This window comes from Chionomys nivalis, chromosome 22, assembly GCF_950005125.1.
Source record: "Chionomys nivalis chromosome 22, mChiNiv1.1, whole genome shotgun sequence".
NCBI classification, from domain to species: Eukaryota; Metazoa; Chordata; class Mammalia; order Rodentia; family Cricetidae; genus Chionomys; species Chionomys nivalis.
Window position 1 is genome coordinate 54,232,364 of NC_080107.1, and position 576,716 is coordinate 54,809,079.

At 39.7% G+C, this 576,716-nt stretch overlaps 11 protein-coding genes, 2 non-coding genes and 3 pseudogenes across 26 annotated transcripts; 5 read left to right on the plus strand and 11 right to left on the minus strand.

Annotated features, from left to right (window-relative positions):
• Positions 1–760: 760 nt before the first annotated feature.
• Positions 761–160,875, minus strand: Rabgap1 (RAB GTPase activating protein 1). 6 transcript variants are annotated; one of them, XM_057755731.1, is made up of 27 exons: positions 160,699–160,875; positions 144,406–144,552; positions 136,354–136,552; positions 127,749–127,968; positions 126,999–127,203; positions 124,336–124,510; positions 123,137–123,294; positions 115,648–115,758; positions 114,743–114,809; positions 112,557–112,659; positions 110,112–110,281; positions 87,857–88,031; positions 82,632–82,725; positions 77,478–77,628; positions 49,047–49,160; positions 29,699–29,773; positions 26,450–26,575; positions 25,785–25,928; positions 24,496–24,537; positions 24,161–24,289; positions 12,940–13,032; positions 12,432–12,542; positions 6,100–6,204; positions 5,484–5,567; positions 4,809–4,880; positions 3,364–3,561; positions 761–2,290 (listed from the first exon to the last, which is right to left on the minus strand). In XM_057755731.1, exons 3-27 carry the CDS (start codon positions 136,501–136,503, stop codon positions 2,168–2,170), a joined length of 3,195 nt encoding a protein of 1,064 aa, XP_057611714.1. In that variant the 5' UTR covers positions 136,504–136,552; positions 144,406–144,552; positions 160,699–160,875; the 3' UTR covers positions 761–2,167. The 6 variants fall into 6 exon arrangements, with proteins under 6 accessions (XP_057611714.1, XP_057611715.1, XP_057611717.1 ...); XM_057755732.1 differs by lacking the exon at positions 160,699–160,875 and adding an exon at positions 152,008–152,028; XM_057755734.1 differs by lacking the exon at positions 144,406–144,552 and having other exon boundaries at positions 136,354–136,414.
• On the minus strand, positions 67,897–70,934 carry Gpr21 (G protein-coupled receptor 21). The gene is given in 3 exon segments (XM_057755736.1): positions 67,897–69,680; positions 69,683–70,273; positions 70,654–70,934. Coding segments are annotated over 2 exon segments (1,197 nt in total). The 5' UTR covers positions 70,044–70,273; positions 70,654–70,934; the 3' UTR covers positions 67,897–68,844.
• On the minus strand, positions 85,569–85,911 carry LOC130864783 (NADH dehydrogenase [ubiquinone] 1 alpha subcomplex subunit 5-like; annotated as a pseudogene).
• On the minus strand, positions 113,000–114,368 carry LOC130864784 (nucleoporin Nup37-like; annotated as a pseudogene).
• A 174-nt stretch (positions 160,876–161,049) lies between the features above and the next one.
• Zbtb26 (zinc finger and BTB domain containing 26) lies at positions 161,050–176,128 on the plus strand. 6 transcript variants are annotated; one of them, XM_057754881.1, is made up of 3 exons: positions 161,050–161,114; positions 170,145–171,424; positions 175,960–176,128. In XM_057754881.1, exons 1-3 carry the CDS (start codon positions 161,092–161,094, stop codon positions 176,013–176,015), a joined length of 1,359 nt encoding a protein of 452 aa, XP_057610864.1. In that variant the 5' UTR covers positions 161,050–161,091; the 3' UTR covers positions 176,016–176,128. The 6 variants fall into 6 exon arrangements, with proteins under 6 accessions (XP_057610864.1, XP_057610869.1, XP_057610863.1 ...); XM_057754882.1 differs by lacking the exon at positions 175,960–176,128 and adding an exon at positions 169,164–169,270 and having other exon boundaries at positions 161,058–161,114; positions 170,145–174,947; XM_057754885.1 differs by lacking the exons at positions 161,050–161,114; positions 175,960–176,128 and adding exons at positions 167,413–167,538; positions 169,170–169,270 and having other exon boundaries at positions 170,145–174,947.
• On the plus strand, positions 176,014–180,929 carry Zbtb6 (zinc finger and BTB domain containing 6). The gene is made up of 2 exons (XM_057754887.1): positions 176,014–176,134; positions 177,102–180,929. The coding sequence occupies exon 2, from the start codon at positions 177,111–177,113 to the stop codon at positions 178,380–178,382; it is 1,272 nt and encodes a 423-aa protein (XP_057610870.1). The 5' UTR covers positions 176,014–176,134; positions 177,102–177,110; the 3' UTR covers positions 178,383–180,929.
• Positions 180,930–183,105: 2,176 nt separating this feature from the next.
• On the plus strand, positions 183,106–242,623 carry Rc3h2 (ring finger and CCCH-type domains 2). Of its 3 annotated transcripts, none has more exons than XM_057754548.1 (22): positions 183,106–183,342; positions 186,647–186,682; positions 190,501–190,797; positions 193,432–193,549; positions 198,390–198,623; positions 204,270–204,445; positions 207,810–208,010; positions 208,599–208,731; positions 208,855–208,973; positions 210,291–210,403; positions 217,430–217,738; positions 222,333–222,547; positions 224,979–225,412; positions 226,160–226,327; positions 229,685–229,831; positions 230,162–230,375; positions 230,744–230,828; positions 231,289–231,370; positions 231,452–231,586; positions 233,349–233,456; positions 233,556–233,704; positions 234,869–242,623. In XM_057754548.1, the coding sequence occupies exons 3-22, from the start codon at positions 190,567–190,569 to the stop codon at positions 235,062–235,064; spliced, it is 3,567 nt and encodes a 1,188-aa protein (XP_057610531.1). In that variant the 5' UTR covers positions 183,106–183,342; positions 186,647–186,682; positions 190,501–190,566; the 3' UTR covers positions 235,065–242,623. The 3 variants fall into 3 exon arrangements, with proteins under 3 accessions (XP_057610531.1, XP_057610533.1, XP_057610532.1); XM_057754550.1 differs by having other exon boundaries at positions 233,556–233,685; positions 234,869–235,044; XM_057754549.1 differs by lacking the exon at positions 186,647–186,682.
• Positions 208,400–208,510, plus strand: LOC130865004 (small nucleolar RNA SNORD90). The gene has a single exon (XR_009056048.1). It is a non-coding gene; the product is annotated as a small nucleolar RNA SNORD90 (small nucleolar RNA).
• Positions 242,624–261,705: 19,082 nt separating the features above from the next.
• Positions 261,706–271,429, plus strand: Pdcl (phosducin like). 2 transcript variants are annotated; one of them, XM_057755161.1, is made up of 4 exons: positions 261,706–261,824; positions 263,406–263,573; positions 266,324–266,505; positions 269,802–271,429. In XM_057755161.1, exons 2-4 carry the CDS (start codon positions 263,411–263,413, stop codon positions 270,351–270,353), a joined length of 897 nt encoding a protein of 298 aa, XP_057611144.1. In that variant the 5' UTR covers positions 261,706–261,824; positions 263,406–263,410; the 3' UTR covers positions 270,354–271,429. The 2 variants fall into 2 exon arrangements, with proteins under 2 accessions (XP_057611144.1, XP_057611145.1); XM_057755162.1 differs by lacking the exon at positions 261,706–261,824 and adding an exon at positions 262,131–262,431.
• Positions 271,430–281,778: 10,349 nt separating this feature from the next.
• Positions 281,779–282,381, minus strand: LOC130864852 (39S ribosomal protein L30, mitochondrial-like). The gene has a single exon (XM_057755664.1). It carries the CDS (start codon positions 282,321–282,323, stop codon positions 281,841–281,843), a length of 483 nt encoding a protein of 160 aa, XP_057611647.1. The 5' UTR covers positions 282,324–282,381; the 3' UTR covers positions 281,779–281,840.
• A 44,444-nt stretch (positions 282,382–326,825) lies between these two features.
• LOC130864383 (olfactory receptor 5C1) lies at positions 326,826–327,809 on the minus strand. Its single transcript, XM_057754639.1, has one exon. It carries the CDS (start codon positions 327,807–327,809, stop codon positions 326,826–326,828), a length of 984 nt encoding a protein of 327 aa, XP_057610622.1.
• Positions 327,810–376,644: 48,835 nt separating this feature from the next.
• On the minus strand, positions 376,645–377,563 carry LOC130864384 (olfactory receptor 1L6-like). The gene is given in 2 exon segments (XM_057754640.1): positions 376,645–377,008; positions 377,010–377,563. Coding segments are annotated over 2 exon segments (918 nt in total).
• A 361-nt stretch (positions 377,564–377,924) lies between these two features.
• LOC130864972 (U2 spliceosomal RNA) lies at positions 377,925–378,109 on the minus strand. The gene has a single exon (XR_009056020.1). It is a non-coding gene; the product is annotated as a U2 spliceosomal RNA (small nuclear RNA).
• A 49,204-nt stretch (positions 378,110–427,313) lies between these two features.
• On the minus strand, positions 427,314–428,252 carry LOC130864827 (olfactory receptor 1L4). Its single transcript, XM_057755611.1, has one exon. The coding sequence runs from the start codon at positions 428,241–428,243 to the stop codon at positions 427,314–427,316; it is 930 nt and encodes a 309-aa protein (XP_057611594.1). The 5' UTR covers positions 428,244–428,252.
• Positions 428,253–445,090: 16,838 nt separating this feature from the next.
• Positions 445,091–446,029, minus strand: LOC130864846 (olfactory receptor 1L4-like). Its single transcript, XM_057755657.1, is given in 1 exon segment — positions 445,091–446,029. A coding segment is annotated over 1 exon segment (930 nt). The 5' UTR covers positions 446,021–446,029.
• A 70,316-nt stretch (positions 446,030–516,345) lies between these two features.
• Positions 516,346–516,457, minus strand: LOC130865008 (U6atac minor spliceosomal RNA; annotated as a pseudogene).
• Positions 516,458–576,716: the final 60,259 nt, after the last annotated feature.

Below are 576,716 nucleotides of genomic sequence, written 5' to 3' on the forward strand. Positions count from 1 at the left end.
TGAGCCAGGAAAAGTATGGAGCTAGCTAGCCAGCAAATGTGGACCCCAGAAGTATGTCCTCCACCCTGTATGGTCTCAACTGTGCTCTGGAGCCACTGTCTAGGCTTCTCTAAGAGCGCCTATCCCAGGCTGGGCCCAAGGATTAGCAGTTAGGTAGGCAAGCCAGGTAGAGGCCACTCAGACAGTTTATGGTGGTTCTGAAGGTCTGGGCAATAGGGGAGTTGGGTGGCGTGGTAGAAAAGCAATACTCATATTTAGAGAAGTGAGGATTAAAGAGTGTTAATAGAGGGCCTGGGTACCTGCATCCATAGGATGTAGAGATGTTAAAAGGATCAGCCAGAGAGTAAGGAACCTCAGTAAAGACATCTCTGCCCTTGCCACTGCTTTGCCTATGGCCAAACAAGTATCCCAGGGCCCAGGTGTTCGAGCTAACTCTACTTCCCTCCCAGTACCACCAGCCCTTTGCTGTTCCCTCTACCATCTACAACTGATGAGATGATTTGCCTTTCCAAACATAATTCTGCCTTCTCCTCAGGAAAACCTTCCATAGATTTTAAGCACTGGACTATCTCACCTGTCAACCATAGCACTGTACTTCTCAGGGAGGGGCACATGCACTGTACCTCTATGTTCTTCCCACATGTGGTTGACACATCTCAGCTCTGCCTGATGTGCGCATGTGGCAGCACATGCAGGTCATGACTGGTGCTGGAGGACGGGAAAAGAACACGCAATCATAAAACTGCTATGTACAAAGCAATGCCGTTTGTACCAAAATATTTAATGAATATGCTGTTAAAACGAACAAAAGAAATAGTAATACAATTTTACTGGTTTATATTTCAGTTCATAAAGTTGACGCACAAACTACCCTAGTACAATGTCCACACACCTAGTTTTAGATGGGCTTACAGCTGGTGTGGTAACTAACTGAACAAGACAGACACTGGAAGTGGTGGGGGATGGTATGGGGAAGGGTTGGCCACTTGTTATCTCCCCACTGTAGATCTCTCATCAAGCATTAGTAAAGCCAACAGGGAAAGAGAAAATGACTCAAGAGTCCTTATATACAAACCCATGCCACCTCCAAAGGGCAGAAAGAACGAACCCCTCTGAGACTGCTTGTCAGCATATCGCCACATAAATTAAGTCAAAAGGTTTTGTTTTTTAATTAAAAAAAAAGTGCTAAAACCACTAATTTATAGCTTTTGAAGTAAGACTCTGCAGCCCATCTGACCAGTGAGATCCACAGGCCAGGAAGTAGGACCGTATAGTGTGTGCATACACAGCTCAGTCTTCCTCACTTGTGCAAACATTAGAGGTGAAGGAGCTCTTGCCAGCTCCCACAATGGCAGAAAGAACAGGAAGTGCTCCATAACCACAGACGGCAGTGGTACTAATTGTCGGCTGAGTCTGGGATTTAAACACTGTCAGTGCAGGGTACTGGGAAAGGTATTTATATATATATATCTATATATCTATATATTTATACTAATACATACACACACATATGTACACAGGACACATTAAACAAAGAGCTGTCCACATCATGATTAATTCAGTCTCACAGTCATGTGGCCCATGCCAGCCTTCTGAAGTTGTTTTGGCAGCTAATGCTAAAAAAAAAAAAAAAAGACAGGACTATGAGAGTTGCATAGAATTGCTCAGAAATGTGAATAATGCCAAATCAAAACCTGTGCACTATACTGATTAACAAAATTAGGTGACTTGAGCCATTACTACAAAGCTCTTCTACTCAAACAAAGTGCTTCTTGTCTCTCTGGGGACTTCTGGCAGCACTGAACCTCTGCACCTAACCTAAAGGATGTGTGTGTGTGTGTGTGTGTGTGTGTATTTTTCTTGTCTTTTTAAATAAAGGGTTTAGAAATCAAAAAACTAACACATTGTAGGATACCTCAACTCTGACTGGGTGAGGTGCTCATACACAGCAGAGGCCTGGATGGCCCTCAGGCGGGTACATGCCAGAGCATCCGTGGGGCTGGCAGCCTGCTGCAGGAGCCCTGGCCCACTGATCTACAAACTTGCTATACAGCTCTGAGCTAGGTACATTCTGGTCCTGGAACATGTCACAGAATCACACATCTGGCCAAAGAAGGCAACCAAAGGTGGTGTGTTTTCTGGAGGTGTCTGGAGGCAGCAGCTGGTCTCAGCATGTCTCTTTCCCTTGAACTCCAGTTGCTGTCTTTATGGAGCTCAGTGTGCGGTTAAACCAGGTCTTCTTGGCTGCCTGCACCTCACTGAGGGCAAGGCCCAAGTGGTGTTCCAAGTCCTGTAGAGATAACAGAAGAGAATGTGAGCCTCTGCAGAGCTGAACCAAGAGCTCTGTTTACTCATCCTTTTGAGGCAGGTTTGCAGTGCCTACGGATCTGGAAGCTTTTCTAGTAAAGCCCTTTCTTGCCTAGCCTGTTACTACAACCACCTGATTGACTGTCAGGCACATCTTCATCTAGTTAAATCCCCTATAAATCCAAATCACTCAGTATGGCATTTGAGATGCTTTACAGTCCGGACCCTGGTTTTCATCCCTTTCCTGAGACTCCTCAGTAGGCAGGCCTCTTCTCCCTTAGGCTGTGGTCTGAGTGATTATCTCAGCCCAGAATGCTCATTGCTCTTGTCCTTCTGCAGCTGCTCTGTCTGTTCTCTGACCACAGTGTAGAGACTATCTTGGTGGTTTTTTTTTTTTTTTCTTTTTGTGATTGTCCGGGGCGATCCCACAAACTTTTCCAGAACTGAGGGCAAAACCTGACAAAAATGGACATGTGCAGTAATGGCCTCTGACATGGTATAGCTGGTCTGAAGTTTTAGACTTGAACCACTGATGCTGCCCTAGTGATAAGGATGGCTGGAGGCTCATATAAATTAGGAAATATGCCCAAGGTCACAAAAATAGTTAAGTGATGAGTGTTTGGACAAAAAGGTTTGCATTTGTTTAGACCCCATCCCTATATATATCCTATATAATTTTTATACTCAGTATAGCCCAACAAACAATAGGACTCCCATTTCTGTAGAGACACCAGGAGCCTGAGGTGTAGGGAGATTACTAACCAAGATTGAATGGGGGAGCTACAGTTTTTAAACAGTTGCTCTATGCCCCACTAAAAACACTGATGCTCTCTTGGTAATTCTTAAAGTCCAGATCCTTAAGTCAGGCTAAATGGTTAAACATGCTCTGGTAGGTAAAGGGATTGTGTGCTCCCGAGAAGGGCTATGGTCAAGTTTAAGTGGTGATGGGGATCAAGACATACCAAACTACACAAGTCGTTTCTGGGGTCTCTAGTACATATCAGGAACCTGGGCTGCTATGGAGGGTGTGCACCTTCATGAATGAATTGCTGTTACCTGGATCTTGCACTCGGCTTCCACCAACTGTAGTTTGGTCTGGGCCAGTTCCAGCTCCATTTCCCGCAGCTGGTTCTTGAGTGTCTCTTTTTCTTCATCCGTGTCCTCATCTGAAACCCCCTTGGCTGAGCTGGTACCCTTCACTCTCCCTTCTTTATTAAAGAAGTCTCGGCAGCGGTCACAGTCATCTACCTTTTGCTGGAGTGAACACGAAAAGTGAAAAGACCCAAAAGACAGCACCCTGTCAAGTACTTTGTGTCTTAGTGTGTCTTGTGAGTATCAGAAAAGTCCGCTTGCTTTGGGAAACTGTCAGAAACCTACTTCGAACACTACCTGGTTGGTGTTCCAGACCCAGTGTAGCCTGTGAGGAGTTCTGGGGTAAGAGAAGAAAGGCTCACATACAAGGACCTGCACTAACTGGGCATACAGAGATACTATCCAGCTGGGGACGGTAGGATATGGTAGTCTGTGCTTGTTCAGGGGAGCCTTGATAATATAGGAGAATGGATAAATACTAATACTAGTATAAAGAAGTAGGGCACAAAACTGGATAAAGATGCTGGAGAAATGGCTTGTAGTTAAGAGCATGCGATGCTCTTATAGAGGACTTGAGTTTGATTTCAGCACTATATCAGGTGGTTTACAACCTCTTGCAATTCTAGCTCTAGGGCCCTCCATAGGCACCTGTGCTCAAATGCACTTATCTGACCCATAATAATAAAAAACTGTATTTTTTTTTTTTTTTTTTTTTTTTTTAGTTTTGTTGGTTTTTCGAGACAGGGTTTCTCTGTGGTTTTGGAGCCTGTCCTGGAATTAGCTCTTGTAGACCAGGCTGGTCTCGAACTCACAGAGATCCACCTGCCTCTGCCTCCAAATAAAAACTGTAATTATTAAAAACATAAAAAACTCTTAAAATAATAAAAAATAACAAGGTATGTAAAACAATCACAAATACCTTACATTTCACCAAAAAAGGATGCCATTGGGAAAAAAATTCTATTATACCACCAAAACCAAAACAAAACTGTACCTCAAATTTAGAGATGTAAATGTTTAAAGAAAGTGTAATTTGGGATGAATGCAGTTTTATAAACTAAGACCAGGAAAGGCTGGAACTGTGGTGTGAGGGTTTTTTTTTAAAACTCATCCAGAGTCTGCAGGGCAGCAAGAATCCCCACCTCAAGCAATACTTGATGCAGCTTTCCTAGTGATGTTCACCATAGGCATCCAAGTATGAGATCTAAAAGCCATAGCACATTTGGTCTCATTGGCAATCCTTCCAGAGGAAACAGACATGGAAGAAGCTGTTGAGTACCCAGCTTAAGCCTGTGACAGGCAGTTTGTCTGGGCTGCTCAGTCTCATGCGCTTGGACCTATGTGTTAAGGACAGGCCATAATGCGAACAAGAGGGTATGAATGAAATCTCTTTACTTAAGAAGTCTTACCCGAATCTTCTCAATTTCTACTTTATTGGCTGTCTGCTGCTTCTCCAGTCTTTCACTCAATTGAGAACAAATCTAAAGAAACATAAAACCACAGACATTGGTTCAATATCACCTACATAAGTTGGACTTTGGATAAATTCTTTTTTTTTTTTTTTTTTTGCTTTTTTCGAGACAGGGTTTCTCTGTGGTTTTGGAGCCTGTCCTGGAACTAGCTCTTGTAGACCAGGCTGGCCTCGAACTCACAGAGATCCGCCTGCCTCTGCCTCTCAAGTGCTGGGATTAAAGGCGTGCGCCACCACTGCCCGGCCGACTTTGGATAAATTCTATCAGCACCTGGAATATGCTGTGAGTGCACAGGTGAGGTGAGAACTGGCCTACAAGGTTCTCTATAGGCTCCTTTGAGATCCGTGGTATAGAAGGGAAGAGTTGAGTATGGTTCTGTGATTGTGATATGTTAACATTTAGATCCACTGAAACATTCATGTGCCCCTATATGCTAGTACTTGCCAAGCATGCCTACCTACTGGGAACTCAACAATATTCCCAGCTTGCTTAGTTTACACGTAAGACTGAGGTTAAGAAGAGAGGTGTGAAGCCAGTGTGCTGCTGCACTGTGGCCAGAGTGCAGTCTCCTCACCAAGTGCACAGCCCAGGTCTTGGGGTAAAGAAACTCACCTGCTTATAGTCACCAATGATAGAGCTGTTTTTTTTAATCTCTGATTCTGCCTTGTCAAGTTCCCGGCGGCACATTTCCTTTAACTGCACACATTAAAGAAAAGTTAATGTTTTAAGTGAAAAAGGAAGCTTGGTTATTATTTGCATAGTGCTGGGCCTTCCAAATAGTGTCTCACCTACCACACCCATCTCCCTCCTCCTCCTCTCAGCGCAACACTAATCCTCTGTACTTAAAGACAACAGAAGGAGAAAAGTAACACTTCAAAAAATGCTTCTGCCCAAGTCAGTTCAGCACTGTACAAGAGACAGTGCTGGAAAAGAGACACAGATGGAAAAGCCCAGGATGCGAGGGCAGTGTCCCACAAGATGAGCTTAGACAGGCTCACCCTGGCCAGTCCTGCCTGAGACAGCAGCTGTGAGGGTCCTGCAAGAGTGCAGAGGGAGGGGGTGGGGCCTCATTTTGATCCCGCGGTACCCTCAGCTCTTTGTGTATTCTATGACAGAGGTAGGTATCAAAGGACCCACTGTCCGGGTTCTCCAGTGCTGGGGGTTTCCAGCTGAACCCACCAGTATTTGCAAAATTCAGGTGTCAGGGATGGGGGCAGGATCCCCTCACCTGTGCAGACTCCTCTTCTAACCGCCTCTTCTCGTCTTCTGCATCAATCAGCTTCTGTTTGGTCATCAGCAACTCCTTATTCAGTGCATCTGCCTTTTCCTCTGCCTGAAACATTGACGAGATGCCATCACCATACATTCACTAAGAGCTTGGAACTTGGAAGGGTATGATCCCATTTTAAGAAAGTAGGAAAGCAAACCCAGACAGGAATGGTATGCCCAAGATCATACCTAGACTACCTGAAGTGTGTGATAGTGCAGGGCAGTGGTCAGGGGCTGAGCTTTTGACTTGTCTCAAATTTCGCAGCTGGGTGACTTGACACTTGACTGAGTAAGTTACGGAGAACCTTTCTAAGGCCCAGGCTCTCCAGCATAACAGTCAGTACAGTGCCTAGGCTTAGAGGGAACACAGGAACGGTAGCTGTAAATTTTAAAAAGAGTTTTCTCATTTCTTTTGAGCATCCAAATAGTTTTGCATGTGTTCTTGCTAAAATTATTCAATAGAGAAGGCTGCTTTCTTCAGGTACTTTGTGTAATTTTAAATGGCCATGTGCTATCACACACAGATGTCTGTTGAGTGGAGATCTGAATCTCAGGGAAAGATCCCTGTGGTCCCTGACTCTGACCTGTCACAGATAACCAAAGAGTGTCTGTCATGCTGGACAGCAATCAAGGAAGTGAGGGATGGCCTTTTCTGTCCCTTCCTAGACAACTCTCCCAGGCTTCTCTGACATTAAACAGTGTGGATTGCACTCTTGGGCTTCCCATGGGGAACTGAGACAGGCATGACACAAGCACACTCAGCTGCCTGTTGATGACCTGCAGACAAGACTGTGCTGGCATAAAAGGTCCTTTTTGAGATCACTTACTACTTTCTCCTCTATTGCAAACCCAAGAGACAGTCACAAGCAAAATGAAGACAGCAGGCCACAAGGAGACAGTAAGGAGAACACAGCTCGTTGACACTCTTTCCCGCACCCATTATCACTGCCAAGGAGGAGGTGACTTAATGGAGCTGACTCCAAGCATGGGTCAGCCAGGGGAAGAGCTGATCCAGCTATAGGTTTGCTTTCATAGGAGCAAGGTGGTTGGTAATGGTGGTGGGGATCTTCTCCTAAGCCCCCACAAGCCAGGAGGCAGAGTTGGACTCTCTACAGCACCTATTCCACCACTCTAGCTGACTCTCAGCACTGTGTTGATGGGAAGGTGTGCTGAGGCTGACTGCCCCAGCCAGTCTTCTGATGGAACCCCACTTGCTACAGTCAGTTACTCTATTTACATAAGCAGCTGAGATGAGAACATCTCATATATATATCCCAGCTTCTACTTTGGGTCACAGAGGGTGAACAGAACCACAATGACTCTTCCTCTGCAATCAGAAAACTGGACAACTGTTCCATAGGAGGAAAGAAGAAATCATGTACATTCTCGTATCTTTGGGGCTCTGTCAGAGGCCAGAGGATGAATGTCTGAAAGGTTAAGTGTCCTGGATGGTTGAGGTGCAGAAGCAGTGGGAGAGCGAGGTCACAATGGTCTATACGGTGATAGAAGACCAAGAAAATACCTAATTAAACAAAGGATGCAGCAAAAGAGAAAAAAAGCAAGCAGGATAGAAAACTTATTCCTGTCTGGATATAAAAAAGAAGACAAAAAAGATAACTGCCCGGCAGCACACACAGACTTTAAAGAAGGAAACATAATGGAGATACATGCAGATGCTCCCCCCATACACACATAAAACTCCGTAAGTTGGAAGTAAAGTAGGTGCATAACTAAGTTTTACAAAAACAGTGCTCACCCAGAGTTTCACAATTTTAAATGATTTTTAAGAAGGTTTGCAGTAAATTTTAAAATCTGAAGATAGTAGAAAATGTGCAGATTAAATCTTCACAAAATAGAGATTTTGAACAAAACAAACAGAGCAAAACAAATACTGCAATAAAACAAAAGTTGGCTTTTGGAAAGACCACCCTTACTAATATAATCAGATGGGGTGGGGGGGCACAACCCAGTACTGGTGCAAAAGGAACACTGCTATAGATACATAAACACCAGCAGTCAGATCCACAGGCTTGGTCACCCCCCAAGGACAAGGTGCTTAAAGCACAACATAAAAATGAAGAGCAGCTAAGCAGTATACACCTCTAATCCCAACATTTTGGGGGAACAGAAGCATGGGAACTACCCGAACTCCAGGCTAATCAGCTCACAATTTCCAAGTTGTAAGCCTTACAACCGAGTTTACTAGATTACAAGTTCAAGGCTCACTTGGACAGTTTAGTAAGGCCCTTGTCTCAGAATAAGAAACAAGAGCTAAGTAGCAGCTCAGGGTAGAGTGCTGGCCTGACAGGTATAAAGCCCTGGTTCAATTCTTACTATTATAAACCAAGGATGAAACTCTACCGGGACTTACCATAGGAATGTAAAGTTAGTTTACATTATAGTGTAATGGATTAACAAAACTAAGAAAATAAATCTAGCATTATAACAGAAACAAGAAAATCATGTGGCAAAATTCAACAGAGTCATGACAAAACTGAGCAGAGAACAGAGTAAAAGTATCTCCGCTCCTCAAAACGACCCCCAAAACTAACCGCAAAATGATACTCTATACCCAGTACTGCTCCAAAGACCTTAGCAAGTATGGAAGGCAGAAGAAAAGACAGAAGAACATGAAGTTAAATGGTCTTCATTCTGAGATACAATAGTGTGTGAAAAATGCAAAAGAAATATAAAAAACACCCCCCCACCCTGACTAGACTAATCAGATTTTGACAAGGTATTTCCAGAGATCACCAGCCACGCTGTGGTTGGCACAATCCCAGCACTTGGGAGGCAGAGTCAAGCATACTTCTGAGTTCGAGGCCAGCCTGGTCTACAGGGTGAGTTCTATGACAGTGAAACCCTGTCTTGAAAAAACAAACCAACCCACCACTATTTGTAACATACTGAAACAGGGGCAATCATATGAACTGGAAACTGCAAAGCAGTGCTGAGAGGAACCAAAGGAATGTTTATACAAAGCTGACAGGCCATGGGTTGGGGGATTGGGGGCTCAGCTGCTGCTCACATGTCAAGCCTTGCCACAAATGGACAGATTCCACAAAACTTGACTTAAAATCCCAGCAGGCGTCTATTTCTAGAACCTGAAAAAGACTGCGACTTTTATAGACATACAAAGGATTCAAAGCAGCCAAGTGAGCTTTAAAAAGAACAAAGCCAGACGACTTCAATGACTTCATTTTAAGATTCATTAGAAAGCTTCTGAAATCAAGGAAATGTGGTCCTGGCATAAGGATGGAGCAGCTGGAGTGCCAATTAGACCAAGGAATGCAGAGTCAGCTGATGTTTGTAGAGGGTCTGAGGTGGTATAGGAAATCTAGTGACCTGCTCTAATGCCATACTGCACGTCGCTCCCATGCTGCTTTTTGCTCTAATGCCATACTGTCTCAAGGCAGAGGAGCATCCATGCTACAGGACTGAGACAGTGCCATCAACCCCATGTCAGGGATTTTCTATAGGTTACCCCACTGCATAGAGGAGAAAACTTTTCTGGGACCACCAAGGAGTTAAATGACTAGAAATCTCTCCACAGCTATAAATGGCACAAAGAGGAGATGACAACACACACAATAGAGGTATGGGGACAGAATCCAAAGGAATGAACTTCTTTTAAAACGGAGTCACTGAAGTCCCAAGACAGAGAACACCCCAACTTCATGTCCCTTTCTCTTAAGGCACTAATGAACTCGGAAAGGATATCTGCTTAGTTGTGTGTGCTGGCACACGCTCCTGAGTGCACTGTCAGCCTCTTAGAGTGTAAGCACTGGATTCAGGCCATCCGGGTTTCACCATGATGACTGTGCCCTACGACTAGCTGGGCAACCTGTGTAAGATGGTCAAACTGATTGCTTCCATTTCGTGATCAGTGAAAGGGGACCATGGTCCTGTATATTGGGCTGTTTTAAAGGCTCACAAAAATGGTGTATAAGTGCCTGGAACAGTGTCTAGAGAAATGCTACCTCTTACGGATCAGATTCATTAATCTTCTTTAGCTTGTGATATAATTAAGACATCAGATCAAGGGGCCTTGGCTGTTTCTGTATCTATTAAGGAGACAGTCTGATATCACAGGAAAGATCTCAGGAAGTTCCAGAGTTCTCTAGCTTTCTGGATATTATCACCCCTCTGCACCTCATAACTGTTAAGAACACAATTCTTAGCCTGGTGTAAAGGTGCACTTGAGAGCAGAGGCAGGTGGATCTTTATGAGTTCTAGACAGCCTGATCTATATAGAAAATTTTAAGACTGTTGGAACTCCATAATAAAGAAAAAGTCTCCCTCCCTCCCTTCTTCCTTCCTTCCTTCCTGGAAGAGGTAGCAAAGTTCTTAAGAGATTACCAAAGCTCTGCGAAATGCTATAAACTGTGTCTGGCGCCACGGGAGAGACCACTAGAGTTTTCACTGTTTCTACTTCTGGTGTCAGGAATGTAGCCTGGTTTTCTGACTACAGTGCCAAGATAAAGACATCTAAAAAAAGATTTACACAGCTTAGAGACAGGTTCAAAAATCCAAGTCCGGCTGAGGCGTGGTAGTGGCACACACACATTTAATCCCAGCAACGGGGAGGCAGAGGCAGGTGGATGTAAAAATTCAAGGCTAGCCTGGTCTACAAAGTAAATTCCAGGTCAGTTAGGGCTACACAGAGAAACCTTGTCTCAAAAACAAAATAAAACAAAAAACAACAACAACAAAAACTCCAAACAACTCTCAAAAAACAAAAGAATGTAAGTCTAAACTCTACCACAGACCACTTAATGGCTGCTATCACTAGTTCATAGAGTAGAAAATGTCACAGCTCAAGCGGAAACTCGCCTAAGACTTTGGCCAACCTGCCACTGCTGTACCTTTCAGGCTTCTTTTATTTTCACTTCCTTTCTGCACCATCCACAGCTGGGAGAGAAGTGTGAGGTGATCTTTGCAGCTCTGTTCCATTTACATCGGCTCCCTCTAGTCTCCAGGCAGAAATGCCGGAGCAGTGACAGTGCTGTGCAGGTTTCTAGAGAGGAAGGAGGCTTAACCCCGACAAGCAGGCCTGTGGAGAGCTAATGGCCTTGAACTGTTCTCACTGCAGCTGGGGAAAGAAGTCTTTTCGGTGTCTGACAGTGGTCAGGATTCTGACCCTTCTTTGCGGACTTTTTTTTTTTTTTTGAACAGTATGTAAAATTATGCAATCTCGACTCGACCTGTGCCACAACCATTACTCCTCTTGCCCAGACCTCAGTGTCCAAGATGGAGAGAAAGCAAACTAGGTGATTACAGCCCAGGTCTGTCTGAAATTTTCAATTTCTGAAGAAAATGAAAAAGAACCAGTAGATACTACCATATTTTCCTTTAATATTTTATCAACTCTGAGAAATTAATGAAAGCACTTGTTTGTAAGGAAGCATACTACATGTACACCATTTGCATACATGGATGGACATCAAGGACTTTCTAAGTCCATGCTCTCTCTACAGATGAAATTATATATGCGTGTGAAAGGTCTCAGTTTATTGCTAGAATCTCAGCAAATCAACAAAGAAGTCGCCTCAGGGTACTGTGCAATTAAATCAGGGGCCACATCCAGTCTACCTCCAATTTTTGTAAATAAATTTTTATAGAAAACAACCATACTCATTCTTTTATCTGTAAACTGTTTTTGTATTAATGGTGGAATCAACTAGCAGCAATTAAACATTCTTTTTTTTTTTTTTTTTGGTTTTTCAAGACAAGGTTTCTCTGTGGTTTTGGAGTCTGTCCTGGAACTAACTCTTGTAGACCAGGCTGGCCTCGAACTCATGAAGATCTGCCTGCCTCTGCCTCCCGAGTGCTGGGATTAAAGGCGTGTGCCAACAAATAAGTCTGCCATTCCTAAGCAATGAATGAGACTACTTCTTCTAAGGGAAGCGTATGGTACAGAAAGCAGAAAGTCATTGTCGGGATGAGAGAAACCAACAAAAGTGGAATTATCTGTCAGCAGACAGCAGTGTCACTGAACAGGCCTGTGACAGGAAGAGGGACTAAACCTCTAAACCTCTGTGTCTTAGTGTGGACTCCAAGAAGCTCTGAGAACTGAATGCTGCTTACTGATAGCATGAGAATTAGTAAGACCCCCCCCCCAAAACAAAACAACAACACTTCACAACCTTGGGGAAACAGGGAGGCTCTGTGAGCACTGAGAATGTCCAGAGGGCATCAGGGCAGCAGCAAAGTGGAGGAAAGCCAACACTGAACTTCGTGGGAGAGTCAGCGCCCTGCTGGGAGCCTCCTCCTCACGCCCACCACACTCACATTATCCAGGTCCTTCCGCAGTGCAATCTTGCTAGTGACCAGCTCATGAGCCAAGTCATCATTTTCCTGTTCCAACCTCATGTTAGCTTCTTGCAGCCGCCTATTTTCCCGCTGTAGGAGGGAAATAAGTCAGTTATGAACATAAAAAAGAAATCAAATGGAAATGATAGTTTTTCATGGGCCAAGCTTCAAAACAAGTCTCCAAGTCCCGTAAAGGCGTACACCACCCACCAATCCTGATATTTTCTAAATAAACTATCTCTAACTTCCTGTCTCCACAAAGACACATAACTGACTGGAGTGGCCTTGTCAAGCAGCACTCTCTGGCTGACTGTGAGGAAAGAACAAGGAACCTAGGCAGCTGCTTTGGAGCAGAACAGCTGTTATTTTGTCATTTGCAAACTCACTCTGAAAACTAGTCTTTAAACAGTAGAACTGAATTTTTTGGAAAGGTTCAATAAAGCTAGTTATGGGTACAAGCCTGTGAAGTCAAGGCTGTAAAACAAACCTCAAACCGCTCAATGGGGTCTTCCTGTTGGGCCTGCTGCTCCCTCATGGTGTGGTACTCTTTTTCATACTTCTTCAGCTTCTTCTGGCTAATCTGCCAAGGAAGTCACAGCACAGATGAAGAACCTGACGATGGTGGTGCTTACTGCCACTGACCTGGGCAAACCCAATTTACTGCTTTGGGATGGAAATCTTCATAGATAAATATAAGCCCAACACTCTGTCAGGAATATTTGGCTCCCCAAGTTATTACTAACAGTGCTCTATGGAACACCTTACAGATGGCTTTGCCTACTGAAGTCTGGGATCTGTTTGATCCTAGTAAGCCACCATTTTCTGTAGCACACACCAGCAGCATCACTAAATGCTTCACACCGAGACCCTCCCTCTTCAGGCATACCATTTCCTCATCTGAGGGATCAAGAGGTTCTGTTTCATGATTAACGATGTCAAGAGGGAAAAGCCCACCACAGTCTGAAAATTCCCAAGCCCCGTTTCCACTGTACTAGTTCCCTCTGTGCTGCCTCCAACAGGTATATTTCTCTCTGCCTTTAGAAGCAGATCTCACTGTTCCACCTTGTCCTTTCTTACTGTAAGCCACAGGCTAAACCTTGATCCTCACTACTCTAGACAAAGGCTATTCCTGAAGCCACCATGCTTCTTTCCTACTTTCCCTAAGTCTTCCTTCTCCCTTAGATTTTCATATTCCATCATGGCCAACCATTTCTTTCTTATGGGGAATCTTAGCTTCTCCTTTTCTTCTGGCTTTCTTCCTGTGCCTATCAGGAGTTCTTTGTGTACTGGCAGGCACTTCTCTTCCTTCAATCCTAAGTAAGTGAACTTCAGGAATCAGCTCTCCTTTATTCAATTCCTTCTAAAAAGCTAATTCATTTTTTGTGGGAATTTGTTATTTTTTAATTTTTCTGTATAACAGCCCTGGCTGTCTGGAACTTGCTCTGTAGACCAGACTGGCTTTGAACCCAGAGATTTACTTAACCTTTGCCTCCTTAGTGCTGGGATTAAAGGCATGTGCTACCAAGCTCAGCCATTCTCTTGTGTTTTTAAAATTACATATACATTATATAAATTATACATACATATAAAGTATAAGCTATTACAGATAGCATGATAAAGCAGGCATGTTCAGCTTAGAAAATGACTATAAGCCTAGTGCTTCTTTGTTCTCAAAGCTTCAATTATCAGCATTAAATTACTCATTTTCCAATCTGCTCCTGGCCCACAGGTCCAGGGAACTACAGATGAAGAGACTCAAGCAGCAGTGGTGAGCAGGTACATGCTTGCAGCATGCTGGCAGCAGTGCTTGCATTTTTTTTCTGCTCATGCTTTGATCCAGCTCAAGCACCTTGGTGCATCCTCTCTCACTTGCTCTGACTTCTGTATGGGCTGTGGGCAAATGTGCCTCAACTAGAGCTGTATTGCTGGTGTCTGGCATTGCTATCCTAAAGCTGGTGGTCAGGGTACAATCTTTGGGTCTGGCTACAGTCTCCACAAAGATTCCCATTAAACACAGGAGACCACAAGCTGGAGAGGGCTAGCTCTACTACACATCTCTGTGTTACCCAATTTGGAGGGTAAACTTTTATTGTGCTGCTAAGTGACTCACCAAAACAAACAAACAAAAACCACATCTAAACAAAACATCTGTGCAGTCAGGAAATCTATAAACAAATCCTGTGAGAAAACACTCGAGGCTCACGGGCAGCGTGCTCTTCTCAGTCTGCGCAAAGGGAAGCAAGGGCAGCAAAGACAACGCTCCTTCTAGAGAAGAGCAGACACTATCTCCTTCCTGCACAGCCTTCACAATCTTCAAGACGCTGCCGGTGGTGGTGGCACACGCCTTTAATCCCAGCACTCAGGAGGCAGAGGCAGAGGCAGGCGGATCTCTGTGAGTTCGAGGCCAGCCCGTTCTACAAGAGCTAGTTCCAGGACAGGCTCCAAAGCTACAGAGAAACCCTGTCTCGAAAAACAAGCAAACAAAAAACAAAACAAAAACAAAACAATCTTCAGGATGCTTTAGCTCACTCTCATGCAGGCCTTTCCTTATAACTATCCATTTTGAAAGGCTAATTTCCAAATTTTATTATCTTCGATTGAAACTAGCAAACTCAGCACCCATGGTGTCCAAGTTCACAGTTACTCAGGCTCTTCCTCCCTGCTCTATGTCCCATGTCTCTTTCACTTGCCATGCGCCTCAGTGCCTAATCAATGCCTGAACAGGACTCAATCAGGCCCCCCTTCAGGGTCTGATATGGACCATGTTCTTTGTGGAGCATTCATGACAGGAATATCTAGATTCCAATATACACGTTCTCCCAAGACAGCTTTATTGTGACATTTCTGTCACACAGTAACCATGAAAATACTTAAACAGAGACACAGTCTCCACTCAAACATTCAAGACTCACTTCTTGTCGTGAGACTTGGAAGGATGAGTTATTCACTCTGCTTCAGAGTTCAGAAACCTTCAAAAATTACAGCCTCACACAAAGAGGTACTGTCATCTTTCAGCAAGATCAAAGTAGAAACTGACCCTTTGCTCTGTTTAAGGTTTCTTTCAAGAAAAAGAAACCAAACTGCTGGCCCAAGTGTGGGATGGTAGCTGAAGTCAAGCAGCAGGTCCATACCCACTATAGCCAGTGGAGCTCTGCTAAGTAGCCCTACTCAGGGTTTCTTGAGCACACAATCCTTCTCCCTTAGGGGCAGAGCCATGCACTCACCCCTTAGGGAAACATTCTGCAAATACCATCAGAGGGCTCTGGGCCCCCTGAGATTGTCTGTGGTCCCCAGGAAAGAAGATGGTGGAAAACTAGTACATGCCAACTGTTTTTTAATTTTTAATTTAGTTTTACTTTTTACATTATTTACACTCATTCTGTGTGTTCACACATATGTCCATATGTGCTATGCATCCCATCTGTAGGTCAGAGGACAATTTCAGGAGTTGGTTCTCTCCTTCTACCATGTGAATTCTGGGGCCCCAACTCAGGCTTGTCAGACTTGATGGCAAGCACCTTTACCTGCAGAGCTATCTCAGTGTCCCCTAAACTGGTATTTGGCATAAGTTCCAATGCAGATCCAAACACCTCTCCTTTAGCCATTCATCTGCCATGAGAACTGCCTACTATCCGCACTGGTGAAGCTGGTCCCCAATCAGCCTCGGAAGCAGACAGTGGCATCAAGGTCCACACAGATGGAGAGAGAACTGAGAGTGGCTGCTGACCTGGGTTCTATTGAGGTGCAATCTGCTCAGCTCCGTGAGTAACACACCATAACTTCAGTCTCAGCAGATGACTTGCTCATCTGTGAAATACTAATAATGCTTCTGAGTGTGTCTGAGAGGATCTCCTGACAGAAAACTACCATGTTCAGTGCTGGAAGACTACGCAACAGAGGGAAATCTTTTCAATAACCAGTAACTGTTACTTGCTGTTGCAATTATTATCTGGCAACCTATCTGAAAGAAATAGAGCAGCTTCCTCAATAACTGTGCTGTTTGAAAGAAAATGGCCCCAAAGGGAGTGGCACATGAGGTGTGGCTCTGTTGGAGGAAGTGTGCCGCTGCGGAGGTGGGCTTTGATGCTCGAGCTACATCCAGTGCGACAGTTCACTTGCTGTTTCCTTTGGATCAAGATGTAATGACTCTCAGCTCCAGCACCATGTCTGCCTGCATGCTGCCTTGCTTCCTACCATGATGATAATGGGCCCAATCACTGAAACTGTAAGACAGCCCTAATTAAATGTTTTCCTTTGTAAGAGTTGTTATGGGCATGGCATCTCTTCACAGCAATAGAAATCCTAACTAAGACAATGTGAATACATCAAATCACTTAAATGAAGTCCATTTCACACAGAAAAGCTTGAACTAGTCTGGCCCTTTAGAAGAGGAGCAGGTTTCCAGAATGCCTAAAGAAAGTTTTGCGGAGGTAGGAGGTGTCCTGGTATGGGAGCCACAGGGGAGTTCAGTAAGGTAGCCTGTTAAGAGCTGCATGACAAGACTGAAGCCTAGAGTCTGGGTAACCTGGTAGGTGTTGGGGAATAAATAAGAGGTCTGGTGCAGGAGGGATCCTGATGTGAATAGGATTGATGAAGTGATTAAGAAATTGGATACTGGCCCTCCTTCCAGCTCAAGAATGCTTGGGGGCAAAGCTACCAAGGCTTATATAGAACTTTCCAGATAGTGACATGCCTCTATATCTACTATTTTATTTATGCCTCAAAATAATTTCTTGAGATGGGTAAGGCAAAGGCTACTGCCTATTTTTAGCATCAGCTGTAACATGCATGAATGGTAACCAACAACAGTGCAAGAACACAGTCTGGGCGACCCTTGTCCCCTCTCTGTGGCTCACACTGACCTGAACTACCCAGATGAAGGAGACAGGCCATGTCACAAAAGCCCACAAGCAGCAACTGCGTAAGGCATCACTACAACAATGCTGTCTAATCTACCTGGATCACAGAGCACAAAGGCCAAGGTTGGCCTTCTAAAATGCCTGATGTAAATAAACAGTATATTAAGGTTCCGTTCAAATAGCTCATACTCAGAGTCCTTTAAAGGAATCAGGTATTCCTTTAATCATAGACCATTAGACAGAATCAGGCATCTGAATCTGACCTGAATTCTTTACTACAGTACAAGAAAAAAATTAGTAGCCAAGGCTCCAAGAGCCGACAGTCAAGGAAACCTAGCTTTTTAAAGGAGGAGGCTTGCCAGCCTGGTCTACAAGAGCTAGTTCCAGGACTGGAACCAAAAAAGCTACGGAGAAACCCAGCCTCGAAAATAAAAAAATAAATAAATAAAAAAAGCTACGGAGAAACCCAGCCTCGAAAATAAATAAATAAATAAAATAAAAAAAAAAAAAAAAGAGGAGGCTTGCTTGTTGCTGGCCTTGCACTAGCCAGCAGCATATAGGGCTCATTATGGACAAAAGAAGCACCAGAAACAAGGCACACGCCTCCCCACTAAAATCTAGTTCTATATCCGGCCTTCCTCTGGGAGCAGGGAAGGAGATATCTTAATTGAGGGAGCCATTTTGGGGTTGGCAAGAGGCTTGGCTCTGGAGGGGTTCGCAGGAGTCCACGGGGATGACCCCAGCTAGGACCCTGGGCAGTGGAGGAGAGGGTAACTGAACTGGCCTTGTCCAGAAGTCACTCTGATTATCACCATCTTGAATATCACCATAGAACCTTCGTTCGGCAATGGATGGAGATAGAAACAGAGACCCACATCAGAGCACTGAACTGAGCTCCCAAGGTCCAGTTGAAGAGCAGAAGGAGGGAGAAGATGAGCAAGGAAGTCAGGACCTCGAGGGGTTCATCTACCCACTGAGACAGTGTGCCTGAGCTAATGGGAGCTCACCTAGGCCAGCTGGACCGGGACTGAACGAGTATGTGATCAAACCGGACCCTATGAATGTGGCTGACAATGGGGCCTGACTGAGAAGTCAATGATAATGGCACTGGGATTTGTCTTTACTGCATGTACTGGCTTTTTGGGATCCTAGGCCTGGATGGAGGGGGTAGGGCCTTGGACTTCCCACAGAGCAGGGTACCTTGCCCTCTCTCAGGACTGTATGGGGAGGGGAGAGGGTGTGTGTGGGGGAGCGGGAGGGAAGTGGGAGGAAGTAGGAATTTTGATTGGTATTATTTATTTATTTATTTATTTTTGTTTTTCGAGACAGGGTTTCTCTGTGGTCGGTATTTATAAAGCAATAAAAAATAAAATCTAGTTCTAAAATGTGTGCATTAATGAAAAAAGCTCTGCGGTCCTATCTAGCACTAGAGGGTGGCGCAGCTTTGGGTAGAGCGCGGTCAGTCTTTCAGGTCCAGCATCTCCACGCCGTCATCTACTGACACCTCGGTAATTTAATTCTATACTCTAGGTGTTTCTATACTATATGAAGCACTATGTTTTGAGTCTGTGAGTGCCAGGCGGTGATGGCAAATACCTTTAATCCCAGCACTCAGGAGGCAGAGGCAGGCGGATCTCTGTGAGTTCGAGGCCAGCCTGGCCTATAAGAGCTAGTTCCTGGACAGGCTCCAAAGCTACAGTGAAACCCTGTCTCGAAAAACCAAAAATAAAAAAATCAAACAAAAAGATTTTGAGAGCACTACCCTCATAACACTTCAGATTTCACTCCATGATAACACCACTAACATAAACGGGCTGGACAGAGAAGGAAGCAGCCTGAAGTCCTGCATTCACTTCATATTTGATATCATCTTCCAAGGCAGGGTTCTGTTACAGAGGAACAGATATTCAGGCTTCATCTAAGAGCCACCTCACAAACAGCTCTTTATCTAAACTAGTCTTTTACCTCACACTCCTTTCTTCCCTCAACAGCATACAAAATCTATACAGTTTAGCCAGGGCTGGCCAGGAACTGGGAATCCTCCTGCCTCTAGCCTCCCAAGTCCTGAGATTCTATGCAGATCCCTAATATTTCTTGAATCAAAAATTAAAAGGCCTAGAAACATTTCTTTTCACATTCTTTCCTCTTAAAAATTATGTGTGGCACACAACCATGGAAGTGTCATGGAGCTCCTAGGAAACTAACAAGGGATGCTGGGTAGCAGTGAGAAGGTTTCTGTCTGTCTACTGACTTATAGACAGACTGGTGAGCCTTCATGTAACACACTAAACTTAACATTAAGAGACATGGGTGCTAACTTCTCAAGAGACAAAACCCTTCAGTCCTGCAGCTAACTCATCTGAAGACAAAGAAAACAGAAGGAAGACATAAAGGGCCCAAGAAACCAAAAGACAGGCAAGGGAGAAATATAGAGAAAATTAAGGCTCACAGACCCCAGAGAACATGGTGCTTTTTAAGCAACACACCCATCTTGTGGCCATTTCAGATACTGCCACATCAACCTTAATCCTCAGTGCACTTTTTCAGAAAGAACAGGAAGCATAAGGCAGGGAGAGCAGGGTCAGAGGCTTGAGCCTCACCAGGCTCCCTGTCACTGGCCCTCACGCCATCTGGTAAACCATGTGACTTCCACTAGTCTCAGATCCATGCCTGCTGTTCTCCCCCTCACCCACCAAGCTATGAAGAGTAAGATGCTTGTAAGAAATAGCTATTAATCATAGCATTATCACAGTACTGAAACACAGTAACAACACATGTATTTCTAGTCACATGAGACAAAATATTTCCAACTCTCACACACTAATCAGGAGGTACAACCCAGTAAACAAAGCACAATTTAAGAACATTTAAAAATAACAGAACAGGATACCAATGAATGGCAGAGCCAAGCTTTTAAAATTCTACACCAAAAAGTTGAAAAGTTTGGAAGCTAGGCTCCACACCTCAATAGTCCCTTAGCACAAAACCCCTTTCCATGTCAGAGGAGACTCTAACTGCACAGCTCACGATGTCATTTCCTGTGCCCCTGAGGCCTCTTCCCACAGGTGGAGCACAGGACACAGAGCTCATGATGCATTTGCCAGAGACTGAATCCGTACCATGCAGTTTCACTATGCCAATACCCTGACTCAACCACTCTCTCTGTTTTCCTCACTATGTCAGCAAGACTGTGAATTACTCCTGTGCGTGCTTTCCTTCATCTTTCACCAGAAAAGCTTTGTGTCTTGTAGCCCGGTAAGCTATAGGCTTTCATTGCAGAGTGAATTTCAAGAAAAATTAGACTTACCTAGAGTAAGTACAAACAGGGGGAACCATCCAAAATGCACCCCAAGCAGGCAAAGTGCTCCAGGAATGGAAGGAATTTCATATCCCAAATGAGATATACATGGTATACAAACACTGTGAAGGCGGGTTGTTGTCTGATCTTACTAAAAAGGATAGGAACTTATCTGAACTATGGAAGAAAACATCTATTTACTAACATGTTTTCAACTAATGATGCTTAGAACTGGAACCTCTTTTTAAAACTTGCCCAAATGTTTATAAAAGAGTAGGTGGAAACTCAACAGCCAGCCAAGCAGTGTTTGTATGTCAGATACTACACCTGCACTGCTGAGGACTCCGCAGTAAGCAAGAGTCTGTCCTGCTGTGGACTCTATTCAATGAGGCCCGATTAATTTGTGAATATAAAGGGCTGGGGAAAGCGGTTAGAATCTGTGATTAGAGAAGACATCTCTGGGATCTATCTGAAGGGAAGTCATGCACATAGCTAGTACAAGAGTTAGTTCTTCTTTTTTTTTTTTTTTTTCGAGACAGGGTTTCTCTGTGATTTTGGAGCCTGTCCTGGAACTAGCTCTTGTAGCCCAGGCTGGTCTCGAACTCACAGAGATCCGCCTGCCTCTGCCTCCCGAGTGCTGGGATTAAAGGCGTGCGCCACCACCGCCCGGCAAGAGTTAGTTCTTTTTTTTTTTTTCTTTTCTTTTTTTTTTTGGTTTTTCGAGACAGGGTTTCTCTGTGGTTTTGGAGCCTGTCCTGGAACTAGCTCTTGTAGACCAGGCTGGTCTCGAACTCACAGAGATCCGCCTGTCTCTGCCTCCCAAGTGCTGGGATTAAAGGCGTGCGCCACCACCGCCCGGCAAGAGTTAGTTCTAAGTTGAAAAGTTAGCCACTGTCAAGAGCAGAAGGGTAAACACACTCAGTGTAGTCTGAGAACACAAGGAAGCCAGGGGAATCTGAAGTAGAAAACAAGAAAAAGAAACAGGAGATAGAATCAGGGAAGCTGTAAAGACCTTGCTCATGACTGAGGTGAACTTGTGAGCCGGTCAGGATACCAGAGTTTGGTGATAACATACACCAGACTTTTAAGCAAAGGAAAAAAAGGCTGGGAAAACAGAGGGCCACTGTAGAAAGGAAGTGGTTTGAGGTGGGCAAAATCAGGGTACACTTTAATGACAGGCTATGGGGTGTGAAGATAGGTATTGTGATATTTTGTTTGTATCCTGACAAATAAAGAGGGTGGAGCTAGCCACTAGTTAACCATAGAGGTTTGGAGACCTGTACAGACAGACTGGAAGCCATAAGACAGGAGCTTGGCCCTTTTCAGTCTGAGCAGTTGGAGAAGTACGTGGTGACTGTGGCTGATCCTTTACTTCTCTATATCTGATTCTGGGATTTATTAAGACTAATTAGGATAACGCTTCATATAGTGCCTGTGAACAAGAGGAATCAAAAGTTGCAACAATGTTCCTGTCCTAGGTCCCAGGAACATCAAGAAAGGACAGAGAAGTAGAAGGAATGTGGGCAGAAGAGAGGCCTTCTCACAGGCAGAACCACGTGAACACACGTGATGTTTCAGAGCTCGCTTGGCTCTGCGCCCTATACAAGCCTATTCTCATGTAGCTATACTGAAACAGAATTATCATTTCCCGAGCCTTTACTAATTTCTAGGCACTATATTAATCAATGTACATACTGTCATGGCTAACGGACACTAAAAGCCAGGGCATCTAGCATATTGTATACAATCTCAGATAGCATTACTTTTCTCATAATATTTTATCATCTTTTAATGACCAGGAAGCCATTCCAAGCTCTTGCTGCCCCCTCAAGGTCCAAAGTCACACCCACATGGTTATGTGTGAGCAATAAGACCCTGATTATAAGGCCCACAGTGCTTTGGAATATGGATGTGTGGGTTCACACACACTAACTGAGCTACTTTCTTATAGGCACATGATTTACATTTTTCTCATTCATATATTTGGACATTTTCTACATCATACTTTACCTAATTTCTCTATGCATTAACAGAGGGTTGTCTTTGTTAAATTAGTGTGACACATGACCCAGATAATGTTATTTCATACAGAGCCTTGGGGGTAGAATCAGCTCTGGGTTCAGATCTGAGTCCAGTGGTGACATCAAACTCTTCACTGCACCTCATGTGAACCTAAACACAATCTTTATTATGCCTTTACTCTGCCTGTCTCTATCCTGAAATTTCTAATTAAAGCCCCTTCAATTATAGTATTTCCTCTTTAAAAACACAAATTTATCAAAACATGAGTATACAGTGATCATTTTTATATTAGCCATAAAACCCATAAAAGTTGTAAAGTCATGTGTGAAGTTAAAAGATTATGAGGGTTCTCCACATATTTTTACTTCTTTTTAGAGAATTTCTGAACACAATAATTAATGTCAAAGGGTGAAGTCAGCACAGTGAAAACCAAGAAAGCAAAATCTGCCCAAACCAGCTCAGTGTCAACAGGGTTTCTATCTCATCTTTCTGTACACTGGACAGTTACACTCCTCCTACAGCAACAGACTGTAAGGGCCAATGAGGTTCAACTCAAGGATGTGATATACAGTCCTCCCTCAGGATCCAAAGGAGCTGGGTCCAGAATCAGAGCATGCTCAGTCCCTTATATCAAGTAGTGAAGTGTTTGTATGGAACCTGCATACGTCCTACCATGCATAGAGAAATGACTTCTAGATTACCAATAATACCTAAACACAATATAAATACTGCATACTAATTGGCATACTATTTAGAGAATAATATCAATGAAAAAATAATCTGTGTTGTTCTATACATGTATTTTTCCCAAATACCTTCAGTTCACAATGGGTTGAATCCATAGACAGGAAACCCACAGATAGAAAAGGTCAAGTGTTTATGAAGGTCTTTTAAAAACAGAAAGGTGCAAGCTATACAACACACAAGCAGATGTCCTTATTATGGGGCATGAGTCCTTAATTTGAAAATGGGAAGTCCTGCATGCTCTCAAAAGGGATACTGTTTTGTTTTTGTTTCAGTTGGTTTTGTCAGTTAGTCTTGCTGTGCAGACCAGGTTTTCTTGGAGTTCACTACGTAGCCCAGGCAGAACTGAAACTAAAGAATCTCCTGCCTCAGTCTCCTGAGTGCTGAGACTACAGTGTATATCACCAACCTCAATAAATCTGACAGGATGTCATATCTGACTACATGTGATACCACAGCCAAACACAAGTACACTAAGCAACAATGTGCTGTAATTACCTTCAGGTTATATATACAAACTATATATGAAATACACATGAATTTGGGAAATACACTTGAGTTCTAACCCCAGGGCAGTTTAGTAAAAATAAAAAGAGCAACAATGCCACTCCTACCAAAGCAAAACACAACAGAAAGCCCCTAACCATTTCTCAAACACTCCTGTACAAATATTTAAGATAAGGACACTCTGTGTGAGCTATCAATTATATATTATAAGCATTAACGATTTCATCACAGACATCAACTGAAAAACAAAGAATGACCTAACACAAACGTTAGTGTACCTTCGTGTTGCAGGCCAGCTCCATAAGCCTCTTTGCATTTTCTTCTGAGCGGTACCTTTTAGGGAGCTGAACCCTGAAGAACTTCAAGGCACCCTCAAAGTCTGTCAGCAGCAAGTCGTCCTTGGAAGTCTTGAATTAAGAAAAAACAACCACATGTAGGAACAAAATGTCTGTTATGAAGATACCCAAGAACCATTTTACAATTGCACCATTTTGCAGAGTGACTTGAATACACTGCGCCAATGAAAATGGCAGAGCACACTGACCGCTTGGTGTGACATGAAAAGTATAAACACAATGGAACAGGCAGGACACCAGACAACTCAGACACGTACCTTCAGTAATCCAAGGGCGACATTAAAAATGACACTTATTCCCTGAAAGAGAAGAGACAAGACAGTTTTAGTGTCTGTATCCACTTTGTCCTGTTAGCTGTAGCGCCATCATGGACAGGCACTCCAGCCCTGTTCTGACGCTCAGAGAGAATGAGTACTTCTCCAACAGTCCGTGACTCCACACCAAACATGATAGTCATACAATCTATCAATATGACAATCGCACATATCCCAGACCTGAGCTTTCTTGGAGGTCTCTAATCTGTCTTCCTCATCTGACCAATATGGAAGCTGTGTAGTTCAGAACAGGTGAACTATCTTCACACTAAACAGTTAAGGTGTCTGGGCCTTCGTCTCTAGAAGAGCTAATACTTTCCTTATTTTGGTATTTTCAGACAAGGTTTCTGATTCACCCTGGCTGTCTAGAACTCACTCTGTAGACCAGGCTGGCCTTGAACTAAGAGATTCACCTGCATTGAGGCGTCCTGGGATTAAAGGCTTGTGCCTGGCTATATTTTTCAAAATAAAGAAGTAGAACTGTAATACATTATCATATAACATTACAGTAGGAAAATGTCATACTGCATATAAAAACAGGTGCACACCAAAGTGCTGTGTGGTTAAACTGCAGAGACACCGAGACTGAAGTATTTTCAATTGTTTTGATCATATTTTCTGAAATTTCTACTGAGCACACATCTTTTCTAAGTTTTTTCTTTCTTAACACAGACACATCTCTCAAATCTCCACCTATGCCATGGCTAAGGACATTTTCACGCTGCCTTGTTTCTCTTAGTGTCGATGCTCTACTTTCAGTAAATTTCTTCCTCACCTCTAGTCATCAAGTCATTAGCTAGCATGGTTGTGTAACTCGGCCTACTCATGGAAATGCTGGGGGACCTCTATCAAGACCTCTCTTTAAAAAGAAAAATGCAGAGCTAGGAGTGCTAGCATACAACTGTACTCTCTGCAAACATCCAAACAAACATCCCCTCAAAAGGAAGGCACCAGCTCCCACACACGTTCAGATATCACAGCTGCAGCTTAGTTCTAAGGAGAAGACTCTGACAGCCGGGCACTGCGACCTCTGTCTTCCTCTACACAAGAAAGGAGCCCTAGTTTATTTACCCACTGTCACAGCGAGTGTTACTTTCCACAGAGAACTTCTGTGGAAAGGGTGAGCAGGACACTGGCCTCAGCCCAGATTTGGCAATCCCCAAACAAAACAAAAGACGAGATCTGACAGAGCCTACAGCAGGAGCCTAAGGACTGTGAGCGCTGACACATACCTCGCAGAGCAGCAGGTCCATGATATGGAAGACCATGTAGAGAGGGAATTTTGCAGTGAAAAGTGTAAGAAACCACTGGGAGGCGTACATGTGTGCTTCAAGGCTGATATCCAGGAAGTGGTTGTACAGGTCAGGAATGTATTCCTGAAATAGTAAACTAATTAGTTCTGGGCATATATGCAGCTCGCCTACGTTTCTTAGGAGGCTCATAAATCTGCCAGCAGTAGCCCAGTCAAACACTTGCGTATCTCTGATGTCCTTCAGAACACTTAGTGGCTATTTTCCATACTACAAACTAGCTGAGAGAAAGGAATTCCCGAGAACAGTGACAAGTATTTGGAAAGCCAGTTTTTATTTCCAAGTTGTGAAATGTTTTGGAAAAGTCTACCTCAACTTTGGTAGGGGTATCCTCAACAGACAACCTTTGTAGCCCTGGGGAACATTTCCTCCCTGCATTTGCTATAGAAAAGGGCCCCACTAAGCAATTTGCTCTTAGGTTTTTTCTACGACTGAAAACCCAGCTTAAACATATCAGATTCCCAGCACTGTTGGATCTCTGCATCCTCATCACATAGTAAAAAACAACAGCAATAAAAGCCATTGTTCCCCAATCTATCTGCCAGAGTTTGGCACCTATCTGTCCAACCCAGCCTGAGTTCCCGTACCTGCATAAGGCGCTCCAACTGGTAGAACTTGCAATGTAGATCTTCAAAATTTTGCTTGAAAAGTTCCCTGAGGCCATAGTCAAACATGATCTTTACCAGAACACTGAATGCCTGTTCTTCGGGCATCTGTATCAGATGGGCAGTGGAGGAGTGGGATACAAAACAGTGACTCCAGCATCCTCAGCTCACCCCTCCACTGTCAGGGAATGGGACGGCGCACAGAAACCCGGCTCTCACGTTTTCTTTGATAGCATCAATTCACTCAGGCAAGGAATGTTAAAGGAGGGCCTACTTCATGCTACCACTGCCTTCCTCAGAGCAAGAGTGTAATGAAGTAGGAACCGGTAGAAGGGCAGATGAGCACCCAGGACAGCAAAGCTTGTGAATCAAGAAGAGGTTCCGCGGAAGGACAGGGCTAGAGGAGGACACAACAGGCTGGCACATAGTATGTTTCAGCTCTCTGAAATAATGAGGCCTTGTTTTCCAGTCATTTGACCTGTCTTTGCTACAGTGTCATTCTAGCAAAAATTATTATTCTCTTCCTATCATAGTAAGAAATAGTTTGTGGGGCTGGAGAGAAGGCTCAGTGGTTAGGATCACTTACTACCCTTGCAGAGGACCTCAGTTCCTACCACCCACATGGCGGCTCACAAACATCTGTAACTCTAGTTCCTGGGGATCCACTGTCCTCTTCCAGGTTCTGTAGGTACCTACAGAACTATCATGCACATAAGGTCCCGCAGGCACACACAAATACACATAAATTAAAAATAATTCTTAAAAAGTAGCTTGTCTCTGCCGGGCGGTGGTGGTGCATGCCTTTAATCCCAGCACTTGGGAGGCAGAGGCAGGCGGATCTCTGTGAGTTCGAGACCAGCCTGATCTACAAGAGCTAGTTCCAGGACAGGCTCCAAAACCACAGAGAAACCCTGTCTCGAAAAACCAAAAAAGAAAAAAAAAAAAGTAGCTTGTCTCTAAAAACAAAACAAAAGAACAGCTTATTCTAGAAGAGCCTTCCACATCCTCAGGTCTACGTTATCACTCAAAGTACAAGAGCAGTGGTGGCAGAGGTGCTGAGCTGCCTTCCTCCAGTTCTGTCCACAGATGCCCATTAGGAATAAGCGTATCTTTCATGACTTTATGGAACATTCCTCCAAGAATATGGAGAGATGTCTAAGTTTCAAAACAGAAGGCAGGCACTGGCAATGTTAAGAATCCATTTAACTGTAGCAAGCTTCAGCAAAATCAAGATGGTGGGAGAGCTACTGAGGAACACAATACTGGAAGTGGGCAGAACACAGGACCCAGTGAGAAAACAGCACAGCAAAAGCAAAACATGACAAAGCGTAGCCTGGGAAGGACAGGCTGTATGGGACAAAATGTTAGAGTTTCTGAGATATTTCCTGTACATGTGAGGGAGAAGTGGCTTCATTTGCGTGGCATTTCTGATGCTGGAAACACTTAACACAGAGGATGCGGCAGGGGTTCTAAACAGGACTAGAATTTGAGGAAGCCATTTTTAAGGGGTGGTGATAATTAGATGGGAATATGTGTTCTTTGTGTGAAACTACAATAAATAAAAGATGAGTCATATGTATGCATGACTGAGACGTAAAATCTAAAATAACAAATCAAATTAAAAAAAAAACAATGACCTGTTTATTAATGTCATAGCATTAGCATATATTCCAAATTTCCACAAATATTCTAACTGACCCAGAACCAGCCTTGTTTTATTCTGTAACTCTGCTGTACCCGCTACAGACATCACCACACTGAACTCACAGGAAAGAAGACAGGGCTAAAATTCTAAGACTTCCTGCCCTCTGAGAGCAAACATGGGAGCTTTATTTTGACTTGTATGGTTTCCTGGTGGGTCCTTGTCCTCTCTAGCTTTGTCTCTTTCTTCCTTCCCTCTTTGCCACTACAGTCACACGATGCCTCTTTTAATTCCACACATTTGAAATCTTCAGCTTCTATAATGTATGATCCCCTTTGACAGCAATGTTCTACTCTATTTTCATGCTTTTAAAATATTTCTATTGCAACATAACAAGGGAAAAGGTTAAATGATACTGAAAAGTATACAGCAGAGTGACACCCTTTTTTGTTTTTCAGTGTGCACTGAACTTAATGGTTATCTGCCAAGAGGAAGGAGCCTTTAATCTAAACAAAGTTCTCTGTTACAGTCTTACACTGTTCATTGCATTTTACCTGTACGGATCTATTAATGTCCCTGAAAGCATGCTTGTACAGCTATCTGCTTACAGATGGTGGTGTTACCAGCTTGTCCTGTGCTCACTCTTAGCTTCATATCTCCAGAAGCGGGCAGAACTGCTGACACTGCCTGTGTAGTGTTCTTGTCACACATTTATATTAAATAACGAGATGATTATGCAAATTAAGAATCTGAACATTTTATGGGACAATGTGTTCATTTTTTAACACATCAATGGTTTGAAGCAAAGACAACAGGGTGGTTTTGTAAGGCAAACAAGTGCAGCATCTGATGTGCTGCTGGATCAGAGTGATGGTCATAAAAGAGTCCCATATGGCAGGGTCGCGAGCTCATAGGTAGGACATTCGCCCAGCAGGTTTGCCTTCCTGGGTTCAACCCCCAGCACAACAGAACCCCCAGCAGCTCATGAAGGGCACATGCACGGGGATGGGGCACTGAGTGTGGACCGTGTGCTAGGCAGGAAGTCACATTGCAGCTATGATGCAGAACACCCTGGTCCTTACAAGACAGGTTCAAATATTTGCTACTTTCTTTTAAAAGCTAATAAGCTGTGTTTGTGGAAATGAAAAATGAAGACAAAGAATAAATCAGTAACTAGAAGTCAAATGAGACCACTTAATATGGCTGTTCAGCGTGATGTATTTCTGACCTTTCTATCTACTTCAAGAAGTAAAGTTGAAGAATAAAGATGTTTATTAAACGAGCACATGAGTAGAGTGATACTGAAAAAAGCCTGATCTCTTCCCAGGCTACGAATTTTCAAACAGATATTAATGACAGACAATAAAATGTCAACCAATACTGAAGTCTGTCTAATCTGAAAATAAAACGGAAATCTAACCTTATACTAGTTCTCAACACTGCCGCTTATCCTCATCAGGTTTCTCTTCATAGAGCCATTAAGTTAGAGTTTCTAAATACAAGTTCTGTCCAGGAATGTGGCCAAACCTAACCTTAGCCATATTTAAGCCCAGGGAGGTCTGTGTAGTTGGGACACAGACTCAACTTACGTGGAGAAGCAGCACAGCCGCGAGGAAGGACTGGCCCTGGCAGTAACCAATTTCTTCATCGTACACAGAGTATGCCTGCACAGGGACAAAAACAAAGTGCTTAAAGTGATAACCCATTCACTGGGTGGTGGCGCACGCCTTTAATCCCAGCACTCAGGAGGCAGAGGCAGGTGGATTTCTGTGAGTTCAAAGCCAATCTAGTCTACAAAACCAGTTCTAGGACAGGTTCAAAAGCTACACAAAGAAACCCTGTCTGGAAAAACCAAAAAAAAGGGACATGAGTCTAGGACCACCAAGGGAGCAGGCAGGAACCAGAAATCTCTGTGGGTATGGGTGTTGGCCTGGGACCTCTGAGGGAGTGGGCCTGATTCAGGTCCTCTGTGGGTCTGGGCATCAGTCTGGGACCTCCGAGGGAGTAGGCAGGAACCAGAAACCTCTGTGGGTCTGGGACCTCTGAGAGAGTAAGTTGTCTGCTGATCCAGGTGCACCCAATTCTGGGACCTCCAAGGGAGAATATCAGAGCCTTTACAAAACCAACCCCAAGCCAGGGACCTCCACAGGAGCAGATCCTGACCAGGGACATTTACAGAAACAGATCTGAGCCAGAAACCTACATCAAAGCATGCCTGAGACAGAAAACTCCACAGGAGCGGAGCAAACCAGGAGCACTGAGTGACCTCCAGAAGCACAAAGAGACCAACGGGGTAACTAGAACCGTGGCACTGAGTGTACCATGAGGAACAACCATCGAGTCTTGAATCACTTAAAAGATTAATCAACAGGATCAAAGACAGTCCAACCACACCAATTAGAGGAAAAGATGAGTAGACAAGGTAAGAACACATGCAACACCACAAAGAGCAACATGACACCAGTTAAATCTAGAGACCCTACAACAACAAGACTTGAACAACCAAATATAGATGAAGCAGAAGATAATGACTTAAAAAATAACTTCAGGAGAATGTTTGAAACTCTGAAAGGGGAAATGAGAAATTCCCTCAAAGAAATGGAGGAAGAGACAAACAAAAAATTGGAAGACATCAGCAAATCCCTTAAAGAAAACTAAGAAAAAGAAATCAAACATATGAAAGAAACTATTCAAGACTTGAAAACTCAAGAGACAATAAAGAAAGCACAAGCCAGAGAATTAAAGAAACAGAAATCATGAGAAAACAATCAGGAACCACAAACACAAGCATGAACAGCAGAATACAAGAGATGTAAGAGAGAATCTCAAGTGCTGAAGATACATTAGAGGAAATAGACTCATTGCTCAAAGAAAACATTAAATCTAACAAAAGCTTAACCCAAAATATCCAGGAAATATGGGACACCATAAAAAGATGAAACCTAAGAATAATAGGTATAGAAGAAGTTCAACTCAAGTACAGAAAATGTATTTAATAAAATCATAAAAGAAAACTTTCTTAACCTAAAGAAAGATATGCCTATAAAGATACAAGAAGCTTTCAGAACACCAAACAAACTGGATCAAAAAAAAAAAGTCCCCTTGCCACATAATAATCAAAACACTAAACATACTACAGAATAAAGAAAGAATATTAAGAGCTGCAAAGGAAAAAGGCCAAGTAACACATAACAGCAGACCTATCAGAACTACACCTGATTTCTCATTGGAGACAATGAAAGACAGAAGATCGTGGTCAAGTGTTATACAGACATAAAGAGACCTCAGATGCCAGCCCAGACTATTATACCCAGCAAAACTTTCAATCACCATAGAAGGACAAAACAAGATATTCCATGACAAAGCTAGATTCAACCAGTAAGTAGCCAAAAACCCAGCCCTAGACAAATACTAGAAGGAAAACTCTAACCCAAGGAAGTTGGCTACATCAACAAAAACAACGACAATTGATGGTCTCATAGCAGCAAAATCACAAAAAAGGGAAAAACACACGAATTAACATCACCAACAACGAAAAATAAATTCACAGGAGATAGCAACCACTGGTCATTATTATCCCTTAACATAAATGGACTCAACTCACCTATAAAAAGACACAGGCTAATAGACTGGACACAAAAACAGAATCCATCCTTCTCCTGCATACAAGAAACACACCTCAACCTCAAAGACAGACATTGCCTCAGATAAATGGAAAAAATTTTCCAATAAAATGGACCTAAGAAACAAACTGGTGTGGCTATCCTAATAGCTAACAAAATAGACTTCAAACTAAAATCAATCAAAAGAGACCAAGAAGGACTTTTCACATTAGTCACAGGAAAAATCCAACAAGAGGAAATCTCAATACTGAATATCTATTCCCCAAACACAAGGGCTCCCTGATATGTCAAACACTTCTAAAGCTTAAATCACATATTAAACCCCACACACTAGTAGTGGGAGACTTCAACACTCCCCTCTCACCACTGGACAGGTCAGTCAGACAAAATGAACAGAGAAATAAGGGAACTAACAGATGTTATGACTCAAATGGACTTAACAGACACCTATAGAATATTCCATCCAAAAACAAAAGAATATACCTTTTTCTCAGCACTTCATGGAACCTTCTCAAAAACTGACCACATACTTGGTAACAAGACAAATCTCAACAAATACAAAAAAAAATTGGAATAACCTAATGTATCTTTTCAGATCACCATGGCTTAAAACTAAAATTCAAGGGCAATACTAATTCCAGAAAACTCACAAACACATTTTGGAAATTAAACAATGCTCACCTGATAAAAAAGGGGTCAAGAAAGAGATAAAGGGAGAAATTAAACACTTCCTAAAATTCAATGAAAATGACCACACAACATACCAAATTTATGGGACACAATGAAAGCAGTGTTAAGAGTAAAGTTCATAGCACTAAACACCTACATGAAAAAAACTGGAAAACTCCCACACTAGTGAATTAATGTTCTTTAAAAATTTTAGAACAAATAGAAGCAAACTCACACAAGAGAACTAGAGGGCAGGAAATAATCAAATTGAGAGCTGAAATCGACAAAATAGAAAACAAAGAAAACAATACAAAGGAGACACACGCACATGCCCGGCGGAGACCGGCGGGCAGACGCCGCGGAGACAGGCGCGCAGATGTGGCCGATGTGGAATAGTCCAAGCATTAAACAGTGAAGCCCACACTGTGAGCAGATCACCCCACTACAATTAAATCAAGTAGGTTTCTTGGGGCCTAATCTGCAGAGTGGGAGGCCTTTTATTGGCGAGGTTCTCTGGCGAACAGGGAGACTGGTCCTGTCCCTGAAGACCTTCCTGGGTGGGTAGAGTGTTCTTGGCCCGCGGCGAGACACAGGAAATGGAGCAGGGGCATTCCCAACCCCTTTGACCCCCTAGTTAGTCTGTGAGGGCTGGTCCCCTCTGCTGGGGCTGCTCTTCCTCTGCTGTGACCTCTCTCTCCCTGTCCCATCACAGCTTGTGCCCAGGGGGCCCCCTTCACTCTCCCTCCCTTCAGCGGGGCCGCAGGATCACCCAGTTTAGCCTACTTGGGCTCTGGGTCGGGAGCTCGGGACAGAGGGCAGAGGGAGTTTCTCTGTTTTGGTGGCTGGCCTGCAGAGTGGTAGACCTTTTGTTGGCGAGGTCTCTGGCGAACGGGGAGCCTGGTCCTGTTCCTGAAGACTCTTCTGAGTGGTGAGAGGGATCTCGGCCCGCGGCGGGAGCCAGGAAATAGAGCGAGGGCATTTTATAAGCGGGGCCCCTGGCCAGCAGGGAAACCTGATCTTGATTTAAAGGACTCATTAGATAGCATCGATAGGAGGAGATAGGCAGGTGCCAAGGCAAGAATTAACCCAACAATCTGAAAAACAATATGAAAACACCAGAACCCAATGATCTTACAACAGAAGGATTTGAACACCCTAACACAGAAGAAGTGGAAAAAATTGACTTTATGAAAGCAATAGAGTCCCTTAAACAACATGTAAAAAATGCCCTTATAGAAATGGATGAGAAGTATAACAAAAAGTTTGAAGAAATGAATAAATACGTAAATGATACCCTGGGAAACCAAGAAAAAACGATCAAACAGGTAATGGAAACAGTTCAAGAATTGAAAACTGAAATGGAAGCAGGAAGAAAACACAAACTGAGGACCAGCTGGATATGGAAAATCTAGGTCAACGAGCAGAGACCACAGAAACAAGCATAATCAATAGAATACAAGAGATAGAAGAAAGAATCTCAGATTCTGAAGACACCATAGAGAAAATAAATGGACTGATCAAAGAAAACAGCAAAGCCAACAAATTCTCATCACAAAACATTCAGGAAATATGGGACACAATAAAAAGACCAAACCTAAGAATAATAGAGATAGAAGAAGGAGAAGAGGCACAGCTCAAAGGCCCAGAAAATATTTTTAACAAAATTATGGAAGAAAACTTTCCCAACATAAAGAAAGATATTCCTTTGAATATTCATGAAGCATACAGAACACCAAACAGACTGGATCAAAAAAAATCCCCTCGCCATATAATAATCAAAACACAAAATATACAGATTAAAGAAAGAATATTAAGAGCTGCAAAGGAAAAAGGGCAAGTAACTTACAAAGGTAAACCGATCAGACTTACACCTGACTTCTCTATGGAAACCATGAAAGCCAGAAGGTCCTGGATAGAGGTACTGCAGAAACTAAGAGACCATGGATTCAAACCCAAACTACTATACCCAGCCAAGCTATCGTTCACTATCAATGGAGAAAACAAGACATTCCAGGATAAGAACAAATTTAAACAATATGAAGCCACAAATCCAGACCTACAGAAAGTAATAGAAGGAAAATCACAACCCAAGGAATTCAACATTGCCAACACTGCCTACAATAACTCAGGCATCTAGCGACCCTTCACCAGCACGACTCAAAGAAGGGAGACATACAAACTCTACTACCAAAAATAATAGGAATAACCGGAGTAAACAACCACTGGTCATTAATATCACTTAACATTAATGGTCTCAATTCACCTATAAAAAGGCACAGGCTAAGAGATTGGATACGAAAACAGGATCCAACATTCTGTTGTTAGCAAGAAACACATCTCAAGCACAAAGACAGGCATCTACTTAGAGTAAAGTGTTGGGAAAAGGTTTTTCAAGCAAATGGTCCTAAGAAAAAAGCAGGTGTGGCCATACTAATTTCTAACAAAACTGACTTCAAACTAAAATCAATCAGAAGAGATCGAGATGGACACTTTATACTCATAACAGGAACAATTCATCAGAATGAAGTCTCAATCCTGAATATCTATGCCCCTAATATAAAAGCACCCACTTATGTAAAAGAAATATTACTAGAACTTAAGGCAGACATCAAACCACACACACTAGTAGTAGGAGACTTCAATACACCTCTCTCACCAATGGACAGGTCAATCAGACAGAAACCTAATAGAGAATTAAGAGAATTGTTGGAGGTAATGAAGCAAATGGACTTAACAGACATCTATAGAACATTCCACCCAAATAGGAAAGAATATACCTTCTTCTCTGCATCCCATGGGACCTTTTCAAAAATTGACCACATACTTGGAAACAAAGGAAACCTCCACAGATATAAAAAAATATCAGTGTCCACCTGTGTCTTATCAGATCACCACGGATTAAAGTTAGAAGGCAACAACAATGCTACCCCCAGAAAGGCGACAAACTCATGGAAACTGAACAGTCAACTACTGAACCACACCTGGGTCAAGGAAGAAATTAAGAAAGAAATTAAAGTCTTCCTTGAATTTAATGAAAATAAAGAGACAACATACTCAAATCTATGGGACACGATGAAAGCAGTGCTAAGAGGAAAGTTCATAGCACTAAGTGCCCACTTAAAGAAAATGGAGAAAGCATACATTGGGGACTTAACAGCACACCTGAAAGCTCTAGAAAAAAAAAAGAAGCAGACGCACCCAGGAGAAGTAGAAGACTGGAAATAATCAAACTGAGGGAGGAAATCAACAAAATAGAAACACAGAAAACAGTCCAAAGAATCAATGAAACAAAAAGTTGGTTCTTGGGCTGGAGAGATGGCTTAGCGGTTAAGAGCATTGCCTGCTCTTCCAAAGGTCCTGAGTTCAATTCCCAGCAACCACATGATGGCTCACAACCATCTGTAATGAGGTCTGGTGCCCTCTTCTGGACTTCAGGTATACACGCAGAAAGAATATTGTATACATAATAAATAAATATTTTAAAAAAAAAAAAAGTTGGTTCTTGGAGAAAATCAACAAGATCGACACACCCCTATCCAAACTAATTAAATGACAGAGAGAGAGCACACAAATAAATAAGATCAGAAATGAAAAGGGGGACATAACCACAGACACAGAGGAAATTCAGAGAATCATCAGTATTTACTACAAAAGCCTGCATGCCACAAAACTGGAAAATGCAAAAGAAATGGACATATTTTTTAGATAAGTACCATATACCAAAGCTAAACCAAGACCAGGTGAACGATCTAAATAGACCTGTTAGTAGCGAAGAATTAGAAATTGTTATAAAAAACCTCCCTTCCAAAAAAAGCCCAGGACCAGATGGTTTCAATGCAGAATTCTACCAGAACTTCCAAGAAGAGCTAATACCTATACTCCTTAATGTATTTCACAATATAGAAACAGAAGAGTCATTGCCAAATTCCTTTTATGAAGCTACAGTTGCCCTGATACCAAAAGCACACAAAGACCCAACCAAGAAAGAGAATTACAGGCCTATCTCACTCATGAACATCGACGCAAAAATTCTCAATAAAATACTGGCAAACCAATCCAAGAACACATTAGAAAAATTATCCATTATGATCAAGTAGGCTTCATCCCAGAGATGCAGGGCTGGTTCAACATACGCAAATCTATCAATGTAATCCACCATATAAATAAACCGAAAGAAAAAAACCATATGATCATTTCATTAGATGCTGAAAAAGCATTCGACAAAACTCAACACCCCTTTATGATAAAGGTCTTGGAGAGATTAGGGACACATGGGTCATACCTAAATATAATAAAAGTTATTTACAGAAAGCCAACAGCTAACATTAAATTAAATGGAGAAAAACTCAAAGCCATCCCACTAAAATCAGGAACACGCCAAGGATGTCCACTCTCTCCATACCTCTTCAATATAGCGATTGAAGTTCTAGCAATAGCAATAAGACAACATAAGGGGATCAAGGGGATTCGTACTGGAAAGGAAGAAGTTAAGCTTTCGTTATTTGCAGATGATATGATAGTATATAAAAGCGACCCAAAAAACTCTACCAAAGAACTCCTACAGCTGATAAACACCTTTAGTAATATGGCAGGATACAAGATCAACTCCAAAAAATCAGTTGCCTTCCTATACACTAAGGATACGGAAGCAGAGAGGGAAATCAGAGAAGTATCACCTTTCACGATAGCCACAAATAGCATAAAATATCTTGGGGTAACTCTGACCAAGGAAGTGAAATATCTATTTGACAAGAATTTTAAGTCTTTGAAGAAAGAAATTGAAGAGGACATCAGAAAATGGAAGGATCTCCCTTGCTCTTGGATTGGGAGGATCAACATAGTAAAAATGGCAATTCTACCAAAAGCAATCTATAGATTCAATGCAATCCCCATCAAAATCCCATCAAAATTCTTCACAGATCTGGAGAAGACAATAATTAACTTTATATGGAAAAACAAAAAACCCAGGATAGCCAAAACAATCTTATACAATAAAGGATCGTCTGGAGGCATTACCATCCCTGACTTCAAACTCTATTACAGAGCTACAGTATTGAAAACAGCTTGGTATTGGCATAAAAACAGAGTAGTCGACCAATGGAATCGAATAGAAGACCCGGACTTTAACCCACAAACCTATGAACACCTGATTTTCGATAAAGGAGCTAAAAGTATACAATGGAAAAAAGAGAGCATCTTCAACAAATTGTGCTGGCAAAAGTGGATGTCAATCTGTAGAAGAATGAAAATAGATCCATATCTATCACCATGCACAAAACTCAAGTCCAAATGGATTAAAGACCTCAATATCAGTCCGAACACACTGAACTTGATAGAAGAGAAAGTGGGGAGTACTCTAAAACACATGGGCACAGGAGATCACTTCCTACGTATAACCCCTGCAGCATAGACATTAAGGGCATCATTGAATAAATGGGACCTCCTGAGACTGAGAAGCTTCTGTAAAGCAAAGGACACTGTCACTAAGACAAAAAGGGAACCCACTGACTGGGAGAAGATCTTCACCAACCCCACAACTGACAAAGGTCTGATCTCCAAAATATATAAAGAACTCAAGAAACTAGACCGTAAAACGCTAATCAACCCAATTATAAAATGGGGCACTGAGCTGAACAGAGAATTCTCAACAGAAGAAGTTCAAATGGCCAAAAGACACTTAAGGTCATGCTCAACTTCCTTGGCGATCAGGGAAATGCAAATCAAGACAACTTTAAGATACCATCTTACACCTGTCAGAATGGCTAAAATCAAAAACACCAATGATAGCCTTTGCTGGAGAGGTTGTGGAGAAAGGGGTACACTCATCCATTGCTGGTGGGAATGCAAACTTGTCCAACCACTTTGGAAATCAGTGTGGCGGTTTCTCAGGAAATTCGGGATCAACCTACCTCTGGACCCAGCAATACCACTCTTGGGAATATACCCAAGAGATGCCCTATCATACAACAAAAGTATATGCTCAACTTTGTTCATAGCAGCATTGTTTGTAATAGCCAGAACCTGGAAACAACCTAGATGCCCTTCAATGGAAGAATGGATGAAGAAAGTATGGAATATATACATATTAGAGTACTACACAGCAGTAAAAAACAATGACTTCTTGAATTTTGCATACAAATGGACGGAAATAGAAACACTATCCTGAGTGAGGTAAGCCAGACCCAAAAAGAGGAACATGGGATGTACTCAGTCATATTTGGTTTCTAGCTATAAATAAAGGACATTGAGCCTATAATTCGTGATCCTAGAGAAGCTAAATAAGAAGGTGAACCCAAAGAAAAACATATAGGCATCCTCCTGAATATTAAACTTCAGCAGGCGATGAAAGGAGACAGAGACCCACATTGGAGCACCGGACTGAAATCTCAAGGTCCAAATCAGGAGCAGAAGGAGAGAGAGCACGAGCAAGGAACTCAGGACCGAGAGGGGTGCACCCACCCACTGAGACAATGGGGATGTTCTATCGGGAACTCACCAAGGCCAGCTGGCCTGGGTCTGAAAAAGCATGGGATAAAACCAGACTCGCTGAACATAGCGGACAATGAGGACAACTGAGAACTCATGAACAATGGCAATGGGTTTTTGATCCTACTGCACGTACTGGCTTTGTGGGAGCCTAGGCAGTTTGGATGCTCACCTTACTAGACCTGGATGGAGGTGGGTGGTCCTTGGACTTCCCACAGGGCAGGGAACCATGATTGCTCTTAGGGCTAAGGAGGGAGGGAGACTTGATTGGGGGAGGGGGAGGGAAATGGGAGGCGGTGGTGGGGAGGAGGCAGAAATCTTTAGTAAATAAATAAAGAAAAAAGAAAACAATACAAAGAATCAATGAGACAAAGAGTTTGATCTTCGAGAAAACCAACAAAATAGATAAACCTTTACCCAAACTAACTAAACGGCAGAGAATACGCAAATTAACAAAATCAGAAGATTAAAAGAAGCCTAAACAACAGACACAGAGGAAATACAGAGAATCATCAGGTCATATTTTGAAAACCCTGTACTCCAAAAAATTGGAAAACTTAAAGGAAAAGAACTTTCTGGGTAAATATCACTTACCAAAATTAAATCAAGGCCAGATAAGTAAATAAACAGACCTATAAATGCTGAAGAAATAGAAACAGTCATCAAAAGTCTCCCATCAAAAGAAGCCCAGGACCAGATGGTTTCAGCTCACAACTCTACAAGATTTTCAAAGAAGAACTAATACCAATACTCCTCAAATTGTTCCACACAATAGAAACAGAAGGAACAATGCTAAACTCTTTTTATGAGGCTACAATTACCCTGATACCCAAACCACATAAAGTCATTACTAAGAAAGAGAATTACAGACAAATCTCACTCATGAACATTGATGCAAAAATACTAAATAAAATACTGGCAAATTGAATCCAAGAACACACCAGAACCATCATCCACCATGATCAAGTCGGTTTCATCTCAAGATGCAGGGATGGTTCAACATACGAAAATCTGTCAACATAATCCACCATTAAACTAACTGAAAAATAAAAACCACATGATCATCTCACTAGATGCCAAAAAAGCTTTCCACAAAATACAACATCCCTTCATGATAAAGGTCTTGGAGAGAGTAGGGATATAAGGAACATACCTAAACATAATAAATAATAATTAATTTAAATTATTAAAATAAATTTAAATAATATAATATATAATATATATAAAATAATATAATAAATAATATAGCAAGCCAACAGCCAACATCAAACTAAATGGAGAGAAACTCCCAGTGATCCCACTGAAATTAGGAATAAGACAAGGTTGTCCACTCTCTCCATATCTATTCAATATAGTTCTTGAGGTCCTAGCTAGAGCAATAAGACAACAAAAAAGGAGATCATGGGGATACAAATCGAAAATGAGTAAGTCAAAATCTCACTGTTTGCTGATGATATGATCGTTTATATAAGCAATCCCAAAAATTCTACCAAGGTACTTCTACAACTCAGAAATACTTTCAGTAGCCGGGCGGTGGTGGCGTACGCCTTTAATCCCAGCAGTCGGGAGGCAGAGGCAGGCGGATCTCTGTAAGTTTGAGGCCAGCCTGGTCTACAAAGGGAGTTCCAGGACAGGCTCCAGAGCTACAGAGAAACCCTGTCTCGAAAAACCAAAAAAGAAAAGAAAAGAAAAGAAAGACTTTCAGTATTGTAGCAGGATACAAGATTAACTTGAAAAAATCAGTAGCCCTCTAGCCCTCCTGTACACAGATGATAAATGGGCTGAGAATGAAATCAGAGAAACATCCCCCTTCACAATAGGCACAAATAGCATAAAATATCTCAGAGTAACTCTAACCAAACAAGTGGAAGACTTGTATGACACAAACTTTAAGTCTTAAAGGAAAGAAATTGAAGAAGACACCAGAAAGTGGAAAGATCTCCCATGCTCTTGGGTAGGTAGAATTAACAGTAAAAATGGCAATCTTACCAAAAGCAACCTACAGATTCAATGCAATGCCCAGCAAAATCCCAGAAAAATTCTTCATAGGCCTCGAAAGAACAGTATTCAACTTCATATGGAAAAGCAAAAAGCCCAGGATAGCCAAAACAATTCTCTACAGTAAAGGAACTTCTGGAGGCATCAAAATCCCTGACTCAAAACTCTACTACAGAGCTACAGTACTGAAAACAGCCTGGTATTAGCATAAAAACAGACAGGAGGACCAACGGAACTTATTCGAAGACCCGGATATTAATCCACACACCTTCGAACACTGATTTTGATAAAGAAGAAAAAAAAAATCAAGTGGGGGAAAAAGCACATTTAAGAAATGGTGCTGGCATGACTGGATATCAGCATGTAGAAGAATGAAAATAGACCCATATCTATCACCATGCACAAAACTCAAGTCCAAATGGACCAAAGACCTCAACATAAAGCCAGCTACACTGAACCTCATAGAAGAGAAATTGGAAAGTACACTCGAATGCATTGGCACAGGGAAGCACTCTCTAAATATAACCCCAGGAGCACAGACACTGAAACAATTAATAAATGGGACCTCCTGAAACTGAAAAGCTTCTATAAAGCAAAGGACACAGTCAACAAGACAAAACGACAGCCTACAGAATGGGAAAAGATCTTCACTAACCCCACATGAGACAGAGGTCTGATCTCTAAAATATACAAAGAACTCAAGAAACTGGTCATCAAAAGAACAAATAATCCAACAAAAAAAATGGAGTACAGACCTCAACAGTGGAATCTGAAATGGCTGAAAAGACACTTATGGAAATGCTCAACATCCTTAGTCATCAGAGAAATGCAAATCAAAACAACTCTGAGATTCCATCTTACATCTATAAGAATGGCCAAGATGACACTGATGACAACTTATGCTGGAGGGGTTGTGGGGAAAAGGGAACACTTCTGCATTGCTGGTGGGAATGCAAACTGGTACAGCCCCTTTGGAGATCTGTGTGGTGATTTCTCAGAAAAGTAGGAAACAACCTTCGTCAAGCGCCCAGTAATACCACTTTTGGGTATAAACCCAAAGGATGCTCAACCGTGCCACAAGGACATGTGTTCAACTATGTTTTTAGCAGCTTTGTTTGTCATAGCCAGAACCTGGAAACAACCTAAATGCCCCTCGACCTAAGAATGGATAAGGAAAATGTGGTACATTTACACAATGGAGAAAAAAATAACGACATTTTGAACTTTGCAGGCAAATGGATGGAGCTAGAATACATTGAGTGAGGTAACCCAGACACAGAAAGACAATTATCACATGTACTTACTCATAAGTGGTTTTTAAACATAAAATAAAGAAAGCCAGCCTACAAATCACAATCCCAGAGAATCTAAACAACAATGAGCACCCTAACAGAGACATACAAAGATCTCATCTACATGGGAAGTAGAAAAACACAAGATCTCCAGAGTAAATTTGGAGCATGGGGACCTTGGGAGAGGGTTGAAGGGGAGGGAAGAGGTAAGGAACGGAGCAGAGAAAAATGTAGAGCTCAGTAAAGATCAACAAAATTAAAATTAAAACAAAACAAACAAAGCTTATGTATTTTCAGAATAAGGGGACCATATACCAATGAAAACGAACGGCCCAGGTAACCCATCATTTCAAAATGCCTCTGTTAGAGTCTTCTCAAAATTCTACAACACTTTCAAGGCTGCTGGCTAAGATGGTCCAACCTCATGGATTACTCCAGCTGCGACCTCATCATTCCAGTTTTCTCAAGTTTCCACCAAAGATACTAGCACCCTCCACACAAGAAGAAGTAGTCTAGAGAAATATTGGTCATGGATGTTTGTCATCGTTTAAGGGGATTGGTTACAAGTTGTTATTGGTAATGGTCAGAAAAAAAAGGCAGAAAAAAGAAGATTAACTTCAGGGATCTTGTTCTAAAAAGAAAAATGGAGAGGGGGATACAGAAATAATAGGATAAAAGGATAGATTACTGAATCTACTTTAATCTAAAAAGCAACTACCAGTCTTAAATATTTTACACTGTTATGGATTTTTATATACTGATACAAATTTCAGGTGATTTTTGTTAGAGCATACTGAATATATGTTCCTACTCTTGTTTAATGTATACAGCTCATTTAATAATGTAATGTGTATTTCTATTCCTGGAAAATTACTACAAACTATTTAGGATAATAGAGAAATGCAAGTTAGTAGTTAATCACCTGTATTAATATGCTTAATAACCTAAGGCTTTTTATGAGAGTGAGTCTGCTCCAGACAGGACCCATTTACTTTGCAAACTTTGCATGGAGTTTGCTTTCTTTACAGCAAAAGCTAGTCATTTAGGCAAAGAAATTTCCCTTGCCTTAATTGCTGACATTATGCTGTCCATGATAAAAAATAAAATATCATAGTCAGGTGGTGGTGACACAAGCCTTTTATCCCCTTACTCAGGAGGCAGAGACAGGCAGAAGATCTCTGTGAGTTCAAAGCCATCCTGGTCTACAGAGCAAGTTCCAGAACAGGTTTTCAAACCTACAGAGAAACCCTGTCTCATAAAACAAAAATCAAACCAAACCAAACCAAACCAAAAAAAAAAAAAGTATGATAACAAATTTAATTAGATATGAAACTTTAGACTTATAAAGATAAAATAGATAACAGAATATTTTCTCTGATTTTTACCAAATACAAATTGTCTGGATTTTTAACTGTAATTCCTACTTGATACCTGTTTTGTTGAATATAATTTAACTGTGTTAAAGTTAAGAACCTTCCTTTTTATTTAGACCAAAAGGGGGAAATGCTGTCGGATAGTCCTTCTGTATATTTATGTATACTATGCTGTGATTTGTTAATAAAGAAGTCAATGGCTGAACAGGATAAGGTTAGGTGGGAAAACCGGACTAAGGACACTGGGTAAAAGAAGAACAGAGTTAGTGGAGTCACTAGGCAGACATGGGAGAAAACAGGAGGACCGAGATGAAAGAGAGGTCACACTATGTGGCAGAATGTAGATTAACAGAAGTCAGTTAATTTAAGTTATAAGAATTAGCTAGTAACAAGCCTGAGCTAGTGTCTGAGCATTTGTAATTAATATTGAGTCTCTGTGTTGGTTATTTGGGAACTGGTGGGAGGGAAAGAAAAGTCTACCTATAGTTGACACTTCTTTATTTTCCTACCTTCTGTGTATCAAGATTCCTGTGTTCTAAGAAAGAAATTTAAAATTAGGTGTTTTAGAGTTTGTCTTTTCGGTAGATGAGAAACCAGTGTTTATCATATAATAGGTTAATATACGTAAGCTTTTAGAGACCCCACAGCTTTACAAACACATACAATTCTATCCTCATAAAGTGAGGTGGAATTCACTGTAATTTTATTAGGCTTCCTGGTTCCTCACAGCTTATCTGATGCGAGGGTGACAAGAAGCATGTACACTTTTCTTTTTTTAAACAAGATACAAAACAAGGGCTTTAGAAAGAAACTGTACCAGGAGGCACACCACCTTCCACAACTCAAGTTAATAAAAATTAATGTTAGAGTCAATATTGCTAAGAGTGTACTGAAAACTATCATGGCAGATAGCTAACATCTCTCTGAGAAGCATTTGGTATCATCAGCAATTTATCAGTTACAGAGTCGAGGCCTGTGTTTGTCAGTTTTGCTGGATCTTTAGCACATTATTTATACACACTACAAAATGTCATAATGTTGACTTCCTGTCCTCACTCAGCCTTCACAGACAAAGGGCTAAGCACAGTTTAAGCAATTTTATGTAAGAGGAGGAAATGTATACATGGAATCTCCACAGGTAGAGAACAGGGGAGAACATACTATTCAGGCAGAAAAGGGAGCAAATGAATGCACACAGGTACTGAGTATGAGGGACTTGGGAAACAGTGGGAGAATGAGGTTCAATGGTCTACAATGAAGAAAAGGAGGACAGGCCATTTCATTAGTTCGCGGCTACGTGAGGATCATCTGTAATGTGCTCAGCAGTGAGGCAAGTGCTACTGTCCCTGAGCAGTGAGGGAATCCTGCAAATAAATCAAGCCATGTAAAGCAAGAAGTTCATTTGATGAAGCAGGAGTAAATCATGAACCAGGATATATTACAAAACATCACCTATGCTAAGGTAAGGAATCCAGAAGCAGAAAATGAACTCAACTTTTATTTCATTCTACTGTGTTAAAACTGCAGTACTCAAGATTTCTGTGGAGGCTGCACAAGTGAGCCCAATTTTGCTGTAAAGCACATTTTGGAGTAAACATGAAAGCAGGCTGGACTCCAGAGGTTGGGCGACTAATTCAAGGCAGTTGTTTTTGTTTTTGTTTTTTTAATAAAACTGCCAGCAATATAAGAGGGAATAATGGGAAGGAAGTGCAACTCTACGGGTCACCAAGCACAGGAATCAACCTGAGGATGTGGCATGGGGGAAGGAAGAGATGCAGCAGCTGCATGAAGGCATGTAGGGACGTCTAGACATAGATTCAGCTGATAGTGGATGGCTGAGATGAACAACAGTCTAACTTTGGGTCAAGATTTCTGAACTTTATTTTGAAGTTTTAAAGAACAGATGAAGCAAAGTGGAAAGAGGCTGATGTGAAGGGAATACATAGAAATTCATCACAATAACCAACTTCTGTATATTTGAAAGCTTTCCCAAACAACCTAGATGCCCTTCAATGGAAGAATGGATGAAGAAAGTATGGAATATATACATATTAGAGTACTACTCAGCAGTAAAAAACAATGACTTCTTGAATTTTGCATACAAATGGATGGAAATAGAAAACACTATCCTGAGTGAGGTGAGTCAAACCCAAAAAGAGGAACATGGGATGTACTCAGTCATATTTGGTTTCTAGCTATAGATAAAGGACATTGAGCCTATAATTCGTGATCCTAGAGAAGCTAAATAAGAAGGTGAACCCAAAGAAAAACATATAAGCATCCTCCTGAATATTAACCTTCATTAGGCGATGAAAGGAGACAGAGACCCACATTGGAGCACCGGACTGAAATCTCAAGGTCCAAATCAGGAGCAGAAGGAGAGAGAGCACGAGCAAGGAACTCAGGACCGAGAGGGGTGCACCCACCCACTGAGACAATGGGGATGTTCTATTGGGAACTCACCAAGGCCAGCTGGCCTGGGTCTGAAAAAGCATGGGATAAAACCGGACTCGCTGAACATAATGGACAATGAGGACTACTGAGAACTCAAGAACAATGGCACTGGGTTTTGGTCCTACTGCACGTACTGGCTTTGTGGGAGCCTAGGCAGTTTGGATGCTCACCTTACTAGACCTGGATGGAGGTGGGTGGTCCTTGTACTTCCCACAGGGCAGGGAATCCTGATTGCTCTTTGGGCTGCTGAGGGAGGGGGAGTTGACTGGGAGAGGGGGAGGGAAATGGGAGGTGGTGGCGGGGAGGAGGCAGAAACCTTTAATAAATAAATAAATAAATAAAAGAAAGAAAGAAAGAAAGCTTTCCCAATAAACATGTTTTTAAGTGAACTCGAAAGACCAACTTTGTTCCACGATTCTGACAGAGATTAATGGGTACCTAGGAATTTACAAGTCAGCACAGATTTGGGCACATCTTTCCAGTAACCTCACAGGGACCATGTACAGCTGTAGAAGTCCATCTGAGTCCAGGGGAAGGTCTGTGTGCGAGGGCAGGCCGCAAGAGAGAACACGGAGTCACTGAGGAAACCGAGAGGTCTGGGAGAATAGCCAAGAGGGGAAGAGTCAAAGGCAGGGAGCTGCAGGGAGATTAAGACATGGGAACTGGACACACAAGTGTGAGGCAGAGACGGTGGATGGCGGGACATACTCAGGTGGGGAATGGCTGCAGGAATAATCGAGATACAGGATACAAGTGGTCAAACGACCTACGCAAATCACGACAGAATCACAGCTTTGAGTGCTATGGAGAAATTACACAACAACTTCTTTAATGTCTAACTGTCCTCAATAATTCCAATCACCTAGTATGTCACTAGAAAGCCTTTTATTGCTAGCCTGTCCTAAAATCAGCTGGTAGTTTTTTCTTTTCAGTATTAAGTGGCAGTTCTTTAACAGTATGTCTTGTACCTTGCCTGGACATACTACAAAAAACAAAACAAAACAAAAATACTTAATTCTGAGAAGGAAAAGATCAAAGACTGGCTCTGCAGTCAGGACCAGACTCAAGAAGTCTGGTCCTGGCCTCTGTGGCTCTGATGTGCATTACTTACTCTGTATCTGTAAGATGATTACAACCAGTGGTGGCACAAGCTTTACTCCCAGCACGTGGGAGGCAGAGGCAGGCAGATCTTGAGTTCAAGGCCAGCCTGGTCTACAGAGTGAGTTCCAGGACAGCCAGAACTACACAAAGAAAACCTGTCTCAAAAAACCAAACAAATAAACAAAAAAGATTACAACTGAAAAGACTGCTACTTTTACAGTATTTAGGCACAGTCCTCAGAAATGAGTATCTACCATCACAGTGCTACCAATCCACCTGAATGGGCACTGGTACTTCCTACTGCTGGATCATGTCCACAGAGCCAACTTCAGCACTTAAAATGTGCATAAACATTCCACAGCTCCCAGGAGTTTACAAACTAAAATTGAAAAGTCTAAATATGCCTTATGAAGGGTCAGGATGGCACTGTTTTTTGCTCTGTTTATTAATGAACGCTGAGAACTTTGTCTTGATTAGTGTCACACTTAGCTACATTGGCTTCAGTTATTCTTTTTCTCTTTTGGGTTTTCAAATATAATCTTCCTCAGATTTGTCCTTTGACAATTTCACGAATGTATGTAACACACACTAATTACTTTCTCCCCAAGCCCTCTTACCTCCCACACTGGTCAATACTCTCCTACTGACAAATCCCTTCCCAACATTTACCTCTCTTTGGTTTTGTGACCTACTGCTTGAACGAGGATTCTGTATGACCATAGGTTTGCAACTCTCCATTGGAGCCTGGCGGGCTCACCAGAGGGGCTTTCAGTAGGTACCACTCCCAGAATCTTCAGTGGTGTAGGAGTTCCTTCTGTTTATGTGTTGCTTTCATTGGTTAATCAATAAAGAAACTGCTTGGCCTGATAGGGCAGAACTTAGGTAAGCAGAGAAGACAGAAATGAATTCTGGGAGGAAGGAAGCAAAGTCAGAGAGAAAGCCGCCACGGAGCTGCCAGGTCAGACATGCTGAATCTTTCCTGGTAAGCCACGACCTTGTGGTGGCATACCAATTACTAGAAATGGGTTAAATCAAAATATGAGAGTTAGCCAATAAGAGGCTAGAACTAATGGGCCAGGCAGTATTTTAATTAATTAAATTTCTGTGTGGTTATTTTGGGGATAAGTTAGCCGGACGGCTGGGACTACAAGCAGCCTGCTCTCTCCTGTTACAAAACAAAGGGACCTGTTCCTCCTGTTACATTTCAGTACCTAACAGTTCTGCAGGGAAAAGTGGGGTCCCATAAGTCCTACCCTATCCATGACTGGCTCTTGGCAGGGACAGTCCTGTGCAGGCCAGTGGTTATGAGTTCGTAATGCAATGGCTATGGTATGCCAAGAAGATGGTATTTTCTGTCCCTTACCTTCTTTCTGGCCTCTCTTATGTCCTGTTTTCTAAATGGCTGAGAGTAACTTCCAGCATAACAGAATGACCTACATGAAGGCAGATGCTTATAGAGTCAGAGTTCACGGTTGCGAGCCAGTGGGTGTAGGTGCTGGGAACTGAACTCAGATCCTCTGGAAGAGCAGTGTGCTGTTAAACATGAAGTCATCTCTCCAGTTCATTATTTCCTGATTGTTGATAACTCTAAAACAGCAATATCTATGGCTTCCCATTCTCTTTTTTGCCGTTTTTTTCTTTCTTTTCCAGTTCTGAACACTGAATAACAAGTTACACTTTATAGACGGCGTGGTGGAACGCATCTGTAATCTTATGATTTGGGGACTGGAGGCAGACGAACAGGAATTTAAGGCCAGCCTCAGGTATAGTGAGACTGAAGATAGCTAGACAACATGAGGCCCTTTTTCAAAAAACAAAAGAACTCAAAACAAAAAGCCTCAAACAAGCCCAAATTACATTTTGATGTTTGTCTTTTATATAATTTTAGAGAACCAGAACCATCATTCAAAACCAATACTTTCATATTTTACTACGAAATACCTTGCATATTTTATACAAGGAATCTTGTCCGTCTCCCCCTGTGTCCTTGAAGTAGTCATGCGCTGGAAACGTACGGTTGATGTCTCTGGTGATGGCACTGTCCTGGGGAGACTCCTGCGGAACAGAGAGGACCAGGAACATTCAGAAGAACGGTATCTCTTTGGATTTATACCAAAGAGTGCTGTAAGGTCAAACACATATTCAAGCCTGTACTTACTGCCTCTTCCGGGACTACGCCCTCAAAAGAAGTACAATGAGGGTGGGCAAGCTAGAAGAAAAGTGCCACGCCATCCCACATGCCTCATGCCATATCTCCTACGCAAGGTAAGAAGTGAGGCTACTGACCTTCCTGTTGTATAAAGGAAGATAAGCTGCTAAAATGTGGTTTCCCACAGAAAAACATTCAAATTACTTCAAAGGAGAAGGCAAAGTGCTTCTGATAGAAAAACGAAGTAGAAAAAGTAATGCTAATCAAAGCTCATGCCCATTCCCAAATGGAAAAGGTCCAAGGCCCTGTATGTGCATTCCTTTCATGTGTAATGGAACTGGGGTTAAAGACTGTTCTAAGCTACCATGTGGATGCTGGGAATGGAACCCAGGTCTTCTAGAAGAGTAGTCGGTGCTCTTAACCTCTGAGCTGTCTCTCCAGCCATGGTCCACGGCCCCTAAGAGTAGTTGGTGCTCTTAACCTCTGAGCCGTCTCTCCACCCATGGTCCACGGCCCCTAAGAGTAGTCGGTGCTCTTAACCTCTGAGCCGTCTCTCCAGCCATGGTCCACAGCCCCTAACCCCCCCTCGCAGTTCTCATCTATCTAGTGCTCTTCCTACTGACCAATGAAAACTCATATGCTGAATTTCTGAGGCCTGCAAAAACGATAACAAACTGGAGTCCCATGGGAACCACTGGCTTAAAATATTTGGTCTTACAAAATTTGCTGCGGAACTTGGAATGAATCCATTTTATTTAAAGTCCTCTCCTGAGTTCTAATGATGACAAGTTTAATAAGTTCTTATCAGAATAATTATATTACAAATCTCACAAAATTCTAAAAACAATTCCTTGTCCTCAACAATGTGATCAGAGAGATCTGGGAACTGATTTTCAATGTACACACCTGCTACACCTGCTGTCGTGAAGTATTTATACATGCTCAGCCCTCAGAACCACCGACAGACTCTGCCATTACTGGAATGTCCTTTTGAATACTTATCTTTCACATAGTAATTAATGTTAACAGTATTTGCTGCAATTTAAAAAGTCAATTCTTAATAACTGTATATTCTGTATGTTTCTATATATTCAAGTGTAGTAAGAGTTTAAATGAAATATTGTAAATAGTTGTATTTGTCTCTTGTATTTTAAGCAACAAAATAAGACAATATAAGTATCCCAGAAACTACACACATACATACCGACACATTAGGCTGGCTAAAATTAAAGCACCAAGTATTGCTGAGGTAATGCAACAACTGGATCTCTTACAAATAATGACAAGTCTATATACTATGCAATCACTTCGGTGAATTATACAGCATACCCAGCATCTACAAGTTCATTTGCTAAGGAAATAAATAACAGCTACATGGAGAAATGAGTGACTCTAAAATTGAGTTGAAAAACATAGAAGATAAACCTGGACTATTTTGTAATGCCAGAAAATTGAGAAACAAAACATACAAACAAACCAAATGCTTCTTTTATTATTACCACAAACCAAGCCAATCAACTGACAACAGTAATGCTATCAGCAACAAAATACCTATATTGATGGAAGTATGTCGGAGGGATACTGATAGATAATGAAAAATGTTCCTAATGACTTAAGCCAAATAATTTAAGCAACAAAAGGATATGGTAATTATTGAGTTCTAGCCTTGAATATGAGAGAAATATCCATGAGTCTCTAAATACAAAAATAAATGACGGATTAAATAAATAAATGGGGTAAAGAGATAAATCACCCAGGTAGAATTTCAAATAACTTATGTACACATATGTTGTCAAGGAAGTAAGAATGAACAACCTTGCTCTGGAGGACCGCAGTACAGTGATGGGATGGGAGGTCAGCACACAGCAAAGATCAGTATCGACAGTGGGAGCCATTCTACTAGCAGGCACTCTTCATGTTGTGAAAATGGCTTTACCTTATATCTGCTACCTTCAAATTCATAACTTCATGAGAAGAACACAAGACAACTTCTTGAGGGACATTATACAAAATGCTTGACCAGTATCCCTTAAAACCACCACATAATTCTTGTTCCTTTCATTAAGGATGTCACTAACAACCAATATCTGGAGGCCACGTGTGGTTGATTTCTAGTGACTTTTCCCTTAGCTCCCACCATGGTGCTTGGTGTGGGTGTGAGAGTAGAGCTCTTTTCATTTTAAGGCTCCTTTAAAACAGTATGTGGATTAAAATTTATTAGAGCATTGCCTGCTCTTCCAGAGGTCCTGAGTTCAATTCCCAGCAACCACATGGTGGCTCACAACCATCTGTAATGGGGTCTGGTGCCCTCTTGTGGCCTGCAGGCGTACACACAGACAGAATATTGTATACATAATAAATAAATAAATATTAAAAAAAATTTAAGGAAATTATAACACATGGTATTTTCTTGTCCTCAGGTCAAAATTATGTATTAGTTCAAGACACAGTAGTCCTATGCTACTCTTTCTGGATGTCTATTTTTATAGCTTACTGTGAGAACTGAATGACTGGGTAACTTCTCAGGATTAATAAGGTACTGGGAACTGGAGGATGTTCTTTGAATACATACTCTTTGTAAACTAGGGTTGAAAAATAGAAAGCTAATAATGGTAGGAAGAAAAAGAAAGTACCAAACAGAAGAAACGCCATGGAAGGCCCCCATATGAAATAAGGAGCGGAGAGGACTGGATTTCCCAAGTGCTCTCAAGAATAACTCCAAACATTATAGATGCCATAAAACTGTATGTAACACTTAATAAAACAGAGAAGCACCCCACTCAAATACATTATTTATTCATGAGACAGGGTCTCACTACATAGTTCAGGCTGGCCTCACTTCTGGGTGCTGAAGATTACAGGTGTGTGCCATCATACCTTGCCCATGTCCTGTCTATGTGTTTTTATGAATGAAGTATATTGGTTGCATATCCTTGGTATGTGTGTGTGTGTGTATGTGTACAGGTAAGCATGTGGCACAACATGTATGTGGAAGTCAGAAATCTAGTTCTGAGAGTCAGTTCTTGCTTTTTACACTGTTGAGGCAGAATCACTTATTTCTGCCACTACTGTGAACTTCAACCTAGCTGCTCTGAGAGCTGTATGCTGATTCTGCTGTCTCCACCACACTCCCACATCACCACAGCAGCACTAAGATTACAGACTATTGCCTCCAGCTCTAAAAGTGGATTCTTGAGTATCTCACTCAGATCTCAGGCTACTGTAACAAGTGCTGGTACCTGCTATGCTGTTCTTCAGTCTTGAACTCCTTTTCAAAAAGTCAGGTATAGCTTTTGTTTGTTTGTTTGAAACAGGGTTTCTTTGGGTAGCCCTGGCTGTCCTGGAACTGGATTTGTACAACAGGCTGGCCTCAAACTCACAAGAGACCTGTCTGCCTCTGCCTGAGTGCTGAGAGTAAAGGTGTGAGCCACACTACCCCCTGGCTTCAGCTATAGCTTGTTAAAAGTAGTTAAAAGCTGATGAGATATAAGCCCAAAGAGAAAAAAGCAAAACTGAAATTTCAGTGGTACTGAAGATAGAGAGCCCCCCACTCTGTGACTGCCTGTGAGTCCTGACATTTGTAGTTCTGCTATATATTTACAGTAGGGCTGACCAGCTGGGGATATAACTCAGCAACAGAACACTTGTGAGCCCTGGATGCAATCCCTATCACTGAAAATGATAGAAGGAGGGCTGATTGAGAGAGTAAACGAACAACAAGAAGAAAAAAAGATGTTACGGTATTGGGGCAAACCAAAAACCTGAAATGTCTTGTAGACTTATATTAGTTGTATATATCATATCTAATAAATAGCTTTTCCAATTTAATAGAGTTTAAACATGATAAAAACTAATGTAACAGCTTTGTTAACATCTTAATACTATATCCATGTTAAGAATGTATCACAAGAATTCTAATAAAAAAGAAGTTATGAATAGTAATTATATGAAATACTTATTTGGATAAACGTTGTTGGTATTTATGAAAAAGTTGAAAAATCCCTAAGGCTTTCCCCTAAGAACATGTGTTCTTCTATTACTGTAAGAAACACCATCATCAAAAGCAATCTGGGAGAAAGGAGTTAGACGTGGGATTCCCCTCTGTATGCTGTGAATAGGTTTTACTACCATTGGTTAATAAAGCTTTTTGGGGCCTATGGCAGGGCAGAATAAAGCCAGGCGGGAAATCCGAGCAGATAAATATAGAGAGAAAGCAGGCAGAATCGAGGAGACGTCATGTAGCTGACAAAGGAGACAGATGTCTGATCCTTACCTGTAAGCCACAGCCTTCTACCAACACATAGATTAACAGAAATGGGTTAAGATATAAGAGCTACCTAGAAATATTGGCCGAGCAGTGTTGTAATTAATATAGTATTTGCATGATTACTCGGGCCTGGGTGGCTGGGCACAAAGGAGCAATCTCTGTCTACACCTCCCATTTACCGTCTCTCTCTGAGGAGAAGGTAGACAGGGCAAGAACCTGGAGGCAGAAGCGGAAGCCCAGCCCGTCAAGGAACACTCCTCAGCCCACTTTTCTTGTCATAGTATCCAGACTGCACTGTCTGCATTGGGTGTGGCCCTCCTACATCAATCATAAATGAAGAAAATACCCCTACAGATTTGCCTACAATCCATCAAGAGGCATATTCCCAACTGATGTCTCCTCTTCCCAAATGACTCTAGTTTCCTCTTGCTAAAATACTCCAGCTTGTGTCAACCGACAACAAAACAAACAAACAACAACAACAAAAACCTACCAGCAGGGCTGGAGGGAGGGTTCTGAGGCTAAGAGTACTGGCTGCTCTTTCACTGGATGCAGTTGGATCCCCAGCACCCCATGGTGGCTCACAGCTGTCTGCTGTCTGTGACCATAGATAGTCACAGACATACAAGCATACACACCATCAGAAACACCAATGCACATCAGAATGAAAATAAATATTCAAGATAAAAAACCCAGCACAGCAAGTACCCCCTCCCCTCACACACACACAAGGTTGCTCTGTGTAGTTCTGGTTGTCCTGGAACTCGCTCTGTTGACCGGGCTGGCCTTGAACGCACAGAGATCCACCAGCCTCTGACTTCTGAGTACTGGGATTAAAGGTGCCTGTCAACACTGCCTGGCTTAAGTGACATCTTTAATTTCAGTAAATCATAATTACTGAAATGTATTTAGGCCATAATTATCTTAGTCCTCACAGTACCATCTCACTAAGTTATGCCTGCAGGATGCTTTGAGACTGTTGACAGGAAGGGAAGGAGGGAAAAGGGCAAAATATAGCACTTGTTATAGGACCTTTACATTCATGTAAGGATGTTACTAATGCTCTTGTAAAAAACTGTCTTCTAAGAATTATAAATATTTCTGTTCCATGGAAAGTGATCCAGTGCCCACTATCTTTTCATTGTCAAAACAAGAATCCTAGAAATAAATGTTAACTAATGGGCTCATTTACTAATAATAAAAACTAAAAAACAAAACAAACACCTCCACTGATGACACGAGCTTTTAATACTTAATATATACCTTATGTAGCTATGCAATGCATGCTTATTGGTCCCTTCATGGCTGGCACTACCATTCTTTAAGTCCTTACTTGCCTTTCACCTAGGAACCATGGAATTTCTGCCCTTCAGTGTTATGCTTCCACACCAACAAATAGAGGGGATTTTTGCAGAAATCAAACATGATGGATAGTAGAAACCAATTTGTTGATAGAAACTGCTTTTCACACATATTTTGGAAAACTGTTCCCTTAAAGGGGCTGGGGTGGGGGAACCCATGATAACAATAAAACCATAAGAACTGAAAGTTAACAGCAGAATTTAAAAGCTGAACCAAAGGGAGACAGGAAATTGAGCTATACAGATTAAAAAATATAAAATACTTTACAGACACTCAGTAGTTAATGTTTCAGTTTCCCTTCCAAAGCTCCATCACACAAACCCAGAGCAGCCTGGAGATCCATTTCCATGACCACAGAATACTAAGGTAACTGGAAGCACTTCAGACATGGTCACAATTGTGTGGATTCTCCATCTGGGTTTTTGACAGAATGTAGTTGTTTTACTTAGACAACAGCACAATGGCTAGGACATAAACCTTATCATAGGTAGTTCTGTCCGTGTATTGCCTCTCTTTTCCTAATTTAATTTTCATAACCTTGGGGCAGCTACTTACCTAAGCAAAACTTTGTAGTCCTTACTTATAAAACCTAAGTGATATAAAATATAACCTATTTGGGCCAGGCAGTAGTGGCGCACACCTTTAATCCCAGCACTCGGGTGGGGGGCAGAAGCAGGAGGATCTCTGTGAGTTTGAGGCCAGCCTGGTCTACAAGAGCTAGTTTCAGGATAGGCTCCAAAGTTACAGAGAAACCCTATCTCGAAAAAAACAAAAAATAAAACAAAACAAAAAACGACAAAAAAATTCACCTATTTGCCTCACTGGGTTTATAAGAAGTAAAGAAACACTGTGTGAAGGAAGTGGGGGGCCTAGGCCTGGCACATCAGGAGCAACCCTTCCCACCAGATTTGAAATCGATGTTGGCCTATTTCCAATCTTGGGGAAGAAGCCAAGAGAGAAAATATGTATTTGGCATGTTTTCCTGTTTGGGACTTAGTGCCCGGTCTGGGGAGGAGGAACTCTGTAAACAAACAGTAAGCAATTTGCTCACAGTCTATTGTATGTTATCAATAATATACTTCATTGTAATCAAATTAATTTATAAAGAAGATAAATAAAATGGAAAAACTGACTCTTAAAATATAAACGATAGAGTAAGATTTTTTTTTTCCTTTTAGCCTATGAACTAGACTGACCCAAACACTGTAGAGCTCACGAAGATTTAATTGTGCAGGCTAGATTTGTTTTAAACCAGTCTTCAGGGCAGAGATCCATTTCCGATTTTCTCATGTCACATTTAGTGGGTTCTTCCATTTCAAGACAATGATTAGAGTGACTTCAAATGCCTCTTCACTCATTCCCAACATCCAATAAAGCAAACCACAAAAAGATGGCCATATATGATGACCAGAGCCCTGCTTACAGAAACTAAACTCAGCAAGCCTGTTCTAGAAATGCCTGCCAATAAGCGGTTGTGATCTTTATGGATAGTTAAAACTATACCAACTGAATGGTTGTGTAAGCACCGCACTGACAGTATGGTTCTATCTATGGCAGACAATGTAAGAGGAAAGTGGCTAACTCTCAGAAAAGATGGTTCCATACTTAAAGAAATAATGGACCACTGTCACATTGTTTCAAACCAAATATGGCATTATAATGCCATTCCAAAAATAAATCTGAGTCCCATGTGACATGTAGTCTTTTAGCTATGTCCATTTCCTTTTAGGGCTCAAGTTTCCCACAGGAAAACTGGCCAATATCTGGCAAAACTGCCCCAAATCATGTATAGATAAGGCATAAAAGCTAACAGCATCGCCAACCTTTTCCTGCTTGGCTATTATTAATTCTCCTGCATAGCAACCTTCTGGAGAGCCCAATGGCCAGACATGCTGCAACTATCACTGACAAAAGTGAGCAGGCAGAGTCATTCTGAGTAAGAGAGTGAGTGATGGTGAGGGTGGAAAGTCATGATTTAAATTAGGAGGCACAAAGTTATATGTAAAGTCATATTCTATACAAATGTTTTTGGTAACTATAAAGACTTCTAAACACTTGTTTCAATTTTATTTCTATCACCCAGCAAACTACACATCAAGTAAATACTCGCCTAGCAAAGTTAACAGCTTAGCATTATTGTATTGTTGGATGTGTAAGCTTAAAAATCTTATAGAGCATCACGTTAAGAATGAAGTCCTGGGCCGGGTGTCGCATTGCAGACCTTGGACTCTAGTACCAGGAGTCAGAGGCGGGGGGGGGTCTTTGTGAGTTCCAGGCCAGCAAGGCCTATGTAGTGAGTTTCAGGCAAGCTAAGAAGTTATTAAGTGATCCGCATCTCAAAACCAACCAACCAAACAACCAACCAACCAACCAACCAACCAACCAACCAACCAACCATCACCAACAATAAAATAACTAAATAACTTGCGTTCTGTGAGAAAGTTGCTGCCAAGTATGATGCCAGTTCAATTCCTTGGGGCTCACACAATAAAAGAGGAGAATTAACTCCTCCAGGCTGTTCTCTGACCACTATATTCCCACTCAGCCCCTACAAATATACACAATACACAGTGCACAGTACATAACAAACATGAAATCCTATATTCCTCAAGTTATGTTTTTATATAACCTAATCCACCCAGTTACAATTACTAAAATGTTTTTATAACATTCAACAAATTATTTCAAAAAGTGTGTTTCCTCTGGAAATAATGTCTTTAGTCAAAGATTTGGGAGTGCAACAAGAGCTGCACAGCTGTGAAGCTGTTGTATTCTTTGAAGCGGAATCTCACAGTGCTATGCTAATTCCCTGCTCTGGAGCACTGTGTTAAATGAGAATCTGATAAATAGACAATGAACAGTACTGTTCACAGGACATCCCAGCCTGCTGTGAACAGCATCCAGATCCAGAAGGTCTGCACTCACACACGTGTATAGCTTTTAAGGAAAACTATGTTCTTGAGATCAAATAGATAACAAAATCTTATTTAAGTGTTTGACTTTTCTGCTTTAAAATTAATCATGAAGGAATTGTCAAGAAACAACTATTTAAATATTTAAAGGCTATTTTGTTTTGTCACTGATATGAAACTACTAAGTCCGCTCCATCGAGCCTGGTTAAGCAGGCTGGGGACCCATGTAGCGCTGCTTCTTAGCTCTTGGGGTTCTATGCTGAGCGTCCAAACTCAGGCCCTCATGCTTGTGAAGTAAGTGCTTTACTTAGCAAGCCATAACCCCAGTTCCCAACATCCTTTTTTAAAAAGTATCATTAAAATGATACCTGTTCACTACATTTCTGCCTCAAATCTTGGTTCTTACCGTAAGCCAGAATCTGCCAATGCACTACATGTACAACTTAATGTTCCCAAACAGACAGTATCAACCCTGCTGCAATTCTCTAAAAGCAAGAAAAGATACATTAGACTTCAGTACAAAGGAACTGCAGCAGAACATAAGAGCAGGACTTTAGGGATCTGAGGGTGTGTCGATTCCAGCAGAAGTATTTCACCAAGCACATTTCCCACACACACAGGGTGCAACAGTATCTCATTTTTAAATAAGTCTAATCAAGGAGCATTGTCCCATCTTATAAAATAGGAAACTCAGAGCCTCTAGTAATCTATTTCACAACCTTCTTTATCTGAGAAACAAAAAAGAATAACAATCAGATTTAATAATATAAAATTATCCTGGTAATAAAAACTGATTTCAGATTCTTACTGTCTCCATGTATCTCATCTTGAAGAGCCTATGTTGGCTGTTCCCTCACTCAAAGATGAGGACTGTTCTCAAGTTCAGACAGATTAAGACAGCCCAATTAACTGCCAGAGATGAACTCTTTTAAGTTTGGTTCTCATTTTACTCTCAGTGTTCTGTAGGCTGTAACACACCTACAATACTGTGACCCTAAACAGAAAAGATTTCAGTTCCTCCATGTATGCTGCAAAAAAGGGAAACTCTTGCTGGGTGGTGGTGGCGCACGCCTTTAATCCCAGCACTCGGGAGGCAGAGGCAGGCGGATCTCTGTGAGTTCGAGGCCAGCCTGGTCTACAAGAGCTAGTTCTGGGACGGACACCAAAGCTACAGAGAAACCCTGTCTCAAAAAACCAAAAAAAAAAAAAAAAAAAAAAAAAAAAAAAGGGAAACTCTTAAAACTGAAAAAGGCTATCACTGCTGAGAGGCTCTCTGGGTAAGGCTGTTTGCTGCCAAGCCTGAGAACCTGAATGGATTCCTGGGATCCACCGTGGAAAGAAAAACTGACTACTGCATGTTGTCCTCTGACCTCTATACTTGAACCATGGTATTTGTATGTGTTGATGCGATGCACACATGTGTACACACATGTATACACACAAATAATAAGCAGGCAAAGAAACATTTTCTTTTTTAAAAGGGGGGGGGAGTATTTGAAGCAGATCCTGCTCCACAAGAACCAGCAAAGTAATGGCTTTCTTTTTGGGGAAAGAAATTTTAGAAATAAATTATTTCTATAAATAGCAGTTTGTTACCAAATACTGCCTTTCCAATTCAATTCATTAAAGTTGATTGAATTTTAAATTTTACTTTTGTATTCTGAACAGATACAATAAAAGAATTCCTTTGTAAACAAGTCACTAAGTTTATCATTACATGATTACAGTCATAGTTATTTACAAAAGAACAATCTTTTATTTCTTTTAACCTACAGAGGGTTTTCTCATGCCATATACACTATTTGGTAAATTGTAGATCAATTTACTGGGGTCTTACTGACTTCTGTATTTCCTTAATCTTGCCCATCTGGATACTTTTTTTTTTAAATTTTATTTTTTAAAAAAGGAAACAAACTATCTTTTTTTTATTTTATTTTGCATACCAACCCAGTTCTCACTCCCTCCCCTCCTCCTATTCCACCTCAGAGAGGGTGAGGCACACTGCTTTGGGGAAGGTCCAAGGCCCTCCCTACTACATCTAGGCTGAGCAAGTTATCTACCAGCTGGATACTTTCAATGTCACTACTATGTATGGAGGGTGTGGGGTAAGGATGGCTGAAGGGCACAGACATACAGAAAAGACCCCTCCCAGGGCCCATGCATTGCCTTCCATGTATACCTCTCGAACCTACACATTCCAGGCAACACTTTGCATTCTCTAACCACCTCCATCCAGCACAAGAAACACAGACATCCCTACACAGACATCTGCTTTTCATACATTACATCCCATGATGTAAAAGAATGCTTTTTAATGGCTCTTGTCTTCCTCTCAATGAAAATCAAACATTAAAAATCTAAAAGGATCCAGACAGAGAACATACAATAGCAGGTTAGGAACCAAAATGGCCTTAGGGCTCTGAAACTTTACACAATTCCCTTGAAAACAAACTGATCTGGACAGTCTTTCTGGGAGGAGGATGTGAGATGAGTAACAGGAAGTTGCTCCTTAAAGGCTATGGGTAAGGTGGTGCCAGGCACATCTACTTCCTTAGATACAGCAGCGAGTTCTCTGCCTTCTGCCCCTACATTGTTTCTCTTCTATTAAAATTCACTGTCTTTTGCTGAACACAGTTTATGTTTTCCATTAATGCAATCCTTTAAAGGTCAGAGGACACAAAGTTTACCATGACACATCTGGACACACACCCCCACCTGCTGTTGCTCAGAGTCAATCAGCTCTAAACTCCCTTTTAATAGCTGGTTGTTTTTCTTAATTCTGAATGAAATACCTAACTGCTATTTCCTAGACTCTTCCATTTTTGACTCCACCTTTACATTTTTACAGCATGGGAAAAGATACTGCAGCTCTGTCCACTCAAAGGTCTCTATCCACAAATCTTTTCCTTTAATTTTCAACATGTTTTTGCTACCATTTTTGGCTAAGTCAACATAATTTATAATGAATCAGAGTACATCTATATTTTGCCTTACTTTCTTCATTAATTTGCTATATTTTTCTTTTCATCAATTGTCCTATTTTCCTTTCCTCTGGTTTTCTTTGTATCTAACTATGCTATGCATATTATCAGTGTATAATTCCTTTCAAAGTCTGGAAGAGTCACAGGGCCAGCTATGGAGTAGAGCTCAAAGATGGTGCACTTTTCTCTAGCGTGCCTGAGGCCCCCTTCTAAGCTAAACATGGCAGACGTAAACCCACTCCACACCAACTACTTAATAACACACCTCCTACTGCTAGGCCTTTTCCCTGCGTATTTCTGAGCAGCTGCTATCTAATTCACCTTAGTGGTCCTCTTCCCCAGGGTTTTCCCTACTGTGGGAATTCTACCTCCCTGGAGAAACAATTTCCTGGATTTTGCATCTTTCTCCTTTCTCATTCTGAAGCAGGATATTGTTTAGCAACTCCCTAAGAAAGTATGTAAGGCTAGTGAATACATTCTAACACAGCACATGTTGTAGAATGGGTATATTGTATCCTCACACTTGAGTAATAGTTAACTGAACATAAGATTCTGGACTCCTTCCTCAGACCAAGCTTTTACGACTTCTTCATCTTCAGTGTTCTAAAATCTGATGAGAAGGCAGCTATCTCCTCTTTCCACCGGCAATGGGTTTTCTCGTTAGGATCCTTGTTACTCAGTTATCCTTAACTGAGCCCATTGTCTTCTTCACCTACTGCCCCCATCTCTGCCTTTTTAATTTTACTAGTTGCTGCTGCTTAAGCTTTATTTTTCATCTTGTCTGGTGTCTGAAAATAACTCTTACACTTGAGTTTCAGACCTCTTTCTTGTTCTCTTCCTGCTCATTTTTAAATTGTGCTTTGTTCTCCATTAATGGATATAAATTCTTTTCAAGTTGCATCAGCTGAAGTTTAGTTTTGTGGGGTTCCTTTGAAAACCCACATCTTTCTGTTTCCTTTGATTTCTGTTTGTTTTGGCTACTAATTATTTTCTAAGAAGCTTCTCTGATTGTTGTAACAGAGAAAGAAAAGCATCCAGGCATAGGGCACATGCCTACAGTCCCTGTTACTCAGGAGACTGAGGCAGGATTTCAAGGGCAGATGTCTGAGTTCTTATGAACACATGGAACAGTTAGACTGTGGCCCCATGTAAAATGTCCAAATAAGAGCAAATATTTCTAAGCTTCTTTCCTACTTTACTGCCCCCCCCCCCCATTTTCTCCTTTGTTACACATGATAACACCAGTGCCCGAAGGATGCTATACAGTTCCAGAGAGGCTTCATATGCCCTGCTTTTCCAAGTAGGCACCATATGAGGAGTAGGACAGGTGAACTAGAAACAAGCTCAATAAACTCAGCTGCTCTTTGGCTCATTAGAAAATAGAAATCTGTAATATGATGAAATAATAATCAGTGACATAAAATTATCTTAAAACACCAGTTTCGCTGGCAGCGGTAACACATGCCTTTAATTCCAGCACTCAGGAGGCAGAGGGCAGTCTGGTCTACAAAGCCAGTTCCTGGACAGCCAGAGCTAAACAGTGAAATCCTGTCTTGAAAAACAAAAGCAAAAGCAAAAACAAAGAAATTTCAAAGCCTAGTAAGACTTGCAAGGATTCTTATGAAAAGACAAATGACAAGAATTTAGATCAATGTAACATGGTGTCTGACAGCACACAGGCAGCAGCACTGGCCGCAGAGATGACTTCATTTCTTCTTGTGTCTGAATGGCAAGGCTTTTCCAAACACAGAGTTGATACCTCACACCACAGAACAGTGTTAAGAGTTTCCATCCCCATCCGGGAACCATCTGCATATGGTGCAGTTAATGATGTACTTCTAGGAAAAGACTGCCATTACTTACTTTAATAATGAACTGACATTATGTTAACTTACCCTAAATAAAAGATGGACTGTGTGTCTCATAAGGATTCTTTTGGTAAATTCCTCTGGGTGAAGTTTACTCTGTGAGGCTCCTTGAAAAACCTAACTTCAGAACTTTCCATGTGTAATGTCGCAGGGCCAGAATGTTCTATGAGACAGGGATGACACTTTACTGGATATACAGCCACCAGTGTCAGAACAAAGAACACAGAGCTAGAAGACTGAGAAAGCAAAGCCATAGCACCAAAGGTTCCAACATCTCTAGTCTCTTCTGTGGCTGAATTTTATAGCTTCTTTTACTTGGCTCTGGATCAAGGTACGTTCTGACTATGTGCATCTCATCTATGCTGTGAGAAACTGCAGTTTGCTAACAATGTCAGGCATAGGGTAGCCTCGGGAACAGTTACTGAGAATGTATTTCCACACTACTCTTTTCATGAAAGAAAGAAAAAAAGAAAGAAAGAAAGAAAGAAAGAAAGAAAGAAAGAAAGAAAAGAAAAGAGATGGAGGGAGGGAAGGAGGGAGGGAGGGAGGGAGGAAGGGTGGAAGGAAGGAAGGGAAAGGAGGAAATAGTATCATTTCTAAAGAGTGTAAAGTAGCTCAGATCATATAGAAAGTTGCTTGTAGGGCTTGAAAGTGCGTTTAAAACAGTCTTATTATCAATCTAGAAGGACAGAAGGGAGCAAGTCATTTCTTCATTCTGTTGTTTACGCAGACTTCTGTTCTGGAGTGGGTTCTGTGTGATATTTGGGGGATGCAGCTATCGGGGTACTGCCCCTTGCTTTCACCAATTTTTCAGGTATTAAAAGGAAGTAAACTAGTACTTTTATAATCTTCAGGTCTGGGATTGCTAAATAGCACAGAGTAGTGATCTATTCCATGACTGAATGTATGGAAGCTCACCATGACATACAGCCTCTACGTGAAGCTATGGCAAGTAGGAAGCGCTTCACATTATCTGATTCAGTTCTTCAGAGCCACAGAGCATGAAAGGACCTCTAGTGCCTTTACTATCCCTACTTTACTAACCAGCTCACCAGGTTTCCACATTTGCAGTACAAAGTTCATTGTTACTGTGCCAGATTTCCTTTTATCACCCAATTTTTAAAGAAATGCCGGTGACTCGTTTGCAGTCCTAAGAAATAGTTACCACAGTCAGGCGGTGGTGGTGCACATCTTTAATACCAGTGCTAGGAAGGCGGAGGCAGATGGATCTCTGAGTTTGAGGCAGCCTGGCCTACAAAGACAGCCAGGACTACAAGGAAAAATGCTCTCTCCAACCCCACCCCCTCAAAAAGAAATAGCTACCTCATTTCTAGAATCTATAAATAACATCAATAACATGTACAGTTTAATATATTTACATTTGGTTTTTCTTCAACCTGAAACAAGAAAAGTATGCAAAACCACAACATGCCATGATTTACATTTCCCAATGCCACAATTTTTCCATCTTTAAATGTCTCCCAAACTGCTCATATACCAATAAAGTCTGGTTTGCCAAAAACTTATTTTACAAATCTTTTTAATGCAGAAGCACAAGGTCAATGAAATTAAGTCATTTTCTATAAAATCATTGTATACATTTTTCAAAGGAACTTTGGAAAAGCAGAGGAAACCCTCCCCAAACCATTCTACATCTAAGCTGGTGAACCTGCCACTTCACATTCAAGGGCATGGACAGCTCATTTATAATATGTTATTATAAGTTCAAGTTTCTCCAATCCTAAAAATATGAAATAAACTAAGTACAAAGGAAAAGAATTTATGCAGCAATACTGCTAAGAGAAACCTGTACAAAAGAGGGTTCTGAGTAAGCAGCAGCAAGTCTGTCAACAACTGGGCTGTGCAGTATTCTTTCTAAGGTAGCCACTGGCTCACATGCCAACTACTTTCCCACTCTAAAAGGACCAAAACGTCCTCACTGGAATGACTGCATAAGACCACACAATCCATTTACAAGCTAAACAATTAGCATGGTCTTACTTTAGAAGCTTTATTATGAAGTAACTGCAACACCGTCTCTAAAGTATATGTGTATTCTGGTACCAGTCACACACCACCGAGTTAGACGAGCTATCCGTGGTATTTGAGTCTAAAAATACGTGCTTTTTTCTTCACTCTGAACTAGTTGGATTGGTATTTAAACAAAATGTCATCAAATGTTGCATTAAATGTGCCAAAATAAAAAGATTAAACACAAACTTTTCAAAGCTATCATGCAGAGAGAATTCTCCCAGTTCCTGAAGACTATGTAACTTTTCCCTTCATCTCTTCTTAACCCCAGCCCTGCCACACAGTAAGTTAAAAATAAACCAGCAGTGCCCACAATGAATCAAAGATCACAGGATTGATTCCTTGAGCCTTAGAAGTTTACACAGCACAATGAAGACAAGATAAACTGGGAAGACGTCTGCTACTACCAAGCATCACACCGCCCACCTATTCTTCTTTACAGTTACTACAACTACTTATTTTCTTCTTCACTCTGAGCTTCAAACAGCACTATAGACTCTACTCTAAAAAAAAAAAAAAGCCTTAATAAAACCAGAACTTGATATTGTAAAACTAAGCAACTGTTAGAAAAAGATCTTAATTAAAAAGCCATGCTTGCATGTGCTGCCAATAGCAGAATAATTTTCTTTCCCACTGTTACAAAATGGAACCCCAGAACAAAAGAATGAAAAGGGCTTCACTTCTTATAAAAGGAAAAGCTGTTCTCTTACTACTGATTTAATACAATTTAATAAACACCATCTTCAAGATTCCCATGCTAGTATGTATGAAAAACAAGCTGGTGTGGTGGACAACTGAAATCCCAGCACTGGGGAGCAGGAGGAAGGGAGATCTACAGGAGAGCACTTCACAAAAGGGAATGAGACGCACGCACCCCACCAGGTCTACAGAGCTGACCTTTCAGCTGTGTAATGCAAGAAGATAGATATTTAGGAACTTATTTCTAGAATCCAGCAGAAAACATTTTCTACTTGAAACAGAAATTCAACTAAGTTCCCTCCCAACTGTGGGCCAGGGTTTCTGTGTGACCTGGGCTGCCCTGGAATTCTACCCAGGGTCCTTTGAGTGCCAGCCTCAGTGTCCATTTCAGGGTTCAGAAGACTCACAGCAAGCACGGAACTTAGATCTGAGGGTGAAATGAACTCTCCACTATGTACTTTTCTGCATCAGTTTCTCTTTTTTTCTTTTTTTCTCCTGCTAAGTTTCAGCTTACATACACACACGGAACAAAGACAATTTCTGAGCTTGAATTTTCTCAGGTCAAAAGGCAGATAAGAGCTGTGCTAAGGTACACTGTCAGTATCTTTATGGTCCTGGGGAGGTGTGGCCAGAAAAGAGGCTTCTAAACTCTACAAAGGGGAAAAGAGGAATTCCCATGTTAAACTAATCAGATTCAGAATATCAAGATACGTTTAACAACATCATGTCATGCTGGTTTTAAGTAGATGTGTGTCAGCCCTTTACTGCTTAATGGTCCAGGAATGTCCTGGAATTAGGTGCAAGCTCACCTGAGAGGTGCCTGGAAGGCTAGATATAAACATAGGTGCCTTACATAATCAGATCAGTGTCATTAGTCATTCCAGACGCCAGCTTTCTTCTCCAGAAGAGGCAGTCAATCATGTTGTCAACTCAGCTAAAGATTCTGTTGATGACAACTCCTTGTGGAACCTTCTTATCAATTTTGGAATTACAGAAGCATTAATCATTTTACTTTTATTCTTTATTCCAGTCATCCTCAGACACTTAGGATCTGAAATACGCGTTGACCAGAGGCTGTCCATACACTGCATTTATTAAACAAAAACAGGGAGAGCTGCGATGTGCAGGAAATACGCAATGAGATTTCAGCTGACAAGAGCAGAAGGCTGACCCACCAGAATGTGTTCTGATGGAGATAAAGCCAGATTCACAAGGCGCTGGACCTACCACCTTTGTATATCAGCTGAAATTCCACTGCACTGCAGCAGAACTCTGTCTCATAGACCAGGCTGGCCTTAAACTCACAGAGATCCGCCTGCCTATGCCTTTAGTGCTGGGACTAAAGGCGTGTGTGCCACCACCATCTAGCAACAAAGCTACTTCTAACCGAGCATTTTCATCATGAGTTTTAAATTCTGAAACAGCTGAGTTAAATTTGCTAATATTAACTATGCAGAACAAGCAAGATTGGGGTAAAACTCAGAATCCGTTTTATTTTATTTTGAGCAAGATCTCACTATGTACTTCTGGTTGTTCTGGAACTCATTATGTAGATGAAGCTGACCTTGAACTCACAGAGCTCTACCTGCCTCTAGAACTTGAATTCTGAAGCTTTTATAATTCTTAGTCATTTAAAAAGCTTAAAAAAGAAGATATTTGAGTTAAAATAAAAATCAATGTCTAAAACTTAAAACTGGCTAGGGGCTGGCCATGGTGGACCACTAATCCCAGGAGAGAGACAAGTGGGTCTCTGTGAGTTCAAGGCCAGTCTGGTCTAGATAGTGAGTTCCTAGGTGGCTGGTGCTAAAAAGTGAGACACTGGCTTAAAAAGAAGAACAGAACAAATAAATTATGTTGTTAATATAAAAGAAGTATTTGCCTTGTTTGCACAAGGCTCTGGGTGCAATAAAAGAATTGGGGGGAACACACGATACCTTCTATTTAAATGGGAATAGCCTTCTAACATCAGGATGGAAAACCAAAGCATATCTGTGGGTTTCATAATCATCCTTATCCTTTCTTGGATTTGAAAATCCATTTTTGCTAGCACCCCTGGTCCCCTCCACTGCCTGTTCCACTGAACGTCACAGTTCCACCGGCATGACAACATCCGGCCAGAGCCAGAGGCTGGCTGACCTCCCGACACTTTCTAAGAATGAGAACACACAAAGTCCAGGAAGTACTGATTGGAACTGCTAACAGCTCGCTTCCTTTTAGAGAAACAATTCCCTTGCTTTCAAGGTAACCACTTTTAAAACAAAGGTAAAACTATATATCAACACAAAGCATTCTAGTAATTCTAAACAATAAAATTCTATACATTTTGCTAGTGCTTTGGAAAAACAGACAATGAGAAAAGAACTATATGACAGAGGACTTTTTCCAAAAAGAGGATCACAGGTAGGTGACTTGGCCCAATCAGAACCTTTCTCCCTTCAAAGGAGGTTCCTGGCCAGCACCTGAAAAAATGTTTTCCAAAATGAACAGTGACTGTGATGTCAGCTGACTGTTTAAAAGGCACACAGCATAATCAACCCTGAGCGGATTCCGTTCTTACTGAAGACTGGATAAGAAGAACAGAAAACACTAAAGTCACTCACTCTATCTATCTATCTATCTATCTATCTATCTATCTATCTATCTATCTATCTATCTATCTATCTTCACATTACAATGGACAGCTATCCATCTATTATTTATTTAAATACATTTTGTTATAAAAAGAAACCCAACTCAATGTAAATGTTCAATATTCACAAACACAGAGGCACAGGAAAAAGCACTGTAATGTCACTTCTACACACATGTACAGAATGTTCACAAGCATGAAGTAAATGCAGCTGTTTCTCACAAACTGTATGACTTCATTGCATGGTTGTTTCATGGTTCATTTCAAAACTCCAAAAGTAACCTTCAGGGATCACATTATTCATCTATGGAGATTTCTTTCAAGACATTTCACTATCTAAAGGAGTGCTGAAACTTACAGTGCAGCTATATTTTGGCACAGATAAAGAAAATCCTTGTTAGTTCATCAGTCTGTCTTAATATTCCCTGTTAAAAGATATCAATTGCACATAAGTTCCAAGTTGCTTGGAAGAATCCAGAAAAGGGAAAAGAAAATGGCCATTTTTTTTAAGTGCTGCCGCTTTTCACATCCATGCTCAGTCACAGCAGCTGGGAGAGGTATTAGCTATGGCTTTATTCCTTTTGAATCTTACTTCCATGACATTTCAAAAACTGCATCACGAGTTGTTTATTTTTTTTTAATGATCCGGATTCTTCTAATTTTAAATCTCATTTAGGAAACAACTTCTGCAAACTGAAAAGTGTCGATAGTCTGTAGCTGCTCAGAGTCAAATTATCCTGTCCTAGATCTCCTAGTAAACTGGGAGTACAGGGTTGAAGGGAAAAGGAGAACCAAAGCACCCTTTCTCCCTGCAAACAAAGCAACTGAGCACATGAACCCCTCAGACATGACACCCAGTAAGGGGCCCTTTCCAACTAACTGTGTAAGGGTCCTTGGCTGTAGTGTGACTTGTACAAGAAGCACACACAGCCCCTGAGAGACCCTTTAATCCTCTTTGGAAAACACTGTTGGAGAGACTGTAAATGATACAGTTGCAGAAACTATTGCTAATAGCAAGCCAGGTAGTGAGGAAGGATGCAAGGTGGCTGCTGCAGCCAGTGGAGCTCTCCAGCAGAAAGTAGAGGATGTACGGCAACCAGAGGACATAAAACACACTTGTAATTCTGAAGAGGACCATGGCATAGCGCTTATCAGGACAAGTCTGGGCTTCCCCAGTCTCCTCATTCCTGCTGCTGAATCGGGCTTGCCTTTCGCTGATTTCTTTTGTGTGCTGTTGGCAGATGCGGAAGATGTTGAAATATGTGAAGCAGACAATGAGGGCAGCTGGGGCATACAGCATTACCACGATGAACAATGTGAAGTAGAGGTTAGTGTGCCAGGACGCTGCACACCACTGAAATACATCTCCATGATATCCAGGTTTGCCCCAGTGGAAGAAGGCAGGCAGGAAGACCAAGATGGAATACAGCCAAATCAGAAAAATACACAGGCGTAGTCTCCAGGGAGTAACCAGCGTATTATAGGTTAAAGACTTAGTGATGGTAATATATCTATCAATGCTGATACAGGCCAGAGAAGTCATGGAAACGCTCTTCAGAACTGATATTATAAAGTCAAATACTTGGCAAGTCATGGCCTCCTCCACAGGAAGGGGGTAGTGGAGTAGTGACAAGGAAGGGACCAAGCAGCTCACCCCAACCCAGAGGTCAGCATATGCATTGTCTGGATGAAATAACTTGTAGTGTGATGGTTCAACAGAGGTGCACAGTGAAACACAAAAATCACAATGATGTTGCCAGAAATAATCAATGTGGTTAGAAAGACAACAATCAGCGCTTCCAAAAGACAAAAACTGACAGTTTCTGAGTAGCCCCGTGCCAGGAGACAGAAGGGATGGCTGCTCTGGCCACCACCCAGGGTGGAGTTCATCCCGTGCTCTGGAACTGGTTCCTGGCTGCTGTTACAGTTCCCAGGAACAGCTATCGTCACTGCATTCCACTCTGCATGAGTGTGACGTGTGAGACAATCCCAGAGAACCCTAGTCACCATGTTCCTGGTGGTGGTGCAGCTGAGGTACATTGCCTGCTGTGCAATTTCCCTTTAAATTCTTCCTGGAATGGGGAAAGTCAACAGCAGTTGTCTGGCCAGTCCCAGACCTGGCCATACTGCCATGTTTACCATGCGCACAGCACCAAGGGAGTAAGGTAAACTGGGGGCAGTGTCTTCAGGCCAAGTGAGAGTGGGGGTAGGGACAGAGAGAGGAAGATTGGGAGCTTCAGCAGGAGTTGTAATGAGTCTCCTCTGAACAGCTGATAGAAGAAAAGGAGAAAGCATTTTACATTTTGCATTCCATATCCTAGTCAAAAAATCTAGCTAGCTCTGACTGTTACCACCCACCCCTTCCCTCTCGGCAACACCCATCCATAAAGGGCGCTTACTGCAGTGGAGCAGCTATACCAAGATCAACATAAAAGGAAAGCACTTATTGATCCATTCTACCCTCATTTTCTTTTATTTAACGTGTTGTGGGAGACAGAATCTCCTTATGGTAATCCTGAAAACATCTGGCTACAATTATCACTGATAAAAATTAACCAAGATTAATTTTTTCATTAAATTCAATGTACTATTTTACCACTGAAAACATCTTAATAGAATTTAAATGCTTAGCTCAATTTCAGAGTGTTACCTGTAATTCCGCACGATGAAATCCAAACAAAAGCCACAATAAATCCTTAACAAAAAGCCTTGCAATGCAGGATTGTGCTTCAGCCTGTGTTCGGCAGAACTAAAGCACAGAGGGAGAGGATAAAGGAGTAGGAGGGGAAGCAGGGAGAAGGGACTTGGGAAAAGAAAGAAAGGGGAAAGGGAAGAAAGACAAATGTGCTCACACAGACTCTAGCTAGCATCTTGGGCAACTCATCGCCAGAGAGAAGCTCCGGGGTTTTCAAAATGCACCGTGGGCACTGACTTGGGTTGCCAGCAGTCCAGTGTGTTTGAAAGCTGTCTCCCGTCTGTCTAGAATCCCCCTCTTAGGTAAATGAGTAGAATCCAGACTGCCAGCAAGAAAAATAGGCAGTAACTACAAGGGTGGATGGGTGGAGAGGGAGGGAAGAGAGGGAGGAGTCAGGAGTTGGGCTGAAGCTCACTACCAGAGGAGTGAGGGGAAAAGTCCTATTTTGTGTACCATTCTCCCAAGGACAAAGAACAGTTATCAGAGAAAAGAAGTGTGTCAACAGAATACGGCAATGGAGGAACTCTAACTCAGATGCACAAGAATTTATAGTTAGAAGACTTAAATATTCAGCCTCAATTCTATTTTCTCGTTTATTGGATATTTGACTCTTCATCAGTCTAGTTAGGTGCTCTACCCAAGTGACTCTTGAAACAGCATGCAGATATTCAGGTACAAGTTTTCCAATCTTATGATGCAAATTGAAATCGTACAGCATTTATTTCAGATAATATCATAAAAGGTGCTTCTCAATAACTAGGAATTGGGTGCTGAGGGAATGGTATAATTCTGCCAGAAAAAAGTCCCACATTTCCAGTAGGGTAAGAAGAAACAAATGATGGTGTCTGTAATAATTCCAGGAGGTCTGCAAATCTGAACAAAACATTATGTGTGATCCAACTTGAATTCTTATTTTCTTTATACATTCTTTCTTACTGTGGGCAAAAGGATGCCTTACAATCACAATTCAGTGAAGTGTGAACACTTTACCACAGGAAAGCAAGGACCTAAAAACATGCTGAAGCACAAGACTAACAGCAAGCAGTATGTCATAGGCCTCAGCAGAGAGCAGCAGCATCTTTCTGTATTTAAACCACTGTAGCTCAAAGATTATTTGAGGTACTAACTCCTGCTCCTTCTTCTCCCAGTCCCTTGCCACACTCATCCACCAAACACATGGTATGCTAAGGGCTCTACCTCTGAGCGTGTCTTACACAGTATATCAGTCTCCTGAGCTGCAATTTTATAGTCCATTATCTAGGCTCAGCTGTAGTCTAAAAGCACCAAATAGAAAACGCTGCACTTTAAGACAGCCCACATTCATACTTATCACAACATACTGTTACAGCTATTTTATTATTATCTATTTTTTTAACTTCTTACTATGCCTACTTTGTAAGTTATACTTTATTAAAGGTATAGAAACGATAAAACAGTTATAAGTCTGGCACTATGTGATGCTTTAAGTAACCACTGGAGGTCTTGGAACATGTCCCCAGCAAATAAGGGAGTCTCCTTTGCTATCTATCACCCCAGTCTAACCCACAATTATCTTATGCCATGTTTCACTGGAACCAAAATAATATTCTAAAACTAAAATGACAAATAAGCAAGTTAATAACAGTAACTAGGCAGCATCTTACACTTAATATGACTATGAATCGAGCTGAATACTTTCACTTATTAACCCTGTTAATACTAACAATCATAGAAGTAGGTTTCTATTATCATCCCATTTTATGCCTAGTGGTATTAAGTTGTCCAATGACAGCTAGAAAACAGGAGAGCTAGGATTTGAACCAAGACAGCCTGCCTTCTGTCAGACACATGAAATCATCTTACATGTTTTTTACTTTTTAAAATCTCATCTATTTATTTGCTATTTTGAGGCAGAGTCTCACTACATAGACCAGGCTGCCCTCAAACTCACAAAAATCAGCCTGCCTCTGTACCACCACACCCAGTTATACTGCATTTTAAACCTAAACATAGGGAAACAGTAGAGCATTTGTCTTGGATATACAGCCAGCACTGGAAATACAAAATGCTATAAAATAAACATGAGATAAAATGATTCATTCTTTTCCCCCAATTACACAAAACCATTAAGGTCATCTCCTGGAACCTGGCCCATGCTGGGTTTTCTGGCCTTACTTATCCCAGCCTCACATGGGCTCAGCCAGCATGCCTCACCTCTGACCATGAGAGCTCCTCCTCAACACTACAGCACTGCACTCTGTGCCCAACTGCCAACCTCCAGGATGACTTCAGAAGACCTTTAGAAGGCTGGGTGAGAAACCTTTGTTTCTCTAGACACGGTCTCTCTGTGTAGCCCTGGCTGTCCTCAAACTTGCTCTCTAGACCTGGCTAGTCTCCAACTCACAGAGATCCACCTGTTTGCCTCAAGTGCTGGGTTTAAAGGCATATGCCACCACCGCCTGGCTAGATGAGAAACTTTTAATGCTATCTGAATTCAGTGATGATGTACATTCTTCTAAAATTCTCACGGAATTTGGATTGTTTATAGTTAACTGCCTAGTTTTCTCAGGGCTGGTCCAGAGAGAAAATTCTTCTTTAAATGAATAAACAACACAAGCCAAATACAAGAGAAATTCTGTTTTTAGGCTGAAAGAGCTTTCAAACACAGCTGCACTGATAGCTGCTGGTGCAGTCACACCCCAGGGGAAGCGGTCCTGTCCTAAGTGTAGGACCTAGAAGCAGGCACTGAAAGACTTCCACTAGCCCAAGGTTTCAGAGCGCCTCATATTTTCATGTCATGGTGCTTTAACTATAGTTTATACAAGAGCAAAACCAAGACAAACCAAAAACATCACCACCACACCAAGAGGAAAACCACAAATCTGAAACAGTTCCAATCTCAAACTTTTAGATAGAGATGTTCAATCTATACCAGGATAAATGACATAAAATTTCTGTGGGTTAAAAAAAAGAAAAAAAATCTCAAATACTAACAATTTCAAAATAATCAAACCAATATATTCACATTCTTGGAATTCAGGAAACCTTAGAACTCCCTAGATAGATTTGATATGCATAATATTATTTTCACAAGTAATTTAAAGAGACATATACTATAGCAACTGCTATATGGAAGCAGTAATATAGGGTAATTTGTGTGTATGTGTCTCCTATATTTTGTTTGTATACTTTTTAGTGTACAAAATAATGGGTTTCATAACATTTTAACGCATGTGTATCATTATACGTTGTGTTTAAATTCCCTCCCACTCCTCATTCTTGTAGTCCCCAAAATCCAGTACCAGTCAGCAGCCCCCTTCCTTACAGAAAACCATCTTAAAGACAACTCACAACATGAAATCTTTCTATTAAATTAATTAGTTTTTATTTTTATGTATATGTGTGTATATTTGGATAAGTTTATGTATACTACATGTGGGCATCTAATATTCTGAACCTGGAATTATAGATAGTTGTGAATCGCCACGTGGGTTCTAGAAACCAAACCCAGGGCTTCCATAAGAGCAAATAAGTACTCCTAATTGCTAAGCCATCTCTCTCCAGCCCCTATGATTTCTTATACAATAGGAGCATCCACTTTGAAATGGTAGAATCATGGCCTGTGTTTTGAGGTAAAACACTGTAGCAATTTCTCAGCACCCAAAGAAAAAGGTCACAGACCCTCTATTGAATATAGAATTCATGGATGCTCATATCCCTTATAGAAAATGATGCAATGGGGAACTAGGGATCATGCCCAAGATCCTGGGTTCAATCTACAACATGGGAAGGAGGAAGTATTTATATGCAACACAAACAATATTCCTATAAGCTGTGCAGTGGTGGTGCATGCCTTTAATCCCAGCATCAGGAGGTAGAGACATGTGGATATCTGTGAGTTTTGGGGCCAGCATGGTCTACAAATTGAGTTCCAAGATGGCGTAGGCTATTATACAAAGAAACTCTGTTGCAAAGCAAACAAACAAACCAAAAAATCAAAACCCCTAAACAAATATTTAAGCAAAATACCCAATATTCCTGTATAAATCAATTCTTCGTAAATTACTAATAATACATAATACAATGCAAATACCTACATAAATACTTGCTATTATTTTATTTGGGAAATAATAAGAAAAAAGTTTATAGATCTTTGATACTGAAGCAAACCTTCAAAAACATTTTTTGTCACTGATGGTTAGATCTATGTATATAGGCTCTAAAAATTCAGAAACTGCTTTCATCTAATGTCCCAACGACTGGTCCACGGTACAGAATCATATTTGGGTTTACAAATGAGTGCACTGAACCAGTGCTCAGGCTTCCTAACTCCAGGTGTTTCCTGCTAAACAAACAGGTTTTCATTGCTGGGTGTCCTGAGCTACATTCTTGTGATTTCAGTCCTTGCCTATTAAATTCCAGAGAGCTATTTTTATTTAAGAAGGAAGTAATCTGCTCAGTGATGGCACCATCACTGGTGCATTCTATCTCTAGACTAGGAAAATGTGGCTGGGCCTCCTAAGCTTCAACTGGATAAGTAATTAAGAGATAAAAAGAGTTCAAGGCCAGCCTGGTCTACAAGAGCTAGTTCTAGGACAGGAACCAAAAAGCTACGAAGAAACCCTGTCTCGAAAAATAAAAAAAAAAAAAAAAAAGAAGTGCTGCTAACTTAGGGTCTCGATATGAGCATGTAATTGCAGCAAAGTCTTAAAATTGAAATTAAAGCTTGCTGGGTGGTGGTGGCACACACCTTTAATTCCAGCACTTGGGAGGCAGAGATGGGTGGATCCCTGTGAGTTGGAGGCCAGCCTGGTCTACAGGGAGATTTCCAGGACTGACTCCATAGCTACTGTGAAATCCTGTCTCCAAAAAAACCAACCAACTAACCAAGCAACAACAACAAAAAAACAACAAAGAAAACAAAGAAAAAAAAAGACATTAAAGCTCAGAAAAGACGACACACATGTTTGAGAAGGAGCAAGGGGGTGGAAAAGAAGAACACCAGGATGTGCTGTTGACCAATTAGTCTCTCACATAAAATAATTTACCATACAAGTTTTGCTGTAAATTTTGAATACTAAATATTGAATCAAAAGGAACACTAAGAGGCACTGACATAAAATATAAAATATTATAAAGTATAGCCAAAGACAGAAGGGACTGAAAAAGGTTCTGGAAGACAGCTCTCCACTGTACTCCACGTTTGCCCCTGGGTCCTAGATCCTTCCCAACCCATCTTCTGGAGTGTTTCCTGAGCCTTGAAGGGGATGATACAAATTCTTTTCTAGAAGCTGCCTCAAAAGCTGTGCACCCCCTAAAATACACCACATGAACCTCTCCTTTATGGCTCACACTCAGCTGTTCTTGTGTTTGGCTTCCTCGGTCCACAACTGTTATGTTAGACTATCATTTCCTTTTAAGATTCTATCTTCTTTCTGTACGTTGCTTTTCTATAAGATTGTTTTGTGTTAACAGTTTTAAAAAGATAATATACACTCCTCATAAGGTTTAAATATTTTGTTTACAAAGGTTTTTACCTTTTGTCATATAAAAAGTTTTCACGCTGGGCAGGTGAGATGGCTCAGTGGTTAAAGGAACCTAAGTCTGAAAACCCGAGTTTGGTCCCTTGGACCCATATGGTGAATTCTCTTCAGAATGGACTTGGTATGGAAAGATGGTTTAGAGATTAAGAACACCAGCTGCTCTTCCAGAGGTTCTAAGTTCAATTCCCAACAACCACATGGTAGCTCACAACCATCTATAATGAGATCAGGCGCCCTCTTCTGGCGAGTAGGCACACATGCAGACAGAACACTATATATAATAAATAAATAAATCTTTAAAAAAGAGAGAGAATGGACTTTTACCAGTTTTCCTCTAAGCCCACAAATATACTGGGGCACTAGCATGCCCAAACACACACATACATATGCAAACACAACAAATAAAATGTAAATGCAATTTTAAGAAATTTCAAGTGCTGTGGGAGAATCTGCATGTTCATAACCCAGATTCCAAATTTACCTATTAGACAAGCTGCTTCCTAGTAGACAAACACTGCCAACATTTTGAGAAAACTAAAACCAAACCTATTATATGGGTACAAAAGGCACAAATGCTGCCTAACCTGGTAAGAAATTACATCTTTGTACTCGGGACACAGAGTATATTTTTTCCCTCTTGCTTTGCTTGTGAAACTTTGAAGAATGCTTCAACTGTGAAAATAAGGGTTTCACCTTAGAGGATATGAGCCACAGCAGATTAAGTGTAAGGCTACAGGATTATTTTCTTGTAAGTGTAGAAACTAAAAGAAGGCCTTCTTTACCAAAGTGTATTTCTATGGAAAAAAAATACATAGCTAGCTTGTGGCAGCTCATGCTTATAATGCCAGCAATTGGGAGCCTTAGGTAGGGAGACTGCCACAGGTTCAAGGCCAGTCTTGTCTATACTGTGAGTTCTAGACAAGCCCAGAACCCATTTTAAAAAGAAAACAAACAAACAACAAACCAAGACAAAAAGCAACCAAATAAATAAAAACCCACACCAACAAAACGAAACAGTACATTTGTATACACTGCATTGCATAAGTAATCTGGCTCACTGCTAATCTAGGTCGAAAGGACCGAGATGCACAGTGGGTCAGAGGGCATGATCTACCCTGAGACAACCCCACTGAAGAGGTAAACTTCATGCATTCATTCGTCTTTGTGTCAAGAAAAGAAACATCTCTGAACTACACTTATTTAACATAGATTATACAGCATTCAACTATTCATTTTGAAGCTCACATCCTCTCTGACCTTTGTGATGAGAATTCGGTACTTTTCTACTAAGTGATCATTGTTGTGGCAGCCCGCTAGCAGCTGCCAGACTTCTCCACGAAGAGCTTCCGGGACACCACTTCTCACTAAGGATGACAACTGCTTCGGTCTCACACTCAAGTTGAGATGCCTAAAAATAAAGTCACAATTCATTACTGCAGCAAAGGGAGATACTCTGAAAGTCTTTAATGAAAATGGTTTACAAAGATATAAGAAGGTAACACAGTAATAATAATAAAAGAGGAAGCAGTGACATGGCACCTGCAAGCTACTTTATGTATTTTTAAATCATTATCTAAAAAGTAAAACTGGAAGCCAGATGGTAGCCACACACACCATTAATCACAGCAGTTGGAAGGCAGAGGCAGGTGGATCTTTGAGTTCGAGACCGGTTCCAGGACAGCCAAAGTACCACCATCTTTAAAACAAAACAAAACAAAACAAAATAACCACTGTCTTTAAAACAAAAAAGTAGAACTGGAAACTGCAGAGATGCTTTCTGGTTGTGGATTATGTACAACTTAAGAGAAAAACTGCAAGAGGCAGGCAAATCTCTCTGAGTTTGAGGTCAACCTGGTCTACAAGAGCTAGTTTCAGAACAGGCTCCAGAACTACAGAGAAACCCTGTCCTGAAAAGGAGAGAGAGAGAGAGAAACAGAGAGAGAGAGAGAGACAGAGAGAGAGACAGAGAAACTGCAATTAGGTGCTAGAGAAATACTTAACTGCTAAAACCAATTGCAGCAGCTCTTGCAGAGACCCAGACTATAACATAATATGAGAGATAAGGGTGCTCTCATATAAACTTTCCTTGCATGTGTGTACGCATGGAGAATTGTCAGTAAAAAACAGTATTAGTTATTCTGCTGCTAACTAAAGGTTTGAAACACTATAGCCTTTAAGCTAAATACAGTCCTCCATCTCTTTTGTAAATACTTTTACGACACAATTATGAGTACTTCTTTGTATTGTGTATGATTGTTTTGATTTTTTTTTTGGAATTTTTGAGACAGGGTTTCTCCGTAGCTTTTTGGTTCCTGTCCTGGAATTAGCTCTTATAGACCAGGCTGGCCTCAAACTCACAGAGATCCACCTGCCTCTGCCTCCTAAGTGCTGGGATTAAAGGCGTGCGCCACCACCACCCAGCTGATTGTTTTGATTTTCCGTAGTAGAGGTCAGTAGTTGTGACAGACTATCATTGGGCCACAATGTCTTAAATATTTATTCTTTGGTCCTTCACAGAAATATTTGCTAACCCTAATTTACAGTGGTAAAATTTCTTTCAGAGTGATTTCAACCATTGACAGTTTTAACTCTACATATAATTAGCATACTATTTATTTTATACTGAGGACATCAGTACATCAGTACTCCTATCTTCCAAGAATCATATTCAAATGAACCTGGAAAATGACATACAAAGATACTTATTAATACTGTATTAAAATCTACTTTTATAAATAAACTAACTTCAAGATCAGACATGTTATGTTAAAAAAATTATGGCTATGTTTATTAGAATGCTTACCCCGTGTGTGAAAATGCAGAAGTTTGTAATATTGTTATAGTTGAAAGAGTGCATACAATTTGACACTATGTTTGGCACATGATAAATGTTTCAACTATGATTACTACAACCCTAAAATCTATAAATTCTAAACAACAGGACTATTAGTGGTTTTGCAAACTCCTAATTTCCATAATATTACAATGTTCATAGAACACCTAAGAAAGACGAAAATGATGAGGTGGATGAAACAGAATAGATTATTAGATTATTATATATCTGGAGAAATGACTCAAATAAGCAAAAGCAGTTGAAAAAAATCTGATGACAGCAGACACAGATGGGAATTCAGTTAATATGTTTAAGAGAATGGGAGGACACAGCTGGCTATGAGCAACAAAGTTTGACAACAAACTAAGTCATTAAATGAAATATGTTGATTCACAGAATTAAATGAGTTTTTGCCAGCACTTGGAGGCAGAGGAAGGTAGATTTCTGTGAGTTCAAGGCCAGCCTGGGCTACAGAGTGAATTCCAGGACAGAAAATGCGTTCTCGACTGTAAATACCATGGAGATGACTTTAAACACGCTACTATGAAATTAGGTCAGCACTGATTACAATGCTGGTTTAGAGTAGGAACATTTCATGTCTGTAAGACTTTCTACATCAGCAGTTCACACCCTCGAAACTCACTGAGCGGAAGCTGAGACTGACTGACTCCTGAGAGTAAAGAAACATCAAAATTTAAGAAGAAACGCTCCTGAGGGTTTTTGCATAGTTTATGCATTCCAGGTCATATGTCTAAAGACAATTCATGTTTTGATTTGTCGTTTTCTTTTATACATTTTTGACATTTTCCCTATGAAATGCAGAGAGTGGTTTGCTTTTTGTTTTTTTTTTTTTTTTTTTTTTTTTTTAGTTTTTCAAAACGGGGTTTCTCTGTGTAGCTTTGAAGCCTGTCCTAGAACTAGCTCACAGAGACCAGGCTACCCTCAAATGCACAGAAATCCACCTGCCTCTGTTTCCTGAGTGATGGGATTAAAGGTGTGCGCCATCGCTGCCTGGCTGCAGACAGTATTTTGTTCAAAGTGTAAAGCATTGTGAAAGCATCGGCATGTGTACTGCTAGCCTTAAGGATCATGACATCTGCTGAGACACGGCTTTATTAAAAATACAGTGAAGGATTTGACAGGCAAAACTTCTAAGGAGGAAAAAAACCCTTAATGAATAAGGTCCATAGGGAACTTTAATGATAAACTTAATAACCAGAGCATCTGCAACACAGACATCAGATCACTTTCAAACTTAGCGTTTTCCTCCAAGACATCTTACTAAGGAAGAAAAGATACTCCATGTATGTCCCACCGGACTATCTCTAGTTATGCTGATGAACACCTCTTTGTAAACAGGCTAAAGAATAATGCCTCCTAGCCGGGCAGTGGGGGCGCACGCCTTTAATCCCAGCACTCGGGAGGCAGAGGCAGGCGGATCTCTGTGAGTTCGGCCTGGTCTACATGAGCTAGTTCCAGGACAGGCTTCAAAACCACAGAGAAACCCTGGAAAAAAACAAAAAAACAAAAAAAAAAAAAAAAAAAAAAAAAAAGCATAATGCCTCCTAACACTGTTGTCAAACTCTTTTTTTCTGTTTGTTTTTAAGAGAGGATCTCTTGTGTACCCCAGGATGGCCGAGAATTCATTATGTAGACTAGGCTGGTCTCAAACTCACAGAGATCCTTGGCCTCCTGAGTGTTGGTATTTAAAGGCATGAGTCACCATGTCAGGGCCAAATTCTTGGTTTTGAGGCACAATTTTGCTATATAACCCAGGCTGGATTTGAAGTCTTAATCCTCCAGCCTCCACATCCCAATGCTGAGATTGTAGACATGTTCCACCATGCCTGTCTTGGGAAGCAGTCACATTTTGTTTGGCAGTTCTGAGGATTAAATGCAAGGACCCAACCATGGCCTGGCAAGTACTCTACGACAGAATTATATTCCCAGACTAACCCTAAACTAGGAACACACAAGCCAGATGGTGTTGGCACACACCTTTAATCCCAGCATTCAGGAAGCAAAGGCAAGCAAGCGGACCTCTGTGAGTTCAAGGCTAGCCTGGTCTACATAGTGAGTTCTGGGATAGCCAGAGCTGTTATACAGAGAAACCCTTTCTCGAAAAAAACAAAACAAACAAAAACCAAACGTGGGGATATACAAACATAAAAATAATGAACATAGCAAGGCACCCATATCATGCTTGGATACTCTGCTTTGTCATTCCAGGTATCTTATGTAACACAGGTAAAGAAAAACTCTACCTGAGGGTTCTACTATGTAACACACACACACACACACACACACACAGTGACCATCTCCTATACTTCTCTGATCACTGAGTATTAACAGGGCGAGTACAATTTTCCCATCTTAACAATTCATCAGATTTATTTTCAATTGCTGTAAAGGTGCGCTGCTGCTCTGCTCAAGGAAGCACGCTGACATACAGCATCGCTTTTTTTCTTTGCCTCACTTTTATATTAAAATTTCCCACACAAACAGCAATGGGAAAACTGCCAATATCTGATTTCTGTCCCCTATTTTCTACTTGCCAATTGTGCTTAGATACCTTTAAACTCCATAGGGAAAATTATCTAACATTAAGAATTACCAATAATTGGAAGAGAGGAAAACACATTGTGTAGATGAACTATTTTCCATCAAAGTAGATTCTTTTTCTTTCTATTTTTTTTTTCAAGACAAAGTTTCTCTGTGTAACTTTCATGACTGTCCTGAAACTAGCTCTTGTAGACCAGGCTGGCCTCATCACACAGATCTGCCTGCCTCTGTATCCCGAGTGCTGGGATGAAAGCCGTGCACTATCACAGCCCAGCCATAGGGGATTTTTAAGCAAGTTCACCAAGTGCATGGTCTGCTAACAGGGCATTTTCTGGTATAACTGATAAACATTTGGCCTGGATAACATACAAAGGCAAACAAGACAGGCCATCTCATCTGCCTCCTGCACAGCACCAATAGCCACATTTTAGAAGCACATACTTATTTTGAAAGCCAAAGGAATTTCTTACCAGAGACTGTAAGGATGTCTAATCTAAGTCCAATGAACTCCTGATAGCATCTAATTTCATAGTATTGTACAATCATGCCTGTGACCATTACGTTTCCTCACCTCGAGTAGAGGGCACATTCTTGCAAGTAGATTTATGGGGCAGTCTTCTTTATGCAAGCCATTGTACAGAGACCTCCTTAAAATTCTTCATTCAGAGCTTGGCAAGTAAGAGGCAGCTCTGGCATTAGAGAATGATAGTTGCAGCTACAATAGAGTTCTTATAATCTACCTATCTTCTTCACTGTACAGGACCGACTAATTTCTCCCTCTCTGTCTATGAATTCCATGTCTGGAAATTCTTTTCTATCAATTAGACTTTGCTAGGCTTCTGGTAAGTCTGAGAACTGATTCAAATCTCTGCTGTAATCCTTATAAATGTCTATTATATCCTAGACTGAGGCCCTATTTGCAGATTTCTGCTATCAGTTCTAGACTGAGAAGGAGGTAGGATTCCCTGTCCATGAGCTGAGGTGACAGTGAGACGCAGAGTGATTCTGAAACTCACCATTTGGACAGTAGTTCTCCCCATGTTTCAAGAATTTTTTCTGCACATTCTTTGGATACATCACCAAATCCACTCAAGAGAGGTTCATCATTATCTGTGATAAGCAAAATTTAGGCTTATTAAGAGAACATGGGAATACAAAAAGCAAATGTAAACATTTATTACTTCTATTTTGTTATATATTTAATATATATTTATATTATTATAAAGTCATAATATATGTTCTTAGTATTTATGTACAAATCTGAATAATCCTATCTCAGTACAATGATTTTATAACCTGTTTAATTCTCTTTTGCTTTCTATATATGTCTTTATTATGTCAATTTAGGAAAAGAGTCATTTATCTATAAAATAACTCAAAATGTGGAATGGTCTTTCTCCTTTTCCAAAGTAAGTAGCTTTATATACAAACACATTTAACACCCATAAAAATATTTATTTAAAACAGTAAATAACAATCTTAGTCACCTAAAAGGAGTACCTGGTAAGTGATGTTTTGTTGACTCTTCTCTCCTGTTTGTCTCTCCAGCCCTCTTTTCCCAGTTTTACATTTATGTTTTAAAATGCTATAATGACACCTAATATTTTGTATACCAATTTTAAAAGTATTGAATTATGACATGTATTCAAGGTAAATAAATGCCAAGTGTTTGTATTTACATAATGATATAATAAAAATATGAAGAGTTAAATTGTCAGTATGATCTGTTAAAAAACACCAAATAGATAGATGGCAGTGGAGCATAGTTAAAACATTAATAATCATTATGTGTGTGAATGATCAATTACCATGAATATTTTTCATTGGTCTTTCATGACGTTATGACTTTTTAAATGTTCCACAGGATGACATTAATTTACAACAGAAAACAGAACATTAAAAAGGACAAAATGAATTAATTTAAAATTTAAATAACTAAAATTAATTGATTAATTAAGAATTTAGAAGGGGCAGGAGAGAGTGCACAGTGGTTAAGAATAGTGGCTACTCTTCCAGAGAACCTGGTTTTGGTTCCCAACACCTATTTGGTGACTCACAACCATCTGTAACTCCAGTTTCAGGGGATTTGACCCTCTACAGTCCTCCTTGGACATCAAGAATGCACACGGTACACAGATATACATGCAGGCAAAATACCCATACACATTAAAACAAATATTAAATCAATTTAATTAATCAAGAATTTAGAGACTATAAAATATGCAGGTTGTAAAGAAAAGCTGAGGGCATAGCTCAGTGACAAACAAGTGCACGTCGCATATTTGAGGCCCTGGTTACAGACTAGAAAACAGCAGATGTTTCTCCACGCCCCCCCAAAATCTTAGTACACGCCTTTAATCTCAGCAGAGGCAGAGGCAGGAGGATATCTGTGAATTCGAGGCCAGCCTTATCTACAAAAGCTGGTACCAAAACAGCCAGAACTGTTACACAGAGAAACCCTGTCTCAAAAAGCCAAAAAGGAAAAAAGAAAAGAAGAAAACAGAAGATGACAATGGCATATCATCTCCTTGATTGTGTTTCTGGACACTGAAGGGTTTCCCATGCTCGGCTTTCTGCAGCATTAGGGTAATGTCTCGTGGCTTTACTGGGAATTTGCCTAGAGATGGACTTCCTAAGTTAAAAACACCATTACTTTTTAGGATTTAGTAATTACCTGACAAACTGTCTTCTTCAACAGTTTTAATACTGTGCATTCTCACTAAGTGGGTGCAACAGTACTTGTCTTCATACAACCTCACCCAGCCAAAATCACCATGCATGCACCATTCCTCAAGAGAGCATTACCACAAAGCACCAACTGTAAAAGCTCATAGATCTTTGACACCGATTAAACTTCCTACATTGTAACATTTTGGATATTATCATAGTTTTGCTTGTGAGACAAGGAAAAGACAGACTGACTGCAAATTAGATATTTCTGTATATGAATAATAATGAACAGAAAAAGCTTAGGACACTAAGGTCAATTTCTCTAAATTTGTTAATACGCCAGAATAACACTACTTTGTAATTTCTCAATTTCCCATTCATTAAAATATTCATCATATACAACCCGTTAAGATAACAAAAAACAAAAAATGTGCTATTATGGGCTAGGTGTTGCTGAAATCCAATCATGCGATGAAATCTGTGTAATGTCAAGCAAAGTGTAGTAAGCCCTTCAGAAGCAGTAGGAAGGCCTATCTTCCACACCCCTCTTCTACTGCTCTGGACTCTTCCAATAAATCTCGAGAGTAATAGCTTGGATTTGTCATTAGAGTCTCAGGTAACAGGCTACAGGGAGAGAAAGGGAATGTAAAGTTATTTCAAGTCTCAGAATGTGGTTTTGTTAAGTGCTCGATTTCTTGTCAGATGTCCTATGGGTGAGAAACCTCTCTGGAGAGTAGGCATTTTTCCCGGGGAATAAATATCACAATACAACATGGTTCCTGGTGGGAACACTAAATTAGAAAGATTCTGACTGAAGAAGACATGGTCACAATCTCTGTACTCCAGACGTCCTGTCATTAGCTTCTTGTTAGGGAAGTAACTTTTAGGGACTTAACTCAATCCACCAATATTTTCTGAATGCTCATGCACACTGGTTATTGTGGGAAACACTAAGGAGCACAGCAGGGAAAACTGTTCCTCTGCAGAGCTCATGTTCTAGCACCACTACCTTCCCCATGGACTATCAAGGGCCATTAGTTCTTCTTTCTTCCTAGTTAAGAACCATCAGTTAGCAGAGTGGTTGTGGAACAGGCCTTTAATCCCAGCCCTTAAGAGGCAGAGGCAAGCAGATCTCTGTGAGCTCAAGACCAGCTCAGTTTACAGAGGTCTAGGACAACCAGTGCTATACAGAGAAACCCTATCTCGGAAAACAACAACAACAAAGAACTATCAGTAAAATCTCCTGAATCTGCTAAAAATTTAAAAATCTTTTTATTTTTTTCCTACAGATTAGTACTACTAGGAGGCTCTTCCACCAGTAGCTCCCATGGCTTCCACTGCAGCATCTTCCTTGCCAGACTTAGTTCATTTTTCAGCCTGAAGAATCACCTCTTCTACTTCACCACCCTGAGGCAAGCTTTCTAATTTTTTAACATCTGGTTCCGCCCTGACCATATCCAGCTTCTCATTGGTGATCTGTTCTGTGTATTTTCTATAGGCTGCATGTTTAAGGAACTGCTTCAGAATATCAAGAATCTTTGTATACAATATTGTTAGCCTCTCATGTGGGGTGTCGCACACAGCCAATCCCACCAGGCCGGTGATCTTCTTCAATGCACCCACCATGACAGCACCCCCTGTTGGGTGCTGTTTTTTAGCTGGGCCAACTTTGCAACTCTTTGCAACCAGATGATATTCCTCAAGCTCTACTGAACGGAGATTGAATGTCTCCTGTCACGATAGCCTTTCTCGAGTTCTTTGATTTTACTGCTGAGTTTCAGGAGATTTATGGAGACAGTTTTCTATTCTTCACTGCAGCTGATACTGACCTAAAAGAGAAGCTCCAAGTTTTAAGTCTACCAGACATATAGCTGACAATCTCAAACACTGGGAATATTTTAAGTTTCCCATGAAAAAAATTAAGGGGTTGGAGAAATGGCTTAGCAGTTAAGAGCAATAGCAACTATTGCAGAGATCCTGGGTTCAAGTCCCAGCACTCACATGGCAACTTAGAACTATCTATAACTGGTAGTCCCACTGAATCTGATGCCTTCTGCTAGTGTGCAGACATACATGAAGACAAAACACCCACACACATAAAATAAATAAATCTAAAAAGAAAAAAGAAGGAAAAACATAATTTGAACTGGTTTGAAAGGGGAATGCCAAACTGCACCTGACCTCAAAAAAACACATGGGCCTTCTCTGCATTTCCATGATTTATGAGAACTAAATGCAGACGATGAAGAAGACTTCACTTCAGATTTAAGTACACGAATTTGATTGACATTGTAACTGTCATTTTCTATCCCTGTAGCTTGGGGCAATTTACTCTTCTCTCATTTTACTTAATATGAAAAACGAGGACAATAATAATTCCTACTTTTAGGTTTACTGTGAGGATTGTTGAGAATAAGACACTTTGCTACCATACAATAAGCACTTAATCATTAGGCATTAATAGTCCTAAAAACTAAACATAAGGTGATTAATTACAAGTGAGAGGGAATTATGCCAAAAAAACAAACAAAAAAAATGAGGACTTACAAAGTCATTGCTTACTCTAACCTTAAAAATGCACATGCAATCATGGGTATTTATCTCTTTTAATGAAGATACTGATTCCTTACATCTCTATATTTTTGTTAATGTGATTTCTTAGCTAGAAATGTTCAGAGAAGCCCATTCATCTCCACTGAGTTTTTGTACTTTTAATCCCAGCTCAGAAACCACCCTTATGATGCCCCAGTAGATCCTCCAGTGAAAAATTTTATGAATTTCGAGTAAACTTCAGATTCAAACTCAAATGACCTTCTATCGTCATCCGTTTCATTCATTAAAAATGAAGCTGTTGTACTGCTATGAGCTAGACAACCATTGTGAAATATTCTCTTTTCCTGTGCCTGAGACTTCCTCTAGTCTCCACTTCTGTGTATTACCATTAAATAGTGACCAGCAGATTATAAAATCTCATTTTCCTCAATTGGATTACAGGTACCTTAAAGAATGCCCAGTGTGGTCTGGTGAGATGGCTCATTAGGTAAAGGTGCTTGCTGCTATGCTTAGGGACCTCAGGGTGAAAAGAAAGAACAGATTCCAGCCAAGTTGCCCCCTGACTTTCACAGGTGCACTGTGTCACAAGTACAAAACAAACACACTCAAAAATAAATACTGAAGCCGGGCGGTGGTGGCCTTTAATCCCAGCACTCGGGAGGCAGAGGCAGGCGGATCTCTGTGAGTTCGAGACCAGCCTGGTCTACAAGAGCTAGTTCCAGGACAGGATCCAAAACCATAGAGAAACCCTGTCTCGAAAAAACCAAAAAAAATAAAAAAATAAAAATAAATAAATAAATACAGAGAGAGAGAGAGAGAGACAGAGACAGAGACAGAGAGACAGAGAAAGGCCAACATCGACTATTTTCCAGCCTTTCCTAGTTGCTTGTCTATGGGAAAATCTCACAAGTGCTCACTGAATGAGTTCCAATACCATGTCCCACCACCAGCCCCATAAAGATGGAGTTGCAGCAGTGTGGATAGCCCTCCACCCTCCACACAATCTCTCTATACTGACCTTCGTCTTCATCATCTTCTGGAGGAGAGGGGATCATGGAGCTCTGAGATCCAGACTGTGGCAGGCGAGCTGAAGGACTGGCTGTAGTTTTCCTCCTCTCTCTCTCTGACTCACTTTCCAAACACACAACTTCATATAAAGTGTCAGCATTATTCTTCCTCTCCTTTTGCTTTATCTTGACAACAATAACAACAGAAGAGCAGATTATGTAGTAAAATTCTATTTTAATCACATTTGATTTTATATTGGATATAAGAATAAATGGTGGTTTCTTGAATCCTATACCAAATGTAACCTTTATCAAGCCGAAAAGCTTATGTTAAGACTTAAACCTCTCTCAGCACTCAGGAGGCAGAGGCAGGCGGATCTCTCTGAGTTTGACGCCAGCCTGGTTTACAGAATAACTTCCAGAGCTACACAGAGAAACCCTGTCTCAAAAAAACCAAAAAACCAAAACCAAAACCGCAAAAAACAAACAAAAAACTAGCACCACCACTAACAGAACGCCCTCCCCCCACCAAACAAACAAACCCTTTAATTTCAGCATGTGGCAATCAGAAGCAAGTGGATCTCTGTGAGTTCAAAGCCAGTCAGGGCTACATAGAAATCCTGCCTCAGACAGACAAACAAAACCTCTTAAGAAAATTGAACACTTTAAGTGTTTTATAGTTTTATCTGTCATTAAAATAATCACCAGTATTTAGCTAATGTGAAAGCTAACCATCCTGTGTCTTTCTAATAAATTTAAGGTGCCTTTTTAGGTTTCTTACCTAAAATCACATATCAAATCCATTCATACATTCTAAAAATTTAGCACTAAGAAAATCCTTTTCTTGTTTTGCTTAACATAAGCCATACACAGGAGATTTTCTTTTAGTTTTTTTTTTTTTTTTTTTTTTGAGACAGGTTTCTCTGTGGTTTTGGAGCCTGTCCTGGAACTAGCTCTTGTAGACGAGGCTGGTCTCTAACTCACAGAGATCCTCCTGCCTCTGCCTCCCGAGTGCTGGGATTAAAGGCGTGCGCCACCACCGCCCAGCTACAGGAGATTTTCTTAACTCCAAAGCAAGAGTTCAGGGTGAGAAAAGGACAATGGGTGGGACAATGAACAGCCAAAGACATCAATTAAAAATCCCACCAGTTCTGCCAAGTGAAATCAACCTATACATTGGTTTTTACTTTTAGGCAAGCACTATAAACAATCTACACAGGCCTAATTAAAAAATAAGACACACATATACAGTTCTGTCAGAATAATGCATATTTTGAGCACCTTAACATACTTATTATGCCAGCTGGAAAAGAAGGTTACCATGTGACATGAAGCACAGGGGAGAGGGAGGCTGTAAGCACAGAAGGAGCACAGCAGACAGATGGTGATGGACCTCCACAGGGTGCTGGAACATCAGAGTGCACTTTACCATCCCAATCTCCACTTGGCTTTTCATTGCAAACATTACCCCAATCTTGGGAGTAAGGCAACGTGCCCTGAAGCACAATTTAATCTGGGAGTCTTAGGCTGAAAGCCAGCAATCCCTGCTGCAATAAGCCTCTCTGTCAGGAGAGGCCAAGCACAACACAGAGTAAGCACAACAAAACCTCCCTAACAGGAACAGTGTGGAACCAGACAACAGCAGGCTATTTGATCAGTTAATAACTGATTCTAGGATTGTTTAGCTTTCTAGATGAATATATATTTGTTCCAAATTTAGCTACTCATTATTAATAAAGCACTCTGGCTCTGCGATGGGACATAGTAGTCTGCAGATCTGTGTCTAGGACATATGGAAATGATTTCTTTTTTTTCTTTTTCTTTTTTTTTTTTTTTTTGGTTTTTCAAGACAGGGTTTCTCTGTGGTTTTGGAGCCTGTCCTGGAACTAGCTCTTGTAGACCAGGCTGGTCTCGAACTCACAGAGATCCGCCTGCCTCTGCCTCCCAAGTGCTGGGATTAAAGGCGTGCGCCACCACTGCCCGGCTGGAAATGATTTCTATCAAATAGAAAAGACAACCCAAAGGTAACCTATAGGATACTAAACTTAGTAAACTTATTTTAGCACATTTTTTTTTAAAAGGACAGCACAGTCCCAAGATCTTAAATACTTAGCATAAGTTTTTATCATCTTACTGGATAATTCATTAGTGAACTACATTATAATCCTTTATACATATTCATTCCTGAATAGTTAAATTCCATGGCAGGAAAATATTCTTTAAATCTTTTGTTTTGATGTAATTTTGTTAAATGATTCTAAAAACCAAAACAAAACAGTGTCTCACTGTGCAAACAGGCTAATGTGAAAAAGCCAACAGACATCCACTTGCTGCTATTGTCAAAGTGCTGGGGTTAAAGACATGCAACGATGGGCCTGGCCTTTATTGCTCTTTGAAATGTCACTTAATTGCTATCTGAAATACTTCAAATACTAGCAACACATATTAAAACAAATTTTTCTCCAAGACTACAAAAGTAAGGTTACTAATGTCATTGGCCTAGAAAAAATATGCCTTGTGAATTTACACAGAATTGAGAATGGAGACAAACTGGTAAGTTAACAATGTCACATGTGAAAATATTCACTGTTCAAGGACAGGGGATTCATTATACTAAATTAAAACCTCTGTCTGAATTTTCTATAGTAAAAAGCTTTGAAATTTACATGTTACAAGACATATTTTTATAAATATTAATTAATTTAAATATGTAAGTTCCTAAACTATGTTATCACACATTCATGTATATAAAATAAGTTACAATATACATATAGTATACAATAATACTATATATAAATTATAGATGCAGGCAGATCTCTGTGAGTTTAAGGTCAGCCTGGTCTACAGAGTTCCAGGACAGGTTCCAAACTTACACAGATAAACCTTTTCCTGAAAAAACAAAATAAACAAAATTATACACATAATTATAAGAAAATCAGTCTGATAGGACAAAAGAAGAATAGACATGAATAAATTAAGACATTCCTCGTTCTTGGGTAAGATGTTATCTCCTTAATAGAAGTAACTTTTTCCCAGAACAAAACTAATGAATTCTAATGTTTATTTAAAAAATGAACAAGAGTATCTAAGAAAGACCATAAACACAGGAGTATTTGCAGAAGGAAACGGACCCCATAACATACAAAGACATAAAATCTTTGACATCAATGAATTACAAAAGGACCAGGAAGGAATTCCCCTCCCCTCCCCCCAAAAAAGAGGGCCAAACATACATGAAAACTGGATAAAGAGAGCATCACAAATCACTGAACAAAATTAATGAATTTCATCTGGACAGCTGGACGGTGCTTGGGAGATAAAGGCAGCCCCACATTTCAGTGAACAGTTGATCACTACATTAACTACTAATGAATCATAGATCTAGAAACATCATGATAGCAAGTCATAGAAAAAGGGGAAATTATTTTTAGCTTTACAATTCTGAAATCAAATTCAGAAGCTTTAAAAGGAAAAGTTGATAAATTCAAGTACATAAAAAGAAATTATGTGACAAACTGAAAAAGAATCACTAAAATTAAAGTGAAAAAAATTAGTGAAAAACTGGGAAAACATATCTAAAAGATATAACTAATAAATACATAGAGAAACTATAATCCCCAGCACAGAGGAGGCAGAGGAGTTAAGAGCTTACCCTGGGTTGGGACCCTATCTAAACACATACACACATGCACGCATGCGCGCACACACATACCAAATCAAAAAGAAAAAAACAAACTAAATGATGTTAACAGGAAACAGAAAAAAAGGAAAATTACCATTATGCATAAAAAAGATAAAATTATCCACAGTAAACACTGCACCATCCAGATCCGTAAAATGCTTTTAGGGAAACAGGTTGAATGTAAAATATTCTCAGGTTATAGTAAGTTTAAATGGCACAGAAAAATATCCACAACATACTAATTTATATTTTAAAACATGATAAAATCCACACAAGAATATTTATTATCTTTTTTTTTTTTTTTTTTTTTTTTTTTTTTGGTTTTTCGAGACAGGGTTTCTCTGTGGTTTTGGAGCCTGTCCTGGAACTAGCTCTTGTAGACCAGGCTGGTCTCGAACTCACAGAGATCCGCCTGTCTCTGCCTCCCGAGTGCTGGGATTAAAGGCGTAATATTTATTATCTTTAAAAAAAAAAAAGAAGAAAAGAAAGAAAGAAAGAAGAAAAGCAGAAAACAGTGTTACCTGTGGAATGGGATTTGGTGACAAAAATGGGCAAATTGCTTTTGATAATAGGTTTTATATAATTTTGTTTCTTGTTAGTCAATACAAACATTTTACATATTCAAAAATTAAATTTAGAAGAACACACAAATAACCTAAGCTCACAAACTGAAAATAAATTGAAACAAATAAGCCTAAGTATACATCATATGATAACAGAACCACAATGAAAAAATTATTCTGAGCTAGAGTATAATTCATTCTTGGGCATTTATGTAGCTCAAGGTTCTGTGTTCAAGTCTATCACTACGACAACCATAATTATTCCAAGTATCAATTTATTGTTACTGAAACATACTTAAAGACTAAAAAGAAGTGCCACAAAAATCTTAAATTTCACTGAATATTTTATTAATGCAAAACTAATATTTTTTTGAATATTGAAGACAAGTAAAAGTAGGTATACTATTGGTCTTGTAACTAAGACCAATATTCATAATAAAAAAAGAGAAAACTTTGTAATGCTAAGTTTCTATAGTAAATGTTTAAGTAAACTCAATGAATTCTGGCAAGCATAACGAATGTATGCTAAGAAAAAGCTGACACAGAGCAGGACATAGTTGGATCCTCTTATCTGTGTTTCTACTTTCCAGTGTCAGCTCCCGATTATCCAGCATAGGCAAAAAGAGTAAATGAAAAATCACAGAAGTAAGCAACTGGCAAGCATTAAACTGTATGGTGATCCGAGTAGTACACGAGTCTAGGACACAAGTCTTCCCTCTGCCATCACACACAGGTTCCCTTCCTTTGGTCGAGAGACCAGTGTCACTGTACTGTGGTGTTTGTGTTTAAGTAACCTGGGTTTCAGTGAATAAATAGCTTGAAAGCACAGCACTGAAGTTATAAATCTGGACATGCTTTAGATACACCAGGAAATGTTTCTTTGATGTAAGATTCCCCTCTGTATGCTGTATGTTTTATTACCACTGGTTAATAAAGAAGCAACTTTGGCCTACGGCAGGGCAGAACACAGCAAGAAAGGAAAAACTAAATTGAATGCAGGGAGAAAGAAGGTGGAATCAGGGAGACGCCATGTAGCTACAGAAGGATGATCCCAGAAGCCACAAACTCGTGGTGAAAACACAGATTAATAAAAATCGGTTAATTTAAGATGTAAGATGTAAGAGCTAGTAGCTAGGAATATGCTTAAGCCATACAGTGCTGTAATTAATATAGTTTTATGTGATTATTTGGGTCTGAGCAGTCGGGAAACAAATGAGCAGTTTCTGGTTATATTTTTTTCTTTAAGTAAAACAATGGAAATTATTTAGTTGATTAAGAAAGTAAATCAGTTGGGCAGTGGTGGCACATGCCTTTAATCATAGCACTCTGGACACAGAGGTAGGTGGATCTCTGTGAGTTTGAAGCCAGCCTGCTCTACAAAGCTAGGACAGCTGAGCCTACCAAAGAAAGCGTGGGGGGGACGGGGGACGGACGGACAGTAAATCATGTGCTAAAGTTTTTATGATATATAGTCAAAATAGTCTAAAACTGTAGAGAGCTGCGTGGAGCCGCATCTGATGGCGATGTGTAGAGTGCTGCGTGGAGCCGCACCTGATGGCTTCCGCCCTCCCCCATCCCGAAAGCGAGTAATAATCAACTCCTTATATGGCTAAGGCCTGACTTATGCTATTATCACGCAATGATCGTCAGCTGCTTGCGTATGTGTGGACCTATGAACAGTGCCCACGTGGCAATCCGGGTTGGCGGCCCGGTGTTGCGCCTTCCTTGCTGGTCAAGGCGGGCACAACATAAAACAACAAATTTTTGCTAATTTTGTTGGACTTAAACTATAAAAATTATGTTCACAGCACAGAAAAAATGCTTAGTTAAGACATAAAAGGTATTTGTGTGCATATAGGAAAAAAACAGTGCACACATAGGCATCAATAGTAGCCAGTGTTCCAGGCACCCACTAGAGATCTTGAAATACATCTCCATGCATGAGAAAATACGATATTTAGGGAGGGCCTGGAAAGCCAGCTCAGTGGTGAAGAGCCTTGGCTGCTCTTCCAGAGGACTCAACTTTGGTTCCCAGCACCCACATGAGGACTCACAACTGCCTGCCAGCAGATTCACAGAGGATCTGATGGCCTCTTTCTGACCTCTGCAGATACAAGGCAAACACACAGTGGTACACACGAAAGAAATGGGAGATAGAAAAGAAGAAAATAAAAGAAAAAAATCCCACTGTATTTATAATCTACAAAATGTATTCTACCAAGAGCTACTGGCTAAATACAAAGGGGGAAAAACTCACTTTTACAAAGAGAAGAACCAGAGAACCCACCTTAACTGATCATATTCCCACTGAGAACTGTGGAGAAACATGCATTTCCTAAATTAACAGTGAAAGATTTCTACAGTATACTAAAACATGCTGAAACACAGGGGCTGCAAATATAGGTCAGCAATGATGAGCTCTGGCTGCTCTTCCCAAGGACATGACTTTGTTTCCTAGCACCCACATGGTGGCTCATAACTATTTGTCATTTCAATTCTAGAAGATCAGACATCCTCTTCTGGCCTCTTTGAGCACCAGTCACCCATTGAAATACATCTATGAGGGCAAACACTGATACATAAAGTTAACAGTTTTTAAAATATTGTGATAATATTTTTTAATTCTGTGTATACAGTATGTCTCTGGTGTATGTGTGTGTGGTATATGCACATATCACATCTGTGGTGTGTGTGTCTGTGTGGTATGTCTGTGGAGTATGTTTGTCTTTGGTGTGTGTGTCGTATTCTGTGGTGTGTGTGTGACTGTGCAGTATGTCTGTGGTACATTTGTATGTCTCTCTCTGTGTGTGTGTGTGTGTGTGTGTGTGTGAGAGAGAGAGAGAGAGAGAGAGAGAGAGAGAGAGAGAGAGGGAGGGAGGGAGGGAGGGAGGGAGGGAGGGAGAGCAAACATGTGCAGAGATCAAGAGGAATTTACAGGTGTCCTGCTGCTCTATCACTCGCCACCTTATTTCCTGGAAAAAAGATCTCTCACTGAATCTTAAACTCACCATCTCAGCCAGGCTAGCTTTGGTCCTTCAACAATGGGGTTCTAGGGATGTGGGGTCATGACCACACATTTATGTGGGTGAAAGGAATTCAAACCGAGGTGCCCATGCTTGTTCAGTAGGCACTTTTAGCCAAGAAGCCACCTCCCCAGTCCCTAAATTTGGCAGATGTATACTAGTTTACTTCATATGCTGTGTACACACACACAGAGCAAATGAGAACAAGAGGCCCAGGTTATCAGTTATGGTTATATTAATTACTTTTCTCTATGATTCTGGTAACATCACTTAAGTATATCAGCTGATATTACCTTTATTTGTAAAACAGCAATTGCATACAAAATTGAATGCCCTATAGTTTACTTGGCAGTAAGAAGTTTGTAATTTATTACTGTGTATGAGTACAGACATGCATGGACCATGGCATGAATGTGGAAGTCAGAGGACTGCTCTAACAAGTTAGTTTTCTTCTAGTATCTACTTTTTTCCGCCACACTGCTAGCTGACCCTGCAGTTTCTGGACTATTCGCCTATCTCTGTCTCCCTGCTGGCTGTGGGAGTTCTGGGATTACAGATATACATGACCACATTTGACTTTTTTACATGGCATTCAATAATCAAATATGAGTTATCTTGCCAGCCCCCAAATTCTATAATTTGAGATATATATATTCAGTCTTTAAATTTTTTTTTTTAACTTATGTACAGTTGACTCTTGCATGTGTGTGTCCTGTACCTGCAAAGCCAGAAGAGGGAACTGCACTCCCTGGTACTGAAGTTACAAATGGTATGAAGGCTGGGAACCCAGCCCCAGCACATTCTTTAAGAGTAGTCAGTGCTCTTAACTCCTGACCCATCTCTTCAGCTGCTTTCTCTATCTTTTTAAAAAACTACATTTATTCATTTATTATGGGAATGTGTGATGTGCCCCTGTATGGAGTTGAGAGGACAATTAGCAGGATTTCACCCAGTTTTATATCGCCAAGAATATCTTGTTGGTTTGCACTTACCTTATGTCACTATTTAGAATCTAGAACCTTTTTAGTAAATGTTATCGGAACATTTAGCTTAAAGAATGCAGTCTTTCTTTCCCTACTAATTTAAGTTTCTTTTCTAATATGATTCCATCTTAATAAAACATACCAGGAGGGAAGGATTCCAACTTAAAAAGGAGTTACTGAGTCACCAGATAATTTAAGTGAAAGAAAAAAGGTTTTAAATATACAACACACGCACATTTCCTCATATTTATGGTGAAAAAAACCCATAAAATTAAAAAACCAACAATACCATGAAAGACTATACATTGTGTATTTTAAAAAGCTGCTTAGTAGCCCTATTTTCTTTTCTTTTTTTTTTTTTTTTTGGTTTTTCGAGACAGGGTTTCTCTGTGGTTTTGGAGCCTGTCCTGGAACTAGCTCTTGTAGAAGTAGCCCTATTTTCTTTTCTGTCTGCTCAGAAATCAAAAGGGCTACAAATTTCAATTACTACTTAATTTAAGCAAATCCTAAAAAATCGTTTCAGTAGAAAGACAAAACTAGCCTGTCTCTGTGGAGGAATCCTGCTGACACTCAGAAAGCTGAGTATTATGATTACAACCATCTGTAAAAATGTCTGTCTCCAGATAACTCATCCATGAGAATAGTACATACGCTCCCTGAATTGCTGTGACAGTGGCACAGGACAGACAGCAATGGCCAAGGAGTGTGATTAAGACTACTTGTGAGTGTCTAAAATCTGAAAAATGGTTTAAGTACTTCATACTTTACTGCTGTGGAATATTCCTTCACATTGTGTGAAGATATGTCATTGTGACTGGTTTAATAATGAGATAAACAACCAACACCTAGGCAGGATTTTCGGGGCAGAGAGAATGCTGTGAAGAAGATGGAGTCACGAGGAGACATAGAGGAGGCATGACGTGTAAGACATGAGGCAACAAGTCCTGAGCCATGTGGTGTAGCGCACAGGTGAATAAAAATGGATTAATTTAAGTTATGAGAGCTAGTTAGAAATAAGCCTAAGCTACCAGCTGGGTTTTCATAATTAATAGTAAGTTTCCGTGTAGTTATTTGGGAGGTGGCTGGCGGCACAGAGAAAGACTCACTACACTTTTATAGCCTAACTTTAAAAGTCAAGCTAAAAGTACTAGAATACCTTGGGTACATATTTTCATCTCTTCAAGGAATTAAAAAAATATTTCATGAAGAAATACTCTATACTTAACCAAAAAAGTAATGTTTCTACAAACCCATGCCGTCTTTAAAAAACAAAACAACAAAAGATTTACCTTCCCTAGTCTAGCAGGTCACAGTACTTAAAATTAAGATAACAAGAAACCCAAGAAAAATGCAGTATCCAGAAAGTTATGTCTACCAACCCAAGACTAATAAACCAGAACATTAGTGAAAGAAATTTACAAGTTTGTACTATAAACATTAGATAATTAGTTTCTAGTTATTAATTAAATATAAATTATTTATTGCCTCTTGCACTAGATACTTGTAAAAGATTTATCTTTATTTTATGTATATGGGTATTTTGTATTTTGCTTGCATTGTCTGTGCACCATGTGCATTAGTGGCTGAAAGGTCAGAAGAGGGTGCTGGATCCCCTGGACTGGAGCTGGAGATGGTTGTAAATCACCATGAGAGTACTAGGAATTGAATCCAGGTTCTCTGGAAGTGCAGACAGTGCTCTTAAGCACTGAGTCATCATCTCTAGAGCTACTGTAGACACACTTTGAAGAACTATTCCCTTACTCCCAGGACATGCGGTAATGCTTGTGAACTTACTTGACTTCTGAAGTGCTCTTCTGATGTGGGAGTTATTCTGTACACTGTGAATATGTGTTGCTTCCATTGGTTGATGAACAAAGCCGCTTTGGCCTATGGCAGGGCACAATATAGGTAGGTGGAAAAGCCAAACTGAATACAGGGAAAAAAGAAGGTGGGATCTAGAGGGATGTCAGCAGCCATCAAAGGAATAAGATGCCATGAGAATAGAATTGAGTTAATTTATATGTAAGAGCTAGCTAGTAACAAGTCTGAGCTATCGGTCAAACAATTGTAATTAATATTAACCTTAACCCTGGGAGTGATTTTATAAGCAGCTGTGGGATGCAAAACAGTCTCTGGCTACACTCTTCCCTGAGCACTACCCTCCCCCCTAAACAATGAATGGTGCTGGGTGTGGACAAGTCTTTAATTCTTAGCATTCAGGAAATAGGGGCAGAAGGATTGAGGGTTTGAGGCCAACCTTGATGGAATAAGGCTTTCTAAATGAGTAAATAAATGTTAAACAATATTCTCATTTATGACTTAGAATTTTCTGATTTTGTCATAGTACCTCTTAAATAAAATGCACAGAGAATTTCCAATCCAACTTTATAGAATTTCTCTTTAATGTCACAGTAACAGGATGAGGGAGATTCTATTATTGGGGCCAATTTAGAATTCAGTGAACTGAGACACACAGTCAAAGAAAATCACTCAAAGTCATAAAGCTGGCCACTGGTTAAAGGCAGGATGCTGGTTTTATGCTAATCTCCTTCTCCTGTGAAGACTCAGGGTAACTCTGCTTAAGACAATGCTGGAAAGAAACCCTTGTCTAAATATACTCATCAGAACTAATCTGGATATAAAGTAAATCCATACTGTTGGGATCTCCAGCTTGGGGCCCCATTACATGCTCGGGTCTCAATCCTTCCATTCCAATACCTGCGCCCCCAAAAAGCACACCAAACAGCTGCTCCTCCCCTCGGAAAGCCTACCAAGGTGCTGCTAAAGACCACTCCCATAGGTTACTTAAGACCTGGTAGCCATATTTACCTTGTGATTCATTTCCTGCCTTCCTGAGGGTCACCCAAGAGTGCTCTGTTCATTAAACTTGGACTTATTAATACAGTTTGATTGGCATATTACAATAGTGGCAGCAGATAGCCAATAACTGGGGATTAAAAACTTGAATCAAGTTGAGTTTTCTGGTGACCATGTGGCTGTGGAAAACTGCTCTTTTTCCCTGCCATCTGACAGACTTGCTTGGTGACTTACCCACTTCAAGCCAACAGCCTCGAACGGATCCAGGATCCCTTCCTGCTTGCCAAGCCACTGTAGTGGCTGGCCCTTTACAGGGTAGGGACAGTTCCTGCCTCTTAGGATTCCTTGTCTGGGACAAGTCCCACACAGGCATACTTTTGTCTTTCTGCTTTCTGGTCTCAGGCTGTCTCAGGGGACCACCCTGCCATAGTCTCTGGCAGTTAATGGTTTGAGAATGGATACTTCCAGGTCCAAGTTCGCTCCCCAGACACCCTATGACATTGACAAACTGGGGCTGTCTCACCTTATGTTGGTTTGAGCTACCCTAGCCAGGTTCCTGCCCCCTCTCTTCCTACTGTCTGCAGGCAATCTTGCTTCTCTGCTTGCCTGTAATTTCAAGCTTCTGTCCACTTGCCCTCCCAGTTTCCCCGACTTGTTGCTTTCGTGGGTGCTTACTCTAACTTTGCTTTTGCTTCCCTGATGTTTGGTCCAGCCATGGCTGTTTGCTCCCTCTGCCCCAACAGTCAGCTGTGTCCTCTCTGCCAAGTGGCCCTGTAGGTTCCCAGTTCCCAGGCTCTTTCCCAGATCCCATTTGTTCATTCCCATGCTCTTCCCTCAAACCCCTTGCTCCCTGCTCATCTGCTTCTCATGTCTTACCTCCAGGATGCCCTTTCACTCCTCTCCCCCCATCCCGAATGAACCTCTTGTGCCTCCTGTGTTCTCTTATTGGCATACCTTTGGCAGGGTCTGCTTGTTCATTTTGACTTTGTCCAACAGGCTTCCCTAGCGGTTGGTCTGGCCATGCAGGGATTCTTCCTGCAACAGGTCCATGCCTTCTGCCTGTTCTGCCTTCTCTCCTACAGTACCATGTTGTAATTCTACCAGCCCGATTCACCTATAGCAACACCATTCTTCTTGTTTGTTCCTGCCTATTCGGTTGCCCTCCATAGCACTGTCACTTGGAGGTTGCCACCATCCGGGCAACTGCCATGGCCAGAAACTGTCTTTACTATGCTTTCCTATGCTGTTTTATATTGTAAACTCTTATTTTAGGGTTTTGTTTGCCTTTCTGTTGGGAAGTCCCTGCTATTCTGTGTGTATGTTTGAATAACATGGTCACAGCATGCCTGTTTTGTCTTTGTATGTGTATGTGTGCTTGTGACTCCAGATTGAAACTGCTCTGGAAAACATCACGTGATCTGCCAATACCTTACAACATTTGGGCAAGTGCCATTTTGACTAAGGTCAGAGACAGAGGTCTTCTGAGTTTACTGCCATATTTAGTAAGGGTGACCACATGGACTGGCCCCATCAAGGAGACATTAGACCTCCAATATACTTTGGGTTAGGATATGTTTCTGTATGATAATTCCTGTCTTGTCCTAAAAATAAAGTTTATAAAAGATAGGATTTAAAACAATGCTGTCTTACTGAGATATTAAAACTGCCCCTCTACATTCATGTACAGGAATAAATGAGCCAGACTTTGTAACCTAAGAGTAAACCCCTTGATGTTATTGATTTAAAACACTAAACTGTTTACAATGTTAAAACTTGGTTTTGCCTTACACAGATTATGATTATGCCCTAGGTCTCAGGACCACAACTGAAAACTAGAGACTGAAATATTCCTTCTAATCTTGTGCCTTTATTAACTGTGGTAGGCTATGATTAATTCAGTAAACTGTATGTCCAGATTTAATTTATATGCTCTCAAAGTTAAGCCTAAATAATATTTGTCTAATTTATATATACATACCTGACAGGTAATCATACCCTGATCCTTAAGCACCTTTACAGATTTGAGAGTATGGCATAAAACAAAAATGCTTTTTATGATAGACATGCCAGCTCCTGGCAGCATCCTGTATCTCCTCCAGGACAGACAGCTGCAGAACTTCCGCCTGGAGGCTTGCTTCAAATGTAGCAATGCCAGCTACGGGGCAAAAAACTGCCAAGACCCTGTCCACACTGTGAACAAGCAGAGCAACAGGGGATCGAATGTTCCACCCTAACAAGTTAGGCAGGCCAATCTCCAAATCCCTATTCCACAGAAAAAGTCTGTCAGGCCTCCTGGGCTTAGCAGCTAAAGGCAAGTAAGTACTGCTTCTGAGACTTGTATTCGCCAAAGACTGGAGACTGCAGCCTAGGAAGCTAGAAGGCTGTTTGACTTCTGCTCAAATTCATTCCTCTCAGATTTGGTGGCCTTTGCTAAATAGGGTACCAGTTTAACAGTTCTCCTCTGACCTCCAAGGCTATAAGTACCCTGGTAACTTATTAAGTTTCCTGTTAAAGTAGACAGGTGTGCCCACTTCATAGGCTTCATAGTCCAAAATTAACAGGTTTCAGATGTAACTTTGGAGGTTCAGAGTCTTAAATTTCCTCTGGTAGTCTTCTAAATTGTTCATGCCTTTCAAAGCAAAGCCATGGCCTTTTTACTATGACACCAAGATATAAATCGGTTCACTTGTTTACAGACACCTGCAGGTTCCTGGGAGAAGTTTTGCTACTGTGTTAAGAAATCTGGTCGGATGAAAACTAAGTCTCCAGTGCCCATTTGACCCCACCTCTTTTTGAGCATATTTTGCAGGTTCACTCCTCTAGCCTGGGGCAAGGCCAAACCACAGAGGATTCTCCAAATATGCCAGCACCTGTACCAACTCCTAGGACTTCACCAATGGTACCACCTCTCCAGGCTCAAGTGGACACCTACCCAGCAACTGGAACCTGGTTTTCCGAGATGTCCCAATGAACGGCCTATGTGCCCTCATGTTTCGCTCATTCACCTTTGCCTCTTCTGTACATCCAGGGTACTTCTCCATTTTATTCTTCCTGGCAGTTATTATTCTTCATGGCTAGACCTGTTCATGGGGCCAATGATAACAACCTACTTTTTCTCCAAGCATGCTGCCTTTTCCACCTCCTCAAGAAACAAGGTTCCTGAGGTCTCCAGGATGGCAGCTAACTGAATGTTTCTTAGCTCACAGTCCACAGAATGTGAACCACCAACTCCATGCCTGCAGGAAGTAGCAAGACTTGCAATGTTTAGTGGAAGCCCTACCAGCATCCATACATACTCAAAAAGATTAGGATGTTGGGGATCTCCATGCTTAGGTCTCACTCCTCCCATTCCAATACCCACCCCTTAACAAGCTCATCTAGCAGCAACCCCTCCCCTCAGAAAGCCTGCCAAGGAACAGCTCCTTCTCTGGGGGCTGCTCAAGACCATGCCTATAGGCTACTTACTTAAGACCTGGTAGCCATATTTGCCACGTGATTTCCCTCCCACTCTCCTGAAGAGTCACCCTCTGTTCATTAAATCTGGATTTATTTGTAGGACACAGCCATAACAAACTCAATAGACGCCTGAGTCTCAGTAGTTTACTCTGGTTCCAAGAAAGACCACAAACTGAGACCACCCAGGCACCACCAAGGAACAGACCATCCAAAAGAAATGTCTAACATTCCAAACCATTGTAGACAGGATCACCTGCCAGCACACACGCATCACTTTCCACAGGACACCCCTAGACAAATGTCAGCCAACCAGGGGTCCTGAACCTTAGAAATCCCTCACCCCCACCTTTGCTACTACAAAAACCCAACCCCAACTGAGCTTAGGGCTCTCCGACCATGCCAATATGATGGACACAGGGAGAGTCTTAGAGTTTGCAAACTTGTATAAGAATAAAGGCTCTTTGCTTTTACATACAGGACTCAGTCTCCTAGTTGGTTTTGAGGGGACTCCGTGATCTGGGCATAGAATTATTAATTTAATTTGAATGGCTTATCATCAGTGGTGGATATCCAATAATCAGGGACTCAAACCTTATTATATACATAATACTTTAATTTTGTAGAGTAGGAAATCAAAGTTACAAGTACATAAACTTAATTCAACAAACACTAAAATGAATAATTACTGAGAATTACTATGTTCTAAGTCTGTCCTGTCCCTTTAAGAGACAAGCCTTGCCCACTTCCTTCCTCTCCCCCATCCCGCCTCTCTCTGTTCTTCCCTGTTCTCCCCTTCCCCCATTTCGCTTTCCCCTCCATAACCCACTAAATAAGTGCCCACATTCTCCGCATGGTGTGCCTATCCGTCCTTGTCTCTCTCCCACCATAGCTCCTCATGGGATCAGCTGATGTGCTGAGGTCTCTCATCTGCCACAGGGCTTCCTGCCTGGGACCTGCTGCCCCTCGTGGCCCACTGTCTGCTGCCGCCTCCCTTGGGGAATGGAGCTGTTTTATTCTTACCATTACATTGCTGCTCATGACTCAGCCAGGCACTCTCCACGTTCAGCCAGTACAGGTGGACTGGCTGAGGACATGTGGAACCTTTGGCTCGGGAACCAGGTTTCTTTACAACAGCCCCACATTCTATCTGCCTGAACGCTGACCTCTATGCACACCATCAACTTCGGTGGTGAGTTTCCCCCCTTCTGGTCAGCTAAACCCTTTCTGTGAACCTGAGGACTTGACCATTGAGCTCCTAGCAATGTTATGGTGTTCCTAGAAATGGGGGGGGGGAACCCCCCAACCACAGCTTTCATGGTTACAGCTAAGATCTATACTGACATTCATCTCTCGTTGCTTCCCATAGCTAAAAACGTGATCGGACGACCCAGGGTCAGTCCTCCCGTACTAGCACTGCACACGCTAAGCAGCGCGTTCACTTTAGGGCCCGGGGTCCCCGCTGTGAGAGATTATCCAGGACAGCCTCTAGCCTCTGGCTTTCCACCTGCAGAGAGATGTTCTACAGGCCTTATGGCGTTGCTGTTTTCACATATTCAGCTATGAACTATAAACCCTCAACCTATCAGCCACCTGCCTGTGAACGAATGTTCTGTTGGTGTCGTTTGCTCCGTTTCCCTTTTCAGTGGGCAGCCCCTTCCTACCCATCTGAAAGTGTTCTCTTCGCCTCACTCCATCTATTCTACTCCTGCCACCACCACCACTGGTCCTGACCCGTCAGATCTACGAGGAAGCTGTTTTCAGTTCCAGCCTCTGCTCTCCGCTGCAGCTTGTGGCACGGTAGCTTGGCAACAAGGTGGTTCACAGTGCTGAGTAATTTTCCTCTCCAAGTATGAAAGAATGTGTGAATGGTGTGGCCACACGGATGTAATTCTGTTTTAAATGTATGTTCTACACAGCCTCTAAGTCTCTCTTATTACTATATTTAAAACACCCATGCCTCCCCCCAAAAAACCATGACTTTTCCATACAACAGGTGACCATCACCATTTTGACAGAGGTCAGGTGACTTCAGCACCATCTTAATTGAGGGCCAGATCAGGTGACCAAGTCCCGCCACCTTTGCCATCTTTATTGAGGTATGTCCTGCCTGGTTCCCTGGTGCTGACTCTGTTACAAGTATGTTTTGCGCAGTGGCATGCCTTTGGTAGGGCCCACCAAAAGCATCCACTTAGCCCAATTCTTGTTCACTATGTGTGTGTGCATGTGTGCACATACATGTAATTTAAACGCACCTATATTTACTGTTAAATGTTATAATTGTCTGCCCATTATATATCATTCCAGACTAAAAAAGCAATAAATCTCATGTTTTAAACTGGAATGTACTTTTAAGTCTCTTTCTCCAACTCTGCTTTCCCTGTTGAGAGCCAGTACAGTCACGCTCATATCCAGCTCTCCAGGCAGATTCTATACTATAATTATAACTCATCTATACCCAGTAAACAGTCCTCAACTGCTCAGAGATCTGAGGAATATGCCATTTAAATATTTAATTATTAAAAAAAAAATTTCATAACAAAAAGAGACAGGCTGGCTCCTAGCAGCAGCACTCTATTTCCTCCAAAGAAGACAAATGGGCACACAACAATGTCCATCTGCAATTTGCTGCAACTGCCAAGCGCTGACCACTGGGAAAAAATGCCTCTCATCTAAAATGAAGATCTCCAGCCGTGGACAGAATCACTGCAATCGACAGCCTAGCTGCTCAGGTCAAGGTAGGCTTGTCTTCCTATAGATTTCTTAGCCCACAGGATCTTCTGGAGCCTGGCAGGGCCTGTGCTAAACAGCAAAAGGCAAACACGACCCTCAGCGACCATGGAGGATCCTGAGGAGTAGCTCTAGGTGCCACTAAGTAAGTTCTCTGTCATTTTTAATCAATAACTCAAGTAAAATTTTATCCTTCTCAAGTATCTCTTATGCAGTTTGACAGCGGAGAGGTTTTGTGGTTTAAAAGGACAACTTCAGCAAACAAATTTCAGTAAAATATAAATACAAGTTATTAGGTGTGTACCTGCAAGTTATAAAGGAGTGAGGACAAATACATACTATGAAATTTCTCTTTCACGCTGCCTTCCACTGTCTTAAAAATACTTTTCATGGTGTAAAAACATCTGCCACAGTCATTCTGACATAAATATGCTAAAACTTATGCTTTCACAAACCCCCCAAATTACTGACTTCCAGGGAGCCAAACTGAAGGATCCACCTTAAACAGGTCAGATACATCCCTCTCAATTCCCTGGTCCTAAAATTTTTTTTCCTAAACTTAACTTTGTCTTCTGTTCTGCCAAAACCTTAAACAGGTGTAACAGACACCAGACATTTCCATACCACAAATACCAGACAGGAGCAAAGGGACCAGCTACCCCAGGATGTGACCAGCACCCAACTTTCTCACCCCCAAGACAATGTCCACAAATAAGTACGAAGCAGTCTTGAGAATCCACCGCCCAATTCCTTTAACCTGTTGTGCCTAACCTCCTGCCTTTTTAATCATAAAAAAGAGATGAGAATGTAATGGTCTGTCCTGTCCCTTTAAGAAACAAGCCCACTCCCTCCTATGTCTGCCAAGACAAGCGGATCTTCCTTCCTCTTCTAGCCTAAGCTCTTTCTCTCTTTTCAGTCTTTCTCCTGAAGGGGTAGCTTCTATCCCCCCTGCCATTTCTGGTTTTTTTTCCTCTCTCTTTGCCCTTCCCCTTTTTTCCCTTTCTCTATCCCCTCCATAACCCACTAAATAAATACCCAGTTTCTCTCTGTATGGCATGCCTATTCATCTTTGTCTCTCACCCTCAGTGGCTCATTGTGGGCCCTGCTGACATGCGGATGTCTCTCACCCGCTGTGTGGCTCCCTGTCTGGGACCTGCTGCCTGTTGTGGCCCACTGCCACCCCTTGGTGAACGGCGCCATTTTATTTTTACCATTACACTAAAGCCTTAGGATTTATCAATGAATCAGTATTCAATGATTAGCAAGGATTATAAAATGGCTAAGAAAAATAAAAAATATATTAATTGTACATAGTATAAAATAAAGATGAAAGCTAGTTATACATGTTATATCATTCACACACACACATACACACTATGTTGCCCTATCTTGGAGAACATTGGCAGTACCAGCATAAGAACAGGCAAACTAAATGGGTACTCATGGTGAGCATTTGAGTAAATCTGAATGAAAACTCACAGATGAGGAAGAGATGAGCATTAGCCAATAGAAGCCAGGGGAAAATACTCCAAGGTGTAGTTGATAAGGAACAGCTGATAACTGAGTCCTTAAGAATGTGCCTAGAAGCCAGGCATTGGTGGTGGTGTACAGGTCTTTAATTCCAGAACTTGGGAGACAGAGAAAAGCAGAGTTCAAGGTCAGCCTGATCTACAGAATGAGTTCCAGGACTGTTACATAGAGAAATCCTGACTCAGAAAACAAAAAATAAAAAGAATGTGTCTAGAGCAGTGTGCACCAGGAAAGGAAGAGAAAGACATATCTACTGGGACCTAGAAGGCAGCTCACTGATTACAGTCTGATAATAATTTTGGCAAAAAAAAAAAAAAAGAAGCAAAGAGAAAAGAAAAGAAAAAGAAAGAATGATTTCTAGCTCTTAAAAAATAAGGATTGAAATGGAGAGATGGCCCAGTGGTTTAGAGTAATGATTGTTCTTCCAGAGAACATAGGTTCAATACCCAGGACCTATACGGCAGCTCACAACTCTCTGTAACTCAGTTCCAGGGAATCTGACACCTTCATACCAATGTGCATCAAATAAAGTTTTAAAAAATTAGGATAAAGAGTTTATAATAGAAAAAAAAAGATCTGACCTAAAGAAGGTATGATATGGCAAGTGAATGAGGGTTAACATAATTCAGGTGCAGAAAAGTAGGCAGATATACGATATGTCAGAAAGTAAACAGGATTTCCTCCAACAGTGGATATGGAGCACAAGGAATAAAAAAGTACATTTCTTGGACTAAGAAATTACTAGGTAATGGCCATAAACTGCAACACTAAAGGCAGATAGGTGGAGCATTCGAGAGTGGAGTTAAGTATGAGACATCCTAGAAATAAAGTGAGGAGTAAGTATTTAAGGAAGAAATGCCACAGAAAGGTAGAAGGAGCTGAGAACTCAGATTAGCAATTTAGGTCAACAGGGACTGTGACTTCCTTCAAGAAATTTGGCCACACAGGAAAATTAGAGTGAAGACAAAGACTGACGGTGTAGGTCAATGGCAGAATATTGGCTCAACAAGAATAAATGAAGAAGGAAGAAAAGGATGATGAAGGAGAGGGAGGGAACAAGGAGATGGCAGCAATTGCAGAGGCAGCCATGAAGAGATTAAAAATAAGGACCAGGGAAACGAGCTCCACTGGGAGCAGAAACAAGGAGCAACCCAGCTGGCTGGCTGAGACCACTGAAAGAGTGAGCCAGAGCTAGAGACGGCTGAGGGTCTGGACACGAATCTGGGACCTTCAAGGGAGTTCACTTAAGCCAGGACCCTTGCCAGACTGGGCAAATCCAGTCCTGGGAGTCAACCCAGTCCCAGAATGCTGGCGGATCAGGATTGAGCCAGCTACCAGACCCAGAGTCAGCAATCTCCACCAGAAGAGGTCCAACTCCAAGCCAGGGACTTCTGCAGGACAGGTTCCAGACCAGGATTTATAGAAACAGATCAAAGCCAGCAACCTAGGCCAAAATAGGCCTGAGACAGCAAACTCCAAGATAGCACAGAGCTATCTACAGAAACAGGAGTAACCAACTGGGTAACTAGAACTGTGACAATGACTGTACCACGAGGAACAACCATCTGAGCTTTGGATTCACTGACACCTAGAAGATTATTCAACAGAATCTCAGACAGCCCCAACCACACCTATCAGAGGAAAAGAGGAGGGGAGGAAGTGTAAATTTTTTAATGGAAAGAAATAATTAATTAATTTTTAAAAAAAGTCAACAAAATAGACAAACCTTTATCCAAACTGACCAAGAGGCAGAGAGAGAATATACAAATTAACACAATCAGAAATAAAAAGGGGGACATAGCAATAGACACGGAGGAAATACTAAGGATCATCAGATCATATTTTGAAAATCTGTACTCCACAAAATTCAAAAACTTAAAAGAAATGGATAACTTTCTGGATAAATATCACTTACCAAAATTAAATCAAGACCAGATAAGCAAATTAAACAGACCTATAACTGCTGAAGAAATAGAAACAGTCATCAAAAGTCTCCCAACCAAAAAAAGACCAGGACCAGATGGTTTCAGCTCAGAATTCTACAAGACTTTCAAAGAACTAATACCAATACTCCTCAAATTGAAACAATAGAAACAGAAGGATCACTGCCAAACTCTTTTTATGAGGCTATAATTACCTTGACACCCAAACCAAAGAAAGACATTATTAAGAAAGAGAATTAATTACAGGCCAATCTCACTCATGAACATTGATGCTCAATTGTGCCACAAGGACATGTGCTCAACTATGTTCATAGCAGCTTTGTTTGTCATAGCCAGAACCTAGAAACAACCTAAATGCCCCTCGATCAAAGAATGGATAAGGAAAATGTGGTACATTTACACAATGGAGTACTACACAGCAGAAAAAAATAACAATAGCTTGAATTTTGCAGGAAAATAGATGGAGCTAGAAAACATTATTTTGAGCGAGGTAACCCAGACACAGAAAGATAATTATCACATGTACTCACTCATAGGTGGTTTTTAAACATAAAGCAAAGAAAGCCAGCCTACAAACCACAATCCCAGAGAAAGTTGACAACAATGAGGACACTAAGAGAGACATACATAGATCTAATCTACATTTGAAGTAGAAAAAGACAAGATCTCCTGAGTAAATTGGGAGCATGGAGACCTTGGGGGAGGGGAGAGGCAGGGAGAGGAGCAGAGAAAAATGTAGAGCTCAATAAATATTAATTAAAAAAAATAAGGACTAGTATGTGGGGGAAAACTGAGAGCCAAGGAAGGCTAAAGAACACACCATATTTCAGTCACTGCCATCACAGGTAAGATAAGTAACTGACTCCTGTCACAGTTTACTACCATCTAAGAAAAAAGTAAGAAGGAAAATGACCTTTTTCAGAAACACACAATAGAATCTGTTAAATACATAGCAGCACTGTTAAATAATTAACATGACTATGATACAGACAAACAAAGGGAGATGTTACTCATCATCCCTTCAGGGTCATTCAGTGATTTCTGAAGGAGTTGTAGCACATAATGCTCAAGTGTGTCAAAGAAAATCTGCTCAAAAGAGAACAAACTCTCAGAAGAAATTAAAAACAAATAAAACAAAAGAAAAACACACCATAAGAATCAGCTGGACATTCCAGAAATGAAAAATGTAAGCAGAGAACTAAAAAAAAAAAAAAAATCCTTCATCAGACACAGCAGTGGAGCTGAGGAAGATGAGAAGAACCTTACATCCAGTGAAAACACGATGCTGAAAGAGGTGGAATAAAGACAGGAGGAAAATATGCATGCAGGAAATTCTGAATTCCTTTGGATGAGGATAAATGGAACCCTGGATCTTCAGGAAAGGAAAAAAGTATTGGATTACAACAGGTGAGTAACATTATTAAATTATTTTCCTTTTTAATACATTTAAAAGGCATATGACTCTTTGAAAGATCTAATAATTAATGATTGATCAGCCTGAGGTTTGATCCTACTTTTTTATCCCCCTGGGGGACAAAGTACCTGCTTCAGTTTCAGAAAGAAGTTTTCAGTAGTGCTGCGTTTGCTGAAGGGCCAGAACAACCTTTCATTAGGCGAACAAACTCGAACTTTCGTCTCCAAGAGAAAACGAACGGGTTCCTGTACTTCTGTTATCACCAAATCCACAGCTGTTGTCATGAACAACACTTTGTCTAGACAGGGAGAGAAACCGGAAAGAGAAAAATATGGAAATACATTTGTTCATGTAATCACTGGAGAAGTAATTGATTTTAATTGTCAAGTATTCAAGATACCTTAACTATGAAAATTCTGTAAGCAGACATGGAAAATAAAATATTAGAAAAGCAGCTGAAATCTTTTTTCACACTGAGAACTCTGATCCTGGGCAGGATTCCAGAAGTAGAATTGGGTGCCGACAAGAGTCCGGCAGAAAGAAACACACAGTCAGAGCACGCCTACAAAGGGCTACACATCTCTTAAGTGTCTGCACAAACCCTGTAGATTCTCAAGTTGTCAATTTTGTTAGTACTGGCTTTTTAACCAGGCAGTGGTAGCATGCACCTTTAAACCCAGAACTCAGGAGGCATAGGCAGGCAGATCTATTTGAGTTTTAGGCTAGCCTGATCTACAAATTGAGTTCCAGACAGGCAAGGCTATTACACAAAAAACCCAGGATAGCTAAAACAATACAGTACAATAAAGAAACTTCTGGAGCTATCACCATCCCTGACTTCAAGTTCTACTATAGAGTTACAATAATTAAAAACATTTTGGTATCAGCGTAAAAACAGACACTCAGATTAATGGAATCGAATCGAAGACCCTGACATAAATTGACACACCTATGAACACATGATTTTTTAAAAAGATGCCAAAATTGTAGAATGGAGAAAAGAAAGCATCTTCAACAAATGGTGCTGGTATAAATGGATGTTGACATAAAGAAAAAGACGAATAGATTGATATCTGTCGTCCTGTACAAAACTCATGTCCAAGTCAATCAAAGACTTCAACATAAATCCAGTTACACTGAAGCTGAAAGAAGAGAAAATGGTGAACAGTCTTAAATACATTGGCACAGGAGACCACTTCCTGAATATAACACCAGTAGCACAGACACTGAGAACAACAATTAATAAACAGGACCTCCTGAAACTGAACAGCTTCTGTAAGGCAAAGGCCACTGTCAATAAGACAAAACAGCATCATACAGAATGGGAAAAGATCTTCATCAACCTCACATTTGACAGAGGGCTGATCTCCAAAATATCTAAAAAACTCAAGAAACTAGACATCAAAATACCAAATAATCCAATTTAAAAATGAAACCCAGATCTAAACAAAGAACTCTCAACAGAAGGATTTCAAATGGCTGAAATACACTTAAAGAATTGTTCAACATTCTTAGTCATCAGGGAAATAAAATCAAAACTACTGTAAGATACCATCTTATACCTGTCAGAATGGCTGAGGTAAAAATATTAATGACAGCTTATGCTGCAGAGGATGTGGAGTAACAGGAACACTCCTCCACTGCTGGTAAGAGTGCAAACTTGTACAGTCACTTTGGAAATCAATATGGCCGTTTCTCAGAAAATTGGGACTCAATCAACCTCAAGACTCAGCTATACCAATCTGGGGGATATACCCAAAGGATGCTCAATCATACCACAAGGACATGTGCTCAGCTATGTTCATAGTAACATTATTTACAATAACCAGAACCTGGACATAACCCAGACGCCCCTCAACCAAAGAATGAATAAGGAAACTGGTATATTCACACAATGGAGTATTACTCAAACTTACAGCAATCTGCCTGCTGCTACCTTTAAAGTGCTGAGATTAAAGGCATGTGCCACCACTACCCAGCTCACCTACGTAAGTGTAATGAAAAAAGGGAAGGAAAAAGAAAGAGAAAGGAAGGAAAGAAAAACAAATAACCAAAAGTGATATTGTTTTTAGGTTAAATTTAGAAAAAGACTTCAGAATTATTAAAATTGTTTCGCCAAAGTTTCCTAAAACTGTGTATGTTAAAATTTTCTATCATCAGACCAGGGGTGACGGCACACACCATTAATCCCAGCACTTGGGAGGCAAAGCAAGAGGACCTCAGTGACTTTGAGGTAAACACGGTCTACATAGTGAGTTTCACAACAGCCAAGGCTACACAGAGTCCACATCTTAAAAATTCAAAAACCCAAACAAACAAAAAATCAGTTTCACCCATGGGCTGATACTGAAGGCTCAATGGTTAAGAGTACTTGCTTCTCTTTTGGAGAAGTCAGGTTTACTTCCCACCATCCAGACAGCAGTCTATAATTATCTGTACCTAGTTTCAATAGATTTGACATCTTCTCTAACCTCTTTAAGCATCAGGTATGAATGAGTTTCATAGATAAACACGTGGCCAAAATACTCATCCATGTAAAATAAGAATAAGTAAGTCTTAAAACTCTGCACCACCTTTAGGAGTCTCTTCATTCACAGCTTGAAAATGTGGGGATTTTGGATTCCAGCTTCCAGTAATAACGTATGACTTTCCATCTGAACTTTTGCCCATAGACTCCTAAAGAAAAGAGTAAAAGTAAACCTTAACGAAAAAGTGGGCTTATCTTCATTTTGAGGCTTTTAAAAACAGGAATTCAAACTACATAATTTTGATAGGGATTGTAGTAATTTTTAAGAATTTACATATATTTGATATACAGTGTGGAAGTCTCCAAAATATATACTAAAACCATCCAGGAATCTAAAGTACTGCAAAGATTGTACATTTCAAGTTACCCAGAACAATAACTGCTCATGGTCTTTCCCACATTCCACACTGTGAGAGAGTGCTATGCTAGGCAAGAGGGAGATCCAGTATCTCAAAACCAATAAAGATGGAGTAATTTGAAACTGATTTGTCATGTATCAAAATAACCAGTGGTTGCAAAATAACTTTTATTAATTGCAGATGACCTGACTACATAGCCTAAATCCATGTGAAAAGGCTAACGGGTCAAGATATATCCCAAATTAACCAATCACTTCCTATAAAAGCTACAATTTTGAAGGTATTTATGAAGCATGACTGTTCTGACTCAAAGGACAATTATGCCACAAAAGCATAAAACTAGACTCTTCTATTTGCCTCTGTGACCATCAACTTAAAAGCTTTCTCAGGATGCTAGCACACTCATTCCAGAAGGGGGAAAATGAGTTGTTTGCCTTCCTTCCAAGTTTATCACTGCAGGTCCAGTAATTACTCACTCTTGCAATTGGCTGGCCTTCTCTGGGATGAAACAGCAAACCATTAATGAAATCTGAATGGCTCTCTAAAACCTTATATTCATTTTTATCTTGATGATCTGAAATAAATAAATCTAATTTTCATATTAGCAGTTTAAGTACAAAATTTGGTTAGTGGAAGAAATGATTCAAGTCTAGTTTCTGGACTCCTATACTAACAATTCTAACTTTAAGGTGACATAATTTATAGTGTTTGATAGTCAGTTCTTTCCATGTCATTTCTTCCTCCTGGGATATACAATATCTATAACCAAACAAGCAAAGCCACTTTGAATATATTCAATTAGATTTATTGAATTCCCAGTATCAAAGGCACCATATACAATTCCTACACAATCCATAGGGCAGGCAGTTTTTCTTGTGGCATCCATCATCCATCAAAACTCAAAAGACAATAAAATGGCCTTCTATTGAACAGTATTGTGAAACAGAGAAGGCACTGATACAGCCTTGTGTAAAGCTGCTCAAGAATCAGAGATTTATTTAAAGGCAGAAGTACACTGAATGGTTACAGTTAAGATTAAAACACGTCAATTATTTTTATAACTGTTCCTAAAGTTATATAAGGTAAATGTATATAAATCACATCAAATGGAAAAAAAAAAAATCAAGGTAATTTACCTCTCAAAGTCCTATGTTGAATTTTCTGTCAAGAGAATGATCACCATGTAACTTTGAGTTTTCAAATGATTTTCATATAACAGCAATAACCTTAATACCTCCTACTACTTACATGGAATTTTGTTTCAGTTTTCTGTTTTGAACTTGTTTTTTTTTTTTTTGAGATAAGGTCTGACTGTGTGACTCACTGCCTCAACCTCCCAAGTGTTGAAGTTACAGGCGAATGCCACCATGCACAACTACTTCTGCTTGTGAATAAAATACACAGCAGCTTGATTCTCACATCAATCCTACCTGATAAGTACACAAAAATTATTATCAGTACTACCTAGGTCCAAACACCAAGGCTGGTTCGGCGGTCATGGCGCACAGCTTTAATCCCAGCACTTGGGAGGCAGAGGCAGGAGGTCTCTGTGAGTTCGAGGCCAGCCTCGAACAGAGGGAGTTCCAAGACTGGCTAAAAAGCTACAGAGAAACCCTGTCTGGGGGTAGGGGGGGAAACAAAAGACAAAACAAAGCAAAAGACATTAATGCTGATTTACAAGGTCAGACTTGTAAATCCTTGGAGGAGGGAGGAGAGGAAATTCCCTTATCCTTGTGTATTGCTTTGTAGCCTAAATGAACACTTATATAAATAAGTTTTGAGTCCAGTGTGATAAAGTAAAGCAATATATTAATGAAATAGAAATAGTTTATAATCTTCTAATAAGAACCAACCACAACCAAAAGAACCTTACCAGGTCCAACAAATGCATATCACTATTTCGGACATCTTTTCCTGGGCTAAGGAGAAGACCAAAGCACCTGGAAAAAAAAAAAACAATTAATTTTCTTATGTGTGGAAAAGGAGCATTCTAATAAATCAGTATTGTCACAATCATAATCTTTACCTGCGTTAAGCAAACTTTGTCTTTTACTACCGTAATGGTCTGTCCTGTCCCTATAAGAGACAAGTGCCACCCATTCCCTCCCCTGTCCACCAAGGTAAGGGGATCTTCCTTCCACTTTCAGCCTGAGCTCCTTCCTTTCCCTCTCTCTCCTGAAGAGGTAGCTTCTCTTCTCCTCTACTTGCCTCCCCTCCTCTCCCTCTCTCTACTCTTCCCCTTCTCCTTTTCATAACCCACTAAATAAATATCTAACCCCACGCTGCATGGCGCGCCCTGTTTCTGTCTCTCACCAGCCGCTCCTCGTGTAACCAGCTGACCTGCCTAAGTTGGCCACTGCTGCCACTCAGGGACCTGAAGCACTGTATTTTTACCATAACAATCACCACATACTGGAGATTAGCACTATTAACTGAAGATTTATGAGTGATTTCAGAGTAATGAAACATTAGAGTAAATAAAAAAGAATTACCAAGAGCCAGGTAGGATGGCACACACCTTTAAATTCAGCACTCAGGAGGCAGAGGCAGGTGGATCTCTGAGTTCGAGGCCAGCCTGGTCTACAGAGCTAGTTACAGGACAGCCAGAGCTACACAGAGAAACCCTCTCTTGAAAAAAACAAAAAACCAAACAACAGAAAAGTATTACCAAGGAGTGAAAATATTTTGAGAGTGAGTTTTTAATACAGTGCATGACTATTCTACTAGACAGATAAAACCCAAAACTCATATTTAAGATAAACATAGAGAAATGTTTACCTTTCAATGGCAAGTTCTTTGTTAGCTGTTTGCTGCACACAGATGACGATCTTCTTATCAATTCCCTGTCGAAGTTTAAAGCATTGCCTGTCCTTGTCTTTGGGAACAGCACTGCAAGACCAATACATTTCATTAATGTCAGTTTTCTTGACAGACACCTTAACAATTCTTTTAAAGTCTCAGATTTTTGATTGTTTTCTGTCTGGTTTACAAGTAGTAGCAAAAAAGAAAATAGAACTGAGTATGAATAACAAGAAGGAAAAAAGGGTAACCAATTTATTTATTGCCTAACCATGACAAATTACTGTCTTAAGGTATTGATAACCTTATGAAATAAAAACTATTGCTGTTATTATTATGGGTAGCCAATAAATGCCAGCTTAATAAAGTTTAAAAGTCTTAAAATGCCTCTTTACCAAAACCATTGCCTAATCTCCCATATACTCTCTAGCTGCACTGATCTCAAAGGTGATGCAGCAGTGGCAATTAGCTTTTATGCAGCAGCTCTAAACTATCTTATTGCTTTAAAATACTAATTTAATGGCAACAGAACTTGGTAGATAAAATACATGAGTAGGTTGAAAACTGGCAGGTATTCATCACATAAATACTACTTTGGAATATATCTACATTTTTGCATTTGTTAATCCATATTTTGCAACACTTTCATTACAAACAAAAAATTCCAGCAGAGTTTAGAAATGACAAACATGTTCTTTTTTCCCTTATCTTTGTCCTCTGTTCTGCCAATACATTAAACAGGAGTAAGAGACACCAGACATTCCCATAAACACTGGACAGGAAGAAAAAACAGACCAGCTACACCAGGATGTGACCAGCACCCAGCTTTCTCAGGTTCCCTCCCTCAAATACAACGTACACAAAAAAGCAGGAAGCAGTCTTGATAATCCACTGCCCCAATTCCTTTAATCTGAGGTGCCTAACCTCCTGCCTTTTTATTATAAAAAAGAGATGGGAATGTAATGATCTGTTCTGTCTCTTTAAGAGACAAGCCCTGCCCACTCCCTCCCCCGTCTGCTGAGTCATGCAGATCTTCCTTCCTGCAGCCTGAGTTCCTTTCTTTTCCGTCTCCCTCTCAAAGAACAGCTTCTTCCTCTCCCCACTTCTCTCACTCTCTGTGTTCTTCTCCCCTTCCCCCTCTTCCCTTCCATAACCCACTAAATAAATATCCAACCTCACTCTGTATGGCACGTCTATTCATGTCTCTGTCTCTCCCTTCCTGCCCAGGACAAGCCATGATGGAGGAAGGTCATTGGTTAATTAATAAAGAAACTGCTTGGCCTCAAGGGTTAGAACATAGGTGGGTGGAGTAAACAGAACAGAATGCTGGGAGGAAGAGGAAGTGAGCTCAGATGCCATTTCCTCTCCTCTCTTGGGCAGACGCGATGAAGCAAGCCGCCAGGTCAGACATGCTGAATCTTTCCCGGTAAGACTGGTGCTACACAGATTATTAGAGATGGGTTGATTGGGATATGAGAATTAGCCAGTAAGGGCTAGAGCTAAAGGGCCAAGCAGTGTTTAAAAGAATACAGTTTGTGTGTTGTTATTTCGGGGCATAAGCTAGCCAGGCGGCCGGGAGCTGGGTGGCAGGAACGCAGCTGCAGCTCTCACCACAGCCACCTTCGAAGACCTGCAGCGTGGTCTCGTGGCATGCCCATCTGTCTCTCTCGCTGCCTGCTGCCACATGGCCCACTGCCTCCACTCAGGGACCTGCACCAGTCCTTCCCTAGGACTGGCTGCTCTTGGGATCCGCTGCCCACTGCACCTCTAGAGGACCTGCAGTGTTTTTGCTTCAGCAGCCACCGAAGATCCTGCAGCATTTTTTATTTAAACATTACAGACAGACCTTAATTTCAACTGTCCTTATGAACCTTAGCCTACTGTGGTCTACTAAGGATGGTTAAATGTAAACAAATACGCTTTCAGCAACTTGTAACACTAACAGGCTGAGTAAGATACAGCTTAGCAGTAGAGTGCTTGCCTAATATGCCCTGGGTTCAATTTTCAGTGCCACAGAACAACATGACTCAGTATATACAGAGTGTCTTCCAGGCCATGGCCTCAAAGGATGCATTGTAGGAAGCAGATGGAGAGTAAATACCGGGGGCCAAATTACATTTCTTGACCTATGACTACATTACTCAAACAAGGACCTTTACATTTAATTCCCACTGTACACCTTATGAGCTAAGATCACGCCTTAGTCTTGGGAGGCCAAGGCACAATTTCAACTGAGTTGCTCAGAAGGTTAAATGAGATCAAATCAATCAATCAGTCAACCAAGCAACTGAGCACCCAGCCAGCCAGACAACCAACCAATCATTTTGAAAGTTTCTCAGGGGTAAATTTTCCTGAACTGTTTTGTATTACAATGTAATACATATTATTTTTTTAATAAAATTTGACACCAGATGACGTGAAAAGTTCAGAGACAGCAGTTTAAGAAAAAACAGTCAACTGTTGTGCTTTTCACTTAACAAATTATTAGAAATCATATATGTTCCTCATAATTTGATTCTACCAATTTTATGAGGTACCATAGAAGAGACTTGTACATACAATTATTAATTATGATCACTCATTTTATGATATGAGCTATATGAAAAAAACTCAGTCATCTTGCAACCATAACTTCAGAATCTAATTCTGGCTACTGCATTTCACGAATAAGGCAACTGCAGACAGGAGAGGTAAAGGAACTTCCAAATGGCCACACTGGTGAAATATCAGCAACTAAACCCAAGTTTTGATGTTTGTTTCTGGGTCCTTCCTATTACTCAAAAAATATATATATTTTAAAACCAAACTAGCCAGGTATGGTGGCTCACACCTGTCATCTCAGTCCCTAGGAGGCTGCCCTGGTACTTTCTCTGTAGATTAGGATGTCAGGCTGGCCTTAAACTCAGAGGCCCACCTGCCTCTGCCTCCCAAATCCTGGAATTGGCATGCACCACCACACCCAGTTTACATTGTGAGTTGTAAGCCAGCCTGGCATCCTAGTGAGGACCATTTATCTCAAAGGATAAATGAATGAATGAATGAATGAAATTAAATAATGAAAAGAACATAAACTTAAATTATCTTTAACTCATATTTCTCCTTCTAATAAGGTTAGATAAACTTTAGTGCTAAAACTGGATGTCAAAAATCTGAAGTTCTTTAAAACAAACCATATTTTAAACAAAGACAAATTGTGCTAAATAGTTTTGTCAACTTGGTACAAGCTAAAGTCATCTGGAAGGAACCTCAAATAAGAGGGGCTGGAGAGATGGCTCAGGGGGTAAGAGCATTGCCTGCTCTTCGAAAGGTCCTGGGTTCAATTCCCACCAACCACATGGTGGCTCACACCATCTGTAATGAGGTCTGGTGCCCTCTTCTGGCCTGCAGGCATACACACATCCAGTGATGGAGGAAGGTCATTGGTTAAAAAATAAAGAAACTGCTTGGCCCTCATAGGTTAGAACATAGGTGGGTGGAGTAAACAGAACAGAATGCTGGGAGGAAGAGGAAGTGAGCTCAGACTCGATAGCTCTCCTCTCTGGGGCAGATGCGATGAAGCTCCGACCTAGGATGGACGTAGGCTAGAATCTTCCCGGTAAGTGCACCTTGGGGTGCTACACACATTATTAGAAATGGGCTAGTCCAGGTGCGAGAGTTAGCCGAGAAGAGGCTAGATATAATGGGCCAAGCAGTGTTTAAAAGAATACAGTTTGTGTGTTGTTATTTCGGGGCATAAGCTAGCCAGGCGACCAGGAGTTGGGACGGCAGGAACACAGCCCACAGCTCCTACTAAAGAATGGCGCCCACGTGGACAACTGCATCCACAGAAAGCCTGAGAAATCTTGGGAAAGAACAGAGGAAAGCATGTTTTCTTGGTAGCAGCAATTTCTCGGTTCTGCTCTGCTTGCTGGAGGCAAGCAAGTGCTCTCATCTAAGAGAGGCTTCCTGACTGAGCTTTAGCTGCAAAAACTTGCAGCTCTCTTAAGAGGTCCTGCCACGAAACACTCAATCGGTGTTGATGAAAAGTTGAACGCATGCTTTTCGGTTTTCAGCTGTAGCAGGAAAAAAGCTGCGCCATTTAAAAATACCAGCTTTGTAGGCCATCCTTCCAGGACAAACTCTGACTGTTTGAGGTAGGAGGTCAGCTACAGAGAGAGCATTTGAGTGTTGTAGCTTGTTTGCTGGCAAGGACCTTGAAACGCCACAGAGTTGTGGTGATAAACATGGCTACAGCCGGTACCTCAGCCATGAGGCTGGAAAGCTAAGGAATGGGCTGGATCCAGCCATCAAAGCCACAGCTTTAAACCTACCCATATTGCTCAGTAATTTCAAGGCTTGTGTGGTCAGAAAAAGAGATATATACAGTAAAAGATTCAAAGTCAAAGAAAATGTTTAAATGATTTACAGTGTGTTAAAAATATATGCAAGCTAAAAGTTAAAGTACTTAAAAGTAAAAAAAAAAAAAAGGAAGAAAGAGTAGTTGGGTGTGGTGGGTGTGGTAATACACACCTTTAATCCCAACACTTGGGTGGCAGAGGGAGATTGACCTCTGTGACTTCAAGGTGTGGTAGCATATGCCTTTAATCCCAGTGCCTAAAAGGCAGAGACAAACAGATCTCTGTGAGTTCAAGGTGTAGTAGCATACACCTTTAATCCCAATGCCTGGGAGGCAGAGACAGGTGGATCTCTGAGAGGTCAAGGACAGCCTGGTCTACAGAGTTATTCCAGGTTAAAGATACAGAGAACCTGTCTCAAAAAGCAAAAAATAAAAGTAAAAATAAACAAAATAGAGGTTAAAATAAAGCTGTACAAAGATGGAAAATACACAGAGAATCTTGATACTGTATGCTATTATGCTCTGTTTGAATGCTGAGGAAGGAGCAACAGATGCTAAAAGATATTTGTTTATAAATGCTACTGAACTAATCCAACACAGATATTTTAAAAATACCTTGACTTCAGAATTTGGATCTAAGGATATGATACTTTGGAAAAAGAGATTCTTCTTTTGTTTTCACAGACGATGACACCCTGCGGATTGCTTCCATCCCAATATGGTATGATAGACCACGCCCTCCTGAAAGGTTGCTGTGAACACCTTCAAAAAATTACTTCACAGCCGGGCGGTGGTGGCGCACGCCTTTAATCCCAGCACTTGGGACGCAGAGGCAGGCGGATCTCTGTGAGTTCGAGACCAGCCTGGTCTACAGAGCTAGTTCCAGGACAGACTCCAAAGCCACAGAGAAACCCTGTCTCGAAAATCCAGAAAAAAAAAAAAAAAGAAAAAAAACTACTTCACTCAATTGATGACTGAGATGAACCTAGCACACAGGTTATACCCTGAAATATCTAATTAACAGCGCCCACATTCAGCAGGAAGCAGTTTGGAGAGAAATAACTACGTCCATATTCCCAAATATTGTTTATAAATGTTCTTTTACATTTAAAGGGGGATATGATATAGGTATGAATAATTTGCATTGATATGGATTTTGCTTTAGTGATTTAAATTTAAGGTCAATTTTGTTATATGTATATGTATTTCTGATATTAAGGTATTGTGATTGTGTACCTCATGTAAAAATGTTATGTATATAAGTTGTTAATGAATAGTTATCTATAATAGTCAAGTTTGTAGTCATGTTAGATTTTCTAGATGTACATAGATATATTTTAGATAGACATTCTTCATATCTTTCAAAGACTACGGAATATGCTATTTAAAGTTTTAATAACTTAGGGTTTTTCATGACAATGAGACACTCTGCTCCTGGCAGCACCAATCTACTTCAAGAAGATGGGCATCGAAGAGGATCCTTATGGAGTTTGATAGCCATTTGGGCAAGAAACTGCTCTTGCCTGGACTGTTGCATAAACTGGACACAAAGAACCCGCAGAGAGAGGACTGCTGAACTTGCCTAAAGGTGAGATGATCTTTTGGGGTTCCTGATTCATGAAAGAGTCTGCGAGTCATTCCGCAGGACACAGCAGAAAGTAACTAAACTGTCTTTAAAATTTCCTGCTTCATGGAAATGTCTGCTGGATACTATGGACTGTAGGCTAAAGATGGATGCCCTAATGGTACAGAGAAACTTTGGGTGACTGTCAAGGCAGTGAGATGTCTCTGTCATTTCTAGAGTTTGAAAGTTGCTTATTTCTTGTTTGCTTAGGTAATATTGTATCTTTCGGGAGTCTTTGATGGAGTTGAAGAATAGTTATAGTTATAGTTTTCCTTAGTTATGATAAAGATAAAATAGATGTAAATATTGTAATTTTTACTTGATAACTGTTTTGTTATGTGTAATTTTGCTATGTTAAAGTTAAAGCCTTCCTTTTTTTTTTTTGTTTAAACAGAAAAAGGGGAAATGATGGAGGAAGGTCATTGGTTAAAAAATAAAGAAACTGCTTGGCCCTCATAGGTTAGAACATAGGTGGGTGGAGTAAACAGAACAGAATGCTGGGAGGAAGAGGAAGTGAGCTCAGACTCGATAGCTCTCCTCTCTGGGGCAGATGCGATGAAGCTCCGACCCAGGATGGACATAGGCTAGAATCTTCCCGGTAAGTGCACCTTGGGGTGCTACACACATTATTAGAAATGGGCTAGTCCAGGTGCGAGAGTTAGCCGAGAAGAGGCTAGATATAATGGGCCAAGCAGTGTTTAAAAGAATACAGTTTGTGTGTTGTTATTTCAGGGCATAAGCTAGCCAGGCGACCAGGAGCTGGGGCGGCAGGAGCACAGCCCGCAGCTCCTACTACAAGACAGAATGTTATATACGTAATAAATAAATATTTAAAAAAAAAAAAAGAAAATGCCTCCATAAGGTTTGGCTGTAGTCAAGCTTGTAGGACATTTCCTTAATATCTTAGTGACATTTTCTTAGTGACTGGGGTGGTGGTGGAGGAGACAGCCCAGTCCATTGTGGGTTGAGCCATCCCTGGTCTGGTGATCCAGGTTTTCATAAGAAAGCAGACTGAGTAAGCCATGGGGAGCAAGCCAGTAAGCAGCATTCCTTCATGGCCTCTGGACTAGCTCCTGACTCTAAGTTCCTATCCTATTTGAATTCATGTTCTCTGGCTTCCTTCAATGATAAACTGTGATTTAGCATAAGCTAAATAAATCCTTTTCTCTCCAGGTTGCTTTGGTCATCACAGCAATAGTAAACCTAAGACACAAATTTAGCTATAAATGTAGTCTATTTAACTTAGGCCATAATTCAGTCAGCTAGAGCCATTTTGACTAAAATAATAAAGTAACAGGTACTCTATAAGATGAATTCAACACTTTAAAATTCTTTAAACACTGACACTATAAATCTATCTTCCCCACTTTTATTGCTGTCATTGACTTACTCCTTGTAGGAAAAAACATTTTAAGTATGAAAAGTATTTAATCTGACCTAATTTCTTCTGTGCCACAGATGATAGTTTACTAAATAAATTCACAAAATAAACAGGTAAGATGCTTTACCTAAAATAACCTTTACCATCATCTTCTTTTATTTCTAAAGACACAGAGAAGGTAAAAATGTCACTGTCTGGAGTCTGCAGTGTGGCAGTGGCTGAGAGTGGGGTCTGCTTGGCAGTACGACGGAAGGCAGTGGCAAAACTGTAGAGGACCCGGCTCACCTACAAGCAGACATGTTGGGAGATTAGCTGTTATCATTAGACAGGAGACACTCTCTCCCCCCACTGACTCACAAAAGCATTTGTTGTACAACAAACATCCTTTAAGAGAAATAAGGAAAATCAACATTTGGGGATATGGCTCAGAATAGCAGTTACGTTTTTTGGGGTGGGGGGTGGTGGAGGATGGGGTAACAAATGAAATCATTCCCAAATGCCGGGTATGCTCTTTATCTTCATCTGGGTAATGGTAGAAAATCAGCAGGCTACCACTGAGGAGGTCTACACTTTATACAAAGTCCATCTGAGGGTGAGTGAGATGACAAAGCAGGTGGAGACAGTTTTTGTGCAAGCCTAGAGACCTGAGCCAGATCCCTGGAACCCTCGTAAGAATGGAAGGAGGGAACCAATGCCACAAAGTTGCCAACTGAACTCCACATCCCCCAACATGTTACACAAACGTGCAATCATAATAACCATAGAAGTTAAGCAGAAATTAGTTTTATTGAGGTTAAATACTTATTTACTTGGGAGAAAGTAACACTTGTCTTTCACTTACCCACTTTTTTAGTTAATTGTCTAATCTGTTAGGTTTTAAAACAAAATCATCAGAGGGATATTTTAAAAACAGTGATAAAAATATACACACATACATACACAATTAAAATCTTATCTGAAAAGAAAATCACATCCTTAATGTCAGATTCTATGTAAATATACTTTTAATAAGAAGCATGGCTCTAACAATTTAGGAGAAACTCAGGACAGAACAGCTTGCAAATGTGTCAAAGAATGTGGGTCTAATCCACTCAGCCGATCACCATCAGGCCTCTTACAGCACTGCATGTACAGGTGCATGGGTGTGCATAGGTCAGAGACTGCAGTTGGGTGTCTTCATCCATTATTCTCTATTTTCTGATATATTCTATACTTCTCTCTTCGAACCAGGAAGTCTCTTTAAACTAGAATGGCTAGCCAGCAAACCCCAGGATCATTTTAGCCATTTGCAGTAATGGTGGTGAAATCTCATTGGTAAAGACTTACAGCCTCTTGTATTTCACAGCGAAAGACGTGTATCCTGAAGAGCTCTGCGTTATAGTGACTTTCAGTGAAGGCAAAGCAGTCGCTTTCAGGGGTGCCGTCGTGTCCTCTGACACAGAAGAGGATCTTATAGATAGGGTAGTTTGCTATTTCAGTGTTGGTCTGAGGATCTAAAAGTCTGTTCAGACAAAAAAAGAAAAAAAAGACATTTATTATGAGTAACGTATTTATATGAGGACTCAAGACATCTGTCCAGAAAGATGATAATGTAATCCGATTTTAGTATGCTAGCCAAGCACACTATATTTTGATACATAAAACACATAGAGATGTTGAAGGTACTGATCATATAATTCCATGTTAATCTAGAGAAGTGCATGTTTGGGAGAGGCCCATAGAAACGTATCAACATCAGCAAACATGAGTTTTATAAACTGCAACTAAAATAAAGACAAAACCAGTACTAACTAAATTAAGACTAAGTAAACAGACTATGAAACCTTTGCACCTGGTTATCATTTTAAAAGAATGTTCTGTTTATAAAAGTAAAAAAAAAATTGCAGTGCATGATTGAGCATAAAAACCATTGCTCAAAACCACATATTAAATCCAAAGCATAGTTAATGCAAGTCAAAAGGACATCACCCAATCAAATCTACTTACTCCACAAGTATTTATGTGATAGCCACGATATTCTAGACTCTTTAGGGCACTAAAGATGGTGACGAAAGGTCAAGAAGTAACTATACAATTTCCACGCTGCAAGGCAAAGCCATCAATGGAAATGTTCTAGGAGCCCTCTTCAAAATGGAAGAGCCCAAAAGGGGCTCTAACCCAGGTTAAAGACTCTTTCACAAAGGCTCTGAGAATGTGGGGCAGGACAGATGTTTTCTTAATTCCTTACCAAGGAAACTCTATTAGTATACAAAGTATAATTTCAGTTGTTAGAATAAGTATTCACTTTGAAATGCACATTAAAAGTAATCACAATTAATCTTTTGTTTGGTTTTGTTTTTTTGTTTTTCAAGACAGGGTTTCTCTGTAGTTTTGGAATCTGTCCTGGAACTCATTCTGTAGACCAGGCTGGTCTCCAACTCATAGAGACCTGCCTGCTGCCGCCTCCTAAGTGCTGGGATTAAAGGCGTGCGCCACTACTGCCTGGCTGAAAAACCCAGCATGTTTCTAAGGCAATTGAAAAACACAGAAACTACTGACCAAAGTAAAAATTGGATCAATTATTATTTTTAATAATTTATTATTTTTATTTTATGTTTATTGTGTTTTGCCTATGTGTATGTCTGTCGGGTTCCCCTGGAACTGGAGTTACAGACAGGTGTGAGTTGCCATGTGGGTGCCGGGAGTTGGAACTTGGGTACTCTGGAAAAGCAGTCAGTTCTCTTAACCACTGAGTCATCTCTCCAGGCCCGGATCAATTATTTTCTAAACACAATAAAAGCAGTAACAACGGGGAGACTTTTGAGCCAGTAAGTATACCAGGAATGTATCCTAAGGAAATTAAGATCGAGCAAATTACCCACCCACTTATAAGGCACTAAATAACTGCACAATAACTGACCACACGCCTTTAATCCCAGCACTCGAGAGGCAGAGGCAGGTGGATTTCAGTGAGTTTGAGGCCAGCCTGGTCTACAAGAGCTAGTTCCAGAATAGGCTCCAAAGTTATAGAGAAACTCTGGCTCAAAAAACAAAAAAGAGTAAAATAAATAAATAAACAAATAAAAGATTTCCTCTACCAAGGCCTTCTGCTGTGATATATTACCTCACCAGGCAGAGAGACACTGAGCAGCTGACCTTGGACTAAAACCTCTGAAACCACTTACCAAAATGAATACTTCTTTTTTAAAAATCATTTCTCTAGGGTTCTATTACTGCAACACAAAGGTGAGCACACATCATATACACAAAGAGTTTGGTACTGGGTATGTGACTACACATGAAGATATAAGATTAACTCGGAGCTATTGCTCAGGAGACATCTACAGTGTGTGTGAGCGCCCCCCCCCCACCAGACAGAGAGAACACATAAACAGACACACACACAGAAACGGGGGGGGGGGCGGGGGGGGGAGAAAGATGTGACAGACAGACACACACTGAGACTGACTGATCTGTTGGCCTCCCTAGCACTGGGATCATAAGCTAGTGCCATAATCCTTTGAATTCATATCCTTGTGATACACAGCTATTTCCTTGGCCTTTATAAAGCGTATACATGAGCCAAGATTTTAACTGATTATCAACGAGAAAGTAAAATTAAAAGTTTTTTTTAACTCATGTTATTTTTCTGAAATAAACACATTTCTGAATTAGCAATTCTTTATTTAACTCGTTGATAACAATCATGTCATGGCTATCTTTATGTCTTTGAATAAACAATACTCATTTCTAGGACTTCTCTGGAACTCTGGTTTCTCATTTTAAAAAAGAAGAGGAAATTTTTCTTTCATTGTCAGTATGTTTCAATTATTCCCAAACCATTTAAATCTCTAATAGTGTATACAGGATGAGATTGGGATGTGGAGCATGTACAAATGAACATCCATTTCTCATGAGGGTTGCAATTCGAGGAGGATATGAATATGGCATATGTTACCTACTAGTGAGTGCTTCCTTGTGCAATAGCACTTCACAGAGGCCAGACTTACCTCACAGTTCCTTCAGATATATTCGGCACTGAGAGGGTCACATCCAGAGAAATCTGACACTGACTTCTCAAGATGGACATCATCCTCAAGGCTTCCACTTCACTCCGGGGAGCATTTACTGAGGCACAGCCTAAGTAAGTTAATTTACTAAAAACCACACTATCCTCATCAGCCACTGGTGTGAAAGGACTTGACACTTCAGAATCTGAAAGAAACAAAATATAAGAATATGCTTCTTCTCTATTTGAATAGTATTGATGTGAACAGCAAATAAACATCTAAAAGACACATTTATGTTAAAAAAAAATCAAGTACTAATTAATACAGTATGCCAAATTTCCAGTGGACAAAATAATATAGATAGATAGACAGATAGATAGATAGCCCATAGAAACTTGAACTCTAATACCAAGATTTTCAGGCACTGATGTTAATTCCAAACCCAAAATGTAACCTGAGATTCAGCTCTGACTCCTCTTTCTGTTCCCTAATTTGTTCTGATTTTATAATTTACATCTAAGCCAAATGCACATTCAGTGACCAACTACTGTTTTTCATTCTTTGGTATAATAGAAAAAGTTAAAGGAAAGGTCAGAATGGCATATATATTTGACAACTTCTTAGATCTACAATTTGGAGCTTTTAGAGAACTTATATGGTTTTCAAGTTCTTGAATCTAGTATAGGACAGAAGCACTCAAGTATTAAAAACAATAACCTTCAGTTACATAAGCAATGCAGCAATCCTAACCTCCTTGTCCAGGTTCCACTGGCAAACTCATCTCTGGTTTTTGAAGTCCTACTAGTGGCACAGGGTTAATGGTAGACGAAGCTGAGAGTTGATTAGAAAGAGGCCCATCTCCTTCACCATCTGGCTGTGACCTTTCCCCTGGCTGGTCATCCATGGGAGGGTCCATCAGCACATCTGCGAGCTCTTTCTGCAGCTGCTGCTCACTTCCATTCCCTACAATCTAAGGGTCAAAAACACAATCAGCAAAACAAGAGGCCAGCACTGATTCAAGCAGGTCCATGTTCTGAAGCAAAGGATCAGCAAAGGCAGTATGCTGGACATCACTCTCAAATAGATGTCCTAAAACAAATAAAGGCTGCAGCTGCTTTCTTCTTCCAGTTTTCCATGAAACAGTACAGAATGAATCTAAAACAACATTCACAAATAGGTAACAACATGACAATATTAATGTCTTCTGTTTAATAATGTTTCTTAAGAAAAAATGTGCTTGTTTCCAAAAGTTAAAACAGATGCAAAATACAGTAAAAGCTCACAAATATTTTATGACTCAGTCTCCTGTAAGAAGTTTCCTCGATTTATATATGAACTGAGACATGCGAGTAAAGCTGACAGCATGAGTATGTCAGTCCTAAGAAAGAAAAGTACTGCATTCCAATGACTTACTTTATCTTTTCTGTTTGCTTGTTTCTAATAGTTTATCATTAGTTGCTCATAAACCAGAGTGAACAACTACAAAATTAAGACTGTTTGATGCTAAAAAATCATACAGAAAATAAAACCAAGAAACTTACTGTTTAAGAAATATCTTAAAAATTAATAAAATAAGCCAGGCAGTGGTGGTACGTGTCTTTAATCCCAGCACTCAGGAGGCAGAGGCAGGTGGGTCTCTGTGAGTTCAAGGCCAGCCTGGTCTACAGAGCTAGTTCCAGGACAAGCTCCAAAGCTAGAGAGAAATCCTGTTTCAAAAAAAACAAAAACAAAAAAGCAAAGCAAAACAAAACAAAACAATAATAAAATAATTAATTTAGAAAAAAAATTAAAAGGAAGGGCTACATGAGGGGGCATTCTGAATACTAAGTATTACCAAACATTTATTGCTTATTATACTTTTTAGTTCCAGAATTTTCAGGTAACTCTTTAAAAGCAATGTAGTTCCTTAGGGATAGTTTTGTCTAAATGCCTCTGGTGCTGGTGGAAGTCAAAAGAGCTTGGCAGAGTCCCTGGAATTAATGTTACAGAGAGCAGCGAGCCACCCTGTGAGTGTTGGGCATCTACCTGGGACCTCTGGAAGAACAGTCAGTGTTCTTAACTGCTAACTCATCTCTCCAGTTTTCCTTATTTATACTGTCTACAGTATTTGATGTTATTGCCATGAATATCTGTTCTGCAAGCATAATATTCTATAATTTGTTGGACATAGCAATAAAAGACTACTTTGAAATTTTTTTTTCTCTTCCGCTTTTTTAAGACAAGGTTTGTCTGTGTAGCTCTGGTTGACTTGGAAAGCTCAATATGTTAATTTCAATGGTCACTAACTAGAAATTTCTGTTGCCTGCCTTTTTTCTTTCCAGTGAATAGATAATATTTTATTTCTGTGTATGTCCACATTGTTGTTGTTGAAAACTAGACACTCTAAACAATATGTTGTAGTTAAGATCTTGACCCCGCTTGAGGACTTCTGATTCCATCTGTTGAAGAGCTGTTTTATGGCTTGTAGCTCCTTCCAGGCAAAAGTCTGAGTCTCTGCTCTGGAACTAGGAGTTGGGTCAATGACCTTCTGAACCCTATTTTCTTTCTAATATTTTTTTCATAAAGTACATTTTGACCTCATTCTTTGATCCATTCCCCATTCCTCCTAGGCCATCTTGATTATGTACCAGTCTGCAGAGCGGATATGGTGATCGTATTCCTGAGGTGAGAGAGGAACAAGATGGTGAAGTGCAATGAGAGAATCTCACTGTACTTTCATGATTAAGATTTTTTATTTGGGCCGGGCGGTGGTGGCGCACGCCTTTAATCCCAGCACTCGGGAGGCAGAGGCAGGCGGATCTCTGTGAGTTCGAGACCAGCCTGGTCTACAAGAGCTAGTTCCAGGACAGGCTCCACAACCACAGAGAAACCCTGTCTCGAAAAACCAAAAAAAAAAAAAAAAAAAAAAAGATTTTTTATTTGCTGCACTTCTTTTCCAAGATTTCCAGAGGGTTTAAAATACTACTTTTTATTTTTGTCTTAATAATTGTCAACAGTGTTCTTGGGAGTAGGTCTTCCTATTATGCTGGGCATCACTCTCAGCTAGCTAGCTTTTGAAAATGTAAATTAGATCATGTTCCCATTCAAAACTTTCAAGAATTCTCCTCACATTTAGAACAAAGCTCAAACTTGTAACCAAGATCCAAAAAAAAAAAAAAAAAAAAAAAAGGTCATGTTTTGGCCCTGCCCCCCTCAGATCACACTGGTCCTACTTTACTCCTCTGGCCCTGCTGGAGCCTCTGCCCAAGTGTCTCTGTATCTGGTTCTGACACTGAAAAGTTTCTCAGTCTCCTATGGTTTTCTTCATTTCATTCAGGGCTTACTTCAAATGAATTTTTTCCCCCTGCTTTCTCTTAAAAAAAATTCTTGGGCATTGAACCAATAGCACATACGTACTAGGAAAGTGCTCTATCCCCAGCCCTCAATACCACCCATTAAAATAGTAACTGTCACTAATTTTTAAATATTTTATTTTTTATTGATGTGTACATATGTATGAATGCATAAGAGGATAAGATCACCTAGAACTGGAGGTTTTTTTGTTTGTTTGTTTTTTGTTTTTCTTTTCGAAACAGGGTTTCTTTGTGGAACTCTGGAGCCTGTCCTGGCACAAGCTCTGTAGACCAGACTGGCCTCAAACTCACAGAGATCTGCCTGCTTCTTCTGCCTTCCAAGTGTTGGGACTAAAAGTGTGTACCACTGGCCTGAAAACTGGAGTTATTTTAACTTTTTAAAATTTATTCCTTCATCCATTTACAAGTGATAGATAATAAGAATATGTTGACATGCTGGTGAGATGGCTCAGTCAGCAAAGGAGATTGCTTTATTAGCTGGGTTTCGGTCCAAGGATTCACACGCTGTACGGAAAGAACCAACTCCCGTGAATTGCTTCTGACTCCCCATAGGCTATAATGTAAGCAGTTGACAATTTATACACAAACACACAAAAACATTTTTAAAGGAATTTTTTAAAATTTAACAGAAGCTTGCAATAGTTAAAAAACAACCATATCGCCGGGCGGTGGTGGCACACGCCTTTAATCCCAGCACTTGGGAGGCAGAGGCAGGCGGATCTCTGTGAGTTCGAGACCAGCCTGGTGTACAAGAGCTAGTTCCAGGACAGGTTCCAAAACCACAGAGAAACCCTGTCTCAAAAAGCAAAAAAAAAAAAAAAAAAAAAAAAAAAACAAAAACACAACCATATCTGGGCAGTGTGGCACACACCTTTATTCTTAGGACTCAGGAGAGAGAGGTAGGCAAATTTGAGTTTGACGGCAGCCTGGTCTACAGAGAGTTCTAGAACAGCCAAGGCTACACAAAGAAATCCTGTTTTGAACCTCCCTACCCCCTCAAAAAAAAAAATTATAAAATCTTTCATTCCTTACCCATGTATCCTCTCTTTTTCTTAACATATCTACATAAGTTTTAAATTATTAGTTTTTAAAGCAGGTTCCAATTTTGAAGACTGGCCCCAACTTACTGCTCAGCAGAGGACAACCTCTAAATTTCGCTCTTTCTGCCTCTACTGACAAGTGTTGAGATTTTTATGTCAACATCCCTAGCTTTATATGGTACTAGAAAGCGAGTCTGGAACTTCTTACATGCTGGGCAAACATGCTACCACCTACGTGGAAATCCCAGGCCACATCACTTCCTGATGCCTGGACTCTTTTCCCACCCATCAGTGTGCAGGCTCTAAGAGGTCAGGGCATTGCTCACCACCACGTTACCAATAATTGGCACAGAGAGTTTTCAAGAGGTATTTGTTGAATGAACAGATATAGTAGAACTTGGAATGTTGTAATTACTTATACTTTAAACAAAAAATTTTAAAAATATATTTCCATTTATATCCATTATATAAGCAACGGAGCATGTCAAAAGAAGTAATGGTTCTTTATTTACTTTGGAAATGATAAACAGAGTGGCCAAAAGGGGAGATACTTAAAGCTCTATTTTTGGCTTAAATGTTATTTTTTTATGAATGGCAATGCTGACCTGGTATTGCCCTTACACTACACATACAAGCCTGAAAGAAATAAGCATTTGGTACAGCAGTGGTGGCACACTCCTTTAAACCCAGCACAGAGGCAGAGGTAGACAGATTTCTGTGAGGTCCAGAACAGCCTGGTCTACAAAGCAAGTTCCAGAACAGCCAGAACTACAAGGAGAGACCCTGTCTCAAAAAACAAAGAAACAAAGAAAACAAACAAACAAACAAAAAACCAACAACAAGAAACAAGTATTTTTTATTAAATAGTAAAAAGAGAATAATCCTAATGTTAAAAATGTTTATACCCTAAGAGTTTTGACAGGGGTTTCAAAAAATTTAAGAGAAGCGAATCAAAATAAAAAAATCCTTAAATAGCTCTGCAGGAGCAGATCCATACCAAAATTTACAGAACTAGGACAAAGCCAAGAACCTAGTCCAAAGTAGGCCTGAGGCAACAATTTCCACAGGAATAGGACTGAACCAGCTACATAGGACAAAGTGGGCCTGAGAAAGCAAGGTCCACAGGAGCAGGAGCAAATCAAGTACAGGGACACTGGCAGACCCAAGACAGCGAAATCAATCAGAAAAGGTACAGGGGAGCTGATAGAGTGAGCCCGAGACAGAGACGGCTGAGGGTCCGGATGTGAATCTGGGACCTTCAAGGGAGTTACCTAAGCCAGGACCCTGTGGGTCTGGGCGTGAGCCGAGGACCTCCTGTTGTAATACGAGCAGTGGGCTGCGTCCCCGGCACCCGGCCGCCCACATGGCTTATGCCCCAAAATAATTACACAGAAAAATGTATTCTTTTGAACACTGCCTGGCCCATTAGTTCCAGCCTCTTATTGGCTAGCTCTTACATATTGATCTAACCCATTTCTAATATTCTGTGTAGTACCACGAGCTGGCTTACCAGGAAAGATCTTAACCTGCGTCTGTCTGGAGTGGGAGAATCATGGCGACTCACTGACTCGGCTTCTTTCTCCCAGCATTCTGTTCTGTTTACTCCACCCACCTAAGGGTTGGCCTATCAAATGGGCCTAGGCAGTTTCTTTATTAATTAACCAATGAAAGCAACAGATTAATACAAGACCCACCTCCATCAACCTCCCAGGAACTAGGCCTGAGCCAGGTCCTCTGCGGGTCTGGGTGCGAATCTGGGACCTCCTAGGGAGTAGGCAGGAATTAGAGATCTCAGTGGTTCCAGGTGTGAGTCTGGGACCTCTGTGGGTCCAGGTGTTGGTCTGGGACATCAAAGGAAATAGGCAGAAACCAGAAACCTCTGTAGCTCCTAGCATGAGTCTGGGACCTGTGTGGGAGTAAGCCTGAGCCAGGTCCTCTGGGGTTCTGGGTACACAAATGCCTGGGAACTCCAAGGAAGTAGACCAGACCCAGAGATGTTTGCAGGACCAACTCCAAGCCAGGGACCTTTGCAGGAGTAGATTCAGACCAGGATTTACAGAACCAGGTCAAAGCTGGTAACATAGGCTAGAGCAGGCCTGAGACAGCAAACTCCAAGGGAGTGGAGCAAAGCCTGAGAGCGCTGAGTGACCTCCAGGAACATGGAGTAACCAAAGGGGTGACTAGAACCATGGCACTGACTGTACCACAAGAAACAACCATCTAAACCTTGGATTCACTGGTACCTAGAAGATTAATCAACAAAATCATAGACAGCACCAACCACACCTTAGAGGAAAAGATGAGTAGAACATTGCCAAACTCTTTTTATGAGGCTACAATTACCCTAATACTCAAACCACAGAAAGACACTACTAAGAAAGAGAGTTACAGACCAATCTCACTCAAGAACATGGATGCAAAAATACTAAATAAAATACTGGCAAATCGATTCCAAGATGGAACCATCATCCACCAAGATCATGTTGGCTTCATCCCACAGATGCAGGGATGGTTCAACATACGAAAATCTGTCAAGATAATCCACCACATAAACTAACTGAAAAATAAAAACCACATGATCATCTCATTAGATGCCAAAAAAGCTTTCGACAAAATACAACATCCCTTCATGATAAAGGTCTTGGAGAGAGCAGGAATACAAGGAACATACCTAAACATAATTAAGGTAATATACAGTAAGCCAACAGCCAACATCAAACTAAATGGAGAGGAACTCCCAGTGATCTCACTGAAATCAGGAGCACGACAAAACTGTCCACTCTGTCCATATCCATTCAATATAGTTCTTGAGGTCCTAGCCAGAGCAATAAAACACCAAAAGGAGATCAAGGGGATATATATCGTGAAAAAAAGAAGCCAAACTATCACTATTTGCTGATGATATGATAGTTTATATAAGCAACCCCAAAAATTCTACCAAGAAACTTGTACAACTCATAAACACTTTGAGTAATGTAGCAGGATACAAGATTAACTCAAAAAAATCAAAAGCCCTCCTGTCCACAGATGATAAAAGGGCTGGTAAAGAAATCAGAGAAACTCTAACCAAACAAGTGGTAGACTTGTATAACAAAAACTTTAAATCTTTGAAGAAAGAAACTGAAGAAGACACCAGAAAGTGGAAAGATCTCCCATGCTCTTGGGTAGGTAGAATTAACATAGTAAAAAATGGCAATCTTACCAAAAGTAATCTACAGATTCAATGCAATGCCTAGCAAAATCCCAGCAAAATTCTTCAAAGACCTTGAAAGAACGGTATTCAACTTCATATTGGAAAAGCAAAAACCCAGGATAGCCAAAACAATCATGTACAATAAAAGAACTTCTGGAGGCATCACAATCCCTGACTTCCAATCTACTACAGAGCTACAGTATTGAAAACAGCCTGGTATTGGCATAAGAACAGACAGGAGGACCAATGGAACCGAATCAAAGAACCAAATATTAATCCACACATCTTTGAACACCTGATTTTTGACAAAGCAGCAAAAATTATCAAATGGAAAAAGGAAAGCATATTTAACAAATGGTGGTTGGCATAACTGGATATCAACATGAATAAGAATGAAAATAGACCCATATCTATCACTATGCACAAAACTCAAGTCAAAATGGATCAAAGACCTACCTCAACATCAGCCAGTCACACTGAACCTTACAGAAGAGAAAGTGGGAAGTACACTTGAATGCACTGGCACAGGGAACCACTTCCTAAATAGAACCCCAGTAGCACAGATACTCAGAGAAACAATAAATGGGACCTCCTGAAACTGAAAAGCTTCTGTAAAGCAAAGGTTACAGTCAACAAGACAAATTGACAGACTACAGAATGGGAAAAGATCTTCACTAACCCCACATGAGACAGAGGTCTGATCTCCAAAATATACAAAGAACTCAAGTAATTGGTCATCAAAAGAACAAATAATCCAATAAAAAATTGGAGTACAGACCTAAACAGAGAACTCTCAACAGAGGAATTTAAAACGGTTCAAAGACACTTAAGGAAATGCTCAACATCCTTAGTCATCAGAGAAATGCAAATCAAAACAACTCTGAGATTCTACCTTACACCTGTAAACATGGCCAAGAACAAAAACACTGATGACAACTTATGCTGGAGAGGTTGTGGGGAAAAGGGAACACTTCTGCATTGCTGGTGGGAATGTAAGATGGTACAACCCTTTGGATGTCAGTGTGGTGATTTCTCAGAAAATTAGGAAACAACCTTCCTCAAGACCCAGCAATACCACTTTTGTATATATATCCAAAGGATGCTCAATCGTGCCACAAGGACATGTGCTCAACTATGTTCACAGCAGCATTGTTTTTCATAGCCAGAACCTAGAAACAACCTAAATGCCCCTCAATCGAAGAATGGATTAAAAGAAAAAAGTGGTACATTTACACAATGGAGTACTATACAGCAGAAAAAAATAATGGCATCTTGAATTTTTCAGGCAAATGGATGGAGCTAGAAAACATCGTTTTGAGTGAGGTAACCCAGATACAGAAAGACAATTATCACATGTATTCACTCATAAGTAGTTTTTAAACATAAAGGAAACAAAACTAGTTCACAAAGCACAATCCCAGAGAACTTAGACAACAATGAGGACTCTACGAGAGACATACATAGATCTAATCTACATGGGAAGTAGAAAAAGACAAGATCTCCTGAGTAAATTGGGAGCATGGGGACCTTTTGGGAGTGTTGCAGGGGAGGAGAGAGGCAGGGAGGGGAGTAGAGAAAAAATTAAAATCAATAAAAAAAAGAAAAAAATCCTTAAATAAAAACTAACTCATTAAGCACATACAAAAGTCTTCAACACCACTGAGAAGTATATCTGTGAGTTCTCTGTTCTTCCCACGTTAGTCTTTTCCCTATTGAGTCCAAGTCATGCACTGGATTTCACAAGACAAACTTAGTCTCTCAAGCTTTACCTTTAGTCCAGTCTTCTCATCATCACTTCCGTTATTTGTAGATGGTGTCTCATCTCCTTGCCTGGAAACCAAGACAAAATCTTCACTATTAAGAGTAGATACTGAGTCTGAGGAGACACTGATTTTTCCAACAGAAGCCTTGTCATCCATAACTCAAGAATGAGGCTCAACTCATAAATGGTTATATATTTTTAAAGGCCTGAAAAACAAAAACCGTAAAGATTCATATAAAATATATGTCAAATAATCAATTATGCTCTATTGTCTTAAAAAATGGGCAAACTAAAAATAAAACCTTTTTTGTAAGCTTGTAAAATATTTTTCTAGGATACCTGCTACTTGTAATTTATGCTTTCATTCTGCTAAGGCATTCTGTGCTATTCTGGGTCAAGATAGTTCAGATTACAAATAAATAAAAACACTCTCTTTATAGTAACTCCACCTACCTACAGGGCTGCCTTTGGCACATACTGTAACTCTGGTCTTGGTTTCCAAAAGCAAAGGGGAATTTAACAGTACTCTTGCTTTTAATTTTTAATACTTTACACATAAATAAAGTTAAAACACCTGGCTATTGTGAAAGTGTAATAACTATATTTCCCTACGATCATCAATAGTAAAATTTAAAATATATGATAGTTATAGTAAACAAAATCTCATATTAATACACAAAAGAGATAACTTCAACGCAAGGAAGCTAGAAATTCTACATCTTGGAAATATCTTCCAGTAAAAACTCAAATCTTCTCCTATACTCTACAAGGCCAGCCTGGTCTACAGAGTGAGCGAGTTCCAGGACAGTCAGGGCTGCACAGAGAAATCCTATCTAGAAAATAAAACAAAAACAGAACTAAAAACAACAACAAAAACAACTATAGCACTATGTTCACTGTATCAATAAAGCTAAGTGTTTACTCTTTCCAACTCAAAGATTAGTTGGCTTAGGCTTTGAATTTTGTTTTTACGATCAGTATTTTATGTGTGCACTGACTTTTCTTGAATATGTATGTATATCACATGGACGCAGTACCCAACGAGGCATGAGAGGGCTTCAGATCCCATGGAACTAGAGTTAATGATTTTGAGCCACAGTGTGGGTGCAGGGAATTGAATCCAGGCCCTCTTCTGTAAGAGCAGTAAGTACTCTTAACCACTGAGACACTCTCCATCCCCTGTACTTTGGATTTTTAACTAAACATATACTTATTGAACATACATAATACGCCAAATACTATATTCTCATCTAAGCCTCAACTAAAACACTTATCAAGAGTTGCTCCATTCAGCTGGGCAGTAGTGGTGCACACCTTTAATCCCAGCACTTGGGAGGCAGGTGGATTTCAGTGAGTTCAAGGTCAGGCTAGTCTACAAAGAGAGTGCCAGGCAGCCAGGGCTGTTACACAGAGAAACCCTGTCTCAGAAAAAGAGTTGCACCATTCCTAAGTATTAAACAAGATAATAAAAACAAAAAACTACAAATCAGAAATCATCAATAATATTAAACATAAACAAACAGCAACTCCAAAAGAAGAAAAAAAATCACTTAAAAAGCTAATGACACAGATAAGGATAGATTCTATTCTGGACTTTCTGTTGCCTTTTATTTAATTTTCTTCTGCTTTAAGATTATGGTGTCAGGGGCTAGAGAGATGGCTCAGTGGTTAAGGGTCACTGGCTGTTCTACCAGAGAACTCAGGTTCAACTCCTAGCACCCACCTGGCAGCTCACAACTGTCTGTAACTCCAGTTCTACAGGGACCAAAAACCCACAGCAAAACACTAATGCACATAAAGTAAAAGAACTGGAAAAAAAAAAACAACAAAAAACAATTACAGAGTCAGGCACAGTGGTACATGTATTTATTCCCAACACTATACAGAGGTAGAAGCAGGCAGATCTTTGTGTATTCCAGGACAGCCTATTCTACGTTGCTGAGTTTTAAGCCAGCCAGAGCTACATTGGTAGATCCTGTCTCAAGAAAATTAACAAAGATTATCTAGAGACTATGTTTTACAAGACCAAATATAAATGCATAGTAAGGAGGGATATAGCAGTGCTCACTTATAATTCTACCACTCAGGATACTAAGACAAGAGGACTGCTCTAAGTTTGAGGCCAGCCTTGGGTACTCAGTAAGTCCCTGTTTCAAAAATGATGAAATAGGGGCTAGAAACATGGCTCAGAAGTTAGAACACTTTTGGTTCCTGTATAGGACCCAGGTTCTCTTCCCAGCATGAAGATAACCATGCTCATAACCATCTGTATGTCTGGTTCCAGGAGACGCATGTCTTCTGGACTCTGTGGGTACCAGGCACACATGTAGTGCACATACATAATACATGCACGTAAAATGCTCATAAACACTGAAGTTTTAAAATTTTAATGAATACATAGTACCAGATTGAAAAATACTTTAAAATCATCTTCGGAAAGTTCAAAGAAAAATGTTTTCATTCATCCACTGAATGAATACATATTGAACATTTGATAAAGTAAAAGTGATGTTAGTAAAACAAATCAAAGTCTTAGCAGAGAGGCAATTTTTTAAAGCTTTATTTTATGTATGTGGTAATACTCTATCTGCATGTACACCTGCACGCCAAGAGGTCATCGGATCCCATTATAGATGATTGTGAGCCACTGTGTGTTTGCTGGGATTTGAACTCAAGATCTCTGGAAGAACTGCCAATGTTGTTAACTGTTGAGTCATCTTTACAGCCCCTGTAGAGACGCAAATTTATAAAGGCCAAATATGTTGATTTAGGGTATCAAACTAAGAAACATGTTGGATAAGCACTAACTTAGAATTTTGCTAAGGATACAGACTCCTACACCTTCAGGCTTGGACTTAGTAACAGTGGCCTCCTGTCATCTGTATAGAATCAGCTTGTTTAGTTTACCCCTTCTATTTTCAGAAGTCTTTTCAGTCCAACTGATCATTTTCACTTCCTTTGCTGATGTTCCCATTGCAGTTAAAATTTAATTTTTTTAAAACAGTATGTTGTTTGATAATGCCATGATGAATGTATCTTAATCTTTACATTGCTATTTTATAAAATAAAATTAAGTGTGAATGAGATGGTTTGACTTGGTCAAGGTACATAACTAATAGAAACCAAGACCAAAATTGTACTGTTATTGTGGGTCCAAAAGCAGAGCTCTATTAAGACAATGCCTGTTTATTAGCTAACGTCTCGATGCTGAGAAGTTTCTTTTAGAGCTTGTATTTTAAGTCAGTTTTTCATGCCGAGTAAGTCTTGGTTCTATTTTAAATTGAAGTCAATAGTGCAACACCAGCAAAAGGCCTGGGAAAACTCTCTAGCATATGACCCCAGAGTCTAACAACTTTTACCAATACTCTGAAGTCAGAAAGATTTGGTGGGCTCAAATCCCACCTGTTCCTTTGAGAAGGTGATAAAAACACACTTAAGATAATTTACTGTGTTGTTTGCTTTAAAAAAAAAATTACTGGAACTAACTGAATCACTCAGCAGGAATGAAGCTTATCAAACATTGCACTCTGAAGACTTCTTTCCATTCTCCATGGACAGACTGTAAGAGCCTTTCCAGTCTTGGCCACGAACAGCATCACAGAAACTGATAACTTCTTCTGGTAATACTCAGAGACGGATAGTCTCGTGTTAAGACACTAAGGACTAATTTTGTTTTAAAATTCTATTTTTATCAGTTAGAACAAGAAGCCGTGATGTGGGAGTCCCCTCTGTGTGCTGTGATTACCATTAATGAATAAAGAAACTGCCTTGGCCTGTTGAGAGGACAGAACTGAGGTTGGCAAGGAAGACTGGACTGAATACTGGAAGAAAGAAGGGCAGAGTCAGAGAGATGCCATGGATTCGCCGCTGGAGACATGCTGAAACTTTGCTGGTAGGCCATGACCTCGTGGTGGTACACAGATTAATGGAGATGTGCTAAATTAATATAAGAGTTAGTCAATAAGAAGCTAGAGCTAATGGGCCAAGCAGTGATTTAATTAATACAGTTTTTGTGTGATTATTTCGGGTCTAAGCAAGCCAGGCGGCCAGAACGAACAAACACCACTCCTTGCAACAGATTGGTGCCCACGTGGCCAACTAAATCCACTTAAAAATGAGAGAGAGTTTGAAAAGGTATTCTAGACACAAAAATACAGAGTTTAACACAGCTTCTTGCTGTTTGCTGGCGTGTGCAGCTCCTTTAAGAGACGTTTTTCTCCTTCAGCTGTAAGCGGGGGGAAAAAAGTGGTGGTTTTAAAATGCCAGCTTTCTAGGCCTTGCCAGCGCAAACTCTGACTCTTTCAGGCAGGAGGTCGTTAGCAGACTGTTGCAGCTTGCTTAATGGTGACACGGACTGGCTGTGTGCCTGAGAACGGGGCTATGTGCATAGCTCTCAAGAGGTGCTAGCAGCTCTGCCATGCTGGACTGAGCAGGCAATCAGAGAGTACCATATATACTATAGTAATGGCGCAGCTTAAGTTTTAGGCTGGACCAGCAAGAAGACAGAACCGTATATACCTTACTAATGGCGCATCTTAAGTTTTAAGAAGCACTTAACATTTTAAAAACTGCTCCTGGACAGTAAAGGATTAGATATGCAATAAAAACAAAAACATAGTGTTAGATAAATGTATGCAGGCTTGGAAGAGAGAAGAAAAAGAATATAGAGAGTCATAAAATAAAGTTAAATCTAAAAAAAAGGGTAAAACCTTTAAAGAGTATAGATAGTCATGGATCAAAAGGAGTAAAGAAAAATAAAAATGGAAAATTTACAGAGTCATAATTATGTATATTATTGTGTTATCTTTTAATTTTTTGACTGTGAAGGAGCTAACTACATAGAGACATTCCACTGTATGGACTGCTAAGTTAAACCAACATAAAGGTATTTTGATTCCAAAATTTGAGTCTAAGGATATGTTACTTTGGAAAAGAGGTTCTTCTTTTGTTTTCACAGAAGATGAGAACCTGTGGGTTGCTTCCAAACCAATATAGTTTGATGGACCAAGACCTCCTGAAAGGCTGTCTTGAATACACCCAAAAAATATACCCCACAAAGAAATTACTTCACTCAATAAACAGCAGGAAGCAGTTTTTGAGAAATAACTATACCCATATTTTCAAATATTGTTATAAATGTTTGTTTACATTTAAGAGGGGATATGATATAGATATGAATAATTTGCATTTGTATGGATTTGGTTTATTGATACAAATTTAAGGTCAATTTTGTTATATGTATGATTGTGCTCTTGATTAAGGTATTGTGTTTGTACAGCTCATTTAAAAATGTAATGCATAATTAAGAAATATAGCTTAATAGAGAATCATCTATAATAGTCAAGATTGTAGTTATGTTAGTTAGGTTTTTAGATGTACAGAGATATACTTTAGTGATATAGGTATTCTTCAAATCTTTCAGAGACTTTTAGAATATGGCATTTAAATTGTTTTAAAAATTTACGACTTTTCATGACAGTGAGACACATCTGCTCCTGGCAGCACCAATCTATTTCAAGAGGAAGATGGTTATCAAAGAGGCTCCTTATGCAGTTTGTTAGATAAATTGGACATGCAGGACCCACAGAGAAATGACTGCTGAACTTGCCTAAAGGTGAGTCGATCTTTCGGGGTTCCTGCTTCATGAAAGAGTCTGCGAGACATTCTGGAGGATATAGAAGAAAGTGATTGGCAAACTGCCAATATAGGCAGACCTGTCTTTGAAATTTTCCGCTTCATGGAAAAGTCTGCCAGATATTATGATCCTGTAGGCTGAAGATGGATGCCCCAATGGTACAGAAGAACTTTGGGTGACTGTCCAGGCAGCAAGATGTCTCTGTCCATTTTTAGTGTTTTAGAAGTTGCTTACAATGAACTTCCAGTTTACTTAGGTTATATCCTTCTGGAGTCTGATGGAGTTGAAGAATTTAGAGTTATAGTTTTCCTTAGTTATAATAAAAGATAAAGTAGATATAAATATTGTAACTGTAATTCTTGCTTGATACCTGTTATATGTAATTTTACTATGGTAAAGTTAAAATGTTCCTTTTTAAGTGGGGGGTGATATGGGAGTCTCCTCTGTGTGCTGTGATTACCACTAATGAATAAAGAAACTGCTTTGGCCTGTTGACAGGGCAGAACTTAGGTAGGCAGGGAAAAGAAGCTAGAGTTAACGGGTCAACCAGTGATTTAATTAATACAGTTTTTGTGTGATTATTTTGGGTCTAAGCTAGCTGGGCGGTTGGGACGAACAAGCTGCTACTTGCAACAAAGTTGTCTACTCTTGAACAAGTCTTTATCTTTTAGTCTCTAATTCCAATTTCCACAGACAATGAAGTACAAACTCCAGTGTGAAAATAGTTGATGATCTCCATCCATTTCTACAAGTCTCCATGGCACCTCTTTACCACTTAATATTTAATTTTGTTTTCAAATATCATGTAAATTAAAACCCAGCTCCTTTCTGCGTTTCATTAATGGTTGTTGTATTAGCTCCTAGTGTGACACACAATAGATGTTCAAATGTTTACTAAAGCAGCAGGACAAACACCAGAGTAAGGGCATCTAGTGAAAGGTAGTGTCATTTAAATTGTATCTGGGAAGATGTAGGAAAGGTCAGGCCTTGTCATATTTTGTCTCAAACCCGTGACCTCCTGAAGGCTGTTCTTGTATCTGCAGGCAAAACACCCATGCACATAAAAATGATTCTTTTGTTGTTTGTTTTTTTCGAGACAGGATTTCTCTGTTTAAAAGTCTTGGCTGTCCTGAATATCGCTTTGTAGATATTCAAATTCACTGAGATCTGCCTGCTTCTGCCTCCCAAGTGCTGGGATTCAAAGGCATGCACCACCCACCACCCAGGTAAAAATTTTAAAAATTTAAAAAAAAAATTGAGAAGAAAACTGAAACCCAAATTCTTTGAATCATTTAGTCTTCAAAATCTTGAGCCTGGCTATCATTTTATTCTTATCAAATCATACCACACAGTCAACCAAATATTTCACTACTTTTAGGCTTGTAAGTGTTTGTATACGGTGGTTCCTAAGTGAGAAATGTGCCTCTTTTTCCCCCAGTGAGACCTCCCCGCCCCCAACAACAATCTAGTGACATAGTTAAGGAGTCTGAAATGTTTATTTAATTTCATGCTAGGGCTTCTAATTTTTTTCTTTGCTTTTAAATTTTATCACAAGAACTATGATATGCACTATACTATATAATAAGTTACACCTCCCCTACTCTACTACACTCATTCTCTAGTCATTTTAGAAGGAAATATGCTACACACTGGGAATACACGATCACACTACAGTTCAACTGAGGATCAGAAATATGCAGAAAAAATATTACATCTACACTTAACATGTACTTTCCCCCCACGGCACTTAAATAGTACAGCATAACAAGTAAAAAGTATTTACACTGTATCAAGTATCCAAGAGATAATTTAAAGTATGTCAGTTGTGGGATGTGCAAGAATGTCCAGATTATATGCAAATATTATACCATTTTAGTATGGGTAGATCTTTGAACCACTCCCCTGTCCTGCAAGATACTGGGGGACAACTACTGCATGAGTGTAATGGTAGGATCTCGTAGTAGAAAGACAAATCACCAATATGCTACACTATATGCAAGTACTTGGAAATAGAACTACAGAAAACTAATAGGAAAAACTCCAAACCCAAAAACAGCACATTCTTTTTTGTTTGTTTTTAATAACTTATTTAAATTTATTTCATGTGCATTGGTATAAAGGTGCCGGGTTCCCTGAACCGGAGTTACAGACAGTTGTGAGCTGCCACGTGGGCACTGGGAATTGAACTCGGGTCCTCTGGAAGAACATCCAGTGCTCTTAAACCACTGCGCCATCTCTCCAGCCCAGCACATTCTTTTGAGACCAAAATCTCACTGCATAACCCCATTTAGTCTTAAAATTGACTCTTGCCTCAGACTCCAGGAAGCTGGGATTACAGGAGTGTGCCAACTATCCCAGATACTAACTACCCTGAACATTCCCAAATATCACAAGACAGTTAAACATCAGAATCTCAAAACATACCTTGTATTTCCTTTGGAACAAACACACTCATCACTTCCTCCCTACTCACTACCATTTCTCGTTGTTCATACGTGGACTGTGTTGCTCAGTAAGCACAGTACAATTCTATGGACTCTTAAGGAGGATGCTTAAAACATCTTGTGAAATCTAAAAAGAAAGTAATATGTTTTAATTTACTGAGTGCAAATTTTAGGCCCGATGTGGAACTAGAGGCTTTAAACACATTTTTGCCAGTGCCACACTAATCTTGGCAGATGAATATTAACTTTCTATGACAAACCCAAGCTAAGATAGGTTGGGTAACTTGCTTTAGCTCACAGAGAAAATTATAAAGGTTGGTGTAAACCCAGGCACCTAGGTGTTTCTATTGTTTTTTTTTCCCCAATGTTAAGGATAATTTTAATGCGTGAATATGGACAAAACAAACAATGCTATAGTTTTCACAAACTCAAATTAAACTATGCAAATATAAGACTCAGCTCTGATCTGAGAATCTATCTGATCACCAAGCTGTAGGTGTTTCTATTCTTTTCTGAGCTGTATCTCACTCCTTACGATCCCTGTCTCCATTCTTTGCCTGTCCTCTATGCTGTGTCCTTCTAAAATTTAACTCTGGTTAAGATCACTCTCAGTTTGGGAACTAGAACATAACAGGAAGAAACAAAACAAGGTTCAAAGATATTATAGCAGGTCAGTTCCCACTGGGTTTGTATCTTTTAAAGTAAAATGAATGCTGGGGAGACAGGTTAGCAGCAAAAGCCATTATTGCCATGGCAATCAATCAATAGGACCCGAATTTAGATCCTTGGGATCCTTTTTTACACACACACACACACACACACACACACACACACACACACACACACATATACATATACATATATATATATATATATATATATCCCATAATTTCAGCACGGGGGTATGGGCGGGGTAGAACATTGAAGCTCATTGATCAGGTAGCTGACTGGTGAGTTTCAGGTTCAGCAAGAGAACCTATCTCCAAACATGAACGCAGAAAGCAAACTGAGAACAACTAGCCAATGTCTACCACCAGCGTCCACAAGCAAAAGTGCATAACCTCCACAAAGAAGAACAGTTAGGATCTACAGTAGGGCTCAGTGGCAGAGCATATGCTTGGCATGTGTGAGGCTCTGAGTTTGATCCCCAGTACTAAAATTAAACAAGCAGAGTAACAAGGGAATATACAGATTAGTCTAGGTTCTTTGCTTTTTGTCAGTCTTTAAACCTTTTTCCTTGCATTTGTTTTCAAATGAATTTCTCAAAGAACATCCCCCTGAAAAGGATGAAACAGACTTAATGAACTCAATGGAAAATGCTCCCATACAGATTATTTTCCACCACTAATTGCTAAACAATAGGCTTTGTTTTAAAGTCTGACTCTTAACTTGGAGCTGCTTCTTTGAATTGTATTTAGTGAAGTAATGGAATCATGTGTAAGCAAATCTTCTAATTTCAACTTTAAAAGCCAAAAACAAAAGAAAACTTACTTGGGTATACTTGTAATTAAAAATTAGAAAAGCTAGTTTGTCTAAAAGTAACTCTTCAACAAGTTATGAGACAAAGTTTTCCTTTAAATGTTCCACAAGTTGCCATTATGTAAAATGAGGGGACTGAACCTTACTATTTTACAAATTACCTAAGAAAGGAGAAATATCAGGTGCTTTGCAGTGGTACAATAACCCATGAGCTAAGCGTAAGTAGCTCCATTTTAACCAAAGAAGAAACTAAATCTCAAATTTATTGAGTATTTTTACCTCCAATTACATATTAAATTAAATCCAAGGCTTTGGGATGTCCATGTCTTTCTGATCCCAAAGTTAATATTCTTCCCAGCATACCTTGGTACTATTGAGTAAAAGTACCAGGAATAAGGAGAGAAGTGTACATAAAACAATCCTCTTGGGGCTGTAGAGATGACTCAGGGGTTAAGAGCACTGACTGCTCTTCCAGAGGACCTGGGTTCAATTCCCAGCACCCACATGGCAGCTCACAACTGTCTGAAGATCCAGTTGTAGGGGATCTGACACCTTCATACCAATACACATGAAATAAAGTTAAATAAACCATAAAAATTTCTAAAAAAAAAAAATCCTCTTATCTGTGTTGATTACTTGAATGCAATAATGCTGATACTGAAAATTTAATTAGAGGATGAAATGGTCTATGTTTGTATGGCTACTTCAGAACACAGTACTTTTTCTTCCCTCTAGAATGCTTGCTGGCTTCATGTCACTTCAAAGAAGTACCTTTAAAACTAAATATTTAAATTGCTATTTGAAAGCCTTTTTCTTAATAGAAACTATACATACAATAGGAACATATGAAAATTAGCTTAATATCAATGAACTCACTACTGCTTATCGCCAAGGTCATTTTATTCTTCTGAACCCTACTAGCACATTAAAAATTTTTTTATTCCTTTTTTTCTGAAGAGATTTCAGAAGCATAATGTAATTTACATTAGCATTGTGTAGATACAAAATATGAATGCTTTAAAGCATTGCAAGTCTTTCAAAGATTTCTTTTCAACCTTTTTGGAAATTAGTCAACATAATTCCTCCTCATGCACAGTTAAGAAAAATGAACTTCTTCCATTTAGAATATCCACCTGTGTGTACTTGAGATCTGAAACGTCTGACTATGTACCTGTGTTTAATCTCTGTGAACTTAATGTCAAGCAAACAAGTCATTCAGTAATAGACTAAAATCTAGGAGAAATGCATTAGTAGTTTCTATTTTCTATAACTTATTTTTCAGAGGAATATGTTGAGAGCATACCAATAATGTTTGATAGAGGTCCAGTCCATACTAACAAAGGGATGGAAGATATCAGGAAGTGTATCAAGCACATGGGAAGGCAGTTCAGTAGCATCTTAAATTACTGTAACAGGCATTTGTGCAAAAAGATACAAAATTCACAAATATTTAAATTCCATAGATGTTTTAAATCTATCTGAAAAGACCATTTCTTAAAGCCAAAATCAAAGTAAAAGTATTTTAAATATAGGCCTGGTTAAGTTTTAGCTTTTTGAAGTCAGCTTTTTTTTTTTAAATTTTTTTATTTGCGGGGGTGGGGGCACGTTTATAGACAGAATTTCTCTGTGTAGCTCTGGCTGTCCTGGAACAAGCTCTGTAGACCATGCTGGCCTCGAACTCACAGAGATACGCCTGGCTCTGCCTTTAGAGTGTTGGTTAAAGGCGTGTGTCACCACTGCCACCCCCAAAAAAATCAGCTTTCATTTCAATACACAGAGGATGCAACAGGTAACTCATGACAACAAAGAAATAATTTTTCTTCAGCAAGTAATCAAGGTATAGACAGAAAATCCTATGCCACAGCAAGAGTGGGTTTTTTTTTTTGTTGTTGTTGTTTTGTTTTGTTTTGAGATAGGATTTCTCTGTGTAGCCTAGGCTGTCCTGGAACTCACTCTGTAGACCAGGCTGGCCTCAAACTCACAGAGATTCGCCTGCCTCTGTCTCCTAAGTGCTGGGGTCAAAGGCGTGGACTACCACAGTGTGGCACAGCAACAGATTTATGACATATCCCTACCCCTATTGCCAGAAACAGTTCATTCATCAGGATACCTTCAAATGCACAGAGCTCATCGTAAAAATAACAAAAATCATTGGCTATTTCCATCAATATTCTACATACACTCAACATTTAATCCAATTTAGATGTGAGTGCACTTACTATCTTCAAATATTAAGTTGGGTATAGTGGTTCATGCTTTTAATCCCTGCAATTGGGACACAGATGGATACCAGTGAATTCAAGGCCAACCTGGTTTACAAACTGGATTCTAGGACAGTCAGTGCTACAAGAGACACTGTCTCAAAATAACAGCAACAACAAGAGATCAAGAGAGATGGGTCGCAGCTGTGGCCGACACCTTTAATCCCAGCACTGGGGAGACAGAGACAAGAGGATCTCTGTGAGTTCATGGCCAGTCTGGTTCACAAAGCAAGTAAGTTCCAGGAAAGGCTCTAAAGTTTCAAAGTTCCAGAGAAACCCTTTCTTGAAAAACAGAAACAAAAACAAAAGAGAGAAGGAAAGAGGGAGAGAGGGAGGGAAGGAAGGAGGGAGAGGGAAAGAGAGAGGTTTTTTTTGTTTTGTTTTGTTTTTTTCCAACAGGAGTAGGTTTTTAAGGGGAAAAGGGAGAATCTGTGCTAGGGTGAGCTGGAAAATCCTGATTGGACATGTTAGCTAAATACTGAATTTTCATTGTTGAACCTTGATGTTTTGTCTTAGGAACAAGTCGTGGCCAAATAAGAGAATAGGCCTTGGGTGCTAGCTTTAGGAATGTACCAGGTTTAGCCAGGGAAAGAGGAAAAGGGGAAAAAGGGCAAAACCTGTCTTCAGTGTTTGCTATGCTCAGGCCATACTTAGAGCCCCTTCAATACCACTTCTTTTAAGAGGTGCAAGACTCATCCTGAGAAGAAGTGGATCCAGACTGTACACTATGGGTTGCAATTACCAAAATCTTTAATGAAAAATGGAAGAGAAAGTTCAAAAACATATTACTATTAAAGGTTTTTAACACAACATGTTAAATAAACAAAATGTTAAATTTACCACAGAAACTCATAGTTAACATGCCATAAAACGTCCAACACAAGCTACAAGTGAGGTGCATTCCTGTACTTTCAGCAGCTAACAGAAGGATCACTAGCCAGGCCACTCTAGCCTTTAAATAAAGAAATAAATAAAGGCAAGACTTTTGATATGGAGAAAAATTTATTGCCACAAAGATTGACAGAACCCAAAGACCAGTGGCTTATGATGCAAATGCTGATCTGATACAGTCATAACCAGAAAGTCTTAACAGTTATGCACTGGGTTCTTGAGGAAGGACAAACCTCTATATATGGCAGCATCGTCAATTAAAATCTATTTTTATTTCATTGAAAAGCTTAGTGTCGATAATGAACTTAAAAGACAGAACTAGGGTTCTATTTAATTTTTAATGACTGAAAGAAGGGTTGGGAGTACTTGGGTCTTACAAAACTCTACTCTGAGAGAAAATCCTCAGAATATTATGATCAACTTAAAAGAGAAATTTTTAGGCCAAACTGTATAAAGTAACATGTATAAAGTATAAAGTATAACTGTATAAAGTAAAGTTTATGACTTGCACATTTGTATATTTGGTCAGTCTTTGCACATGAAATGCAGCAGGGCTGTAAAGAGTCAACAACAGTGTAAACACCCGGCAATATTGCTTAGCTTACATTTTTCTTTTAAGGCTAACAATACAGGAAAAGGATGAAAGTAGAGAAAGACAACCTGGTAACCAGTTTGTGAAGAAATGAAAACACAGTCTCAGGTGAAGCAGCATTTTCCTTTCAGGATATACATGGATCTATTCCTTAAGATCTATGAAAATTTGGTTAAAAAAAAGAAGAAAAGCAATATCTACAAAGTACCAAAAAGGCTGGGCGGTGGTGTTGCATGCCTTTAATCCCAGCACTCGGGAGGCAGAGGCAGGCGGATGTCTGTGAGTTCGAGGCCTGCCTGGTGTACAAGAGCTAATTGCAGGACAGGCTCCAAAACTACAGAGAAACCCTGTCTCGAAAAAACAAATAAATAAAAAAGGGCTTGTGAATTATAAGACAATTATAAACTGAGTTACTTTAGGTATATACTGATTCTTTAAAAGGCTGTATTTGTATCTTGTATTTTATTTTAAAATGTTTTTATTTCGTCACTTTGAAGTAGACTTCTTGGCAATCATAAATCATAGTGAAGCGTCCAAGAATAAGAATATAATAGCTGCAAAGGTAATTATGGAGAGCCATTGTCAGAGCAATTTCTTCAACTGTGTTTTTGAGTGTGTGTATGAGTCTGCTTGGCTAATGCTGCAATTCAATGATCTACCAAGGCACACTGTCCAACACTGATTTACTTTTAAACTCATATTCACACAGACACACACTGACACACAGAGTTACGGAAAATTGTACCACAACATATCAATATGGCAACTTTAATCATGGAACTGATCTAACATTTTACATTAAAGTTACATGTAATTTGGGGAGGGGGTTTGTCGTTCTTTGAGACAGGGTTTTACTACATAGTCCAGGTAGGGCCTTGAATTCATGAGCCTCCTACTACAACCATGGAGCATGTAAATTAAAATGTAAATATATTCAAATCAATCATGCATTCAAAGTTTAATTCAAATTTAGAGACATAAAGAAAGATCATAAAGAATTTTCTTTTTCATTTCCTAAGAAAGATTTGGTTAAATCTTTAATATACAGCATAATCTATAGCACCAAATACAGCTGTGAATTAACACAACAGGTCCTTCGCTTACACTAAAAAGTTATATATGCTCTGGGGGGTGGTGGCACAAGCCTTTCTACGGAGGAGTTTCAAGACAAGTGAGGGATACACAAAATAACCCTGCCTTGAAAAACCAAAAAGTTATACATGCACTTCCTCAGCACCAAAGTTTTTTTCCAATGACTTTTCAGCTGGACAGTTTCACTACCTTCCTTTGCTTCTCTGCCTAAATAGACAATGCAGCTGCAAGCTCATATACGTGTGTCTATTCACAAGAATGCAAACACAGGTGTTGATCTAAACGAAAACATCAAACACACTGTGAAACCCTGTCCCTGTGGGGGAGAGGACCCACACCCTCCGGACTTCCCCAACCCCCAAATCTCAAACTGAAGTTGGAGCACGGTTTTAAAACGAGTGCTGCGAGCATGATGAGTTTAACAGTCTGTTTAGGACATATGCTTCCAAGAGAAGTGGATCCTTCGGGTAACACAGGTATGGGTATGCTTTCAAGAAAAGCTGCAGACTACAAATGTAGGTATTTGTCAAGACTACGGTCCTGACTACTATCAGGACATGGACAGCACACTCCTGGAAGACCAGGGATAATCTTTGGGCGGACTCACATAACCCTGAAAGGTGCTAAAAAATCAAGACATAATAAGGCGCCAGAGCATACAGGTGTTTCTTGTGGATGGAAAGAGTGCGGTGCCAAAGACACTTTAATTGCAGATGGATAATATGAGGCACAAAACACCAATAGGAGAAACCAGAGCGACACTGAAAGCGATCAAGTCTTTCAAATTAGGAGCAACCAGGGAAGCCACCTGGAGGCCCAAATCAACCTCAGTCACACACACACACACCGACCTAGTGGCAACGGGAGAAACTGAGGCAGAGAACATCGGCAATTCCTCAAACAAAACCGAGACCAAAACACGAAAGTAGAGAAACCGGCTTTGCTTGGGCGGGGGGGGGGGGGGCTCTCAAAAGGCAGCAGTTACGTAGCTCGGAGACAAGACACCCACCCAGACAGGGGGAACCGGTTTGGGCAGGGGCTCCTGGAGGGTAGGGCCCGCGCATGCGCTATCTGCCCTCCGCGGCCGCTTCCCCACACCCAATCTCCGCTCCCCTCAGAACTCCGCCCGTCGTGGAAGCCCCCTGCAACTCCCGGCTGGACCACGCCCGGCGGGAGAAGGCAGCCGGGCTCCAGCCAGGGCGGCAAAAGTACCCCCGCCTCCGGGGTGGGGAGACCAGAGAGGAGGGGAACGGCGACACTACCCGACCTGCTGCCGCCGAGCACCATCCGGGAGGCTCCGTCGCCTGGGCCTCCCCGCCGCCCTGCCTCCCCCTTCCCGCCCCCTGCTCACGTGAAGCGGCTCCTTCCGCCCTCCGGCCCGCCTCCCGCCCCACCTCATAGGCCCCGTGTCCTCCCGCGAGGCGGAGCTTCCTTACTCGCAGCCCTACCTAGGAACCTGCTGGAAGATCTGCGCTTGCGCGCGATTCTCAGCCTCAACCTGCGACAACAGCGGGAGCCCAAGCCCGGAGGCATCTCTGCGTTCACCTTTAATGAGCAACTCCTAAATCCGCAAGGCAGCACTTAACGCCAACTCAACGCCCCCAACTTTTACTGAGGCGCGCAAAGCCAGGGTTGTGATAAGTGGTTTTATAGAAACATCTCCCTCATTTCAGCTTTACCCCAAACCCGTGAGGATTATGTGGTAGAATTCTATCTACAAATTAGACTATAGACTCCCTAGAGTTAGCCCGTTTGAGGCACTAAAGAAACTAGGAACGAATAAGGTTGTTTCAGACTGTGACTCCGAAGATTTTAATTTTATTTGAAAAGCATTACAAATTGAATACAAAGCAACAGCAATAAAGCAAAGTTTAGAATTCCTCTCCAGAAAACACAATATAGCCGAAAACAAAACAGGTGGTGTGCAATTTTTTTAAAAGTTATTATTTTGTTGTTGTTGCTAAGGATTGAACCTAGGACCTCATGCATTTACCACACAGGTTTATTTTTAATTTGAGACAGAGTCTCACTGAGTTACCCGAGGCTGCCTTGAACTCACTTTGTAAATCAAGCAAGCCTTGAATTTTTCATCCTCCTATCTTGACCTTCCTAGGTAGCTGGGATTACAGGTCTTTGTCACCAGGCACTGCTACTATACAAGATTTAGTACTTTATACTTCTAAAGCCGCTTACTCGATATCAGAACGAAGTACACTCCTTTCCTAGTGAGTCATTTACAATGTGAACAAGAAAAGCAATAAAAACACCACAAAAAACAAGTTTTGTTGTTACAGTTTTTCTTTGTGTCCGTCCTTTATAAACACCTACACTCCAGTGGGATAAGGATGATGTTTCCTTTTTTTTTTTTTTTTTTTTGGTTTTTCGAGACAGGGTTTCTCTGTAGCTTTGGTGCCTGTCCTGGAACTAGCTCTGTAGACCAGGCTGGTCTCGAACTCACAGAGATCCGCCTGCCTCTGCCTCCCGAGTGCTGGGATTAAAGGCGTGCGCCACCATCGCCCGGCATGATGTTTCCTTTTTACACACCTATTTTAAAGTATGCAAATAATGAGGAAGAAAGTATAATCTTGGGAACTCCTAGCAAAGTGTTTACTATTTTAGAGACAACTCTGATAAATTCCTTGACTAATAAGTATAGTCAAAATACATGTATAAAGTAAGTACTCTTAAATAAAACTTTATGGCATAATCAATAAGTTTGGAAAAAATTAAAAAATAGACATAACTTAAATAGGAACGTCATATTTTCACCACCAATGTTAACATTTGAGGTGACAAGATTGGTTTAGTAATCTGATGTCATTTTTTGACACAGAGCATCATGTAACCCAGGCTTGCCTCTTGGTACTCTTGCCTCCATCTCCCAAATGCTAGAGTAACATATCAGTTAGTAATCTCCTTTTTCAATTAACAATACATACCTTACTTTTTATTATTACATCTAATTATTAGAAGATCATTACTTGCATCTAGCGGTGCCCTTTAGGTGTTTTTTTAAATGTACAGTTTGAAAATGAATGGCTCTTTACAGATATCTGAAAAACTGAAGTACAAAGTTCCTGGATTTGAATGAAGTCATTGAGTTTGCCTTCTAAATCCTACATTGTTGCAAACTAGAAGTTGTATCTGAAAGTTCAATGGATTGAGAGAAACATTATGGACTAATACATGTTATTTAGAATGCTGTGTTAGACATCCTAGATAACAATGCAGGAAAGCTAAGCACAAGGAAGTTGGAGTAGGGCATCCAAACTGATTGGTTGGCCAAATCTGCCCTGGAAGTCTTCTAACAATGTGTGTGTGGGGGGGGAGGGGCGTGCACATGTATGTACAAGAAGGCACGTAAGCATGTGCTGTAGAGGCCTGAGGACATTCTAAATGTTAAGTATGAGGTACATCTTGCTTTTTTTTTTTTTTTTTGAGACAAGGTCTCTCACTGGCCTGGAGTTCCATGACTAGGATACACTGGCTGGGCATTCAACTCAGGAGTTCAGCAGATTCCACTCTGTAGCACTAGAACCGCAAGCATTTACTGCAAGGCCTGGTTTATTTGTGTGGGTTCTAGGGACTGATCTTGGGTCCTTCTGCTTGCACAGCAAATTGAGTGAGCCATTCACTCAACCCCATCAATTTTATTTCCATTGTTGTACTTTTCAATGTCATAATTTTATTTTGGCTCCTTTGCGTAACTTTTTTCTTTCATGAGATTCTCGTTTTGTTCATATATTGTTTTCTTGACTTCATTCACGACTTGAACTTTTCTAGTAACTCAAAAGAGATATTTTAAAGTCTGTCAAATGTGGCCAAAATACATGGGTCTCTAGGTTTGATCAAGACCAATACCCCATAAAATTTTTTGTTAAATATTAAATAAGATATCTAAACTTCCTTGGGGACAATTTGTCGACTTAATTTTTTATTTCAAATGGACCATACCTTCCTGTCTCTTTATATGTCTCACAATTTCTTTATGCTTTTAAGAAAATATTTATTTACCTTTATTTTATGTATTTTGGTTTTGCCTACATGAATGCTATGTGTACCGCATGTGTGCCTGGTGCCTGCAGAGGCAAGAGGAGGGAGTCAGGTCCCCTGGAACTGGAGTGTCCTAGTTAGGGTCACTACTGCTGTGCTGACACACCATGACCAAAGTAACTTGGGGAGGAAAGGGTTCATCTGGCTTATGTTTCCACACCGCTGTTCGTCACTGAAGAAATTCAGGATAGGCACTCGGATAGGTTGGGAACCTGAAGTCCAGGAGCGGAAGAAGTCGCAGAGGAATGCTGCTTACTGCTTGCTGCCAATGGCTTGCTCAATTTGCTCTCTTATAGAACACAGAACCATGAGCCCAGGGATGGCTCCACCCACAATGGGCCAGGTCTTCCCACATTAATCACTAATTCAGAAAATGCTCTATAGGCTTCCATCCAGCCGATCTGATGGAGGCATTCTCTCAATTGAGGTTCTCTCCAGTTTCTCCAGCTTGTCAAGCTGACACAAATCCAGGACATGGAGGTACAGACTCTATGTAAGTTGCCATGTAGGTGCTAGGACCTGAACCTGGGCCCTTTCCAAGAACAGCAAATGCTCTTCACCACTGAGCCATCTCTTCAGTCCTGCTTTGTGATTTTCGAGCTTACTGGAAATTAAGACATTTGAATCATACGTGGTAATTGTAGAAACTAAGATCGCCCTTATCCCCCTTATTTGTTGGGATTTTAATTTTTGTTTTGTTTTCATGTATATGAGTGTTTTTTTGCCAGCATGTATGTCTGTGTACATCATAGTGGCACTCAGGGGCTAAAAGAAGGCATCAGGCATCCTGGAACTAGAGTTACAGATAGATGGCTGTGAAATGCCATGTTGGTAATTGAACCCAGGTCTTTTGGAAGAGTAGACAGGTCTTAACCACTGAGCTATCTCTCCAGCCCAGTTTTAATCTTTTCCTGGCTCTACCGTGAGCCTGCATCCCTACTGAACATGTACATGAGCCTGCATGCTTTCTGTCACCATGCACATAAGCCTGTGATGTGGGATCCCCTCTGTATGCTGTAATATGTTTATTGCCATTGGTTAATAAAAAAGCTGCTTTCAGCCAAACTGAATAAAGCCAGACTGAAAAAGATATATAGAGAAAGTAGGCGAAGTCAGCGACAGCATGTACCCGCAGCAGGAGACAGACACGCTGAAACCTTGCTGGTAAGCCACAGATTAATAGAAATGGGTTAATTTAAGATAGCTAGCTAGAAATATGCTTAAGCTATTAGCCAAACAGTACTACAAATAATATGGTTTCTGTGTTTATTTCAGGTCCGGACATCTGAGAATAAATGAGCAGCCTCCCCCAACAAGCCTGTGTCCTCCCTGATCAGCACAGCAGTTGCCTACTTTGCGCCACACAGTTGCTTTTCAATGTCCTAATCTTTGATTCCAAATAGAGTAAAAGGGAAACAATACAATGTTATTCCCTTAAAACTCCTAAAACTTATATCAAAATGAACACAAAAAAATGGTAGCTGGCCTGTGCTTGTATCCCAATGACCAAAAGAAATAACCAAGGCCTTGGATTTAACCCCCAACTTTGGGAGGTGGGAGAATAAAAGAACGAGCTAAAGTATTCATCCTGTGGCTGCTCAGCTCTGTTACATCCTTGGGACCATGATGCACTGAAAACTCTGAAACCATGAGTCAAGATAAGTCTTTCTGCTGGTTAATGGTGGCACTTGCCTTAAATTCCAGCAGAGTCAGAGTTCAAGGCCAGCCTGGTCTATATAGAGTGAGTTCCAGGACAGTGAGGGGGCAACTAGAGTTGTTAGCATGTATGTATAAACCATTCCGTATATTAATCACAAAATATACATTGTTCTCAAGTCTATATACAAGAATCACCAAGAGAGACAACATGTTAGACCAAAATACAAGCCCTTGTGGATTTTACAAGTCCACAAAGGATCTTTGTTGTGGAATATTATTTTAAGACATGTTACATTTGTTTATGCTACTGAACATTTGTATAATGATGCAAAGATGTGCTGCATTCTTTTAATTGCGTTTGTTTAACTCTGTGAAGCTGTGTTACTGTGACACCTGACTGACTGGTCTAATAAAGAGCTGAATGGATAACGAAGCAGAAGAAAGGACAGGTGGGACTGGCAGGAGGGAGACGAAATAAAAGGAGAAGAACAATAGAGGAAGGAGGAGCAAGAAGAGAAGCCATGGATGGGGTGTAAGAACGAAAATAAGATTATAGAAGTAAGAAAAGAAAAAGGCCCAGAGGTAAAAGGTAGATGGGTAATCTAAGTTAAGAAAAACTGGCTAGAAAGAAGTCAAGCTAAGGCCGGGCATTTATAAGTAAGAACAAGTGTGTGTGTGTGTGTGTGTTTATTTGGGAGCTGCATGACAGGCTCCCAGAGAGCAAAGAGCCAAAAGAGTAATAAAACAACAAACTACAGATTTCCTGTCAACATAACAGAATAAAGTTAGAAATCAACAAGAAGAGGAAAACTAGAATCATCATAAACATATAGAAACAATACCAATGAGTGATAGAAGGAGATCAAAGGGAATTATAAAATACTTAGAAATAAACAAACATAATGTGCATATTAATTTTATAAGCTGTAGTCATGGCAATCATCAGAAGAAAATTTAAAGTTTATATTTAAAATAGACCTCAGAGGTGGTGCGTACCTGTAATGCCAGTACTTGAAGGGCAGAGGCAGAGGACAACACATTCAGGGCCAATCTCTGTCTAAATAGTGACATCAATGCCAGTTTAGGATAAACCCGGTTTCAAAATTCAAAAACACAACAAAAGAAACAAACCAACAATAACAACAACAACAAAAAACCCCTCAGATCAAAAACCTAGACCTTATTCTTCAAAGATCTACAAAAAGACATAATATGTAAAGCACACTAGGTATGGTCTTTAATCCCAGCACTTGGCAGTCAGAGGTGGATCTCTATGGGTTTGAGGGTAGCCTGGTTTACATAGGGAGTTCTAGGACAACCAGGCCCACAAAGAGAGATCCTGTATCATTACAAACAAACTAAACTAAACAAAGAAGCAAAGCTAACATAAAAATTAAAAAATTAGTACCATCAAAGAAACAGACTGCTGGAATACACCCCTCACTATCTATGATTTAGGCTTCCAGTGTATTCTTTCTTTTTGGGATCGTGAAGTATTGCTTTCTTTTGCTTATTGGAAACTTATATTTCAAGGGGGAAGTCTAATTCTAGACACCCCTTAACCTAAGTTTTATTATTCAGTCAATAAATATTTTTTCATATAAAAAATTAAAAAATTAAAGATCAAATAAGAGACAAAGCAGTTGAAAATAAAGCAAGAGAAAAATCAACAAAAATTATAAAAAAAAGACCAACAAAATTGACAGTCAGAATAATCAGAATAGAGACAATAAACAAATAACTGTAAGAAGAAATAAAACCAGGGATATATTACTATTAAGATTATAATTTTTAGGGCTGGAGAGATGGCTCAGTGGTTAAGAGCATTGCCTGCTCTTCCAAAGGTCCTGAGTTCAATTCCCAGCAACCACATGGTGGCTCACAACCATCTGTAATGAGGTCTGGTGCCCTCTTCTGGAATGCAGACATACACACAGACAGAATATTGTATAAATAAAAAATAAAAAAAAGATTATAATTTTTAAAATGAGAGTATTGTAATAACTACATGTCAAAAATTAGAAAGCAAAAAAAAGGGACACATCACTTGAAATAAATAAATGAACTAAACTGGTTCAAGAGAAAACCTCAATAACCCTATACCAAATAAAGAGATTCATTTAGAAATCAAAATTTCCCAACAAGTAAAGTCTCACACTGTTCAGTCTCATCAATGAATTCTATTAAATGTGTTTTGTTTTTTTGTTTCAAGACAGGATTTCTCTGTGTAACATCCTGGTTGTCGTGGAACTCACCCTGTAGACTAAGCTGGGATTGAACTCACAGAGATCTGCCTCCCTCTACCTAGCAAGGGCTGGGATTAAAGGTATGTATCATACTGCCCAGCTCTATTAAATGTTTAAAGGAAGAATTAGCAGAGTTTTCCTGAAACTTTTACAAAAAATTGAGGAATGAATGCTTCCTAATACATTCTATGCAGTCAGTATTACTGACACCAAAATCAGTCAAATGCATTATAGATAAATAAAAATATAGATCAGTACCACTGAAGGCTTGATATAAAAATAATCAGCAAACTATAAATACATTAAACCCCAAAGCATATTAAAAGAATTTCACCATGACCAAGTAGGATTCAGCCTACTTCATGGACACAAGGTAGTTCAACAACATCAATCAACGGAATACATTGATACAACAAAAGAATGGACAGAAAATTCTTCAACATGGCAAAGGTGTTTATGAAAAACTCATAGTGAAACACATAATAATTTAAGGCACAAAAAAATTCCTCTTAACATCAGAAATAAAACAAGGACGCCCACTTTTACTTTACTGTTACTGCTCCTATTCATCACTGTACTAATTGCTTGAACTATTAGACAAGAAAAAGAAAAAGCTTCCTGTTGCAAAAGTAAAATGATCTTTGTTCATAGATTACACCAATCTATAGTAGAAAATCAAAAGAGGCCACAAGAGAACTACCAGAATAAGTGAACTGCAACAGTTAGACCAACATATGAAAAAAACAATCCGTGTCTTTTAAAAATCATTTTTGGACACTAGCAATAAGAAATATGAAAAGAAAATTAAATAAGCAAATCTAATGTGTGAATGAAGCCAGGCAGTGGCGGTGCACACTCTGAAACCAGCACAAGGGGATCTCTGGGATTTTGAGGCCATCCTGGTCTACAGAGTGAGTTCTAGGGCACCCAGGGTTACACAGAGAAACCCTGTCTCGGTAAACAACAACAACAACAACAAACAACAAAAAGTGTGAATGAACCAATAATGCCAAAAACTAATTGTTGAAAGCAATTAATACAGACTTAAAGAAAGAAGCATCTTGTGTTTATGTACAGGTAGGCATCAAAATCTTAACACTATCCAATGCAACCTACATATTCCATAAAACTCCATTTCCAAAAGCCTTTTTCCAAGAAATGGTAAAGTCAATCCTCAAGTCAATACAAAAATAGGGCTAGAGATGTAGCTCAGTAGTAGAGTACTTGTGTAGCACCAAGAAAGCCCTTGGTTCAATCCCTGGTACCAAATTCAAATGGAGGTGCCAAATATCTTGAAGAACCAAAACAGTCTTAAAGAAAGATGAATAATAAACGCAAAAAACTGCCTGCAAAGCAGTATGGTAATAATATGGATAAACATATAGATCACTGTACTCTTGACAACTCTTGATTTTCAACAAGTACACTCAGTGGCGAAAGGTTTTTAACACGTTACAAAACGTAGATGTCCACAAAATAGAAAGTGGTAAAGCGGGAATAGCTAGTAGTGGTTACACAACATTGCACAAGGTCACTTAACTTTAGGTTGGAAATTGATTATAATGACAATTATTTTGTTTTTTACATAATAACGCCCCCAAAGGGGTAAAAAAAAAAATGAAGATAACGGAGCAAACAAGTGGATTGGCAAAGCAAAGGGGATTCACAAAGATATTCAAATTATCTCATCGGGAAGAGTACGTGGATGATTCCTTTCAACAACGAAGAACTATAGCTGGGTAGGCCTGGGCTTGAACTTGATTCAAACAGGCACATTAAAACATTGGACAATCAACACTAAATTTGTCTAGATGGTTGGCTCTGGAGCTCAAGAGAGGTTTTCAGGCTAACGAGAGATTTGTGAACCTCCAGGGTAACCGAAGCTATGGAAGAAAGAGTCCCTAAGAAGCACCAGTATCCACAAGGGAGGGGAACCAACAGCTTTAGGCGTTCCAGGCTCCCACGCGGCGAGTCCACATCCCAGGGCGGGAGGGACTTACCACGGCTTGTGCGCAGGCAGGCTGTTCAGGCCCATGCAGGAGGCGGACGGTGTGAGCCCTGCGTGACGACAGCCACCGAGAGCAGAGCTGGGACACGCATCCCACGGAAGACCCGAAGCTGCAGAGCGAACCGAAGAGACAGATACTCCGCAGCCGCAACCGACTCCCCAGCCTTGGCCTGTGCCCCGCCCACAACGCGGGAAGTCCCTCTCAGGGGCTCGTCGTCCTCCGAGCATTCCGATTGGCGGAGATGACCATGGGACCTGGAAGTTGTCTTTGTCCGGCCAGGGCTGCCCTTCCGGTTCCGTTGGGTCCCCCTTTGGCTCAGGTTGCCTGCCCCTCCCCCTTCCCGGAGCCCCGAGGGGCCGGAGCTCTAGACCGTGCCAGATCCAGATGGCGGCCTTCCCCCCGGGTCTGTAAGTTCGGAGGCGAACGGAGAGCCGGGCTGGGGTGCGGGGTCTCTGGAAATGGAGCCCCCGTTGGGGATCTGGTTTGGCCGTGATCTGCCCTGGGATGCCAGTCGAGGTGCTGGTCTAGGCCCCGGGGGACTTAAGCCTCGGACCGGCCCGTGATGCATCCCACGCTCTTCCCCTTACCGAATCTGCAGTGGGGAGTCTCAGGATGCCCCAGGGACCGCCTCCTGGGACCCTCTTCCTAGGACCCTGTGACTAGCCAGGACGCCAGACTCTGGCATTTTGTAAAAAGTGCTGGACTTGAGGCCAGCAGAAAACTGAACCGCGGGAGCTAGCCAAGGCAAGGCCTTCAGTGCCGACTGCGAGACTGCTGTAAGTGCCAGACTTTGAGGGGTTTTGCCCTTGCTCAGCCTCTGGCTACAGCACCTTTTGTATTACTGGCGCTATAACAAACCGTGGAGGGTCATCACATATCTAGTATTCATACTCGTTTGGAAACGATATATGAACAAATTGATGCTCGTATCCGGATCGGGGTATGCAATTGGTTACTTATATTAGCTGCTGTAGGGACAGTTGAGGGAAGCCGGCAGAAAGTGGCCTCTAAATTCTACTTCGTGGAAGTACTTTTGCGGCAAAAGGGAAAGTTTTAGTACTACTGAGTCGTAAAAGAGTGTGTGTGAAAAGAAAAAGGAGTAGAAGTAGGGGAGGTGGTGTGCATAAGATGGAATTTGAACCCGATAAGATGAAGTCCAGATAGTGAAAGGTTTAATTAATCATAAAAGGAGATGGATTATCTTTTTTAAACTCTTTGAGCAGAAAACTGACATGGTCGTATTTGCAGAAAGTCATATTGTTTTCTGGGAAGCCGGTAGAATAGAAACTAGCTGAATCCGGGCTCTCTTAGCTAGAATACACTTCTGTTGGTGATTATTTTGAAAAAATATTGAGTTCTTCCTGGTGAGATACAATAAAATCTAAAATAGAGAAAAAAGTACTAATGTAGATAGTCATACATTGAAGGAGGAAAACCCCCTAAGTATTAGGTACTTGACATTTAAAAAATGGTGGTGCCATAATCAGAAATAAAACCATAAGGCTAGCAAGAAATACAAATTCATTTTTTTAAATTATTTATTTATTATGTGTACAGCATTCCTCCCATGTGTGCCTACATTTCCAGAAGGGGGCACCAGGTCTCATTATAGATGGCTGTGAGCCACCATGTGGTTGCTGGGAATTGAACTCAGGACCTCTGGAAGAACAGTCAGTGCTCCCAACCACTGAGCCATCTCTCCAGCCCCACAAATTCATTTTCTGTTTATGTTGAGTTCTGTCTAAAGGGTTAACCACATATAACTGTCCAGCTTAAGAGTTGATCTCCAAATGTGGAGATCAGCCTAAATATTGGGGCTACAGGTAAAATATTTGAAAATTGGCATGTCGGCAGACACCTTGAGAAAAGTTGGCATCAAGGACTGAGCACTGAAAAAAGGTGATTTGAAGGATGATGGTTATAGGTGAAGCAGAAAAGCAAATTAGAGCCCATAGAGAGAGATAGAAAAGCAAGCCCAGGAACACAGGGTGGACACAACTATGGAGACCTGCTATCAGGAGAGAATTTGGAAGAGAGTCCACTGGATGGTGCTCAGCTACTGGGGAATGAGAAAGAAAAAAGAAAGTATCTTTTTTTTATTAACAGGCCATCAGTGACCTGGTAAAAAATTATTTTAGTAGATGAGGTAATGCAATATAAAATACCAGAGCCATCAATTGGGAAAAAACGTGAAGGATTTCACAAAGAAAACTGACAGACCTTACTTGTTTATTTATTCAACATTTTTTAAAAAATTTTTATTTTGGGGCTGGAGAGATGGCTCAGCGGTTAAGAGCATTGATTGCTCTTCCAGGGGACCCGGGTTCAATTCCCAGCACCCACATGGCAGCTTAACAACTGTCTGAAAGGGATCTAACACCAATGCACATAAAATAAAGTTAAATAAACCATAAAAAATATTTTTTAAAAAAAAAATTTTTATTTTGGTTTTTGGAGACAAGGTTTCTCTTTGTAGCTTTGGAGCCTGTCCTGGCATTCGCACTATAGACCAGGCTGACATTAAACTCACAGATCACAGAGATCTGCTTGCCTCTGCCTCCCCAGTGCTGGGATTAAAGGTGTGTGTTACCACTGCCCGGCTACTCAACACATGTTTAAAGAGCACATAACAGACACCATCCTGAGCTCTTTTGAAAATGGACTAATGGGCTGGAGAAATGACTTACTGGTTCAATTCTCAGAACTGATATGCTTCACAACTGTCCATAACTCCAGTTCCAGAGAATCTGATACCTTCTTACCTCCACTGACACCATGCAAATTAGGCACATACATTCAAGCAGAACATTCATGATATAAAATAATAAAATCTTCTTTAATTATGAGCTTATTTAATTTCCCTTCGCAGTCCCATAAAGTAATTTGCTATTGGTATCCAAGAATTTGCTATTGGTATCCAAGAAAGCTGAAACAGACTGAATAAGTATTTCACCCATGGCCATATAGCTAGTAAATGATTTTTTTGTTGGGGGGGAGGGGGTCGAGACAGGGTTTCTCTGTAGCTTTGGAGCCTGTCCTGGAACTGATTTTTAACCTTAGATATTGAAGTTCGGAGTCCATGCTTTACTTACTGTGCTATGTGGTGACTACATAGGAGTCAAGGAGTAGAAACATTGTAAGGAAAGATAGGCTTATTGGTTAGACCTACAAGGATAGCAAAGTTGAAAGTGGTAAGTGATGAGTTTATATTATATTGTATATATGCTTTTTTTCTTTTGTCCTAGGGTCCTCTTCCACTCTATGCTAACTTAAGTATTTATTTCTTTTACTCCAATGTAAAGTTTCATTTACAATTTATTTACAATTTATACTGAGGTTTCTTTCATAGCGTCAGGCCTGTTTCTAAACAGATTACTAGATTTTATTCTGGCGCCTCAAAGGACCCTGTGCACATTTTAATGAGCAGCCTTAGGATGTCCCTTTAGTGTTCTCTAGATTACTGAATGACGCTCAAATAGACCCAGGCACTTGAGCCAAAATATTTAGTTATTTTGATAACTTTTCTGTGTTCTCTATCTATTGTTTTTTGCCCTCCACTGGCACCTGCATGCACATACACATATACATACAGACAGACACAATACATATTAATAAAAATAAAATAAGTCTAAAAGAATGCAACAAAACCCGTGAGATCAGTAGGAGGATAAAGACATGAGATGCACTCGGGAATCTATGTATGTATCGGGATAAAGACATGAGATGCACTCGGGAATCTATGTATGTGTCAGGATAAAGACATGAGATGCACTCGGGAATCTATGTATGTATCAGGATAAAGACACGAGATGCACTCGGGAATCTATGTATGTGTCAGGATAAAGACATGAGATGCACTCGGGAATCTATGTATGTATCAGGATAAAGACATGAGATGCACTCGGGAATCTATGTATGTGTCAGGATAAAGACATGAGATGCACTCGGGAATCTATGTATGTGTCGGGATAAAGACATGAGATGCACTCGGGAATCTATGTATGTATCGGGATAAAGACATGAGATGCACTCGGGAATCTATGTATGTGTCAGTAGTGTTAGCAGGTACATAAATGGCTTGTCATTATCTTCTCTATTAACTATAAATTTGGTTTAATTTATACATTTTGCTTTTAGATGTGAATTTTTTTGAAGATGGATGCTTAAAAGAAATCTCACACTAGCTCAGAATTGAGACTAATAGAGGATTATTTAGGGGTAGATTCACAAATCAGTATCCTCTGCTGGAGTGGAGAATAGCAACTGAATCCCGCAGCCAGAAAATAGGCCAGCCCACTTCCTCCAACAATTTTTTACTGAAATATAACTAAGATACAAAAGTCTACAGATCACAGTGTAGTACTTCATAGATTTCCTTGGTGATATCCAATATGAGAAGGAAAATCTGAGCCATTAAACAGTTCAGATCAATCCTTAAGCTAAACTGTGGTTGTCCGTTTATTTTCTGTGTTGATTCGTAGCTCGAGCACAAGTTTCAGCTCTAACAATTAGCCGTTTTATCTCTATTAATTGCAGCATATTATTTATGTTCTCTCAGCTTTGTTTTTTTTCAGAGATAGTAATAACCTAACAGAGACTTTCAGGAATCAATGAATTAATTTAGATAAAGCCTTTAGCAGTATATTTGAAATGTGATATGAATTTAGAAGACATTAGGTATCATTTTGCAAAAGGAACGAATCCTGTTAGGTGATTTTTTTTTTATACATACACACATGTATGTATATATACATATTACCCCAAGATAGAGTTTCTTTGCACAGCCTTGGCTGTCCTGGAACTCACTCTGTAGACCAGGCTGGCCTCAAACTCACAAAGATATGCCTGCCTCTGCCTCCTGAGTACTAGGTGTGTGCCAACCCCCAAAAACTACCACTGCAGATTGCCATAATTTTATATTAACTTGCTTGGTTCTCTGTGCGTATACATTTACTTTTATATTACCTATTTGCTCATGTACATGTGCTGGGATTAAACCTAGGATTCCATTTCTACTAAATACACATTCTACTACTGAGCAATCAATTATTGCAATGAATTTTTTTTCTATTTTAAAAAAAGGTATTGCAAATTTGGGTCTACATAATCTAAAGAGTTCTTCGGGTCCTCAAAAGATGATATCAGGGCTGGAGAGATTGCTCAGCAGTTAAGAGCACTGTCGTGAGTTCAATTCCCAGCAACCACATGGTGGCTCACAGCCATCTTCTGGTCTGTAGTCACACATACAAGCAGAACACTGTATACATAATAAAATCTTCAAAAAAACCCAAACAAACAGGATATCATGGTATTAAAAAATCATCTCTTATAGGTAAATAATAATTTCACAGCAAATATCGAGGGGTTACTATAGTGCTGTGTTTTGTTTAATGAGCAGTGTAAAGTGAAATAAACGGTTGGTTTGTGTCCTCAAATAACTAACGACCTATTGGCAAAGTAGACTAATGACAAAAAATAGCTACTGATGAAATTATATGAACTGGAATAGATTATTAAAGGGATAATTGGGCTGATAGATATTAGGAAAAAACTTCCTAAAGTAAACAATAAACTTCCCGAACTTTCTTGGACTGCAGCAGGAAGATCAAAGCAAGGTTTTATTTGTTTGCTTGCTTTTTTTTTTTTTTTTTTTTTTGGTTTTTCGAGACAGGGTTTCTCTGTGGTTTTGGAGCCTGTCCTGGAACTAGCTCCTCTTGTAGACCAGGCTGGTCTCGAACTCACAGGGATCCACCTGCCTCTGCCTCCCAAGTGCTGGGATTAAAGGCGTGCGCCACCACCGCCCGGCTTGTTTGTTTGTTTTGAGACACCTGTTTGACTGTTCTGTTGAGAACTCATGAGTCGGATTAAATTAAACCATACTTGGGCTCCTCAGTAGAGAAACAAGGAACAAGTTTCCCCAAAGACATTTAAAACATTCTGAGTACTGCTATACTCTAGCTGGAAACAATTAATTTGTTTTACTGTGACTAGGAAAACACTGCTTTAGTGAATCCAAGACCAGCTCAACTCTGAAAAGACAATGTCGGTTTTGTTTAGCCACTTGAAACAATGGTCAATTTTATAACTTCTGGTTAAATGGGAACATTCACTGTTCCAGTTACAGAATGAAAATTTTAAGCTACTGCCACTAAAACTGACCAGTGATAATACAGTTTGTTTGCTTCCAAATACTGATAAAATTCCCTATGTTTTCTAGATTTGCCCTTGTTTGAAACTCACTGATTTCTCTGCTGTGTTTGCTTCTCTGCATTCCTCTTCTCCAATGCAGTTCCTTTATTGCCATCATTTATTATCCCCACATTCAGAATGCCATCCCGGAGAAAACCTTACACGGTTTGTGATTATTAACATACATGTGACACACCCTCCTAAATGGGTACCCTTTCTGTGACATTCAGCTAAACTCTGAGATTTGGAATTTTTTTTGAGATAGGATCTCACTATGTAGCTCAGACTAACCTGGCTCTTGCAATCTACCTATCTCAGATTCTGAGTACTTAGTGTGCCATTGGGTTTTTTGTTTGTTTTTGGTTTTCCTTCTTTTTCTTTCTTTTATTCTCATCAGTTATCAAGTTCTCTGAAATACCTTTTACTATTTTTTTTTTTTTTGCTTGTTTCTTATTTCCATTTTCATTCCTTTCTAGGCCCTTGTGGCCTCACTCATGGAAGACCTGGTCTACTTAACAATGCTGCAGGTTTCGCTGCTGCACACTGAGCCCTTCCTATGTGTCTGATATGGTGTGCACCAGTGTGAACAAAGGAGTCTGGTCAACAGTGGAAGAAGCCGGGCGACCGCAGTAAGAACTTGAGGTGAAAGCAGACTGTTTCCAGCTTTGGCCCCATGACATAAGATGTGTGTGTTGCTGCCTAATGCCAGGGAATTTATGTTTGAACAGGAAGGAATGAAGGAATTATTTGATAAAGCATTTTGAGTGTTATGTAGAAGTATTGTGCTAAGGGCCCTAGAGACAACTCTTTTGCACTAAGTGGCTGGAAAAGTGCCTGTCAGGAAACAGCGCTAGACTGGCTAGAATGCAGTGTTCTAGAGTAGGTGATACATTATCTACCAAGCACTGAGGAATGACAAACATCAGGAGCTGACACTTTGAAATAATAAGATTATGAATTTTAGGCTTCACAATTTAGATGTGATGTCTGGCATGGTGGTTCACATCTTTGATCCCAGCACTCAGGAGGCAGAGGCAGGCGGATCTCTGAGTTCTAGGCCGGCCTGATCTACAAAGAGAGTTCCAGGACAGCTGGGGCTACACAGAGAGACCCTATCTCAAAAACAAACAAAACAAAAACAAAAAACAAAATCTTGATGTATCCAGGAAAATCTGACTGTCTCATTTGACTATGAAGTAAATGGCTGTTGAGTACACAGGATTCAAACTGGAGGTCCTAACCTGCTGAGATTATAGAACTGCTTTTTTTTTTTTTTTTTTTTTTTTTTTTTTTCGAGACAGGGTTTCTCTGTGGCTTTGGAGTCTGTCCTGGAACTAGCTCTGTAGACCAGGCTGGTCTCGAACTCACAGAGATCCGCCTGTCTCTGCCTCCCAAGTGCTGGGATTAAAGGCGTGCGCCACCATCGCCCGGCTAGAACTGCTTTTGAAAGACAGGAGTGACAATCTTACTGACCTGATAGAAAACTGGTTTCTTTTTTTTTTTTTTTTTTTTTTTTTTTGGTTTTTCGAGACAGGGTTTCTCTGTGGCTTTGGAGCCTGTCCTGGAACTAGCTCTTGTAGACCAGGCTGGTTTCTTAAAAGAGAATACCAGAGCCGGATGTGGTACACACCTTTAATCCCAGCACTCTGGAAGCAGAGGTTGGTGGATCTCTGTGAGGTCAAGGCCAGCCTGGTCTACAGAGCAAGTTCCAGGACAGGCTCCAAAGCTGCACAGAGAAACCCTGTCTTGAAAAACCAAATAAATAAATAAATATTAAAAAAAGAAAAGGAAAAATACTAGTTATTTTTGTGATTAGTAGACTGGATTATGGTATTGATGTGGCTAATTCGTCCTTCCCTTTTAGAAATATACATGAGAAGCCTAGTTATGAGAAAACCTGGAAAGAATGAATCAGAACATGAGGACTTTCACAGGAAAGATTTGTCTTATAAACAGAACAATATACAGAATTAGTTTCATTTGCTTATTTTTAACAGTGTTGTGGATTGAACCCAGCTTCACATAATGACTAGGCAGATTATCTGCTACTGAGATATAGATATTCTGGATATTCTGAACCCTGTGCAGGGAGTTTTGGCAAAGAAACCTTCTCTGTGATTGACTGTGTTATACCAGTATTTACCTCTATTAGTTTTAGTTGATTGACTTATAACCAAAAGGCTAACCTTCATCCAAAAGACATTGAGTAGAAATTTAGATGGGTTAGATATAACCTACTGTTTCTGAAATGTGGTGTATATGTTGAGTTTCAGAAAAGAGGAGTTGGAATCCAAGGAAAACATTTAGGAGTCAATTCTAGTAGTCCACATGAGAAACGATGTACACATAGAGGAAAGAAGGAAAGAACAATCTAGTAAGTATTGAATCTGCATCTATTCTCACTCATACCCCTACTGATTGGTTTATCTGATAGTGTTTTATTCTTCTTACAAGAGAGTTTAGATTTATCTGAAGTGCACAGGATAAAGAATTGTGTCTTTGCCAGTGACTAAACACCGTCTCTTTAAGTCTGTGACTTTTATCACAGGAATAGCTTTATGAATAAATTCATACCAGTTTAAACAGAAAAGGAGGGTGGCAGTTCCCAGCAAACAGTGCCCCTGTAAACTCTAAAATAGAAAGAAAGGGATTAGGGAGATAGCTTAGTGGTTAAGAGCCCTGGCTGCTTTTCAAGAGGACTCCAGTTTGATTCCCAACATCCATATGGCAGCTGACAACCATCTGTAACTCCAGTTCCAGAGAATCTGACTCTTCTGGTCTCTGTGGGGATCAGGCACACAGCTATGGATACAGGCAAAACAATAATAAAAATAGGAAACAAAAAAAGCATTTTGATTTTGAAAAAGCAGGTACATCTTTCGTGTAAAAGAAAATAATGTCTTCATTGTTAGTTGGGTTATGATGTTTTCTTTTTAATAGAATTTTCATTTGAGACATGAAAAATAAATTTCTTGAACTAACTTGAGCATTGTTGTTGTGTTAAGTGTCTTCAAAAAATTTGGTGAATGCCCAGTTATTTACATTTCTATGTGTCTCCTTATCGGGAACAGTTGGCACCTGATACTGGTAAAGAATAATTATCAACGACCTTTGAAAGCTGTTATTAGAGCTTTTTGGATATGTACAAAGCAGACATGACAACATATTTGGTTTTGAAAGGTAAATCCAGGTTTCTAAATTGTTTAAATTTTCTTAAATTCCACCTTTTTTACATTTCTGTTCTTTAGGTCTGCCAAAATGTCTGAAAGATCAGATTTCCTTCACTTCAAGTTTGAAAATTATGGAGATTCAATGTTACAAAAAATGAACAAATTAAGAGAAGAGAATAAATTTTGTGATGTTACGGTTCTCATAGATGATGTTGAGGTGCAGGGGCATAAAATTGTTTTTGCTGCAGGTTCCCCCTTCTTAAGAGACCAGTTTTTACTGAATGATTCCCGAGAGGTGAAAATCTCCATATTACAAAGTTCTGAAGTGGGGAGACAGTTGCTCTTATCGTGCTATAGTGGTGTGCTGGAATTCCCTGAGATGGAGCTGGTAAATTACCTGACTGCTGCGAGTTTTCTTCAGATGAGCCACATTGTAGAACGGTGCACACAGGCGCTGTGGAAGTTTATAAAGCCAAAACAACCAATGGATAGTAAAGAGGGATGTGAACCACAAAGTGCTTCTTCCCAATCGAAAGAACAGCAGGGAGATGCCAGAGGCTCTCCAAAACAGGACTTACCTTGTGTTCATCCATCTGAAGACAGTATGGATATGGAGGACAGTGATATTCAGATTGTTAAGGTAGAATCTATTGGGGATGTATCAGAGGTTAGAAGTAAAAAAGATCAGAACCAGTACATTTCTTCTGAACCCACTGCTTTACATTCATCAGAACCCCAGCACTCCCTGATAAACTCTACTGTGGAAAACAGAGTAAGTGAACTAGACCAGAGCCATCTCCACAATTACGCACTCTCTTACACAGGCAATGATGACATCATCATGACCTCAAAAGATGTTTTTGGGCCTAATATTCGAGGTGTAGACAAAGGCTTACAGTGGCATCACCAATGCCCAAAGTGTACCAGGGTGTTCCGTCACCTGGAGAACTACGCCAACCATTTAAAAATGCACAAACTCTTTATGTGTCTACTCTGCGGCAAGACTTTCACTCAGAAAGGCAATCTTCATCGACACATGCGTGTACATGCCGGAATTAAACCTTTCCAGTGTAAAATCTGTGGGAAAACCTTTTCTCAGAAGTGTTCCTTGCAGGACCATCTTAACCTTCACAGTGGCGATAAGCCCCATAAATGTAACTATTGTGACATGGTTTTTGCACATAAGCCAGTTTTGAGGAAACACCTTAAACAGCTGCATGGCAAAAACAGCTTTGACAATGCCAATGAGAGGAATGTGCAAGACCTCACGGTGGATTTTGATTCTTTCGCTTGTACAACAGTCACAGACTCTAAAGGTTGTCAACCACAACCTGATGCAACACAGGTCCTGGATGCAGGTAAACTGACCCAAGCTGTCCTCAGCTTAAGGAGTGAGAGTACATGTGTAAACTGAGGAGGGGTCTAGTGCTCACAGCTAGAATTGACTGAGAGTGTGACAATAGTGCTAAGTCTTTTTAGACGTGGTTTGGATAGTTTCTTCTCCAAAGCCTCCAAGCAGGTGGTCATGGGTAAGCAGCAGCAGACCAGGCAACTCCCACTTGCAGTGGCTTTGCTTTTCTTTAGCCCTCTCCCAACTCTTTTTTGAGTTATTTATTTTGTGATGTCTATTTTCTTTTTTTTTTTTTTTTTGGTTTTTCGAGACAGGATTTCTCTGTGGTTTTGGAGCCTGTCCTGGAACTAGCTCTTGTAGACCAGGCTGGTCTCGAACTCACAGAGATCCACCTGCCTCTGCCTCCCGAGTGTGATGTCTATTTTCCTTTTCTAAAATATAATTCCATTTGTCTACCTAGTGTCAATACCTGGCTTAGACTGACACTGTTCTAATCTTTTTACCGAGCACATCTGAAGGTACTAACAAATAACATCACCTATTTCCCACCAATAGATGCTGTACTTAGAAAAGTTCACACTTTTCGTTGAGGGAAATGAGGCTGGGATATGAGGTGATAACTGCTGTTGACCTAAATATGTGATAGAGCCTCTGTCTACTGTGATTCGTCTAAAACTGATGAGTGAGTCTGCTTCCTACCATTTGTACTTTTTGTTTGGAGGTGCTATGAAGAAGTATGTCGGTTTGTACTTTAAACACTAACACAGCCCACTGAATTGCTCTCATAACCCAGAATACAATTCTTTCAGCAACATCTTCCCACTGTGGAGAGGATAATCAACAGATAATAGAAGTATAATAAAAGAACAGTGGGCACATGGAAGGTTTCCCAAACAAGAGACCAGCTGTTTACTTATGTACCTTGTTGATGCTCTTGTAATTGGAAGTGCTTTGGGCATATTTAAATGAGCTAAAGAATAATGAATGGCCTCTATAGAAACAGACTATATTGGAGTCTGACCTGTATATCAGAGTTTATTTCATAAGAAAGGTGAGTTTAGCCATCCCTTTTGTGCTGTGCACAGTATCTCCCAGTTCTCTTTTTCTTGTATACCTTCATCTTGAAAACATGAAAGAAAATTAAGTGGTATACAGAAGACAACCAGAAGTTTTGCTTTTAGATAGATAGTCTTAGAGATACACTGTCTACTTTGCCACCTTTCATAGATGGTCTTGAAGGATGGAAAAAACAATTCTTTATTCTAAGTACATTTCACACATAATTTTGAGATTCTTTCTGACCCAAGGGTCACAGTAAGGTGTAGGATTGCTAGAGAACGTAGAGACTCTTGCTATCTCTGTCATTTTAAGTAGGAGCATTCAGAGTCAGATAGCCTGGCCACCACTGACCAAAAAAAAAAAAAAAAAAAAAATACACCTGACTAAATATGAATGAATGTTCCCATGCCTCTCCTGCTATACCTTGGCTTTAAAAGATGGTGAACAATAGTACATTAACAGAAATTTTCTAGTTTTGCTTCACTAATGTATATCCCTTTTAGCTTTTAGAGACAGCCTAGGATCTGCCAACAAAATGTTACAGAAGGACTTATGATAATTACTTTTTTAAACTGATTTCATTTTGGTGACTTGTGCAGTTGAAGCAGGAGGGTTGCTGTAAGTTAAAGGCCAGCCTGCACTAAGACCTAAGTAAATGTAATTATTTTATTGTAGTGGTGCTGGGCTTCAAACCCAGTATCTCACATGTGCTAGCCAAGCACTGAACCTGCCACTGAACTACAATCCTAGTCTGTTATTTGTTTTTTAGATAAATGAATATTGTATTATTTCTAGATGAGTAGCTGGTTTAGGTATGAAGGGAAGGGCAAATTAGAATAATGTGAGATAGATCCAAATGTGAAACTAAATTTATATGAGAAATTTTATTTCCACCAGACTGTTTTTTGAACTATGAGAGTACCTGTACAGATAATTCAAAAGTTAAACTTAATTTATATATAGGTGGCAAGAGGTATTAATTTGTTATAATTTGATATATTTACACATGGCTCAGATTTGAGGCATAATTTCTACTAAATAAATAGAATACAGTTGACTAATAAGACTTGTTGGTACTTAATGTTCAACATCACTCACTGTATAGTCTAATAGTGCTTACTAGGATTCTGAATTTTAATTATTCATCCAAAGAGCACCGATTCTTTGCAACAATGGGATTCTGCTATGTCATCCAATGTTTTGAATATTTTCTCTGAATTTTTTTTTCATAAGAACATTTCAAAATAATGGGGCTATACATGTTGTTTTTCTTGTCTGGTTGCTGTTAGTAGTCTGAAGACTAAAAACAGAATGGGTTCAAATAATACTGACCTCATGTTGTAGGCTATATTTTGATTTATTTCAGTCACCCAGAAGCCTTTTTTTTTCTTTTCTTTTTTAAATGCTTGGGAGTTTGAACCCAAGACCGCAAACACACTGACCATGTTCTCTATCACTGAGCTACTCCCATAGCCTCCAGAAACATTAATAAGCAACTGGTATTCCCAGGCACTATGTTAGATTCTGAGGATAGGAATTAATACATCCTTGTTGTTATAGGACTTACAGTGTCAAGTGATTTTAGTGAGACAAGGTCCCCAATTTATTTCATAACTAAGAATGGCTGCCCCCCCTTTTTTTCTGAGCATTTTAAGCAGTGGTTCTCAACCTGTGGGTCTCCAGCCCAATTTGGGGGTGGGGAGGTGTTGAATGCCCCTTTCACAGGGATCACCCAAGACAATTGGAAAACACAGATATTTATATTACAAGGAACTATATGGTTGAGAGCCACTGATGTAATGTTAGTTTTCTTAAGTGTTTTCTGTTACTAAAATTTTCACTTCTCACTGTTTGCAAACCTCTTAGCTAGTTTATGGTCTTTCATTTCTTGCCTGGAGAGGTCTCATTTGTGCGAGACATTTCAGTTTGGTGGGACTAGGGTTCTTACACATTTCTCAGATTTAATTGCAAAGAGATCAAGTTATTTTATGGTGGAAGAGGTTTAACACTAGTCATGAGTATATGGGGTCAGGGTATAAATCTTAGTTACCCAGCATTTGGGCTTTTTGTTTTGTTTTTGGAGGCAGGCAGGATCTCACTATTGTAACCCTTGCTGCCTCAGCCTCCTGAGTGCTGGGCTCAATATTTGTGTTTTATGGATTCCTAGGAAAACTTAAAAAGGAAGAGGACTCTCTTTACTGCAGTTTGATCTTTTAAAATTTGATGTTATTTATTTATTATTTAATATTAAAATGAGTTCCAAACTGCAGTGACTGTGAGGTGAAGCAGGTGTGGCTCTGCTTTAGGTGTGAAAGGTGACTGGTGCCACCATTTCTATACTGTCTAAACAAACAACTCGGAACATTTGATTTCAGCTCATGAACGGCTGTTCTAAATCTGTTGTATGTTAGACATACTTTGAACTACCTCTTTACTTAAAATGGGGAAGTTTCCTTAATAAAAGTGTGACAATTAAACTGTGTGTCATTGACTTATTTTCTTACTGTCTTCCCTTTCTCAGTTTCTTGGATTTAAATTCAAAAATGTTTTAATTTTTGCTGTTGGTTTTGTTTTTCAAGATAGGGTTTCTCTGTTTAACAGCCCTAGCTAACTGTCCTGGAACTCACTCTGTAGACCAGACTAGCCTCAAACTCACAAAGACCCAACTGTCTCTGCCTCCTGAGTGCTGGGATTAAAGGCGTGCGCCACCGCTTATAAACATATCTTAAGGATGCAAGTGCATGCAAAGACCCTGGGTTTGAGCCTCAGCACTAGAAATTTTGAGATTGCCTTTTGAAGAAAGTGTGGGTTAACCAGAAATTATTAGTAAAACCAGTTACTGCTTTATGAAGCTGCTGAGAATAAAGGACCCCGGTTTCAGGGCTGATGTGTGTGACTCACTGGTGTAGAGTGCTTGCCTAGCATTCCAGCAGCCCGGGCTCTGGCAACAGGTAAACAAAAAATCTTCACTCTGCAAATGCAAAATTAGGTACATATTGTTCTAAGTAATCCCCTCCCTTGATGTAGCATATATTTCGATGTAGGTTGTAGGTTCAATTTTGAAGAGAATTTATTTCCAACTGGCTCCCAACTTAATTGAGGAGCAGTTCAGAGATTTCGGTCTAAGCCAGTTTTGAAGGGTAAGTGGCAAAGCAGTGTTCTGCATTCGCAAGGCCCAATGTTCAGTTCCCATCACCCAAAGGAAGAGAAAAAAATCTTTTCTGAACTGGGCGCATAGAAACATTCTTAGTGACAGGCTGTCCGAAGCAGGGTGAGGAGGGGAGGGTGGATAAGGTGGTGGAGTTACACCCAGAGTTTGGGGCCAGCCCAAAACTTAGCCACGAGGTCCTTACTTCGGCCCCGCTGCTCAGCTGGTCTGCGGTTCCGTTTTGAGCGTTCTTCATATAACTAGCTTCACATCAGGGCGGGAACTGCCAGAAAAGACCAGCTAGCCGGTATCCTGACGTCTTTCTGTCATTCCAGGAGCGGACAAAGTGTGGAAGAAAGAGCAGGTCAGGATGTCCTTCCGGGGCGTGTAGACAGTCTCCGTAAAGAGTGAGGCTGGTTGACACCGGAAGCGTTTCCTCCTGGACTAAGGTCCTTCTTCCGGCCTGGGCCGCCGTTGCTGCGGAAGCCTCAAAGCCTGTTTTGCTAGTCGGTAAGTGAAAGTGAAGGAGACTTGCCTGGGGATGAGGCTAGGGGACGACGCTGCGCGGGATTGCAGCCGGGGCGGCCTCGGCTTCAGCCCCAGCCTGGAATCCTACCGGCCTGGTCGGCTGGGCCTTGACCTTCGGAAGGCTCGGCGTGTGAACCTTGTGCGCTGCCGGAGGGAGTTGGCAGGCTGACCCGCTCGGATTCACTCAGCTCCTCCTTCTGTGTGTGGGCCGCTGCGATCACTGGGTGAATCCAAAATAAGGATCAAAAGATTCTCTGGGAGACGAAGAGTCACGTTTGGGTTTGGGCTCAACAGAGCTAAAGCACGAATTGGGAAATGGAGCAGAAAGCGTGAATGTAATAGACAGGCAAATGGGACTCATGGTTTTATCTGCACAATGATGGGTATATGAAAAACAGATCAAGATCGATCTGTAAAAAGTGTGGTAGGGCGGAAATCCTGAAGGAGTTTGCATTCTTTTTAAGAATGAAAGGCTGTCCAGGAAGTGGAAGAAACAGTGGCTTAAAGCATAAGAATTTTTTTTTCTCTCCTTTTTTAAATCATAATGTTAGTGGGAATTCAGGATGCAGTTCAGAATATTCAAATAGTGTTCTGTCAGGATACCTGTTGAAAGTCATCGCGATGGTTAAGGCAGGACTGGGGACTTGTAACGGTTGTAGTAACAGGCTATTTGAAGATTACATTTTCTAGTTTAAGATAACAAGTGTACTCTGTGTCACTGTACCCATTGCTGATATTTAAAAATTATGTACCATATAATGACACAAATGCATTTTGACATTTTGAATTTATAGGTAGTGATTTGGGGACAGATTCACTCCTAACACCCAAAGTAGGGTTTAGGTCTTCATTTTTCCTAATGTATATTGGGAGTGGGTGACTGTTTACCTTAATACCGTGAAGTAGCATTCCGTATGCTGTATCAATGCTTGTGCTCTGTTTTGCGTAGATTTTGACCATGGCTGCTGAGTCTGATGTTCTACACTTCCAGTTTGAACAGCAAGGAGATGTGGTCTTACAGAAAATGAATCTCTTGAGACAGCAGAATTTATTTTGTGATGTATCAATTTATATTAATGATACTGAGTTCCAGGGTCACAAGGTGATTTTGGCTGCTTGTTCCACTTTCATGAGAGATCAGTTTTTGCTAACACAGTCAAAGCATGTCAGAATCACCATTCTGCAGAGTGCAGAAGTTGGCAGAAAGTTGTTGCTGTCCTGCTATACTGGAGCACTTGAAGTGAAAAGGAAAGAGCTTCTGAAATACCTAACTGCTGCCAGTTATCTCCAGATGGTTCACATTGTAGAAAAATGCACAGAAGCTTTGTCCAAGTATCTGGAAATTGATCTTTCTATGAAAAATAACCAACACACTGACTTGTGTCAATCTTCGGATACAGATGTTAAGAATGAAGAGGAAAATTCTGATAAAGACTGTGAGATAATTGAAATTTCAGAAGATAGTCCTGTAAACCTAGATTTCCATGTTAAAGAAGAGGAAAGCAACACATTACAATCTGCTGTGGAGAGGCTGACATCAGAGCAGAGGGAAATGAAGTCTCCAGAGCTCTCTACAGTAGATAGTGGTTTTAAAGAGAATGAAATTTGTATCCTCCATGTAGAATCGATCAATACAGATAGTGTAGAGAATGGGCAGTTTCCACAGCCTTGTACGTCATCCAAAGCAAGCATGTATTTCCCGGAAACACAGCATTCATTGATCAATTCTACAGTTGAGAGCAGAGTGGCAGAAGTTCCCGGAAATCAAAATCAAGGGTTATTTTGTGAGAATACTGATGGAAGCCATGGTACAGTAAATGAGATCCAGAATCTAGATGAGAATTTTTCACTGAGGCATCAGTGCCCTAGGTGCCCAAGGGGCTTTCTTCATGTAGAAAACTATCTGCGTCACCTTAAGATGCATAAACTGTTCTTGTGCTTGCAGTGTGGGAAAACATTTACACAGAAGAAAAATCTCAACAGACATATTCGAGGACACATGGGTATACGACCCTTTCAGTGTACTGTGTGCTTGAAGACCTTCACTGCTAAAAGCACACTTCAGGACCACTTGAACATACACAGTGGGGACCGACCATATAAATGCCATTGTTGTGATATGGATTTCAAACACAAATCTGCCCTCAAAAAGCACTTAACCTCTGTTCATGGCAGAAGCAGTGGTGAAAAACTATCTAGGCCTGATCTCAAACGGCAGAATTTATTGTAATCAAATCATGAACTTGCAACAAAAGCAAATTTTTAAAGATGCAACATTGGTAATGTTATATCCCCCCCCCCAATCTTTAGCTTTTGTTTTTGTTCTTCCTACCTATTATTCATTCTGAATTTTTAATAGTTCCAAAGTTGTGAATGGAGTGATTAAATTTATGGTATTCTAGGTCGTCACAAACATTAGTTTTAATCCTCTGTTCAGCAGGAACTGCAGATTCTGATGTATAGTTTTTAGATTAGTGATTTAATGTTGAATTTATATAGTAACTTTAATAAGTTCAAATGACAAGAAAATAGATTTGAAAGCATAGTGTTGTCCATTACTATTAATTTTGAAAACAGGACTAACAGTTTGGTTTTTAATGTTTAACTAGTGTACTTGGATTATAGCTAGACCACCCAATTATTGTTTTAAAGGAGCACAATCTCTATTCACATGGGACCAGCAGATTTTCTTAGAATTGCATTATTTAAATATCCAAGAGAATATGTAATTAGACCCTATTCCTGATTACATATTATATAGTTGAATTAAGAACTCAGTGGCCAATGCAAGTATTTTCTTGGCTTAGATTGGAAAATTATTTTTTCTAAATATTTCAGTTTTATTAAAGACACCTACTGTTTACTTAGGGATTTTTGTTTTGTTTGCTTTGGTTAACATGCACCAAAATTGGCCTTTCTCTGAGGAGTTTTCTATGAATTTAACACATGTAATTTCTGCAGTTGGGGCACAGCTTCCAGAGTGCCCTTATGCTGCTCCTCTATTACCTACTCTTCCAACTCTAAATTCTAGGAAGAGTTCTTCATCACTATAACTTGTTAAAATCTGGGGTAACATAAAACTGGAATCTTCTAGTATGTTACCTTTTGATATTTTTTTTTTACAACGTAATGCCTTTGAGCTTCATTTATGTATATATTAACAAGTCCTTTTTTATTTTTTTATCTTCTCTCTTACTTTACTTTTGACTTGATTTGTATAGCCCAGGATGACCTTGAATTTGCCTAACTTCTTGGACACTGGGATGTGCGTGGGCCCTTTTCTGTGTTGAATTGCCTATACATACGTTTTCTTTTCAAGCAGTCACCAGGTGAATAGTTTAAATTTAAAAAGCTACTATAATTAGTTTTAATATCTCATGTATATGAATACCTCTAAATCCAAAACTTTATTTGCCCTTACAATGAAGAACAAAAATCACTGCAGGGCAAATCACTTTTCCTGACTGTAGGAAGCTGTCCTGTCTCTCTACATAACTCAGCTCTGTGAGGAGTCTCTACTGTATCTAAGTTCTGTGGACACAGTTTGGTATTTTAACATGTAATATACTCTGTACTATAAGAGAGCTGTGAACTCCTATAGGTGTTAAGTATAATTTCTGTGACACTTTCATGGGGGCAGAGATGTATATGGATTTAGCTCTGGGCGAGACTTTAGAGAATCTGGGTCTCACAGCTGACTTCATAGCCCAGGTCACTAATGACGTTGACCAAGTCATTTCTTCAATTTTTCTTAATTTCATATAAAATAACTTTGATCTTGATAATTTGTAGAATTATTTCTAGGTCTAAATTTCTACAAGTTTATATTCCTCATGTGAACAGAGGAGACATTGATGTCTTTATGAACACTGCTATTTGAGTACTCTCTTAGAGACAGAACTTTTCTAAGGGGAACACTTTGTTCCATTAGTTACTGGACCACTATAGCGGCTAATTTCCTTTCCCACATGACTTAAGAATAACCAATTATAGTTGTGAGAGTGTTTCCCTCTGAGAAATTGTTTAATTGTGACTGAAGTGCTTCTCCTAATTTTGCTTCCAGAGTGAATTTTGGAAGGGAGGGCTAGGGATGGGTGGAGAGGGTAAAGTATAGTAAAAAGGCTGATTTTTTTTTTTTTTTAGAAGTAGTATCAACTATATTGAATATTTGGGACATTTTGATTGAAGGTGTTTTAAGTTTGGTGTGTGCCTTGTAAGATTATTGTAAAAATTTTTGTGAGCACTTTGAAGTTTTTGCTTGTGGGGCGGGTGTTTTATAAAGTGGTTGTTATTTATACTATTTATTTTCGTTACATATACAGATTGATTTCAAAACATTCCTAGGAGTTGGGTAAAGTGCACATACCTGTATATAATTCCAGCACTTGGGAGTTCGAGGCAAGAGAATCAATTCATGGCTAGCCTTCATTATATAACTAAGTTTGAGGCTAGCCTCAGCTAAAGGAGACCTTGTTTTGGAGGGAAAAGGTAAACAAGCAAAAAAAACCTTTCCTGGGAGAGTGTCTGTTTGTATGACATTTCTGAAATCGGCAAAATAGAATCAGTTAAAATATGCAGGTACGACAAAGTATAGCCTTTATTAATTTTTAAATATTTTTAGCTGTTTATAATATGACAGAAAATGTTTGAGTTGAATCTCTTTTATTTACTGAATTTCCATATGTAAACAATCTTAACGGTAGTTGTTATTTTATTGCAGAGAGACTCCTTTCCTCTTTTCATTGGATGTAATTATGTTTGTATAAAACATAATAAACTGGAGGTGGGAAAGGAGAACTTGGGTTGTGTATTTCTATGAATTTTAAAGGACTGAATTTGTTTTGGTGATAAGGTTTTTAAAAATTGTGTGTGTGTGTGTGTGTGTGTGTGTAATTTGTTACTTGTTAGTTATGTGTATTGTGTGGGCACATATTTGCCAGAAGCTGTTTCCCCTCCTGCAGCTGCAGTTCCAGCAGTTGTGAACGGCTGGATGTGGGATCTGAGAACTGTGCAAAAGTTGTAGGCTCCATGAATCACTGAGCATCTTGTCCTCTGTGACTCCGGCTATTTAGTCTTTTTTTGTTTGTTTGTTTGTTTGTTTTGTTTTGTTTTTTTTTGTTTTTCGAGACAGGGTTTCTCTGTGGCTTTGGAGCCTGTCCTGGAACTAGCTCTTGTAGACCAAGCTGGTCTCAAACTCACAGAGATCCGCCTGCCTCTGCCTCCCGAGTGCTGGGATTAAAGGCGTGCGCCACCACCGCCTGGCTATTTAGTCATTTTTGAAATAGCTACTTGGTTTCTTTTTCTCTGTACTAAAAGTTAAGCACACAAAGAATACCAGCTGTCTTGGAGATAGACAATGTACATAAAATTTTGAAATCAATTTGTCAAACATAATGCCAGGGATAAATTATGATAGGAAGAAAAGATGTAGTTGTTACTTTAAATATAGTTTTCCACATTTGAGGAATTTATCTTTCTTCCGTGAAATGGAAGCGTATATCTAATGGGCATAAAATGAAAAATGCAGCCGGGTGGTGGTGGCGCACGCCTTTAAACCCAGCACTTGGGAGGCAGAGGCAGGCGGATCTCTGGGAGTTCGAGGCCAGCCTGGTCTACAAGAGCTAGTTCCGGGGCAGGCACCAAAGCTACAGAGAAACCCTGTCTCGAAAAACCAAAAAAAAAAAAAAAAAAAAAAAAAAAAAAAAAAATGAAAAATGCACACCTACACCGTAGGTTAGGAATGTGTATATATAAAATTTCTCATCACTGTCCAGTTGAAAATACAAAAGTGTACACCTGATGGGAAATTTTCTGTTTTGAATAACATAATTGCATGAAAGTAGGAATAATAAATGGAAGTAAGAAAGATTTGTGGGGCCAATGGATCTTTCATAAAAATAAAACCCTGTTCTTTGTTGTAAGTGCCAGAAGCTTTGGATCTCCTCCTCGAGCTACATTTTCAGGAAGTTGTGAGTTGCTGTGGTTATGGTGTGTGTGTGTGTGTACAAATACTGGGGAAGATGAAAATTCTTGATGTGCAGCCCAGTCTATGATTCTGCCTCAGTCTTTCAATTCTGGGTTCACAGGCATGCAACACCACACCTGGCTTATGAATCATGTGTTTTAAAGGCTCCTTATCAAAGTCATTTTTCCATATTCTAGCTTATGTACAGATTCACAGATTTTTTGTTGTCGAATATTTGATTTTACTTTGGAAAATGCGAGTTTAATTACAAGGCGTGACCATTAACCTCTATTCTTCACTTGCACATCATTAACAAAGGTTACACAATATCAACCTTTTAGTAGTACTTTGGTAAGTGAATTATAAGTAAAACTAAAATGCTTATATCACTTATAAAGTCTGGCATATAGTAGTTCATAATTGTTGCTTTTCTCATCCTTATTCCCAATGTTTCTTCATTTATTAGAACAAAGGATAATTTCCATTTTACATAAATTCTCTAACAAGTACTGAGCCAAAATGCCAAAACTTGCAAATTATGATCCTTCCCCTTTTTGAGGCATTTGGGATTTTAGATGAGGTAAACAAACGTTTCACTTTGGTCTTGGTTTTTGTAGCCTGGAACATTATTTGCTAATCTGGTCAGTATCTCACAAGAAGGGTTCAATAGGATCTGCTCAATAAGCCTTTCCCGGTGGAAGTTTTAACGTTGGCTCAACCGCACAAACGGCCTGGCCTCAAGGCTCAGATGGTTGTTCAGGGAGCTTCCCATAAGTCTCTTTGGCTTGCCTACTTCTCACAGCATCTCCCACAGTACTCCGGGGCTCCCTTGTCATGTGACCAAGGTGTAGCTCTTCAGAGGGAGACTAATGCGCAGTTAAGTGGTGAGGGACACTACGCTTCCCTTCCACCCCAACTCCCGGGCTTGCGTAATCTCGCGGGATGTGAACAGTATCTTCTCGCGAGAGCTAAGTAGGGATCCCTCCAGGTCCGCCTCCGTGGTGAGGAGGAGGAGAAGGAGGAGGAGGCGGAGGGAGGGAGGAGGAGGCCCCGTCGCGGCCTTCGCCGCCGCCAACGGGGCTGTCCCTGTAGCTCCCGATGGAGTTTGAGGCCCTGAAACCGCCGCCGAGCTCTGCCCCGGCGAGACGAGGCGCCTCCGTCGCCAAGCCGCGCCGTCGCGGGGTCCCCGGGAGCGGCCCTTAGCGACCCCGCCCGGGCCCCTCAGGTAGGGCGGGGGCGGGCACGGTGCGGCTGGGCCCCGGCCCCGCTGTCCGGTCCCCAGAGGTGGGGCGGGGAGCTGTCTCTGCCCGGCGGCCTGTGCATGGTGACCGCCGGTGCCCCGAGGGTTGGGACTCGCGGGCCGCACCCGACCCTCGGCGGACCCCGGACCCCGAAGAGCCCCTCGCTCCGGTAGGGCTTTTTGATGAGAAGCGAAACGCTCAAATCAAATGGCCACCGTCCCTAGCTAAAGGGATGCCCCCTGACCACTGAGAAGCCCACCCGAGCAGAGGCCGGCTTCCTTCTTTTTGCTTACCCTAGTTAGGAAGAGGGTTTTCCGAAGCCCTCATAACGTCCTCTTTCAGCCTCAGGGCTTACCGAGACCCCAGCGCACGAATGGTGGAGGCGATCTGCCTGGCGTTAATAGGAACCCTGGCCAAACAATGCCCAGGGAAGGCTTAACCTCCCTGTAGGGAGATGGCTAGACCAGAGAGGGTGCGCAGGGGATGTGACTAGGAGCAATGGCATGAAGCACAGATCGGGAAGTCTGTTATGGCTTTCTTTGCCTCTTTCGTCTTATTTTCCTTGGGGAAGCCTCTTGAGGAGATTCTTCCACCATCTTAGGAGAATGGTAGGAAGCATCTTTGTTTCTCAAAGAAACAACTGGACTTTTCTCTGTCCTTAGCCTTCAAGAAGAAAGAAGATAAGGGTAGCTGTCATTTCCATCCTTGAAATCGCCAAGAGTTTTAAGATACTGGCAGACACAGCCTTCACACCAAAATAGTCACAAGTAATCACAGACATACAGTAGTCAAATTCAGTGATTCTCAACCTGTTTATATTTTTGTTTAAGCTCTATCTCAGTTCTTTTAAATCCTACTGCCCTCTTACCTACCCTTTTTAGTGATTTCTTCTTACCTTGATTAGTGACTTTGTATCCCAAATAAAGTGTATAAGTAATCTAAGTATCATTTTTTTATTAGTCACACTTTTAAAGCTCCAATAAAAGCTTTTAGTTTACCTGAAAAAACTAATAATGACACACAAAAGTGATATAATGTGACCCGGAAGGAAAGAAACAAATGTTTTAGTTTGTGGGTCCAGAATACTTTGTAGATTCCCCAATTTCCACCTTTATTCTGGTTTTAAAAAACGACCAAACAAAACAAAAACCTACATCACTGTTCTGACCTCAGCATCAGTATCTTAAGTTGCATACTAACACAGTCAATTCTTGAAAAAGTAGAAGCCATTAAACACATCCTATTAAAGGCATCCCCCCCCCCCTTTTGTTGTTGATTCGGAGATTCTTGTTTCCCCAAATTTCAGAGTTTGGAAAATTGCTAGAACAAAATGTTAAATTTATTTCCCGGTCTTGTTTAGAAAAGGCTGATACCATAATTTGAACAGACTTTTATTCTTTGAGAATCTATTTGCAATCTAGTTCATTAGAGAAGCCTTTGAATTACTCTTATCTGTTACTGTTGGATTAGTGTGACATGCAGGAAGACTTAATATCCATGTTTTTGTTAATTCACTTCTTGTGTTTGTAATTTGCTTCCTTCTAGTTGGTAAAAGCATTTTTCCCTACACTCAGGATTTTATATTTAAAACTAGAACATTGTGTGTGATGGTTAAGAATGCTATAAATTTGTAACAAGGTTGTTTTGTTTATTAATTTGTTTTGTTTTGTTTTGGAGACAAGGTCCCCTCTTCGTAGCCCTGACTGTCCTGAAACTCACTATGTAGATCAGTCTGGTTTTGAACTCACAGTGAGTGCTGATTCTGCCTCTGCCTCATTTGTGCTGGTACTAAGGGAGTATACCACCATGACTGCTGGTAACAAAGTTGTAATAAGTACTTTCTTATTTTTGGTTGGACTTGAAGTTTCACTTCCTAGTGTTGGAGAAAGGAAGTCTGCAGAAAAATAAAGCTAATTGGAAATTAAAAATGAATTGCATCTAGTCACATGTGTTGTCGATTTTATCTTTGTGATCGAGTTTTCTAATTCCATTAGAACCTTAAATGTGATTTTTAACTCAAAATTCTTAATAAAAATTACATTTTGAGTATTACCTTATAATCATTTGTAGTCTAGATTTACCTTTACTACCTGATAGCAGCCACATGTAACAACTAAGGACTTGAAATGTGTTAAGTGCAAAATATATACCACGTTTCAAAGACTTATTTGAAAATTCTAAAACATTTTAATATTTTAAGTTTTTATATAATTACAGGTTAAAATGATATTTTACTTAATTATATAAAATGTAACACTAAAATTGATTCATCTATGTTCTTTTTCCTTTTTTAATACTTTTTGTTTTGTTTTGTTTTTTGAGACAGGGTTTTTATGTGAGCTTTGGCGCCTGTCCTAGAACTATCTCTTGTAGACCAGACTGGCCTCGAACTCAGATATCCACCTGCCTCTGCCTCCCAAGTGCTGACATTTTTTAAAATTTGACAATCAGAAATTGTTATAGTTTTTTTGGTTTTTTGATTCAGGCTCTCATTCTAACCCAGGCTGGCCTGGAACTCACTATGTAGGCTAAGCTAGCCTTGAACTTGGCTATACTCTTCCCCTGAACTTCCTTAGTACTTATAAGGGTCAACTGCAATGCAGGGATACAATAACTAAATACATGAAGAACCAAAAACTTATGATGGTATCCTTTTAGCGTCAAAATAATTCGAGGGCTAAGGATTCTAGTAATAAGAAAGATAAGGTTATCTAGTGTCAGAACACATAATAAGTTTTGTCACAAAGTATTTTTTTTCTTTTTTCTTTTTTTTGGATTTTTTGAGACAAGGTTTCTCTGTGGCTTTTGGTTCCTGTCCTGGAACTAGCTCTTCTAGACCAGGCTGGCCTCGAACTCACAAAGATCCGCCTGCTTCTGCCTCCCGAGTGCTGAGATTAAAGGCGTGCACCGCCACTGCCTGGCACAAAGTATTCTTTCAAATCTAGCCATCACTAAAGAAGTAGAACTTCGTTAGTTTAAGTTGGGTTTTTTTCCTATTAGAGTGCATTGAAAGTTCTCTCATTTTAAAATACTTGGTTCAAGCCTAATTTGAGGATTAAAATTGATCTCATCTATCTCATAGCTTTAAACAAAATAGTAGTTTTTGACATTGTGATACAGCTTCTCTTTTCTCCAAACTCTGTTGTCCTTGAGTGCTGAGCCATAGAATTTACAGGTTATTTCCATTAGTGTTTGCTTGTTTCTTAGGTTGAGTCTTACATTATACTTCTGATGCTTACAGTATGATTTTAAATCTAAAGCTGTGTTTTGTTTTGTTTTGTTTTGCAGTACCGGGGATTGAATTTAAAGCTTCACAAACATTAGGCAAGTGTTCCACCACTGAGCCACATCCCTGATCAAAGCTAATTACTTTGATATGTTCTATATAGGAAAGTACTGGTGTAGTTCATTGCAGTAGCTTATAGTACTCAAATATAATTAATTTTTTTTAAAGTAACAGAACTGACTTCTAAGTGTATATTTTTGTAAACAGAATTATAAAGTATTATGTGTTAACATAATGCAGTGAAAAAGGCCTATACACTCTCTACTCTGTGTTGTGTCCTGATCTGATTATGTAATATAAATAACATAAAATGAAAGTGTTTAGCTGGTATGCTGTTTTGTTTTGTTTTGTTTTGTTTTGTTTTGTTTTTTGGTAAAGAAGTTTGTAATTTACAGATATAAGACAAGCCTGTTACTCTTTTTTTTTTTTTTTTTTTTTGGTTTTGGTTTTGGCTTTTCGAGACAGGGTTTCTCTGTAGCTTTTGGAACCTGTCCTGGAACTAGCTCTTGTAGACCAGGCTGGCCTTGAACTCAGAGAGATACGCCTGCCTCTGCCTCCTGAGTGCTGAGATTAAAGGCATGCACCAACACCGCCTGGCAAGTCTGTTACTCTTGTATATCATAAAAAGTTTGTATTCACAACAAGGATCTGAGACTGTTTCAGGTTCTGCCTCTAATTTAGCCTTTTTCTGTTTGTGCTTTAACTTACACTTTTTTCAATTTTTAAAACTAGTTACTAAAATTAGTTAATGCAAAAATAAGTACATTTTCTCAATCTCTGTAGGTATCTAGACTTTTGGTCTTTCTAATCCGTTTTCTATCAATTTGGGAAGTATATTTAGGAGTAAGTGCATCTAGTCACTATAAATGTTAACAGCATTTATATTTATAGTCACTATAAATGTTAACAGCATATTAATAGGTACTCACTGCGTCAAGTCATTGTTAAAATGCATCACTATAAGCTTAAAAGTTCTATAAATTAATATGCCTATCTCTTCATTGTTAATTTATATACTTCTCTTAAAAATATAAAAATAATAGGATATCTATTATTTTGGGTAGTTGTTAAAGTATTTTGTACATAAGTTTAAGAAGCTCTTTTTGCCTGGCATGATGGCACACATCTTTAATCCCAGAACTCGGAAGGCAGAGACAGGCAGATCTCTATGAATTTGAGGTCTATACAGAGAAACCCTGTCTTGAAAAACCAGAAGAAAAACTCTCTTTAATTGAGAATTGAAATTCCAATTTTGTCACTAATTAAATATTTTAATGGGCTATGCAAGTTTCTGTATTTTAGATAAAATCTTAATTTCTAATTTGTGTAACCAGAATTTATTGATTACAGTACTGAAGGAAAACATTCTTAGAAATCAAATCATATCCTATAAGGAAAGTTTAGTTCATAAATTTACTATTAGAGTCTGGCAAACAGCAAGGGAAGAACTCAATAGTTATTGTCAAAGTTTGGTTTACCTCTTTTCAATGCATTTTAAAGGCATTTATGTAGTTTCTAAATATGAACTAAACTTGTCGACAGTATTAGAATCTCTGGTGTGTGTGTTTGTGTGCGTGTGTGTGTGCGTGTGTGTACATATATAATTGCAGGACTGTCAGATGGATGTGGAGTACTGTCCTAATGGTCTTGGGAAACTAAGGAGACTTTGTCTTTTGTTGTCCAGCAGCCTAACTCAGCAGAGTTAGTATCTGTCTGAAAAAAAATCACTTTGTGTTACTAATTCAAAGCTCCACTTGTAGATTTAAAATGAAATTCATCTTTTTGCCTGGATTTATAATTCTGCAGCCAGAAAACAGAACATCTAATATGTTAGTTTCAGGGAGGATTTGCTCACCTGCTTATTGCCAATCACTAAAGTTGGAAGCAGACTGGATAGTTTTAGATTGGTAGCTCTAATCAGTTTGGAAATTTAAGGCTAAAGTGTAAAAATAATAACTTAAAATTTTTGAGTTGCTTAGGAGAAAATATATTGTTGATATTAATATGTAATACTTTTCTGCATTAGAGCTGTTTATGAAAATTTGTTCATTGTATGGGATTTTTTTAATATAGTAAGACCTGTAATTTATGTTTACCAAGTAATTTTAGGGTTTTTTTTTTTAATATTGCAGTAAGAGCCACTAGAGTGTTTGTTTGTTTGCCTCTTGGGGTGCTGGGGTAGTGCTCATTGTTACATGTTCCTCTTGCCTGATGCTGATTACTCTTTCAAGCAACGAGTATTCTGTATGTCTTATGTATTTAGTAGGTGAACATTTGTATGAAATAAGGTATTGGTTGTTCAGTTACTCTAGATACCTAGATTTGTTGTTTGTCTGATGGCCTTTGTCAGACTTACATAAGTTTTTTGTTTTTCTTTTTCAAAGACAAAGTTTTTGTGTGTAACAGTCCTGGAACTTGCTCTGTATATCAGACTGTAGACCACACTGGTCTCAGAGATCTCCTGCCTCTGCCTCTCGAGTGGTGGGATTAAAGGCATGTGCCACCACCTGGCATAGTTTTAAATTGGAAAATATTGAAATTTTATGAGTTATACTAAATGCTATGCAATTATTAAACAAGAAAATACATAAGATTATTTCCTTTTAGTTATTTTTCTATGTGCCTACTATAATCAATGCAAAGATAGAAATTTTATATTTTGCTTTTTTTCTGCTTAGAATTATTTGAAATGAATAATGTTTTCTTTTTCTAAGCCAGCTCTATTGGGTTTGGCAAGGTTTGGATACAGATACACACTTTTGTCCAAAGTATTATAATGAACGATGACAAAAAAATTGTAGATAGTTTTTTGGCTTGGGGGATTTTTGCATTTTACTTTGTCAGGGGTGAGTTGCATGTAACGCTCATGTTCATAGAAAACTTGTGAAAATTGTTTCTCTCCTTCCACAGTTTGGTCCTAGAGCTTGAACATGGCTTGTCAAGCTTAGCAGCAAGTGATTTTACCTGCTGAGCCATATTAATGACCTAGACAATATTTTCTTTGCTTTAGTTTAGCATCATTCTTTTATTTATAGGCAACAGACACCTCTGTCATCACAGTCTTGGCTGTAGATTTTCAGTAACTCACTTAGCTTCTGAGGCACATCCTAATCATAGACTTCTTCCTTCAGGTGCCAAGGTGACATTTTCACACTGAAGTGGATAGTGTTGTTTGTTGTGATGGTTGTGGTGCTAGGAATTGAATCGGGGCTTCCAGCCTGTTGAGCAGACACTATATGTATGACTGAGCTACATCCCTATCCCTATAGTGTTATTTTGGTCAATAGTTTCTGAAGCTTACTAGCTAGTAAGCCATATCAGTATATTTTTAGGTAGTGGTTATCCAAGGAAAACACTTGAAACTTTAAGTCTAGTAGTTCTTGTTAAGACAGAATGTGGAAGGCAAGTGAGATAGTAAAGATACTTATCGCCAAACCCAGTGGATGACCTGTGCTCTATCCTCAAATTCCACATGGTAGAAGGAGAAAACTGACTAGAATGCCATGGCATGAATGGGCCTGCATACATCCACATAAACATTTGTTCAGAATAAAAACATTAAATGTAATAAAAATTATAATGTGAAAATATGTTTTTGGTCACTAAGGAAATACACAATTTTGTTTATTATTACATGAGCAATCAGAGTTTAGTTGAAAGGAATCATATTAACAAATTGTTTCTGGGTAAATTTTCAAAATTAATTCAACATATAGTTTTGTTGTTTATTGTTATCCAGACATCTAAAGCCTATATTCAGAAATGTTTCAGGTTCTGCACTGTTAGTAGTTGATTTTAATAGTTAACTGAGTGACTAATAAATATATCATTAATTCTTACTTTTATCCATTTGCAGCTTATAAAACACTACACAGCAAAATAATGATATGCTAGATTGCTAACTCGAGCATCAGCTTCCACAATGCCTGTACAGGCAGCTCAATGGACAGAGTTTCTGTCCTGTCCAATCTGCTATAATGAATTTGATGAGAATGTGCACAAACCCATCAGTTTAGGTTGTTCGCATACAGTTTGCAAGACCTGCTTGAATAAACTTCACCGAAAAGCGTGTCCTTTTGACCAAACTGCCATAAACACAGACATTGATGTGCTCCCTGTCAACTTTGCACTTCTTCAGTTAGTTGGAGCCCAGGTAAGTGTCCAGTATTTTTACTGATTTAGTATAGTCAGTTGTCAAAATTAGTTTATTAGCCAGTACAGTGTATGTTGAATGGTAGTTGAAACCTAGAACATATCAGTGTATTTACTTTTTGTGAGTTGTTTTAATGCTATAAATTCTTTTTTTTTTTTTTTTTTTTTTTTTTTTGGTTTTTCGAGACAGGGTTTCTCTGTGGTTTTGGAGCCTGTCCTGGAACTAACTCTTATAGACCAGGCTGGTCTCGAACTCACAGAGATTCACCTGCCTCTGCCTCCCGAGTGCTGGGATTAAAGGCGTGCGCCACCATCGCCCGGCTTAATGCTATAAATTCTTATACAAAATAATGAATCACATTACAATTATATCTTTCTTTGTTTTCTCAATACCAAGGCCAAAATTTATGTATGTAAGTGCTTTGATTGTTAAGCAACAGTTTGTATATGAGTATACAGTATTTATTCATTAAGTCATGTGAAAAATATAATCAAAGGTTTAAATAGCCCTAAGGTAGAGACTTTGTTGGTATCTTTTATAACTTTAATTGGTTTAGGATGTTACTGTCAGTTGGATATGTAAATGAGAAAATAAATTGTATCAGTAACAATTTCTGTGCAGCATCTTATTCTCCTGTATGTTACGCAATGACTTTTTCACATATAATTTCATTGAATGATAGCCAGAACCTTTATTTGCCAGGCAGTGGTGGTGCACGCCTTTAATCCCAGCTCTCGGGAGGCAGAGGCAAACCTCTTGATCTTTGTGAGTTCAAGGCCACCCTGGTCTATAAGAGCTAGTTCCAGTATAGACTCCAAAGCTACAGAGAAACCCTGTCTCAAAAAAAAAAAAGAATTATTTTTGATAAATAACTTTTGTTTCATTAGGGTCTGTTCAATTGTACGTATGAGAGTAAATGTTCTGAATGTTATTTCTTGTTATTTCTAATTCTTAGCTGTTTAGGTACATATTACCCCTACTTACAGAAGAGAAGATGTAATTCCATGCATGACACACTACATATTAAGCAAGAGACTAGTGGCAGTGCTCCAGGAAGGAAGATAAGAGTTCAGTGTCAGTGTGGCCCAAATAGGGAGACTATCTCTAAAAAGCCAAGTGAAATAGCATCTACAAAACAACAAACCCAAAACTACCTAAAGCATGGAGTTTACAGTTTTATGAAAAGCTTCCTGGCTTATTCAGGAAATTTAATAATTCACTATATTCATTTCTTTTTGATGTTGTTCTTTTAATGCTCAAAGTCTTATTTTCACTGTTTTAAAATCAAGCTTGGCGGTGATTCCATAATCAATAGTGTCATGGTTTAATTGGCAGCATACCATGTTTTCCCCAATATATCATAGAATACTGTTCTCTCTTGACAACAGTGGCACTTTAAGAGCCAGTAAAATACTTGCTTTTTACAATAATACTACCTACTGTCAGACTGCTCTAGCTCAAGTAGTCTTAGTATTCTTTCTGAATAAATCTATTATTGTAGTGCTTAAAATAGTCTCTGCATCTGTGCATTGTGACATACATTTTTTTCAGGTTCATCCCTTCCCTATCTCTAGCTATGCTGGAGTTCTCAAATATGCTATATATATTAATGCATAGGGATTTTTAAAATATCTTTATCTACAATAATTCCCCTCTCTCTACTTTTAAGTATTTTCAGATGTTTACAGTTCTACAGGAAGTTAGTAAATTGCCATGCTTTTCCAGTTCTTTATTTTCTAAAGTTTATTTTTATTATTTTTAATTGTGTAAATGTGTCTGTCTAGGTATATGTCTATATGTAGGGATGTCACAACCCCAAATACTTATCTTTATTTATGTCACACATGCATGCAAGTGATCCAAAGAAGGTGTTAGATTCCTGAAGCTGGAGTTACAGGCTGTTACGAATTGCCCAACATAGGTGCTAGGAACTGAACCTGGGTCATATAGAACAGCAGCAAGGGCTCTTAAGCACCGAGCCACCTCTCCAGCTCTCTCCATGGTTCTTCTTCTACTTGTGCTTGCAGTGTAGTTTCATAGATCTCCTTCTAACACAGTATTCGTGTATGTGTGTATGTATTTATTGGCTGCCTCTTAACCTCTGTAACATAAACTCTTTGAGGCAGACATTTTTTCTTTTGATTATTGATAGATCCATAGTATAAACACATGAGAAATATTCTATAAATGTCAGTATTTTACTGAATTAAACTTTCATAATAACATTACGAAACATATCGTCATCATTTTACAGATACGGAAATTGGTATGAAGTTTACCACTTTTTTTTTCTTCTGGTGTTGGGGATTAAACCAAGGGCCTCACATGGACTAGTTGGGACTTCTGATCATTGAGTTACTACATTTCTGGTACTTACATTCTGTCAAGGGGGTATAGATCATAATATATAAATTTAATAGGTAGACTCATGTAGAAGTTAGTACTAAATGGTATGTATGAAGATTAACATTGATAGACTACTGTTAACTTTCCAGCTTCATTTTAAGTTCACTTAAATGGCTTCCATATAGTATCTGTATAACAATTTTATACTCTCCAAGACTATTAGCAGACAGATAAAGAGAAGTTGCATGACCTGAATGAATGCATCGCTACAATTTTTTTATTTTTTAGGTGCCAGATCATCAATCGATAAAATTAAGTAATCTAGGTGAGAATAAACACTATGAAGTGGCAAAAAAATGTGTTGAAAATTTGGCACTCTACTTAAAACCACTAAGTGGAGGTAAAGGTAAGTTTGTAAGATAGATTTTTATTAGTGTGTAAGATTTTGTCAAATGTTAAATGTTGAGCTCTTAACATTAGCTAGAGTCACTGCCTGTCATGGAATCCACAGTCTATTAGATGGGTATATAAATATAATAAATTATTTTAATTGCTTTGACAAAAGCAGAGTTGTAGTTTATCATTGCTTTTCCAGTGATTAGCTGGCTATTTCTTACAAATATAATGGTTATTGAATGAATTAAATATTTATTTTGTGCCTGTTAATAAAGAGTGAACTTAGGATGCTTGAAATACTTTAGTAAACAGGAAAATATAACCTGAACCTATCTGTAGTACTTGTATTTCAGTAAATAGAAACTATAATAAACAGTATGATGAATTAGATTTTAGACTATAAGTGGTAATTGGTATAAAAAGAGAATACACAGAAGTTAAAATGTCAGGGAGAGAGGATAAAGACAGATTACAAGTTTTAAGAATGTCTGGCAAAGTCCTTTTTTAGAATATAGCTCTTGAAATTTAATTGTGGTAAAAGAGGTGAGATAGATACTGAGATGGATCCTGGAAAAGTATTTTCTGGGCAGCGGGAACAGCCATCCAGTGTATTGTCCCTGTGGCAAGAGGAGAGTGTGCTTGGAATAATGTGAGTGAAGAGAGTATTACAAGAAAAGTTAAGATAACTATAGTGAGACAAAGTGATACACCGACTTTCAGACCATTTAAAGACGTGGGCTTTTGCTCTAAAGTTGGGGAGTGGTTTTGAACAGAGTAGTGACATAATTTGACTAACATTAAAGGGTCACTTTGACTGTTGTATTGAGACTGTTTAGAAGGACAAAAGGAAATAGTGAAGAGTTAAGCAATTGAGGCAGTTAGCAAAAGTGGCGTTGATATCAAGTTTGGATACATTTGGGGGTAAGGCAAAAAATGTTTCCTGGATTGGGAGTTTGAGAGGCAGAGCAGAAGAAGCAACTAAGTTTTTGCTTAAGTACCTGCAAAGAGAGTTGCTTCAACTTTTGGAATAGATCACTTTTGGGTAAGAAGCTCAAGTTCAGTTTGGTTATGTTAAGCTGGTATTGAGTGGCCAGTGAGTTTTGAATTCAGCATGGGGTGCATGACCTATAACTTTAGGGATTATTATAATATGAATGTTTTGGATATCAATGAGACTGGATGAGATCATCTTTAATGAGTTTAGAAGAAGACTCTTTAATGCTAATAGATCAAGGTGGGAGTTAAAAATTGCTATCAAGGGATACTAGAAGGAAGAAAACTAAGAAAATGGAATGTTCTGTAAACCAACATAAAGTGCTTAAAAGACTAAAATCATCTATATTGAATGTTACTGAAAAGTCAAATAAAATAACGGTTGAAAATTAAACGTGAATTTAACAAAGTAGATGTAATTGTCTATTTTTCCCTTTTTCTTTTTTTTTTTATTTATATTTATTGAGCTCTACATTTTTCTCTGCTCCCCTCCCTGTCTCTCTCCTCCCCCAAGGTCCCCATGCTCCCAGTTTATTCAGGAGATCTTGTCTTTTTCTACTTTCTACTTCCCATGTAGATTAGATCTATGTAAGTGTCTCTTAGTGTCCTCATTGTTGTCTAAGTTTTCTGGGATTGTGGTTTGTAGGCTGGCTTTCTTTGCTTTATGTTTAAAAACCACCTATGTGTGAGTACATGTGATAATTGTCTTTCTGTGTCTGGGTTACCTCACTCAAAATAATGTTTTCTTTCTTTTTTTTTTTTTTTTTTTTTTTGGTTTTTCGAGACAGGGTTTCTCTGTGGTTTTGGAGCCTGTCCTGGAACTAGCTCTTGTAGACCAGGCTGGTCTCGAACTCACAGAGATCTGCCTGCCTCTGCCTCCCAACAAAATAATGTTTTCTAGCTCCATCCATTTTCCTGCAAAATTCAAGCTGTCGTTATTTTTTTCTGCCGTGTAGTACTCCATTGTATAACCGTACCACATTTTTCTTATCCATTCTTCAATCGAGGGGCATTTAGGTTGTTTCCAGGTTCTGGTTATGACAAACAAATCTGCTATGAACATAGTTGAGCACATGTCCTTGTGGCACGATTGGGAATCCTTTGGATATATACCCAAAAGTGGTATTATTGGGTCTTGAGGAAAGTTGTCTCCTAATTTTCTGAGAAATCGCCACACTGGCATCCAAAACGGTTGTACCAGCTTATATTCCCACCAGCAATGCAGAAGTGTTCCCTTTTCCCTACAACCTCTCCAGCATAAGTTGTCATCAGTGTTTTTAATCTTGGCCATTCTTACAGGTGTAAGATGGAATCTCAGAGTTGTTTTGATTTGCATTTCTCTGATGTCTAAGGATGTTGAATATTTCCTTAAGTGTTTTTCAGCCATTTTAGATTCCTCTGTCGAGAGTTCTCTGATTAGGTCTGTACTCCATTTTTTTTTTTTTTTTTTTAATTGGTATGTGATCTTTTGGTGTCCAATTTCTTGAGTTCTTTGTATATTTTGGAGATCAGACCTCTGTCTGATGTGGGGTTAGTGAAGATCTTTTCCCATTCTGTGGGCTGTCGTTTTTTTCTTGTTGACTGAGTTTCTTGCTTTACAGAAGCTTCTCAGTTTCAGGAGGTCACATTTATTGTTTCTCTCAGTGTCTGTGCTGCTAGGGTTCTATTTAGGAAGTGGTTCCCTGTGCTAATGCGTTCAAGTGTACTTCCCACTTTCTCTTCTATAAGGTTCAGTGTGTTTGGCTTTATGTTGAGGTCTTTGATCTATTTGGACTTGAGTTTTGTGCATGGAGATAGATATGGGTCTATTTTTATTTTTCTACATGTTGATAATCCAGTTATGCCAGCACCACTTGTTAAATATGCTTTCTTTTTTTCCATTTGATAGTTTTTGCTTCTGTATCAAAGATCAGGTGTTCGAAGATGTGTGGATTGATACCTGGTTCTTCTGTTCGGTTCCATTGGTCCTCCTGTCTGTTCTTATGCCAGTACCAGGCTGTTTTCGTTACTGTAGCTCTGTAGTAGAGTTTGAAGTCAGGGATTGTGACGCCTGATGTAATTGTCTTGATGAGCAGTTTGGTGTAAGAGATAGTGTGGCAAAATCTTGAATTGGAATAGGTTTTCCATATTTGTGAAGCAAGATGTTAGGAATAGTATATAATAGAAAATGTACAAGATGGACAAGCTGAAGGCAGGAGAATCAGAAGTTTGAGGGCATGTTGGGCTACATAGCATTTTTAAGGCCAGGTTAGGCTATGTATTGAGAGTGTCTCCCAAAATAGGAACAGTGAGGGAGAAAGGCAGATAATAGAAGATTTACTACTCATGGAAGTAAAGAAAAAAAAACAACTAGTAAAGGAAGAAAAACCACCTTTTAAAAATGTGCTTACTAGCTGGGTGGTGGTGGCGCATGCCTTTAATCCCAGCACTTGGGAGGCAGAGACTAGAGGATCTCTGAGTTCAAAGCCACTGTGTTCCAGGACAGCCAGTTCTACACCGAGAAACCCTGTCTCGAAAAGAAAAAACAAAAATCTTTACTTTTTTTTCCTCCTATTTTTATTGAGCTCTACATTTTTCTCTGCTCCCCTCCCCTTCAACCCTTTCCCAAGGTCCCCATGCTCCCATTTTACTCAGGAGATGTTGTGTTTTTCTACTTCCCATGTAGATTAGATCTATGTAAGTCTCTCTTAGGGTGCTCATTGTCATCTAGGTTCTCTGGGATTGTGATTTGTAGGCTGGCTTTCTTTGCTTTATGTTTAAAAACCACCTATGAGTGAGTACATGTGAAAATTGTCTTTCTGTATCTGGGTTACCTCACTCAAATATGTTTTCTAGCTCTGTCCATTTTCCTGCAAAATTCAAGATGTAATTATTTTTTCTTTTTTTTTCTTTTTTTGGTTTTTTGAGACAGGGTTTCTCTGTGGCTTTGGAGCCTGTCCTGGAACTAGCTCTGTAGACCAGGCTGGTCTCGAACTCACAGAGATCCGCCTGCCTCTGCCTCCCGAGTGCTGGGATTAAAGGCGTGCGCCACCATCGCCCGGCTTGTAATTATTTTTTCTGCTGTGTAGTACTCCATTGTGTAAATGTACCACATTTTTCTTATCCATTCTTTAGTCTAAGGGCATTGCATTTTTAAGATTATTGGAATGGTGGCATACTTGTTCTTAAGTGTTTTGCTGATGGAAATGATCAAGCAGAGAAAAAAAAAACTGTATGATCTAGAAGAGGGGAGGATTCCTGATCAATGCTGTTAGTAGGTCCAAAGGAAGGGAATAAGAACTATATTTAAGCAGTATTTCACTTTTTTTGTGTGTGCAATGTTTTTTAATAGCCATTATTAATTGTTACTTTTTAAGGTTAAAATTTATATTCATTTGTCTGTAAATTTATACTCCAGGCAGAGAGGAAAGTAAATCCCAGTATAATCTTTGTACAGATCCAGCCTAGAAAACACGACACCCAAATGATACCTGAAGTATTTAAGAACTGGACTCTTAGCCGGGTGGTGGTGGCGCACGCCTTTAATCCCAGCACTTGGGAGGCAGAGGCAGGCGGATCTCTGTGAGTTCGAGGCCAGCCTGGTCTACAAGAGCTAGTTCCAGGACAGGCTCCAAAGCCACAGAGAAACCCTGTCTCAAAAAACCAAAAAAAAAAAAAATAATAATAAGAAAAAAGAAAGAAAGAAAGAACTGGACTCTTTATTATTACAGAATTGTAATCAACAGGGCCACAATACTCAGTTAGAAAATCAAATTATCTAACAACAGACTCTATTATTTAATAATTAAACATAGATGATGATTGTCTTTTTTTAAATTGAAAAAATGTTGAGTTTCTTTTGTCTCCTTTTGTTAAAGGTGTAGCTAGTTTGAACCAGAGTGCCCTAAGCCGTCCAATGCAAAGGAAACTAGTTACACTTGTAAACTGTCAACTGGTGGAGGAAGAAGGTCGTGTCAGAGCTATGCGAGCGGCCCGTTCACTAGGAGAAAGAACTGTGACAGAACTGATTCTGCAGCACCAGAACCCTCAGCAGCTTTCTGCCAACCTGTGGGCTGCTGTCAGGGCTCGAGGATGCCAGTTTCTAGGGCCAGGTAAAAACAATCCTACATATCCAGACATTGTAAAGTATAAGTCATAGTCTTTTTTTTTTTTTTTTTAAAAAAAAAAACAAGGTTTTTCTGTGTAAAAGCCCTGACTGTCCTGGAACTCACTTTGTAGACCAGGCTGGCCTCAAACTCAGAGATCCGCCTGTTTGCCTCCTGACCATTGGGATTAAAGGTATGTGCCACCCCACCTGGCCATAGTCTATTCTTCTAGCCACTGCTTTGGAAGAAATTTCTCATTTATTTCTCTGGCATCAGTGAGATAGAGGGCTCATCTGCAATTTGCAAATTAAAAAATTGGTTTAGGAAAGGTTTTGCACAGGTGTACGTCAAGGAAGGTAAAGTTATTTGGGAGGGGCAGCATAATACAAATAATAAACTTTGGGTTGATTGTTAACACTTGGAAAACATGGGACATGTTGAAACCAGCAAGAAGTTTCTTTATGATCAATGCTGTGGATGGCCTGTTTAAAACAATCTCTAATACGAAGTTATAAAGTACTTGTCTGCTAATTGGGAAATTTATTTTTTGATTTAGAGCTGTAATTTGAATAAAATTTATATAGGAAACATTTTATTTAGTTGGTTTTGTCTTTTTTTTAAAAAAAATTTATTTATTTGTGACGTATATGATATTCTGTCTGTGTGTATGTCTGCAGGCCAGAAGAGGGCACTAGACCTCATTACAGATGGTTGTGAGCCACCATGTGGTTGCTGGGAATTGAACTCAGAACCTTTGGAAGAGCAGGCAATGCTCTTAACCACTGAGCCATCTCTCCAGCCCTGGTTTTGCCTTTTTTTTTTTTTTTTTTTTTTTTTTAAATTCACTCGTATAGCTAAGGCTGACCTAGAATATTTTGTGTGTAGTACAGGTTGGTCTCCTTTTGCCTCAGCTCGAATTAACAATCATTCACAACCACACCCAGCTAGCTAAATGTTTTCTGTAAATACTTAATTGTGTGCGTGCATGCGTGTGTGGATGTGCACATCCCACTATGTCTCTCTGGCTGTCCTGAAACTCACTCTACAGACCAAGCCTCTGCCTCCCAAGTGCTGAGTTTAAAGTCATGTATTTATTTGTACCTGTGAGTGTGTGTCACATGTATTCAGATACCCAAGGAGGCCAGAAAATAGTGTCAGATACTCTGCCTGGAGTGGAATTACAGGCATTTGTGAGCTGACTGACACAGGTACTCTATCTAATTGAACTCAGGACCTCTTGAAATGTAGCAAGTGCTCTTAATTACTGATCCATCTCTTTAGCTCTTAGGAAACTTTTTGTTTTGTTTTGATTTTAGTTTGTTGACACAGGTATTAGGAAACATTTTTACTGAGAGACATTGGGACAACTGGACTGAAATGTGGCAAAAGAATTGGGTGCCCCTTAAATATCTTTGGAAACTTAAACCAACTATAAGTAAGTGCTGTTAAGATAATTGGAAAAATAAAATGTGGATTGGATATTAAATTAAGGAAATACATTATTTTTGTTAGAGATGATAATAGACTTCTTATGTAAAGATTTTAAAAACTCACCAGTTGGACCGTGGTGGTGCTAAGCACCTTTAATTTCAGCACTCAGGAGGCAGAGGCAGGCAGATTTCTTCAGAGTTTAAAGCCAGCCTGGTCTACAGAGCCAGTTCCAGGACAGCCAGGACTATTAGTTACACAGAGAAGCGCTGTCCTGAAAAACCAAAAGAGAAAAGAAAAAGCGTCACCAATTACAAATATGTATTTAAGGGTAAAGTAATATGTTGTCTGGGATTTACATCCAGACATATGAGGTAAAATAATCTAGAAAAGTGAAAAAGTTGACGAAACTTTCTGAAAACAGCTGTGTTGATAGTTAAATGTGTGTGCTTTCAATCTTGCACAACTTGAAGTTACATTTAAAATTTTTTAAAAAAATCCTCATTCTTTATGAACTTAAAGATGATGCTTTTGAATATTTATCCATGTTTATTTTTTACCTGTAGACGCACTAGATACCTGGTATTTCTTATTGTAATTCAAATAAGAGACAGGTGGAGAATAAGCATATGTAGGACAACGAAAGTCTTTAATAAATCACATTCAGCAAGGGGCGGCAGGGTGGAACTCTATGATAATGCTTGCCTAGCTTGTGTTAGGCCCTGACTGAGGTAGCTCCCCAGAGCATACACATGCAGTAATAAACTACAGTGAGATACTACTTTATACATATTTGATTTGCTGTGATTAAAAACAAAACAACCTGATAAATTGATAATGCTGTGAAGAATGTGGACATAGAAAAACAGTGCTCTCCTATATTGAAAAGACTTTGGCAGTCCCTCTAAAGTTGAATGCAATCCAGGAGTTCACTGGGCCTTCCAAAATAATAGAAATTAGATACTCAAACTGATACTCGGACACAGATGTTTATAGCAATAATATTTATAGTGATTAAAAAGTAGACACAATTTGGGAATGGTAGAACTCACATGGGGAAAAAAAGTAGGCACAAGCTGGTCATAACCATGCATACCTGTTATCTTGGCACTTGGGAAGGATCAAGTAGGAAGATGAGTTGGAGGCCAGTCTGAGACAGTCTGGGCTACATATCAAGCCCTGTCTCAGAGAACCTCAGCATTGATTTTACAGATAATGCCACCATGCCTGGCCTTTAGTGTTCTTTTATCTGGAACCATTCCCTGCATCGTGTTGATGATAGGGATCGTCCTCAATATAGGCCATGCATTTTAAAGGCAGAAGCATCCTATTTTTCAGTCAACGAATAGAGGCATAATCAAAACAATGTGTTCATAAAGTACTATCTAACCATATAAAGAAATAAAGTAAAACAAAATATGACATACTCCTAGGGTGATACGTACTGCTTGTAGTGTTTGAAAATACTGTGTTACTTGAAGGAAACCTCATAGGAAATGAGTGATTGCTAAGGAGAAAAGGTTACCAGAAATGACTCCTTGATGACTATGAGTTTTCCTCTGGAGCAGTAAAAATGTCTTTGAATGGTTTTCCTGTGAATGTACTAACTGCTACTGGATATTTCAAACCACCTTCTTTTTGTTTTACAGTGCTGGGATGGAATTAAGGGTCTTGCATATATACTAAGCAAGAAAGAACTCTACATCTAAGTTTTATTTCTGAATGTTTTTAAAATAGTTAATTTTATGAGAATTCTATCTCGAATTTTTATAAAGTCCTCGATTTGCTCTCATTTTATTCTTGACTAATGATGGTGGCATGATACTGTCCTCATGATTCATAATAGCCTCACTTTGAAAAGTGTATTGGATTGATTCTAGACTCTTGATGATATCTCAGTTGTAAAGTTCCATTTTTTTGATAAATAATAATGTATTATTAATTTTGTAGTTTGAAATAACTTTAAATTCACTAAAAACATGCAAAAATAATACAGATAATTCCTTAACTGTTAATCACTTTTAATATTCTTCTACATTTGGTAACTATTTTCTTTTCTAAAATATTTTAAAATAGGTCCCATATTTTTTTCTCCTCTCTTTACTCAATACTTTAGTGTGTTTCCTAAAAGCAAGGGTACTGCTCTTTGAAAAGAGTGTATTCATCAAATTAAAAAATTGACAAGCCAGGCAGCAGTGGTGCATGCCTTTAATTTAGCACTTGGGAGACAGAGGCAGGCATATCTCTGTGAGTTTTCTGGTGTAAGACCCAATTTACAGCCTCTTACTGTGTTATCACAATGTCTCTTTTTCTTTACTTTTTTTTGTTTTGTTTTGTTTTTTGTTTTGTTTTCGAGACAGGGTTTCTCTGTAGCTTTGTAACCTATCCTGGAACTAGCTCTTGTAGACCAGGCTGGCCTTGAACTCAAAGAGATCTGCCCGCCTCTGCCTCCTGAGTGCTGGGATTAAAAGCGTGCGCCACCACTGCCTGACCATAACGACTCTTTTTAACATCGTTTATTTTTTTTCAAGGTCTTACTATGTAGAAGCCCAGGCTAACCTGGAACTCAAGAGCTTCTTACCTCATCATTCCAAGTATTAGAGGCCTAATCTACCATGCCCAGCTATCAACATCTTGAACATTGGCATTCATATTCTTGAAGAATACAGACCATTTATTTTATAGAATATTTGTCGTTTTAGGTTTGCCTGAATTTCCCAAGTGATTTGACTGAGAGTATTCTGCATTTTCCTAATTATAAAACAGCATAAGTAGCCAGGCAGTGGTGGCACATGTCTTTAATACCAGCACTTAGGATGCAGAGGCAGGTGACTCTCTGAGTCTGAGGGCAGCCCGGTCCACACAGAATAGCTAATCTACAGAAACCTACACAGAAACCCTGTCTCTAAAAACCAATGAATAATAAATCAACATAAGCGAAGCTAATGCCTTCTTTAGATAGTTTACCTAAAGGCTAATATTATTTAAAATTATAGGCAAAATAGTTTCTGAGAGGCACATTAACTATCTAGTGCATAAGCCAAATATGTATGTCCTTTGCAAATTATCACTGCCAAAGTACTCTGTTTTATGAATTGCTTTCCTATTAGCATCATTATCTAATTACTGTTATTTACCTATAGAAGATATTTTATTGAAATTTCTGTTCACTGGGTTGGAGGGATGACTCAATGGTTAGGAGCAGCTACTGCTATTATAGAGTGATTCCAGTATCTATAGCAGGTGACTCACCTGTAATTCAGTCTCTGAGGGGTAAGAAAGAGCCCTCTAACCTGGGAAGGCACCTGCACAGATGCATAGACTCACTCATACACATACAGTTTAAAAAATAAAATAATGAAAGAAATAATGTCCTATTCACACCTATGTTCTGAATGATCATTAGTGCAACATATGTTTTCTTTTGCTTGATAACTTAAAATTCTTACTTATGGGGCTGTAGCTATGACTTAGTGGTTGAAGATCAGTCTTTGCTCTTGCAGAGGATCTAGGTTCTATTCCCAGTATTCACATAGTGGCTTTACTATTTGCAAACTCCAGTTCCAGGGGTCCGATACCCTTTTAGAATCTCTATGGCACCAGGCACACACATGTAGAGAAAACTTTCATACACATAAATCTAAAAAAAAATTTATTTTAATATTGCAAGCTGCACGCTTTTAATCTGAGCACTAAGGAAGCAGAGGCAGGTGGATCTCTGAGTTCAAGATCAGCATGTATGTACATATACATATGTAAAAATATATGCGTATATACATTTACATATACATGTATGTATATATATACAGACAGACAGACAGACAGGGTTTCAGGACAGCCAAGGCTACAAAGAGAAACCCTGTCTTGAAAAACCAAAAACAAACGAAAAAATTAATAGTGTGGGTATGGGGTGTGTTGAATCTGTTTGACTGAAAGTATACCTTGAAGTGTGGAGTTTGTGGGAGAATCTTGTGGAGTCTTCTATTTTTATCTGGGTTCTGGAGATTGAATTCAGGTTGTTAGTCTTGATCAATAAACATTTTTACCTCATGAGTCATTTTGCTGGCCCTTGATCAATTTAAAAATGAATTGTTTTTGTATATATGTGATTTCCCTTTTTCATGCTAATTAGATGCAGTTTTTAGTGTACCACTATAAGTTAATATCTAAATATATTTTTGACAGATATCATCAGTATAATCTTTGTTCCTTTACTGTTTCTAGCTATGCAAGAAGAAGCCTTGAAGTTAGTATTGCTGGCACTGGAAGATGGTTCTGCCCTCTCAAGGAAAGTTCTGGTACTTTTTGTTGTGCAAAGACTAGAACCAAGATTTCCTCAGGCATCAAAAACAAGTATTGGCCATGTTGTGCAGCTACTGTATCGAGCTTCTTGTTTTAAGGTAAGTGCTGTACAACTCTGATGATTGCATGCTTATTGTGTGAGACAGAAGCTTCCTAGAATCCATATTACCTAGAGTAATGAATGACCCCAGAAATACAGAACACTTCCAAAGTTCAGAGGAATTTTTTTTTTATTTTCTCTTCTGTATTAATTAATTTTTGATACCAGGTAGTTGTTACTCCCTATTGGTTTCAGTAACTTTGAATTGAACATATGTAAAACCCTAACCTTAGACTCATGTATGTAAAAGTAAACTTGTAAAAGTAAACTAAAGAAGTCTCACTTCTTTATATCAATTGTTTTAAACAAGGAGTCCCATTGCCCTCTACTCTCAGAACTTGGGGGGAGGGGGTGCATAGGCAAGTAGGTGAATCTCTGTGAGTTTGAGGCCAGCCTAAGTGAGTTCCAGGACAACCAGGGATATTACACACATAAACATTGTTTCAAAAACTGCCCTCCCCCCCTCCCCCAAGAAATTCAAAAGTTGAGCTGGGCTGTGGTGGTGCAAGCCTTTAATGCCAGCACTTGGGAGGCGGAGGCAGGCGGATCTCTGTGAGTTCGAGGCCAGCCTGGTCTATAAGAGCTAGTTCCTGGACAGGCTCTAAAGCTACAGAAAAACCCTGTCTTGTAAAACCAAAAAAGGAAGGAAGGAAGGAGGGAGGGAGGGAGGGAGGGAGGGAGGGAGGGAGGGAGGGAGGGAGGGAGGGAGGGAAGGAAGGAAGAAAGTTCAGCACTGGAGTCGTCTGTGTTTATATTCCTGGGCTCTGGCATCAAGAAGATTTAAGATTATGTCTTTCAAAGCTTCATAGATTTCATTGGTTTTTTTCCCCCCTTTTTCTTTGGTGTGTGTGTGTGTGTCTGTGTGTGTGTGTGTCTGTGTGTGTGTGTGAAGATAGGTTCTTCTGTATCCTAAACTGACCTTGTTTTGTAGCTGAGGATGACTTTAAATTTCCGTTCCTCTTCCTTTTACCTCACAACTGCTAAGATTATGAGTGTGCATCACTTCAATGCTGAGTTTTTATGTACTGCAGGGGATCAAACCCCAGCTTTGTACATGCTAGTCAAACACTCTATCAACTGAAGTACATCTCCAGCAGCCTTTCACAAATGATTTTGATGCATATTAATATTAATTGGATCGGGCTCTGTTAGTTACCTAAGTCTTCTTTCAAGTGCTCTTGCTGTTCATGGACCTGTGTGCACTATGTGGTGCTTAGAGGTGTGCTGTAATCCTCTAGATCTTTAGTCCCTCTCTCTCCCTTATTTAGGTTAATTCCCCCTTTTGTTTCTCTGAGTTATTTTAATGTGGGTTATTGAAGAATAACAACTCTTGAGTTACACTCATACCTCACTAATTAATAAATGCTTAGGATTGTATTGATTGGGACTGGAGTGATGAATGACTCAATGATAGAAATACTTGCTGTTCTTGAAGATGACCTGGGTTTAGTTCTTGGCATCCACGTGGGTATTTGACACCCTTTTCTGGCCTCCATGGGCACAAAGTACATCTATGATATACATATATATGTGCAGGTGAATAATCATATAAATAAGAGAGTAGTTTTGTTTTGTGTGTCCCAAACTCTTTAACAATTTTTGATTCCCAAAGAGTATATGACCGATGAATTATGAGGTGACGGTTAATTTCCAAGTGTTCATGTTTTGAGGGATATATTACTGTTGTCTGATGTGCCAGAAACAGAAATAAAAACAATTGAAGCAGGGGATAGTGGTCCACACCTGTAATCCTAGCAGTTGGGAGGTTTGGGCAAGGGGATTTCTGAATTTTGAGGCAAAGTTAGTGTATAGAGGCAGACCCTCTCAATACACTCAACCACAGAGGTACTCCCGAGCTTTTTTCTTTCACCGATGAGGAAAACAAAGTTTGTTTGTGATAAAGTTTTTTTTTTTGTTTTTGTTTTTCAAGACAGGGTTTCTTTGTAGCTTTGGAGCCTGTCTTGGAACTTGCTCTGTAGACCGGGCTGGCCTTGTACTCACAGAGATCCCCCTGTCTCTGCCTCCTGACTGCTGGGATTAAAGGTGTGTATAACTACCATGACCGTCCTAGAAATTGCTTTGTAGACCAGGTTGCTCTCAAACTCATGGAGATCCACTTGCCTCCCTAAAGCTGATTTAAGGTGTGTGCCAACACTGCGCAGTTGTGACAGGGTCTTATTGTTTAGTGCAGGCCAAACTTGTGCTCATGATTCTTCTGTTTGAGCTTCTTAAATGCTGGTGTTTGCACCCTCATGCCCCAGCAGGAAAAGTTGAGTTTTGAATAGATCAAATGGTTTGTCTAGACTGAGTCTCAGAATTTGGTGTGGTATTATGTTTTTTGAATCTTAAATCCCAGAGCCTGTACAGTAAGATGAATAGAAGGTAAAAGGAAATTTTCCCAGAACCTCACTCCCAAGGTTGTTCTCTGACTTGTGTACACACACACACACACACACACACACACACACACACAGAAAGAGACAAAGAGTTTAAGAGAATTCAAAAACAAAAACAAGCACTCATTCTCATTCTGCACAAAACTGTTCTAGGTAAAAAGATAATCTCAACCTTAGAAACAGTACTCTACTTTCTTAAACTGCAATATCTGATTTCTCAACCACAGTAAATAATGCTCCAAGTAATAGTCTACTCCGACCATCTTAGATGCTATGCACTCAGCCCTGCTCCTCCTCAAATAAGAAAGCAGGACTCTTTTTTTTACTAAAACAGCAAAATACAACTTTCTAAGCAAGGAAAATGTTTTTTAAAGACATATACGTGATGATAGCACATCTGTAAAAAATTTTGATGACTTTTCATTTCTTTCAGGATTTAATGCCTGATTTACCATCTTATTTAAGGCTGTCTGAGTCTTCTGTGACATGTATAATAATTTTTAACTCTGCCCTTTCTTCATTCATGTTTCTGTTTTACCTTTTTTTTTTTTAGAATTTTATTTTCCCCCTTTTCCTAAAGAAATCTTGTTTTTCATGATGTAGATCACATAGGCTTCAGCCAAGAAAAAAACTTTTCTGAACAATTTCCTTCTGTTAATTGTCATTTTTAATTGCCTTTTGTTCGTGTTGCTATGGAGCCTGTGATAGCACCATTACTATAATTTTCTTTTTCTAAGTCTTTCTTCCCTGTCAAATGCTGATGAAGTTATTAAAGACAACAACTGAATACATGGTTTTGTAGTTTCTGTTTTGTTCTGAAGAGAATTTTTGTTGACGTTTTCTGCTTTGGTGCATGGTATATATTCCCTTTTACCCCAACTCTCACACCCAAAGTAAATGAGTTGGGTAAGGGGAAAGAGCAGGCCAATTCTAATGACTTTGATTTTTTTTTTTCTCCATTTTTAGGTTACTAAAAGGGATGAAGACTCTTCCCTGATGCAGCTAAAAGAGGAATTTCGGAGTTATGAGGCACTGCGCAGAGAACATGATGCTCAAATTGTTCACATTGCCATGGAAGCAGGACTCCGTATCTCACCTGAGCAGTGGTCCTCACTGCTTTATGGGGACTTGGCTCATAAATCACACATGCAGTCTATCATTGATAAGGTTTGTGAAATTAGAGGTACTGATCTTATATCCTTTCTGTTTCAGAGTACTGTAGCACATACACTCCTCTTTTTACAACTTAACTATGCCCATCTGACCCAGATACTCATTTCACAGATCTAACCTAGTGAAGATGATAACTTAGCAGCATTGTACACTTTGGGCTTTGTGATGTATTGGTTTTTACCCTCATGCTTTTGTGGCTTACTGAGAGTTGTAGCTTGGTGCCATTGTACCACGATGTGAATACTGTACTTTATATCACTCACCTGGGAAAACTTAAATGTAAAATATGAAATACTTTCTACTGAATATGTTTTGCTTTTGTAGTGTTGTAAGGTTGAAAACTTTTATCTCCATTCTGGCTCCAGAGAGCTAGCATAGCTGGTAAATATGTTTTTTAAGTGTCTAGTGATGAGTTTCATAGGGCAGATTCTGAGGTGAAAATTTAATTCATCATTGATCGTCCTATTATGAAAACTGAAGACACTTGAAAACCTGTGAAGAAAGGTGATCTATTGGAAAGCATTTGAATATAGGTATGTTCTAAAATTCAGAGTAAAAATCATTCTCTTTTCTGTTTGTTAGCTACAGTCTCCAGAATCATTTGCAAAGAGTGTCCAAGAATTGACAATTGTTTTGCAACGAACAGGTGACCCAGCTAATTTAAATAGACTGAGGCCTCATTTAGAACTTCTTGCAAACATAGACCCTAATCCAGGTATGTGGGAAAATGCACCAGTGCTTCTACTTTATGAAACTCTGATGTAAATAGTACAGTGGAATGACTGTTGATATGTTGTCTCCTCCAACCCCCACCCCATCCCTTTGGCTCTTAATTTAGATGCTGTTTCTCCAACTTGGGAACAGCTGGAAAATGCAATGGTAGCTGTTAAAACAGTGGTTCATGGTCTTGTGGACTTCATACAAAACTATAGTAGAAAAGGCCACGAGACACCCCAGGTAAGATGATTTCTTACACTTTAGCCACTGCTGAACATATGAACAATTTGATTAGCTAATAGACTCCTTATATAACCTTTTCCTCTTAGGAGTTGTATGTGCAGAAGGGGAATGTGCGTGTGTGTATACTTGTGTAGTGTACAGGCATTGAACCCAGAGCTTCAGACCTGACAGGTTTGGCTACAAGTCAGACGTCGAATGGCATACCCATCCTTCTTGAAAATTTTGATTTTGTACTTTTGGGGAAAAAAATCGCATTTTATTGTACTTGATTAGCTTTTCAGTGTATAATGAGTTTAGACAGGCATTTTGGATGTGAATTTTCTGAATGTTTTTGACCAAATATATATAGCTCATTGAGTCCTTCAGACATTTTGTCCAGTTCTTTTTTTTTTTAAGCAGAAAGTTTTTTTCTCCTTTGTTCTCTCAAGTGAATTTCTGTTTTATAACATACATGGAATTTGAAATTCCCCAGTATTTTTAGTATACTTTAGAAAGGGAAGTTAGAATATAATCCCTTATCCAAATTCATTTGTTGAGTTGTTGTAGGATACTTTCTATGTACAATGTTTTACAGATTTTATTTCTAATCCTAATAACTAACTGGAGGGTAATTTCTGTTGCCAAGCTGAAATTTAAAGGGTTTATATATTGAAGGGTGTGCTCTCCGGATCTGACAGAGGTAGTGTCAAAAGTACTCCAAAATCTGTTAACTTTATATTCTTCTATCCATATTTTATTTAGAAAATACTATAATATTCTGTTAACTGAATGATGAATGCTTTATCTTAAGGTCACAGAAATAAGAACAACTTCTTAGATTTTGATGTAAAATATAACAGTTAAGATTCATTTTCTTACCTTCCATCGTTGTTTGCCTATGAATAGAGTTGTGCATACAAGTCCACTATTGAAGTGTTGATTTTCATCCCCTTTTTCTGGGAGGGTTTTAAATGGGTAAAGATCATGGTCTGCCATTTTTAAGTGATTTTAAAATTATTTCATTTTGTTGCCACAATTTGAAGATAATAATAAATTGAGAAATATTTTCCATGAAAATACATTACCTAAGAACTAAATAGATGTATATTTGAATCAATTTCAGCTAACCTTTGGAAAGAAGGTCTAAAGGGTCCCTCAGGGGTGTCACTCACTCCCACAATGGGAAATGATGGGGTAGAACTTGTTTTGGCATGAAAGTTCCTTCTCTGATGCAAAACAGTCTTAAGGGTGGTGTAATCATTAAGTCTGGAGTCCAGAGAGTGAATAGTAACTGATATCTTCTCTCTTCCATTTGCTAAATGCTTATTGGTATAGCCCCAGCCAAACAGCAAGTACAAAACTAGCATGTGCCGAGATTTGCGACAACAAGGGGGTTGTCCACGAGGAACAAATTGTACATTTGCTCATTCTCAGGAAGAACTTGAAAAGTAAGTCTGGAGAAATGTCTTTCATATAGGGTCATTCATTGAGGGAGTGCTGTATGCAATATTAACTTTTGTGATGTTTCAGAGATGCAAGTAAATGTGAATTGCAAAGTAGCCATTTTTTTTAACCCATGAGAAGATTGAACTAGGAATAGATTAGCATTAAAAGGTCATATTTGAGGGAAAAAAGGTCATATTAAAAAACTTTAATAACTGGAATCCCTATTTCTTTCACTTGTGTAGAATGAAAGCACTACTTTTACTTCCTTATCTTATTTGCTCAGGTTCAGTTGAACGTATCAGCAAAATCTCATAGAAAATGTAGAATTTTTTCTGACTTTTACTCTTTTAACATTTTTACATTTTACTTTTAATATTTTTCTGTAAGTTACTGAGTGGAAAAAAAAGAAATGTAAAAGATATCAAATGTAGGTAGGTTTGATGGAGAATGTCTGTTGTTGATAAAAAGGAGAGCGTAGCCAGAGGCAAGGACATCTGGGAGAGACCAGAGCAAACAAGCTGGGCCACTTGAGGACAGTCAGAGAGGGGACAGGAGACCAAGAGGCCAGGAGCATAAAGAGTAGACCACAAGCACTGGATAACAAAAATGACTGGATTACATGGAGAAGGTATGCCACCATAAGGTAGGGACTGAGACTGAGAGCTGCTGGTAGAGCCTGGCCATTAGGTCTGCTTTGATATGTTAAATAGCCACCTCAGCCGCTTGTCCTGGGTTTGAGACCTAATAGTTACTACTTCTTTGTCTATTTACTTTGGACCCAAAAGTATAATAGTTTTCATCAAAACTCACCCAAAAGGTGATCCTAGACTTTCTGTTAAGTAACTGGTATTTTACCATCTCTTAGTATGCATCTATATTTTGTTTGTAGACATTTTATACTCGATGAGCTAATTTCTCCTGATGTCCCCCTTGTCTTTTTTTCTATTGGATTCTGCCTATTAAACTAGTTAATGCAGGGCACGGTTTGGAAATCTCTTTTGTCAGCAATCTTCCTGCATTTCTTTTTTTTTATACATTTTTTTTATTGCTATTTATTGAGCTCTACATTTTTCTCTGCTCCCCTCCCCCCTTTAATCCTCCCCCAAGGTCCCCATGCTCCCAGTTTACTCAAGAGATCTTGTCTTTTTCTACTTTCTACTTCCCATGTAGATTAGATCTATGTAAGTCTCTCTTAGTGTCCTCATTGTTGTCTAAGTTCTCTGGGATTGTAGTTTATAGGCTGGCTTTCTTTGCTTTATGTTTAAAAACCACCTATGAGTGAGTACATGTGATAATTGTCTTTCTGTGTCTGGGTTACCTCACTCAAAATAATGTTTTCTAGCTCCATCCATTTTCCTGCAAAATGCAAGCTGTCATTATTTTTTTCTGCTGTGTAGTACTCCATTGTATAACCGTACCACATTTTTCTTATCCATTCTTCGATTGAGGGGCATTTAGGTTGTTTTCAGGTTCTGGCTATGACAAACAAAGCTGTTGTGGACATAGTTGGCCACATGTTCTTGTGGCATGATTGAGCTTCCTTTGGATATATACCCAAAAGTGATATTACTAGGTCTTGAGGAAGGTTGCCTCCTAATTTTCTGAGAAATCACCACACTGACATCCAAAGGGCTGTACCAGCTTGCATTCTCACCAGCAATGCAGAAGTGTTCGCTTTCCCTCACAACCTCTCCAGCATAAGTTGTCATCAGTGTATTTTATCTTGGCCATGTTTACAGGTGTAAGGTGGAATCTCAGAGTTGTTTTGATTTGCATTTCTCTGATGACTAAGGATGTTGAATATTTCCTTAATTATCTTTCAGCCATTTTAGATTCCTCTGTCGAGAGTTCTCTGATTAGGTCTGTACTCCATTTTTTTATTGGATTATGTGATCTTTTGGTGTCAAATTTCTTGAGTTCTTTGTATATTTTGGAGATCAGACTTCTGTCTAATGTGGGGTTGTTGAAAATCTTTTCCCATTCTGTAGGCTGTCGTTTTGTCTTGTTGACTGTCCCTTGCTTTACAGAAGCTTTTTCAGTTTCAGGATGTCCCATTTATTAATTGTTTCTCTCAGTGTCTGTGCTGCTGGGGTTCTATTTAGGAAGTGGTTCCCTGTGCTCATCTATGTTCTTTTACAAAGCTTGGTTACCTTTATTTTGTAATGCCCATGCTGCTTGCTCCAGGTCCCCTGATGTCTCCACCCTTTTTCCCAGTGTCCTCTCTGCCTGAAATCCTGTCTAGCTATTGTCCATTCAGCTTTTTTTTTTATTTACTTATTATATGTACACCTTTATTCCAGAAGGGGGCACTATATCCCACTATAGATTGTTGTATGCCTCCATGTGGTTTCTGAGAATTGAACTCAGGACCTCTGAAAGAGAAGTCAGTGCTCTTAACTGCTGAACCCTCCATCTCATTAGCCCATCAGCTTTTTATTAAACCAGAGTGACAGATCTTCACGGTGTGCAAAAAGATTATTTCACAACATTGTGGTCTTCTAAATTTCTACCAAAATGGCCTATTAACCTCTGTTTACAGTGTTCTAGGAATTTCCTAGACCAAAGCTACAAACTTTTCCATAATCTTCCTATAAACTAATTTCAAAGGCCTTTGACTTTAAACCATATGATCAGGCTTATCATATTAACCATCTCATTTTTTTTATGTTTTCTAGTCACTATAATAAAATACTAATAAATACAATTTATGGAAGGAAGGGATTATTCTGGTTCACAGTTTGAGGTTACAATTCATCATGATGGGGAAGTCATAGTGGCAGGCATCTACAGTCAAGAATCAAAGAACAATGAATCTCACTTCTCCTTTTTATTCAGTCCTGGATCCCTGACTGTGTGATAATGCCACCTACAGTTGGGTGTATCTTCCCACCCAAGTTTAAAAACTTTATCACAGTTGTAACCAGAAACTTGTCTCCTTGGTAATTCTGGGTCCTACAAAGTTGACAATACTAACCATTACCCCACTATATGCATTTGTTTTATTCTTTCTTCTTGTACACTTTCCTTTCTATCTATGTTTAATCATACTCAGGTGTCATCTCTGTAGGTGTCCCTGACTTGCCTGAGCAGTATTGGCTCCTTTTGTCAGCATGCTGACAAAGCACTTGTGTTAGTTTGTTTCCTTCTGCTATAGCAGAAACCCCAGTAGATAGTTTATAATGTAGAAAATGTATTTCGTTTACTGTTTTTTTTTTTTTGTTGTTGTTGTTCTATTTTTGGGTTTTCAAGACAGGGTTTCTCAGTAGCTGTGGAACCAGTCCTGGAACTTGCTCATGGAGACCAGGCTGGCCTCAAACTCACAGAGATCCACCTGCCTCTGCCTCCAGAGTGCTGGGATTAAAGATGTGTGCCACTACCACTTGGTGTATTTGGTTTACTGTTCTATAGATTGGGAAGTCTAAGAATGAAGGGCCAAATCTGGTGAGAGCCTTCTTATAACATCATCCTATGTGGAGGGAAAAAAAAATGCATGAAAGAGAAAAAAATAGAAAATGGGACTGAACCCTCCCCCTTTTATTAGGAGCCCATACCCGTGGTAATGGCATAAAGCCATTGTCCTACTCAGATTTTTGTTAATTTCACACAAACTGAAGTCATTTGAGAAGAGAAAATGTTTATACCACATTGGCTCTCATGACTAAATCATTTGAGGGGGGTTCCTCATTTCTTAATTCATTAAGGATTAAGATTCCAACCTTGAACTTAGATGAACACATTGAAATCATAGCAGTGTTCTTTACATGGTTACTGTCACTAATAGTTATAAACTTGCTTTTTCTTAATTATTCATTTACCTGTATATTTTCTTTTTTTTTTATTCTTTTTTAATTAAAATTTCCAGCTGCTCCCCGTTTCCCATTTCCCTCCCCCTCCTCCCACATATTGCCCCCTCCCCCCGCTCCCCTCCCCCTATCCCCACTCCTCTTCTCCTCCCCCCCAGTCCATTCCCCCTCCCTCTCGATACTGAAGAGCAGTCCAAATTCCCTGCCCTACAGGAAGACCAAGGTCCTCCCACTTCTATCTAGGTCCAGGAAGGTGAGCATCCAAACAGGCTAAGCTCCCACAAAGCCAGTTCATGTATTAGGATCGAAACCTAGTGCCATTGTCCTTGGCTTCTCATCAGCCTTCATTGTCCGCCATGTTCAGAGAGTCCAGTTTCAGCCCATGCTTATTCAGTCCCAGTCCAGCTGGCCTTGGAGAGCTCCCAATAGATCAGTTCCACTGTCACAGTGGGTGGGTGCACCCCTCGTGGTCCTGATTTCCTTGCTTATGTTCTCCCTCCTTCTGCTCCTCATTTGGACCTTAAGAGCTCAGACCGTTGCTCCAAATTGGGTCTCTGTCTCTCTCTCGATTGGACACCATTTATCGCTTGGGTTGTGCATCTTTCTTGTCAGTGTTTCCAGTGGAGGAACAGTAATCTACAGTTTGTTTAATATTTCCAGTTAGCGTCATTTTTTTGTAATGCTCTTCAAAAAAACAGAAAGAGGTCATAAAAGGGTTAGAAAAAAAATCTCTTAATTGTATCAGATTGTCTTTTTAAAATTATATGTTGCTGCCTCACTGAGACTTGTGTGTGTGTGTAATTATTATGTTTATGTGCATATTTGTATGTTTGTGAGGGTCCAGGTCCCTGTATTTGTATGCATGCAGACCTCAGTTATCAGAGGATATGACATTTATACAGTTACAGTACAAAAGAGAAATAAAAAATACTTAGAGGAGTGAAGTCTTTGAGAGAGCAGATAGGCTTGAGGCATTGATCACAAGTAAATTCACTTTAGGAACTGGAACTCTGCTCTTTGTCTTATAAAGAATATACTGTTATAGGTACAGGAAGCTAGTGAAATTAGTGATTGTTCTTTTATGTCATATTTTCTCTATTAACAAGGATGCGGTATTGTCAGTTTGGGGGAGCTGTGGAAAGAAACAGAATGTTAAAGATGAGACAGTAAAGTTAGGAAAGATGTACAGCAGTGAATTCCTTAGTGATTTTAAATATTCAAATTTTGAAGGTGTTTACAGTGTGATTTTAACCCCCCCCCCACACACACATTTAGCTAGTTGTTTGTGGATAATTACAGAGTAATTGAGCTGAATTTTGTCAGGTAAATTTTGTAAGGGGGACCATTTCCTATACTATGGCTAGAGAGTCAAAGGTACTTAAAAGGAAGGTGGTAGTGTCTGGTAGTAGAGTGTAAAATGAGAGAGGCAGTACTTGAAGGTGCTCATGAGTGGCTTAAAACGAGTTGCCTGTTTCAAATGTGAGAGTTAGTTTGTAAGTCCATGGCTTTAGTAACCAGGAGACCAGTGCATACACCTTCTCTTCACTGATATTATAGTTTTAGAGGGAAACAAAATTTTATTGCTTATTTGAACAATCTTAAGAATGTGTACTTACAGGGCTGGAAAAATGGATTATTGGTTAAAAGCACTCATTCCATAATCATGAGGACCTGTGTTTGGATCTCAGCATCAGTGTAACAAGCTAGGTCTCCCCACAATTGCCTGTACCCCAGCTTCAAGGAGGGTTGGAAGTGATAGAGTATGGCTCAGGCCTGCTGCCTAACATCCTAGCTGAGACATGAGCACACATACTTGTGCGTGCAATACACTCAGACAGATAATAAATTTTAAAGATAGAAGATATGTACTTGACTTTTGAAGTTGGAAAGCAAGGAGTAACTGGCCATTTTCTTTAAGAACTTTGAAGAATAGAATGAAGACATTTCAGAGAACATACTGAAGAAAACAGGAATTCCTTACCTCTTGATGGTAACAGTTTGCTTTCTGTAGTATAAGTCTGCTCATTCTCCTCCTCTTCCTTAAGAAACAGTTCTTGGGCCACCAACCCCTGTGTCTGTAATGGTATGTGAATTAGTCACTCACTATAAGGGTTGTTGATGCTCTGCTTTTTGTTTTTGCTGTTTTATTCCTTCATTATCTAGTCTTATCTCTGGGCACTCATCCTTTTTTGATTTTGTTTTCTTCTAATTATATATATAATATAGGAAGTAAGGACCAGGACTAAGACAGTGTAATAATGAGAATTTAAAAAAAAAAATTTAAATAATGATTTTAGGTATTAAGGTGTTTGTTTGCATGTATGCTGTGTACCACATGAATGCAGTATCTGCATAGGCCAGAAGAGGGCCTTAGATCTCCAGGAACTGGAGTTAGAGTTGCCAGCTGCCATTGGGTCCTGAGAACTAAACCTAGGTACTTTGAAAAAGCAGCCAGTGATCTCTAACCCTCCAGCCGTCTTTCTAGTCCAGAATGAAATATACAAATAGAATTTTTTTTTTCTTTAGTTTTTTTTAAAGATAGGGTTTCTCTGTAGCTTTGGAGCCTGTCTTGGCACTCACTTTGTAGACCAGGCTGATCTCAAAATCAAGGAGATCCTCCTGTCTCTGCCTTCCGAGTGCTGGGATTAAAGGTGTGCACACCACTGCCCAGCTATAAGTATTTTTATATGAACTACAAGATCATATTGTTGTGTATTACAACATTATATCCAGTCTTCATAAATAAATTAGTATCAGAAAAATCTGTGATCTAAATACTCTTTTTCTTTGGACATAAACTCATTTAGGAATAATATAAAATTTCTATGTTTTGGTGTAAATTTCAAAAATGAGTTTGAGTTTTTATTATTTCTTTATAATTACACTCTGCTTATATAATTTAATAACAGCAGAGAATGCATTCAACACTTGAATATTTTCCTGTTCTGTTACTTTCAGAATTTGGTGCTTTTTTTGATACCACATAAAAATAGATGATTTTCAAACTCCTTCATAAAGCTTCAAATGTTTGTGTACTTTGTTTGCTATATTAATTATATGTGTGTGTGTGCATGTGTGTTCCATGCACATGTGACTTGTAGAGTCTTTGTAATTTAGCTGAAGAAACTCTTCAAAGCTGTTTCCTTTTTAAGAAATATTTTCTTCTTTACTTTTGAGATTAAAATTGGGAACAGTATTACAAATATGTTGATAATTTTTAAACAGGTACCGATTGAGGAACAAAAAGATGAGTGCCACTATAAGAACATTCCCTCTTCTGAATAAAGTTGGTATAAACAGCGCTGTTACAACCACAGCCGGAAATGGCATTTCGGTCATAGGAAGTACTGAAACATCTGGGAAAATTGTTTCAAGTACAAATGGAATTTCAAATGCAGAAAACAGTGTTTCCCAGCTAATCCCACGAAGCACTGACAGTGCGCTAAGAACTCTGGAGACTGTGAAGAAAGTCGGGAAAGTTGGCACTAATGGACAGAACCCTGCTGGGCCCTCTGCAGAGTCTGTATCTGAAAAGTAGGTATTGGATGAAAATGATGGGTTTATGTCTCCTTTTTAGAAATGACCTCATTTTTTCATCCTGAGGTACAATAATTAGTTGAAATTCTATGCAGTTACTCATGTAATAAACTAAATACAAAGAAATTTGAAGGTTTTTCTTCCCCATTGGATTTTTTTTTTTACCCAAATATTTCACCATCTTGCTACAAAAGTCCACTTGAATCTCATTTTTTGTTTGTTTGGTTTTTAGCCCAGGTTGGTCTTAAACTCAAGCTCCTGGGCTAGGGATATAAATAAGCTCAGTGGTAGAGCACTTGCCTAACATGCGTACAGTGCAGGCTTCGACTTCCAGCAAGTAAAACAGTAAAAACAAGCAGAAAACCTCATGATTCTCCTGCTTCAGCCTCCTGAATACTGGGGCTGCAGGCATGCACAGCTCTACTTGTGACTCTGATAGGTTTCTTAAGTTTAGCAGTTCTGAAAACAAACAATTCCAAAGGCTTATTTCAAATATGTCCTTTCCCGGCTTCCCATTCTAGCAGCTGGCAATGTAACTCACACGCGAGTTCCTCCAGCCCAGAGCCTTGCTGTTGACAGTATGCTGGGTGAATCGTTCTCATGCTCCACATACAATACATCGTCACATCTGGTCACCAGACACTTGCAGTCTGCCCCCTTCTCTTCATCTCTACATATGCCATGGACCATTGGATTTTTATAAAACAGAATTTCTCTGTGCAGCTCTTGCTGTCCTGGAACGCACTCTGTAAACCAGGCTGACTTCAAACTCATAGTGATCTACTTGGCCTCTGCCTCCTGAGTGCTGGGATTAAAAGCGTGTGCCAGCATGCAGCAGAAATTTGAGTTCTAATCCTCACAAGACAATTGAATAACTCTGCAAACTTGGAAAGTCACTTTAACTCTTGAGTTTGGACCAGAATTAGGATTTCCATACCTTTTTTTTCTTGAGTTTCAGTATTAATTTCATAGAAATCTAAGTAGAAACCTAAGTGAGTGAGAAGGTTGAATTTCTAGCTGTTTCTGTCAGCTTCCACTACATTCTCTCTAATATATTTAAGGACAGACTCTTGGGAGCCAAGCTCTTTGGACTCAAATTATGACTCACTTTTTCTTACTATTGGATATTAAGTGAGTTGTTTTATCAGTCTACCTCAAATTACAATAACTTCTTCATGGGCTAGGTATGCAAGTCAGTGGTCAAGTACTTCATCTATTGATTGTGAAACTTAAATAGCGTAATGCTGTATTGTATTTTGAACATTACTTGTCCGTTAGTAGCCGCTCAGTAAATATCTGCTTTGTTTTTACTACCATTATTGTTGTTGGCTATCAATGTAAGATTTCATTTTATAAAAGGATTTTTTTATTTAACCTTATGAATATGAAAAGTATTGAAACTTTGAGGTAATTAGAAGATACTTCCAGTTTTGGAATCTCATATTTTGAAGTTTAAAAATTGCAGTTAAAGCATTTTCAGATTTCCTTGCTCTTGAGTAAGTTTGTCAGTACTGGTATATGTCTGCTGTGGGAAAAAGCGTCATGCTTTGCACATGAAAACTGTTACTGACTTGATGTCATGGAGACTGTATAAGTTAAATATATTTTCAACTTGTATAATTCAGTATGTAATGGGGAAATTCTTTATTAAAAGAATGATCTTCACTGGGATGTATTTGAGAAAAGACAGATCAAAAATATTGACTACTTTATTTTAAACTTTGTTACTGGCATTGTGACAAAAGCGAAAGACCTAAAGAACAGACTTCTCTGCTTTTGAAGGACTCGGTGCTATAAATGTGGATGTAGTATTTACACAAATGAAGCATATTAAAGGATAGGAGTATACCATATATAAAAGTTTTAATGGGGGAACAAAATGATGTAACTTTATTGGTAAATATGTGAAGTATTAGGGCTAGCCTTAGAGAACTGAAAGTTTGTGCTGGAGTTATACCTCAATGGTAGAGTGCTTGCTTGCATGTACAGTGCCCTAGATTTGATCCCTAGCACCAGATACTCATTTATGTATCTGAAGGTTTGTGTTAACTGACGGATACTTAAAATAAGGTTACACAAGTTGACTGTTATGAGGCTATAAAAACGTTATGCTACAGGCCGGGCGGTGGTGGCGCACGCCTTTAATCCCAGCACTCGGGAGGCAGAGGCAGGTGGATCTCTGTGAGTTCAAGGCCAGCCTTGTCTACAAGAGCTAGTTCCAGGACAGGAACCAAAAGCTATGGAGAAACCCTGTCTCGAAAAATCCAAAAAAAAAAAAAAAAACGTTATGCTACATGTTTAGAAGATAGAATACTGAAGATTTTGGTAAGGTAACATGATGTTATTCTGCCATGAAAAATCACTATGTGTCACATGTTATCAACTTTGGAAATACGCTACACCAGGCCTGGTGGTGCAGGTCTATAGTCTTAGGGACTTAGTAGATTGAGTTATTAGTATCCCAAGATCAAGACCAGCCTTGGATACAGAGGAAATTTAAATTTAAGGCCAGCTTGAATTAATTAATAAGACCTTGTCAAACCCCCTCCTCAGATATATAGGTTAGTCATCAGCATGCATGCCAACATGCACAAGGCCCCACTTTTAATATCCACTTCCAAAAGAGAAAAAAAAATTATGGTGACTTGAAAGAACCCAGGTGCAAAATGCTATTTGCAATTCAGTTTAATAGAATTGTCCAAAAAAGGCAAATCTGTAGTGAAAGAAAGACAATCAGTAGTCACTGCTGGGGTTAAGGATGGACATAGGGAATGAATATTAATGGGTGCAGACTTCTATTTAGATAGTTGGAAATCTTATGTCAAAAGCCAGTATTGGTATAAATCTTGATTTATTGATACAAGTGATACATACATACCTTAAAACCATGAATTACAGTTTGAGTTCTTAATTTTCTTTTTTTCCTTTGGTCTGGGATTCAGGCTTGGGTCTTTCTATATTTTAGGCACCTGCTCTACCACTTAAGAAATGGACAGAGCTGGTGAAGTAATTCAGTGTGTTAATAAAGATTGTTGCTGCCTAAGTTCAGTCCACTGGTGCCATTTGGTGACTGATACCATATGATGGAAGAAGAGAGGGGCTCCCAAAAGTTACCATCCTGTTTTTCATATGTATTGTTTGGCAGGTACATGCCAATGAATATACACAAGCACACAAAATAAGCGATTAGGTATAAAAGGAAATGTATTTGTAAGATGTATAGCAAGATGATTACAAGGGAAATGTACCTGCTGCCAAGCCTGACAACTGGCATTCAATCCCAGGACCTACAGTGTTGTAAGGAGAGAATGTACTACAGTCTGTTCTTCTCCATGTATGTACACATGCACACATGAGTAAATAAGACACAATAAAAAATTTAAGATGTAATTAAACTACTTATTCATTTAAATATATGGATTGCCTAATACTTGCCAAACATGAGACCAGCTGATGTCCTTATGAAAATGAGTCAGATAAACCCCATCCTCTAAGAGTCTTCTAGTGTAGTTTGGGTGTTAGATATATAAACAGTTCTATATGATACACTTTGAATGGTTTTGTATTATTGAAACACGGAATATGTGTGCTTAATTCTTCTGGGAGAGGTGTGTGCAAAGCCTCTTGAATGTTGGAATTAAAGTCATGTGCCACCACTGCCTGGCTGGAAAAAATCTTAATGTGATTGGGTTGTAATCCATTGAATTCCTACATACTTAAAGATCTTTGTAGGGATTTTAGAGCTTTTTTTTCTTTTTTCCTTTCTTTTTTTTAGGGCGGGGGGGGGAGGGGTAACAGGGTTTTTCTTTGTGTGCCTTTGGCTGTCCTGGAACTCAAACCCAGGCCTCCACCTGCCTCTGCATCCCAAGCGCTGGGATTCAAGTTGTATGCACTGTTGCCTGCAGCGTTTTTAAAGCTTTTGAAAGGGAACAAGAATGTTATGATAAAAAAGTTTTAAAAAAAAGAATGTTATGATAATGTTCATTGGGGCTAATTACTTGCTTATACAACCAAGGAATTCCTTTTAAATTAAAACAAAAAATTAATTGGCATTACATCACCCAACATATATTAAGTACTCACTTTGTGCTAGGATATATTTTATTTTTCAAGCAAATGTTTATTGAGTGCCTGCTCCAAGCCAGGAGCTATTTTCTAGATGTCACATATATAGAGTTAACAAAATAGACCAAAATGGACTTTTCTCAGATTACATTTTAGCTAATCAAATTTTTTTACTGTTTCTATCTTCTTTACCCCAAAGACTTCTACTAATAGACTTTTTATTGTTTATTTTTTAAACTTACTGAGCAGGATTTTTTTTTTCCAATAGGATAAAATCTTTAAAGTGCCTGGAGTTTGTTTTTATATCCTGTTAGCCTCATCAGAACATGAGAACTGTTAAACTATATGGGCTTGTGAATTACAGTTTGAGGAGGCAGTGAAATTTCTTGCCAAATATATTTGCCCCTGTCAAAATACCTAACATGTTTTCTGTTGATAATTTTGCCTTAAAATTTTATGAGCCATTTTTCTGAGGAAAATTAGTGATCATAGTTATCCTTTCCTCTTTGTTCAATTCTCTCTCTAGTAAAATTGGTTCTCCTCCGAAGACTCCTGTAAGTAATGCAGCAGCTACCTCCACTGGGCCCTCTAATTTTGGAACAGAGTTAAGCTCTGTGCCTCCCAAATCCAGCCCATTTCTAACTAGAGTTCCAGTATATCCTCAGCATTCTGAAAGCATTCAGTATTTTCAGGACCCAAGGACTCAGATACCCTTTGAAGTCCCACAATACCCACAAACAGGTAAGTAATTTTAGTCGATTCTAAGAACAAAGAAGCCAATATAAGTATTTATTATCCTAAATAAATGAGTGTCTAGGCCATCTAAATTAACAGATTAATACTACTCCATGACCCATAAATTTTCTTCTGCCCTAGAAAATCTTTGCTTCTAGTTAGTAATTCTGTCATTTGGTAGACAGTGTCAAGGAGAATCAGAAGTCAAGCTAGCCTTAGCTACACAGTGAGTTCAAGGGCAACTTGTACTACAGGAGACCCTGTTTCAAAATAGACAAACCAACCGGCAAAGGCTGTTATTCATTTTCATTTGCATTACAATTGCACTAACATTTGCTCCATTCATATACCTAGGTACACATGTTTTCTACATTACCACTAATATAGGTATTTGTATTGTTTTGTATCCTTGTTGATACTTGGTATCTTTGGTCTTTTCTGTGTATGTGGGGGTAGTGTGATAAAAAGGGACCATTGGTGCAGCAGTGCACATATGGTAGTCAGAGTCAGTTCTCTATTTCCAGCGTGTAGGTTTGGGAGGTGAACTCATGCTGAACTTTGGTCTACATGCTCTTAATTGCTGTCCTAGCTTTTTTTTTTCTTTTTTTTTTTCTTTCTTAAATAATAGCCATTCATACTGGAGTGAGATGATACTTCTTTTTTTTTGTATATTCCAAAATATTACTGGTGTTAAACATTTGTATTTTACTAGTTGACCATTTGGATATCTTCTTTTAGCAAATGTTTATTTAAATATACTGTTTATATTTATCAAGTTGCTTTGTTTTTTTTATTGTATTTGACATATATGTAGCTTGTAAATATTGTTTCCCATTCTGTAGGTTGCTTCTACAGTCTGATTTTTTTTTTTTTTTTTTTTTTTTTTTAGCCTGTGAGAAGTTTTATTATTTGATAGAAAGTTCCACTTTCCTGTTTTGTCTTTTTTACTTTTGGGGTCTTTTCCAAAAAAAAAAAAAATCTTGCTTGTTCTAGTACCTTGAAGCATTTCTCATGATTTCTTCTAAAAGATTTATAGTTCCAGGTAATATATAGAAATCTTTACTCTCTACAGAATTAATTTTTATAACTAGTTAGAGATAAGAGTCTGTTGTATTCTTTTCTACGTAGATACTAGGTCTTTTGTAAAAATGACCTCAATGAAATGGTATATAAAATGTAATGTTTTTGTGCTTCGTTAAAAGAAGACAGTTTTACTCTTATGTATATGAGTGTCCGCATGTGTATATACATGGAACTGGGGTTACTAATGGTTGTGAACTGCTTTGTGGTTGCTGGAAGCTGAATCCAGGTGCTCTGCAAGAACAGCAAGTGCTTTTATTCACTGAGCCATCTCTGCAACCCTACTTTTTAATTTTTATTTATTTTCGAGGCAGGATCGCAATATATGTAGTCCAGGCTGGTCTGAAACTCTTAGATCAAGCTGGCCTCAAACTCAGAGATCCACCTGCTTCTGCCTCACAAATGCTGGGATAAAAGGAAAGTGCCATCACATCTATTTTTTATACAATTTGAAAAGAAAATGAATAACAAATTCTGAAAGAGATTTTTAAGGTGGAAGTAGCTTACGCCTTTAATCCCAGCACTGGGAAGTTACAAGCAGGCAGATCTCTGTGAGTTTGAGGCCAACCTAGTCTAGAGTGAGTTCCATTTCTAGAAAGGAAAGGAGAAAGGAAAGGAGAAAGGAAAGGAAAAAGAGATCTTTAACCTCTGCACCCAAATGCTTAATAAGAGCCAGTGATATAACTAATTACTTACTTAGAAACCTCATGGGAAAGAGTCATTTAACAGGCTGGGCAGTGTGGTGTTGCACATCTTTAATCCCAGCACTGGGGAGCCAGACGAAGGGAGCTCAGTGAGTTTGAGGCTAGCCTGTTCTACAAAGCAAGTTCCAGAACAGCCAAGGTACAGAGAAATCCTGTCTTTTAAAACCTAAAAAGAACAAAGGAGGGAAGGGAAGGGAAAGGAAAGGAAAGGAAAGGATAGGAAAAGATTAGTTTAAGGAGGGAAGGAAGAAAATTGATTCATTAAACAGGAATCAGTCTGCTATCTGGCAAAAGTTCCAGAACAGCCAGGGTACAGAGAAATCCTGTCTTTTAAAACCTAAAAAGATGAAAGAAAGAAAGAAAGAAAGAAAGAAAGAAAGAAAGAAAGAAAGAAAGAAAGAAAGAAAGAAAGAAAAGAAAGAAAGATTCATTAAAGAATCAGTCTATCTGGCAAAGGTTCTGTGTAGTTTTAACATTGTTGAATGTTGATATTACTATAATGATATCTTGACAATAGTGCAGTTTCTATATGAAGGTAAAGGTCAATGCTGATTATATTTTCCCACAATCAGGGCAGCTTTAGACTTGAAACATTATAAAATGTTCTTTTTACTAAGATGTTACATTGAATATTCCTCTTTCCAATTTTCAAGGATACTACCCACCACCTCCAACGGTACCAGCTGGTGTGACTCCTTGTGTTCCTCGCTTTGTGAGGTCCAGTAATGTTCCAGAGTCCTCCCTCCCACCTGCTTCCATGCCATATGCTGATCATTACAGTACATTTTCCCCTCGAGACCGAATGAATTCTTCTCCTTACCAGCCGCCTCCTCCGCAGCAGTACGGACCAGTTCCTCCAGTACCTTCTGGAATGTATGCTCCTGTGTATGACAGCAGGCGCATCTGGCGCCCAGCTATGTACCAACGAGATGACATTATTAGAAGCAATTCTTTACCTCCAATGGATGTGATGCACTCATCTGTCTATCAGACATCTTTACGGGAAAGATATAATTCATTAGATGGATATTATTCAGTGGCTTGTCAACCACCAAATGAGCCAAGGACGACTGTGCCTTTACCAAGGGTAAATGATGTTGAACATAAAAATATTACTGTTGTGTGTTAGTTGAGATCTTGTGTCTTGAGTTAAACCAGATAGATTCTCATTAACTGTGATTTAGAGAAATTGTTTGACCTTTGTATGGCTTGGCTTTTTGTTGTTGTTCGTCTTGTGTTTTTTCATCTGTTTGATGGAAGTAAGAGTAGTACCTACTTAGAAGACTGTTGTGAGGATTAGTTTAAAAAGAATCAAAACTCTTAGATAGTATTCAAAAAAGTGTTATGTTGCCAGGTGGTGGTGGATCACGCCTTTAATCCCAGCACTTGGGGGGGTAGATACAGGCGGATTTTTGTGAGTTCAAGGCCACCCTGGTCTACAAAGTGAGTTCTAGGATAGTAGGGCTATTTCACAGAGAAACCCTGTCTCGAAAAAACAAACAAAACAAAACAAAGACAAAAAAAAAGGAGAAAAAAAGTGTTATGTTCAGTTTGGATCGGATGCATAAGTTTAAAAACAGTCCTAAAGATAGAAGGACAAGGCCTCTTTTCAGTAGCTTCACATATATACAAATGACTTTTAAAGTAGAAAAATGAGTGTTCACATTTTCCTTGACATCAACTGAACCATTTGAGTATGTGGAGAGAACACTAGGGTTCTTTTTGTTCATGTGTACATCCCAACAATAGAAACCTTTTACTCTATTCTCACAGAACATAGTTTATTTACCACTCTACAGGTGACCAAGATTTTTTTTTCTTTTATTCTTCTTAGGAGCCTTGTAGTCATTTGAAGACCAGTTGTGAGGAACAGATAAGAAGAAAGCCAGATCAGTGGGCACAGTACCATACCCAGAAAGCACCTGTCTCTTCAACTCTTCCTGTGGCAACACAGTCACCAACACCACCTTCTCCTCTATTCAGTGTAGACTTCCGAACAGATGTAAGAAAGGTTTTAACCACTTAGTAATCACTGATGTTCAAACAGATGACTTTAAACTATGGTTAACTGATTTGTATATTTTGGAATGGTTTTGTATGAAGTCAAACCACCGGGTGGTGGTGGCACACGCCTTTAATCCCAGCACTCGGGAGGCAGAGGCAGGCGGATCTCTGTGGGTTTGAGGCCACCTGATCTACAAGAGCTAGTTCCAGGACAGGAACCAAAAGCCACAGAGAAACCCTGTCTCGTAAAACCAAAAAAAAAAAAAAAAAAAAAAAAAGCTCAGTAAGCAGTGTGTAAACTATGGCTAGGGGAGGAGATTCTCAACATAAGGCTCTTTTACCAGGATTTCAGGATCATTGTAGTAGTAGACTTAATACTGTATCTTTTTATTGTTATCTGTTGTGTTTCTTGGCTTTTTTAGTTTTGGGCTAGGTCCAAACCTTGTACATCCTCTACCACTGAACTTTATGCTAATTCCTGATTGGTGTAAAATTCAGAATAAAAATATATCTACCGTTTACCTAGTAACTACTTAAAAAATGCTGTTTTATTTAATTCTCATGAGAACCTTAGAGGGTATGTATTATCTGTATTGTATAGGTTATAACCCAGGGAACTTAAATAATTTGTCCAAGATCTTTCAGTTTATACATAGCTTAGAGTTTGAATCCTGTTTTTTTTTTTTTCTGTTTCACAGGAAGTACAGAAATGGCCTGCTGTATTATTTCTCCTATTTGTATCCCTGTTAATTATTCTTGTTAGTTATTACAAAACAAGTATATGACAGAATGATTTCTATTCTATCTACTTTTTGTATTGTATGTTTTGTGTGTGTGTGTGTTATTTCTCTAAATATAGTATATTAGAAAACTTTTTGTTTTTCGAAATAGGGTCTCTCTGTGTAACTTCTCTGGCTGTCTTAGAACTTGCTCTGTAGACCAGACTGACCTCAAACTCACAGATCTGCCTGCCTCTGCCTTTCAAGTGCTGGATTATAAGTGTGCGCTAAGACTACCCGGTGAGAAAATTTCTTTGCATACTCTTTTATTTATTTATTTTCCTCAGGTTTCTGGTACAAACAAACAAAAAACAGCTTTTATATCTTTTTCTTATGAAAAGTTTCAGACATACAAAAAAAAGACTCATAATAATTACATATAATTATATCACTTCCAAAATTGTCAACTTGGCCAAGTTTATTTCATTTGTGCTTCTTACCATTGGATTATTTTGGCATAGTCCTAGCTATACATATACATACACATTCATTTTTAATTAAATTTGTTGAGTTTTGTCTTGTTTTTTATTTTTTTAATTTACTTTTTAAAATCTGTATGTGGCCGGGTGGTGGTGGCGCACACCTTTAATCCCAGCACTTGGGAGGCAGAGGCAGGCGGATCTCTGTGAGTTCGAGGCCAGCCTGGTCTACAAGAGCTAATTCCAGGACAGGAACCTAAAGCTACGGAGAAACCCTGTCTCAAAAAAAAAAAAAAATAATAATAAAATAAAATCTGTGTGTGTGTTTGTCTGTCTGTCTGAGTTTATACCACCTGTATAGATGCCCATAGAGGCAAGAGGGCATTGGATTTTCTGAAACAGTAGTTAAAGGACGTTATTAACTGATCAGTGTGGGTGCTGGGAACCAATCTCATGTACTCTGGAATAGGAGCAAATATTCTGCTGGGCCCTTTCTCCATTCCCTAATTTGATTGTTGAGACACTGTTTCACTAGGTAGCCCAGGACTCAGCAATTCCCCTGAATCAGCCTCCCTAGTGCTGGATGTGCAAATGTGAGCTATAACACCCAAATTAGATAAATATTTCTATTCAGGAATATTTCATAAAATGCTACTTTTTAACCTATTCATATTCATCTCACTAAACTGAGACTGCCTCAAAATAAGTAAACAGCTTGACAATGATGTTAAAGATGTCAATATTATAGAATGATTTTCCTTTTTTCTTCTTCTTGTTTTTCGGAGATGGGGTTTCTCTGTGTTGCCCTGGTTGTCCTGGAACTAGCGCCTCAGATTTGGAGACCCAATTGCCTCTGCCTCCTGAGTGCTGGGATTAAAGGCGTGTGTCAACACTGTCTGGCCCATAGTTTCACTTTTTTATACAATATACTTTAAGAAATAAGTATTTCTTTGTGATTCAGATCAGGTATTGGCAAATAGCATTACTCATGTTTAACTTTTCTGTTCCTCAGTTTCTCGGTCTCTATAATTATTCAAGTAGATTTTAAAGATTTGTTTATTGAGTATGTGTACAATGTTTTGTCTGCATGTAGGCCTGCACGCCAGAAGAGGGCACCAGATCTCATTATAGATGGCTGTGAGCCACCATGTGGTTGCTGGGAATTGAACTCAGGATCTGGAAAAGCAGTCAGTGCTCTTAACCTCTGAGCCATCTCTCCAGCCTCAAGTAGATTTTATGATTGTTAAAACTTCAGTGTCCTGGCAGTAGTGTTAATGTATATTACACTTCCTTTCACATCTGTTCTTTCCCTTTTCTAGCTTCAGAGCTGCCTTTGAATTCCTTTTGTTAGTTAACACTGCATAACTTATGATGTTCCTTTATTTGCTACATGATCTTTTTTCCTCAAGAGAATTATAGACATGGACCGTGATCTGTGTTTATGTTTCCTCCTTTTTTTTTTTAGTGGTTATTATTAATTGATTTTGATATTATTGGTCAGGAGTTTTGTAAGAACACTTAAAGGACTGAAGCAGTAAGCTTTAGTGAGCTTTTAGTAGCTTGTCCTTACTGTAGAACCTGGTACCTTTAGTCTGATTCCTGGGACCCCCATGGTGGAGGGAGAGAACCAACTCCCACAAGTTGTCTTCTGGCTTCTCACACCTCGTGGCACCTACGTACATAAGCACTAAATAAATAATTAATTAAAATGAAATTTGAATGTGTTTTTAAAAATTTTTTTAAAAATCACTTAATAGGACAAATATGAGAGAATGTATAGAATAAATAACTTACAAGACCAAGGAAAAGAAGGTGTGCTATTTCTGTTATATGAATATTATTGATTAGAGCTGATTTATTTATTATTTGTTTGCTTTATTCCTTTTGAGAGAAGGTTCTGTTCCACACAACCAGGCTGATGTGGAACCCAATATAGCTCATGTTCACCTTGAACTCCATGCATTTCTTCCTCAGGTCACCATATTATAGTTATTATGGAAGTGAGGCAGCATGCCCAGCTGTTACATAAGTTCTGGAAAGAGCAGTTATTAACTGTATGATCCTTTAATTGTATAATAGTTATTCAGTATTAATTACAAACTTGTAAAGTTAGGTCTCATACTAATTTGCCTTTTTTCCCCCTTCTTTTTTAATCAGTTCTCTGAGAATGTGAGTGGCACAAAATTTGAGGAAGACCATCTTTCCCATTATTCTCCCTGGTCTTGTGGCACCATAGGCTCTTGTATAAATGCCATTGATTCAGAGCCCAAAGACGTAATTGCTAATTCAAATGCTGTGCTAATGGTATGATTTTGCTTGATGGGTAAAAGGGGGTTTTGGAGGTAGGGAAGATAATGCTAATGTTTCAAGTTTTAAAATGAAGACTTTAGTTTTTTATATTCTGACTGTATAACTTATGTGTAAATAGCAGGATAATATTTTAACAAAACAAATTTCATGGAATGTTTCAATTATTTAACCATAACTTAGTAGTTTAATATGGTTGTTACATACCATTTAGATCCACAGTTAGTATAAATTTGACCAGAAAAACCTAATTATTTGTCTTCTAAGAACATTCTTTATCTTTAGCTACAGTAATGACCTTTGATTGATATTCTTTGATTTGTGCAGGACCTGGACAGTGGGGATGTTAAGAGAAGAGTTCATTTATTTGAAACTCAGAGAAGGACAAAAGAAGAAGACCCAATTATTCCCTTTAGTGATGGACCCATTATCTCAAAATGGGGTGCAATTTCCCGATCCTCCCGAACAGGTTACCATACAACAGATCCCATCCAGGCAACTGCTTCCCAAGGAAGTACTACTAAGCCCATCAGTGTATCAGGTGATCCATTTTAGTAATACCAAAGAATTTATACCATGTACTTTTATTTCTAACCTGTGAGATAGAAAACATTTCATCTAACCATCTAAAACTGAGAATGAAGTGTTTTAAACAAATCCTTTGGCTAGTAGGAGAAAATACACAGCCATTTAGAAAGTATAATTGTACTTACATACTGATTTTTAAAACATTCTTTGTCTTTTTATTTATTTATTTTTGAGACATGGTCTCACTCTGTATCCAAGCTGGCCTCAAACTTGTGGCAGTCTTCCTACCTCAGTCTCCTGAGTGCTGGTATTGCAGATGTGCACCACCTTGTCTGGCTTATTTTCTGCTTTTTAATAATTGTTTCTTTTTGTTTCCTACAGATTATGTCCCTTATGTCAATGCTGTTGATTCAAGGTGGAGTTCATATGGAAATGAGGCCACATCATCAGCACACTATATTGATCGGTAACTTTGCTCTCATTTCCTTACGATGCTTTACTTTCAAACTACATGCATCTTAAAATATAGAAACCAGCTGAGCGATGTCGGCACATGCCTTTAATCCCAGCACTCAGAAGACATAAGCAGATAGATCTCTGTGAGTTTGCAGCCAGCTACAGGTCTACAGAGCGAGTTTCAGAACAGGCAGGACTGTTTCACAGAGAAATCCTGTCTTGAAAAAAAAAATTTACATCCATATGTGTGTGTGTGTGTGTGTGTGTGTGTGTGTGTGTGTGTGTGTATCACTACTAGTTTTCCATGTAATAAGCCACAATAGATACACAGCTATTTGGAATGATGACTAAAACATATTCAGTGTTGATAGTTACAAAGAACATATAGTCATTAATGCTTTAGTTGCTTTATATCTCACTTTTTTTTTTATATCTCACTTTTACTACAATAAACATATTTCTTTTTAAAGGGACAGATTCATTGTTACTGATTTATCTGGTCATAGAAAGCATTCCAGTACTGGAGACCTTTTGAGCATTGAACTTCAGCAGGTAGGCTCTATTTAGCTTTGATTTTTAAAAAGTAAATAATAATTGAAAGCTAAGTTTATGTTTTTCTCTCTCTTCATGGAGGCCAAGAGTAACTCATTACTTCTTCAGAGGGAAGCTAATGCTCTGGCCATGCAACAGAAGTGGAATTCCCTGGATGAAGGCCGACATCTTACTTTAAATCTTCTAAGCAAGGAAATTGAACTGAGAAATGGAGAGGTAAAAAAACTGAATATCTTGGCTTCATATTAATGTATTTGCTTTCTGTAACTGTGTATTGAGATGTTCTTACTATTTTTTAGTGAATTTTTCAAAGGTATGATGGGATTTTTTTTATATTTAGAAATATATTTGGATATGCAAGTACATTTGAAGATGCAGTAACAAATAATTTTAAAAGAGGCCACAGATTTGAAGGAGAGAAGGAAGGCATATATGTGAGGCCTTAGAAGAAAGGGAAGGGAGAAATGTAATTATATTATAATTTCTTTTTTTTTTTTTTTTTTTTTTTTTTTTTTTGGTTTTTCGAGACAGGGTTTCTTTGTGGTTTTGGAGCCTGTCCTGGAACTAGCTCTGTAGACCAGGCTGGTCTCGAACTCACAGAGATCCGCCTGCCTCTGCCTCCCGAGTGCTGGGATTAAAGGCGTGCGCCACCATCGCCCGGCCTATATTATAATTTCAAAATTAAAACAAAACAGAATTATTAATATTTAAGTTTAAAAGGTACTTCAAACTTTAGAAAAGTTTGTGAATCTGTTTTAGAAGCTTCATTCTTCATATTTATCTTAGTAAATAAACTATTGCACTGTAACCCTGTTCTAAATGGACAATTTCAAGAAAGTTCTATTAAACTGAAAAAGCATAAATTTTTAAGATAAACTGAGTGGCCAATTTCTTGAGTATTCATATTTATTAAAGATATGAAGAGACTATAAATTTTCATTTCCACATTTCAAATGCAAAAATAGTATCTTTATAATATCTTTTTTTATAATGTTAGAAATTTTTTTAAGAAGTTATATGAAGACTACAATATTCTATTTTTTAAGGAAATCTGTTATTTCTAGCTTTGGAAAATGCTTTCTAGGGCAACCTCATCTTTTAGTCTTCTCCCTTGTTATTGCAGGGAGCTCTTTTTCTACCTCACTAAAGGTTTGTTGTTCTTTTTTGCTACTTTTTTTTTTAAAGATTTACTTATTTATTTATACAGTATCCTGCCTGTAGGCCAGAAGAGGGCACCAGATCTCATTACAGATGGTTGTGAGCCACTACGTAGTTACTGGGAATTGAACTCAGGACCTCTGGAAGAGCAGTCGGTGCTCTTAACTGCTGAGCCATCTCTCCAGCCCGAAATTTTTTATTTATATGCACATTTTTAAAAAATTTTTATTGCTTTATAAATAATACCATTCAAAATTTCTACTTCTTCCCTTCCTCCTCTCCTCCCATTTCCCTCCCCTTGCCTCCTTAAGAGAGGACAGGGTACCCTGCCCTGTGGAAAGTCTAAGGCCCTCCCCACTCCATCCAGGCCTAGGAAGGTGTGCATTCAAACAGACTAGAATCCCAAAAAGCCAGTACATGCAGTAGAGACAAATTCCAGTGCCATTATCATTGGCTTCTCAGTCAGCCCCCATTGTCAGCCACATTCAGAGGGTCCGGTTTGATCACATACTCGTTCAGTCCCAGTCTAGCTGGCTTTGGTGAGCTCCCATTAGATGGGGCACACTGTCTCAGTGGGTGGATGCACCCCTCGTGGTCCTGACTTCTCCCTCCTTCTCTTCAACTGGACCTTGGGAGCTCAGTCTAGTGCTCCAATGTGGGTCTCTGTCTCTATCTCCAGATGGATTATTCTTTTAAACTTAGAGTAGAAGTAGTAGTTCTCAGACTTCTGATCTTTAGCTAAATCTGAAGGATTCCCATTTTAATTTAAAGGAGGCCTCAGGTTCTGTAGGTATAAAATTATTATTTTTCTTATTTACAGAGTGATTATACAGAAGACACAGTAGATACGAAGCCCGATAGAGATATTGAGTTAGAGCTTTCAGCACTTGATACTGATGAACCTGATGGACAAAGTGAACAAATTGAAGTAAGTCCCACAATTAGATAATTAGATGACTTTGTTCTGTTGTAAATTAAAATGCATAAAATACCGTCATATTGAAAGATTAACTTTTTATTTTCTTAGGAAATCCTGGACATACAACTTGGCATCAGTTCTCAAAATGATCAGTTGCTGAATGGAACAGCAGTGGAAAATGGCCATCCTGGCCAGCAACAGCAGAAGGACCCAGTAAAGCAGAAGAGACAGAGTTTAGGTGAAGACCGTGTAACTCTGTGAGTGTTAGACAGATCCTTCATCAGCAGGGGACATAGGATATAAATATTTAGAGAAGTGGATGTAGTGTTAGATTAATTTTGTCTTTTTACTATTAGGGGGAACCCTTATGTATTAAAGTAATGATTTGGTCAGCTGTATTTTTAGGGAAATTTGTACTTGTAAAGTATTTTATTTTAATAACCCAAAACTTAACTATTTGTTGGGATGAAAGTTCTCTAGTCTCTAGTATACCTCTTCAGTTTGGCCAGACTTGTAATTGGGAAATGAAATCCTAGATTAACACAGCTGTAACTTCAGCACCTGTTAGGCAGAGTCAGGATCAGCTGCTTACATGTTCTTGGCTATCATGGAATCCATAGCAAAACCCTATCTCAGAAACAAACCATAAGGGACTGGAAAAAGGCTCAGCAGTTAGGAGCACTTGCTGCTCTTGCAGAGGCCCCAGGTTTGGTTCCCAGCATTCACATGGTTACTCACAATCATCAGTAATTTTTGTTCCAGCGAATCTTGAGACCTCCAAGGGCAGTGCACACATGTGGTTCACATCCATACACGAAAACAAGCACCTATATGCATAAATCTTTTTAAAAAAAAAATCATAAAAACTAGAGCAAACAAAAAGTGTTAAGTGTTTCTTATCTTAAAAATCATGTTAGGATTTTCTTGACTATTATATTGCCATTTTGTTTAATTACTGTCAAAGATTTGGGCCTGGTCTTAAGCTTCATAATTTATGTCATCTAGTCAGTATTTTAATTTTTATCATAAATTTGGAAAATAGGACCCTTTTAGTGACTTCTTATATTTTAAAAATTACTTTGATTTTTATTTATTAATTTTTGTGTGTCTGGGTATTTTGCCTGCATTTAGTCTGTGCAGCATGTGCCAACCTTGTGCCTGCAGAGGCCAGAGTGGGCATTGTGTCTCCTGGGATTTGAGTTATAGACCTTTGTGAGCTGCCATTTTGGGTGCTAGGAATTGAACCCAGGTTCTCTGGAATAGCAGCTCCAGCCCCCATTCAATACTTTTTTTGATAAAGAAGATAGACTTTTTCTGTGGGCTCTTAGAGTTTGAAATAGCTTTTAGAGAGCATATATGGTAACTCTTAAATATTTGTACTTAAAGTTAATTTGCTTTCACTATCATTTATTTTCTCATAGGGAGGAACAAAAAACAATTCTGCCGGTAACATCTTGCTTTAACCAGCCACTCCCAGTGTCTATTAGCAGTGCAGGCTGCCTCCCCATCACCACATCTGTCAGTGTTGGCAATCTCATCCTGAAAACTCATGTTATGTCTGAAGATAAAAACGACTTTTTAAAACCTATTGCAAATGGGAAGATGGTTAACAGCTGAAAGGAGGCTCATCTTTCAAATTTGTGACCACACCTTGGAAGCATTTACACTAGCTTTTTATATATATATAATATATATATTATATAATGTATATTTTTTTTAAAAAAAAAGAATATTATTGGGGGCATCCATTTCCTGTGGACTCTTTGATACTTCAAGCCCTCTTGCATTAGCATTATGAAAAAAAGAAAATTTACTAGGGTAATGTTCACTTTCCAGAAATTATTGGAATTTGGACATTTAACTTAAGCTTCAAGCAGCTTTTTATGAGTTTGTAGCAATCCGGTGCAGTAACTGAGCCATTTCCTATTTTAAATGGCTTCTACAGTAAATTAACAACTCAGTTATTAAACTAGCAGGATCCTACAATGATACATCTAGTGAAAGTAGAGTTAATTAATTAACTAATTTATTTCTGTTTTATGTTTCACTGAGAGAAATATCCATCTCATTCCAGATGCTTTATTTATCTTTTTTATTGAGCTTTGCATGTATTTTTCTTTTCTTTTTTGTTTTTGAAGAGTGAAGTTAGATGTTCTTACCATAGAGTTTTACAGGGTTATATACTAGCTTTACTGCATTATATGTAGAAGTGTGGTGCAGTGCTTTTATCTGTAGCATTTAATTTTTTTAATTTTCCATTTTTCAAGGATAGTTTCTGCTTTGTTAATATTTATACGAAGGCTACTTGTTGAAGTAATTAACTAAAAATATAACCAAGTGCCTAAGTCTTTCAGCTGATGTACTAGATATTAAATTCTCCTAAGTTATGCAGAATCGTTTTTACAATTTTGATAAATTATGCACTAATGTAATGGCAATTTTTTAAAATGCAGATTTAAGCCTGTACATTATTGAATCTGATGACTTGGCAAAAGAATCAGGTGCTTTCAGCTTTCTTAAGAAAACCCTGTATGTAGCGTTTGCACTGATTAACAAGACGGTATTGCTGGGTCTTTAATTTAAATTAATTTGGGTGTTCATTGCATTGTTTTAGTTACATATTGTTTATTGTTTACTTCATATTGGGTTTAATTTTCATGTTTTCTGACTGTTAGGTTGATCAGACTTTGAACCATGTAGTAGGAGAACATTGGCTAACATTTATCCATACTTAAAAACATGAATAATTTCTGCCCTGCCATAATGTGACTGAAATTTTTAGTTGGCATCTGAAAGTATGCAGTAGGTCTAGCCAGCCGTGTTTCAGATTTGTGAGTGGTATTTTATTGAAGCTTAAATTTCAGTCAACGTTTGAAAACAAAAGCTGGGCATTTCTTCCTGGTGGTAATATTACCTATAGTTTTTTTTTTTCCTCCATTTCTTTAAGATTAGTTTGACTTTTATTGTTTTTTAATTAACTTCTGTGAAGTTGTTTACTCTGAAAATTGTACTGGAATATTTTAAGCCAAGCTGATCTTTCACCAGGTGTACTGTATGTAAGGGCTTCTCCTGCTAGCAAGATGCTTAAACAGGATCATGTTATTGGTCGTCTGAGCTATTTAGTTATTTTACAAAAAAAAAAAAAAAAAAAACCCACAGCATTGTATCAGATAAGATTTTGATAAAAAGTTTTGTGCACATTTCCAGGGGTGGGAGGGTTGACATTTCCCTGAAATTTCTTGATTGGAATGAGTAAATACTGGTGTTTGATAACTGTCTTAATGAACATGCTCATAAGGTGACTGATAAGTTGTAAATAATACCTGAGAAACAAAGGGGTAGTTTTGATATTCTGGTGTCAGTATGGAAGATCTTACACATTTATCTAATACTTACGTGTATGCAGATGTTTGTTTGTAGCATAACAGCACAGTAGCCTTGACTTAATTTCCTTTGGTTAATCCTGTACCTTTTGCCATGGCCAGTGCTCCCCATCCCTACAAAGACATTTTATTTATTTCACTCTATAACCTGAAATGAATAGGAACAAGAGTTTTAAACCATGTTACATTAACTTATTTCTGACATTATGTATTAGCCTAGGATATTACAGGAACTTGATTGTTATATAATTTATATCAGAACCTTTCTATGAATATGAGCTTATTACATTTGAAATGCTTCCAATGCTCTTTTTTTTTCCTTTTGTAATTCCAAAAAGGTTATGTAAACCAGTCTGTCTATTTCATGGATATTTAATAGTGAGATCTTCCATGTTGAAGGTAATGTATTTTTTTTTAAGATTTTAAAATTGCTATTTTGTTACAAAATAGAGACCTATTAACAGTTGAGAGCTCCTTATGTGCCCTCAGGGAAAGAACCCTCTGTGCAACAGAACTACACAAACATCTTCAGTACTTTCTGAGGGTGGTTATATACTACATAAATTGATCTTGTGTAATTATCCTTATCTTTTTAATTTTAAAATTGACATTTGAAGCGTGGTTGTGCTCTGCTGGAGGGGGTTGGGATGCTTAGGTGTTTGCCTACTTGTTCAGTAAATTACATTTGCATCAGTATGTGTTCCTGCCAGCCTATTGGTATGTCTCAAATACTTAGTGTCAAAAATAATACTTGTCTTGCAGTAGATGATCCCAGAAAATAGTAACTCCCTATTCTTAGATTTTTACTCTTTCTCACTAACAACAGAGGAATTGTTTTTGTTTCATTATTCTGTATTGCATCTTTTATGTAGTGACAACCTACTGTCTGTTTTGGTGGGTTAATGTGAAATAAAGCCATTGGATTTCTGCCACTTCAGAAGAAAGGACAGTTAGTCTGACCTTTCTTCAAAATGATACCTAATGATGTCATAAGGAAAATAGTACAAAAAGACCTAAAACATGGCTTATTAAAATTGGGGGCAATCATCACTTTGACCCTTTAATAAGACATTATGATGAACACGTTTGGGATCAGAGATTACAGCTGCAATAGAAGAGAAAATTAGTCATGTTGATATCTAAACTGCATGTGTTGCCTATGGGTATAATCAGGAAAAAGCACTCTGAGGTCTGAAAAGCAGAAAAATGATGTCGGTTTCCTTGTGTTTTGTTTTTCTTACCAGTTTCTAAATCCAGTCAGTGTACCACATTCAGATGCTGTGAATATAGCATCTTTTGTCTTGTGTGGGGTCATTTCATTTTATGAATTCTAAGAGTTCTATGTATATTTCTTCTAGTTGGTACCTAAACAAATCATATTCTCTTTCCTATGCTACCATGACTTATTTTAATGCCGTGCAGTAAACCAGTATATGTGGGGACAGCTGTACATTCAAAAAAAAAAAGGTAGCTCTTTAGGCCTATGGCACTTATTCTCTCCTTTCGTACTTTTTACCCTAGTAAAAGAATTAAATGAAACCTCTCATATAAAAACTAAAAATTCCCTTTTGTATGGATCCTAGTCACTTTGACCCAGATTTCAAGTTGATGCTGAGTTACAAAGCACATCCTGATTTTATATACAGAAGATTACAGAATGCAGTGGTTTGTAGGACTTTTGAAAAATAGGATCATTTAACCATTTGAAAAAAAATTGTTTAAAAGCCACCTACCCGACTTTTGAATTTTAGATGTGATACAATCATACAATCAGTCCATGTTGTCTTTTTAGCTAGAGTTGGACCTTGTAGCAATCGGATTCAGCATATGATTTCAGCTGTGAATCTGAGTATTTCTTCCCTTGTTTCTTTAAATTATTTTCTGAGCAGTCTGTCATCAATATTGGTAATTAATCATTAAAGAGAAAAGTTGCATTACAGCTATGTATTAGTGTCTTAGAACTTTTCTTGTGTTTTAGTGAATCAAGAGTACTGATGGGATCACTTACTGTAACTTCTTCTACAGAAGGGCACCTTCTGCAAGCAGAACACAAATGAACATGCTCAAGGAGTATCCCGTTTTCTAAAGATTAAGTTTGCTAGTAACTCCTTTACATGAGCTGTTTCTTTGTATCCCTTTGCTGGCAAGGGAGTACAAGGAGTCAACCCCAGATCAGAACACCCCACATTTGAGTGGAGACTTATTTTTATTCTAAGGGGAGTTATTCCCCCAAGTATGAAACTGGCAATTATTTTTTTTCCTCTTATATAAAAAATTTAAAAATATCCCCTAAACCAATGGAAAATAGATAACTGGCTGCACTTAGTACTGCCAAAAGCCAAAGTCATTTGCACATATTCCATCAACCTGTCAAGAATTAGGCCTCTCTTTATAACCCACAGCATGAAAGTGCATGCATTCTCTTAGCTGGGCAAACAATTATACTGTAGTTGTGATACAACACATGTGGCTTTTATTTGTACTGCACATACCCACTGTACAGCCACTTGGGAGTATCGTGGTTAGCTTACAACAACTGGCGTCTGCATTTATACTGTTTATTGCATATTCTTTTCCCTGGAAGTGAAAGAGAAATGTTCTTCTTGTTACATTGATTACATTTTATAAATTTGCTTAGCTGGAAAGTTTGGGGAAAGAGGCCTATTTGTCAATTGTACAACCGATTGTGAAGCTTAGTGTGAATATTTTTACGTCTGTATTAGACATTTTCTTTGCAAATCTATTGTTCGATTGAAATGTAAATGAAATTAAAGATGGTGTACACCCATCATGTAAAAAGCAGGCACCATCTCTAAGATGGATTTAATGCTCATTTTTAAGGCATATACTCAGCTTCTATTTAAAACTATAAAATAATTCTGTACAATGAAATATGGGGAATATATATGGGAATAAATTCTATTCCATTTATTTCAATTTGAATTTCCAAATTGTAATGTTTCCCTTTGTGCTATAGGAATAGGATTAAATGGGGGGAAGGCTAGAACTTATAAGGCCTGTATATGGGGGGAGGGCAGAGATGGAACAATGAGGGTTGTGATGATAGTGAATAGCAAAGAGTGAATTCTATGTGTTTTTGCTGTAGCACTGAAGTGAAGAGATATTAGCTTTGGCTGTTCACAAACTAGAGCATCATGATTTTCAGTGTTTGAGAGAAAATTGATGGAAAAAGTTTGCAGTACTTGACATGTATTTGCATGCACAAAATAAAATTATTTGTCCACCTTAAAAGTTGTTTGCTTAGTGTCAATGTTAAGTTTATGGTATGTTTTAGTTGTCCTGATTTTCTTGATAATACCTTTAATAAAGCTGCAAAGACACTCCTTAAGCAGGGACTTAAATGTTCATCTGCTTCATTGGTATATATTGGGAGGTAAATAGACCTAAGGAGATGAAATATTTCTTAATTATGTTTGACATTTCATTCAATATAGAGCACTTTTTAAATGGGTGGTGGTGTAAAATATAATACTGAGTTTACTGTCTGGGAGATAATAGGGCAGATGCATAAATAGGACAAAGTTATTTGTTATGAAAATCATTCTGTAGACTTCAGAAAGTTTTTTTTAAAAATGGCGTGAATCTCAGCACCATTGTCATTGACCTCAGAGTACTTTTATTTATTCACCTCACTTATGTGTAATAAGCCCCTAAGATTATAGGTCAATGAAATGAGCCCTTTCACTAGAAACTTGTAGTGTAGAAATGGTAAAGACCGATTTGAATAACTCAGAAAGCTACCTACTAAGGGGCTAGTTGTAGTTGAATTGAGCAAGAGTGGGTGCTTCTCTGTGAGACCACCTCTAGCTAGACTTTAAATCCTGCATAACATTTGTACCTGTAACAGATTACCTTCATGACCTTTACCTCTATTTTGTATTGTAATCTTGTTTTATATTTGATAGGTTATGTAATTTGCCAAGATCTCATAACCAGAAAGGTAATAGAGTCCGAGTTCGGCCATCTTGCTTTCTCTCAAAAAGGTAACAGTAATGGTTGTTGGATCCATTTCCACCTAAGTGGAAAGTTTAAGAAATGGGATTTAAGTCAGGGGGCAGTGGTGCACACCTTTGATCCCAGCACTTGGGAGGCAGAGGCAAGCAAATCTCCTTGAGTTTGAGGCCAGCCTGGTTTACAAGAGCTAGTTCTAGGAGAGCTAGGACTTTTACACAAGAGAAACCCTGACTTGAAAAATCAGGACAAAAAAAAAAAAAAAAAAAAGGAATGGGATTTAGTAATAATAAAAACAGCCAGTTGTTCTCTGAGTATGTTTCAGAATTGTTACAATGTAGATTATTTTCACCATTTCTAGTCAAGAAAAGAAATAGATTCTTCTGAAAATTTGCCCAAGTTTACATTGCTAGAAAAGGAAGATGGACATTGACTACCTTACTAACAAAATCATAAAAGAATCTTGGAAGTTACATAAGCTGAATGAATGATTTGAGATTTTTAGAAAGGATATTTTGGCAGTGATGTAAAAGATGAAGCTGGAGATAGACTAGCAAAGAGGCTGGGTCGATACTGTAAGTTAAATGTGGACTACATGGCCATGCGGGCATGGAAGAAAAGAGATGAGCTTGAAGATTGAGGTTGGGGAGAACAGCTGACCAGATTTGCTGTGCAAAAAAAGTACATTAGGCATATATACATTATTAGGGAATTGTTTAAAGATAACAAACTCTGTTTTGCTGAAGGAAGACATGACTGTCACATGCAGTCTTGTATAAGCCCCAGAGTGACTTTGGAGTATAGGAAAAAGCAAGAAGAAAAGCCATGAAGTGAACCAGGCAGAGGAATGGAGTTACTACAGGGATAGGGTCTTGTGTAGCCCTCTTGGCCTTGAACTCACAATTCGGAGTGCTAAGGTCACATGTGTTCACACCTACCAAGGAAAGGAGGCATCATGGAAGAAATAAAATTTTAGAGAGATTTATAGTTAATCCCTATTGAAATGACATGTTTAACAGAGTAGTTCAGATGCCCAAGGGATAGCTTCATGACTAGGTCTTTCAGGATTTTCTCAAAACCTAATCTCAATGAGAATCAGATAGAAAGTAACGAAAGGTGCAATTTAAAATAGATATATAAGTCCAAGAGGATGAAGATCAATAGAAGTATTTTTTTAAAAAAAAAAACTATTTTGTAATAGCTATAGATTCATAGGAAGTTACAGAAAGTACGAACATTACCATGTACCCTTCACATAGTTTATCCGATGGTAGTATCTTGTATAGCTAGTATAGTATCAGAACCAGAAAACTGACTTAACAGGCAATCCATACATTATTTACCCCTCCTCAGCTTCGTGTGTATTCATTCACCTGTATATGCCCACCCACAAAGTAAGCCATGTGGATGGTTCTGATGCAATTTTCTCAAGTGTAAGTTTGTGGAAAGGCCATTGCTAAGGTAACAGTCGTTCCCTCTCATTCATTCCTTTTGCCCTTTATATTCACATCATTTTTCTTACCATACTATCTGAACCCTGACAACCATTAATCCGTTCTCCATCTCTGTAATTATGTCATGGTGACAATGTTATATAAATGAAATTATACCATGTGTAACCTTTTGAAATTGGCTTTTTTTTTTTTACTGACTTCAGCACAATTACCTTGAACTTCATTCAGGTTGTTGCATGTATTAATAGATTGTTCCTTTATATTGCGGAGTATTATGCCATGGTACAGATATACCGTGGTTTGTTTAACCATCATCCATTAAAAGGCATTTGAGTTGTTTCAAATTTCTATTACAAATAAAGCTGCTATGAACATTTGTATAAATGCTTTTGTGTGGATACAATTTTTATTTCTGAAAAATTGAGTAAATAAGCTGGTATTTGTCTACCTCTGAAGAGGATGATGAAGTGTCAACTTAGATGAATTCCTTAAAAATTCAGTTTGCCAGGGCTGGTGAGATGGTTCAGTGGTTAAGAGCACTAGCTGCTCTTCCAGAGGACATGGGTTTCCAGCTCCCAGATGACAATTCAGGACTATCTGTAACTCCAGTCCCAGGGGATCTGATGTCTTCTGGGTTCCATGGGCACTACACCCTCATGGCATACAGACATACTTGCAGGCAAAAAAAAAAAAAAAAAAAAAAAAAATCCATAAAATCCATATGCATAAAAATAAAATTTTTAAAAATTGAGCTTGCAAAAATGGATACACGAGTAAATTGTCATTTGCCTGTATTAGTTTTATGTTGTCACATAAATTGCCATCCAAACAGCAGTGTAACACAACAGTACTTACTATCTCAGATTCTGTAGGTCAGGAAGTTGAATGTGGCTTGAATGGGTCCTATGAGTCTCTTTAGAAACTGCAATCCAAAAGTTAGTTGGCATTGCCATCATTTTACTGCTCAGATGTGGAACGATAAGCTTCCAACTTCACCACTATAATGGTTGGCAGGATCTCCTTTATGAACTGTTGGAATGAAAGCCTCAGGCTTTTGCTGGCTGTCCGTTGGAGCCCAGAAGAGCCTCTGTAGGACATCTCACAGTGGGCAATTGGATGAGATTGGCTCATCTAGGCGGCAAGAAAATCCATATAGCAAGCAAGAAAGCTGAAAAGTTAGTTTTAGAACTGTATTTTGGAAGTGGTATCATTATTTTTGTGATATTTTAGTCCTCAAAAGAAAGGCCCTAGATCAAGTCCGCACTTGAGGCAAGGAGAGTCATACAACAGCATGCATCCTATAGATAGGTTTTTTGTTTTGGCAGTAGGATTATGTCCAATCAGGAGACAGAAACCATGTAGTGGTTATATGGGATGTATTTTTTTGAACACTAAACTCTATTTTAAAGAAGTAATTATAAGGGAAAATATGGCACACTGGTTCAGCAAATTGTTCCTAAGGGCAAAGTTGAAAGAGGCCACTCTCAAGGCTGGGCTTCAGACCTCATAGGAGACACTATACTCAGTCTAAATATGGGTAAAATACTGTTGGATTGCTCAGGTTCAAACTAGTTGACTAGCAGAGAATCTTCTCCACAGGTGAAGTATGCAGCTGCAGAGGAAATTGGACGAGGGTTCTCAGTAGGTCTTTGGAAGGTGGAGGGGAGCTTCAAGACACCAGTTTTTGTTATTGAGAGTACCGGAATATTCTTAGTAGATTGAAGTGTCCACAAGGGAGCACATATGGTAGATGCATGAATGGAGGAGTGCTCTACTGGATATCCTTACATTAACATTGCTGGCCTCCATGTGACTGCAGGAAAGCTTCCTGTGCCCTCTACTGAGAAAATCCCTCAATGTCTTTACAGAGCACAGATAAATCTTTGGGGTATTCTGGTTATCGTTAAAGAATCTAGAATAAAGGCAGTAAATTAATCAGCCAAAGAACTTTTTACGAGCTACCTAGTAAGGCTGTATACTTACTAAGGAAATAGAATTCATTACAGAAAACGTGACAAAATTCCAGACTTATTCTTAAAGTCAATTCTAGTAAATACTTAAAATAGCACCAATTTTACAAAAGTTTTTAAGAAAGTGAAAAGGTTAACTTCCAAATAGTTTTATTAAACGAAATGTCTTTGTTAGGGTTTCTATTTATGTGGTGAAACACCACAACTAAAAGCAACAGGGAGGGAAGGGTTCATTTTATCTTAAACTCTAGGGTCATTTCATCACTGAGGGAAGTTAGGGCAGGAACCTAGAAGCAGGAGCTGAAGCAGAAGTCATGGAAGAGTGCTAATAACTGGCTTGCTTTGCCTGAGGACTACCTGCTCAGAGGCACACGACCCAGAATGGGCTCGACTCTTCTATCTACATCAACCTCTAAGAAAATGCTCACACAGGCTTGCTTACATGCCAGTGTCATGGAGTCCTTTTCTAGAATTAATATTATTTCTTCATACATTTGTCTAGGTTTGTGTCAACAAACCAGGGCACCAAAGTAACCTTGACAATAAAACCAGATAATGACATTACCAGAAATTCTTTAGGAACATATATGTAAAAAATTATTAATATATACATAATGATTTTTCTGTGGGAACTCCTTCAGCCAACAGCATTTAAAATACCAGTTGACTTTGGGCATGGTCTCATGTACTATAAATGCAGATGAAAATGTGCACAAGGCCCATTGGCTGCTTTATTTGGTTCCAGTTCCCTGCTCATGCAGAAGACTACTGGTCACCACTTTTTCTGAGTCTTCCCCTAAAAAATAAACCTTTAGTAGATTCCATTCTGGGCCAGTATGGGAATATTTTAGTATAAATTGCAACAGATTGGTGCCCATGTGGCGCCCAGGCCCGTACACATTGTCAGGACCTGCCCAGAAGGTCTGCAGCCTTCTCCCACCCCCACCCATGTGACTTGATCACACCTACTAAGAAGTTTGTTGCTGAAATCCCTCCCCGGCTTCTCTGGTTTCTGCCAGGCCTGCTTTAATCAGGCCTGTCTCTGTCTTGTGGGGCAGAGTCCTCTAGCTTGCATTCCCAGTTCGGATCTGCAAATGCCTGGCCAGTAACCTTGCTGCCCTTGTAAGTTAAAACTGCCTGTAAGCTCTAAGTTCTGTTCAAACCTTTTCCATATACAGAATTGATTTAATTGCTCTTAGTATATTTGTTAGTATTTGAGCTGCTGCCACTGTGGAACTGCGTTGGGACTTTGTTTACTCCTCAACTTTTCACATTGCTCCACACCTGTAACTGCAACACCTGCTGGCCAATAAAGATTATTACACCTACAACAATTTTCTGAAAACTGTAATGGGAGTAAGTTCATTTGATAAATAAATAAATAAATTAGAAAATTGCAAACAAACCACAAAACAATGGTAGACAATATCTCCATTGAGGAATTTAACAACCTTTTTGTTTCTATTATGGATGGAATTCTGCAAGAGTTACAGGAGTTACCCTGAACATTTTTGTATGTGTGTGATCATGGGACTCACCTTTGTTTTTCATACTATATCTGTAAAGAAATGGTTTAATAACAGAGTCAAGAATGAGAAACTTGTAGAAATGATACAGTCTTTATAGACTGATAATGAAAAGTTAGCTGAAAGGATTCATATCATTGAAAATGGGAAGTTAGCTGAAAGGATGCATACCATTGAAAAGGATAACCTTAATTTGACAGACAAAATTCAATCCACGTCAGTGGGTTATGAAACCTTACAAAAGGGTACTGAGAGATTATCTGAAAGGATTCATACTGTTACATATCTCTCCAGGAAGACAATCTGCATGCCATCCAATTAATATCCAAGGATAAGAAGTTATCATTAATGGAAAAAATTAATACCTTGGAATCACAGGTGCAGAATGAGGACCAGAAATTATTTGATTCTATGAAATCCTTAGAAATATTCACAGGTCAAGAGATTCAGGCTTTACAAAAGACAGTGGTAAAAAACATTGGAATCAACTGAGGAAATTGTCAGAACTGATAAACAAGGAGAGGACCCAGATGACAATTTGCTATCTGATTCAAATGTAGATGCTTCGGAAAGAATGTTTGAAAAAGTAAAGTTTTGCTAAATGAGGATTATAAACTGTTGTAGTACTCCACTTGTATGTTTCTGGCTGCCCAGAGTCCCAAAATAATTACACAGAAACTATATTATTTTCAATACTGTTTGGCCAAATAGCTAAGTGTATTTCTGGCTAACTAATATCTTAAATTAACCCATCTCAATTAATCTGTATATCGCCACATGGCTGTGGCTTACTGGCAAAGTCTCATCATGTCTGTCTCTGGCAGTGGCTCCATGGCTTCTCCTGACTTCACCTTTTTTTCGAGAATTCGTTTTAGTTTTCCCTGCCTAAGTAAGTTCTGCCTTGCTATAGGCCAAAGCAGTTTCTTTATTCATTAACCAATAAAAGCAACACATAGACAAAAGGACCTCCTGCACCATTTCCCCTTTTCTGTTCAAATAAAAAGGAAGGTCTTAACTTTAACATAGTAAAATTACATACAACAAAACAGGTATCAAGCAAGAATTACAGTTACACTATTTATATCTACTTTATTTATATCAACTCCATCAAAGACTCCAGAAGGATATAATTTTACCAAAGTAAACAGAAAGTGCATTGTAAGCAACTTCTAAAACTCTAGAATTGACAAGTACTATATTCTTTGGGCATCCAATCTTCAGCCCACAGGCCCATAGTATCCAGCAGACTTTTCCATAAAGCAGGAAACTTGAAGATCTGTTCTTCCTTGCAATGGCAAAGTCCACCACTTGCTTTTTTCTGTGTCCTGCCAAATGTCTGGCAGTCTCTTTCATGAAACAGACCCCCCCCCAGGACTGTCTCATTTTTAAGCAAGTTCAGCAGTCATTTCTCTGTGGGTTCTGCATGTCCAGTTCACACAGCATGCCATCAAGCAGTCTAGACAAGAGTAGTAAGAGCAGTTTCTTTCCCAAATGGCTAACAAACTCCATAAGGAGCCTCTTCAGTACCCATCTTCCTCTTGAAGTTATTGATGCTGCCAGGAGCTGTTGTAATAAGAGCGGCAGGGCTGCGTCCCCGGCACCCAGCCGCCCACATGGCTAGCTTATGCCCCCAAAATAATTACATGGAAACTGTATTCTTTTAATCACTGCCTGGCCCATTAGTTCCAGCCTCTTATTGGCTAGCTCTTACATATTGATCTAACCCATTTCTAATATTCTGTGTAGCACCACGAGCTGGCTTACCAGGAAAGATCTTAACCTGCGTCTGTCTGGAGTGGGAGAATCATGGCGACTCACTCGGCTTCTCTCTCCCAGCATTCTGTCTGTTTACTCCACCCACCTAAGGGCTGGCCTATAAATGGGCCAAGGCAGTTTCTTTATTAAATGAAAGTAACTCCTCCATCAAGGAGCAGATGTGTCTCATTGTCATGAAAAGTCCTAAGTTATTAAAACATTTTAAATGCCATATTCTGAAGGTCTCTGAAAGATTTGAAGAATACTTATCTAACTAAAATATATCTCTGTATATCTAGAGAACCTAACTAACTTGACTACAAGTTTGACTGTTATAGATGATTATCTATTAACTTATATTTCTTAATTATACATAACATTTTTAAATGAGCTGGACAAACACAATACATTAATCAAGATCAGAAATACATATACATAGTATAACAAAATTGACCTTAAATTTTTATCAATAGGGGCTGGAGAGATGGCTTAGTGGTTAAGAGCATTGCTTGCTCTTCCAAAGGTCCTGAGTTCAATTCCCAGCAACCACATGGTGGCTCACAACCATCTGTAATGAGGTCTGGTGCCCTCTTCTGGCCTACAGGCATACACACAGACAGAATATTGTATACATAATAAATAAATAAACATTTTAAAAAATTTATCAATAAACTAAGATCTATACCAATGCAAATCTCTATAGCATATCCCCCTTTAAATGAAAACAAACATTTATAAACAATATTTGAGAATTTTGGCATAGTTCTCACCGAACAGTTTCCTGCTTTTTGTTGGACAAAGTAATTTTTTGGGATGTTCACAGCAACCTTTTAGGAGATTTTGGCTCATCAAACCACATTAGTCTGGAAGGAATCCATAGGTTCTTATCTTCTGTGGAAACAAAAGAAGAACCTCTTTTCCAAAGCAACAAATCCTTAGGCCCATATTTTGAAGTCAAAGCACCTTTAAAATTGTTGGTTTAGCTTAGTAGCATGTACAATAAAATGTCTCTCTGTACTTAGCTCCTTCATGGTCAAAAATTCAAAGAAAACACAATAGTATACATAATCTGTAGTTTCCATATTTGTGTGGCTTATTTTTCTTTACTCCTTTTAATCTATGACTATCTCTGTACTCTGTTTTTTTAAAGACCTTACCTTTTTAAAAAAATTTACTTCTTTTTATAATTCTCTGTATTCTTTTCCTTCTCTCTCCCAAGCCTATGTATATTTATCCAACACTGTGACCCATTTAGAGGTCTTTTCCTTCTGGATTTGTCTTTAATGCATATCTGTAATTATTTTCTGACCAGAAGCACTTCTTAAAATACTAAGCGTCCTTACTAAGACTAAGGGCTGCTTTGCCTTTTGGCTTTACCCAATCCAACATGGTAGGGCAGAGTCCGGTTTAGCACATGCCATGCTCACAGCCCCATTTTCAGGCACACAACAGGTCTGTGTTGCCATTAAGCAAGTTGTAGAACTCTTGGAAACACTGCTCAAAAACACCATTGAAATGCTCCATAGCTGGACCTCTTTAAAGAGTCAGAGTTTGTATTGACAAAATGGCCCAGGCCCAGGAAGCCACTGTTTCAAAACCTGGATTTGTTTTTTCTACCACTGTATCAGGAAGACCTCTCTTAAGGGAGCTGCAGCATTTTGTCAGGAGTCAGCAATATTCTCCTATTTCTGTTTACAATATTTGTGCACCTATGCAAAGTTATTTTGTCATATTTATGCATGCATGTTTCTACCTCTGCTTAAGATATTTTGTATATTGATGCAATTTTAGGATATATTTATCATATTGCACTCTACATTTCTATTTCTGATCATGATACTTATACATTGTTTCATTGGAAAGTCATTGTTCTCATTTTCTGCAAAGTTGTTTAACGATTGTTTAATATTTTATATCTGTGGAGGTTTCCTTTGTTTCCGAGTATGTGGTCAATTTTTGAGAAGGTCCCATGAGCTGCAGAGAAGAAGGTATATTCTTTCTTATTTTGGTGGAGTGTTCTATAGATGTCTGTTAAGTCCATTTGCTTCATTACCTCCAATAATTCTCTTAATTCTCTATTAGGTTTCTGTCTGATTGACCTGTCCATTGGAGAGAGAGGTGTGTTGAAGTCTCCTACTACTAGTGTGTGTGGTTTGATGTCTGCCTTGAGTTCTAGTAATATTTCTTTTACATAAGTGGGTGCTTTTATATTAGGGGCGTAGATATTCAGGATTGAGACTTCATCCTGCTGAATTGTTCCTGTTATGAGTATAAAGTGTCCATCTCGATCTCTTCTGATTGATTTTAGTTTGAAGTCAGTTTTGTTAGAAATTAGTATGGCCACACCTGCTTTTTTCTTAGAACCATTTGCTTGAAAAACCTTTTTCCAACCCTTTACTCTAAGTAGATGCCTGTCTTTGTGGTTGAGATGTGTTTCTTGCAAACAGCAGAATGTTGGATCCTGTTTTCATATCCAATCTCTTAGCCTGTGCCTTTTTATAGGTGAATTGAGACCATTAAAATTAAGTGATATTAATGACCAGTGGTTGTTTACTCCGGTTATTCTTATTGTTTTTGGTAGTAGAGTTTGTGTGTCTCCCTTCTTTGAGTTGTGCTGGTGAAGGTTCGCTAGATGCCTGAGTTATTGTAGGCAGTGTTGGCAATGTTGGATTCCTTGGGTTGTGATTTTCCTTCTATTACTTTCTGTAGGGCTGGATTTGTGGCTATGTATTGTTTAAATTTGTTCTTATCCTGGAATGTCTTGTTTTCTTCATTGATAGTGAACGATAGCTTGGCTGGGTATAGTAGTTTGGGTTTGCATCCATGGTCTCTTAGTTTCTGCAATACCTCTATCCAGGACCTTCTGGCTTTCATGGTTTCCATAGAGAAGTCAGGTGTAAGTCTGATCGGTTTACCTTTATAAGTTACTTGCCCTTTTTCCTTTGCAGCTCTTAATATTCTTTCTTTAACCTGTATATTTTGTGTTTTGATTATTATATGGTGAGGGGATGTTTTTCTTTGATCCAGTCTGTTTGGTGTTCTGTATGCTTCTTGAATATTCAAAGGAATATCTTTCTTTATGTTGGGAAAGTTTTCTTCCATAATTTTGTTAAAAATATTTTCTGGGCCTTTGAGCTGTGACTCTTCTCCTTGTTCTATTCCTATTATTCTTAGGTTTGGTCTTTTTATTGTGTCGCATATTTCCTGAATGTTTTGTGATGAGAATTTGTTGTCTTTGCTGTTTTCTTTGATCAGTGCATTTATTTTCTCCATGATGTCCTCAGAATCTGAGAGTCTTTCTTCTATCTCTTGTATTCTATTGATTATGCTTGTTTCTGTAGACTCTGCTCGTTGACCTAGACTTTCCATATCCAGCCGGTCCTCAGTTTGTGTTTTCTTCCTTGCTTCCATTTCAGTTTTCAATTCTTGAACTGTTTCCATTACCTATTTGATCGTTTTTTCTTGGTTTCCCAGGGTATCATGTACGTATTTACTCATTTCTTCAAACTCTTTGTTATACTTCTCATCCCATTTCTATAAGGGCGTTTTTTGCATGTTGTTTAAGGGACTCTATTGCTTTCATAAAGTCAATTTTTTCCACTTCTTCTGTGTTAGGGTGTTCACGTCCTTCTGTTGTAAGATCATTGGGTTCTGGTGTTTTCATGTTGTTTTTCAGATTGTTGGGTGAATTCTTGCCCATCTCCTCCTATCGATGCTATCTAATGGGTCTTTTAAAACTGGGTCAGGTTTCCCTGCTGGCCAGGGGCTTACAAAATGCCCTCGCTCCGTTTCCTGGCTCCTGTTGCAGGCCAAGATCCCTCTCACCACTCAGAAGGGTCTTCAGGAACAGGACCAGGTTCCCCATTTGCCAGGGACCTCGCCAACAAAAGACCTACCTCTTTGATTTAATTGTAGTGGGGCGATCTGCTCTCGGTGTTGCGTGCCGGTCCCCACCGCTTGCGTCTGTCAACAATTGTTTTATATTTTAATATGAAGCCTTACTCTTTAAGCTATACAGGTATTAAGAATTATAAGTCAATAGTAATCCATGTTTGTCATACTTATATTTAGACTAATCAGGTTCTTTGAATACACAGAGATTGTATTCTGCATAGATATGTATTCTTCAATCACTTCAAAAAAACTGTAGAATGTGGCATTTAAATAACTTAGGATTCTGTTGATGTGAGACACGATTGCTCCTGGCAACACAGATCTATTCCTGAGAGAATGTTGGGCACTGAAGATATTCCACTTGGAGCCTGTTTTCTTCTGTGCACAACTGGCCTTTGCACAAAGATCTACCCCTCCCTCGAATGCATGGTGTCCAGACTGGACAAGCAGGATATAAGCAAAAAAATTGGCAAATCTTGCCAAGACAGGGTAAGAAGGTTTTGAAATTTTTCCTGCCTCTGAAAATGGTCTCTCAGTTACTCTAGGCCTTAACCAAAGTTGGTTGCCCCAACTTTGCAAATGAGACTTTGGGTGATTGCCCAGGGAGCTGGTTGTCTCTGTCATTTCTTGCCTGTTTTGTTAGTTGCTTGATTGTGCTTCCTGTTTAGTCAAGTAATATAATTTCCCTTCTCAGGTCTTTGATGGGGTTGAAGACTAGATAGTCATAGTTACTTTCCTCTCATGACTTAGCCAGGATGTTTTAAACATAAGATTTAGACTCCTTAGGATATAATAATTATTGAAACATTTAGCATGTTTCTTGTTTGATGTTGTTCATATTGGTTATAATTCTAATTTCTATGTATGTTTTGGCTTTTTTTCTCTGGACAATACTTGATATTTGTTCCTATTGTATATAGCTTTGTATTAGGCTTAGACCTATCTTATTTAGACAAAGGGGGAGGTGCTGTGGAAACTCCTTCAGTCAATAGCCTTTAAGATACCAGCCCACTTTGGGCAAGGTCTCATGTACTATAAATGCAGGTGAAAAGTGTGTGCCATCCCCTTGGCTGCTGGATTAAGTTCCAGTTCCCCTCTCACACAGAGAACTGCTGATTACTGCTTTTCCTGTGAGTCTACCCCTAAAAACCAACCTTTATTATACTCCATTCTGGGCCAGGGGGGAGCTATTTTATTATAAGTTGCAACAGGATTTTAGTATATAAACATACAAAATATGTCAAGTCCAAACATGTTTTTTTCAGAAATGCAGATTGGTTATTACATTGAAAATCTTTAATTGAGCATATTAACAGGTTGATCTCTGTGAGTTCAAGGCCAGCCTGGTCTACAGAGTGAGTTTCAGGACAGCCAGAGAAACCCTGTCTCTAAAAACAAAACAAAAAATCTTTGTGCCACCTCTTCATCTCCTCCATCTTAGTTTTGGGCTCTCTTCTTTTAAATAGTTAAAAAGGGTGTGTGTGTGTGTGTGTGTGTGTGTGTGTGTGTGAGAGAGAGAGAGAGAGAGAGAGAGAGAGAGAGAGAGAGAGAGAGAGAGAGACCACAATATGCCATGGAGTCAGTTTTCTCCTTTAACTATATGAGTCTAGAATCAAACCTTGGTTGTCAGGCTTGGTGACAAGAGCCCCAGCCACTGAACCATTTTGCTGGTCCTCATCTCTCTTCTTTCTTCCCCTCCCTCTTCCTCTTTTTCTTCTCTGTCTCCTTCAATAAATGTCATGCATGTGAGTGCTTGCACAGACACACAGACACACTCACAAACACCAGCAAGCAGGAACGAGACTATGAGGCCATGCATGTGGTGCATACCTGTAATCCCAGTACTTTGAAGGTCAGCTGGGAATACAGTGTGAGGCTCCTGTCTCAAAAAAAAAAAAAAACCAAAAAAAAAAAAAACAAAACAAAAAACCTCAAATCAAAACAATACCACCCCCCCCCCCAAAGAAACCTCAAATCAAACAAACCAAAACCAAACAAACAAAGCTGGGGAGATGGCTCAGCAGCTAAAGCATGTGTCTCTCAACTTTAAGGACCTGAGTTCAGATCTTAGAAAGATGGATAGGCATTGTGGCCCACCTGCATAATTACAATAAGATGGGTAGGCAAGTGGCCCACCTGTATAATTACAAGTACTTGGAATGTAGAGATGGAATCCTTGGAAAAACTGACTAGTTTAAACTGGCCATATCAGGAGCTTCGGGTTCAATGAGAGACCTTTTCTCAATGGGCACAGTAAAGAATGATTGAGGATACTCTAGAAGTCAACCTTCAGTCTTTATGTGCACACATGTGCCTGTAACCATGTACAACACACAACACACATGCAACACAATTTTCTGGAGAAACCCATGGTTAAGCAATCAAATTGGTCATCAACCATGAGTGCCAGCTTAATAGTGACTCTGTTACCCTATTGCCCCACCTCAGCTGTTGCTCCAGTGAGTTTGACTTCAGTATCATAGAAACCTTGAGCAAGTAAGACATGCCCAGATTCCTGAGCCACGTAAACCTTCTATCATGTTTGTTGTTTTCTTCCAGTGTTACTAGGATATTTTATTACAGTAATGACTATTAGCTACATTTAAATTTCTTGGAAGTATAAAGAAATCCAAGGGAAGAATATGAAGAATAAAATATTGGACTAAAAATGCAGGTGATGGCCCAATTATTTTCTAATATATTCTTGTCTCAGTTGTTACATGATTTTAAGACTCAGAACTAAATTTTAACTATATTTCTCACACACTCAGTGTCTTTTATCATCCCCTCAATATCAATGTAATGTGAATTTGAGATCTTTTTAACATTTCCAACTTCTTAAATCTTTAGACTCTTATGGTAGGTCATATCTATAATCCTAGCACTTGAGAAGCTGAGGCAGGAAGTTGACTGTGAGTTTCAGGCCAGCTGAAGCTACACTGTAAGACACTATATGAAAAAAACAAAACAACAAATCTTTCTGTTACTAACATTTTATTAAGAGGAACAAGTTACTTACAAAGAGAGGGAGAAGATACCATGTGTACTGGAAGTCTTTTCTCTGTCCTGCCAGTCCCTGCAACCATTTATGAAATAATAAATTTGAAGCTTAAAATTAATTATTATTGTTTGACTGATGGCTCAGGCTTTTTACTGGTTAGTCTACATATAAATCAATCCATTTCTAATAATTTGTCTATCACCACATTCACTGTAGGTTACCAGTAAAGCTTTGGCATCTTACTCCTTCAGCAGCTGCTGGCATCTCTCTGACTCTGCCTTCTTTCTCCCTGTTTATCTGTTTGGATTTCCCACTTAGCTATATTCTGATATGCCATAGGCTGAAGCAGCTTCTTTATTAACCAATGGTACTAAAACATATTCACCACATACAGAGGGGACATCCCACATCAATTTGTCTCACTGCTGTGACAAAATACCTGAAAGTGACATTTTTTAAGGGGTTGTTTTTGCTTACAGTTCCAGAGTATGCAGTCTGTCAAGATTGGGAAGGAGGACCAGCAGGTACAGGAGGCATTTGTCCACAGTCAACAAGCAAGAGCAAAAAAGGCTTATGCTCAGCCCACTCTGTCTGTTTTTTGGTTTTTGTTTTTCAAGACAGGGTTTCTCTGTGTAGACCTGGCTGCCATGGAACTCACTCTCTGTATCCTGGAACTTCATTCACCAGCCTGGCCTTGAACACACAGAAATTTATCTACCTCTGCCTCCCAAATGCTGGGATTAAAGGCATGTGCCACCACACCCGCCAGTTTCTCCATTATTTTTCTGTCCAGGACCCCATCCCATTGAACAACTCTTTCCACCTCAACTAACCTAGCTAGATAATCCTTCACAGGCATGTCTGGAGGCTTGTCCCTCTTTCTACATTCTGTCATGCTGATAATCAATCTGAGCCAAATTTCAGTGAATTGCACTAGGATTATTACCATGCAAGCTTCACACTCAAAATGTGCAATGGATGTGACCCAAATAATACACAAGAAACTCAAATGTCACAATTGCTAATGACTATTATAATTTTATATTCCGAGCTAGGGGGTGGTGCATGTTTTTGAGGAAGCAGAGGTAGGTAGATCTCTGAGTTCAAGGTCATCACAGTTTACAAATTTATTCATCTACCATAATAGTATTATATAGTAACAACCCACTTTTAACCCATCAGCAAATGAACAAACACATCATTTAAAGTACTGACCTTCCGCCGGGCGGTGGTGGCGCACGCCTTTAATCCCAGCACTCGGGAGGCAGAGGCAGGCGGATCTCTGTGAGTTTGAGACCAGCCTGGTCTACAAGAGCTAGTTCCAGGAGAGGCTCCAAAACCACAGAGAAACCCTGTCTCGAAAAACCAAAAAAAAAAAAAAAAAAAGTACTGACCTTCCTACAGAGTGTGTTCCAGGATCAGCTCCAAGCTACACAGAGAAACCCTGTCTTGAAAAACAAAACAACCAATAACAGCAACATCTTCATCAACAACAACAAAATTAGTGACCTTCACTGGGTATTGGTGGCCACAAGCCTTTTATCCCAGCACTCAGGAGGCAGAGGCAGGCAGATCTCTGTGAGTTTGAGAACAGCCTGATCTACAAAGAGAGTTCCAGGACAGCCACAGCTGTTACACAAAGAAAACCTGTCTAAAAACAAAACAAAACAAAACAAAAAAAAAACCCAAAAAACAAAAACCAAAACCTAAGCCCAAACAACAACAAATTGACCTTCATAATCACATGAACCAATTCCTCATGATTTTTCTGCTATATATGGATGGATAGATGTGTATCCATCCTTCATTCTGTTTATTTTTTAATCTGAAGAATTCTGATCAGCAGTAAAAAAAAAAAATGACTGTTGTAATATGAGCGGCAGGGCTGTGTCCCTGGCACCCAGCCGCCTGCATGGTTAGCTTATGCCCCGAAATAATTATATGGAAACTGTATTTTTTTAATTATTGCCTGGCCCATTAGTTCCAGCCTCTTATTGGCTAGCTCTTACATATTGATCTAACCCATTTTTAATATTTTGTGTAGTACCATGAGCTGGCTTACCAGGAAAGATCTTAACCTGTGTCTGTCTGGAGTGGGAGAATCATGGCGACTGTCTGACTCAGCTTTTTTCTCCCAGTATTTTGTTCTGTTTACTCCACCCACCTAAGGGTTGGCCTATCAAATGGGCCTAGGCAGTTTTTTTTATTAATTAACCAATGAAAGCAACAGATTAATACAAGACCCATCTCCTTCATTGGAAATAGCGGTGCTATTTCAAAATAGAGGTGCTTACAACAATATAAACAATTATTATTTTCAATAATAATAATAATAATAATAATAATAATAATAATAATAATAATCGGCTCTCAGAGGTCAACCTCCTCACCCTATAATGGCTGCTTTCCAATCTTTCCTAGTTAGTTTCTGCCAGACTCATCTTGGTTTCTCAACATTTTACTTTCCCCATCTTTTTATAAATCAGTAAGGTTTTTTTGTTTGTTTGTTTTTTGAGACAGGGCTTCTCTGTTTAACAGTCCTAGCTGCTCTGGAACTAGCTCTGTAGACCAGGCTGGCCCCAAACTCACAGAGATCCACCTGTCTCTGCCTCCCGAGTGCTAGGATTAAAGGTGTGCACCACCACCACCTAGCTAAGTTTTTAAAAAAACCTTTCTTGACATGCATCTACTAAGTTCTTCACTTGAGTAAATGAATGTAATTTACTTCTTCCTTATTATTTGGAAAGAGCCTCCCTCTGTGTGTGTGTGTGTGTGTGTGTGTGTCCTAGGGCACAGCATTATTTATAGGCAAGGAAGCAGAGACGTCACCAAGAACCTCAATGGACTTGGTAAAAATGGGAGAAAGTAACGAATGGAGAAAGACCATAGAATTGGGGCTAGAGAGATGGCTTAGTTAAGAACACTGGATGCTCTTGAAGAGGACTTGGGTTTGGTTCCCACCCACATGACAGCTTTCAACTATGTGTAATTTCAGTCCCAGGGATATGACAGTTATCTGGCAAGCAATGAACACATGTGGTACAGTTATAGTCATGCAGGCAAACATTCATACACATAAAATAAAAATGAAAAGAAAACAGGGGCTGGAGAGATGGCTCAGCAGTTAAGAGAACTGCTCTTCCAGAGGTCCTGAGTTCACATGGTGCCTTATAACCATCTGCAATGGCATCTGATGCCCTCTTCTAGCACACAGGCACCCATGTAGATAGAGCACTGAAATACATAAAATATAAACCTTTTTTAACAGGAGGCACACCTTTAATCTCAGCACTCAGGAGGCAGAGAGAGGCAGATCTCTGTGAGTTTGAGACCAGTTTCATGACAGTCTGGATTGTTATACAGAGAAATCCTGTCTCCTAAAACCAAAACCAAAACCAAACAAACAAACAACAAAAAAAAAAGAAAGAAAAAAGAAAAAGAAGGAAACTTTAAAACACAAACGAAAACTTATAAAGGACCTACAAAGGCTGCCTTGTGAAATCCGTGGTTATTGTGATGCCCATGGCTTCAGTGGACTAGTGGGAACAGGCTTTAACTTATAGTGTGTGTCACAAATAAGAAATGCAAGAACGGATGTCTAGAATTTTTGGAGTTTTATAAGAAGAGTCAGAAAACTGAGATATGGTCAGAGGGATGTGGAGGAAGGAAGTAGCTTATATTTTTAAAAAGTGAGTTTGCTGGGGCTGGAGAGAAGACTCAGAGGTTAAGAGCACAGACTACTTTTCCAGAGTCTTGAGTTCAACTCCCAGCAAATCCATCTATAATGAGATCTGGTGCCTTCTTCTTGCCTGCAGGCATGTTTGTGGGATTAACACTGTATACCTAATAAATAAATATTTTTTTTTTAAAAAAAAGAGTTTATTTTTGGTGGTTTGAATGCAAATGCCCCTCATAGACTTATATGTTTAAATGCTTGGTTTCAATTTGTGGAACTAGTTAGGAAGGATTAGGAGGTGTAGCCTTGCTGCAGATGTGTAAAAGCCCATCCTAAGTACAGCATCTCTCTCTCTGACTGTGGATCAGAACGTAAAACCCTCAGTTACTGCTCCAGCACCATGTCTGGTTTTTGCTATGATGATCATGAAGTAACCCTCTGAAACAGTGGTTCTCAACATCCTAAAGCTGCAACCCTTTAATAAAGTTCCTCAAGTTATGGTTACCACATTAAAATTATTTTATTGATACTTCATAACTGTAATTTTGCTACTGTTATAAATCATAATGTAAATATCTAATGTGTGATTTCTGTGAAAGGGTCATTTGACTCCCAAAGGGATAATGGCCTACAGGTTGTGAGACACTGCTCTTAATTGTAAGCAAGCCCCCAATTAAATACTTTGAACATGGTATATCCTCACAGCAATAGAACAGCAACCAAGACAATATTATAATAGGTAATAGCATTTAGATGATTGAAAATTACATATAAATTTGTGTAAATAATTATCACTGTGTGGTAGTGGCACACACCTTTATCCCATCACTTGGGAGGCAGAGGCAGGTGAATATCTCTGGGAGTTTGAGGCCAGCCTTGTCTACAGAGCTAGTTCCAGGATAGTCAGGGCTACACAGTAAAACCCTGTCTTGAAAAATAAAAAAGTAATGTCTCTTGTACTTCTGATTCTCATTTGCTCTGCAAATGTAACTTGTTTCTTATATATTTACCTATGGTTTCTGTCTTTGTCTTTATGTATATATAATAAATGTTGTTTATATAGTTATTTTATGCAGACATAAGACTGATATATACTGATCTATTTATTTATTTTGTTTTGAGATAGGGTCTCTTTTGACCAACTTGGTGTTGGGCTTCAGTGACCCTCCTATTCATTGTCCTAAGTACTGGGACTTCTGCAGGTGTGTGCCTCCAAACTTTTCATTAGTTACTCTATTAATAAGTAAAAACTCGTTATTAAATGAAACAATATATACCTGTCACCTTGTCTATAAGTTGAACCTCCATAAGTGGAATGATTAAGCTAAAACATACACATGTTTGCAATATTGATACATTCCTCAATTTTAGACTTTCAATAGTCATAAAGGTAAACAGTAGTATTAATATTGTTTTAAGGATGAGAAAGTATATTAATATGCCATAGGAAGGAAGCCTTATAAAACGGGAGGAAGAGACGAATAGTGCTATCCGTTCAAGGAACAGTATCAGTGACTCATTCAGTGAGCGGTTGGAGGAAAACACCGTGAGTTTTGGTTGTTGAATCAAGTGCAAGTCTCTTCTGATTGTTTTTGTTTTTCGGGTTAACAAAAGTCAAGTTTATCTGAGTGAGGCAAGGGGAAGAGGTACTGAAATTTGAAAGAATAGATATGAATTACTTTTCTTATAATGAGAGTAGAAATTGCCCGAGGAAATGGAGGATTGTTGGGCAGCATTGAAGTGAATTTTTTTCGAGACAGGGTTTCTCTGTGGTTTTGGAGCCTGTCCTGGAACTAGCTCTGTAGACCAGGCTGGCCTCGAAGTCACAGAGATCCGCCTGCCTCTGCCTCCCGAGTGCTGGGATTAAAGGCGTGCGCCACCACTGCCCAGCCGGACTTTAAAAGATGAAGAAGACAGCCTCATTAGGGAGAGCTCAATAAAAGTAAAATTAAAGTGAAAGCGTTTACTAAGTATATATGAAAATGTTTTAACATTGATTTATTTATTTACATGGTTGGGGGAGGATGACTCTCTGTAGCAGTCTGAGGATATCTTTCAGAGTCAGTTCTTGCCTTCCACCATGTATATCCCAGGGACTGAACTCAGGTGCCCAGACACCTAGCTGGACGAGCCATCTCACTGGCCCTCAAGTATTCATTAAAAATATTTATAGGGACTTTTCTGTTTGTTTGTTTGCAGAGTCACTCTTTCTGAGTGCTGGTTGTGCCACTTAAAGCAGAAAAGCAGATCACAAACTTAAAATATACTATGCATATGCAACTGAAAAACATAAGGTATTTATTGTGCAACAGAGCTTTTGAAGTGAATTGCTTTAAATTGGGGTGTGTGTGTGTGCATGCTGGAGGATGCTGTCTCTGTTAGCCTGAACAAATAACTTCTAAAGAAAATGTGCATATAGACAGATTTGCAGTAATGTTTAGGTGATCCTGGAACCATAAATTGAGAACCTCTTTCTTCAAATTGAGCCCTATCTTAAACAATGTATTTCATATAAATCTAGTATATATATAGGATTTTCGAGACAGGGTTTCTCCATAGCTTTTAGTTCCTGTCCTGGAACTAGCTCTTGTAGACCAGGCTGGCCTCGAACTCACAGAGATCTGCCTGCCTCTGCCACCCGATTTAATTTGCACACGGTTTTTAATGAGAAATTTCACAGCTGTGTATTGACACTCTAACTAACACTCACAGTTTGAAATCATGTTAGGTTTAACAAAATTTGCAAAAATAGGATAGTTTTCTTTATCTCTTTATCTAGAATTTTCAATGTTATCACCATATATAACTGTAGAATTATGCAAACTACTGATTCAACAACTGTTTAACTAATATTAGTTGATAGAAGGCATTCAAATTCTTCAATTCTCCATACCGTTTTCCTGTCCAATAATCCAATTCAGGATGTCATACTTTTTGTTGTTAAGGGCTTGGATTTGCATTTTATTAAGTTTTAATTTCTGTTCTTACTTATCCTTGAAGAAATAAACGTTTTGTTGTTTCTGGAGAGCTGTTCCCCCTCCCCTCTCTCCTCTTTCCCCTCCCCTCCTTTCCTCTCTTCCCTCTCCCCTGGAACTAGTTCTATAGCGTAAACTGGTTTCGAACTCACAGAGATCCATCTGTCTCTGCTAGGATTAAAGGCGTGCGGCACCACTGCCTGGCCATTTCTTCGTTTTATTTATTTTATTTATTTATTTACTTATTATGCATACAATATTCTGTCTGTGTGTATGCCTGCAGGCCAGAAGAGGGCACCAGACCCCATTACAGATGGTTGCGAGCCTCCATGTGGTTGTTGGGAATTGAACTCAGGACCTCTGGAAGAGCAGGCAATGCTCTTAACCGCTGAGTCATCTCTCCAGCCCCATTTCTTCGTTTTAATAGACATAAAAAAGAAAAACCAAGAAAATGCTTTCGGAACTTCTTTCTAAACTTGGAAGGGAAGTTGATAAACTTTTCTTATTATTTAAAACTAGAAATTCATAGTTCAAACTTAATTTTGAAGAGTTTTGTCCGAAGATAGTATCCGTAGTTCCCCCCACCCCCATGCCAGAATAAGCTTTTTGTGATTGGGCAGCGTGCTTCCGCCATGACGCCGGAAGACCTCCTGATTGGTCCGCACAGTCCGCTCTCGGCCGCTTTGCACAGTCGCTCAAGGCGGTCTGGCACTTCTTTCCCCTAGCGAGCACTCCGTGCTGGTGACGGAGGGACGGACTGAGCGAGGCGAGGTAACCGCACCGGCGCCAGCGGGAGGGAGCGGCGGGCCTAGCCTGGGTGGGGCCGGGGCTGCGGGCCTCGGCGCGAGGGGCTTCCGCTCTTCCCCTCGAGACTCGCGCCCCTCATCAGTACCGCCCTCCTCGCGGGGCCCCTCTCCAGCCTCATCTTCCACGCTGCTCCGCCTCCTCAGCCCACCTTCCGCATTGTTCGGCCTCAGCCCCGCCTCCCCCGGTTTTTCTTCCCTGGCCCCGCCTTCGGCACTTTCCCTGCTCAGCCCCGCGTGGCTCCGCCTCTCGCCCCACCCTCTTGTCTCCTGAGCTCCGCCCCGCCCTCCTCTGCTGCCCCTCTTCAGCCCTGCCCTCTCTTCTTTGAACCCTTCCCTACCCTGCCCTCCTCTCCCTCGCTTCTCCGGCAAGCCTTTCTCTTGCCCTGCCTTCTCCTTAGACCGCCTTCTTCATGGTCTTCCCACCCGTGGTACTTCTCCGTGCCAGAGTGCAGGCCTTCCTCACCTCAGCTGCTCAGCCTCCCCAGCACTCTTCTCTCTTTTGGCCCCTGCACATCTCTGATAACCTATCTTTACCTGTCTCTCGGACTTCGTTGTGCACCCCTGACAAAGAGGTGTCTTTTTTTTTTTGTTTTTTAAAGTTTTCTTCCATTTGACCTGCACAGTGCTCTGTTTTGACTGTTGTGTTTCTGTTCTGTGGGAGATAGGCACATTGTAATACTGTAAAAGTCGTGTATTGTCTCTCCTGAAGGCAGCAAGATGTTTGTATGCTTAGAGGAAGGGCCGTTTTGTATTCTTTTTCCTTTCTTTCTTTCCTTTTTTTGGGGGGTGGGGTGGGGAGTGGTTTTCTAGACCTAGTTTTCCTTGTGCAGTCCTGGCTGTCCTGGAACTCACTCTGTAGACCAGGCTCAGAGATCCACCTGCCCCTGCCCCCTGAGTGCTGGGATTAAAGGTGTGCACTGTCACACCCAGATTATTCTTTTATTCTAATCATTCCTGCTCGTTCCTCAAACAATCTTTTAAGGAGCTGACTATACTGCTTCCCCAAAATAGCTGGGTCTTCCGAGTTCTTTAAACATTTGGTTATTGTTTTAAATCTTGTTGTAGAAACTTGCTTTAGTTCATCACAGTTGGTCCAGCTTGAGGCCAGCCTTAGTGAGGAAGAGGAGTGAACAATTTAGTTGCAAAACTATACTCTTGGTGGTTCCTTTTGATGTTTTCCCTGAGAACCTTTCCCCAGTTTGTTAGCAAGCAGTCTTCAAACTGGAAGTGTGTGTGAATAAAGTCACCAGCCAGTAGATTGCTCTTACCCAGTGAACACGATTACACAGGAACACATATCTGTGGATCTGTTATCAGCTTTTGTTGCCGAGCTTGGGAAAGAAACATCCCTTATCTAAGCCTCGCTTATGCCTTCTATAACAGAAGACCGGGTAAACTATGGCATAGAGCCAGGGTTGGGGTTTGTTGAGATTCTGCTTATTGAAAACAAATTCTGATGTCAGCACAAGAGCACCTCGTATGGGTCAGATTTGTGTCCTTGCTCAAGCCAGCAACAATCCTTGATACAGTTATTGCCCTTTTCCAGGCACCATGACAACCCTGGATGATAAACTGCTGGGGGAGAAACTGCAGTACTACTACAGCACCAGCGAGGATGAGGACAGTGACCATGGAGACCGAGACAGAGCTCCCGCCAGCAGCTGCACACCTGCAGAGGCCGAGTTGGCAGGCGAAGGCATTTCAGTCAATACAGGTACTGGAAAGTGCTGAGCTCTGGAAACTGACTCAAAAAGTGGCTTGTAAAGTATACAGCAACTAGAAACTCCTAGTCTCCTTTCTCCAACTCCAGTTACACTTCTAGAGACAACACAGTGTTGTCTCTGGGCTTGACTTGGACTGCAGGTCCTTCCCTACTGAGCCACCTCGGTGGCTCTTACAGTACTGTGTGTTGTTTTTAGTCCTTTTTTTTTTTTATTGCTGAGAGTTGAACTAAGGGCTTTGTTCATACTATACACGTGCTCTATCACTGAGTTACATCCCCAGTCCTCTGTAATGTCAGTCCTCAATATGCCAGTGCTATAAGTTGAGGTGATTCTTAGAGTTTAGCCAGCAATACAGTATTTTTCCTTACACCTTTTCTTCTACTGTATTAGCAACTTTCTAAATTGGTGCCATCTTATTAGATAAGAAATAGTCATTTTTGTTTTCTTTTTATAGATAAGAGTCTCACTGTGTTTCCTGGGCTGGCCTTGAATTCATGATCTCAAATGATCCTTCATCCTCAGCTTCTCTATAGTAGGAATTTCTGGCATACTCCTGACGTGTACTACTACGCCTAACACCCCCCGCCCCCCCCCCTAATATTTATAGAGTATCTTTCGTGTCAAGAAATGTAGAATTTTCTCATCCTGCCCCTCTTGCCTTTTGGTGCTGGGGATCAAATACAGGGTGGGTGTTGTGAGTTCCAGCCCTTGGTTTTTGGAGGAAGGATTTTTTTTTTTTTTTAAAATCACTGCTTGGCCCATTAGCTCTACATTCTTCTTCTTTTTTTTTAATTGATTTTTATTGAGCTCTACATTTTTCTCTGCTCCCCTCCCTGCCTTTCTCCTCTCCCCTTCAACCTTCCCCCAAGGTCCTCAGGAGATCTTGTCTTTTTCTACTTTCCACTTCCCATGTAGATTAGATCTGTGTAAGTCTCTCTTAGTGTTCTCATTGTTGTCTAAGTTCTCTGGGATTGTAATTTGTAGGCTGGCTTTCTTTGCTTTATGTTTTAAAACCACCTATGAGTGAGTACATGTGATAATTGTCTTTCTGGGTCTGGGTTACCTCACTCAAGATGATGTTTCCTAGCTCCATCCATTTTCCTGCAAAATGCAAGCTGTCGTTATTTTTTTCTGCTGTGTAGTACTCCATTGTGTAAATGTGCCACATTTTCCTTATCCATTCTTTGGTCAAGGAGCATTTAGATTGTTTCCAGGTTCTGGCTATGACAAATAATGCTGGTATGAATATAGTTGAGCACATGTCCTTGTGGCACAATTGAACATCCTTTGGATATATACCCACAAATGGTATTACTGGGTCTTGTGGAGATTGTTTCCTAATTTTCTGAGAAATCGCCACACAGATCTCCAAAGGGGCTGTACCAGTTTGCATTCCTTCCAGCAATGCCGGAGTGTTCCTTTACCCTCTCCAGCATAAGTTGTCATCAGTGTTTTTGATCTTGGCCATTCTTACAGGTGTAAGATGAAATCTCAGAGTTGTTTTGATTTGCATTTCTCTGATGACTAGGGATGCTGAACATTTCCTTAAGTGTCTGTCTTTCAGCCATTTTAGATTCCTCTGTTGAGAGTTCTCTGTTTAGGTATGTACTACATTTTTTTTTATTGGATTATGTGTTCTTTTGATGACCAATTTCTTGACTTCTTTGTATATTTTGGAGATCAGACCCCTGTCTGATATGGTGTTAGTGAAGATCTTTTCCCATTCTGTAGGCTGTCGTTTTGTTTTGTTGACTGTGTCCTTTGCTTTACAGAAGCTTTTCAGTTTCAGGAGGTCCCATTTATTGTTTTTCTCAGTGTTTATGCTGCTGGGGTTCTATTTAGGAAGTGGTCTCCAGTGCCAATGTGTTCAAGTGTACTTCCCACTTTCTCTTCTATAAGGTTCAGTCTGGCTGGCTTCATGTTGAGGTCTTTGATCCATTTGGACTTGAGTTTTGTGTATGGTGATAGATATGGGTCTATTTTCATTCTTCTACATGTTGATATCCAGTTATGCCAGCACCACTTGTTAAATATGCTTTCTTTTTTCCATTTGATATTTTTTTGCTTCTTTGTCAAAAATCAGGTATTCAAAGATGTATGGATTGATATCCGGGTCTTCTATTTGGTTCCATTTGTCCTCCTGTCTGTATACCAATACCAGGCTGTTTTCAGTACTGTAGCTCTGTAGTAGAGTTTGAAGTCAGGAATTGTGAAGCCTCCAGAAGTTCTTTTATCGTACAGGATTGTTTTGGCTATCCTGGTGTTTTTGCTTTTCCATATGAAATTGAGTACCATTCTTTTAAGGTCTTTGAAAAATTTTGCTGGGCATTGCGTTGAAACTGTAGATTGCTTTTGGTAAGATTGCCTGGAGGAAGGATCTTATACCTCAGGTTGACTGAACATTTGATCTTTCTGAGTGTGGAATGCTTGCATTGCAGGCATGAGCCACCAAGCTCTGTCTAGAATTACCTTGGCCTTCCTAAATGTTTTTTTTTATTTACCTTTTAGTAAATGAATAATAATCTGTCCATTGTTGGGCATTGGGTTGGCCATTTAATTCCTGCAAATTATATTGTAGTAGAACTCATTGTATGTAGAACATTCTGCCCTGTATAAGGATATATGGAGGCTCCTGCTGTGTAATAGATTGAGCAAGCTTCCTGCTGATGTAAGTCCCTGTTTATAGATGTCAACTGGTCTAAAGCCCTTGTCTGTTCTTGGTCATGTTTGCCCTACTCAGGTCCAAAAGGTGTGATCAATGACTGGCGCCGCTTCAAGCAGTTGGAGACAGAGCAAAGGGAAGAGCAGTGCCAGGAGATGGAGCGGCTGATCAAAAAGCTGTCTATGACCTGCAGGTCCCATCTGGACGAAGAGGACGACCAGCAGAAACAGAAGGACCTCCAGGAGAAAATCAGTGGGAAGGTAATGACATCTTCTGACCCTTCCTGACTGCTGAAAGTGGGCTTGGTGATTTAGGAAGGGAGGAAGTTGAATTTGACTTCTGAGCTTTGCAGTGTAGGGCAAAGGGGAGAACCCTGTCATAATTCAGCATGCATCTGGGTTTGGTCTCAGCTCAGCGCTGGCTGAGCTCCCCAGGGTTCTGCAGGTCAAATATCCACGTTAAGGACTGACCTGTTGAAAGTGGAGTATCTATTCGTTTCTTGATCATATTCATGAACATTTATTTTGTTGAGGCAGCACAGTAGAACGAGGAGACATTTGAGTCCAGGTTCCTGGCAGCTCCTGACCTTATCAACATTCACAGTCTCTCGTTCTCTCTGACCAAGGAAGAAATGTACTAGAGTACCTGACATCAATTAACTGTGGCTTAAAGCTAAAAATATCAAGCAAAGGGGTCAGTGAGAGGACTCAGTAGGAAAGGTGCTTGCCATGCAAGCTTGGTGGCCTGAGTTCAGTTCCCAGAACCCATGTAAAGATGGAAGGAAAGAACCAGATCCACAGAGCTGTCCTCTGACCCCCATCTGCACACTATAACACATGTACCCACACATTCACATGTGTGCATGCATATGCACACACCGTGATAGTAAGTTGACATTTAAAAATATGAGCCAATAGCCAGTCGATGGTGGTACACACCTTTAATCCCAGCACTCTGGAGGCAGAGGTTGAGATCTCTGAGTTTGGAGCCAGCTTGGTCTACAGAGTGAGTTCTAGGACAGGCTTCAAAACTATAGAGAAACCCTGTCTGGAAAAACCAAAAACGAAAACCAACCAAACAAAAAACAACAAAACAACCAATAAAACAAAAATTTAAAAAATCAGTCAACTTAAGGGTGCAGATAAAGCATTAAGTCGAGAGTTGGGGAATGATTTCTGGACATAAAACCTGAAAATAGTGTATCAGCTAAAAGACCCAGTTAGGTTGGCCAAATAAGACAGTCTCAGGTTAATGTGATGATAAGATTGGTAATAAGACAGAGTCTAGAAGGATACTGGTTTGTTATGACGCAGTACTGACCCAGTGTTCTGCTCTAGTGTGGTCCCTGGTTACCACCCCTAGTCTATACAAGATTAGGAAGAGATGTCTTGCTGTACCAGGCCAGGAGAAAGATATCTGTCAGGGAAGCTGGCTGTAGCACACTGTGCCTGCTGCTCACAACAAATGAACAGAAAGAGCAGAATGAACCAATAGTCATATGACCACATAGGTCAGATTTGAGAGATTCTGTCTCCATCTTGTTGAGTTGCCTATAATAGACCAGAATTGAAAACTGCCTAGTTGGCAGAAATGAGGCTGGGGGAAAGGTTAAAGTATGACATACAAGTATCAGTTTATAAAAGTGTTTGGAAACACGAGGACATTTTTTAATTTTTTGAGATAAGAGACTCACTGTGTAAACTTGGCCATAGATTGCAGAGATCCACCTGCCTCTGCCTTCTGAGTGCTGAGATTAAAGGTGTGCATCACCACCTTTAATATATATATTTATATATAACAATATAAAGTATTGTTAACATTAACTAGAGACAAAAGTAGGTTATGATACCCACAGCTGCTGCTGCTACAGAAGCAAGACAACTACAGTCACTTGACTAGCAGATAGAAAAGCTGGCTTGGTAGTACATGGGAAGCCCAGATGGGGTCATTGGTAGTTTGAAGCCAACCTGATCTATATAGTGCTTACCAGGCCAGCCTGTTCTACATAGCGAAACCCTGTTTCAAAAAAGAGAAAAAAACGGGCTGGAGAGCTGGCTCAGTGGTTGAGAGCACATGTTTTTGTGGAGGACTTGGGTTTGATTTCTAGCACCTACATAGTAATTCACAGCCATCCATAACCCTAGTTCCAGGAGATCTAGTGTCTACTTCTGACTTTCGAACGTACTGATCACTCATTTGGTGTTCATAGATACGTTCAGGCAAAACACTCACACATAAAATGAATAAATCTTAAAAAAAAAAGGAAGTTTAGAGTTTGTGTCATGTGAATGCATGTGCAAAGCAGCAATGAGGTGTGTTCCTTTGGAAGTTTAATCACGTTGTCTTTTCAGAAGGATCAAGTGACTAAAGTAATGCTTGGCGAGGCTGACAAAGAGTGTCCATCAGAAAGCTGATATTCTGTGAGGTTGCCTGTTTGGAATGAGAGACAATATGGTATTGTTAAAAACCTAAGTCTCTAAAATCCAGCTTAAGGGTCTAGAGAGATGGCTCAGTGCATAAGAATGGGCACTGCTCTTACAGAGACCCCAGTGCTGTTTCCAGAATCCACATGGTGGGATAAAACTGTGTAATGCTAGCTCCTGGGAATCTGACACCCTCTTCTGAACTCTGCAGGCCTCTGTACTCACATACCCCCACACAGACACATAGATATACATAATTAAAAGTAATAAAAATAAACCTTTAAAAAGAGTCTAGTTTGAATCCTCGTCTTGTACTCCATACTTGTGTGAATTTGTGCAAATAATGTAAACTCTTGGGGTTAAACCTACATTAATAGAATTTAGTGATAGGTAAACTCAAGGGTGACGGCCAGGGCATGTACTACGAATTACTTGGGAGACCATAGCAGAGCTAGTCCAGGCAACATAATTTAAACATGATTTTTTTTTAATATTTATTTATTATGTATACAATATTCTGTCTGTGTGTATGCCTGAAGGCCAGAAGAGGGCACCAGACCCCATTACAGATGGTTGTGAGCCACCATGTGGTTGCTGGGAATTGAACTCAGGACCTTTGGAAGAGCAGACAATGCTCTTAACCTCTGAGCCATCTCTCCAGCCCCTAAACATGATTTAAAGAGAAAAAAAAAAAAATTCCTGGGCCCCATATGGAAGGAAAGAACTAACTCCTACAAGTTGTCTTCTACCTTCCAAAGGAGCATAAAGGTATGGGCATGCCCTTTGCCCTCTGAGTGTAAATGTAATTTAAAATCAAGATGGTCCGAAAGGATGACTCAGCTGTTAAAAGTACTTGTTTTTGTAGACAACCCAGGCTTGGTTCCCAGTACCCATGTGATAACTTGCAACCTCTGTAACTTCAGTTCCAGGGGATCCAATTGCATTCTTCTGTCTTCCACAAGCACCAGCATGCACATGGTGCACATATAACACACCTCTGTACATAAAAGAGAATGACATAATGTGCATAAGACGTTAACGTGGCTCCTTATATGTTCTAACTACAGGGTCCATATCCACATTGATTAAACTGTTTAGTATCTGTTTTTGTTCACCTACTGGTCTTCCTGCAGATGACTCTGAAGGAGTTTGCTACAGTAGACAAGACCCTGGATGACGAAGAGTTTCTGCAGCAGTACCGGAAGCAGAGAATGGAAGAGATGAGGCAGCAGTTTCATAAAGGGCCCCAGTTCAAGCAAGTTTTTGAGATCCCCAGTGGAGAAGGATTTTTAGACATGATTGATAAAGAACAGAAAAACACCCTTATCATGGTTCATATTTATGAAGATGGCATCCCGGGGACTGAAGCCATGAATGGCTGCATGCTCTGCCTTGCCACAGAGTACCCGGCTGTCAAATTCTGCCGAGTGAGGAGCTCAGTTATTGGGGCCAGCAGTCGTTTTACCCGGAATGCCCTTCCTGCTCTGCTCATCTACAAGGCGGGTGAATTAATTGGCAATTTTGTTCGTGTCACTGACCAGCTGGGGGAAGACTTCTTTGCTGTAGACCTTGAAGCGTTCCTACAGGAATTTGGATTGCTCCCAGAAAAAGAAGTCTTGGTGCTGACATCTGTTCGAAACTCTGCCACCTGTCATAGTGAAGACAGCGATCTGGAATTAGATTGAACTGATAATTTAGTTCCATAGCTATCTCATTGTTTGGGCTAGAGGACACATGTCTGTATTTCTGTCCCTCCTGCATCTTCTGGCTTTACAGCTGTTCTTCATAGTCTCATTTAGTATATATGAAAGTCAAGAAATTCTTAGATTAAATCAGAATGTCGACTCATGTTGTGGCTAACAGTAAAGTGACTTCAGAGTATATAAACAGGAAGCTAAGCTTTGAGCTTTTTACTTATTTAGTGTGTTTTCTCTGATATTGTTTCTAGTCAATATTGACATGACATTCTTGAAGGCAATGTCCTGAAAATTGTCTTTTAATAACCTCGGAGTTCCACCAGATCTGAGAGTATAATTCCCTAGTGAGTGTGTTATGTGTAATATAAATAGTGCATTTCCATAATCATTTGATTGAAAATCATGTTTCCTTGTAATCAGACTCATAACTCTACTTTCTTTTTCTCTAGACCCTTCGCCAGGGTCTGACTTAGAGGCTTCATACAAGGTTAGTTATGTAGCTCAGTGGTGCACACTTACTTGGAGCATATATATAGGGCTTCAAGACTGACACTTATATGGGTAGAGCTTGAAGCCTCAGTAGGAGGACCTTTCTGTTTTGCTCATCAACTTTATTCATTTTATTTAACAAGATAACTTCTTATTTAACCTAGATTTTTTTTTAAATAACAACCTTTTTTTGCTAGTTAGAAAAAAATTCATATTTAGTAGAGGAAAATTGGCCAAATACAGATGCAAAAATGGTTTAATATACATATATATATTTCTACCACATAAACGCTATGCTTTGGTATATTTCATATGTAGGTTTTTATAATGTATTCAGAGGCTTTTGTTTGTTTTTAAATGAAATTGGGATCATTCTGAGCATACTGTCTGATCATATGGTCAGCCACTAACATCAGAATTTTTTTCATATTAGTAAATACTCTTAATAGTAGACTAATTGGTAGATATACTGTAATCTGGTGGTTATTTTTTAGAAAGATGGCAAACTTTTTTATTATTATGAAAGCAACATGTTCAATTGTAGAACATATAATAAAAATTACACTTAAAAGATATTTAAAAGTCGACCTGCCTGTTTGTCTGCGAACTCAGTGGAACCCTGGAACACAACTTGCTTCAATACTGAGGGGATCTAAGAGCCAGCCAGTAGGGAATATTCCTGCCTCTGAACTATCCCCCAACCCACTCTGCCCCCACACCTGTCTGCTCACCTGTGAGCTCAGTGGAACCCTGGAACACAGATTGCTCCAGTACTGAGGGGTCCTGGGAGATAAGTCAACAGCCACAGGGCCGGGCAGCAAGACACCCCACTCTAAGATCTCCCCATGGGACAAAACCCAGGGGCCCCTCTCCAGCTCCCTCAGCTTTTCTAGCCAGCCAACAGGGAGTTTTCCTGTGTCTAGTCTATTCCCCCACTCAGCCTGCCCCCAAACCCACCTATTTGCCTGTGAGCTTCGTGGAACCCTGAAACACAGCTTCCTCTAATACTGAGGGTACCTAAGAGACAGCAACAACAAGGATTGGACCAAGACACCAAGACACTCTGGCCTCATTTGAAGGAAGAGATGGGTAGGTGCCAAAGCAAGAATTCCTCCAATATCCTAAAAAGCAACATGGTAACACCAGAACCCAGCAGACACACAAAAGGAAGACTTGATCATCTTAACCCAGAAGTAGAAGAAAATGACTTTAAATGTAACTATGAAAATAATGGAGACCTTTAAAGAAGAAGTGAAAAACTCCCTTAAAGAAATGAAAGAGAATTGGAGGGGGGAGGACCTTGGACTTTCCACAGGGCAGGGAACCCTGACTGCTCCTGGGACTGGAGAGGGAGGAGAAGAGGAGTGGGGGGAGGGGGAGAGGGGCGGGAGGAGGGGGAGGGAAATGGGAGGCGGGGAGGAGGCAGAAAATTTTTTTTCAATAAAAAAAAAGAAATGAAAGAGAAGACAAAAAGTTGGAAGAAATTAATCCCTCAAAGAAAACCAAGAAAAAACAAACAGGTGAAGGAAACAGTTCAAGACTTGAAGACTGAAATATAGATAATAAAGAAAACATAAACTGAGGGAATTCTGGATATGGAAAATCTGGGTAAACGAACAGGAACTACAGAGACAAGTATAACCAAAAGAATACAAGACATAGAAGAAAGAATCTCAGGTACTGAAGATATATAGAGGAAATAGACACATTGGTCAAAGAAAACATTAAATACAACAAATTTTTAAAACACTCAGGAAATCTGGGACACCATGAAAAGACCAAACCTAAGAATAATAGGGGTAGAAGGAGAACTCCAGCTCAAAGGCCCAGAAAATATATTCAACATAATTATAAAAGAAAACTTTCTCAACCTAAAGAAGGATATCCCTATGAAGGTACAAGAAGTACAGGGAGTTTTACAGGTTACAGAATACCAAATAGGATCAAAAAAAAAATCCCCTCATATAATAATCAAAACACAAAACATACAGAATAAGAGCAGTCAGGGTTCCCTGCCCTGTGGGAAGTCCAAGGTCCTCCTCCCCTCCATCCAGGTCTAGGAAGGTGAGCATCCAAACAGACTAGGCTCTCACAAAGCCAGTACATGCAGTAGGATCAAAACCCAGTGCCATTGTCCTTGGCTTCTCAGTCAGCCCTCCTTGTCTGACACATTCAGAGAGTCCGGTTTGATCATATGCCCCATCAGTCCTCAGTTGCTTTGGTACGAACCCTGACTGCTCTTTGGACTGGAGAGGGAGAGGGATGGGGGAGGGAAATGGGATGAGGGGAGGAGGTGGAAATTTTTAAGTAAAAAAAAAAAGAATTCAAGAATTCTTATCCAGCTACAATGAACAATCAATTGAGAACACAGAATGAGACTGAAGGATTGGACTTTTGTAATGTTTTCTGTACTAAATCTGGCTGTATGGGCCTCCAAATGACATTCTTTATAAACAGAAAAGCAAACAGCAATCATTAGTTAAGACAAGGTTCAATGAATAAAATCTAACAATGTTAAAAAAAGCATACAGAATAAAGAAAGGATACTAAGAGCTGCAAAGGAAAAAGGTCAAGTAACATATAAAGGTAAACCTATCAGAATTACACCTGACTTCTCAATGGAAACCATGAAAGCCAGAAGGTCCTGGATAGATGTTCTGCAGACACTAAGAGACCATGGATGCAAGCCCAGACTAGTATACCCAGCAAAGCTTGCTTTCACCATTGATGGAGAAAACAAGATATTCCATGACAAAACAGATTTAAACAATACATATCCACAAACCCAGCCCCACAGAAAGTACTAGAAGGAAAATCTTAACCCAAGGATGCTAACTACACCCACAATAACACAGACATCTGATAACCCTCCACCAGCATAACCCAAAGAAAGAAAACACACAAACACTACTGAAAAATAACTGGAGTTTACCACTGGTCATTAATATCGCTTAATATCAATGGGCTCAATTCACCTATAAAAAGGCCCAGTTAAGAGAATGGATACGAAAACAGGATCCAACATTCTGCTGTTTACCAGAAACGCACCTCAACCTCAAAGACAGACACTACCTCAGAGTAAAGGGTTGGGAAAAGATTTTCCAATCAAATGGACCTAAGAAACAAGGGGGTGTGGCTATCCTAAAATCTACCAAAATTGATTTCAAACTTAGTCAGAAGAGATGGAAAAGGATGCTTTATACTCATGACAGGAACAATTCATCAGGATGAAGTCTCAATCCTGGATATCTATGCCCCTAATACAAAAGCACCCACATATGTAAAAGAAACATTACTAAAACTTAAATCGCACATCAAACATTAATAGTATATTTCAACACTCTTCTCTCGTCAATGGACAGGTCGACCAGACAGAAACTTAACAGAGAAATAAGAGAACTAACAAATGTAATTATTCAAATGGACTTAACAGACATCTATAGAACATTCCACTCAAAAAAGATTATACCTTCTCAGAACCTCATGAAACCTCTAAAATTGATCACATACTCGGTAACAAAGCAAACATCCACAGATACAAAAAAATTGGAGTAACTCCCTGTGTCTTATCGAATCACCATGGAGTGAAGTTAGAATTTAACAACAATACTACTCCTAGAAAGCCTAAAAAATCATGGAAACTGAACAGTCAACTACTGAACCCACCCTTGGATCAAGGAAGAAATAAAGATATTGAAGTCTTCCTTCAATTCAATGAAAATGAAGGCACAACATATCCAAACCTAGGGGACACTATGAAAGCAGCACTGAGAGGAAAGTTCATAGCACTAAGTGCCCACATAAGGAAAACGGAGAAAGCTCATGTTAGTGACTCAACAGCATAACTGGAAGCTCTAGAGAAAAAGCAGACTCACCCAGGAGCAATAAAAGACAGGGAATAACCAAATTGACAGCTGAACGCAACAAAATAGAAACACAGAAAACAATACAAAGAATCAATGAAACAAAGAGCTGGTTCTTTGAAAAAAATCAACAAAATAGACAAACCCTTACCCAAACTAATCAAAAGGTGGAGAGAGAACATCCAAATTAACAAAATCAGAAACGGAAAGGGGGGCATTAACAACAGACACTGAAGAAATTCAGAGAATCATTAGGTCTTACTACAAAAACCTGTACTCCACAAAATTGGAAAACGTAAAAGAAATGGACAATGTTTTAAGAAAGATACCATATACTAAAATTAAATCAAGACCAGGTTAACAATTAAATAGACCTATAAGCTGCAAGGAAATAGAAGCTGTCATCAAAAACCTCTCAAAAAAAAAAAAAAAAAAAAAAAAAAAAAAAAAAAAAGAATCCCAGGGCCGGATGGTTTTAGTGAAAAATTCTACCAGAGTGTTCAAGAGGCACTAATAGCTATACTCCTCAAAGTGCTCCACATAATAGAAAAAGAAGGGTCATTGCCAAACTCTTTTTATGAGGCTACAGTTACTCTGATACCAAAACTGCACAAAGACTCAACCAAGAAAGAGAATTATAGACCAATCTCACTCCTAAACAGAGATGCAAAAATTGGTAAACCGAATCTAAGAACACATCAAAAAGATCATCCATCAGAAAACAAACTCTACCGGGAGCAGAAACCAGGAGCAAATCTAGTTCCAGGAAACAACCCAGTCCTAGAACACTGGTGGATCAGGATTGAGCCAGCAACAGATCCAGAGTCAGCAATCTCCACCAGAACAGGTCCACCTAAAAGCCAGGGACTTCTGCAGGAAGGGATCCAGACCAGGATTTACAGAAATAGATCAAAGCCAGCAACCTATGCCAAAGTAGACCTGAGACAGTTAACTCCAAGGGAGCAGAGCAAAGCACAGGAATGCTGAGCTAACTCCCGGATCAGGGGTAACCAACAGGATAACTAGAACTGTGACACTGACTGTACCACAAGGAACAACCATCTGAACTTTGGATTCACTGGCACCTAGAAGATTATTCAACAGAATCTCAGACAGCCCCAATTACACCTATTAGAGGAAAAGATGAGTAGAAAAGGTAAGATCACACTCTATACCACAAAGAGCAACACAACACCAGTAAAATCTAAAGACCCTACAACAGCAAGACCTGAACAACTAAATATGGATGAACCAGAAGAAAATGACCTAAAAATAACTTCAAGAGAATGTTTGAAATTCTTAAAGATGAAGTGAGAAATTCCCTTAAAGAAATTCAGGAAAAGTCAAACAAAAAATTGGAAGCTATAAGCAATTCACTTAAAGAAAACCAAGAAAAAGAAATCAAACATATAAAAGAAACTATTCATGACTTGAAAACTGAAATAGAAACAATAAAGAAAACACAAGCTGAAGGAATCATAGAAAAAAGAAATCACGAGAAAAAGATCAGAAACCACAAATGCAAGCATGAACAGCAGAATATAAGAAATGGAAAAGAGAATCTCAAGCGCTGAAGATACAATAGAGGAAATAGACTCATCAGTCAAAGAAAACATTAAATTTAACAGAAGCTTAACCCAAAATATCCATGAAATATGGGACACCATGACAAAGCCAAATCTTAGAATAATAGGTATAGAAGAAGGAGTTCAACTCAAAGGCACAGAAAATTTAACAAAATCATAGAAGAAAACTTTACCTACCTAAAGAAAGATATGCCTATGAAGATTCAAGAAGCTTGCCGGGCGGTAGTGGTGCACGCCTTTAATCCCAGCACTTGGGAGGCAGAGGCAGGTGAATCTCTGTAAGTTCGAGATCAGCCTGGTCTACAAGAGCTAGTTCCAGGACAGGCTCCAAAGCCACAGAGAAACCCTGACTCGAAAAACCAAAAAAAAAAAAAAAAAAAAGATTCAAGAAGCTTACAGAACACTAAATAGACTGGATCCAAAAAAAAGTCCTCTCCCCACATAATAATCAAAACACTAAACATACAGAATAAAGAAAGAATAATAAGAGCTTCAAAGGAAAAAGGCCAAGTAATATATAAAGGTAGACCTATCAAAATTACACCTGACTTCTCATTGGAGACAATGAAAGCCAGAAGGTCATGGTCAAGCATTATGCAGACATGAAGAAACCATGGATGCCAGCCCAGACTACTATACCCAGCAAAACTGACAATTACCATAGAAAGACAAAACAAGATATTCCATGACAAATCTAGATTTCACTGATACCAAGCCACAAACCCAGCCCTACACAAAATATTACAAGGAAAACTCCAACCCAAGGAAGATGGCTACACCAACAAAAACACAGACAATTGATAATCTCATAATAGCAAATACCAAAGAAGAAAAAAAAATGTAAAAATTAACATTACCCAACAATGAAAACTAAGTTAACAGGAGAGAGCAATCACTGGTCATTAATATCCCTTAATGTAAATGGGCTCAACTCACCTGTAAAAAGGCACTGGCCAACAGATTGGTTACAAAAACAGAATCCATCCTTCTGCATACACGAAACGCATCTCAACCTCAAAGACAGACATTGTCTCAGAGTAAAGGGTTGGGAAAAATATACCAATCAAATGGACCTAAGAAACAAGCTGGTGTAGCTATCCTAATATCTAATAAAATAGACTTTAAGCTAAAATCAGTCAAATGAGACAAAGAAGGTCATTTCATATTAGTCACAGGAAAACTCCATCAAAAGAAAATCTCAATACTGAACATTTATGACCCAAACACAAGGGCACCCTCATATGTCAAAGAAACACATCTAAAGCTTAAATCATACATTAAGCCCAACACACTAATAGTGGGAGACTTCAACACTACCCTCTCAGAACTGGACAGGACAATCAGATAAAAAATGAACAGAGAAATAAGAGAAATAATAGATGTTATAACTCAAATGGCCTTAACAGACATCTATAGAATATTCCATCCAAATTGAAAAGAATATACCTTTGTCTCAGCACCTCATGGAACCTTCTCATAAACTGACCACATACTTGGTAACAAAACAAACCTCAACAAATACAAAAATTTGGAATAACCCAATGTATTTTATCAGATCACCATGGTTTAAAACTAGAAGTCAACAGCAATTCTAATTCCAGAAAACCCACAAACACATGGAAATTAAACAATGCTCACCTGAATCATCAATGGGACAAGGAATAAATAAAAGGGGAAATTAGAGACTTCCTAAAATTCAATGAAAATGACCAGACAACATACCCAAATTTATGGCACACAATGAAAGCAGTGTTAAGAGGCAAGTTCATAGCACTAAATGCCTACTTAAAGAAGCTGGAAAAACCCCACACTAGTGAATTAACAGAACACTTGAAAACTTTAGAACAAAAAGAATCAAACTCACCTAAGAGAACTAGATGGCAAGAAATAATCAAATTGGGAGCTGAAATCAACAAAATAGAAACAAAGAAAACAATACAAAGAATCAATGAGACAAAGAGTTGGTTCTTCGAGAAAATCAACAAAATAGACAAACCTTTATCCAAACTAACCAAAAGGCAGAGAGAGAATATACAAATTAACAAAATCAGAAATGAAAACAGACATGGAAGAAATACAGAGAATCATCAGGTCATATTGTGAAAACCTGTACTCCACAAAATTGGAAAAATTAAAGAAAATGGATAACTTTCTGGATAAATATTACTTACCAAATTAAATCAAGACCAGAAAAGCAAATTAAACAGACCTATAACTGCTGAAAAAATAGAAACAGTCATCAAAAGTCTCCCAACCCAAAAGAAGCCCAGGACAAGATGGTTTCAGCTCAGAATTCTTCAAGACTTTCAAAAAAGAACTAATACCAATACTCCTCAAATTATTCCACACAATGAAAACAGAAGGAACATTGCCAAACTCTTTTCATGAGGCTACAATTACCACATAAAGACATTACTAAGAAAGAGACCAATTTCACTCATGAACATTGATGCAAAACTACTAAATAAAATACTGGCAAATCGAATCCAAGAACACATTAGAACCATCATCCACCATGATCATGTTGGCTTCATCCCAGAGATGCAGGGATGGTTCAATATATGAAAATCTGTCAACGTCATCCACCATATAAACAAACTGAAAAATAAAAACCACATGATCATCTCATTAGATGCCGAAAAAGCTTTTGACAAAATACAACATCCCTTCATGATAAAGGTCTAGGAGAGAGCAGGGATAAAAGGAACATACTTAAATATAATTAAGGCAGTATACAGCAAGCCAACAGTCAAATTCAAACTAAATGGAGAGAAACTCACAGAGATTCCACTGAAATCAGGAACAAGACAAGGTTGTCCACTCTCTCCATACCTATTCAATATAGTTCTTGAGGTTCTAGCTAGAGCAATAAGATACCAAAGGGAGATCAGGGGGATACAAATTGGAAAAGAAGAAGAAGTCAAATGTAGGGCCTGGGTCTACCCTTATTCCTGGGGTTCATCTTGAGGACAGTTTCTGGTCAGCTAACTAAAGCATTCTGTTTGTTCCTGTGCTCCCCCTGCCCCGCCAGGTGATTAGCTGTAGGGCATTGTTGACTCCATCTTTGGCATAATAATTTTCCACCTGCCTGGGTGGAAATCCTTGTGCAGCAGCTAGGTATATAAGGATTTCCCCAAGGTTGAATAAACGGTATTCGGTTGATCTTCTTACGAATGACCCAGGTCTCTTTGTGTGTTCTTTCAATCGGCAGGCCTTTGCCCGACTTGCATACAGTACAGTGGCGCGCAAACTGTACCGAGGGGGTAACACAGAATTGGGTGTTACAATTGGAGGCCCCGCTGGGATCATCAGCAACTACAGTCAGAGACCCATCTGTGAGTGTCGCGACCGCCTCTACCAGCAAGGAAGACGCAACACCAGACTTTTCTTTCAGCAGTTTATTCAGGAACCTTGAACAATCTTCGAATATGGGGGGAAAGCCAACCCTCAGCTAAAGTAGTCCCTGGTTAGCCAGCCCCAGCAAGCTATGTGAGAAATGCGGATAGGTCTAGGTACACGGAAGCAAGCCACATTCTCAGTATAGGCCATATATGGGATGGTATGTGGTTGAGAGCACATTCTCAGTCTTAGCCATATATGGGATAGTACGTGACTTAGAGCACATTCTCAAGAGGGGGTGATGGGCGGAAACCAGTGCCACCTTCAAGGCATGGCACAATGCAGCTTTCTACATGTGAGATCTGGAAGTAGGGATCCCTGAGAGGTCGCCCTCAGAAGGCTGGCCAGCAGGTAGGAAACTGAGTGGTGAGGGTGTATTGGTAATGGGTGTGAGTAATTCTGTTCCAGTGTTAAGGGGCCGGTTGACAGGCCAGTTTTTAATTCTTTTGGAGAAACAAGGCACCGGTATTAAAGTTGAGACAGCACAAGAGATCACTAAGACGGTTTTAGAGTTTAGTCCCTGCTTTCTACATGCAGGGGATTTTAATATTACTGATTGGGAGCAGGTAAAGGCTGAAATGCACTGAAAGAGAGAGGGCCAGAAGAATTCCCTATAGCAATATTTTCACTATGGCTCTTAGTCAGAGATGCTCTTCTCAGTGATGATGTAAAAGTAAAAGAACAATTAGAGAATTTGAACAAAACCCTTGAGGAGATTCAGGAAGCAGAATCTGTGAGTTCTATGAAGAGGATTAGTAGGGATATAGAAGAGGAAGAAGAAATTTTAGAAAAGGAGATCGCACTGACAAAAAAGAAGTTAGAAAAAGAGGAAAGGAAGGAAGCAAACAGAGATATCTTCATGAGACCTCTGCCGCAAAAACATTCCTTGACACTTCAAAATCCTTGGACTACTGCTTCCAAAATCCATGAGATCCAGAACAGATTAAATAATCTAAGTAGAGAGAGGCAGATTTATCCTGTTGTGGAAACTATTGATCCGCAAAAACAGAGGATCAGGCAGCATAACCCCCTGGCCTTTAAGGACATTAAGCAACTGAAAAAAGCAGTTAAGGCCTATGGAACTTATGCTCCCATAAAAATGGAAATTTAAATGACTTTATCCGGTTATGCAGGGACATTGATGGCACTCACATGATGGGTCAGGTAATTGATTCTGACCTTAGGGAGGGTCAAGGTGGAGCTAGATGAAAGAATTGTTTTCAACGCAAATGATCAGGATACATTAAAAGGAATTGCCCTGAGGGTAAAGGGATGGTTAATCAACCCAGGAAATAAGCCAGGTGTGGTGGCAGACACCTTTAATCCTAGCAACTGGAGGCAGAGACCAGTTGAACTCTGTGAGTTCAAGACCAGCCTGGTCCACAGAGTGAGTTCCTGGAACAGCTAGAGGCAGGACACATAGTGATATCCACTTCTCCCTGGAATACTCCTATCTTTGTTATTAAGGAAAAGTCTGGTATATGTGTAGGGATATAGCCCCACCCATTGGGGGCGTGTTCGCCTCGGGCTAATGTTTACGGATAAATCTGCCGGGCGTGATCCCAGCAGCCCTTTTTTTCTTTTGCTCCGCTTTTCCTGTTCTCCGTGGGAACCTGTGGTCCTGTAAGTCTATTTCCTTATTAAAGCTGTATATATCTATATAATCTGTCTGCATTCATTTACGCCACCACATTCTGGTGTAATAAGAGCGGCGGGGCTGCGTCCCCAGCACCCAGCTGCCCACATGGCTAGCTTATGCCCCACGCCACCGGTTAGCTTTACCCGAAATAATTACACGGAAACTGTATTCTTTTGAACATTGCCTGGCCCATTAGTTCCAGCCTCTTATTGGCTAGCTCTTACATATTGATCTAACCCATTTCTAATATTCTGTGTAGCACCATGAGCTGGCTTACCAGGAAAGATCTTAACCTGCGTCTGTCTGGAGTGGGAGAATCATGGCGACTCACTGACTCAGCTTCTTTCTCCCAGCATTCTGTTCTGTTTACTCCACCCACCTAAGGGTTGGCCTATCAAATGGGCCTAGGCAGTTTCTTTTTTTTTTTTTTTGACTGAAATACACTTTAATGAGAAACATTTCCTCATAACTGCGGTTTGTAATCTGCAGCCGTGTGACATCAAGACTTTGCTTCCTGCTCCACAGGCTTCAGATGCCACTGTACCACCAATTCCCCAGTGCTCTTGAGGCACGTGCTAGACATGGTCTCTTCTGTGGGAAGTCCTTGCGGTAGCTTCAGGGGCTGGATACGTATCAAGTGTTTAACTACTTTCAACTTTGCGTTCACTGAAGGGATGTTCTTGTGAATTTGCGGGGTGTGTGTCTTCTGCAGTCCAAGCATCTTGATTGTATCCTTTTCCCAATATGGACGCCTTTTTGTACTTTTTATTCTTGTAACAATGTGTAGTTTATGAGGGTGCTGGGGGTCCCCACCATATTTTTCATGATCTTCAGGTTTAGGCTGAAACACTTTATCTGGAATCCTTGATCTGGTAAATTTGTGACGAATCCAATCTGTACCAATGAGAGATTCCACACCTTTCTTCACAGTCAGCAGTCTGCCTGGAGGCCTCTGAAATACTGAACGCAAAACACCAGCCATAGGTGTAGTAATTCTTCCCTGCAGAGGCTAGTTACGTCGCCGGGACCCCCAGCTCGGAATGGAAAAGGAACGGCAGTTTCTTTATTAATTAACCAATGAAAGCAACAGATTAATACAAGACCCACCTCCATCCGTATATAGAGGTTGCTGTAGGAAAAGCTTGCCTCTGCTCATATTCATTATATTGACTATAGTCAGCTGCTGCTATTGATAATTTTTCCATCTCAGCATAGTCCTACTGGAGTTTTTTGGCAGAAAGGACCTATTCTATGGGCACATGAGCATGTGTTACCTGTAAAATTGTTATCTCGTACCCATCAGCTGTGCTACGTGTTATTCAGAAAGGGTATAAACTTAGTTTACAAACTTTTGGAATGTTACCTGATAAGGTTATTACACCATATACCCAGGCAGAAATAACTTGGTTGCAAAATTTTGCTGAAGATTGGACCTTGTTTTTATGCACTAATCCCTGCAAGTTTGATAATCATTATCCTTCTGATAAGTTGGTCACCTTTTTCAAAAATCATCCAGTATATTTCCCTAAAGTTATTTCTTTACAGCCTCTGGCAGGGTGATGGAGGAAGGTCATTGGTTAAATAATAAATAAACTGATTGGCCCGCATAGGTTAGAACATAGGTGGGTGGAATAAACAGAAAAGAATGCTGGGAGGAAGAGGAAGTGAGCTCAGATGCAGGGCAGCTCCTCTCAGGGCAGATGCGATGAAGCTCCAACCCAGGATGGACGTAGGCTAGAATCTTCCCGGTAAGCGCACCTTGGGGTGCTACACAGATTATTAGAAATGAGCTAAATTAATACATAAGAATTAGCCAAGAAGAGGCTAGATATAATGGGCCAAGCAGTGTTTAAAAGAATACAGTTTGTGTGTTGTTATTTCGGGGCATAAGCTAGCCAGGCGACTAGGAGCTGGGGCGGCAGGAACACAGCCCGCAGCTCCTACTACTACAGCAGGGGCACAGAATGTGTTTACTGATGGATCTTCCATGGGGAGAGCTGTGGTAGCCTCCCCTCCTGATTTTGATATTCAGCCTGTTAATGCTAAATCTTCCCAGGTGGCTGATTGATCGCTGTACAAATGGCCTTAGAGAAATATGCTGATATTCCATTTAACCTTTTTACTGACAGTCAGTATATAAGCAAAATTCTTGCGCCTTTGGAAACTGCAACTTATATCGCCTCTGTATCTCAAGTCCAGATGCAGTTATTGACTATTCAAACTTTGCTTTGGGCCCGATCTGTTCCCATTTATGTAGGGCATTTGCGGGCTCATACTGACCTTCCTGGTCCTTTGAGCGAAGGGAATGTATTGGATGATCAGCTTACTTGCCAAATTTATGCAGTGAGTCAGGAATCTTATGAAGCTGCAGAAAAAGCTCATAATTGTTTTCATCTCAATGCTGGGTATTTAAGATTTCATTTTAAGATATCTCGAGAGCAAGCCACTGATATTGTTAAAAAATGCTCTCTGTGTACAGAACTTTTAACTGTTCCCCATTTGGGAGTTCATCCTCGTGGGCTTGCTCCTAATCATTTATGGCAAATGGATGTCACCGATGTTCCTTCTTTTGGGTGCATGCAATATGTTCATGTAACCATGGATACATATTCTCATCTTATTTTTGCCTCAGCTCATACAGGAGAAAAATTACGGGATGTTAGAAGTCACTGTCTCCAGGCTTTTGCCTACATGGGAGTTCCAAAAACTGTAAAAACTGATAATGGGCCAGCCTACACCAGCACTGACTTTGCTAAATTTTGCTCTGAGTTCTCAATTTCTCATAAGACAGGAATACCCTATAATCCTCAAGGATAAGCTACAGTGGAGCGAGCACATCCTATGCTCAAAGCCTATTTGCATAAAACAAAAAAGGGGAATATGGTTCCACCCCCAGAGACCATTTGTCTTTTATTTTATACATTTTAAATTTTTTTTATTGAAAAAAAGTTTTCTGCTTCCTCCCCGCCTCCCATTTCCCTCCCCCTCCTCCCGCTCCTCTCCCCCTCCCCCCACTCCTCTTCTCCTCCCTCTCCAGTCCCAAGAGCAGTCAGGGTTCCCTGCCCTGTGGAAAGTCCAAGGTCCTCCCCCCTCCATCCAGGTCTAGGAAGGTGAACATCCAAACTGTCTAGGCTCCCACAAAGTCAGAACATGAAGTAGGATCAAAACCCCGTGCCATTCTCCTTGGCCTCTCATCAGCTCTCATTGTCCACCATGTTCAGAGAGTCTGGTTTTATCCCATGCTTTTTCAGTCACAGTCCAGCTGGCCTTGGTGAGCTCCCACTAGATCGGCCCCACTGTCTCAGTGGGTGGGTGCACCCCTCATGGTCCGGACTTCCTTGTTCATTGTTCTCCCTCCTTCTGCTCCTCATTAGGACCTTGGGAGCTCAGTCTGGTGCTCCAGTGTAGGTCTCTGTCTCTATCTCCATCCATCGCTAGATGAAGGTTCTATGGTGATATGCAAGATATTCATCAGTATGGCTATAGGATAGGTTCATTTCAGGTTCCCTATCCTCAGGTGCCCAAGGAACTAACTGGGGACAATGCCCTGGGCACCTGGTAGCCATTCCAAGTTCAAGTCTCTTGCCAACCCTTAGGTGGCTCCCTTAACTAAGATAAGAGTCTCCCTGCTCCCCTATCCAAACTTCCTTTATCCCCAATCATCCCGTTTCCCCAAGTTCCCCTCATCCTCTCCTTCACACTTTTCTCTCCCCATCTCCCCTCACCCCCATCCCACCTCACCCCCAAGATTCCATTTTTTTGCCCGGCAATCTTGTCTATTTCCCATAGCCAGGAGGATAACTATATGTCTTTCCTTGGGTTTACCCTCTTGTTTAGCTTCTTTAGGATCACAAATTATAGACTCAGTGGCCCCTATCCATGGCTAGAAACCAATTATGAGTGAGTACATCCCATGATCTTCTTTTTGGGTCTGGGTTACCTCACTCAAGATAGTATTTTCTATTTCCATCGATTTGCATGCAAAATTCGAGAAGTCATTGTTTTTTACCGCAGAGTAGTACTCTAGTGTGTATATATTCCACACTTTCTTCATCCATTCTTCCATTGAAGGACACCTAGGATGCTTCCAGGTTCCGGCTATTACAAATAATGCTGCTATGAACATAGTTGACCAAATGCTTTTGTCATATGATAGGGCATCTCTTGGGTATATTCCCAAGAGTGATATTGCTGGGTCCAGGGGTAGGTTGATCCCAATTTTTCTGAGAAACCGCCACACTGATTTCCAAAGTGGTTGCACAAGTTTGCAGTCCCACCAGCAATGGATGAGGGTACCCCTTTCTCCACAACCTCTCCAGCAAAGGCTATCCTTGGTGTTTTTGATTTTAGCCATTCTGAGAGGTGTAAGGTGATATCTCAAAGTTGTTTTGATTTGCATCTCTCTGATCACTAAGGAGGTTGAGCATGACCTTAAGTATCTTTTGGCCATTTGAACTTCTTCTGTTGAGAATTCTCTGTTCAGTTCAGTGCCCCATTTTTTAATTGTGTTAATTATCATTTTAACGTCTAGTTTCTTGAGTTCTTTATATATTTTGGAGATCAGACCTTTGTCTGTTGCGGGGTTGGTGAAGATCTTCTCCCAGTCAGTAGGCTGCCTTTTTGTCTTAATGACAGTGTCCTTTGCTTTACAGAAGCTTCTCAGTTTCAGGAGGTCCCATTTATTCAATGTCGCCTTTAATGTCTGTGCTGCTGGGGTTATACATAGGAAGCGATCTCCTGTGCCCATATCTTGTAGGGTACTTCCCATTTTCTTTTCTATCAGGTTGAGTGTGTTCAGATTGATATTGAGGTCTTTGATCCATTTGGACTTGAGTTTTGTGCAGGGTGATAGATATGGGTCTATTTTCATTCTTCTACAGGTTGACATCCAGTTGTGCCAGCACCATTTGTTGAAGATGCTTTCTTTCTCCATTGTATACTTTTAGCTCCTTTATCGAAAATGAGGTGTTCATAGGTTTGTGGGTTAAAATCAGGGTCTTCTATACGATTCCATTGGTCGACTTCTCTGTTTTTATGCCAGTACCACGCTGTTTTCATTACTGTAGCTCTGTAATAGAGTTTGAAGTCAGGGATGGTAATGCCTCCAGAAGTTCCTTTATTGTATAAGATTGTTTTCGCTATCCTGGGTTTTTTGTTTTTCCATATAATGTTGATTATTGTCCTCTCAAGATCTGTGAAGAATTTTGATGGGACCTTGATGGGGATTGCATTGAATCTATAAATTGCCTTTGGTAGAATTGCCATTTTTACTATGTTGATCCTCCCAATCCAAGAGCAAGGGAGATCCTTCCATTTTCTGGTATGCTCTTCAATTTCTTTCTTCAATGCCTTAAAGTTTTTGTCAAATAGATCTTTCACTTCCTTGGTAGAGTTACACCAAGATATTTTATGCTGTTTGTGGCTATCGTGAAAGGTGATGATTCTCTTAATTCCCTCTCTGCTTCCATATCCTTTGTGTATAAGAGGGCGACTGATTTTTTGGAGTTGATCTTGTATCCTGCCACACTACTAAAGGTGTTTATCAGCTGTTGGAGTTCTTTGGTGGAGTTTTTGGGGTCGCTTATGTACACTATCATATCATCTGCAAATAATGCAAGTTTAACTTCTTCCTTTCCAATTCGAATCCCCATTTTCCCCTTATGTTGTCTTATTGCTATTGCTAAAACTTCAAGAACTATATTGAAGAGGTATGGAGAGAGTTGACAGCCTTGTTGTGTTCCTGATTTTAATGGCATGGCTTTAAGTTTCTCTCCAATTAATTTGATGTTAGCTGTTGGCTTACTGTAAATATCTTTAATTATATTTAGGTATGACCCTTGTATCCCTAATCTCTCCAAGACTTTTATCATAAAGGGATGTTGAATTTTGTCAAATGCTTTTTCAGCATCTAATGAAATGATCATATGGTTTTTTCTTTCAGCTTATTTATATGATGGATTACATTGATAGATTTGTGTATGTTGAACCAGCCCTGCATCTCTGGGATGAAGCCTACTTGATCATAATGGATAATTTTTCTAATGTGTTCTTGGATTTGGTTTGCCAGTATTTTGTTGAGGATTTTTGCGTCGATGTTCATGAGTGAGGTTGGCCTGTAATTCTCTTTCTTGGTTGAATCTTTGTGTGGTTTTGGTATCAAAGTTACTGCAGCTTCATAAAAGGAATTTGGCAATGACACTTCTGTTTCTGTATTGTGAAATACATTAAAGAGTATAGGTATTAGGTCTTCTTGGAAGTTCTGGTAGAATTCCGCATTGAAATTATCTGGTCCTGGACGTTTTTTGGAAGGGAGGTTTTTGATAACTGCTTCTAATTCTTCACGACTCACAGGTCTATTTAGGTTGTTCACCAGGTCCTGGTTTAACTTTGGTATTGGTATTTATCTAAAAAAGTGTCCATTTCTTTTACATTTTCCAGTTTTGTAGCATACAGGCTTTTGTAGTAAGATCTAATGATTCTCTGAATTTCCTCTGTGTCTGTGGTTATGTCCCCCTTTTCATTTCTGATCTTATTAATTTGCATTCTCTCTCTGCCATTTGATTAGTTTGGATAGGGGTTTATCAATCTTGTTGATTTTCTCCAGGAACCAGCTTTTTGTTTCATTGATTCTTTCAATTGTTTTCTGTGTTTCTATTTTGTTGATTTCAGCCCTCAGTTTGATTATTTCCATTCTTCTACTCCTCCTAGGTGAGTCTGCGTCTTTTTTTTTCTAGAGCTTTCAGGTAGGCTGTTAAGTCTCCAATGTGTGCTTTCTCTGTTTTCTTTAAGTGGGCACTTAGTGCTATGAACTTTCCTCTCAGGACTTCTTTCATAGTGTCCCATAGGTTTGAGTATGTTGTTTCTTTATTTTCATTGAATTCAAGGAAGACTTTAATTTCTTTCTTTATTTCTTCCTTAATCCAGGTATGGTTCAGTAGTTGACTGTTCAGTTTCCATGAGTTTGTAGGCTTTCTGGGGGTAGCATTGTTGTTGAATTCTAGCTTTAATCCATGGTGATCTGATAAGATACAGGTGGTTACAGATTTTTTTTGTAACTGTGGATGTTTGCTTTGTTACCGAGTATGTGGTCAAGTTTTGAGAAGGTTCCATGAGCTGCAGAGAAGAAGGTATATTCTTTCCTATTTGGGTGGAATATTCTATAGATGTCTGTTAAGTCCATTTGATTCATTACCTCCATTAATTCTCTTATTTCTCTGTTAGGTTTCTGTCTAATTGACCTGTCCATTGGTGAGAGAGGAGTGTTAAAGTCTCCTACTATTAATGTGTGCAGTTTGATGGCTGCCTTGAGTTTTAGCAATGTTTCTTTTACATACGTGGGTGCTTTTGTATTAGGGGCATAGATATTCAGGATTGAGACTTCATCCTGATGATTTGTTCCTGTTATGAGTATAAAATGTCCCTGTCCATCTCTTCTGATTGATTTAAGTTTGAAGTCAACTTTGTTAGAAATTAGTATGGCCACACTTGCTTGTTTCTTAGGTCCATTTACTTGATAAGCCTTATCCCAACCCGTTACTCTGAGTAGGTGCCTGTCTTTGTGGTTTAGGTGTGTTTCTTGTAAACAGCAGAATGTTGGATCCTGTTTTCGTATCCAGTCTCTTAGTTTGTGCCTTTTTATAGGTGAGTTGAGTCCATTGACATTAAGTGATATTAATGACCAGTGGTTGTTAACTCCAGTCACCTTTTTAGTAGTAGATTTTGTGTGTTTCCCTTCTTTGTGTTGAGCTGGTGAAGGGTCTCTAGATGTCTGAGTTATTGCGGTCATTGTTGGACTCCTTGGTTAGTGATTTTCCTTCTATTACTTTCTGTAAGGCTGGAATGTGGCTACACATTGTTTAAATTTGTTTTTATCCTGGAAAGTTTTGTTTTCTCCATTTATAGTGAACGAAAGCTTCGCTGGGTATAGTAGTCTGGGCTTGCATCCACAGTCTCTTAGTTTCTGCAGTACATCTATCCAGGACCTTCTGGCTTTCATGGTTTCCATAGAGAAGTCAGGTGTAAATTTGATAGGTTTACCTTTATAAGTAACTTGGCCTTTTTCCTTTGCAGCTCTTAATATTCTTTCTTTGTTCTGTATGCTTTGTGTTTTGATTATTATATGGCGAGGGGATGTTTTTTTTTCAATCCAGCCTATTCGGTGTTCTGTATGCTTCTTGAACCTTTGTAGGTATATCTTTCTTTAGGTTGGGAAAGTTTTCTTCTGTAATTTTATTAAATATGTTTTCTGGACAGTTGAGATGAGCTTCTTCCCCTTCTTCTACTCCTATTATTCTTAGGTTTGGTCTTTTTATTGTGTCCCATATTTCCTGAATGTTTTGTGATGAGAGTTTGTTGGCCTTGCTGTTTTCTTTGATCAGCGTGTTTATTTTCTCTATGGTATCTTCAGAATCTGAGATTCTTTCTTCTATCTCTTGTATTCTGTTGGTTATGCTTGTTTCTGTAGTCTCTATTTGTTTACCTAGATTATCCATGTCCAGCCAGCCTTCTGTTTGTGTTTTCTTCTTTGCCTCCATTTCAGTTTTCAAGTCTTGAACTGTTTCCATTATCTGTTTGATTGTTTTTCCTTGGTTTCCTAGGGTATCATTTACTGATTTACTCAATTCTTCAAACTTTCTGTTATACTTCTCATCCATTTCTATAAGGGCATTTTTTATATGCTGTTCAAGGGTGTCAATCACTTTCATAAAGTCAATTTTTTCTACTTCTTCATGATTAAGGTGTTCATGTCCTCCTGATGTGAGGTCGCTGGGTTCTGGTGGTTTCATATTATTTTTCAGATTGTTGGGTGAATTCTTGCATTGGCGCCTGCCCATCTCTTCCTCCGAATGCTCTCCTATGGATCTTCTTTTACAGTATCAGGTCTCCTTGCCTACTGTTGTACCTTCCCAGTGATGGTACTCCCCAGTGATGGTTCTCCTGGTGCTCCAGTGATGTCTCTCCTGGTGCCAATATCAGATCTCCGTGCCCAATGATGGCTCTCCTGGTGCCAAGATCCGCTCTCCTTGCTGGTTGGGTAGTTTGTAAACAAAGCGCCTACTTTGCTTGGTGCAGGCAGGCCAGTGAAACAAAGGAACTCCCGTCTGCCTGTTTGTCCTGAGGATTCGCCCCCAGTGCCCAGACAGGCCAGTGAAACAAAGGAACTCCCGCCCGCCTGTTTGCCCTGAGGATTCACCCCCAGCGCCCAGACAGGCTGAGCTAGGTGGTGTTATGTGCCCAAAGAAGGAAGGGGGCAGAAGGAAGAAGGGTTCTGGATGCAAGCTGGGTGGGATAGGAACAGAGAGGCAGTCTGCAGGGAGTAGAGTCTCTGCAGGGAGCCCAGGAGGGATGGAGGTGGGTGAGGAACTTCTGAGTTCCCTGTCTGGGGCTGCTGCCATGTCACAAACTCACCCCAATGATGTCTCTCCTGGTACCGAGCTCAGATCTCTGTGCTGGTTGGGTAGTTCGTAAACAAAGCGCCTACCTTGCTTGGTGCAGGCAGGCCAGTGAAACAAAGGATCTCCCGCCCGCCTGTTTGTCCTGAGGATTCACCCCCAGCGCCCAGACAGGCTGAGCTAGGTGGTGTTATGTGCCCAAAGAAGGAAGGGGGCAGAAGGAAGAAGGGTTCTGGATGCAAGCTGGGTGGGATAGGAACAGAGAGGCAGTCTGGAGGGGTGGTTTGGTCTTTTTATTGTGTCCCATATTTCCTGAATGTTTTGTGATGAGAGTTTGTTGGCCTTGCTCTTTTCTTTGATCAGCGTGTTTATTTTCTCTATGGTATTTTCAGAATCTGAGATTCTTCCTTCTATCTCTTGTATTCTGTTGGTTATGCTTGTTTCTGTAGTCTCTATTTGTTTACCTAGATTATCCATGTCCAGCCGGCCTTCTGTTTGTGTTTTCTTCTTTGCCTCCATTTCAGTTTTCAAGTCTTGAACTGTTTCCATTATCTGTTTGATTGTTTTTCCTTGGTTTCCTAGGGTATCATTTACTGATTTACTCAATTCTTCATACTTTCTGTTATACTTCTCATCCATTTCTATAAGGGCATTTTTACATGCTGTTTAAGGGCGTCAATCACTTTCATAAAGTCAATTTTTTCTACTTCTTCATGATTAAGGTGTTCATGTCCTCCTGTTGTGAGGTCGCTGGGTTCTGGTGGTTTCATATTGGTTTTCAGATTGTTGGGTGAATTCTTGCATTGGCGCCTGCCCATCTCTTCTTCCGAATGCTCTCCTATGGATCTTCTTTTACAGTATCAGGTCTCCTTGCCTACTGATGTACCTTCCCAGTGATGGCACTCCCCAGTGATGGCTTTCCTGGTGCTCCAGTGATGTCTCTCCTGGTGCCAATATCAGATCTCCGTGCCCAATGATGGCTCTCCTGGTGCCAAGATTAGCTCTCCGTGTTGCTTGGGTAGTTCATAAACAAAACGTAGTTCGTAAACAAAGCGCCTATCTTGCTTGGTGCAGGCAGGCCAGTGAAACAAAGGAACTCCCGCCCACCTGCTTGCCCTGAGGGTTCGCCCCCAGTGCCCAGACAGGCTGAGCAGGGTGGTGTTATGTGCCCAAAGAAGGAAGGGGAAGAAGGGAGGAGGGTTCTGGGTGCAAGCTGGGTGGGATAGGAAGAGAGAGGCCGTATGTGGGGAGTAGAGTCCCTGCAGTGAACCCAGGAAGTATTGGGGGGGAATGAGGAACTTCTGAGTTCCCTGTCCTGGGCTGCCTCTGCGGGTCACAAACTCACCCCAACGATGGCTCTCCTGATGCGGAGATCATATTTTAAATTTTTTGACTGTTGATGCTCAGTCTCATACCGCTGCTGATGGCATTGGCTCCAGATTCTTCCCGGATGCCTCATGTCAAATGAAAGAATCTAGCAGATGGCACCTGGTATGGTCCTAATCCTGGACTGGTGTGGGGAAGAGGGGCTGTTTGTGTTTTCCCACAGGATACTGACAATCCAATATGGGTACCTGACCATCTGGTGCATGCTGTGGACTTTTCTGTCCAGAAGCCTGAAGACAGGAAAGAGCCAAGAGATCTATTCGACATTGGCTTGTCAACTGAAGAGTTTCTGGGATCCTGAGGAGCTGGCTGTGGTGGTCCAAGTGCCAAGAATTATTCCTCTCCCTATCAACCCATCCCATGATAATGCAGCCATTGCTGTGGCTGACAGAGCAGCTAGAGCTGCTGGATTTTCTATTAGTCAGTCAGTTGCTTCTGCTAGCACAATGGATACCTTTTCAGGGCAGGTTGCAAATGCCTTGGCCATTCAAATTGAGCTAAATTTGCAAATGAGTATTGCAGTTAATTTTGCTATTGGTTTTGGTTGTAGACCACTGCTAGATTAAACAGCAAAAGGCTTATTGCTGTTATTCATGGACCCTGGAATGCACAATTTACAAATTGGCTCCTGAGATTATTCTAGTTAGTTATACCAGGGTTTCTCCCACCAGTGCTGAGACCTTAGTTAAAGGGCTCCAATTTGGGCAGACTTATTAAGGATTGAGCAGGCACAGTCTCCTTAAGGAGTGCTTACATGTACTGGAGTATCATCTTCATGGTTTCATGGTGTCAGAGCCAAAGGCAAGCTCAGGTCAATGTTGCCATGTGGCAAGTCCTCTTAGCTATCGCCCCGGAGAATCTTTCAGCACAAATCTGGCTGAACTCAGTGATGGGTGACTAGTGAGCCAATGACAGGAAAGGTTTTTGGGGGGCTGCCCCAACCTAAGACAGGAAATGTGTTTTGACCTGGATACTTTCCCATGAAGGGTAAGGGGTATTGCCTGATGTCCAATGCCACCCAAGACATGCCTAGTCATATAATTTATGTAAACGGGGGACCTGTAGGGCCCGGGTCTACCTTTGTTCCTGGAGTTTATCTTGAGGACAGTTTCTGGTCAGCTAACTAAAGCATTCTGTTTGTTCCTGTGCTCCCCCTGCCTGCCCTGCCTGGTGATTAGCTGTGTGTTCTTTCAATCTCCAGGACTTTGCCCGACTTGTATACGGTACAGTGGCGTGCGAACTGTACCGAGGGGGTAACACAGAATCAGGTGTTACAGTCAAACTCTCACTGTTTGCTGATGATATGATAGTTTACATATGTGATCCCAAAAAATTCTACTAAGGAACTTTTACAACTCATAAATACTTTCAGCAATGTAGCAGAATACAAGATTAACTAAAAAAAAATCAGTAGCCCTCCTGTAGACAGATGATAAAAGGTCTGGGGAAGAAATCAGAGAATCAACACACTTCACTATAGCCACACATAGAATAAAATATCTTGGTGTAACTCTAACCAACAAGTGGAAGACTTGTATGACAAGAACTTTAAATCTTTGAAGAAAGAAATTGAAGAAGACACCAGAAATTGGAAAGATCTCCCATGATATACAGTAGGCAGAATTAACATAGTAAAAATGGCAATCTTACCAAAACCAATCTACAGATTCAACTCAATGCCCATCAAAATCCCAGCAAAATTCTTCAAAGACCTTGAAAGAATGGTACTCAACATCATATGAAAAAACAAAAACCCCAGTTAGCCAAAACAAATCCTGTACAATAAAAGAACTTCTGAAGGCATCACAGTCCCTGACTTCAAACTCTACTACAGAGCTACAGTACTGAAAACAGTCTGGTACTGGCATAAGAACAGACAGGAAGACCAATGGAACTGAATAGAAGACCCGGATATCAATCCATACATCTTTGAATACGTGATTTTTGACAAAGAAGCAAAAAAAAATTAAATGGAAATAAGAAAGCACATTTAACAAGTGGTGTTCACATAACTGGATATCAACATGTAGAAGAATGAAAATAGACCCATATCTATCACCATGCAGAAAACTCAAATCCAAATGGATCAAAGACCTCAACATAAATCAGCCACACTGAAACTTATAGAAGAGAAAGTAGGAAGTACACTTGAATGCATTGGCATAGGGAACCACTCTCTAAATAGAACTCCAACAGCGCAAACACTGAGAGAAACAATAATAAATGGGACCTCCTGAAACTGAAAAGCTTCTGTAAAGCAAAAGACACAGTCAACAAGACAAAACAACAACCTACAGAATGGGAAAAAAAATCTTCACTAACCCCACTTCAAACAGAGGTCTGATTGCCAAAATATACAAGGAACTCAAGAAATTGAACACCAATTCACAAGATCATATAATCCAATAAAAAATGGAGTATACACCTTAACAGAGAACTCTCAACAGAGGAATCTAAAATGACTGAAATGATCCTAGTCATCAGAGAAATGCAAATCAAAACAACTCTGAGATTCCATCTTACACCTGTAAAAATGGCCAAGATCAAAAACACTGACGACAACTTATGTTGGATAGGTTGTGGGGAAAAGGGAACACTTCTGTATTGCTGGTGGGAATGCAAGATGGTACAACCCCTTTGGATGTCAGTATGACGATTTCTCAGAAAATTAGGAAACAACCTTCCTGAAAGCCCAGTAATACCACTTTTGGGTATATATCCAAAGGATGCTCAATTGTGCCACAAGGACATGTGCTCAACTATGTTCATAGCAGCCTTGTTTTTCATCACCAAAACCTGGAAACAACTAAAATTCTCCTCGACTGAAGAATGGATAAGGAAAATGTGGTACATTTACACAACGGATTTTTTTTTCTACACAGCAGAAAAAAATAATGGCATCTTGAATTTTGAAGGAAAACATATGGAGCTCGGAATTATATTGAGTGAGGTAACCTAGACACAGAAAGACAATTATCACATACGCTCATTTACAGGTGGTTTTTAAACATAAAGCCAGCCAATAAACCACAATTCCCGAAAACTTAGACAGCAATGAGGACAATAAGAGAGACTTACATAGATCTAATCTACATGGGAAGTAGAAAATAGACAAAGACAAGATCTCCTGAGTAAATTGGGAGTATTGGGACCTTTCGGTAGGGCTGAAGTGGGGAGGGGAGAGGCAGGAAGGGGAGCAGAGTAAAATATAGAGCTCAATAAATATAAAAAAAAATCATCCATCATGATCCACTAGGCTTCATCCCAGAGATGTAGGGCTGGTTCATCATATGAAAATCTATCAATGTAATCCATTATATAAATAAACTGAAAGAAAAAAAACATATGATCATTTCTTTAGATGCTGAAAAAGCATTTGACAAAATCCAACAACTCTTCATGATAAAGGTCTTGGAAAGATTATGGATACAAGGACCATATCTAAATATAATAAAAGCAATATACAGCAACCAGACAGCTAACAACAAATTGAATGGAGAGAAACTTAAAGCCATTCTACTAAAATCAGGAACAAGACAAGGCTGGCCACTCTCACCATATCTCTTCAACATAGTTCTTTTTTTTTTTTTTAGTTTAAGTAATAGCAATAAGACAACATAAAGAGATGAAGGGGATTCAAATAGGAAAGGAAGAAGTCAATCTTTTGTTCTTTTCAGATGATATGATAGTGTACATAATTGACCCCAAAAATTCTACCAGAGAACTCCTACAGCTGATAAATACCTTCAGTGATGTGGCAGGATACAAGATCAAATAAAAAATCAGTACTTCTCTTATACACAAAAGATAATGAAGCTGAGAGGAAAATCAGAGAAACATCACCGTTCACAATAGCCACAAATAACATAAATATCTTAGGGTAACACTAACTAAGTAATTGAAAGACCTATTTGACAAGAACTTTAAGACTTTGAAGAAAGAAATTGCAGAAGACACCAGAAAATGGGAAGATCTCCCATGCTCTTGGATAAGAAGAATCAGCATAGTAAAAATGGCAGTCCTACCAAAAGTAATCTATAGATTCGATGCAATCAAAATTGCATCACAAATTAATCAAAATCATCAAAATCCCAACACAATTCTTCATAGACCTTGAAAGAACAATAATCATATGGAAAAACAAAAACCCAGGATAGTCAAAACAGTTTTATATAATAAAGGAAGTTCTGGAGTATTACCATCCTTGATATTAAGCTCTATTACAGAGCTACAGTATTGAAAACAGCTTGGTATTGGCATAAAAACAGAGACGTTGCTTAATGGAATGGAATTGAAGACCCAGATATTATTCTACACACCTATGAACACCTGATTTTTGACAAAGAAGCTAAAATTATACAATGTAAAAAAAAGCATCTTCAAAAAATTGTGCTGGCATAACTGGATGTCAACCTGTAGAAGAATGAATATCTATCTCACAAAACTCAAGTTGAAATGAATTAAAGACCTCAATATAAATCTGACCACACTGAACCTGATAGAAGAGAAAGTGGGAAGTAGCCTTCAATTCATGGACATAGGAGACCACTTTCTAAATATAACTTCAGTAGCATAGACAATAAGAGCAACAATAAATAAATGGTACCTCCTGAAACTGAGAAGCTTCTATAAAGCAAAGGACACAGTTAATAAGACAAAAAGTCAGACTACTGAATGGGAAAATATATTTACCAACCCCATGTCAGACAAAGGACTGATCTCTAAAATATATAAAGAACTCAAGAAATTAGAAATTAAAACTCTAATTAACCCAACTTAAAAATGGTGTACTGAACCAAACAGAGAATTCTCAACAGAGGACTTTCAAATGGCCAAAAGACACTTAAGGACATGTTCAACTTCCTTAGCTATCAGGGAAATGCAAATCAAAACCACTCTGAGGTACCATCTTACACCTGCCAGAATGGGTAAGATCAAAAACACCAATGATACCTTATGCTGGAGAGGATGTGGAGTAAGGGGAACACTCATCCATTGATGTTGGGAATGCAAACTTGTGCAACCATTTTGGAAATTAGTGTGGTGGTTTCTCAGAAAACTGGGAGTCAACCTACCTCAGGATCCAGCAGTACTACTCTTGGGAATATTCCCAGAAGATGCTCAATAGTACTACAAAAGCATTTTTCAACTATGTTCATAGCAGCATTATTTCTAATAGCCAGAACCTGAAAACAATCTAGATGCCCCTCAACTGAAAAATGGATAAAGAAAGTGTGGCACATCTACACATTAGAGTACTACTCAGTTGTAAAAAACATTTTTTTTTCAATTTGCATGCAAATGGATGAAATTAGAAAACACTATCTTGAGTGAGGTAACCCAGACCCCAAAAAATGAATATGGTATGTACTCACTCATAAGTTAATATTAGCCATAAACAAAGGACATTGACCCTATTGCTCATGATCCTAGAGAAGCTAAGTAATAAGATTAACCCAAAGAAAAACATACATAAACCCACCTGGGAAGTGGAAAGAGACAAGATCACCTGACAAAATTGGGAGCATGAGGGCAGGGGAGAGAAGGAAAGGGAGAAGGGAAGGGTTGATGAGAACTTGAGGGAATGGGATAGTCAAGATGGAGGAAGGATAGATATGAGAGCAAGGAAAGAGATATCTTGATTGAAGGAGCCATTTTGGTGTTAGCAATAAATCTGCCTCTAGAAAAATTCCCAGGAATCCACAAGGATGACCCCAGACCCTAAGCAATAGAGGAAAGGGTGACTTGAACTGGCCTTGCCTTGTAGTCAGACTTGTATCACCACAGAACCTTTGTCCAACAACAGTTGGAAACAGAGGCAGAGAACCACATTGGAGCACTGGACTGAGCCCTCAAGGTCCAGTTGAAGAGTGGAAGGAGTGAGAATATGAGTAAGGAGGTCACCCACTGAGACAGTTTTCTTGAGCTAATGGGAGCTCACCAACTCCAGCTGGATCGGGAATAAACTAGCATGGGATCAAACTAGTGCCTCTGAATGTGGTTGACAATTGGGACTGACAGTGGTACTGGGATTTTTCTCTACTGCATGTACTGGCTTTTTGGGATCCTATTCTCTTTGGATCCATACCTTGCTCAACTTGGATGTAGTGGGGAGGGCCTTGGACTTTTCACAGGGCATGGTTCCTTGTCCTCTCTTAGGATTGGAGGGGGAGGCTTTGGAGTATATGTGAAGGGAGTGGGAGGAGTGGAGAGAGTGGGACTTTGGATTGGTATTTTTTAAAAATAATTTACTTAAATTTATTTTATATGCATTGGTGGAAAGGTGTCAGATCCCTTGAAACTGGGGTTACAGACAGTTGTGAGCTGCCATGTGGGTGCTGGGAATTGAACTTGGGTCCTCTGGAAAAGCAGCAGTGCTCTTGACTGCCGAGCCATCTCTCCAGTCCCCGGATTGGTATTTTTTAAAGTAATAAAAAGCCATAAAATTTCACTAGTAATAATTCCTGCCATCGTTTTTTACAGATCTCTTTCTAGCTTTATGTATATGTGTGTATTTATAAAATTCATTGCCTTTTAAGTTTTTGTTTCCTTTTGATTATTCCTTAAATTATATGTCCTAGTAGCAGGGGAAATAAAATGTAACCTGGAAGTAAAATTAGCTTTAGTATTCACAGCTGAGTCTTTTGGTTGCTTAGAAACAAACTGTAAATTAGTCTTGAACACACTTGATGGATTTAATCAACAAAGACAGAGTGTGTTGTTTTGCTGACTAAGGAGTTCCTTGTAGAAGTCAAGAAAAACTTTAGGAGCAGAGATGGCTGAATGTTCTAGTTTATTTCTAGTTTCTTTCCAATCTTTTAAAATTATTTTAATAACATTTATAGATATTGAATTCTGTACTCTGCCTTATATAATAGTACATACTAAAATGCTTTGGTATATTGTAAAAGCATGGAATAAATCAGTGGCTTTATAATTCACTGTTTGAATAAACCACACCATATTGAGCCAGCCCTTGTATTAGATATTTAAGTTATCATTCTTTTGCTAAGGCACTTACATCTTTGGGATTTGCTTTGTGTTTAGGATCACTCATTGTACAGGTGTCTAGAAGAGTATCTGAGAAAATGGGCAGGAACAGTTCAAAATATTGTTTTCTTTACAAAATTATTTTTGATAATTTCATAAAGAAATATAATAAATTTTGATTATGTTCACCCTATCACCTCCTCTTGTCTTCCTCTCCCCCTCCCCACTGACCTCCTTCTTCACAAATAGTTCCTTTTCTACTTTGATGTATTTTTGGTTTTGATGCTCCACTGAGTTGGTTAGGGTTATTTACATAACATGAGTGAGGGGTTATTGACTGGATCATGGACAACTTACAGCCGCTACACTACTGAAGAAAATGTCTCCCCTTCCCTCAATAACCATGAACTGCCAATAGCTCTTTAACTGTTAGGGCCTCATGAGTCCTCTTCCATCTGTGATCTGATTTTTTTTTTTACGGTTTCACACACACACACATACACACACACACACAGAGATTGATAATATCCCCTATCTTCTCTTATTTCCTTCATCTTCCCACTGAACCCCATCTTTGCAGTGAATCCTCTTCCTACCTACATGTTCTTTTTGTTTGTTTGTTTGTACTTTCCATTGCATGTGATTACTTATATGAATATGGGTGGGGGTGTTATTTACTTGAGTAAGGCAACTTAGTGGCTAATCCCTCCACCTAGCAAACATTAACTGCCTATATCCTATATCTCCAGAGATATCTTCATTAGCCTCTCCCCTTTCTGTGATGGGATGTTGATGGGCTCAGTCTTGTTCAGATAATTAACTACTGTCATTTCATGGGTCCAACAGTTGGTTGTGTCCAAAAGGTAACAGTTTACAACACTCCTTCCCATCTTCTAGCTCTTATATTCTTTCTGCAATGTTTACCTGTTTAGGATAAGCATTCAACAGTCACTTATTCTCAACATTTGGCTATTTATGAGTTTGCATTAACCATAGTTTACTGTAGATAGGAGCTTCTCTGATCAGTGCTGAGAGCAGCAATAATTTATGGGAATAAGTAAATAGTTACGAGGCAGTTTGGCAGCATGACCATTTAGCAAAACAACAGTGAAAGGGCCTATGATACCTCTGTCCTGGGCTTTTGATAAATTGGCTAAGTTTCCAGTACTGGGCTTAAATTCCTTCTGTGTAGTTGAGCTTCAAATTCAGTAAGAAAGTGATTTTTTTTTTGAAACAGGATTTCTCTGTGTTGCCTTGACTGTCCTGGAACTCTCTTTGTAGACCAGTTTGGCCTTGAACTCAGAGATCTGCCTGTCTCAGCCTGGGATAAAAGGAGTTCACCACCACCACCCTTCTAGAAAGTGGTTTGTTACTTCAGTAACAGTCATGCTTCTATTTCACAAGTGGGCACATCTTGATTGGCAGTATTAATAATGTAGTTTTCTTTCTCTTGCTGTTATAAACACAACTGAAAACAACTTGGGAAAAAAGGGATTATTTCAATTATTTTACAATCCACCACTAATGGCAGTCAAGGCGGGAATTAAAGTAGGAACACTGCTTACTGACTTTCTCTCCATGACTTGCTCACCCTTTTTTCTTATACAGCTCAGGATCATCTGCCTGGGGGAGTGACACCACTCACAGTGGCTTGGCCCTTCCACATTTATCATTAATCAAGAAAATACCACATAGTGTTGTCTACAGCCCAGTTTCATGGGGGCATTTTCTGAACTGAGGTTCTGCTTTCCCAGATGGCTCTAGCTTGTGTTAAGTTACCAACCAAACAAAAAACTTACTAGCACAAATAACTTCCCTTCCAAGGCCTATGATCTCAGACATGGGCTTTTGAGTAGGTTTGAAGTAAAAGATATGAATTCCTTCCTGTGAAGTGGGCTTCAAATGTAGTCAGTAGGAAGTTGGTTATAACATAACAGTCTTGATTTCCAGATCATTAGTGTAGCATTCAGGGTCCCTAAATTAGAAAGACTAATGATAGCTTTTCTTCACCCTCAAGGTGCATTTAAAAACCTGTTTTTGTTGGAACAAAAAATGGAAACAGGACTTTGACTTTCAAGAACAGAATTGTAAAATAAAAGGAATAGGCATATAATGAGGAATGTACTAGAAGACTGTCTCTTAATTGGGTGTAGCAAAATAACATGGGTATTTTAGGGGATAAGAATATGAAAGCACTGAGGAAGGAAAGAGTTTTGGCTCATAGTCTGAGGGATACAGTTCATTATAGTGGGAAGGCATGGCACCAGGTAGATGGTTCGTATTGAAGGTGGAAATGATTGGATGCTTAACAGAAAAGGAATCTCACACTAGCTCAGAACTAAGAAAACAGATAGGTGTTTTTTAAGGGGTAGACTTACAAGGTCAGAATGTTCTGCTTGAACAATGGACAAAGATCAGATCCAAAGCAAACCAAATAGCCAAAACGGGGCCGAGAGGCAAGCAGAGAGAGGAAGGGGCCAGATGTGCTTCCGCATTCAGGTAAATATTCCATGAGGCCACACCCCAGTAGGCGGGTAAGTATTAGCTATAACATTTCCACAGCACCTCCCCTTTTTATTTAAATAAGAGAGTTCTAAACCTGCTATAAAATCATATACAATAAGAACAAATATCCTATTCTAACTAGCTTAAGTCTTGTATAATAAATATCTTGGCCAAGTCATGAGAGGAAAGTAACTACAATTATCTAGTCTTCAAGCCCATCAAAGATCCAAGAAGGGAAATAATGTTACCTGAGTAATTAGGAAGTGCAATCAAACAACTTCCAAAACATGCAACAAATCACAGAGACAATTGGCTACCTGAGCAATCACCCAAAGTCATATTTGCAACATTGAAGCAACCAACTTTGGCTAAGGCCTAGAATAACTGATAGATTATTTTTAAAGGCAAGAAAAATTTCAAAACCATCTTACCCTGTCTTGGCAAGATTTGACAGTTCTGCTTATCCATTTCCGGATACCATGTATTTTGTCAGTGGTTGAGGTATGGGCAGTTCCTTGCCCAAAGGCCATTTTTGCCAAGAAGAAGACAAGCTCCGAGTGGAGTGTCTTTGGTGCTCAACAATCTCTCGGGAATAGATCGGTGTTGCCAGGAGTAATTGTGTCTTGCTACCACAGAACTCTAAGTTAGATTAAATGCCATTTTCTACAACTCTTTGAAGAAGCTGAAGATTATATATTTATACAGAATATAATCTCTATGTATCTAAAGAACCTGATTAGTCTAACTATAAATATGACAAACCTAGATGACTATTGATATATAATTCTTTTTGTTTTTTTTTTTGGGTTTTTTGAGACAGGGTTTCTCTGTAGCTTTGGTGCCGGTCCTGGAACTAGCTCTTGTAGACCAGGCTGGCCTCGAACTCCCAGAGATCCGCCTGCCTCTGCTTCCCGAGTGTTTGGATTAAAGGCGTGCGCCACCACCGCCTGGCTTGATCTATAATTCTTAATACCTATCTAACTTAAAGACTCAGAAAATAAACAACTGTGCAATAAATGAGGACAATGTAAACAATGTATAAATATCTTGATCATAGGTAGAAATGTACACTGCAATATGGTATATATATATATCAATACATACACAATATATAAGTATCTTAATCAGAGGTAGAAATGTACACTGCAATATGGTATATATATATATCAATACATAAACAATATATAAGTATCTTAATCAGAGGTAGAAATGTACACTGCAATATGGTAAATATATATATATTATATTTTATATATATAAATGTTTTAAACAGAGGTAGAAGCATGCATACATACAATATTTTAATTTAACTTTGTATTTATATACAAGAATCTATACCAAATTAATTGTTTATAAACAATAATCACAAATACCAATCTATTATCCCATCATCCAATTTTCCCTTTCCCCCCACCAGAAGATCCCTGAGCTTATAAAATTCCTCCCCCAACCTTCAACCATATACCAATTATAATCAACTCCTAAATGATGTCCCTAAGCCTGAGGACAAACTTTGCTGGCAGAGGGGACATTGTCCTCTAGATTACTTCCAGCTGTCATGGGGCGATGTTCTTTCTAGGGGATCCTGTGAAAGTAAAATGATGCTTTAATTTCAAGATTATGTCTGGTAAGATTGCAAATAGTCTCTGAGTATTTTGTGGAGGTCTGGCCAGAATGTTGTAAAAGATGTGCACCATTTCAGCTAACCAAGTTGGAACCATCTTGTGCAGCTGGTACCCAAAACAGGTCTTGTAGTAGCGCTATCAGTATCATGACATCATATCAACCAGGTGGAGTTGTTGTTGTGGGGCCCCATCTTTTTTCTGGAAACTTCAAAGATTACTGCAGAAAAATTCATTGTTCATTGTGGAAAACTTAAACATTAGTTATATAGACATATACAGACATATATATTCAACAAAAGGTATGATAGATAATGAAGAAAAGCAAAGATGTTTTCTTTTTTCTTTTAGATAAACTATTTATTTATTTATTTATTTAAGATTTCTGCCTCCCATTTCCCTCCCCCTCTCCCAGTCAACTCCCCCTCCCTCAGCAGCCCGAAGAGCAGTCAGGGTTCCCTGCCCTGTGGGAAGTCCAAGGACCTCCCACCTCCTTCCAAGTCTAGTAAGGTGAGCATCCAAACTGCCTAGGCTCCCACAAAGCCAGTACGTGCAGTAGGATCAAAACCCAGTGCCATTGTTCTTGACTTCTCAGCAGCCCTCATTGTCCGCTATGTTCAGTGAGTCCGGTTTTATCCCATGCTTTTTCAGACCCAGTCCTACTGGCCTTGGTGATTTCCCGACAGAACATCCCCATTGACTCAGTGTGTGGGTGCACCCCTCGTGGTCCTGAGTTCCTTGCTCGTGCTCTCTCTCCTTCTGCTCCTGATTTAGACCTTGGGATTTCAGTCCGGTGCTCCAATGTGGGTCTCTGTCTCTGTTTCCTTTCATCACCTGATGAAGTTTAATATCCAGGAGGATAACTATATGTTTTTCTTTGGGTTCACCTTCTTATTTAGCTTCTCTAGAATCACGAATTATAGGCTCAATGTCCTTTATTTATGGCTAGAAACCAATTATGAGTGAGTACATCCCATGTTCCTCTTTTTGGGTCTGGCTTACCTCACTCAGGATAGTGTTTTCTATTTCCGTCCATTTGCATGCAAAATTCAAGAAGTCATTGTTTTTTACCACTGAGTAGAACTCTAATATGTATATATTCCATCCTTTCTTCATCCATTCTTCCATTGGAGGGCATCTAGGTTGTTTCCAGGTTCTGGCTATTACAAACAATGCTGCTATGAACATAGTTGAGCATATACTTTAGTTGTATGATAAGGCATCTCTTGGGTATATTCCCAAGAGTGGTATTGCTGGGTCCAGTGGTAGGTTGATCCTGAATTTCCTGAGAAATCGCCACACTGCTTTCCAAAGTGGTTGTACAAGTTTGCATTCCCACCAGCAATGGATGAGTGTACCCCTTTCTCCACAACCTCTCCAGCAAAGGCTATCATTGGTGTTCTTGATTTTAGCCATTCTGACATGTGTAAGATGGTATCTTAAAGTTGTCTTGATTTGCATTTCCCTGATTGCTAAGGAAGTTGAGCATGACCTTAAGTGTCTTTTGGCCATTTGAACTTGCAAAGATGTTTTCTAAATTCTGTTTTTCCTTCTGTCCCATATCATGGCTCCTGACATGAGACAGAAATTCTGGGTTTTTCTCTCTTTCTTTTTTAATTTAGTGCATAATTATATTTATATAAAATTCAACATCAAATGAAACTAATTTATAGAAAAAATAATAATAGTATTTACTTTAAAAGAGGATGAGGATATAGACAAAGTATTCATAGGCAAATTTCTGCAAGTGGAGTTATTCCTTGACTTTTACAAGAGTTTAATTAAAAGAGCACACATTTATGAATATCATCAAAGTTAGATTTCTGTTATTTGCAGTAGGTGAAATTTACCTTAATATAATTAATTGCCATGTTTGATGAATGGCTCATTGTTGGTTGTTTTTGCTCTTTTTATTCCTACTCTTTGGGCTCTATTGCGGGGTCCTTAGTTCTTTTATTTTGGGGGCCCCACCACACAGCTCTCAAGTCACACAGGGAGGACTAATGCTTTCTTTTTTCTTTTTTTTTCTTTCTTTCTTTCTTTCTTTCTTTCTTTCTTTCTTTCTTTCTTTCTTTCTTTCTTCTTTCTTTCTTTCTTTCTTCTTTTTTTTTAATAAAAAATGGCCATTTCTTGGCTTGTTTCTAGCCAGATTTTCTTAATTTAAATGATCCCAGCTACCTTGGGCTTTTTCCTTTTCCATTTTATTGTTTTCAACCTTACTTCAGAGGGTGGTCAGACCCTACCATCTTCTCTCCTTCTTTTCTCTTGCTCCTTATTCCCTTTCAGATTTCTCCTTCTATTTATTCTCTGTGCCTGCCAGCCCTGCCTATCCTTTCTATTGCCTTGTTATTGGCTGTTCAGCTCTTTATTAGACCATCAAGTGTTTTAGACAGGTCAAGAATTGCAGCTTCACAGAATTAAACAAATGCAACATAAACAAAAACTACACATCTTTATATCATTAAACTAATGCTCCATAGCATAAACAAATGTAATGCACCTTAAAATAGTATTCCACAGCAATGCATATATACTGTAATTTTAGTTGACAGTATTAAATATCGCAAAATTTGTGTTTTGCTGTAGTTGAATTTTTTTAACTCATCATTATAGATACTTCTCCTCATTTCCTTTCTTTGAAGCTTTCAATCCTGACTTGCTTTATATGGTGTGCTTCACAAGGATAGGAATTAAGAAGTTTAGATATGCAAACATATGGGGATTTTCTTTTTTAAAATTTATTTATTTATTAAACATTTCAACCTCCTCCCCTCCTCCTCTCATTCCCTTCTCCCCATCCCCTCCTCTCCAGTCCTAAGAGAAATCAGGGTGGTCTGCCCTGTGGGAAGTCCAAGGCCCTCCCCCCTCCATCCAGGCCTAGGAAGGTGTGCATCCAAACAGACTAGGCTCCCAAAAAGCCAGTACATGCAGTAGAATCAAAAACCAGTGCCATTATCATTGGCTTCTCAGTCCGCCCCCATTGTCAGCTACATTCAGAGAGTCCGGTTTGATCACATACTTGTTCATTCCCAGTCCAGCTAGATTTGGTGAGCTCCCATTAACTCAGGCACACTGTCCCAGTGGGTGGACCAACCCCTCGTGGTCCCAACTTCCTTGCTCATCTTCTCCCTCCTTCTGCTCTTCATCTGGACCTTGGGAGCTCAGTCCAGTGCTCCAATGTGGGTCTCTGTCTCTATCTCCATCCATCACTGGATGAAAGTTCTATGGTGATATGTAAGATATTCATCAGTATGGTTATGGGATAAAGCCAATTCAGGCACCCTCTCCTCTGCTGTCCAAGGACCTAGCTGGGGAAATCTCCTTGGACACCTGGGAACCCCTCTAGAGCCAAGTCTCTTGCCAACCCTAAAATGGCTCCCTTAATGAAGATATCTTTTTCCTTGCTCCCATATCCACCATTCCTCCATCTCAACCATCCCATTCCCCAAGCTCTCCCCAATTCTCCCCTTCTCCCTTCTCTCTCTCCATATCCCCACCTCTACCCCCGTGCTCCCAACTTTTGCCAGGTGATCTTGTCTACTTCCAATATCCAGGAGGATAACTATATGTTTTTCTTTGGGTTCACCTTCTTATTTAGCTTCTCTAGGATCACGAATTATAGGCTCAATGTCCTTTATTTATGTCTAGAATCCACTTATGAGTGAGTACATACCATATTCATCTTTTGGGTCTGGGTTATCTCACTCAGTAAAGTGTTTTCTATTTCCATTCATTTTCATGCAAAATTCAAGAAGTCATTGTTTTTTACCACTGAGTAGAACTCTGAAGTGTAGATGTGCCACACCTTCTTTATCCATTCTTCTACTAAGGGGCATCTAGGTTGTTTCTAGGTTCTGGCTATTACAAATATTGCTGCTATGAACATAGTTGAACAAATGCTTTTGTAGTATGATAGGGCATCTCTTGGGTATATTCCCAAGAGTAGAATTGCTGGATCATGAGGTAGCCTGACTCCCAGTTTCCTGAGAAACCGCCACACTGATTTCCATAGCGGTTGGACAAGTTTGCAGTCCCACCAGCAATGGAGGAGTGTTCCTCTTACTCCACATCCTCTCCAGCAGAGGCTATCATTGGTGTTTTTGATTTTAGCCATTCTGACAGGTGTAAGATGGTATCTTAAAATTGTTTTGATTTGCATTTCCCTGATCACTAAGGAGATTGAATATGACCTTAAGTGTCTTTTGGCCATTTGAGAATTCTCTGTTCAGTTCTGTACCCCATTTTTAATTAGGTTAATTAGAGTTTTAATGTTTAGTTTCTCAAGTTCTTTATATATTTTGGAGATCAGACCTTTGTCTGATGCGGGTTGGTGAAGATCTTCTCCCATTCAGTAGGTTGCCTTTTTGTCTTAATGACAGTGTCCTTTGCATTACAGAAGCATCTCAGTTTCAGGAGGTCCCATTATTCATTGTTGCTCTTATTGTCTGTGCTACTCGGGTTATACATAGGAAGTGGTCTCCTGTGCCCATGTATTGCAGACTACTTCCTACTTTCTCTTCTATCAGGTTCAGTGTGGTCAGATTTATATTGAGATCTTTAATCCACTTCGACTTGAGTTTTGTGCATGGTGATAGATAAGGATTTATTTTCATTCTTCTACAGGTTGACATCCAGTTATGCCAGCACCACTTGTTAAAGATGCTTTCTTTCTTCCATTGTATAATTTTAGCTCCTTTGTCGAAAATCAGGTGTTCATAGGTTTGTGGATTAATATCTGGGTCTTTGATTCGATTCCATTGGTCAACATGTCTGTTTTTATACTAATACCAAGCTGTTTTCATTACTGTAGTTCTGTAATAGAGTTTGAAGTCAGGGATGGTAATACCTCCAGGAGTACTTTCATTATATAGGATTGTTTTGGCTATCCTCAGTTTTTGTTTTTTCATATAAAGTTGATTATTGTTCTCTCAAGGTCTGTGAAGAATTTTGTTGGGATTTTGATGGGGATTGCATTGAATCTATAGATTGCTTTTGGTAGAATTGCCATTTTTACTATGTTGCTCCTCCCAATCCAAGAGCATGGGAGATCCTTTCATTTTCTGGTGTCCTCTTCAATTTCTTTCTTCAAAGACTTAAAGTTCTTGTCAGATAGATCTTTCACTTCCTTGGTAGAGTTACCCAAAGATATTTTATGCTGTTTGTGGCTATTGGGAAAGGTGATGCTTCTCTGATTTCCATCTCTGCATTGTTCTTTGTGTATAGGAAGGCAACTGACATTTTGGAGTTGATCTTGTATCCCGCCACGTTGCTAAAGGTGTTTATCAGCAGTAGGAGTTCTTTGGTAGAGTTTTTGTGTCTCTTATGTACTACACTATCATATCATATCATCTGCAAATAACAAAAGTTTGTCTTCTTTTCCAATTTGAATCCCCTTGATCTCCTTATGTTATCTTATTGCTATTGCTAGAACTTAAAGCACTATATTGAAGAGGTATAAAAAGAGTGGACAGCCTTGTCTTGTTCCTGATTATAGTGGATGGCTTTGAGTTTCTCTCCATTTAATTTGATTTTAGCTGTCGGCTTGCTGTATATTGCTTTTATTATGTTTTGTATGAACCTTGTATCCTTAATCTCTCCAAGACCTTTATCATAAAGGGGTGTTGAATTTTGTCAATTGCTTTTTCAACATCTAATGAAATGATCATATGTTTTTTTCCAGTTTATTTATATGATAGATTACATTGATAGATTTTCATATGTTGAACCAGCCCTGCATCTCTGGGATGAATCCTACTTGATCATAATGGATAATTTTTCTAATGTGTTCTTGGATTTGGTTTGCTAGTATTTTATTGAGAATTTTTGCATCGATGTTCATGAGTGAGATTGGTCTGTAATTCTCTCTTTCTTTGTTGAGTCTTTGTATGGTTTTGGTATCAGGTTAACTGTAGCTTCATAAAAAGAGTTTGGCAATGACTCTTCTGTTTCTATTTTGTGAAATACATTAAGGAGTATAGGTATTAGCTCTTCTTGGAAGCTCTGGTAGAATTCTGCATTGAATCCATCTGGTCCTGGGCTTTTTTTGGTAGCGAGGTTTTTGATGACAGCTTCTATTTCCTCAAGACTTACAGGTCTATTTAAATTGTTTTCATGGTCTTGATTTAATTTTGGTATGAGGTACTTATCTACAAAACATCCATTTCTTTTACATTTTCCAATATTGTGGCATATAGGCTTTTGTAGTAAGATCTAATGATTCTCTGAATTTCCTCTGTGTCTGTGGTTATGTCCCCCTTTTCATTTCTGATCTTGTTAATTTGCGTGTTCTCTCTCTGCTGTTTGATTAGTTTGGATAGGGGTTTATCAATCATGTTGATTTTCTCCAAGAACCAGCTTTTTGTTTCATTGATTCTTTAGATTGTTGAATTTGCTATTTTCTTTGATCAATGAGTCTATTTCCTCTATAGTATCTTCAGCACCTGTGATTCTTTTTTCTATCTCTTGTATTCTGTTGGTTATACTTGTCTCTGTAGTTTCTGTTTTTTTTACCCAGATTTTCCATATCCAGCCATCCCTTGGTTTGTGTTTTCTTTATTACCTGCATTTTCATCTTCAAGTCTTAAACTGTTTTCATTACCTGCTTGATTGCTTTTTCTTGATTTTCTTGGGTATCTTTGAGGGATTTATTAATTTCTTCTAACTTTTTGTTTGTCTTCTCTTCCATTTCTTTAAGGGAGTTTTCACTTCCTGTTTCAGGGTCTCCATCATTTTCATAAGGTTACATTTAAAGTAGATTTCTCTTACTTCTTCTGGGTTAGGATGTTCAAGTCTTCCTGTTGTGTGTTTGCTGGATTCTGGTGTTATCACATTGCCTTTCAGGATGTTGGAGGAATTCTTGCATTGGCACCTGCCCATCTCTTCCTTCAAATGAGTCCAGGAGATTCTTGGCATCTTGGTCCAATCTTTGCTGTGACTGACTGTGTACTTGACAGTTTTTCTTGGTCTGCCCTCTCTTAGGTCCCCTCAGCACTGGAGCCAGCTCTCAGATTCCCTCTGGTCTGAAGCAGGCTGTGCTGGGGGATCCAAGGACCCCACAGATGAAAAGGAGTGCATGGGAGTAGGGTGGAATAGGGTAAAGAAAGCCAGGAACAGGGACCACATGCTGTTGGATGGGCAGAAAAGCATAGGGAATTGGAGGGGGCCTGGACTCAGTTTCCCGTGACCTTCCAGCCATGCAGTCACTCACTCATCTCTCTGGATCTCCTCAACATGGGAGCAGGCCTCTTGTCGGGCTCCAAGGACCTCACAGACAAAAGGGCAGGCCTGTGGGATTTCTTTTAAGTGTCTGTTCAATACTTGATGCCCACGTGGATTTAAGCTCCGTACCTACCATGCGGATGGCCTGCTCATTCCATGGCCCAGACAGGCTTGCTTTTGCCTAAGCAGGGATAACAGATTGGTATGAGTTTACTCACACTAATAATAATAGTGAATAACAGAATGAATACTTGTGAGTTATTATTTATAGGCAATTGTATTGGTATTGATTCTTGTATATTGATATAAAGTTAAATTATTCTGAATATTGTATGCATGCATGCTTTTACCTCTGCTTAAAACATTTTTTATATATTGATATAAATTTATTATATTGCAATGTACATTTCTACCTCTGATCAAGATACTTATATAATGTTTACATTTGAATGTCATTGTCTTCATTTATTGCACAGTTGTTTATTGTCTTAATCTTTAAGTTACATAGATATTAAGAATTATAGATCAATTTCTCCTGGCAGCACCAATCTATTCCTGAGAGAATGTTGAGCACAGAAGACACTCCACTTGGAGCTTGTTTTCTTCTTGGCAAAAATGACCTTTGGGCAAAGAAATGCCCGTGACTCAACCACTGACAAGATACATAGTATTCAGAAATGGATAAGCATGACTGTCAAATCTTGCCAAGTCAGGGTAAGACGGTTTTGAAAATTTTCTTGCCTTTAAAAATAGTCTGTCAGTTATTCTAGGTCTTAGCCAAAGTTGGTTGCTTCAACTTTGCAAATGAGACTTTGGGTGATTGCCCAGGTAGCCAGTTGTCTCTGTCATTTGTTGTACATTTGGAAGTTGCTTGATTGCACTTCCTGCTTACTCAAGTAAATCCTTCTGGGATCTTCGATGGGGTTGAAGACCAGATAATTGTAGTTACTTTCCTTTCATGGCTTGGTCAAGTTATTTATCTTACAAGACTTAAATAAGTTTGGATAGGATAATTATTAAATTTATTTGTTCTTATTGTATATAATTTTGTATTAGGCTTAGAACTCTTTTATTTAAACAAAAGGGAGATGTAGGTGCTGTAGGAAGTCTTACAGCTTGTGGTTACCTGCCCACTGGGGCATGGCCTCTTAGATCATATATGCTGATGCAGAGCCTGCATCAGCCCCTTCCTCCTTTTTGCTGGCTTCTCGTTTGGATTGTTCAATTGTTAGATTCAATCTCTGTCCACTGTTCAAGCAGAGAATTATGATTTGTGAGTTTACCCCTAAATAAATAACTATCTATTTCTCAATTCTGAGCTAGTGTCAGATTTCTTTTAAGCATCTGTTCATCACTGATCACTCGGCCCTGTGTCAACAAGGTGTCTGGGCTCCTCCATTGGTTAGTGAGAGAATCCTTCCATCTAACCTTTAGGCAGGGCCTCGTTGGTAGGGATCTATTTTGTTCATCTGATTTTTGAAAATTTAAAATATTGATGGTTAATAACGCCTTTTACAGTTGTAGATGGGGGGAGACTTCTCTCCCTCTTTGTTTTATAAGGACTTCTTTGAGATAATGGTGATGTCTTTCAACAATTGCTTTACCCAGAGTGTTGTATGAGATCCCAGTGATATGGGATATATTCCATTTCTGGAAGAATTCCTTTAATGTTTTACTTATAAAACAGGACCCATTTTCAGTCTTGACATGTTGTGGTAGTCCCAACATAGCAAAACATTGTAGGAAGTGGCTTTTGGCATGGGTTGCCTTTTCCTCTGAGTGGGCAATAGCCCAGTATGCCTTAGAGTACATGTCTATGATCACATATTTTAATTTGCCAAATAGAGGGTAATGTGCTACATCTGTTTGTCAGATGATATTGGGTTCTAACCCTCTTAGGTTCACCCCCGGCCCTTGTAAAAGGGTGGGAGGGGTGCACAGAAACTCTTGGCAAGTCTTACATGTATGAACAATTCTCTTTAATTTTGTTGCACGGATCTGGGGGTATAGGTATTTGAGTCCTCTCCAGTTGACATGAGTTAAGTCATGCATTTGGGTAGAATTTTGTATGGGCAGAGTTGAGTCCTCTCTGAGACAGGTCCCTGAAGCTGTGGCATCCGCGGCAGCATTCCCTTGGGAAGTGAGGCCAGGGAGGTTTTGGTGTGCTCTGAGATGTTGAATATATATATGTTTTTTCTACATTCTAAGAGTGATCCGAGTTGTATCATCAGGGCAGAAATGGGATTAGCATCCAGTCTGATACAGACATAGGGTAAGTGTGGCAGTAGGTTCACCACATAAGAGTTGTCTGAATAGAGGTTGCACGGTTCTGGGACCTCGTGTAGGACAATATTTATGGCCATCATTTCCTTATATTGAATGGATCCCCCACAATGGAGAATTTTGGTAATCTTTGTCTTGGTCTCCCCTGCAGGGAAAACTACAAAGGCTGCCTCATTCTTCCACCATCTGTGTAAACAGTAAATGCTTGGGGCAGGGGCCTAGAAGAAAAGACTAAAGGGAGTCTCCAGTGTAGTTCTTAGTACAGCTTCACTAACTGGGACTTCCCAGAGTTGGTGTCCAGGGTCCCCAGAAATTCATCCAGGGTGAGGCTCAGTCAAGAACAATGTCTGGTTGCCCATTCTAAATCTTCAATTTTGAATGGAATTATTCACTTACAGGGATTTTTTCCATAATGTCAGAGTGACATGTCCCTGATTTTTATGATCATATCAGCTATTTGATAGGCTAGAGAGGACACTCTGGGAGTGACCCCCAGGGTGGTGTGTACCCATTCTAGTGGCTGTGACTGCTGAACAATGGCAGCCAGCTTGGTCCTTTTCCCTAACAATATCCAGCCTTGAATTGGAATGTTAGAATTATATCTCACCAAAGAAGCCCGATGGAGATCATTAAGGAATTCAGTGAGTGCCTGACAACCCTCATGGGGCAAGGAAATGATCTCATCAGGTTGTCCCCTTTTAGGAGATCATATAACACATCTAGTCTCCCAGTCTCTACAGGCAACCAGGGCCTTATCCAGTTCATTTCTTCCAGTATCTTTTATAACCCTGATAAAGTGAGAGACTCAGGCAGGATTAATTGGGATCAATTCACTTGGGCTTAAGTTAGTGTTAATTGTGATCCCAATATGTGAAATGGGGGTACCTTTTTGTTGTAATAGGAGCGGCAGGGTTGCGTCTCCGGCACCCGGCCGCCCACATGGCTAGCTTATGCCCCGAAATAATTACACGGAAACTGTATTCTTTTAATCACTGCCTGGCCCATTAGTTCCAGCCTCTTATTGGCTAGCTCTTACATATTGATCTAACCCATTTCTAATATTCTGTGTAGTCCCACGAGCTGGCTTACCAGGGAGAATCTTAACCTGCGTCTGTCTGGAGTGGGAGAATCATGGCGACTCCCTGACTCGGCTTCTTTCTCCCAGCATTCCGTTCTGTTTACTCCACCCACCTAAAGGCTGGCCAATCAAATGGGCCAAGGCAGTTTCTTTATTAGCCAATGACCTTCCTCCATCACCTTTTGTATTTTGTTTAGGGCTATTTTAAAGCCATGTTTTTGGAGGATATCAGCAATAGTGGTTACCCAGGGAGCTAGTCCTGATTCCTCCAAATGCCCAATGATTAGATCATCCATATAAACATATAGGAGTGTATTTTCTTTGTCAAAATAAGGAGAGAGGATACTATACAAATATTTTTGGTAAAAGGCTAGACTATTGGCCAGCCCCTGTGGGAGAACAGCCCATTCATATCTCTTGTCAGTTTGAGAGGAGTTAACTGTAGGAATGGAAAAAGCGAACTTTTCTCAATCCTCCTCATGAAGAGGAATTGAGAAGAAGCAGTCCTTTAGATCAATTACAGTGAGGTGAAACTGGGAGGGAATTTCTGGGGCCCAGGTAAGCCCAACACTGCAAATAAATTTACATTACAATTTATAACAGAAGCAACTTTACAGTTATGAAGTATTAATAAAGTAATTCTATGGTTGGGGGGTCACCACAGTATGTGGAATTATCTTAAAGGGTTGCAGAGTTGGGAAGGTTCTTCAAGTCTTCTGGAGCTTTTCTTGAATTCCCAACTATGTCCTTCCTTCCAAGAAGGGAAAAGAATGAAGGTGAGTGGCTAGGATGGAGGTGAAGCTTGTTTGTAAAATAGCTTTGGAAGCTGGTCCAGCTCTTGCTGGAGTTTAAGTTGATTCTTCTTAATATTCAGATACTGAGTCAAGCTGTATGCAGAAACACGTGATTGTAAGCCCACACATGTAGACATGCAGTTATGTGTAGCTACTGGTTGGTTTCTACAAATACACAGGCATTACATATGGACCCAGAGCATGCATTTACATCCAAATATAGATTAGCAGAGCTACAAGATCCAAGAGTCCATATAATTATGCAGACAAGCACATGATTACATGTAATTACATTTAGATGGTGTCAGTCTCTCACACATTTCTGTTAACAGTGGCATGTAGAATCATATACAGTTATTGTGACCCATGATGCATGTTCATATTTCATTGCCTGCCTGTTCTTTGAGAGTGAGCCTCCTACTGTGGGCCTGTTCATGTACACACAATCATAACCAATCTCTTCTTTGATCACACAATCACACCCTCATGCACAGCCCATGGATCCCATACTTTTGCCTCTTCTTGCACATACTACCTTCACATAGGCCCACAGTAGATCACAGAAGAGATGTGTCACCATAGACTGTCATCCACACTGCCTTTTGCCCCCAGCGACACCACTGCGTTGTTACAAGGATGAGTGATTACAGCTTCACAAACAGTGCTTTGAGCTCATGTGTAGGACTCATACACAGGAAGACAGAATAGCACAATCTGAAATTCATCTCCTTTTAAAAAAATTTTATTATATTTAAAAAAAAATACCAATCCAAGTTCCCATTTCCTCCCCTCCTCCCATTCCCTCTACACCCTCTCCCACCCATGCCCATTCATTCCTCAAAGACTATAAGGCACATTGCTTTGTGGAAGGTCCAAGGCCCTCCCTACTATCTCTAGGCTGAGCAAAGTATCCATCCAAAGAGAATGGGGTCCTAAAAAGCCAGTATATTCTGTAGGGATAAATTCTGGTGCCACTGTAAGTGGCCCCTCAGTCTTCCCTAGCTGTGCAACTGTCTCCCACATTCAGAGTGACTAGTTTGGTTCTATGCTTGTTTCTTCCCAGTCTGGCTGGAATTGGTGAGCTCCTATTAGCTCAGGTACACTGTTCCAGGGGGTGAACCCAACATGGTCTTGACCTCTTTGCTCATATTCTCATTCCTTTCACTAAAAATCTAATAAATTAAACGTTTTTTTTGTCAGAACATAGTGAAACATGATTGGGGCCTATTTGTTGGGGTTTCTGTCCTGCCTGGTACCCCACAGCCAGCAAGCCCCAAAGAAAATCACACAGAGATCTCTATAAGTTATAAAGCTGATTGGCCCATTAGGTCAGGCTACTTATTAGCTCTTGTAGCTTATATTAACCCATTATTCTTATCTATTTTAGCCATGTGGCTTAGTACCTTTTTCAGTTGGGCAGATCACATCCTGCTGCTTCAGTGGTCTGGGCAGGAGTGGGAGGAATCAGCTTCCTCTTTCCCAGAATTCTCCTGTTCTCCTTGCATCATTTCTACTTCCTGTTTGGTTTTCCTGCCTATACTTCTTGCCTGGCCAATCAGTGTTTATTTAAAACATGTTTGACATAATACAGACAATTCTCCTGCACCACTTCCCCCTCTTATTTTTTTTTTACTTAAAAATTTTCACCTCCTCCACTACTCCCATTTCCCTCCCCCTCTCCCAGACCCTCCCTCATTCCCCTTCCCCCTCCCTTTCCAGTCCAAAGAACAGTCAGTGTTCCCTGTCCGGTGAGAAGTCCAAGGTCCTCCCCCATCCATCCAGGTCTAGGAAGGTGAGCATCCAAACAGATTTATTTAAAACATGATTGACAGAAAACAGACAATTCTCCCTCACCAACGTAGTACACATGGTATTTCAAACATTTGACCTGAATCTTAGGAGATATTCTCTTCAACCAGTGTGGGCAGTACTCTACTTCTTTTCAAGTTTTTTCTTTTTATTGTTGATTTTAAAACCTTGTCTTAGTTTATAATATGTGAAATATAAACAAAATAAAAATACACATTTTTTTAAATCAGTTTCTAAAACTGGTAGAGTCCAACAAAAAAGAGAAAGAAACTCTTCTTTTTGTCTCCCAAGTGTCCCTTCTGCCTTCCTCACATCACTGGGTGGAAAAGCAGCAGGAATCAGACAGAACTTGTCATGGGAGGATTTGTAGAGGCAGTGATTGACCCTACTTTGAGGTTGGGACCTTGGGAACATCTTATCTTCTGTTTGGAAAAAAAAATCTGCATTTCCCAGGCCTGTGTCCCTAGGGCAGGCTTCTTATCTCTGAGACTTGTTAACCTTCCTCTTAGGGCCCAATTTGATTGGGATCAGGGCAATGCTCTCAACTCAGAATGCATTCAGGTGCTCTGTGCATAGTGATGGTGCTATTTCTTAGTACCTGTTTTGAAAAGGCAAGGAAAAAAAGAGTCAGGCTGACCTGTGGTATACAAACCAAGTGAACAGAGAGTCCAGGGTTTTCATTAGCTAGCTTTGGAGACTAATCCTCCTGCCAGTTGCACCGTGGCTGGGTGCTTCTTGCAAGGACTATAGGAGATGTTTATGGGGACTGTGCCTCATGCAGCTGTGGAAACTTATATGGCTTTCTATAGGTTTGTGTGTATGTGTATATAATTGCATATGTGTATGTGTGTGATAAATGTGTTTCTTTGAACATGAATGTCTCTAGTAAAGGATTTGGTCTATATTGAAGGCATGTATGTATGTTGGCCATATGAAGGAATTGTGCCTACATGTAGCATTTTGGGTGAGAATGACTTTCCATGACAGTGCTAGAACAACCATAAAGGAAACTTTCGATATAAAAAATTTCCATGGAGGCCCGAGCGGTGGAGGCACCAGCACGCAGGCAAGTCCAGGCAGCAGAGGCACTGGCATGCAGGCAGGCCCGGGTGGCGGAGGCACCGGCAGTCAGGCCCGGCAGGCAGGCCTAGGCGGCGGAAGCACCGGCGCGCAGGCAAGCCCGGGTGGCGGAGTCACCGGCAGGCAGGCCCAGGTGGCTGAGGCACCGGCAGGCAGGCCCTGGTGGCGGAGGCACCAGCAGGCACGCCTAGGCGGTGGAAGCACCGGCGCGCAGGCAGGCCCGGGCGGCGGAGGCATCGGCAGGCAGGCCTAGGCGGCAGAAGCACCGGCGCGCAGGCAGGCCCGGGAGGCGGAGGCACCGGCAGGCAGACCTGGGTGGCGGAGGCACCGGCAGGCAGGCCTAGGTGGCGGAAGCACCGGCGCGCAGGCAGGCCTGAGCGGCGGAGGCACCAGCACGCAGGCAAGTCCGGGCGGCAGAGGCACTGGCGTGCAGGCAGGCCCGGGTGGCGGAGGCACCGGCAGTCAGGCCCGGCAGGCAGGCCTAGGCGGCGGAAGCACCGGCGCACAGGCAGGCCCAGGTGGCGGAGGCACCGGCAGGCAGGCCCGGGCGGCGGAGGCACTGGATGCAGGATAGTGCGGGCAAGAAACAGTGAAGCCTGCACTGAGAGCAGATTGCCCCGCTACAATTAAATCAAACCCAATAGATAGCATCTGTAAGAGGAGATGGGCAGACGCCAAGGCAAGAATTCACCCAACAATCTGAAAAACAACATGAAAACACCAGAACCCAATGATCTTACAACACAAGGACTTGAACACCCTAACACAGGAGAAGAGGAAAAAACTGACTTTTTGAAAGCAATAGAGTCCCTTAAACAACATGTAAAAAACGCCCTATAGAAATGGATGAGAAGTATAACAAAAAGTTTGAAGAAATGAGTAAATACGTAAATGATACCCTGGGAAGCCAAGAAAAAACGATCAAACAGGTAATGGAATCAGTCCAAGAATTGAAAACTGAAATGGAAGCAAGGAAGAAAACACAAACTGAGGACCAGCTGGATATGGCAAATATAGGTCAATGAGCAGAGACTACAGAAACAAGCATAATCAATAGAATACAAGAGATAGAAGAAAGAATCTCAGATTCTGAAGACAACATAGAGAAAATAAACAGACTGATCAAAGAAAACACCAAAACCAACAAATTCTCATCACAAAACATTCAGGAAATATGGGACACAATAAAAAGACCAAACCTAAGAATAATAGGGATAGAAGAAGGAGAAGAGGCACAGCTCAAAGGTCCAGAAAACATTTTTAACAAAATTATGGAAGAAAACTTCCCCAACATAAAGAAAGATATTCCTTTGAATATTCAAGAAGCATACAGAACACCAAACAGACTGGATCAAAAAAAACCGTCCCCTCGCCATATAATAATCAAAACACAAAATATACAGATTAAAGAAAGAATATTAAGAGCTGCAAAGGAAAAAGGGCAAGTAACTTATAAAGGTAAACCGATCAGACTTACACCTGACTTCTCTATGGAAACCATGAAAGCCAGAAGGTCCTGGATAGAGGTACTACAGAAACTAAGAGACCATGGATGCAAACCCAAACTACTATACCCAGCCAAGCTATCATTCACTATCAATGGAGAAAACAAGACATTCCAGGATAAGAACAAATTTAAACAATACGTTGCCACAAATCCAGCCCTACAGAAAGTAATAGAAGGAAAATCACAACCCAAGGAATCCAACATTGCCAACACTGCCTACAATAACCCAGGCATCTAGCGACCCTTCACCAGCACAACTCAAAGAAGGGAGACACACAAACTCTTCTACCAAAAGCAGTAAGAATAACCTGAGTTAACAACCACTGGTCATTAATATCACTTAATATTAATGGTCTCAATTCACCAATAAAAAGGCACAGGCTAAGAGATTGGATATGAAAACAGGATCCAACAGTCTTCTGTTTGCAAGAAACTCATCTCAACCACAAAGACAGGCATCTACTCAGAGTAAAGGGTTGGGAAAAGGTTTTTCAAGCAAATGGTCCTAAGAAAAAAGCAGGTGTGGCCATACTAATTTCTAACAAAACTGACTTCAAACTAAAATCAATCAGAAGAGATCGACAGGGACACTTTATACTCATAACAGGAACGATTCAGCAGATTGAAGTCTCAATCCTGAATATCTATGCCCCTAATATAAAGGCACCCACTTATGTAAAAGAAATATTGCTAAAACTCAAGGCAGACATCAAATCACACACACTAGTAGTAGGAGACTTCAACACACCTCTCTCACCAATGGACAGGTCAATCAGACAGAAAACTAATAGAGAATTAAGAGAATTGTTGGAGGTAATGAATCAAATGGACTTAACAGACATCTATAGAACACTCCACCCAAATAGGAAAGAATACACCTTCTTCTCTGCAGCTCATGGAACCTTCTCGAAAATTGACCACATACTTGGAAACAAAGGAAACCTCCACAGATACAAAAAAATATCAGTGTCCACCTGTGTCTTATCAGATCACCACGGATTAAAGTTAGAAGCCACCAACAAAGCTACCCCCAGAAAGCTGACAAACTCATGGAAACTGAACAGTCAACTACTGAACCACACCTGGGTCAAGGAAGAAATTAAGAAAGAAATTAAAGTCTTCCTTGAATTTAATGAAAACAAAGAGACAACATACTCAAACCTATGGGACACGATGAAAGCAGTGCTAAGAGGAAAGTTCATAGCACTAAGTGCCCACTTAAAGAAAACGGAGAAAGCATACATTGGGGACTTAACAGCACACCTGAAAGCTCTAGAAAAAAAAGAAGCAGACGCGCCCAGGAGGAGTAGAAGACTGGAAATAATCAAACTGAGGGCAGAAATCAACAAAATAGAAACACAGAAAACAGTCCAAAGAATCAATGAAACAAAAAGTTGGTTCTTGGAGAAAATCAACAAGATTGACAAACCCCTATCCAAAGTAATTAAACGACAGAGAGAGAACATGCAAATAAATAAGATCAGAAATGAAAAGGGGGACATAACCACAGACACAGAGGAAATTCAGAGAATCATTAGATCTTACTACAAAAGCCTGTATGCCACAAAACTGGAAAATGTAAAAGAAATGGACACTTTTTTAGATAAGTACCATATACCAAACCTAAACCAAGACCAGGTGAATGATCTAAATAGACCTGTTAGTCGCGAAGAATTAGAAACAGTTATCAAAAATCTCCCTTCCAAAAAAAAAGCCAAGGGCCAGATGGTTTCAATGCAGAATTCTACCAGAACTTCCAAGAAGAGCTAATACCTATACTCCTTAATGTATTTCACAATATAGAAACAGAAGAGTCATTGCCAAATTCCTTTTATGAAGCTACAGTTACCCTGATACCAAAACCACACAAAGACCCAACCAAGAAAGAGAATTACAGGCCTATCTCACTCATGAACATCGACGCAAAAATTCTCAATAAAATACTGGCAAACCGAATCCAAGAACACATTAGAAAAGTTATCCATTATGATCAAGTAGGCTTCATTCCAGAGATGCAGGGCTGGTTCAACATACGCAAATCTATCAATGTAATCAACCATATAAATAAACTGAAAGAAAAAAACCATATGATCATTTCATTAGATGCTGAAAAAGCATTCGACAAAATTCAACACTCCTTTATGATAAAGGTCTTGGAGAGATTAGGGATACAAGGGTCATACCTAAATATAATAAAAGCTATTTACAGCAAGCCGACAGCTAACATTAAATTAAATGGAGAAAAACTCAAAGCCATCCCACTAAAATCAGGAACACGACAAGGATGTCCACTCTCTCCATACCTCTTCAATATAGTGCTTGAAGTTCTAGCAATAGCAATAAGACAACATAAGGGGATCAAGGGGATCCATATTGGAAAGGAAGAAGTTAAGCTTTCATTATTTGCAGATGATATGATAGTATACATAAGCGACCCCAAAAACTCTACCAAAGAACTCCTACAGCTGATAAACACCTTTGGTAATGTGGCAGGATACAAAATCAACTCCAAAAAATCAGTTGCCTTCCTATACACTAAGGATAAGGAAGCAGAGAGGGAAATCAGAGAAGCATCACCTTTCACGATAGCCACAAATAGCATAAAATACCTTGGGGTAATTCTGACCAAGGAAGTGAAAGATCTATTTGGCAAGAACTTTAAGTCTTTGAAGAAAGAAATTGAAGAGGACACCAGAAAATGGAAGGACCTCCCTTGCTCTTGGATTGGGAGGATCAACATAGTAAAAATGGCAATTCTACCAAAAGCAATCTATAGATTCAACGCAATCCCCATCAAAATCCCATCAAAATTCTTCACAGATCTGGAGAAGACAATAATCAACTTTATATGGAAAAACAAAAAACCCAGGATAGCCAAAACAATCTTATACAATAAAGGATCGTCTGGAGGCATTACCATCCCTGACTTCAAACTCTATTACAGAGCTACAGTACTGAAAACGGCTTGGTACTGGCATAAAAACAGAGAAGTCGACCAATGGAATAGAATAGAAGACCCTGACTTTAGCCCACAAACCTATGAACACCTGATTTTCGATAAAGGAGCTAAAAGTATACAATGGAAAAAAGAGAGCATCTTCAACAAATTGTGCTGGCAAAACTGGAAGTCAATCTGTAGAAGAATGAAAATAGATCCATATCTATCACCATGCACAAAACTCAAGTCCAAATGGATTAAAGACCTCAATATTAGTCTGAACACACTGAACCTGATAGAAGAGAAAGTGGGAAGTACTCTACAACACATGGGCACAGGAGATCACTTCCTACGTATAACCCCAGCAGCACAAACACTAAGGACATCATTGAATAAATGGGACCTCCTGAGACTGAGAAGCTTCTGTAAAGCAAAGGACACTGTCACTAAGACAGAAAGGCAACCCACTGACTGGGAGAAGATCTTCACCAACCCCGCAACTGACAAAGGTCTGATATCCAAAATATACAAAGAACTCAAGAAATTAGACCGTAAAAGGTTAATCAATCCAATTATAAAATGGGGCACTGAGCTGAAAAGAGACTTTTCAACAGAAGAAGTTCAAATGGCCAAAAGACACTTAAGATCGTGCTCAACTTCCTTAGCAATCAGGGAAATGCAAATCAAGACAACATTAAGATACCATCTTACACCGGTCAGAATGGCTAAAATCAAAAACACCAATGATAGCCTCTGCTGGAGAGGTTGTGGAGAAAGGGGCACACTCATCCATTGCTGGTGGGAATGCAAACTTGTGCAACCACTTTGGAAAGCAGTGTGGCGGTTTATTAGGAAAGTCGGGTTCAACCTACCTCTCGACCCAGCAATACCACTATTGGGAATATACCCAAGAGATGCCCAAACATACAACAAAAGTATATGCTCAACTATGTTCATAGCAGCATTGTTCGTAATAGCCAGAACCTGGAAACAACCTAGATGTCCTTCAATGGAAGAATGGATGAAGAAAGTATGGAATATATACATATTAGAGTACTACTCAGCAGTAAAAAACAATGACTTCTTGAATTTTGCATACAAATGGACGGAAATTGAAAACACTATCCTGAGTGAGGTAAGCCAGACCCAAAAAGAGGAACATGGGATGTACTCACTCATATTTGGTTTCTAGCCATAAATAAAGGACATTGAGACTATAATTCGTGATTCTAGAGAAGCTAAATAAGAAGGTGAACCCAAAGAAAAACATATAAGCATCCCCCTGAATATTAACCTTCATCAGGCGATGAAAGAAGACAGAGACAGAGACCAACATTGGAGCACTGGACTGAAGTCTCACGATCCAAAGGAGGAACAGAAGGAGAGTGAGCACGAGCAAGGAACTCAGGACTGCGAGGGGTGCACCCACACACTGAGGCAATGGGGATGTTCTATGGGGAACTCACCAAGGCCAGCTGGCCGGGGACTGAAAAAGCATGGGACAAAACCGGTCTCGCTGAACATAATGGACAATGAGGACTACTGAGAACTGAAGAACAATGGCAATGGGTTCTTGATCCTATTGCACGTAATGGCTTTGTGGGAGCCCAGGTAGTTTGGATGCTCACCTTACTAGACCTGGATGGAGGTGGGTGGTCCTTGGACCTCCCACAGGGCAGAGAAACCTGCTTGCTCTTTGGGCTGAGGAGGAAGGAAGACTTGATTGGGGGAGGGGGAGTGAATGGGAGGTGGTGGCGGGGAAGAGGCAGAAATCTTTAATAATTAAATAAATTAATTAATAATAAAAAAAATTTCCATGATTCTCTATTGCCTGGTGAACAAACACCAAATATCCAAGCCATGAAGTGTTCTTCTTCCTCCCAGATCATTAATCTTCAAATTTTCTTCACTACTTCAACAAGAAGACAATTAAAATGGACTTGGATTCACCTGCTTGCTCAGCTGATGTCGCTTCCATACATTTACATGCACTTCACCTCACTGCTGAATCAATGCCATTACACGCACTTTCTCCCACTGCTGACATCAATTCTTTTACATGCACTTGCTCCACATACTTGCCCTTACTGCTAACACAGCTCCTGCTTCTCAGTTCTCACCTATGTGAACTGTGAGTACCCACTCTGAGCTGTGAGTGCTCCTAATAAGTCCTCAGTCACTCCTACTCCAAACCTACAGCTGTCCACATACTCCTCCTAAATGACAGTCAAAGGAGTTCAGAGGGAAATACCTCTTCTGACTTAGATGAGCTGTACTAAGGTGGGGAAATTTTATGGTGGGAACACATCTGTTTCTTCTTTATTCTCCAGGTTGGGCTCTGTTATTGTCTTCCTGTCCCTCCCTCTTCTCACTAATTTGTTTTCTTATCCATAAAATAGGTTCAGCATAATAACCATGGCTTCATGTTCCTTTTAGTTGAATTTTAGGACTTATAAAATTATTTATCTGTCTTTCCACTGATGCTAATCACATGGAAGGACCCAGGTACAGCCTTCACTACTAAGATGACAGACAGCACCAAGATGATGGACAGAATTATATGTCTCTGGAAAAGTTTTCTAATCAAGGTGAGTCTTTATAGGGTACCTGGACAGTACCATGGTGTTAGGAAGCCTTACCCTGACCCCCACTGGCCATGCCTCTTCAGGTGTGTGTATATTGTGTATAATTTAGATAGATCTAGTAGTATAGACCTGTAATCCAGCTATTTGGGAGGTGGGCCTGCTTGGGCTATAGAATGAGTTCAAGGCCAGGCAGGGTAACTTAACCAGACCACACATTTAAATAAATAACAAAGAGGGCTGAAAATCCAGAGCAGCGGGAGAATGCTTGTTTAGCATGTATGAGGCCATGGGTTCAATACGACAACTAACAATCCTGCCCAGGACTGATACGATCTTAGGATATGGGACTTTTAAGTTTAAGGCCAAGATAATTCTGAGGAAATAGAAATGAGATGTTGGGATGCCCATGACGTTCTCTAACATTTGAATAGCTGTTTTAGTTAGCCAAACACTTTTCTCCATTAGCTTGAACGTTCAAGAATGCCATAGTTATATATAGAGAAAAAGATAGATTGGGAAAGGAAGGAGGGAGAAAGGAAGGAGAAGGAGAAGGAGAGAGAGAGAGAGAGAGAGAGAGAGAGAGAGAGAGAGAGAGAGAGAGAGAGAGAGAGAACCTTGTGGTTGAAGTATTTACTATTTCTTCATTCTAAGTGCTAGGTGGCTGATTTCTTCTTGACATGGAGTATGCAAGGTAAGCCCAGTTCCTAACTGGAGCCCGCAGAAGTGACTTAGAGGAGATTCTATTGGGACTCAGAATAAAACATTGTTTGAATTCCACACCTTACCAACTTGTCCCCCTATCAGCTATACTCACTCAGGGACTGAAAAGGGAATCATCAAGAAGTGGAATTTAGCACTGGCTGTGTTCTACCTGTCTGTAACTCCCAAGGTCCATTCCTACCCTGTCCATACAAGGAAAGGCTTCCCAGATAGATGCAGTATTGAGCCTTGCCTCTGTGGAACTGAGTCAGGAAGATAATGGAAATGTATAAAAATTGTGAGCTCTTTGTGGATGAACACTCAAGAGCTCTACTTCTAGAGGGTCCACTGTGCTCCAGGGCTTGGAGGATGATAGTGACTGACCATTGGTCAGAGTTTTGGTATTTCTTTCCATAACCCCAATCTTACCATTGGATAATATATATAACATAAATCACATGATATCAACCCTGACCATCTGTATGTTAATCTGAGAATGCTTGTAACTCCTGTTGAAATTTTAATAAATTTACCAACAAACCAAACTTACTATTAAGCTTAAAGAAAAATTACCCAGTATCAATAACCCAAAAGCTTAAAATGACTTAAAGTATGTCAATCAGACATCTAAATGTTTTTGTGCCTGACTCAATGATGGAAACAGAAGATCGTAGGGACAACTCATAAGTTAGACAACATGTTGCTAATGTGGATATCTGATGTGAGTCAGCTAAAACATTACTGACAATGGACAGCACAAAATAGCTGACATTACATGTCTGAGAACCCCCCAAAGTAAGTAGTGATGTAATATTGTGGCATTCTGTATAAATGTGGCCTTGAGGTCAGGGACTGAGCTCTTTGCCTTGTTTTAGCCTTTTCCGGTCTATATGTATATCTCTCTGTGTAGGCCCATCCTCCATGTGGCCTCTGTGTGTGTGTGTGTGTGTGTGTGTGTCTGTGCCCACCTGTATGCTGGCCTGTGTGTGTCAGTATGTGCCTGCTGCTGGCTGTCTGCACAGTAACCTGTGCTGGTGAACAAAATCAATTTCACCTGCCTATGGTCCCTCACAACCTCTTCAGCCTCCCAACATGGCCCTACTCATGCCCTTTGCAGAGACACAGAGCACACAGACTGCATGCAAGGCCGGGTACTTGTTCCATCATATTCACTCTGGTGTCATGGTTTCTGAAGATAATTTTTTGAAGTTCTGAGGAGCAAAGATACCTACTGGCAGTGAAGAAACCCAACTGGGCAGGAATATAGGGACACTTAGAGCTAATGTGGATCTCATTTGGAGTTTCTAGGGATCAGCATCTTCCTTGTACAGGTGAAAACAAACCTCTGATGCTTCACCAGGTGGCATCTAGGAATTTAAGCATTTTGAACCCCAAGAAACCTGAGGCACCTGCATAGCAACATTACCTGGTCTTGGTGCTTTCTTTAGGTCTTACTCTAGACTATCTTGTGTTTCTGCCTCCCTTGTGTATGTTTTCATTCCCATCCCCTTTTATAGTCCCTTCAATGATGACAGGAGACATCCAAATCTGAGGAATACCTTTTTTTAACCACAGTGACAGAAAGAGTGTCTTCATTCCTAACTCACTTCCTGTGACCAATCACTGGTGCTCCACGCTTGGCCGCAGAACCGATTCCAGGTGCGCCGAAGGGCTTCCTTGACCTCTTTGTTTCTAAGGCTGTATATGAGTGGGTTGAGAGCTGGAATGATAAGAGTGTAGAACACAGATGCCATCTTGTCAGTGTCCAGGGCATAGCTGGAACTGGGACGCAGGTACATGAAAATGAGGGTCCCATATAGTATGGCTACAGCTGTGAGGTGAGAGCCACATGTGGAAGCTGCCCGCCGACGGCCCTCAGCTGACTGCATGCGGATCACAGCCCCAGCAATGAATCCATAAGACACAGCGATAACCAATACTGTGGCTGTCTGTATAAAGCCACAGACAGTAAAAAGGAGGAGTTCATTGAGACTGGTGTCATCGCAGGAAATGGCCAACAGTGGAGGAATATCACAGAAGAAGCTGTTGACTTCCAGTGAGCCACAGAAGCTCAGGCGGAAGGTGAAGGCTGTATGTACAAAGGCACTCACTGCTCCAGTCAGGCCTGATGCCCCTAGTAAGGTCAGGCATAGTCGGGGTGACATAACTGTCGTATAGAGAAGAGGGTTCCCAATGGCCACATAGCGATCATATGCCATGACTGCTAACAGGCAGCACTCAGCATCAGCCAGCCCTGCAAAGACAAACATCTGCAGGGCACAGGCTATATATGGGATGGTGGCACGGGACAGTAGGAGGTCAACTAGCATCTTGGGGCTGATGGCAGAGGAATAGAAGGCATCTAGCAGGGAGAGGTTGGCCAGGAAGAAGTACATGGGCGTGTGGAGCCTGGCATCCACACGAATGAGTAGCACCATGCCCACATTTCCCAGCAGGCTGACAAAGTAGAAGGGCAGGAATATCAGGAAGAGGGTCACACGTAGGTCCCAATGATTCGTGATCCCCAAGAGGATAAACTCAGCAGGTGTAACGCTGGGCCAAGTGGAGTTCTCTGAATTCATCCTGTTGGATGGAGACTAAGAAGAGGGAGAATGAGGGAAAGGCTGTATCTGTCATAGGAGACAAAGTACTGTATCCTGGGTTCTAGCCTTAACTGGACAAAATTGCCTGTGTAGACTTTGACACCATCATAACCATCATAACCCATTCCTAACTCCGAAAAGTCATTGCAGCTTCATCTCCACAGAGGCAGAAGTCCGTCTTACTCATCTGTCTACAGTCCTGAGAATACTGCAAGTGTCAATACTTGTGAAATGAATGACAGTGAATCGGATCAAATAGAGTATAGCAATTGAAAATGTCATGACTATATGTTCATTTTCTTTACCAATTTACCAGGGAGGAATGGAGGCATTAGAATGGGCAGCAACTGCCTCACCTGTTGTGACATTTAAGGTTTGTTGAGAGAAATTCTTTCCTTTGGATAAGACCTGGGAAAAGAGTGGGCATGTATCTTGGAAAGACAATGAGGTGTGGAAGGGACGAGGGTGTAACAGTTGACTCTTTACTTTTCTAAGACCTATTTTTTCTTCTCTGTATAATGAGGGGAAGTGGCAAGGACTGAGTAAGATAATGCCTGGGGAACATCTCACAGTGTCTGGAACAGAGCAAGCTTTCATTTAAAGTTTCAGTGAGACAGCTTTTTTTTTTTTTTTTTTTTTTGTTTTTTGTTTTTCGAGTCAGGGTTTCTCTGTGGTTTTGGAGCCTGTCCTGGCACTAGCTCTTGTAGACTAGGCTGGCCTCGAACTCACAGAGATCCGCCTGCCTCTGCCTCCCAAGTGCTGGGATTAAAGGCGTGCGTCACCACCGCCCGGCTCAGTGAGACAGCTTTAAGGCAGCCAAAATTAGTGAAATTCCCCATAGGCAGTGTTGCTTCATATGCTTGTGTCTTTTCATTTATTCACTTTATCTAGGACCTACAGACCACTTCTTTGTGTATCATCTATCTATCTATCTATCTATCTATCTATCTATCTATCTATCTATCTATCTATCTATCATCTCTATCTATCATCTATTATCTATCTATCTATCATCTATCTATCATCTATCTATCTATCTATCTATCTATCTATCTATCTATCTATCTATCTATCTATCTGTCTATCATCTATCTACCTACCTATCATTAATCTTTTTATCTATTATTTTGAGATAAGATCTCTCTATATATCCCTGGCTGTCCTGGGATTCACTATGTAGCCAGGATGACCTCAATCTCACATAGATCTGTCTGCTGCTGCCTCAGAGTAATAGAATTAAAGGTGTGCACCACCACATGTGGACTAAAATTTTTTGAATTAAAGTAACTTTTAGATTTATTTTATTTGTAATTACATATACGTGTGTGAGTGTGTGTGTGTGGGTATGTGCATGTGTGTGTGTGCTCAAAGAATTTAGAGGCATCTGATTCCCTGGAACCTGATATGGGTGCTGGAAATTCAACTCAGGTCCTCTGGAAGAGCAGTATATGCTCTTAATGGCTGGGCCATCTCTCAAGCTCCTGATAAATTTTTAATATTTATTTTTATTTTAGGCGCATTGGTGTTTTGCTTGCATGTATGCCTGTGAGGGGGTGATGGATCCCCTAGAGTTGGAGTAACAGACAAGTATGAACTGCTATGTGGGTACTGGGAATTGAATTCAGGCCCTCTGGAAGAGCAGCCAATGCTCTTAACTGCTGAACCATCTCTCAAGCTATACTGAAATTTTTTAATGCATAAATATCTGTGTATATTAAGGAATGGAATGTGATGTTATGATATATGAAAGATTTAGTCAATAGTGGAACATAATAGAAGACCCAGAGATATACCCACACAGCTGGACACTTAAATTTGTTAAAGGTATGAAAAATATGCACTGAAAAAGACAGTGTTATCAAAAATAGTGCTGAGAAAACTAGACCCAGAAAACTGTGAAAGAATGAAATTCGACACCTTCTGCCTGCAATTAACAATAGATCAAAGACCTTTATCTAAAAGCTGGAACCACTGAAGATTTCATTAGGAGAATACTCTAGGACATTGGTGTGGCCAATAAATTTCTGAATCTGAATACAGTAGCATAAGAAACAGTCCTGAGAACCGACAGATGAGATCACATGAAATTAAAAAGCTTCTCCACAGCAAGAAAACTGAACATAATGGAGAGACAGCCTACAGAATGGGAGAAACTCTTCACTGGCTATACTTCAGACAAGGGTTGATAGAATGTATAAAGAACTGCAAAATTAAGGTCTGGAGAGATGGCTCAGGGGTTAAGAGCACTGACCAATCTTTCAGAGGACCCAGGTTCAATTCCCAGCACCCACATGGCAGCTCACACTGTTAAAAACCCCAGTTCCAGAGGATCCAAGGCCCTCTTCTGGGCTTTAGGGGCACCAAGTACTCATTTGGTTGACAGGTACATGTCAGCAAAACACCTATAAAAGTAAAATAAGAGAAAATAAAGAGGAACTTTTTGGGACAAAGAGTGAGAGTTGAGACAAAGGAGTGAGAAGTACATAAGAGAGCAATGGGAGATGACTATAATCAAAATATTATTATGTACATGTCTGAAATTATCAAAGGGCAAATGAAAATTATTTAAAAAAAGGTGGGTGGTGATAGTGCATGACTTTAATCCCAGCACTCAGGAGGCAGAGGCAGGCGGATCTCTGTGCATTCAACGCCAGCCTGATCTTCAGGATGAGTTCCGGGACAGCCAGGACTGCACACAGAGAAACCCTGTCTCCAAAAAACAAAAACAAACAAATGCAAAAGAATTGCAAAATTAAGCATCAAGGGTAAGAAAATCAAAACTAGCAAATTGCCTACCAGTAAATGGGCCAGCGATCTGAACAGACAGTTCTCAAAACAAGCCGTACAAATCGAAACTAAACACTTAAAAACATTTTCAATATCTAGCCACGAAATAAATGTGAATTAAAATCTTTGAGATTTCATTTCACTCAAGTCAGAATGGCCACTGTTAACAAAGTAAAGAAAGAAACGTTGGCAAGATCTAGGCAGAGAAACCCTTAACCACTGCCGATGGGAGTGCAAACTAGTACAATCATGACGGAAACGAAAACACAACTACTACCGCATCCAGTGCTACCATTCCTGGATATTCGAAGGACTCTATTTCCTATCCCAGATATACTTGTGAGGTATGAGACTGGGCAACTGGAGGAGGAGGGTTTAGAGACAACCAAATGAGAGCAAGCCTTAGCTGAAAGACTGGCAACTGTTCAGTGCACCTGAACGTCATTCAGCCAAGCGCGCATGCTCTGAAAGGTTGGCTTCTATACGAATTTGGGAGAGGTGGGTATTTTGTTGCTGCCTGTGGATCACTGCAGAGCTCATGTCAGCCTGTTCCTCACGTATTTTGCTCACTGGGTGCCAGGCCACAGGCGAGATATTGCTCCTGGGTATCTGTTCCTTAAACTGTCCCCTTGCCTAGAACTATTCAGCGTAGTGCAAATAAACACAAGAACTCAGAAACCCCAGCTTCTGCCCTCTAGACTCAGATCCATATCTGGTATGCTCGCACATCCACGTTTATTGCTGATGTTTTTACAATAGCTAAAATGTGAAATCAGCTTAGATGCCCATCAAACAGATGAAAGATTAATGAAAAATGTAACTGACACATTTTTTTCAGCCATGAAGAAAAACATTCTATCATTTGTAGAAAAATGCAAGAAACTATAGACATTATTTTTAGCAAAATGGCATGGAAGCTCCAGCCCCATCCAGATATAAATGTTGTCCACAACTGAAGTCAGCTACTGATAACCAGCCCCTTGTGCATTTCGGTCTTTTCCCACGAAAACCAAATATCACTCACCTTTACAAACCGAGGGGGAGATCTGCTTTGGACATCTCTTCACTTCTCCATCTGTAAGATAGGGAAAATGTTAGTAGAACTTTGAAATTGATTTGATATTTTCCCTCCTGAAACTCCTATGCCCAGTGTAGCTTCTCAGTTTCAGATGAAACAGGACGGTTACTACCCACACTTAGCAAAACAGAATTCCTTCTTCCCAGGAGATGAGGAACACATCTTGAGAAAGGCTCATGAGGGATCCATTTTAGCTAAAGAAACACTTTGACTCTGTCCCTCATGCAGCATTCACTGAAAACAGCTTGGCTGTCTGGATGAATGTCTGTTGACTTCTAGCTTTCCTTTCTCCTCCTGATACTCCCTCAGGATGTCTTTAGCTGGAGTGGCTGTGGTTGGCACAGCAGGCATTCTTATCTGGCTTCTCTGATCTCTGCTGCAACTGCCTCAAGCCATTTCCTCCCTCTATTTAGGACAATCTTACCTTGAAAGGCAGAACATTGCTTTCCAAAGGAGGGAGAGGACTAAAATGCATAGCTACATGGAGGACAGAGCTGGACCATGAACTATGGTCTTCTTTCTACTCCTCAGTACTGTCTCTAGGTGTCTTTCTTTAATCTCTTATCTGAAAATTGAGTACTTTGGTCTAGATCATTTGTTCTAGCTCTACTCCATGGTCTGATGTCATTAAGAGCATATGTTGGAACTTTGTGAAAAATAGATTGCTACAGACAGTGCTCAGAGGCTCTCAACAATTTGTTCTCAAGTAAACTCAGAAGTCTGCCAAAAAACTGAAAGAGCTGGTTCTGATACAGAGCTGTCTTGGACCTCCCTGGCAGCAATCCTCAGCTATGAACATGTACAAGGGCCAATTGGAGGTCTCGTTGATTGAATGCAGTGTTCTGTGATTCTGCATTTCCAACAAAGCTGCAGAGGATGCTGCTGCTGCTGCTGCTGCATCAGGCACTGTAGATACCCTGGTGATAAGTGGCAGTATTTCTCAGGATGACACCTCCAGCTTCCTGTTTCTTGGAAGGATCTTTTAACTCTTTCCTGCAAGTTCCCTTCTTTTTGTGAAACTCCTATTCCCAGACCCCAGAGTATTCACAAATGCATTTAAATCTGGTAAGGGCAGATTGACTGGCATTTTTCAATATGTAGCATGTCTTTTCCTTAACTTTGAACTTTTGACTTATTCTTCCCCAGCATGCAGTCATTTAATGTGTCTTGTCCCAGACAGCAGGGATGGTTAGTGGCTGTAGGTTTAAGAACATACCAAGAAGCAGAGGTGTGAGAAGAACTTTTGTAGTGGAGACACTTCAGCCCAGCTTTTGAGGTAACATGACAGAGGAAGGTGATAGGATTGTGTCCCACCCAAGAAGTAGGGACAGGGGGACTTAAAATCTTCCTGACCCTGAGGGAGTAAATTATTTCTGTGTGCTTCCTGCTGTCTCCTTTCCACACCACGGTCTATGTATCCTTTGGGGACTCTGTGACAGCTGGTGGCTGGGGAATGCTAGGGATGACTCACTCTTTATTTGACTCTTAGGGATATTGTAGAAGTTTCCTTGGGGGAGTCCCCAGGCTTTGATTGGGTCTCTCTGGCTCACTTTTAAAATATCTATTTAATATACAAACATACATTTTAATGTGTTATTGATAATTACTATCATGTTTTAAAATTTTTGAGCCCTTCTACACAATTCATTTTTTGTAGTTGTAATAAATTACATTGCTATTAATTTTTGTAATGCCGACCACATCCATGTCTGTCTTTTACATCCATCCTTTTGTTACAGAGCAAGTTCAAGTGTACCTGCAGGAAGGCCTCCTGCCTCTGAGGCAGAGTTATTCCTTCTCTCTGTATATCGGTTTCTATGGTCCCATTCTGACTGAAGAGATATAGAATCTCAAGGTTTTAATTTACATTTTCCTGATGGCTAAGCATATTAAACATCTTTCATACTGGCATTTCTTCTTGAGAACCATCTATTCAATTCACTTGTTTATCTATTGATTGGATGATTTTTCAGTGTTGATTTCTTTATAGATTCTAGATATTGGTGTACAGGTCAGATGTATGGTTTGACAAGATTTTTCTTCTACCATGTAGATTATTTCTTCACTGTGCTGTTTGTTTCCTTTGCTGAGTAGAAGCTTTTAATGTCAAACTTCATTTATTGACTTTTGATTATTTCATGGATCATTGGGGTATTTTTAGAAACTGCTTGTTTGTCTTGTATTCTGATGTGTTTTTACTGTCTTTTTCTCTAGCAGTTTTAGACTTCAGGACTTATGACAAGATCTTTGACCCATTTTGATTTGAGTGAGAGGTGAGAGGTAGGCATTTAGTTTTATTCATCTCATGATGTAGGTATCCATTTTCTCCATCACTAGTTGTTGAGGAGGAAACAGTTTCTTCAGTGCATAAGTTTTTTGACACCTTGGTTAATCAGGTGAAATTGACTGTGTGGGTTTATTGCTTGGTTCTTTATTGTATTCCATTAGTCTATGTCTATGTGTACACACATACACACACGTATGTACGTATGTACGTACGTATGTACGTACGTATGTATGTATGTATGTATGTATGTATGTATGTATGTATGTATGTATGTATAGTGCCAGTAACCATGCAGTTTATTCTAACTATGACTCTAGAATAAAATTTAAAATCGAATAAAATTTAAAATCATCTATTGTGATGCTTTTAGAAACTCTCTCTCTCTGCTATTTGGAGCATTTTATGTGTCTGAATGAATTTTAAGATTTTCCTCTTATGGGAACTCACTAACTCCAGTTGGACAGGGAAGGAACCAACATAAGTCTAAACTTGTCCCTCTGAATGTGGGTGACAGTTGTTTGGCTGGGGCAGACTGTGGGGACACTGGCAGTGGCACCAGGCTTTATCCCTACTGTTTGCACTGGCATTTTGGAACCCATTCTCTTTAAATAGATATTTTGCTCAGTCTAGATATAGAAGGGAGGGCCTTGGACCTTCCCCAAAGCAATGTGCCTTACCCTCTCTGAGGAGTGGATGGCGGGGGAGGGTAAGTGGAGGGAATGAGAGGAGGGGAGGGAGTGGGAACTGGGATTGGTATGTAAAATGAAAAAAAAAGATAGTTTTCTTTTTTAAAAAGAAATTATAAAAAAAGATTTTCCCTCCTAATTCTGTGAAGAATGTCACTGAAATTTTGGTGGAGATTAGTTTGAACTGTTGATTGCTTTTGGTAAAGTAGCCATTTTACAGTACTGATTCTGCTCATCTGTATGAATGGGAGATCTTCCCATATTCTCACAACTCTCTGTTTTAATTTTCTTCTCCAGCTTTCTGAAGTTCTCATTGTGGAGGCCTCTTACTACTTTTGTTAGCTATGGTCCAGCGTATTTATTAAGTTATTTTGAATCTATTATGAATGTATCTTTAAAACTGAATTCTTTCTCAGAAAGTTTATTACTCATATAGAAAAGCTACCAATTTTATATGATGATTTTTTGTATTCTTCTATTTTAATAAAAATGTTTATCACACATCTTTTTGGTATGCAGTCTTTAGTCTTTAATGACTACAGTATATGGCAATAATTTAACCTTTTTCTTATTTGAAACTCCTTCTATTTCTTTTTATTTGTTTATTGCTAATCAAAATGTCAAATATTTTCAATAAGAGGAAAAAATAGAGATATTAAAAAAAAGAAAGTCCTTCACAAAAGATAACTGGGGGTGAACTATTGGTCCTTCAGACTGCATCCTCCAGGAGCTATTAAGAAATACAGCATTGTGTGCCCTGTTCTTTTTCAAATTCCAGCTCTTGCTAGTTTTCCAATTCCTCAGGCCATCAAAGCTCCTCTCCAGCTGTGTTTTGTCTCTCTGTAGTCCATTGCCATCTCTCCTTAATGTGGGCCTGTATTTCACAAACTGATTCAAATTGATCTCATTACTGTCCCATCATCCTGAGTGTTAACTTTGACTGTTTTCCTCTGTTGCTTCCTATTTTCATAAACCTTATTTATTTATTTTTTTTTGAAAAAAAATGTCAAATATTACATAGACTATAGTAATATATATAGACACTATAATAGACAGAATACTTTACCTGATTTTAGATAAAATAATTTGAATTTTTCCTATTTAGTATAATGTTGGCTATAACCTTGCCATATATAGCCTTTATTATACTGAAGTATGCATTTTTAATTTTTAGACCTTTCCACATAAAGAAATGTTGAATATTTGCAAAGACCTTTATACATATATTAAGATAATCATGTGATTTCTGTCCTGGAATTTATTTATGTGCTTTATTATATCTACTGATTTACATATTGTCTTTGTTAGGGTTTCTATTATTGTGAAGAGACTCAACAACACAATAACTCTTACAAACATATTTTTCTTTTTTATCATTTTTTTTCTTTTATTCTCTTTTAATTAAAGTTTCTGCCTCCTCCCTGTTTCCCATTTCCCTCCCCCTCCTCCCACAAATTGCCCCCTCCCCCCGACTCCCCTCCCCATATCCCCTCTCTCCGCCGTTTGATTAGTTTGGATAGGGATTTATCAATCTTGTTGATTTTCTCCAAGAACCAGCTTTTTGTTTTATTGATTCTTTGGATTGTTTTCTGTGTTTCTATTTTGTTGATTTCAGCCCTCAGTTTGATTATTTCCAGTCTTCTACTTCTCCTAGGTGAGTCTGCTTCTTTATTTTCTAAAGCTTTCAGGTGGGCTATTAAGTCTCCAATGTGTGCTTTCTCCATTTTCTTTAGTGGGCACTTAATGCTATGAACTTTCCTCTTAGCACTGCTTTCATAGTGTCCCATAGGTTTGAGTATGTTGAGTCTTCGTTTTCATTGAATTCAAGAAAGACTTTAATTTCTTTCTTTAATTCTTCCTTGATCCAGGTGTGGTTCAGTAGTTGACTGTCCAGTTTCCATGAGTTCGTAGGCTTTCTGGGGCTAGTATTGTTGTTGAATTCTAACTTTAATCCATGGTGATCTGATAAGACACAGGTGGTTACCAATATTTTTTTGTAACTGTGTAAGTTTGCTTTGTTACCGAGCATGTGGTCTATTTTCGAGAAGGTTCCATGAGCTGCCGAGAAGAAGGTATATTCTTTCCTATTTGGGTGGAATGTTCTATAGATGTCTGTTAAGTCCATTTCATTCATTACCTCCCTTAATCCTCTTATTTCTCTGTTAGGTTTCTGTCTGATTGACCTGTCCATTGGTGAGAGAGGAGTGTTGAAATCTCCTACTATTAGTGTGTGTGGTTTGATGACTGCCTTGAGTTTTAGTAATGTTTCTTTTACTTAACTGGGTGCTTTTATATTAGGGGCATAGATATTCAGGATTGAGACTTCATCCTGATGAATTGTTCCTGTTATGAGTATAAAATGTCCCTCTCCATCTCTTCTGATTGATTTTAGTTTGAAGTCAACTTTCTTAGAAATTAGTATGGCCACACCTGCTTGTTTCTTAGGTCCATTTGCTTGATAAACCTTTTCCCAGCCCTTTACTCTGAGTAGATGTCTGTCTTTGTGGTTGAGGTGTGTTTCTTGTAAACAGCAGAATGTTGGATCCTGTTTTCGTATCCAATCTCTTAGCCCGTGCCTCTTTATAGGTGAGTTGAGTCCATTGTTATTAAGTGATATTAATGACCAGTGGTTGTTAACTCCGGTCGTTTTTTCTTTCCTTCTTTCTTTTTTTTGGTAGTAGAGTTTGTGTGTTTCCCTTCTTGGAGTTGTGCTGGTGAAGGTTCATTAGATGTCTGAGTTATTGTGGGCATTGTTGGACTCCTTGGGTTGTGATTTTCCTTCAATTACTTTCTGTAAGGTTGGATTTGTGGCTACCTATTGTTTAAATTTGTTTTTATCCTGGAAAATTTTGTTTTCTCCATTTATAGTGAACGAAAGCTTGGCTGAGTATAGTAGTCTGGGCTTGCAATCATGGTCTCTTAGTTTCTGCAGTACATCTATCCAGGACCTTCTGGCTTTTATGGTTTCCATAGAGAAGTCAGGTGTAAGTCTGATAGGTTTACCTTTATATGTAACTTGACCTTTTTCCTTTGCAGCTCTTAATATTCTTTCTTTATTCTGTATGTTTTGTGTTTTGATTATTATATGACGAGATTTTCTTTTTGATCGAGTCTATTCGGTGTTCTGTATGCTTCTTGGATCTTCAAAGGAATATCTTTCTTAAAGTTGGGAAAGTTTTCTTCTATAATTTTATTAAGTATATTTTCTGGACCATTGAGCTGTAATTCTTCTCCTTCTTCTATGCCTATTATTCTTAGGTTTGGTCTTTTTATTGTGTCCCAGATTTCCTGAATGTTTTGTGATGAGAATTTGTTGGTTTTGCTGTTTTCTTTGATCAGTGTGTTTATTTTCTCTATGATATCTTCAGTGTCTGAGATTCTTTCTTCTATCTCTTGTAATCTGTTGATAGTACTTATCTCTGTAGTTCCTGTTTATTTACCCAGATTTTCCATCTCCATCCTTCCCTTGGTTTGTGTTTTCTTCATTATTTTCACTTCATTCTTCAAGTCTTGAACCGTTTCCCTTACCTGTTTGATTGCTTTTTCTTGTTTCTCTTGGTTTTCTTGGGTATCTTTGAGAGCTTTATTCATTTCCTCTACCTTTTTGTTTGTAATCTCTAATTGATTATGTCAATTTTTCACCTCCTGTTTAAGGTCCTCTATTATTTTCATATAATTTACTTTTGAGTCAAATTCTTCTAATTCTTCTGGAATAGGGTGTACAATTCTTCTTATTTTGGGATTCCTGGATTCTGGTGATGTCACGTTGCCTTTCAGGTTGTTGGAGGAATTCTTGCATTGGCGCCTGCCCATCTCTTTCTTCAAATGGAGCCAGGAGAGGCCTGGTGTCCTGGTGTCATTCCCTTCCAGATGGGCTCCTCAACACCAAAACATGGACGCCTGGTAGTCCAATGATAAAAGGGCGAATGCGCGGGGTGTGTGTGTGTGTGTGTGTGTGTGTGTGTGTGTGTAGGGCGGGGTCGAGTAGAACACAGGCGACCCTGCAGCACAAGCTGGAGGTGCCTGCGCTCCCTTTCGGGGGTTGTTGAGGCCTGCCCGGTAGGCAGGCACTCACCACTCTGAGTGGGTAGCCTTAGTGTAGGAGCAGGAAGTTGATCCTCAGCAAAGGACCTTGCAGACAAGGCAGGCTTGTGGGGGGGGTCGTGTGTAGGAAAGAAAGCCCTGCAGCAGGAGCTGGGGGAGGGGGGTTTGTGCTCTCTTCCAGGACAGTCCGCCCCTGGATAGCACACACTCACCCGTCCAGATGGAACTTCTCGGCACCTGCACAGGGACACCTGGTAGCCCAATGAGCCAGGGACCAAGGGAAGAAGGAGGCAGGCAGGGTGGGTCCAGGAGAGCACAGCAAACCCTGCAGCCCCAGCAGCAGGGGCCCGCCCTCCCTCGCAGGGACCTTGAGGCCTGCCAGCTAGTCAGGCACTCACTGCTCTGGGTGGATAACCTTAGTGTAGGAGCAGGAAGCTGATCCTCAGCAAAGGACCTTGTAGACAATGCAGACTTGGGGGTGGGGGAGAGCGTGTGTGTAGGAAAGAAAGTCCTGCAGCAGGAGCTGGGGGAGGAGGGTTTGTGTTCTCTTCCGGGACAGTCCGCCCCTGGATAGCACACACTCACCCGTCCAGATGGAACTTCTCAGCATCTACACAGGGACACCTGGTAGCCCAATGAGTCAGGGACAAAGGGCTCTTACAGACATTTAACTGAAGTGGTGGCTTACAGTTCAAAGTTTCAGTCCATTGTCGCCATGACGGGAAGCATGGCAGGAAGGATGGCAGCATGCACACAGACATGATGTTGGCTACATCTTGATCAGAAGGCAACGGCATGTGGACTGTGACACTAGGTGGTATTTTCAGTACAGAAAACCTCAAAGCCTGCCTCCACAGTGACACACTTCCTCCAACAAATCACACCTACTCCCACAGGGCCACATCTCCTAATAGTGCCATTCCCTTTAGAAGCCATTTTCTTTCAGACCATTACACATATGTTGAACTGTCTGTGCATGCCTACAATGAAACCAACTTGATCATGATATATGATTGTTTTCATGTTTAATTGAATTTAGTTTGCAAATATTTTACTATGAATACTTGTATCTATCAGTTAAATTGGTCAATAATAACTAATTTTTTATGGCTTTACTTTTTTGTATCAGAGTAATACTGACTTCAATTAATGAGTTTGGCAGTATTCCTTCCCTTTATGTATTATGAAATATTTTGTGAAATAGTTTTCCTTTTAAAAACTTAGAGATACATCAATAAATTACATATTTGAACCTGTACTGATTGATGATTTAAAATTAGTGCTCATGAACGGTGGTGGTACATGCCTTTAATCCCAGCACTCAATGAGGCAGAGGTAGGAGGAGTTCTGTGAGCTCAAGGCCAGCCTGGTCTATAGAGTGAGTTCCAGGACAGTCAGAGATACACAGAGAAACCTTGACTCAAAAGAAAAAAACCAAAAGAAAAATTAATGCTCATAGCTATAACCTTTACTTTTCCTGTGCTGTACCTCAAACATTCTGGTTTATTATATTTGCCTTTTATATTATTTTGTGTTAGACCTTCTTTAATGGTTTAGTAGATTCTGGGCAGTAAATCTATCTGGCTCTAGGATTTTGCCAGTTCAGAAATTCTTTATTACTGCTTCAATCTCATTATTCATTATAGAGATTCATAAACTCTTTATATCCTTTCAATTTAGTCTTGGAAGATTATATAAATCTAGGAAGTTATCAATGTCATATAGACATCAATATAGGATTTCTAAATCAATCTTTATCAATCCAGCTTTGTAGATGGCATTTAAAGGAATTCTATGCACATGTGAAAGTGATTTATGAGTCTTAATCTTAAGACTTCAGGAAGAAATAAATTTTATAGGAATAGGTGAGCAAAAGAGACCCAAGAAAGAAACCAATCAAGAGCAAATTAGTATTATTTGGTTCTGGGATGTTTTAATTTTTCTTAATTTCTTTAATAAACTTGTGATTATCACTCAAGAGGTTAGTTTTTGTTTTTGTTCTTTACAAGGAACATAGCTTAGAAGGTTCTTGAATAGCATTCATGAGTACTCAGGCTTGATTCCCACCCAGAACTGCATAAACCAAGACTGGTGGTGAATACCTGGAATCTCAGCATTCAGGAAGGAATTGGAGGCAGGAGGACCAGAAGTTCAAGGTCACACTTAGCTACTTTGAGAGTTCACGGTATTCTGGGACAGAGACCCTGTCTGGAAATAAAAGAGTGTATTATTTCTGTTTTGTATTTGTATAATTTATGTAGGTTCCTCTGTTTATTTCTTTTTTATTCCACAATTATTTTAAGAGATACAAATAGTTATTTTATTTTATTTTTTTGTATTGTCCAGGCTTGCTTTGTGACCTAAAATGTGATTTATTTTAGAAAAAGTTCATTGAACTACTGAAATGACTACAGATTTCACAGCTGCTGGCTGGAATGGTCTCTTCATATCTGCTAAGCTATCCAGGGCAGTTTAACTCTGAAGTTTATTGCTGAATTTTGTCTAGATCATTGCTCTACTATGAGAGTTGAATATTTGAATCACCCACTGCTATTGTATCTATACTCATCTGGTCATTTATATCCAAGTGTTCGTTTTATGAAATTGGGTGTGCCAACATTTGGTACACATATACTTATCATTGTTATATCTACTTTATAGATCATTTCCTTATTAGTATGTATTAACATTCTTTGTCTCTACCGACTAATTTTGGCTTGAAGTCTACTCTATCCAATTTGAATATAACTACTTAATGTTTGTTTTAGACTTTCATTGCTTGATATACTGACTTCCATTCTTATACTCCTTAGTCTGTGTCTTTGCTAGTGAGATGTGTTTCTTGTGTACAATAAGAAACTGGATTTTATTTTTATAAGATTTTATTTTTAGTGTAAGTGTAAGTATATTTGCGTGTAGTTGTGTGCATGTGAGTGTGGGTGCCCATGGAGTCCAGAGGTATGGAATCCCTGTGAAGCTGGGGTTGCAGGAAGTTGTGAGTCACCCAAACGAGTGATGGGAACTGAATTTAAGTCCTCTACAAGAACAGTGCTCTTATTTCCTGAATCATCTCTCAGTCCCTGGGATTTTTTTTTTTTAAAAATTCAAACAGCTAGTGTACATCTTGTATTGGAGAATTAATACAAACTAAATTTAAGGTATCTGAGAGGTATCTGTTGACTCATGTAGTTTTGTTAGGTCATGGAGGAAGAAAATAGTGTACTTACACCTGTTTAAAAGGTCCAGTCTCCAAGCTTTCAAAACGACATCATGTTAAACACTGCAACTGAAGAGATAAAGCTGCAGACATTAAACACTGCATTGGAATGCCAGAGTTCTCAGTGCTGCTGGCAGTGAGCCCCATGATGGAAATGTGGCTCCAGAGATTGGGCCATGTTCTTATTCCCAAGGGGTCAGGTCAGTCCCTGACAGAAGGCAGGGCTACTGACTACTGCTCCTATTGAGCCTGAGCTGAACTCCCTTCTTTTGAGTTCTCAGAACTGTTTTGTCTTGTCCTCCTTTTTACAACTACTTCCCACAGCAAAATCTCATCCTGGGGCTTAGGTATATTGGTCACAGGCTGTCTATATTTTTCTGGCCCTTATCATGGTTCAGGGCTAAACAATTGGTTCACTCTAAACATGGAGCCCATACTCTGTTCTCCAAGTATTGGAATGATATGATAAAACTCCTCTTGGTTGTGGACTAGTCAAGATCTCTTTAATTTCTGTAAGAATTTTAAGATGGGTGTGTCAGTTTCTGAAAGAGACAGCTGCAATTTCAAAGAGATTATATTACTTGACATTGTTACTTCCAATATATTTTTGGTTTATTACTTAGGATGCATGTATGTGTGTACGTGCATGCACACACACATACACACACAAGTGCATGTGCAGATACATACACACAATCTTTCATTTGTTCATTCCTTTCCTTGCAGATGGAAGGCTTATACTTCCTTTTCTTGCTTGCTTGATGTGAATAGAACATTTACTACATTGAAGTTTAAGTGATAAGAGTGTAAATCTTTGCTATCATTGCATTTAGGGGGAAGCTCTCTGTTTCCAAAAAGATTTATTTATTCATGCATATATGTATATGTCTGCATATGTGTACAGATATTTGAATGTATGAGCATCACATAAAGCAGTTTTTTTTTTTTAGGAAGTCAGAGGAAGACTTCTGATCTCTTAGAACTGGAGTTACAGGTGATATAGGTGCTAGGAACTGAAACGGAACCTGTCTGAGTTTCTGATCCTGCCTGGTTCCCGCAATTGTTAAGCTCCAAAGAAATCACACAGAGGTCTACATTAGTTATAAACTAATTGGCCTAGTAGCTCAGACTTCTTATTAACTCTTATAACTTATATTATCCCATTATTCTTTATTTTCTTTATTTTTATTTTTATATTATTATTACAAATTTTCACCTCCTCCCCTCCTCCCATTTCCCCCCCTTCCCCCAACCCTCATCCCCCTCCCTTTTCAGACCAAAGAGCAGTCAGGGTTCCCTGCCCTGTGGGAAGTCCAAAGCCCTCTCCCCTCCATCCAGGTCTAGGAAGGTGAGCATCCAAACAGACTAGGTTCCCACAAAGCCAGTACATGCAGTAGGATCAAAACCCAGTGCCATTGTCCTTGGCTTTTAAGTCAGCCCTCCTTGTCAGCCACGTTCAGAGAGTTCGGTTTGATCACATCTCCATCAGTCTCAGTCCAGCTGGCCTTGGTGAGTTCCTATTAGATCAGCCCCACCATCTCAGTGGGTGGGCGCACCCCTCGTGGTCCTGACTTCCTTGCTCATGTTCTCTCTCCTTCTGCTCCTCATTTGGACCTTGGGAGCTCGTTCGGGTGCTCCAATGTGGGTCTCTGTTTCTGTCTTCATCCATTGCCAAATGAAGGTTCTATGGTGATATGCAAGATATTCATCAGTGTGGCTATAGGATAGGGCAGTTCAGGCACCCTCTCCTCAGCTGCTCAAGGAACAAGCTGTGGACATCTCCCTGGACACCTGGGAACCCCTCTAGAGTCCAGTCTCTTGCCAACCCTAAAATGGCTCCCTTAATTATGATATATACTCCCCTGCTCCCATATCCACTCTTCCTTTATCCCAACCATCCCATTCCCCCAAGCCTTCCCCATTCTCCCTTTCTCACTTCTCTCTCCCCATCTCCCCTTACCCCCACCCCACCTCTACCCCCAGGCTCTCATTTTTCGCTTGGCAATCTTGTCTCCTTCCAATATCCAGGAGGATAACTACATGTTTTTCTTTGGGTTCACCTTCCTATTTAGCTTCTCTAGTACCATGAATTACAGGCTCAAAGTCCTTTATTTATGGCTAGAATCCACTAATGAGTGAGTACATCCCATGTTCATCTCTTTGGGTCTGGGTTACCTCACTCAGGATAGTGTTTTCTATTTCCATCCATTTGCATGCAAAATTCAAGAAGTCATTGTTTTTTACCGCTGAGTAGTACTCTAATATGTATATATTCCACACTTTCTTTATCCATTCTTCCATTGAGGGGCATCTACGTTGTTTCCAGGTTGTGGCTATTACAAATAATGCTGCTATGAACATAGTTGAACAAATGCTTTTGTAGTATCATAGAGCATCTCTTGGGTATATTCCCAAGAGTGGTATTGCTGGATCCTGGGGTAGGTTGATCCCAAATTTCCTGAGAAACCACCATACTGATTTCCAAAGTGGTTGGACAAGTTTGCAGTCCCACCAGCAATGGATGAGTGTTCCTCTTACTCCACATCCTCTCCAGCAGAGGCTATCATTGGTGTTTTTGATTTTAGCCATTCTGACAGGTGTAAAATGGTATCACAAAGTTGTTTTGGTTTGCATTTCCCTGATTGCTAAGGAGGTTGAGCATGATCTTAAGTGTCTTTTGGTCATTTGAATTTCTTCTGTTGAGAATTCTCTGTTCAGTTCGGTACCCCATTTTTAAATTGGGTTAATTAGCATTTTGCAGCCTAGTTTCTTGAGTTCTTTATATATTTTGGAGATCAGACCTTTGTCTGTTGCGGGATTGGTGAAGATCTTATCCCAATCAGTAGGTTGCCTTTTTGTCTTAATGACAGTGTTCTTTGCTTTACAGAAGCTTCTCAGTTTCAGGAGGTCCTATTTATTCAATGTTGCCATTATTGTCCGTGCTACTGAGGTTAAACGTAGGAAGCTGTCTCCTGTGCTCATATGTTGTAGACTACTTCCCACTTTCTCTTCTGTCAGGTTCAGTGTGTTCAGTTTGATATTGAGGTATTTAATTCTTTTGGACTTGAGTTTTGTGCATGGTGATAGATATGGATCTATTTTCATTCTTCTACAGGTTGACATCCAGTTATGCCAGCACCATTTGTTGAAGATGCTGTCTTTCTTCCATTGTATACTTTTAGCTCCTTTGTTGAAAATCAGGTGTTCATAGGTTTGTGGGTTAATATCCGTGTCTTCTATTCGATTCCATTGGTCAACCTCTCTGTTTTTATGACAGTATCAAGCTGTTTTCATTACTGCAGCTCTGTAATAGAGTTTGAAGTCAGAGATGGTAATGCCTCCAGAAGTTCCTTTATTGTATAAGATTTTTTTGGCTATCCTAGGTTTTTGTTTTTCCATATAAAGTTGATTATTGTTATCTCAAGGTCTGTGAAGAATTTTGTTGGGATTTTAATGGGGATTGCTTTGAATTTATAGATTGCCTTTGGTAGAATTGCTATTTTTACTATGTTGATCCTATCCATCCAAGAGCATGGGAGATCCTTCCATTTTCTGGTATCCTCTTCAATTTCTTTCTTCAATGCCTTAAAGTTCTTGTCAAATAGATCTTTCACTTCCTTTGTTAGAGTTACCCCAAGATACTTTATGCAATTTGTGGCTATCGTAAAAGGTGAAGTTTCTCTGAATTCCTTGTCTGCTTCTCTATCCTTTGTGTATAGGAGATCTACTCATTTTTTTTTTGAGTTGATCTTGTAACTTGCCACATCACTGAAGTTATTTATCTGCTGTAGGAGTTTTTTGGTAGAGGTTTGGGGGGGTCACTAATGTACACAATCATATCATTTGCCAATAACGAAAATTTGACTTCTTCATTTCCAATTTGAATACCCTTGGTTTCCTTATGTTGTCTTATTGCTATTACTAGAACTTTAAGAACTATGTTGAATCATTGGGGCTACCAGGAGTCCCTGTGTAGGTGCTGAGAAGCTCCATCTGGACGGGTGAGTGTGTGCTATCCTGGGGCGGACTGTCCCGGTAGAGAGCACAAACGCCACTCCCTCCAGCTCCCGGTAGAGAGCACAAACGCCACTCCCCCAGCTCCTGCTGCGGCTCTGCCTGCGCCCTACTTCCCTTGGTCCCTGGCTCATTGGGTCTACCAGGAGTCCCTGTGTAGGTGCTGAGAAGCTCCATCTGGATGGGTGAGTGTGTGCTATCCTGGGGCGGACTGTCCTGGTAGAGAGCACAAACGCCCCTCCCCCAGCTCCTGCTGCAGCTCTGCCTGCGCCCTACTTCCCTTGGTCCCTGGCTCATTGGGGCTACCAGGAGTCCCTGTGTAGGTGCTGAGAAGTTCCATCTGGATGGGTGAGTGTGAGCTATCCTGGGGTGGACTGTCCTGGTAGAGAGCACAAACGCCCCTCCCCCAGCTCCTGCTGCAGGACCCCCAAGCCTGCCTTGTCTGCAAGGTCCTTAGCTGTGGAACAGCTTCCTGCCCTTTCACTAAGGCTACCAACACAAAGCAGTGAGTGCCTGACTAGAGGGAGGCCTCAAGGTCCCAGCCAGGGAACGCGGGCCCCTGCTGCTGGGGCTGCAGTGTCTGCTGCGCTCTCCTGGACCCTCTCTGCCTGCCCCCTACTTCCCTTGGTCTCTGGCTCATTGGGGCTACCAGGAGTCCCTGTGTAGGTGCTGAGAAGTTCCATCTGGACGGGTGAGTATGTGTTATCCTGGGGCGGACTGTCCCGGTAGAGAGCACAAACCCCCCTACACTAAGGCTACCCAACCAGAGCAGTGAGTGCCTGCCTAGCAGGCAGGCCTCAGCAACCCCCGAAAGGGAGCGCAGACACCTCCAGCTTGTACTGCAGTGTCGCCTGTGTTCTACTCGACCCCGCCCTACCCCCTGCATTTGCCCTTCTTTCCGCGGGTCATTGGAATACTAGGCATCCCTGTTTTGGTGTTGAGGAGTTCATCTGGTAGGGAACGGTTCCTGCACCTACACTGAGGAGATACATCCAGAGAGTTAGTCACAGCAAAGACTGGTCCAAGACACCAGGCCTCTCCTGGCTCCATTTGAAGGAAGAGATGGGCAGGCGCCAATGCAAGAATTCACACAACAACTTGAAAGGCAACGTGACATCACCAGAATCCAGGAATCCCGAAATAAGAAGTGTACACCCTAATCCAGAAGAATTAGAAGAATTCGACTCAAAAGTGAATTATATGAAAATAATAGAGGACCTTAAACAGAAGGTGAAAAACTGCCATAATCAATTAGAGATTACAAACAAAAAGGTAGAGGAAATGAATAAATCTCTCAAAGATACCCAAGAAAACCAAGAGAAACAAGAAAAAGTAATCAAACAGGTAAGGGAAACGGTTCAAGACTTGAAGAATGAAGTGGAAGTAATAAAGAAAACACAAACCGAGGGAAGGATGGAGATGGAAAATTTGGATAAACGAACAGGAACTACAGAGACAAGTACCTCTAACAGATTACAAGAGATAGAAGAAAGAATCTCAGACACTGAAGATACCATAGAGAAAATAAACACTCTGATCAAAGAAAACAGCATAACCAACAAATTCTCAACACAAAACATTCAGGAAATCTGCGACACAATAAAAAGACCAAACCTAAGAATAATAGGCATAGAAGAAGGAGAAGAATTACAGCTCAATGGTCCAGAAAATATACTTAATAAAATTATAGAAGAAAACTTTCCCAACCTTAAGAAAGATATTCCTTTGAAGGTCCAAGAAGCATACAGAACACCGAATCGACTGGATTAAAAAAAAAAATCTCCTCGTCATATAATAATCAAAACACAAAACATACAGAATAAAGAAAGAATATTAAGAGCTGCAAAGGAAAAAGGTCAAGTTACTATAAAGGTAAACCTATCAGACTTACACCTTATTTCTCTATGGAAACCATGAAAGTCAGAAGGTCCTGGATAGATGTACTGCAGAAACTAAGAGACCATGGATGCAAGCCCAGACTACTATACCCAGCCAAGCTTTCGTTCACTATAAATGGAGAAAACAAAATTTTCCAGGATAAAAACAAATTTAAACAATAGGTAGCCACAAATCCAGCTTTACAGAAAGTAATAGAAGGAAAATCACAACCCAAGGAGTCCAACAATACCCACAATAACTCAGACATCTAATGACCCTTCACCAGCACAACTTGAAGAAGGGAAACACACAAACTCTACTACCAAAAGAAAGAAAGAAAGAAAGGAAAAATGACCGGAGTTAACAACCACTGGTCATTAATATCACTTAATATCAATGGACTCAACTCACCTATAAATAGGCACAGGCTAAGAGATTGGATATGAAAACAGGATCCAACATTCTGCTGTTTACAAGAAACACACCTCAACCACAAAGACAGACATCTACTCAGAGTAAAGGGCTGGGAAAAGGATTATCAAGCAAACGGACCTAAGAAACAAGCAGGTGTGGCCATACTAATTTCTAACAAAGTTGACTTCAAACTAAAATCAATCAAAAGAGATGGAGAGGGACATTTTTTACTCATAACAGGAACAATTCACCAGGATGATATCTCAATCCTGAATATCTATGCCCCTAATATAAAAGCACCCACTTACGTAAAAGAAATATTCCTAAAACTCAAGGCAGTCATCAAACCACACACACTAATAGTAGGAGATTTCAACACTCCTCTCTCACCAATGGACAGGTCAATCAGACAGAAACCTAACAGAGAAAAAGAGGATTAAGGGAGATAATGAATCAAATGGACCTAACAGACAACTATAGAACATTCCACTCAAATAAGAAAGAATATACCTTTTTCTCGGCAGCTCATGGAACCTTCTTGAAAATAGACAACATACTCGGTAACAAAGCAAACTTACACAGCTACAAAAAAATATCGGAAACTCCCTGTATCTTATCAGATCACCATGGATTAAAGTTAGAATTCAACAACAATGCTATCCCCAGAAAGCCTATGAACTCATGGAAACTGGACAGTCAACTACTGAACCACACCTGGATCAAGGAAGAAATAAAGAAAGAAATTAAAGTCTTTCTTGAATTCAATGAAAACGAAGACTCAACATACTCAAACCTATGGGACACTATGAAAGCAGTGCTAAGAGGAAAGTTCATAGCATTAAGTGCCCACTTAAAGAAAACAGAGAAAGCACACATTGGAGACTTAATAGCCCACCTGAAAGCTTTAGAAAAAAAAGAAGCAGACTCACCTAGGAGAAGTAGAAGACTGGAAATAATCAAACTGAGGGCTGAAATCAACAAAATAGAAACACAGAAAACAATCCAAAGAATCAATGAAACAAAAAGCTGGTTCTTGGCGAAAATCAATAAGATTGATAAACCCCTATCTAAACTAATCAAAAGGCGGAGAGAGAATACGCAAATTAACAAAATCAGAAACGAAAAGGAAGACATAACCACAGACACAGAGGAAATTCAGAGAATCATTAGATCTTACTACAAAAACCTGTATACCACAAAATTGGAAAATGTAAAAGAAATGGACACTTTTTTAGATAAGTACCATATACCAAAGTTAAACCAGGACAGGTGAACAATCTAAATAGACCTGTTAGTCGCGAAGAATTAGAAGTTGTTATAAAAAGGCTCCCCTCAAAAAAAAGCCGAGGTCCAGACGGCTTCAATGTAGAATTCTACCAGATCTTCCAAGAAGTCCTAATACCTATTCTCCTTAATGTATTTCACAATATAGAAACAGAGAAGTCATTGCCAAATTCCTTTTATGAAGCTACAGTAACTCTGATACCAAAACCACACAAAGACACAACCAAGAAAGAGAACTACAGGCCATGTAGATGTTCTCACTCATGAACATCGATGCAAAAATACTCAATAAAATACTGGCAAACTGTATCCAAGAACACATTAGAAAAATTATCCATTATGATCAAGTAGGTTTCATACCAACATACGAAAATCTATCAATGTAATCCATCATATAAATCAACTGAAAGAAAAAAAACCATATGATCATTTCATTAGATGCTGAAAAAGCATTTGACAAAATTCAACATCTCTTTATGATAAAGGTCTTAGAGAGATTAGGAATACAAGGGTCGTACCTAAGTATAATAAAAGCTATTTATAGCAAGCCGTCAGCTAACATCAAATTTAATGGAGAGAAACTCAAAGCTATTCCACTAAAATCAGGAACACGACAAGGTTGTCCACTCTCTCCATACCTCTTTAATATAGTGCTTGAAATTCTAGCAATAGCATAAGACAACATAAAGGGATCAAAGGGATTCAAATTGGAAAGGAAGAAGTTAAACTTTCATTGTTTGCAGATGATATGATAGTGTACATAAGCGACCCCAAAAACTCCAGCAAAGAACTCCTTCAGCTGATAAACACCTTTGGTAGCGTGGCAGGATACAAGATCAATTCCAAAAAATCAGTTGCCCTCCTATACACAAAGGATAAGGAAGCAGAGATGGAAATCAGAGAAGCATCACCCTTCACGATAGCCACAAATAGCATAAAATATCTTGGGGTAACTCTAACCAAGGAAGTGAAAGATCTATTTGACAAGAACTTTAAGGCATTGAAGAAAGAAATTGAGGAGGATACCAGAAAATGGAAGGATCTCCCTTGCTCTTGGATTGGGAGGATCAACATAGTACAAATGGCAATTCTACCAAGGGCAATTTATAGATTCAATGCAATCCCCATCAAAATCCCATCAAAATTCTTCACAGATCTGGAGAAGACAATAATCAACTTTATATGGAGAAACAAAAAACCCAGGATAGCCAAAACATTCTTATATAATAAAGGATCGTCTGGAGCCATTACCATCCCTGACCTCAAACTCTATTACAGAGCTTCAGTATTGAAAACAGCTTGGTATTGGCATAAAAACAGAGAAGTCGATCAATGGAACTGAGTAGAAGACCCTGATTTTAACCCACAAACATATGAACACCTAATTTTTGATAAAGGAGCTAAAAGTATTCAATGGAAAAAAGAGAGCATCTTCAACAAATGGTGCTGGCAGAACTGGTTGTCAACTTGTAGAAGAATGAAAATAGATCCATATCTATCACCATGCACAAAACTCAAGTCCAAATGGATTAAAGACCTCAATATTAGTCTGAACACACTGAACCTGATAGAAGAAAAAGTGGGAAGTACTCTACAACATATGGGTACAGGAGATCACTTCTTACGTTTATCCCCAGCAGCACAGACATTAAGGACAACATTGAATATATGGGACCTCCTGAAACTGAGTAGCTTCTGTAAAGCAAAGGACACTGTCACTAAGACAAAAAGGCAACCCACTGACTGGGAGAAGATCTTCACCAACCCTGCAACAGACAAAGGTCTGATCTCCAAAATATATAAAGAACTCAAGAAACTAGACTTTAAAATGCTAATTAACCCAATAAAAAAATGGGGCACTGAACTGAACAGAGAATTCTCAACAGAAGAAATTCAAATGACCAAAAGACACTTAAGGTCATGCTCAACCTCCTTAGCAATAAGGGAAATGCAAATTAAAACAACTTTGAGATACCATCTTACACCTGTCAGAATGGCTAAAATCAAAAACACCAATGATAGCCTTTGCTGGAGAGGTTGTGGAGAAAGGGGCACACTCATTCATTGCTGGTGGGAATGCAAACTTGTGGAACCACTTTGGAAATCAGTGTGGCGATTTCTCAGGAAATTTGGGATCAACCTACCCCAAGATCCAGTAATACCACTATTACGAATATACCCAAGAGATGCCCCATCAAATGACAAAAGTATCTGTTCAACTATGTTCAATGCAGTATTGTTTGTAATAGCCAAAACCTGGAAACAACCTAGATGCCCTTCAATGGAGGAATGGATGAAGTGTGGAATATATACATATTAGAGTACTACAGAGCGGTAAAAAACAATGACTTCTCGAATTTTGCGTGCAAATGGATGGAAATAGAAAACACTATCCTGAGTGAGGTATCCCAGACCCAAAAAGGGGAACATGGGATGTACTCACTCATAATCAGTTTCTAGCCATAAATAAAGGACATTGGGCATATAATTTGTGATCCTAGAGAAGCTAAATAAGAAAGTGAACCCAAAGAAAATCGTATAGTCATCCGCCTGGAGAGGGGAAGTAGACAAGATTGCAGGGCAAAAACTGGGAACTTGCGGGTGAGGTGGCATGGGGCAAAGGGGAAATGGGATGAGAAACATGAGAAGGGGAGGATGGGAGGAGCTCGTGGGATTGGGATGGTTGGGATATAGGAAGGGTGGATACGGGAGCAGCGAAGTATATATCCTAACTAAGGGAGCCATCTTAGGGTTGGCAGGAGACTTGACTCTAGAGGGGTTCGCAGGTGTCCAGGGAGATGTCCCCAGCTGGTACCTTGGGCAACTGAGGAGAGGGAACCTGAAATGAACCTATCCTATACTGATGAATGTCTTACATATCACCTTAGAACCTTCATCTGGCGATGGATCGAGGTAGAAACATAGACTCAATTTGGAGCAACGGTCTGAGCTCTTAAGGTCCAAATGAGGAGCAGAAGGAGGGAGAACATGAGCAAGGAAATCAGGACCACGAGGGATGCACCCACCCACTGTGACAGTGGATCTGATTTATTGGGAGCCCACCAAGGCCAGCTGGTCTGGGACTGAATAAGCATGGGTTGAAACTGGACTCTCTGAGCATGGCGGACAATGAAGGCTGATGAGAAGCCAAGGACAATGGCACTAGGTTTCGATCCTAATACATGAACTGGCTTTGTGGGAGCTTGGCCTGTTTAGATGCTCACCTTCCTGGACGTAGATAGAAGACCTTCGTCTTCCTGCAGGGCAGAGAATTTGGACTGCTCTTCAGTATCGAAAGGGAGGGGGAATGGTGTGGGGGGTGGAGAAGAGGAGTGAGGATAGGGGGAGGGGAGTGGGGGAGGTGGCAATATTTGGGAGGAGGGGAGGGAAATGGGAAACGGGGAGCAGGTGGAAATATTAATTAAAAAAGAATAAAAAAAAGATACATCTCCAACTTTGAACAGTTGATCCTGCCAAATTAAACATGCCCAGACTGTTAGCCTGCTAGTAGATATAGCATCCATCTTGTGTTAGAGTTCTTCAAAAATTCACAACTAAAGAGTTCAGTTTAGAAATCATTTTAATGGTGGGTCTGGGCATGAGTCTGGGACCTCCAAGGGAGTAGGCAGGAACCAGAGACCTCTGCGGGTCCAAGTGTGAGTCTGGGACCACTGAAGGAGTAGGCCTGAGGCAGGATATCTGTGGATCTGGGTGCACCCATGTCTGGAACCTCTGAGGTAGTAGACTGGAGACAGAGACCTTTCTGGGACCAAGCCCAAGCCAGAGACCTCCCACAAGAGTGGACCTAGACCAGGGACATTTATGGAAACAGGACTGAGCCAGCAACCTAGGCTGGAACAGGCCTGAGACAGCAAACTCCATAGAAGCAGGTACAAGGGGGCAACCACTGAAGAATAGGCCAGAACCAGAGATCTATGTGGGTATATAGGTGTGAGTCTGGGACATCCAAGTGAGTAGGCAGGAACCAGAGACTTCTGCAGGTCTGGACATGAGTCTTGGACCACCAAGGGAATAGGCCTGAGTCAGGACCTCTGTGAGTCCAGACATGAGTCTGGGACATCTGGGGGAGTAGGCAGGAACCAGAGACCTCTGTGGGTCTAGATACAAATCTGGGAACTTTGAGAGAATGGGCCAGAACCAGAGGCCTCTGTGAGTCTGGGGCATGGATCCAGAACAACCAAGGGAGTAGGCCTGATCCAGGACCTCTGCCAGAGCAGGCCTAATTTAGCAAACTCAGCAGAAATAGCCCCAAGGAAGCAATCTCTGTAGTTGCAGGCCCGAACAATCCCTGGTATTACAGAGCAAATCCCAGGAGTGCCGAGTGACCTCCAGGAATATGGAGTGACCATCTGGGTGAATGGAACTATGGCTCTGACTGCACCACAAGGCAAAACTATCTGAGCCTTGGATCCACTGGCACCTGAAAGATTGATCACCAGAGTCACAGACAGCCCCAACTACACTAGAGGAAAAGATGGGTAGGCAAGGTAAGAATACACACAACACCATAAAGAGTAACACAACACTACTAAAACCAGTGACCCTACAATGGCAAGACTTGAAGAATTAAATACAGATAAAACAGAAGAAAATGACCTAAAAACTAACTTTAAGAGAAAGTTTGAGGCACTTAAAGAGGAAATGAGGAAGTCCCTCAAAGAAATGGAGAAAATGACAAAGAATTGGAAGACATCAGCAAATAACTTAAAGAAAACCAAGAAAAAGCATCAAACATATGAAAGAAACTATTCAAGACTTGAAAACTGAAATAGAGACAATAAAGAAAACACAAGACAAGGGAATTATAGAAACAGAAATCATGAAAAAATGATCAAGAACCACAAATGCAAACATAAAAAGCAGAATACAAGAGATGAAAGAGAGAATCTCAGGTGTTGAAGATACAATAGAGGAAATAGACTCATCAGTCAAAGAAAATATTAAATCTAACAAAAGCTTAAAACAAAATATCAAGGAAATGTGAGACACCATGAAAAGACCAAAGCTAAGAATAATAGGTATAGAAGAAGGAGAAGTTCAACTCAAAAGTACAGAAAATATATTTAACAAAATCATAAAAGAACTTTCCCAAACTAAAGAAAGATATGCCTATGAAGATGCAAGAAGTTTACAGAACATCAAATGAACTGGCTCAAATAAAGTCCCCTTACCACATACTGGGTTTTGATCCTACTGCATGTACTAGCTTTGTGGGAGCCTAGTCTGTTTGGATGCTCACCTTCCTAGATGTGGATGGAGCAGGGAGGACCTTGGACTTCCCACAGGGCAGGGAACCCTGACTGCTCTTTGGACTGGAGAGGGAGGGGGAGGGGAGTAAGGGGAGGAGGAGGGAAATGGGAGGCAGGGAGGAGGCAGAAATTTTTAATAAATAAATAAATAAAGTATTGTATTCGATGTGTAGAATAAATTATTGTTTTTCACACATCATAAAAAACACTAAATATACAGAATAAAGAAAGAATATTAAGAGCTGCAAAGGAAAAAGGCCAAATAACATATAAAGGCAGACATATCAGATTTACTCCTGGCTTCTCAATGGAAACAGTGAAAGCCAGAAGGTCCCAGGCAAGTATTATGCAGACATTAAGAGAGACCACGGATGCCATTCCAGACTACTATATTCAGCAAAACATACAATCACCACAAAAAGACAAAACAAGATATTCCATGACAGAACCAGATTTAACTAATACCTAGCCACAAACCCAGCTCTATATAAAGTACTAGAAGGAAAACTCTAACCCGAGGAAGTTGGCTAAATCAATTAAAAAAAAATACAATAAATGATCTCATAGTAGCAAATGTCAAAGAAGGGAAAAACACACAAAATAACATCACCACCAACAAAACTAAATTAACAAGATATAGATTAATGTCCCTTAATATAAATGGACTCAATTCAGCTATAAAGAGACACAGGCTAACAGATTGGATATGAAAATAGAATCCATCTTTCTGCTGCATACAAGAAATACACATTAACCTCAAAAACAGACAATGCTGCTTTTGTCTGCAAGGTCCCTGGCCAGCAAGGGGCCCTGATCTTGTACCAGAAGACCCATCGGAGGGGTGAGTGTGTTCCTGACTAGCTGCAGAAGCCCAGGAAAAGGAGCAAAGACCTTCCTCAACCCTCTAAGCTTTCTGGTCATTCTGCAGGGGCTACTCTCCCTGGCTACTGCCTTTTTCTCCCTATCTCATTCCAGCTTCCACCCAGGCACCCCATCCCTTCTTCAGGGACATAAGACTCCCCAGCTCAGCTTGTATTGGGGCTGGGACCCGGTGGTGAGTGCAACTGGGTGGGAGTTCGTTTGTTTCACTAAGCTTGCAGACACCAAGATAGGCCTTTTGTCTGTGAGGTCCCTGGACAGTAAGGGGCCTTCATCCTGTACCAGAAGATCCATCAGAGAGCATTTGAAGGAGGAGATGGGCAGGCACCAATTCAAGAATTCCTCCAACAATATGAAAAACAACATAGTAACACCAGAACCCAGCGAACATACAACAGGAAGACTTGAACACCTTAATCCAGAAGAAGTAGAAAAAATTGACATTATGAAAGCGATAGAGTCCCTTAAACAGGATGTGAAAAACTCCCTTAAAGAAATGGATGAGAAGAATAACAAAAAGTTTGAATAAATGAATAAATCTGTAAAAGATACCCAAGGAAACCAAGAAAAAAAACAATCAAACAGATAACGGAAACAGTTCAAGACTTAAAAAATGAAATGGAGGAAATGAAGAAAACACAAACTGAGGGCCAGCTGGATATAGAAAATCTAGGTAAATGAACAGAGACTACAGAAACAAGCATAACCAATAGAATACAAAAGATAGAAGAAAGAATCTCAGATGCAGAAGACATCATAGAAAAAATAAACGCACTGAACAAAGAAAACAGCAAATCCAACAAATTTTCATCACAAAACATCCAGGAAATCTGGGACACAATAAAAAGACCAAACCTAAGAATAATAGGTGTAGAAGAAGGAAAAGAATTACAGCTCAAAGGCTCAGAAAATATATTCAACAAAATTATAGAAGAAAACTTTCCCAACCTAAAGAAGGATATTCTATGAAGGTTCAAGAAGCATACATAACACTGAATAGACTGGATAAAAATATATCCCCTTATAAATTTATATAAAAACACCCCTTCACCATATAATAATCAAACACAAAACATACATAACAAAGAAAGAATATTAAGAGCTACAAAGGAAAAAGGTCAAGTAACTTATAAAGGTAAACCAATCAGACTTACACCTGTCTTCTCTATGGAAACCACGAAAGTCAGAAGGTCTTTGATAGATGTGCTTCAGAAACTAAGAGATCATGGATGCAAGCCCAGACTGCTATATCCAGCTAAGCTTTTGCTCATCATCAATGGAGAAAACAAAATTTTCCAGGATAAAAACAGATTTAAACAATACGTAGCCACAAATCCAGTCTTACAGAAAGTAATAGAAGGAAAATCACAAACCCCAAAGGAGTCCAACAATACCCACAATAACTCAGACATCTAGCGACCCTTCACCAGCACAACTCAAAGAAGGGAAACACACAAACTCTACCACCAAAAAGGGAAAAAAATAATCGAAGTTAACAACCACTGGTCATTAATATCACTTAATATCAATGGACTCAATTCACCTATAAAAAGGCACAGGCTAAGAGATTGGATATGAAAACAGGATCCAACATTCTGCTGTTTACAAGAAACACACCTCAACCACAAAGACAGACATCTACTCAGAGTAAAGGGCTGGGAAAAGGTTTTTTAATCAAATGGACCTAAGAAACAAGCAGGTGTGGCTATACTAATTTCTAACAAAATTGACTTCAAACTAAAATATATCAGAAAAGATAGAGATGGACACTTAATACTCATAACAGGAACAGTCCATCAGAATGAAGTCTCAGTTTTGAACATCTATGTCCCTAGTATAAAAGCACCCATTTATGTAAAAGAAACACTATTAGAACTCAAGGCAGACATCAAACCACACACACTAATAGTAGGAGACTTCAACACTGTTCTCTCACCAATGGACAGGTCAATCAGACAGAAACCTAACAGAGAAATAAGAGAATTAATGGAGGTAATGAATCAAATGGACTTAACAGACATATATAGAACATTCCACCCAAATAGGAAAGAATATACCTTCTTCTCTGCAGCTCATGGAACCTTCTCAAAAATTGATCATATACTTGGTAACAAAGCAAACTTTCACAGATACAAACGTATTAGTAAGCACCTGTGTCTTATCAGATCACCATGGAATAAAGTAAGAATTTAACAATAATTCTACCCCGAGAAAGTCTACAAATTCATGGAAACTGAACAGTCAACTACTGAACCACCCCTGGGTCAGGGAAGAAATAAAGAAATTAAAGTCTTCCTTAAATTCAATGAGAATAAAGACACAACAAACCCAAACCTATGGGACACCATGAAAGTGGTGCTAAGAGGAAAGTTCATAGCTCTAAGTGCCCACATTAAAAAAAACAAACAAAACAGAGTAAGCTCATATTAGAGACTTAACAGCCCACCTGAAAGCTCTAGAAAAAAAAAGAAGCAGACTCACCCAAGAGGAGTAGAAGACTGGAAATAATCAAACTGAGGGCTGAAATCAACAAAATAGAAACACAGAAAACAATCCAAAGAATCAATGAAACAAAGAGCTGGTTCTTTGAGAAAGTCAACAAATTGACACACCTTTATCCAAAATAATCAAAAGGCAGAGAGAGAACATGCAAATTAACAAGATCAGAAATGAAAGGAGGACATAACAACAGACACTGAGGAAATTCAGAGATAAATTCAGTCTTACTACAAAAGCTTATATGCCACAAAGTTGGAAAATGTAAAAGAAATGGACTTGTTTTTAGATAAGTACCATTTACCAAAATTAAATCAGGACCAGGTGAACAATATAAATAGACCTATAAGTCATGAGGAATTAGAAGCTGTCATAAAAAACCTCCCAACCAAAAAAAGGCAGGACCTGATGGTTTTAATGCAGAATTTTATCAGATCTTCCAAGAAGAGCTGATACCTATACTTCTTAATGTGTTTCACATAATAGAATCAGAAGAGTCATTGCCAAACTCTTTTTATGAAGCTCCAGTAACCCTGATTCCAAAACCACACAAAGACCCAACCAAGAAAGAGAATTACAGACCAATCTCTCTCATGAACATCGATGCAAAAATTCTCAATAAAATTCTGGCAAACCAAATCCAAAAACACATTAAAAATTTATCCATTATGATCAGTACTCTTCATCCAAGAGATGCAGGGCTGGTTCAACATATGAAAATCTATCAATGTAATTCATCACATAAATAAACTGAAAGAAAAAAAACCATATGATCATTTCATTAGATGTGGAAAAAGCATTTGACAAAATTCAACACCCCTTTATGATAAAGGTCTTGGAGAGGTTAGGGATACAAGGATCATACCTAAATATAATAAAAGCAATATATAGCAAGCCAACAGCTAATATCAAATTAAATGGAGAGAAACTCAAAGCCATTCCACTAAAATCAGGAACAAGACAAGGCTGTCCAAGCAAAAAACCCACGATAGCCAAAACAATCTTGTACAATAAAGGAACTTCTGGAGGCATCACAGTCCCTGACTTCAAACTCTACTACAGAGTTACAGTACTGAAAACAGGCTGGTATTGGCAAAAGAACAGACAGCAGGACCAATGGAACTAAATAAACATGGAAAAAAGAAAACATATTTAACAAATGGTGCTGGCATAACTGGATATCAACACGTAGAAGAATGAAAATAGATCTAGTCTACGGCCATACTACCCTGAACGCGCCCGATCTCGTCTGGAAATAGATCCATATCTATCATTAAAACTCAAGTCCAAATGGATCAAAGACCTCAACAAAGCCAGCTACACTGAAACTCATAGAATAGAAAGTAGGAGGTACACTGGAATGCATTGGCACAGGAGATCACTTCTTAAATATAACCCCAGTAGCACAGACACTGAGAGAAACAATTAATAAATGGGACATCCTGAAACTGAAACGCTTCTCTAAAGCAAAGGACATGGTCAACAAGACCAAACTACAGACTACAGAATGGGAACAGATCTTCACCACCTCCACATCAGACAGAGGTTTGATCTCCAAAATATACAAAGAACTCAAGATATTGGTCGTCAAAAGAACAAATAACTCAATTAAAAAATGGAGTACAGACATAAACAGAGAACTCTTAACAGATGAATCTAAAATGGTTGAAAGACACTTAAGGAAATGCTCAACATCCTTATTCATTAGAGAAATGCAAATCAAAACAACTCTGAGATTCCATCTTACGCCTGTAAGAATGACTAAGATCAAAAACACTGATGACAACTTATGCTGGAGAGGTTGTGGTATAAAGAGAACACTCCTGCATTGCTCGTGGGACTGCAAGCTGGTATAGCCCCTTTGTATATCAGTACAGTGATTTCTCAGAAAATTAGGAAACAATCTTTCTCAAGACCCAGCAATATCACTTTTGGATATACAGCCAAAGGATCCTCAATCATATCACAAGGACATGTGCTCAACTATGTTCCTAGCAGCATTGTTTGTTATAGCCAGAATCTGGAAACAACCTAAATGCCCTTTGAACAAAGAATGGATAAGGAAAATGGGGTACATTTACAGAATGGAGCACTACACAGCAGAAAAAATAACATCTTGAAATTTTTATGGTTTTTTATTTTTATTTTTTTTGACATCTTGAAATTTTCAGGCAAATGGATGGAGCTAAAAAATATCATCAGGCAAATGGATGGAGCTAAAAACATCATTTTGAGTGAGGTAACCCAGACCCAGAAAGACAAATATCATATGTACTCACTCATAAGTGGCTTTTAGACATAAAGCAAAGTAAACCAGCCTACAAATAACAATACCAGAGATCCTAGATAGCAATGAAGACCCTAAGAGAGACATATGTGGATCTAATCCTCATGGGAAGTAGAAAAAGATAAGATCTCCCGATCAAATTTGGAGCATGAGGACCATGGGAGAGGATTTAAGGGTAGGGGATAGCCAGGGAGGGGAGCAAAGAAAATATACAGCTCAACAAAATCAATAAAAATGAAATAATTTTAACAGTCATGGGCTTCTAATCTGTGGAAGTACCCTCTAGTGAACACATTTTCCCAAGTCAAAAAGCCTCCACTTCATGTCCATGTTCCTTAGGCTGTAGTTAAATGGATTAAGTGTCCATTGTGTGTGACATAGATACAACCATTCCAGAGCCTGCCAAGTAGGAAGATGGTGGCTGAAAATACACCAGAAAAAGTGTTACAAGAGCAAAGTGACAACTGCCAGGTGACAGCCACAGGTAGAGAACAGTTTGTGTTCCCCTGGAAGCAAAGGGAATCCCAAGGGGAGTGTGATGTGGGCATAAGGGACCAGGACATAGGTGAGAGGAATAATGTCTGAGAGAATTGTTGCAGTTAACATCATGACTTGTATGATATGCTTGTCTGAATGAACTTGAGAACTTGAGGAGAGGTGGAGCTACATCACAGAAAAAAAATGTAGCATGGAATAGGAGGCACAGAAGGAAAGCTTGGGCTATTGACAAGGCTATCCTTCTTTCCTTGTTCTCATATGTGTCCTTTCTCCACCTCGACTATCCCATTCCCTCAAGTTCCCCTCAAACCCCCTTCTCCCTTCCTTTTACCCCCTATCTCCATGCTCCAAAATTTTTTGTCTGATTCTAATTTCCAGGTGGGTCTATATATGTTTTTCTTTGGGTTCACCTAGTTTCTCTAGGATCCTGAACTGTAGGCTCATTGCCTTTTGTTTATGACTAGTATCCACTTATGAGTGAGTACATACCATATTCATTTTTTTTTTGGGTCTGGGTTACCTCAGCTAGGATAATGTTTTCTAATTCCATCCATTTGCATGCAAAATTCATGATGTCATTAATTTTACTGCTGAGTAATACTCTAATATGTAGATGTGCCACACTTTCTTTATCCATATTTCAGTTGAGGGGCATCTAAGTTGTTTCTGGGTTCTGACGATGACAAATAATGCTACTATGAACATAGTTGAACAAATGCTTTTGTAGTATGATTGAGCATTTTTTGGTTATATTCCCAAGAATGGAATTGCTGTATCCTGAGGTAGGTTGACTCCCAGTTTTCTGAGAAACTGCCACACTTATTTCCAAAGTGGTTGCACAAGTTTACATCCCACCAGCAATGGATGAGTGTTCCCCTTGTTCCACAATCTCTTCATCATAAGCTATCATTAATATTTTTGATCGTAACCATTCTGACAGGTGTAAGATGGTATCTCAAAGTTGTTTTGATTTGCATTTCCCTGATAGCTAAGGAAGAACATGTCCTTAAATATCTTTTGGCCATTTGAAATTCTTCTGTTGAGAATTCACTGTTTAGTTTGGTACACCATTTTTTAATTGGGTTATTTAGAATTTTAATGTCTAATTTCTTGAGTTCTTTGTATATTTTGGAGATCAGGCCTTTGTCTGATGTGGGGTTGGTGAAGATTTTTTCCCACTAGTAGGCTGCTTTTTGGCTCATTGACTGTGTCCTTTGCTTTACAGAAGTTTCTCAGTTTCAGAAGATCCCATTTATTTATTGATGCTCTTATTGTCTGTGCTACTGGGGTTATATTTAGAAAGTGGTCTCCTGTGCCCATGCATTGAAGGTTACTTCCCACTTTCTCCTCTATCAGGTTCAGTGTGTTCAGATTGATATTGAGGTCTTTGATCCATTTGGACTTGAGTTTTGTGCAGGGTGATAGATATGGGTCTATTTTCATTCTTCTATAGGTTGACATCCAGTTGTGCCAGCACCATTTGTTGAAGATGCTTTTTTTTCCCATTGTATACTTTTAGCTCCTTTATCGAAAATGAGGTGTTCATAGGTTTGTGGGTTAAAATCCGGGTCTTCTATACGATTCCATTGGTCGACTTCTCTGTTTTTATTTCAGTACCACGCTGTTTTCATTACTGTAGCTCTGTAATAGAGTTTGAAGTCAGGGATGGTAATGCCTCCAGAAGTTCCTTTATTGTATACGATTGTTTTGGCTATCCTGGGTTTTTTGTTTTTCCATATAAAGTTGATTATTGTCCTCTCAAGGTCTGTGAAGAATTTTGATGGGACCTTGATGGGGATTGCGTTGAATCTATAGAATGCCTTTGGTAGAATTGCCATTTTTACTATGTTGATTCTCCCAATCCAAGAGCAAGGGAGATACTTCCATTTTCTGGTATGCTCTTCAATTTCTTTCTTCAATGCCTTAAAGTTCTTGTCAAATAGATCTTTCACTTCCTTGGTTAGAGTTACCCCAAGATATTTTTTGCTGTTTGTGGCTATCGTGAAAGGTGATGATTCTCTTATTTCCCTCTCTGCTTCCTTATCCTTTGTGTATAGGAGGGCATCTGATTTTTTGGAATTGATCTTGTATCCTGCCATGCTACTAAAGGTGTTTATCAGCTGTAGGAGTTCTTTGGTGGAGTTTTTGGGGTCGCTTAAGTACACTATCATATCATCTGCAAATAACGCAAGTTTAACTTCTTCCTTTCCAATTCAAATTCCCTTTATCCCCTTATGTTGTCTTATTGCTATTGCTAAGACTTCAAGAACTATATTGAAGAGGTATGGAGAGAGTGGACAGCCTTGTCGTGTTCCTGATTTTAGTGGGATTGCTTTAAGTTTCTCTCCGTTTAATTTGATGTTAGCTGTCGGTTTGCTGTAAATAGCTTTAATTATATTTAGGTATATCCCTAATCTCTCCAAGACTTTTATCATAAAGGGATGTTGAATTTTGTCAAATGCTTTTTCAGCATCTAATGAAACGATCATATGGTTTTTTTCTTTCAGTTTATTTACATGATGGATTACATTGATAGATTATTGTATGTTAAACCAGCCCTGAATCTCTGGGATGAAGCCTACTTGATCATAATGGATAATTTTTCTAATGTGTTCTTGGATTTGGTTTGCCAGTATTTTGTTGAGGATTTTTGCGTCGATGTTCATGAGTGAGATTGGCCTGTAATTCTCTTTCTTGGTTGAGTCTTTTTGTGGTTTTGGTATCAGAGTTACTGTAGCTTCATAAAAGGAATTTGGCAATGACTCTTCTGTTTCTATATTGTGAAATACATTAAGGAGTATAGATATTAGGTCTTCTTGGAAGTTCTGGTAGAATTCTGCATTGAAACCATCTGGTCCTGGACGTTTTTTGGAAGGGAGGTTTTTGATAACAGCTTCTAATTCTTCGCGACTAACAGGTCTATTTAGATTGTTTACCTGGTCCTGGTTTAACTTTGGTATATGGTATTCATCTAAAAAAGTGCCCATTTCTTTTACATTTTCCAGTTTTGTGGTATACAGGCTTTTGTAGTAATATCTAATGATTCTCTGAATTTCCTCTGTGTCTGTGGTTATGTCCCCCTTTTCATTTCTGATTTTATTAATTTTCAAATTCTCTCTCTGCCGTTTGATTAGTTTGGATAGGGGTTTATCAATCTTGTTGATTTTCTCCAGGAACCAGCTTTTTGTTTCATTGATTCTTTCAATTGTTTTCTGTGTTTCTATTTTGTTGATTTCAGCCCTTAGTTTGATTATTTCAAGTCTTCTACTTCTTCTAGGTGAGTCTGCTTCTTTTTTTTTATAGAGCTTTCAGGTAGGCTGTTAAGTCTCCAATGTGTGCTTTCTCTGTTTTCTTTAAGTGGGCACTTAGTGCTATGAACTTTCCTCTCAGGACTGCTTTCATAGTTTCCCATAGGTTTGAATATGTTGTTTCTTTATTTTCATTGAATTCAAGGAAGACTTTAATTTCTTTCTTTATTTCTTCCTTAATACAGGTGTGGCTCAGTAGTTGACTGTTCAGTTTCCATGAGTTTGTAGGCTTTATGGGGGTAGCATTGTTGTTTAATTCTAGCTTTAATACATGGTGATCTGATAAGATACAGGTGGTTATTGATTTTTTTTGTAACTGTGGAAGTTTGGTTTGTTACTGAGTATGTGGTCAATTTTCGAGAAGGTTCCATGAGCTGCCGAGAAGAAGGTATATTCTTTCCTATTTGGGTGGAATATTCTATAGATGTCTGTTAAGTCCATTTCATTCATTACCTCCATTAATTCTCTTATTTCTCTGTTAGATTTCTGTCTAATTGACCTGTCCATTGGTGAGAGAGGAGTGTTAAAGTCTCCTACTAATAATGTGTGTGGTTTGATGGCTGCCTTGAGTTTTAGTAATGTTTCTTTTACATAAGTGTGTGCTTTATATTAGGGGCATAGATATTCAGGATTGAGATATCATCCTGGTGAATTGTTCCTGTTATGAGTAGAAAATGTCCCTGTCCATCTCTTCTGATTGATTTAAGTTTGAAGTCAACTTTGTTAGAAATTAGTATGGCCACACCTGCTTGTTTCTTAGGTCCATTTACTTGATAAGCCTTATCCCAACCCTTTACTCTGAGTAGGTGCCTGTCTTTGTGGTTGAGGTGTGTTTCTTGTAAACAGCAGAATGTTGGATCCTGTTTTCGTATCCACTCTCTTAGTCTGTGCCTTTTTATAAGTGAGTTGAGTCCATTGACATTAAGTGATATTAATGACCAGTGGTTGTTAACTCCGGTCATTTTTTTAGTAGTAAATTTTGTGTGTTTCCCTTCTTTGAGTTGCGCTGGTGAAGGGTCTCTAGATGTCTGAGATATTGTGGTCATTGTTGGATCCTTGGTTAGTGATTTTCCTTCTATTACTTTCTGTAAGGCTGGATTTGTGGCTATGTATTGTTATAATTTGTTTTTATCCTGGAAAATTTTGTTTTATCCATTTATAGTGAACGAAAGCTTGGCTGGGTATAGTAGTGTGGGCTTGCATCCATGGTCTCTTAGTTTCTGCAGTACATCTATCCAGGACCTTCTGGCTTTCATGGTTTCCATAGAGAAGTCAGGTGTAAGTCTGATAGGTTTACCTTTATAAGTAACTTGGCCTTTTTCCTTTGCAGCTCTTAATATTCTTTCTTTGTTCTGTATGCTTTTTGTTTTGATTATTTTTCCTTGGTTTCCTAGGGTGTCATTCACTGATTTACTCACTTCTTCAAACTTTCTGTTATACTTCTCATCCATTTCTATAAGGGCATTTTTTACATGCTGTTTAAGGGCGTCAATCACTTTCATAAAGTTAATTTTTTCTACTTCTTCATGGTTAAGGTGTTCATGTCCTCCTGTTGTGAGGTCGCTGGGTTCTGGTGGTTTCATATTATTTTTCAGATTGTTGGGTGAATTCTTGCATTTGCGCCTGCCCATCTCTTCCTCCAAATGCTCTCCTATGGATCTTCTTTTACAGGATCAGGTCTCCTTGCCTACTGATGTACCTTCCTCGTGATGGTACTCCCCAGTGATGGTTCTCCTGGTTCTCCAGTGATGTCTCTCCTGGTGCCAATATCAGATCTCCGTGCCCAATGATGGCTCCCCTGGTGCCAAGATTAGCTCTCCGTGATGCTTGGGTAGTTCATTAACAAAGCGCCTACCTTTCTTGGTGCAGGCAGGCCAGAGTAACACAGGAACTCCTGCCCGCCTGCTTGCCCTGAGGATTCGCCCCCAGCGCCCAGACAGGCTGAGCTAGGTGGTGTTATGTGCCCAAAGAGGGAAGGGGGCAGAAGGAATAAGCTCTGCTCCATTTCTTTAATGGAGTTTTTCCACTTCCTTTTCAAAGGTCTTCATCATTTTCATTAAGTAACGTTTAAATTCATTTTCTTCTATATCTTCTGGGTTAGGATGATTAAGTCTTCCTGTTGTGTGTCCGCTGAGTTCTGGTGGTACCATGTTGCTTTTTAGGATATTGGAGTTCTTGCATTGGCGCTTTCCCCACTCTTCCTTCAACTCTTGTGTCTACAAGAATTTCTCTCTATGGAGCTTGCAGGGAATGCCCCGTTGGGGGTGGGGGTAGATGGCTATCTGGCATACCAGCTCCCTGTTGGCTGCTAGGTATGCCGAAGGCACCTGGTTAAGGGGGCCTCTGTCCTTTCTCCCACATGGAGGTTTGAGAGAGTCAGCGGCCCAGGGTCCCAGGGTCACTGTTATCTCACCTCTTATGTTCGCCAAGTATTGGACTCCATGGAGCTTGCAGGAAACGATGCGTTGGGGGTGGGGTATATGGCTGTCTAGCAGACCAGCTCTCTGCTGGCTGCTAGAAATGCCAAAGGCATCTGGGGAGGAGGGCCTCTGGCCTTTCTCTCAAATGGAGGTTTTAGGGAGTCAACGGCCCAGGGTTCCAGGGCCACTGTTGTCTCACCTCTTATGTCCACCAAGAATTGGTCTCCACAGAGCTCGCAGGGAACGACACATTGGGGGTGGAGTAGATGGCTATCTAGCAAACAAGCTCCCTGCTGGCTACTAGGAATGCTGAGGGTACCTGGGGAGGCGGGCCCCTGGCTTTTCTCCCACATGGAGGTTTTAGGGAGTGGGAGGTCCGGGTTCCCAGGGCCACTCTTGTCTCACTTCTTATGTCTACCAAGAATTGGCCTCCACTCACTTTTCTGCTTTTAAAATGGAAATTCTCCCTTCCAGAGAATTCTTTTATTCCCAGGCAAACAGGAATGTGTAGTTACCCTGTCATTTTACCTGTGTGTAATTGGACTTTGATAACCACAAATGATAATGTGACTGTTTTTGTCATTGAAGTCATTATCAGGACCTTTGAGTGTTTATGGCTTTGACCTAGCAGTATCATGACAAAGCAATCACTTTTGTGTGCACAGAGTCAGGTTTCTGTCTGAATTCTATTTTCTTTGTCAGCCATCTAACTTGTCAGAGACCCAGCTATAGAATAAAACTAACTAACAGAGACCCCAAATGATTCTGAAGGATGGAAGGAAAGAAGAAGAGAGAGAGAAGCACGTGTAGAGATTATTGCTGTGTTACTATAGTGACAGAGTTATTGTGTACTGAAAGTAACTGTTCCAAGAGTGATATGATTTGACTCTGCATAATACAATTGTCGAGCATTAATACACAGTTGTGATGGATAGTTTTATGTCAGCTTGGCTCAAGCTAAAGTAATCTGAGAGGAGGGAGCCTCAGTTGAGAAAATGTCTCCACAAGATCAGGCAGCATGGAGACTTCTAGGACATTTTCTTAATTAGAGATTGATGGGGAGGGTTCAGCCCATTGTGGGTGGTGCCATCCTGGGCTGGTGGTCCTAGGTTCTATAAGAAAGCAGGCTGAGCAAGTTATGAGGAGCAAGCCAGTAAGCAGCACCCCTCCATGGCCTCTGCATCAGTTCCTCCTTCTTAGTTCCTGCTTTGCTTGAATTTCTGTTCTGACTTCATTCAACAATAGAGTAAAATGTGGAACTGTAAGCCAAATAAATCCTTTTCTCCTCAACTTGCTTTTGGTCACGGTATTCCATCACAGCAATGGTAATCTTAACTAGGAGAATAATCATAATGTCTTCCTTCCAGGAACTTGGAAATGAATGGTTTGTATCAGCTTCAGACCATCAAAGAGTTTATAAATATTATATCAAGCCTTTCCTTGGATGACTAAGTCAGTCAGGCTGTGACTGGATAAAAGTGAGGAAAGAATAGGAATGAGGAAGTAATGAGGGAGAAGCAGGGAGTGTGTACATGTGAGAAAAGAGAGGGGAAAGATCACAGACTTCCTATCTTGACACCTTCCCTGGAATTTTTGACCATCCCCAGAACCTTTCCCCATCACTATGAACAGAGTCTGCTTCCCTGTTTTCTCTTTTTACTCGGCAGCAGTGTTTTTTTTCATAACAGCATGGGCTAATGGCTCAGGGATGGACTGATGTGCCTCAGAAAAAGATACACAAGATCTATGAGCTTTTCCTGGAACCCAATCCCAGACATGGCAGTTAGAAGCTAGATGGAACAGATGTCCAACCTCCTTTCTGTCCCTCTTGACCTTGGAGTCTTTATTCCCAGCAGTAGCAGTAAAATCTTTATTTTAGAGTAACCAGGACTGGGAAACGTGAGCTATCTCCTACAGAGAATCGTGGAATTGGCCTTGTTTTGCTGCCATGCAAGGCATGTATCATAGGTTAGAGTCCATCCATGGCTCCTGGGGAACTGTGTGCCTTTCAGTTCCTGAGAAACCAAGGCCTTCCCTCAGGCAGTGGAGCATTTATGCTGTCTATATATCTCTGTGTTCCCTAGAAGTCAGCAAGGAATATAGAAGCTTGCCTGGATGATTAATCTTAGACATTAATCTTGTGTACCCTTGATGGCTTTTGCAAACGTCATTGTATCCTGGCAATTACAATTGTGTTCTTCATGGCAACCACCATTATGTTATGTTTCTGATAAGGGGATAAAAAGTCTGATTTCTTGCACTAAAGTTATCCCCACTCTTCTGTGACCCCTCTGAACCTGGTTTGATTGACATTCTCCCTGACCACAATCAGATAATTCTGGCTTGGGAAGAAAGCACTGGTGCTTATACTGGCCTCCTTATTCCTCCCTGGCTACCTTTTTCTACTTTATAACTTCCAACTACCAATTATCAAGAGAAAAACTTACCAGTCATCAGAAAATAAATAATAATAAACGGGTGAAACAGACATGGCCTGGAGTGGGCATCAGAACTGCTTCCAAAGACCTACAGTTCTAGCATGCAAAACAATAAAGTGACTTGTTCTCTGTGGACCCAGAAGGTAGAGATATGATGCATGTAAAATCTGCAGAGGTAATAAGGGCTTCTTTCAGAAGATCATTCTAAAGTTTAAAATATTGTCAACCCAGTCAAACTTCCAACAAGGATGGTGGAGGGTCCCACAAAATCCCCCTGTAGCTGAGGAGCATTTGGTAGTTGATGACTGATGGGAGGAGGGAACATCAGTTATTTTTTTAGGGATGCTGTCCTTGGTGGTTTCCTGTAGCCTAGTGGATGACTCTATATCCATGCACATATCATCATCAGAAAAGTTATTAGAAAAAGAGTTATCAGTTATTAGAAATTAAAAGTATATAAAGCTGGAAGGGAGAAGTGATGAGATTATTTGGAAGGAGTTAGTGGTGAGAAATTAAGAGGCAGATATGTTATTAAAACATATTGTATTCATATATGATGTTCTCAAAGAATAAATAAAATGTATTTTAAAAATTGTTAAATTTATCTATACATATAAAATATATAGGAACAATTTTCTTATATTTTATAGTCTATAATATATGTGTAAACCCTATGCTATTTATAGTTGCCTATGTTTGTTCTTTGTATGGATGGAATCATTCATAATTTTTCAGTCAACATGTTGGATTTGATATTCATCCCCCCAAGCTATAGTAAAATTTCACACTCTCATTCATACTATCATTATTAGGGCATTTAAAAAGTTTTGAAATTCTCACTGTTTCCCATTTTAGAAAATAATATTTTTAACATGTTATATACAGTGTGATATCACTAGTAGTTTCTGGGTGACACATTGTTAGAAAACACATTAATATTCTGACAAGTAAATGCTTAAATCAAATGGAATAGATATCTACAAGCAATGCTAGTCAGTTGTGGCTACATGACAAATTAATTGAATCTCTGTGAACAACTTTTGGATTTTAGAATTGCAACTGGCAGAATTACAGTCTTTCTAAGATTGTATCATGATCCGATTATTCATTCTCCTGTTGATGAACATTTGAGTTTGTTGTCATGCTCTTTCCATTATTTGAAAAATAATTACCTCAAGTGGAACGCCTAATCTCATAAATATCAGATAAATAAATTTGTCTTGGCTCCTTCCATTGTGCATTTCTTCATTAAAAACCTGAATGTGAGTTGGATAAACACTTTGAAACCACCGTCTCCCAAAGAGGACATATCTCCAGTAACAATAATGCATTGTATTTTGTGCTTATTGTTGCTATTTTAGTAATAGTCCATGATTTATTATTTTATTAGAAATAGCCAAGAAGCTGGTATTTTGTTCACTATTGAACTTATATGAGGCTAGTATTATTTTTATAGGCAAAAGAGGAAACCATAATAAATTAAGCTCCAATTATTTTTCCATGTTTAGTTTATCTTATACATATCTTTCACAATCTTTTGCTACTCTTGTTCTAGTTTCTTTACAGTGTATGCCAAGGAGTAGAATTGTTTACTAGGTCATTGGTTCAGGTCTTTTGAGACCTGCCAAGGAGTGAACTCACACAGATCACACTACACCCACCCACCCACACACCACACATATGCACCACATACATACACTACATACACCATACCACACACACACACACTACATACACCATACACACATAAGCACACATTACACATACACATTACACATACAACACATACATCACAGACACACAAACACAGACACACACATACACACAAAATTCTGTGGGTTTTCTTCACACAATATGGATATTAAGAGGGTCTGTGCATAAGTCTGGGACCTCTTAGGGAGTAGGCAAGAACCAGGGATCTCTGTGGATCCAGGCATGAGTCTGGGACCTCTGAGGGAGTAGGCCTGAGCCAGGACTTCTGTGGATCCGGGTGTTGGTCTGGGACGTCAGAGGGAGTAGGTAGGAATCGGAAACCTCTGTGGGTCTGGCATGACTCTGGGACCTCTGAGGGAGTAGGATTGAGCAAAGTCCTCTATGAGTCTGCCACACCCAAGACTGGGTACACCTGAGTCTTGGAACTCCGAGGGTGTAGATTAGAGCCAGAGACCTTTACAGGACCAACCCAATGCCAGGGACCTCTGTAGGAACAGATCCAGATCAGGGAAAATTACAAAAACGGGTCTGATCTGACAACGTAGGCTAGAGCAGGCCTGAGACTGTAACTACATGGAGTGGAGCAAAGCCCGGGAATGCAGAGGAAACTCCAGAACACAGAGGGACCAATGGTGTAACTAGAACCATGGCACTGACTGTACCATCAGGAACAACCATCTGAGCCTTGAATTCACTGGCACCTAGATGATTAATCACCAGAACCACAGACAGCCACAACCACACCAATTAGAGGAAAAAAATGAGTAGACAAGGTAAGAACATATGCAACATCACAAAGAGCAACATGACACTAGTAAAATCTAGACACCCTACAACAGCAAGACTTGAACAGCCAAATATATTTGAAGCAGAAGAAAGTGACCTAAAAAATAACTTCAGAAGAATGTTTAAAACTCTTAAGAAGAAATGAGAAATTCCCTCAAAGAAATGGAGGAAAAGACAAACAAAAAATTGGAAGACAACAACAAATCCCTTAAAGAAAACTATTAAAAAGCATCAAACATGAAAGAAACTATTCAAGACTTGAAAACTGAAATAGAGACAATAAAGAAAACACAAGAAATACACATTAATCTCAAAAACAGACATTGCCTCAGAGTAAAGGGTTGGGTAAAAAATTTCCAGTCGAATGGACCTAAGAAACAAGCTGGTGTAGCTGTCCTAATATCTAACAAAACAGACTTCAAGCTAAAATCAGTCAAAAGAGACAAAGAAGGACATTTCGTATTAGTCACAGGAAAAATCCATCAAGAGGAAATCTCAATACTGGATATCTATGCCTCAAATACAAGGGCATCCTCATATGTAAAAGAAACACTTCTAAAGCTTAAATCATACATTAAATCCCACACACTAATAGCGAAAGACTTCAACACTCCACTCTCACCACTGGACAGGTCAGTCAGACAAAAAATGAACAGAGAAATAAGGCAACTAACAGATGTTATGACACAAATGAACTTAACAGACATCAATAGAACATTCCATCCAAACATAAAAGAATATACCTTCTTTTCAGCACCTCATGGAACCTTCTCAAAAATTGACCACATACTCAGTAACAAAACAAACCTTAACAGATACAAAAAAATTGGAATAACCCCATGTATCTTGTCAGAACACCATAGCTTAAAACTAGAATTCAACAGCAATACTAATTCCAGAAAGCCCATGAATGCATGGAAATTAAACCATGCCCACCTGAATCATCAATGGGTTAAGGAAGAAATAAAAGGAAAAATTAAAGGTGTACTAAAATTCAATGAAAATAGCCACACAACATACCCAAATTTATGGGACACAATGAAAGCAGTGTTAAGAGAAAAGTTCATAGCACTAAATGCCTATATAAATAAGCTGAAAAAATCCCACACTAGTGAAATAACAGAACATTTTAAAACTTTAGAACAAAAAGAAGCAGACACACCCAAGAGAACTAAATGGCAGGAAATAATCAAATAGAGAGTTGAAATCAACAAAATAGAAACAAACAAAACAATACAAAGAATCAATGAGACAAAGAATTGGTTCTTCAAGAAAATTAACAAAATAGGCAAACCTTTATCCAACTAACCAAAAGGCAGAAAGAAAATATATAAATTAACAAAATCAGAAATGAAAAAGAGGACATGAAAACAGACATGGAGGAAATACAGAGAATCATCAGGTCATATTTTGAAAACCCTGTACTCCACAAAACTGGAAAACTTAAAAAAATGGACAACTTTATGAATAAATATCACTTACCAAAATTAAATCAAGACCAGATGAGCAAATTAAACAGACCTATAACTGTTGAAGAAGATATAGAAACACTCATGAGAATTCTCCCAACCAAAAAAAAAAAAAACAAGAACAAAAACAAACAAACAAAAAAACAACCCTCAGGAACAAATGGTTTCTGTTCAGAATTCTACAAGATTTTCAAAGAAGAGCTAATACCAATACTCCTTAAATTGTTTCACACAATAGAAACAGAAGGAATTTTTCCAAACTCTTTATGAGGCTACAATTACCCTGATACCCAAATCACAAAAGACATTACTAAGAAAGAGAATTACAGATCAATATCACTCATGCACATTGATGCAAAGATACTAAATAAAACACTGGCAAATCGAATCCAAGAACACATCAGAGCCATCAACCACCCTGATCAAGTTGGCTTCATCCCAGAGATGCAGGGATGGTAAAACATACAAAAATCTGTCAATGTAATTCATCATATAAGCAAACTGAAAAATAAAATCCACATGATCATCTCATTAGATGCTGAAAAAACTTTCGACCAAATACAACATCCCTTCATGATTAAGGTCTTAGAGAGGACAGGGTACAAGGAACATACCTATAAATAATAAAGGCAATCTATAACAAGTCAACAGCCCACTCAGAAAAAATAAAGAGAAGCTCACAGAGATTCCACTGAAATCAGGAACAAGACAAGGTTCTCCACTCTCTCCATATCTATTCAATATACTTTTTGAGTCCTAGCTAGAGCAACAAGACACCAAAGGGAGATCAAGGGATACAAATTCGAAAAGAAGAAGTCAAACTCTCACTGTTTGCTAATGATAAGATAGTTTACGTAAGTGACCCCAAAAATTCTACCAAGGAACTTCTACAACTCATAAACACTTTCAGTAATGTAGAAGGATACAAGATTAACTCAAAAAAAAATGAGTAGCTTTCCTGTACACAAATGATAAATGGGATGAGAAAGAAATCAGAGAAACATCACCCTTCACGATAGCCACAAATAGCATAAAATATCTCAGAGTAACTCTAACCAAACAAGAGGAAGACTTGTATGACAAGAACTTTAAATCTTTGAAGAAGGAAATTGAGGAAGACACCAGAAAGTGGAAAGATTTCCCATGCTATTGGATACATAGAATTAACATAATAAAAATAGCAATCTTACCAAAAGCAATCTACAAATTCAATGCAATGTCCATCAAAATCCCAGCAAAATTCTTCATAGGCCTCAAAAGTATGGTACTTAACTTCATATGAAAAAGAAAAAAACCCAGGATAGCCAAAACAATCCTGTACAATAAAAGAACTTCTGGAGGCTTCACAATACCTGACTTTAAACTTTAGTGCAGAGCTACAATACTGAAAACAGCCTGGTATTGGCATAAAACCAGACAAGAGGATCAATGGAACCAAAATGGAGACCCAGATATTAATCCACAAATCTTTGAATACCTGATTTTTGACTAAGAAACAAAAAATATGAAATGGTGAACAGAAAACATATTTAACAAATGGTGGTGCCATAACTGGATATCAATATGTAGAAAAATGATAATAGATCCTTTGTTATATCATGTACAAAACTCAAGTCCAAATGGATCAAAGGCCTCAACATAAAGCCAGTCACACTGAACCTCATTGAATAGAAAATAGGAAGCACACTGGAATGCAATGGCACAGGAGACCACTTCTTAAATGTAACCCCAGTAGCACAGACACTGAGAAAAACAATTAATAAATGGGACATCCTGAAACTGAAAAGCTTCTGTAAAGGAAAGGACATGGTCAACAAGACAAAATAAAAATCTACAGAATGGGAACAGATCTTTATTAACCCCACTTCAGACTGAGGTCTGATTTCCAAAATATACAAAGAACTCAAGAAATTGGTTATCAAAAGAACAAATAATCCAATAAAAATTGAATACAGATCTAAACAGAGAATTCTCCACAGTGGAATCTAAAATGGTTAAAAAACATTTAAGGAAATGCTCAACATCTTTAGTCATCAGAGAAATGAAAATCAAAACAACTCCGAGATTCCATCTTACACTTGTAAGAATGGCCAAGATCAAAAACACTGATGACCACTTATGCTGGAGAGGTTGTGGGGAAAAGGGAACACTCCTGCATTCTGGTGGGAATGTACGCTGGTACAGCCCCTTTGGATGTCAGTGTGTTGATTTCTCAGAAAATTAGGAAACATCCTTCCTCAAGACCCAGTAATACCACTTTTGGTTATATATCCAAAAGATGTTCAATTGTACCACAAGGACATATGCTCAACTATGTTCATAGCAGCATTGTTTGTCATATCCAGAACCTGGAAACAACCTAATTGCCCCTTGACTAAAGAATGGGTACAGAAAATGTGGTAAATTTACGTAGTGGACTACTACACAGAAGAAAAAAATAACATCTTGAAATTTTCAGGCAAATGGATGGAACTAGAAAATATCATTTTGTGAGGTAACCCAGATGCAGAAAGACAATTGTCACATGTATTCACTTATAAGTGGTTTTTAAACATAAAGTAAAGTAAACCAGCCTACAAATAACAATACCAGAGAACTTGGACAACAACGAGGACCCTAAGAGAGACATACATAGATCTTATCTACATGGAAAGTAGAAAAAAAACAAGATCTCCTAAGTAAATTGAGAGTATGGGGACCTTGAGAGAGGGTTGAAATGGAGTGGAGTGGTAGGAGGGGGAGCAGAGAAAAATGTAGAGCTCAATAAAAACTAATAAAATTAAAAAGAAATATTTTACCTGATATCTGTTTATCTCTTATCACTGTCAAATTAGTGCATAGAACTGAACCACCATGACATGTAAGAGTTTTATTGGGCAGTGGGTGAGTAAAAGTCTTCAGACTCAGCTTGTAGTCTATAGAAGAAAATGGAAGGAAGGCGGACTGGGGTAAAAAGAGAATCTTGTAGTGCTATAAAGTACCAGGAAAGGTTTTGTTGGTGGAGCTCCATAGATTCTAATTGGTCCTTCAAAATAACCCCATGAATCTCTGGAACAAACCTGTCTTGGAACCTGTCAATGTTCTAATGTTCTCTCATTGTCTAGAAACAAACATGACATAAACACAGCAACACATTGTTGAACTGTTGATTTAACTTCTACAGGGAAAGAAATGTGCACATTCTACTGTATTCTTCCAGTCAGTGCTGTGGTAGAATGCTCCTTACACCGTCAAGATTTGTCACTCGTATTAGTTTAATAAAATGCTGACTGTCCAGTAACCAGGCAGGAAGCATAAGCAGGGCAAACAGACTAAGAAGTCTGGGAAGTGGAAAGGCAGAGAGTCATTCACCAGCCATATGTTGAGGAAGCAAGATGAGAATGTCTTACTAAGAAAAGGTTTCAAGTAACATAGTTAAACATAGAAAAGAATTATGGGTTTGTTTAAATTGTAAGGGCTAATTAATAATAAGTCTGAGCTAACAGGACAAACAGTTTATAATTAATATAAGCCTCTGTCTTTGGGACTGAATGGCTAGAGGACTGGGTAGGACAGAAACTTCTATCTACAAGTCAATCTTTTAAAGGCCTGTTTCATGTCTTTGTTTCTAAGGCTGTATATGAAAGGATTCAGCATGGGGGTAACTACTGTGTAGATGACAGTGACCACTCGGTCCTTTGTCACTGAGTAGGTGGATGAGGGGCGAATGTACACAGATATTATGGTTCCATAAAATAGTGCCACAACAGTGAGGTGGGCCCCACAGGTAGAGAATGCTTTGTACCTTCCTCCTACTGAGGGGACCTTCAGAACTGTCCAGGTGATACAGATATAAGAGATGACAATAAAGATAAAAGGGCTCATGATCACAATAGAGCCCTCTGTGAAGGCCAAAAGCTCATTGATGGAGGTTTCAGAGCAGGAGTGTCAGCAGTGGTTGCACATCACAGAAGTGATGGATAACATTGTCTCCACAGAAAGAGAGGCGGCCCATGAGAATCGTATGAGTGAGTGAGTGAAGATGTGATGCTGCCCAGGATGCCATCACTAGCAAGCAACAGCGCCTGGGGCTCATGGTTGTGCTGTAATGGAGTGGACGGCAGATGGCAACATAGCGGTCAATGGCCATTGCAGCCAAGAGGAAATTGTCTGTAATACCAAAAGCCACAAAGAAATACATTTGAGCAAGGCACTGGGTAAAAAGGATAGTCTTTCTCTGTGTCAGCAAGTTCACTAACATCTGTGGCACGATGACAGTGGTAAAGCAGATGTCCACCAGGGACAGGTTGGAGAGGAAGAAGTACATGGGAGTATGTAGGTGGGTATCTCCCTGGATGACTGCAATGATGACTGAGTTACCAATCACATTTATCAGGTACATGGTAAGGAAGCTGGCAAAAAGCCATACCTGTTGTTTGGGATCACTGGTCAGTCCTAGAAGGAGGAATTCTGTCATGTGACTCTGGTTTTCCCTGAGCATTGCTGTCCTGCAAGCAGAAAATATACAAGGATTGTTAGATATGTGTTTTACTTTGAGTCTCCAGTCTGTTGGAGCGGATGCCTCAGAGGTGTTCTGTTCATGCACTGTGTATGGATGCTGTTCATATTGACTGTCATACTGTCCTAATATGGCCTCATAGAACTGGTGTTAGGATACTTTAGATTCACACCAATTTTATAACTCTTTTTGTAAACCCAAATGGAGCACTTCAGCTCTTTTTGTTTGACCACAAGACAAAATTTATGGTAACTGCTTTTTATTTTTTCATAGGAAAGGTGTACAGAAAATACCCATTTTAATTTCCAAAGGTGTACTGATGACACTTTTTTTTTCTCCCCCAAAAGGGTCTACCATTCCTGGAAGAACTGCAATACCAGGTTGATGTGTGGTGTGTATGGAGTAAGCTCCTATTCCAAGTCCTGTTTCCAAAAATCCATGTAATATATTGTCCTCGGATGGAGGATGTATCAGATATTAGACTGATAAGAACTACACTTGATCTTAGCCAAAACGCCGAGAAGCAATAATGATGGCACATTTTTTTTTGCCCAGTCTTTTCTACTATTCTTTTAAAAAGTTAATTTTTTATTTCAATTTCTGACTCTGCTGGTGCCTTTCCCAAGTTCAAATTTTAGGCTCCTTGATAAGGAAAGTCTGCTTGATCCTGTGTTGTTCCAGTTCTTTCTTTTCTGTGTAGCATCAGTTTCTACCGCATGCTTCCAGTCAGGGTTTTCCTCTCCCTTTTTAAGAAAAAGTAGGCATCCCAAGATTCTTTGCAGTACCCCATATACATTCTAGGGATATGTTCCTGGGTCAAACCCTTCTTGGGGAAAAGTACTTTTGTAATTCTCTTGGTAGCTTAAAATGTGAGACAAAAAGTTTAGTTTAGGAGTAGCTTGCCCTGGAAGTTTCACATGTCGAACAGGGTATGTTAACTGTCTAGTGTGGGTGGGAAGGCGAAAATATGTTTCTGATAGGACTCTGTTTACTTAACTTTGGGCTTGACACTACACACAGATTGTGTCCCACAATCTAAAGTGGGTGGTGTCAAGCTTATATAAAGAGGACAGAGGCAGAAAAGAGAACAAACACAGGGCCAGGTATGGGATTTATGTCTGTGTGCAAAGGTGTGAGTGTGGAGATTGGATAAAGCATTGCCTCCAAAGAGAAATAAAAACAACCTCAAAGTTAGATTTTTAAAATTCTGAACTTGGGAATTGAGTCTGAGTGCTTGAACCAGAAATCTCAAAGCATAAAAACCTCAGAAATATTCTTAGACAGAGGTCTGCTTTAACAGACAACTCCCAGGGTAAGAGGATCTTTCAGTTTATAGGAGAAGGGCATAAAAGACAGATAGAAAGTAGACATGAGCAAACACCGTAATTAATATATGTTTGTGTAAAATATCCCATAATAATCTAAGTACTGATGAAATAAAAATGAAAACTGGGTATATAAATGCACACCTCTAATCCCAGCTACTCAGGAGGGGTGAGAAGATCTTCATTTCCAGGTCAACCCAGGCAGTTTAGTGAGACTGTATCTCAATAAGAAGTTACATTGGGCTGAGAATGTAGCTCCATAATAGAATACTTGTCTAGCATTTATGAGGCTCTGGGTTTAACTCCTGAATGAAAAAAGAACCCTCCCCAAACAAAACAAAACAGAAAATCTAAAGTAAAAGAGAGAAAAGACAATGCATTTATTAAATTAAAAGTGTAGGAATCAAAGAGTTTTCTAAAAATATATGGATTGGGAGGGAAATAATGGTAGAGGGAGGAACAGATTTGACTAAAATGTGTTCTATGCCAGTAATAAAAAGCTGATCAACAATGACAAAGATTAAAGTAAAAACACTTGTCCCTTTGTAAATTAAGACTGACAAAGAAAGACCTTAATAATATAAAATAGTGTGTTTTGGTGCAAGAACAGACAATTGACCAATAGAAAATGCTAGATAAAATGTAGCTCAGAATACAGTTAGAAACTGTGTTGATTTAGGAAGGTGGAAGCAGTTTCTCCTTCAAGGTCTATGCCTCTCCAGCTGTGGGTACTTGCTAGGTTTACAGTGCCAGGCATAAGTTCCTCATAGTGAGTACTTAAGTTCAATTCAGCAGATGTTGGTTACTAACCTTAGACACACGTAAGTGTAAGTGTAACTCTTACCCTCATTAAAGAAGCTTCTTTTATATCAGGTGAAAACTACTACAGACGTCCATATATTGCCAAGTTGCAGAGAGTGTCTGAGTTTCACAACTACATCATAGTACATTGAATAGTACAACTACATCATAGACTCCTGTACCTAAGGCTTAGGGAACATCTCTGATCCAGAAGACTGGGCGCCTGCTTCAAGACAGTATTCTTTATATGGTAGAAATGTACACCTGTGAAATATCAACATTGTTACCTAAATAAGGCCTGCATAATGACCTCATCAGTTGACATGCCAACATGGATGGGGGAAATTTCACAAAGTCTTAGCCTTAGAGGGAGTTTCAGATAGTTATTAGCATGGTAATGTGGATGCTGGGATTCAAACATGGGTCCTCTATAGGAGCAGCTAGTGATCTGAACTGTGGAGCCATTGCCCAGCCCCATATTTGTTTATTACTTTTTGCTTAGTCTCGTTTCATAGAAAATCTCAAGGAGGCAAATATTTAAAAAGAAATTCTATTCTCTAATTTAAATATCCCCAAACACTTATCTCAGAACTCAGTGCATCACTGTCCAGAATAAGAGTGACATTTATCTAAGAAGTTAACACAGGAAAATGATGGCCCTAAGAAGCCAGTGGGAGAGAAAATGTTTTGGTGTGCTGGAATATCAGTTTACCATATTAAGAAGTAGTATAATTAAAATTATAATTGAGTTGAGATTAAAATGTATTTATTTATGATTTATGTATAATGTTTGACTCCACGGAACACAAAGAAAATGATATTTAGGTGAATCTATAAATTAGAAGGGGTAGAGCTTAGGTAATATGCCTGGTGGTTAAAAAAAAACTGAAAGGCAAAACTAAGTTGTTTACAATATAATGGTGAATAAAACAGACACAAGTGAAGATTAAAAGCAGCTTGCAACACTTAACAGATGAGGTGCTAATATCCAGAATACTAATACCAATCGTCATCTTTGCTTCAGCAAGAAAAATATAAGAACACCAATATAAAGTGTGTGAGTAAGCTGAAATGTTTCCGAGTGTATAAATGGATGCTGAAATTCAATGGTAATTTCAGAGGTGAATTAAAATAAGCAATATTTTCCTTTATATTTGTTAGCTTAGTAAATGTTAGTGTGGAGGATAAGGACACAGGCTTGTAGGGATGTGGGTATGTATGGACTTGCGTATACCATCTGTATAAATTGGTTTCTTAATATTTTACAACCTGGAAATTCTAAATGTATTCTCAGGAGAGAGGCAGCCATAGGGAAATTCACAGATTGAATTGTTTTTTTGCCATTGTTAGTTGAGGCTGTCTGGGTGTCTATCATTGGATTGATAAATGTGACAGAAGCACACCATGGAGCTATTTATCAATCGTGGACTAGAATTTCCCAGAGCAACACTGATGGATTTTAATAAGAAACATATTTTGGGTGAAAAGGATAAGAAGGTGAATGAGATTCACTGCACAACATGTTTTATGTTAATTAAAATTAGGCATAATAACCCATGCGCCCGCACAGATGAACATTAAACACATTAGAATCAGGGAGTAATAGGAGCAAATTCACAAGTGAACAAGAACACAGAAAAGTAAATAAAATTAAAGCGGTCTAGTGCTGGCAATGTGTGGTTAGTATAACTTTGTCTTCAAAACCTGTGTATTAAAAAAAAAGAATCTCAAATCTTAAATAGAATTCAGGGGATTCCTTTTTAATTTTCTTCCCCAAATCATGAGCCCACCAGGAACAGTATGACAAGTCATCCAGTTCAAGTATGGTCAGTAAGGAGTTCTAAATCCTAACTTTTGGTATTTTGAAATCTGTGTAAATCGGGTTGAAACTCAAGAGTGGAGACCTAAAAGTCTGGAAGAACCAACTTCCTCTGTTTCCTGGTGATATTGGTATCTTTCTTTCTTAGGCAAATTGATCCATAATCCATTCAAGCTTTGGTACCTTTTCAAGGTGCTAGAGACAAAGAGAATCTCCCCATGTTGTAAATAAAGCATTTAATCTTTATATATGTATAATCATGGGGAACAGAATGAAACACATGACCCTGGACTATCATTATGAACTATCTAGAACTTGCCTATTTCATAAGTTTCCAAACTGTGCTCCCTGGGAGCCTCATGGATCACCAAGGAAGGGCCAGGAGTGCGAACTCTGAAAGGAAAGTTTCTAGGTCTCCTTTTTAAACTGGAGAATTCTATATATGTGTTGCATTTTGAGTGACCACATAATATGCAGTATGAAAAAAATCTAAATAATATACATTTTGTTTGTATTTTAAGCAAGAGTCTTAGGCTGTAGGGCTTCAGACTTTTTCTGTAGCCCAGGACATCTTCAAACTCTAGATACTCTTGTTGATTATGTGCCTGATGTCATATATTTCAAGTAATAGAGAAAAATATGAGGCTCAGAGAGGTGGTGAGCTATGAGCTGGTGCCATGAGCTAACATGTCAATTTGAGTATTATAAAAATCCAACCTTACCAGAAGTTTTCTCTCCTCTTATACTGTCTTGTATGAGCTTATGGTCCATGCTATTCTGAAGATGCTCAGATGAGACCAGAGAATCTGGGTTTAGGGACAAGTAGGAAGGACTGGGCCTATAGAAGCTGGGCTTTGTCCATCATCATCATGGCAGTTGCTGTTGTTTCTTCCAAAGTGCTAAGCTCCTTTATATTGGTGAAGTCAAATAAAATCCAAATCTTTCCTGTTATGTAAGTATGGAGACATTGTACTGGAAGTTAAAGGAGTATGCCCAAAGTCTAGGAAGCATAGGCAAAGGACTTGGTTTGTAGTTTTAGCCACGTTGAGTCCCAGATTTTATACTTGTTAAAAAGAGGGCATCATAAAACATAATTTCCTTTCATAACATGCCATGATTGTAGGACTTGTGAGCAGGATAACAACTTAAGGATAAAAACTTAAGGATAGCAACACTTACTCAGATATGGGCCAGTGATTTCCAGGGTACCTGTATAGGGGTTCATGTGTCTTCTCATCAGTGTCATTTGCAGTGCTGGCTAGAAGTGGAAGAGTGGCTGCGAGAACAATCAAAGCTTTCATGTCAAACTAGAAAGTAATAGGCTTTTCAGGCTAGGTGTGGGTGGTGACACCTTTTGAGTGTGTGTGTGTCTGTGGGTGCACATGTATCTTTGTATTCTCACCACTCTTCTCTTTTTCAGAGTAATAATCTTTCAAATGTGGCTTCAGACATGAGGAACATATGGAATATATGGCTTTCTCCCACTTTGGCTGCTACTACTGACCTCTTTAAATTTCAATAATGGTGAATAAGGGACAAGGACCTGGAAGGAGATTATTTACCCTTCACATGATCTCACTCTAAGGAGACAGGTGGTTTTTCCACTCACCAACCCCAGGGATCTCATTAAGAAGGGAGTCTTGGGAGAACAGATCCTGTGCAACCTCAGGGTTCACAAATTTCTTTACATCTTAGACAATTAGTGATTTGTTGTCATTGTGATTTTGAAGAAAATATGTATAGGGATTAGACCTGAGGCTGTTGCCAGAGGATGCCTGGTGTTGTGGAGAATGGATGTCCTGGGAATGGAGATCTTGGACTTTAGTCAGTCAATGAGAAGTTGTGATTTGGGGTAAACTTGTCATTTTTCTAGATTTCAAGATATTCATATAGAGATTGACTAATATAAGTTGTAAGAGAAGGTTTCCTGGAGAATCAGTCAATCTCAGAGACAAGCACATGCTCACATAATAATAGTCAACTGAACACTTTTGTGACACTGTGTGCTGATGTTTAAAGGTGTAGCGTTCTTGATATTTTTCATATATTTTTAATTTTGAAATTAACATTGTTATGGTTTTCTGTCTCTTTAAGGGACAAGCCACGCCTACTCGCAGCGACCTCTGACAACTCGTCCCATCTGGAAACTCTTTCTTCTTACTATCCCCTTTTCTGTTGTGCACACATGTCTTTGCCCCCTTTCTCTCTCTTTTCTTCTCTCTCTCTCTCTCTCTCTCTCTCTCTCTCTCTCTCTCTCTCCTTTAATATTTTTAGCTTTATGCCTATTTTCTGTGTTTATATGTCTTTTACCCACCACTGCCACCACTGCCGGTTTACACTCGCCTGCTTGGCTCTCCTGGACCTGCTACGGGCTGGCCCAGCCCGCTTGCCACCTTACCCGCCCGCCTGGGATGGGCCACTGCTCGTAAACTGCCCAGGGATCTTGCAGGGACCCACAACAGTCTCTGCTGGGCTGGCAGCTGCTCCCCGAACATTTTAAGAATAAAAAAGAGGGCTATGTTTATGAGCTACCCAACCAGCACGGAGATCTCATCTTGGCACCAGGAGAACCATCACCGGGGTGAGTGACTTTCGACCCTGGCAGTAGCCTAGGACATGGAACTCAGATGTTCCTCATCCCCTCTATACTTCCTGATCTTCCTGAAGGGGCTAGACTCCCCAGATACTGCCTCTCTCTTCCTATCCCTCCCAGCTTGCATCCAGAAGCCCCCTTTCTTCTGCCTCCCTCCCCTCGTCGGGCACATAACATCACCCAATTCAGCCTGTTTGGGTGCTGGGGCCAAATCGTGCTGGAGTTCCTTTGTCTCAATAGCCTGCCTGCAGCAAGCAAGGGAGGCCCTTTGTTTCTGAGCTACCCAACCAGCACGGAGATCTGATCTAGGCATCAGGAGAGCCATCACCGGGGAGTGCCATCACTGGGAAGGTACATCAATGGGCAAGGAGACCTGATCCTGTAAAAGAAGATCCATAGGGGAGCATTTGGAGGAAGAGATGGGCAGGCGTCAATGCAAGAATTCACCCAACAATCTGAAAAACAACATGTAACCACCAGAACCCAGCAACCTCACAACAGGAGGACATGAACACCTTAATCAAGAAGAAGAAGAAAAAATTGACTTTATGAAAGTGATAGATGCCCTTAAACAGCATGTAAAACATGCCCTTATAGAAATGGATGAGAAGTATAACAGAAAGTTTGAAGAATTGAATAAATCAGTGAATGATACCCTAGGAAACCAAGGAAAAACAATCAAACAGATAATGGAAACAGTTCAAGACTTGAAAACTGAAATGGAGGCAAGGAAGAAAACACAAACAGAGGGCTGGCTGGACATGGGAAATCTAGGTAAACGAATAGAGACTACAGAAACAAGCATAACCAACAGGATACAAGAGATAGAAGAAAGAATCTCAGATTCTGAAGATACCATAGAGAAAATAAACACACTGATCAAAGAAAACAGCAAGTCCAACAAACTCTTATCACAAAACATTCAGGAAATCTGGGACACAATAAAAAGACCAAACATAAGAATAATAGGAGTAGAAGAAGGAGAAGAAGTGCAGCTCAATGGTACAGAAAATATATTTAATAAAATTATAGAAGAAAACTTTCCCAACCTAAAGAAAGATATACCTATGAAGGTTCAAGCAGCATACAGAACACCAAATTGGCTGGATAAAAAAAAAACAAACATCCCCTCGCCATATAATAATCAAAACACAAAGCACACAGAATAAAGAAAGAATATTAAGAGCTACAAAAGAAAAAGACCAAGTTACTTATAAAGGTAAACCTATCAGACTTACACCTGACTTTGAAGGCGCAAGTCATAAACAATCCCACACCAGTTTGGAATTGTGATTAATAGGGTGGTATTTATTTAAAGGGGAATAAACTTACAGATCACCGTCCCAGACAACAGCCCTCTGCGCACGCAATTAGGAAGAAGTCTAGTCGCCGGAACCGGAGCAGGAAGTAAAGAGAGAGAGGAGGGAAGTGGCCGCTTTTTTTAAAGGGAAAGATACCACGCCCCAATGGGCTGGTATCTTGGCGGCTATTGGCTGGAGGAGCGGAAGGACCTCCCGCAACACCTCCCCCTTTTATTTAAGTAAGAGAGTTCTAAACCTACTATGAAATTATATACAATAAGTACAAATATCCTATTCTAACTATCTTAGGTCTTATATAATAGCTTGGCTAAGTCATGAGTCGAAAGTAACTACATTTATATAGTCTTCAACCCCATCGAAGATCTGAGAAGGGAAATAATGTTACCTGAGTAATTAGGAAGTGCAATCAAACAACTTCTAAAACATGCAACAAATCACAGTGACAACTAGCTACCTGGGCAATCACCTAAGGTCACGTTTGCAGCGTTGAAGCAACCAACTTTGGCTAAGGCCTAACATAACTGACACACCATTTTCAAAGGCAAGAAACTTGTCAAAACTATCTTACCCTGTCTTGGCAGGATATGACAGTCCTGTTTTTTCCATTCACAGATACTCTGTATTTCTGTCAGTGGTTGAGGTATGGGCATTTCTTTACCCAAAGGCCAGTTCAGCCAAGAAGAAAGGCTCCAGGTGGAGTGTCTTTGGTGCTCAACATTCTCTCGGGAATAGAGCGGTGTTGCCAGGAGCAATTGTGTCTCACTACCACAAAACTCTGAGTTAGATTAAAGGCCATTTTCTACAGCTCTTTGAAGAGGTTGAAGATTATCTATCTATACTGAGTATAATCTCTATGTGTCTAAAGAACCTGATTAGTCTAATTATAAATGACAAACTTAGAATACTATTGATCTATATAATTCTCAATACCTATCTAACTTAAAGACTAAGACAATAAACAACTGTGAAACAAATGAGGACAATGACCTCCAAATATAAACAATGTACAAATATACATTGCAGTATGGTAAATGTATATCAATACACAAGCAATATGTAAATATCTTAATCAGAGGTAGAAATGTACACTGCAATATGGTAAATATATACAATATATATCAATACAATATATGTCAATACATAAAAAATGTTTTTAAACAGAGGTAGAAACATGCATGCATACAATAGTCAATATTATTTCACTTTGTATCAATACATAAGAATCGATACCAATACATTTGTCTCAAAACAATAACTCACAAGTACCAATCTATTATCCCTTTTTTTTTCAAATGATCCCTGAGCTTATTATAAAATTCCTTCCCCAACCCTCAACCATATACCAATTTATAATCAACCCCTAAATGATGTCCCTAAACCCAAGGGCAAACTTTACTGGGAGAGGGGACGTCGTCCGCTAGAGTTACTTCCAGCTGTCATGGGGGCGACGTTCTTTCTGGGGGATCCTGTGAAAGTAAAATGATGGTTAAATTTCAAGATCGATGTCTTTTAAAATTGCAAATAGTCTCTGAGTATTTTGTGCAGGTCTGGCCAGAATGTTGTATAAGAGGTGCACCATTTCAGCTAACCAAGTTGGGATCGTCTTGTGCAGCTGGTACCCAAAACAGGTCTTGGAATAGCGCTATCAGTATCATGACGTCATATCAACCAGGTGGAGTCGTTGTTATGGGGCCCCATCTTCTTCCTGGAAACTTTAAATGTCACTTCAGGAAAAACTCATTGTTCATTGTGAAAAACTTAAACATTAATCATATAGACATATACACACACACACATATATATATATATATTCAATGAAAGGAATGATAGATATATTCAATGAAAAGTATGATAGATATGAAGAAAAGCAGAGATGTTTTCTAAACTCATATTTCTTTCTGTCCCCTATCATGGCTCTTGACATGAGACAGAAACTCCAGAAACTCTGGGTTTTTCTCTTACCAACAGGCTTGGAATTGGAGAGGGACTGAGCCAGAGTCCAACTTCAAAACCAGCTCTATAAATTTAGAAATATGGTTTAGTATATTTTACTTACACAACTTATTCAGTTTTCTTGATAGTTCCTATTGGGCAGGTATTTTTCCATCTGTCAGTATCCAAACATCCAGGATCCCTTGAATTTTTCAAAGATGAGTGTTTTCCTGTGGAGATAAGAACAGAACCCTGCCCCCATTCTATATGTTTTTCTTACCACCTGTAGGAATATCATCATTGTGGATGAGTTGTCATTTCTCCTTTCCAAGAGGTTTCTCCTCTTCAAATCGAACCTTTATTAATTTTGATGGTATCCACAATTTTTCTTCTCCTGTGGACACAAGAGCAAAACCCCTTCCCCAACGTAGCACATCTCCTGGCTTCCATTGAGAAGTCAGCACATCTTTGAAATAAATTGGTTGATTTAGTTCAGCAGACTTTTCCATTATCCAATGTCTTTCTGCTGCTGTCGTTCCTTTCTCATTAGCGTTAAGAAAATTCAAGGTCAATAAAGCATTATGTAATCTATTTCTGGGGGTATTTTCGGTCCCTTTCTGTTTGTTCAGCATATCCTTTATAGTACGATTTGATCTTTCTATAACTGCCTGACCTGTGGGATTATGTGGTATACCTGTAATGTGTTTTATATTATTATAAGCAAAAAAGCGTTTCATTTTCTTAGATACATATGCTGGACCATTGTCTGTCTTTATTTGTGCAGGTATTCCCATGATGGCCATAACTTCCAATAGATGTGTGATTACTGAATCAGCCTTTTCTGAGCTCAGGGCAGTAGCCCATTGAAAACCTGAATACGTGTCTATGGTGTGGTGTACATATTTTAATTTACCAAATTCCATAAAGTGGAACACATCCATCTGCCAGATTTCATTTCTCTTAGTACCCTTTGGGTTACACCCTGCAGGCAATGGTGTTTGATTATAGAAGGAACAAGTAGGACATCTCTTTATAATGTCCTTAGCTTGTTGCCATGTAATGGAAAATTCTTTCTTTAGGCCTTTACTATTGACATGATGCTTCTCATGAAATTCTGAGGCCTGCAACACGCTTCCAATCAATAATTGATCAATCTCAGCGTTGCCTTGTGCTAGAGGACCAGGCAGACCTGTATGGGACCGGATGTGTGTTATGTACATCGGACAAAGCCTGTTCCTGATTATGTCTTGTACCTGGATAAACAATGAAGTCAACTCTGTGTCATCTGGTATAAATTCAGCAGTTTCAATATGCAAGATAACTCTTTCTGCATATTGTGAATCTGTAACTATATTAAGAGGTTCTTTAAAATCCCTTAGCACCATAAGAATGGCATATAATTCTGCCTTCTGGACAGAATTATAAGGGCTTTGTTCCACCTTACTCAATTCATCTGACTTATAACCTGCTTTCCCTGATTTATTTGCATCAGTATAGAATGTATGGGCTCCAGTTATTGGAGCATCACGTACAATTCTAGGAAGAATCCAAGAAGTTCTCTTTATGAGGTTAAGTCTACCACTTTTGGGATAGTTGCTATTAATTTCTCCCAAAAAATTAGCACAAGCTCTTTGCCATGGTTCATTGTCTTCCCATAACTTTTTTATTTCTTCAGTAGTAAAAGGCACTATAATTTCTGCTGGGTCTATACCTGCTAGTTGACGAAGTCTCAGTTTACCCTTTATAATTAATTCAGAGACTTTTTCCACATAAGTTTTTAATTTTTTACTTGGTTTATTAGGTATAAATATCCACTCTAAAATAATATCTTCCCTCTGCATTAAAATCCCTGTAGGAGAAATTCTGGAAGGCAATATGACTAGGATGCAGCTAAGATTTGGGTTCACCCTATCCACATGTGCCTCCTGTAATTTTTCCTCAATCATTGTCAGTTCCTTTTCTGCTTCAGCTGTCAGTTTTCTTGGACTATTCAAATCTTTATCACCATCTAAGGTTTTGTTTAAATGAACTATTAGATCAGGTGTTATCCCAACAGCTGGTCGTAGACTGGAAATGTCTCCTAACAATCTTTGGAAATCATTAAGAGTCTTTAACCTGTCTCGCCTAATTTGTGCCTTTTGCGTTTTAATTTTCTCTAACCCTATTCTGTAACCTAGGTAATTAATAGAATTTCCTCTTTGAATCTTTTCAGGGGCAATTTGTAATCCCCACCTAGGCAAGACTTTCTTTACTTCTTCAAACATCCTTTCTAAAGTATCATTATTTGACTCAGATAACAAGATGTCATCCATGTAATGGTAAATTATGGACTTGGGGAATTGTTTACGAATTATTTCCAATGGCTTACTTACAAAATATTGGCACAATGTAGGACTATTGAGCATACCCTGTGGGAGGACAGTCCATTGATATCTCCTATTAGGCTGAGAATTATTATAAGTAGGCACTGTGAAGGCAAATTTTTCTCTATCCTTTTCTTGTAACGGTATGGTGAAAAAACAATCTTTCAAATCAATAACTATAAGAGGCCATCCTTTTGGTAATAGAGAAGGCAAAGGAATTCCAGATTGTAGTGGGCCCATAGGTTGAATTACCTTGTTGACAGCTCTTAAATCTGTCACCATTCTCCATTTACCGGATTTCTTTTTTACAACAAACACAGGAGAATTCCAAGGGCTGGTTGATTCTTCAATATGGTGAGCATCTAGTTGCTCTTGCACCAGCTGTTCCAATGCCTGTAATTTATCTTCAGCTAGAGGCCACTGTTTGATCCATATTGGCTTCTCAGTTAGCCATTTTAAAGGTAGGGCTGTTGGTACCTCTAAAGGTTTGGTATTTGCTGTATGTTCTTGTACAGCCTGAATGGCTGGTGACCTTTTCCCATAATATCTCATCATGTCCTTCCCAGAATTATGAGTTCCTGGAACTACAGGAATGTTAATCTGGGTATTCCATTGCTGTAGCAGGTCGCGGCCCCATAAATTTATTGCGATATTGGCAATATATGGCCTTAGTCTTCCTATTTGCCCTTCAGGCCCTATGCATTCAACCCATCTTGTGCTTTGTTTTACACGAGATAGGGTTCCAATTCCCAGGAACTGAACATCTACCTCTTGAAGAGGCCAATTCGGATGCCAAGATTCTGGAGTAATGATACTTACATCCGCACCTGTGTCCAATAAGCCTTCAATAAAAGTGCCATTTATACAGACTCTTAGCTTTGGTCTTTGATCATTAATAGAAGTCTGCCAAAATATACATTTACTCTGTCCTACTGGGTTTTTTGACTCATCCTCCATGCGTAATTCATCATTTAGACCAGTAATATTTTTTACAGCAGAAATTGGAGCGTTTAATTTTCTTGGTGAGGCACGTTCTCTACTGTGACTGGGAATGACTGGGCCACTGTTGGCTTGGGGGCCTGCGAGAGGCCCCTCAAGGAGTTTCCCGACGGTATCGGGTTGCCTTGTCTGTCTGTTGTTGACCTGCATTCGTTGGACCAGTGTTGGCCTTTACCGCATCTCCTACATATACCTGAAGGCCGAGGTCTCCTATTTTGGTCATTCCCAGAAGGGATATTATTCCTAGAAATAAATTCCTAGAAATCCTTTGCCTGCAATCCCTTTTCAGATGTCCTAATTTACCACAATTAAAACACCTGGCAGTTTGATGTCTCCTCATTGCTTTGGAAATCGCTTCTCCTACCCAAGATTCATCATTATAGCTAAACGTCTCGACATTCATTGTATGCTGAATCCATTCATCCATAGGTGCTGATCTAAACTTTAAAGGCCCAATTATCTTTTTGCATTCTATGTTTGCATTCTCAAAAGCTAGATATTCAAGAAGTAGTCATCTAGCTTCTGGGTCTGTTACCCCTGTGTCCAGAGCCTTAATTAATCTTTGCAAAAAGTCAATAAATGGTTCTCTCTGTCCCTGCCTAATTCTGGTATATGATTCATCCCTTTTTGCTGGATCTTGTAGCCTATTCCAAGCATTTAAAGCTGCTTGGTGACATAAACACAGTACTTCATCATCATAAAGAGCTTGGACCTGTGGATCAGCATATTCTCCTACACCAAGAATTTGATCTTGGGAAACCTCCACACCTTTTGCTCTTCCTTGCTGTTCCATATGTTTGGATTCTTCTCTGAAATAGATTCCAAACATCAAGGAAGGTCCATTATCTAAAACTGCAGACACTAACTGATGGAAATCGTGGGGGATAGCTCTAGCATTAGAAGCCCAAGTCCTTATCATTTCCTTAACATATGCAGAGTGCAAGCCAAAGGTAACTATAGCTTGCTTAATTTCTTTTAGATCATTCATTGCTATTGGCATCCATCTAGCTTCTCTGACTCCCTTTGAGCCTTTAGAAGTTGACGCTTTGTCAGAATGAATTACAGGGTATGTCGCTAAAACCCTGGGTAAGCCAGATCTAATAGCTGGTGGTGGCATTGTATCCTGTCCTTGTGCCTTCTTACTCTGTTCACCAGCTCCAATAATTTCTTCAATCATTTCAAGTCTTTTTATTATTGTCTCTCTTAAATCCTGAATCTCCTGAGCTACATGTGTTTCTAGTGATTTCACTGAGGTATCAATTTTTTGGTCCCCATTCTGCACCTGTGATTTCAAAGCTTTTGAATCCTGAATCTCCTGACCTGTATTAGTTTCTGGTAAAGATTGTATGGTTCTTAGGACCATATTTTTCCTAAATAATAGAATATTCAAAAGAATACTGAAACCTAGTAACCAGCAAATTAAGTTATCTCCATAGTCGTATAAACCTTGCATGAAAAAACCCATTGTTTTGGTAGTCAAAATAGTAAAATTCATGTTGGAAACGAAAACTGCCATATTACCTATTATCCAGCAGGTGGCGCTGTTCCCAAGTCGCGACGAAAACGGGGTCCTGTTTCAGTGTCCGCCTAGTATTTGTTAAAAACTGGGAAATGCAAGTAGCTCAACAAAGTAAATGTAATTAAATCAATTCCGTACACGGAACCATAAACCCAGAATCCAGGGGTAGAGAAGAGTAACCCGGAAGCCGTGTATGCCTCCACGTGACAGAGTCGTCCCAAGGGGTTGCAGCTTTCTGCAACCGGTAACCGCGTGCTCTAGTTCGCTCCGCTTAAGAGCTGTGCTTGCAAGGGAGATTTGAAAACGATTCAGAAAAGAGCAAACCACGTGGGCAGAGACTACGCGGGCCTGTGGAATTTAAATCCATGTAGCGAGGCAAACGATATGCTGCGTGGGGACTTGAAGTCAATCTGAGGTGTCTAAAGGGAAAATATAAAGAACTGCAGCAAGAAAAGCCACTGTGTGATGATTTATGTTAAACTGCTGGCTCCACGCACAAGGCACAGGCCGCAAGGCACAGGCCGCAAGGCACAGGCCGCAAGGCACAGGCCGCAGCCGAACTGGCGGCCGGCAGCCGAGCGGGGGAAGGAGGGGTCCTAAAACCAAACGTTGGGTGCCAGATGAAGGCACAAGTCATAAACAACCCCACACCAGTTTGGAATTGTGATTAATAGGGTGGTATTTATTTAAAGGGGAATAAACTTACAGATCACCGTCCCAGACAACAGCCCTCTGCGCACGCAATTAGGAAAAAGTCTAGTCGCCGGAACCGGAGCAGGAAGTAAAGAGAGAGAGGAGGGAATTGGCCGCTTTTTTTAAAGGGAAAGATACCACGCCCCAATGGGCTGGTATCTTGGCGGCTATTGGCTGGAGGAGCGGAAGGACCTCCCGCAACATGACTTCTCTATGGAAACCATGAAAGCCAGAAGGTCCTGGATAGATGTACTGCAGCAACTAAGAGACCATGGATGCAAGCCCAGACTACTTTACGCAGCCAAGCTTTCGTTCACTATGCATGGAGAAAACAAAATTTTCCAGGATAAAAATAAATTTAAACAATACGTAGCCACAAATCCAGCCTTACAGAAAGTAATAGAAGGAAAAATCACAAACCAAGGAATCCAACAACGACCACAATAACTGAGACATCTAGAGACCCTTCACCAGCACAACTCAAAGAAGGAAAACACACAAACTCTACTACTAAAAAAGTGGCCTGAGTTAACAACCACTGGTCATTAATATCACTTAATGTCAATGGACTCAACTCACCTATAAAAAGGCACAGGCTAAGAGATTGGATACGAAAACAGGATCCAACATTCTGCTGTCTACAAGAAACACATCTCAACCACAAAGACAGGTACCTATTCAGAGTAAAGGGCTGGGAAAAGGCTTATCAAGCAAATGGACCTAAGAAACAAGCAGGAGTGGTGATACTAATTTCTAACAAAGTTGACTTCAAACTTAAATCAATCAGAAGAGATGGAGAGGGACATTTTATACTCATAACAGGAGCAATTCATCAGGATGAAGTCTCAATCCTGAATATCTATGCCCCTAATATAAAAGCACCCACGTACGTAAAATAAACATTACTAAAACTCAAGGCAGCCATCAAACCGCACACACTAATAGTAGTAGATTTCAACACTTCTCTCTCACCAATGGACAGGTCAATCAGACAGAAACCTAAAAGAGAAATGACAGAATTAATGGAGGTAATGAATCAAATAAACTTAACAGACATCTATAGAACATGTCACCCAAATAAGAAAGAATATACCTTCTCTGCAGCTCATGGAACCTTCTTGAAAATTGACCACATACTCGGTAACAAAGCAAACTTCCACAGTTTCAAAAAAATATTAGTAACCATCTGTGTCTTATCAGATCACCATGGATTAAAGCTAGAATTCAACAGCAATGCTAACCCCAGAAAGCCTATGAGCTCATGGAAACTGAACAGTCAACTACTGAGCCACACCTGGATCAAGGAAGAAATAAAGAAAGAAATTAAAGACTTCCTTGAATTCAATGACAATAAAGAAACAACATATTCAAACTTATGGAACACTATAAAAACAGTCATGAGAGGAAAGTTCATAGCACTAAGTGCCCACTTAAAGAAAACAGAGAAAGCACACATTGGAGACTTAACAACCCACCTGAAAGCTCTAGAAAAAAAAGAAGCAGACTCACCTAGGAGGAATAGAAGACTAGAAATAATCAAACTGAGGGCTGAAATCAACAAAATAGAAACACAGAAAACAATCCAAAGAATCAATGAAACAAAAAGCTGGTTCCTGGAGAAAATCAACAAGATTGATGAACCCCTATCCAAACTAATAAAATGGCAGAGAGAGAATATGCAAATTAATAAGATCAGAAATACAAATGGACACATAACCACAGACACAGAGGAAATTCAGAGAATCATTAGATCTTACTACAAAAGCCTGTATGCCACAAAACTGGAAAATGTAAAAGAAATGGACACCTTTTTAGATAAATACCATATACCAAAGTTAAACCAGGACCAGGTGATCAATCTAAGTAGGCCTATTAGTTGCGAAGAATTAGAAGCTGTTATCAAAAACCTCCCTACAAAAAAAAAAAAGCCCAGGACCAGATGGTTTCAATGCAGAATTCTACCAGACCTTCCAAGAAGATGTAATACCTATAGTCCTTAATGTATTTCACAATATAGAAACAGAAGAGTCATTGCCAAATTCCTTCTATGAAGCTACAGTTACTGATACCAAAACTACACAGAGACTCAACCAAGAAAGAATTACAGGCCAATTTCACTCATGAACATCGATACAAAAATCCTCAATAAAATACTGGCAAACTGAATCCAAGAACACATTAGAAAAATTATCCATTATGACCAAGTAGGCTTCATCCCAGAGATACAGTGCTGGTTCAACATACACAAATCTATCAATGTAATACATCATATAAATAAATTGAAAGAAAAAAAACATATGATCATTTCATTACATGCTGAAAAAGCATTTGACAAAATTCAACATCCCTTTATGATAGAAGTCTTGGAGAGATTAGGGATACAAGAGCCATACCTAAATATAATAAAAGCTATTTACAGCAAGCAGACAGCTGTCATCAAATTAAACAGAGAGAAACTCAAAGCCATCCCACTAAAATCAGGAACACGACAAGGCTGTCCACTCTCTCCATACCTCTTCAATATAGTGCTTGAAGTTTTAGCAATAGAAATAAGATTCGAATTAGAAAAGAAGAATTAAACTTTCGTTATTTGCAGATGATATGATAGTGTACATAAGCGACCCCAAAAACTCCACTAAAGAACTCCTACAGCTGATAAACACCTTTGGTAATGTGGCAGGATACAAGATCAACTCCAAAAAATCAGTCACCCTCCTATACACAAAGGATAAGGAAGCAGAGAGGGAAATTAGAGAAGCATCACCTTTCACGATAGCCACAAACAGCATAAAATATCTTGGGGTAACTCTAACCAAGGAAGTGAAAGATCTATTTGACAAGAACTTTAAGGCATTGAAGAAAGAAATTGAAGAGGATACCAGAAAATGGAAGTATCTCCCTTGCTCTTGGATTGGGAGGATCAACATAGTAAAAATGGCAATTCTACCAAAGGCAATTTATAGATTCTGTGCAATCCCCATCAAGGTCCCATCAAAATTCTTCACAGATCTTGAGAGGATGATAATCACCTTTATATAAAAAAACAAAAAACCCAGGATAGCCAAAACAATCGTATACAATAAAGGAACTTCTGGAGGCATTACCATCCCTGACTTCAAACTCTATTACAGAGCTACAGTAATGAAAACAGCGTGGTATTAGCATAAAAACAGAGAAGTCTACCAATGGAATAGTATAGAAGACCCAGATTTTAACCCACAAACTAATGAACACCTCATTTTTAATAAAGGAGCTAATAGTATACAATGGAAGAAAGAAAGCATCTTCAACAAATGGTGCTGGCACAACTGGATGTCAACCTGTAGAAGAATGAAAATAGACCCATATCTATCACCATGCACAAAACTCAAGTCCAAATGGATCAAAGACCTCAATATCAATCTGAACACACTGAAACTGATAGAAGAGAAAGTGGGAAGTACCCTACAACATATGGGCACAAGAGATCGTTTCCTATGTATAACCCCAGCAGCACAGACATTAAGGGCAACATTGAATAAATGGGACCTCCTGAAACTGAGAAGCTTCTGTAAAGCAAAGGACACTGTCACAAAGACAAAAAGGCACCCTACTGACTGGGAGAAGATCTTCACCAACCCTGCAACAGACAAAGGTCTGATGTCCAAAATATATAAAGAACTCAAGAAACTAGTCTTTAAAATGCTAAGTAACCCAATTTAAAAAATGGGGCTCTGAACGGAACAGAGAATTCTCAACAGAAGTTCAAATGGCCAAAAGACCCTTAAGGTCATGCTCAACCTCCTTAGTGATCAGGGAAATGCAAATCAAAACAACTTTGAGATATCACCTTACACCTGTCAGAATGGCTAAAATCAAAACCACCAATGATAGCCTTTGCTAGAGAGGTTGTGGAGAAAGGGGTACCCTCATCCATTGCTGGTGGGAATGCAAACTTGTGCAACCACTTTGGAAATCAGTGTGGCGGTTTTTCAGGGAATTCGGGATCAACCTACCCCAGGACCCAGCAATACCACTCTTGGGAATATACCCAAGAGATGCCCTATCATATTACATAACCATTTGTTCAACTATGTTCATAGCAGCATTATTTGTAATAACCATAACCTGGAAACAACCTAGATGTCCTTCAATGGAAGAATGGATGAAGAAAGTGTGGAATATATACACATTAGTGTACTACTCAGTGGTAAAAAATAATGACTTTTCGAATTTTGCATGCAAATGGATGGAAATAGAAAATACTATCCTAAGTGAAGTAACCCAAACCCAAAAAGATGGACATGGGATGTATTCACTCATATTTAGTTTCTAGCCATAAATAAAGGACATTGAGTCTATAATTTGTGATCCTAAAGAAGCTAAATGAGAAGGTGAACCCAAAGAAAAACATATAGTTATCCTCCTGAATATGGGAAGTAGACAAGATTGCCGGGCAAAAAATTGGGATCTTGGGGGTGGGGTGGGATGGGGGTAAGGGGAGATGGGGAGAGAAAAGTGAGAAGGGGAGGATGGGGGGAACTTGGGGAATTGGGTTGGTTGGGATAAGGAAAGGATGGTTATGGGAGCAGGGAAGCATATATCTTAATTAAGGGAGCCATCTTAGGTTTGGCAAGAGACTGGAACCTAGAGGGGCTTCCAGGTGCCCAGGGGGATGTCCCCAGTTAGTTCCTTGGGCAGCTGAGGATAGGGAACCTGAAATGGCCCTATCTTATAGCCATACTGATGAATATCTTGCATATCACCATAGAATCTTCATCTGGAGATGGTTGGAGACAGAGACAGACATTGGAGCACCCGAACGAGCTCCCAATGTCCTAATGAGGAACAGAAGGAAGGAGAACATGAGCAAGGAAGTCAGGACCTTGAGGGGTGCACCCACCCACTGAGACAGTGCAGCTGATCTATTGGGAGCTCACCAAGACCAGCTGGATTATGACTGAAAAAGAATGAGATAAAACCGGACTCTCTAAACATGGCGGACAATGAGGGCTGATGAGAAGCCAAGGACAATGGCACTGGGTTTTGATCCTACTCCATGTTCTGGCTTTGTGGGAGCCTAGCCAGTTTGGATGCTCACCTTCCTAGACCTGGATGGAGGGGGGGAGGACCTTGGACTTTCCACAGGGCAGGGAACCCTGACTTCTCTTCGGACTGGAGAGGGAGGGGGAGAGGAGTGGGGGGAGGGAGAGAGAAGTGGGGGAAGGGGGAGGGTAATGGGAGGCTGGGAGGCAGCTGAAATTTTTTTTTCAATTAAAAAAAAAGACCCCTAATAAAATCTCAAAGTACAAAAATCAGAATATATATATATATATATATATATATATATATATATATATATATATAATTATATCATTTTCTCCCTTCTCTTTCCTTTTTCCAGTACCTATAATGTACCCTTGCTCTTATTCAGATTCATGGCCTCTTTTCTTTAATTCTTCCATAACCTACAAACCTAAATATATATGATTTTGGATTCCTCTTTGTATGCTGTGAATATCAGTGGTTAATAAAGAAACTGTCTTGGGCCTGTGCAAGGCATAACTTAGGTAGGCGGAAAAAACTAAACTGAATGCTGGGAGAAAAAAAATGTGGAGTCAATAAGCCATGTAGCACCACCAAATACAGATGCTGGAACTTTACCCAGTAAGCCATGGGCAATACACAGATTAATGGAGGTGGGTTAATTTAAGTTATGAGTTAGCCAGAAATGTACCTAAGCTCTTGGCTAAACAGTATTGCAAACAATATGGTTTCTGTGTGATTATTTTGGGGCTGAGCAGCTGGAAATGAACTAACAGCCCTCTTACTACAAATTGGTGCTCTTATTTATATAGCTAAATCCATATAAAAACCTGAGAGGGCTTGGAAAAGAATTCTAGACACCAAAAAATAAAGTTTAGTGGAATTTTTTCCGAATGGACTCTGCTTGCTGGAGGCCTGCTGCAGTTCCTTTAAAAGAAGTCTTCTTGATTCAGTGGTAGAAACAAAAATAACATGTGGTTTCAAAACAGTAGCATCCTGGGCTGCACTGTCAGCATTAACTCTGGCTCTTTCAGGAGGCCAAGCACAGGGGTTTGTCGGCAGTATGCTGCAAATTACTTGGTGGCAGCATGGGCCTAATGGTTACCAGAGTTGAGGCAATGAGCATGGCTCCCACCCAGCAGTCTTAGTGGAAGTGAACAGACTTCTACCATGTTGGACTGGGTAGAGCAAACAGGCAGGGCTATGTTTGCCCCAGCAATTTCATCGTTTAGTGATGGAGGAGTTAATTTCATTGGTTAAATAAAGAAACTGCCTTAACCCTTTAATAGGACAGAAAATTAGATAGGCGGAGTAGACAGAACAGAATGCTGGGAGAAAGAAGCCGAGATAGGGAGTCGCCATGATTCTCCCACTCCAGACAGACGCAGGTTAAGATCTTCCCTGGTAAGCCAGCTCGTGGTGCAGCCCCGCCGCTCTTATTACAACAGCTTAGGTTTTCAAGAAGCACTTAGCATTTTAGAAGCTATCCTGGTCATAAAAGGGTTAGAGATAGGCAAAAAGGACAGATTCAGACATGAAAGACCTCTAAATAACTCGCAGTGTGTTTTCAAAAAGTTTGTAGGCTAGGGATAAAGAAGAAAAAATATAGAGTGTTATAAAAAGAAGTAAGTGGTTTAAAAGAAAAGAAAGTCTTTAAAAATACAGAATAGAGACAGTCATAGATTAAAAGGAATAAAAAAATTAAGCGATGCAAAAATGGAATATACACAGAGAGACTGGATTATGTATGTTACTGTGTTTTCTTTGCTTTATGTTTAAAAACCACCTATGAGTTAGTACATGTGATAATTGTCTTCCTGTGTCTGGGTTACCTCACTCAAAATAATGTTTTCTGGCTCCATCCATTTTCCTGCAGAATTCAAGATGTCATTATTTTTTTCTGCTGTGTAGTACTCCATTGTGGAAATGTACCACATTTTCCTTATTCATTATTCAGTTGAGGGACAACTAGGTTGTTTCAGGTTCTGGTTATGACAAACAATGCTGCTATTAACATAGTTGAACACATGTCCTTGTGGCACAGTTGAACATCCTTTGGATATATAACAAAGAGTGGTATTACTGGATCTTGAGGAAGGTTGTTTCCTAATTTTCTGAGAAATAGCCACATTGATACCAAAAGGGGTTGTACCAGCTTGCATTCCCACCAGCAATGAAGAAGTGTTCCCTTTCCCCCACAACCTCTCTAGCATAAGTTTTCATCAATGTTTTGATCTTGGCCATTCTTACAGGTGTAAGATGGAATCTCATAGTTGTTTTGGTTTGCATTTCTCTGATGACTAAAGATGTTGAACATTTCCTTAAGTGTCTTTCACCCATTTTAGATTTCTCTGTTGAGAGTTCTCTGTTTAGGTCTGTATTCCATTTTACTTTTATTGGATTATATATTCTTTTGATGACCAGTTTCTTGAGTTCTTTGTATATTTTGGAAATCAGACCTCTGTCTGATGTGGGGTTAGGGAAGATATTTTCCCATTCTGTAAGTTGTCATTTTGTCTTGTTGACCATGTCATTTCCTTTACAGAAGCTTTTAAGTTTCAGGATGTCCCATTTATTAATTGTTTCTCTCAGTGTCTGTGCTGCTGGGATTATATTTAGGAAGTGGTCTTCTATGCCAATGCATTCAAGTGTACTTCCCACTTTCTCTTATGTAAGGTTCAGTGTGGCTGGTTTTATGTTGAGGTCTTTGATCCATTTGGACTTAAGTTTTGTCTCTTGTGGTAGACATAGGTGTATTTTCATTCTTCTACATGTTAATATCCAGTTATGTGAGCACCACTTGTTAAATATGCTTTCTTTTTTTCATTTGATAATTTTTGCTTCTTTGTAAAAAATAGGTGTTTGAAGGTGTGTGGACTAATATCCAGGTCTTCTATTCAGTTCTCTTGGTCCTCCTTTCTGTTCTTATGCCAATACCAGGCTGTTTTCACTACTATAGCTTTGTAGTAGAGTTTGAAGTCAAGGATTGTGATGCCTCCAGAAGTTCTTTTATTGTGCAGGATTGTTTTGGCTATCCTGGTTTTTTTTTTTTTTTGCTTTTCCATATGAAGTTGAATATTGTTCTTTCAGGTTTATGAAGAATTTTTCTGGGATTTGATGGGCATTGCATTGAATCTGGAGCTTGCTTTTGGTAAGATTGCCATTTTTACTATGTTAATTCTGCCTACTCAAGAGCATGGGAGATCTTTCCATTTTCTGATGTCTTCTTCAATTTCTTTCTTTAAAAGTTTAAAGTTCTTGTCATACAAGTCTTTTACTTGTTTGGTTAGAGTTACTCTGAGATATTTTATGCTATTTGTGGCTATTGCAAAGGGCTACTTTTTTCTGATTTCTTTATCATCTGTGTACAGGAGAGCTACTACTTATTTTGAGTTGATCTTGTATCCTGTTACATTACTGAAAGTGTTTATGAGTTGTAAAAGTTCCTTGGTAGAATTTTTGGGATCACTTATGTAAACTATCATATCATCAGAAAACAATGAGAGTTTGACTTCTTTTCCAATTTGTATTCCCTTGAACTCCTTTTGTTGTCTTATTAAGAACTATATTGAATAGATATGGAAAGAGTAGATAACCTTGTCTCGTTCCCAATTTCAGTGATATCTCTGTGAGTTTCTCTCCATTTAGTTTGATGTTGGCTGTTGGCTGGCTATATATTTCCTTAATTATGTTTAGGTATGTTCCTCTCCAAGACCTTTATCATGAAGGTATGTTGTATTTTGTCAAAAGCCTTTTCAGCATCTAATGAGATGATAGTGTGGTTCCTATTTTTCATTTTGTTTATATGGTTATTACATTGACAGATTTTTATACCTTGAATCTTTGGAATGAAGCTGACTTGATCATGGTGGATGATGGTTCTGTTGTGTTCTTGGATTAGATTTGCCAGTATTTTATTTAGTATTTTTGCAACAGTGTTCATTAGTTAGTATGGTGTGTAATTCTCTTTTTTAGTAATGTCTTTCTGTGGTTTTTGTATCAGGGTAATTGTAGCCCCATAAAAAGAGTTTGGCAATGTTTCTTCTGTTTCTATTGTGTGAAATACTTTGAGGAGTATTGGTATTAGTTCTTCTTTGAAAGTCTTGTAGAATTCTGAGCTAAAATCATTTGGTCCTGGGCTTTTTTTTTTTTGGTTGTAAGATTTTTGATGTCTATTTCTATTTCTTCAGTAGTTATATGCCTGTTTAATTCGCTTATCTGATCTTGGTTAATTTTGGTATGTGATATTTATCCAGAAAGTTGTCCATTTCCTTTAAGTTTTCTAATTTTGTGGAGTACAGGTTTTCAAAATATGACCTAATAATTCTCTGTATTTCCTCTGTGTCTGTTGTTATGTCTCCCTTTCCATTTCTGATTTTGTTAATTTGGATATTCTCTCTGTACCTTATGGTTAGTTTGGATAAGGGTTTGTTTATTTTGTTAATTTTCTTGAAGAACCAATTTTTTTGTCTCATTGTTTCTTTGTATTGTTTTCTTTGTTTCTATTTTGTTGATATCAACTCTCTATTTGATTATTTCCTGCTGTCTAATTCTCTTGGTTGAGTTTTCTTCTTTTTGTTGTAAAGTTTTCAAAGCTTCTGTTAATTCACTATTGTGGGATTTTTCCAGCTTCTTTATGTAGGCATTTAGTGCTATCAACTTTCCTCTTAACACTGCATTCATTGTGTCCCATAAATTTGGGTATGTTGTGTGGGTATGTTGAATTTTAGTCTTAATTTCTCCCCTTATTTCTTCCTTGACCCATTCCTTGACAGGTGAGCATTGTTTAATTTCCATGTGTTTGTGGGTTTTCTGGAATTAGAATTGCTGTTGATTTCTATTTTTAAACCCTGGTGATCTGATAAAGTACATTGGGTTATTCCAATTTTTTTTGTATTTGCTGAGGTTTATTTTGTTACTGAGTATGTGGTCAGTTTTTGAGAAGTTTCCATGAGGTGCTGAGAAGAAGGTATATTCTCTGATGTTTGGATGGAATATTCTATAGATGTTTATTAAGTCCATTTGAGTCATACATCTGTTAGGTTTCTTATTTCTCTGTTCATTTTTTTGTCTGACTGACCTGTCCAGTGCTGAGAGGGTAGTGTTGAAGTCTCCCACTATTAGTGTGTGGGGTTTAATATATGATTTAAGCTTTAGAAGTGTTTCCTTTACATATGAGGTTGCCCTTGTATTAGGGGCATGGATGTTCAATAGAGATTTCCTCTTGATGGATTTTTCCTGTGACTAATATGAAATGACCTTCCTCATCTCTTTTGACTGATTTTATCTTGATGTGTATTTTATTAGTTATTAGGATAGCTACACATGCTTGTTTCTTAGGTCCATTTGATTGGTATATTTTCCCAACCCTTTACTCTGAGACAATGTCTGTCTTTGAGGTTGAGATGCATTTCTTGTATACAGAAGAAGTATAGATTCTGTTTTCAAATCCAATCTGTTAGCCTGTGCCTTTTTATAGATGAGTTGAGTCCATTTACATTAAGGGATATTAATGACCAGTGATTGCTCTCTCTTGTTAATTTAGTTTTCATTGTTAATGATGTTAATTTGTGCATTCCCCCCCTCCTTTTTGAGATTTGCTGCTATGAGACCTTCAATTGTCTGTTTTTTTTCTTTTGTTGTTGTATCCAACTTCCTTCGGTTGCATTTTTCCTTCTAGTATTTTGTGCAGGGTTGGTTTGTGACTAGGTATTGGTGAAATCTAGTTTTGTCATGGAATCTCTTGTTATCTCCTTCTATGGTGATTGAAAGTTTTGTTGGGTATAGTAGTCTAGGCTGTCATCCATGCTCTCTTAGTGTCTGCATAATGGTTGACCATAACCTTCTGGCTTTCATTATCTCCAATGAGAAGTCAGGTGTAATTCTGATATGTCTACCTTTATATGTTACTTGGTCTTTTTTCCTTTGCAGTCCTTGATATTCTTTCTTTGCTTTGTATGTTTAGTGTTTTGTTTATTATGTGGCCAGAGGACTTTTTTGGGGATCCAATCTATTTGGTGTTCTGTAAGCTTCTTTTATCTTCATCTTTTTTAGGTTGAGAAAGTTTTCTTCCATGATTTTGTTAAGTATATTTTTTCTGTGCTTTTGAGTTGAACTTCTCCTTATTCTATCCCCATTATTCTTACATTTGGCTTTTTCATGGTGTCCCATATTTCATGGATATTTTATTTTAAGCTTTTGTTAGATTTAATGTTTTCTTTTTTTTGTTTTTTTTTTCATTGAGGCATAATTTTATTCAACAAAATGTATCCATTATTACTATATAGTTATTCTTTTTTTTATTGAAAAAAATTTCTGTCTCCTCCCCGCCTCCCATTTCCCTCCCCCTCCTCCCGCCCCTCTCCCCCTCTCCCCAACACCCCATCCAGATCTAGAAAGTTGAACATCCAAACTGTCTAGGCTCCCACAAAGCCAGAACCTGAAGTAGGATCAACACCCCGTGCCATTGTCCTTGGCCTCTTGTCAGCTCTCATTGTCCGACATGTTCAGAGAGTCTGGTTTTATCCCATGCTTTTTCAGTCACAGTCCAGCTGGCCTTGGTGAGTTCCCAATAGATCGGTCCGACTGTCTCAGTGGGTGGGTGCACCCCTCGTGGTCCTGACTTCGTTGTACATGTTCTCCCTCCTTCTGCTCCTCATTAGGACCTTGGGAGCTCAGTCTGGTGCTCCAGTGTGGGCCTCTGTCTCTATCTCCATCCATCGCTAGATGAAGGTTCTATGGTGATATGCAAGATATTCATCAGTATGGCTATAGGATAGGTTCAATTCAGGTTCCCTATCTTCAGGTGCCCAAGGAACTAACTGGGAACATTGCCCTGGGCATCTGGTAGCCACCCCAAGTTCAAGTCTCTTGCCAACCCTTAGGTGGTTCCCTTAACTAAGATATGAGTTTCCAAACCTTCCTATATCCCCAATCATCCCGTTTCCCCAAGTTCACCTCATCCTCTCCTTCACACTTTTCTTTCTCCATCTCCCCTTACCCCCATCCCACCCTACCCCCAAGAATCCAATTTTTTGCTCGGCACTCTTGTCTACTTCCCATAGCCAGGAGGATAACTATATGTTTTTCCTTGGGTTTGCCCTGTTGTTTAGCTTCTTTAGGACCACATATTATAGACTCAGAGGCCCCCTATCCATAGCTAGAAACAAATTATGAGTGAGTACATCCCATGATCTTCTTTTTGGGTCTCGGTTACCTCACTCAGGATAGTATTTTCTATTTCCATCCATTTGCATGCAAAATTCGAGAAGTCATTGTTTTTTACTGCAGAATAGTACTCTAATGTATATATATTCCACACTTTCTTCATCCATTCTTCCATTGAAGGACACCTAGGATGCTTCCAGGTTCTGGCTATTACAAATAATGCTGCTATGAACATAGTTGAACAAATGCTTTTGTCATATGATAAGGAATCTCTTGGGTATATTCCCAGGAGTGGTATTGCTGTATCCTGGGGTAGGTTGATCCCAATTTTTCTGAGAAACCACCAGACTGATTTCCAAAGTGGTTGCACAAGTTTGCATTCCCACCAGCAATGGATGAGGGTACCCCTTTCTCCACAACCTCTCCAGCAAAGGCTATCTTTGGTGTTTTTGATTTTAGCCATTCTGACAGGTGTAGGATGATATCTCAAAGTTGTTTTGATTTGCATTTCTCTGATCACTAAGGAGGTTGAGCATGACATTAAGTATCTTTTGGCCATTCGAACTTCTTCTGTTGAGAATTCTCTGTTCAGTTCAGTGCCCCATTTTTTAATTGGGTTAATTATCATATTAATGTCTAGTTTCTTGAGTTCTTTATATATTTTGGACATCAGACCTTTGTCTGTTGCAGGGTTGGTGAAGATCTTCTCCCAGTCAGTAGGGTGCCTTTTTGTCTTCGTGACAGTGTCCTTTGCTTTACAGAAGCTTCTCAGTTTCAAGAGGTCCCATTTATTCAATGTTGCCCTTAATGTCTGTGCTGCTGGGGTTATACATAGGAAGCGATCTCCTGTGCCCATATCTTGTATGGTACTTCCCATTTTCTCTTCTATCAGGTTGAGTGTGTTCAGATTGATATTGAGGTCTTTGATCAATTTGGACTTGAGTTTTTTGCATGGTGATAGATATGGGTCTATTTTCATTCTTCTACAAGTTGACAACCATTTGTTGAAGATGCTTTCTTTCTTCCATTGTACACTTTTAGCTCCTTTATCGAAAATGAGGTGTTCATAGGTTTGTGGGTTAAAATCCAGGTCTTCTATATGATTCCATTGGTCGACTTCTCTGTTTTTATTTCAGTACCACGCTGTTTTCATTACTGTAGCTCTGTAATAGAGTTTGAAGTCAGGGAGGGTAATGCCTCCAGAAGTTCCTTTATTGTATAAGATTGTTTTTCGCTATCCTGGGTTTTTTGTTTTTCCATATAAAGTTGATTATTGTCCTCTCAAGATCTGTGAAGAATTTTGATGGGACCTTGATGGGGATTGCATTGAATCTATAGATTGCCTTTGGTAGAATTGCCATTTTTACTATGTTGATCCTCCCAATCCAAGAGCAAGGGAGATACTTCCATTTTCTGGTATCCTCTTCAATTTCTTTCTTCAAAGACTTAAAGTTCTTGTCAAATAGATCTTTCACTTCCTTGGTTAGAGTTACCCCAAGATATTTTATGCTGTTTGTGGCTATCGTGAAAGGTGATGCTTCTCTAATTTCCCTCTCTGCTTCCTTATCCTTTGTGTATAAGAGGGCGACTGATTTTTTGGAGTTGATCTTGTATCCTGCCACATTACTAAAGGTATTTATCAGCTGTAGAAGTTCTTTGGTGGAGTTTTTGGGGTCGCTTAAGTACACTATCATATCATCTGCAAATAACGCAAGTTTAACTTCTTCCTTTCCAATTCGAATCCCCTTGATCCCCTTATGTTGTCTTATTGCTATTGCTAAGACTTCAAGAACTATATTGAAGAGGTATGGGGAGAGTGGACAGCCTTGGCGTATTCCTGATTTTAGTGGGATGGCTTTAAGTTTCTCTCCGTTTAATTTGATGTTTGTTGTCGGCTTGCTGTAAATAGCTTTAATTATATTTAGGTATGGCTCTTGTATCCCTAATCTCTCCAAGACTTTTATCATAAAGGGATGTTGAATTTTGTCAAATGCTTTTTCAGCATCTAATGAAACTATCATATGGTTTTTTTTTTCAGTTTATTTATTTAGATGGATTACATTGATAGATTTGCATATGTTAAACCAGCCCTGCATCTCTGGGATGAAGCCTACTTGATCATAATGGATAATTTTTCTAATGTGTTCTTGGATTCGGTTTGCCAGTATTTAGTTGAGGATTTTTGCGTCGATGTTCATGAGTGAGATTGGCCTGTAATTCTCTTTCTTGGTTGAGTCTTTGTGTGGTTTTGGTATCAGAGTTACTGTAGCTTCATAGAAGGAATTTGGCAATGACTCTTCTGTTTCTATATTGTGAAATACATTTAGGAGTATAGGTATTAGGTCTTCTTGGAAGTTCTCTTAGAATTCCACATTGAAACCATCTGGTCCTCGACTTTTTTTGGAAGGGAGGTTTTTTATAACAGCTTCTAATTCTTCATGACTCACAGGTCTATTTAGGTTGTTTACCTGGTCCTGGTTTAACTTTGGTATATGGTATTCATCTAAAAAAGTGTCAATTTCTTTAACATTTTCCAGTTTTATGGCATACAGGCTTTTGTAGTAAGATCTAATGATTGTCTGAATTTCCTCTGTGTCTGTGGTTATGTCCCCCTTTTCATTTCTGATTTTATTAATTTTCAAATTCTCTCTCTGCTGTTTGATTAGTTTGGATAGGGGTTTATCAATCTTGTTGATTTTCTCCAGGAACCAGCTTTTTGTTTCATTGATTCTTTCAATTGTTTTCTGTGTTTCTTTTTTGTTGATTTCAGACCTTAGTTTGATTATTTCCAGTCTTCTACTCCTTCTAGGTGAGTCTGCTTCTTTTTTCCTGAGCTTTCAGGTTGGCTGTTAAGTCTCCAATGTGTGCTTTCTCTGTTTTCTTTAAGTGGGCAGTTAGTGCTATGAACTTTCCTCTCAGGACTGCTTTCATAGTGTCCCATAGGTTTGAGTATGTTGTTTCTTTGTTTTCATTGAATTCAAGGAAGACTTTAATTTCTTTCTTTATTTCTTCCTTAATCCAGGTATGGTTCAGTAGTTGACTGTTCAGTTTCCATGAGTTTGTAGGCTTTCTGGAGGTAGCATTGTTGTTGAATTCTAGCTTTAATCCATGGTGATCTGATAAGATACAGGTGGTTACAGATATTTTTTTGTAACTCTGGATGTTTGTTTTGTTACCGAGTATGTGGTCAATTTTCGAGAAGGTTCCATGAGCTGCAGAGAAGAAGGTATATTCTTTCCTATTTGGGTGGAATATTCTATAGATGTCTGTTAAGTCCATTTGATTCATTACCCCCAATAATTCTCTTATTTCTCTGTTAGGTTTCTGTCTAATTGACCTGTCCATTGGTGAGAGAGGAGTGTTAAAGTCTCCTACTATTAATGTGTGTGGTTTGATTGCTGCCTTGAGTTTTAGCAATGTATATTTTACGTACGTGGGTGCTTTTGTATTAGGGGCATAGATATTCAGGACTGAGACTTCATCCTGATGAATTGTTCCTGTTATGAGTAGAAAATGTCCCTCTCCATCTCTTCTGATTGATTTAAGTTTGAAGTCAACTTTGTTAGAAATTAGTATGGCCACACCTGCTTGTTTCTTAGGTCCATTTACTTTATAAGCCTTATCCCAACCCGTTACTCTGAGTAGGTGCCTGTCTTTCTGGTTTAGGTGTGTTTCTTGTAAACAGCAGAATGTTGGATCCTGTTTTCGTATCCAATCTCTTAGTCTGTGCCTTTTTATAGGTGAGTTGAGTCCATTGACATTAAGTGATATTAATGACCAGTGGTTGTTAACTCCGGTCATTTTTTTAGTAGTAAATTTTGTGTGTTTCCCTTCTTTGTGTTGTGCTGGTGAAGGGTCTCTAGTTGTCTGAGATATTGTGGTCATTGTTGGACTCCTTGGTTAGTGATTTTCCTTCTATTACTTTCTTTAAGGCTGGATTTGTGGCTACCTATTGTTTAAATTTATTTTTATCCTGGAAAATTTTGTTTTCTCCATTTATAGTGAATGAAAGTTTGGCTGGGTATAGTAGTGTGGGCTTGCATCCACGGTCTCTTAGTTTCTGCAGTACATCTATCCAGGACCTTCTGGCTTTCATTGTTTCCATAGAGAAGTCAGGTGTAAGTCTGATAGGTTTACCTTTATAAGTAACTTGGCCTTTTTCCTTTGCAGCTCTTAATATTCTTTCTTTGTTCTGTATGCTTTGTGTTTTGATTATTATATGGCGAGGGGATGTTTTTTTTTGATCCAGCCTATTCGGTGTTCTGTATGCTTCTTGAACCTTCGTAGGTATATCTTTCTTTAGGTGGGAAAGTTTTCTTCTATAATTTTATTAAATATATTTTCTGGACCGTTGAGATGCGCTTCTTCCCTTTCTTCTACTCCTATTATTCTTATGTTTGGTCTTTTTATTGTGTCCCATATTTCCTGAATGTTTTGTGATGAGAGTTTGTTGGCCTTGCTGTTTTCTTTGATCAGCGTGTTTATTTTCTCTATGGTATCTTCAGAATCTGAGATTCTTTATTCTATCTCTTGTATTCTGTTGGTTATGCTTGTTTCTGTGGACTCTATTCGTTTACCTAGATTTTCCATGTCCAGCCAGCCTTCTGTTTGTGTTTTCTTCTTTGCCTCCAATTCAGTTTTCAAGTCTTGAACTGTTTCCATTATCTGTTTGATTGTTTTTCCTTGGTTTCCTAGGGTGTCATTCACTGATTTACTCAATTCTTCAAACTTTCTGTTATACTTCTCATCCATTTCTATAAGGGCATATTTTACATGCTGTTTAAGGGCATCAATCACTTTCATAAAGTCAATTTTTTCTACTTCTTCATGATTAAGGTGTTCATGTCCTCCTGTTATGAGGTCGCTGGGTTCTGGTGGTTTCATATTATTTTTCAGATTGTTGGGTGAATTCTTGCATTGGCGCCTGCCCATCTCTTTCTCCGAATGCTCTCCTATGGATCTTCTTTTACAGGATCAGGTCTCCTTGCCTACTGTTGTACCTTCCCAGTGATGGTACTCCCCAGTGATGGTTCTCCTGGTGCTCCAGTGATGTCTCTCCTGGTGCCAATATCAGATCTCCGTGCCCAATGATGGCTCTCCTGGTGCCAAGATCCGCTCTCCTTGCTGGTTGGGTAGTTCGTAAACAAAGCACCTACCTTGCTTGGTGCAGGCAGGCCAGTGAAACAAAGGAACTCCCGCCCGCCTGTTTGCCCTGAGGATTCGCCCCCAGTACCCAGACAGGCTGAGCTAGGTGGTGTTATGTGCCCAAAGAAGGAAGGGGGCAGAAGGAAGAAGGGTCCTGGATGCTAGGTGGGTGGGATAGGAACAGAGAGGCAGTCTGCAGGGAATAGAGTCTCTGCAGGGAGCCCAGGCGGGGTGGGGGTGGGGTGTGAGGAACTTCTGAGCTCCCTGTCTGGGGCTGCTGCCACGTCACAAACTCACCCCAATGATGATTCTCCTGGTACCGAGCTCAGATCTCCGCGCTGGTTGGGTAGTTCGTAAACAAAGCGCCTACCTTCTTTAATGTTTTCTTTAACTAATGATTCTAGTTCCTCCATTGTATCTTGAGATTCTCTCTTCCATCTTTTGTATGCTGATGTTTATGCTTGTGTTTGTGGTTCCTGATCATTTTCTTATGATTTCTGTTTCTATAATTCCCTCCTCTTGTATTTTCTTTATTGTCTCTATTTCAGTTTTCATGTCCTGAATAGTTCCTTTCATATGTTCGATTTCTTTTTCTTGGTTTTCTTTAAATGATTCGCTGAAGTCTTCCAATTTATTGTTTGTCTTTTCCTCCATTTCTTTAAGGGAATTTTTCATTTTTTCTTTAAGAGTTTCAAACATTCTCTTGATTTTTTTAGATCATTTTCTTCTGGTTCATCCATATTTGGTTGTTCAGGTCCTGCTGTTGTAGGGTCTTTAGGTTTTAGTGGTGTTGTGTTGCTCTTTGTGGTGTTGCATGTGTTCTTACCTTTTCTACTCATCTTTTCCTCTAATAGGTGTGGTTGGGTCTGTCTGAGATTCTGTTGAATAATCTTCTAGGTGCCAGTGAATCCATAGTTCAGATGGTTGTTCCTCGTGGTATAGTCAGTGCCCCAGTTCTCATTACCCCATTGGTTTCTCCATGTTCCTGGAGGTAGCTTAGCATTCCTGGGCTTTGCTCTGCTCCCTTGGAGTTTGCTTTCTCTGGCCTACTTTTGCCTAAGTTGCTGGCTTTACCCTGTTTCTGTAAATCCTGATCTGGATCTCTCTCCGCCCCCACAGAAGTCCCTGGCTGGGAGTTGGTCCTGCAAAAGTTTCTGGCTCTGGTCTACTGCCTGAGAATTCCCAGGCTCGGATGTGCCCAGAACTGCAGAGGACCTGGCTCAGGCTTACTCCCTCAGAGGTCCCAAACTCATGCTCTGTCCCACAGAGGTTCCAGCTTATTCCTTTTGATATTGCAGACCAATGCTTGGATCCACAGAGGTACTGGATCAGGGCTATTCCCTCTGAGGTCCCAGACTCATATCTGGCCCAGTAGAGATCTCTGGCTCCTGCCTATTCCCTCAGGTCCCCAAATTCACTCATGCCCAGGCTGGTAGAGGTGCTGGCACTGGCCTAGTTCCTGGGAGGTGCTAGACTTATGCCCAGACCCACGGGGGTCCTTCCTTGGGTCTACTCCCTTGAAGGTCCCAGGTTCACATCTGGGCCCTCAACCATCTCTGGCTCTGATTCACTTACTCAATGGTTCCTCCCTGTACCTGTTCTGGTGGAATTCCCTGACTCTGTGTCTGGTCACTGGCTCAATCCTTATCCACCAGTGTCCCGGTACTGGGTTAGCTCCTGGGGCTGAATTTGTTCCTGGCTTCTATTTCTGGTGGAGCTTGCTATCTCTGTTCTAGGCAGTTCCATTTTGTGCTTTCTTTATTGTCTCTATTTCAATCTTATAGCCTTGAACTATCTCCTTCACTTGTTTGATTGTTTTTTCTTGGCTTTCTTTAAGGAATTTATCGATTTCTTTGTTTTTTTATTTGTCTTTTCCTCCATTTCTTTAAGGAAATTTTCTATTTACTCTTTAAGGGCCTCTAAATATTCATACATTAAGGTTATTTTTTGCTTCATCTGCATTGTTATGTTCAGGTCTTACTGTTGTACAACCACTAGTTTCTGATGGAGCCATCTTGCTCTTCATGTTGTTTAGTGTATTCTTACACTGATATCTACCCATCTCTTCCTCTAATCAGTGCAGGTGGAACCTGTGGCTCCAGTGGTTGCTGAGGCCATGGAGGATATTTGGTGGGGAGAGGATACCGCTGCCTGGTCATCTGGTCTGTAGGGGTAGGGGAGTGGCACCAGATGTGCCCTTGGTGGCTAGTTCTAGAGATCAGGGATGTCCAGCTGGAATCTTAGACACTCATGTTTCTGTCAGTAAATACAGGTGGGACCTGTGACTCCAGTAGTTCCTGATGCAGTGGGGGATGCTTCTGGAGTTGGGATTTTTGTTGGAATGTCTTTGACTCTTGGGTGGAGCAACCAGCCCAGGTATGAATTTTTTAATTTGAACTATATATGAATATTTATATCCAGACTATGCGTGTTATATGTATTTAGGTAGATAGATGTGCATTTCTTATGACTTTTTGAGATATTCTCTTTGTTATTTTAGAGTCCTTTCTTTTCTGTATTTATCTACACATTGTTAGTCCAAGCTATCTTTATTCACATTTTCCCTTCATATCTCCTATAGTTTGTTATTCTCCTCTCTATGCCCTCTCAATGGTCTTTTTTAAACTTTCTTTGTTTTCCCAGTCACTCCAGGTTATACACTCACATTTGAAAATTGTGACCATTTTATGAAAGAGACCATTATATGAAAGAGAACTTGTGATGTTTCATTTTCTGCATCTGGGTTATCTCACTCAATATGATCTTTTCTAAGTTCACCCACTTACTAACAAATTTTGTGATTTCATTTTCCTTTACAACTGAACAGTAGTATTCCATAGCATATATGTTTCACATTTTCATTATCTATTTGTCCGTTGAAGGTGCTCTTGATTTTTTTTGTGTGTAGGGAGTGAGGTTCATTCTTATTAAACACCTTTATAAAATGTCATAGTTAAGAAACTATGGACATAGGTTCAAGGCCAGAGGTACCTTGTTCCTAAATTCTTTCCTCATTCTTGTTTGTTGGGCAAAGACTACATCAGACTATTGTTATCAGATATTTATTGTTTTCCTGGTGTTTTATCCTCCAACATACTGGATCACTCTCAGATGTTAACTATCCTTATCCCCTATTCTGATCATGGTAACTTAACTGTTTCTTCACTGGTCCAACAGTTTCAGGAGGGTAGGATTTATTTGTAAAATTGTTATGATTTTATTGAGAAAAAGAAATCTAGTGCTAAAGGGAGAATGAGGCAGTCCTAAACAAATAAATTACCATCCCTTATTTTATTTTATTTATTTTTTAAAAGAAAAGAAACTATCTTTTTACATTATACACACCAATCCAAGTTCCCACTCCCTCCCCTCCTTCCATTCCCTCCACCTACCCCTTCTCCAACCCCCTGTCCACTCCTTAGGGAGAGTAATGCACTTTGCTTTGGGGAAGGTTCAAGGCCATGCTTACTAATTGTAGGCTGAGCAAGTTTTCCATCCAAAAAGAGAATAGGTTACAAAAAGCCAGTACAAGCAGTAGGGATAAATCCTGGTGCCACTGCCAGTGTCCTCTTAGTCTGCCCCCACCACACCACCCTGAACCACATTCAGAGAGGCTAGTTTGATTCCTTTACAGTCCGACTGGTATTGGTGAGCTCCCATTAGCTCAGGTAGACTGTTTCTGTGGGTGTACACATCATGGTGTGCTACAGTAATGAAAACAGCTTGATATTGGCAGAAAAACAGAGGGATTGACCAATGGAATCAAATTGAAGACCCAGATATTCCACACACCTATGAACACCTGATTTTTGAAAAAGAAGCTAAAATTATACAATGGAAAAAAGAAACCATCTTCAACAAATGGTGCTGGCATATTTAGATGTCAACATGTAGAAAAATGCAAATAGATCCTTATCTATCTTCATGCACAAGACTCAAGTCCGAATAGATTAAAGACCTCAATATAAATCCAACCTCACTGAACATGATAGAAAAGAAGGTGGGAAGTAGCCTTCAATGCATGGGCACAGAAGTCTACTTTCTAAATAAAACATCAGTAACACAGACACCGAGAGTAACAATAAATAAATGGGACCTCCTGAAACTGAAAAGCTTCTGTAAAGCAAAGGATACAGTCAATAAGACAAAAAGGCAGCATACTGAATGGGAAAATGTTGACCAAGGTCTTTGTCTCACCCAGTCCCAAAGAGAAACACAGAGGTATACATTAATCATAAACTGGTTGGCCTATTATCTCAGGTCTTTTATTAACTCTTACTTTCTACATTAACCCATTATTCTTGTCTGTGTCGGCCATGTGACTTGGTACCTTTTATCAACTAGGCATTCTCATCTTTTTTCCTCTGTTTCTGGATAACGACTGCAGACTCAGCCTTTCCTCTTCCCAGAATTCTCCTGTTCTCTTTGCCTTGTGTCTACTTTCTGCCTGGCTACTGACCAATCAGCATTTTATTAAAACAATACAAGACTATTGTCCTGTAGCAGGAAAAGCTCTTCACCAATCCCACATTAGACAAAAGACTGATCTCCAAAATATATAGAGAACTCAAGATATTAGACATCAAACTTCTAAATAACCCAATTAAAAATAGGGTACAGAACTAAACAGAATTCTCAACAGAAGAACTCACATGGCCAAAAGATACTTAAGGAAATGTCCAGTATCCTTAGCCATCAGAGAAATGCAAATAAAAACAATTCTGAGATACCATCTTACACTAGTCACAATGATTAAGATAAAAAACACCAATGATAGCTTATGCTGGAGAGGATGTGGATTAAGGGGAACACTCATTCATTGCAGGTAGAAATGCAAACATGTCCAACCACTTTGGAAATCAGTATGGTGGTTTCTCAGAAAATTGGGATCTTTGTACCTCAAGATCCAGAAGTACCACTCTTGGGCATATGCCCAAAAGATACTCAATGATACTGCAAAGGCATTTGTTCAACTGTGTTCACAGCAGCATTATTTGTAATAGTCAGAACCTGGAAACAACCTGTAAATGCCCCTTAACTGAAGAATGGATAAAGAAAATATGACACATTTACACATTTAGATTACTACTCAGAGGTAAAAAACAATGACATCTTGAATTTTGCATGCAAATAGATGGAATTAGAAAACACTATCCTGAGTGAGGTAACCCAGACTCAAATAGATGAATATAATATGCACTCACTCATAAGTGGATACTAGCTTTAACAAAGGACATTGAGCCTATAGTTTATAACACTAGAGAAGCTAAGTAACAAGGTAAACCCTAAGAAAAATGTGTATAGAACCACATGAAAAGGGGAAATAGACAAGATCACCTGACAAAATTGGGGACATAGATGTGGGGATGGAATGGAGGGTGGAAGAGGAAGATGAGAGGAAAAGAGAAGGGGTGAGGGAGGAGAACTTGAGGGAACAGGATAGTCAAAATGGAGCAAGGACAGAGATGAGAGCAAGGAAAGAGATATCTTGATTGAGAAGGCCATTATGGGGTTAGCAAAAAACCTGGCTCTAGAGAAATTCCCAGGAATCCACAAGGATGACCCCAGCCAAGACCCTAAGCAATAGAGGAGAGGATACCTGAAATTGCTTTTCCATGTAGTCAGGCTGATGAATATCTTAAATATTACCATAGAGCCTTCATTTAGCAACTTATGGAAACAAGACAGAGACCTGCATCAGAGCACTGTACTGAGCTTCCTAAGTCCAGTTGAAGAGTGGGAGGAATGAGAATATGAGCAAAGAGGTAAATTACTATTCTTAAAGCTAAAGGGCTTAACTTTATAAGGTAATTAAAGATATTATTAATGAATTTGTTTATCACATGCTAGGATTTATTCACATTCTAAAGTGTCTCATATACTGAACTGAGCATTAAAAATATCACATTAATAGATTCATTGGTAATTGTACAAATCTTGTAGATGGCCTTACTCAACTAAGAGCTATGTGGGATATAGTGATTTCCAGGTGGTTCTGTACATGTACAAAAGCCATTGCAAGCCTCAAATCATTTACAGCTTTCTGGTTATTCCTTGATTACTGAAAGATTAAAAATAGAAGCAATGGCAGGAACCTTGATGTTACAACCTAGACTTTCTCATGTTCCATTCTACAGCATATTTATCTTGCTGTATTTTTAAGACCAAGTATCTTATGTCATGCTATTGAAAACCTTCTGACCTAGAAGAACTGGTATTTATGATAATTTGATGAAACATTTGAGACAGAAGGAGATAGATAGTTATGACTGGATGGATGATATGCAGGTGGATATATGAAAGGATGGATATATGGAGAGTTTATATTGGTAGTTATAATGAGAATTTGTGCCTTATTACAGTTTTATAGTATTCATTAATATTGTAACTAAATAATTCTGGATACCTGTCTTATAAGAATATGGTCTGATCTCATTTGATCCCTTTATTTAAATGGACTCTTGGAATAACATGGCTAACAAGTTCTTGTCATAAGTGGTTTGAATTACTTATTTAATAGCAGTATGAGTTCTTCAAGAGCTATTCTCATCTTGGAAGTGGAATGATGACTAATGGTTACTATGGTGATGGCATCATAATCTTGACTTTTTTTTACTGTTATATTTTTCTATGAAGAAAATACAGTTTAAATTAGAAATAAAGTACAGGGTTAAATTTTGTGATTTTTTTCTGCTTGTTTTATTCCACAGGATAATTTAGGTTTTTCTGGATGACAATCATTGTATTTATTTATAGAATATGAGAAGATTCTTGTTGAAAATACTGGACTTGAAGAGAAAATAGGAATTAGAAATGTTGTAGAAAGAATTAGAAATGAGAGTTTACAGTGTTTTGATTCTTGGATATTAATAAAAGAATAAAAACTTTTAAAATAGCTTCCCTATTTTTCTAGCTGTGATTCTTTACCATAATTGAAGAAGCCTTACAGAGTTTTACTTCCATGTTTGTAGAGAGCCGTGTGAAGTCATACCTGATGGCAATGTGTAGAGAGCTGCATGGAGCTGCACCTGATGGTGCTGGCTTCCGCCCTCCACAATCCTGAAAGCGAGTGCTCTCTGTGATAATCAACTCCTAATATCAACTAGGCCTGACTTATGCTATTATCATGCAATGATTGTCAGCTGCTTGCATATGCGTGGACCTATGGGCAGTGCCGACCTGGCAATCCGGGGTTGGTTGCCCATGCCTACTTAAAGGCTGGGAGGTTTTGCCTGAGGGGGAGAGAGGAGAGAGAGAGAGAGAGGAGGAGAAAGGGAGAGAGTGAGAGTGAGTGAGTGAGTGAGTGAGAGGGAGGGAGGGAGAGAGAGAGAGAGAGATAACTGTAAAAAGGTCCTGAATAAAACTGCAGCAGGAAGAGCTCTGGTGTTGCATTCTTCTTGCTGGCCGAGGGGGACCGTGACAAGTGGTGGCCTGTACGGGGACAAGACAAGTGGTACCGCATACTGGGAACTGTAGTAGGAGCTGCGGGCCTGCTTTTCGTCCTGCCCGGCTCCTGTGTGGCTAGCTTTACACCAGAAATAACAACACACAAACTGTATTCTTTTAAACACTGCTTGGCCCATTTCTGTTCGTGTGTGTAGCACCCCAAGATGTGCTTACCGGGAAGATTCTAAACTACGTCCATCCTGGGTCAGAGCTTCATCGCATCTGCTCTGGAGAGGAGAGCATGATGTTGTCTCTCAGAGGAGCTGCCCTGCATCTGAGCTCACTTCCTCTTCCTCCCAGCATTCTATTCTGTTTACTCCACCCACCTAAAGGCTGGCCAATCAAATGGGCCAAGGCAGTTTCTTTATTAGCCAATGACCTTCCTCCATCAGGGAACCTTCAAACCTCTCTCCGTGGAGCCCAGAACTTGCTGCAGTCAGGGGGTGCACCAGATAATCCTCAAGGTAAAGATTGGGGATCCGCAAAAGAAAGAAAAAAAATGCGGGTTTTCCGCTCTTGTCGGTAGAAGAAGAGAGAGGGGGAGAGAGAGGGAGAGATAACTGTAAAAAGGTCCTGAATAAACTGCTTAGCAGGAAGAGCTCCAGGGTGTCGCGTGTCATCCTTGCAGGACGAGGTAGAGCCGCGACATGTGGTGGCCCGTACTGGGACAAGTGGTGCCGCGTACGGGGAACCTCCAAACCTCTCTCCATGGAGCCCAGAACTTGCTGCAGTCAGGGGGTGCACCGGATAATCCTCAAGGTAAAGATTGGGGATCCGCGAAAGAAAGAAAAAAATGCGGGTTTTCCGCTCTCGCCAGTAGAAGGGAGAGTGGGGATAATGAGAGCTGCGACTATAGCGGACGGATCAAAGTGAGAGCCACGACCAAAATGAATGGTTTAAAGTAAAACTAAAAGGAAGAATGGGATTTTAGAATGGGTGCTTCAACATCACACCTGATTTTTCTGGCTCTTAACGAGCTGTTACAGAGGGCATTGGAAAGGTTTTTGACTGAATGTGACACAATTGCTTCTTGGTTTGTTGTCTCTGGCAATCTTAATGTGTCATCCTGGGACAAGCTTGGTAGAGATCTGAATTTTGCCGCTGAACAAGGTACGCTAAGGAAGGGAGTTAGATTCATGTGGTTTGAACTACCGAGACCTCCTGAGTTTGCAGTGGACTGTGAGCAGCTGCGGCTCCAAGGTCAAGGAGCTCCCGGCGGCTCCAAGGCCAAGCAGCTGAGGGTCTGTGAAGCTGCAAACACCCACAGGGCCAGAACGCTAGGCCACTCCCAGCGTGTGCCTCAGGGCATAGAAGCATAGGGCATAGAAGCTTAGCGCGTAGAATCAGGCCCGGACGGGATCCGCCCCACCCCGAAGGGGTGGGGGGGGTGTAAGCACACCTTGCCTCCACCTTCCAGCTTGGTGGGGAGGTGGAGCTTCCGCCCCTCCCCCTTGCCGCGACCCGCTCCTAGCGCAGCTGGAAAATGGCAGTAAATTGCAGTAAATACCCCTAAGAATGCAGTGTCCCTGCTCAGCAGGAAGTAGCCAGACAGATTGACAATGCCTAAATTCCCTAAAACATGGTGTAAGTGGGGGCCCTTTCAATGGTTGCAGAGCAGCAAGCCTGCTTTCCTGAGTTCCGCTCCACTCCGAGCACCAGTCTGGACCCAGAATGAATGCAGCTGGGGCAGAAAGGCAGCTGGAACAGAGCTGGAGCAGAGTTTTGCTAGGTGGCTGTGGTGGAAGGCACATTGCCTCAGCAGTTGGTGCCTAGACTGGCGGATGCCACAGCAGTGCTAAGAGTATCAGCAAACGCAACAAGTGCTGGAGCTGAGACAAGCTGGAGCACAGACCCCACAGGGCTGCCCGAGAATGCAGCGTAGCTGCAGGGCAAAGAAAAGGCAGTGGCAGTTTCAGGCTCTGCACACCGCTGAAGAGTCTGCGACAGAGCGAATTTAAATCAAGAGACTACCCTATTGTAGGAGCAGGAACCTGTGTGTACTGTTTTAGTCAAAGGGTTGGTAGAATACCATAGCCCAAATGGGAGGTTGGGTCTAATGGTGATTGGGAACCCTACCTCTGGCAATCTCAACACCTGTTGTCGTGGGCATTTATCTTTAAATCCTGTGTAAGATCAGACAACCCATGAGAATGCAGCATATGGTCACTTAGCAGAAGCAGGATCAGCTGAGCTGCTAGGGAAGCCAAAGAGGTGCACGAGGGAGAAGGTGTCTTCCAGGCACTCAGCTGACAAGAATGAATGTGCCACAGGGGTATGGCAGCTGGGGTATGTTAAGAGAGGCAAGTCCATACCCTAGTCTGTCAGACATTTCTATCCATCCAGGGCTGTATGTGACCAGCATTCAATATGACTCATGCAGCTAATCTGTCTAAAGAATTATCTAGATATCTTTTAGGTAATTGGTCTGGTGAATTCGAAAACAACTGGAAAAGCTGAGACTGGTGACTACAGATTCCACACGCATGGATACCAGCCTGGCAGAAGGACTATCCTCCTGGATCACTCCATGGATCATCTGAAGGAGTGGGTGGGAGTAAGAGCCCTAGCAGGCTTAATGGTGCTTGCCTCCCTGGTATGTCTGTGGTGCATCTGTCACATAAGGGTTTCACAGCATTGCAATGCAGTTATGATCATTCAGGCCTTCACGGCCATTGAAGCAGGACAATCCCCTCAAGCTTGGTGATCTATATTTGAGCACAGGATGCGAGGCTTGCGCACTGCACTTGAGGTCAGAGAAGTCGACCTCAAGAAGAGCAAGTCTGATTGCATGTGGGTTGGTGTCTAGCTCCCACCTCTGTAAAAAGACACTGGACAGGTCCAGTGTTCTCTGGACAGACACTAGCACATGTTCCATTTTTAACAGAGATCAGACCTCTACTCTTGCCTGTTGCTTTACAAAACAAAAAGGGGAAACTGTAGAGAGCCGTGTGAAGTCATACCTGATGGCAATGTGTAGAGAGCTGCATGGAGCTGCACCTGATGGTGCTGGCTTCCGCCCTCTGTGATCCCGAAAGCGAGTGCTCTCTGTGATAATCAACTCCTAATATCAACTCTGCCTGACTTATGCTATTATCATGCAATAATTGTCAGCTGCTTGCATATGCGTGGACCTATGGGCAGTGCCGACCTGGCAATCCGGGGTTGGTTGCCCATGCCTACTTAAGGGCTGGGAGGTTTTTCACGAGGGGGAGAGAGGAGAGAGAGAGAGGAGGAAGAGAGAGTGAGAGAGTGAGAGTGAGTGAGTGAGTGAGTGAGAAGGAGAGAGAGAGATAACTGTAAAAAGGTCCTGAATAAAACTGCAGCAGGAAGAGCTCCGGTGTTGCATCCTTCTTGGGGCCGAGGGGGACTGAGACAAATGTTCATTGATTCTACATTTGGGCGAGTTTTGCTTTACTAGAAATACTCTGATCATTCTTCATCTTTTGAAGCAAATTCCATTCTTTTGCTACTTCTTGTAAAAAGTCTCTTTTTGTCACGGCCCCCTCGTCCAGCAAGGAAGACGCGCAACACCGGAGCTCTTCTTGCTAAGCAGTTTATTTCAGGACTTTATTCACAGCAATCTTTTCCCTTCTCTTTCTCTCCCACTCTTCCTGGGCAAACCTCTCCCAGCCCTTAAGTAGGCACTGGGCCACCAACCCCAGATTGCCAGGTGGGCACTGCCCATAGGTCCACGCATATGCAAGCAGCTGACAATCATTGCATGATAATAGCATAAGCCAGGCTTTAGCCATAGGAGTTGATTATCACAGAGAGCACTCGCTTTCGGGATCGCGGAGGGTGGAAGCCAGCACCATCAGGTATGACTCCACGCAGCTCTCTACATTGCCATCAGGTGTGGCTCCATGCAGCTCGCTACATTTTTTATTTTTATATTTTATTTTAAAAATAAAACAAACTATCTTTTTCATTATACATACCAACCCAAGTTCCCACTCCCTCTCCTCCTCCCATTCTCTACACATACCCTCCCACTCAACCCCCATCCAATCCTCAGAGAGGGTAAGAAACATTGCTTTGGGGGAAGGTTCAAGGCCCTCCTTACTATATCTAAGCTGAGCAAGGTATTATCTAAAGAAAAAAGATTCCCTAGAAGCCAGTCCATGTAGTAGGGCTAATTCCTTGTGCTACTGCAAATGACCTCTCAGTCTTCCCCAGCCATGCAATTATCAACCACATTCAGAGGGACTAGTTTGGTCCTATGCTTTTTTCTATCTAGAGTTGGTGAGCTCCCATTAACTCAGATCGACTGTTTCGGTGGGTGTACCATCATGGTCTTGACCTGTTTGCTCATATTCTCATTCCTCCTCCTCTTCAACTGGACTTCTGGAGCTCAGTTCAGTGCTTTGATGCAGGTTTCTGCCTCTGTTTCTATCAGTGACTGGATGAAAGTTTTATGGTGATATGTGAGATATTCATCAATTTGACTACAAGGAAAGTCAAGATCGGCCCCCATCTCTTCTATTACTTAGGGTCACCCTTGTGGATTCCTGGGCATTTCTCTAGAACCAGGTTTCTTGCTAGCCCTATAATGAATCCCTCAATCAAGATATCTCTTTCCTTGCTCTCATCTCTGTTATTCCTCCTTCTTGACTGTCCTATTCCTTCAAGTTCTCTTCAACCCTCCCCTTCTTCCCTTCTCTTCCCCTTCCACCCTCTTTCCCCTGTTAGAGGGGGGCCACTTGTTTGGTCCCGGCTGCTCAGCAGCTCAGACCTGAAACAATCACACAGAAACTGTATTAATTAAATCACTTGCCAATTAGCTCTAGCTTCTTATTGGCTAGCTTTTACATATTAATTTTAACCCATTTCTATTAATCTCTATATTGCCACATGGTTGTGGCTTACCAGCTAAAGTTCTGACATCTCTCTTCAATGGCATACATGGCATCTCCCTGACTCTGCCTCCTTTCTCCAAGAATTCAGTTTAGTTTTCTCCAACTATCTCTATTCTTTTGCCCTATTACAGGTCAAGACAGTTTATTAACCAATGGTATTCAGAGCATACAGAGGGAAAACCCACATCATTCCTTCACCCCCATGATCCCAATTTTTTTAGACGATCTTGTCTGTTTACACTTTCTTTTCTTTATTTTTTATTGAAAATTTCCACCTCCTCCCCTCCCCCCACTCCCCATACCCCTCCCTCTCCAGTTCAAGGAACAGTCAGGGTTCCCTACCCTATGGAAGTCCAAGGTCCTCCCTGCTCCCCCCAGGCCCAGGAAGGTGAGCATACAAACAGACTAGGTTCCTACTAAGCCTGTCCATGCAGTAGAATCAAAACCAAGCGCCATTATCCTTGGCTTCTCCATCAGCCTCCACTGTCAGCCACATTCAGAGAGTCTGGTTTGATCACATGCTCCCTTACTTCCAGTCCAACTGGACTTGGTGATCAACCATTAGATCAATCCCACCGTCTCAGTGGGTGAACGCATCCCTTGTGGTCCTGACTTCCTTGCTCTGGTTACACTTTCTAGGTGGATCTATATATGTTTTTCTTAGGGTTCACCCTTATTACCTAACTTTTCTAAGATCATGAACTATAGGCTCAATATCCTTTGTTTATAGCTAGTATCCACTTATGAGTGAGTATATACCATATTCATCTTTTTGGGTCTGGTTACCTTACTCAGGATAGTATTTTCTAATTTCATCCATTTGCATGCAAAATTCAAGATGTTATTTGTTTGTTTTTTTCCATTGCATAGTACTCTAATTGTAAGTGTGCCACATTTTCTTTATCCACTCTTCAGTTGAAGGACAACTAGGTTGTTTCCAGGTCTTGGCTATTACAAATAATGTTGCTATGAGCATAGCTGAACAAATGCCTTTCCAGTATCATTGAGCATCTTTTGGGTATATGACCAAGAGTGGTATGGCTGGATCATAAGGTAGGTTGATTCCCAATTTTCTGAGAAACTGCCATACTGATTTCCAAAGTGGGTGGACAAGTTTGCGTTTCCACCTGCAATGGATGAGTGTTCCCCTTACTCCATATCCTTTCAAGCTTAAGCTATCATTAGTGTTTTTGACAGGTGTAAGATGGTATCTCAGAATAGTTTTGATTTGCATTTCTGTGATGACTAAGGATGTTGGACATTTCCTTAGGTGTCTTTTGGCCATTTGATATTCTTCTGCTGAAAATTCTCTGTTTAGTTCTGCACCCCATTTTTAATTGGGTTATTTAGAATTTTGATATCTAATATCTTGAGTTCTCTATATATTTTGAAGATGAGTCTTTTGTCTGATTTGGGGTTGCTGAAGATCTTTTCCCATTCAGTAGGCTGCCTTTTTGTCTTACTGACTGTGTCTTTTGCTTTACAGAAGATTCTCAGTTTCAGGAGGTCCCATTTATTTATTGTTGTTCTTAGTGTCTGTACTACTGGTGTTATATTTATAAAGTGAACTCCTGTGCCCATGCATTGAAGACTACTTCCCACTTTCTCTTCTGCCAGGCACAGTGTGGGTAGATTTATATTGGGGTCTTTAATACACCTGAGTTTTGTGCATGGGGATATATATGGATCTACATGTTGACATCCAATTATGCCTACACCTTTTGTTGAAGATGGTTTCTTTTTTTCCATTGTATAATTTTAGCTTCTTTTTCAAAAATCAGGTGTTCATAGGTGTGTGGATTAATATCTGGGTTTTCAATTTGATTCTATTGGTCGACGTCTTTGTTTTTCTGCCAATACCAAGCTGTTTTCATTACTGTATCTCTATATTAGAGCTTGATGTCAGGGATGCTGATGTCTCTGGAAGTACCTTTATTGTACAGGATTGTTTTGGCTATCCTTGGTTTTTGTTTATCCAAATGAAGTTGAGTATTGGTCTTTCAAGGTCAGTGAAAAATTGTGCTGGGATTTTGATGGGGACTGCATTGAATCTGTATACTGCTTTTGGTAGCATTGCCACTTTTACTATATTGATCCTACCTATCCAAGAGCATGGGAGATATTTCCATTTTCTGATATCTCCTTCAATTTCTTTCATCAAAGTCTTAAAGTTATTGTCAAGTAGGTCTTTCACTTCTTTGGTTAGTGTTACCCAGAGATATTTTATGTTATTTGTGGCTATTGTGAAAGGTTATGTATGTCTGATTTTCCTCTCAGTTTCTTTATCATTTGTGTATAGGAGGGCTACTAATGTTTTTCAGTTGATCTTATATCTGGCCACATCACTGGAGGTGTTTATTAGATGTAGAAGTTCTCTGGTAGAGTTTTTGGGGACACTTTTATATGTTATCATATCATTTGCAAAAAAGCAAAAGTTTGACTTCATCCTTTACATTTTGAATCCCCTTGATCTCCTTTTGTTGTCTCACTGCTATATCCAAAACTTCAAGAACTGTGTTGAAGAGATATGGAGAGAGTGGACAGCCTTGTCTTGCTTTTGATTTTAGTGGAATCACTTTGAGTTTCTCTCCATTTAATTTGAAGTGGGTTGTTGGCTTGCTGTATATTGCTTTTATTATATTTAGATATGCTCCTTGTATCCCTGATCTCTCCAAGACCTTTATTATGAAGGGGTGTTGGATTTTATCGAATGCTTTTTCAGCGTCTAATGAAATGATCATATTTTTTTCTTTCAGTTGATTTATAAAATGGATTACATTGGTAGATTTTTGTATGTTAAACCAGCCCTGCATCTCTGGGATGAAGCTTTTTTTTGGTATAATTTATTTGGTGTTCTGTCAGCTTCTTGTACCTTCATAGGGATATCCTTCTTTAATTGGGAAAGTCTTCTATAATTTTGTTGAATATATTTTCTATGCCATTGAGCTGGAGTTCTTCTCCATCTACTTTTATTGTTTTTAGGTTTGGTCTTTTCATGGAGTTCCAGATTTTCTGGATGCTTTGTGTTAAGAATTTGTTGGATTTAATGTTTTCTTTGACCATTGAGTCTATTTCCTCTATAGTATTTTTTTCCTCTGATAATTTTTTATTACTTTATAAATAATAGGAATCAAAATTTCCACTTCCTCCCCTCCTCCCACTTCCCTCCCACTCCATCACTCATCACCTCCTCCCCTCCAGATCTAAGAGAGTTCAGACTACCCTGTCCTTTGGGAAGTCTAAGGTCCTCCCTGCTCTATCCAGGCTTAGGAAGGTATGCATCCAAATAGACTACGATCCCAAAAAGTCAGTACATGCAGTAGAGACCAACCCCAGTGCCATTATCATTGGCTTCTCAGTCTGCTTCAATTGTCAGTCACATTCAGAGGGTCCAGTTTGATCCTATGCTTGTTCAACCCCAGTCCAGCTGGTTTTGGTGAGCTCCCATTAGAACAGACACCCTGCCTCAGTGGGTAGAACCAACCTCTCGCAGTCCTGACTTCCGTGCTCATCTTCTCCCTCCTTCTGCTCTTCAACTGGACCTTGGGAGCTCAGTCCAGTGTGTCAATGTGGGTCTCTGTCTCTACCTCCACCTGAAGGTTCTATGGTGATATTCAAGATAGTCATCAGTCTGACTACGGGACAAGGCCAGTTCAGGCACCCTCTCCTCGACTGCCCAGGGTCCTAGCAGGGGACATCCCTGTGAACATCTGGGACCACCTTTAGAGTTAAGCCTCTTGCCAACCCTATAATGCCTCCCTTAATTAAGATATCTTCTTCCTTGCTCCCATATCCTACCTTCCTCCATCTCAACCATTCAACTCCTCCAAGCTCTTTTTCAACACTTGAGATTCTTTCTTCTATTTCTTGTATTGTGTTGGTTATATTTGTCTCTGTAATTCCTGTTCATTTACCCAGATTTTCCATATCAAGAATTCCATTGGTTTGTGTTTTCTTTTTTAATTCTCTGTCAGTCTTCAAGTCTTGAACTCTTTGCTCCACCTATTTGATTGTTTTTGCTTGGGTTTCTCTGAGGGATTTATTAATTTCTTCCAAGTTTTTTTGTTTGTCTTTTCCTCCATTTTAAAGGGAGTTTTTATTTCCTCTTTAAAGGCCTCCATCATTTTTATAAAGTTGCATTTAAAGTCATTTTTTTCTGCTTAAGAAGTTCTTTTTATTGCAATATTATATCTACATGCATTACTCATCTAAAAACTAACAGTAAGCTGTAACTCCTTGACTATCTGCATTTTCAAAAGTAGTGAAGTACTATTGTGCAAAATAATATTATAACACTGGGGCATTAGATTCTTCATAAAACTGGGCACCAAGTAGGATATGACCTTGTTTTCAACATTTATTTTATCAAAAAATTTTTAGAAAGCAAACATTTTGTTTTCCCGTCAGTGATATAACTGCAATCTAATGCCACCCATGAGGAAAATGTATAAGAAAATATATAAAAGGAAGAATAACCTAGTGATGTCTTAGATAATTAAGAAACAACAATAATTTCTGTTTTGATCTTTTAAAAATTATGAATTACATGCATGTGTATGCATGTGTTGGTGCCTGCAGAGGCCAGAAGAATGTGCTGATCTTTTGGAGCTGGAGTTACATGTCATTGTTAGAGATCTGACAGAGGTATTGGGAACTGAATTCATGTTCTCTGTAACAGAATGCTTTTAATGACTGAGCCATCTCTCCATTCTCTCATTTTGATCTTTCTATGAGTGAACTTTGCACATTAACTTCTTCAAACCTCTTTTAATATCTTTGTTCCTCAGGCTATAGATAAAAGGATTCATCATAGGAGTCACTACTGTGTACATAACAGTGGCTACCCGGTCCTTCACCACTGAGTACATGGACAGAGGCCTAAAGTAGACATAGATAATACTCCCATAGAACAGGACCACTACAGTGAGGTGGGAGCCACAGGTAGAGAAGGCTTTCCATTTTCCAGCTGCAGAGGGGATCCTGAGCACAGTGACAATGATTCTCAGGTAGGAGAAGAGAATGCATAGGAAGGGGGTCACAATGACAGCCAGGGTCTCAGTCATGACCACAATCTGGCTGGAGGATGTATCAGAGCAGGACAGCTTCAGCACCGGCTGGGTGTCACAGAAAAAGTGCTTAATGACATGGGAGGCACAGAATGAGAGTCGAGACATGAGAAGAACACGGAACAGGGCATGTAGGTGGGAGATGGTGCAGGATCCCAGGAGCATGAAGAGGCAGCGGTGTGGCCTCATCACCACATCATAATGTAAAGGGGTACAGATGGCCACCAGTCGGTCAATGGCCATGGATGCCAGCAGGTAACTGTCAGTGTTCCCCAAGGCCATGAAGAAGTACATCTGAACTAGACATCCCACGTAGGAGATAGTCTTTGTTTCTGAGAGCAAGTTCACTAGCATCTTGGGCACAATAACTGTTGTGAAGCAGATATCCATGAATGATAAGTTGCTGAGGAAAAAGTACATGGGGGTATGGAGCCTGGAATCAGAGTGGATGACCAGGATGATAAGCACATTCCCCACCATGGTGACCATGTACATGAGGAAGAAGATGTCAAAAAGGGGTTTCTGCATCTGGGGGTTGGAAGAGAGTCCCAGCAGGATGAAATCTGAGGTTCTGCTGCTGTGGTTGTTCATTTCTCTGTCTCTGGATAAATTTTGGAGAAATGGTAAGAAATACATGAGTGGAAATTTCATGTGTATAGCTTCTTTCCTAACATCAAGCTCATTGCTATTTATTATTTTAAGAATATTTGCTAAGAATTGATAGTATAATATACTAAAAAATATCTAGCAAGAAGGCACAAAGAGACAACTTTGTTATTTAATAAATTACTAGATGAAGGTTTCTCATCCCTGGTTAATAATGTCTGTTTTATTTAATTTTTCTGAATTCTTTTGGTTTCTGTATATTTATCTCAGTTGGCTTCTTGACCAAGTCCTAATCCTCCTAATTTTTTTACAGAATAAAAAGTTGTGTTTTCCTTGAAGCAGTTCATTTACATAGGAAGGATCTTCATAAATGAGGTCCTCCCATTCATGTTCTTGACATAGTTTTGGAGATGGTGGTCATAATAGGGAAACTAGTCAAATGAGCACATAATTTATCTATGCTCTGTGAAATCTACATAATTCAGATAATATTTTCTGGTATCTGGTGAAGAAAAAACTTAGCATTGACTTAATTATTTTTGGATGTTAAATTCTGGACTCTCTACGAACTTTGTTCCCAAGGATGTCACTCAAGAGAAGTACTACAAGCTTCTACCTATGATAATGATAGTATGTCTTTAAATACATTATGTTTCCTGTGTACAAGATTACTTTGAAGATAGAATAAGGTCATCACAAAAAGGGGAATTAGCAGAACATGTGTGTTATAAACCTGGAGGGGAAGGGATTCTTGCAGTGGAAATGTTTAATTGGGAATGAATGCAGAGGGAAATGGGTGAGAAAAGAATGGAGTAAAGGTTAAACAAAATGAAGGATGTATGTAAAACCCTATGAAAATCTTCTATTTTGTGAGTTTGTTAAAATTATAATTAAAAAAGTTTGAACAAAGAAACCCTGAATATGTGAATAATTCTCCTCTCAGAAGCCAAGTATTATCAAATGAAAATTTCCATAGCATGTGTGGGATATCTCCATGCAAGCTATTGTTCAAGGAGGCTCCAGAGATCCTCCAAGAATTATAGACTACTGCCAATGTTCTTTATTGTCCACCAGAACTAGATCAGGACCCTATTTTGCTAAAGATATTACATATTTGCGTTGTAATACATTGAAAAATAAAACTCAAGCTGAAATGGAAGGCTACTCCATACTGGCTACATTTTACATTATTAGGTGCTATGTAAGCTGCTATGGGATGAGATTCATCAACAGTCCCATTTAGCTTGGAGTCTATGTCTTCCGTTAATGATCTGTTCAGTAAGATATGGCCACCAGTGCAATGATGGTGTTGCTATTATAGGGGCAACCAACTACTTTCTGATTTGAGTCCTAATAAACAGGAGAGAACTTATGCTTTGTCCTGTAAACTTGTTAGAAGTCTGTGGCTAAGAAGGTCATAGGCCCTATGGGAGTACCTACTACTATTGTTTTGCTAAATAGGCACAAGGTCAAAGTGCTTTCTTAATGACTAGACATATATTAGTTCTTCTCTCAGTCTTTGCCAGAGAAAATTCTTTTGGTAGTGGGCAATGATTAATTAGTGAGAGCCACAGCTGGTCAAAGTGTAGAAAAATAGACAATTGTGGCATTATCTGCCCTATAGGTCACCTATGTCAGTCCCTCAAAGATCAGGAAATATCATGGAATGTGGGGCAGAATGAATAGCCAAGTGTTGGGGAAAAGTGCTATGAAGCAATGCCTTATAGTTGTAACATGGATGTTTTACCCTGGATGAAGCTGTGGTTACCTGCACAAGAATAGATCTGTTACCATTTCATCATATACCAGATAGAAACTTAAGAGATCATCTGAAGCTAAAGGGAACTAAGAGGAGTCATTTTCTTCAGTGCTATAGCCAGCGATAAGTTTTCTATGTTCTGGTAAATAACATCCCATTTATGGTCATACAAGCAACTAACAATTTGACTCAGTAGGTCAAAAATAGAAGGATATCAAAATATGAGAGGACTTTTTTGGAAGGAAAAACATTTTGGTGGGACAGGGGGAAGGAGAGAGGAAGACAGAAAGTGAAAATGCCCAAGTTCAGAACATATGTATGAAATCATGAAAGAATAAAAAAATCTGCTATGAAGTTCTCATTCTAAACATTCATGTAATAATGTAAAGTTTAGTGTGTTCTGTCCACACAAATATTTAGGAAACAAGATACAGGGATGGCACCTGATAGCACTGTTGAGTACTTTGGCTCAGATAATAGACTAAGACAGTATGAAAGAGAAATCTAAAGAATCAGGGTAACATATATACTAAAAATGTGAATCTGCCACTTTTTCAGGTAACACGACTGTCCCAGATAATAACCTATTAAGTGGATACTAAAGCAAAGGATAGCGAGCCTATATAGTTCATGACCCTAAAGAAGCTAAGTAACAATGTGAACCCTAAGAAAAACATATATAGATCCATCTGGAAATGGAAAATAGACAAGATTACCAGACAAAATTAGGAGCATGGAGGTGAGGGAAGAAGGGAGAGTGGAAGAGGAAGAGGAGGAGAGAAAGGGAGCAGTGAGGAGAACTGGAGGGGAAAGAATAGTTGAGATGGAGGAAGGACAGAGATGAAAGGAGATATTTTGATTGAGGGAGCCAATATAGGGCTAGCAAGAAACCTGGCTCTAGAGAAATTTCCAGGAATCCACAAGGATGACTCCAGAGAAGATCCTAAACATCAGAGGAGAGGGTGTCTGTTGTTAGAGACTGCTTGTTGATTTCCCAACCACCCATACTCCCAATAATCACACAAAACTATATTATTTAAATCACAGCTTGGCCAGTCAATTAAGTGTATTGCCAGCTAGCTCTAGTATCTTTGGCTAACCCATTTCTATTAATCTGTGTATTGCCACGTGGCTGTGGTTTTCTGGCAAGGTTTTGGCATGACTGCCTATGGTGGCAGCTGTATGACTTTTGCCACTCCTTCTTCTTTCTCCCAGCATTCAGTTCAGCTTTCCCTGCCTAGCTCTACTCTGTCCTTTCACAGGCCAAGGCAGATTCTTTATTCATTAACCAATGGTATTCACAGCATACAGAGGGGAATCCCATATCACCTCCCCTCCCCTTTTCTGCCTAAATAAAAAGGAAGTTTTTAACTTTAACATAGCAAATTTGCATATAATAAAACAGGTATTAAGCAAGAATTACAGTTACAATATTTATATCTACCTTATCTTTTATCATAACTAAGAAAAACTATAATTATAACTATCTATTCTTTAATGCCATCAAAGATCCCAGAAGGATATACTATTACCTAAGTTAACAGTAAGTGCATTGTAAGCAACTTCCAAAACTCTAGAATTGACAGAGACATCTCACTGCCTGGACAGTCAGTCACCCAAAGTTCTTCTCTAGTGTTGCGAGCACCCATCTTCAGTCTACTGGTACATAGTATCTGGCGGGCTTTTCCATGAAGCAGGAAATTTCAAAGACAGCTCCACCTATATTGGCAGTTTGTCAGTCACTTTCTCCTGTGTCCTGCAGAATGCCTAGCAAACTCTTTCATGAAGCAGGAACCCCAAAGGATCGTCTCACCTTTAGGCAAGTTCAGCAGTCACTTCTCTGTGGGTCCTGCATGTCCAGCTCATACAGCATAACATCAAGCAGTCCAGGAAACAGCAGTTTCTTGCCCAAAAGGCTAACCAATGCCATTAGGAGCTTCTTCAGTTCCTGTCATCCTCTTGAAGTAATTTGTTGCTGCCAGGAGCAGATGTGTCTCATTGTCATAAAAAGTCTTAAGTTCTTAAAACATTTTATTTTATTTATTTATTTTTTTTTTCGAGACAGGGTTTCTCTGTGGTTTTTTTGGAGCCTGTCCTGGAACTAGCTCTTGTAGACCAGGCTGGTCTCGAACTCACAGAGATCCACCTGTCTCTGCCTCCCAAGTGCTGGGATTAAAGGCGTGTGCCACCACTGCCCGGCCTTAAAACATTTTAAATGCCATATTCTGAAGGTCTCTGAAAGATTTGAAGAAAACTCATCTAGTTGAAATACATCTCTATATATCTATAAAACTTAACTAACAAGACCAGAAGCTTGACTATTATACTATTATAGATGATATCCATTAACCTATATTTCTTAATTATACATTATACTTTGAAATGATCTACAAAATAATACCTTAATCAATAGTTGAAATCTATATCTATAATTCTATCCTCTCTCTCTCTCTCTCTCTCTATATATATATATATATATATATATAACAAAATTGACCTTAAATCTGTATCAATAAACTAAGATCCATACCAATGCAAAGTATTCATGTCTATAGCATATCCCCCTTTAAATGTAAACAAACATTTGTAAACAATATTTGGGAGTTTTATGTGGATTTAACTAGCACATGTTGGGAGCCAATCTGTTGGCAGAGTCTGCTTGTTCATTTCCTAGCCACCCAGACTCCCAAAATAATTACACAGAAACTATATTATTTAAATCACTGTTTGGACAATCACTTAAGTGTATTGCTATCTAACTCTTATATTTTTGGTTAATCCATTTCTATTAATCTGTGTATTGCTACGTTCCTGTGGCTTACTGGCAAGATTTAGGCATGACTGTCTCTGGTGGCAGCTGTATGGCTTCTTGCTACTCCTCTTTCTTTCTCCCAGTATTCAGTTTAGTTTTCCCTGCCTAGATCTACTCTGCCCTATAACAGGTCAAGGTGATTTTTTCATTCATTAGCCAATGGTATTCACAACATTCAGAGGGGAATTACACATCAGTGTCCAAACTGGTCTTGCCCTGTAGTGAGATTGATGAATGTCTTAAACGTTACCATAGAACCTTCCTCCAGAAACTGATGGAAACAGAAGCAGAGACCCATATTGGAGCAGTGGGCTGAGCTCCCAAAGGGAGTGAGAATATGAGCAAAGTGGTCAAGATCATGATGGGGACACCTCTGAAACAGTTTACCTGAGCTAGTGGGAGCTCACTAACACCAGCCAGATAGGGAAGGAATCAGTATAGGACCAAACTAGAGACCTCTGAATGTGGGTGACAGTTGTATGGCTGGGGCAGACTGTGAGGCCACTGGCAGTAGGATTTATCCCTACTGCTTGTACTGTTTTTTGAACCCATTCTCTCTTGATGGATACATTGTTCAGCCTAGATAGAGTAGGGAGGGCCTTGGACCTTCCCCAAAGCAATGTGTTTTATTCTCTCTGAGGAGTGGATGGGGTGGAGTGGGGGGTAAGTGGAGGAAATGGGAGAAGGGGAGGCAGTGGGAATTGGAATTGGTATGTAAGATGGAAAAAAATAGTTTGTTCCTTTTTTCAAAAAATAAAATAGAAAAAAGGAAAACAATACCAAAAAAACCCCAAACCAAACCAAACCAAAAATAACCTTTTGAAACCATCAAGACTTCATCCATGTGTTAAGATTTAAAATAAGTCTAAAGACATTAACAAACAGAGAAACACTTAAGAACAAGCCTGAAGAAACGAAAGAAATGAGCAAGAGTTCTCCAAACAAAGTGTAACAGAACACAGATTGAAGATCTAAAGAATGAAGATAACATATGCATAAAAAGAAAGAATTTTTGAGAACTTATGTTCTCAAATCATGAAAATTCAATGCATCTCTAATGAGACCCAAGGGAGTTTTTAATGGAATTTGAGAACATTGTGTTAAGATTTATCTAGAGGAGCAAATGCCTAAGAATGGAGATAACAACAGGAAACTTTCCTAATCACAAATTAAGGTATACAATAATAAAACAAAACAAAACATTATGGGCATTCACAAAGAAAAGAATTCAATGAACCACCATAATGGACTTCATAAATTTGTATTTGTACGTGAAAAGAGATTTTGGATTCCTTTTATAGCAACAGAAGACAATTAGAGTACTATTAGTGTCATTTATGATAATTAACTGAATGTTTGGAAAAATAAGGTTATCTATCTAAATAACACTCAGAAAACCCAGAAAAATAAACTGAAAGCAAAATTCTAAATTGTAAAGTAAGTTAGGCCCCCCCAAAAGATATTTGATATTCTGCACTGGGATATTAATCAAGAAATGAAGTTTAGAGGAATGACAGAATATTATATTCTGTTCTGGGAAAGATCATGGGCAAAATTAAAATATAAACTTCTGACCAGAGAAAACTCCTGCAGCACAGTTGCCAACAGACATGAGTTCATCACCATTGTCAACCAGAAAAAAACAAGTTAGTCTGAAATACAATTTTCATTTATCAGAATTTGTTTTTGCAGTGTCTGAAGGGAATCAGGCCACCATGAGCTCTGGAAATGATTGTGTAAATCAGAATAGCTCTTCTTATAACCCAGACCAGAAATGAAAGCCTGTACAACTTTCCCCTACCCAGTTTATTAAAAATATGTCTGTTCTCACATAACATATTCTGATTATGATTTTTCCTCCCTCTACTCCTCCCAATCCCCCCCCTCTTAACCCACACCCTCTTTGTCTCTCATTAGAAAACAAAGAAGCTTGTATTATTTATTCAGTAACCTTAGAAAAGGCATCTACCCTGTTGAAACAGTCACATTTGTGTAGGACAAAGATTTGTATGTATAGTTTTATTGTGACATTATACCAAACAAAAGAAAGCAAGCCAAAGAGTACAAAGATGAAATTACTGAAATATTAGCTTGAATGTGAATTATAATATAGGTTAATAAATAATTATATAGTATTCTTGCTCAATATCATGCTAAAGATATAAAGTGCTTATACCTGCTAACGTTTATTGGTACTCAATACAAAACAACTAATAGCTTTTTAAAAAGTGTTTTAATGATTTATTCATTTATTTATTTTACATACCAACCACAGTTTCCCCTCCCTTCTCTCTTCCTATCCCCCCACCTCTCTTCTACATCCCCACATTCCATATCCACTCTTCTTCCATCATCGCTTTCTCTAAAAGCTTTTCAATCCTAATACATGAACTGGCTTTGTGGGAGCTTAGCCTGTTTGGATGCTCACCTTCCTGGACCTAGATAGAAGTGGGAGGACCTTGGTCTTCCCGCAGGGCAGGAATTTGGACTGCTCTTCAGTACCGAAAGGGAGGGGGAATGGAGTGGGGGGAGGAGAAGAGGAATGGGGATAGGGGAAGGGGATTGGGGGGAGGGGGTGATATGTGGGAGGAGGGGGAGGTAAATGGGAAACGGAGCAGGTGAAAATTTTAATTAAAAAAGAATAAAAATAAATAAATAATAATAAAAAAGAAAACAATCATTTTATGCTCTCGAAACCCTGAGAGATTTAGAATTGGTAGAACTGGCATTTATTTATTTATTTATTTATTTATTTATTTATTTATTTATTTATGGTTTTTTGAGACAGGGTTTTTCTGTTTAGCCTTGGCTGTTGTGGAATTTACTTTGTAGACTAGGCTGGCCTCAAACTTACTGAGATCTGTCTGTCTCTGCCTTTCACGTGCTGGGATTAAAGATGTGTGCCACCACTTCCTAGCCTTAGAGATGGTTTTTGAATGGGGTAGATCTGAGAACAGAAATGAAGCTATTCCTTGCTGAACTGGATTATTTTGTTACTGTTTTATCTGGACTAGTATATTCACTGAAAAAATCAAGATGTATAAGAATGAATACAAACAATGTAGTTCTGTACAATGGCATCTCTTACATGTCACATGTATGCCTGTGCCTGTCTTCTACAATGAGATTAGAATACTGGAGCAGTCTAGATCTAACTTTATTGTTTTCATTTAAAACAACAAATATATATTTTTATAATTTTATAATGGATTGATTTAATAATTCAAAAGGTGAAATTGTCCAGTAGTTTCATTCACTAGAGAATTGTGCATTTTTTCTCTTTATTGACTTATGTTCACACTATAAATACACTTGGGAGTCATATTACCCATAGTCTTAATGTCTGTCTCAGACTGTTAGAGAAGATTGTGTCTCTCTCTGTGTGAATTTGTCTTTGAACTTATGAGAACTATCATGGTATCACATAAATTCTGAAATGTAGGATGCTAAATTAGAATTTATGAACATTGAAAATTATAATATATAGTTTCAACCTGAGGAGATCCGCTCACCCCACTACCTGGTATAAGTATTCATTTTAATACTGGTAGGCTTTCATCATTGTTTCCTTTAAAAAATAATTTTTATTTATTTATTTTATTTAGGTCTGAGTGCTCTGGCTGCATGTATTTCTACATGCCAGAAGAAGGCATTAGATCCCGTTACAGATTGTTGTGAGCCACCATGTGGTTATGAATTGAACTCAGGCCCTCTGGAAGAACAGTCAGAGCTCTTAACCACCGAGCCATCTCTCCAGCCCCTCACTATAGTTTTCAACCTCACCTCTTGAATAGTTCTCCGCAGTCAACACAAGCTCCAGGGGTGTTACTGAACATTGAACTGGAAGTCTCTCTTGTATGGTGTTTCTTTTGGGCTGGAGTTTAGCTTTCTTCCTCTTAATCTGGATATCATCAGCATATTTCCCATGTCTTGGATGCCTTGGGATTCCCATTTCACTTCCACATAGAAAATGGTATGTATGGATGTACTGTATTTGTTTGTGTGTACATTTAAGTGTGCACATTTTCTATCTTGCATACCCTTGCTGTTTGGAGACTCAAGACCCAAAGACTCAGTGAGGCATTAGCAAACCCTTCTACAAGTGGCTATTATTACCTCTTACTAGGAAAACTATGGAAATGATATGGTTTTATGATCAGTTAGAAGCTGGGAAAAGTCAGGAAAAAAAGCATTTCCAATAATTTTAAACCCAGTGTTTCAACTTAGGATGTAGTTCATTTTTTTGTTGCTATTATTAAATAGATATGCAATACAGACTATTTCCGTAAGTCTCCATAGGAATTTTCTAGCTTGGGGATATCTTCCTTCTCAAGTTTGTTTTCTTAGCCTTAGGTAGCTGACACTGATCTTTCGGCTGCTTGCAGATGAAATGAAGGTATAAACAGGTAAGTGTATCAGACAGGTTCTATGCTATATTTTGTCTTATTTAATTCTCATTGTAACATTACGATGAAAGCACCACTTCCTCATTCTCTAAATAAAGAGACTGAAACTCAGATTCACAGAGTTGGTGAATGGTACACCTAATATCCAAACACAGATATTACCTGCTCCAAATCCCATGCTTTATTATCCTGATGGTCCCCAAGCCACGCACCTGTTTAGAGAGCTAAGCCTGTATCAATATACACACAGATGTTCTCTCACGCCTGTGTTCCTCAAGGCTCTAGACTGACCACTCCTTGTATTTTATCATGTATCCTGGGTCTGTCTTGGGTTTGGGTCTTTACATCTCAGGTGTTCTTGTCATCATTTCCAGACTATGACAGTGGAGGAGTGGAGCACCCTCAAAGAGAAACATTCTGCTTAGACATTTTTCTGGGTCCTCTTTCCACCATTGAAAGCCTTCCTTTCTGTCTGGTTTTTATGTCTTTTTATGCTCATGTCCTTTGACTCCAACAAAGTTGGGGCATTTGTCCAATTCTTATCTCCTACTTATTTTTATTTGTGAGTTTTTCAGGGAAATTTTAAGTCACCAGACTCCTTATCCAAGTCAACACACTCACATTTAAGAAACCGTTACTACTTCTGCTTCATTTCTTGTTTCTGCTTTTCTTCTTCTCATCACTCGTTTCCTAGTTGCCTGACTCTGTCTTTCTCAATCATCTAAAGAAATCAAGTTGAGAGATGTCAGGTTTATTGGTGTTTGGTTTAGTTGTAACCTGTTAGCATCCATAAATGCTACTACCAATACACAAATAGCAGGCATTGTCTCCTGCACCATAGGACAATGTGGCTTCTTGAAGACCTCTCCTTAACTTGTAGACACAGACCTTTAATTTGTGTGCTCTGACCTCTGTCCCTTTTGTTTTACATATTGTAACTGCCTGCTCCCCACAGGCAATTACAATATGTACCTAGAGTTTTTGAATGCTACCCAGTCCCTTGGGGAAAGAGTCTGATTTAGAAAAATTTCCCACCAAGAGTCCAAATTTGTCTTCCTATGTTTGTCAGATAATATCTGAGAATTCCACCCACAGTGAATATTTCAGTTTTTTTTAGTACTCCATGTTACAGGCAACAGAAATGAAGCACAGAGAAACGAAGTGACTAGGCAGATGCTGCAGAGTTTAGTCAGAATGGACTCTCATGAGCCTTGCATTTCCCTCACTGTCTTGGTCTTCTCTAGGTATAGCAAGGGTGAAGTGCCCTTCAAGACTGTCTCTTTGGTGACATCATTCATAGAATTGGTGCTTCAAGGGTCTGATATTTGACCAAAATAATATATTATAAGATGTGCAGGGGAAGGTCATGTTTCCTGGCTTTTCAGATGGAATAGAGAAGATGGAACAGGAAAAGGGAGGAAGACAAGATGTTTCTACTGCTAGTATTGACAAAGACCCCACAGACCCCTTACCTGTGGAAGTAACAGAGAAATCCAGGACATGGGGTATGACCAGGCTTGGGGGACCACCAGGTAGTTAAGATTAGGCTCCAAATTTCTGAAGAAAGAGCCTCCTACAGTGCTTATTTAGCTTCAGAGATGTGCTGACTCTACCTATTGTGGGAGTTGGCAATAGGAAGGGAAATCCAGAGCCCTGAGAGGTTTGGCCCTGAAGTTCTCCCAGGAGGCGACAGCATTTTTGATACTCTCACTAAGTTGTGGGAAAACTGAGTTCCAAAAGTGTGTCCTATAATACCTGAGAGGAGAATTAGAGCCACGTAGCAGCAGAGGTGGAGTGTAGTCATGCACACGTGTATGCTCTGTGCACCTGTGCGTTACTATTTGTGCATGCCTGTGTTTAGGGCCTATGTATGGCTACCTGGAGGGAAAGGGGATGGCCTCTGTCATCCTAAAATTTGTATCTATAGATACTATATTATGGAGGACTTGAAGTTTATTTCTGCAAGTGAACCTGATAAGATTCTTCCTTTTGGGTCTGTCTTATAAGCTGTGTAGTGTCTGAAAATATCAACTTTTCTAAAATATTTTATTACTTTAATTCATTAATCTAGGTATCTTATATATGAATCCTAGTTTCTCAAATTATTACATGAAAGAATTTGCCCAAGTTTTTTAACCTCATAAATGCATTTTGTCTTCATTTGTAAATGGTACAAAATAAAAACTTTTATATAGGAATTTTGTTTTTTTTTCTTTAGTTTTCATTTAAACAATGATTGTTGTTTTAAGAAAGACATTCGTGGCCGGGCGGTGGTGGCGCACGCCTTTAATCCCAGCACTCGGGAGGCAGAGGCAGGTGGATCTCTGTGAGTTCGAGACCAGCCTGGTCTACAAGAGCTAGTTCCAGGACAGGCTCCAAAACCACAGAGAAACCCTGTCTCGAAAAACCAAAAAAAAAAAAAAAAAAAAAAAAAAGAAAGACATTCGTAATAAACCCACAGATGCACTATAAACCTACTGCTCCTACTCATGGAGAGCCTGCCTCCCTGATAACCTCACTAACATCATCACATGTATTTCAGCTGATGAACATTTTTGCCTGGTTATGCTGATACAACATTATCTCTGAGTTCCAGAATTCGTTCACATTACGGTTCACCTTTGGTTTAAATTTTGTAGTTTGGGGTAAGTGTGTAACAACACATAATGCAGTATGCTGTTCAGAGAATAGCCTCACTGCTCTAAGGAGTCCTTTGAGCTTCATCTGCTCACACCTCCTGGTTTCCTCATTCCTGGGAACTGTTTCTTTCGTCTCTTCATAGTTTTAGTTTCACTCAGTATGATATAGTTGGGGACACACAGTATGCTTGCTGTTTTAGACTGTCTTCTTTCACATATTAAGAAGTATTTAAGATTCTTCCACATATTTTCATTGATTGGTATTACTTTGGTTTTAGTGTTAAGTCTTCTACCAGTTTTCAAATTCTGTGCGCATTTTGGGTAACACTCCTCATTCAAATATACAATTCATAAAATTATAGTGGCTTTTTTCATTTTATAGGCATTGTGTTAATAAGGTGTTTTGCTATGGGGCCTACACTCTGACATGCTTGGCTCTTTTTCCCTCCTATGTTTTCATCAGAGTCTCTTTCTTTCCATTTATTATTTTTATCCTTTTCATGTGATAATCTATTTACAGAATTTTTTGCTCAGTGTAGAACTTTGATTTTAAGATATTTTTGTGAGAAAGTATCAATTTATCCCAGGCTGGAAGCAAACTCTCTATGTAATGAAGGATGGCTTTGAACTTCTGATCTTCCTGTTTGTTTCTCATCTGCCAGCGTTACTGTTGCTGTGTGGTGTGATGTTGGGGATCTAATCTGGAGCCTTTTATTTTATTTTTTTAATTATTTTTATTCTTTTTTAATTAAAATTTCCACCTGTCCCCGTTTCCCATTTCCCTCCTCCTCCTCCCAAATATTGCCCCTCCCCCCACTCCCCTCCCCCTATCCCCACTCCTCTTCTCCTCCCCCCACTCCATTCCCCCTCCCTCTCGATACTGAAGAGCAGTACAAACTCCCTGCCCTACGGGAAGACCAAGATCCTCCCACTTCTATCTAGGTCCAGGAAGGTGATCGTCCAAACAGGCTAAGCTCCCACAAAGCCAGTTCATGTATTAGGATCGAAACCTAGTGCCATTGTCCTTGGCTTCTCATCAGCCTTCCTTGTCCGCCATGTTCAGAGAGTCCAGTTTCAACCCATGCTTATTCAGTCCCAGTCCAGCTGGCCTTGGTGGGCTCCCAATAAATCAGTTCCAATGTCACAGTGGGTGGGTGCACCCCTCGTGGTCCTGACTTCCTTGCTCATGTTCTCCCTCCTTCTGCTCCTCATTTGGACCTTAAGAGCTCAGACCGTTGCTCCAAATTGAGTCTCTGTCTCTATCTCAATCCATCGCCAGATGAAGGTTCTAAGGTGATATGTAAGATATTCATCAGTATAGGATAGGATCATTTCAGGTTCCCTCTCCTCAGTTGCCCAAGGTACCAGCTGGGGACATCTCCCTGGAGCCTTTTATATGCTAGTTTGCTACCAACTGTTCCTGGTTCGTGCCGAAGGAGTTAGAAAATTCAATTGGATTTTCAGATTCATAGGCCCTAAAGTGCTCCCATATAATTAAAGACTACTTGGTATCTAATATTACACAAAACTCTTCAGTCTTAATATTTGATTTTTATTTGGTCCATGAATTTTGGTGAGCTAAATAGCTGATGAATTTATTTCCCCCTCATCTGCTTAGGTCGGTACAATTGAGTGCATCTGTTCCTAATGTCTCACACACTGACACCACATCAATCATTTGTCATTTGTTCCTCTCTTCCTGAATTTGAGGATTTATGTACATGTTTTTGTGTTATAGTAATCATTATTGCTCTGTTATTCTACTTAGGTTGTTTCATGAGATCACTGAGGATAATTTAGAAATCTAAGGTATCCCTGATGCCTGAAAAAAATCTCACAGTTAAAGTTCCTGAGATATAGAAGAGACAGTCTAGAGCCAAATGTATTTTAATGAAATCAATTTAAATTTTTCCAAGTAGGAAGGAAATATCTCTCATTAGATCTTAGAGGCAGAGTAAATGCAAAGAAATCCAGATGCAGAAGAGCAATAGCCAGATACAAATCAAGAATGAAACCATAAGCAAAAAGCCGTTTGAGAACAAAGAATGGTAACTGCTGACCCTGCCTGGGTGGCTTTCCCTTTTCTATTCCACAAGGCTCAGGGAATACTTAGAAAGAGGGGCCTGAGAGAATGTAGAAGCCAGCAGATGGGAAGTGTACAGCAGAGTCTTCTAGATATGACATAGCTATTGGGCTATGAACTCATTGTAGCCACAACTGTCTGCATCAGATCTGCGCAAAGGAGTGTGGCCAACAACATTTTGTCATGGATGGGGGAAGGCTTCATGGCTCCAACCCTCTTTGAAGAAGTTTGGGGAGAGGTGCCATTTTTCTCCATGGTAGCCACTGATTAGTGGCCCTTGTTCTAGCAAATAAATTATTATCTGTGTTTAGATAAAAACCTCTAATTAATTTCAGTATGTCAAACATGCAAAACAACAATAAAACAAACCAAAGACCATGGATAGTAGGTTTTTTGTTGTTTTATTTTTTGGACAAAGGGTTTAATTAAGAGAGGGACTAGGGGATGAAAATAACTAAAATTCATTATATAAGTGTATGACACTGTCAAGCAATAAACATACTTTAAAAAGAGAATGGTAGTTTATTTCTCTTTAGAAAAATAGAAGCTTAAGAATGAAACAAGAACACAAACTCCACCACTGACTCCATAGTCTCACTCCATTTTCTACCCAACCTTCTCGCTGTATCTCACTTTTCAATCTCTTTTTTCATAACATTTTAAATTGAATCTTGGGGGAATTTCACATCATGTACCCCAATTCCATTCATTTTTCTAGTCCTTCCATATCTAGCTTCCACCCTTGTAGCCTCCCCTCACCAAAGATAACAAAAACAAAAACAAACAAACAAACAAAAAAACAAACCAATCTCATCCTCCCTTCTGGGCAACGACCTCTTCTCTATAACCACAGCGTTCTGTGAACGTACTATTCCACTCCTCTGTCTTTCCTGCATCTCCATCACATAGTCACTTGTTTTAGTGGCATTGGAGGTTGCAATGTGTCACATAGTATACCTTTTTGCCCAGCTAGCCCAAAATCTTTACTTAAGAATTTTGTTAGTTGTTAAGCTAGTTCTAGACCCCTGGTTTCTGCTACAATGTCAATACTGTTCCCTGTAGTTGTGGGGGATCCTGTAACTGTGGATCCACAGGGGCAGCACCTTCACACCCCAGAAGCATTTAGGTGGGGAAGATGTTGGGATAGCCCAGCTCAAAGCCCTGGATCTGAGTCTGGGGGGTAGTTGAGTTGACCAGCTTTCCCAAACCTATGTCACCAGAGCTATCTTCCCCTTTGGCCAGGTGAGGGGTGGGGCCAGCTCTCTCATTCTCCCACATTCAGGGTACTGGGGCCAGCTTTCCCATTAAGTGTGACCTCCTTCACACCTACACATGCAGTGAGTTCATGGACAGCTTCAACTACCTGCACATGTTGCCCCCCCACTTGCACATGTTATCCTTCACACCTGCACATGTGATTCTCCCCACACCTGCACATGCGATTCCTATACCTGTACTTGAGAGCCCCATGCCTGCACATGGGGTGGTTCTAGGAGTCAAAGCACTTATTTGGTTTATAAGCTATTGCAGGTTGGATTAAATTATTTATTTAATATATGCTAGAAGTTTTTCACATCTGAAATATCTCACTGACATTATTTAATATTTGGCATGAGAACATTATGACATACAATTAAAGGAAGTGGGTGTTTTCAACTTAGCATCTCAAAGCCCAATGATTAAGGTCAGGTATGCTTATATAAATATAAAGACAATTGAAACTGAATTTCTTTTATGTCCTGCTGGGTTCTTTCTTATATTTCAGAGCGGACACAGAGCAGCAATGGAAGAGAAATTTATTTCTAATGCCAAATGTCTCTGTGTTCCATTGGAGCACCAAACTTTTCAACATCTTGAAAATTCATGGTCATGTATTTAAATTTCTGATGTTGCTTATAATAAGTTGGGTATTAGGAAATACTGCTAGTGGTAGAGCTCAATAAAGCATATGGATTCAGTCATGAATCTAAGTCTTTACTTAATATTTTATTGACATCACAGCCATAAATTTCTTATTAGACAACATCCACACTGGCATAGATATATAATATACAATAAAGCATGTAGTAGTTATTAATGATCTCCATGCAAAGCACATGATTTGATTGATGGTCTTTCATGGCTTCCTTTGTTTGAGTTCTGCTTAGAAATGATAAAGGTCCCTTGGATCAGAGTGTTGATTTGTCAGTAGAAAATCTTCAAGAATATTTCCTATCTTCAGACAAAGCAATGACTAATACTTATAAAGATAACTTTATAGCCCTGTCTTATAGACTGTCTGAAATGGATATCACCTACCAGCTTTCTACAATGAGCATGTGGTGTAGATGAGAATTAAATCTATTTTTTTATCACAAAAATTTTGGGTCATTTATTTGTACAGTAAAACCTGGCGTATATCCTGCCTGATACACTGACATTTATAGCTCAGGAAAGAAGTTTAGGGAAGATTCTTGACATGGAAGAAAATAAAGGATTAAGAGTAATGGGAGAGGAGCTGTGTCCTGAAATTCACCTGTTATGGAATTAATATAAAATCTGGATGACACCTACAGATATTTTTGTAGTTTCTCTACCTTTCCAACTTCATCCCTCTTATTCTTAAATTGAACAAGACTCACATAGCACCTTCCTCACCATCTCTCAGATGCATTACCATGTTTACTTCTTCTACGTAATGAAATGTCTGCACCATTTGAAATGTTATGGCAATTTCTTCACTTTTGAATCTTTTCTTCTCATGTTAAGTCTGTCTTTAGACTGACTTCATTTCATTAGTCCAGGATGTCTTTCCAAATTTCCTGTTATAATCATACAATTCATTATAGTAAACATTGGTCGATTTATAATTCCCAGGCTTGGGGACATGTACATACATATACAGTTTTAAACCTATTGAGTATGGTAAAAATTCCTGAAATCTGCATTCCTGCAGCATGTAGTCTGAGAATTATATGTATTTGGCCAAGATGATTGACAGAAACCAAAATATCACTTTTAGATCAATGATGCTGGTGTTCAACATTAACCTTTGCTACTTAATAGAGGATCATCCATAAATGTATAAAAAGAAAGGGCAACATGGAAATGTGTTAGGTCATCTCTCAATTGTATGTTTCATAATTTGATATTTCTATGAGTGAATTTTGTCCATTAACTTCTTCAAACCTCTTTTAATATCTTTGTTCCTCAGGCTATAGATAAAAGGATTCATCATAGGAGTCACTACTGTGTACATAACAGTGGCTACCCGGTCCTTCACCACTGAGTACATGGACAGAGGCCTAAAGTAGACATAGATGACACTCCCATAGAACAGGACCACTACAGTGAGGTGGGAGCCACAGGTAGAGAAGGCTTTCCATTTTCCAGCTGCAGAGGGGATCCTGAGCACAGTGACAATGATTCTCAGGTAGGAGAAGAGAATGCATAGGAAGGGGGTCACAATGACAGCCAGGGTCTCAGTCATGACCACAATCTGGCTGGAGGATGTATCAGAGCAGGACAGCTTCAGCACCGGCTGGGTGTCACAGAAAAAGTGCTTAATGACATGGGAGGCACAGAATGAGAGTCGAGACATGAGAAGAACACGGAACAGGGCATGTAGGTGGGAGATGGTGCAGGATCCCAGGAGCATGAAGAGGCAGCGGTGTGGCCTCATCACCACATCATAATGTAAAGGGGTACAGATGGCCACCAGTCAGTCAATGGCCATGGAGGCCAGCAGGTAACTGTCGGTGTTTGCTAAAGCTATGAAGAAGTACATCTGAACTAGACATCCCACGCAGGAGATAGTCTTTGTTTCTGAGAGCAAGTTCACTAGCATCTTGGGCACAATAACTGTTGTGAAGCAGATATCCATGAATGATAAGTTGCTGAGGAAAAAGTACATGGGGGTATGGAGCCTGGAGTCAGAGTGGATGACCAGGATGATAAGCACATTCCCCACCATGGTGATCATGTACATGATGAAGAAGATGTCAAAAAGGGGTTTCTGCATCTGGGGGTTGGAAGAGAGTCCCAGCAGGATGAAATCTGAGGTTCTGCTGCTGTGGTTGTTCATATCTCTGTCTCTGGTCAGGTTTTGGAGAACTTTGGGAGAGATATGAAGAACAAATAGACCAAGAGAGTGTAATTTTTAAACTTCAGGCTGTAACAAAATTCAATTGCTGTTCATTAGGATTTGAAAATAAGCTTGATTAATGAAATTTTATTAAAAATAAAACAGCAATATTCTGTCCCAAAACACCAGCAGAAGTTTCCTGCTCTACTAAAAGGCCATGCTGATAATCAGCAATCCCAGGTAAGAACCTGTGTCACAGACCCCCAACATTTATTCAGAGCCCTTCCAGCTTTTCCCTAAAAAGAAACCCTCCCTTAGTCTTCATATCCCAGCCCACAACTCTGGTGGAAACCCCAGCAGAGACACCCTACTGGACCAGAGGGCTCACTGGTCACTAGAACTGCAGACCACTTAGGCTAGAAGACCAGAGGAAATGTATAAATTACTTAAAGAAAGTCAAGAGAAAACAAACAGATGAAGGAAATGAATAAAATTGTTCAAGATCTGAAAGTAGAAATAGAAGAAGTAAAGAAAACAAAAACTTAAGGAGTCCTGGATATGGGAATTTCTGGTAAGTTAACAGAAACTATAGACACAATTATCACCAACAGAATACAAGAGAGGGAAGAATCTTAGGTGTAGAAAATTGCACTGAGTTTTGATTCTACTGCATGGATGGGCTTTGTGTGAGCCTAGTCTGTTTGGATTCTCACCTTCCTGGACCTGGGGGGAGCAGGGAGGACCTTGGACTTCCCATAGGGTAGGGAACCCTGACTGCTCCTTGGACTGGAGAGGGAGGGGCAGGGGGAGGAAGGGAGGAGAGGGAAGTGGGAGGAGAGGAGGAGGTGGAAATTTTCAATAAAAAATAAATTTAAAAAATGTGATAGAAGAAAATTGGTATATTGGTCAAAGAAAATGTTAAATGTAAAAATTTTCTGACACAAAAATCCAGGAAATCTGTGATGGAGGAAGGTCATTGGTTAAAAATAAAGAAACTGCTTGACCCATTTGATAGGCCATCCCATAGGTGGGTGGAGTAGACAGAATAGAATGCTGGGAGGAAGAGGAAGTGAGATCAGATGCAGGGCAGCTCCTCTGAGAGACAGACACCATGCTCTCTTCTCCAGAGCAGACACGATGAAGCTCTGACCCAGGATGGACGTAGGCTAGAATCTTCCCGGTAAGCTCACCTTGGGGTGCTACATACATGAACAGAAATGGGCCAAGCAGTGTTTAAAAGAATAGAGTTTGTGTGTCTTTATTTTGGGGCATAAGCTAGCCAGGCAACCATGAGCCGGGCTGTGGGAAGAGGCCCGCAGCTCCCTACTACAAATCTGGGATACCAATTAAAGAACAAGCTTAAGAATAATAGAAGAAGGAGATAGAAGAATCCAAGCTCAAAGACACAGAAAATATTTTTAACCAAATTGTAGAAGAAAATTTCCTATTCTTTTGAACACTATGCCTATAAAGGTACAAGAAACCAGGTAGAGCAACAAATAGACTGGAACAGAGAAGAAAGTCTCCACACCAAATCTTAACACTAAATGTACAGAACAAAGAAAAAATATTAAAAGATGCAATGGAAAAATGCCAAGTAAAATATAAAGACAGACCTAACAAATTTACACCTGACTTATCAATGAAGATTATAAAAGCCAGAGGGTCTGAATAGATGTCTTTCAGATCCTAAAAGACCATAGATGCCAGCCAAGACTACTACACCCAACAAAACTTTGAGTCTTCATGGATGGAGAAAACAAGATATTCTATGGCAAAGTCAAATTTAAACAATACCTAGTCATAAATCCAGTCCTACAGAAGGTACTAGAAGGAAAACTCCAATCCAAGAAGGTTAACAACACCCATGAAAACACAGGAAATAAATAATCTCACACCAGCAAAACCAAAAGAAGGAAAGCACACACACAACCACAACCACCAACAAAACAAAATAACAGTAAAAAACAATCATTGCTCATTAATTATCTCTCAACATCTATGTACTCAATTCTCCAAGAAAATGACACATGCTGACAGAATGGATATGGAAACAGGATCCATCATTCTGTTACATACAAGAAACATACCTCAACATCAAATATAGACATTACCTAAGAGTAAAGGATTGGAAAAAAGATTTTCCAGGCAAATGGAATCAAGAAACAAGCTAGTGTAGCTATCCTAATGTCTAACAAAATAGTCTTCCAACTTGTTAATCAAAAGAGATGGGGAAAGACACTTGATGGTAATCAAAGGAAAATCCACCAAGATGACATTTCAATTCTTAACATCTATGCCCTAAATTCAAGGGCACCCACATTTTCTCTGTAATTTTCTTAATTTTACATCCTAACCAATACTTCCACCCCTCCCCTCTTCCCAGTCCCTTTCCTATTCCCCACCCAATCTGTTCCTCCTCCACTCTTTCTCTTCAGATATAGATGGATAGCCCATGGATATCAGCTAGCTATGGTATGTCAAGATACAGTGAAACCTGGAATCCCATCCTCCACTAAGGCTTGATGAGGCAATCAGGCAGGAGGAATGGTGGTACTGACATTTGTAAAAGAAACATTACGAAGTTTAAATCACACATCGAACCTCACATTAATAGTGGGAGACTTTGAACCAGCAGGCAAACTTCCTACAAGTAAGATGCTCAAATACTCCCATCCTATCCATCAGACCATGCAAGCTGCAAGTTCCAGTATGCACCCAAACCCTCCTATCCCCCCACAACCTCAGTGGAACTCTGAAACACAGCCTGCTACTACACAGAGAGGACAAGAGGTGAGTGACCACTCACCTGGAGGGAAACCCCACTCTCTCGGCCCTCCATACCAGGGCAAAAAACTAGGTCCCTCCCCCACTTGCCTTAGCTTCTCTAGCTAGCCAGCAGAATCGTTTCCTGCAGGTAGGCTGCTCCAACAACACCATCCCATACATTGGACCCTGAAAGCTGCAAGTCCCACTCCACTCCCAAACACTCCTCCCCCCCACCCAACAACCTCAGAGGAATGTTGACACAAGCTGCAACTAAATAGAGAGAACCAAGAGAGGAACTCTGAAGCACAAGCTGTGACTGCACAGAGTGGACCAAGACAGTAGTCCAAGATAGCAAACCAAGAGAGCAGACCAAGAGAGTAGGCCAAGAAAGACCTCAATGGCTCCCTGAGCACAGATAGTGACAGTACAGAGCAGACCAAGAACAGTTCTCAAAGACACAGACAGCTACTGCAAGGAATGGACCAAGAGGCAGAGACACTGCTGACACCATTTGAAGGAAGTGATAGGTAGGCACCAACACAAGATTTCATTCACCAACCTAAAAAATGACATGGTAACTCCAGAACCCAGTGGTCATACATCAGGAAGACTTGATAATCCTAACCCAGAAGAAGCAGAAAAAAATGATTTTAAATGTAACTCTATGAGAATGATGGAGACCTTTAAAGAGGAAATGGAAAATTCCTTTAAAGAAATGGAGGAAAAGACAAACAAAAAATTGGAAGAAATCAAGAAACCCAAGAAAACCAAGAAAAAACAATCAAACAGGGTGAAGCAAACAGTTCAAGACTTGAAGACCAAAATAGAAGCCTAACACACACACACACACACACACACACACACACACACACACACACACTCACACCAAGGAAATTCTAAATACGGAAAATCTGGCTAAATGAAGGGGAACTACAGAGGAAACACAACCAACAGAATACAAAAGATGGAAGAGAGAATCTCAGATGCTAAAGATACTATAGAGAACATTGATTCATTGGCCAAAGAAAACATTAAAACAAACAAATTCTTAATACAAAACATCCAGAAAATCTGGGACACCATGAAACAACAAAATCTAAGAATAATAGGGATAGAAGAAGGAGAAGAGCTTCAGATCAAAAACACAGAAAATATATTTAAAAAATCATAGAAGAAAACTTTCCCAATGGAAAGAAGGATATCCCTATGAAGGTATAAGAAGCGCACAGAACACCAAATAGACTGGATCAAAAAATGTTCCCTTGTTAAGTAATACTCAAAAGGCAAAACATGCAGAATAAAGAAGTTCTGCAAAGGAAAAAGTTAAAGTAGCATATAAAGGCATACTTATCAGAATTTTACACCCAATTTCCATGAAAGCCCAAAGATCCAGACAGATGTGCTGCAGACAATAAGAAATCACAGATGGAAGCAAAGACTACTACACTAAACAAAGCTTTCAATCATCATCTATGGAGAAAACAAGATATGCTATGGCAAATCCAGATTTAAACCATATGTATCCACAAATCCAGCTCCACAAAAAGTACTAGAAGAAAAACACCAATCCAAAGAAGCTAACTGCACTCATAAAACACAGGCAGCAGATAACTTCCCACTAGCAAATCCCAAAGAAGGGAAGCACACAAAAACTGCCACAAAAATTTAACAGGAATTAACAGTCATTGGTTATTAATATATGTCAATATCAATGGACTCAATTCACCTATAATTCATACAGGCTAAGAGAATGGAGAGGAAAGCAAGATCCGTTCTTTGGCTGTATACAAGAAACACCTAAACCTCAAAGACAGACATTACCTCAGAGTAAAGGGATGGGAAAAGATTTTCCAATCAAATGGGCCTAAGAAACAAGTGGATGTAACTATCCTCATATCTAACAATATAGATTTCAATCAGAAATATGATAAAGTTAATCAGAAGAGATGGGGAAGGACACTTTATAATCATAATATGAACAATCCATCAGTATGAAGTCTCAATCCTGAAAATCTATGCCCATATATGTAAAAGAAACATTGTTAAAGCTTAAATCACACATTAAACCCCACACATTAATAGTAGGAAACTTCAACACCCCACTCTCCACAGCTAACAGAGAAATCAGAGAATTAACAGATGTCATTACTAAAATGGACCTAATAGACATCTACAGAACATTCCACCCCAACACAAAAGAATATACCTTCTTTTCAGCACCTCATGGAATGTTCTCTAAAATTGACCACATTCTTGGTAACAAGGCAAACCTCAACAGATACAAATAATTGAAGTAACCCCCTGCATCTTATCAGATCACCATGGTTTAAAGTTAGAATTGAATAGTGCTCTATTAAACCACCCCCCAGGTCAAGGAATAAATAAATAAATAAATAAATAAATAAATAAATGACTTCCTAGAATTCAATTAAAATGAAGGCACAACGTATCTAAACCTGTGGGACACTATGAAAGCAGTGCCTACACAAAGGAAGTGGAGAAAGCTCACACTAAGAAGCAGAGTCACCCAGGAGGAGTAGACAAAGGGAAATAATCAAATTGAGGGCTGAAATCAATAAAATAGAAACAAAAAAAGAGTACAAAAAAATCAGTGAAATATAGAGCTGGTTCATTGAGAAAATCAGCAAGATAGTCAAACCCTTATCCAAAGTAATCAAAAATAAGAGAGAGATGCATAGAATGCTGTAGGAATTACTCCAGCCAGTAGCCCTTAAGTTACTTGCTCTCTTGGGCATGGCCTCTTATACTTTAAATGCAGATGTAAAAGTGTGCATCTGGCCTCTCTACCAGCTGTGGGATTTGATTGTTGTTCCCCATTCGAGCAGAGGACTGGAATCTGTGAGTCTACCCCTAAATAAATAGCCTCTATTATACTCAATTCTGAGCTAGTGTGGAATTTCTTTTAAACATCTGTCTCATCTGGTGCCCCATGTGGATCTGAACTCCACACCTACCAGGTGAACTGGCTTAAAGGCCTACAGTCCACAATCCAGAAAATTTCCCATCCCTGCCCAATTGGCTGGCTTTTACCTACTAAATGGGTTTTTTTGGTGAACCCCCAGCCACAGTGAAACTAACTGCATGCAGTGATTTGAAAAATTTCCAAGTTGGCTTACACATCCCCACTGCTGCCATTCTCTGGCTTGGTGATGTGCACAGCTTCCAGTTTGTACTCCTACCTCCTGAGTTTTGAGCTTCTTGCTCTTTGTACAGAATTGATTTAAATGCTTTTATTTTGTCAATTAAAGCATATTTCTCAGTATTTAACCAGCACCAAGGCAGGAAAACCAAAGCAGCTCAGGATTGTTCATAGCACCAAGTTGCACCACTAGTTGTGACTCTGAAACCTTGATACCTGCTGGACAATAAAGATTATTACACTTAAAACAAGTTACTGGATCTCATACCGGGTAAATATTTTATTAATTGATAAATCTATAAACTCAAAAGTTATATAATTGCAGAAAATATTACCATAGAGGATTTCAGTAACTTTTTTGCTAATACCATGGAATGTATTGGCTTATATGGTTATTGTGATACATCCATTTTTTAAAATTTTTTTTGGTACATCCATTTATTAGATATTGGGACTCAGCTTTTTTTCTTCATATTATATCCTTAGGAAAATGGTTTGAAAACAGAGCCAAGAATGAGGCACTTTTAGAAATGATACAGTCTTTACAGCTGACAGGATTAACACCATCGAAAATCAAAACTTACTTGAAAATATTAATGCTATTGAAAAGGGTAACAAATTAATTTGACAGACAAAATTGAATCCATGTCAAAGGGTACTTTGAAATTATCTTAAAGAATTCATACAGTTGAATTTGACAATCAAAATTTGTTAAAATGTTATGAAAGGTTAGCAGATAGAGTATCTCTCCAGGAAGGCAATTTGCACACTATCCAAATAATGTCCAAGAATGAGGTGTTATCTTCAAAGTAAAAACTTCAGACCAGAGGCTATGTGCCTTAATGAAATCATTAGAAATGTATACAGGCCAGGAGATTTGGGTTTTACAAAAGACAGTAGTAAACAGATTTGAAATTATTGAGGAAATTATTGGAGCTGATGAACAAGAAAAAAGGGCACAAGGACAGGATTTAACATTGCCAGTAGCTGTCAGAGATGACTTACCCAGGGCTTTAGCTTCCTATCCTGTAATATATTCTGACAAATCATCAAGTTCTAAAGGCCCAAAAGGATCCAAAGAAGGTAGCTTCTTACCTATAGGAATGAATGATCTAAAAGAAATTAAACAAGTTGTTGTAACATATGGCTTGCATTCCACATTTGTTAGGGAGATGATAAAGACATGAACTTCTAGCATTAAAGTGATGCCACATGAATGGCTTCAGTTTGTTTAAGCAGTCTTGGATTACGGGCCTCAACTGATGCTTAAATATTATTTCAGGAATGAGGTTAAAATTTTAGAAAAGCAGGGAAAAGCAAAAAGACTTGAGACTTTCCAAGATCAAATTCTTGGCCAGGACACTTATGCTGACACACAGGTTCAAGTTCTTTACGATAAACAAATCTTGTTCTTAGGCCACAAAGCAGTCTTAAATGCTTGGAACAGGATTCAAGAACTAGGAAAATGAATCAAATCATATACCAGGGTTAAACAGGAACAGAGAGAACCCTTTAGTGTCTTTTTACAAAGATTAACTAAGGCTGTACAAATAGGAGTAAGAGGCCCAGATGCTAGACAAGTATTTATTGAATCTCTGGCTTTTGAAAATGCCAACTTAGAATGCAAAAAGATACTTGTACCTTTAAAGGTTAGATCAGCACCTATGGATTAATGGATCCCACATACAATGAATATTGAGACATTTGGCTATAATACTGAATAGGTATTCAAAGTAGGAGAAGCAATTTCCAAAGGAATGAAGAGACATCAAAATGCCAAGTGTTTTAATTGTGGTAGAATAGGACATCTGAGAAGGGATTGTAGACAAAGAATTCCTAGGAATAATATCTTCTCTGGGAATGGCAGAATAGTAGGACTCAGCCTTCAGGCATATGTAGAAGGTGTGGCAAAGGCTGACATTGGACCAATGAATGCAGATCAACGAGACACAGAAAAGGCACCCCGATACAATCAGGAAACTTTTTGGTGGGCCTCTTGTAGGTCCCCAAGCCAAAAGTGGTTCAGTCATTCCCAGTCACTGTGGAGGACATGTCTCACCAGGAAAATTAAAAAATCCAGAGCCTTCTGTAAAAGACCATACTGTTCTGGATGATGGAATAAACATGGAGGATAAAAACAAAAATTCCAATAGGAAATAGGATATGTATATTTTGTCAGACTTCTATAATTGATCAAGACCAAAGCATATAAATGGCATTGTAATTGTTGGTTTGATAGACACAGTTGTGGGTGTGAGTATCATTACTCCAGAACCGTACATCCAAATTGGTCTCTTCAAGAGGCAGATGTTTAATTTCTAGAAATTGGAACCCTATCTCAAGTGAAACAAAGCACAAGATTGGTTGGCTGCATAGGGCCAGAAAAACAGAGAGGAAGGCTGAGGCCATATGTGGCTAATATTGCAGTAAATTTATGGGGTTGTGATCTGCTGCAGCAATGGAATACCCAGATTAGCATTCCTGTAGTCCCAGGAACTCGTAATTCTGGGAAGGATATTATAAGACACACAATGGTCACCAGTCATTCAGGATGTACAAGAACACAAAGCAAGTAGAAAACCTTTAGAGGTACCAACATTAAAATGCTAGAGGTAACATTAAAATGGTTAATTGAGAAACCAATCTGGGTTAAACAGTGGCCATTAACAGAAGACAAAATGCAGGTTTTAGAACAGCTGGTACATGAGAAACTAAATGCTCACCATATTGAAGAATCAACCAGCCCCTGGAATTCTCCTGTATTTTTTCTTAAAAACAAAATCTGGTAAATGGAGACTGGTGATAGATCTAAGAGCTGTCAATAAGGTAATTCAACCTATGGGCCCTCTACAATCTGGAATTCCTTTTTTCTCTATTACCAAAAGGATGGCCTCTTATAATAATTATTGATTTAAAAGATTGTTTCTTCACTATACCTTTACAAGAAAAGGACAGAGAAAAATTTGCTTTCACAGTGCCTATTTATTATAATTCTCAACCTACTAGGAGATACTAGTGGACCATCCTTGTAGCGAGCTGCGTGAAGCCACACCTGATGGCAATGTAGAGAGCTGCGTGGAGTCGCACCTGATGGTGCTGGCTCCTGCCCTCCGTGATCCCGAAAGCGAGTGCTCTCTGTGATAATCAACTCCTATGGCTAAAGCCTGACTTATGCTATTATCATGCAATGACTGTCAGCTGCTTGCATATGCGTGGACCTATGGGCAGTGCCCACCTGGCAATCTGAGGTTGGCAGCCCAGGCCTACTTAAGGGCTGGGAGAGGTTTTGCCCGGAGAGAGAGAGATTTTACAATTGTCAAAAGGTCCTGAATAAAACTGCAGTGAGAAGAGCTCCGGTGGTCGCGTCATCCTTGCTGGATGAGGGGGGCTGTGACAGTTGGTGGCCCATACAGGGACAAGTGGTGCCACGTACGGGGAACCTCCAAACCTCTCTCCGTGGAGCCCAGAACTTGCTGCAGTCAGGGGGTGCACCGGATAATCCTCAGGTAAAGATTGGGGATCCGCGAAAAAAGCGGGTTTTCCGCTCTCGCCAGTAGAATGGAGAGTGGGGGTAATAGGGCTGCAACTATAGCAGACGGATCAAAGTGAGAGCCACGACCAAAGTGGACGGTTTAAAGTGAAACTAAAAGGAAGAATAGAATTTTAGAATGGGCGCTTCAACATCACACCTGATTTTTCTGGCTCTTATACGGAGCCCATTGGAAAAGTTTTTGACTGAATGTGACACAATTGCTCCTTGGTTTGCCGTCTCTGGCAATCTTAATGTGTCATCCTGGGACAAGCTTGGTAGAGATCTGAATTTTGCTGCTGAACAAGGTACGCTAAGGAAGGGAGTTAGATTCATGTGGTTTGAATTACCGAGAACTCCTGAGTTTGCAGTGGAGAGTGAGCAGCTGCGACTCCAAGGCCAATCGGTGCTGAGGGTCTGCAAACCTGCAAACACCCAGGACCTGCTTTGAGGACCAACAAGGCCAGAATGCTAGGCCACTCCCAGCGTGTGCCTCAGGGCATAGAAGCGCAGCACAACAGCAATAAGATCTGTTGGCCTGAACCTCTGTCCCAGCCCAGGGCAACAGACGCTGGCCTCCACCTTACAGCTCAGTGGGGAAGTGGAGTTTCTGCCTCTCCCCCGCTGCCGTGACCTGCTCCTAGCGCAGCTGGAAAATGGCAGTAAATTGCAGTAAATACCCTTAAGAATGCTGTGTCCCCGCTCAGCAGGAAGTAGCCAGACAGATTGACAACGCCCAAATTCCCTAAAACATGGTGTAAGTGGGGCCCTTTCAATGGTTGCAGAGCAGCAAGCCTGCTTTCCTGAGTTCCGCTCCACTCTGTGCACCAGTCTGGACCCAGAACGAATGCAGCTGGGGCAGAAAGGCAGCTGGAGCAGAGCTTTGCTAGGTGGCTGTGGTGGAAGGCACATTGCCTCAGCAGTCGGTACCTAGCTTGGCGGATGCCACAGCAGTGCCAAGAATGCAGCATATGGTCACTTAGCAGAAGCAGGATCAGCTGAGCTGCTAGGGAAGCCAAAGAGGTGCACGAGGAGAAGGTGTCTTCCATGCACTCAGCTGACAAGAATGAATGTGCCATGGGGGTATGGCAGCTGAGGTATGTTAAGAGAGGCAAGTCCATACCCTAGTCTGTCAGACATTTCTATCCATCCAGGGCTGTATGTGACCAGCATTCAATATGACTCATGCAGCTAATCTGTCTAAAGAATTGTCTAGATATCTTTTAGGTAATTGGTCTGGTGAATTCGAAAACAACTGGAAAAGCTGCGAGTGGTGACTGCAGATTCTACATGCATGGATACCAGCCTGGCAGAAGGACTATCCTCCTTGATCACTCCATGGATCATCTGAAGGAGTGGGCGGGAGTAGGAGCCCTGGCAGGCTTAATGGTGCTTGCCTCCCTGGTATGCCTGTGGTGCATCTGTCACATAAGGGTTTCACAGCATTGCAATGCAGTTATGATCATTCAGGCCTTCACGGCCATTGAAGCAGGACAGTCTCCCCAAGTTTGGCTATCTATCTTAAAAGAGATAGAAGCGAGCACAGGATGCGAGGCTTGCGCACTGCACTTGAGGTAAGCATACATCAACCTCAAGAAGAGCAAGTCTGATTGCATGTGGGTTGGTGTCTAACTCCCACCTCTGTAAAAAGACACCGGACAGGTCTAGTGTTCGCTGATTGGATGACACCTGGACGGACACTAGCACATGTTCCATTTTTAACAGAGATCAGACCTCTACTCTTGCCTGTAGCTTTACAAAACAAAAAGGGAGAACTGTAGTGAGCTGCGTGAAGCCACACCTGATGGCAATGAAGAGAGCTGCGTGGAGTCGCACCTGATGGTGCTGGCTCCCGTCCTCCGCGATCCCGAAAGCGAGTGCTCTCTGTGATAATCAACTCCTATGGCTAAAGCCTGACTTATGCTATTATCATGCAATGACTGTCAGCTGCTTGCATATGCGTGGACCTATGGGCAGTGCCCACCTGGCAATCTGAGGTTGGCAGCCCAGGCCTACTTAAGGGCTGGGAGAGGTTTGCCTGAGAGAGAGAGAGAGGAGAGAAAGAGAAGGGAAAAGATTGCTGTGAATAAAGTCCTGGAATAAACTGCAGTGAGAAGAGCTCCGGTGGTCACGTCATCCTTGCTGGACAAGGAGGGCCGCAACACATCCTCCCACAGGGAGTGCTCAGTAGCCCTACCTATTCCAATACTTGGTAAGTCAGTCATTGGAAATAATACATAAACAGTTTCCTAAATCTATAATTTACCATTACATGGATACCATTTTGTTATCTGATTCAAATGTGGTTACCTTAGAAAGAATGTTTGAAGAAGTAAAAGAAAGTTTTACCAAAATGGGGATTACAAATTCCTCCTGCAAAAATACAGAGAGGAGATTCTGTCAATTACCTAGGTTATAAAATACATTTTCATAAAATTAGAACACAAAAGGCACAAATTAAGAGACCGATTGTGGACTCTTAATGACTTTCAAAGATTGTTAGGAGATATTTCCAGTCTATTACTGGCTGTTGGGATAATATCTGGCATAATATTTCATTAATACAAAACCTTAGATGGTAACAAATACTTAAATAGTGCCAGAAAATTAACAGCTGAAGAGGAAAAGGAATTGATTGTTGAAGAAAAATTACAGAAGGCACATGTGGATAGGGTGAATCCAAATCTTAATTTCATTTTATCATATTGCCTTCCAGAATGTCCCCCAGAGTAATTTTAATGCAAAGGGAAGATATTATCTTAGAATAGATACTTTCCCCACATAAACCAAGTAAAAAATTAAAAATTATGCGAAAAAGTCTCTGAATTAATTATAAAAGGAAAATTGTGACTTCGTCAACTAGCAGGTATCGACCCAGCAGAGATTATAGTGTCTTTTACTACTGATGAAATTAAAAAAATTATGGGAAGACAATTAACCCTGACAAAGAGCTTGTGCTATTTTTTTTAGGAGAGATTAATAGCAATTATCCCTAAAGTGATAGAATTAACCTTATAAAGAGAACTATTTGAATCCTTCCCCACATTGTACAGGACATACCAGTAACTGGATCCCATACATTCTATACTGATGCAAATAAATCAGGAAAGGCAGGTTACAAATCAGAAGAATTAAGTAAGGTGGAACAAAGCCCTTATAATTCTGTCTAAAAGGTAGAATTATATGCTATCTCATGGTTCTAAGGGATTTTAAAGAACCTCTTGATATAGTTACTGATTCACATTATGCAGAAAGAATTGTCTTGAATATTGAAACTGATGAACCAAATGATACAGAATTGACTTTATTATTCATACAGGTTCAAGACATAATCAGTAATAGGCATTGTCCCAAATACATAACACACATCCGATACCATATAGGTTTGCCAGGTCCTCTAGCACAAGGTAATGCAGAAATTGATTGATTACTGATTGGAAGTGTAAAGGCCTCAAAATTCCATAAGAAACCTCATGTCAATAGCAAAGATTTAAAGAAAGAGTTCTCTATTACACGACAACAAGCTAAGGAGATTCTAAGGAGATGTTTTGCTTGCTCTTTCTATAACCAAACACCACTTCCCACAGGGACTAACCCAAAGGATATTCAAAAGAATGAAATCTGGGTCCCACCCAGCTTGCATCCAGAACCCTTCTTCCTTCTGCCCCCTTTCCTCTTTGGGCACATAACACCATCCAGCTCAGTCTGTCTGGCGCTGGGGGCAAATCCTCAGGACAAGTAGGTAGAGGAGACTTCCTTTGTCTCTCCAGCCTGCCTGCATCAAGCAAGCCTGCCTGCATCAAGCAAGGTAAGGCCTTTGTTTACAAACTACCCAACCTGCACGGAGATCTGATCTAGGCACCAGGAGAGACAGCAGCGGGGTGAGTTTGTGACCTGGGCGGCGGAAGCAGCCCTGGACAGGGAACTCTGAAGTTCCCCATCCCCCACCCTATACTCCCTGGGCTCCCTGCAGGGGCTCTACACCCTGCATACTGCCTCTCTCTTCTTGTCCCACCCAGCTTGCATCCAGAACCCTTCTTCCTTCTGCCCCCTTTCCTCTTTGGGCACATAACACCATCCAGCTCAGTCTGTCTGGCGCTGGGGGCAAATCCTCAGGGCAAGTAGGCAGACGAACTTCCTTTGTCTCTCCAGCCTGCCTGCATCAAGCAAGGTAAGGCCTTTGTTTACAAACTACCCAACCTGCACGGAGATCTGATCTAGGCACCAGGAGAGACAGCAGCGGGGTGAGTTTGTGACCTGACTGGCGGCGGCGGAAGCAGCCCTGGACAGGGAACTCTGAAGTTCCTCATCCCCCACCCTATACTCCCTGGGTTCCCTGCAGGGGCTCTATACCCTGCATACTGCCTCTCTCTTCTTGTCCCACCCAGCTTGCATCCAGAACCCTTCTTCCTTCTGCCCCCTTTCCTCTTTGGGCACATAACACCATCCAGCTCAGTCTGTCTGGCGCTGGGGGCAAATCCTCAGGGCAAGTAGGCAGGCGAGACTTCCTTTGTTTCTCCAGCCTGCCTGCACCAAGCAAGGTAAGGTCTTTGTTTACAAACTACCCAACCTGCACGGAGATCTGATCTTAGCACCAGGAGAGCCATCAGTGGGAGAGCTAATCTGGGTACCAGGAGAGCCGTCTTTGGGCACGGAGATCTGATATTGGTACCAGGAGAGACATCACTGGAGCACCAGGAGAGCTATCACTGCAGGGTGCCATCACTGGGAAAGTACATCAGTAGGCAAGGAGACCTGATCCGGTAAAAGAAGATCCATAGGGGAGCATTCGGAGAAAGAGATGGGCAGGCGCCAATGCAAGAATTCACCCAACAATCGGAAAAACTATATGAAACCACCAGAACCCAGCGACCTCACAACAGGAGGACATGAACACCTTAATCACGAAGAAGTAGATAAAATTGACTTTATGAAAGTGATTGACGCCCTTAAACAGCATGTAAAAAATGCCCTTATAGAAATGGATGAGAAGTATAACAGAAAGTTTGAAGAATTGAGTAAATCAGTGAATGATACCCTAGGAAACCAAGGAAAAACAATCAAACAAATAATGGAAACAGTTCAAGACTTAAAAACTGAAATGGAGGCAAAGAAGAAAACACAAACAGAAGGCCAGCTGGACAGGGAAAATCTAGGTAAACGAATAGAGACTACAGAAACAAGCATAACCAACAGAATACAAGAGATAGAAGAAAGAATCTCAGATTCTGAAGATACAATAGAGAAAATAAACACGCTGATCAAAGAAAACAGCAAGGCCAACAAATTCTCATCACAAAACATTCAGGAAATATGGGACACAATAAAAAGACCAAACCTAAGAATAATAGGAATAGAAGAAGGAGAAGAAGCGCAGCTCAACGGTCCAGAAAATATATTTAATAAAATTATAGAAGAAAACTTTCCCAACCTAAAGAAAGATATACCTATGAAGGTTCAAGAAGCATACAGAACACCGAATAGGCTGGATCAAAAAAAAAACATCCTCTCGCCATATAATAATCAAAACACAAAGCATACAGAATAAAGAAAGAATACTAAGAGCAGCAAAGGAAAAAGGCCAAGTTACTTATAAAGGTAAACCTATCAGACTTACACCTGACTTCTCTATGGAAACCATGAAAGCCAGAAGGTCCTGGATAGATGTACTGCAGAAACTAAGAGACCATGGATGCAAGCCCAGACTACTATACCCAGCCAAGCTTTCGTTCACTATAAATGGAGAAAACAAAATTTTCCAGGATAAAAACAAATTTAAACAATACATAGCCACAAATCCAGCCTTACAGAAAGTAATAGAAGGAAAATCACTAATCAAGGAGTCCAACAATGACCACAGTAACTCAGACATCTAGAAACCCTTTACCAGCACATCTCAAAGAAGGGAAACACACAAAATCTACTACTAAAAAAAATGACCGGAGTTAACAACTACAGGTCATTAATATCACTTAATGTCAATGGACTCAACTCACCTATAAAAAGGCACAGACTAAGAGATTGGATACGAAAACAGGATCCAACATTCTGCTGTTTACAAGAAACACACCTCAACCACAAAGACAGGCACCTACTCAGAGTAAAGGGCTGGGATAAGGCTTATCAAGTAAATGGACCTAGGAAACAAGCAGGTGTGGCCATACTAATTTCTAACAAAGTTGACTTCAAACTTAAATCAATCAGAAGAAATGGAGAGGGACATTTTCTACTCATAACAGGAACAATTCATCAGGATGAAATCTCAATCCTGAATATCTATGCCCCTAATATAAAAGCACCCACGTACGTAAAAGAAACATTGTGAAAACTCAAGGCAGCCATCAAACCGCACACAGTAATAGTAGGAGACTTTAATACTCCTCTCTCACCAATGGACAGGTCAATCAGACAGAAACCTAAACGAGAAATAAGAGAATTAATGGAGGTAATGAATCAAATGGACTTAACAGACATCTATAGAATATTCCACCCAAACAGGAAAGAATATACCTTCTTCTCTGCAGCTCATGGAACCTTCTCAAAAATCGACCACATACTCGGTAACAAAGCAAACATTCACAATTACAAAAAAATATTAATAACCACCTGTATCTTATCAGATCACCATGGATTAAAGCTAGAATTCAGCAACAATGCTACCCCCAGAAAGCCTACAAACTCATGGAAACTGAATAGTCAACTACTGAACCATACCTGGATTAAGGAAGAAATAAAGAAAGAAATTAAAGTCTTCCTTGAAGACAATGAAAATAAAGAAACAACATACTCAAACCTATGGGACACTATGAAAGCAGTCCTGAGAGGAAAGTTCATAGCACTAAGTGCCCACTTAAAGAAAACAGAGAAAGCACACATTGGAGACTTAACAGCCCACCTGAAAGCTCTAGAAAAAAAGAAGCAGACTCACCTAGAAGGGGTAGAAGACTGGAAATAATCAAGCTGAGGGCTGAAATCAACAAAATAGAGACACAGAAAACAATTGAAAGAATCAATAAATCAAAAAGCTGGTTCCTGGAGAAAATCAACAAGATTGATAAACCCCTATCCAAACTAATCAAACGGCAGAGAGAGAATTTGCAAATTAATAAGATCAGAAATGAAAAGGGAGACATAACCACAGACACAGAGGAAATTCAGAGAATCATTAGATCTTACTACAAAAGCCTGTATGCCACAAAACTGGAAAATGTAAAAGAAATGGACACTTTTTTAGATAAATACCATATACCAAAGTTAAACCAGGACCAGGTGAGCAACCTAAATAGACCTGTTAGTCATGAAGAATTAGAAGCGGTTATCAAAAACCAGCCTTCCAAAAAAAGTCCAGGACCAGATGGTTTCAATGCGGAATTCTACCAGAACTTCCAAGAAGAACTAATACCTATACTCCTTAAGGTATTTCACAATATAGAAACAGAAGAGTCATTGCCAAATTCCTTTTATGAAGCTACAGTAATTCTGATACCAAAACCACACAAAGACCCAACCAAGAAAGAAAATTACAGGCCAATCTCACTCATGAACATCGACGCAAAAATCCTCAACAAAATTCTGGCAAACCGAATCCAAGAACACATTAGAAAAATTATCCATTATGATCAAGTAGGCTTCATACCAGAGATGCAGGGCTGGTTTAACATACGCAAATCTATCAATGTAATCCATCATATAAATAAACTGAAAGAAAAAAACCATATGATTGTTTCATTAGACACTGAAAAAGCATTTGACAAAATTCAACATCCCTTTATGATAAAAGTCTTGGAGAGATTAGGGATACAAGGGTCATACCTAAATTTAATTAAAGCTATATACAGCAAGCCGACAGCTAATATCAAATTAAATGGAGAGAAACTTAAAGCCATCCCACTAAAATCAGGAACACGCCAAGGCTGTCCACTCTCTCCATACCTCTTCAATATAGTTCTCGAAGTTTTAGCAATAGCAATAAGACAACATAAGGGGATAAAGGGGATTCAAATTGGCAAGGAAGAAGTTAAACTTGCATTATTTGCAGATGATATGCTAGTGTACATGAGCGACCCCAAAAACTCCACCAAAGAACTCCTACAGCTGATAAACGCCTTTAGTAATGTGGCAGGATACAAGATCAACTCCAAAAAATCAGTCGCCCTCTTATACACAAAGGATATGGAAACAGAGAGGGAAATAAGAGAAGCATCACCTTTCACGATAGCCACAAAAAGCATAAACTATCTTGGGGTAACTCTAACCAAGGAAGTGAAAGATCTATTTGACAAAAACTTTAAGGCATTGAAGAAAGAAATTGAAGAGGATACCAGAAAATGGAAGTATCTCCCTTGCTCTTGGATTGGGAGGATCAACATAGTAAAAATGGCAATTCTACCAAGGGCAATTTATAGATTCAATGCAATCCCCATTAAAATCCCATCAAAATTCTTCACAGATCTTGAAAGGACAATAATCAACTTTATATGGAGAAACAAAAAACCCAGGATAGCCAAAACAATCTTATATAATAAAGGAACTTCTGGAGGCATTACCATCCCTGACTTCAAACTCTATTACAGAGCTACAGTAATGAAAACAGCGTGGTACTGGCATAAAAACAGAGCAGTCGACCAATGGAATCGTATAGAAGACCCGGATTTTAACCCACAAACCTATGAACAACTAATTTTCGATAAAGGAGCTAAAAGTATACAATGGAAGAAAGAAAGCATCTTCAACAAATGGTGCTGGCACAATTGGATGTCAACCTGTAGAAGAATGAAAATAGACCCATATCTATCACCATGCACAAAACTCAAGTCCAAATGGATCAAAGACCTCAATATCAATCTGAACACACTGAACCTGATAGAAGAGAAAATGGGAAGTACCCTACAACATATGGGCACAGGAGATCGCTTCCTATGTATAACCCCAGCAGCACAGACATTAAGGGCAACATTGAATAAATGGGACCTCCTGAAACTGAGAAGCTTCTGTAAAGCAAAGGACACTGTCATTAAGACAAAAAGGCAGCCTACTGACTGGGAGAAGATCTTCACCAACCCCGCTACAGACAAAGGTCTGATCTCCAAAATATATAAAGAACTCAAGAAACTAGACTTTAAAAGGATAATTAACCCAATTAAAAAATGGGGCACTGAACTGAACAGAGAATTCTCATCAGAAGAAGTTAAAATGGCCAAAAGATACTTAATGTCATGCTCAACCTCCTTAGCGATCAGAGAAATGCAAATCAAAACAACTTTGAGATATCATCTTACACCTGTCAGAATGGCTAAAATCAAAAACACCAAGGATAGCCTTTGCTGGAGAGGTTGTGGAGAAAGGGGTACCCTCATCCATTGCTGGTGGGACTGCAAACTTGTGCAACCACTTTGGAAATCAGTGTGGCGGTTTCTCAGAAAAATTGGGATCAACCTACCCCTGGACCCAGCAATAGCACTCTTGGGAATATACCCAAGAGATGCCCTAGCATATGACAAAAGCATTTGTCCAACTATGTTCATAGCAGCATTATTTGTAATAGCCAGAACCTGGAAGCAACCTAGATGCTGGTCAATGGAAGAATGGATGAAGAAAGTGTGGAATATATATACATTAGAGTACTACTCTGCGGTAAAAAACAATGACTTCTCGAATTTTGCATGCAAATGGATGGAAATAGAAAATACGATCCTGAGTGAGGTAACCCAGACCCAAAAAGAAGATCATGGGATGTACTCACTCATAATTGGTTTCTAGCCATGGATAGGGGCTACTGAGTCTATAATTTGTGATCCTAAAGAAGCTAAACAAGAGGGTAAACCCAAGGAAAAACATATAGATATCCTCCCAGCTATGGGAAATAGACAAGATTGATGGGCAAAAAATGGGAATCTTGGGGGGTGGGGTGGGATGGGGATGAGGGGAGATGGGGAGAGAAAAGTGTGAAGGAGAGGATGAGGCGAACTGGGGCAATCGGGGTGATTGGGGGTAAAGGAAGGTTGGATGGGGGAGCAGGGAAACTCATACCTTAGTTAAGGGAGCCACCTAAGGGTTGGCAAGAGACTTGAACCTGGAATGGCTACCAGAAGCCCAGGGCAATGTCCCCAGTTAGTTCATTGGGGCACCTGAGGATAGGGAACCTGAAATGAACCTATCCTATAATCATACTGATGAATATCTTGCATATCGCCATAGAACCGTCATCTAGCGATGGATGGAGATAGAGACAGAGACCCACACTGGAGCACCGGACTGAGCTCCCAAGGTTATAATGAGGAGCAGAAGGAGAGAGAACATGAACAAGGAAGTCAGGACCATGAGGGGTGCACCCAACCACTGAGACAGGGGGGCCGATCTATTGGGAGCTCACCAAGGCCAGCTGGACTGCTACTGAAAAAAACAAGGGATAAAACCGGACTCTCTTAATGTGGTGGACAATGAGAGCTGACGAGAGGCCAAGGAGAATGGCACAGGAACTTTCATCTGGCGATGGATCGAGAGAGAGACAGAGACCCAATTTGGATCAACCGTCTGTGCTCTTAAGGTCCAAATGAGGAGCAGAAGGAGGGAGAACATGAGCAAGGAAATCAGGACCACGAGGGGTGCACCCACCCACTGTGACAGTGGAACTGATCTATTGGGAGCTCTCCAAGGCCAGCTGGACTGGGACTGAATAAGCATGGGTTGAAACTGGACTCTCTGAACAAGGCGGACAATGAAGGCTGATGAGAAGCCAAGGACAATGGCACTAGGTTTCGATCCTAATACATGAACTGGCTTTGTGGGAGCGTAGCTTGTTTGGATGCTCACTTTCCTGGACCTAGATAGAAGTGGGAGGACCTTGGTCTTCCTGTAGAGCAGGGAATTTTGACTGCTCTTCAGTATCGAGAGGGAGGGGGAGTGGACTAGGGGGAGGAGAAGTGGAGTGGGGATAGGGGGAGGGGAGCGGGGGGAGGGGGCAATATGTGGGAGGAGGGGGAGGGAAATGGGAAACGGGGAGCAGTTGGAAATTTTAAGTAAAAAAGAATAATAAAAAAAACCTCTAATATAAAGAAAGAAAAAAAAAGAATGAAATCTGGCAGATGGATGTGTTCCACTTTGCAGAATTTGGAAAATTAAAATATGTACATCACACCATTGACACTTATTCTGGCTTTCAATAGGCAACTGCTTTAAGCTCAGAAAAGGCTGATTTAGTAATCATACATTTATTAGAAGTTATGGCCATTATGGGAATACCTGCATAAATAAAGACATATAATGGTCCAGCATATGTCTCTAAGAAAATGAAACAGGTTTTTGTTTATTATAATATAAAGCATATTACAGGTATACCACATAATCCTACAGGTCAAGCAGTTACAGAAAGATCAAATCAAACCATAAAGGATATGTTAAACAAACAGAAAGGAATGTAAAATACCCCCAGAAATAGACTATATAATGCTTTACTAACCATGAATTTTCTTAATGTTAATGAGAAAGGGACAACAGCAGCAGAGAGACATTGTATAATAGAAAAGTCTTCTGAATTAAATCAGCCAGTTTCAAGGATGTGTTAACCTCACAATGGAAATCAGTTGTACTACATTGGGGAAGGGATTTTGCTCTTGTTCCAACAGGAGAAGAAACTTTATGGATATCATCAAAATTAATAAAGATTTGGTTTGAAAAATAGAAATCTCTTGAGAAAGAGAAATTATGGCTCATCCACAGAGGTGACAATCAATCTGGTAGTAATAAGACCTCAAAAGGTTTGGGGCAGGGTTCTGTTCTTGTCTTTGCAGGAAAATACCCAAAAAATCAAGAGACCCTGGACATCTAGATGCCTAAAGAGGAAAAGATAATTATCCAGGTAGGACCTCCAAACAAAGAGAATTATCACTTGTGAGGACATGTTATCTGAGGGTAAGAATCTCTGAATACAAAATAAAATTCATTTGAGAATCAAAGTTGGCTTTTGAGTTGGACAATGGTTCTGTCCTTCTCTAAATCCAAGCATGTGGTTTAAAGAAAATTTCAGAGTTTTTGTCTCATTTCAGGAGCTGTCTGAGATGGAACAGAAAGAAGAAAGCATTTAGAAAATATTTATTTTTCTTCTTACCTATTTTTGTCTCTATCATACCTTTCATTGAATATATGTCTGTATAAATACTGTTTACATTTTCCACAATAAACAGTGAATTTTCCTGCAGTAATCTTTCAAGTTTCCAGGAAGAAGATGGGGCCCCACAACAACTCCACCTGGTTGTTATGATATCATGATGCTAATGGTGCTACTATAAGACCTATTTTTGGGTACCAGCTGCTGGTTCCAACTTGGCTGAAATGGTGTACTTTTTTACAACATTCTTGCCAGAACTCCAAATAGGAACTTCAGAAAAACCCTACTGAATACTCAGAGACTATTTGCAATTATACTAGACAGTAATCTTGGAACTTAACCATCATTTTACTTTCATAGGATCCCATAGAAAAAAACATTGCCCCCATGACAGCTAGAAGTAATTCTAGAAGACAATGCCCCCTCTCACAACAAAGCTTATCCTCAGGGTTAGGGACATTATTTAGGGGTTGATTATTACTGGTATAAGATTTGGCGTTGAGAGGAAAATTATGTAAGCTTGGTGATCTCTTTAAAAAATGGAAATTGGGTGGGATAATAGATTAGTGTGGGCTTACTCACACTAATAATAATAGTGAGTAATGAAGTGAGTACTTGTGAGCTATTATTTATAGGTAATTTACATTGGTATAGATTCTTCTATACTGATACAAACTTAAAGTATATTGAATATATTCATATTTTCATCTACAATATTTGTATATCTAGGCAAAATTATTTTGTCGTATTTATGCCCACATGCTTCTTCCTTTGCTTAAGACATATTTTATATTTATACAATTTTAGAATATATTTATCATATTGCAATATACATTTCTACTTCTGATCAAGTTACTTATACATTGTTTACATTTTGAGACCATTGTCCTCATTTGTTGCATAGTTGTTTAAAAAATGTTTAATATTCTAATATGAAGTCTTAGTCTTTAAGTTATATAGGTATTAAGATTTATAGGTCAATAGTCATCCATGTTTGTCTTCCTTCTGTTTCTATTATGTGGAACTCTTTGAGGAGTATAGGTTTTAGATCTTCTTTGAGGTTCTGGTAGAATTCTGCACTAAAACCATTCAGTCCTTGACTTTTTTTAATGGTTGGGAGGCTTTTGAAGACTTCTTCTATTTCCTTGCAGTTTATAGGTCTATTTAAATTGTTTGTCTGGTCTTGATTTAATTTTGATTTGCATACCTAACCAGAAAATTGTCTATTTCTTTTACATTTTCCAATTTTGTGAAGTACAGGTTTTTGTTCTCGGGATTTCCTCAGTGTCTGTTGTTATGTTCCCTGGTTCTTTTCTGATTTTTAATTTGTATGTTCTCTTGAAGACAGATGCTTAAAAGAAATTTCACACTAGCTTAAAATTGAGAATAATAGAGGGTTATGTATTTAGGGGTAGACACACAGATAACAGTCCTCTGCTCAAATGGGGAACAGCAATCAAATTACACAGTCAATAGAGAGGCCAGACACATGCTTTGCATTGACATTTATAGTCTGTGGCCATGCCCAAGTGGGCAGTTAACTTAAAGGCTACCGCCTGGAGGAATTTCTATAGCCAAACTACTTTTTTATGAGGTTACAGTTACCCTGATACACAAACCACACAAAGATTCAACCAAGAAAGAAAATTACAGACCAATCTTGCTTATGAATATAGACATAAAAATACTCAATAAAATACTGGCAAACCAAATCCAAGAGCACATGAAAAAATCATCCACCATGATCAAGTTGGCTTCATCCCAGAGATGCAGAAATGGTTCAACATACGAAAATCTATGTAATCCATCATATAAATAAACTTTAAATAAAAAAATATGATCATCTCTTTCGATGCTGACAAAGCATTTGATAAAATCCAACACCCCTTTATGATAAAGGTCTTGGAGAGATCAGGGATACCAGAAACATATCTAAACATAATAAAAGCAATATATAGCAAGCCAACAGTCAACAACAAATTAAATGGAAAGAAACTCAAAAGAATTCCACTAAATTCAGGAATGAGACAAGGCTGCCCACTCTCTCCATATCTATTCAACACAATTCTTGAAGTTCTAGCTAGAGCAATAGGACAACAAAAGGAGATCAAGGGGATTCAAATTGGAAAGGAAGAAGTCGCAATTTCTCTATTTGTGGATGATATGATAGTATATATAAGTGGCCCCCCCAAAAAAAGTCTACCAGGAAACTCCTACAGCTGATAAACACTGTTAGTAATGTGATAGGATATGAGAGCAACTGAAAAAATTTAGTAGTCCTCCAATATACAATGATAAAGAAGCTGAGAAAAAAATCAGAGAAAGATCACCTTTCACAATAGCCACAAATAACATAAAATATCTTGGGGGTAACACTAACCAAAGAAGTGAAAGACCTATTTGGCAAGAATTTTAAGTCTTTGGTGAAAGAAATTGAAGAAGATTCCAGAAAATGAAAAGATCTCCCATATTCTTGGATAGGTATGATCAACATAATAAAAATGGTAATCCTAATGAAAGCAATCCCCATCAAAATTCCAACACAATTCTTCACAGACCTTGAAAGAACAATAATCAACTTCATATGGATAAACAAAACACCCAGGAGAGACAAAACAACCCTGTGCAGTAATGATAACTTATACTGGAGAGGATATGAAGGGGGGAACACGAATCCATTTTTGGTGGGAATGCAAACTTATATAACCATTTTGGAAATCAATATGACAGTTTTCAGAAAATTGGGAATCAACCTACATCAAGACCCAGCAATACCACTCTTAGGCATATACCCAATATAAAGGCTCAATTGTACTATAAGGACATTTGTTCAACTATGTTCATAGCAGCATTATTTGTAATAACCAGAACCCGGAAACAACCTAGATGCCCCTCGACTGAAGAATGGATAAAGAAAATGTGGCTCATTTACACACATTGGAGTACTACTCGCCAGTAACAATGACATCTTGAAATTTGCATGCAGTTGGATATATCTTGAAAAAAAATCCCTGAGTGAGTTAACCCAGACCCAGAAAGATTTCGTGGTATGTACTCACTCATAAGTGGATACTAGATATAAAGCAAAGCATTTTGAGCCTATAGTTCATGATCCTAGAGCAGCTAAATAACAAGATGAATCCTACAAAAGATATGCATAGATCTACCTGGAAAGAGAAAATAGACAAGATCACCTGACAAAATTAGGAGCATGGGGGTGGGGAGAGAAGGAAGGTGGAATGAGAAAAGGAGAGGATAAAGGGAGGGGGGAGAAGAACTTGAGGAAATGGGATAGTTGAGATGGAGGAAGGACAGAGATGAAAACAAGGAAAGAGATATTTTGATTGAGGGAGCCATTATAGGCCTAGCAAGAAACCCGACACTAGGGAAATTACCAGGAATCCATGAGGCTATCACCAGATAAGACCATAAGCAGTAGAGGAAAGGATGCCCAAACTGGCCTTTCCCTGTAGTCACCATAGAATCTTCATCTAGCAGCTGATAGAAACAGAAGCTCCACAGTGGAGCACTGGGCTGAAATCCCAAAGTCCATTTGAAGAGTAAGAGGAGTGAGAAAACGAGTAAAGAGATCAAGGCCATGATGGGGACACCCATTGAAACAGTTTACCTAAGCTAATGAGAGCTCACTAACTCCAGCTAGACAGGAATGATCCAGCATAGGTCCAAATTAGTCCTTCTGAATGTGGGGCAGACTGAGGGGCCACTGGCAGTGGCACTAGGATTTATCCCTACTGCTTGTACTGACTTTTTGGGAGCCTGTGTTACAAGGAGCCGCTTGTTCATCCCAGTCACCAGAACCAAAGTAATCACACAGAAACTATTTTAATTAAAACGCTGCTTGGCCTATTAGCTCTAACTTCTTATTGGCTAACTCTTACATCTAGTTTAACCCATTTCTATTAATCTATGTATTGCCACGTGGCAGTGGCTTACTGGGTAAAATTCCCAGTGTCTGTCTCTGGCGGATTCATGGTGTCTCTCTAATTCTGCCCTTCTTCTTTCCAGCATACAGTCTAGCTTTCACCGTCTAGTTCTGTTCTTCCCTTCCATAGGCTTAAAGCAGTTCTTTATTAACCAATGAAAATAACACATAGACTGAAGGACCTCCTACAAAGCTATTCTCTTTGGATGGATGCCTTGCTCAGCCTAGATATAGTAGGGAGGGATTGGATCTTCCCCAAAGCAAAAAACACAGTGATACAACCAAAATTAACAAAATCATAAAGAAAAAGGGAGACATCACAACAGACACTGAGGACATCCAAAGACTCATTAAGTCATACTTCAAAAATGTGTATTCCGCAAAGTTGAGAAATATAAAAGAAATGAACAATTTTCTTGATAGATATCACTCACTAAAGTTAAATCAAGATTAGATAAACAATTTAGATAGACCTATAACCCCTAATGAAATAGAAGGAATCTTTAAAATTGTCCCAAATAATAAAAGCCTAGGGCCAGATGGTTTTGGTATAGACTTCTACCAGACTTTCAAAGAAGATATAATACCAATACTCCTCAAATCATTATACAAAATAGACATAAGGAACATTGTCAGATTCATTTTATGAGGTCACAGTCACTCTGACACCAGGGATCTCTAACCTCTGATAAACAGCTTCAGCAACATGGTTGGATACAAGATTAACTAAAAAATAAATCAGTAGCCCTCCTATATACAAATGATAAATGGGCTGAAAAAGAAATAAGGGGAACAATACCCTTCACAATAACCACAAATAATATAAAATGTCTTGGGGTAAGTCTAACCAAGAAAGTAAAAGACCTATATGAAAAGAACTTCAAGTATCTTAAGAAAGAAATTGAAGAAGACATCAGAAGGTGAAAAGCTCTGTCATGCTCATGGATTGTTAGGATTAACATAGTAAAAATGGCAATCTTACAAAAAGCAGTCTAAAGATACAATGCAATTCCTACCAAAATTCCAACACAATTCTTTACAGAACTTGAAAGAATATCACTCAACTTCATAGGGAGAAACAAAAATCCCCTGAGTTTTTGAAACAATTCTATACAGCAAAAAGCTTCTAGAGATATCATCATCCCTGATTTCAAATTGTCCTCCAGAAGTGTAGTAATAAAAACCACATGATATTGGCATAAAAACAGACAAGTTGATCAATGGTATCAAATTGAAGACCCAGACATGCACCACACACCTATGGATACTTAATTTTTGATAAAGAAGCCAGAAATATACAATATAAGAAAAAAAGTATTTTCTACAAATGGTACTTGTCTAACCAAATGTCTACACGTAGGAAGAATGCAAATTGACCTGTATCTATCACCCTGCACAAAACTGAAGTCCATGTGTATCAAAGACCTCTACATAAATCCAGTTACACTGAAGCTGATAGAAGAGAAAATGGGGGGATAACCTTGAAAGCATTGGCGCAGGAGACTACTTCCTGAACAGAATACCAGAAACACAGACACTAAGATTGACAATTAATAAATGGGACCTCCTGAAGCTGAAAAGCTTTTGTAAAGTGAAGGACATCATCAATATGTCAAAACAGAATAGGAAAAGATTTTCTTTAATCCCACATCTGACAGAGGGATAGTTTCCAAAATAAATGAAAAACTTAAACTAGATATCAAAAAACAAAATAATCCAATTGAAAAATAAAGTACACATCTAAACAGAATTCTCACAGAGAACTCAAATGGCTAAGAAATGCATAAAGAAATGTTCACTATTCTTAAGATATTGGAGGAATGAAAATTAAAATTACTCTGAGATTCCATCTTACACCTGTCAGAATGGTTAAGGTCAAAAACACAATTGACAGCTCTTGTTGGTGAGAATGAAGAGAAAGAGGAACACTTTTCCACTGGTGGTGAGAGTGCGAATTTGTAGATACACTTTGGAAATCAATATAATGATTTTTCAAAAAATTGGAAGTTGATTTACTTCAAGACTCAACTTTACTATTCCTCGGCATATATCCAAAGGACACTCTTTCTTACCACAAGGACACTTTTGCTCAACTATTGTCATAGCAGCTTTATTCATAATAACCAGAAACTGGAAACAACCTAACTGTTCCTCAATCAAAGAGTAGATTAAGAAAATGTGGTACATTTACACAGGAGTATTACTGAACTTTTAAAACAATTACATCATAAAATTTGCAGGCAAATGGATGGAATTAGAAAAAAGTTATCCTGAGTGAGATAACCCAGAACCAGAAAGACAAACACTGGGTATGTACTCATTTTTAAGTTGTTATTAGCTGAATGGTAAAGGGTAATCATGGTACAATCCACAAACTCAGAGGGGTCAAGTAACAAGGAGAGCTCAAGGGGGGATGTTAGGATCTTCCTGGGAAGGGAAAATAGAATAGATTGAGGGTAGATTGGAGGAGGGTGGGGATGGGAACAGGAGGGATTATGGGGTGGTAGAGTGATGGAGAGAATACTGTGAAAGAGGACTGTAATTAGGAGGATACTTTGGAAGTGAGGTAGAAACTTAGTGCAATGGAAACTCCCAAGAATCTACAAGGATAACCCTAGACTAGCTAAGACTTTAGTAATGGGGCATACAGAACCTAAAATGGCTATCTTCTGTAATCAGGCAAACATTCCCAGTGGAGGGTTTGGGGCACCAACCCAGTCATAAAACCTTTGACATACCATTTGTCCTGCTTGCAAGATGTGCTGGGGATAAAGGTGGTGCAGAACTTGTAGAAGTGATCAACTCATGACTGGTCCACCTTGAGACCAATGCCGAGAGAGAGAGAGAGAGAGAGAGAGAGAGAGAGAGAGAGAGAGAGAGAGAGAGCCCACCTGGATGGCCAGGAACCAGAGGCAGGACAACTCAGTGACCTAGGATAGAACCAAACATGTTTGGCAAAAAAATCAATGAAATGATTCCTAATGATATTCTGCTATACTTATAAACTGGTGCCTAGCTCAATTGTCATCAGAGAGGCTTTGTTCAGCAACTGATGGAAAAAGATGCAGAGACTCACAGTCAGACATTAAATGGAGCTCCAGGAATCCTTGAAGGAGGGATAAGAAGGATTGTAGGAAACAAGAGGGGTCAAGGATGCTGCAAGAAAACCCATGGAATCAACTAACCTGGGTTTACAGGGGCTCACAGAGACTGAAACAACAACCAGGGAACCTGCATGGGACTGACTGATGCCCTCTGCATATATGTTCCTTTTAGTATCTTGTGGAACTCCTAACAATGGGAGCAGGGGCTGTCTCTGACTCTTTTTCTTGATTTTGGGACCCTTTTCTTCATACTGGGTCGTCTCCTTCAACCTTCAACTTTCTATGCCATGTTTGGTTGATATCCATGGGATACCTGCCTTTGTCTGAATAGAAATAGAGGAGGAGTAAATGGGGGTGGGTAAGAGGGGAGATGAGGGAGTGAAGACTAGAAGGAGGGAGGGAGAACTGTGGTCAGGATGCAATATATGAGAGAAGAATAAGAACCAACCCACAACCCAAAACAACGACAGTGATGTCAAACAAACAAGCTGAAAAGTTCCAAACTTCCTCTTAAATTAAATGCAAGTTCTATTGTGAGATATTTGCTTATCATGTTGGAGTTCTTCTTAGTGCTCTATCTGAATATGCACACACACACATATATGCACACACACACATATATGCACACACAGACAGGCATGCACATATATGTTTCTTAATCAGCTCCATAGCTTCCTTTTCATATTGTTTTTAAGAGTCTGAAGAGCTGATTCCCTCTTTGAGTCAGGATATTCTTGTTCAAGCTCCCCCTGCACACACAAGATCCTCTCAATCAAGCCCTTCTCTTCTGAATTCTGGAGTGGTGGTGATGGTGTGGGTCATATAATCTGAATTAATTAGTGGTACTTATTAGACATACACTTGAAATAAGTACCCTGTACAGCATCAGAGAAAATCTGACTAATGTTTTGCATTTTCATTGGAATAATATAGTATTGATTTTTCACTGGGATCTTTGGAACTATCCTCCTTAACATAGAAATAGTACCACAGAAATGACTCGTGTTACTGAAATTAATTACTTATTTTTTAAATTTTTATTTTATCAAGCTCTCATGTTTTCATGCTAAACATTCAAATATTACAATAACATAAAATTTCTAAGCCTAGAGCCCTTTTCTACCAACATCACACAAGTGATAAAGGCAAGACCACCTCATCATCACTACTAATCTCAAGTGGTATGTTAAGCTGATGAGAAATGAAAACCAAAATAATAGGACACATGGTCGTGTTCATCAATGGATGACTGGAAAAAGGAAAACTGTATATACACATTTCAGCAATATTCAGACCTAAAGAAAAACTATCATGTCATTTGCAAGAAACTGGGTGAAACTGGAAATAAGCCAGGTGCAGAATGCCAGGTTATCACATGTTTTCTTCATACTTGTACTGTGTAAAATGAAAACATGAGACTAGATGAAGGCTACAAGAAAAATAGAAGAACATGGTATGTGAGAGGAAATAGTGTATGATCATGGTTGAATTAGATCTTGTGCATATATGAAAATGTCACAAAAATGCATTATTTTTTGCAGTCAATATACCTTAATAAAATGCTAAGGAAAAGGGCACAAACATCCAAAAAGACACAGTTGTTGTCTGTTTTAGGAAATTTGAATGTGTGTTAGAAAATGATGATAGTCATTTGAAAATTATGTAAAGACTTATGGAGATGTCAATATCTCTCTAGATATTAGATAAATATAAAAAGATTCATGTGATGTGATCTTGGATTTGGTTTGCCAGTATTTTATTGAGTAATTTTGCTCATGAAGGAGATTGGTTTGTAATTTCTTTCTTAGTAATGTCTTTGTATAGTTTGGGTGTCAGGGTAATTGTAGCCTCATAAACATAGTTTGGCAATATTCCTTCTGTCCTGATCAAGTTGGCTTCATCCCAGAGACAAAGGGATGGTACAACATATAAAAATCTGTCAATGTAATCCACCACATAAACAAACTGGAAAAAAACACATATGATCATCTCATTAGATGCTGAAAAAGTCTTCAACAAAATACAACATCCCGTCATGATAAAAGTCTTGGAGAGAGCAGGGATATAAGGAACATACCTAAACATAATAAAGGCAACATACCTTAAGTCAACAGCCACCATAAAACTAAATGGAGAGAAATTCGAAGCAATCCCACTGAAATCAGGAACAAGACAAACTTGTCCACTCTCTCCCTATCTATTCAATATAGTTCTTGAGGTCCTAGCTAGAGCAATAAGACACCAAAAGGAGAATAACGGGATACAAATACGAAAAAGAAGTCAAACTCTCACTGTTTGCTGATGATATGATAGTTTACATAAGTGACCCCAAAAATTCTACCAAGGAACTTTTACAACTCATAAACACTTTCAGTATTATAGCACGATACAAGATTAACTCAAAAAATCGGTAGACCTCCTGTACACAGAAGATAAATGGGCTGAGAAAGAAATCAGAGAAACATCATCCTTCACAACAGCCACAAACAACTTAAAATGTCTTGGAGTAGCTCTAACCAAACAAGTAGAAGACCTATTTGACAAGAACTTTAAATCTTTGAAGAAAGAAATTGAAGAAGACACCAGAAAATGGAAAGATCTCCCGTGCTCTTGAATAGATAGAGTTAACATAGTAAAAATGACAATCTTACCAAAAGCAATCTACAGATTCAATGCAATGCCAATAAAAATACTAGCAAAATTCTCATAGACCTCAAAAGAACAATAGTAAACTTTATATGGAAAGCCAAAAACCCAGGATAAACAATCCTGTACAATAAAGGAACTTCTGGAGGCAACAAATTCCCTGACTTTAAGCTCATATTAGAAAAAGTAACAGAGAAAAGTGGTTTAATTGAAAACAGCCAGAAAATCTGAAAGACAGTTGACAATAAATCTCAGAGGCTGAGAGGGATAATGAAAATTAAAAACCAATGCAAATGGAAAAAAAGAATAAGTCTAATTCAGATAAAGCATACCAGAAAATTGTCACTTTGTACAATGAATACATGCTGATAAAATTTAAAAGAACAATTGGCAGCGTATTCTTATTATTCGAGATCACGTTGTCTCTAGGGAATAAGATGGCTAGCACCCCTGAACACTTTAATCACTATTCAACCTCTTCCACACACTTTAGTGTGTATATTAAATGCCCTTATTTTCCCTTTGTGTTCTAAGAAGCAGCAATATTGTCATTCAATTATCATTCATGGTTTTATTGTATCATGGTTAAAAATTACAGATTGTCAAGCAAGTTTAAGCAGCTTATCAGATCCCGCAGTTAGCAAAGAGCAGAGCTATACTCTTAGTGCAGGCCATTTGAGGGTAGAACTGAAACTGTTTCTGACCAAGCTAGTGTATAGATATTACTGGACTATCTGATGTTCCGTTAAGTGACAAAAGCAAGTTGTAGTCTGATGATAGTGTGAACAATCTCTTTTTTTTAAAGAAGAAAATCCTCTTATATGTTATGTTTGTGATGTGTGTGAAAATGCATTTGATTGTTTCTTAATTATTTTATTTCTGACATACAGTCTAATGTATCCCAGTCTATCTGTAACTTTATTTGCAGCTAAAGGTGACATCAACTTTCCAATATTCCTGTCTCATGCTCAGGAATGCTGGAATTACAGGTGTGTGCCACCATGCTGGGCTTATGGGATACTGGGGATTGAACCCAGACCTTCGTGTGGGCTTTCAACAACTGAGGTACATCCCCAGCTCTGTGGTTGCCTTCTAAAATTTTATCAGAAGGAAAGTGAAAACTAATTTTTATATATGACTCTGTTTTATACAGTTTCTTTATTATTTTGGATATATTAAAAATTATATGTCTATTGTTTACAATATGATCCTTTGAAATATTTATAGAATAACAGAATGTAAGCAGAATTTCACATTTTTGTGGTAAGAAAATATTGTTCACTTTCAAGAAATAATGAATACATTATACTCATAATTTTATAATTAAGTAGGTGAAATTTCCCTGTAATTGTACACTATAGAGAACTAAATGTACAGTTGTGTGCATATTTTAAGGTTTTGTTCTCTGAAAAACATTGTAAATACATTAGGTATGGGGATGTGTGCTATCTATAACATTTTCCCCTTCAAAGACTGTTAATATGTATACACACATATATACATATATATGCATATATATTATATATACATCTATACAAATAGATGATGAAATATGGGAAGTTACTTGAATCTAGTGAGCATTGAAAACCATTACAGATACTTCCTACCTGAAACTCCCCCATCTTTCTCCTGGTCAGTTTGTTCATCTAATTCTCCAGACTCCCTCAACTTCCCTTTGGGGTCTTTTGCTATCAAGCTATATCAGTGGGACAGTGTTTTTGAGCTGACATTAGGCTGTTTGATCATCTCCGTGTTTTAACCTATAATAAATGAATCAGGGTCATGTTCTCAAGGGTAAGAATTCAGCTCCTTTTCGTCTAGCTGGACCCAATAACATGGTGCATTTTTTCATGCCTTGGGGGAGTTATTTGATATCTGCATTTCTATCAATAATGATGTTCATGTATGTAAGTGTATGTGTGCATGCTGCTTTCTACCCTACTTACCTGTGCTCTTTGGAAACATGTCACTAGGAAGCCTGGCAAACTCTTCTATAAGCAGTTTCTAGCTGTACTCATCTTGGAAGATACAGACCCATTGGCATCTCTCGTTCCTTGTTTTCAGAGTCCTTTAACTTCAGCTCCATTGGATCCTGACAACAGTTCTTATATTTTCTACCATGACCTTGGGCTACATCTTTGATCCTGGATTTTATAAATCCAGCTTTTGTTATCTGACCACTTTTCACTGCCAGCTTTAAGACAAACGATCTGCTGTGAAGAGTTACAGCCCCCTTTAAGTGATATAGTCAGTTTAAGATTCTGCAGGTTTCCATGCAGGCTGAGTTCCTCTCCTTTGGCACTGAAATTCCGGCCTCTACCATGTCTTTTCTCCTGTGCCAGATTAGAACTACTCTGTTGTCTTTTGGTTACAAAGAAGGTGATATCTTGGTTTAAATTCTATTTCCTGCTCATTTTAGTTGGAAACTTCTGAAAAACCTTCAAACAGCTTCCTCCCTGTAAAATGACTCACCCATTTAAAAAAAATTCTTGATTTTTCCTGTCAACTGCACTTCTGCTTTAATTATCTTAGGAGTCACTGTTTCAAGGATGCTTACTCCTGCCTCTCAATAATTCTGTGGGCTTTATGGGTATTTTCTGATTTTTCTGGTGCCTTACTTAGCTGTGACCTGTCCGTGTTTGTTAGGTACAGCTGTGGAAATATAGTTTACAGGCTGAGTTTCCTGGACTTGAGCATGGAAGTCTGACATGAATGCACTGGTTATGTTGGAGTCACAGATCTTTTGATCTCTGGACTTTATCTTTCACCATCCCAGAGTGGGCATGCTCACAGCATTGGAGGGCTTGCTTCCTTGTGCCTGGCTCGTCATCACCTTGAGCTGACGCTTGTCCTCATGTTTTTGTCATTTGATGGCTCTGGCTTCTTGCTTTACAGCCACTGCTTGCAGCCCCACAAGTCTAACTTGACAGTCTTTCTAGGATTCTGGATGTTGTGGACAGGCTGTCTGGTCTACCAAATAATTGCTTAACCCTTTCTCTTAAAATATGAGGAGGAGATAAGCAAAACCTCTGATATTCAGCAGATATTTAAAAATTCTAACAGTCACAACGTGTCCACTCTATCTGCCACAGGGCACAGGAAATTGGGATGTAGAGAACCATCTACTCCAACCCCTGATTCAGAAACCACTTAACCATTGATAGGTATTACTCACAAGTCTTCCTTCTAGTAAACTTAAATATTTCTTTGAACTAAAATAATCTTAGACTACCTTAAAGATACCTACAAACTATAATTTCTCTTACTCTTCTAGCTTTTAAGAAAATGGATTTGGTGGAGGAATCTGACTCCAAGCACATCCTAAGTGTCTATTCTACTGTGAAACCATACTCCAAGCCCTTTGGATCTTTCTGGAATGTCCATAAAATGGTCTGCTTAGTGTCACAGAGAGTCTGCTAGACTTAGATCCACAAAACTTGGTTTTGGATTTGACTCTGCTGTTGGGAAGCCTTATTGAATGTTATGTATTTGATATGAGACTTGGTTTCATTCATATAAAAGAAGGCAGTAATTTTTGGCTAGTTGATGGTACTAGGTTTAAGAGAATGTACAAATTATATAGAATATTAGAAGTAAAATACTTCCTCAATCATTTGTGTTACACAGCATGTGGGTGAAGTTTGAATCCTCATGTCATCTCACCCACCCATTTCTCCATGATGACATTTTCACTGTCTTCAAGTTTCCAAATGAGTATCCAGTTGTTTGAACATCCAGTTGCTTGGGACATCACTATTTCCTCTTACTGTTTTTTTCCTTACCTGTTGGGTCTTCATAACCTCATGCCTTCACTAATCTTAAATTATCTGGCTTATGGAGTCAGGGCCATCTTTGATAAGAAGTTGAATGCATCATGCCTGGTCTTCTCTATGACTATTCCAGGAAGTATGAGACTGCACACTGGGGTCATGTTTCCATTCCATCTGTGATAAGAAATCCGCTTCATTTTTATGTTGCTGGTGGCAGTTCATTTAAAATGAGCTTCCTATCCATTTCTGGCTATAAAAGTATAAACTCCAGGAAAATAAACAAAACATATTTTGAGATTCTTAGTAAATTTTTTTTCTATTTTACATTTGTATCACTCTGACTAGTCACAGCTCAGAGTTGCATTTCTGGAAAGCAGCTTTTTGTCTTCTGCCATGCTGGTTATACCTTGCCTAGATCTCAAGTGAGAGGCATCCTCTTTGCTGCACCCGCATCCTGCGGCCATTCTCAGTACCATAAATGTAGGTGATGACCCAATGCTTACATGTGTTTGGCATTGTTAAAGAACTTCAAATATATTTATTCATTCCATATTCACAATACTCCATCTTGCAGATAAAAAAATGAATCAAGGCAGCGTGCTGGCACAGTCTACCTCCAGAGTGTTGTCTTACCTGATTCAGTATCTTCACTGTCTTGTTCACTTGGCCTCTGCTTTCCTCATTTCTTAGAAGAGAATATTCTGTGGGTCCCTAATTCTAGGATTTATGCTTCACTCTTCAAAAGCTCATGGCAGTACCTAGGACTATGTTTTATACAGGGAAGGTACACCAGATGATGGATACAAGGAACAAAAAGGAGCACACACACATACCACACATGCACACACACACACACACACACAAACACACACCTATTTGGAAAGTGAGACATAGAGAAAAACAGTCAGTGAAGGAAGAAAGTATAATGAGAGAAAGATGAGAAAGAGATAAGGGGATCTGGGATAGAGAGCAAGATCACTTGAACACATTGAAACTGATGTCCTGTTTTCAAAGACACCTAAGCCTGCCTACCTGTGTAGGTGACAGAGGAGATCCAGGTTTAAAAATGCCCTGTGCCAGGCCAGGTGGCAGCACCAGCTTCTTAGTCTCTGAAGAAGGCTTTGTGAAATGCTAATCTAGCTTCAAATGTGTTTTTTCTATCAACATTGGGGACTGACAATAGATAGGGAGACTCAGAAAGGCCTGAAAGACCGGCACTGTCTCATCCCAGAGCCCTGGGAGAATTGTCCCTGCTGCCTTCTCAGGAGGGAGAATACACTGTGAGGAATACAGGCTCCAGGGTATAGCCTCTCCATTGGGGAAGGTAATTAGTACCATGTAGTAGAAAGGTGGATATGACCTTTTGCACTCCAAAGGCACACATGTACTCTTGTGTTTGCCTGTGCTTAGGTTTAGGCTCTGATGCTTTTGAGGCTGTGTCTGGTTCTTCAAGTGATCTAGATATGTTTGTCACTGGTGTAAAGTACAGTTTCTGGTGCCAGACTGTCTAGGTTCTCTTTTTTCAAATTTTTAAGTGTATGTTTTCTTCTTTTTAATTTTTTAACCGATTTTATTGAGCTATACATTTTTTCTCTGCTTTCCTCCCTTCCTCTCCCAATTGTCCCCATGCTCCCAACTTACTCAGGAGATCTTTTCTTTTCCTACTTTGCATGTAGATTAGATCTATGTATATCTCTCATAGGGTCCTCATTATTGTCAAGGTTCTCTGGGATTGTAAACTATAGGCTGGTTTTCTTTGCTTTTTGTATAAAAGCCACTTATGAGTGAGTACATATTATATTTGTCTTTGTGGGTCTGAGTTACTTCAGTCAATATGACATTTTCTAGATCCATCCATTTGCCCATTTGCCTGCAAATCTCAAAATGCCATTTTTCTCTGCTATGTACTACTCCATTGTGTAAATGTGCCACATTTTTCTTATCCATACTTTGGGAAAACTGGATCTATCTGTCTTACAAGCTACAAAACATTTCATGTACCTTAACCTTTCGAAGTCCAATTTTGTTTTGTTTACTTTTCTTTTAAAGAATCATCTATTTTTTAAAAAAATTATTGTAGATTTATTACTAGAAAAACAGGATTTTTATGCATACTTATATACATGTTTTGAATATAAATTAAGCCTATAAAGTAAACATTGTCCAATATTTTTATTATGCATATAGTCTTGTATGATATTACAAGACTATAAATTTTTTATTTTTATTTTATTTTAACTTTTTTAAAAAAGAAAACAAACTATCTGTTTTCATTATACACACCAATCCAAGTTCAAACTCCCTCCCTGCACCCCATCCTCCATCCACACCACAGAGAGGGTAAAGCACACTGCTTTTGGGAAGGTCCAAGGCCCTCCCTACTGTATCTCGGCTGAACAAGGTATCACCTAAAGAGAATAGGTTCACAAAAAGCCAGTGCAAACATTAGGGATAAATCCTGGTGCTACTGCCAGGGGTCCCTCAGTCTGCCCTAGCCGTGCAACTGTCAACCACATTCAGAGGGACTAGTTTGGCCCTATGTTTGTTCATTCTCAGTCTGGCTGGTGTTGTTGAACTCCCATTAGCTCTGGTAGACTGTTTCAGTGGGTGTACCCACCATGGTATTAACCTCTTTTCTCATGTTCTCACACCTCCTACTCTTCAACTGGACTTTGGGAGCTCAGTCCAGTGCTCTGATGTGGATCACTGCCTCTTTTTCCATCAGTTGCTGGATTGATGTGGGATTTCCCTCTGTATGCTGTAAATACCATTGGTTAATAAAGAATATGTTTTGGGCTTGCATAGGGCAGAATGATGCTAGACAGGGAAAATTAAACTGAATGTTTGGACAATGAAGGTGGAGTCAGGGAGATGCCAAGTAGCTGCAAGAGGGGAAAAATGTGAGCTGTCAGCTGGAACCTGGTCAGTAGGCTGTTATAGGGGGAGGACCCACTTGTTCATCCCAGCCTCTTGATTACCTTACACCTGAAATAACCACACAGAAACTATATTAATTAAAACACTGCTTGGCCCACTAGCTCGAGTTTCTTATTGACTAATTATTACATCTTAATTTAATGCATTTCTATTAATTTGTATATTGCCACATGGCAGTGGCTTACAGGAAAAGAATTTAACCAGTGTCTCACTCTGCTTTCCTCCTTCCAGAATTTACTTTTGTCTTTTCTTCCTACCTAAGTTCTGGCCTATCAGGTCAAGGCAGTTCCTTCATTTATTAACCAATACAAGCAACACATAGAAAGAAGGACCTCCTATACCATTTTCCTTTTTTTGTTTAAACAAAAAGAAGGTTTTAACTTTAACATAGTAAAATTACATGTAACAAACAGTTATCAAGCAAGAATTACAGTTACAATATATATGTCTACATCATAACTAAGGAAAATCATAACTATAACTGTCTATCCATTCTTCAACTCCATCAAAGACTCTAGATGGATATAATATTACCTAATTAAAACAAGAAGTGTATTGTAAGCAACTTCCAAAATTTTAGAATTGATAGAGACACCTCACTGCCTGGACAGTCACTCAAAGTTCTTCTGTACCATTGGGGCATCCATCTTCATCCTACAGACCCATAGTATCTAGAAGACTTTTCTACGAAGCAAGAAATTTTAAAGACAGTTTAGTCACTTTCTTCTGTGACTTCATGAAAAAGTTCTTGCAGACTTTTTCATGAAGCAGGAACCCCAAAGGACCATCTCACCTTTAGGCAAGTTCTGTGGGTACTGCATGTCTAGTGAAGCAGTCCAGGCAAGAGCAGTTTCTTGCCCAAATGGCTAGCAAACTCCATAAGGAGCCTCTTCAATGCCCATCTTTCTCTTGAAGTAGATGGTGCTGCCAGGAGCAGATGCATCTCATTGTCATGAAAAGTCCTAAATTATCAAAACATTTAAATGTCATATTTTGAAGGTTTCTGAAAGATTTGAAGAATACCTAACTAACTGAAATATATCTCTATACATCTAGAAAATCTAACTAACATGACTACAAGCTTGACTATTATAGATGATTATCCATTAACAACCTATATATTTAATTATACATTACATTTTTAAATGAACTATACAATTACAGCACCTCAATCAAGGGCAGAAATATACATATAACAAGATTGACCTTAAATTTGTATCACTAAACCAAGATCCATACCAATGTAAATTGTCTATATCTATATCATATCCCCATTTAAATGTAAATAAACATTTATAGACAATATTTGGGAATATGGGCTCAGTTCTGTCCATACTGTTTCCTGCTGACTGGGGGCATTGTTATTCATGTCTTTCATGGTATATCTTGTGTGGTAGATTCATCTCAGTAAGCAGTTGAGTGATGTAAGTTTTTGAGGTTGTTCACAGCAACCTTTTAGGGCATGGTCTATCCTACCCTAGTGGTTTAGAAGCAGTCCACAAGTTCTCATCTTCTGTGAAAACAAAAGAAGAACCTCTTTTCCAATGGAACTTATCCTTAGACCCAAATTTTAAAGTCATGATACCTTTATAATATACATGATGGTTTAGCTTAGAAGCCCATACAATAAAATGTCTCTCTGTACTTAGCTCCTTTACAGTCAAAAAATTCAAAGGCAACACAATAATATACATAATCCAGACTCTCTGTGAATTTTCCATTTTTACATGGCTTATTTTTCTTTACTCCTTTTAATCTATGACTATCTGTACCCTGTCTCTTTGAAGACTTTACCCCCTTTTAAAGAATTAACTTTGTTTTATGACTCTCTATACTCTTTTTCTTCTCTGTCCCAAGGCTATGTACATTTATCCAACACTGTGACCCATTTAGAGGTTATTTATATCTAAATCTGTCCTATTGTGAATCTGTAAGTCTTTACTGTCCAGGAATGATGGAGGAAGGCTAATAAAGAAACTGCCTTGGCCCATTTGATTGGCCAGCCTTTAGGTGGGTGGAGTAAACAGAAAAGAACGCTGGGAGGAAGAGGAAGTAAGCTCAGACGCGATGCCGCTCTTCTCCAAGGCAGATGCAATGAAGCAAGTGACCAGGTCAGACATGCTGAATCTTTCCCAGTAAGACTGGTTACTAAATATGGGCTAGGCAAGCTGTGAGAGTTAGCCAGTAGGAGGCTGGAGCTGGTGGGGCAGGCAGTGTTTAAATGAATACAATTAGTGTGTCGTTATTTTGGGGCATAAGCTAGCCAGGTGGCCGGGAGCTGGGTGGCAGGAACGCAGCCCAAAGCTCCCACTACAGAGGAATACTTCTTAAAATGCTAAGTGCTTCTTAAAAACTTAAACTGTGTCATTGCTCAGGTAATAGGTCAGTGCCTGCTTGCTCTGCCAAGTCTAGCATGGCAGAGTCACTGGCACCTCTGAGCCATGTTGAGCCGTGCACACTGCCCCACTGCACACAGAGAGACCATGTTGTCATCAAGCAAACTATTGCCCTTTACTCACAAACCCCATCCAAATGTTTGGTCTCCCAAAGGAGCCAGAGGTCACACTAGCAGCACAGCCCAGAAAGCCAGCATTTTAAAATTGCCACTTTTTTTTCTTCTGCAGCTGCTGAGTCAGGAAAATCTGTCTCAAAGGACTTGCAGCAAGTGGCCAGTAAAGAGCAAAAACTAGTGTTAACCCTGTTTTTTTTTAAACATAGAATTTCTTTTTAAGCTTTCTCAGGTTTTACATGGATATAGTTGACCACATTGGAGGGCCAAATATTGTAGGTGGATGGCCCGCTTGTTCATCCTGGCCACCTGGTTAGTTTACACCCAAAATAACCACACAGAAACTGTATTAATTAAAACACTGCTTGGCCCATTAGCTCTACTTTCTTATTGGCTAATTCTTACATCTTAATTTAACCAATTTCTATGAATTTGTATATCACCACATGGCAGTGGCTTACCAGGAAAGATTGTAACCAGTGTCTGTCTCAGACAGAGAATCCATGCCTTTTCTCTGACTCTGCTTTCTTCCTCCCAGAATTTAATTTTGTCTTTTCCACCTACCTAAGTTCTGGCCTATCAGGCCAAGGCAGTTTCTTTATTCATTAGCCAATACAAAGAACACATAAAAAGAAGGACCTCCTACACCAATAGGCCACAAGCCTCATGGCAAAATATAAAGCATTGGAAATGGGTTAATTTAAGATATAAGAGCTAGCTTGCAATATGCTTAAGCTATTGGCCAAACAGTATTGCAAATAATGCAGTTTCTGTGTGGTTATTTTGAGTCTGGGCAGCTGGGAAAGAATGAACGACCTCCTCAACAGATTGGCACCAATGTGACCAACCAAATCCACTTAAAACATTAGAGAATTTGGGAAGGAATTCCACACATACATACACATACACAGAGAGAGTTTAATGCACCTTCTTGCTCTGTTTGCTGTTGCACAGTCTCAAAAGGGCAGTTTCCTTGTTTGTGTTGCCAGCATAAACTCTGGTTCTTTCAGGAGGCCAACCATTTAAATGAGGTTTGTGAGTAGAGTGCTACATCTTGCTTAATGGCATGACATAGATTGACTACATACTTGGAACTGGGGTAGTGTGTACAGCTCTCAGAGGCAGGGAACATACATGCCTACTCCATGTTGGACTGGGTGGAGCAAGCAGGCAGTACCATGGAGGTAGCCCTAGCCACACCTAGTTAGCATTTAAAAAAGACACTTCTGGTCAGAAAAGAATTACAAATACACAATAAAGACAGATTCAGATAAAAAGACCTCTAAATAGGTCATAGTGTTGAATAAATGTACATAGAAAAAAAGAGTACAGAGAGTTATAAAAAGAAGTAAATCATTTTAAAAATTAAAACAAAGTCTTTAAAGAGACAGAGTTTAGACAGTCATAGATGAAAAGGAGCAAAGAAAAATAAGCCACATAAAGATGGAAAATGCACAGAGAGTCTGGATTATGTATATAATATATTAGTATGTTTTCTTTAAAATTTTTGACTGTGAATTAGCTAAGTACAGAAAGTCATTTCATTGTATGTGCTGCTAAGCTAAACCAATATTTAAAGGTACCTTGTCTTCAAAATTTGGGTCTAAGGATATATTGCATTGGAAAAAAATTGTTAATTCATTTCCACAGATTTTGAGAACCTGTGGAATCCTTCTAGACTAATGTGGTTTTATAGACCAAGACCTCCTGAAAGGTCACTGTGAACACCTCCAAAAATTACTTTGCTCAGCAACAACAGCAAAACAGAAAGTAGTTTGGAGAGAACTATGCCCAAATTCACAAATATTGTTTATAAATGTTTGTTTACATTTAAAGAGGAATATGCTATAGATATGAATACTTCGCATTAGTATGAATATTGGTTTATTGATACAAATTTAATGTCAATTTTGCTATATGCCTATTTCTCTTGATTAAGGTATTCTGTTTGTGCAGCTCACTTAAAAATGTAATGCATAATTAAGAAATATAGGTTGTAACAGTCAAGCTTGTAGTCATGTTAGTTAGGTTTTCTAGGTATATAGAAATATATTTTAGTTATATAGATAATCTTCAAACCTTTCAAAAACCTACAGAATATGGTATTTGAAATGTTTTAAAAACTGAGGATTTTTATGACAGCAAGACTCATCTTCTCCTGGCAACACCAGTCTACTTCAAGAAAATGATGGGCATCGAAGAGGCTCCTTATAGAGTGAGTTAGCCATTTGGGCAAGAAACTGTTCTAGCCTCAACTTCTTGATGTTATCCTGTATGAACTGGACATGCAAGATCCACAGAAAAATGACTGCTGAACTTGCCTAAAGGTGAGACAGTCTTTTGGGGTTCCTACTCCATGAAAGGTACTGCCAGACATTCTGCAGTGCACAGAAGAAAGTGACTGACAAACTGCCAATATAGGAAGAACTGTCTTTGAAATTTCCTGCTTCATGGAAAAGTCTGCCAGATTCTGGCTACAGATGAATGCATCAATGATACAGAAGAACTTTGGGTGACTGTCCAGGCAGTGGGATGTCTCTTTCAATTCTGGAGTTTTGGAAGTTGCTTACAATGCAATTCCTGTTTACCTAGGTAATATTTTATCATTCTGGGGTCTTTGATGCAGTTGAAGAATAGTTATAGTTTTCCTTAGTTATGATAAAAGATAAAGTAGATATAAATATTGTAACTATAATTCTTGATTAATAACAGTTTTATTATATGTAATTTTGCTATGTTAAAATTAAAACCCTTCTTTTTATTTAGATAGAAAAGGAAAGGTGATGTGGGATTTCTATCTGTATTCTGTGTATACCTTTGGTTAATAAAGAATCTATTTTGGGCCTGCATAGGGCAGAATAGAGCTAGGCAGGGAAAACTAAAGTAAAAGCTGGGAGAAATAAGGCAGAATCAGGGAGATGCCCTCTAGCCAGAGAGGAAAGATGTGAGCTGCCAGCTAGAACCTTGTGGTAGGCCATGAGCCTCATGATAAAATATAAAAAATGGAAATGGGTTAATTTAAGATGTAAGAGCTAGCTAGCAATATTAGCATATTGCTTAAGCTATTGGCCAAACAGTATTGCAATTAATACAGTTTCTGTGTGGTTATTTAGAGTCTTGGCAGCCAGGAATGAATGAACAGCCTTACCAACACTGGTTGAAGGTTCTGTGGTGACATTTAAGATCTCTATTAGTAGGACTAAAGGCAAGGCCAGTTCAGCACCCCCCTCCTTCATTTATGGCTTAGAGTCTTAGCTGGGGTCATCTCTGTGGATTCCTGGAAAATTCTGTAGAGCCAGGTTTCTTGCTAGCCCCATAATGGCTCCCTCAATCAAGATAACTCTTTCCTTGCTCTCATCTCTTTCTTTTTTCTATCTCTACTATCCTGTTCCCTAAAGTTCTCTTCCCCCCTTCTCCCCTCCTTTTCCTCTTCCATGCTCCCTTCTGTCCCTACCCCCATGCTCCCAATTTTATCAGGCGAACTTGTCTATTTTCCCTTTCCAGGGAAATGTTTTTCTTAGGTTCACCTTCTTACTTAGCTTCTTTAGACTCAATATCCTTTGTTTATAGCTAGTATCCACTTATGAGTGAGTACATACTATATTCATCTTTTTGGGTCTGGGTTGCCTCAGGCAATGTTTTCTAGTTCCATCTATTTGCATGCAAATTTCAAGATATCAGTTTTTTTTAACCACTGAGTAGTACTCTATTGTATAAATGTTCCACATTTTCTTTTATCTATAAAAGAAAAGAAAACTTTATCCCTTGATAAAGTCCAGGGATGTTCAGGAGATTAGTCAGTCCTGTCTAGTCTAAAAGTGATTTTCTAGGAAAGATGAAAAGTTCTCCAACTAAGGTATGTCACCAATCAAGGGTTCCAGGATCACTCACACTGTCCCATGAATCTAAATACTTTCCACACCAGATCTACAAAAATATTGTTTGATCTCCAAATCAGTCTCACAATTTCCTGCATCTTAAGGTCCATTTATAGTATAAACTTTAACATCATTGACTCTAAGGGGTTGCTGACCCAAATTTGCCTTTGTGAAGCTGAAGGTGCTTGAGATAGTTATTTGGTCCTCACACAGATGATTCTATGGTTTCTTGAAAGAGCTTCTCTATCAATTGACAAATAAGGGGCCACATGTGCTTATTCATCTTATTTAGCCATTCTATTCTTTTGTTATCTGGAAAATGAACCCAGGTGGGCAGATTGCAGATGTGCACCCCTTGGTGCACAGCTCACTCTTTGTCCTCCAACTGTACCAGTCAGTTGTATAGCCCAAGTGGCTGGCCTTGAGGCTGTGGCTCCACCAGACAAGAAGCCTAACACCAACAGCACCCAAGTGAATATCAGCCCCAGGTAGCCAAGGGCAAACACTGACAGCAGCAGCATGAACCTGTGGTCACTGCTGCACCCACCCACCAGTTGCCAAGAGTCAAAGGGGACCAGGAGCTGTGAGGACACACTGGATCAGCTTGGACCTTGGACTTGGTCACTGCTTGGACCACCCACTGAAGTCCCAGCGGGCTCTGCAGAAGCAGCAGGCATTCTGGATGACTCCGGTGGGCTTGGACACCAGCCCTGGGACCCCAGTTTTACCAGTGAGGCACTGAAGTTCCTGGACAGGCTGCTGAAACCCAAGGTGGGCCCCAGGCTGTCCTCCATACACTACACGGAGGTCTGCAGGATCGGGGCTGCAGACCTATCTGGATCACCTAGAAGGATAGAAGCACTGGAAGAAGCAGGCAGCTTAGATTACAGGCACACAGCTCAGTAGAGGTCTGAGATGGGCCCAGAGCCTTCACTGTGGTCTGTGTGCTGTGTCCTGCACTGGAGCAGAAGCCTGTACTGCTCACACGAGGGAAACTAGGCACCAGAAGTTACACACCAGGCTAGGGAAGCATATTAACTCCGAGCCCATGTGTCTGAGTATCACTTACACTCAAGGCTTGGACAGCACCCCTGAGACCTCAGTTAAGCAAGAAACTCACACCAGTCACAACTCAAACATCTCAGGCCTGGCCAGCATTGGCCTCGGGCCCTCATCTCCCATGCTGCCATGCAGCTCACTTCTCCCTGCTGAGGTGAACGTGGAACTCCCACAGATGACGCCACTCCACCCTGACTGTCACCACCCCTCTGAGGTGGACAGCAGGAGATCAACAGTCAACAGGGATAGGAAATTTTATCAGACCTTTTTTCTCCAGTTACTTTTATTTTTTTACAAACTGTCTTTTCTCATTTTATATGCCAAATCTATTTCCCATTCTCTCCTCACCTCCTGCGTCCTCCATCTTCCCCCTCACACACTCTATTCCACTGCTATCCACTCCTCAGTGAGGGTAAGCCTTCCCATGGGGATTCAACAAAGTCTAGCACATTGCTTTGAGGCAGGACCAAGGCCCTCCCCACTATATCTAGGCTGAACAAGGTATTTCTCCAGAGAGAATGGGTTCCAAAAAGCCAGAACTAACAGTAGGGGTAAATACTGGTCTCACTGCCAGTGGCCCCACTGTCTATACCAGCCACTGTCACTCACATTCAGAGGGCTTAGCTTGGTGCTATGCTGGTTCCCTCACTGTCAGACTGGAGTTGGAAGGCTTCCATTAGCTCAGGTAAGCTGTTTCAGTGGATATCCCCAACATGGTATTGAACTCTTTGCTTGTATTCTAACTCCTTCCTCTTTTTGACTTTTGTTAGGAGCTTAGCCCAATGCTCTGTTGTGATTCTCTGCATCAGCTTCCATCAGTTGCTGGATGTAGGTTCTATGATGACATTTGAGATAGTCATCAATCTGATTACAGGGCAAGGCTAGCTCAAGTACTCTCTCTCCTGTTGCTTAGGGTTTTAGCTGGTGGCATCCTTGTGGATTCCTGGATTCTCTAGTGCTAGATTTCTTACTAGTCCCATAATACCTCCCTCAATCAAGATAACTCTTTCCTTTTTCTAGTTTCTGTCCTTCCCCCATCTCAACTATCCTGTTCCCTCTATTTTCTCCCTCTCCTTCCCTTCTCCCCTCCTCCTTCTCGTCTATCTTCCCTTCTCCTTATCTCTTCATGCTCCCAAGATTCTCAGGAGATTTTGTCTATTTCTCCTTTCCAGAAAGATCTATGTTTGTTTTTCTTAGGGTTCTCCTTGTTACTTGGCTTCTCTGAGGTCATGAATGAAGGCTCCTTTATGGAGGAAGGTCATTGGTTAATTAATAAAAGAAACTGCTTGGCCTGATAGGTTAGAACATAGGTGGGTAGAGTAAACAGAACAAATTGCTGGGAGGAAGAGGAAGTGAGGTAAGATGCCTCCGACAGATGCCATACCGCTGCTCTCGCTGCTCTGGCAAGCCACCAGGTCAGACATGCTGAATCTTTCCCAGTAAGACTGGTGCTACACAGATTACTAAATATGGGTTAGGCAAGATAAGTCACCACCTTTTGGTGCTACACACATTAATAGAAATGGGCCAAGCAGTGTTTATATGAATAGAGTTTGTGTGTCGTTATTTTGGGGCATAAGCTAGCCAGGTGGCTGTGAGCCGGGAAGGGGGGCAGGAACGCAGCCCGCAGCTCCTTCAACAGCTCCTTATTCTTTGTCTTACAGTTAGTATTCACCTATGAGTGGATACACAGTATGCCCATTTTTCTGAGTCTGGGTTTCCTCACTTAGGATGTTTTTTCCAAGTTCCATCCATTTGTATGCAAATTTCAAGATGCCATTTTTTTTTTTACAGTTGAATAATACTCCATTGTGTAAATGTACCACATTTTCTTTATCTACTCTTTGGTTGAGAGACATCTAGGTTGTTTCCAGGTTCTGGCTATTACAAATAATGCTGCTATAGACATGGATGAACAAATGTCCATGTAGTATGGTTGAGTATCCTTTAGGCCCAAGAGTGGTATTTCTGGGTCTTTATGTAGGTTGATTCTCAATTTTCTGAGAAACCGCCATACTGATTATCAGAGTGGTTGTACAAACTTGTATTCCCACCAGCAATGGAGGAGTGTTCTCCTTACTCCCCATCCTCTCCAGCATAAGCTATTATTGGTATTTTTGATCTTAGACATTCTGATAGGTGTCTCAGAGTTGTTTTGATTTGCATTTCCCTGATGGCTAAGGATGTTGAACATTTCCTTAAGTGTCTTTTGGCCATGTGAGATTCTTCTGTTGAGAATTTCCTGTCTTGTTCTGTACCCCATTTTTGAATTGGATCATTTGATATTTTGATGTCTAGTTTCTTGAATTCTTTATATATTTTTTAGATCAGTCCTTTGTCTGATGTGGGGTTAGTGAAGATCTTTTCCCATTCAGTAGGCAGTTTTTTGTCTTATTGCCTGTGTCCTTTGCTTTACAGAAGTTTCTCAGTTTCAGGTGGTCCCATTTATTTATTGTTGCTCTCAGGGTCTGTGCTACTGGGGTTATAATTAGGAAGAGGTCTTCTATGCCCATTCATTGAAGGCTGCTTCCCATTTTCTCTTCTTTCAGGTTCAGTATGGTTGGATTTATACTGAGGTGTTTAATACATTTGGGCTTGAGTTTTATGCACGGGAATAGGTATGGACCTATATTTTTCCTACATGTTGACATCCAGTTATAGCGGCACCATTTTTGAAAATGCTTGCATTTTTCCATTGTATAATTTTAGTTTGTCAAAAATCAGGTATTCATAGATGTGTGGATTAATACCTGTGTTTTTGATTCAATTTCATTGGTCAATGTGTCTGTTTTTATGCAAATACCAAGCTGTTTTCATTACTGTAGCTCTATAATAATGCTTGATGTTAGGGATGGTGATGTTTTCAGAAGTTTCTTTATTGTACAAGATTGTTATGGCTATCCTGTTTTTTAATTTTTCCATATGAAGTTGATTATTGTTCTTTCAAGGTCTGTGAAGAATTGTGTTGGGATTTTGATGGGGGTTGTATTGAATCTATATATTGATTTTGATAGGATTACCATTTTTATTATGTTGATCCTACCTATCCAAGAATATGGGGAGATCTTTCCATATTCTGGTATCTTCTTCAGTTTCTTTCATCAAAGTCTTAAAGTTCTTGTTGAATAGGTCTTTCCTTACTTTGGTTAGTGTTATGGTAAGATATTTTATGTTATTTGTGGCTATTGTAAATGGTGACGTTTCTCTGATTTCTTTTTCAGCTTCTTTATCATTTGTATATAGGAGGCTACTGATTTTTTGATTTGATCTTGTATCCTGCCACATTACTGAAGGTGTTTATCAGCTGTATGAGTTCTCTGGTAGAATTCTTGAGGACACATATGTATACTATCATATCATTCACAAATAGAGAAATTTTGACTTCTTCCTCCAATTTGTATCGCCTGGATCTTCTTTTGTTGTTTTATTGCTCTAGCTAAAACTTCAAGAATTATGTTAAATAGATATGCAGAGAGTGGACAGCCTTGTCTCATTCCTAAATTTAGTGGAATCGCTTTGAGTTTCTTTCCATTTAATTTGATGTTGACCGTAGGCTTGCTATATATTGCTTTTATTATGTTTAGATATGTTTCTTGTATCCCTGATCTGTCCAAGATCTTTATGATAAAGGGGAGTTGGATTTTGTTTAATGCTTTTTCAGCATCTAATTAGATGATCACATGGAGTTTTTCTTTCAGTTTATTTATATGATGGATTACATTGATAGATTTCCATATGTTAAACCATCCCTGCATCTCTGGGATGAAGCCAACTTGATCACATTGGATTATGTTTTCCATGTATCCTTGGATTTGGTTTGCCAGTATTTTATTGAGTATTTTTACATCAATGTTCACGAGTGAGATTGGTCTGTAATTCTCCTTCTTGGTTGAGTCTTTATGTGCTTTCACTGTCAGTGTAACTGTAGCCTCATAAAAAGAGTTTGGCAATGTTCTTTCTATTTCTATATGTGTAACTCTTTGATGAGTATAGGTATTAGCTCCTGGAAGTTCTGGTAGAATTCTGCGCTAAAACAATGTGATCCTGGGTTGTTTTTTTTTTTTGGGGGGGGGGAAGCTTTTGGTGACAGTTTCTATTTCCTTGCTGTTTACAGGTCTATTTAAATTGTTAACCTGGTCTTAATTTAATTTTGGCATTTGATATCTATCTAGAAAGTTGTCCATTTCTTTTACATTTTCAAGTTTTGTGGAGTACAGGTTTTTGTAGTATGACCTAATGATTCTCTGGATTTCACAGTGTCTGTTGTTATGCCTCCCTTTTCTTTTCTGATTTTGTTAATTTGGATTCTCTCTCTCTCTCTCTCTCTCTCTCTCTCTCTCTCTCTCTCTGCCTTTTGATATATTTGGATAAGGGGTTGCCTATCTTGACTTCTCAAAGAACCAGCTCTATGTTTTATTGATTCTTTATGTTATTTTCCTTGTTTCTCTTTTATTGATTTCAGCCCTCAATTTGATTATTTCCTGTCCTCTATTCCTCCTAGATGAATCTGCTTCTTTTTGTTCTAGAGCTTTCACATGTGGTGTTAAGTCACTAATGTGAGCTTTCTCTACTTTTTATATATAGGCATTTAGTGATATGAACTTTCCTCTTAGCACTGCTTTCATAGCATCCTATAGGTTTAGGTACATTGTGCCTTCATTTTCATGGAATTCTAGGAAGTATGTATGTATGTATGTATGTATGTATGTATGTATGTATGTATTCCTTGACCCAGAAGTGGTTCAATAGTTCACTTTTCAATATCCATGAGTTTGTAGGCTTTCTGTGAGTAGTGTTGTTGTTAAATTCTAACTTTAAACCATGGTGACCCTGTAACATACAGGAAATTATTCCATTTTTTTGTATCTATTGAGGTTTCATTTGTTACTGAGTATGTGGTCAATTTTAGAAAACATTCCATGAGGTGCTTTGAAGAATGTATATTCTTTTGTGTTTGGGTGGAATGTTCTGAAGATGTATGTTAAGTTCATTTGAGTCATCACAATGTTAGTTCTCTTATTTCTCTGTGAAGTTTCTGTCTGGTTGACCTGTCCTTTGGTGAGAGTGGAGTGTTGAAGTTTCCTACTATTAATGTGTGGGAGTTTGATGTGTGATTTAAACTCCAGCAATGTTGATAGTATTTGGTTTTATCCTAGGTTGTTGGGCTATCTAGTTTCAAGTTCCTTGTCACCCAAACAGTGTCAGGTATGGGTTTCATCTTGTGGAGTGGGCCTTTAAACAAATCAGATAATTGTTGGTTACTCCCACAAGTTCTGTGCCACCACTGCCCTGGCATATTTTTTTATTTGGAGTCAGGACCAGTTCTCCTACCTGCTGTAGATGGTGAGGGCCAGGGGTGGCATTTCTCTGGTGACCAAGTCACTGAATGACTGATGAGGGGCAGGATCAGCTCTCCTGAGCTCACACAGTCAGTGCCATTTCTCTCATGCTGCTTATCGAAGACCGGCCTTGATGAAGCTCATACGTTCCAGGGTAGGAATGTAAGGATTAGAATTATTAAGCAAAAGCAACAGATATATGAGTGATATAAGAGACAGAAACAGAGAACAACATCAGGAGGGAAATTCAGCAAATCCTGAATCCTGAATCCATTCTTGTTCATTCGCCACATGCTTATATACTTCACTCCAAAAGGGGAGGGAGGAGGAAACAGACTTCATTAACATATGTCATGATGTCATAATATAGCATGATATTCTCTGACGTTGGGTCCAGGTGAAGTGGATCCATTGCTATACCCAAAATACTAATTAACCACACTCTAGGTCAGAATCTCTTGATTGTAGCCACATCTGTTATCAACAACTTTGAAAGAGGAAAAATAAGCTCAAAATCTCTGACCTCCAGTCAAGGTAGAACAGGCTTACATCTGTGGGTTCTCACAGCTGCTTAGGTGAGGGACAGGACTAGTTCTCCTGAAGCTAGTGAGGAGGTGGGGCCAGCTAAACATGGTGCTCGCACATCAACATGGCTTAGGCAGCAGCCCAGATCACAGATATCCACTTGGCCTTTGGCAGTAACACAGGTCATGGACATCAGCATAGACCCTGCTTCAATAGGACAATGGACCCAGACATAGCCCTTGGTGGCAACCTGGGCTATGGTCATCAACACAGACCCCAGCTGCAGTAGGAACAAAGACCTAGATATGGTTCTCAGTGGGAGCACAGACTTGGATGTCACAATGTCCTCAGGCATCAGTACAGGCCTCTCAGATCAGCATGTCCCACCTCTCCCTCCCTCTCTACTCCAGCAGTAAGACTCCTGGTCATCAACAGGCTTTCAGGTGATGGCTCAGGTTCCTCCTATCAGTCTGTTCCTCACAGCCATCACATCTCTGGCTCCACCTCTCTCCACAGTGCTCCGTTTGTCTTTCTCTCCCATCACTCCAACATGTACTCTCTCTTCCCCATATCTCCATTATGTATTGTTCGTTGCAGTGGCATCTGCTATCCTGGCCTTGGGGTAGGTGCTTGGAGGTTGTCTTCCCATGCAGGTGGTTTTATGTTGAGGTCTTTGATTCATTATGAGTGTAGTTTTGTGCAGGGCAACAAGTATGAATCTGTTTGGAGTTTTCTACATGAAACCTCCATTTGTTGAAGATGCTCTCTTTTTTTCCAGGGTGTTTCTGGCTTCCTTATCAAAAACCAGGAGTCCATAGATATGTGAATTTACGGCTGAAGCTTCAGTTCTATTCCATTGATCAACGTGTCTGTTCTTGTGTCAATACTACACTGTTTTTGTTACTGTAGTTTGTAGTGTAACTTGAAATTGGTGATAGTGATACCTCCCAGAGTTCTGTTATATTCAGGATTGTTCTAGGCATCCTGTTTTTTTTATGTTTTCATATGATGCTGAGAATTGTCCTTACAAAATCTGTGAAAAATTGTGTTGAAATTTAGATGGGATTGCATTGAGTCTGTAGATTGCTTTTGGGAGGATGTTCATTTTCACTTTGTTAATCCTACCCACCCTTGCCTAGGGGGGAGGGAAATCTGATTTCTTTTTCAATTTCTTTCTTCAATTCCTTTTTTTTCATTGAAAATAGGTTCTTTTCCCATACAATGTATCCTGATTATAGTTTACCTTCCCTCTACTCCTCTCAGTTCTTTCTACCTCCTCACCCCTTATGGATCCTCTCCATTTCTGTTTTTCAGAAAAAAAAATGCAGACTATTAAGAGATAACTGCAAAAAATGACAAAATAAAAATAAAATAATAAAGTGAAACAAAAACTTCATATGTTGGACACAGCAATCCAATAGGAGAAAAAGAGTCCTAAAAGCAGGCATAAGAATGAGAAACCCCCCTAATTCACACACCCAGGAGTCCCATAAAAATAATAAGCATATATATATATTATATAATATATATAATAAGCATATATATATATATATATATATTTGTATAGATCTGGTGTAGACCCATGAAAATCCTGTGCTTGCTGTTTCATTCTTTGTGATCTCATGTCATTTGTACTTTGCTTAGTTGATTCAGTGAGCAGTGATCTTCTGGTGTCCTCCATCCCCTCTGGTTCTTACAATATTTCTTTGTGCTTACTTTTCTATGGAATTTCCTGAGCTCTGAAAGCAGGGATTTGATGGATATGTAGTTAGACTTTCTATCCATATAATGTTTGGGTGTGGGTCTCTGTATCTGTTCCCATCTTCTGCTGGAGGAATATTTTCTGGTGATAACTGATTATGGCATGACATATGAACACAGTGGAATATCATTAGGAATCATTTTATTTATTTTTGTTGTCTTAGACCAGTTTAACCTTGAAGAGTCCAGAATATAAAATTTAAACCCATACATATCTTGGGGAAAAATAAAGCTCACAGCTACCATTAACCTTTAACAACTATTTTCTGCCTTAAGAGCAGACATCCTGGCATCTATTATGTAAAGCTATAAACTTTTTTTCTCTGGATTTTCGAGACAGGGTTTCTTTGTAGCTTTTGGTGCCTGTCCTGGAACTAGCTCTTGCTGGACTCGAACTCACAGAGATCTGCCTGCCTCTACCTCCCAAGTGCGGGGATTAAATGCGTGCCACCATTGTCCGGAAAGATATAAACTTTTAACAATTGCCTCTCACATCCCAACTAGGCAGTGTCTAGCTATGCAATTACATTGAACATAAGTTCGCTTCTAACTATTGCCTCTGTGGGCTCCCTGCTTTGTATTATCTTAATTTTTAGCTGTTTTTTTTTATGTGACTATATTCCAGCCTTGCATTCTTTCAGGGAGAGTAAAAAGCACTTGTGCCAGCCACAGATTTTCACAAATATCCTAAATTAGCATCATATAATCAAAAGTTGTAAAACTTAAAATGTAACATGACTTTAAGTCTGACCTCATCGTTGCAAAAGCTCTTTGACCTACACATAATGAGTGAATTTACTATAAGAAGAGGCTCAAAACCAACTTTCATTGTCTCAGTGTCAGAAGCTTGAACTCTGACCTGAGACCCCAGTGCACGGTAAGCATTTTGTGCTGCATGATGATTGGAATAATGTTTGCTTCTTGTTCCTAGACTTCACTTGTCTGTTCCCCATTATTTCACATGAGCCTGGAACCCAACAACTACAGGTTTCTGGGATATCTCTTTCTTGGTTACCCACACAGTGTAGGTTATGTGTTCCTTCTCATAGAGTAGACCTTAAGTTATATCAGACATTGGTTGGCTACTTCCACAATTATATGCCTCCATTGCCCTAACATATTTTGCAGGCAGGGCAGATTATAATCAAGTATTTTGTGGCTGGATTGGTGTCTACATTTCTCTTTTGGTAGCCTAAAGAGTAATTTTCTACATCAAAGAGACTAGAACATAGTGGTGAAGGATCCATTAGGCACCAACTTTAATTCTCCATGTTCAATAAGTTGTGTGGCTTTTGTTCACAATGGGGTCCTGATATCTGTTTGTGGAGAGAAACCCTTTGTTTTAGCATCAGCCTAGGTTGTTTGGGGATTTACATGGACCAACTTGGCCAACTTTAAGGTCTCAAAGGCTTTTGTCATACAAATCTTGTACTTGATTGGTTAGAACTACCTAAAGCTATTTCACATTATTTGAGAATATTGTGAAAGGTAGTGTTTCCCTAATATCTTTCTCAGTCCATTTGTAAAGTTTGCTGAAAGTGTTTAACAACATAGGAGTTCCCCAGTGGAATTTTTAGGTTCACTTATGTATATTATCATATCATCTGCAAATGAAGATACTAACCCTTTCCTTTCTTGTTTGTATCTCTTTGATCTTCTTCAGTTGCCTTATTGCTTTAGCTAAGACTTCAAGTGCTATATTGAATAGATATGAAGAGAGTGGACAGCTTTGACTTGTTTCTGATTTTAGTGAAATTAATTTGACTTTTTCTCCCTTTAAGTTGATGCTGGCTATGGGGTTGCTATAAACTGTCCTTGTTATGTTGAGATATGCCCCTTGTATCCATAATCTCTTTAGAACTTTTATCATGATGAGGTATTGGATTTTGTCAAAGGCCTTTTCTGAATCCAATGAGATGATCATGTGGTTTTTGTCTTTCAGTTTGTTTATTTGGTAGATTACATTTATTGATTTACATATGTTGAACCACCTCCACATCTCTGAGATGAAGCCTACTTGATCGTGGTGGATGATATTTTCAGTGTACTCTTGGATTCAGCTTGCAATTATTTTCTTGAGATTTTTTTCATTTAAATTCATGAGAGATGTTTGTCTGTAATTTTCTTTTTTTGTTGTGTCTTTATATAGTTGGATGTCAGAGTAACTGTGGTCTTTTAAAAGGAATTGAGTAGCATTATTACAGTTTTTATTTTTTGAAATTTTGAGGAGTATTGGCATTAAATTTCTTTGAAAGTCTGGTAGAATTCTGCACTAACACCATATGCCATTGTGCTTTTTTTTGGATGGGAGACTTTCAGTAACTACTTCTATTCCATTAGGGGCTATAGGTCTGTTTAAATTATTTATCTGATCTTTATTTAACTTTGGTAAGTGATATGTGTTGAGAAAATTATCCATCCCTTTTAGATTTTTCAATTTGTTAAAGTATAAGTTTTTAAAGTATGTTCCTATGATTCTCTGAATTTTCTTGGTGTCTGTTGTTATATCCCCCTTTCATTGCTAATTTTGTTAATTTGGAGCTTTCTCTGCTTTTTAGTTAATTTGGATAAGAATTGTCAATCTTGACCAGGAGTCCCTGTGTAGGTGCTGAGAAGTTCCATCTGGACGGGTGAGTGTGTGCTCTCCTGGGGCGGACTGTCCCAGTAGAGAGCACAAACGCCCCTCCCCCAGCTCCTGCTGCAGCTCTGCCTGCGCCCTACTTCCCTTGGTCCCTGGCTCATTGGGGCTACCAGGAGTCCCTGTGTAGGTGCTGAGAAGTTCCATCTGGACGGGTGAGTGTGTGCTCTCCTGGGGTGGACTGTCCCGGTAGAGAGCACAAACGCCCCTCCCCCAGCTCCTGCTGCAGGGCTTTCTTACCTACACACGCGCCCCGACCCCCACCCCCAAGCCTGCCTTGTCTGCAAGGTCCTTAGCTGTGGAACAGCTTCCTGCCCTTTCACTAAGGCTACCAACCCAGAGCAGTGAGTGCCTGACTAGAGGGCAGGCCTCAAGGTCCCAGCCGCTGCTGGGGCTGCAGTGTCTGCTGCGCTCTCCTGGACCCGCTCTGCCTGCCCCCTACTTCCCTTGGTCCCTGGCTCATTGGGGCTACCAGGAGTCCTTGTGTAGGTGCTGAGAAGTTCCATCTGGACGGGTGAGTGTGTGCTATCCTGGGGCGGACTGTCCCGGTAGAGAGCACAAACCCCCCTACACTAAGGCTACCCAACCAGAGCAGTGAGTGCCTGCCTAGTGGGCAGGCCTCAGCAACCCCCCCCCCCCCGAAAGGGAGCGCAGACACCTCCAGCTTGTACTGCAGTGTCGCCTGTGTTCTACTCGACCCCGCCCTACCCCCTGCATTTGCCCTTCTTTCCGCGGGTCATTGGAATACTAGGCATCCCTGTTTTGGTGTTGAGGAGTTCATCTGGTAGGGAACGGTTCCTGCACCTACACTGAGGAGATACACCCAGAGAGTTAGTCACAGCAAAGACTGGTCCAAGACACCAGGCCTCTCCTGGCTCCATTTGAAGGAAAGGATGGGCAGGCGCCAATGCAAGAATTCCCCCAACAACTTGAAAGGCAACGTGACATCACCAGAATCCAGGAATCCCGAAATAAGAAGTGTACACCCTAATCCAGAAGAATTAGAAGAATTCGACTCAAAAGCGAATTATATGAAAATAATAGAGGACCTTAAACAGAAGGTGAAAAACTGCCATAATCAATTAGAGATTACAAACAAAAATCAATAAGATTGATAAACCCCTATCCAAACTAATCAAACGGCGGAGAGAGAATACGCAAATTAACAAAATCAGAAACGAAAAGGGAGACATAACCACAGACAGAGAAAATTCAGAGAATCATTAGATCTTACTACAAAAAAACTGTATGCCACAAAATTGGAAAATGTAAAAGAAATGGACACTTTTTTAGATAAGTACCATATACCAAAGTTAAACCAGGACCAGGTGAACAATCTAAATAGACCTGTTAGTTGCGAAGAATTAGAAGTTGTTATAAAAAGCCTCCCCACCAAAAGAAGCCCAGGTCCAGACGGCTTCAATGCAGAATTCTACCAGAACTTCCAAGAAGACCTAATACCTATACTCCTTATTGTATTTCACAATATAGAAACAGAGAAGTCATTGCCAAATTCCTTTTATGAAGCTGCAGTTACTCTGATACCAAAACCACACAAAGACACAACCAAGAAAGAGAACTACAGGCCAATTTCACTCATGAATATCGAAGCAAAAATACTCAATAAAATACTGCAAACTGTATCCAAGAACACATTAGAAAAATTATCTATTATGATCAAGTAGGCTTCATCCCAGAGATGCAGGGCTGGTTCAACATATGCAAATCTATCAATGTAATCCATCATATAAATAAACTGAAAGAAAAAAACCATATGATCATTTCATTAGATGCTGAAAAAGCATTCGACAAAATTCAACATCCCTTCATGATAAAGGTCTTAGAGAGATTAGGAATACAAGGGTCGTACCTAAGTATAATAAAAGCTATTTATAGCAAGCCGTCAGCTAACATCAAATTAAATGGAGAGAAACTCAAAGCTATTCCACTAAAATCAGGAACACGACAAGGTTGTCCACTCTCTCCATACCTCTTTAATATAGTGCTTGAAATTCTAGCAATAGCAATAAGACAACATAAAGGGATCAAAGGGATTCAAATTGGAAAGGAAGAAGTTAAACTTTCATTATTTGCAGATGATATGATAGTGTCATAAGTGACCCCAAAAACTCCAGCAAAGAACTCCTTCAGCTGATAAACACCTTTAGTAGTGTTGCAGGATACAAGATCAATTCCAAAAAATCAGTTGCCCTCCTATACACAGAGGATAAGGAAGCAGAGATGGAAATCAGAGAAGCATCACCCTTCATGATAGCCACAAATAGCATAAAATATCTTGGGGTAACTCTAACCAAGGAAGTGAAGGATCTATTTGACAAGAACTTTAAGTCTATGAAGAAAGAAATTGAGGAGGATACCAGAAAATGGAAGGATCTCCCTTGCTCTTGGATTGGGAGAATCAACATAGTAAAAATGGCAATTCTACCAAGGGCAATTTATAGATTCAATGCAATCCCCATTAAAATCCCATCAAAATTCTTCACAGATCTTGAGAGGACAATAATCAACTTTATATGGAGAAACAAAAAACCCAGGATAGCCAAAACAATCTTATATAATAAAGGATTGTCTGGAGGCATTAACATCCCTGACCTCAAACTCTATTACAGAGCCTCAGTATTGAAAACAGCTTGGTATTGGCATAAAAACAGAGAAGTCGATCAATGGAACCGAGTAGAAGACCCTGATTTTAACCCACAAACATATGAACACCTAATTTTTGATAAAGGAGCTAAAAGTATTCAATGGAAAAAAGAGAGCATCTTCAACAAATGGTGCTGGCAGAACTGGTTGTCAACCTGTAGAAGAATGAAAATAGATCCATATCTATCACCATGCACAAAACTCAAGTCCAAATGGATTAAAGACCTCAATATTAGTCTGAACACACTGAACCTGATAGAAGAAAAAGTGGGAAGTACTCTACAACATATGGGTACAGGAGATCACTTCCTACGTTTATCCCCAGCAGCACAGACATTAAGGACAACATTGAATAAATGGGACCTCCTGAAACTGAGAAGCTTCTGTAAAGCAAAGGACACTGTCACTAAGACAAAAAGGCAACCCACTGACTGGGAGAAGATCTTCACCAACCCTGCAACAGACAAAGGTCTGATCTCCAAAATATATAAAGAACTCAAGAAACTAGACTTTAAAATGCTAATTAACCCAATAAAAAATGGGGCACTGAACTGAACAGAGAATTCTCAACAGAAGAAATTCAAATGGCCAAAAGACACTTAAGGTCATGCTCAACCTCCTTAGCGATAAGGGAAATGCAAATTAAAACAACTTTGAGATACCATCTTACACCTGTCAGAATGGCTAAAATCAAAAACACCAATGATAGCCTTTGCTGGAGAGGTTGTGGAGAAAGGGGCACACTCATTCATTGCTGGTGGGAATGCAAACTTGTGCAACCACTTTGGAAATCAGTGTGGCGATTTCTCAGGAAATTTGGGATCAGCCTACCCCAAGATCCAGTAATACCACTATTGGGAATATACCCAAGAGATGCCCCATCAAATGACAAAAGTATCTGTTCAACTATGTTCATAGCAGCATTATTTGTAATAGCCAAAACCTGGAAACAACCTAGATGCCCTTCAATGGAGGAATGGATGAAGAAAGTGTGGAATATATACATATTAGAGTACTACTCAGCGGTAAAAAGCAATGACTTCTCGAATTTTGCGTGCAAATGGATGGAAATAGAAAACACTATCCTGAGTGAGGTATCCCAGACCCAAAAAGGGGAACATGGGATGTACTCACTCATAATCGGTTTCTAGCCATAAATAAAGGACATTGAGCATATAATTTGTGATCCTAGAGAAGCTAAATAAGAAAGTGAACCCAGAGAAAATCGTATAGTCATCCGCCTGGAGAGTGGAAGTAGACAAGATTGCAGGGCAAAAACTGGGAACTTGCGGGTGAGGTGGCATGGGGCAAAGGGGAAATGGGATGAGAAACATGAGAAGGGGAGGATGGGAGGAGCTCGTTGGATTGGGATGGTTGGGATATAGGAAGGGTGGATACGGGAGCAGCGAAGTATATATCCTAACTAAGGGAGCCATCTTAGGGTTGGCAAGAGACTTGACTCTAGAGGGGTTCGCAGGTGTCCAGGGAGATGTCCCCAGCTGGTACCTTGGGCAACTGAGGAGAGGGAACCTGAAATGACCCTATCCTATACTGATGAATATCTTACATATCACCTTAGAACCTTCATCTGGCGATGGATCGAGGTAGAGACAGAGACTCAGTTTGGAGCAACGGTCTGAGCTCTTAAGGTCCAAATGAGGAGCAGAAGGAGGGAGAACATGAGCAAGGAAATCAGGACCACGAGGGATGCACCCACCCACTGTGACAGTGGAACTGATTTATTGGGAGCCCACCAAGGCAAGCTCGTCTGGGACTGAATAAGCATGGGTTGAAACTGGACTCTCTGTACATGGCGGACAATGAAGGCTGATGAGAAGCCAAGGACAATGGCACTAGGTTTCGATCCTAATACATGAACTGGCTTTGTGGGAGCTTAGCCTGTTTAGACGCTCAACTTCCTGGACGTAGATAGAAGACCTTCGTCTTCTCACAAAGCAGAGAATTTGGACTGCTCTTCAGTATCGAGAGGGAGGGGGAATGGTGTGGGGGGTGGAGAAGAGGAGTGGGGATAGGGGGAGGGGAGTAAGGGGAGGGGGCTATATTTGGGAGGAGGGGAGGGAAATGGGAAACGGGGAGCATGTGGAAATATTAATTAAAAAAGAATAAAATAATAATAATAAAAAAAGAGTTGTCAATCTTACTGATTTTCTCAAAAAGAGCAAGCTCTTTGTTTCATTTATTCTTTGCATTGATTTATTGTTTTTATTTTGCTGATTCTAGCACTGAGTTTGATTATTTCTTGTCATCTAGTCCTTTTGGGTATAACTTCTTCATTTTGGTCTCTCAGTACACTATTAAGTTACTAGTATGACATCACTCCAAATTTTTTTAATGTAGTCAATTAACACTGTGAACTTTTCTCTTAGAACAGCCTTCATTGTGACCAGTGACTTCATAAGTTTGGGTTTATTGTGCCTTCATTTTCAATGAATTCCAGGAAGTCATTAATTTTTTTCTATTTCTTTCATATAGTCATTTGGTAGAGAGTCATTAAGTTCCATGAGTTTGTAGGCTTTATGTTGTTTCTGTTGTTGAAGTACAGTTTTGATCCATGGTTGTCTATAGGAAACAGGGGGCTTATTTTAATTTTCTTGTTACTTGTTGAGACTTGTTTTGTTTCTGAGTATGTGGTCAGTTTTGAAGAAGGTTTCATGAGACACTAAGAAGAAGATGTCTGCTTTTGTATTTGTGTCAAATGATCTGTAAATAACTGTTAGGCTCATCTGGTTTATATGGTTTTTGTATAGATGACAAGTCTATTGTTGAGAATGGGATATTAACATTTCCCAGTATCAGTGTGTGAAGGTCAATATGTGATTTAAGCTGTGTATTTCTTTTTAGAACTTTGGTGATATTGTATTTGATACAGAGATGGTGAGAATTTCTATTTCTTTTTAGGTGATTTTTCCTTTGGTGATGATATAGTGTCCTTCCTCACCTCTTCTAATTAGTTTTAGCTTGAAATCTATTCTGTAAGATAAAAATGGCTACACCAGCTTACTTTTTAGGTCCATTTGCTTGGAATGTCTTTTTTTCATCCCTTACCCTAAATTGACATCTGTCCTTGATGTTAAAGTTTATTACTTGGTTGTAGTAGACAGATGGATCTTGTTTTCACCACCATTTTTATCTGACAAAATAGATTTCATTGATGTTGAGAGATATTAATTATCAAAGAACATTATTTGATAACGCATATTATTTTGTTGTTGTGATGGTGGTGATCAACACAAGTGTGTGTGTCGCCTCTTTTGATTTTTTTTTTGCCTGGGATTATTTATTCACTGTGTTTTCTTGAGTGTGGTTAACCTCTTTATGTTGTTTTCCTTCTAGTACCTTTTATAGGACTGGATTTATATGTAGATACTGCTGAAATTTGGTTTTGATCATAGAATGTCTTATATTCTCTATCGCAATGGAGAGTTATGCTGGCTATTGTCAACTAGGCTGATATCTGTGGTCTCTTAGAGCTTGTAGATCATCTGTTCAGGCCCTTTTGGCTCTTAGAGCCTTAATTGAGCATTCAGGTGTATTTTAATAGGTCTACCTTTTTTATGTTACTTGGTCCTTATACTTTTCATCTTCTTTCTTTGTTCTATATATTTAGTATTTTGATATTATGTGACTCGGGAACTTCCTTTTCTGATCCAATCTAAGTGATGTTCTGTATGCTTCTAGTACTTTGATAAAAATCTTCTTCTTTAGGTTAGGGAAATTTTCTTCTGTGATTTTTGTTCAAAAATATTTTCTGTGCCTTTGACCTGACCTCCTTCTTCTATTTGTGCTATTCTTAGATTTAAACTTTTCTCAGACTTCCTGGATGTTTTGTGTCAGGAATTTTTTATACTTAACATTTTCTATGACAGAGTTATCCATTTCTTCTATGGTGTCTTCAGTAATTGAGATTCTCTCTTCCATCTCTTGTATTCCATTGGTAAGTCTTGCCTCTGAGCCCTGATTGAATTCCTGAATTTTTCAATTCCAGATTTCTACCAGTTTGCATTTTCTATATTGATTCAATGTTCATTTGCAGGTCTTGAATGGTTTTATTCATTTCCTTCTGCTGAGTGTGGTTTATAGATTCCCTCTTTAAGTACTTCTATTATATTCATAAAGGCTATTTTACGTGCTTCAGCTATGTTGCAATACCTACTGTGGTAGGGTTGTTGAATTACAGTAGAGTTATATTGTACTAGCTGTTATTAACTGTGTTTTTATGAGGGTCTCTAGGCAACTGGGATCAAGAAGACTGGAATTCTATGTCCTGATATCTGGTCTTGTCTTTGCTGGGTACATGTTTTGTTCCTTGGTTTTGGTTGCTCTCTCTTGTTCTCAGGGAGTGTGGTGGCTGTCTATTGCTTGGTAGGGAATTCTTCTGGAATCCTTGTAGGTGGGGTGTCTTGGAATTTCAAGTGAAATGTGTTTCTAGGCACTGGGGGCTGGGGTGAGATGAGGTAGTTCAGAGGAGGGAGGGAAGCAGGGTTTTTTTTTTTATCAGGATCTGCTTATCCCATGGGAATGGAAGAAGAGAGTGAGAAGAGGTCACACCAAATGTCTGCTACAAGAGCTTTGGATGAGACTAGGGCCTGGTTTTGGAGGAGCAGAAAGAAAGGTGAAGATTTGCAGTTAACCTACTTACTTCCCAGGCAAGAGCCTGCGGGTTCCCAGGGAATTCCTTCTGAAGCTGGGGTCTGGGATAAAGTAATGAGTGAGGTCAGGGAAGTTAGGAGGGGAAAGTCTGTGATGAATTGGAGATGGGGGTGGTGGTGGTATAAAGGAAGCCTCAGCAGGAATCCTGCTGCAGAGCTGGGGATGAGACTTGAATCCCCACTCTGCTGTTGAATATCAGTCCAGGCTTGCATGAATTACACAGCCTTATGGCTCTGTCCCCTCTTTCATAAGATATTGATAATAAAAGAAAACTTACCTTGTGTTTGTCATGAGTTCTGCATAGATACCTGGGGCACAGTAAGCTTTATCATTGGTGTCACTTTTCCTTATGTCTTTAAGTAAAGTTGAGACTTCTCAACTCTCCTGTCAAATGTTTGTGATTGATTCTATTGAGCATTTTGCCATCATACTGCTTGTAGTCACTGTTTTCTTCTCTTCCACTTCATTGGCAATACTTTGTTCTTTTTATTCCCTCCAAAATGTAGGTATGATGATGAACATAATTGGTGGTTTTACTGTGCTAAGTCATTTTCTTTTATAGAGCAAAATTTCTAACAAGTATTGAATTGTGGCTATAAAGAGCTGTTTCTGGTATGATTTTAGTGAAGGAGGTTGGCATTTAATCTTGACAAATCATGTTTGTCACAGGTTTTTCACTGAGTTCACAAAGTCTTATCATATTCTTCAATTATTAAGATTTTAAAAATAGACTCCAGTGGAAAGAAAGTAAGCTAACTGCGGGCCTTCATCTATTCTTCAGTTTCTCCAAATCTAATACTGCAGTTTCATCCCCATGTGGGGATGCATAGTGCCATCTTCATATCTTTATATCCTCTCTCAAGATGAAATATTGACACATTAACTTTAAAAACAAATAAATGAATGAGTAAATATACTATATACAACAAAATAAAAACTCCAACTAATCTGAGGTAAAAAAAAAACGTATCTAGGAAATGGAGGAAGGAGAAATTTGTAGTCCCAAAATTTGAAGTTGTGTCTCTCACAAATTCCACAAGCCAACCAGAGTCCTCTCAGAGCTCAACCTTGGCTGTTTAACACTGCTTCCTGGGAGGTTTACAAGTGCTGATGCCTGGATTGCCTCCTCAAAGATACCAATTTGGCTTATCTTGGGTGTGGTTTTGGCATCATGATCTTTTCAAAATATCTTCAGATAATTTCAAAAGTACAGAGGAGACTGAAATCATCACTGTTAGCAGATGACATCACAAAGCTTTTAAATCTGGATTTGAAATGTGATACGGAGGATTAATATCTCTTCTGCAAGGACCACAAAAGTGTCTCTGAAAAGGGCTGCTGAGCATTTCCCTACAAGGCTGAGTTGGTGGGTGGTCAAGTGGGAAAACCTCTGAGATACATAGTATCTTCATACCCTTTCGAAAAGTAAAGTAGCATGCAGTTTTTTGAGGAAAACCCAGCCAGAACCCCAGGAGGCCACATTCAATGCTGTGTCATAGAAGTTTCTGAACCACTATCACTGCAGAAGCTGCCTGTAAGGGATAGGCTCAACTTCAGGGTTTTAATGAATCTCTGGGGATAAACTGCCAATTAACTTCAATTCACATTTTCTTTTATGCTAACTAACCCTTCCCCAAGGTGCTCTGGTGGCCTAATTAAACAGAGTTCAGAAGAGAAAGTTTTAGTTTGCCCTTGATGGATGAGGATTGGGAGTTAGACCCCAGAGCCTCATATCAGCCTCAATGTAATCTTGGCCATAGCTGATCCCTGCACAATTCCAAAACTCCCCAGGCACAACCATTCGATTTTCTAGTCAAAGAAATGTATTCTCCTTAAGCTAAAATGTTTATCTGTTGATCAGGATATCAGCATATCTGACTCACAACCCTTTCTGGAATCTGGAGCAAGATTGGACTCTTGGAGAGGGCAGGGATGTTTTTAATGGCCATATAGGTTAAGGTCTGGTTAAGACATCTTGCTTTCTATCCATAATTTTTCAATGTCACTTGGGAATTAGAATTGGTTATGGTAGATATTCCTATATCCTAATAACACAGTAGTACACATCTATTGACATATTTAATATTATCAAAATTATATAATACAAAGTATGTAATAGGTATACTAGGATCTGGAAATAATTAGATTGCATTATGTCCAGGAAACTAAAAAGAAAAAGGATTTCTCTTAAGATGGGAAAGATACTGTAAGTATCTTCCTATGAGTCTGCTGAGAAAATTTTTCTCAGAAACAGTCATTGACTGAAAACTAATAACATTATTGTTTTCTGGACTTTGGCTCCTGAATGCCCAGTACAAAGAACTCTGGAAGCTACAGTCAACTATAAAACTTCCAACTGGTTCTGTTTGTGTAATTTCAATCTAAACACATGTTCTGAATGAAGGGATGCTCATTGATCTCCTTAGGACATCATCAGAGAAGCTAAATAGCCATGACAATAAGGTCAGCAACAGTGTAGACTGATGCTGGTTATGAACCAGGAGTTGACAAACAACTTGACACATACAGCTCACTTAATCCTCACAACAATTCTAGTTGAGAAGACTGTCAGACACAAGCAACTAATGTCTTATAGCACAGAAAAGTCAGTATATTTGATAACAAATAAAAAGACATTCCAAAAATTTGAGAGGAGATTATGAATGTTTCTAACCCAAAGAAATAATATCCATATCTATTTATCTGAGGTAATCAGCATGTCAATTATTCTGATCTTACCATCTTACATTGTATTTATGCATTGAGATGCCAAACTGGGCCCCATAAACGTGTAATTACAATGTATCGGTTAAAGGGTATCAAAATTGTAGAGGATAGTGAAAACACTAGAAGCTGATTTAAGGTCATTAAATAATTGGCTTCTGTGAAGTACAAAAGAAAGATTCATAAAAATATAAAATTTTCAGTTTTATGCATGTTCTAGCAAAACTTTGGAAAGAATCAACCAACAGTGTTTATGAGCAATTTGACAAAGGTGCCTATGAGCACTTTGAGATGGCTTTATTGAAGAGTTGACTTGAACAACCGCAAATATAGCTGTCCATATATTTAATTTTAAGCGATATCAACCTATTGTTTAAAGAAGTTAAGTAATATATTAAAAGTAAGAAACTATAACAATTTTCATACATTTAATTTTAAGCCACATCAACTTATTGTTTAAAGGAGTTAAGTAATATATTATAAGTAAGACACTATAACAAGCAAATAAATCATCAAACACTGTAGGGCACTTCTGTAAAGCAAAGGACATGGTCAACAAAACAAAACGACAGCCTACAGAATGGGAAAAGATCTTCACTAACCCCATATCAGACAGAGGTCTGATCTCCAAAATATACAAAGGAGTCAAGAAATTGGTCATCAAAAGAACACACAATCCAATAAAGAAAATGGAGTACATACCTAAACAGAGAATTCTCAACAGAGGAATCCAAAATGGCTGAAAGACAGACACTTAAGGAAATGTTCAGCATCCCTAGTCATCAGAGAAATGCAAATCAAAACAACTCTGAGATTTCATCTTACACCTTTAAGAATGGCCAAGATCAAAAACACCGATGACAACTTATGCTGGAGAGGTTGTGGGGAAAAGGAAACACTCCTGTATTGCTGTTGGGAGTTCAAGCTGGTACAGCCCCTTTGGATGTCAGTGTGGCAATTTCTCAGAAAATTAGGAAACAATCTTCCTCAAGACCCAGTAATACCATTTGTGGGTGTATATCCAAAGGATGCTCAATTGTGCCACAAGGATATGTGCTCAACTATATTCATACCAGCATTGTTTGTCATAGCCAGAACCTGGAAACAACCTAAATGCTCCTCGACCAAAGAATGGATAAGGAAAATGTGGCACATTTACACAATGGAGTACTACACAGCAGAAAAAAAATTATGACATCTTAAATTTTGCAGGAAAATGGATGAAGGTAGAAAACATCATCTTGAGTGAGGTAACTTAGACCCAGAAAGACAATTATCACATGTACTCACTCATAAGTGGTTTTTAAACATAAAGCAAAGAAAATCAGCCTACAAATCACAATCCCAGAGAACTTAAGACAACAATGTGGACACTAAGAGAGACTTACATAGATCTAATCTACATGTGAAGTAGGAAAAGACAAGATCTGAATAAATTGGGAGCATGGGGACCTTGCGGGAAGGTTTAAGGGAGGAAGGGAGAGGCAGGGAGGGAAGCAGAGTAAAATGTATAGCTCAATAAAAAAAGAGCTGGAAACTGAAAAAGAAACAATAGGGCAGAAAGATTAAGTTTGGCAACTTTCCCATGATCATAGACCTGATCAGGTGCTGAAGTTGGACTCCAGAACCTCCCTGGCCTTTGTCCCTGTTCTTGGCTCATTCTATTTGATAACAAGCCAGCTCTCTTCATATTCTGGTTTGAATTGGTTGATTCCATATCTGAGTTTAACCATGAGTTATTTTGCAAGTTGATTTAATAGCCATAATAGAAGTAGTTTGTAGGTAAATACTGTAGATAGTTTTTGTCAGACATTAAGTACTATTTACTTTTCAGTTTTAATGAGGAGTGTTATCAAAACATTGCATTACTTTACTAAGTCTTGACAAAGTGCTCTAAATGGAAGGGCTTAGAACAATAGAAATATATTTTCTCAGAATTCTGAAGGCTTGAAGTCTGGGCTCAGGTTTCTTCTAGGGCCTTTTCCCTTGGCTTATAGATGGCCAATTCTCCCTTCATTTTCAGCAGACATATGGTCATCTTTATGTGTATCTGTTTCTCAGACATGTCTCAATAGTACCAGTAATATTGGATTATTCACTCTAATGATAACATCTTAATTTTACCTCTTTAAAGACCCTATCCCAAGAGATAATGCTGGCTTGAGAGACTAGAATTTGAACTTCAACAAATTTTGGAGAGAATTCAGTCTATCTATCTATCTATCTATCTATCTATCTATCTATCTATCTATCTATCTATCATCTATCTATCTCCTGTTTATCCATGTAAGCAAGTAAAACATAAAAATCATAACCTTTAAGGAACAGCATATGAAATCCACATATAATGTGTGAAAAAAATCAAGACAGAAGTCAGAGAAAAAAGATAGAAGGGCTTTTTTTTAAGGCTTTAAAACTCCATGTTTGAAGTAAGTGCTTTTCTCAGCAAATGAGGGATACTTCTCCTTGTGCTTCCAGGATTTGAGGGAGGAGTGGTAGAAAACAGTGTCACTAGATTTGCAGAAACCAGAGATCTACATATTACTCCCATGAAATTTCCTATAGATAATTCAAAGGTCTCCCAATGGTCTAGAGGATCATTCAAGAAAGATGAGTGAGAAAGACAAAAACCAGGTTGATGGTTAGTGATTATTGATTAACAGAACTAAGGCAGATGTCATCATCAGACTATAGCATAACACCAAAGAGGCAGGCTAGGAAAACCACCAGCAACAAGACATCACAGTAAGTTATATAAATCCAGAAAGAGAAAAGCCATGTGAGATATGAATGAACAAATTTATTCAGATTAGAATAGAGTTCACTGAGAAATTGTATTGGGAGGAGAAAAGCTCAGAATTGGGTTGTGATTAGGTAGAGTGAGGGTTCAAAGGCAGTAACAAAACTGAATGGTAGAAACAAACTGTAGACATGAGTGTTTTGCATGTGAAATTGTCAATGCATTGGTGACAGTCCAAACTCACTCAGCGCATACAGTAACATTACTTGCTGCTACATCCATAGAGGTACTACAACTTTCCACCCAGCCATCTTCATTCTTCCATGGCACAGGCATCTACATTTTCCTACTACAACAATCCAAGAATCATCAACTGATCAGAGCTGATAGAGAAATACAACCAATGTGTCATACATGTAACAAAGTAAACTGAATGGCATGTCTTCACCCCAGTTCTACTTTGATTTAGGTTGGGGATCTGTGGAGAAATGAAAGGGATTGAAAATTTCTTTTAGTCAGTTTTATTTTATTTTTTAATAACAATCAAAATACAATGTTCCAGTACATGTACCATTGTTGAATGAACAAATCAAAGTATTACAAAACAATCAGAAATCATCTATTTGTAGTATTTAAGAACAAATCGACTCCTTTAGGTATTTAAAGACACACTACACATTATTATAGTCACCAAGGTAGGTAAAAGGTCATCAGTGTCTTATTTTTAAATCCAAGCTATCTATCTGCTTGCTAACTAAAATGTAATGAGAGACTGAGAATTTTGCTTTTATTAAAATGAAAATACTAGAGACAAAACAAGAACATCATTGCAGTGCACTGTGTAAAATAATCTATACAACTGCTTTACTTGATGGAGGAAGGTCATTGGTTAAAAAATAAAGAAACTGCTTGGCCCTCATAGGTTAGAACATAGGTGGGTGGAGTAAACAGAACAGAATGCTGGGAAGAAGAGGAAGTGAGCTCAGACTCGATAGCTCTCCTCTCTGGGGCAGATGTGATGAAGCTCCGACCCAGGATAGACATAGGCTAGAATCTTCCTGGTAAGTGCACCTTGGGGTGCTACACACATTATTAGAAATGGGCTAGTCCAGGTGCGAGAGCTAGCCAAGAAGAGGCTAGATATAATGGGCCAAGCAGTGTTTAAAATAATACAGTTTGTGTGTTGTTATTTCGGGGCATAAGCTAGCCAGGCGACCAGGAGCTGGGGCGGCAGGAACACAGCCCGCAGCTCCTTCAACATTTACTAAGTATATAACACATTTTATATTTCATTTCAGAGAAGCCTTTATAACAGACATTTTAGTATAATAACTTTTTTTTCCAAGACAGGGTTTCTCTGTGTGGTTTTGGAGCCTGTCATGGAACTAGCTCTGTAGACTAGGCTGGCCTCAAACTCACAGAGATCTGCTTGCTTTGCCTCTGAAGTGCTGGGTTTAAAGGCATGCGCCACCACTGCCCGGCTGTATGGTAACTTTTAATTCAACAGAATTTTGATTTCTTGTAGCTTTTAGCCATATTTGTACAATCTCAGTTTTTCAATAGTGTAACCTGTAAAAGCAGGAAAAAATCAGTAGAAAAAATGGAGGGATGGGAGGTTGGGGGAAAAAAAAGACCAGTTGTCTCCTCTCTGGGTTTTGACATGGTTGAAGAAAGGTTTTGACATAGTCCTTGCCAGTAACTCATATGCATGACAAAAGAAGGCATTTCTAGATAAGCGGAATAAACATTTTTCTTTCCTTTTTTATTTTTCCATTCTTTTTCTCTTCCTTCCTCCTTTTCTTTCTTCCTTTCTTTCTTTCTTTCTTTTTTTCTTTCTTTCTCTTCCTTTTTTTTTAAAAATATGGTCAAATGCCATGAAGTAGGTGGCAATACCTTAATCATATGCATGCTTTTAGACCTAAGGACCCAAGGTGTGTACTAACTGTCTCTCCTTTCATATAACACTCTTTTTTTCTGTTTTTTTACTTTACTTTTGATAAATTTGAGACACTTATACAATAATTTTAAATTTTTTTCTTCTCTCACATATTTCATCTCAACCTTGGTTTTCCCTCACTCCTCTTATTCAAGTCCCCCTTCTCCCTCCCCCAACACATTCATATCCCCTCTTCCTCATATCCAGTCCCCTTTCTTTCCCTTCAGAGAAGGGCAGGTCTCTCTGGGATATCAACCAAACACAGCATGTCAAGTTATAATAAAATTAGGCATATCTCCTCATATTAAGGCTGGAGGAGGCAACCCAGGAGGAGGAAAAGGGTTCCAAAAGCAGGTAAAAGTGTCAGAGACAGCCTCTTTCACTGTTAGGAGTTCTACAAAAACACCAAGCTGCACAGAGCATGTAGGTCAGACTCTTACAGGCTCCCCGAGATTAGTCTCTGCCAGTCCCTATGAGCCCTGCTTAGCTGATTCAGCGGGCCATTTTCTTGTGGCATCTTGACCCCCTTGGTTCCTAAATTCTTCCTTGTCCTCTTGTTCAGGGTTCACCAATTGTCACCTATTGTTTGGCTGTGGGTCTCTGCATCTGCTCCCATAAATTGCTGGATGAAACAGAAACTTTTCTTTATCCTGGAAATTCCTGACAGATTGAAGTGATTGTGAAGCACAGGAATGTCAGCTCAGAAAGGCTCGGAGACGAATGCACCTGGAGTATAGGATGGCGAGGTGGTTGCTCTTGATTGTCAAACATGATGGAGTGAGAGATGCCCAGGACTGTTGAAATGTATTTCTCTGTGTGAGGACATCTCCAGAGATTGGTGATTGACAGTGACTCTGGGTGGTGAGACTTGCCCAAGTAAGAATAGCACCAGAAAATATACACACTGCCCAGACAAAGAGGGGAAGTGAGATTAAGGCAGTGCAGTGTTTGCCAGTCCTTTATTTACTGAGTTACTGTGTCCATTGTTGTTGCCAACTTCTATATCACCAGACTTCAACTTCTTTGATATTTCAATGTGGACTTAGTACTAGTGATTGCCAGGAAATTTGCAGGCTTTCACTGCTGGATTTGGAACTGTGGAGGAGTCATACCTTCTGGAGAGAGAGCCTGGTTCTCTGCATCTATAGCATACAGATGACCACTGTTAGATCACCTAGTCTCTATTTGTAAGCCAGTCCAGTAAATCCTATTTCTGAATATATATCTACCCACATATTTTATTGATTCTGTGCCTCTAGAAAACCTTGTCTAATACAGAAAGGAATTAAGATTAGAGACCCAAACATATACAAAAGCATAGAGCAGTCTTACAAGAGTAAGCTAGGTAATTGGTGTCAAGTGCTGAGAAACTTTCTCTAGAAGCCAGGACATATAGTTCACATGAAAATTTAGCCTACAGATCAGGATTTTATCATGCCATGACCATGGAATACAAATTCTGAACCTGAGTCTTTAATTGGTTAAGGAGCTCTCTCTCTCTCTCTCTCTCTCTCTCTCTCTCTCTGTTTCTCTTACACACACACACACACACACACACACACACACACACACACACACACACACGCACCTCACCCCCACATCTACCACTTTACCATCAAGGTCCATGGATTTTACTAATCCTTGTAGAAGTAAGTCTATTCATTTGGTACTTAAACTTGTTCATCAGTTTTATCAGTTCATCTAAGCCCCATTTCATATTTGTTTCAGCATTGATGTCAATACTGTATAGCTGACAGTTGCTATTTGGTCCTTGACTGTATAGCTGAGCAAGGGCTGGAAATAGCTATAGCTAATATTGCCATGGAACAGAGTGACCATAGTGAGATGGGAGCTACAGGTGGAGAAGGGCTTATGCTTCCCAGGAGCTGAGGAAATCTTGAGAACATCAATGAAGATCCTCAGGTGTGAGATGGCAATGCAGATTAAGGAAGCCATCATAGACGCTGCCTGTGGTTAAGGTTTTGTTGATGAAGGTGAAAGAGAAGGACTGTTTAGCACAGAGTTGACATCGCAAAAGAAGTGATGAATGACATTTGATGCATAAAAGGTGAGTTGATTTGCTTTTTCTTTCTTCCTTTCTTCCTTCCTTCCTTCCTTCCTTCCTTCCTTCCTTCCTTCCTTCCTTCCTTCCTTCCTTCCGTCATCCCTCCCTTCCTTCCCTTTCTTCTTTCCTCCCTTTCTTCTTTCCTCTTTACATTCCTCCCTTCTTTATGCCATTCTTCAGTGCTTGGAATCAAACCTATTAAATCACACTCTAGGCAAGTGATCTATTATTGAGCTATTTCACTATAGATAAATAACCTTTTTTTTTTAAAAAATGAGCTGTTTCTTGTACATTAATTATAGGCAAAGTAATGAAGTCACTTAAGCCACAGGGAACAGACTATAAACAGCAATAAGGAGAAGAAATAAGAGGGAAGAAAAGGTCAGAGGAAGGAGTAAAATCACATGAGAAAATCCTCCCCTTCACTTCCCTACTCCTTAACTAAAAGTTTGTATCTTGAGGTCTGAGAAATGTAATAAAGAAGTAGATAGGAATGAAAAAAGATTCAAATTTAGAGAATGTATGTAGAAAGTCATCTTTCTGTCTAGTGGTGATTGATTAAGTCTCTAAGATTAGACTGCTCATCAGACACTGAAAATTTATTCCCCTCTTTTGACAATGTTTTTATTTTATGTGTCTGTGTATTTGCCTGTACATATGTGTGTGCAACATTTGTGTGCCTAGTGGCAATGGAGGCCAGAAGAGGGTGTCTAATCCCCTGGAACTGGAGCTACAGACAATTGTGAGCCATTATATAGGTGCTGGGAACTGAGGCATACTCCTTTGGAAGAGCAGCCAGTGTTCTTAATTGCAAAGGCATCTCTCCAGCCCCTGCCCCCAGAGTTGATGTTTTAACTTGAGAACACATAGATCTAGTTTCTTGCACTAATTCCACTTCTTTCATTTATGTTCCATAAAATGGTTAGTCAGGTCAGGTAAATCTGTGTCAAGAAATCACACACACACACACACACACACACACACACATACACACACACACACACACCAACATACAAAAATCCCCCTCTAATTTTAAAAAATCTCTCAATGCTTCTTGGATCTGAATGTTCCCTTTCATGAATTCTTATCACCACTCACAAGCTGTAGTTAGTTATAACTCCTGCCTTCTTTGTGAGAATGTCTTTTGTAACCACACCACTGTGTCTCTAATATGTATTGGGGGGGGGGGGTGAAGACATAAATCAACGATGTGCCAAAATATCTCAAGGATATAAAGGAATTTTAAGTGGCCCCACTCCCATCTCTCTTGACTACCTTGTTTATTATGACATATGCTTAGCTTGATGTAGCCATCAATAGTGATAAATTTCTGTTTCTTGTTCTTCCAAACTATCACAAAGTATCAGTCATTGATATCTTGACCCAGTTTCCCCTGTGAAACTTCAAAATGATAATTTGGTCTCCCTTTTAACTCTACATTTACCAAATGAACAGTTACCCCAATCTAGCCTCCCAAAGTTAGAGAAAGTTTAGAAACAAAATCAAGCTTTTGCTAGCCTGGACTAACTACAATTTCCACATTCTCACCAGGCATTCTAAGGTTGATTTCCTACACAGAACATATGTTGGTCATACAGACACTTGTTTAGTAGCTGTAAATTCATGACTTTATTCTGCAACAACAACAGACAGAAAAATTTCCCATTTAATCTTTGGTCACCATTACCTTCACAATATCCAGCCTGGTGTTTAGATATTCAGCTTCAGTTTCTCACTACCATTTCTGGGGGAGATCCAGACTGTAAGCACACAAAATGTTTATATCAAGGACTCAATACCCAGCCTGATACATAGTGTCTATTTCACTTAGTAATTTCTGATTACATCTTATAAGTAAGTCACTTCTTTCTTCTTCTAGTTTATATTTCCTCAGCTCTATTGAAGTACAATTTATTAGTTTTGTGTTAAGTGAAGTGTGATAATTTGATTCAATATAGGTATGTATTTTAAAATTGTTGCTAACTGGGTGTATAGTGAGAACATTTCATAATAAAAGTATAGTACTAAAAGAGCTTTCTGTGCAAACACAAAGACCTAAATTCTACAGTATAGATAAAATTAAAACAAAATGGTGCAGGCATGTTTCAAAATAAGAACACAAATTTATGTAATAGATAATGTTAAAATCAATATGAATGGCATTTATAATGGGATTTGATTTTCTTTTTGAATTATTATTAGTTTATTGTTAAATTTTAATTCTTTGAATGTAATGGGGATTTAAAATACAATAATGAACTTAACTTTTTCATGTTTAATTCTGTCAATATCATAAATTTAAATAATGTATGTTGAAATAGTATTAATTTTAAGCTTTTGTCTGTAGATTTCAGGTAATAAAACCTGATGTTAGTTGTAATTCAAAAACATGTACTCCACAAAATTGGGAAACTTAAAGGAAATGGAAAATTTTCCAGATAAATATCACTTACCAAAATTAAATCAAGACCAGATAAGCAAATTTTTTCATTATTATTATTATTATTACAAAATTCCACCTCCTCCCCTCCTCCCATTTCCCTCCTCATCCCTCACTTCCACTAACCCTCTGTCTTCAGTTCAAAGAGCAGTCAGAGTTCACTGCCCTGTGGGAAGTCCAAGGTCCTCCCCCCTCCAACCAGGTCTAGGAAGGTGAACATCCAAACAGACTAGGCTCCCACAAAGCTAGTACGTGCAGTAGGATCAAAACCCAGTGCCATTGTCACTGGCTTCTCAGTCAGCACTCATTGTCTGCCAAATTCATCAGTCACAGTTCAGCTGGCCTTGGTGAGCTCCCATTAGATCAGCCCACACGTCTCAGTGGGTGGGTGCACATCTCGTGGTCCTGACTTCCTTGCTCATGTTCTCCCTCCTTCTGCTCCTCATTTGGACCTTGGGAGCTCAGTCCAGTGCTCCAAAGTGGGTCTCTGTCTATCTCCATTCATCACCAGATGAAGGTTCTATGGTGATATGCAAAATATTCATCAGTATGGCAATAGAATAGGGCCATTTCAGGCTCCCTCTCCTCAGCTGCCCAAGGAACTAGCTAGGAACATCTCCTTGGACACCTGGGAACCCCTCTAGAGTCAAGTCTCTTGCCAAGCCTAAAATGGCTCCCTTAATTAAGATATATACTTCCTTGCTCCCATATCTACCCTTCCTTTATCCCAACCCTCCCATTCCCCCAAGCTCTCCCCATCCTCCCCTTCTCATTTGTCTCTCCACATCTCCCCTTTCCCCATCCCACCCTACCCCCAAGTTCCCAATTTTTGCCTGACCATCTTGTCTACTTCCAATATCCAGGAGAATAACATTATGTTTTTCTTTGGGTTCACCTTCTTATTTAGGTTCTCTAGGATCATGACTTATGGGATCAATGTCCTTTATTTATGGCTAGAATTCACTTATGAGTGAGTATATACCATATTCATCTTTTTGGGTCTGGGTTACCTCACTCAGGATAGTGTTTTCTATTTCCATCCATTTGCATTCAATATTCAAGATATCTTTTTTTTTTCCCCCACTAAATAGTACTCTAATGCTTATATTCCAAACTTTCTTTATCCATTCTCCCATTGAGAGGCATCTAGGTTGTTTCCAGGTTCTGGCTATTACAAATAATGCTGCTATGAACATAACTGAACAAATGCTTTTGTAGTATGCCAGGGCATCTCTTGGGTATATTCCCAAGAGTGGTATTGCTGTATCCTGGGGTAGGTTGATTCCGAATTTCCTGAGAAAGTGCCACACTTATTTCCAAAGTGGTTGCACAAGTTTGCATTCCCACCAGCAAATGATGAGTGTTCCCCTTACTCCACAACCTCTCTAGCAAAGGCTATCATTGGTGTTTTTTATTTTAGCCATTCTGACAGGTGTAAGATGGTATCTCAGAGTTGTTTTAATTTGCATTTTCCTGATCGCTAAGGAGGTTGAGCATGACATTAAGTGTCTTTTGGCCATTTGAATTTCTTCTGTTGAGAATTCTCTGTTCAGTTCAGTGCCCCATTTTTAATTGGGTTAATTAGCATTTTAAAGTGTAGTTTCTCGAGATCTTTATATATTGTGGAGATCAGAACTTTGTCTGTTGCGATGTTGGTGAAGCTCTTCTCCCAATAAGTAGGTTGCCTTTTTGTCTTAATGACAGTGTCTTTTGCTTTACAGAAGTTTCTCGGTATTAGGAGGCCCCATTTATTCAATGATGCCCTTATTGTCTGTGCTACAGGGGTTATACATAGGAAGTGGTCTCCTGTGACCAGTGTAGTAAACTACTTTCCACTTTCTCTTCTATCAGGTTCAGCATGTTCAAATTAATATTGAGGTCTTTATCCATTTGGACTTGAATTTTGTGCATGGTGATACATATGGATCTATTTTCATTCTTCTACAGGTTGACATCCAGTTCTGCCAGCACCATTTGTTAAAGATGCTTTCTTTCTTCCATTGTATACTTTTGGCTCCTTTGTCAAAAATCAGGTGTTCATAGGTTTGTGGGTTAATATCCGGGTCTTCTATTCGATTTCATTGGTCTACTTCTCTGTTTTTATGCTAATACCAAGCTGTTTTCAATACTGTGGCTCTGTAATAGAGTTTGAAGTCAGGGATGGTAATGCCTCCAGAAGTTCCTTTATTGTATAAGATTGTTTTGGATATCCTGGATCTTTTATTTTTCCATATAAAGTTGATTATTGTTCTCTCAAGGTCTGTGAAGAATTTTGTTGGGATTTTAATAGATTGCCCTTGGTAGAATTGCCATTTTTACTATGTTGATCATACCCATCCAAGAGCATGGGAAGTCTTTCCATTTTCTGCTGTCCTCTTCAATTTCTTTCTCAATGCCTTAAAGATTGTGTCAAATAGATCTTTTCCTTCCTTGTTTAGAGTTACCCCAAGATACTTTATGCTACTTGTGGCTATTGTAAAAGATGAAGATTCTTTGAATTCCTTCTCTGCTTCTTTATCCTTTGTGTATAGGTGGGCTACTAATTTTTTGAGTTGATCTTGTAACCTGCCACTTCACTGAAGTTATTTATCAGCTGTAGGAGTTCTTTGGTAGAGGTTTGGGGATCACTAATGTACACTATCATATCATCTGCAAATAACAAAAGTTTGACTTCTTCCTTTATAATTCGAATCCCCTTGATCTCCTTATGTTGTCTTATTGCTATTACTAGAACTTCTAGCACTATGTTGAAGAGATATGGTGAGAGTGGACAGCCTTGTCTTGTTCCTGAATTTAGTGGAATGGCTTTGAGTTTCTCTCCATTTAATTTGATATTAGCTGTTGGCTTGCTAAATATTGCTTTCATTATATTTAGGTATGATTCTTGTTTCCCTAACCTCTCCAAAACCTTTATCGTAAAGGGATGTTGAATTTGTCAAATGTTTTTTTCGCATCTAATGAAATGATCATATGGTTTTTTCTTTGAGTTTATTTAATATGATGGATTACATTGATAGATTTTCATATGCTGATCCAGCCATGCAACCCAGAGATGAAGCCTAATTGAATGTAATGGATATTTTTTAAAATATGTTCTTGGATTCTGTTTGCCAGAATTTTATTGAGAATTTTTGCATCATGAGTGAGATTGGTCTGTAATTCTATTTCTTGGCTGGGTCTTTGTGTGGTTTTGGAATCAGGGTGACTATAGCTTCGTAAAAAGAGTTTGGCAATGACTCTTCTGATTCTATTATGTCTTTTTTTCTTAAACGCTTTCATGAGAAACACACATCTGTTTCTCTAAAAAGATAAGCCCTTTCTTCAAAGAGTTCAAAGCATTGTTAGAACTGAAAAAGCATTCCATTTTTTCCTATATGATCTAGTTGGATAGAAAAACACTTTCTTTTGAAAGTGTGTTTTGCTTCTTAAAAGGTTTTGTGAGAAACACACATGCATTTTCCTAAAAAGAGAATCACTTCCTTTAAACAGTTCAAAGCATTGTCAGAAGTAAAAGGAGTATTCCATTTCTTTCTATATGCAGTAGTTGAAAACATAAACACCTTCCTTTGAAAGTGTGTTTTGCTTCTTTTTTTTTTGGCATTTTTTGTCTTCCTTTATTGTTTTCCATCTCTGTTTCTTTCTTTTTTTTTCAAGTAAATTCTTTTTTTAATTTTTTTATTTTTTTTATTCTTTTTTAATTAAAATTTCCAACTGCTCCCCGTTTCCCATTTCCCTCCCCCTCCTCCCACATATTGCCCCCTCCCCCCACTCCCCTCCCCCATCCCCACTTCTCTTCTCCTCCACCCAGTCCATTCCCCCTCCCTCTCGATACTGAAGAGCAGTCCAAATTCCCTGCCCTACAGGAAGACCAAGGTCCTCCCACTTCCATCCAGGCCCAGGAAGGTGAGCATTCAAACAGGCTAAGCTCCCACAAAGCCAGTTCATGTATTAGCATCGAAACCTAGTGCCATTGTCCTTGGCTTCTCATCAGCCTTCATTGTCCGCCATGTTCAGAGAGTCCAGTTTCAACCCATGCTTATTCAGTCCCAGTCCAGCTGGCCTTGGAGAGCTCCCAATAGATCAGTTCCACTGTCACAGTGGGTGGGTGCACACCTCGTGGTCCTGATTTCCTTGCTCATGTTCTCCCTCCTTCTGCTCCTCATTTGGACCTTAAGAGCTCAGACCGTTGCTCCAAATTGGGTCTCTGTCTCTCTCTCGATCTATCGCCAGATGAAAGTTCCTGTGCCATTCTCCTTGGCCTCTCGTCAGCTCTCATTGTCCGCCACATTCAGAGAGTCCGGTTTTATCCCATGTTTTTTCAGTAGCAGTCCAGCTGGCCTTGGTGAGCTCCCACTAGATCGGCCCCACTGTCTCAGTGGTTGGGTGCACCCCTCATGGTCCTGACTTCCTTGTTCATGTTCTCTCTCCTTCTGCTCCTCATTATAACCTTGGGAGCTCAGTCCGGTGCTCCAGTGTGGGTCTCTGTCTCTATCTCCATCCATCGCTAGATGAAGGTTCTATGGCGATATGCAAGATATTCATCAGTATGATTATAGGATAGGTTCATTTCAGGTTCCCTATCCTCAGGTGCCCCAATGAACTAACTGGGGACATTGCCCTGGGCATCTGGTAGCCATTCCAAGTTCAAGTCTCTTGCCAACCCTTAGGTGGCTCCCTTACCTAAGGTATGAGTTTCCCTGCTCCCCTATCCAACCTTCCTTTATCCCCAATCACCCCGATTCCCCCAGTTCCCCTCATCTTCTCATTCACACTTTTCTCTCCCCATCACCCCTCATCCCCATCCCACCCCACCCCCAAGATTCCAATTTTTTTCCCATCAATCTTGTCTATTTCCCATAGCTGGGAGGATATCTATATGTTTTTCCTTGGGTTTACCCTCTTGTTTAGCTTCTTTAGGATCACAAATTATAGACTCAGTGGCCCTTATCCATGGCTAGAAACCAATTATGAGTGAGTACATCCCATGTTCTTCTTTTTGGGTCTGGGTTACCTCACTCAGGATCGTATTTTCTATTTCCATCCATTTGCATGCAAAATTCGAGAAGTCATTGTTTTTTTACCACAGAGTAGTACTCTAATGTGTATATATTCCACACTTTCTTCATCCATTCTTCCATTGACCAGCATCTAGGTTGCTTCCAGGTTCTGGCTATTACAAATAATGCTGCTATGAACATAGTTGGACAAAAGCTTTTGTCATATGATAGGGCATCTCTTGGGTATATTCCCAAGAGTGCTATTGCTGGGTCCAGGGGTAGGTTGATCCCAATTTTTCTGAGAAACCGCCACACTGATTTCCAAAGTGGTTGCACAAGTTTGCAGTCCCACCAGCAATGGATGAGGGTACCCCTTTCTCCACAACCTCTCCAGCAAAGTCTATCCATGGTGTTTTTGATTTTAGCCATTCTGACAGGTGTAAGATGATATCTCAAAGTTGTTTTGATTTGCATTTCTCTGATCGCTAAGGAGGTTGAGCATGACATTAAGTATCTTTTGGCCATTTTAACTTCTTCTGTTGAGAATTCTCTGTTCAGTTCAGTGCCCCATTTTTTAATTGGGTTAATTATCCTTTTAAAGTCTAGTTTCTTGAGTTCTTTATATATTTTGGAGATCAGACCTTTGTCTGTAGCGGGGTTGGTGAAGATCTTCTCCCAGTCAGTAGGCTGCCTTTTTGTCTTAATGACAGTGTCGTTTGCTTTACAGAAGCTTCTCAGTTTCAGGAGGTCCCATTTATTCAATGTTGCCCTTAATGTCTGTGCTGCTGGGGTTATACATAGGAAGCGATCTCCTGTGCCCATATGTTGTAGGGTACTTCCCATTTTCTCTTCTATCAGGTTCAGTGTGTTCAGATTGATATTGAGGTCTTTGATCCATTTGGACTTGAGTTTTGTGCATGGTGATAGATATGGGTCTATTTTCATTCTTCTACAGGTTGACATCCAATTGTGCCAGCACCATTTGTTGAAGATGCTTTCTTTCTTCCATTGTATACTTTTAGCTCCTTTATCGAAAATTAGTTGTTCATAGGTTTGTGGGTTAAAATCCGGGTCTTCTATACGATTCCATTGGTCGACTGCTCTGTTTTTATGCCAGTACCACGCTGTTTTCATTACTGTAGCTCTGTAATAGAGTTTGAAGTCAGGGATGGTAATGCCTCCAGAAGTTCCTTTATTATATAAGATTGTTTTGGCTATCCTGGGTTTTTTGTTTCTCCATATAAAGTTGATTATTGTCCTTTCAAGATCTGTGAAGAATTTTGATGGGATTTTAATGGGGATTGCATTGAATCTATAAATTGCCCTTGGTAGAATTGCCATTTTTACTATGTTGATCCTCCCAATCCAGGAGCAAGGGAGATCCTTCCATTTTCTGGTATCCTCTTCAATTTCTTTCTTCAATGCCTTAAAGTTCTTGTCAAATAGATCTTTCACTTCCTTGGTTAGAGTTACCCCAAGATATTTTATGCTGTTTGTGGCTATCGTGAAAGGTGATGCTTCTCTTATTTCCCTCTCTGTTTCCATATCCTTTGTGTATAAGAGGGCGACTGATTTTTTGGAGTTGATCTTGTATCCTGCCACATTACTAAAGGCGTTTATCAGCTGTAGGAGTTCTTTGGTGGAGTTTTTGGGGTCGCTCATGTACACTATCATATCATCTGCAAATAATGCAAGTTTAACTTCTTCCTTGCCAATTTGAATCCCCTTTATCCCCTTATGTTGTCTTATTGCTATTGCTAAAACTTCGAGAACTATATTGAAGAGGTATGGAGAGAGTGGACAGCCTTGGCGTGTTCCTGATTTTAGTGGGATGGCTTTAAGTTTCTCTCCATTTAATTTGATATTAGCTGTTGGCTTGCTGTATATAGCTTTAATTAAATTTAGGTATGACCCTTGTATCCCTAATCTCTCCAAGACTTTTATCATAAAGGGATGTTGAATTTTGTCAAATGCATTTTCAGCGTCTAATGAAACAATCATATGGTTTTTTTCTTTCAGTTTATTTATATGATGGCTTACATTGATAGATTTGCGTATGTTAAACCAGCCCTGCATCTCTGGTATGAAGCCTACTTGATCATAATGGATAATTTTTCTAATGTGTTCTTGGATTCGGTTTGCCAGAATTTTGTTGAGGATTTTTGCGTCGATGTTCATGAGTGAGATTGGCCTGTAATTTTCTTTCTTGGTTGGGTCTTTGTGTGGTTTTGGTATCAGAATTACTGTAGCTTCATAAAAGGAATTTGGCAATGACTCTTCTGTTTCTATATTGTGAAATACCTTAAGGAGTATAGGTATTAGGTCTTCTTGGAAGTTCTGGTAGAATTCCGCATTGAAACCATCTGGTCCTGGACTTTTTTTGGAAGGGAGGTTTTTGATAACAGCTTCTAATTCTTCACGACTAACAGGTCTATTTAGGTTGTTCACCTGGTCCTGGTTTAACTTTGGTATATGGTATTTATCTAAAAAAGTGTCCATTTCTTTTACATTTTCCAGTTTTGTGGCATACAGGCTTTTGTAGTAAGATCTAATGATTCTCTGAATTTCCTCTGTGTCTGTGGTTATGTCTCCCTTTTCATTTCTGATCTTATTAATTTGCAAATTCTCTCTCTGCCGTTTGATTAGTTTGGATAGGGGTTTATCAATCTTGTTGATTTTCTCCAGGAACCAGCTTTTTGATTTATTGATTCTTTCAATTGTTTTCTGTGTCTCTATTTTGTTGATTTCAGCCCTCAGTTTGATTATTTCCAGTCTTCTACCCCTTCTAGGTGAGTCTGCTTCTTTTTTTTCTAGAGCTTTCAGGTGGGCTGTTAAGTCTCCAATGTGTGCTTTCTCTGTTTTCTTTAAGTGGGCACTTAGTGCTATGAACTTTCCTCTCAGGACTGCTTTCATAGTGTCCCATAGGTTTGAGTATGTTGTTTCTTTATTTTCATTGTCTTCAAGGAAGACTTTAATTTCTTTCTTTATTTCTTCCTTAATCCAGGTATGGTTCAGTAGTTGACTATTCAGTTTCCATGAGTTTGTAGGCTTTCTGGGGGTAGCATTGTTGCTGAATTCTAGCTTTAATCCATGGTGATCTGATAAGATACAGGTGGTTATTAATATTTTTTTGTAACTGTGAATGTTTGCTTTGTTACCGAGTATGTGGTCGATTTTTGAGAAGGTTCCATGAGCTGCAGAGAAGAAGGTATATTCTTTCCTGTTTGGGTGGAATATTCTATAGATGTCTGTTAAGTCCATTTGATTCATTACCTCCATTAATTCTCTTATTTCTCGTTTAGGTTTCTGTCTGATTGACCTGTCCATTGGTGAGAGAGGAGTATTAAAGTCTCCTACTATTACTGTGTGCGGTTTGATGGCTGCCTTGAGTTTTCACAATGTTTCTTTTACGTACATGGGTGCTTTTATATTAGGGGCATAGATATTCAGGATTGAGATTTCATCCTGATGAATTGTTCCTGTTATGAGTAGAAAATGTCTCTCTCCATTTCTTCTGATTGATTTAAGTTTGAAGTCAACTTTGTTAGAAATTAGTATGGCCACACCTGCTTGTTTCCTAGGTCCATTTACTTGATAAGCCTTATCCCAGCCCTTTACTCTGAGTAGGTGCCTGTCTTTGTGGTTGAGGTGTGTTTCTTGTAAATAGCAGAATGTTGGATCCTGTTTTCGTATCCAATCTCTTAGTCTGTGCCTTTTTATAGGTGAGTTGAGTCCATTGACATTAAGTGATATTAATGACCTGTGGTTGTTAACTCCGGTCATTTTTTTTAGTAGTAGATTTTGTGTGTTTCCCTTCTTTGAGATGTGCTGGTAAAGGGTTTCTAGATGTCTGAGTTACTGTGGTCATTGTTGGACTCCTTGATTAGTGATTTTCCTTCTATTACTTTCTGTAAGGCTGGATTTGTGGCTACGTTTTGTTTAAATTTGTTTTTATCCTGGAAAATTTTGTTTTCTCCATTTATAGTGAACGAAAGCTTGGCTGGGTATAGTAGTCTGGGCTTGCATCCATGGTCTCTTAGTTTCTGCAGTACATCTATCCAGGACCTTCTGGCTTTCATGGTTTCCATAGAGAAGTCAGGTGTAAGTCTGATAGGTTTACCTTTATAAGTAACTTGGCCTTTTTCCTTTGCTGCTCTTAGTATTCTTTCTTTATTCTGTATGCTTTGTGTTTTGATTATTATATGGCGAGAGGATGTTTTTTTTTTTGATCCAGCCTATTCGGTGTTCTGTATGCTTCTTGAACCTTCATAGGTATATCTTTCTTTAGGTTGGGAAAGTTTTCTTCTATAATTTTATTAAATATATTTTCTGGACCGTTGAGCTGCGCTTCTTCTCCTTCTTCTATTCCTATTATTCTTAGGTTTGGTCTTTTTATTGTGTCCCATATTTCCTGAATGTTTTGTGATGAGAGTTTGTTGGCCTTGCTGTTTTCTTTGATCAGCGTGTTTATTTTCTCTATGGTATCTTCAGAATCTGAGATTCTTTCTTCTATCTCTTGTATTCTGTTGGTTATGCTTGCTTCTGTAGTCTCTATTCGTTTACCTAGATTTTCCCTGTCCAGCTGGCCTTCTGTTTGTGTTTTCTTCTTTGCCTCCATTTCAGTTTTTAAGTCTTGAACTGTTTCCAATATCTGTTTGATTGTTTTTCCTGGGTTTCCTAGGGTATCATTCACTGATTTACTCAATTCTTCAAACTTTCTGTTATACTTCTCATCCATTTCTATAAGGGCATTTTTTACATGCTGTTTAAGGGCGTCAATCACTTTCATAAAGTCAATTTTATCTACTTCTTCATGATTAAGGTGTTCATGTCCTCCTGTTGGGAGGTCGCTGGGTTCTGGTGGTTTCATATAGTTTTTCAGATTGTTGGGTGAATTCTTGCATTGGCGCCTGCCCATCTCTTTCTCCGAATGCTCCCCTATGGATCTTCTTTCACCGGATCAGGTCTCCTTGCCTACTGATGTACCTTCCCAGTGATGGCTCTCTGCAGTGATAGCTCTCCTGGTGCTCCAGTGATGTCTCTCCTTGCTTGTTGCAGGCAGGCCAGTGAGACAAAGGAAGTCTCCTCTGCCTACTTGCCCTGAGGATTTGCCCCCAGCGCCAGACAGACTGAGCTGGATGGTGTTATGTGCCCAAAGAGGAAAGGGGGCAGAAGGAAGAAGGGTTCTGGATGCAAGCTGGGTGGGACAAGAAGAGAGAGGCAGTATGCAGGGTGTAGAGCCCCTGCAGGGAGCCCAGGGAGTATCGGGAGGGGGATGAGGAACTTCAGAGTTCCCTGTCCAGGGCTGCTTCCGCCACCACTGGTCACAAACTCACCCCACTGCTGTCTGTCCTGGTGCCGAGATCAGATCTCCGTGCAGGTTGGGTAGTTCGTAAACAAAGCGCCTACCTTGGTTGGTGCAGGCAGGCCAGTGAAACAAAGGAAGTCTCGCCTGCCTACTTGCCCTGAGGATTTGCCCCCAGCGCCAGACAGACTGAGCTGGATGGTGTTATGTGCCCAAAGAGGAAAGGGGGCTGAAGGAAGAGTTACAAGTATAATTTGATGTAATCTGTTTCTTGTTTATGTGCTTAGAGACGGGGCTTCACTCCAGAACACAGGCTCATGATCCTCAAAATCATGATCCAGATGCTTCCACCTCCCAAGCGTGGGATTACAGGTGTGAGCAGCTACCCCTGACTACCAGAAAGAGAAGGCAATAAGATCAGCAGCATATGTCTCTCTCCTAAAAATGGAAACAAAATAAATCAGTCTTAAAATACAAAATTCATCAAGCATATATTTACACTGTGTGTGCACAGTTAAAATTCCCTGGATTTCATCTTTTCTTACTGAAATATATCAACTTCATTCAAATCTAGTTAATTTAAGAGACAGATAATTTACTGAACAGAATTTAAATTGCATGTATTATGATTGTAGTCTCAGATAGGATTGACGATTTTAATTCTAATAACAGGTATAAATGGAGGGACTACTTAACACATTCCAATAGGCTCATCCATATGTTCTTGTTTGTTTCTTTGATAGTAGAACCATCTCATCACTGCCAACAAAAGAAATTCCCACTAAGGACCTAGCTTGCAAAAGGAAAACTGTAGGACATACTTGCCCACACACACCAATATTCAGAAACACAATCCATCCTTCTATCCCTGGTTTGTGTGGCAAGCGCAGGGAGACAGAGCACAGCACTGCATCCTTGGTACTCCTGCATTAGTTCATTAGCTAAACAGTGTCAAGACATTTGGAGAAAACACAGAAATGGGCCAGTGATACCACATTGCGGTACACCACACAACATCTCTCTTGAGATTTGTCTTTGTTTTTATTTATGTGTGCATGTGTATATCTGGTTTTGTGAAAATCAGATGTGTGTGGTTGTCTGTGCAGGACAGAGAAGAATGTTAGAACCCCTGGATCTCATGTTTATAGGTGGTTGTGAGCTATTGGACACTAAACTCAGGAAGAGGAGCAAGCACTCTTGACCACATAGCCATCTCTCCAGACCTCTAAAATCCTTTTTCAAAGGGACCAGCAGCGACATCGTTTAGATATTAGAGGCTGGAAAATACATGATTCCCTAAGCAACTGTTGCTTCAACCTTATGATGAGTGAAATGACACACAATCACTCACGTTCCCCTTTCCACTCTGAAAAGAAGGAATCCATTTCTGACAACCTTAAAATATTGCAGATTCTTCTGAGATACACTGCAGCGAGATGACCTAGCCCAGACTCGCTCTATTGCTTCATCCTAGATTCTTTTCATTCGATCCATATCCCTTTGTGCTCCTTTTGTGCATCTTAGATATTCCTAAACTGTTAAAAAATTTTTCTTAAACCAATACAGTTGATTCAGCCAGAAAACAAACATTGTTGGAAGGTCTTCCCAGGGACATTCCTGTTCAGCTTCTCACTTGATACATGAACACACGTACAGTCACACAAACACACACACACAGAGACGCGCACACATATACACACAGGATTTTATTTTTATTCCTCCAGGATTGTCTGTATCTTCATTTTTTTTAAAGGCAAGCCTGTTTATATTTGTTGTGTTGTCCAGTGACACGGTCGTGGGATGGTGATGGACTTGAGTGAAACGAGCATGTCTAATCCCTTACCACTATTCATTTCTCTTCCACTAAGAAAATGAACTTTCAGTATAATTAATTATTTGATTATGTGTAAATTAATTGTATGACCATCTATATCTTTTTTATTATTTCTACTAATTTCTCTTTAGCTAACATACAAAATAGTGGGTTTCACTAAGATACTTTTGAGCACATATATGTGTGCACACACACACACGCCACTGTTTTACTCTGCTATCCTACTTTACAATTCCCACTGAGAGATTTCCCCTCACCGTAGATTCCCATCTGTGTTCACTGAATATGTGTGTGCATAAGTGTGCATGAACACACACACACATTCTGCATAAGAAAAAAAGTTATATTTGGTTTTCCTTCCAAATTACCCAGTATTGTCCCCTATCAACAGTATCTCATTTAAACAAACCTTTCCACTAACTTGCATGTCTCCGATTGCATGTACATTTATTATATATTAAATGTAGATTCCATATATGAGTGGAAATCGTGTAATACTTGTATTGAGTCAAACTTATGCTTACCAATTATATCTCTACTCCCCTCCACACACTGTGAAGGACACAATTGCTTTAATTCATCCCCAGCACAGTGAACAATGTTCCTTCTCCCCTCCTACAGTCTCATTATGATTTATTAATCATATTTTCATGAAGTCAGAGATTATAATTTGGATAAAACTGAATATTGACACAGTTTTCCTGTATACTTTCTATAGCTGAAGAGCTTTTTTGTATCTCTAATCACCATATCCCATTTTAAATTCTTTTCCTTTGTCCATTTATCGACTGAAGGACATTTTTTCATTTTTGTTTAGTTTTTTATACTATAGATATCACTCCTTATCAGGTGTAAAGAAAGCAAAGATTTTCATTCTAATTATAAGGTTGTCACATCACTCTGCTGAAACTTTTCTTGAATGTACAGATTGTAATTTCAAGCAATCCTTCATTTTAAAATGAGGTGTTGGAAAGCTGTCTCCAAAACCGTTACTTACGTGTGCCTCTCTGAAGTGTACAATGGTTTCAAAATTTCAGGTCTAATCCTAAAGCCCCTGACCTGTTTAGAGCAGATACTTATGTAGAGAAAGACTGGGATTGAGTTTCATTAGTCTACCCATAAATACTCACTTTTTATTCATTCTCAGCCAAACGCTACTCCAGTAACCTAAAAATTCTTTTAAAGTATTCACAAGTATTATAGAACTGTGTTATTAATTCAGCCAGAAAAGTTGAAAAATATATAGTAGGGGCATCAAAATATTATGCCAACCAATGTTGCAAATGCAGAAAAGGATAGAAACCATTGTTCCAAGGGCTCTCAATGAAATTGCTTAAAGCTATTGCATTTGTACTTATGAATTTCAACCAATAGCATTTTAGTCTAAAGACAATCATACATAGAATGGGATCAAAATCTTTACTTAAGTCTTTCTTTTTTAAAACTAACAATGTGTTGGGTGGTGGTGATGCATACCTTTAAACCCAGCACTTGGCGGGGCAGAAGGAATATGATTTTGATGAGTTTGAGGCTAGCCTGGACTACAGAAGGAATTCCAGAAAGGGCTACAAACCTACATAGAGAAACCCTGTTTCAAAAAAAAAAAAAAAAACCAACAATGTCTATATTCATATGTTGGATTTTTAGTCACTATCTGTCAAAACTCTCTTTTCTCTGAAGATTGTGATTGTGATGTGTGGAATTCTACCTGGACCCTTGATCAACTGCTATCTGTGAGTGTTGTAGTGAACAGAATCTTACATGAACAGTTTTCTCTGTTCTCTCACTCACTTGCGTTTATTTTTATTCTATTGGATTATATGCCAACTAGTGAATACTAAACAGTTTCTTCAAAATACAGGGCATTTAAAAAGGGAAATGTGAGATACTGTGTAGACTCCCATTTGGTTCATTGCTTGAAAGAATACAAGGGTGAGAATGCTGTGCAAAATGTGGACAGAAGCCTGGCAAACCATTGACAGAGTCGTTGTTGATTTTCAAGGAAGATATGAAGAAGATAATATCATGAAATAATTTTAATGATAATTATAGCAACAAGGCTGAGCACTTCCATTGGCCCAGGCACTCGATTCTGCACTCTAATGATTTACATGAACTCATGCACGCCTCCAAATCATGCTGCACAGTGGATGCTATTCTCATTAACATTTATAGATGAGGAAATGAGTGCAGCAGTTTGGAAATTTGCCTAACGTCACCAAGCCAATGTAATGCAGAGCCCGAAGTTTATAGTCTTATGTTCTGCCCTTTCACAACAAGCTGAGATTCAGCTTCTTCGGCTATCTCCCCTCACTGAGCCAGTGCCGGTGGTCAAGAGCTAAGCTCTGAAACTCACAGTATCACTTAGGAAAGCCTGGTGTGGGGAGATCTGGGGGTAGAAACAGTGCTGTTCCGTTTAGTCTTCATTTCTATACCAGAAGATGGTGCTTACTTCTTTTCAGTTTACCAAGTCTGGAGTCTATTAAGAAGCCATCATTCTACTGAATTTCTCCAAATAACACTGAGGCTAGTCTCACATTATCTTCCCAGCCAAGAACACAAAATTGTTTAAGACAACAAAAGGAAAAGAAAAAATAATAATTTTTCAGGGAAATACAGATTACATTGGAATATTCTATAATTATTTAAAAGTGAGATTTAAGTAATTTACATCATTATTTTTCCTTTTCCAGTTATCTTTATAGGTAAAGAAAAGAATGTTTAGCGATACAAAGAAAATGTTAAGCAAGGAAATTCAGAGATAATAGAGAAAAATATCCCCTGAGGGTCTCTTAGCCCAAACAGGATGTAGAGTTTCAACCTGGTGGGTGGATGTCTGTTGACAATGGTTCTTAAACTTCAATAAAAGCAGAAGGGACTGGAAAATCGCAGTACATCCACTACTTCTCTACATTCTAGCCTAGCAGCTTTGGACACGGCCATAAGAACATTGTCTCAGGCCTCCCATTGATTTTAATGGGCTGCCTGCAGGAGATACATTTAAAAAAAAATACCTGCAAGAGACTAGAGACTCACTCCCAAGCAAGTGTTACAATTACACATTCCATAACATAATTCTGTAAAGCTGGATCTCCCATATCCTACCTGCATCAATATCCTTGGGGCTGTGTTCTTCATCAGGAAGCCTGGATGGTTCTCTCCTGGGAAACCACCCTTCGTTGTAGTCCATGGAATGTGTGGGTTGACTAACTGTGGACCAGGTATAAAGCTGGTCTTGCTGCATTTAAAAAGGTATTTAAATGTAAATCAATTCAATCATGAAAAATAAATGGCTAATACATTACAAAATGTAAAAAAATCCTCAAATACATGCAGATATGCAGACACATCTAAAGCATTCAAACAGCATCTTACATTGTACAATATAGAGCCATTAAGACACTACTTCTCTCAAACTTCCCCAATTATTATTGTTATTATTATTATTATTATTATTATTATTATTATAAAACTTAAGTGTTTCTCTTTGGAAGAAGAAATATTACATGGGCCTGCCATGAGACACTCCAGATGCATAGTTATACAACTTCCTGAAAATGGGTCTTTAACCCATCTAAATATGATGTCTCTTTAGCTTTGCTGGTGTGAATTTGGCTTGCTTTGGTTTTGGGTTCTCAGGTAGGGCCTCTCTCACTATCTACCAGGCTAGCATTGAACTCCTGGGTACAAGTGATTATTCTTCTCAGTTTCCCCATCAGTGGGAACTACCAGCACGTATGGCCACACTGGGACGATGTCCCATTAAAAACTTGTTTAAAAATGTAGAGCTTTAAAAAAAAACTTGCTTGATGGATGGAGATAGAGACAGAGGCCCACACTGGAGCACCGGACTGAGCTCCCAAGGTCCTAACGAGGAGCAGAAGGAGGGAGAACATGAGCAAGGAAGGCAGGACCACGAGGGGTGCACCCACCCACTGAGACAGTGGGTCTGATCTATTGGGAGCTCACCAAGGCCAGCTGGACTGTGACTGAAAAAGCATGGGATAAAACCAGACTCTCTGAACATGGCAGACAATAAGAGCTGATGAGAGGCCAAGGACAATGGCACGGGGGTTTTGATCCTACTTCATGTTCTGGCTTTGTGGGAGCCTAGACAGTTTGGATGTTCACCTTCCTAGACCTGGGTGGAGTGGGGAGGACCTTGGACTTTCCACAGGGCAGGGAACCCTGACTGCTCTTGGGGCTGGAGAGGGAGGAGAAGAGGAGGGGGGAGGGGGAGAGGGGCGGGAGGAGGGGGAGGGAAATGGGAGGCGGGGAGGAGGCAGAAAATTTTTTCTCAATAAAAAAATTTTAAAAAATGAAAAAAAAAAACTTGCTTAAATACTTGCAGGAAAGTTAGAGGACAGTCTGTACATGGACTCCACAAGGACAATAATAGCTGCTTATCTTGAGATCCAGATTGGAAGTTGAAAGAAAGGGCATGAAAAAGTCAATGAACCTGGCAAGAGCAAGATTATATAGGGCTCTTATGGCAAAGGAATGCTTTGCCAGCTGTAGTCAAGATAAAGCACACAAAATGAGAAGGTTCCTGGGTGTACCTCATGCCAGAAGGCAAACCAGATGGTTCCCTTGGGGACCTATACCTCAGAGCTGATCATCAGGACTTCAGAACAAGGCCAGTCCCTTTAGGATGCACATGAGCTATACATGCATGCACATCAAAATGAGAGTTGGAACAGGAACTATATGCAACAGCATGGGTATTAAAAGGAATCGTTGGATGTTATTGATCATAATAGGCCAAGAAATTTTGTAGCTGAGAAGAAACGCAAATACCTGCTGACAATGACCATGAAGGGGAAGACAACCTTTACTAGCCAATGATGGATACTGAGAATAAATAAATTCTAACAAAGAAAAACCCAGGACCTCATGACTTCACTACTGAAATCTACCAATTGCTTAAAGAACCAATAAATTCTCCTTAATTCCTACCAAGAGAACAAAAGTCAAAGAACAATGTTTTCTAGCTCAAGTCCAGGATCAGCCAAACCAGATTAAGACATCATGGAAAAGAACGCTACGTATTCCAGGAATAAGAGCTGCACAGAAATACAGCTCGTGGAGATAGGAAATATATGGACCAAAGAGAATGAACAAAATGGTGACCAGTCACCTAAGATTGTAGGTGACAAATGATACAGTAACATTAAGGATGTAGAAAGTAAGGACTGCACATTCTGGCACTGAACATAGGATGAGTACTCTGGGTCACAATGCCCCCGGGTAGGGTTTGATGGGGACCTAAAGATCTTCAAGTAGGTGGATCAGACTAGGGCAGAGAAGGAAGATGATGATGATGATGACGAAAGTAGTGTGTGTGTGCATGTGAGTGTGTGCATGCATGTGTGTGCATGTGTATATGTGCATGTGTGCATGTATGCGTGCACATGCGGGGATGTAAGTGCATGCCCACATGTGTACACATGCATGTGGAGATCAGAGGTCAATGTCAAGTGCCTTCATATACTGCTTTCTTCATACACTGTTGAGGCAGACTCTCTCTCTCTGAAGCTGAAGCTCGCTGATTGGGCTAGCTTACCCTGGGAAGCTGCTGTAGCTCTAGGGTTACAGGCTCACACTGCCACCCCTCGCTTTTCACATAGCTGCCTGTTACCCAAATTCAGGCCTTTCTGCTTGTTCAGTGAACACCTTAGGGACTGAGTCCTCTGCAAAACGGAAATAAGGTCCACGCCTCATGCTACCTTGATACTGCACAGGCTTGATAAATAATGCCAAACACAGTTAGTTGTAAGTATACTCATTTCCTGATTATTCGTACCTTACCTTCACACAATTCTGATTTGAAGTTTAAGAGTTTCCCACTACAATATTTTGAACAGAAGTGAAAGTAAAGCAACATGATTTGGCATATAGCCACAAAAAAAAGCTGATTTCTTAATGACATTCGTTCAATAACAGTTACTATGAACATGAAGTCCTTCCAATGGATTTATGAGCCCACATACAATGTTAGTTCTCAGGAAGAAAGCAAATGTAAACAACTCTTTTCTACTGTACTAACTGGGACATGGTATTGTAGACTATAAACATGCCTATTGCTTCAGAAAAATCTTTATTTTCACTGTAGAGAATAAAAATGCTCTTTAGCCAATTAATATAATTCAAACTGCTGTGGAACAATCCTTTCACACAGTGAATACTTTTACTCTCATTGGCTAATAAAAGCTGATTGGTCAAGCGGGGCAGTGGTGATGCAGAGCTTTAATCCCAGCACTTGAGAGGCAGAGGCAGGCAGATTTTTGTGAGTCTACAGAGTGAGCTCCAGTTCAGGTTTCAAAGCTACAGAGAAACCCTGTCTAGAAAAACAAAAACAAAACAAAAACAAAACAAAACAAAACAAAAAGCTGGTTGGCCAAAAGCAAGGCAAAAAGTATAGGCGGGTGATCAAAGTGAGGATACAGAAAAAAAGGGGTCAGAGGTCAAGAGGAGCCACAGAGAAGCAAGAGGAATGTGTCATGCTAATAAAGGTATCACCACATAGCAGAGCATAAATAAGAAATCTGGACTAATTTATAATGTAGGAGCTATTTAGTAATAAGTCTGAGCTATTGGTTGAACACTTACTATTAAATATAAGCCTCTGTGTGGTAATTTGGAAGCAGCTCCTGGAACAGGAAAATGCAACCTATATAAAACTGAATTTTTAAATTTTCTTTTCTTATATAATGTGTGTGTAAGTCTGTGTATGTGTATGCACAGACTGAAGTGGGTGCTAAGAACCAAATTCAGGAACTATGGTAAAACAATAAGTACTCTCAAGGACTGAGCCATCTCTCCTGACCCAAAACTAAATTAATTTCGAAGGGATGAATAGGTGGTTCATTAGTAAATCATTTTCCTAGGAGGCATAAGCCCTTATTTTTCTCATGTTTTTCCTGTCATTTAGGCAGTTAATGTATGTATTACTCTAGCATATCTCACTGCCTCTACGATTCCAACTACTTAGCAGATGGATAAGCTCCAAATTGCTGCTCAAAAACTTGTTTTATCTTCTCTGCAGACAAACCCTGAGAGGCAAGTCTTACTTTACAGGAAGACTGACTGTCACTAAGTCCTTTGCATCCTCTACCATCCTATCTCTGGTATTGCAGCTTTGTCCCAATTAATTAAAATTCCTCCCACAAAGCAAAGGTGGTGCCTGCTTCAGAGAATAACACCAGCATAACTGTCTCCTACATCACTGCGGAAAAATTTTCCTGATGCAGCATCACCTCCTCCCTCATCCTCTGGAAATGCATGATGGGCAACTTGGGAGAAACTGCCTTGCAGGTGCTCACAGCTTTGAACAGGTCATCATTTTTTTATTATTTTTAAGTACCCTAAAATAATTTTTTCCAAATTTAGAAGTGTTTGAAGACAGGTTTTGACATGCCTCAATATTTCATTCTATGTGAGTCTCCTCTCCGTTGCACACACATTCTTTTAGAAGCCCAATTTTTAAAGCCCACTAGTTAAAGTCAAGGCATCTGATTGGGATTGATACATCAGTAATCATGCAGCCAGCTTTGAGGTTTATTATGTTACTGATCTTTTGAAAAGACTTTATTTGCTTTTGTTTGTGTGTTTATATATGTGTGCCTGTGTTTATGTCTGTGTATGTAAGTGTAGTGCCTGCAGAGTTCAGGGGAAGGAGTCAGATCCCTTAGGACTGGAGTTACAGCTGACTGTGGCGTCTGTGTTACCAGCTGAACTCGGGTTGTCTGCACGAGCAGTAGGAACTCTTGACCACTGTGCCTTCTGCCTTTCTAGGCTCAGCTCTGAGGATTTTTAAATGGACTAATTAATTACAAACTATAGGTAAACAATATTAAGAATATGAATTATGGAGAATTCTTATATATAAACTATTGGTCATCCAGTCTTCCAAACTAGAAACCATGACCTTTAATAAGTCAGTAACTCACATTCTCAGAACACCACCAGGAACGATGTTTTGCATGTTAGATATGGCACTAGAACTCACTCCCCATTCATTCCAGTGGCTTTAGGCTCCCACACTGAGTACAAATTTCTCCATGGTCACCCCAGTGCTGGAGCATTCCTTATGTCCAATGGGAAGCAGTTTTCACAAACAGCAAAGAAAGGTACAGCTGCCGCCAGGTGGTGGTGGTGCACGCCTTTAATCCCAGCACTCAGGAGGCAGAGGCAGGCGGATCTCTGGGAGTTCGAGGCCAGCCTGGTCTACAAGAGCTAGTTTCAGGACAGGAACCAAAAAGCTATGGAGAAACCCTGTCTCGAAAATCAAAAAAAAAAAAAAAAAAAAAAAAGAAAGAAAGAAAAAAAAAGAAAGGTACAGCTGCATCTGCTACCATAAGACTTGAAGCTCTCCAAATGTCCCAAGATGGAACTGTGACAGCTGGTGTGCCCATGAAGAACCTCCTATGGTGCCATCTACCCATTCTTGCCCTCCATCCTCTGCAGTCACTCTGCATCTGCCACTAAGATGCTTCATCATTTCTTGATGACCAAGATCATCCAGAACCCAGTGCCCTTTTGTAAATACTCTCAGGGATAGAGAGATGGTTCGGCTTTTCAGAGTGCTTGTTGATCATCCAGAAGACATGAGTCTTGTTCCCAGAACTCCTGCTGAGTGGCTCCTAACCAGGTGTTCCAATTCCTTTGTCTCTACAGGCACCTCACATGGCATACGCACACAGAGACACTGACAATACACATAGACAGAAACTTTCAATCTTAGAAGTTCGTTTACTTCCCCAAACAACATGCCTTTTGACCTTTCTGTGAAGGTGAATAGTCAGGGTCAGTGGGAAGGGATTCCACAGGAACACACCTGTGAGCAAATCACTAGTGGAGTTTCTAGATCAAGTTATTTAAGGTGGAGACACACCCTGAATGTTGACAGCATCATTCCACAGGGAGGAAGGTGAGCTGAGTAAAAAAGATAAGAGTGACCCAAGAACCAGTATTCAGCACTCCCTGCTCTGCAGCTGAGGGCAATGTGACCAGCTGCTTCGTGCTCCTGCTAACATGGCTTTTCCACATTGACAAGTTTTCTCAAACCCTGATCTCAAACTAACTCCTCCCTGGGTTGCCCTTGTCTGCTATTTTATCATAGTAGCCACAAAAGTATCATCCTCTTCCAGGCTCCCATGTGACCTGGAAGTGCAGGTGCAAAGGATCATACTCCTTCCCAGTCACATCACGCAGCACTGCATAACACCTGCCCTGTTATTCCGCTGTGAGAACTGTCTCTCGCCTCTCAGCCACTGGAGCAGAAGCTCTCCCAAGACTCAGACTATACATCTTTCTTCAATGGGTAGGCCCAGTAGAAATGCATTTGTACTGTATCCTTTTTGTATTTTACTCGTTAGCTTGGACATAATTAATAGAAAGCACATGAATCTCAAACCAAGAAGCTTTTTGATGAAAATAATAGGTCCCATCAGCACCAGAGTTCTGAGTCAGCTTGAGTAACACAAGGAGAGCATGACTCATGTCATAGACACTGTGTCATACTACCAGAGCCTGAACAGTATGATCTGGCTCCAGTTCTAAACTCTTGCCAGCATTAAAAGAGAATGGCACACACAGAGAAACAGGAAAAATGAACTTATGGACTGTTTCAGCCCAAACTGGAGAGATGAATTCTCAGTCTGTCTCCATCCTGCTCCCAATGATGTCACCGTTTGCAGAAGGGAAGAAACAAAAGTCAGGAAATGTGCACATGGAGCCAGAACCTTCCTCCAGTTACCAGGCTGCAGAAACAATGAACACCAAGGAGCTAGAATTTTCCCAAGAGTCTCATGCTGAAAGAAGGGAAAACATGAATCCCAGGTGCCATGGGGGTGGGGATGTCTCCCAATAAGAGATTTCACAGATTTCTGAATGTTAGACCAACTTACAAGAGAGGCCAGCTAAGCCAATGAAGTCTGAACCACAACTTGAATAAGGCCTTCTATTTAAACCTAAGTTAGTACATCAAGGATGAAGACGGATTTGGGGTGAGGGGTGACTAGTTCCGGTTAGTTTACCTTTTCCCAGTGGTGCCACATTCAGGAAATGTGGCAACTGACTCATCCTACTGTATGATGGCATCATGGTCTAAGCTGTACCCTAAAAGCTCCAGTTAACAGAGACGGTCTTCCTTCTGCCCTCAAGGTTCTTGCAAAAGTGAGGGATGTCTCAATGCCTGCAACAATTTCCTTAAACAAAAAGAAAACCCCATAGGAAACTGCATTCACAATTTTCTAAGACTCCTGCCCTTGGCACTCCAGAGCTGACATTTCTCAAAGGTGTGAGCTGAACTATGTAGGAAACAGAAGTCGTGCATACATTAGCGCTAACTTCTGGGTCTCTTCACAGGGGGTAAAAAAACCCACAAAACTAAAATTAAAGCTTAGCATTAAAGCTTGTCAGTGACTATTTACAGCACAGGAAGCAGGCTGAAACTAGATGAGGATGGGTGAGAACTCTGCCCCTTATAGAGCAGACTCCAGGGAGTGCGCTTAGATCGGGATGATCTCCAGGTTGGGAGAAACCTAGCACTGAATGACTACTGTTATCAACACAGATTAAAAACAAGAAACCCCCCAGCACAGCATGCAAGAACAAGTTCTTTCTAAATCAACAACTGAAAACAGGGTACCAAGTTGTAGCATCCATGCATATCCTTCCATGGGGTGCATAGTTAGTGAAAACGTTTTTTTTGTTTTTCTTGATTTTGGGGTTTTTTTTGTTTTGTTTTGTTTTTAACCTTATACTTCTTTTTAAAGCTACAAAAATAGGCTCCCCTTAGAACTTGTCCCTTGGCCTTTGGACAGGCTTCTAAAACCCTTACACATTGGTATGCGCAGCCCGTAACAATTATCCTAAAAGACTCTCAAGGAGTCCTGCAAAACAGGCATTGTAGAGTTTAACATCCCAAGATCCATCATTTCTCTGCTAATAATTATGAGCAGTCTCCTTCCAGTTAAAACAAACCCAGCAATACCTTCAAGGGTGCTGCAAGGTCCCGATGACATAGGTAAATCTCATCTCAGGGTAAGAGTTCCAGAAATGGTTACTACAGGCACTAAAAGAGGCATCTAAGATGAAGGTTAGCTTGACTTTTACCAATGATATAATGGTATTAGCAAAAGAGTTTGAAAAGAGCCACGATGAATTCTCTCTGCTCTAAGACATTCAGGAAGTTGAGGCAGGGGACCAAGGTTCAGTCTGAGCATCAAGACTCAAGAAAACAATACCCAAGCAAACACAAATCCTATTGTGGAACCCCACACCCTTGCTGTACTTCAGTGTGAAATCACCATTAAATGTCAGTGTAACCCTAGTTAAAACCTGACCGAGACTGGAAACAAGATGTGCTCCCTTATGTATCTTGCTTGACCTTAACTTTGTCAAACTACCCTCATGCTTGTTTATAATTTCTTTGTGACAGCTGAGGGTATGGGAGGGACCAAGGTCTGGTTTCATCAGTGCTCATGTTACCCCCGTGTAAGGAAGAGACCAGCCCAGAGCCAATGTATACTGCTGTTGACTATGTTTAGAGGACAAGCCTCAAAGCTCTCCTGGTAGCCTACTCTGAGAGCATCAGAGACCTTTCTTTTATGTCTTGATATCACCTGTTATACCACCCTATAGTTCCTTAAAGGGGAAAAGTTACAAAGTCTGGGTCAATACTGTAGCAAATTCAACTTGATTAAAAACTTGTCTCCTTTGGGGGGGGTGTTAATTGAACAAACAAAAGGATGCTGGTGGAGTGACCCCCTTAAAAAAAGACAAAGACTACTTTTTCAACATTTACACGCACTCAAATTGTTTTTCCTAGCATTGCTGTAACCTTAACATTATCCTTGTTTTTTTTCCTTCTATACACAGTAAACAGCAAGTGTATATCTTGAGAAATATATAACATTTCCTCTCTCTAGTAAATTTCACGATAAAGTGTGGTGGCGCAAATGAATGTAGACAGATTATATAGATATAAACAGCTTTAATAAGGAAATAGACTTACAGGACCACAGGTTCCCGCGGAGTACTGGAAAAGCGGAGCAAAAGAAAAAGGGGCTGCTGGGCTCACGCCTGGCAGATTTATCCGTAAACATTAGCCCGAGGCGAACACGCCCCCAATGGGTGGGGCTATGTCCCTACATCTCCCCCTTTTGTCTAAATAAGATAGAACCAAACCTAATACAACTATATACAAAAATAACAAATAATAAATATAACAAACAATATTGAGAACAAAACTTTTGCTAAACATTCTATCTCAAGGAGTCTAAATAACATAGAGAGTAACTACAATTATATAATCTTCAACTCCGTCAAAGATCTGAGAAGGGAATAAATATTACTTAACAATCGAGAGATATCCAAAATGTGCAACAATTGACAGAGACAACTGACTACCTGGGCAATCACCCAAAGTCTCGTTTGCAATGTTGAGTCAACCAACTTTGGCTAAGGCCTAACATAACTGGCATACCATTATTAAAGGCAAGGAACTTTCTTAGGACTATCTTACCCTGTCTTGGCAAGATAAGACAATCCTGTTTCATCCACTTAGGGATATTCTGTATCTTTGTCAGAAGTTGAGGTATGGGCTTTTCTTAACCCAAAGGCCAGTTCTGCCAAGAAGACAAGCTCCCAGTGGAGTGTCTTTGGTGCTCAATGTTCTCTCGGGAGTAGAGTGGTGTTGCCAGGAGTAATTGTGTCTCTTTGGCACAGAAATTTTAGGTTAGATTAAAGGCCATTTTCTACAGCTCTTCGAAGAGGCTGAAGATCATACTATCTATACTAAATATAATCTCTATGTAACTAAAAGACCTGATAAACTTAAAAATAAATATGACAAACATATAATTCTCAATACCTATCTAACTTTGAAGACTAAAAGAATAAACAACTGTGCAATATATGAAGACAATGATCTTCAACTGTAAACAATGTCATAGTATCAGAGGTAGAAATGTACAATGTAATATGGTAGATGTATCAATACAATATAGACAAAGTTATAAGCATACTCATACAAAAATAGAGGTAGGAACACTCACATTCAATATTCAACATACCAATATACAAGAAACAGTACCAGTACAATTTTCTATAAACAGTAATTCACAAATACCAATCATCCCAAAAAACCAGTTACCCCCTTCTTTTTCCTCTTCTTCTTCTTTTTTTTCCCCCAAAAAAATATCACCCCATCCCCTCAACCCTAAACCAACCATTAAAAGATGTCCCCAACCCTGAGGGCAAACTCTGTTGGGAGAGGGGATGTCGTCCTCTAAGATTGCTTCTAGCTGACATGGGGGCGACGTTCTTCTTAGGGGGTCCTGTGAAAGCAAATGATGGTAACATTTCCAAATTAACCTTTGACCTAAGAAAATTGTAACTAGTCTCAGAGCGTTTTGAGAAGGTCCGACCAGAGTGTTGTCAAAAATGTGCACCATTCGAAATTGTCTCTTGTAGTTGGTACCAAAAAACAGGTCTAATATTAGTGCTTTAAAAAAAATCATGACGTCATAAAAACCAGATGGAGTTGATGTTGTGGGGCCCCATCTTCATGCTGGAAACTTCAAAGATTACTGTAGGAAAATTTGTTGCTTGTTATGGGAAATTTAAACATTAACAACAAGGACATATACTGACATATAAAGAAAGACACAGATATGAGGAAAAGCAAAGAAAGTTTAAGACATATATATATATAAATTAATACTTACAGAACAAGTCCCTCCATCAGTAATTAAATATTAGGGGTACCTTAAATTCTTTGAAGATGGGTATTTTCCTGTGGAGATCAGAAGAGAACCCTGCCCCCAACCTATTTGTATTACTTACCATCAGTATGATTGCCATCCATGTGATTGAATTGTTATTTATCTTTCCCAACTGGCTTCTCTTCATCAAAACGAACCTTTATCAATTTTGATGGAATCCACAATTTTTCCTCACCTGTGGAGACAAGAGCAAATCCCCTTCCCCAACGCAGCACATCTCCTGGCTTCCATTGTGAGGTCAGCACATCCTTGAAATAAACTGGTTGATTTAGTTCAGTAGACTTTTCCATTATCCAATGTCTTTCTGCAGCCGATGTTCCCTTCTCATTAGCGTTGAGGAAATTCAAGGTTAACAAAGCATTATGTAACCTATTTTGGGGGGTGTTTTCCACCCCTTTCTGTTTGTTCAACATATCCTTTATAGTTCGATTTGATCTTTCTATGACTGCTTGACCTGTAGGATTGTATGGTATACCTGTAACATGCTTGATATTGTAATAATCAAAAAACCGTTTCATTTTCCTAGAGACATAAGCAGGACCGTTATCTGTCTTTATTTGTGTAGGTATACCCATGATAGCCATGACTTCTAATAAATGAGTGATAACTGAATCAGCTTTTTCTGAACTTAAAGCCGTTGCCCACTGAAAGCCTGAATACGTGTCAATGGTGTGATGAACATATTTTAATTTGCCAAATTCTGCAAAGTGGAACACATCCATCTGCCAGATATCATTCCTTTGGGTGCCCTTTGGATTAGCCCCTGCAGGCAGTGGCGTTTGGTTATAGAAAGAGCAAGTAGGGCATTTCTTTACAATCTCCCTAGCTTGTTGCCATGTAATAGAAAACTCTTTCTTCAAACCTTTGCTATTAACATGATGTTTTTTATGAAATTCAGAGGCTTGTAGCACACTACCAATCAATAATTGATCAATTTCTGCATTACCTTGTGCTAGAGGACCTGGCAGACCCGTATGGGATTGGATGTGTGTTATGTACGTAGGGCAAAGCCTGTTACTAATCAAATCTTGCACCTGGATAAACAAAGAGGTTAGTTCTGTATCATCAGGTATAAATTCAGCAGTTTCAATATGTAAAATAACTCTTTCTGCATATTGTGAATCAGTAACTATATTAATAGGTTCTTTAAAATCCCTTAGCACCATAAGAATGGCATATAATTCTGCCTTCTGGACAGAATCATAAGGACTTTGTTCCACCTTACCCAAGTCTTCTGATTTGTAACCTGCCTTCCCTGATTTATTGGCAGCAGTATAGAACGTACGGGCTCCAGTTATTGGAGTATCACGGACGATTCGAGGAAGGATCCAAGAAGTTCTCTTTATGAAGTTAAGCCTCTTGCTTTTTGGATAGTTGTTATTAATGTCTCCCAAGAAATTAGCACAAGCTCTTTGCCATGGTTCATTATCTTCCCATAATTTCTTTAGTTCATCAGCAGTGAAAGGCACTATAATTTCTGCTGGGTCTATGCCTGCTAGTTGACGAAGTCTCAACTTGCCTTTTATAATTAACTCAGAGACTTTTTCTACATAAGTTTTCAGTTTCTTACTTGGTTTATGTGGTAAGAAGATCCATTCCAAGATAATATCATCTCTCTGCATTAAAATTCCTGTAGGGGAAATTTTTGATGGTAGTATGACGAGAATACAGTCGAGCTCTGGATTTACCCTATCCACATGTGCCTGTTGTAATTTTTCCTCAATCATCGTCAGTTCCTTTTCTGTTTCAGCTGTTAATTCTCTGGGACTGTTTAAATCTTTGTCACCATCCAAGGTTTTGTTCAAATGAATTATTAGATCAGGTGTTATCCCAATAGTTGGCCGTAGACTGGAAATGTCCCCTAATAGTCTTTGAAAGTCATTAAGAGTCCGTAGGCGATCTCTCCGAATTTGTGCCTTTTGTGTCTTAATTTTTTGTAAACCTATTTTATAACCTAAATAATTAACAGAATCTCCCTTCTGAATCTTTTCAGGAGCAATTTGCAATCCCCATTTTGGTAAAAGTATTTTTATTTCTTCAAACAGTCTGTTCAAGGTATCCATGTTTGAATCGGATAACAAAATGTCGTCCATGTAATGATATACTATCGATTTGGGAAATTTCTTGCGTATTATTTGCAATGGTTGATTCACAAAATATTGGCACAGGGAGGGGCTATTTAACATACCCTGGGGGAGGACGGCCCAGTGGTACCTCCTCGAAGGTTGAGAATTATTATAAGTAGGCACTGTGAAGGCAAATTTTTCTCTATCTTCTTTTTGTAAAGGTATAGTGAAAAAACAATCCTTTAAATCAATAACTATGAGAGGCCATCCTTTTGGCAATAAAGAGGGCAAAGGAATTCCAGATTGCAGAGGGCCCATAGGTTGAATAACCTTGTTGATAGCCCTGAGATCTGTCACCATTCTCCATTTACCTGATTTTTTCTTAACCACAAATACAGGAGAATTCCAAGGGCTGGTAGATTCTTCTATATGTCCAGCATCTAATTGCTCTTGTACCAACTGTTCTAAAGCCTGTAACTTTTCCTCAGCTAAAGGCCATTGCTTTGTCCATATTGGTTTCTCAGTCAACCATTTTAAAGGCAAGGCTGTTGGTATCTCTGAAGGGACATCAATTGCTTGTTCTTGTACAGCCCGAATGGCCGGTTTTCTCCATTTGTAATATCTTTTAATATTATCCCCAGAAATATAGGCTCTAGAAGTAGCAGGAATGTTAATTTGGGTATTCCATTGTTGTAATAGGTCACGACCCCATAAATTCATTGCAATATTGGCTACATATGGCCTTAATTTTCCTATTTGTCCCTCTGGCCCTGTACATTCAACCCATCTCGTGCTCTGCCTTACTCGAGATAGGGTTCCAATTCCCAGGAGCTGAACATTTACATTCTGAAGAGGCCAATATGGATGCCAAGATTCTGGGGTAATGATACTTACATCCGCACCTGTGTCCAGCAGACCAAAAATAAAAATGCCATTTACACACACTCTCAGCTTTGGTCTTTGGTCATTTATAGAAGTTTGCCAAAACACACGGAATTCATCTTTCTGATCATTATTGCTTGTAACAGTAGGCATGGGGCTTTCTAATTGTCCTGACGAGTCACGTTCTCTGTAGTAACTGGAAATGACTGAACCATGTTTGCCATGGGGGCCTGTGAGGCCCCCCTCTCACGTTTCCCGTCTGTATCAGGTTGCCTTGTCTATCTCTTGTAGACCTGCACTCATTTGTCCAGTGTCTGCCCTTTCCACATCTTCTACATAAACCTGAAGGCTGAGTCCTCCTATTTCTGTTATTTCTAGAAGATGCATTATTATTATTTCTGAAAATCCGTTGTCTACAGTTCCTTCTCATATGACCCATTTTGCCACAATTAAAACATTTGGTATTCTGATGTCTCCTTTTACCATTGGAAATTGCTTCTTCTACCCATGCTTCAGTGCCATAGTCAAATGTATCAACATCTAGTGTATGCAAGACCCATTCTTCTAATGGCGCTGATCTGAGCTTTAAAGGTCCCAAAATCCTTTTGCATTCCACATTTGCATTTTCATAAGCCAAAGTCTCGATCATTATACGTCTTGCTTCTGGGTCAGATATCCCTATTTGTACAGCTTTAGTTATTCTTTGTAAAAAGTCACTAAAGGGTTCTCTCTGACCCTGTTTAACTCTGACAAATGATTCCATCCTCTGTCCTGGGTCTTGCACCCTGTCCCAAGCCCTTAAGGCTGCTGTAGTACACACAGAGAGTATGTTTTCATCCAAATTAGCTTGTTCCTGAGGCTCAGAAAATAGCCCCTCTCCCAAAATTTGATCTATGGAAATCTCAATTCCCTTTGCTCTTTCTTGCTGTTCTAAAAGTCTAGCCTCTTGCCTGAATAAGCATTTCCATTTCAATTGCGTTCCACTCTCAAGGACAGCAGAGCTCAATTGAAACCAGTCAGAGGGCGTGACCTTATTCGTCGTGGCCCAAGATCTTAGCATCTCTTTAACAAAAGAGGCATTCATTCCAAAAGTCATTACAGCCTGTTTAATTACTTTGAGATCATTCATACGGACAGGTTCCCATGTATCTTCCTTGATGACCCTAGGGTTTCTGGAACCAACTACTTTCTCAGTTGTTACAACTGGAAAGGCAGGTAGAACTGTAGGTAGAGCTTTGTGGGAATTGTCCCGGAGGGATTTACCCACAGATTTAGTTAAAATATGCCTTTCTACCTCTTGCTCTTCTTCCTCAGAATTTAGAAATTCCTCAATCTTTTCAATTCTATTCACCATTGCCTTCTTTAATGTCTGAATCTCCTGTCCAGAATTATGTTCTAAAGCCTTCATTGAGGATTCTAAAGTATGAAGTTTGTCCATTAGAGATAACGTCTCATCTTTGGACATAATTTTTATAGCATATACCGTGCCTTCTTGTATAGATAATCTTTCTGTCAATCTGTCATAAGCTTTAGACAAAATCCGATTGTCACATTCAGCAGTTTTGATTCTCTCAGTTAATGTTTCTGTTCCTACTGAAAGGGACTGAAGCTTACGAACCAAATCAGCTGTTCCTTCTTCCATAGTAATAAATTTCTCCTTAATATCAGCCGTTAATATTTCAGTTCCTACTGAAAGGGACTGAAGCTTACGATCCAAATCAGCTGTTCCCTCTTCCATAGTAATGAATTTCTCCTTAACATCAGCCTGTACCTCTTCTAAATTTTTTTCAGTTTGTCGAGTTGTGTTAAACAAAGATCTGTTCTCTGCCTGGAGAACTTCAAACTGATTTTTGAGAAGATTGTTGTCATTCTCAATTGTTTTTAAGCGTTTTTCAGTTTGTCGAGTTGTGTTAAACAAAGATCTGTTCTCTGCCTGGAGAACTTCAAACTGATTTTTGCGAAGATTGTTGTCATTCTCAATTGTTTTTAAGCGTTCAACCTCGTCTCGTAAAGACTTTATCATATTTCTATTATCAAACCATACAGTACCAAGGAAAACTACGAATCCCAGAAAGATCCATATCTGTGGGCTGACAGACACTTCTTGTAAAATCTCCCACATGGTACAACTGAAAAGGCTGTTAAAGTCTTGAATGGTAATGTTTTCAGACATTTTTCTTATTTATAAAAGAAAATTATGTACCTGTAATGAAGTTTTCCTGCCAGTGGTGGCTAAAGAAATGCACCTGAGTCCACGTGGTCTAAGCCAGAGCCGGTCTGAAACAATTAACTCAAAACAAAAATTATTGTACTGCCTGTTAAGGGAAGGGGTTGGCGGCTTTTGCTTCAAAACCGCAGGTGCTTCGCTTAAATCAGGCAGTGAGGGTTTGGAAGAAGCAGGGAGCCATTAACTGCTCTGTGGGGGTTGCTGCTCTGCGACTGTAGTGGCCTGGAGTGGGGGAAGGGAAAGCGAGCAGGGAGTGCGCTGTAAATCGCCTTCCTGAGCTCAGGCAACTAGCCGGGAAAGGTGGAGCTTGCGCCCCCCCCCGTGCCGGGTCGGGGGCAAAATAGCCCGACGTTGGGACGCCAAATGTGGTGGCGCAAATGAATGTAGACAGATTATATAGATATATACAGCTTTAATAAGGAAATAGACTTACAGGACCACAGGTTCCCGCGGAGTACTGGAAAAGCGGAGCAAAAGAAAAAGGGGCTGCTGGGCTCACGCCTGTCAGATTTATCCGTAAACATTAGCCCGAGGTGAACACGCCCCAAATGGGTGGGGCTATGTCCCTACAATAAAGAATTTTTATTAGTCTTCCAACAACTTTGTAATTTAGAAATGAACTTAATAGTCCCTTTGCAGAATATGAAGTGACCAGCAGAGGGCAGAGTCAAGGCTAGGAACACTGACACCTTATTTAGGAATGAGGAAATCTCCAAAATGAATAGCAGCTCTTATTTTGACTAAAATTTAGCACCTCAGTTGACACACTGGAGAGCTTAGAGATCAGCCGAGAAAACTCCTTTCAATTTAAAACTTTCTTCAGCACAATCAGAGATCCAGGAATGAGCACTGCAATAAAACAATGTGATTTGATAACATGAACCAAATAAAGAAATGAAATAATTAACATTAATAGCCTCTTTCTCGTTTCATGCATACTCACGGGTATAATTAAAGCACTTCAAACCAAATCACGCTTAGTATGAATGATATAAGATTTTAAAGATTATGTATAATTACATATATATATGAGCATTGTATAAAATTCTTTTTTAAAGATTTATTTATTTTTTGTGTAATCTGTTTTGATATACACAAGAAAAGTCAGTCAGATCCTATGAGAGAGGTTATGAGCAACCATGTGGTTGAACTCAGGACCTCTGGAAGAGCAGACAGTGCTCTTAACCTCTGAGACATCTCTCTAGCCCCACATAAAATTCTTAATCTAGAATATATATCCTATAGACAAGGTTATTACAAAGGCTTTTAATATTTTTCCAGAATTTTGTGAATGTTTAATAGACAAATATTTATTTTATTAACGTTTTTGTATCCCCAGTCTTTATTATTTGCAATACTTTGTATTGCAAAATGACATCTCAAAGTGACCTGCCCAAACAGAAAGAAAGAAAGCAAAAGTAAGAGAGTTTTCATGGGTTAACCCTATGTGCACAGTACAAGTTGACCAGGATGAAATCTGGTCTTTCTGGTTCATGGTTACCCTATGTGCACAGCACATGTTGACCAGGATGAAATCTGATCTTTCTGGTTCGTGGTTACCATATATGCATAGTATATGTTGACCAGGGTGAAATCTGGTCTTTTCTGTTTTGAAACAGACAGGGTTTTTATTCAGTTACAGCTTCATGTTTGAATATTTGCATTTCATATACTTCAAGTTGTTTTTGCCTGTTTCCCAAATAAGGAAACTGGAAGTGGCATAGAGTGTCGCTCAGGAGAGAAAGCTTATCAAGTGTGCTCAAAGCCCTGAGTCTGCCCTCTAGCAGCATGTAAAGGAGGCAGGGTAGCCCATGCGTGCCATCCCAGCACTCAGGAGGCAAAGGCAAGAGGATCCGGAGTTCAAGGTTATCCTTGGGTACAGAGCAAGTTACAGGCTAGCCTGGGCTACATGAGACCCTGTCTCAAAGAAGGAATAGCATGGGTTAAAAAAGAAAAGGGAAAGGAAAGAGTTAAATAGAACGCTCTTAAGATTCATGAAAGGTAGTATTAATTACACTGAGATTTGACCCCCCCCAATTCTCTGAGATGAGAGTTCTCCCCCATCCTCCCTTCCTCTCCTCCTCCCTTCTCTCCCCTCTTTCTTCTTCCTCTCTTTCACTCCCACCACTCTGCTGAGAAGTCTCTCAATTATACACAAGATGTTAACCAAAATTAATGAGCAATTCAGGGGCAATGTTCCATCATTAGACTAAATCCTAGCTCAGGATCTCTCGTCATCCAAACATAACCCTTGAAGATTCAAAGGAAAGGCCTCCATTGAGTTAAAAGGAAAAGAGCCAAGAACGGCTCACAGGTCTAAATAACAACTCATATCTACAGGATACACTGTTTCTGGGGCACAGTTTTCCCAAACCCAGGTGACCAAATACCCATGCTCTCAGAGCCATTCTCAGAGCTATTCCATATTTTGTGTTTGTTGTTGTTGTTTTCTGAAAGTGGAGCCTAATAATCAGCACTTGAGAAAGCTCCCAGAAGCACAGAGAGTAGGATGAGGAGGTGTGGGCAAAGGGGCAGCAAAGGAGCCATTGGGGGTCACAGAGAAAGCTTTGCTTATTCTACAACTAAAACATCCCCACCATGGGAAACAAGACCCAATAAAGTTTGTTTGTTTTAAAAATTAATCATTTTGAGCCATAGATGCATATCAGAGGCACAGGACCACCGAGTTGGGGAGGGGGAGGAGAGAGAAAGGGAGAGAATATTATTTTATAATGAAGGAGTTGGAGATAACAAGAATAGCAGCCTGGAAACTAACTAGAGACTATTGTGTAGGTGCTGCCCCAAGACAGAGGTAACAGACAAAAGAGGACTGGCAGGGGAGGGAACCGTGTCCGGTTGTAGAGAGTAAATGTGGAGGGTGACAGACTCTGGGGCTGAAACTAGATGTCTGCCACTTCTAAAACTATGTGACTCTGGGCAAGTCATTCAGCCTTTCTAAGTCTCAGTTTTTCATACCCAAGAATGAAGTTAGGTTAAAATTAAGTTGCAATCAACTAATCAAAGTGCAGTAAAAATACTTGTGGTCTGTAAGTGCTAAGGTTCATGACCTAAAGAAACAAGGAATGAAAAGTTGTGTTTCCACTGTTTCACTCATTTTTGCCAACTGCACCGAACACAACTGCATTCATCTGCATTCACCATGCAAACCAACTACACACCTTCCACCTCACTGAGTAAAAACTATCCGCCACCATGACATCTGCAAAGGAATTCCAAAGTCCACTTTTATGAGATAATCCCTTCCAGGGCATACCCACTAGGACTTGTCAATGAAATTAGCATCATAGACAAATCAAATGGGTATCCAGCAATTCAGAAGTACATAAATAAATTTGTGAAAACAGTTTAAGTTAAGAGTAGTTTTAGGGACTGGAGAGATGGCTCAGAGGTTAAGAGCACTGGTTGCTCTTTCAGAGGTCCTGAGTTCAATCTCCAGCAACCACATTGTGGTTCACAACCATGTATAACGGGATGTGGTGCCTTCTGGTGTGCAGGCAGAACACTGGATATATAATAAAGAAATATTTTTTTAAATAAAGAGTAGTTTTAATTACTAAGTAACACATAAAACATTCTACTCCCCATTATATGTTCTTTGGAAATTACCCTGGCCTAGGGAACTAGGTCAGTGGCCGTGAGCTTGTCAGCACACATAGAACCCTAGGTTAGACCCCAATCCTAGGCAAAACAAAAGCAAACCTAAAAGGCAATACCTGAAGACCACTGTATCTCACTTTCACAATTCACAGTTGAAAGGGAGAATAGCCCCTCAAACCCCCACAGGGCCTGAGTTTCCAAAGCTCTTCTTTCTCCCCCTTTGACAATGCTAAAGATTGTACCCAAGGCCATAGACACAAACAAGGGCTCTAGCACTGAGCTATATCCCAGTCTAGAAGCATATCTTTCAGTAGCGAGATAAGCTGCAGCTATGGTAGTTACAAAGTTGGCAGCTCAGTATTTCTGCTCCAACACATAGCATGGTTTCTGCTACTATGAATCTGAAAATCACTTTATATTACAGTAATATTATAGCATTTAAAATATAATACTAAAAAGAAATGATTTCTTCCACAGTGTCCTAAGGCCATGAGTTGCTCAGAAGTTTCTCTGTCTGATAATCTTCAGTAAATATTATCAAAACACTACATATATTTGGTAAAGAGAGTACTTAGCAGATTCAGAACTGTTCAGTCCATTATAATACCAACTCTGAAAATCTGGTTGTGAATTAGTAACTTTCAAATTTAAGAATTCCCTCTGCTCACCAGCTTGGATGAGTCAGCAGAATGCCAAGGACAACCCAATGGCTTCATGAGCAGTATCAGAAAACAATGGCCACATTGGACCGCAGTATTCCAAGCCAGCACTCCAACTCAAACTGTTTCTGCATCTTTGTCCTACACACAAAGTTTTCTGTATCAGCTAAACCCAAAGCCCACTCCATCTCCTGAACCCAAAGTCCACTTCATCACCTAAACCCAAAGTTCACTCCATCATTTAAACTCAAAGTTCACTCCATCACCAAAGTCCACCCTTCACCTGAACCCAAAGTCCACCCTTCACCTGAACCCAAAGTCCACCCTTCACCTGAACCCAAAGTCGATCCTTCACCTGAATCCAAAGTCTATCCTTCACCTGAATCCCAAGTCCACCCTTCACCTGAACCCAAAGTCCACCCTTCACCTGAACCCAAAGTCGATCCTTCACCTGAATCCAAAGTCGATCCTTCACCTGAATCCAAAGTCCACCCCTTCACCTGAATCCAAAGTCCACCCTTCACCTGAATCCAAAATCCATTCTGTCACTTGAACCTAAAGTCCACTCTGTCACCTGAACCCAAAGTCCACCCCTTCAGCCCTAAAACTGTCCTTTTGGGCAACATGAAAACTGGCCCCAGAATCACCTTAAAGCTCATGGCTCTATTTAGGGTTTGGGTTGATCACTTGAATCCCCAGGCCTCACAACTTGTGAGAATTTCTATCACAGGAATAACCTCTTCAATATGCCATGAGAACAAGAAGCTTCCCGCCCTGAGAGTCAGTATTTAAGCTGACTCTCTACTTAAGCTGCAAGCTCCCTCATTTGACACTACATCTGCTCTCACAAACTCAGTTTGATGATGTCACTGAGTTATCATTTTGTCATAGCAAAGTGCTCTGCATGAAGATTTTTCATGGTACTGGTCTAAACCCAACCCCCACCCTTCTTAGCTCCTTTCTCTTCTTTGGATCTAATATTTTCTTGAAAGTGTCTGTCCCCTTCCTTAACACTCGTAACATGACACACTCACTACATCATGTCACATAGTTATCTTGTGAAAGAAATCCTCATCTCCCAGCATCCCTTGAAGAATGCACAGGGGCTGTAAATCCAGGATAACAGAGAGAAGTTCAAATCTGTTTCAAATGGAAGGAATCATGGGACAGAAAATTCTGGCTCTCAGAAAGCTATCTCCACCACAGAAAGTCACTCGATGTTTCAAACTTTGGGTGTCCTCATTTGACAGCTTAGGAGAACTGGGCTAAAATATATGCTAATCTTCCCTTCAATTTTGATATTTTATGATCCCCACCACACAATTAAAAATTAACCATTTACTGTATAGACAAATGTCTTTTTAAAAATTTATTTATTTATTAAGTATACAATAGTCTGTCTTTAAATAGTTAAAACAGGAAATTCCTTAAGTACCCTGAGAGGTCTGCTGGTGTGAATTTGGCAATACCACAGATTAAAAACCTTTGTGCAGGGGTTGGAGAGATGGCTCAGTGGTTAAAAGCACTGACAGCTCTTCCAGAGGACCTGGATTCAATTCTCAGCACCCACAGGGCAGCTCACAACTGTTTCTACATCCAGTTTTAGAGAAACTGACACCCTCACACAGACATCCTTGCAGGCAAAACACCAATGCACATAAAATATATAGTTTTTTCAAAAAAAAAGAAAAACTTGTTGCATAAATCAGGCTGCACTCTATCCTAACTTACCCCATGTTGTGTGGAATAATGGCATTTACTATTATTATTATTATTATAATTATTATTATTATGGGGATCGAGACAGGGTTTCTCTAAAACAGCCTTGGCTGTCCTGGAACTACCTCTGTAGAGCAGGCTTGCCTAAAACTCACAGAGATCCACCTGCCTTTGTTTTCAGGTTTAATCCTTTTGGATTAAAGGTGTGCACCACCACTGCCTGAACTTTATTATTATTATTAATCTTTGTAGGTGTGGCTTATATAGAGTTGTTTCAGTGGGTATGTATGTTTGTGCATGGAGTGGGGACCATAGTCTACTTGGTCACACTTCACCTTAATTTATGTATTTGTTTGTTTCTTTATTTTTGAAGCAGCATTTCTCACTGAACCTGGGTCTCAGTGATTCAGCTAGGACAGCCAGTAAGCTTTGGGGAATCAGGAATGGCTGTCTCTACTGTCCCACCCTTACCCCCAAATTCTGAGCTTTTAGGCAAACTGCCACACCCAACTTTCTATGTGAGTCCTGGGGATCTGAACTCAGGTCCTCTTTGTTACTGCTCTAAGTTAGCATAGGAAATAATGGGTTTCCCTAAGCATTTTCATTCATTTGTCTCACTATACTTTAAAACAGGAGCTTTTAGCCTGTGACTTACCCATGCAATGACTTCATATCACAAGGCAGTGCCTGACTTCAGTTTGAGTGTGCATGCTGAAGCAGACTCTACACTTCCACTGGGCAAGTGACCCACACTGACCCAATAGAAAGCACAAAGAGGACTGAGAACTCACTCACACCACTGAGAGCTTACATGTAACTGAGAAGTAGCAGCTATGAATTTAAGTAAATGGGGAACATATGGGCACAAGAATCACCAAAACTACAGAAGCAAAACCAGGACCATAAACTTAGCAAGCACACTAGAGCCATGAAAGATGCTGGTCCCTCTCCCACACTGGGCACAGAGGCACTGATGAACCTGTCGTCTACCCGTCACACTGTGTCAAAGGGTTAACAAGCACAAGACTCCAGATCTTACCCTGGACTTCAGCTTCACATGGTCTCTATCGATCCACACCCACTCAGATGACTAACCCTCAGGAGTAGAAGGAACCTAGGAGCTCTCCCTGAACTTAACCTTCCGCCAATCTTCGTTCAACTGGCTCAACTTTGAAGGTTCCCAGCAGGTATCCAGGTGACTTTCTTAATACCTTATCATGCCCACATGGCTCTCACCACATCTTACTGGCTCTCCATCTTTGCCTCCACTAAGGCATCTCTGAATATCACATCATCTTTAGCCTGTTTGTAGACAGTCTATAAATACTTGCTACTGTGTGAAGTGTAGCATGTGATCTGAGAGCTAACATTAATTAATTAAGATTAGACTGAAAAGACCTGTGATGGTCAACAATCACTCAATCAGGTAAATAGGAATTACAAGGTAGAGAGCAAGCAAACACACGAGGTTTGAGAAACTATTACTCAGCAAATCCTGACTTTGTGGAAAGATGCGAACATAAATCCATGAATATCTCTGCCACAGCATTCTCATGTCCACATGCAGCACATAGGAAAAATGTCCCCAAAGCATTCAGCTGGGAAGCTGTCACATATCACCTGTTCTGCATATAGGATCCTATAAACACCAGAAAGATGCATAATCCTGAGACTGTGGTTGGGGGCACAACAGATTCTAAGCACTAGGAAAGCCCTGAGTTCAAACCCCAGCCCCAATGAGAAAGACAAAAAACACACTAACTGAGAAATCACTACTCTCAAGAAAACAGCTTGTACCAGCAGCCATTTGGATGAATACTCAGGAATATCCAGCAAAAGGAAAGCAAAAGAAAATCATGACAGACGAGCTGGGCTGAATCAGCCATTTTAATAAACGCCCATCAGTCACAATCACGATGAATTGGGAGCCAACACACACCGTGGGCCAAACAGGTGATTCAAAATACAAGTTTTGGAAGTCAAATATGCACCCAGAGGGGGGAAAACAGGTTTAGGGCTATGAATGGCAAGAGATGGCCAGAACTGCAAAAATACCTTCAGTGGATTTGTGCTGAAAATGGACTTCTAGTAAGAGAGGCCAGGAGCACGACTTCAATTTCTTCTGTAAAGAATACCACCTTCTCATTATGAAGATTAAGTGAATACTTAGAAGACATTTACAGGAAAGCCAGGCATGGTAGCTTTTATAAGCTTTTAAAGATAGAAGATCTCCACAGGGACTAGCGGTAAAGTTCAGGACAGCACAAGATTGGCAGGAGTTAAGCCATGGATTCAAAACCAGAAAGTGACAAGTAAGAAAGGCCGGTGACTTAGCCCACTTGGTAGAGTGTAAAACATGAGTCAAGGTTAGAAATTAATACATACTCTGAGGAAGACAGGAAGAACATGAAAAGGTAGACAAATCCTCATTGCTTCCTGATCCACCTCCTGGTGAGTGATCAGTCTTGCAATCCTATGATCCATGCCCCTCCCACACCTCCACCAAGATGTACACTCGCGCTGTGACCTGGGCTACAGAGCCAAGCAGAAGTCATTCTTCCTTAAGTCGCTGCTTGTCAGGTATTTTGTTACATGGCGTGGCCCGTATGGTGACCATTGCTGCCTGACAAAGTTCCAGCATTTCGACTTTGCAGACTACACCTATTCAGTACCACTTGACATTTATTTATTTGTTTGTTGTTTGTTTATTAGTTTTTCAAGACAGGGTTTCTCTGTGTAACAGCCCTGGCTGTCTAGGAACTCACTTTGTAGACCAGGCTGGCTTTGAACTCACAGACAGCCACCTGCCTCTGCCTTCTGAGTGTTGTGATTAAAGGCGCAGGTTACCACTGCCAAATTTACTTTTATTTTTAATGATCCTCACTGTTTAGGCCTTCCCTTTCCAGAAAATTTTCATGGACTTTGGGAAAGTATTAAAATGTGTACAATGATAGCTTTACTAATCAAAATAATTCTTTGTAAAAAAAAAATCCCCCTCCCACTGTGAAACCAGGAATTCCAATATACCCTCCTAATTACACCAAGAACAGGAAAGTTAGAGATTAGTAAATCTCTAACTAGTAAGACACACCTGATCACAAGGATGAAATGCCTACAATTTAGATCTAGAGCCTGAGGACATTAAGGGCAAGAGTTCAGTTAATAAACGAAGAGAAATCAGAATGGTATGATGTAATGGGAAAGGAGGAAGATATCAGGACCTTCCCTTTGGGGAAACCGTAATAGGGTGTCTGCTCCTCAGAAGTCCTTTTCCCAAGGTCAGGCAGAGAGCTGGAAGAAAGTTCCTGCCTGATAAAGCCAATAATTCTTATCTCTAGCAAGAGCAACTTAAGGCCCTCCAAAAACCTACTGTCTCCTAACACCTACTGTCAAGGCCAGTGCTGGATTCCTCAAGCCACACCCCAGCTCATATGCCCTTTGTCTCCCATTTAATCCTATGTGCAACCATACAGTATAAAAGGTGTGATCTTTTCTCAATAAAATGCTGCTGGCACCCATCCCAATTCACCATTAGTTCCTGTCCATTTTCTCCTTTTCTCTCCAGTTCCGCTGCAAAGTCCACACATCCTCTTTGGAACCTGAACCTCCCTGCTGAAGCAGGTCTCTGGCAATTGCAACAATGAGAAAAGTGGAAGGTCAACTCAGGATCAGTTGAATGATTCCTCTTTGCCAGACACAAATCAGCCAAGGCCAGCGATGATCTCTGTCACTGCCTGCCTCTCCAAAAGCATCTTCCTAAATTCTATTCAGGTCTCATTCTGAAGTTTATTATGTCCAAAGCAAAGGGCTTCCATAGAAATCATACCCTTTTATAAGCCTGCTCAGACACCTAACTCACAGGGGATAGAGTGAGGGAGCCCTCCCCCGGCTGCCAGCCATGAATATCAAAGGGGCTGCATCTGTGCCCTTCTTTGTGCTCTCCCATTCTGTTCAAGGTCAACTTCCTCTTTTATAAAAGGACACTTGCATTTATAGCTCATACTTTTTTTGCCTCTTCGGAACAAAAGGAAGTGCTATCAGTCTTTAATGATCATCTCCTCTGTCCTTAACCTTACATTCCCTAGTGGGTCCCCTCTACCCCTCCCCTCCTTATCTCCCTGTCCTCCATCCATTTCTTGAAAACACTGGGAGCACTCCCCTCTAAAGGAAGGGCAAAGCTCACAGCACTTTCTCCACTTACAAACTGCCCTAAGTTTCGATCCAATAAATATTTTGTGAACATCTCGTTAGAAAAAAGTCAAATTCATTGAATAAATTCACCTTCTTAATAGTACGCCAGGAGTAAACCAACCGTAGCTTGCAAGCCAATCTGCGCTACCTGCCTCCATCCCCACCTGTAAACGGAAGTTTTATTAATCAATGCAGCCACATTTATAGACTGTGTATTGTCTGTGTAATGCACGTCAAAGCAGGATTGTGACTTGACAAAGTCTGTAAGACAGTTCCTAAATTCTCAAATACTATCTCTCTCTGACTCTTAGCATAAAACTTTCATCATCCCCTCATCTAGACAACAACAAAAGAAATACACTAAATCTCCCAGGTTCCCGAAGTCCAGTAAGGCTTGGGAAGGAGTGCCTCACAGGTTGGTTGCTTCTTAGTCACTATGTCCCGATTCTACCCTTCAGTTGAAGAAGTCCAGTGGTAGCACATCCTGCTGATGGAGAGAAAAGCATGAGGAAGACACTTCCTACACAGAAATGATGGATACTCAGGCAAGGAAAGAAGAAGAAAATCATGACGGAAGAGTTGGGCTGAATCTCCCATTTTAATAAGCATCTACCATCCACAATCACCGTAGGGAACCACCACACACTGTATGTATGCCAAATGGGTGATTCAAAGTACAAGTTCTGGAAGCCAAAGTGTGTATCTGAAGCAGCATGTTCCTCTCAAGTGAGCAAATACAAAGAAAGCCTGTCACTGCCTTAAAAAGTGTATCCCCAATGTGTCTTTTGAAACATTCCTGCTTTAAAAAGAAATGTTTAGTTAGCATGCAGAGTAAAGAGCTTCATTATGACACAGGCCTGCATCACGGAGCTACACATCATTATACTTTGCTCAAACCCACCTCTTATCGCTTTTCCTCAGTAGACCCTTTCTTCACCCTCTTGTTACCCTTCCTCCCCACAGAGTCCTCATCTGCTTCTGTGTCTAATATATTTATATAATACAATTTTATATATATATAGAGAGAGAGAGAGAAAGAGAGAGAGAGAGAGAGAGGGAGGGAGGGAGGGAGGGAGGGAGGGAGAGAGAGAGAGAGAGAACATGGGAGAGAATGTGATGTCTTTCTTTCCTATGTGACTCTATCAGCCCTGACCATCCCTTTGCACCCCTTTCTCTCTGCATATACTTCCCTCCAACTTTGATGAAGAACGTATTTTTAAAAACTCCACTGTGTAGCCAGGCAGTGGTGGCACACACCTTTAATGCCAGCACTCGATAGACAGAGGCAGGTGGATCTCCATGAGTTCAAGGCAAATCTGATCCACAGAGTGAGTTCCAGAATAGGCACCAAAGAAGCCCTGTCTTGGGAAAAAAAAAAACAAACAAACAAAAAACCACTCTTCATTGTGTAAACTTGAGTGAACTCAGAGTTGGGGAACATTTCTCCATCCGCACCAGTGCTGAAGGCAGCGTCTGCACTGAGCACAGCACATAATCGTTAAGAAGTAGAACAGCAATTGCCATTTCGTTATTCAAAACCCTTTTTGTTGTTGTTGCTCTGGGACTGATCCTACTAAGTGTTCATGTACATGAGCCTGTAGAAGACATTTTCCATTCAAACCACAACAACCAGGAACCTGAGATGGAAAGAGGATACCATACACCGCCAGGTTGCACCTGCTTCCTTCTGATACCATATTGGGACCTAGGCCATAGAGGATAAGTGAGTATGAAGCCATGCTGTTCCACATCATCCCATGCTGTGTCATGTGATCACCTAAGTCATCAGGTCACATGTTCTCTGGATGCATGAGACTTCACACATATCCGGCATGTGCTCTACCACTGAGTTACTGTCTCTCTGCCCTGCAGTAATACTTCTGGATTGATAACAATGGAGGGAAAATAACACATCTATTTCCTCTCTTATGTAAGATTAATAAAACTGCATATATTAAAAATTTATTAAATCGCCGGGCGATGGTGGCGCACGCCTTTAATCCCAGTACTCGGGAGGCAGAGGCAGGCAGATCTCTGTGAGTTCGAGACCAGCCTGGTCTACAGAGCTAGTTCCAGGACAGGCTCCAAAGCCACAGAGAAACCCTGTCTTGAAAAAAAATTATTAAATCATCTACAAAATCAAAATATTCTTTTCTTTAAGGTAGGGTCTCACACTATAATTCAAACTGGACTGGACTGACACTATAACTCAGGCTGACCCAGAACACATGGAAATTCTTCTGTATCAGTTTCCTGAAATTTCAGACCTGAACCAACACACCTAGCTTAAAACATTCTTATACATGATAATCTCAGAAGTAAAATGTACCTACTAAAGACTACAGGATGCAGTCAGGAGCATTACTGAGTGGTAGCAGAACTAATGAAAGGGATAAAAAGAAGTACCACTATTTCCCAAACTCAGAGGAAGCAGAAAAATGACAACATACAATAAAATGTAGGTGTGGTAGCTCAAACCTATAATTCCAACATTCAGAGGAGGCTGCAGGAGGAAGACAGTTGCAAGTTCAAGGCCAACCTGGGTATTCTGGGTGGTTTTGTGTATCAACTTGACACATGTTGTAATAAGAGCGGCGGGGCTGTGTCCCCGGCACCCAGCCGCCCGCATGGCTAGCTTATGCCCCGAAATAATTACACGGAAACTGTATTCTTTTAATCACTGCCTGGCTCATTAGTTCCAGCCCCTTATTGGCTAGCTCTTACATATTGATCTAACCCATTTCTAATATTCTGTGTAGCACCATGAGCTGGCTTACCAGGGAAGATCTTAACCTGCGTCTGTCTGGAGTGGGAGAATCATGGCGACTCACTCACTCGGCTTCTTTCTCCCAGCATTCTGTCTGTTTACTCCACCCACCTAAGGGCTGGCCTATAAATGGGCCAAGGCAGTTTCTTTATTAAATGAAAGTAACTCCTCCATCATTTCCCCTTTTTTTGTTTAAACAAAAAAGAAAGGCTTTAACTTTAACATAGTAAAATTACATATAACAAAATGGTTATCAAGCAAGAATTACAGTTACAATATTTATATCTATTTTATCTTTTATCATAACTAAGGAAAACTATAACTATAACTAACCATTCTTCAACTCCATCAAAGACTCCAGAAGGATATAATACTAACTAAGTAAACAAGAGATCCAAAACTCTAGAAATGACAGAGACGTCTCACTGCCTAGACAGTCACCCAAAGTTCTTTTGTACCGTTGGGGCATCATCTTCGGCCTACAGGCCCATAGTTTTCAGCAGACATTTCCATGAAGCAGGAAAATTCCAAAGACAGTTCAGTCACTTTCTGCTGTGTCCTGCAGAATGTCTCGTAGACTCTTTCATGAGTCAGGAACCCCGAAAGACCATCTCACCTTTAGGCAAGTTCAGCAGTCCTCTCTCTGTGGGTTCTTTGTGTCCAGTTTATGCATCAGTCCATGCAAGAGCAGTTTCTTGCCCAAATGGCTATCAAACTCCTTAAGGAGCCTCTTCGGTGCCCATCTTCCTCTTGAAGTAGATTGGTGCTGCCAGGAGCAGACGTGTCTCATTGTCATGAAAAGCCCTAAATTATTAAAACAGTTAAATGCCATATTCTGTAGCCTTTGAAAGATATGAAGAATGCTTATCTAACTGAAATATATTTCTATATATCTAGAAAATCTAACTAATATGACTACAAGCTTGACTATTATTGATAATTATCCATTAACAACTTATATTTCCTAATTATACATTACATTTTAAATGAACTATACAATCACAATACAGTAATCAAGATCAGAAATACATATACATATAACAAAATTGACCTTAAAATCCATACCAATGCAAATTATTCATATCTATATCATATCCCCCTTTAAATGTAAAAAAACATTTATAAACCATATTTGGGAACATGGGCGCAGTTTTTCTCTCCAAACTGCTTCCTGCTGAATGGGGGCGCTGTATTCAGATCTTTCATGGTGTAACCTGTGTGTCAGGGTCATCTCAATCGGCAGTTGAGTGAAGTAATTTTCTGAAGGTGTTCACAGCAACCTTTCAGGAGAGCGTGGTCTATCATACCATATTGGTATAGACGCAATCCACAGAGTCTCATCCTCTGTGAAAACAAAAGAAGACCCTCTCCAAAGCATCATATCCTTAGACCCATATTCTGAAATCATAATACCCTTATATCCATTCTGGTTTAGCTTGGCAGCCCATATAATGAAATGTCTCTCTGCACTTAGCTCCTTTACAGTCAAAAATTTTAAAGAAAACACAATAATACAAAGAATCCAGACTCTCTGTGAATTTTCCATTTTTACGTGGCTTATTTTTCTTTATTTCTTTTAATCTATAACTATCTGTACTCTGTCTCTTTAAAGACTTTACCCTTTTTTAAGACATTAACTTTATTCTTTATATATATTTTTTCTCTCTCAAACCTACGTACATTTATCCAACAGTGTCTGAATCAGTTCTATTGTGAATCTGTAATTTTTTTACTATCCAGGAGCACTTTGTTTTGCGCTTTTAAATCGCTAAGCGCTTAAGAATCTAAGCTGTGACATTCCTAGGTCAAAAACAGGTACTACCTGCTTGCCCCGCCCAGTCCAACATGGTGGAGCTGCTCGTGCCTCTGATCCTTGCACATTGCACCAGTAGCATGGTGGAGCTGCTTGTGCCTCTGAGCCGCAGCACAAAATGACTTCCTTTTAGGCACACAGTGAGTCTAGTTGCCATCAAACAAATCGTAGCACTTTACTCCAAATGCTCCATTCAAAAGCTCTGTCTCCTGCACAAGCCAGACAGAGATTGCGATGGCGGCACAGCCCAGAAAGCCGGCATTTTAAAATAGCCAGTTTTTTCCTGCTGCTGAGTCAGGACAATTTCTTTGCGGCACGCAACCCACAAACAGCAAAAAGCTGTCTTAAATTCTCTCTCTCTCCTTTTTAAGCCCTCTCAGGTTTTACATGGAGTTCATTACCACGCTGGGCGCCACTCTGTTGTAATAAGAGCGGCGGGGCTGTGTCCCCGGCACCCAGCCGCCCGCATGGCTAGCTTATGCCCCGAAATAATTACACGGAAACTGTATTCTTTTAATCACTGCCTGGCTCATTAGTTCCAGCCCCTTATTGGCTAGCTCTTACATATTGATCTAACCCATTTCTAATATTCTGTGTAGCACCATGAGCTGGCTTACCAGGGAAGATCTTAACCTGCGTCTATCTGGAGTGGGAGAATCATGGCGACTCACTCACTCGGCTTCTTTCTCCCAGCATTCTGTCTGTTTACTCCACCCACCTAAGGGCTGGCCTATAAATGGGCCAAGGCAGTTTCTTTATTAAATGAAAGTAACTCCTCCATCAGACACAAGCTATAGAGTCTCCAGAGTAAGGAACCTCAGCTGAGGAAATGCCTCCTTGAGGTCCAGCTGTAAGGCATTTTTGCATTTAGTGATCAATGGGGGAGGGCCCAGCTCATGGTGGGTTGTGCAGCTGTGGGCTGTTGGTCCTGGGTTCTATACAAGCTGTGGGCTGAGCAAGTCATGGGAAGCAAGCCAGTAAGCAGCATCCTTTCATGACCTCTGCATCAGGATCCTGCCCTATTTGAGTTTCTATCCTCGCTTCCTTCAGTGACAAACAGCAATATTGAAGTGTAAGCCAAATAAACCCTTTACTCTCCAACTTGCTTTTTGGTCATGGTGTTTCATCACAGTTACAGAAACTCTAAGACACTGGATTATACAGTGAACTCCTGGCTAGTCAAGGCTGACAGGGCTTAGACTCTCTACATTTATTTTTTAAGGGAAATATGTGGATATATATCAAGATGTCTCAACTTGGCTTCATTCTTTGAAGCACACATAATTTAACTTGGGAAAAATTGCCCTGTATTAGTAACATTTTAGGATCACAAGATACATTGTAAAATATCAAATTAACTGGGCAGTGGTGATGCACGCCTTTAATCCTAGCACTTGGGAGGCAGAGACAAGTGGATCTCAGTGAGTTTGAGGTCAGCCTGGTCTACAAATGGAGTTCCAGGACAGCTAGGACTGTTACAAAGAGAAACTCCATCTCAAAAAAACCATAAAAAAAGAAAAAGAAAGAAGAAATAAATGTATTTAATAAGTTCAAATAAAGTTGGATGGAAAAGTAGTTCTTGAGGAAAACAAACAGCAATTTTCTTCTTGTGAATTTTACTGACTACCCCTTCCCACTGGCAATCCTTCCCCCTCCCACATTAGTTACACATCTAAGAACATCTAACTCCCCACGAAGTAGAGCTCTGTGAAAGATAGGAGCAAGGTCATGTAGCATACCGATCTTCAACCATTTGGGGCTCCTTTTTTGGTGTTAGCAGTACCAGATAAAATAAGTATCTTTATTCTTTGATGAAGCATTATTTTAAAAAGGAGCCTTTCATCCCTCCATGCTACACCATCGACAGAGTATCCCCGACATTCACACACACATACACAGAGAGTGAGTGTGACCCTTTTGCAGAAAAGGACAGGGTAATGGAGTGACTACAGAATGGTCAGGAACACAACACCAGGCAAGCAGGTTGTGTTCCCATCCACAATTTGTAGTCACTCCTGTAGCTTTTCCTAGTCTTTAACTTCCCTAAGAAAGGGTATAAAGACAAATAGAGACCCAACACAAAGTTGATCCTCAGACCATGTAAGGCTCAAGTCCACAGTCCATCGTGTGTTCCATCTCTTCATGTGTTTTCACGATTACTGGACATAATAATGCTTGATCGCTCAAGATGATTCACTGAGTACATTCTCTACTTCTTCGTGTCCTCAGTCACCTTCCTTACAACGCTGTTCTGCCCAAAGCAAAGCATAGTTGTGGAATGGCTCAGCAAGATTCTATAACAATTTAAAGGACAATAGTGTAAAAAGCATGGGCCAATTGCTGTGTTAAATGCTTTCTAACTTAAACACATTTAGTTCTCAATTTAATTCTCAGCCAAGATATGATCATTGAAAAATTTTAATGTGATCCTAGATAACCATAATCTCTTCCTACGTGGAAGAGATAGGATCGAAATCTAAGTCTAGATTCTGCTCTTAAGCACTCTGAAGAGGCCTCTAAAGTAAACATAGTCATACAGGTCAGGGGAACACCTTCATGTAAATTTTGATTTGCATTTGGACACTACTGGGTGAACAATTAATTATAATATGTGTAATATTATAGGGGAATTGCAGACGTGAATGGATGAAAATGGTGACTACAGGGGTGGCATGTAATTCTGAATAGTGTCCTGAGAGAAAGAGTAGAACTAGGGCTCAAGAGATGGCTCTATGGTTAAGACAGTCACTGCTCTTGCAGAGGACCAAAGTTCAGTTCCCAGAACCTACACTGGCAGCTCACAATCACCTATAACTCCAACCCCAGGAGATCTGACATCCTTTTCTGAGAGATATGAGCACCTACACTCATGGGCACATACCCACACAAAAATCCATATACACCCATAATTAAAAATGAAATAAAACCTTTCAAAGGGTAAAACTTTCCTTGTATGAGCAGATTGAAGATAAGAAGCTGTCACTAAGTGATATAGTGAATGAGAAAGAATAACAAAGATCAGACTAAAATTCAAAGACAAAAAGATGGACAGAGTGTCATCATACAGAAGCTGATAAGATAACTAAGACATGCAGAGAAACAGAAGACAGATGGAACAGAAAAGAATAGGCAGCACATGGCTCCATCTGTTCCAGCAAGTAGCCCTAGCCATGACTCCCTGACAGCTTACTCACCTCTGGAAAGTTTCATTTTGTCTTCAGGATCTTATCAATCTGTAGACACTTGTAAATGTTAACCAAACAGGATTGGGCATAGTGAAGCCCTTCATGTACATAAAACTAACCAGTCAGGACCAAGAACACTTGTCCATGTCACTGACCTAAGTAGGCCAGAGTGGGAACTTGGGTGGTGTCTTTGTCTTTGTCCTTTCTGTACATGATCTTTTCGTACCACAGGCTACCTCTTCCTGGTTGAACACTCTGCTTTCTTTCCTCAATAATTTTAATTATTCTTAATACATGATTTTACTATATAGCCCACATTGACCTTAAACACATGAATCCTCTATCTCAGTCTCGGAAACGCTGGAATTATAAAATATTGTAGTTATTTTTCTACTCTCGTGTGTCAGGGTCCAGTCTCAATGGGTTTTACATTCCAAGGTAGAGGTAGGAGGAACAGAGATATGAAAAAAATACAGAGACATAGGATAGAACCGAGAGGACTATTCAGTGAATATTGAATATTGAATGTGCCCACATCTATTTTCCATATGCTTATATACCCCAATCAAAAAAAAAGGGAAGGCAAAAGACTGCTTTAATATGACACAAAGGACAAACAGAACAATCTCTTGCTTCAGTACTTGAGATAGCAAGCCAACATTTCCTGAGTTAAGCATTCTGATGTTTTAGGCAGGATATGCAGTGAATACACCTTCTACCAAGTATCCTGTAGGCAGTCGCTCCTCAGGTCAAACCTTCTGTTTAAAAATGAAGGGGTAGGAATAGGCTTGAATTCTCTGACCTTTGGTCAAGATAGAGAAGATCCACCTCTATGGGTGTCTTAATATTCAAAACACCAAGTAACCAGAGCCTGGGTTAGGATATCTTGTTTGTAGTCACTCCTTAAGTCAGACGTCTTGTCAGTAACTTTGAAAGCACAAGTGTAGGCTTAACTCTCTGACCTTCAGTCAAGGAAGAGTGGACCTACTTCTGTGGGCACCCACACACATGAAGACACCAAGACCAAGGCAAGTTGTGAAAGAAAGCATTTAATTAAGAGCTTGCTTATAGTGTGAGAGGGTGAGTCCTTGATTATCATGGCAGGAAGAGTGGCAGCAGGCCAGCAAGCATGGTTCTGGAGCAGTAACTAAGAGCTTACATGTTGAGAAAACCACCATGAGGAAGAAAGACGGACAAAGAGGGGAGAGACACACACACACACAAAGAGAGAGAGAGAGAGAGAGAGAGAGAGAGAGAGGGAGAGAGAGAGAGAGAGAGCAATAATAGGAAATGACATGGGCTTTTAAACTTTAAAGCCCAACCCCTAGTGACCGTCCTATTCTCATGATCTTTTCCAAACAGCTCCACCATCTAGGGACCAAGCATTCAGTATCTGAACCTATGTGGATCACTCTCATTCAAAACACCACATAGAAATTTGATGAGACACCTAGAGACCCTTCACTAGCACAAACCAAAGAAGCGAAATACACAAACTCTACTACCAAAAAATTGACGGGAGTTAACAACCACTGGTCATTAACATCACTTAACGTCAATGGACTCAACTTACCTATAAAAAGGCACAGGCTAAGAGATTGGATAAGAAAACAGGATCCAACATTCTGCTGTTTAAAAAACACATCCCAACCACAAAGACAGGCACCTACTCAGAGTAAAGGGCTGGGAAAAGGTTTATCAAGCAAATGGACCTAAGAAACAAGCGGGTGTGGCCATACTAATTTCTAACAAACTTGACTTCAAACTTAAATCAATCGGAAGAGATGGAGAGGGACATTTTATGCTCATAACAGGAACAATTCATCAGGATGAAGTCTCAATCCTGAATATCTATGCCCCTATTATAAAAGCACCCACTTACGTAAAAGAAACATTACTAAAACTCAAGGCAGTCATCAAACCATACACACTAATAGTAGGAGACTTCAACACTCCTCTCTCACCAATGGACAGGTCAATCAGACAGAAACCTAACAGAGAAATAAGAGGATTAAGGGAGGTAATGAATCAAATGGACTTAACAGACATCTATAGAATATTCCACCCAAATAGGAAAGAATATACCTTCTTCTCTGCAGCTCATGGAACCTTCTCAAAAATTGACCACATACTCGGAAACAAAGCAAACTTACACAGTTACAAAAAAATATTAGTAACCACCTGTGTCTTATCAGATCACCATGGATTAAAGTTAGAATTCAACAACAATGCTACCCCCAGAAAGCCTACAAACTCATGGAAACTGAACAGTCAACTACTGAGCCACACCTGGATCAAGGAAGAAATAAAGAAAGAAATTAAAGTCTTCCTTGAATTCAATGAAAATAAAGAAACAACATACTCAAACTTATGGGACACTATGAAAGCAGTCCTAAGAGGAAAGTTCATAGCACTAAGGGCCCACTTAAAGAAAACAGAGAAAGCACACGTTGGAGACTTAACAGCCCACCTGAAAGCTCCAGAAAAAAAGAAGCAGACTCACCTAGGATGAGTAGAAGACTGGAAATAATCAAACTGAGGGATGAAATCAACAAAATAGAAACACAGAAAACAATCCAAAGAATCAATGAAACAAAAAGCTGGTTCTTGGAGAAAATCAACAAGATTGATAAACCCCTATCCAAACTAATCAAATGGCAGAGAGAGAATATGCAAATTAATAAGATCAGAAATGAAAAGGGGTATATACCCACAGACACAGAGGAAATTCAGAGAATCATTAGATCTTACTACAAAAGACTGTATGCCACAAAACTGGAAAATGTAAAAGAAATGGACACTTTTTTAGATAAGTACCATATACCAAAGTTAAACCAGGACCAGGTGAACAATCTAAATAGACCTATTAGTCGCGAAGAATTAGAAGTTGTTATAAAAAACCTCTCCACCAAAAAAAAGCCCAGGACCAGATGGTTTCAATGCAGAATTCTACCAGAACTTCCAAGAAGAGCTAATACCTATACTAGTTAATGTATTTCACAATATAAAAACAGAAGAGTCATTGCCAAATTCCTTTTATGAAGCTACAGTTACTCTGATACCAAAACCACACAAAGACTCAACCACGAAAGAGAATTACAGGCCAATCTCACTCATGAACATCGACGCAAAAATCCTCAATAAAATTCTGGCAAACCAAATCCAAGAACACATTAGAAAAATTATCCATTATGATCAAGTAGGCTTCATTCCAGAGATGCAGGGCTGGTTCAAAATACAAAAATCTATCAATGTAATCCACCATATAAATAAACTGAAAGAAAAAAAACCATATGATCATTTCATTAGATGCTAAAAAAGCATTTGACAAAATTCAACATCCCTTTATAATAAAAGTCTTGGAGAGATTAGGGATACAAGGGTCATTCCTAAATATAATAAAAGCTATTTACAGCAAACCGACAGCTAACATCAAATTAAACGGAGCGAAACTAAAAGCCATCCAACTAAAATGAGGAACATGACAAGGTTGTCCACTCTCTCCTTACCTCTTCAATATAGTGCTTGAAGTTCTAGCAATAACAATAAGACAACATAAGAAGATCAAGGAGATTCATATTGGAAAGGAAGAAGTTAAACTTTCGTTATTTGCAGATGATATGATAGTGTACTTAAGCGACCCAAAAAACGCCACCAAAGAACTCCTACAGCTGATAAACACCTTTAGTAGCGTGGCAGGTTACAAGATCAAATACAAAAAATCAGTTGCCCTCTTATACACAAAGGATAGGGAAGCAGAGAGGGAAATCAGAGAAGCATCACCTTTCACGATAGCCACAAACAGCATAAAATATCTTGGGGTAACTCTAACCAAGGAAGTGAAAGATCTATTTGACAAGAACTTTAAGGCATTGAAGAAAGAAATTGAAGAGGATACCAGAAAATGGAAGGATCTCCCTTGCTCTTGGATTGTGAGGATCAACATAGTAAAAATGGCAATTCTACCAAAGGCAATTTATTGATTCAATGCAATCCCCATCAAGGTCCCACCAAAATTCTTCACAGATCTTGAGAGGAGGATAATCAACTTTATATGAAAAAACAAAAAACACAGGATAGCGAAAACAATCTTATACAATAAAGGAACTTCTGGAGGCATTACCATCCCTGACTTGAAACTCTATTACAGAGCTTCAATATTGAAAACAGCTTGGTATTGGCATAAAAACAGAGAAGTCGACCAATGGAATCATATAGAAGACCCAGATTTTAACCCACAAACAAATGAACACCTCATTTTCGATAAAGGAGCTAAAAGAATACAATGGAAGAAAGAAAGCATCTTCAACAAATGGTGCTGGCACAACTGGATGTCAACCTGCAGAAGAATGAAAATAGATCCATATCTATCACCATGCACAAAACTCAAGTCCAAATGGATCAAAGACCTCAATATCAATCTGAACATGCTGAACCTGATAGAAGAGAAAGTGGGAAGTACCCTACAACATATGGGCACAGGAGATCGCTTCCTATATATAACCCCAGCAGAACAGACATTAAGGGCAACATTGAATAAATGGGACCTCCTGAAACTGAGAAGCTTCTGTAAAGCAAAGGACACTGTCACTAAGACACAAAAGGCAACCTACTGATTGGGAGAAGATCAACAAAGGTCTGATCTCCAAAATATATAAAGAACTCAAGAAACTAGACTTTAAAATGCTAATTAGCCCAATTTAAAAATGGGGTACTGAACTGAACAGAGAATTCTCAACAGAAGAAGTTCAAATGGCCAAAAGACACTTAAGGTCATGCTCAACCTCCTTAGCGATCAGGGAAATGCAAATCAAAACAACTTTGAGATATCACCTTACACCTGTCAGAATGTCTAAAATCAAAAACACCAATGACAGCCTTTGCTAGAGAGGTTGTGGAGGAAGGGGTACCCTCATCCATTGCTGGTGGGAATGCAAACTTGTCCGTATGTGGCAGTTTCCCAGGAAATTCGGGATCAACCTACACCAGGACCCAGCAATACCACTCTTGGGAATATACCCAAGAGATGCCCTATCGTATGACAAAAGCATTTGTTCAGCTATGTTCATAGCAGCATTATTTGTAATAGCCAAAAACCTGTAAACAACCTAGATGTCCTTCAGTGGAAGAATGGATGAAGAAAGTGTGGAATGCACTAGTAGTAGGAGACTTCAACACACCTCTCTCACCAATGGACAGGTCAATCAGACAGAAAACTAATAGAGAATTAAGAGAATTGTTGGAGGTGATGAATCAAATGGACTTAACAGGCATCTATAGAACACTCCACCCAAATAGGAAAGAATACACCTTCTTCTCTGCAGCTCATGGAACCTTCTCGAAAATTGACCACATACTTGGAAACAAAGGAAACCTCCACAGATACAAAAAAATATCAGTGTCCACCTGTGTCTTATCAGATCACCACGGATTAAAGTTAGAAGCCACCAACAATGCTACCCCCAGAAAGCTGACAAACTCATGGAAACTGAACAGTCAACTACTGAACCACACCTGGGTCAAGGAAGAAATTAAGAAAGAAATTAAAGTCTTCCTTGAATAATGAAAACAAAGAGACAACATACTCAAACCTATGGGACACGATGAAAGCAGTGCTAAGAGGAAAGTTCATAGCACTAAGTGCCCACTTAAAGAAAACGGAGAAAGCATACATTGGGGACTTAACAGCACACCTGAAAGCTCTAGAAAAAAAAGAAGCAGACGCGCCCAGGAGGAGTAGAAGACTGGAAATAATCAAACTGAGGGCAGAAATCAACAAAATAGAAACAAAGAAAACAGTCCAAAGAATCAATGAAACAAAAAGTTGGTTCTTGGAGAAAATCAACAAGATTGACAAACCCCTATCCAAACTAATTAAACGACAGAGAGAGAACACGCAAATAAATAAGATCAGAAATGAAAAGGGGGACATAACCACAGACACAGAGGAAATTCAGAGAATCATTAGATCTTACTACAAAAGCCTGTATGCCACAAAACTGGAAAATGCAGAAGAAATGGACACTTTTTTAGATAAGTACCATATAACAAACCTAAACCAAGACCAGGTGAACGATCTAAATAGACCTGTTAGTCGCGAAGAATTAGAAACAGTTATCAAAAATATCCCTTCCAAAAAAAGCCCAGGGCCAGATGGTTTCAATGCAGAATTCTACCAGAACTTCCAAGAAGAGCTAATACCTATACTTCTTAATGTATTTCACAATATAGAAACAGAAGAGTCATTGCCAAATTCCTTTTATGAAGCTACAGTAAGTCTGATACCAAAACCACACAAAGACCCAACCAAGAAAGAGAATTACAGGCCTATCTCACTCATGAACATCGACGCAAAAATTCTCAATAAAATACTGGCAAACCGAATCCAAGAACACATTAGAAAAGTTATCCATTATGATCAAGTAGGCTTCATTCCAGAGATGCAGGGCTGGTTCAACATACGCAAATCTATCAATGTAATCAACCATATAAATAAACTGAAAGAAAAAAACCATATGATCATTTCATTAGATGCTGAAAAAGCATTCGACAAAATTCAACACTCCTTTATGATAAAGGTCTTGGAGAGATTAGGGATACAAGGGTCATACCTAAATATAATAAAAGCTATTTACAGCAAGCCGACAGCTAATATTAAATTAAATGGAGAAAAACTCAAAGCCATCCCACTAAAATCAGGAACACGACAAGGATGTCCACTCTCTCCATA

Excerpts from the sequence above, each read along its gene's own strand:
- Pdcl (XM_057755161.1), top strand. The coding sequence starts at position 263,411 with ATGACAACCCTGGATGATAAACTGCTGGGGGAGAAACTGCAGTACTAC. Across the intron at positions 263,574-266,323 it reads AGGCATTTCAGTCAATACAG|GTCCAAAAGGTGTGATCAAT; the intron begins GTACTGGAAAGT and ends TGCCCTACTCAG. Across the intron at positions 266,506-269,801 it reads AGGAGAAAATCAGTGGGAAG|ATGACTCTGAAGGAGTTTGC; the intron begins GTAATGACATCT and ends GTCTTCCTGCAG.
- LOC130864827 (XM_057755611.1), bottom strand. The coding sequence starts at position 428,243 with ATGAACAACCACAGCAGCAGAACCTCAGATTTCATCCTGCTGGGACTC.
- Zbtb6 (XM_057754887.1), top strand. The coding sequence starts at position 177,111 with ATGGCTGCTGAGTCTGATGTTCTACACTTCCAGTTTGAACAGCAAGGA.
- Rc3h2 (XM_057754548.1), top strand. The coding sequence starts at position 190,567 with ATGCCTGTACAGGCAGCTCAATGGACAGAGTTTCTGTCCTGTCCAATC. Across the intron at positions 193,550-198,389 it reads ACCACTAAGTGGAGGTAAAG|GTGTAGCTAGTTTGAACCAG; the intron begins GTAAGTTTGTAA and ends CTTTTGTTAAAG. Across the intron at positions 204,446-207,809 it reads ATCGAGCTTCTTGTTTTAAG|GTTACTAAAAGGGATGAAGA; the intron begins GTAAGTGCTGTA and ends CTCCATTTTTAG.
- LOC130864852 (XM_057755664.1), bottom strand. The coding sequence starts at position 282,323 with ATGGCTGGTGTTTTGCGTTCAGTATTTCAGAGGCCTCCAGGCAGACTG.
- LOC130864383 (XM_057754639.1), bottom strand. The coding sequence starts at position 327,809 with ATGAATTCAGAGAACTCCACTTGGCCCAGCGTTACACCTGCTGAGTTT.
- Zbtb26 (XM_057754881.1), top strand. The coding sequence starts at position 161,092 with ATGGCGGCCTTCCCCCCGGGTCT. Across the intron at positions 161,115-170,144 it reads GCGGCCTTCCCCCCGGGTCT|GTCTGCCAAAATGTCTGAAA; the intron begins GTAAGTTCGGAG and ends TCTGTTCTTTAG. Across the intron at positions 171,425-175,959 it reads AACACAGGTCCTGGATGCAG|GAGCGGACAAAGTGTGGAAG; the intron begins GTAAACTGACCC and ends CTGTCATTCCAG.
- Rabgap1 (XM_057755729.1), bottom strand. The coding sequence starts at position 136,503 with ATGGATGACAAGGCTTCTGTTGGAAAAATCAGTGTCTCCTCAGACTCA. Across the intron at positions 115,759-123,136 it reads GATGGTAAAGGTTATTTTAG|TGCTGTTCCCAAAGACAAGG; the intron begins GTAAAGCATCTT and ends TTGGTCTTGCAG. Across the intron at positions 26,576-29,698 it reads CGGCTGTGCTGCTTCTCCAC|ATGCCCGAAGAACAGGCATT; the intron begins GTAAGTTGAGTC and ends CATCTGATACAG.